This window comes from Canis aureus, chromosome 6, assembly GCF_053574225.1.
Source record: "Canis aureus isolate CA01 chromosome 6, VMU_Caureus_v.1.0, whole genome shotgun sequence".
In the NCBI taxonomy this organism is placed as follows: Eukaryota; Metazoa; Chordata; class Mammalia; order Carnivora; family Canidae; genus Canis; species Canis aureus.
In genome coordinates, this window is record NC_135616.1 from 75856520 (window position 1) to 76433235 (window position 576716).

Genomic DNA, 576716 nt, shown 5'->3' on the forward strand with positions numbered 1-576716 from the left:
ACCGGACTCTTTCCTTCCAGCTGTTCTTTGGTAAGTCAGAGTCAGTGTCAGTGACATTGTCTAAAGGTGAGAAAGAACCCCAAAGTGAGGTGTATGCACTTTAAGGGGTAAATGTGTAAGACTATCTGTGGGGTACAGAGAGAAAAATACTAGAAAATACTAAAGATTTGGTTAGAATTGTATATATGTTTTAAAGTTAAAACATTAAGGTAGCATACAAATTAAAGTTTAAAATATACACAGTAAAATAGCATATGCATTTAAGATACATGTATATTTGGGATATATGCGCAAAAATTTTAATGACATGAATTTTAAAACCTGCTCTAGAGCAATCCATCCTCCTCGACTGCTGGAGGACATCCCTGGAGAAGTTCTCCCTCTCTCTTCCACGTCATCTGTTTTCCCACTGCTGGATCATCCCGACAGCACCAAACACGCGGTCAGGTTTCCTGTGATGTCAGGTTCTCTCCTGGGGCCCACTTCAGTTACTGTTCATTTCTTCCCCAGCCCTTTCAGCAAAACATCCCCCTAAGAGTTTTCTATACTCTTTGCCTCTCCTCCCTCTCCCTCATTCTCTCTTGAACTCAGACTAATCCGACTTTTCTCTGCACCCCGCTCCATGAAACAGCTCACGTCAGGGTTGCTGACGACCTCCACGCTGCCAAACACGGTGTTGGATCCTCAGTTCTCAGCTAACCTGCCCTCTCAGTAGCCTTTGAGACAATTGTCATTCCTGTCTGCAACTTTCCCTCGCTACTTTCCACCCAGCGAGACCCATTTCATCTTCATTGTCCCCATACTTCCCTGTCCAGCTTCTTTCCATCCTCCTTCATTACCCATCATCTTCCTGACCTTTGTGCAATTTTTTCCACAATGATTGTCACAACTTGTCAAATCATAGACATTTTTGGTCTCTACTTCCTCAAACTAGAATTTAAGTTACATGAAGACAAGAACTTCTTTTCTTTCACTGCCGTATTCACCTAGAACAGGCCTAAAACGCAATCGATATTTTCTATTGTGAACAAACAATGAATCAATGTCGTACAAATTTGTACCTGACACCAGCAAATCCCCAGCTGCCCCAGATTAGCGTGGGCTCTCTTTGGATGGCAGCTCCGCGCTGCGGGCGCGGGGCGCGGGGCTCGGGGCTCGGGGCCCTGGGCGGGGTGTAGAGCGGCCCCAGCCGTGACTTGCTGCCCGGGTGGCCCGGCCGGGGCGGCCCCTGGGAGAAGCGCAGCAGGGGTGCGCTCACCGGTGACGGGAAGGCCTCAAGAGGCTGCCGCAAGGCCCCTGCGGTCCCAGCCAGGGCAAGGGAGGCAGGAGGTGACAAAGGACCAGCCCTGAAGTGGGCCGTCCAACCTGCCCCATCTCCCTTCCTGGCCTCACCACCCCGGCCACCAGGTGGTCTGGGCCCCGGGGGCGGGGAGGCAGGGTTCTGCGGCTCACCTGCCCAGGTGGGTCTGGGAGGCACCGCCCCGGGAAGGTGGATGATGCTCCTGATCCTGAGGGTCCTGGAGGGAGCCCGCGGCCAGGCCGGTGGTTGCCCCGCGGAGGACCTACACCAGCTCTTCGACAGAGGAACTCCGGTCCCTCATTTTAAGAGCCTCTGGAGACAGAGAAACATGCGGTTTCAATTTCCGATCTGCCCCATTCAGGTGATGTAAACTTAGTCCAAAAAATGGGAACCACACTTCTGTCCCCTGGGCATATATGACAGTTCTTAGTGTCAAGCGCTTCGCTGTGGGCAGGCGCACGGCGTGTGGGGTTCACTATTGTTATTCGGATAAGTGGGGCATTAGCAGGACGAGGGGCAGCTCCGTTTCTCCTGCCTTCTCCCCTGAACAGACCGCAGACCCTGGGGGTAACCGGTCATCCTACCCTCCAGAACATCCATCCTCTGCTGCATTTGTAAACGAAGGGGCTTTGTGCAGAGCGAGTTTACTATTTCGCACCCCGCCCGTGCCCCAGATGGCCCCTGAGGGCTCTCCCTGCCAAGTCACCTCGTCTATGAGACTGACATGAACCGCACATACTACTTGCATGTTCTCAACACCATATCAGAAAATAAATCAAAAGGTCTCCGGTCTCTCAGTCTCCCAAACAACTGATGATAAGAATATATTTTTTTAAAGTTTTGCTTTACAGAGATGACTTTTTGTTTTCTTTTTACCCAGGCTTTTAGGGATTACTCCTTAAGCCTTTTTTGTTAAGGAATCACAATCGTCTATAATCCCCAAGAGCAAGCAAGATTGACCCAGGTATTTTGATGTAAATCATCCTTTTAATGATTAGGGAGCCAACTTCACCTGGTTTTATGCTCTACAGGGGTATGATTCAAACCATGACACTTTTCCTTAATCCTGGAGTGAATATGACCTTTCACATTTTCAATCTGCTTCCAGCAAAAGTGCAACTTTACTGCTGTGCATTGCACCGAATAGTGATGACAAAAATGCATGTTTCCAATTTAAGCCCATTCTTCTGTGATTTGGTGCCCAGGTTTCACTTTACATGTTTCCAGAAACCCGGGAACAATTATCCATCAAATATATTTGGCAGTACTGGCCTAAGGACAGTTGCTTTAGGAACCAATCCCAGATTCTCCTAATATGTTGGGTGACAAGGTGACAATGTCCCCTTGAAAACCACACCCAAATCCACATCTTCCAGCTCTAAGTGGAATATCCCTTGGAGGTGCTCATGGTTTACAGCTTGAGGCTTCAAAATCAGAGCTCATTCGGGGCTGAAATGAAGCAAACCCTTAGTGGATACGAGTATAGATGTTGTTAAAAGTCCCCAAATATAGGTGCTCCAGAAACCTGTTGCAACTCAGCTCTTCCTGTCACGGGTTTAGATGTGTCCATTCGATCAGTAATGTGCTCACCATCCAAAAGCCATTTATTGCTTGGGGCAGTGATCCACAAGATGACTTCCGGGTTGGTTTCCCCATAACAGAGAGAATTCAGAACACTTATTTTTCCTGCTTTTCTAAGGAAGGAAGGAAGGAAGGAAGGAAGGAAGGAAGGAAGGAGAAGAAAGAAAGAAAGAAAGAAAGAAAGAAAGAAAGAAAGAAAGAAAGAAAGAAAGAAAGAAAGAAAGAAAGAAAGAAAGAAAGAAGAAAGAAAAGAGGAAGAAAGAAAAAGAAAGAAGAAAGAAAGAAAAGAAAAGAAAAGAAAAGAAAAGAAAAGAAAAGAAAAGAAAAGAAAGAAAAGAGAAATGCTCTCCGTTTGAACAATTTGGAAAAAATTAATTTTGCAAAAAGATAAAAAAACTAAACGCTAACCACCAAGTGTAGGTTCAATTTGAAAATATCCTGTCATGTGGAAAAATTCAGTTAAGTCTTCCTCTTAAACAGTTTCTTTTATAGAGATCCTAAAATTATTAGGTCTCTGAGGTCCAGAATATAGACATCCTCATGGGAACTCAAGCTCACATCTCCTAACATCTCCTAGTCTGTTATTTTTCTAATGCATTGATATTTCATTTTCTGGTAGACAGAGGAAGCCAGAAGGTCCTCTTAACGGGTGATCAGACTAGAACACGGATTTCAATCCAGCATCCCTCCATGGCCAAGTACTAATTTAGTTCAAATATTGAATGAATCTATAGTAAATGTACTTAAGTGTCTCAAACTGAAGAGGATCAAGGACAATCTAATAATCATGGACTGTCCCTGTGAAATGGCCAGAATCACGTTAGGGGAGATTCCAATTTGTTGTTTTATTTTGTATGTGGTAGAGTGCTGTTGCTTTGGTAGAATGAGAGGTTTGTCAAAGGGAGAAAAAGAATATAGGAAATATTGTTTTTAATTAGAAAGGAAAATACAATATTGATAGAGGCCACCTAAATTATTTGAAATGAAATACAAATTAAGTCCAGAACCTCTCTCTTGAAAACACTGGCCAAACACAACCAAATGATAATATTACATTTATTTAGATTTAATGGAGTTCAGTAACTTACATGAATATTGTTTTGATCTATTGAAAGCATCTTAGTAGACGTCGTATCAGTCTTCAAGAATTACTAGCCCAGAGAGGAGACAATTGTGAAAGATTCAGAAGTGTCCTAAAAATAAACTCATTGTTGCCTTGCATATTTAATCTTAAATCTTGTTTAATAAATATATTCAATTTGTTTTAAAGGGGGCGACCAGGCCTCTTTTCAGAAGCTATTTCTGTTTTCTTTGATCAAGAAATTAAAACTAGAGATAATAAATCTAGGTAAAAAAAAATATTTCAAGATGGCAGATCAATTCATAATTTAAAATTGCAAGGGAGATCCTGGTAGCATTTAGGGATAAAATTGGTGGACAACAAGTCATCACCCTGCATGAAAGTCATTGCTGACAAGAGACTAAACAAACTTCACATTATTTAATCAATTATACAGAGAAAGTAAAAACAGATTTTGGGGAAGCCATGATGTTTTTCATCACTGCTACAAGTTAGATATAAAAAGTTCCATTTTGAAGTCAATTTATTTTCCCCTTAAGTCTAAAAATTTCTCTATGCTGGCATGAGATGCCAGCTGGGATGTAGTTAGTGAGTGTGTCCTCAGGTCGAGGATAAGAATGCTAATCCGGCCCTTATCACTGCTCTCTTTAAATAGCTCTCTTTGTAAAAAAACAAACAGGTATTTGTGATCATTGAATGTTTGCAGCAATAGTTGAAGAAACAGAGCACTTACCATTTTAAATGTGAACTTCCTCACGGAATGTTCAATCCAACTGTGTGTTCTAACTTCTCTTTCCCACCGAGTTCCTGAGTGTAAACCTCTTTTCCAGTCATACTCTCCTGCTATTTATTAAAGACTCATTAACTCAAATCCCCACTGAAAAATCCTGAAATTCCAATCCCTACAAGATTGCTTCTTCTTATCTGAATGAAAAATATCAACTCATCATCTCTGCTTTCTCCTTTTATGATAAGATAAAGGGCACCCCCACTACTCCCTCAATGGTGACTCGTGGTAGAGCATAGGAAAGGCTGAAGACATTGAAGTACTGCAGCCTCCTTAGTTCCCTTTGATGTGTTGACCTTTACGGGTGTCTCATTCTCGTCACTTGTGGCAGCAGGAGTAAAGCATGCAGGCAGCAACGGTGGCCTCAGAGGACTCCATCAACCACTCCTACTCTGTAGATTAGGCTTCCGGAGGCCACTGTGAGAGAGGTCTGGTGGGGATGTATTCCTGGGTCCCGTAAACGTCGCCAGGTCAGCAGTGGCTGCACAAATCAGCACTGTTCCCTTACCCCAACCCAAGGTTGAGCCGTCAGGTAACAGTTAGAGGGGACACAGCTCCTGCAACAATTGGCACTTTCCAGAACTTTTTAGTCTCTTCAAATTCATTAGGAGATTAGGCCTCTCTTGTGGTCAACACACACTTAAGTCAGAGTCCTTTCCACGCACTAACTCCCTTGAAGAGTTTGAACAAATCTCTCCACCTGCTCCTAAGAATGGCCTGATCTTAGGACACACAGATAAGAGCCTGGTAACCCCAGGATTCTGCAAGGCAGATACGCACACGTAACCCTGACTGGTGACCTGGATCAACACGCAGATGGTGAAAATCTGCCTAGCGAGTAACTGCCGTGTTAGTGGAAACATTCGTAGGCAGATGTAGCTATTTTTCTCTCATCAGTGTTGGGTCCCAGTAGACTTTCTTGTATATCAGCATCATATCCCTTTGTGACCTATGAAAGGAAATGCGATCTAAGTTTTCCTTGTTCAATACTATTTATTTTTCAGCACAGAGTATTCTGTTCTGCCGTAAAGTCCACTCCTTAATCATTTTCTGCTACTTCTTCCACCTATAAGACAAGGAAGCAAACTGAGCTGGCTGGTAACTCCTGGGCATCTCCCTACATTCTGCACCTCTCATCTTCTAGGTGTTGGATCACTAAAGTTAATTAAATACAGGGATCTGTTCCCTCCAAAGGGTTTCCTACTCCTGCTTCAATTTCCCAACTCATTCTTTTATGGAAGGAGAGTTTCACAGATGCTCAGACCTCTAAGGCTTTCCATACTTCCTAACCCATGTGAGGTTATCAAAATGCAGGTGTTTTGAATTATTCAAACATATCTGGAACATACCAATCTGATTTTAAAACCAGTACATATAATAATACTTTCCTCACATTCATTCTAAATAGCAGAATTATTCTGTTCATTTAATGAAAAAAAAATCACCAAATGTCTTGCATTTGGTGCCAAGTACATCATTAATTTAAATCAAACATTATCGATCTTACCTGGGAGGAGACACAGTGGTGGTAGAAAAGATTGCACAAAACACATAGAAATTTCTGAAAGGAGTCACTTATCCTGAAGGGAGATTGTTTTATTGTCCAGGGCAAAAAAGTAGCAGAGCTCCAAAAGACATGCTCCTGTGTGGAGAGAGGTAGTAAAGGATGGGGAAGAGAGGGAAAGGAGAAGCCAACTATATAAACGCTGGTCTGGTGACATTTAAAATGTGATAGGATGAGAAAGGTTAAAAAAAATAAAGTTCAGCCTTCAAGCAAGGGCACTCAAGACAAATCACAAAATAAGATGCAGCTAATTAGGCTGAAATTTCCACTTTGCTGAGTATGTCGTTCAAAGTATCCATGGTATCAAACGAGATCATGACCTGCTTTACCATGTGCCAAGGGTCAAATCTGATGACGATTCTATCAAATAATTTAAATACCAATAAGTTTTAGATGACCTCTAAATTCTTTCCTGCTATGCTAACATTTTCAAAATCCTCAAACAAATACACGTAGAGAAATCACTGGAACAAACCAAATGCCAGTTGCTTGTGTATATTATTCAGTTTAAACCTCAAAATACATAATGGTCTGTACTGTTAACACTGTTAACCCTGACTAACCTATAGCTTGTAATACATGAGTGTTAGCAAAGCAATTTGAAAATCCTTTTAAAATCTTGGGATCAAGAGGTCCAGAGACTTTTAATTTGCCTTATAATTGCAAGTCAAACATGAATATTAATACTCTGCAATAGTCCCCCAAAACAGCATTTCTTGATTGTTATACAGAGTGTTTGTTACTTTGCTGTTATGTGCATGGTCACCCATGTTTTAAATATAATTTTGACGAGAAATAATCGCTTCAATTTTTCTAGCAGAAAGTTTTTAAAGGACTAATTTCAAGTCTCAATTGTCATTCGTTTAGAAATTCAAGTATTTTTCTAATAGTTTGTCAGTAAGCATGTCCCTTATAAGGAGCCCATAACGTAAAACAGCATTTTCTCCTAACACTTGTCTCACAACTTGGGATTTTTGCCCTAATGTCTTGTATCCAATTCAGACATTTACCAAATCTCTGAAAACTTAGCTCTTACTTAAAAATATTTTTTAAGTTTAAATTTGGAGGAAAGCTGAATAAAGTACTAAGTGAATACAGTCAGTGTGTTTGGATATCCCAAAGTGAGACCTCAACTTAGAAACTGGAGTTATAAAAAGGAATGTGTATATTCTCAACACACGCCTTGAAATTAAAGCCTTGCTTAAATGGTGTCATTACAAACACTATCACCATGAAACAGTCTCCATATTTAAAGTAAGCCTGATCCTAAAGTAACAAAAAAGAGTAAGAAGGCTGCCTCCAATGCTGGTTCTTGGACAAAAGAAAAATTTAAAGAAAAAGTCGTAGAAAACATCTGTGAAGATTTTGAAAGTGTTCGGATGCTCTGAACAGCTTTCCTGGTCTCCCTGAGCATGCTCTCACAGTCAGCATGCATACTCAGGGTGGGGCTCCCCCCACCTGCTCTCCCACAACAGCACATAAAATCAAAAGGGCGAAGGATACCACAGACAACACATAAACAACAAGGTTCAGTCAAGATTGAGTTAGCTGAGCTGGAGAGTATGGGAGGACAGAAAGAAAAAGAGAAAAGGAGAATCTGTACAGTAACACAATCTCACCAAAGGGTATTGGGAAATTCCGTACTCCACAATAAAGTCTTGCATAGTGCAACTTGGCAAAAAAAGAAAAAAGAAAAAAGAAAAAAAAAAAGGCTTGTCTAATGAAGGAGAGAGTTGACAGGAGAGAAAATCATATCGAGAACGCATGTTTGGCTTGCCATTTAATTTCTGTCCCGCCTTTCCGCCTACTATGGAGGTGAAGCTAGCCTGTCAGGCTCACATCCCAGCTTGGTCATTTGTTGGTAAGGGACTTTAAGGATATTACCTATTTTGTTCCTCAGTTTCTTCATGTCTACAAAGAACTAATTACAGTACCTACTCCAGAAACTTATTTAAGATTTATTTACTTTAGAGAGAGAGAGAACAGGTGCACATCGGGGAGGGGCAAGGAGAGAGGGAGAGAGAATTTCAAGCAGACACCACGCTGAGCACAGAGCCCAAGGTGGGGCCTGATCCCACAACCCTGAGATTGTGATCAGAGAGCACGACCTGAGCCGATTTGGTTGCCCAACCGACTGTGCCACCCAGGTGCCCCTACTCAGAAACTTTTAGGAACATGATCCACATGATCCAGGCATTTCCCCCCTCTTTTCAAAGCCATACAGCCAGTTCTAATAAAAAGCTAGGTTTGAAAGTCACTGGATTAGATTAATATAAGATTTGTATAGTTTTATGTTACGGTTGTATACTCCAAAATGCCATGAACTCAACCATATACACAAAGGTTCTCAGTAACAATTCATTCTAGGAACATACACTTCTATTTTAAATAAAAGGATTTAAAGCTTCAGGGAAATTAAGTAACAGACTCAAACCAATGGGAGGACTTGGGGGAAGGTTTTAATTCACCTGGAAACATCCACAGTGCACTATTTTCATGCTATTCATACTGTATTTTTCACATATGTACAAATTTTTTATGTATCCTGTAACTCATTCTGTTCCTTCTAAGCAAGAAAATTCTCAGACTCACTACATAAGAATACTCCAAAGAGGATATTTTCTTTCACTTATACATAAGGAAAATATAATTACGTTTTTTTTTGTTTCTGCTTCTATAAATTAAGATATGACCATCTCTCATCCACAGACACTTAGAGGTATTGAGGTTACTTCCTGTGAAGGTGGTAGGCAAAATGTTGAAAATAAAAATCAACATACACTTGAAACTAACGTTTCATTGTATTCAACTGTATGTTGATTTTTTTCCCTGTTGATTTAAACAAAGAAAGTCCATTTTTTTAAATCAATAAAAGCTAGCTAAACCTGAGGCTTATAAGGATAGTACTCTCTTTTCTTGTTGTCAGACCTTTGCTTCTACGGAAACAAGACAGCTTCATCATACGACTCCCCAAAATTCTGTACCCAAAGGGAAACTTTGTGCTCGCTGCAGTAGAAATTTGACTTTTGCCTTAGGTGGGACTATTATAGTTCTTGGGTGCTCACCCTTCTAGTCTCTGGAGCACTGTTCACACACATTTACTGCATTTGATTTCTGTCCTCAACTTTTAAATCAAAGTCAATAAATATTGCATGCATATTGCATCCAGAGCTACAGTTGTTTGACTTGGACAGTCCTGCTCTGTTCTATCTAGGGACATTCCACTTACCTATTCTATGAGGTTAGAGCCTCATGAAATTAGGTGACCACACATGAAAGAATGGATGCCTCTCAAACAGACCTGTCAGGAAGATCCAGGCTGGAGTTTACACTGTAGCAGTTACGAAGCTCAGAGAGGAGGATGGCCGGGTCCTACAGCACATCCACCTAGAACACCGAGGAGAGCAACTGGCTAATTAGAAAAGAAGAGTCACCACCATGCAAAATGTTAATTATGACCAATTTTATTTCATCACTGCATTGTTGGGCACTTTATGGTAGTATGTAATTCATCCAATATTTGTGTTTGCATATTTTTAAACAATTCCCCAAACAATACTTTTATGCACAATGTCCTCCCAATAGTAGTCAACTTTTTTCAGAGATGATTTATACTGTAGCCTCAAGGATGCAAGAACAGTGAACAAATCTCAATGCTGGGTAGGTTTTGACAGATCTTTGTCACCATGTCTAGCAAAGAGCTCAAGATTTTCAGTCCTTTTAAACAGTTATTCATTTAAAGCAAAAAGAAATAAGCTTTGGGAAAGTCCCGTTTTAACCTCTCAAGTACCTTTTATATAAGAAAGGACTTTATGCATACTAAGTTGTAGACTTCATGGAGTTCATACTTGTTTGCATTGCCATAAGTACTAAATAAACCGTGACAGATTCAGGAGATCTTGCTTTTGGTATACGATCACTACATGGTTCTCAAAATAACCACCTGGAAGTGACACCACCTGAAGGATGGTGATAGGATACTTGCGGTCATTTAGCATGCACGGAGTTCTAATTCTAGCCTGTCCTAAACATCACAGAACCAACCAGAGGGTGGATTTGTTAAGGTACCCCATTAAGGCTCTCATCTGGGAAGCAAAATAACACGGAGACACAAGAGACCCAAAGGTTTCTCACATCAAAGAGGTAATCATTTGCGACTTTGCAACCTTTTAACAGTAAAAGATTGTGTATTTTAAATTACTTGACTAAAGTATGGTTTGAGAAAAACCCCACAGCTTTCTGGATATAAGGCATCCAGTTAACATTGCTGCTCAGTACCTTAATTTTTTGGTATGTTTGCATATTGCATCCAGAGCTACAGATTTTCCACAGTGCTTTTCTGCCTCATTCAAGTATAATAAAAGTAGAAATCTATAGAAGCTCTAAGGTTAAACAAACTGTACATTATACAAAAAATTAACTTAATTTACAGACAGTCAAGAAGTATTGGCAATGCCCTTTATAAATCTTACCAAAGATTCATCACAAAGGATATTACAATCTACACATGTGGTCATCACCATACAAATGCCGTTTAGATTTATGTGGTACAGAACTGAATATTTGTTAAATGTACATGTGTAGAATCAGCATTTTGCATTATATACACTTTTTTTTTAAAGTAATAGTATTGTCAATACTAACCTAAGGTTCAGGATTTTCTTATTGCATATTTATTGTCGCTGAGGCAGTTAGTTATGATACAATAATGCAATATCCATAATTATCTTAAATAAACAAAAACATTTCTCCTGCCAACAATATAAAGATTTTTTTCTAAAATCACATAGAACATTGCTACATACAGTTTTACACAAATACTGAAAAACATGACCTTAAGGCATCTGCTACCAAAGCAGATGTGCATATTTATATGAACTAAATTATGCAGGAAAAATATTGCACAGAATCCTATTATTTTCAAAATAAAATATGCTTCTTTCTAAATACACATAATTCCTTATAACTTGACCAAATGAAAATGCTAACCTGTTTGCTCAAAACAATTCTGCCTCTTACATAAGCTTTAAAAAACAGACACTAACAAAGTACTGGACTCAACACAGGAAAGATGTGAGTACTGACACAGAATCTGTAAAAGCTGTTTCCTTATATTAAGAAGTGCTTTGGGGAATTAGACTTGGGTATTCATTTTACTTTCTGAAATTTGTGTTCTGACTTACAAATATCTACGCAGAATCAGGGTCTTTTATGCTAAACAAAATGGAATTTGCATTAGAAAATGTATTCATGAAAATAATCTTTTCCTGAAAATCCAGATTTTCTAGATGAGAAGGAAGAGCTACTGCTGATTATGAGAATATTCACAGTTTTCTCCCCTTGATCAGGATCTACTTTAAGAAACAACTAATTCATGAACACTCCTGGATCCTATTAATAGGATATTAGCACAGAGTCCGTATGACAGCACTGTTACATATGGTTTTAAGAGGCGGGGACAGGGGAGGCTATTTTTCGGGAACGCTATTATCAAGATAAAGACAGTAAAAACTAGTTTCAACATGCACCTACACCCTCAGTTAATCCTAAAGTAAGATAAAGTGGCCTAAGTATTGCAAAGGAGCATCATTCCATTATAGAGCTCTATGCTGCCTGGCCCAAAGATGGAGCATTGTGGTGACAGAGAATCAGAGAAACAAGGACACTTAGTTTCTAAGAGCCTCTAAGTCTGTCCTTTAAAAGTAGGTATCTTAAAATAGCAGCATTGTTATACTTCGTTAAAATAATACAGTTAATGAAATTAGAAATGATACTGTGGTTCTATCTAGAGCATGTTTTAGATTAAGCAGCTTTAAAAGGACTTTTTTTTTTGGTGTTAGAATCTTGGGTTAATAACTTCTAAGTAATCATTTATTAACAGAGATTTGTCATTTCTTTTCCTCTTAATTGGTTCCTTCATAGCAGGGACTATATTAATTATTTTATTTCCTTATATCCCCAGTTACTGTACCTTGCATGCAATGGTACAAAGAGTCAAAAATATTTCCTAAATGGACAAGTTATTAATTTTTATAGAGAGAAATCATTCTGCTATATTTTGGTGCCTTCCTAAAATATGCCAAACTAGGTAACCATCAAAATCTACCACTTAACATCACGTTGACTTAACAAAACAATAGCTCCTAAATTCACAACTCTTCTATCCACCCCCTGACATATCATGGATGCAATACTTAAGGACAAAAAGGATAAAAGCTAGAGTGGGATTCAGGGAGAATCATGACGGTTTGGAGGCCACATAAAAGACCATGCACGAAAGCTAACATCTTATTCATTTATATAACTGTTGTAGAACAGGTATAGCTTCTTTGAAAAACAAATCCGAACGGCAGAGGAGTCTACAAATACTTCATTCAGTTATAATAGAAAATATGAACAAAGGAGAAAATAAGACAATACTTTTGTTTCAGAATTCACCTTAACTTCATTTTATTCTCCCTATAACCACCATAATACTAGGAAGTCTAGTTTAAGAGCAAGCTTTGAATACGTAAAATATTAATGATTTGAAAAATTAATACTCTTGGAAAAGCAGTCTCTTGGATACTAGTCCTTTGGATGTTTTCCAAGAATAACATGTAGAGCTTTTGTTTTTGCTTTTTTTAAATATTGAATATAAAAGCTTCGCATGTTAAAATAAGGCACAAATCCAGTTCAAAATACCTTGACGCAAGTGTACTTGTGAGTGGCTAAATATCCTCGCAGCAACACGTCTTGTAGTCAAACATCTCATGAGGTGACCAGATGATAGAAGAACCTGCATTTCTGAGGTCATGATGTTTATTAAGCAAATGGACAAAAACTCTAATTTTACCTAAGCTACACTAATAATTATCTCATTCTTCAGACTATGAATTCTGAAGGAAAACATGCCTCATTCCAATAGTCATATTGAAAGATCTTTTTTCAAAAATTATGAAGAAATATTTGCCAAGCATATTAACAACCCGAGTGACCTTTTTTCCTTTTCATTTAATAAAACAGCTCTTCTGATAAATCGACTTATTACATGCTTTGACAAAGTGAAATGTAATTTTGTAATGGGTATATAGACAAGATTTGACAAGAACTGCGAGTCTTACTTTTATATTAATAAAATAAAGATTAAACACTTTTTTTTCCTTAGAAGGAAGGAAAACAAGATTTGTCTTTACTAACATGACTGAATAATTGTCCCCCATAAAACATATCTGTTTAGGTTTTGGAATGTGGTTTAAAGAAGAAAAAAACTTGGTCATTTTCTTTAAATTACTTACAGATTGACCTGGACAAATATTTTTAAGCAATGTTTTTAACAAATTCATTTCTAGGACTTTTTAACTAAAAACTAAATTCTTTCAGTAAATATTTTAGGGGGGTACAGTCCTGATAGGGTTCTTGGATAGTTTCTCAAATATTTTTTCTAAAATGACAATTTTTAAAAAATAATCATGATTGGGGATGTACAGAGTATATATTGAATACACGAATATCCAATTAATCATAACAGCACTGGGGTTTTTTTCCTGTCAGTCTAGCCTATCATGAAAGAGTCAATGCATGCATGATTCCTTTGGAGATGAATTTCGGTGTTTCACAGTGAATTTCAGGGAGAGGAGACAAATCTCCTATGCAAAAAGAATCCCAAATAATTTATGTAGATTCTCCCCAAGGGAGACGAAGCATAAAGCCCTACTCCTTAAGTTTGGGCTATACACAGTGACTTCCTTCCAAAGACTACAACATAGAAAGAGAGGGAAAAGGGTATAGTGGAAAAACCTAACACCACCTCCTAGGTTATCAAAGTCAACATTAGCATTCACAAATCATGCTGACATTATGTACCTTGGATATGATGCAATGAAAACGACACTTTACTTCTGTAATCTTCCTATCCCAAGCCCACAATCACAGTGTAATTATTAGAAAAATAGCAGACAAATTCTAATAGAGGGATATTCTATAACATAATTGACCAGCAGATCGTTACTCTTCAAACCTATCAAGGTCATCAGAAACAAGTTAAATCTGAGAAAATGTCACAGCCAAGAGGACTCTAAAGACACATGACAACCAAATGTAATGTGGTATCTTTGAATGGGATTCTGGAACAGAAAAAAAGACATTAGGGAAAAAACGAAGGAAATCTGAATAAAGCATGGACTATCAATATTGGTTCACTAATTGCAGCAAATGTACCATACTGATGTAGGATATTAATCATAGAGGAAACTATACACAGGGACAAAATGGGAACTCTCTGTACTTTCTTCATAATATTTCTATAGATCTAAAACTTCTAAAGTATAAAGTCAATTATGATGAGAAACATTTTGATAGAGAGTTATTATGTTAGGTAAAAAAAAAAAAAAAGACAGGAACATTTCTTTCTCAGGACAGTTTGTGTTGCATTTGGCTTTCTGGGGCTGGACTCCTAGATAGCAAAGGCATACAGAGAGACTGAAAAAAATTTTAAAGTGTCTCATTTGTAAACAGAAGTCATCAATATCACATTGTAATTTAGCACTTCATATATTCCACTGAGTGGAAGGTAAATGTGTACCGTTATACATTTTGGAAAAACATGGCTGCAGTGTCCACAAGAGAGCTTTTTAACTTTGAAAAATGAATTTTGTCCTTGATTCAATGAATAGAAAAAGGCATTATTGCTCTGCAGAACACTTATAACTTATCCTTCAAAATTTACAGTTAATTCCATAAATTACTAAAGTATGCTAAATATAGGCTTAGGATTAAGGCAGTTAGTGGGTCAACTGTTTCAGCAGTTTCAGGCAAGTTTTGATAAGTTTTGATATCCTGATCAGTTCATGCTCAACCAGATTAGTATAGTAGCTACTGGTTATGTGCAAGGGTTATAGATGCATACTTAGTTTAAATAAAATGAATGGCATTAAGCACCAAATACTGGGAAATCATATGTTTCACATATACTTTCAACATACATACAAACTAGTACCTGATTTAAGAGCACAGTAGAAGAATTAGCATTACATTTAAAAATCAATCGATAATATATACTCACAAGATGAATGGGGAAAATGTATGTTCCAAATGAAAAATAATTTTTAGACAGTACTAAGAATTGTCATTCCTACAAATAGTTGTTTACTATAGAGATTACATGGAATCCTAAAGTGCCTCCATAGAAGCCTGGATACAGAGAGTGACTACTAATTGTTGATTTAAGCTTGGTTTCCACTTGTGTTTTCTTCTGAAATGGTTAAGTCTTGCTGGAAGGCAGACGTTATGTGACATAATGACACTACTTCATGAAGCAGTCCAGTATCTTCTGAAGTCTCTTTGGCTTCTTTCCCTTCTTTCTCCCAAGGAACAAAAGTAGATGAATGTCGCCCAAGGCTGGGTGTAAGCAGATCATCTGAAACCTGGCTTAGTGTTTCCTTCTTTTCTGTTTTACCTTTTTCATTTTCGGAAACTTCAGGAGGAGCTAGCTGGAAATCCAATCCTGAAGTAGAAGCTGGCTTTTCCGTGACTGCAGGCCCCCTCACATTGTCAACACTGAGGTATTTTTCATTGTTTTCCTCTTTCAGGATAAACAAAGAATCTGTCAAACCGCTGGAGGAAACCCGCTTCCGGGGAGAGGGAGGAAGGTGTTTGCCATGGAGGGCACTGTCATCTTGTCCAAGATGCCACTCTGTTTGATCACCAGAACCACTGCAAAGTAGTGCCAGATTATTCTCACTGGGTGCATTGGATTTATTCTGAAAGAATAAACAAGTTCAGGAAAATTTTAAGGAGATTATAATGTTACATTAGCATTTTTTTTCCATTTTGAAATGAAATATTAGTATCTTTCAAGGCTGGGAGCTTGGAAGTTCCCCCCAGAGGAAAGCCAGTGCTGACTCTTAATTCTGAACACCTGCAAATGGCTCCATTAACAAGAAAATATATAAACATACACAATTTTTATTTGTTAATTATACTTCAATAAAGTTGAAAAAGTCAATGAAAAGACTTGCCAACCTCCCGCAAAATCCCCAAACAGACCAAATACATTATATAATCAGTGTTAAGTTCTGGAATAACTTAAAATCATGACAGGGTGGCCATTACTCATACTTTCATCTCTTGTGTTTTTAAAACATTAATTTCATTTTGTTTAAAACACAATATGTAAAAAAAATTAAAAAAATAAAAAATAAAACACAATATATTTTTGAAGCAACATAATGAAAAAAATTACTTGATACATTTCTTAAACTTTTTTAAGATCCAGGAAATATAGAACAAAAGTGGGAACATTTCATGTTTAAAAAATTCTTCAGAAAAGACAACCATAAATAAATTAGACTGTAAGAGAGTATTACGGCTTGGTAAAAAAAGAAGTTTTTTCAATGAATGACAATAACAACCAGAATTGGATACATAAATGGGAAATACTGGAATTCTGAAACTAGAAATAATTCTTCATGATTAAATTGTATCATATTCTTGAAGATCCGACTATTTATCTGATAGAGGTTAAATGTTATGACCAACTAAGTTTACGACATGAGGCAGTTCACAGCAAAGGGTAAGAATGTTTTAAGTTCATAGGTGGAAAAATCAACTAACCGTAGGTTTGTAATCAATATCGTCCATTGATCTGAAGAAATCCAAGCTCTTAGCTGCTGCTAGCTTTCCTTGATCTGAGCTGTGTGTGCTCAATGTATCTAAGATTTCTCCTAGTAGGTCCATTTCACCTGAGTAAGGAGTCTTTACTCTTGCTTCAACAGAGTCATCACTTTCATAAAAATAAGCAGAAGCTTCTTCTCCATCTTCAGAGGATAACCTGGAGGAAAATGAAGCATGTGCTAGTAGTCACCCAGTCACATACACTGCATGTGAGCAACTTCTCCCTAGTTAACGTTCAATTATTGCGAGAGTCTTAAAACTAAAGTGCTTTGCAGTGGAGCAACAACAAAACGGCAAATTGGTTCATGGCCAAATTCTTCAGTGATGTGTGTATACTGATTCAAATATGGGAAAGGTTGAGTACGTGCACTCAGAAAATTCAAACAAATAGCTATGGGACCTTAATCAATCTGGAAGCACAAGGAGGGCTTTTCACACGGTCTAATTCTGTGGGATTTGCAACATTAGTAGATGAATACCTGGAATGTTTGCTATAGCCCAGGTTCACTTTCAATACTTGTGTGTGGTTTTTCCTTTATTTATTTATTCATTTATTTTAGAGAAGAATGCATATTCCTTTACGTAGACAAAAACATACTTAATGGAGAAAAGAGAATGTCCATTTTGTCATTCCCATAGAAGTTTAAATTGTTCAAAACAACTAAACATCTACCATTATTTCCCTTACTTAGTAAAATTAATTTTTAATATTTTGTATTAAAATTTCCTCTTCTGATATCACCACAGATTTAAACTCCTTCTCTTCCCCCGATTCCACTTGTTTTAATTGACTATTATCACTACTTCTGCCATTTAACCTGTCCTTCTTCACTAGGAGGGTAGGAGCCTACTTTAGGTGGGCTTCTATTTCCTCTTTAGCACTATCCCAGGTATTTCTGTAGGTCTTACTGCTTTCCAAGAACAAGGTATTTCAGGTCTATCTTGCTTTCTCATCTCAAGATTCATACCCCATGAGACTCCAATGAGCACTGGTTCCTTTTGCTGAAGAGCATTGCAAAGGAGCAAAATCTGATCTCTAGGAGTGTATGTCCTTTGAATTGCCTTTTAAAATCCCAAAACTTTTGCCTTTCAGCCACAACACTTAGTAGGACACTAAAATCCAAGACTTACTTGCTCGCTCTTTCATCATAGTCATCATCATACAGAGCACCATCAAGGCTCTTAAGAGGTCTTTTTAAGCGTGCCTAGAGAGAGAGGTTGACAATAAGTTGGCATTAGTAGTGAAAATAAGTCTTTCTCATAAGTTTTAAAGGAACAATTTAATTTGACAAGGAATATTTTTAAAATAAATATAGATTAAGGATTTTTTAATATTACCTGATAATTTCACAAGCTGTGTAGTAAGAAGGGGAGGGAATCGGGTCATACTTATGTCAACACTTACAGCTCAAACTGATAGACAAAAAACAAATCACTGGATTGAATACACACACACACACACACACACACACACACACACACACATACACCCACTGATCTAGTCTGTGAGTCCCTGGCTTAACAATACTTATAATCAATCATGTCCCCATGCACTTGTCTCCTAGTTTCAATAATCACCAGTATTTGCCAATCTTGTTTCTTTTATCTGTCTCCCCAATTATCTTAAAGTAGCACTTCTCAATACTTAATGTGTATATAAATCTCTTGGAGGTCATGGTAAAAATGTAGATTCTGACTCTACTAGGTTCTAAGGATGAGGTCCAAGTTTCCTTTTTCTTTTTTAAGATTTTATTTATTTATTCATGAGAGACACAGGGAGAGAGGCAGAGACACAGGCAGAGGGAGAAGCAGGCTCCATGTGGGGAGCCGGATGTGGGACTCAATCCCAGGTCTCCAGGATCACACCCTGGGCCCAAGGTGGCGCTAAACCGTTGAGCCACCCGGGGGTCCTGAGGTCCAAGTTTCTGCATTTCTAACAGGCAGGTGAAGGTGCCATTGGCTCTGAAGGTTTTGAATAGAAAGGTTTTGAATTCAGTGCTTGACAACCTATCATTTCACCTGTAAACACTACAATATGTATCGTTAACAGACATCATCATAATACATACAAATTAACAATTATTCTTTAACACCATCTATTCTCAGATCATTCGCATATGCTCTTATTATCTCCAAAATATTTTAGTTTGTCTATCTGCACCAGATTCTCAATAGGGTTGACACTGTATTTGGTTGACATGTCTGTCAAGTCTCCTTCAGAGACTATCAGTTCCATCTTCCCCATACTTTATGCCACTTGTGTCCTTGAACATGTGATTTTATCCTCTTCCTATGAACTGGCAGTCACATTTGGAAGCTTGGTTAGACTGTTTCTGGTTTTTTGTTTTCCTCTGTTTTGGGCAAGAATATTCTACATGTGTTGAGATGTGGTTTTTCTACTGCATCACACAGGAGACTCATAAGAAGTCTCAACTTTTGGTAGTACTAAGATTGAATGGCTTCAGGATTCAGGTGGACTGATATCATCCATTATGAATTTTCTTTCACTTGAAAGTTTTCATATCTTAAGGGGCTTCAAAACTATGCTTTTCAAAGGCATTCCTTCTATCTTTACTTGTTGGCATTCTACTGAGAATTTTGTCCTATTAAGTATTTGGCTATTATGAAATACAAAGTGTATAGCAGAGGTAGGATAAATCCTTAATTCTTTCCTTTTGTTTAATAATTTCCAGAGTAATGAACTTATGCCTACCAATCTCTAAAGGTGAGTCGTGAGGGTTCTGAAAAAAGTCATCATCATTTGTATATATCTGATGTGGTTCAGCCTATCACAGTGGTTCTTCTTGATTTTTTTTAAAGATCTATTTATTTGAAAGAGAGAGAGAACACATGCATGCAAGAGTGTGCATGGTGGGGAGGGGGCAGAAGCAGAAGGGTAGGGAAAGAATCTCCAGCCGACTCTGTGCTGAGTGACCCGGTGCCCTCTTCTTGATGTTTGATCTATATCACTTTCTAATTATAACATGATTGTATTTTAAAAATGGTTCTTAACTTTTGAGATATAGCTTGAATATTTGCTACTTAAATGATATATCATGTGCTGTTGGGTGTTTACTTCAAAAAAGCCAAGGATGGGGGCAGGATCACAGGTAGGGATGGCATTGAAATAAGACTGACCATACATTGATAATTGTTGATACTGTACTTTTGAAAGGTATTCAGGAATTCTTTTTTTTTTAAGATTTATTTATTTATTTGAGAGAGAGAGAGAGAGAGAGAAAGAGTGAGCATGCATGAGTGGGAAGTGCAGGCGGGGGAGAGAGAGAGAGAATCACAAGCAGACTCCCCATGCTGAGCATGGAGCCCAATGCCGGGCTTGATCTCACCAGCCTGAGATCATGACCTGAGCTGAAACCAAGAGTCAGATGCTCAACTGACTGCTACCCTGGTACTCCATGGTATCCAGGAATTCCTATAAGCTTCTCTTTACTTTTACACGTTTGAATTATGTTAAGTGTTCTATCCACAATAAAATAATTTTTAAAGATTTTATTTGTTTATTCATGAAAGACACACAGAGAGAAAGGCAGAAATGTAGGCAGAGGGAGAAGCAGGCTCCAGGCAGGGAGCCTGATGTGGGACTCAATCTTGAGACTGTGGATCATGCCCTGAGCCAGGGGCAAGTGCTCAACTGCTGAGCCACCCAGGCGTCCCAATAAAATAATTTTTAGGTGCTTTTTTTTTTTTTTTAATTGTCCCATCTTAGGTCAGTGTTAGCCCATTCAAGTCGGTTCTTATGTCCTTTAAACATTATCTCAGCTGAGTGAAGTAAGTCAGTCGGAGAAGGACAAACATTATATGTTCTCATTCATGTGGGGAATATAAATAATAGTGAAAGGGAAAATAAGGGAAGGGAGAAGAAATGTGTGGGAAATATCAGAAAGGGAGACATAATGTAAAGACTGCAAACTCTGGGAAACGAACTAGGGGTGGTAGAAGGGGAGGAGGGCGGGGAGTGGGAGTGATTGGGTTACGGGCACTGGGGGTTATTCTGTATGTTGGTAAATTGAACACCAATAAAAAAAATTAAAAAATAAAAAAAATAAACATTATCTCAGATAATGTTCTTTAGTAAGCTTATGATAATCCTTAGGTAAATTAATTTTCTGCATCAGACCTGGAATCAGTCACTTCCTGCAGGAGTTTTGGTTCTTTTAAGTAGGAAATGACATTTAAAGGTCACAGTCTGGGTGTTATGAGTGCCCATGGCTGTAAACCATCTTTTTGAATGGCTGGCAGCAAAGCTGAATTTGGAGACTTCACCATTTTATCACCTGGGGACTTTCTGGCTTCCAATTCTGCTCTCCCAATCCAGGTAACTGTTTTCTTCTATTGTAGCCATAAAGGATAAGGAAACCTCTGGAATCTATGGTACTTGATCCCTACTCCCCCACCTCCTCTATGCCAGTGCTGGGAGTGGTAGAAAGGAAAGGAAGAATGAGTAGAGAAATATGTTCTTGTAACACCTGGTGGAATGTGTAGTGAGTTTCTCCATGAGTTTGGTAATTAGCTATGTATTTGGGCCTAGAATTGTAATATCATTTTATAACAAATTTAAGGTATTTGAGTTAAAAAGAAATTTTGGGCTTAGGAACACAACTGCCACTTACAATATTTCTGAAGGAAAAATACCTTTCATCCACCCCCTCTAACACTCACAAAATATAATACAATTCTTTGTTTCTAAAAACAAGTCATTATTATACTGACATCTGTATATCCTTAACATTATGCCAGCTAGGGGTCTTGCATTCAATTTTTGAAAACAAACAAACAAATCAGAACTAAAAGCAAACAAAACTATGAGGAAGCTGAGACTTCATGGTATTTAAAAAATCATTATTGACTTAAGAATTAATACAAGTTAAGGTATTAAATACATAGCTTAATATTTATGTTTGTAAATACTTTGGAAAGCACTCTCATATACACGCACAGTGGGGCTATGGTCTGGCAACAGAGTTGAGTTAGGCAGAGTCTCTGCCATTAAGTAGCTCAGAGTCTAACGAACCCCATGATAAATCTGGAGCTATACCAAGAGGCTCCATAATTTGCCCAAGGTCATATGCCTTATCAAGAACAGGAACCGCAGCCAATGTCTTTTTCTGCTTGTTGTTAGTCCCTTGTTCATTTTCTTTCACAAGTTACTTTTATATTCTACTTCTGCCTGAATGTACTAGAGATTCTCAGTTGTTTTATTTTTTGTTGTTGTTAATTATAACTTTTTTAAAAAGAGCTACTCATATAAGCTTCATAAATATGTTTGAATTTGTTTTTTTACTTCTTAACTAGGTGAGGGTCTTATCAATTTCTAAATAGGGATGTTGTCTAATGGTATATCTTGTAAGGAATTTTCACCATAGAATTAAAATCAGAAATACAACTGATTTGTATAATATTTTCCTTTCTAGGAGTGTTAAGATTTGTACTATCCTCTAAGTACACGTACTTACAAATTGTTTGACTATCTGAAAAGACTTCTCATTAGTAGTTACAGTAGGAACTGCAACCTTTATATATGAAGTGACAATGTACAAAACACAGTGAATGTGTCACTTGCTTGATGACATCAAATTACATAATTTGTTAAGGTCACACAAGAAAAAGGGAGAAAGAAGTTACAATTTGATTAACATTCAAGGTAGAGGAAAATGGCATCTTATTTAACAAGAGCATTATCAGTTTCTGAGCTTTTATAAACCCAGATTATCTCTACATTACTGTTTCCCGTGGACTGGGACTCAGGCACCACGCTTTCAGGGGAAATAAAGGATTGTTTCTACTGTGCTCAGAACACACAACACGGGGCAAAAAGACCTGGTCACAATTTGTAAATAGAAATCTTTTATGGGGAAAAAAAAAAGAAATTTTTTATGGGCTGGTAGCAAGTAAGGTTAGACTCCAGAAAATATACTGTGTATTCTTTAGAGTAGTAATACATAGCCAACAACAGTACATCTTTATCTTGGTTCATAAATCACAGATACGTCGTTACTGAAAATCTACACACTAAACAGAAACTGAAATATACGTGACTAAGAAAGGGAAATGTCATCTCAATACCCAGAATAAAAATAAAATACATACACCTTTTTTTTTTTAAATACAACTGACTTTTGGGGAAAGTATATATCTTCTTTATTTTTTTAACTACAACAGTAAAAACAGATGCAAATGCCACTGGAATGTTTTGTATATTACATGTATCCAGAGAAAAATTTCTGTATCAGATGTGGATAGAAATGCCACAGTAAGAAGTGTACAACAAAAAAGTTTGTAAGGGGCAATAAACACTTTCATCATAAGTGATTATCTCCAACTCCCTGAAATAAGCACCAAGACAGTCATAACATGGCTTGTAGTTAGGAACAGATGCTTTTTTTTTTTAAAGAATGATTATGATGTGATCAAGGGCTAAAGCTAAAAGCAGTCAACATGGTGGAAAAAACTGAAGAAAAGGAAAAAAAATAAGTGGATTTCCAGGGGCAGGGAACCTTAAAAATATTTTTTCAGAGATCTGAATGATGGGACGTGGTGCGTGTCCATGGAAACTCAGGGATGTCAGGCAAGCCAGTCACTGCCTGGGTGTCTGCTGCTTGCCATTATTTAGGTTCTTCTCTTTTCTGCATTTTGAAAGGTGTGTAATTTTCATGACTTTTAAAATATTTATTTATTTATTTGAGAGAGAGAAGGAGAAGAAGGGAGAGAATCTTCAAGGAGACTGCCTGCCTGTTGAGTACAGAGCTTGACGCCGGTCTCTGTCCCATGACCCTGAGATCCTGACCTGAGCTGAAATCAAGAGTCTATGCTTAACTGACTGAGCCATCCAGGCACCCCCATTACTTTCTATAAAAAGGGTGAAGAGACTTCTGCTTTTCTGGTCAGAATACCAATAATAGTCTGGTTTTTAAAATTTATTGCCACAAGGGACAGAACTGTAATGTTGTTTTGTATTGCCTCCAATCTCTAGGACATGTTAATGGACTGGAATGACATTTTCTGGGTGTCCACAAAGTTAGCCATCAGCCTCTTTTAATCATAAAACTCAAGCTTTTCTGGTTCTGATATTTAAAGACATGATTAGTATTGTAGGAAATGAAGGAATTGTAATTAATAAATAAATCAAACAAAAAGAAAACAGTTATGTTGTATACACTTTAGCACTTGGTATCACACTGATTTTCATAATCTCGGGCAAAATCTCTTGGTCTATTATTTAATGGATATTGATACCAGTAATCAAATCTAACTTGGAGATGAAAAACTTCACTTAAGTAACACTTTATTTAGATGAACAATACTCTCATAAAAACGCACACACAGTTTCTGCCAAATGAAATGCAACCATTTCAGCCTTTAAATATCTTACCATATACATGGATTTAAAAAATACAGCTAAAATTAATTAAAAGGGATATCTCTTCATCTTTCAGATCAGCATTATACAATTTTATTTTAAAACCTAAATATATATTTTCCAGAATGTGCCTCAATGTTACTTTTAAAAACCCCCTTGTATCTGGTAATCTTATTCCCTTGATTAATTAGAAGCATTAAATTCCTTCAAAGTAAAAGTCAAACTTCTTGGCATTAAGAAGAGACTCCCATCCAAACGTGGCTATCTTTTTGCTTTTATTTCTTATTCTTCTCCCCAAATCCAGCTGGCCACCACCTACTACATTAGCCCCAGCAAATGACTTGTTAGCTCCCATAGAAAATCCACTGCTACACTGCTGCACACAAGGTACCCTTTGCCAGAATTTACCCTTGCTTTCTTCGTTACTGGAAAAAAACAAATCCTACTTATTCTTCAATATGTGAATCAAATGTAACCTCTGTAAAGCTTTCCCTAAACCTCCTCTTTGTGTGGCCACATATTTGGCAAACATCTGGGCAATGCACGAATCACGTTGTGTTGTGTGTCTGCCTGCACCATCGTATCCTGAACCTTCTATGAGAGGTCCACATCTCATGCTTCTTTGTGACCTTTGTGCTTTTGGTATGCCTTCTTGGAATGGAAAACAGTAGTATGGATATAATAGGTGCCCCATGGGTGTTTGTGAAATAAAGAGATGCCAAAGAAGTCCGAGAAAAAATGAGATGTAGCTGCTTTATTTTCAGGGAGTACAGAGTAGAAGCTTTTAGTCTGTTTTCAATAAATATTTGTTAAAGGAAACAAACAAAAAGGATAAATAACTTTCTTCATTTTTCTCTTCATTTATCAGGTCTTGCAAGTCCAAGCCCTGCCCATTTACCCACTTCATTCACTTTGTTCTAACCCACAAGGCATTGTCATGGCCTTCTTTCAATTCCTTATATTTGCCCTGACTTGTTCCATCACAGGATCTTTGCACATGTTGATTCCTCTCCATGAAAGCTCCACTCTCACATTTATTCTCTGTTCCTATCCCCACTATGTCTGTACACATTTATTATCATTTGAAAATCTAAGCCTCTATTATCCTGCTTTGTAGAATGCTATAGCCTCTAAACTGCTGACAGATCTTTTAAAAGGCAAATCTAACAATACTATATTCCTCTTTAAAGAAGTTCAATGGTCCCTCTTACAATTCTGAGGATAAATCTCATACTCTTCACCTTTGCCCAGAGGGATCAGGGTAAGTTAATCTCTCTGAAGGCTCCATGTGCTATACAGATGTATGCTCTCATGCCACCAAGCCCTCCTCCTTGCTTGTATGCTTCCCCGTGTTTTCTGCTTCTGTCCTACACGTGTTGATGTGCCTACCAGAACATCCCTCTCCGTGGTGTTTCTCTTTTTCTAATTATCCCTCATGCTGTGGCTCATGAGTTTCCTTTTCAGGAAATACTTCCTCATTTATCAATTAACATGCCACCTTGTGTGTTCCTAGACTGCGTGTACACACATTTCTCATGGGACCTGTCCTTTCCACTGTGCTGTGGTCATGGTTAAATCCTCTTTCTCCCATTGTACGGTAGATTCTTGATGGTAAGTATCTTGCTAATTTACCACTCATACCCTCACCAAGCACATATTAGTGTCAGAAAAACTGTAAAAGACTTTGAAAGGAACGAAAGATTATGGAGTGTCCTATCAGTGGAATTCTGGGTTGTTGTTTAGAAGCCTTTGTGGAGTTATCTGATTCTCCAGTACTCTTTATCTTTCATTATCTTTATCTACTGTGCCAGGATACAACAGGACACACTCTGCAACCAGGTAGCACTTGGGACAAACTACTATCATGAAGCAAAGGTTGGCTATAGTTATGGGGCCAATGGCAAAAGTGTCTTTCCCAGGAAAACTTGCCTGGTGCCTGCCTGACAGAGTCCAGCTTTACAAGCGCCTTTCCAGGCAAGGCAGGGAACAGCAAATCTGGAGAACTCCAAGAGAAATTCACCCTAATTTACAGATATTTCAGATAGAACTAATGGTGGAAAGATTTCTTGGGCTTAGTTTCCTAGCTTCAAGATAGGAAATAATTGACTTTAATAAGCTCAAACTGAGATTTCTTATGAAAACTTCCAGAAAGGGGCACCTGGTGACTTAACTTAGTTAAGTGTCCAACTCATGATGTTGGCTCAGGTCATGATCTGATGGATCGTGGGATGGACACCTGTGTTGGGCTCCATGCTCAGCAGAAAGTCTGCTTAGGATTCTCTCTCTCCCTTTCCCTCTGCTCTTTCCTCCTCTCACTCTCTCTGTTTCTCTTGCTAAAATAAATAAATCTTTAAAATAAACAAATACATAAAAAAAGAAAAGGAAGCTTTCAGAAAGAAGTAAATTCTGTGGCATTAAACTGGTCAATATTGCATGGCTCTAGATTTATAGAGCAGAGTCCAGGAGATGTATATAGTGAATTATCATTATTGTTGCTCTAATATAAATAATTAGGACAAACCTAATGAGAATAGCCTTCCTTTATTTTTTTTATTTTTTTTATTTATGATAGTCACACACACACAGAGAGAGAGAGAGAGAGAGGCAGAGACACAGGCAGAGGGAGAAGCAGGCTCCATGCACCGGGAGCCCGACATGGGACTCGATCTGGGGTCTCCAGGATTGCGCCCTGGGCCAAAGGCAGGCGCCAAACCGCTGCGCCACCCAGGGATCCCAATAGCCTTCCTTTTTTGATCAGAAATAATCCTCAGGATTATTGTCACAGGGAAAACTGTAAAAGATTTTGAGATGGGCAGTCACTTGTGTCCTTTCAAAGGAATGTTGGCTGTTGCCTAGCATTCCTTTCCAGGATTATCTGATACTATAGGGGTCTGAACCATTCATAGTCTCCGACTATTTGTAACCCTGCAGGGACAGAAGTCAACCTATGGAAGACTGGTGGTAATGCAACAGCTTCATGTCCATGGAGATACGATTTTGTCCAGTGAAGAGCCAATTACTATGGTGTAGATATTGATGGTTTTGGTATCCATTACCATATTCACTTCAATATTCCTGTTTAATTAGGAATTACCTGTTATATCAGCTTCTTCATATTACCTGTTATATCAGCTTTTAGCATCTTACTATTTCAACCTCATCAGCTAACGAACAAAATAAGGGAGTTAGATAAAATTATTCTTTAAAGTAGGCATTTAATGTTTCCTGAATAAATGAATATCTCCATACATAGCAGGTAGTTTCTGTTGAGTATTTAAATGAATTAAAAAACTGATAAACTATATAATTCAAAGAACTATCCTAATTGATTGGCATAAGCATTTTCAGTGTTCATGAAGTACAGAAAAGCATTATATTTGTTCATTCAACAATGATTACAGAAATGCCTTCTATGTGCTAGGCATTTGATTCTATACTAGGATACAATCATGACCAAGAATCCCTGACCTCATGTAGATTAAATTCTAGTAAGTTAAACATAAATTAAATTGAATAGTCATGAAATTAATATTAAATTACAACTGTAATAATTTGTATTAAAACATGCTTTGAGAAACTTGACCTAGTTAGTGAAGATGACTAGTGAATCTTCCTTGAAAGATGTTTGAATTGAAGCTCTGAAAGATCAGTTGGTATTAAGGAGATGACGATAAGAGTGAACAAAATGTGCAAAGGTCCTGTGGTGGGACGATCACTATATAATGGAATGAAAGACCACTATCAGACACTATGGGTTAAAACCTGTGCTAGTGCACAGGATTCTTTAAGGGTGCATTAATTTTGCAATTGCCCTTTTGATCACTAGATGGCAGATACCTACTAAGAAGACAAAAGACTGGATAGATTTACATTTATGGAGGGTTTTAAGGAAATGAGGGAAATTAAAGGATCTAGCAAGAAAAAGTGGGAGATGAAAAAATAGATTGGAGTGGGGGCACAGGCAAGGGGCACACTAGAACTTACAGACTGCTAATCGATAGTAACAGAAAGCCAATTATTGTTTTATTTTCCTTCAACAAATATTTGAGACTCCACTGAAAGCTGCTATTGTGTATTCCTTAAAATAAGATAGTAACCACATCTCAGTTTTAAAAAATTCTTAGCATCTTTTCATTCCACAAAGGTCCATTAAACACCAGATACACACACTACTGTCTTCCATGCTGTGAGGCAATATGAAAGAAAAAGATATCCCTCCTCTCAAGATTTCCAATAAATACGTGGTAAAAATGCCAATCATTGAGTATAAAAAAGTAGCTGTGCATATAAACTTATCCTTCATTCTAGGAATACAATTGAACTCAAACGTTTTGATCAGAGATGAAAATTTAAGTGACCATTAATACCAGTCACTATTAATGTCAAATTGTAGTATTTCTAATTAGTAGGCTCAGTCAACAGACTAGCAATATGAACAATATAGAGCTGAAATTACATACTATAAACAATGGCAAATTCTGAGATCAAATAAAGAGATTTAGAAGTTTCTGAACTGTACAGAGCTGGTGCAGCTATAGTATTCACAATGATCACTTCAGTATTTCAGTTTCACTCACAGGCTGTACAAATTAGCAAATAAGTATTAGCATTTGCAACTCTTATGGGAGCCAGTACTACATGAAAAAAGAGTCTGTATCTTTTGGATGCCAAAAGACATCATAAGAAACAAAATAAGTACAATTTTGGAGAATTTTACATCATTCTGATATGAGGAATTAAAAATAAGATGGGGCACTGGTTGTCATATGTTCTGCAATCAGACTCTTAGGTCCTAACATATTATTGTAAAATAAAATTTTGTTTACATGAAAATGTAAAATACACATCTAGTATACATAAACATTCACAAAATTTTGGAAGTAAACGCATGTATAGCAAGGGATGCTTATTATGAATGTGAAAAAATACTACATTAAAGCAAAAGGAAGGGTTTTTTTTTTGGTATGTAATAACATTTATTAAAGAAGGTATCCTAATAGAGAAACTCAATCTATGGCTAGACATTGAATAAAATAAAGAAAATGGAATGGTAAAAATGAGTGGGAGAAGTATTTCATACAAAGAAAAAAACAAAAGCAAATGTATAAATAAAGAGTGAAAGTGGCAGAAGGCCCAAGTCATAAAACCATCAAGATAAATATTTAAAGAGACTTCAAGAAATAAATTTGGTTCAGCTACAATAAGCAAGATCAATGTTTCCTTCCTTTTCACCCCACTGTTTCCGTAAAGCATATCTGACAGGTGAGTGGTGAGAACCATTCCCCTGATGCACAAGGACTCTGGTAATCTTGCTGTTACCATCTTGGTCACTAGATGGCAGACAGACACTAATAAGGCAAAATACTGGGTTAAGTTTAAATTCATAGGGGGGGTTAAGAGGGTAGGGGGAAAATAAGGGATATAGGCAGATGAATGGGAAAACACAATATTTTAGGCTTCACAAATCAAGATGTTTTTAATATATGAAATTTCTTTTTTAATTGGCATTCTCTGTGCTACTGTCCCCATTTCAGAGTTGAAGTAACTGAGGTCCAGAAGTGTGATCTTGCTTACCCAAAGTCCACAGTAAATCCCTGGACTTAAGCCAAAAAAACAAAAAACAAACAAACAAAAACCATAAAAAACAGATAAAAAACCCAACCCATACTTGGATGAAATAATATGAAAATAAATGAAAGAAACTCTACCATACAAAATTACAATAACTATACCTTAAGAATGCATGGAATTTTACTGAAAAGAGTTTTAAAACATGTTGTAATTTTTTATAGTTAATAACTAAAGGACAAAGTTAAGTGACTTACCCATGATTGATTTGTTAGATGTTTTACATACTATACTGTTTTTCATTAACTTCGTAATTTACCACAACTTTTGGTCAACATTTTCCCCTTTTGTAAAAAAAAAAAAAAAAAAAGGAAACAGGGAACCAAAAGCTTAAAAAAGTTAAGTGTCTTGGGCCAGATTACACAACTAGTGACAGAGCTAAGACTCCAACCCAGGTGTAGAACTCTGTTCATTATAATTATGTAAGTAAGTTCTGAGAGACTCAGGAGAAATAACTGAGAATTAATCTGAGAAAGACTTTCTCAAGATGGCAAGTTTTAACCTCATTTTTTTAAAGGTTTTACTTATTTATTCATGAGAGACACACAGAGAGAGAGAGAGGCAGAGACACAGGCAGAGAGGGAGAAGCAGGCTCCATGCAGGGAGCCTGATGTGGGTCTCCCCAAGACCGTGGGATCACTACCTGAGCTGAAGGCAGATGCTCAACCGCTGAGCCACCCAGGCGTCCCTAACCTCATTTTTTAAACTTCATTTTTAAAGCAGGTAGTATTTAACAGAATGACCAAGAGTACTAATGCTCCAGGTGGGTGAAATGGCGGGTGAAGAGACAAAGGATTAACACACTTTTCCAAAGATACTGAAGACATATTCTTGTCAGGGCAAAAAAGTAAATTGGAGGGATTATCAAGATAGTGTTTGGTGAAGTCTGATGTATTCAGTTGATGAGAGCTATTATGATTAGATGAAGGAAATAAGATTTCATAGAAGCATTAATATTGTATTTCTGAGCAGTTGAGTGCTACGTGAGACTAATTCAGGAGGGATGCTTTGGAATGGTCCAGATACATCCAAGAACCCTTTACTGGTTCTCCTAGTTCACAATGATCTTGGCTTTTTGGTCAGCTGTACTCACTTCATTTTCTACTAATCAGCTGTCACCAGATATATGCTCTCTTATAATCATAGTATTTCATTTTAAGTACATTCTTGTCTTACCAATTCCTTGAGACCAAGAATCATATCTTTTAATTCATTTTTGCTTCTAATTCCACTTCCATTTAGAATGTAAAGAGCAGCTAAAGAATGTCAACTCCCATCCTAACAATGAGGAAAGGCTGGGTTATCTCAAACAAAACAACAAAAACCCCAAATCACAATTCTTCTCAAACCTATCAGAGAATTGAGTCATAAGGCAGCCAAATAAACTGAATTCCAAAGGGTCATAAGCCCCTCTAAGGAGAGATGAGAGACAAGACCTATTTCATTCAGGCAAAGCACAAGGAAAGAGATAGCTGGCATATAAGCAGGAGAGAAGAAATCTGCCAAGATTTAATAGTCTTAAAGACCAAATGTAGGCTAAGATATCAGTGGAATACTTGGCACTTGCAAGCCCTTTTCTACAGATAAAAATCCTATAATTTTATTTGCTAAATCAGGCAACTCCATTAGCTAGTGCTACACAGAAAGACTAGGGGTAAGACAGGAGACTGAAAAGAGCTCCCCATGGTGGCCCAGGCAAGCAGAAAGTGATGGTTGCTGCAGGGAGCAAGTAAAAAGCCCTACTTACTTTATAAAAACATGAATTTATATGTAACAAAAGCCATAAACTGATGGCAGATAGTCAGCAAACTCAATCCCAAAACTTCTGGGAGACATGCAAAGGCCAAAACTGCTTTAGGGAGGAGCAGGAAACCCTATTAGGCATAGGACTCTATATTGACTTCAAGCAGAAATCTACCACCAGTACGGAGGAAGAGGCAGCCCCCAAATTGCCCAACACCAGTTGCAGGTATAAGAAAGTTTATCTGCTGTGAAAGGAAGTGGAGGAATGTTGGCCTGCTAAGACTGAAGCGGTAACAGCACAGAAAACCCAGAAGACCAAGACTGAGTAATCAGCAACAGAAGCTAATTGCTGGAGCAGGGGCAAAAATATTGAGAGATACCCTATGTGGCTGTGATATAGCTAAGGGTAAGGGAGAATCACTACGAAAAAACCTTCCAGAACCTCCACTACACGTAGTCCATTGTAAACACAAAATAATAGCAGTCCACTGCAAGTAATGATATCAACAACAAAATCCAAACCAGTTCAGCTTGTGATGGATTCAATGTCTGTACTAATAGCATTATAGAAGAAGACTCTTGTTCATTTCTGGGTATAAAGACTATTTAACTTATTCTCTACTGCTTTTTCACACATGAGGTCCAGTACTCAAGAACTACCAGACATAAATAAGGAAAAAAAAAAAGATGGACAACATGCATAAACAGATGAGATGACAGCAGGAAGATGAAATCTATAAAAAAGTCAAATCAAAATGACAGAAAAACACATAAGAGATGACTTCTCTTAATTGGCTCATCAGTAGATGAAGAAAAAAATCAGTGAACATTAAAATAGTTAGTCAACAGAAATCATCCAAACTGGCATTTCTATACACTAACAGTGAACTATCTAAAAAAATAATAAAATAATTCCATGTACTATAGCATCAAAACAATAAAATACTTCAAATAAATTTAATCAAGGAAGTGAAATCTATATAACAAAAACTTTAAGTCACTAATGAAAGAAATTGAAAATGACACAAATAAATGGAAGACATCCCATGTTCATGGATTGTAAGAGTTAATATTGTTAAAATATCTATATTAAACAAAGCTATTTACAGATTCGATGCAGTTCTTATCAAAATTCCAATGGCATACATAGAAAAATCCTAAAATTTGTATAGAACTACAAAAGATCCTAAATAGGCAAATCAATCTTGAGAAAGAAGAACAAAGCTGAAGCATCACAATTTCTGATTCCAAAATATATTACAAAGCTATAACAATCAAAAACAGTAGTACGGTACTGATATAAAAAATACCTAAAAGAACAATGAAACAGAATCAAGATCCCAGATACAAACCCATACATATATGGTCAACTATTTTTGATAAGGGTGCCAAGAACACTCAATGGTGAAAGGATAGTCTCTTTAATAAATGGTGCTAGGAAAACTGGATAGTCGCATGCAAAAGAATAAAACTGCATGAACCGCACCACTTAAAAATTACCTCAAAATGAATTATTAACAGTAAGACCTGAAACCATAAAACTCCGAGAGAAAAAACCTCCTTGACTTTGGTTTTAGTAATGATTTTTTGGATATGACTTCAAAAGCACAAGCAACATAAAGAAAAATCAAGTGGAACTACATCAAACTAAAAAGCTTCTGCATAGCAAAAGAAACAATCAACAAAATGAAAGCAATCAACAAAATGGAAATTTCTTCCAGTCAAGGCATGGGAGAAAACATTTGCAAATCATATATCTGATAAGGGTTTAATAAACAAACTATATAAAGAATTCATATAACTCATACAATAGCCAACCCTCCCACAAATAATCCAATTAAAAATTAGCAGAGGATTTGATTAGACATTTTTCCAAAGAAGACATACAAATAGCCATCAAGTAGATGAAAACATGTCTGATATCACTAACCATCAGGGAAATACAAATCAAACCCACAATGAAATATCAATTCACACCTGCTATTGTGCTTATTATGAAAAAGACAAGAGATAATAAACATTGGCAAGGATATGGAAATAACGGAACTGTTGTGCACTGTCAGTGAGAATGTAAACTGGTGCAATCGCTATGGAAAACAGTATGAAGATTCTTCAAAAAACTGAAAATAGAACTGCCATATGTTTAGCAATTCCACTTCTGGTTATTTATCAAGAGGAAATGAAATCACTATCTCATACAGATATCTGCACCCTGTTCATTGCAGCATTATCCACAATAGTCAAGACATGGAAACAACCTAAATGTCTATTGATGGATAAACAGAGAAAATGTGTTATGTATATAATGTGATATTATTCAGTCATAAGTATTATTCAGTAATAAGTAAAAACAAAAACTGCTATTTGCGACATTAATAAACCTTGAGAACATTAAACTAAGTGAAATAAGTCAAAGAAAGACAAATACTTTCTGATCTCATCTGTGTACCTCAAAGTCAAGCTCGTAGAAACAGAAAGTGGACTAGGAGTGGGGGGAATGAGATGTTGGTCAAAAGGTACAAACTACCAGTTTTGAGATGAATAATTTCAGAAAACGTAATAAACAGCATGGTGACTGTAGTTAACAACACTGTATTGTGTCCTTGAAAGTTGCCAGAGAGTAGGTCTTAAATGTTTTCACCATGAACAAAGAAATGGTAATTTTGTGAGGTGAAAAATGTGTTAAGTAATCTTATTGTGGTAAACATTTCACAGTGTATACATGTACCAAATCTAAAAGAATTATCTAAACTGAAACACAAACAGAAAAGAGAACAGGAGAAACAATAGCAGCAAGAACAACAAAAACTGCAAGAAAAACCACAATAGAGCATCCAAGTACTGAAGAATACTATCAATGGGTCTAATTCTTTCTCTTCTAGAACACACAGTAGGTGTTCATTAAATTTTTGTGACAGTTATTGTTGTAGTGGATAGAAGAGAAACAATATCACCAAATATTTACTAAACTTCTAGTGAGTGTTGGAAAAATAAATTCTATCACTACACTAACTCCAATCTCCACAATAACTCTATGGGAGTGGATACAGCTATCATCATTTTATAGATCTGAAGGCTAAGAGGACTAGCGAGGTTAGGCAAGTTGCTCAAGTTCAAATACATGCAAGTGGCAGAGCTGGTATTCTGGTCCAGGTTTGTTATACTCCAAAGTCCAAGATCTTTTTACACTTCCACATGGAGTCACCTACTGATGAACTGATGTAAAGAAGTGAAAAGGAAGACTAAATACAAAGGTCAATGAAGGAAAGTCTTTCTGAATTTGTAAATGATGGTCCTTAGTAAAATAAGAGGAGGTAAATGATCTTGAAAGCAGTTCTTGCACATAGTAATGTCTAGGGGAGGTATATGACCTTGACTGAAAACTGTAAACTAGCTCACAGCAAGAAATTCAGGTAGTTTTTGTTGAATTGAATTAGATAGTCTCTCCATTATGGTGTTGTCCATTGGGTCTACATTGCGCCATTAATTACATTAATGGAAGCTTATTTTAATTAATATTAAGTTGAGGACTATTATAGAATTAGACTAAAAAAATCTCCATATTAAATTTGAAAGAATATTTGAAATCATACCTGATCCCTTTATACAGCCCTTTTACTGATGTTAGGAAGTTTCCTTTAGGAAGTTTTGTCTTCCTTTAGTTTGGCAAAATACTGTATCAAAGTCATCTTAGAAACACAAATTATTTCTTCATTATTAGAGATTATATACAACCTATCCAATGGCAGCACTGCACCAGCTATTCTAAAAGGCTCCCACTGAAGTGTGTTAATAAATGGAAAGAAGACCATGTATTCACAGTATTCATTACTCATCTATGCTTGTAAGTAATATGACTGAATTGTTAATACTTTTTAAAATTTATTTATTTATTCATGAGAGACAGAGAGAGAGAGAAAGAGAGAGAGAAAGAGAGAGGCAGAGAAAGAGAGAGGCAGAGACACAGGCAGAGGGAGAAGCAGGCTCCATGCAGGGAGCCTGATGTGGGACTTGATCCCGGGTCTCCAGGATCAGGCCCGGAGCTGAAGGCGGTGCTAAACTGCTGAGCCACCTGGGCTGCCCTATTGTTAATACTTCTAAGCCAGTATTTCAGGACAGTTCATATGCCAAATAATTATGTTAACTATAAATATTTAAAATACATTGTTTCATTATTTTTTCCATTCTTTAATATTTGGAAATGCAAAATTTAACAAAGCTCTTGCAGTAACTTTTCAGTACTGAGAAATTATTGATCAGTGTAACTATAAGAAGTTGTATAAGACTATTAAAATTATTCTCAAAGCAAAATAGATAAATAAATTTTTTATAAATGGCAAACTATTTGTAATTTCACTTTTGCTGACAGGGTTTCAATATTTTAACATTTAAAAAGGTTTCTTAATGCATAACAAGTCCACTGTATTTTCAATAAAACAGAATTTGATTCTTTTCACCAAACGATGTGAAGATGATTTTTCTAGCTGGAATACACAATTAAAACTCAGCAATGATGAACAAAAGAATATTACTTCCAACCGCCTTAATGAACTATGTTTGTAAAAAGCACATAATAGAGTAAAATATTTAGTTTTAAAATATTTATAGCTGATTTCATTTTTCAGGTTATTGCATCAATATATCATAAACATACATGTGTATATGTGTGGAAAGAGTCTTAAAATGGTTTCTGTGTTGAATGTAGCAAGAATCTTAACTGAAATTGCAATTACTCTGTATGTATTTTGGTTTCAAAAGCATTATCTTACGATATCAAAGACATTAATAAACGCAAAGAGGGAACAGACTTTTATGAAATGGCCAGTATTAAACTCAAACATTAAAGAAACCATAAAGAACCGAAGAAAGCTGCACACAGAGGTCCTATTTTGTAACTAGCATGAGGGCACAGACTAACTTAAGATATTTGTGTATTATTCTAATATTTTATGCTTGGTATCAGGAAATATAACAATGTGTAGTAGATAAAAATCCAGCTCGAATTATAATAAGGTTCTATTATAGTCTTGTATTTATAAACTACTGACATTCCTGGAAATTTTTCTCTCTTGAGGGACATTAATAGGCAGCAGCAGTAACCCTACAAAGAAAAGACTGGCTTCCTCTTTCATCAACACGAACATTGATCTCTGACCAACCTTAAAAGCAGTTCTAGATGCAAAACAGGAAGAACATCATCATTTCTTTATCCTAGGATGCCTCACAGAACACAAGAATTTGTCCATTAAAAATCGGGTGCCTTTAGAGTAGAGAGCTATTGTTAATTTCACCAAATGCCTTTAAAATAATTAAAGAAGTAACAGGGAAAAACTCTAAGTTAAGTAGAACGGAAACTAATGAGGAAAAATATTAGCGACATGATTATTGATGTAAAGTCTAGAATGGTAATACTCATTATATTTGCTAAAAGGAAAACTGAGTAGCCTTGTTTTTGTTTCAAGACTTTGTAATAAATGACATAGTCAATTGTGGCAATAAATTTGAAGGGTAAAATTACAACATTAGAGAGGTACATTTCAACTAAAATGACCTCGTAATATATACTGAACATGTTCACATAAGTGAGACTACCTTCCACTATGTCTTTTTAATATACCCGGTATTGTTTAGCAAAACTAAACATTTAAAAAACGAAGTCCCAGCCACTTACTGAAAGGAGTTGGCTTTGAATTATTTCTCTGAAAAAGCAATGTTCTTGAATAGTTTTATGACAATATAAATGTTTCAATGTGTATTCTATTGCATTTCTAAAAGAGACTATTCTGAAAGGCAAATTTTATAATTATAATTTTTTTGTAACAATCCTCTTTCAAGGAAAGAAAGTATTATATAATGCCCACTAGAGGGCATTCTTGTAATCCATAACTGAATGGGGGGAATGACAGGGTACAGATTTTAACTATGATCAAATTTGACATATTGTAAATTAATATTATTTCAACAGAAAACAACAGAGGAAAAAAATAACTTTCTTTAAAACTAAAGATATGTCCTGTATCTTTCAAATTGGACTTAAAGAAATCAATTTTATAAATTAGTGACATTAGCATAAATTAGATTAAATACATGCTATGTCAAAGAGTAACTTTGGGACAAGACTACTAGAATGTGTCATCATTTAGGCAGTATTTTTTGCAGACATGTTTTAATAGAAACACATTTATTTATTTCAAAGTATTCTTGTCACTTGAAACTTTCTAATAAATTTATCACTTTAATTCAACAATTTAGCTTGTTTATCATAATAGTATTCTCAATACTAAACCAAATTACAGAAGGTGCTAAAAAAAATAAGGGTTTTTTGCTTATCATGATTTGGTTAAACTTACTGTTATTATTTTGTAAAATTGACATTAAGTATTTTTTCCATTATCTGGGCCCTCCACCTCATACACCCATTTCTTCCCCGTGCCCCCAGGTCACTATAATCTTTCTCATTGTGATTTGCAACTGTTTTTTCTGGGTTAGAAGAAGCAAGTGGTGTCTTCCCTCTGCAAACAATGACTATGCCATTTCTTTCTTGACCAATACAGCAAAGCTACTGAATGAACTGTATTTTTCCAAAGATCCCAACCAATGTACCATTTTGTCACCTAAGCAATAAATCGTATCTTTAATTACATTCATTTATTCCCAGAGTCCACTGAAATCCGATGAAGAGGGTCGTAAACACAATACCATAAACCATATCCTTCTAGGTATGAATGAATATTCCTTCATTTATTATGCTCAGGAACTAAGTAATTTAGAGAGTATAAGGTTTTATCTTATAAATTTCACAGCAACTTAATTTCATTTGTGACATTTTAAAATATGAAATTTATGATCTGTAAAATGTAAACCTGATTACTCATATTTTTAAAAACATGCTTATGTACTGGAATGTCTTTTAAGTCCCTAGTCAACCAAAATGTGGCTTTGACATGCCTTACTTGCAAGTCTCTACATGCTAAAAAGATATATATAAAAACTTCTAAGTACATTCTTTAAAGATGAAATTATATTACTTGTTAATTATAAAATGAGCTCACAGCTTTTGTGCTATATTCCATAAATCCATTAGGATGATTGATAAACCACTAAATACATAAGGACTCCAAATGATAGCATGGTTTCTTTTAAAGTATGCATATCATCTTGTATAATGGGTAAAATGGAAAATCACATACATTACATTTTATAGTGTATACTCCTTATTTATGCATTCAACAGAATAAATGATCACTGTCCTAGTCTTGGACACTAGCACTTGGTCTTGTTAGTCGAAATTATGACCATTAAACATATTTCTATTTGTAAACACTGTATTTGGGTTAAGGTCTTGACTATTTTCCAAGTGTGAGTATTTATCAACAGGCACACTACTTTATGTCCTAGTACAAGTGAGAAAATAATCCTCCATTCATACTTTCTCATGCCGCTTTTATACAGTTAATTGGACAGTTTGAAAATAAATCTGAATGCATTGCTATTTGTCTCAGACATGAAACAGTTAAGAGTGATATGTGTGCCAGGGTTTTAATAGGGCTTAACAACAAAAAGCTTCAATCTTCCACTTTCACTAGATTTTGTTGCCGTGGTTTTGCTTGCTTAGGGCCATCCATCTGTTAATGTTGACTTGTAATATAGCTAAGCTCCTGCTTGCAGTTCACTAGTCTAGTTGATGTGTATGTCTGTGTGTGTGCTTGTGTGTGTCCTATATAGACACTCAGATACATAACACATTACAATTGTTAGAGTAAGTTAAGAATGGCTAATAGCATTAAAAATGGAGCAATATTTTAGATTCAGATAAATTTTGTACCTTACTTAAAGGAATTTCTCATTCTTAAAAACTCCAATAGATTTTTACAAGTAAATATTTTAAAACATAATTTTCAGTGACAGACTTAGTCAAAATGTTGTTTACTAAGACTACAGTATTTGTTCTAAAATAAAACTGATGAAAGAAGGTAAATGTGTGGTCAAGATTAAAACTGTTCTGCACCATGACCAGTGGCAGTATTCTCACTGGACCCAACTGGCCCTGTTTTCAATAAAACCAGAGGAGGATCCTTTCCCTGGAGTCCTGTTAGGCTGGGGCTGCTGTTGGAACTGTCATCTTCACACAAAAGGGAAAAGGGTTGGGTTTTACAAATGTGAAGCCTAATTGGGAGATCTCTATGGCTGTACCCTTGACATTTATTTAAGCCTCATCAACAAAACGGGAAATAACCATACTAATTAGCAGACTAGCACACAAAGTATTATTTGTTGGGGTGTAGATGTAGATTCACAATCTATTCCAAACATAAGCTAAGTAATGGAATACAGGCTTAAAACAACATACATTTTTCACTTTTTGTTCTTTTCTTTGATTATAAAACTTTATTTTTTCACTTACTAAAATATATTATTAGAATTTAAATGACCATAATCTTGTTTTCATCTTTTGAAAAACAGATAAAAATAAAGTGTTTCATTTATCCAGGTCTAACTGGAAATTACATAGCTGAGATCAACTTCTCAAATGGATAAAGAATTAGGATAAGTAAAGCCCACATTCTTTATTTTGGTCATTTTCCTGGCAATAAATTGACATCTTGAGGTCTTATAAGCTTAGAAATCAAGAGATCTCTCAATAAAGTAACCTATACATTTCTCCTCAAATCATACACCAGGATCTAAAGTTATCCCTACTTAGATTGAAGACAAATTTAGGGTCCCCACTACTTTATTGGAATAGAGGATGGTTAGTGGCTCTGGACAGTTACAACCAAGAGAAAAGAAAGCCAGTGCTGCTGTGATAGGAGATATGAAGTTCAAGATATGTGTATATGTATAAATGGGTAGCTGTCAATTATTAAGTACCTATTATGTGGCAGGTGTTTTATATACATTATATGTAATGCCCACAGCAGCTTAGCAAAATGACATGTGTCGTTATTACCACTTTACAAACGTAGAAAGTAAGGCTTAGGGACACAGTGTTTTGCTCAGTGCTAAATGCTAATACTTTTTTCAAAGTCCAGTCTCTGGCTCTCAGCACCATACCTCTGTTTCTAACTGCCCCTCCTCCACAAACACCCCACTCATCACAGACACACGATGATAGTGGTTGTAGGTACTCAACTGCCAGGATCAGTTTGTCTGCTTTTCAATCCCTATTCTGGCTCTTTATTACCTACAGAACTTCGGCCACATTTCTGCATCCCTCTGTTGTCACTAAATCTGAATAATGCAGATAACAGTCCCCAGTGTGTTTGGATTATTGAGAGTTTTAAATTAATCAATCATATAAACATACAGACAGCCTTGCTGTTAATCAAGTATCTGTCTCTTCCTCATGTTTTCCAAGTTTGCTCTAGGGTCCTTCAATGTGATTCAACTCTAAAAACTGAAGTTTGGAAAACAGCAGTTAAGAACCTCAAAATTATCTGGATCACTGAATCCCAGAGGTCCTACAGAATCTTGCTTTCAGGTAACTGAACTTACCACATGGCAAGACTTTTAAGAGAGTATGGTTATTTAAATAATCAGATGTGAGATGAGGCCCAGAGAGAACAGGCCTTCAGTGGGAGGCTGGCTCTAACATGAGAGAATGATGTTACTCTTCTAACTCGGTGAGTCTGAGACAAAGAAGAAAAGAGTGCATTCTAAGTTTGTTTCTCTTTGTAACCTTTATTTTTTTTAATAGTTTCTTAGGAAACTAAGCTGTCTTTGAGAGAGGTATTAATAAACCTGAGTATTTCAAATGATAGACACTGCACAGAAGAGACAAAGAAGGAAAACCAGATTTCTGTGATCCTTGCCTCTCCCGGGTACTTTCACTGGATGAAAGCTTTTGGGATACTGACTTCATCTGTGGATCCACAGTGTCTAGTGCCATTTCTGAAATAGTTGTGTGCTTCCTGAACAATTTTTTTTAAATCCTTGTACATCATGAATCATAGTAGGCAGGTGTGTTTGTCTCTTTGTTTTGGCTGCTAAGCAAGGGAATGGGCCTTAGTTTCTTACTGCACTTTCTTTCTCTTTGCCTTAAAGCTTATTATCTAAATTAAATATATTTTAATCTTTTGTTCTGTGTTTCTTGGTAAAATATCCATTTATTTTTGGAAATAAGTAGAATATAAACAAATGAATAAATAACCATAATGTCTCTGGATGTATTTATTGATACCTAGATTATGTCTTTAACCACATCTAACTATTCCTAGAAATGCTTACATATTTATTTTTTTGAAATGCTTACATATTTAATTGAAAATCTTAATGTGCTCAGATCCTAGTATTATTGTACTTGGAGAGACAGTAGTAAGACTACTTACTGATTTGGAAATAATCATAAAACAGTATCTTCATGGTTCTAGCATCAGCTTCTGTCTTCTATATAATACACTGAATCATATTTCTATCAAATCATTGAGACTGGATTATCTTCAAAAAGTGAACCAAGGAAGATTTTGTGGTATCAGACCCTACAGAAAAGGCAGTAGACTATATCTGGTCCCTATTGATTTCCTTGTCCAAAATGCAAACAATGTATTTGAAGCTTACTGTCTATGTAGTCTGTTTGTGTAAGTGGCTCAGTTCTCATGTGAGGACTGAGACAACAATGACCCATTAGGGTAGGCAGACCTTAAACTTCCCAGGCTTCCAGTTTGTGGTACAAAGATCCAGCCTCTAAGTACTTCAAAATACAAATTTTTACTTGTTTTTTAGAAAGAGGACTTTCTGGTAAATGATTACAAAACAATTGGAGATAGCAAAACTCTTCTGAGATTTTGTCACCATCCTTAAAACCCTTCCCTGAGAACTGCTTTCCCTATTCACCCCTACTACTTGCCAATGTCCTTGGTAATATGGCATTCTTCTTGCTTCTCTGGCTAGAGTTGACTGAACCAAGGATTAATCTTGATCCTAGTGGGCTGATGACATTCTTCCACAAGAAAGTGGATCTGGGAATAGTGGTCCATCCTAGCCACTGTTTGAAATGAGGGCCTGCAAGCACAGTGTCAGGCACACGGGAGGGACTGAGAAAGCCCATCTATGGAATGCACAGTGAGTAATCAGGCAGAGAGAACAAGAAGCCAGGTGAGAGAGAGGCAGAGAGAAGAAGGGTTGGAAGATGGGTGGTGGGGAGGCCTGATATTCTTCCCCGACTGCTTTGTCCATTTTGTGGTTCTACTCCTATCAGAGGGCTACATGCATTCCTATGCCTGATACAAGCAAAGACAAAATGTTAGGTTGCGATAAATACTACTGGGTTACAAATGATTGGATATATGGACTCTTAAATAAATTCAGCTGTGCAAAATATATATATACACAGTTATATATATTTATTTATATAATGGAATAAGTATACAAAGAAACATATATATGGGGAATACACATTACCTACAACTCAGATATTTATCACGTGGAGAGATTATTATTCAGACATTATGAGCACCTGCATAATAAACCTAAATATGTTGGCTTAACAAATTCCTATGAACCAACTAGGAAAATCATATAATTAAAAGAATAAGCCCTACTTCTCTTAATGCTTGTTAGAATCATCATTTGTCTTGTCTACCTGAAAACCACAAAATGCTAACTGATGAATACAGATAGTTGAATTAATGATATAATAAATGATGGCCATGAAAAATCAGGACAAGTATGCAATGCATGTAACCTATTATCCTATAAGGTTTTCTGTACCTTAATACAATTTACTCTATCAGAAATTGTCTAACAGAAAACAAATAAAAACAGAAATCTGTAATATATTTCATAACTAAAATAAATAAATAAATAAATAAATAAATAAATAAATAAATAAATAAATTTTGTGACTAAATTATCATAGAAATACACTGCCATGGTAAAGAAAGAAAGATATAAAAATTTAGACGAGTGGCTGAAAATAGTTTTCCTAACTTAAAACTGACATTTAGGACAGGTGTTTCTTTAAATTCAAGGGTTTTCTTTCCATCTTAAATCATCTGATAAGTAACGAAGATCTCACTGTTTTTCCCATAAAAATCAATTCACCGTGGTAAATATAACCCAAATACTCCATTATTAAGCCAATAAGCATTTGCAGAAAGTTGTTTAAGATGTTGAAGCTTGAGAACCAATAGGAATTGAACATACTAAGTGATGAAAGAAAAATAGAGATATTGATTGTAAATCCATCACTAGTTTACAAGTTAATACATGTTTTCCAGTTAACAGTAGTAGCCAGAGAAGGTTTCTATACTCGTAGAATTATTATTTCATTGAAGGGCTTGTTTTAGGTTATTCAATCAGCATTTACTACCAATATGCTGCAATTAAGCAACACTAATGTATGAAAATATACACTTATAAATGAATATACATCATAGAGAAGGCACTTAGTATGGTATAAAAATGGTCCCATGAAGGCAAAGATGTGTTTTGCTTCTCCTGGAACACCTAGAGTAGTGACTGGTGCACAGTAAGTACTGAATGATTAAATGAATGAGATTTCTTTATAAAGGTGAGAGTTTTCATACAGCTTCACTGGCCGTCTCCCCTTCCCTAGCAACACGGAGAAGCACTTTCAGGCCATTTCTCCTCTGCAGACCCAGGAAAGCGAAGTGAGTATTAGGGATGGGTTCTCATCCCATTCTCCCACTAACTCGTTATGAGTCTTAGGGTAAGTGAGGTGACCATTCTGGCTATCAATTCCTTCATCTGTAAACTTCAGTGACTAAAATAAATGAACTATAATCCAGTTAAGAATTCTTTTAAAGCTAGTTTTCTAAGGCCACTTAAAATATGATTTGGTGTATAAATTTTGCATCATTTAAACCTTCAGAAACATACTTAAGGCAAAATCAGAGATAAATGTAGCTATAATTCTAAAGACTTTCCCCCTTTAGGACAGTATCTTATATAACATCAGCATATAAGCAGAAGTTTTGAATATTTACAGCAAATTAAATATCTAACTTTAGAAAAAACAGGCATATTACTTTATATTCTGATTTCTATAGATGATTTTCATGGTCAAATTCCCATATATGAGTTTCATTTTATTTTTGTAATACAAATCTGTGATTTCCCCTTCATTGTCAAGCTATTCATACTCAATGGCAATCAGATGAGGCAATTAGTTAATCACAGAGACAACTAATTGTCTCTCTCCCCTTCCTGGACTGTGAGCTCTATGAGGACATAATAAAGTATGTAGAGACTGGCAACCTGAAATGACAGATCCCTAATCTTCTTGCAGCTTGCCCAAACATACCTACTCAATCTCCGTGACTTTAAGTGCAGGTTTTCTTATCATATGATAAAAAAAAAAAAAACTAATAGGTCCAAAATTGTTCTTAAAGAATTGGCATTACATAATTTTAGGATTTGGAGACATAAGTGTAAACCTTACCTGGGCAAGTTTTCGTTTTTCTGTATTTCCTCCCTTTTCATTGTGTAATGTGTAAACTGGTGTATATTGTACAGAACCAGAACAGGTACCATAATCCTCTTCATTTTCCTACATATGGGGAAATATACAAGAGGAATTATTTTAAAATACTTTTTAAATTACATTTAGACAAACTATCTGATACCGATATGAACAGCAAAATTATGCTTTAGATAGAAGTTTAAAAGATCTACTTGGGAAGAAAATGTATTTTTCTTTATTACGAATCAATGATTTCCAAAATCATCTCTATTTGGAATAATCTAAATAAAATTTGTACACAGATTATTAACTCTCATCACAAAAATGGAAGTTTTAAGTAATACTTTTTCTTCAAAGGTAGAAATTCAGAACTGACAAAATCTGCAAAGATGTAACATGTACTCAAATCGAAAACACACACATATTCATACATATGCAATATTCATAGATTCAAATATGTATCTTCAAAAACAACCCTCTTTACATTAAGAACATGCTTCAAATTAAAGTAGCCACTGTTGCAAAGACCCTAGAAAACCAAATGATGGCATTCCTGGATTACTTCTGCACCAAAGACCATCTTTATAAAGAAATTCTCAGCTTGAAGCAAGAATTTCAATTGTGATATCAAGGCAATCAACTTTATGAAAACATACATCCTGTTAAAGCATCTTTGAAGATCTCCATTGTTCTGTGATAAAATATGCAAACAATAAAGAGATTATTCAGTAGATGCATATAGAATGGCAGATAGTTGCCAGAGGGCTTGTTATGAAAAATACATTGTTGAACAAAGGGCTAAGCATATTTCAAACATCATTAAAAACATAAATCTCATGTGATTTGTAAAGTTTAAGCTTCAAACCAATGCAAGAATCAAGGAAGAATGAAAAGAAGAATATGACATACCTTGTGTTTTAGCTTACTCTTCACTTCCTTTATTCCCTGCTTTGCATGATTTTTTGCCTAGAAAAGGGTAACACAAGTGTCTGGCTCAGCATGGTTCTATTACCATTTAAAGGGTAAGTAGATGAGATCTCACTTCATGGAACTTGCTAATAACATCCTACTATTTAGAAAAAGAACATATTATAACCTAAAACTTTTTTCAGGAAGAGCACACCACTTACTATTATATCTGAATTAGTGAAAACATGATTAGTCTCTATTTGCATACTAGTATCCTACAAAGGCTAACATGTAGCCTATTTTGCCTCCTAAACTATAGAAAACATAGGAGTCAATCAGATGACTACACTACTCAGTCTTAATTTGAAATTGTGATTAACTGGGGGTGAAAAGGAGAAAGCACACCATCATAGCAGCAGGCTATTCGCACAAATGTTTGGACTTTAAGAAACGGGCAACTTTACAAAGCTTTATCGAAGTGCTTTTATATGCAGAAACAAGTTTTTAATAGCAGAGATATCTTAATGTTATAGCTATTTCACGTCCAGTTTTTCTGGCACAAATTAAAAGTCACTTAACGAAAGATGCTATCCTCATGTTCCATAGGGAATCTCACTGCAGCATTTGAGCCTCTCAGGTCCTGATATGATTCCTGCAGGATATAATTTAACTAAAGACAACTATGGCCCTTCCATAAAAGCCTTGGCCTTTATTCCACTGGGAATTCCCAGAGTGGCCAGAGTAGAAAAGAAAAGAAATTCACATTTATATCATGTTTCCTCAGTATATGACTATATGCTGGGTACCTAGCATGTATCAGCTCATTTAACCATCACAATTTGAAATTAATACCATTATTATTACATTTTACAAATAAGGAAACTGATTCAGGGGGGATCAGTCTGCATAGCCTATATTCAAATCTGGGCCTATATAATTTCTAAGTCCAACTTCTTCCCTTCTCAAAGGAGAAAGAAGAACTAAAGTTTTAAAAATATATCCAGGGCGTCTAAGCCTCATGAGAAAAAAGACATTATGAGTCTCATTCTATAGACATGGAAACTAAGGTCATACAGACTTAAGACATTCCAACTCCTGGAACCCATGGGTGGCTCATTTGGTTAAGTATCTGCCCTCGGCTCTGGTCATGATCCCAGGGTCCTGGGATTGAGCCCCTAGTCGGCCCTCTGCTCAGCAGGGAGCCTGCTTCTTCCTCTTCCCCTGCCTGCCATTCTGCTTACCGGTGTTCTCTCTGTCAAATAAATAAATAAAATCTTAAAACAACAACAACAACAACAACTTTCCAACTCTAGTGTTCTTGTTCCTTCTACCAAACCATCCCACTTTCCCAAGTTACTTCTAGGAAGAGTGAATACATGTCTTCCCAAGTTCATTTACGGGAAGGCTCTTAATTCTTTCCTGTTAATATCTGTAGTACCTAATATAAAATTCAGTATATAGTAACTGCTTCAAGAAATGTCTAAAACTCAACTAAACAATTATTTCTTTATTGTAAGTGAGGTAAAATCAAAACATATTACACACAGTAAGAGATAACCTAAAAGCCAAACACTAAATTATATTTCCATAGTTCTTTAGAATTAATAAAGCATTTTCACATCCATTGTTTTACTGGTAAAGCCACTGAATCTACTTAGAGAGCCTGTATATTTTTTAATATTTTATTTATTCATTCATGAGAGACACGCAGAGAGAGGCAGAGACATGGGCAGAGGGAGAAGCAGACTCCCTGCAGGACTCAATCCCAGGACCCCGGGGTTCACGAATTGAGCCAAAGGCAGGACACTCAACCACTGAGCCACCCAGGTGACTCAAAGGGTCCTGTATTAATCCCTACATTCCCATTAGGTAAAAATGAGTAACTACCAAGAAAATGTTCCTGTTTCCATCTCCTAGAATTTGTCTCCATCTATGCTCTTATTCTGTCTATACTCTAATTTTTCTAAATATCCTCTATTCTTTCGAAATTCCCTTGATTCACACTAATCTTTTCAGATGCTCCTATGCATATAAAGTTGAATTGAGAGTGAGTCATGGTTCTAAATGCCCTCCCCCCTCCACTGACCTCTTTCAGACTATTTGGAAGATGGGGCACAGGTTTTCAATACCAAGTCAAAATTAAGCAATAAATATCCCCTACAGAGAAGCATCCAGCAAATAATTTAAAATGCAAAAACCTAACAAGAAAGTTGACTCAGAAAATCTTTTAGCCAAATTAATTATGTCTTCACTTTACTGTTACTTTCAGATTGATAAGAAAAGTATATGTGTTAATTCTAGTTTTCTTTACGATCTTTGCAAGCATAGAAAAATATAAGCATAAAAAGCACAGAAGAAATGTTCTAAGCATAGAAAAACTGTTCTCTGAATAGGACAAAATCATTATTTCCTTCAACAAATATATTTTCAATTCTTTTGTAGTATGTTCAAAACACAGAGTGAAGTGACAGTGCTATAAACATAAAATTAGCAGGGACAGTACTTCTGTCACTCACAGTATGTATCACACTCACTTCTCTAACTCATATAACCAGTACAACACCTAGTTTATTAGAGATACTCAATTTACTGAATGAATGAAACAGTTTAAAACATGGTTCCCAGTTTTTAAAAATTTACTATGTATGGAAAGTCAAGTAAATAAATTCTGTTAAACCCATTCAAGACAGATTAGAATTTTTGTTCATAGTAATCTGTGGTCAAAGGAGGAAGTTCAAGAGTTCATATTTCAGAATATGAGCATACTGGAAAGAGTAGTTTTAGATACAACTACGAAAGTCATAAATTGACTTTATTTGTCCCAAACCTCTTGACTTTGTGATTCATGTACAACATGATCATGAAATAAATGGTAAAAGTGATTAAATATATTCTGAAGATCTTCATTTGCCTGAAATTAATTTAGGAAATAATCTTCCAGAGAGAATTTTAACTAGGAAACATTTTACTATTCTGCAGAAAATAAACACTCTACTGATTAGAAAGATAAAATATGAAAAATGAATGAAATTTTGAACATGCTTATTTCTGGGATTTTTGGAAAATATGAGTGAAATTAAGGAGAAAAACACATTTAGCAAAATAATATAACACAATTTCTCTAAGCCTGAGGAAAAACTTCAAGTATTTGTTCAAGGAATAAAATAAAGGGCACTTGACGAGGAAACATTTTTTAGAATCTTAAATGAATGTGAGAAACAAGGCTAGCCTAATGTTTCTCATGGCAGCCATATGCTATTTCATTGTAAAAAAACAAAATCTCTCCAAAAACTCTCCAAAAATCAAATCACCAGTATTATAAGAAGATAGTGATATATTCAGAGAGGTTTTCCAGAAAAACTATGAAATGACCAAACAAAATGCAGGGGCTGATGTTTCCCAGGAAAAATCATGACCTCTTCCTACTCTTACATTATGATAAGGCTTCAAACAGTTCAGAATTTTGGCCCCTTTTTTTGAATCCATTCTGTAGATTAGCTTTCCTACTATAATATGTAATCTTTGAAACGTTTTTTTTTTTTTAACAGTAATGGTAGCTACATATATGTCATAATTGTAAGTTAAAACAAGAAAAGAAGTTCAAAGCTTATTTAAAATGTAGTATTCCATTGTTAATTCAATCACATCAATTCCTTTACTGAGAAAGCATTTGAAGATAAATTCCTATAAAATGAAAATTATTGCCCTTGGGCGCCTGAGTGGCTCAGTAAGCGGATAAGTGGAGTGTTGGACTCTTCGGCTCAGGTCATGATCTCAGAGTCATGAGATGGAGCCCAGCACTGGGCTCTTTTGTGTTCAGTGTGGAGTCTGCTTGAGATTCTCTCTCCCTCTTCCTCTGCCCCTTCCCATGCTGCACATGCTCGCTCCCACTCTCTCTTCTCTCTCTCAAGTAAATAAATAAATAAAATCCTAAACTACTGCTCTGAATATTTTTATTTTATTTATATATTTATTTTATTTATTGCATTTAAAAAAATACTTTACTAAATACCAACCCCCTAAGAGATAAAGATGTGTGCAGGCAAAACAAGTGTTGAAATAGAAGTATGTCTACAGGCCCTATGAGCACACAGAATGTAGAGAAAAACCCTTGGAGTGTGGGGTTATAAATATGGAAATTTTTGTTCAGGGAAACAACTATGCCTAAACTAAACCTTTAATAGGATGAATTAGTGTTTACTGGGTGAATAAAATCCAAGAAATAAATGTTTCAGTTAGTAGACATGGATTATATAAGAATAGAGGCAGAAGAGAACATCTTGCATTCATGAAATTAGGAGTAGCTCAGTATCTTTAGGGATATGGCAGGCTCAGAGGGTTGGGGTGAATTGAAAGGACATAGGGGTCAAGGTCTTACAAGGTCTTAAATGGTCTTATTTATCACATTAAAGAGATTTTTATTTCATTATTTATTCTGTGTTATTGCTATTGATACAGGTGTTCTTAAATTTTACTAAAACCTAAAATAAAATCACTGAAGAATTTTAATTATGGAGAGTCAAGTATCTTTGAGGGAAGAGAAACTGCCATATTTTTCTATTTTTTCCTACTTAAGCCTCAAGTATACAATGAGAATTTAAAATACATTGTTAAATGAAAGAATCAAATCTTTAAAAATGGCACTTCATTATGGGCTGTTTCAATTTAAGTTCACAATCTTGCTGATAGCTTTGAAATAAACTGAAGAATTGTTTTTAGATTACATAAAGGGAATATCCTTTCTATATAGTAGTTGTAAAAACTGAATTCACTTTGGTCAATATTAACTCTGAATTTTTTAAAAGAAAAAATAGGAAGTATTCTAGACTTATATGTCTGTAGGGTAGGAAAATGTATTATCAAAAGAATTTTTTAAAAGATTTATTTATTTATTCATGAGAGACACACAGAGAGAGGCAGAGACACAGGCAGAGAGAGAAGCAGGTTCCTTACAGGGAGTCCAATGTGGGACTCTATCCCAGATCCTGGGATCATGCCCTGAGCTGAAGGCAGACGCTCAACCACTGAGCCACCCAGGCGTCCCATCAATAGAATTTTTAAATATCAAAAGAAAACTTACAAATTTATATGCTGTCCGTACAGCTGGAGTTGCTTTGGTCATTGCTGTGTTAAATAGTGCACCTCCTTTCTACAAAGGGAAAAACAGAAACATATTTCCAAAAATTTTAAACCAGACTGTCCTGAAAGCAAAGCATTATTAATAGTATAGAAAAAGAGCTTTACTCAAAGTTAAACAAAGACCTACAGAAATTATGTCACATTAAGTGTTTTCAAACTTTCATACACTATAGTAATTTCAGACAAAATATAAACATTCTACTCTGTTCTTTTAGTTAGTGTAATATATGATTTAAGAATCATTGTATCTTTGCAGTTTAGGCAGACTTGAGCAATATGACCAGTAATAGGTTTATATTTAAAACTTAGTAAAAAAAAAAAAAAATGAGCTACAATCAACTCTTTATTGTTTTAAGGTTGAACAATAAAGCCTAAATCTGTGGAGGCAAGTTTTACATTTAAAAAATCACATTAACAAAAGCACATTACCAAAAATGATAAAACTACCCTCGAATCCTGCTTGTAATTCCTTTGTTTTAGGATGTAATAGAAGGTTACAATAACATCTTGCTTTTCAAATTGTGGCATTTATGGAACAAAAGCTTTCCATTTTAAAATTATGGTATCAAATTATAATAACATAAAATAAAAATATTTAAAATGTGAAAAAATATACAAACATTTCAAATATTGCCAATTAACAGCGTAAGTATAAGTAGTATTCTTTTATTGAACATTTCTCCATATATACTTGAGTGAAGGAATTAAAAACAGTGAAGGATTATCATTACCTTGACAGTATGCACCCACTGTTGATATGACCTTGGGTTCCCTGGAAAATATAAAAATAAGATGTCAGGAATATTTAATCTAAAATAAGTCCATAAACTAAAATTAATCAAGAACTAACATTTCCAGGTTTTTAGCAGGCAAATTTTATTTATCTGCAATGTTGTGAAAAAAGCAGTGGTATCTGAAGAACTATTAAATTGTTCTAATTCTTAGGAACACGGTGATTAGAATGTTTAAGAATAGACATTTTTTCTTCACTCCCATATGAAGGCAACATATCTTCTTTCATTTTAATATCACATTCAGAGTGGGAAAATATATCCCCTTTTTTGAAATCCAAGATTCCTATGTCTTTTATAATAAATTTTCAATGTTTTATGTCTATGTTGTCTTGTAAAAGTTTGCCTCTTTTATGCAACTGGGTTCATTTAAAAATAACACTGCAGGTGCAAAGGGAAAGAAAAAACTAGAAGGGAATTTAAAAATTGCAAAGAAACTTGAAGACAAAAAGCAATTATTCTATGTCTTTTTATTATTAACATTAATTGATAGCAAATTTTACTATAATGCAATTAAATCACAGTCATGGTTCTTAAGATATTCTCTAGTCATAAATCCAAGTTTGAAAGATACTACCCAAGGAAATATGAAGCAAATGAAAGTTATAGTCTACAGAATATGATGGTTATTAGAAAGTTCAAATACTGACAAAGTTCTTTTTTTTAAGTTTTTATTCAAGTTCCAGTTAGTTAACATACAGTGTAATATTACTTTCAGGTGTACAATACAGTGATTCAACACTTCCATACAACACCCAGTGCTCATCACAAGTGCACTCCTTAAAACCAGTTCTAATAAACCTAGTAATCATATTTGGCTCCAAATATGGTAATTTAATCAATAAAATTATTTCAGAAGGCAAAAAACCAATACACAGTCTCAAGTAATGTTTTGTATCAACTTGATTTCTTTTACCTTCTTGGTTTAAATGCTTAAAAAAACAAAATCCTGATGGCTACTGAGAGACTTTCCAGTACAGGTAATCCCTAAAACAGATTATGATCTGTTCTTTTTTTAATTGAAGTAGTTGACATATTACATTATATTAGTTTCAAATATAGAGCATAATTATTCGATACTTCTATATATTGCAAAATGATCACCACATAAATCTTGTTAACATCTGTCACCATATATGTTCTCTACTTGTATGTAGTTGTGTTCTTTTAAAAAAATTCATTACCTTGCTGTTATTACAATAGAAGCAGAATGAACCCAGCCCAAGAATTGACTTCCAGCTGTTTTTTTTGCATTCCTAATCAACATCATGCAAAATGTGTCCCAGTCTGAAATTACTCCTGTAATTAAAAATCTTTCTCTAATTAAAAAAAGAAAATCAAGAAACAATCCCCATTGTGAAAAACATCTCTTACTACTACTCAGCACTGCACTTCACTTTTCTAGAAGAAAATACATGGGCAAAAATGATATTTTTTTCTAATTTTATGAAATGATTATAGCAAAATGTATCTATGTAAAAGTCTCCATAAATAAGCTTTGCAGTGTTTAAAAACGATGAGTTTCAGGTGGTATTTGCCCTGAACAATTTTTTAAATCATATTTCCTTTGTAGAATGACAAAAAAATTAAACTTATTCTAATCAACTTATTTCCAAGGAGAGTTTATTAAATACAAAAAAATAAACAGTGTATCTTTATCTAGACTGTTCATATGCTTTTATTTCTCTATTAAAAGTTCTCATCAGTTCATATACTTACTAACTTCTCTATTAAAAATCACACATTTAAGACTTGCTTACTATTTATAGTAATTTGGAAAGTGCTTTATTTTCACCCTTTTTCCAAAATGAAATGAAGAAAGTAGAAAGAGAAACATTAACTTCTATATAACTAGTTAGAACACTGTCAATCCAGAAAATACTTTTTTAAGTCTCTAAACTACAAAGAAAATAAGTATCATAAAACATCAGAGCAGTTTTAGAAAGTTCAGTGTCTTATTTCAAGTTGTGAGGAACAAAAATGGCTCCTATGAGGCTCTTCAGAGGTCACAAAATGTTTTCTACCTACCTACATTACTTTATTTAAGATGTGTTTTTACACTCTTAAGATAGGCAAAGCGAGGTAGCACAGTTCAATGAGGGAGCAAGTAGGTTTTGGAGTACAATGGATCTGAGAGTTCAAGTCCACTGTATCCTTGTAAACTATGCAATTTGGGACTAGGTCTTTAACCTGGCTGCTACAATGTTACTTAGTACAATACCTGGAACATTACAGTTACACCAAAAATGTAAGTCATTATTGTCAGTAACATGCCAAAGGTTCTGAGGTGGTACATTATTTGCCCAAGGTTGCAAAGATAGCAATTGAGAAAGAAAAAGAATCTAGGTATTTGAATTCTTGGTTCAGTAGTCCTTCAACTCTGAAATTCTACCTCTTAAGATTGCTTAATAAAATATGATAAAACAGAGATTTCCTCTGTACCACTTCACACTAATTTCATTAGAAAGCAGATACCTTGAGAAGAAACAGTTGGCAGAATGAGCAATAATAATCCAGAATTATATGCAGAGGGGAAAACAGGAAGTCCCTAAATAAACTGCTTGAGATGATAGGGAAACATGTGGTACAATTTAGGTAGATTCTTGTTAAAGAAATTTTTAAAAGATATTTGTATCTCTAAATTTAGTGCTTTTCATATTGAAAGCTTCTATTTCCACAAAATTTATGAGACAAGCACATTATTCTTAAAAAAAAAATTTAAGGCTGTTTTTCTTCTTAAAAATGGATCTGAATGCCAAAAAAAATGTCTGAGTTCTTCCACCAAAGTAACTGGATTATGGAAATAACCATTATTGAGGAAATTCCTAACATTGTTCTCATTAAACATACGAGTGATTTTCTCACACTCAAGGACAAAATTATCTTTGTTTCTCACTTGTGTAAAGATTTCTTCTTCAAATGTATTTGTTTAAATTCCAGTGATTTGGAGTTACTTCTCAAAAAACATAAATTTACCTAAATGGTTCAGTGAAGACAGAAAAATGCCGCTAAAGCAGATGACTACCTACTACCTCTTCAAATTCCCTTGGTGCTTTGGTCAGTACAATAAATAAAAGATTGATCAGATTATATGAGGAAATCACTGAAGAAACAAATGCTAATGAAGAATAACTATATGCTTCTACATAAAATCAATCTGAAAATGTTTCTCCTTTTTAAAATTTAGATAATTGGAATTGGATTTTAAAAACTAGTCTTATTTTAAGTGAAAAAATAATATGCAAAAAACCCCACCCATGTTCTTAACTACTCAATATTCCTTAGCTGCTTTTTCATAGACCAATACGTGTGTTTACCTAATTGCATCATTTGTTCTACTCATGTCCACTTTTATTACCTTTCAACCTCTGGATATTCTTCACTTTACACACTTCCTGGTATTACTTCCCTGTTAAGATTGAATATTCTACAAGGGTCTCATGAAAAAAATCAGGAGTAACAGAGATTTCTTTAACAGCCCTGACTGCAGGGATTCACAGGACAGAAAATGGTTTTTGGAAATCTGTACGCATCCACAGTCTGTAACCATAGTTCTAGATTCAATCTGGATCTAGATTTTCTATGTATGACTGTCCTGCCCTGTATATTTTTATCGGAGCCACAATCATTATAAAATTCTATGATGCTCACATTCATTTTATCATAATTGTGTATACTGGCAGCAAATATCGCATACAAACTGCCACTGTAACGACACAGAAAGGGGAGAAACTAAATGCTTCTCTGAAACATCCTAATAATTTTTGTTTCAAGGAACATAATTTTTTCCTCAGCTTTAGCAAATGTTGATTTCTCTTATAGTGATCCTTCTTAGGGCTTTATGTGTACAAAATCTTCAACAGATAATCAAGGGATGGGAATTTTACTTTTATCCAATCAGAGTAGAGAAAGTTTGGGTAGTGCTCTTGTTTACTGAATGTCTTCCAATTAAGATTTCTTATCATAAGAAAGCAATATATTATCGTTATTAAAGCAAGAGCTTTGAAGCCAGGCAGATACATGTCGAGCTTAGACTCTAGCCCCAGTAGCTATGTGACCTTGAGGAAGCTGTTGAGGTAAGTGCCCTCATAAAGCTGGGGATGGATAATCAAAATACCCCATAGGTGCTGTGAGGATTAAATGAGATAAAATTGGTAGAGCTCTTCTAAGAGATCCTGCCACATGTTAATAAGTAGGAACAAGTATAGTTATTATCACTATGAGAGAAACAACAGTTAAAATAGTTTGCTTCTTTGAAAAACAGTTTCATATCATGATATAGACATATTCTTTCTTACAAATGTAGGTTAAGTGACAAATGTATAATGTTCTTTTATCTATATATCTCCTCATTTATAAGAACATTACTACTTTTTACTAGATCATTCATATTTTTATTTAAAACCTGAACAAATTGTGCTTTCCTTTCTTCTGAGAATAATCTCTATGTATCTCTAAAATAATAAACTAAAATAATTAAAAAATAACACTTGCTAACCAGGCATAATTTTTAATATACTTTCTTGCTGTACACACTGAAATTAGTACTTGTTGAACTATGCTTTCCTTTTGAGTCAGTACTGCCCCCGCCACCACCAAATTAAGATAGGTGTTCAAAATCTTTTTCATTTTTAGAAAGGACAACAAAGTGCTTGGCATGAAGTTGAACTGAAAATGTAGCAGTCTCTAAGTCAGATGCCAACTGGCGATCAATTTTTTATCCTTTTTAAACCATAAGGCCTTTAATGAACAATTTTAGCAACCGCTTTCCCACTGGAAAAGCCCATCTATTCTCTATTCTAGTACAGAGGTATCTGGACTAATGGTTAAGACTACAGAATTTAACTATACAAAACGATCATAGTTCTACCCCATTACTGTCACAAGATGTCATCTTCAATTCCTTATAAGATACTAGCCCCACGGGTCATAAAAATAATGAGACAGCAGTTATATAAATACTGAATAGATGCCTCAAGCAATTTGTCCATGAGCTGACAATATTTTGCTTGTCTGAGTTGAAAAGCAGAAAAGCCTTATTTTAACACAAAAATTCCATTGAAGCTAAATTTTTACCCATGAGTTGAGGAAAGCAAGGAGCTGAATGACTGACTGCACACTTGGCTTACTTGCTGAGTCAAGTAAACTAAAGTTTTTCCCAAAGCTAAATGCTTTCAATGAAATGTTATACTTATGTCAGATGAAGATCCATAAATGCTCAGTTCCTTTGTACCTCTTTTAATGAACAAATTATCTAAATGGTTTTTGTATTTCTATGGTACAAAAATATATCTTATTTAGGAATAAAATTAAATTTGGGGAAATCTGTAGATGAGTACTTATTACTCTTTGTTTTTTCATGTTTTATTTCTCAATTCTAGTAACTATTTATTCACACATATCCCAAAGACATTTTCCCCAAAATTAAACCTATAAATAAAGAGAAAAAATTACTATTATACATGGTGAGAATGAACATCAGAGATTTTTGTTTGTTTAGTCCACCCCGTATCTGGAACAGTGCCTAGTATATAGGTAAACACTTAGCACAAATACCAGCTGAATAAATCAATGTGACATTTCAAGGACTCCAGCAAAATTCTCTGCCAGAGTCAGGACTATATACCAGAGCAATCATGTACAAAGTACCAGTTCATAAGTCATTAACTGCCTAGATAATTGTAACATTGTTTGAAATCTTACATATCAAACATTGCAATTGTTTAGTTATATTAAAGTGCATTATATTAAATAAAAATGAGATATCACCTAGCTTATGTTTCACACATACAAAATAATACGACGCCTTCCATTTATTTAGTGAGCACTTTTTACAGTGACAAGTGTAAGCACATGGGATGGTAAACTGAAAAGTCTTTTCCTCATGCTGCAGTGTTCTGCAAAGCAAAAAAAAGGTAAAGACTTCTATAACAATACACTTACTTAAAATGTAAAAAAGCACTTGTGGTATTCAATTTTTTAGATAATATTACAATCTAATATTTCAATTATAATCTCAGTTCTGTAATTCTTACTTAGTAGTAGCCATCACTGTGGTTTTTTTTTTTTTTTTAGCAGAGAATACTAGTCAGGATGCAAGACAGGAAGATATAAGCTAACTGCATTTCTGTGATATTTATTTCTACTAATATTAAGAGATTATCCAAGTAAACAAGTAGCAATTCATGAGACCATCTTAACACCTTGAATAATAATACCATAGCTCTCATAAGATGAAAAAATATACCTAAGACATTAGAGAAAATAGTTGTTTATGAAGTAGAGTATATCAGATAGATACAAGTGCAAAAATCAAGACAATTGTTACTCAGAAAATGGATAATCATACTAGAACTAGTCTTTACCTCCACAAAAGCCACCTGAAGTGATTTCCTCTTCAAATATATCAGAGAAACCTCTTCCTGCATTTAGTTTTGCCAGTCGACCATCAATAAACTGAAATTAAAAAGTGTCATATGTTAATTTTCATTCATAAAATGAATTTTACTTATAAAAAATATTAGTATCAGATATTCATATAAATATAAATCACACATATATGTGTGTACACACATATATAGGTACATGACAAAAAATTAAAATAGCAAGAGCTCAGTAAAATAACAGCTCTGTAGTTAAATCAGAAATGTATGGCACAGATTCTAACTTCATGAACAAGAAAAAGAATGTACATTTACTGTCACTTGATTACTTTCTATTTTATTTATCTGCAGCATCTGAAATTTGTATCTCTTGAATCATAAAAATATTATAAATGTTTTGAGGTTTCTCCATTCATAACGAAGGTGAAGTATCTTTAAGTTCCCTTGCATAAGAAGACAAGGGTAACATAAAGAAAGACTTTATGATGTCTGAAATGTAGACTTGAAGATTTAGAGATTAATACAAAATGTTTGTTTTTATGCTGGAATTAATCCTGGCTGCAATTTTTTTACCCTGGAGAATTTAAATTTAGCCAAATTAAAATAAAGTAGCTTGACTTTTAAATACTTCTCAATCTGCCCTAGTTCTTTAAAAAAGTTTTCTATTTAAATGAACAAAACTAATTGGGAGGAATTCTATAGAGCAATACAATATTCCTCAGGCAGCAATTTAGCAATTATTTAATGGTAGTAAGTTGTATCAGTTATAAAACTTTGAGACAAAAATTTCTTACAGACCAAATTAAGAAAGAAACAAATGAAGTCAACAGAGTTCTGTTCAAACTGTGGTTTAACTACCTCTATATTATCATAGAATAATTTTGACCCAAAATGGGTTTAAACATAGTCTAAAAGGATGTACACTCATAGTTTTTTTAAAAAAAAGTATGAGTTGCTCTCATGAAAATTAAAATTTTTGAGGGTAGGGACTATAGATTACCCAGTTTTATATCTTCATTATGCTTGGAATTCAAAAAGTTGCCAGTAATATAAACAAATATGAATAGGAGTTTGGAGAATGAGACGTTTGTATCACATCTCTGCCACTTACTAGCTTTATGATCTTGGGCAACTTGCTGACTGAGTCTGTTTCTCCTTCTATAAAATGGGAAAAATAATAAATATCTTATGGTGTTTTGTGAGGTTTAATTGAAACAATATGAAGTACCTAGATTGCAGGCATAGCATAAATGTTAAATACTAAAGTCCACCTTTTCCCACTACCACCACCACCTTTTTGATCTTTATCCATTTATGAGTTTCCCGAGTGCAGGATCACTGTCTTTCTCATGTGTGTATCTTTAATACCTGGCAAATGCCTAACATATAGTTTGAAATGAATGCTTGCTGAAAGACTGAAGTATACTGAAACAATGTGAAAGGTATATATGGAATTATTCATTTCATTGTATTGAGATAAAAGTAGTAAAACACAATGTTGGCATCTTTGCTACATATGATAAATGGTTAATTTGAAAACAAAGTGGTTTAAAATGCTTGCAAAATTTGACTTTCTTAGATTTTCAACACAGCATTATAAATCAAACTGAAGTGATCTAAGTTGATGGACTAAGTATCATTTTGAAAAAATAAGGTGAAGCAAAATGATAAGTTCAAAGTAATACATTACTGACAAATGAAGCAAACTAAGACATCCTTTTAAAGGACTTAATTTGCTTTAAAAGATTAAGACTACAAGACTTTTTAAAAGGCTTTCATTTTTATGTTTACTAGAAATAATCCATCCATTTTAGTTTGAGTGGAATAGTTCAACGTCCAAAAAGAGATAAATCCCCAAACTATTTACTGATTATGCATTTTTGAGCATGAGTAACTACTTTGTGTTACTGAACTAGTGAATTGAGCCAATAAAAATTAATCACTTGGTAAAATGCTATGTGCTATCACTGACTTTGCAAACAACCCTGTCAGTGACAATCAGACATTTATCTACATACATACTTAATGAAAATGTTTGCTCTTAAAATAAAAGATGGATTTTATGCACACACACACATATTCAATATACATACACACAAATATAGACACCCAGGGATAAGCTGAGAAGTGGCATTAACGGAGAAAAATATGCTTAACGTAACAGTTCTCTAAATTCCTTTTTCTAGTTTTCATTCAGTAACCAGTAACATCTTTTTTCTTTTTCTTCAAGTGGAGTTGGTTCGTGGTCACCCTACTTTGTAATTCTGGAGGATCTCATAGTAAGTAAAAAGGATAAGAGTATTTTTAGCTATTTTGCATAGAAATAATTTTGAACTAAAAATATTATCTGTTGGAAAAGCTATGACTTTATAATGGGCTGTAACCTGTCTCTTGATTAATAGTTACCACATAATTTAGTAAACATGTATCTTTAGGTAATCAGAAGATGTAAGTTTTGGAAGTATTAATTTGGAATTACAAGTAATGACAAGTAACACTGTTATTAACAATGAAAGTGCTACAGATAAAACATAACATTAGGTTCCAAGTATAGCAAATATTTAAAGGAATTTAAGAGTTGGCATTAAGATGATGCTTTTTACATGAATCTTAATATTTTGCTTTTCGTTCCAAAAGTGAAAATTAAAACCTAGATCTAAACATGCTATGTAATCACACCAAATAACAAATAACATAATTGGAAATTTCAAAAAAATTCATAGACCTAATTCCATGGCATGGATTCCATAATTTTATCGTAAATTAGAAATAGATAAAATTCATTCAAATAAGGATATATATATATATATATGGGTGCCTGGGTGGCTCAGTAGGTTAACTGTCTGCCTTCTGCTCAGGTCATGATCCCAGGGTCTTGGGACAGAGTTCCGTGTGGGGCTCCCTAATCAGCAGGGAGCTTGCTTCTTCCTCTCCCTCTGCCTCTTCCCCCTCCCCCCTGTTCTTGTGCTCATGTGCTCTCTCTCTCAAATAAATAAAATTTAAAAAAGATATATAGTTATCAAGATCATTAATATTATTCCCTCCAAATCACCAATTATTTCAAGAATTGAATTTTTTTGACCCTTATGACACAATCTTAAAATAGCGTGACAGGTGATGAGAAATATTTTTAAGCAGTAAAGCTATTTCCTGCTACTCTTTTTGATACTATTATTGCTAAGGCTTTTCAAAGCATTTTTATCTCCAAATAACCACCTTAATAGGAAACTGAGTCCATTTAAAGAAACTATCATTTTAAATGGACTTCAGTAAGCAATACTGTTAAATAAACATTCATCATCAATTTTCAAATGCAATTCAATATAAATATTTTAAAAATACAATAAAATGTGAAGAATAGACCTAGTAGTATGCTTCTTCACCAGAAAATATAAAGAATATGTTCTGATCAGATTCAGATTCACAGAGTAAACTTAAATGAATGGCCCAGGAGACTATGTATCTTTCCTTTAAGAGATAAATTGTATGTTTCTCACAGTTCTTTAATTCTTCACCAGTGCACTTCTGGCATTTAATCCAAAAATACAAAACAAATTATGCTATTAATCAATGTCCTAAATGCCTTCAGTTGTGTAGACAGACATAGTTTATGTAAATACGTAATTGCAATCAATCCATCAAAAGTCTGAGGATGACAATAATTAAATTTTAAGATGCTTATATGATTTTTAAAGATTTTGACTTTTTAAAAAGAGATTTGGAGAAAGAGGGTTAGTGGTACAGTTCTTTGTTGTGCTGTAGAAGCGGAAAGACGGAGTGCTGTTTTTTGTGCTTGTTCCTGAAGCAAAGCAGCAGAAGCACCGGAACAACACAATAAACACATCCATCCTCCCCAATTCCTTTTTCAGCCGGGAGGAAAAATTAACATAGCTCAAAATTTATCTCTTGTTAGAAATTCTTCTTGGCACAAATATAAGATAACTAATCTAATACAGGTTTGAGAGCTAGAGAAAAATACATTTTTAATGAGACAGCAATCTTTAGCAATTTAAAGAAAAATTTAAATACAGTAAAAATTACTTTTAAAATATATGAATTTATGACAGATCTTTAAAATTTCCTTTTTATATAATGCTTTGGGCTAAAAAAATAAGTAGTCTAATTTAAATATTCCCTTTTTATAAATGCTCAGTAAACCTTGACAGGTTAGTGAAAACTACACTAAAGTGTTACAATAAATTAAGTCAAAAGATATTTATAGACACCTGCTAAATGCAAGGCATTCAGTTAGTAGCTGTATATAAACACAAACTGCTATAACAAATGGGAATAAGGTAGGTCAGTTTAGAGCTAAACCAAAAGAATTAAATATATGAAGGAATAGAAATAAACTGTTATTTTTATTCCATTTCAAGTATTAGGTAACTGAAACTGTAAGATTACTAAATTCCAGTACCATGGGATAATGACCAGAAAGCACTTTGCAGAGCATAAAAATCCCATTTGGTGTGATTTATTATTAGAACTAATAACTTAAAACAACATTAATGGAATAACACTATCCTCCAGGATATATCAACCGATAGTCATTAAATAATCTGCAACAAAATCAGGTCTCTTAAACTTCATGACCACCAGGCCAAAGAATTAATTAATTCAATCATTTGATAAATATCTAATTGAATGTTTACTGTATGCCAGGAACTTTTCTAGATGCCTAAAATACAGAAATGAATAAAAGAAAAATTCAAGCCTTTGTGAACTTTCTTTTTTCTTGAGGAGTCTAACTAAATAAAGGCTTACTGATTTATCTTTTCAAAGAACTAGGTCTTAGTTTCATTGATCTTTTCTATTCTTTTTTAAGTGTCTATTTTCGTTTATTTCCTCTCTGATCTTTATTATTTCTTTCCTTCTACTAACTTTGTTCGTTTAAACTTAGACTATTTGAGACTTTCCTTGTTTTTTTGAGATACCTGTGTGTCTCCTCAGACAAAGGCAACAAAAGCAAAAATTAACAAATGAGGGGGGGCAGCCCTGGTGGCGCAGTGGTTTAGTACTGCCTGCAGCCTGGGGTGTGATCCTGGAGACCTAGGATGGAGTCCCACGTTGGGCTCCCTGCATGGAGTCTGCTTCTCCCTCTGCCTGTGTCTCTGCCTCTCTCTCTCTCAACTAAATAAAACATTAAAAAAAATAAGCTAAAAAGGGTTTTTTCAATAAATTATTGAAAAAAATTAACAAATGAGACTATATCAAACTAAGAAGCTCCAGCATAGTGAAGGAAACCATCAACAACATGAAAAAATACAACTACTGAATGGGAGAAGATACTTGCAAATGATGTAGCAGTTGAAGGGTCGATATCCAAATTATATAAAGATCTCATACAACTCAAAACAAAACAAAACAAAAACCCAATTAAAAAATGGGCAGAGGACCTGAACAGACATTTTTCCAAAGAAGACATACAGATGAATGATAGGCATATGGAAAGATGTTCAACATTATGAATCAACAGAGAAATGCAAATTAAAATAAGATTACATCTCAAAACTGTCAAAATAGCTATTATCAAAAAAACAAAAAGTAAGTGTTGGCAAAGATGTTGGCAACATGTACTGTTGGTGGGAATGTAAATTGGTGCAGCTACTAACAGTATGGAGGCTCCTTCAAAAAATTAACAATAGAACTACCATAGTATCCAGCAACTTTACTTTTGGGTATTTATCCAAAAAAATTAAAACACTAATTCAGAAAGATATATATACCCCTATGTTCATTGCAGCATTGCTCACAATAGCCAAGATAGGACAGTGACCTGTGTCCATGGATAATTGAATGGATAAAGAATCTATGTGTGTGTGTGTGTGTGTGTGTGTGTGTGTGTGTGTGTGTATATATACATATATATATAAAATGAAATCTGGCCATTTGCCAAAATGTAAATAGACATAGAGGGTATTATGCTAAGTGAAATAAGTTAGGTAGAGAAAGACAAGTATTGTAGGATTTCACTTACATGTGGAATCTTAAAAAAAAAAAAAAAAGAACAAACAAAACAAAACAGAAACAGACTTATACATACAGAGAACAAACCACCAGTTGCCAGAGGAAAAGGTGGCAGGAGCATGGGTGAAATAGGTGAAGGAGATTAAGTACAAACTTCCAGTCATCAAATAAGTAAGTCACAAGGATATAAACTACAGCATAGGGAATAAAGTCAATAATATTTTAATAACTTCAGATAGTGACAGGTGGTGACTAGACCCATGGTGATAATCATTTCATAATGTATAAAACTATCGAATCTCTATCTTGCTGTATACCTGAAACTAATACAATACTGTATGTCAATTATAATTCAGTAACGAAAAAACCCTTCATGATGCTTAGACATTTAGCAGGGGAGTAGGGGAGTGAAAACATGAAATTTAAAAAAATGTAATAAATTAAGTAGTGAGTTAGGTGGTGATAGGTGTTGGAAAATTAGATAGAATTGCATAAGGAAGACTGGGGAGTTTGGGCAAGGAACTTCCAATTTTAAAGAGTGTAGTCGGGGCAGATATGAAGAAGATGATATCTGAGTCAAGACTTGAAAGCAGTGAGGAAGTAGGCCACAGTTTATGGGAAAAAGTATTCCAGGGAAAGGGAGCCACCAGCATAAATAACACCCTGAGAGAGAAGTAAGCATATAATCAGTAGGCCTGTAGGAAGCTACAGGTGTTGACAGAAAACTCAGCCAACCGTGAGGACTACTCTCACTTTAAAGTCATAATCTGCCATCTCCAATGTGCTCTGAATGATGCCAAACAATTCTACTATTTTTCTAGTCTACTCTCTCTCCCACCTATTTCATATCTTCTCCCTCCTTAAATATTTTTTTCTTTTTTTTCCCCCTCCTTAAATATTCAACCACTTTCCCCATTCTCTCTCAGCTGATGACCTTGCTTCCTAATTTCACTGAAGGAGGCAGGGTATGGGGGGTGGGGGGTGGAAGTGGAATCCTGAAGTCATTAAAAGAAAAATTCTGCAAGTTCTAAGCATCTCAATTATCCAGCCCCTCCACCTCCTCCTCTTCCCATGCCTCTGCTTTCTCTCTTGTTATGCATGAAATAACTGTGCTTCTCACAAAGACCAACCCTGCTAACAATTTTTGCTTTTTCCTGAATATAGCTTTCTTTCTCTACTAGATCTTCCCATCAGCCTACACACGTGTTATTTCTTCTCCTGATCCCTTTTACTTCTCTGGCTAGGTCCATTTCTGCATTGCTTTTTACAGTAAAACACAAAGGAGATGTCAGGACTTTGGTCTCCACTTCCTCTTCTCTCATGCTTCAACCATGATTTCTGCCTCACCATTTCAGCGAATTTGCTCTTGCTGAGGTCATCAGATCTCACCAAATTCAGTGGTCAGTTTCAGGTCTTTATTTTAATTAACTTGTCACGAGACTTTGGCAGTGCTGTCCCCTTTCTCTTTGGTATTATTTCCCTATTGAGCCATGAAGATACCTTACTGTGTTGAACTCTCTCTAACCTCACCGGTCACTCACTCTTTCTTAGCCTCCTTCACCATTGCCTCCTGCTATTTATTATCAGTTCCTGGGCTCCTTAAAGACCATTTCTCTGTATAGCCACTCCTCCGATAATCTCAATTTTCCTTGAGTCTAATGGCTTTAAATCCTATCCCTATGTTGATGACTTCCAAATTTCTATTTCCAGTTCTAACTGTATCCTCTGCCTCATTTATCCATTTGCTAACCAAGTTGGATGTCTAACATCTCAAACTTAACATATCCAAAATTGAATTCTTCTCAGCAACATCTTTCTTGCCCATAATATTCCTCATCTCAGAGGAACGACAGCTACAGCTTAGCAGTTTCTTGGATAAGAAATCATGAAAACATCTGTGATTCCTCTTTCTTCCACCCACCATACTAAATCTTTCAGAATATCCACTGACTTTATCTTCAAAATGGATCCATAACCTGACCAGCTGCTACCCTATCTTCCATGAGCCAGTTCCTAAATGCCATCACTTCTCACCAAGATTATAGCAATAGCCTTCCACATCTTCCTCTCTGCTTCTGTCTTTGACCACCCTACAGGAAGTTGCTCAAATGCCACATATTCCATGAAATCCACACTGATTATACTATCTTAAATTCCTTCCTAGCCTCCAAGCTGCCTCCCTTTTCCATTCTATTTACTTTTCCATAGTACTTATCATCTTTGAACATTCTACATAATTTATTATCTGTCCCCTTCATACTAGAAATAAAAGATTCACAAAGTCAGATATTATTTTTTGTTTTGTTTTCTGATACATCTCAGCATCCAGAACACTACCTCATACATAAGTAGACACTCAAGACACTCAAATTATATTGAATTGAGAGAATGAATAAAGAATACCTAGATGAATGTTTCCAAAACTTTAGTGTGCATATTATCTATTTCATTAACAATGTAGATTGCCAGGTTTTAATCCAGGCATCTTGAATCAGAAATTTTGAAGGTGAGACTCAAGAATATCCATTTATAATAGACTTTCTAGGTAAATCTGATGCAGATGGTTTGAGACCCCTCTTAGAGAAACACTGTTTAAAATACTAATTGAAGTGGGGCACCTGGTGGTTCAGCCAGTTAAGTGTTTATCTTTGGTTCATGTCATGATCCCAGGGTTCTGGGATGCAGCCCCATGTCAGGCTCCCTGCTCAGCAGGGAGTCTGCTTCTCCATCTCCCTCTACCCCTCATCCCCAACCTGTGCGCACTCTCTCTCTCTCTCTCTCTTTTTAAAGATTGTATTTATTTATTCATGAGACACACACACACAGAGGCAGGGACATAGGCAGAGGGAGAAACAGGGTCCCCTGCAGGCAGTCCAAAGCGGAAATCGATCTCAGGACCCTGGGATCATGACCTGAGCCAAAGGCAGATGCTCAACTACTGAGACACCCAAGTGCCCCACTCTCTTTCTCTCAAATAAATAAAATCTTTAAAAAAATTAAAAAATAAAATACTAAGTAAAGTGAACAAAGGATGCTGAAAAATCTATATTCTTTGTCCTGATAAGCTATCTCTCCTGTACGTTCCTTCCTTCTACCAATAAGTCTCCAGACCTTTCCTATGTCACATTTTATTTTGATTATTTTTTCATATTACAAAATCAGTGCTTAATACAATTACCATTTCCCAATAATTCATATATCAAATGTTTCCTAATACTCCAAACCTGTTGAATCTTTAATATAGTAAGGCATGTGTTGATCTTAGCTATAGATTGCATACCATACATAAGTAACTATCATGCTTCTTTTAAGAAAAGATTAATAGGATAATGTAGAAATTCATAGGATTTTATTATTTATGTTAAAAGCTTTCTAAAGTCTTCCAAAATATCTAGCTAACATAAAAGGAAGACTTATGGCTTTTGACTGACTCCTTTTATTCAACATCTTATTCAGTCAGAGAAAGTGGGTCATAGCATAAAATATAGAGAATGCTCAGGATGTCACTGAATTTTCACTTCTACATCTCACAGCATTATGTGACCCCAGGTTTAAGTTATAGACACCACTCAATCTAAAACACAGTAACACTTGACTCCTACAAGTTCTGGATTTTCCCTAAGTAAGCTTCATTATGATCAATTTTATAAGCTCTTCTATCAAAACTGACATTTTCATATATATTCTTTATAATGAGTCACTCAGTAGTTTTTATTTTATTTATTTGACAATATTAATTATCTATCATGTATTACATATTAGGATACAAAACACTTTTAAAAAAATGACCCTTGTCTTTACAGAGCCTACAACTCAAGAAAGATCCAAACAAATCAACCTGAATTACGGTCTAAGTTCATAAATCAGTATTCAACAAATGTTATTTTTATTTCTTCATAATTACTATCTTTCACTCTCACTGTTTATTAGTAAGCATTTATTATAATCCAAATTATTTTTTGGTACATTCATCAAAAGCAAGAAATTAACATAGATACAGCATTATTAAATAATCTACAGACTATATTCAGGTTATACCAGTTTTTCTACTAATTTCTTGTTTTACCCCAGGATTGAATCCAATCTTTTCCATTTGTAGTTCACTGGTCTTTTGCCTTGCCTCTAGTGATCTAGACACTTTTGGAGAGTACTACTTGGTCATATTGTAGAATGCCCCTGATTATGGGCTGTTCATAGGGACATGAAACTATTTTCAGAGACCTAACAGCAAATTATTCAGAACTGCTATAGCAAAAGTATCTGGAGAAGCATTAGAGAAAAGATCTGAGAGACAGAAGTCATAAAATGAAAGATTTTGTGTGCCATGTAGGGGTTTGAACTCCATTCTAAATATAATAGAAAAATATAAGACGTGCTTTTCAGAAAGAACAATCTTAAAGCAGAATGCAAAAAAAAAAAAAAAAATAGAAGGCAGGAAGGCTTACAGGGAGCTGAAACCAGCTATCCAACATAAGTCATTGACATTGAAATTGGAGAGGATAAAACAGATCATCTAAATAATATTTAGAAAGCAGACTCAATAGAACATAGTAAAGAACTAGAAAATGGACGCAAGAAAGGTCAGTAGTGGTAATATGGGAAAAGAGGGCCCCTCATTTTCTGATTTAGGCAACAGGGTAGCACTAGTTCCAAAAAGACAGAATGCAGGAGGATCCAGTATGTGTGCACATGTACAGATGCAGGTATCACCATAAGGGTGATGCAGGTATACCTTGGGAGGTGTGCACAAAGATATATACTACGCAAACATATATGCATACATTTACTTCTATATGGGTCTGTGAGAAGGATGTATTAGGGACTCATCATATATAGGTAATTAATGTGGTTGTGGTCTTACATAAGAACCCCCAGTGAGATATACGAGTTAGAGAAGGAGAGGCCTAAGGATAAAGCCGAGAGGACTGTAACATTTAGAGGACAGGTAAAAGGAGAGTATAACTGTAACGAACATTTAAAGGAACAGCCTAGAGAAAAAGGAGGGGAAAAAAGTTTTAAAAAAACGTATCACAGATAGAGAAATAAGTATACAAGAAAGGTACATTAAAGAGGATTAGAGCAAGGATTTTTTTCGTTACACCTGTAACAAAAGCTATCCTCTCAGGAGAAACTATAACACAAGGGACAATAATAGTGGCATGAAAGAGACTCTATTAAGTAGACACTAAGATACCTAAATGTGAATGTCCTATTGGTATTCTTTTCTTGAGAATCTGTTTAAGCTTTTTATTTTGAAATAATTTTAGATTTATAGGAATGTTGCAAAAATAGAACAGAGAGTTCCCACATAACCTTTATCCAATTTCCCTTAATGGTAACATCTTATAGAACCATGGTACGTTTATCAGAAGCAAGAAATTAACATGGTTATAGTACTATTAAATAATCTACAGACTATATTCAGGTTATATTGGTTTTTCTGCTAATGTCTTATTTTTATTCCATGTTCTAATCCAGTCTTTTCCATTTGTAGTTCATCAGTCTTTCTTTGCCCTTTGTAAATCTTCTTTGCCCTTTGGAGAGCACTGCTCAGTCATATTGTAGAATACTCCTCCATGCAGGCTTGTCTAATATATTCCCATCATTAGATGGAAGTTATGCATTTTGGAAAGAATACCATGGGGGTAACTGTGCCCTCAGTGAATCTCATCAGGGAGTACACGATGTCACTTTATGTTACTACTGCTGGTGATGTGAACACTGATCACCTGTTAAGGTGGTGTCTGCTGGGTTTCTCCACCATAAAGTACAATCTTTTTGTGTACAATATCTTAGGGAAATATGTCACTTGTTTAAAAATCTCTGATAAATATGAAAACACTTTTATGTTAAATATGGTAACTTCAAATAGTAGTTACCAAATATTTATTGAATAAACAGATAACTATATTACCATCCATGATATTTTATTATTATATGATAGATAAATTTCTATTTTAAGTTTTTAGAATTATTGTACAATGCATTTCAAAATTTATGTTATAAGTTAGGATCTAAAATCAAGTAATGAGTATATCAGAAAGTTGTTTTTATGGGCCCAAATCAGCTCTTTATATATCACATTATTTTGCCTCATATTCCAAGACTGTAATATATTTATTCATCTTTGATGTGGCACCTTGTCAAGCGCTTTTAGAAAAAGAAATATTCTGTATCATAGCCACTGAGTTTTCCTTATGTATCATGGTTGTTCATCTTCACAGTAATTCTTTCTTTTTTTTTTTTTTGTGTGTGTCTGATCTTATTTATTTTGTAACTCTTAGAAAATCTCATTTTTCTGGACTCAGACTTAGAGGTAGAAGCTCTCAGAGAGGACAGCCTCTGCCTCTTGGCAATCTGTTCCTGGCGTTTGTCTTGGCCTCCTTCATTTTCTTGGCTAAAAGTTTAGCATATTCTGCAGCCTCTTCCTTATTTTTCTCAGTATGCTGTTTCTTCAAAGCAATATGCCAACGTTTGTGTTGGAGGACACATGGAGTAACAAGACGCTGAATCTTGGGTGCTTTGGTTCTAGGTTTCTTACCTTCTTTGTTTAGGGGCTTTCTAACATACTGGTGGACATCGTCTTCTTTTAACACATTAAAAAGCTTTTGGATTCTGCTGGCCCCTTTGGGCTCAGGCAACGAGGCACAGTAGTATCAGTTAGTCCAGGAATATCATTCTCACCTTTTTTCACAATAAACAAATTGAGAACACTGAGATTGGCATCCACAATGCAACTCCGAACAGATTTGCGCTTCCTCTCTCCAGTCCTCCTGGGTCAGTAGCAGGAATGCCCCTTACTCAGCAGCAGGCGGACGCAGTCACGGGTCAAGACACCCTGCTTCATGGGGAAACCTTGTTTGTCATTGCCACCACTGACTCATGACCCTTCCATTCCTCGCCCAGAGCATCAGCAGCACTTCTGTGGCCATACGCTTCTCATAAAAGGTACACAGTTTGAGTTTGCGCTCATCATCCACTTCAATGAGTTTCTGGCAGCCAGTGGCTGGGAAAGAGATGTTTAGCTTCATCCTGAAGTGACCTACTGCCTCGGAGGCGCCACGAAAAAGAGACCCCTTCACTAATTCTGAAGGTTAGTTGAACATGAATCCCTTCCCCCATCCAAAACTGTACAGTATATATGTTATCAAATCATAAATTTTCAGGTATTCCCTCACAAAAGTAGTTGTATTGGACACAACAGTTGTCCAAAGTTCATCAAAGACTTTTTAAATGAATTTTAATACAAATTTCTGGTAAGTATCCTCTTAATGAACTGACATGAGAACTTTCTACTTATATCACCAAAAGCATGTTCCTTATATAATGAAAACTTGATGGAATTGTTAGCATATTTATAAAATGAAATAGTGATTCATTAGAAGTGGATTGATCTTGAGGATTTTTACCCTAATGTTGTTATTTATATATTATTTAGTGGATGTATGCTTGTTATTGTATTCTTTGGTTATAATGAGAAGTTTACTTTCATGAAACAAATCCATCTCTCTAATCTTTGAGCCCTTATATATAATTTATGGCTATTAATCACTGTGGTATGTAAATATCTTAGTATTCAAAAATCACTTTTTATAAGTAATAATTACAAAACATTGCCCAGAGAAATTTTACTAATATTTAGCACCTAGCATTAACAAGACCCTTTATAAGAAACCACATCTACAGAACTGAATCACATATGGCCCCAGTACTGGAGTAGTTCATTATCTATACAGAAAAATTGATACAAAAGAAAGAAAGAAAAAAATAAACTCAAAGAATTACTAGAAGTGCCAATATGAAAACATAGATACGAGCATTATCATTGATTTTGCATTTCCCTCTACGCTCTCTAACCCATCAGCAAGAATCAGCAATTCTACCTCCAAAACATAACCAAACTCGATCCCGGGTCTCCAGGATCACGCTGTGAGCTGAAGGCAGATGCTCAACCAATGAGCCACCCAGGCGTCCCCAAACTCTGCTCTATTTCACTCCATCTTTTCTACTATCCTTCTTATCATCCAAGCCACCATCACTTCTCTTCTGCCCAATTGTAACAGACCCATAACTGGACTTTTGCCACCTCCCTCTCCTCTAATCCATTACAGTATAATCTGGGCAATCTTTATAAAATACAAATCAGATGCAGTCACATACCAGCGAGCGCTTTCCAATAGCATACTACTTCATTTAGAATAAAATGTAACTCTTATGCCTTCAAAGTCCAGTAAGATCAGTAAGATCGGTCCCCTCTCTGCTCTTCTAATCTCATCTAATACAACTTTCTTGCTCATAGCTGATTTAATTCTGATGCTAGGAAATGCCAAGTTCTTTCCCTTCTTTAGGGTCTTTGCAATAGGAATCCCCTCTACTTGAAATGATGTTCCTCTTTTGATATTCTTAAAACTAATGCCTTTTTTAGATTTAGCTTAAAGTATCACCTTTTCAGTAATGCCCTTTCTCAACCTCTGGTCTAAAATTAGCTACTCAATCAATATCTCATATCCTGCTGATACTTATCTTTGTTGTTTGTTAAGCCATTCCCTTCACTAGAAATAACAACTCCATGAAAGCAGGTTACACAGCTCTGAATTTCAAATGCTTGAAGTAGCATTACCTGACAAAAAAACAAATGCTTGTTCAGTACGAAACTGTTAAGTGAATAAACAAACTGAATGTTTGTTTCAAAGTAGTACAGGCACAGAGAAAGGAGTGCAGACCTAGTGGTGGAGGAATCAGGGGGAGCTTTAAGAAGGTGAAGGAAGGCACAACAAAGAGATAAATTACAGTAACAAAGACTAAATGCTGTAACTCAGGTACGAACAAAGCTCTAAGGGAACAGAGAGGATGTAAGCGTAAAGGCTGATTTGGATAAGGACTGACATTTAGCAAGCTATGAACAATGAGTGAAAGCAGATTAACACTGGTTTCACGGCACAACATATACAAAACCTTACTTTGTAAAGGTGTATTCGAAGGGATATTCAGTGTACTTGGATATTCCATAGTGTAAAAAACTGGGCAAGGATTTAAAGCACAGAGACAGACCAAGCTCTTTACAATGTATGCTACTCTGAGAAAGGGGCGTGCCAAGATACAAACCTAGGTTTGTTGGATTCTAGAACATTCCAGAGCCAATGCTATTAACAATGGGGTAGGCATGCCACTAGGGACACATGGTGGGGAGACCAGGAACTCAAAGCCAAAGGATGATAAACTTAATTTTACTGGAGGTGAAGGGAGGAAAAAGGTCATCTAACCAGTAATTTATTTTTTTAACCAGTAATTAATTTAAAATATTTTTATTTTAAAATAAACACAACTATATTGTGGTACAGAATGCATGATATGTATGAATGTTTCTGAAAAATACAAATGGCTTTCATAATGTACTTTTCGGCAGGCTCCTATAGCCACATTCCCATTCTTTTTTAAAGACATGTTCTCTTCTATCACGAGGGACACTTTGTCAGATGGAAAAGTTTAAGAAAGACACATTTGTATTATCTTATGACAGGTAGGAAAGGGTTTTGGAAGAACAGTAAAAAGAGACTTTTCCAATTTGAATCTGTTTTTATCCTTGAATTCCTTACCTGTAATATATAATGTTTAACATAAATCTCAGTTGCCAGCTAAAGGAGGGTCTACATTCATGGAGATCCCATATGTTTGTAGTTCTAGACTAGGCTCTTGGATCAATGCACCTAACTCAGTCATGGCCCTTAGCCAGGAAAAGTGTATAATAAAATGAGTAGGAAAAAACTTTACTTCCAGTGGCCTTAATAACAAATAATATTATACACAAGAAAATAATTCCAACTATTGTGTTGGCATAATATGAGATAAAGGTAAGAGTCCTAAAAATAATAGCTTAAATCTTCCATAAAGCTGTTAGCTAAAGAAACACGGTGATGTCAAGGCTGCGGATTTAAGAAGCTGTTTCTGGGAATCCTTCCAAATCCATTATCTAAAGAGGAATTTATCCAAATGGAAACTACTATCATCCGTCTAAGCTATGTTTATTCCATAATATCATGGAATGTTAGAGCTGAAAGGTATCTCAAACTTCATGACGTTCCAGTCTAACTCATCGTACAGATGCAGAAACTGAGGCCGCAAGAGGTTAAGAAGTCGACTGCCAAGGAAAACCGCCTATCACAGACTGATCTAGAAATAAACAATATTTATAGTACTTATAATTCAAATAATAGTAACTTAAATAATTAAGTTTAAATAATATGATAAAGCAAACTACCAGAACATTCCCTTCTTAAAGGTCCCTCCTTGAGTGTCCCTCTTTCCCCACAGGAAAGGCCAGAATCCCTTCAGCTTATCCTTTAATTGCCTGCCTTTATCATTTTACCACATAGATACTTCCCTAAATAATATATTATTTAATTTTTCATGCTATTAAACATGACACAGAAGGATTCATCATAGTAATTCTTCAGTGATTTGCTGTTCACTTCATTCATATTCGGTTTTGCTGCACTTTATTTTCCTGCTAAATCATGTTCTATTATATGAACATAATAATTTGTTCATTTTAATACGGATGAACATCTAAGATTACTGCCAGTATTTTGTTTTTACAAGCAGTATTAGAAAATGATTTTTGGTGCGCAATTTAGAGCGCAATTCATAAGAAATTTGCATGTTTAGCTTTAAATGCTAGTGCCAAAATGTTTTCTAAACAATTTGTGTAAATTTACATTCCCAAGAAGAGTTAAACTTGGTCCCTTGCTCCATGCCTTTGCCAAATTTTGAGATTTTCAGGTTTTTAAAATTCTGCCAATCACTGTTTTTTTTTTTTTTTTTATTTGATGTTCTCTAACCACAAATAAGGTTGAATACCTTGCATACTTTTATTAGCTATTCAGGCTTCATTTGCACATGCCAATTAAAGTTTTTTTACACAATTCCATTGGATGGATATACTTCTTGCAGACATGCAGGAGTTTTTGGTTTGGGTTTTTTTTTTTTTTTTAAGATTCTATTTATGTATTTATTTGTGAGAGAGTGAGAGTGAGAGAACACAAGCAGGGGGAGTGGCAGAGGGAGAGGAAAAGGGAGAAGAAGGCTCCCTGCTCAGCAGGAAGCCTCATGTGGGACTGGATCCCAGGATCCTGAGATCATGACCTGAGCCAAAGATAGATGCTTAGCTGACTGAGTCACCCAGGCGCCCCGGTTTGGTTTGGTTTGAATTCTAAATTCTAAATCCCTGGGTGGTTCATATGTATCACAAATATGAGGTCTTAAAAATCAAAAGTTCTTGATATATTTAAGTCAAACTTATTAAGCTATTTCTTATGTCTTAAGAAACTTGTCTCTCTCCTGAAAGTAATAAAAATAAGTTACTTTGGTGTCTTCTTTCTAAATCTTTTTAAAAAAATTTTTAGCTAAATTATATGCATTAGGAATTTCAATGGTAATACGTAACACCTTTTTCAGAGGGAAATTTTTGGTGTTTCAATATTAAGTATGATGTTTGTTGAAAATATCTTCAATCATGCCTCTTCTTTTTAGTTTTTATCATGTATTTTATGAAAAATTTCTCCATCCGTTGAGAGGATCTAATGATTCTTCTATAATCAGCTAATGTAGTGAATTACTACACTCAATGATTTCCTAATATGCAACTCAATGATTTCCTAAAATGCAACCTATTCATAAAGTAGCCTTTTTATATATTGCTAAAATTGGATGCAAATATTTTTTAAATTTATTTTTTATTGGTGTTCAATTTACCAACATACAGAATAACACCCAGTGCTCATCCCATCAAGTGTCCCCCTCAGTGCCCATCACCCACTCACCCCCACTCCCCGCCCTCCTCCCCTTCCACCACCCCTAGTTCGTTTCCCAGAGTTAGGAGTCTTTATGTTCTGTCTCCCTTTCTGATATTTCCCACACATTTCTTCTCCCTTCCTTTATATTCCCTTTCACTATTATTTATATTCCCCAAATGAATGAGAACATATAATGTTTGTCCTTCTCCGATTGACTTACTTCACTCAGCATAATACCTTCCAGTTCCATCTAAGTTGAAGCAAATGGTGGGTATTTGTCATTTCTAATGGCTGAGTAATATTCCATTGTATACATAAACCACATCTTCTTTACCCATTCATCTTTCGATGGACCCCGAGGCTCCTTCCACAGTTTGGCTATTGTAGCCGTTGCTGCTATAAACATCGGGGTGCAGGTGTCCCGGCGTTTCATTGCATCTGTATCTTTGGGGTAAATCCCCAACAGTGCAATTGCTGGGTCGTAGGGCAGGTCTATTTTTAACTCTTTGAGGAACCTCCACACAGTTTTCCAGAGTGGCTGCACCAGTTCACATTCCCACCAACAGTGTAAGAGGGTTCCCTTTTCTCCACATCCTCTCCAACATTTGTGGTTTCCTGCCTTGTTAATTTTCCCCATTCTCACTGGTGTGAGGTGGGATCTCATTGTGGTTTTGATTTGTATTTCCCTGATGGCAAGTGATGCAGAGCATTTTCTCATATGCATATTGGCCATGTCTATGTCTTCCTCTGTGAGATTTCTCTTCATGTCTTTTGCCCATTTCATGATTGGATTGTTTGTTTCTTTGGTGTTGAGTTTAAGAAGTTCTTTATAGATCTTGGAAACTAGCCCTTTATCTGACACGTCATTTGCAAATATCTTCTCCCATTCTGTAGGTTGTCTTTTAGTTTTGTTGACTGTATCCTTTGCTGTGCAAAAGCTTCTTATCTTGATGAAGTCCCAATAGTTCATTTTTGCTTTTGTTTCTTTTGCCTTCATGGATGTATCTTGCAAGAAGTTACTGTGGCCGAGTTCAAAAAGGGTGTTGCCTGTGTTCTCCTCTAGGATTTTGATGGAATCTTGTCTCACATTTAGATCTTTCATCCATTTTGAGTTTATCTTTGTGTATGGTGAAAGAGAGTGGTCTAGTTTCATTCTTCTGCATGTGGATGTCCAATTTTCCCAGGACCATTTATTGAAGAGACTGTCTTTCTTCCAATGGATAGTCTTTCCTCCTTTATCGAATATTAGTTGACCATAAAGTTGAGGGTCCACTTCTGGGTTCTCTATTCTGTTCCATTGATCTATGTGTCTATTTTTGTGCCAGTACCACACTGTCTTGAGGACCACAGCTTTGTAGTACAACCTGAAATCTGGCATTGTGATGCCCCCAGATATGGTTTTCTTTTTTAAAATTCCCCTGGCTATCCGGGGTCTTTTCTGATTCCACACAATTCTTAAAATAATTTGTTCTAACTCTCTTATTTATTTAAATTTTTGCATCTATGATTGTGAGTGAGGCTAGCCTATAATATCCTTTGCTCATACTGTTTTAGGATCTGGAATCAAGATGATCCTAACTATATAAAACAAATTGAAGAGTATCTCCTTTTGTACATTATCAAAAGAGAAATTTTTTGGAATTTGAATTAGAACCATTTCATTCTTGAACATGTGGTAGGACTTGCCTATGTTACACAGTTAATACTGCTTAACTTTAATCCACATATTTACCATTTATTTTGTTCTTCCTTCCTTCTTGCATCTCAGACCTTCCATTTTGGATCTGAGAAACCTTTCTTTCTCCCTGAAGTACTTTCCTAAAGTACTCCCTTAAGGATTTCTTTCTGTTGTTGGTGCAGTAGTCAGAGTTCAACCAAGATGCAGAACCAGTAGGAAATTTGACAGATAGGCAGACACACACACATACACACACATACATATATGAGGTTACTACAGAGAATTGGTTTACATAATTAGGGGGCTAGCTAAGCAAGTCTGAAATTCATAGGGTAGGCATCAGGAAGGAGAAATCATGAGCAGGCCAAATCCACAGGCAGAGGCCAAAGATGTCATCCACAGGTAGAATTTTTTCTCTTTCCCAGAGAAATCACAGTTCTGAGTTTAAGGCCTTCCAACTGATTCAGATAGGCTTACCTAGATCACCTATAGTCAAATGATTGGGAGTTTTAATTATATATGTAAAGATACCTTCACCGAGATGAGCATTTGATTAAGTAACTGGGGATTTTAACCTAACCAAGTAGACACATCAATAAAGCCAACACAAGGGGCAAACTCAGTTTCTTGGACAGAATTGTTGTTTGTTTTTTTTTAAGATTTTATTTATTTATTCATGAGAGTCACAGAGAGAGAGAAAGGCAGGGACACAGACAGAGGGAGAAGCAGGCTCCATGCAGGGAGCCTGATGTGGGACTCGATCCTGGATCCCGGAATCACGCTCTAAGCCAAAGGCAGACGCTCAACAGCTGAGCCACCCAGGCATCCCCAGAATTGTTTTCATATAACTCTTATAATTAAGATGTCATTTAGTTGGCTTAATAAGATTATAGATATTTTTTCTCAACACACTAAAGATACAGCAGTATCCTCTGGATTGCTGATGTGAAGTCAGCTGTCAGTATATTGCTCCTTTGAAGGTAATCTTGCTCCTTTTGTTATTTTTACAGTTTTCCCTTCCTATGTAACACTTTAGAGCTGAATATGGTATGGCTGTAGATTTCTTTTTATTTATTCAGTTTGGATATGTTGGACTTATTAAAATTTATAAGGTGGTATATTTTATTGGTTCTAGTATTGTCCTTTCAACTACTATCTCTCCTCTATTTTCTGTCCTCTTCCTTTAGAGTTGATAAGATGGCTTTAGGCATTTTCATTCTACCCTTCATGCCTATTAACCTCTCTTATATTCTCTATTTTTTCATTTCTCTGCATTATCTTCAGGATAATTACTTTTTCAGATCTATCTTCCAGTTTAGCAAATCTCTCTTCGGTTAGATCTGATCTGCTGTTATATCCATCAATTTCCTTTCATTTCAATTACATGCTTCCTACCAGAATTACATTTGCTAAATTCTTAAAATTGGTTCCACTTCTTGAATGTTTTTTATATCCTGAACATTTTTAAAGCTCATTTTCTATTTCTTTGGACATCTTAAGAATAGCTATTTTATGTTCTATTTTTGATAATTCCAATAATTAAAGTCTTTTCATGTCAATTTTTGTCCACTCTTTCTGCTAATTCTAATTCATGATTTGTTTCCTTGTATGTTTGATAATTTCTAACAGCAGAATTTTTTTTTCAGAATTTTTCTTTGTAATCACAGGTGGGAGAATTCTTTGGTGCCTAGATTCCTCAAGAGAAGATGTATTTTTGCCTCTGCCTAGGGCCTGAAAATGCTAACAACTTAGTATTTAAACTTGGCTTTGGTTGTGTCAGACCAAATCTGAAATTATTAATTCCTGTACAGACTGGTGTGTTTACTTTTCAGCAGCCCTTTTTCCTCCCATCCACTCAGTACCAGTGTTTCGGAGGTACAATCACCGGGAAACGAGTTAAGGGAAGGTGCAACCTTATTTCTTGTTTACTTTTACACTAAGTCATCCCAGATTTGTGGGAGTAGGGTCTCCTAGTCACTTAACTTGGGAAATAAGAACTGGGCTTTGTCACCTGTGCCCCCATTAAGGAAAGTTTTTTTATATATACTGCATTTAAGGTAGTTTCAGTATGTAAGTTAAGCTCTGAAAACTTCCTGCCATATTATCAGAAATAACAGTAAAGAAAAAAAAAGAAAGAAAGAACAGTTTAACTCTTCACTTAAAATCATACTCTGCTGTTGTGGGCCCACGTTCTCTCAATTTTGACACATAAGCACCACTAAATAAAGAGAGAACCTGAGGTGTTCCCGATCTATAGTGGAACACAAATTCATAATAAGGAATAGTAATCATTTGTACCCGATAAATACTCTTATATTCTTTCAGAAAGGCTATGGTGTCTTTGAGGCTTCATCTATTGATAATTTTTTACAAACTGATCCCAATTTTTGCTTTTTTCCCCCCCTATTCCCACAAGCTTCAGTAAAGAGTAATTGGTAATCAAAAAGCTGCACAACAGAGATAACGTGGTAAGTCTGGACATATGTATACACTTCTGCTATAATCACCACAATCAAGGTAATAAACATCCAACACCTTCAAAAGTTTCCTTGCATCCCTTTGTGTTTTTGTTTCTGCTAAGAACACTGACAAGAGAAATACTCTCCTAACAGATTTTAAATACACAGTAAGATAATTGTTAACTATAGGCACTATGTTACATAGTGAATCTCTGGAATTTACTCATCTTTGGAAGTTTGTGAAACTGTTAACAGAAATATTTTTAATTCTTTCAGAGCTATCTTCAAGTATCACCTTCTTAAAGGTCATAAAATGGTATCACGTTTGAGAATACAGTCAATTGGTACATGTAAAACTATCCAAGTTGTCTATATAATGGGTTCTACTTTGATCATTTTAATATTTTACACTTGGTTTCTTTTTTACCGAGTTTTATTTTTAAAAAATCCTGCATAAATGTGTATTTTATTAATGTAATTGCTCTAAAATGAGGCATACACTAAAATTTATTAAGCTTCTATAAAGTGTTATGCACTGTGCTGAGGTGTACATGTATTAATTCATATAAACTTTACCATAACCCTTTGAGGTAGGTGGTATTTCTATTTTAAAGAAAAAGAAAACAGATATTTATGTACAAACAGCTATTAAGTGACAGAGCCAAGATTTATCTCAATTCTGATTCCTAAAAATACAAGCATTTTGCAAGTATATAAATTACTGTGTCTGAATTACATCTAATGAAAAGACTTTAGTTATACTCTCATGGTCCAAAGGTTAAGATATTCTATCTACCCATTCAGTTCTTGACCCCCATGGACCCTGATCTTCACAATTCAATTTTGACAATGGGCAGTAGTACTATCTGTCCTTGACAGATAAAAATACAAAGAGGGTACTATTATTTAACTCAAGAACATGCACTAGAAGACTAGTTTAGGACGACACTGTGCTGTATACTTCAGCATGTATAAAGACCATCCTGTGATCCTCCTACAGCCTTGGGAAGCAGTTCAGTCTATATTGGACCCCTCTAGGGCCAGAGCACCAAAAGTAACCCATTCCAACTTTGGAAACCCATAAGACATCCTGGATCCTGAAATCTATCAAACCTGATTCTGCTGCTTCTAGGTATTGGACAAATCTAACCTTTTCTTTAAGGTAAATCTTCACACATTAGAAGGCAGTTATAGTCCCCCCCAGAGTATTTTCTAATTATTTTTGAAAACTTCCTCAGAATATAGATAATAGTACTGGTTTTGTCACCAGCAAAGTAAATCATTTGTTTAATTTAAAGCTTATCTCCAGTTATATTATATCTTTTCTCCAAATGGTCCAAAGGATTCTATTAGATTTTCAGCTTCTCGAGGGCATTACTGAATTTTTTTTTTTTTGGCATTACTGAATTTTTATTCATGTTGTATTCTGATCCTGAGCAGTCTATAGCCCATTATAGGTCTTCATTAAATGTTAAATTCACATAGGTAACTTTACATTTAAATTATCTTGTGGAATAAGAAAAGAAAGTGTTTCGAACTTAATATAAATTATGTAAAGAGAAACTAAGATAAACGTGACTTAAGAGATTTGCTATGATCACAAATTGGAATGAAAGAACTAGTACGTCTAAACATTCTGAGTTCTGATGTTAAGCTACTGCCTTTTGAAATGGCAATTACATTTTCTGAGCCAAAAATTAAGATAACACAGTATGACTAGGAATTTTTTTCTGAATTTTAAATTTATGATTATGACATCTGTTTTTTCAAACTGGATTACATTAGGACTTTCCTACAAATGGGATGCCTGGGTGGCTCAGGGATTGAGCTTCTGCCTTTGGCCCAGGGTGTGATCCTGGAGGCCCGGGATCCAGTCCCACATTGGGCTCCCTACATGGAGCCTGCTTCTCCCTTTGTCTATGTCTCTGCCTCTCTCTCTGTGTCTCTCATGAATAAACAAATAAAATCTTTAATAAAAAAAGGACTGTCCTACAAAAAAATGTAATTTGTTTACCATTATCAATCTACCATACCAAACTAACTCCTAGATGCCTTATATGAAACTAGTCACGCTGGCTTCATAACTGTATAAATGAATACTCTTCCTCAGACCATCAGAATAGCACTGTCAATCACGAATTTTTTCATAACAAAGTTACTACTACATCATTTTCTGAAGTGCCACACCATAGATAACTACAGTTACAAAAGAAAGAAAAATTTCTTGTAATTCTAGGATAGATACTATTCAGGACTTTGACATACTTTTGATAAAAGTGATAAAAATGCGTTACACATTTCTGTTACATTTCTGTCATCTTCTGTTACAGAAGGAAGTGTGGAGGTCCACTCCTACCTGCTTGAAAAGTTGGAGGTTAACTGCAGTTTCCAAGAAGTGTTTCATCAGACTTGAGCGGTGCTTTACAAAACTCTCCTCACAGAAAGTGATGGGCTCACCCTAGATAGAAAAAAAGATTTTTAGGGTGTCAATAGGAAGTCAGTCAGAGGGAACAAGTCTCTCTAAAAAGGCACACAGAGGGTCATGGAAGAAATAGGAGACACAGAATCAACTTCAAGGTGCTGAAAGTCTAAACGGAATCCAATCCGTTTAGATCCTTAGACATAATAGCTGGATTTCAGCCTCGGAGAAATATTCCCCTACTGACAAGCTTCTACTAGACCTTCCTAATCAAGGATCCCTGGGGGCTTCAAATTGCTCAGTTTCACTTCTTCAAAGTAAGAATCAATCTTCTAAAAACAAAGGGTTTAATATTATTAGATTATTAAAAAGACATGCATAGCCGATAAAACTGGTTTTGTCCTGATGAGAAAACATTCTTGCTATAAAAATTGCTGCATGATTTTTCCCATTTATATTTGACCATTAATTTCTTTTAAATTAAAGGTTCTTACAATAATATTCTCTTCCTGATTGAAAATACAATTCTGATTGGATACTTTCTAGAATAAGTCCCACTTTGTTATCTGCTGTAATTGATCCTATTTTTAAAGTAACCATAACTTTTAAGTGTGTTCTGGTAGCTTATGTTCCATTGGCCTGCTCTTCCTCCAAATCATCAAGAACTTAAATTCTGAATACAGATTCCACTCATTCCATTTATTCGCATACATGACCTCAGAAAATTGTCACTCACTGGCTGATCCCTACCACCTGCTACTTCCCTCAGTAGCCTAAAGGGTCCTCTTGAACATTCAATACATGTAAAGATAAGTGGTCCAAATGAATATGAGATAATTTGATCCAAATGAAAACTGAGATAAGTGACAATGATTCATTCATTATAATGAATCCTGCAGCCATCTCTATGTTGGCAGGAAAAAGGAAAAAAGCTCACCTTCTAATAGGACTTTGAAAAAATATTAATTATAATTTAAGGACAACTCAATGCCTTAATTATAGGTATCTGTAAATAAAATTCTAAAAATTGGCTCCTGGATGAATAAAATGAAACTAATAATCTAATAGTAATTCAATTGTTACCACTGGCTGATGGAAGCATCTGCACTATTCAAAACAGTAGCCATTCATTACATGCAGTTATTTAAATTTAAATTTATGAAAATTAAAGAAAACAAAAAATTTGGTTCCTCAATATACTAGCCACATCTGAAATGCTCAATTGCCACAAATTCAAGTTCATTGTCTACTATTAGATAGCACAAATGTAGAACATTTCATTTATCACAGAACGTCATCTTGATCAGTGACGCTACAGAAGAAAATAAAATTCAAACAAGTTATTAGAGAAGACAATCAGTAATCTATTAACTGTTGTCACCTAATATTAGCGACCAGACAATACCTCATAATAAAACCACCATTATGTATTTTGATACTGATTATTGCCATTCCTAAGTGCCATAGAATGATTTTGAATTATATATTTTAAAAATTAGATTAATTTACATAAATATATTTTGGATAATCAAAAATCACTGTTTTTCCCACTATCATAGAACTTACAACTTAGAATATTTCAGGAGGGGTAGGTAGGGGAGGGTGGGGAGGACAACAAACAGACAATCTTGTTAAAGATAAAAGTTTATTGTTTTTGCATCCCTGGTATCAGCATATCTAGTTACACTGAGCAACCAAAAACGTTTTATAAGTCAATAAAAAAAATTGCAACTGAGCTAAACTTCACTCCATATGACTTATTTTCCTTTCAAAAGTAAATACAAATTTTAAAAACAAATAAAATCACTGTTTTTAATGGTAGTTCCAACTATACTACAATTATTACAAAGTGATTGGTACTACTGATAATTTTAGTTTTTATTTGACAGACCTTTCTCCCAATGTGAGTTGCATTTTATTATCACCTGTGATTTGTCCAAAAGTTGTCATCAACACTGCAGAACAGTCTAATTCAAATACAAAGGACTATCTTCAACTGAAATATTTGTCAATTCAAATATAAAGTTCTATCTCCAACCTAAAAGTTTAGACTTTCTATGTTACAATCAAGCATTTCTTTTGATTGGAAAGAGTAGAGGACAAGGAGATAGAGAATCTCAAGGTGAGGGGAAATAGATGAGAGGAAAGTCTACCTATGCTTTCCTAAGAGTTGGCATAACTTAGGCTTTAGCCAATGTGAATTATGCTGCAGAACTCTGTCCTCATTAATCTTCTAGCAACTGCTTTCAATCTTTCAAGAGAAATAGTAAAGAGAAACTTAAGATATGCTGTCCATCCATTTTCCATAAAACCAATCACAGTAAAAGCTTTGAACTTAGCCTTCAAATGATTAACACAGCCTGTTTTCTTAGAATCTCTAATAATAACAAAAAATATAAAGCCCTGACTCATATTAGAATTTTCTCTCAGGAGAAAGAAAAATAAGACTTGATTAACAATGCTCTAAATTTTATTAGAGATATTAATATTAATACACAGGAGTCTCAATTATTGTCACGCTGGGGTGTATGCTATCAAACAAATTATAAATGACTCCACAGTATGAGTTCTTTTAAATTGGAGTCAAGGTGAATGGAACTATAAGGAACTCTGCTTAGGGTCTTCTGATTTACTTATGATCTGGTCAAAAATCAGGTTTAGGATAAAGTGGTTTTCAAAAACTTTTCTTGCTCTAAGTAGAGTGACTATATATCCAGTGTTGCCCAGTTAATTCCCAGTTTACTGAAGTACAAAAAATTTCATTTAGGGATACCCGTGGTTTCCACAAGGGAAACTGGAGCTGGTTTTGAATACTAACAGAAACTTTCTGAAACAAAGATGGAGAAAACAGTATTGAGAGAGTCAGATATGGACAGAAAGTGGGTAGTGTGTTTGGGATGAGTATGAATTATAGAGAAAGCGCCAGATGAAGGTAATAAAAGACTAGTAGCTAATGGATATGAATTACAGAAAATACCAGAGACAAATAAAAAGTAGGCTAAGTCATATTGGAAAAGGCCTAGGTTATATTCTAAAGTTTTCTTGAAGACATCAAGAAGCTCACAGAAGTATCTACTCAATGAAGTGACAAGACTGTATATTTTAAAAGGAAGGTTATGGCACACCTGGTGGTTCAGTTGGTTAAGCATCTGCCTTCAGCTCAGGTCATGATCTCATGGGTCCTGGGATGAAGCCCTATGTCAACCTCCCTGCTTAACAGGGAGTCTGCTTCTCCCTCTCCCTTTGCCCCTCCCCTGTCATTAGTGCTCACACATGCTCTCTTTCCTCTCAAATAAAATCTTTAAAAAAAAAATAAAAGGAAAGTTAATAAGCAAGAGGAAATAATGGAAATAGGCAGATATTGCAACACAAAACTGGCAAGAAAAGATGAACCAGGCAGTAGAAGGGAAAAGTGATGACTACCATTAGCTAACATTGATAGGGCACTCAGTACTATTACTACTACTAATAAAAATAGTTAATATTTACACAATGCTTCCTATAGGCCAGGCACTGTTATAACCACTTTACATGTATTAATTCACATAAACCTCAAACTTACTATTGTCATATTATACAAGAGTAAACTAAAATATGGGGAAGGGTAAAACAACTGGCTCAAGATTACATAGCATGGAAGTGGTAAAAAGTTGTATTCAGACTCAGTCTACACTTTCAAATTATCCCATTTCTGAGTATTCAAGACTACATGAAATCTTTTATCTATCTCAGATTCCATGTAATCTGTAGAAGTACAACTTTACTGCAAAAATCAACAGGACTATTTATCACCTGATACACAGCAGTGGTGCTCAAAGCATGGTCCAGGGACTCAGACCTTTTCACAGGGTCTGTAACATCAAAACTATTTTTATAATAATGCTAAAACATTCTTTGCCCTTTTCACTTTTCTTTTCTCATGAGATCCAGTGGAGTCTCCATGACTGGCAATAATGTAACAGACTGAAAGCTAAACCAAGTATAAGAATCCAGTGACCTTCTCATAAGCTATATACTGCTGGAAAAACATAAAACAGTGTCAATTTTCTATTACTTTTTGTTTAGAAATATTTATTTTTCATAAAAATATGTTTTATGTTTATCTGTAGTAGTTTTGTATTGTTTTTAATAAATATTTAAAATACTTCTAGTTTTAATTTTCTAATATGGTAAATAGTGAAAGATATAGCCCACATAAAAAAAAGTTCTTTAAAGTGCTTGATAATTTTTAAGAGCATAAAGACATCCAGAAATACGAAGTTTAAGAACCACTGATATACAGAAACAAGGCACACAGGGGTCAAAGAGCACTTCCCAATTTCAAGCTTAAGGATCAAAAGATGGATGATACCATTTATTAGAGACCAGAAATACAGAAACAAAACCAGATTTAAGAAGAAGTTGACAAAATAAATTTTGGCATATGTCTTTGGTCAGATTCTAAGCTGAGCCTGAGACAAGGATTCTTGTTTAAGTGATTTGTTGGTGGAGAACTCTCAGGAAATAAGCATTATGTGAAGCAAAGTAGGGCAGAAGGAAAAAAAACCAAACAACAATGTGGTTCCAGTTAGAAATCAGCCTCAGCCTAAACCTATGAAAAAGCACCATATACTGACCACGTTATTCCCATCTTGAAGCAAGAAGACCATTACTTATATCCTTTATCAGTCAGTCATTAAGCATAGTCTCTCCTGGTGGGAGGAATGGAGAGAAGAATGGAGGTGCCTGGAGAGGCCCTTCCTACGTGGTCAGGGCAGTTTTTCTCTGAAAAGGATGCCAACCAGTATAAGGATCTGATTGAGGCATCACCAATGTCCATTATGGCTTGTAAAGGCAAGCAAGATGCTTAAAGTCATGTGGGCAAAGGTAGCACACATCTAGAAACTCAAGTCTGGAAAACTTGTTCTTTAATATATATTTAGGAATTATCTGTATAGAACCAAGTATTAAGATTAAGCTCATCACTCTAGGGAAAAAAGACTGATGCAACTGAGAAATACTCAACTATAATCCAATTTATTTTCTAAAAGTTATACTGTTCATCAACAGAAAAATCAAGTAAAGAAGTATATAGCTCCGTGGAAACACAGAATAATCATGTAAAAACATAAAACTATGTAAAAAAAAAAAAAACCCTTCATGGTAATAAAACTAATTGAATTTAAATAAAATCAGGTTTAAAAAAATCTGATGTGATGGTAAACCAGCTGAATCTTTTGCTCCACAGAATAGTGATGAGACAACAGAAAGGAACTAAAGATAAAATTATTTCAATAGAATGTCACACTAAGGAGCATGAAAGGATGTAAAGAAAAAAAAATACAATTTGCACTAGAGTAGGAATGAAGTTCTTATTACAGAGAAAAGAACCATATCTTCCAGAAAGGAACCAACATTACCTGCCATTAAAGAATTACATCAGTCAATAAATACATACTAAGAATGAGTCAACAACCTATTGGGCATTCTATGATGAGGCTTGGTAGATAGTATGTTCTTAATAATAGTAAAAAACATCAAATTTCATACTTGATTTACCTGTTAAAACATATAAATCAGAGCAGATTCAAGATTATCCACAGAGTAACAAGTGTCACACTCACTCCCTACTATAATGACTAATAAGTGGGAAATAAAAAGCTGCCATTAGAGCCAGTGTACTACAAACTACACGTCATTTTTACCTGATGGTATTTAAATAAGACCCATCAAGTAGTTGTGGTAGAAGAATGGCTTAGAAATGCCTTCCAGAGACATTAATCATGTCTTTATGGAACATGCTTTACCTTTCAGTCTTAGATTCTATCTTCAACATAAAGAATTCTCTCTCCTCTGAAAAACCAGAGCCTTTTGTATCTTTCATTTAGCACTTATTTTCTAAGTTGTATTAAAAGTTATTTTTATATTTTTTATCTGTGTATTTTTGAGGTCTGGGACTCTATCCTTATATATCTCTGCATTCCTTATTTAATACTCAACATAGTACTCTGTATCCTGAATATTCAATAAATATCCACTAGCTTATTTGAATTATTTTTACAGGATAATTAAGACATAAAGACATGGAGGAGATGAGGTTGAATTAAGTTAATATTTTTGTGTCTTTACAGATGGCTATCTTTCAAGTTCTATATTGTCTTCTGGAGTAGGAACCTTTACAAGAACAAGAAAATACTTAAATACATAAAAACTTAGATCTTTATGCTTTAAGGATATATATGACTTAGTAAGAATTCATTTTGAAAAAAAATAAAGGTGTCATGAAGAATGATACTATATAAAAATGTGAACTATAATAAATAAAGCATCAACATAATTCTTATTCAGTTCCCTAATACACTGGGGCTTAATATGTAATGTCATTGTTACATAATAAATATAAACAAGCAAAAATGTCTTTAAATGAAGACATTAAATGAAGGCATATGTCTTTAAATTTTTAAATCTCTTAAACATTCTGTTATCAGTTATCTTAAGGTAACAGTCAAATATATTCAGGTTCTCACAGAAAATAACATCTAAAGATTTTTCAGATTATATAGCATTCGTCTACCAAGTATCTCAATGCTATTATTATGTAAGCTATCATAAGTCTACCCTCAGAGTTTATTAACCATGAAAACAACACTTTTTGTATTGCTGAAAATTATTGAAGAAAAAAAGCCATATATTAATATCATAAACTTTAATCATTATTTACAGCAAAATCTTCTCTCTATACATATTATTATATGAGCTTGTCCTAAAGTTATTAGATCTGTCTTGAATAAAAATAGCTATCAATGTACTATTTGCCTATGATTCAGTTAAGATGAGGAGAGAAATTTATTTTTCTAAATTAGGCACAGCTGTTTCTAGCATTCTAGTTAAATGTGAACACTTAAAAAGATTAATGGAGTAATGTATTAATTTTATACATACTATTAAAAATTTACATTTTTCTTTCCCATAATTTAAAGAAAAACACTCTCTATTCTCATGAAACATATTACCACTGATATAAAAATGAAACCCTTACTATTAGAGTCCCTAGCTCTACCTATCTCATTGTAGTGGTGCAGAATTCTTACGTTTTTGCTAAAGCAGTTAAGCAAAATTCCATTTCTGTTAAAAAAAAAAAAAAGAATAGAAAGAAAGTACCATAAAAACAACCATATTCTATCAGAAAGCCAAATACACAACAAATATTTCTTTAGTTGCAACCATCTCTAAAGTCAAAAGGTCCATACTCAACCTTGGGTAATGAGATGAATGGATGCCTAAAATGTTTTAGTAACCATAAACCAAGAGGGGTGAGCAAATGTACTTTTCAACTTGGATTTTTAAATCTCTAACAAGTTGACAGTTACAAACCTGTTAAATGGAAACTCCAAGGCAAATATTTAGTGAATGGCCACTTAAATTATGGATGCCAATCCTGTGCTTAAATTGTCTGAGTTTAATCACAAAATATAACATTATTTACTGATAATGTTTAAAGGTATATAATCCAAAGGACAACTCTTCCAAATTGCCAACCAGAGGACTAGATTACTAGCCAATCTTTATTTTAAAAGGAATTTGTTTTTTATCTATTAGCAAGACTCACTGCTGCCCAGAAAAGCTTGAGTGACTGAAACAAATGACAGCACCCTAAGTATTCAAAGGACTAGATCTGAGTGTTAGTTCTATGATCCTAGACAGGATAATCAAGTATGTGCCTTTGAATGTAGTAAGCAATATTTTGACTCAGGCAAACATTTTTTTAGCATTTGCTATTGGTCAAAAATCGACCTTTTATTTTTAATAGCTTGTGACACAAATGATACACAGAGGTACAACTGATGACCCTTTATTAGTTATTTAATACATCACTTAAAAGCATTCTCATGTTTATAACAGTGTTTTTCTTTTGAGGAATAAGAGGAGGGTATTTTAGTTTTGTTAAAGGGATTTTCCTCCCCAAACTTACTACTTCTAAAATGTCATTTTAAATAATAACAGCTAATATTTAAGACACTGATTATATGCCAGACACTGTTCTAAGTAACTTACATTTATGAACTCATTTTATCCTCTAAACAACCCAAGAAAAATTATTACCTTTTTTAAAGAACACATGAGGAAACTACAGCACTAAGAGATTAATTTGCCCAAACTCATACAATTAGTCAGTCACAGGAGGAGGATCTGAACCCAGACAGCCTGGTTATATATAGAGTCTGTGTTCTCATCGCTTTTCTTCAATCCATTTAGTACATTACTTTGATCTCATATTTTTGAATTTTAAAAAGTAGCTAACTTGCTGTTGGCTAAAATCTCCCCAAAAAGCATAATATCCACTGTTTTATTTAAAACACTTCCTAGGGCACCTGGGTGGCTCAGTGGTTGAATGTCTGCCTTTGGCTCAGGTCATGATCTCAGAGTCCCAGGATTGAGTCCCACATCTGGCTTTCTGCTCTGCAGGGAGTCCCTCTGCTCCTCCCTTCTTCATGCTCATGCTCTCTCTCTCTCAAATAAATGAATATCTTAAAATCAATCAATCAATCAATCAATCAATCACTTTCCAACAACTTTAAGGAGTTGTATGTTTGTATACTTTTCTTTATAATTAAGAGCAGGCACAATTTATTTGTCAATCGGGCCAGTGTGTCATTCAGAAGGTGTTAAGTGAGGAATAGGAGAAGAGTCACAACATATTTGGAGTCGTTGCTCAGACATTTTAAGTTTAATTTATAATAGAAGTTCCTCTTTGGCAGCATTTAGCATTGGTATTTAGTACTTGCATTTGAAAATGGAGATTCAAGTCATCCTGAGGGCTTTCCCTCACAAGCCACATCTGACTGGCTTCCCAACAACACTACAGAAGTCAGAAGGAGAAGGTGTGGTCTGAACAGTGGCAGTACCCCAGGTCGAAAAAACCACAAATGGAAATACGGAGCACGAATAACAAATTATTTCTCCAATTTATACACACACTGTGGGATGCTTATACCATGTGCTCCTTTTGGAAAAAAGTCCTAAGACTGCATCATTTGTTCTATCTTTCCCTACGTGTGTACTGAATACCTTCCATGCATCTTCATTTCAAAGAAACAGAAGTTCAGGACATTTATGTCAAGGAGAGTCTGAGACAGTAACATAGGCCAGGGAGGGCAGAGACATGTCACACTGGAACAAGAATGGGACTATGGAAAGAACAGATTCAAGTGCGGCCCCCACTATTTACCAGCTACAGAAACTCAGTGAGGTTATCTACACTCTGTGAACATCGTTTTCCTCATCTTTTTTTTTTTCATATTTTATTTATCCATTAGAGATACAGAGAGAGGCAGAGACACAGACAGAGGGAGAAGCAGGCTCCCTGTGGGGAGTTGGATGTGGGACTTGATCCCAGGACCCCGGGATCATGACCTGAGCTGAAGGCAGCCGCTCAACCGCTGAGTTACCCAGGCGTCCCATCATCTCCCTTATCTTTAAAATGAAAAGGGTAAATAGCCTATCTAAAGGGTCTATTAATGCCTATTAATGCCAGCAGGTACTTAATGGTCAATTTATTGTTTTAAAGAGCAACTAATAAATTACGAGTTTCAGTCAAAATAAGACTAAAAGAACCATAATAAATAACACTCAAAAAAGGGAGAAGAAAGGTGTGAAAGAAAAGTAAGTATAATCAATTCACAGGAAAATGTGTCAGTATAACCAACAGCTTCAAGGATCAGGAGGCCGAGGTGGCCATTAAAAGCAAGAAAGATAAGAGCGCTACCAGGAAGAAAGAACATTAATGGCAATAATTTGTTTGGAATGTTTGGAAGCCTGAGAAGCTTGGGACATTTGGAACTTCAGGCAGAATTCTCAGCACAGAGGTCAAAGTTTAGGAAAAGAAGTCAAGACAGACAGAGTGCCTGGCCATCCCCAAGACCTGCAAGGACAGTCATAGGCCTAATCTACAGGTTTGGTTTTGGAAGGCGAGAGAGATAACATAATAAAAAGAATGATGTGCTTTTATATGTATATAAACAATCATGAAATTTGGAAAAGTAATACCTTGTTAAAAGAAGTGTTCATTTAAAGCTATTTAGTAATGTTTTTTTTTCCAGTTGTACCCTAATAGCTAGAGGATACTACTGAGATATTTTATGAAAAGAGACAATACCATGAAATAACTCGAACTTCTAAATGTGGCTCTTTTTTAAAATATCAATCAAAGTATATTAAAGACATATGCCTATTATATAAATGTCCAAAAGAGTTAACAAAATAAAAAGTAAATGTACTTTTAATGAATTAAAATATAGAGTAATTCATTAAAATGTACCTTTAATGAATTAAAATATAGAGTAAAATATAGAGTAATTAAAGATAATGCCTAAATGACAACAAAAATATCCACAACAAAGAAACAAATAATTTTCTTTAAAAACTATTTCTTTGGAAAATAAAAAAAATTGTTTAAATATAGTTAATATACTTTAAAAATTAAACTTTCACTCAAGATTGAGTCAAAAGAAATGTAGAAAACATATAGGATGAAAATACTGTCCCTCAACTTCCAGAAAGAACTACTAGAAAAAAGGAAAAAAACACCAAAAATAAAAAGAAAAAAGGTAGATAATTTAACAAACAAATTTATAATAAGATGTGATTGATAAACAGGAAAGATATTCCCTGATGAAAATATGTATTTTCCTATAGAAATTGGAAATTTGGCTTTGAAGATTAAAAAAAGTAAGCCAAAGTCATTGAAATCTTGGACCCTTAGCTTCTCAACTGATTATTTAAATCATTTAAGAAAATTTTCTCTTCAATTTGCTTTCCTCAAACCTGAAGTCCTTCACATATTTAAAAAGGAAAACAAAAATGTAGCCTGCAAAGATTAAAAATTATTTAAATGTGGCAAAATTTAAGCTAAGTGATACTTCTAAATTTCCCTCCTGTAGTGTAAACTTGAAATCAATATGTTTTTTAAAAAAATTTGACAACTGGATGATTTTTATAATTTTATTAGTATAGATGACTGGTTTCCAGTCTTTTAAAAAAGGAAACCATCTAACTGTCAATGATTTTTAAAGACTCTCCCATGTGATTCCCTCATTGTATACTACGTGCAATATTATGACTTCTACAATGCTTTAAAAAATAGACACATATTTCAAAAAGATTAGCATGCAAATTAGACATATGTACTTCTCTAGAGACAGCAGTTGATCTGCCTATCCATTTAAGGACTCCTAGTAACTCAGTAACTCCTCAGAGATGTAAGAGTCATTGGGTGGGAACTACTAATTGAGAAGTCAGTTTAGAAAGGATATAACCCATTCACTGTGTGTAGTGTTTCATAGCTTATGATAGGGTTCACACACCAATTCTGAAAAAGTAGACCGGGAAAGAGTAAGAATTCTCATTTTCCAAATGAGACGATCAAAGTCTACAAAGATAAGGAAATGGGTCAAAATTACATAGCTTAAGAACAGTGGAATTCCTAGTAGATAGCAGGTCTTACTACTAATTACTGAGTGTTTTTTATCCATTACAATTTATTCATTCAGTCATGGAAGGGCAGTGTAGCTATTTTCATTAAAATCAACTAACATATTTAACCAATAATCCAGAGAAAGAAACAAATATATTTTTATTTATACCTTTTTTGGACTATGTAAAAATTTGCCTGGCTACAATTCTACAGAATAATCATTTTTAGGGTATTAAAACAAAAAGAAATGCCAAAATGAGTTATCATATGCTAAATAGATAAGCCCACTCAGAAAAGTGTTATGGAATAGGAAGACAATAAACTTCCAAATACTGCAAAATTTGCAAGCTCCAATATTTTTAAACTTTCATTTTGTCACTTCTAAATGCACTAATCTATAAAACCCAAATGTCTGGTTAATTTCTTCAAAATCTTAAGATCAGGTACCTTCATTAAAATGCATTAACACAATTCATTAATTAGTTAAGAGGGAGGCAACTGAGAACACCATGTAAGATGATGTGCAAAAGAATGTGGGAAACAGTAACTGAAGGTTACTAAAAGAACTAAAACTGAAAAGTCAAGGAATTGGACACAGAACATAAGGTCTTAAAGCATATTATTTTGGATTTTGAAAGACCTTTATGATACTTTTTTCATGTGTGATATTAAAATGTTTCTTTTTTCTGCCCCATTCCAAAGAACCATAAAAAAGCAAATTAAAATAGGGATGAAATAAAATGCTTACAGGTTTGTATCTCAGTGCATCTCTGTAGGATCCAAACAAAGCAGCCTGCGCCCTAAGAAACGCCCTAGCTACTCCATCACCCGTAGCTGTAGACTGCTTCTTCAGTTTATTTTTCAGGGCCGAGACCTGCATGACAGAGAGGAACAGTTAAATTAACACCTCAGAAATTGGTACAGCGAGGTACGAACCCAATCAGCAGGCAAACCACAGTGTCTGCAGGTCAGCCAAAAACTCATCCTCCTCCCAGATAGCTTATCTTTTTAACTGCAGAGAGCACCTGCTGGTCTGTTAATTGAAACGAAAGCAGGAGCCCATAGTAACGTGCTAATGCAAATTGGTTTATGCTCTCTTTTTTTCCCAAGGCCTCTTGACATAAATAAGCTTTAATTATTTTACAGTAAACTGCTTGTGAGCCACTTTTCTGCAGATTTTTAGCAATTACAACATGTGTCTACTTGTTTTGAGATGAAGCCGGTTGGGTATCGTTCATTTCTGCCATGTAAGGTTATTTGTTACACAGGTCCTCCAGGATCACTTACCATTTAATTTTATTTTTGGAAGCCTCATTTGCATATGTAATTTTCTAGTCATTTGTTGAACAGTTTTCACCATTATTAGACAAAAAGAGGGGGGAGAAGTTAAAAGTGATTGAGAACCTATCATGAGTAGGTTATGCACATGTTATACACTGTCTCATTTAATTTTCACAGGCTTCTAAAAAAGACTTCATATTACCATTTATGAATGAAGAAACAGGGGCTCAAAGATGTGAATCAGTTGGTCCTCAGTATACAGGAAATACATGGTAAGACTGAGATTTCAACCCAGTTCTGTCCAGTTTTTTCCATCACAGTGTGCTGGGTTTGTGTTCAATGTCATTGCCTTATAAGCCAGTAATCAGATTAAAATGTTTTTAAATCAAAGAAAAATTTATTACCCAAGGGTTTGCATAATTTTTTCAAGCATCTAAATTTGTTAAATTTTTAAAACATTTTGATCCTTCAATTTCAGGTTCTATTATCTTAGAGAATGCGTATTATTTATGAATGGCCCTTACTCAGATGAGTATTTTATAGGTTAGTCAAACTCCTGATGTATACTTTTATTTTTTTTAAGGGGAAGCGATGTGATATGTTCCTATCATCTAATTCACCTGACCAATTCTTTACACATTATGGAAAACCACACTCCCTACACTTAAAAAATATTGGTGCTCATATACATTCCTTATTGATGCTTTACATGGGAACATGAAGTCACATAAAAACTTTGTTTTCTTAAAAAAACAAAACCGGGGGCAGCCCGGGTGGCTCAGCAGTTTAACACCGCCTTCAACCCAGGGCCTGATCCTGGAGTCCCGGGATCAAGTCCCACATCAGGCTCCCTGCATGGAGCCTGCTTCTCCCTCTGCCTGTGTCTCTGTCCTGCCCCCGCCCCCCGCCCCCCCGTCTCATGAATAAATAAATAAAATCTTAAAAAAAAAAGGTGGGAGAAATTGTGGTTGGATTGTTCCCTTAACGAAGCATATCCTTACCCTTATGAAACTACCAGATAACAAAATAATGTCGTTTCTCCTTTACATATATATGCAAAGAATGGTATTTTTTAAATTTCTTTATGCAAGCAGCCCTGGCTATTCCTGTAGATGATGATTGTAATTGAAGTGTCAACCTAATTAACAACTAAACTTTGAATAATGCTAATGAGAAATGAACACAGCATCAGAGGAAAGACCAGCTCTACAGGTGATAAACCTTCACAGTAGTGACATTTTCCAGTGTAAAGTCACAGTTACTGTGATCTGATCAAAGAAAGAGACCCCCATTGGGTCCAATTATAACCACAGTTTTGAAAAAATTATTGAGTTATGATGTTCATAATCTATGCAGAAAGGCCTTTGCAGTATAGGTCTTCTCCCCATAGCTGTGATCTTTTCAATTTATATCCAAGCTCCATAGATTCAGATAAAAGTTTGGAGCCTAATTCATTTAGCCCACAAAGTGCATAAATCAGGATTCATTTAAGAGGAAGTTTTTATTATTAAAATCTAAACTCAATAAATGCACATTTTTAGGTAACCCACCTATTCAAACAATAAATATAGCTAGATGATGAAAAACCATATCTTATGACTTAATGTCTTATTTCTAAAGTTTATAATCATGTCATTTTTTAAGCTTTAAATGTCTTTAAGGAAAACCAATGGGAATGAATATCAACACGTGTATTTAAAAACTGCTCCCCCCAAAAAAGGCTAATGATGGAAGTATATCTTATGTATTATAAAAAGTAAATGGCTGGGTTATTTTCAAATTTTACTTTTAAAAATAAAAAAACTATTTTAAATGTCATGCTTTACTTACATCTTTGCAAAAGAAAATTCCTCAAAGTGCATTCTTCTATAAAACATGAAATTGATAATTCAGTTCTCCACAAATCGAGTATTCTTAAGATAATCATAATACATGCCCACAGAGAATGGAGGTAAGTCAAACCATGCCTTAGCCTTCTTTACTCCAAATCCTTCAGTGCTGAATTCAATACCGCTTAAGCTATCTAGGATATTAATCATATTGCCACAAGCCCTACCTAACGAAACCGTAAATATGGGGCCTTCATCTTCAAAATTAGCCAGTCAGTGTAGTTTCTGAGCTCCCTCAGGAGCTCTGCAGAAAATAGGAAAAAAAAAAGAAAACATTTGTTCTAGAACTGTGTTGTCCAATACAGTAGCCACTTGGAATGTGACTAGTCCAAACAGGGATTTGTTTTAAGTGTAAAATACACACTGAAATTTGAAGACCTTAATAGCCCCCAAAAGGTAAAATATGTCATTAAAAATTTTTGTAGTGATTTCATTACAAAATTTTTTTTGAATATATGGTTAAATAAAATATATAAAAATTAATTTCACCTATTTTTTTTAGTTTTTAATGTGGTTACCAGAAAATTTAAAATTGCATATGTGGCTCACATTTCCATTGAACAGTACTATTCTACATGAGCATACTATCTAATTTCATATAGAGATGTGAGACTAAAACATTGCCTGGTAAGAAATATGGTCACTTTGTTTCTTTGCCTATTTCTACATTATTTCAAGCTTTACAAACTGCTGGAAGAGAGGTTTTCCTTGACCTCTTCTAGGCAGGTTTTGACTATCAGTAGGTAGATCTACAGTTGTTCCTGTTTTTCAGAGACCAAGAGAGCAGGTGAATTAAGTGGTTTCTAGATGCACAAATGAATGCTCAAAAATAGCTTGTAAAAATGAAATATAGTTTTTAAAATCAGTTTTAGACAGAAAGATATGACTCTAATATAAAGTGACTGGGTCAACCTTGCTGTTTCCCTGTCCTTTGGATCACTGGAGTAAATTATCACCAGTTGCCAATGCCCTTTGCAGTGCTAATTAGCTTTTAGCAGTTTCTATCTATAAAAACGGTGGTGTCTCTTTTGTACTTTTTCAATATTTGGTCTGGGAAATAGCATTTTCTCTTTTAACTTCCAAACTTCTTAATTTAGTTAGGAAATAAATGTACATGTTCTCCCGGAATCCCAAAGTTTATAGTCACATGTCATCCTGAACCCAGAAGAGCATTGGTAACTTTAGTCACATGGCTATTACCACACAATCCCATTATGTGATACCAAAAAAGTATCCACTATTTTCTTTTTTTATTCTTTTTTTTCTTTTTTTCTTCTTAAGAAAGTAAGCAAGCCTCAATCTCCAATGGCTAAGGATTACTTGAAAACTGACATCTGATTTTATTATGTCATTCTTTAGTCTGTAAATAAATTATCTTTTTAAGTCTTATTAGGTATTATACTAGATTCCCAAAAAAGTTAAACAGTGAAAAGAACTTCAGAAATAGACATAATTTCATCACTCTTATCAAATGTTTAAATTCCTTTCACACAGCGAGAATTCAGCCTTCTAAGCATCCATCCACTGGAGGAATTATAACCTGGGTTTAGCACAGCGGGAGTTCACTGCAACATGAATAATATTACCACCAATTCTCCACTTTTACCCTCTTAACACTAAAGTGACTATGAATAAAAGTAGGGAATTACATGAGTAAACATAACAAACAGGTATAAATTAAAAGAGTGCAAGGCACGTGCACACAGTGTGAGTAAGGAAGTAATTATGCCAACCGGGAGTTAGGAAGAGAAAACCTATTAAAGGAGCTAAGTTTTTCAGAGAAGTGACAGATTTTTCTCTTGACTTTTAGATGTGTCTTTTCACGAAATGTAAATTAACCCCTCTACCCAGAAATTTTAATTTTGCTTTCTGGATCACAAAATAAACATGAGGGTAAAGAACAGAAGGTAAAAATAAATGTCCAGAAATAGTATTTAGATAACCTACACAACTCTAAAACACCCCTCTGATGGTTTTAAATACCTCCTTTGATGTAACTACACTGTACTGGAGAAGCCACACACATTTAGAAAAGTCGCAGCTTCAAATAATTATCCGCTTTAGAAAAAAGTTACGAAGATAAAATATTTTATTCTCCCTTGAAACATATTATGGTCAGTACATGAATCAGATTTTAAATCCCCACATTTCTTTAATCCTTCTAATGTTTTTTTTTTTTTTTTTTTTTAGAAACAAAATTAACCTTACCTTCTTAATTTTCTAGCAAGCTTCTACTTTAGGATTAAAACAGTAACCATATCAAATGAAAAGCATAAGATATATTTGTGGAGGGTATCATTACATTGTCTCTTTGTATGCTTAAATTACCTATCAAAACCTAAATTATTTTTTTTAGAACTTCAATTAATACAGGGCCAGTTCTCACTATTTTCCTTTCAGAAGCCATTATGAAATTAAGACAACCAAACTGCTCTTATCCCACACCTCAAGCCCAATGTCAGGCCAGTGTCTCTAATATCAATGTCACTTCCATTCATTCAGTAACTCAAAGAGGAATCTTGCAGGTCCTCCTCAACACTTCACCCTTTCTCTCATCACCCACATGCAATACATCACCAAGCACTGTAAATTAGACCTCTGATGGAGATTCAAATCTGTCCACTTCTCTCTACATACCTGCCACTACCAAGTTCAAGCAACTAGCATCTCTACCTAGACTACTGCAAATGGTCTCAATGATCTTCCTGTTTCATTGCTTATTCCCAGTCATCTTCAGGACCCAGACCCAAAGAAGAGATTTTTCGAAGTTAAAGTAGATCACACCAATCTTCTGCTAAATATCTCCAGTGAATTTCCAATAAAGTCCAAATGTCCTTAACAAGAGCTACAGATCCTTTATGATAGCACCTCTTGCATATCTCTACAATCTCATTTTGGGTTTCTTTTTAAATTTTATTTATTTATGCATGAGAGACACACACAGAGAGAGAGAGAAAGAGAGAGAGAGAGAGAGAGAGAGAGAGAGAGAAGGAGAATCAGGTTCCCTGCGGAGAGCCCCCAGTGCGGGGCTCCATTATGCAAGGCATCAGATGCTCAAACATTGAGCTACCCAAGTGTCCCATACAAACTAATTTTGCATAACTCTTTTGTTCATCTTACTGCAGCTATACAAGATTTCCTTCCATTTCTTGGATTTGCCAACCTCTTCCCCACAGTAGAACCTTTGTACATGCTATTCCTCCTCCTACTGCTACTCTGCAATGCTTACTCATACTCATCATTCAGGCCAATTCTGGAAACAGATGTTGACACGCTGAGCTCAGCTGGACCACAAATGGCTGATCTGAGTTTTTCAACTGGTAAGAATGATATCAGTTTGGCTAAAATAATTTTCATTTTAGCTTACTTACTGCAGAGATGACTGCTAGTCCACCAACATCCACTCTCCCTTTCTTTGGTAAGAGAAATCCTAAGTTTTGACTGGCACTTGCTCAACCCAGTTACCTTGACCCAGCTATTTTTCAACATCCCTTCTGACACGGTGTGGCCATGTGGTTGCATTTAGATGAATGGAATGTGAGTTCCATGAGAGCAGTATATTATGTCTTCCTGTTCACTCAGCTCCTAGCATAATACAAGCAAATAGTAGGTGCTTGATAAATATTTGAATGACTGAATGAATGAATAAATATGTAAGTAGCAAACTGTCACACTTCTACATTAATTTCTCTAGTTCACTGGATCAGAATATCTGTGATGGGGCCCAGGAACATAATTCATTTAAAAGTTCACCAAGTCATTATATTATCAGCAAGATCCGGAAACCACTATTATGACAGTGCTCATAATATCATACATACAAAAGGTCTTTTGAATGTGGGAAAGCCATGAACTTAAAGGGCTAGAAACAAATTGGAAATTATTTTTAAAGCCAAAATTAAGGTCTTTACATTAAATATGTATGTATATATGTATGTATGTGCATATGTATGTATGTACTAGCATTAAGAACAGAGAGAAGCATGCTATTAAGATGATACGGGGAAAAAAGACATTCGGAGAAAGGCTAGGTAATTTAGTTGGAAATGAAAACCCATGAGAAAGCCAAGGAACTTCATGAGTACTTAAAATCACTAAGAGTAACAAACTATAAATCAACTTTAAAATGGCAAAGGTACAGAGACAAGGAGGAGGGAACTGCTAAAGTCTGGATCACTGCAGTGGGAGGGATAGATTCTCTTACTCAGTTAAAAAATATAGCTTGGAAGCCCAGAATTAATTAAGGTTTTGAGTTTTGCTTTTTGTTTTCTTTTGCTTTTGTATTTAAAATGCAGCTAAAAAATACACACCAAGAAAATACAAAAAATATCAAAACCTATAGTCTACTTACAAACAACAAAAAAATCTCTTATAACCAGTCACATCTCTGAAAATATTTAAAAGAAGAGTGAGTTTCCTCAAACACCCAAAGTAGTATGCAGAAGCACAGTGACTGCCATTACAACATGGTCTCCCTTTCCAGAGAGAGGAAATAAGTTACACGCACGGCCGAAAAAGTATATATTAAACATGCATCCAGGTTTCTTCTTTTCATTACTGTAAGAGTCAGATGAAAAAATCCTAATAAAATGTTCTAAGAAGTGACTACACAGGGACTTTAAAAAGCAACTTCTATTACAGAGATAAAAGAAATGCAATTATGTTTCCCTTCAACCATTATTTACTGAATGCCTACTATTTACAAAGCCCTGCACTAAGGCTTGTGGCAGGGGCTACGTGCATCTATGTGTCTGAATTCTAACAGCTGGAGATTGAGGAGAGAGCATAACTGCATTTCTCTAGGGGAAAACTGAAAGCAGAATTTGTCTCCTGAAGTCTACTCTATCAAACCAAAAAAAAAAAAAAAATACTTCTCATAATTACTCTAGAACTTGGATAAAATTAGGTTACCTTCCTAACCTGACCACTCCAGAAATTTGTTGAGGAATTTATTTACTGCTAAATATAATAAGGATTAGAGCAGAGCTATGGCAAACCTGGAACTAATATAATATTCTCTGGGGTCTTTTTTTTTTCTTTATAACACATATTATGACAATTTAACATATTAAGCCTTCATGTTAGGTTAGAGGAAATATCCAACAAACTAAACATATCTATTAACTATTCACATAGTTGCAAGAGTTAAATTTATTTACATATTTTTTAAAAAGCTGATTTTAAAAAAATTCTCTAAAATAGCCAATTATTTTCCAAATTTATTCCAAAATTAATTAACACACTTGAAAGTAGGTATCTTAAAATTTTACTTCAAGTCAGAAATTTGGGGCTTTTCTCTAGGTCTTTAGGCTTTTAATTTAATGATTTTTGGTGATTCAGAGCAATTTGTGTCTTTTCTTTAATTGCAAAATAAAACCATTAACCTTTCCTTCATGTGATTCTCCAAAGGGTCACTACAAGAAACAGTATTTTAGATAGCCCCATTTTATAATAAAGTATTTTCAATTTTTTAGTAATTAAATATGCTTTAAACTAAATGTAGCTATCCTATAACATATCAGGGTCTATAGGGAATTGTACAATAATGCTTACGTGTACTAAAAGTCCTACAAATTCTCATAATAGAAAATAAAAAATCATTTTCCAGTAGATTATATGTAAGATAAAAATAAGTTCTTAAAACAGTGTTAACAATCCTAATTTAAATAAAATACAACATACTGATATTTCTTCACCAAGATTAGAATAGAGAGTAAGCTTTTATATAAAAGTCCAAAACAATTACTCATTACATTGTATATCATGTTTATAGGAGAGGTACCATGGTCTAGTATTTGGGGCATAAGTATGAGAGGATCAAACTATATAAACTAAAGCTCTAGAAATATCATCAACAGTATACTTTCTATGTCTTCATCTTACCTAAAATAGGGATAAGTATGGCCTGAGAGAATAATATTTTTTACAATCTAATGAGTTAAAATTATTTAAAGACAGTTAAGCAATATAGGCCAAATTCATTTTTCTGGTAATGGATATTTTAATGCATGTAACGTTTTCAGATGTCAATTTTAACTTGCTTTCATCTATAAGAATTAGTTTAAAATTGTTTTAACTTAATTTTCTCATGAAGAGATTTCCTAAATCCCATTATAATTCTAATTAGCTTAATTTTCTAACAAGAGTTTCCCTATTTATTTTTGAAATAGTTAACAATTCTCCAAATTACTTTAAAATATTAATGATAAAAATTAAAATGAGCAGTAATACCTTAGAAACAGTACATTTTAAATTATTATGTAATTGAAACTAAATTTGTGTATATATTTGGAAAAGAGGAGGTCTCAGTAGTACATTTTCTTAGACTAAAATGAACTCACTTGAAATTTCAAATGGATTTAATTCAACTGTTTCAATTTCCCACATTTAAAAACATACCACAGTAACACTGATAAATTCAACTGATGTTGTTACATAGCCCTAAAATTTTTTATTTCAAAACACTCAACTTACATGTTTGAAGGTATCTATATTTGACATAGCCACTAAAAAATAAAATCACAATGCATTTAGACAGAAAACTACAAAAGTATATTTTAATGGATCTACTGCTTTTAACAGATATTCCATGTAATAATCAGTATCGTTAAAATCACTCTCAATAACATTTGTTTTTTTCTTTTAATGATCTAAATCTATAGTGAAATGATGAAATCGAAAAACAAGTGTTCTTGTCAGAAGACAGGAAGAGAGTTTTTTCCCTTCCCTTAAAGAAAACAAAGGATTCCTGAAAGCTTTGCCCTGATTTATTTTTCCAATTTTAAATACCTTAAGAGTAGCGGAACTGCTACTGGCATGGTAGTATTTCTAACAGTCAATAAATCTAAAATATTATGTGTGAATATTGGAATGAAGCCATTAAGAAGATTACAGCATGCAACACAGCAGAGGGTCCACAGGAAAAAAGAACTAGTAATTCAGGACAACTGTGACCACTGACCTTTGAACAGCCAAGACCACTGGTCAAGCTGACACAATAATAGAGTGCACATGCATAGAAAGTCATCTAGCCTCTAAGTATAATTTAAACGCTTTGGTGAATGATTTTAAAAGGCCCCCTTTTAAATATCAGTTAATTTATTAAATAATCAAACAATACCAGTAGTAATATTTTTCAGGATTCAAGTGATTTTGTTAATTCAAATCACAAAAAAAAATCAGTAAGATCATTTGTAATTTTAACACATCTCATTTAAAACATTTATAATTAGAGAAAGTATGATGTGATACTTTATCATATCTCCTACAGAACTATAAGAGATAGCTCTTGTAAAACTGATGAAAAAGCTGAATTTATTAGAGAGGGGTTAAACAATCACCTAAAATATTTTTAGAAAATGACCATAACTTTAAAACTACTCATATACTTTCAGCAAATGGTCCTAGTTCCACTCCACGGCTGTATCCACTTATTCATTTTTCAAATTTGTCTGTAAGTCTGCACTCTTTAATTTCAAGCATACGCATGGTTATATCTATAGAACCTTGCAGTGTGCCTTTTTTATGATTTTTATGATATTTTGGTTATAAACAGTTAACTGTTCCTTATAAATAAATAACAAGATGGTTCCTCCTGTCATTTTACATTTTTAGGCTCTTGTATTTTATGAGTACTATTTGACTTCCTTTTATTTTAAAGTAAATGTCTTAATATCAAACTAATTCTACTGGGAAAGTAGTACTTCTGAATTAAAAAAGAATCACCCATAAAAAAATTACTATTAAGGATTGTTTTTCTCAAGGAAATAAAATCAGCCATCATTAAAATTGACTATAAAAATTTTAATGACACAAAAAAGCTGATTTATTTCTCTTTTTTCATTTTCTTTCTTTCTTTCTTTTTTTTTTTTTAAATAAACAATCCTTTCTCCTTAGGGCATTAACAGTAGGAAATGCATTGTACATAAAGACAGTATTGTAGTTGGGACTTTATTTCATAATTATTTTCCTATCCAATGAAGAATTTTTTGATGAATTTCTAAGTTAATAACTCTAATCATTTCTAGCAGCTTCTGCAAAATTTTTATAATGAGGCAATCTACTTGTAATGAGCTAAAAGATAATATAATTCTTTACTGGTCTGGGTTTGGATTTGTTCATACATAGCATAAATTTTACTACAGTAAGATAAAGTAGTTCAATTTAATTTGTTTCAAGGTCAGCAAGTATTTTAGTTTATTTATGGGCATAGATAATCTGATTTTAACTTTAAAATCACATTTTTCCCATCACTAGCTATAAAAACAATCAAAGTCAGTATCATTGTATTTTTTGTCCAAAATTTTTAAATTCACTTTTTCAAACTCCCTGATAATGATTTCAAAGTACTTGCATAATGCAGAAAAATATATGACGAAGGATTTTTATTTTCAAATTTGACTATCCCTAAAAAAACTGGAGTTTTTTAGGAGAGTTATTTTTAACTTAGAACTATGTCATTAAGATATTTCTTAATAGCCATTAATATACATACAGAAACAGTGGAAGTCTGCATTTTTGCACCGTTCTAAGGAATACGAAGGCCCCAAAAATGCAGTTTTGGTGACTATCTAACATGAAATACAGAATATATCCTATTATAAGCTGCAGACACACACATGCACACACACACACACAAACCCTCTGCAAGATCAAAGACCAGAAGAGAACTGGCACTTAATTTATCAGCCTTTACAGACAAAAGACAGTTTTCGTCATTTCAAAAGGATCAGATGTCTTTTATGACAAACTGGGTTTGCAGTTTAATTTACAAATAGAATTCTAAGTAAGCAGTCTTTGCTCTGCCAAAGCAAATGACAAACAGTGTAGGTTTTCATTCTTGCGGCCCTCAGCAGGATAGAAAAGATTAAAATAAAACTGAAATAATTTAGAGAAAACAAATAAATGTTTCAAAAAGTTGAGGGAGATCAAAGCCAGAATTTTCTGACCCCAACTGTACAAGCATTTCTTATTATATTGACCAGTGCCATCAGATCATTAATTAAAAGGAAAAGCACTGGCAGGTGGCAGGGAAGCAAAAGCCGGTAATTGGCCCCCTTCTTCTCCTTGCCTTCAAAAACTCTCTCATTCTTTTGCAAGACATGCCACTAGGCAGACAGAAATGCCTACTTTGTAATATAATGATTAAGATGAGATGAAGAGACTTAGGTTTAAAGAAACTCTGCCTAATGAATGCATCTAGCTTTTTAATTATGATCCTACTTTTACAATAGGAATAGGATGTTCCATTCAACATCTCCTCAACTGCCAAAAGGTAGAAAATATTAAATATAGAATCTACACAGATTCCTCTCACACCCATGCACATACTCATCCCTTTTATTTCAGATAGAAAATTGGGAAAAATAAGTCTTGGTAATACAAGGGTCCAGGAGAAAACATATATATTGATATATATAGAGAGAGATATATGTTCACCACAAAATAACCTTCAGACTTACCACATCACTCGGTAGGTTGTTCAAGTCATTAAATGGTGATTCTAAAGTGTTTGTGTCAACATTTAACATAACCACATCCTCCAAAGATTTATTTTTCACTCTCTGTTTAAAAAACACAATTATAAATAAACATCTTAGTATATTTTCCTTCCAAAACTATGATGAGCTTAGAAATGTAGAGAAAATTATTTTAATGATAATTAGCCTTGGGAAAAGAAAAAAGGAAAATCCTATGCTATAAGAACATATAAACCACTTTGCCTCATGAAAGTTTGCCTACAACCGTTCAAGAAGATTGGGTAAAATATCCTTAAAATAAAATGTTTGCTCATCTAAACACATTGACTTAGTTTGGAGATACTGAATATAATTACCAAAGATATATTACAACAAAAACTCACAAAATAGGCACAGCTATACTAAACCACAAAAATTTATACCGTTATCAACTGAATTTCAATCCTATGATACAGGAACTTGTGGCTTGTTCTATACCTATTTTTAACATAAATCATATTGTAGGGATAACATAAGCCAATAATTAAGACTACTGTAGTGAACCAAGTTTTAAATTAATAAATATTTTCTCTGTATTTCCATATCAATTCAGTGTAAGCTGATGATGAGGACTGTAAGTTGAATAAGAAAAATGACAGAACAGTAATAAGGAATTGTTGGAATATTTATCACATGAATTTAATATAAAAGATCAAATTGCATAGCCTATTAGATTAATTGACTTGTCTTTTTTGTTTGACGACTTAGTCAAATGGTCAAATTTTCTCAATATGTGGACTAATGATAGTAAATTAGAATTTCATCAAATTTTTCATTCTTAAAAGAAGAAATTTTGGTTTCTTTTTCCTATTTAAACTGATATTTATACTTAAGCAAATCATCTAATTCCATTTGCCTTATTTAAATGATAGCAAATAGTATTACTCTTTGATGCAAATAAAGTGCTCATTAATGAAATATATCTATCAATTCAGAATTCCTTAATTGTATAGGCCAGCTAGCAATAAGTCAATTAATTTCAGTGTAGTATTTTTTTCAGTATGGTATTTTTAAAAATGACATTCCATAATAATGGCCATTTTTGAGAATTATTAAATATCTTAAATTTTAAATTGGCCAAACCAAATTTTTTAAGTTGCTCAAGATTCTAGTTTCCCTGATCCATTTAGAACTTCAAATATCTGCAAATTAGGTAGAATGTTAAATTTGCTAGGGAAATGATGGTCTAGAGTACGGTATTTGTATGTGTTAAGAAAGCCATAATGTCTATGTATAATATGAATTATCAAGGAACACATGATTTTAAAAATCCATCTTGTTAAAGACATTGTAATTATTCTAAAATAAGAGTCAGAGGATGGCTATTTCTTAGAAATTAACAGAGAATCACCTACGATTGTAACACTATTGACAAAACATTTATAAATAAACTAATTCCCTTTCCCTTAATGTGTGTGTATATATATATATGTAAAAAAGGCTTACATATATAAATATGCAGTTATCTATAAATTACATACAGCATAACAACAAAAATAACCTATTTTATAAGCAAAAGTATATTTATATCAGTGGCATTTGGGTGGGGAAGTTGTGTCATAATTTTGATTTCTACTTTCAATTCTAAGTTGTCCCTTAACAGAAACTATAAAGATAATCCAGAAACCCAATGCACTTGTTAAAGGCTGAAATGAGTTCTTCCAAATAGCCTGGAATAATGGTTATATGATGCCTAAATACTTTGTGATGATACAAATGCTAAACTCTGAATAAAGAAGATTAGTATTAACATAAATATATACTTTTTTCCAAGTTTTCCTTAGTTTAAAAAAGTCCGATAATAGCTGAATATTAAATTCTGTCCAAGAGATCATTCAATAACAATGGAAAAGGTATTAATTTCAATAAATCAATACAACGAAGACCTACTACAATGAGAATGATTCTACATAAGCAACAAGGGAAAAGTAGTATGTAATTAAAACTTTCTTTAAATTTGGATTAATGTCAGTATTTTAGCTATGTTTCCCTCCAAGACAGGCTTTAACTATTTTCTAAAGAAGAGTAAAAGGTCCTACACCATACAAAATGGTACCACTTTCTCTGTCTCATATTGTTATAGCTCATAAAATTCATAAGCTTGCTTGGATCAGGAAAGAGTAATAAAAAGGAGAATTTGCCTTTTTCTTCAAGTATAAGAAAATATTAGGACAGAAACTGAATGTCTTGTTAAGGACAACAGTAAGGTACTAAAGTTGGTAAGTTTTTCTCTCATCTCCTCTCTGTATAACCCTTCCATGCAATGTAACTACAAATGTGCATCATGTAAAGCAAGGAAGTGACACAGTGGCAGCAATCATATGTTCTTGTAAAACTACGACAACTTTTATTTAGAATTGTTTGTATATCTTAAAACATATAATGCAATCCTTATCATTTGTAGCCTCCACTAACTTATTTGTCATCATTTATAGGAATTCCTCCCTAAAGTCTCATTCAGGGGGAACAAAATTTCCTTATCCTTTTTCTGGGGAGCAAATTTACATTGAAAAAAAAAAAAGATTTTTAGACATATTTCACTCATGACTACATAAAAATAATTAAAAGAAAGATTTAAATGGATACTAATTTCACATCTTTGAATAATTATGTCTAGAAGTCTTTGTAAAGCTGGTATGTTGAAACTGTCTTGATCAAGAGAGAATAGGGAATATTTGATTCTTCCTAAAAAAAAAAAAATCTGTTGTAACTTCAGTCTAGCAAAGTTTAAAAAATTATTCAGCTCAGTCTCACATACAAAATATGTAAATAGATACATCCACATTTTAATTGTAATACCATTAATATAAAGTAAAAAGCACAAAAGATACAAATTTTAGTTAAAAAAAAAAACCTGCCTACTAATGACATAATAAGAATGGAATTGCAGGATGTGTATCATCTTGTAATAAATTAAGGAGAAAGTTCTAAATGGTACCCAACTGGTTTAAAGACATTCTTGAAGTTCCTAATATACCCTCTCCTTAACTATTAAACAAAATAAACTAAATAGAACTGACTACAAAGACAGTTCAATAAATCGAGAGTATAAAAGGTACAGACATTTCAGCTAATCTAATCATGGATCTAAACAGTCCCATTTAATCATGAGCCAATTTAAAATCAGAATGGACCATTTCTCTAAGACAATACCGTAAGAAGTAAAAAATTCTTAAATTTGCTCCTTAGAAAAAGTACTGATTTTCTTTATAGGTATCCAACATATATGTGTGATAAATGTAATCAGATATTTAAAACATGCACCCACTTCCATAATATTTTGGAAAAGCTGAATCAGTTGTTTTAAAATTTGATATAAAACCATTATGCAAAAATATAATATCAATAGGTACAATAAAAAACTTTAAATATTTTTCATCTGCACAAATAAAAAAATTTGTGTCCTATTAAATACATTAAGAAGAGATGTGCAGTAATATCAAAATTAAATCTGATGACTTCTTTGAAACATACCAACCTACTAAACTTAGATTTTATACAGTGAAAATACTGATGAATAAAATACCAGTTATATATTCCAAAATCAAATAATAGACTAAGTACCTATTCATTCATGTTTTGCTTTATGCAAATTGACCTTTCACTGCCAGTAAGAACAAGTTTCCTAAAAATTAGTAAACATAGAGATGCATAACCTTATCTAATAGACTTCAAAATTAAAAACAAAGTAAGTCTATTAAAGAAATTCATTAAAATGTATTCTTTGTTAATGACTTAACAAATGTTTCCCTAGTATTCTGCAAAAAGAGAATGACCAAAACCAGAACACATGTAGAATTCTCTAACTCAAGAAGGACTACTATAGGAGGAACATGACTTCTCCAGACATGATCCTCACAAGTTTTAAAATAATCAAGGGGATCTTCCTTGATGAGCAAAGTGAGTACTGATGTATAGTGTATACAGTGACAACTAATGAGAAAACCAAATCTAACTCATTTAGGAGTTACTGATTATGAATTGGTTATAGTTATCAATTAGGAATTGGCTTAAAGGTGAATATGCACAATCAGCAAAAGAAAAAAAAAAAAGAAAGAAAACTGAATAAAATTGAAATCAGCTAGTATAATGTAATGATGCCATGCAACTGATCCAAGTCTTTCGTTTGGATCGAAGTCTTTTGTTTATTTATTTATTTTTTTTAGAATCTAATCTTCTAACAAGTCTTCTCTGGAAATCTCTCTGATTCCATGCTCAACGTATTTAAAGTTCAAAGTTTTTCACTATAATGATGACAAGTCACAAAATCATTTTGAAATGAAGTAATAACAATGCAAAAAAATTAGTGAATTTTAAATCTCCAACAGGACTGAAAATTTAAAAAAATTTTAAAGCTATATTCTAATTTAAAACTTCATGATTAGTGTATTAAAATCATATCTTGAAAAAGCACACTGATAAACTGGATCATAAATGTAGCTTGAAAAATAAAAACATTTTCCCTTTATGACTCAGAACTACATAACCTCTGACCTTCAAAATAAGGCCTGAAAAAGAAATAGATATAAAAGATCCCACATGACATAAAGTAAGTGGATCATCAAAGAGTATGATTTTAACATTTAAAACTTACCTCACGACTTTGATCAAAATTAACATATTTTCCTCAATTTCATGCCATTGAAGATGGTCATTAAGTATATTAATTAAAATGAAATTATTCCAAATATTACCTTTTTGAAAATGATCATGTAAGTATACCCCAAATATGAAGCTAGTCACTGCTTTATACTATTCAATTGATACTCTTTTAAAACACAACTGTTTTAACTATTATTTTTATTAATTAATTTATCACTCATGTATCTCATGTCTCAATGATACTTACCTCTATGAGGCTGGAATGTATTCCAATCAGGTATGGCATTGGAGCGCTAAATTAAAGATATATAATGTATATATTTGTAAGTTCATTAAAGCTATAACAACAATATAAGTAATTCAGAAGATTTACAAAATTAAATTTTTAAAAAGATTTTAATATTGAATTAAATGTATAGTACTAATATAGCCCATTAGAGATATTTAAAATTATTCAATATATAAAAGTCAAATTTAATCTGAGAGGCCATTAATATATTTAAATTAAGGTTGTTTTGCATAAAAATCACAAAATAATTTATAATTAAAGAGTGGTAATGCCTAAAAAAATTTTTTATTTATGAAGAAGATTAGAGTTTAGGCCATAGTCTGAGTCAAATCTTCCATACACTTCCTATTAGATATAGCCTAATTATCAAATTTATTCATTTTTTATATACTTTTTTATTCAATTAGATTCTTATTTCAATGAATTTCTTAATATACCATCATTGTTTTGGTGCTACTATGGCACCAAAATATTTTGAGTCAGTCACCAAATATTTATTGAGACTTACTATCTACCAAGCACTATTTGTGAATAAGAAGTACAAAGATACCAAGCTCCTCCTCCACTGTTATCACTCACTTTCTATTCTATCTTTCTGCTCACGTACCTTAGGCTTTATTGAAATGTCATATATTCCTATTTATCCCAGCTTCACTTCTATTAATAAAATAATTTTAACAAATCAAAATATTCTAATATGTTTAAGAATAGCACTAAATTAATTCAGCAGATAATCTGTGGAGCACACCAGGTGCTAGAACCTGGGCTATGGGCTAGATACAATAATAAATGATATAAATATAAACAGAATATATTCCCTTGCAGATCTTATACTCCATCAGACGATACAGACATTAAGTAATTTTTGTAATATAAAATCGGGCTTACAAGTAATTTCAAAAACATTTCTCATGAAATACAAAAAGGGAATTTCCAACTTGACATTTTAAAATTAAAATATTATTTAACAAGAGAACATGAGAATGGGCAGATGTCTACAAAGGTGATAGAAATTATGCAAATAAACAGCTATTTAAAAATATAACATTTTTTGACATTTCTTGTATAGACATCTCTGTGTTCTATTTAATGCAAACATTTTGTTAATGAAAAGTCTTTTTCAAAGAATCTGCTTAATTTTTCAAGCATCATTTTCACGAACAGAGTTGAGCTGTCCAAACTCCAGCATATCCATTTTGCTACTGAGAACCAATCACAGATAAAGCTAACACAGGCACCTCGAAGATCCAGTTTTCAAGGTAACCTCAAACAGCTCCACCTTTATTTAAAGATGGCTTAATCACTAATATATATCCATAATTCACTAAAAATAAGGATGGTTAAAGTTTATACTTGACTCCACATTATTCTGTTCATTACTTATTGTACTAGATTCTATCTCCCTTTTGTTTAGCTTTGTTCCTTCCTATTTTTATTTATTTATTTTTAATACAACAGACCATCTGGAATTGATCTGATATTCTGGATCACTTGACTGAAAGTTAAGAACTATTTATAGGCCTTGATATTCTTAAGACCTAACAGATTTTCTGCCTTCAAAAGGAAACAGGAGAAATAAATGTGGACTGTTCCACTTCTGCTTAAATAAAGGAAGGCTGATTACTTCCCTTGTTCAAGTTCTCATCTCTGGAATCCTTTTGGGACTCCGCAGAAGACATAAAATATATGTCACTAACTATTCTGGGCTCTCACGACTGGGTTCAGAACATTTTCACAAAACAGGGTAGCAAATCCCAAGATCTTAAATATGTCAAGCTGTCCATGTCCAAACAGTACAAAATTACCCAAGTTACTGTGCAAACTTCCAATTCACACTAGGTTTATCCTACCCACAAAATTTACAACGTAGAAAGTCCATGGTATCTCCAATTTTGACACCCGTTTTAATATAATGGTTTATCAAAAAATATATAAGCCACCTAAAATTAACAATTATTATGTCTATTTTACAGATGTTGGATGAACATTAAGTAGATCAGACTTCAAAACTTCAGAGCCAAAAGTAGTAGCTAACCTATGGAAGTCCTATGAAATACAGCTAAGATAATACTTTTAAAACCTCATGAAAGTTAGTCATTTCTTGGAATACAAAACATAAATGGTTAGCAGTTGTTAAGCTAGAATAAAAATCCAATAAAGGGTTCCTATGTAGAAGTTAGTAAGAAAGTAACTCATAACTTTTTCTGTGAGATTACTGGGTATCTATGTGTTCTTATCTCACTAATTACTAACAAAATAAAAAATAGAGATTTTAGAACTACAAATGTTATTCTTCTAGAGCATAATTTCCTAAAATAATTATGATGTTTTGCATACAGATTTTATAGAACATTTTTATAGACAAATTTTATATTTTATAGACTTTACTGAATAGTTTTTTCTTTCTCATGAAAACTGAATGTGTACATCCTAATATTAAATCAGCGAAATCTCACAAAAGTAATTTTGCAACCTTAGCTGAAATCTCCTAATTAGAAGGGTGTTAATAAGTCAGGAAGAGATTCTGGCAACACAGATGTTTTATCATCCACATGCAAAATTGTCCTAGATCTTTCTGTCAATGAAGTTATTTTATAAAGATAGGATACAAAAGGCTCTGTTATGACTGCTGCTTCTTTTGCATAGCAATTAATCTTTATTCAAAAATAATTACCATGTAATAGCTTTTTTTTTTTTTCTTTTTAGGTTTTCTTACAGAGACCACCCATGGGCACACAGTAACAGCAGTGTATTAACTTAGGGAATCTCAACAGCATAATTTTCTATTTATATTTAAAAAAAAATTCTCTTAAAAGCTAAATCTGCTCCTTTCACAGAAAGAAGAGTCAGATAGGTAGCCTAAATAAAAAAGTGGTTCAACCACTCTTGAATAAATAATGGATGACTATAATTGTACTGGTCCTATAGTCATAGTACTTCCTAGACATTCAAGGACTCAGAAAGGCTAAGAGTGTGTGTATGGCAGTGTCATGAACTGACCATATTAAAGTTCTCTCTGTCTCCCTCTCCTTCCCTCCACCCCCTCCCGTAAGAACACTTAACATGAGATCTGCCCTCTTAAGATACAAGTTTAAGTGTGCAACACCATATTGTTAATGATAGGCACAATGTTGTGCGGCAGATGTCTAGAGCTTAACCATCTTGTATAACTGAAATCCTGTAACTGTTAAATAGAAATTCCCACCTTCCCTTTATACTAGTAGATTAAGAGAAAAATGTAGAGGGTGGCATTTCCTCCCAGTCTCCTTCCCAATCCTACTATGCGATGTGGGCTACTTCTTCCTAGGTGGCCTCATCCATGTGTCTTTCACATGCCTCTGGTATAAACCTTATAATACTGCAGTATTACTCTGTGTTTCTCTTGTGTGTGCATATATGTGTGTGCCCCACGCATGTATGTGTGGATTTCTTCCTCTCTGTGGATACTGCATGGGCAGAAACTAAATTCTACTCATTATCTCACATATACTCACTGCTTGGCCAATAGGTGTTCACTAAATATTTGACATACAAATGGATGCATGAAAGAATGAATGAGCCAACAAACTAGCAAGCCTTTCATTACTGGTTCCAGATGTTATATTCATGCATGGTCACAAGATGGCATTATGGCTCTCCACAGTCTATGTCACACCAGAGATACCCGGTGTGCAAACAAAAATACTTCTAGGAGACAGGATTATTTCGGGATTTGGAAAGTTCCAATCAATTGGAATCAACTGAAGAGCTGGCAAATACACATCTATTCCATCCTGGTGCTATTTTTAAAGTGAAATATAAAAATGTCTTTATTCAGAAACCATGAGATTGAAAGGACAATCTCTAACATTTCTCTTCCTTTTATATACCGATCAGTATGATTCTAAGATCATTTGCAAGGACACAAAGGGAAGAAAACCATTTTCTCTAAGAAATACGTTAGTCCATAAAATTTTCTGACAGAAGAGAGCTAGAGTCTTAGACAGCTATTTCTTTAAAAATAAAAATTTGAAAAAAAAAAAGAAAAAAGTACATTATACTGCTCAGTTCCTATGATAGAAGCTGAGCCTATCATTGCGGCCTTCAGGTTCAGGAAGTTTCAGAGAACTCCTTCTTTGATTATCACTGCTGTGCTCTCTGGAACAGGGAACTGTTTGGCATGGAGGCTGTTAGAATTTGTCCTAAAGGCTATTTCAAGGTTAGAAACTAGTAAGAAAATTTGAGGGACTGAAATATGAAACAATCCTCCTTCCTTATAGTGGAAGCAGCAAAAGGACTTGACGGCAGGGTTAGAAAGTATCAAGAAGACATCTCTGGAAAGAATTTGCACAGAACTACCTATATCACAGAATAGTTTCTAAATAACAGTATTCTAGAAAGTTAAATCTGTAATCACTACAGACAACTGAACTTAAAGGGACATTACCTCCTAAGAGGTTGTAATGTTTTAACAGAAAAATTGAAATAGCGTAACATTATATACGATAAAATATAGTTCTAAGGTTTGTTCATTAGAAGTGTCAGTTCTTGAACCACTAATTTGACACGTATTTTAAAAAATCATGTATCAATATGTTTTCAAATATTTTTGTAGAAATTATTTAGTACAAATAAATTGTAGTTACTGAACAGCATATGCCAATGTCTACAGCATTGTCAATGTGAATAAACTGCCATTCCTGCCTTCAAAGATGCTAATATATATACTAGGTATGGTGGTCACAGAAAACCATTCTAAAATGAATACAGAAGAAACTACTTATAGATTTAGCTTAACCCTCAGATTTGTGTGTATGTGAGACTCCACAAAATAATTAAGCTGAATACTTATAGTCTCCTTCCAAACTTCCTCCTTTCCTAGTACTCAAAGGGTTGAATGGCAGTGGAGGATCACTGGGACTCTACTTTATGGCATTATCAACACTAATAATATTACCATGCTGTGGAAACATATCATATATTGGTATCATCAATATGTGGCCAAATATACATGTTGTCATTACAATCATTTGATCTGAAGAGGGTTAGTCATAAAAAATAGAAAACCTCTATGCATAAATTTAAATTGTCTTAACACTTAAATACTGTGATTTGCTTTTCATGAAATAAAAAACTTAAATACTAATTCTAAAAGAGCTTCGTTCATATTAATGAACAAACATACAGTCAAAATTATTTCCTTCTCTGTGTGTATGTGCACATGCATGATATGGAGGAAAAAAATCTCAGATTTCTTAAGAATTAAGCTATGGCAGCAGAAGATAATTATGCAGTGAAGAGAATATTTTACCCTCCAGTCTAGATCCCAAGGTGGCTGTTTCAGACTCTGACCCTTGTCCAGCCTCACTGTGAGTATAAATGCTCTTCTAGAGGAAGAGAACAGAAAAGTTCTAGGGCTGTAGTTGAATTCAAATTCAGTGAGATCACTGGGAGTTGTTTCTAACGCCAGGAAGCTTTTCAAAATTACTCCCAACACTTTTCAACATTGCTTTTCATAGTGGCTTAGGGCAGAGACTTTGATTTAAACCAGAAACTTAGGGAATCCCTGAATTAGAGGCAACCCTTTTGCTGGCATCTGGTATTCAGTGTGCTGCTGAGGGAAGAGAAGTCTAGGAAAGTGTGTCCTGAGGTAAAGGTAACGAAAGCATGCCCCAACAGAGACAATCTGGTTCCTGATACACTCTGCAAACAAATCCTGACACCTGGGATACTGAGTTCTCTAACTGATAGTGTAACTTCTGCACAGTTTTCCTAACCACCACTAAGACTGTATGTGTTTCTCTTTATGGATCTAATTATCTAAATGACTGCAGAAGTACCTCACAAAATCTAAAGAACTTTACGTTTGCCAAGTATATATCTTTGTAGCTTTGTAATGAATTACTCTGCCCTTCATAAAAGCACCTTTGAATATTTGTTAGTAATCTATAGCCAAGTTTCCGGGACTTCGTTCAGCTATATAGATATCAACCTACAAATAAACGAATTTTTTCTAACGATAAAGCCTAGATTTAAAGGAGTCTGGCAAAAGTCATCTTACCAGCAGTAGTCCAGCAGGTGTGGAGGAAGCACTGGGATGTATATGTGTTGCCAGTACATTGGGTATAGCAGGGCAACTGATCCATGGAGACAGGCAGTTAACTAAAATTTGCAAAAGGATGACAACAATAAGTAGCTGCTGATCCGCCGAACAAAAAGACATGCTCAAATTATCAAAGATTAATGACAATCATAAAACAATTTATTTAGTTACCTAAATCACATTATCTTTGACAATTCTGCCAGAAGAAAAAAATATTATGTTCAAAAGCCCCTCTGAAAAATATATAAATAGGGAAAGTAGCTTCTTGGGCATCTTATGGAGGCAGTTTTAACTATCTGAAAATATAGTGTCTGGGGTCAAAACTTAGAACATAAATAAAAGTAAAACTGAAAAATTAGGCGAGCATCTTAGAAGAAATTGTAGGAAATTACAATTTGTGCAGCACGGTTTGCGCATCACTCAGATTAATATACCACGATTAAATATGGAAAGGAAGAGAGGCTGAAAGCTCCTGAGGGATATCATTAGGGCAAATTGCCAAAGAATGAAACATGAGCCAGTCAGGAGAGTCTGGAAGCTGCAATAATACCAGGGGACTTGAATGTTCGACAGTTGGAGCTTCAGTAATGTGTGAACTGCGGGTTATGGTATCAAGAGACTCTGCTCACTGACACATAGAATGTCACTATTGACCAGCGAACTGCCCAAGCTTGACAGCTGTACTACAGGAAGCCAAGTATATCATAATTTCATATTTAAACTGTTCATTTCAGATTAACATTTTGTTTCCTAGCTTTATATCACAACAGCTGCAAATACATTGATGCTATTTTAAAGGTAATTGCCATTTTAATTGTTTTGTTTTGGCAAGCAGTTAATTAAATATTGTTTAATGCTTAACAAAGGGATATCACTTTTTTCCCCCTCCTTCCTACTGACCCTCACCAGAATTCTTTCCATGGGACTTTTCTTCACATCTTAAATTATATTTCTGTAAGTGTTAATCATTTTTTAATGTTTAAAGCAATAATTTAGTCAGCATTCCTGATTTTAAAGTCTTGCTACAGTCAGCATTTCAAGCTTACTAATTAAATCATTTTATTCAACTTGAAAATCAGAATTCAAAAATAAAACTATCTGAAAATGAACCACAGACTTTCTGTAAACCATTATTCCTATTATACAAAGAAAATAAAACTTACAGTAATCAAATTAACTTAAAAGAGTAAGTGTATAAAAAAAATTCAATCTTAACAAAAACATTTGTCTATATTTAAGTGTAACATAGTTCCCCTAAAAAAAATTAAAGGAATCTAATCTGAACTAAAAATATATAAATTTTTATTAAAAGTATATTCATCATATGTATTTTTTCAAGTTAGACTTAATTAATTTTATATGGCAAACAATGCATTTTGTTTCTACTTAGGATTCTATCATTAAAGGATTTTAGTATTTTGCACTTATAAGTTTTAATAGTTTATCTACAGTATTCCTTCAAAACATGATTTTTTAAAAAACTTCCATAATTAAAGCATACAATATACCACTAGGAGGCATTCAAATACTTTCACTTAACAATTACAGATGCTGGATTTATTTTTCTTATTTGAACCTTCATAGAGGGAGATGAAATAGGGTTGATCTAACTCAGTCAAATTCTCTGAGAGCTCTCAGGTACTCCCTGGTTGTAAATTAGGCATCTTTAAAGCCATATTAACTCTTTCTATTTCTTCAGTGTAACCCAATGACTAAAAGCCTTTATATAGCTTTGAAAGGTAGCTCCTTTACTCAGTTTCTCCATTTGCACACAGATGGTTTTTAAAACAGCTCATTTAAAATCTTAAAAAAAAAAAAAAAGGAAAGTGTTCCTTTTACATTGTTAAGAAAATAACTGTGTAACAAAAATAATACTACATTCTAAAAATGAGGAATTATAATAAAGGCAATTTATTTTATTGGGTACACCTTGAATCCAAAGCACTCTATTAATTGCTTTATAGATATTTTCCCTATGCCCTTAATGGTCATCCAAAAGTGAAGTTATGAATTATTCACTAAGAAGGAACAATATCATCTGATGAATCTCACTGGCTTCACAGAGGTTGATTCCTTTACGTGACGATAGACGAGAGTTAAAAAACACCTGCAACAGCCAGCATGCAGCAAAGGGTCATTTCTGCTAATCAAGGTCTGCCAGGAAAGAAAGAAGTTCTACAAGATTTGGCAACTTTTTGGATTTAGAGGATAGGTGACTGGGAAAGGTAAAAATACAACCCCTCCCAACCACAGTTTCTGGCCTAAGCAACTAGAATGAATTATTTAAAGTAACATAGCAAAAAGTGTCAGGCTCAGGTGGAACTACAAGGAATTTGTTTTTGGAAATATTGATTCTGTTAACTGCAAGACAGGCAAGTGGAGATTTCCAAAGGAGGCAGGAGAAGACCAAAGATCGCCCACACTCCCCTAGCAGGATGTAATAGCTACGAGATTGAAAACTAGAGAAAACACTATTATAGCATAAACTTTGTGGAGGAGTTAGTAAAGCAGTAAATGAAAAAAACACAACTAAGGAAAAATAGATTTACTAGCAAATTAAACACAGTTATACATGAGCTGTATAAAACAGTAAGAACGAAGTATACAAAATTAGGGCTCTGCCACTAAGAAGCTACAGCTGGTACATGTACAAATATAACCAGATCTGTTTCCTAATCTTTAAAATAAGAAGTAAATGCTAGATGATCTGTAAGCTTTGTTTCTGAGAGATGCAGTATTCTCTAGTCTCAGATCAGATCAATTCTAACATTTTACATTCTTAGTAATAGGTAATGATTTTTTCCATATAGGTGGTTAACAGAGCTAGACTACAAAGCAGACCCACTTTCAAAGTATATCTAAAGATCATCTTTAAAACCTTTAAAGCACATGAAGTAACTGAGCAATTGGAAATAGCATAAGTTACTTTGCTTAATTCAACAAAATTCTTGAGTGCTTGCTATGTGTTATCATAAATCTCTACCAAGCCACAGGGACAAAGTACTGAATAGAACAAAGTCCTTGTATTCATGGAACTTACATATTAGTGGAAACGCAAACAAGAAACAAATATACATGATGTGGGTTAGGGGTAAGTTCTAAGAGCAAACCTAGAGCAGGTAAGCGGGTAGAAAGTGACAGATGGGGAGTTTTAGACAGGGGGGTTAGGGACAAACTGATGCGGTGACATTTGAACTGAGACCCAATTGATACAAGAGAGCATTCTTCTGGCTTTGGGGAGAAGAACATTCCAGGCAGATGAAACAATACATTCAAAAGTCCTGAGATGGGAACATGCTAGCCATCTTCACAAAGTAAGGAGGTCTGCATGATTAGATTGGAATAAGCGGGATAGCAGCGGGAGGCAAGGTCAGAGAGGTAAGGGCAAGTGGGGTCAGAACTGGAGGGCCTTCCAGGACGTGGCAGAGGCTCTGAAGTCTTACTCTTCATGAAATTTGTCCATATCTCTGAAGAAAGCTAACTGTCACAACAAGTTACCTAGAACATTCTAACACCTATGCAAATTAAGGAAAATAAACTATGTATGTTGGAAGTCTGATTTGCATAATAAAGTACTATAAAGAAATGAGATCAATTTTTAAGCCCAGTGAGAAGAATCTTTTGTAGGCTATTTATGATATATTGATTCTTTAAGCATAGAGGGAAATGACAATCATATGTCTTTGGACTAGCATTACCCAAGACTCTACGTCTGGTTCATGATGGGACTAGAACTCTATACATGTTTTTCTAAATATTCTGTCAGCAGTTTCTTTAATACCACAGCTGTTCTTCATGAAAGCAAGGAGGGTGGGGGAAGATGTTTCAGTATTTGAGTCAGAACATAACTCAGCCATTATACCCTGGAAACTAAAGGAATAATAGATAAGGAATAATATACAATAAGGCTATCATTTTCAGAGAAAAACAAATTTCCCAAATAAAGATCTAAGAAAAAAATCCTTATCATCTTTGGTAAATAACAAGTGAATATTTAAATGCACATATGATTTCACAAGGCATATTCAATATATTGACTTGATACCATCCCAGAATACTGACTAATGCACAATAAAATCACTGGGAACATTTATCTCCTGTGCACTATAATTATAAAATAAGTATATATGGAAACCATGTGAAGAGGAAAGAACTGATGAGGCCTATAAAATCAGGGGGAGAAACTTGACAATAGTGAACTTAGTCATTGAATAAAGGCTCTCGGAACTTCTAGTCCCAGGCCACAAGGTCTAATGGAGATACTATCACTGATAATAATGCTTATTATTTGCCAGGCACTATTCTGAGTACTTGATGTACTCAAATTTAATCTTCACAACAACCTTATGAAATAGATTCCATCATCATTATTCCCATTTTACAGATCAGAACACTGCAGCAGGGTTAAGCCAATGGCCCAAGATCATACACCAAGTATGTGGCAAAGCCAGCATACCAACCTAAGCAGGCTCCTGAGTACAATAGCCATTATTTTAAAAGCATTTATTCATTCATTCATTCATTCACTCATTCATTCATGAAAGACACAGAAAGAGGCAGAGACATAGGCAGAGGGAGAAGCAGGCTCCCTGTGGGATGTGGAACTCGATCCCGGAACCCCAGGCTCATGACCTGAGCCAAAGGCAGATGCTCAACTGCTGAGCCACCCAAGCGTCCCCCAATCACCATTATCTTAAACTGCCTTTTGATATACAAGCATTCAAAATTCCCATCATTATGGAAACTCTGAATAATATCTATCAGTTGAAAATATTCTATCTTAATTGTATGGTGCAGAATGAGCCTTTACAGTCAACAAACAAGAACAACTGACCTTTATAAGAAAAAGCTGGGGTTTGTGACAGAGAACCAATTTACAAACCTTTCCTCAGGCATCACAGTGGGCAAATTCAGCAGGAAACCAATACAACAGATTCTCTCAGATGTTAAAAAGATAAGTGATAAAAAAAAATTCTACCAGTTATTATCTCAGTTTGCATCTGGAAGAATATTTTGTTGGAAGCCAAACTAAAGTTCTTTCCCTTTGTGACATAAAAATCACATTCATCCCCTTTTCCTAAAGTCAAGCTATATCTGTTTAAGGAAATCAGCTACTAATAAACCTAAGCAATGTTTTAAGCAATTAAATAGACATGCATTTTTGGGGGGGGGGGGGGGAGAATCACATTATCAAATTCCCAAGGATACCACAGATAAACAACCCATCCAGTGTGATTCCACAATGAAAGCAGCACAATTCCAATTCAATGCACTCTACAAGTAGAGCTCTCATATGGACACAATACCACTCATGTATCTCATAGTCAGACTTGCCTCATTCTTATGGATAAGTTCTATTAGCTTCAGTTGAAGTTCTATATGAATTATTGAGGGGCAAACTTATGTCCCCTAAGAATGTATTCATGCACAAAAAAACAAGAAATAAAGATTAGAGACTTCATTTGATTTTTAACTGAATCAATATTTAATTCAGAAATTTATGCACTATAAATAACTATAGGTATACAGAATAAATTGCTGCAGATGGGAATGTGATAAATTCCTCACGGAATGAAAAAAATTAGTGGAAAGCATAAAGAAACCATCTGTTTAAACATGTTTAATTTACATTCCCATTTAAAAGTTTAAACCAAAAAGAGTAGCAGTAGGATATCTGAAAACTACAAAGCTATCCTGACTATAAAATAATCTTATTTGAGGGGCACCTGGGTAGCTCAATCGGTTAAGTGTCTGACTCTTAATCTCAGTTCAGGTCATGATCTTATTAGGTTTTGGGATCAACCCAATGTTTTATCATGATCTTGACCAGGTACTTAGTGCGATGTGAGACTGATGGGACCAGAATATTAACCCCATGGTATAAGAACTGCATAGAGAGGCTCCAGCAGATCTTACCAAATAAACCAGCAGTACATGGCAACTCTGGAGAACCTGCTCTTCACTGCTGACTTAGACCTTCATTTCCTGGCTGTGTTCCAGTAGTTCTGTACCTTATAAGCCTAAGGATCATTTTATTTCCCTGTCAAGATTTTTTTTAAAAAAATCCAAAATAATATGTCTTATTTTTTGAAACCCCACCCTACTCCACTCCTCCAGGTTCCATGCTTAGCAGGGAGTCTGCTTGAGGATTTTTTCTCTCTAGGCCTCTGCCCCTCCCCCACTCACATTTTTCTTTCTCTCTCTCAAATAAATAAATCTTCAAAAAAAAATTCTTGAGCAAAATTCTAAAATTTAAATCAAGTGACAGTTGTAAGAAAATATTTGCAAAAATAGCAATTTTATGCAATAAAAAGACAGTATTTGTACATTTTAATGCTTTTTTATACTAAAATATTATTTTATATTCATTTTTTCTTCATCCTATTAGGATGGCAAATTCTGCCACTTAATTGCTAAAAAATCAATCTAACCTAACCTCTTTCCATCATACACAAGTCCTTTGGAAAATTCTAATCATCTCACATTTGATCACCGGCTTATTAGCTTTTCCTAGCCAAATGACTCTAAATTTTTCTTGCTCGCTTACTTCTTTTGGTATTCATTTTTTTTTAATGATTTTATAGAGGAAAAACTGAGGCAAAGTTAAACAAATTGCCCAAGATCACACAACTAGTAAGTGGGACACTGAACATGTGCTAGGCATTATTATTGGTACTGGGGATATAGAAATGAACAAAAGAGACAAAAATCTCTGCCCTTAGGGAATCTGTCTTTAGCCACCCTCTATAAACCACATTAGTGTCATACTAACTCTCCTCAACTCTTTGGCTCTCTATTGCTGTCACATTACACATAAATGCCATTGGCTTTAAATAAATTTCTTCCCCTACATGACCTTTCCCTATTACTAAATTTCCTACTTTCTACTTCTCAAAATTGATTCAATAGCAGTTTTGCTGTTTCTGGAAAAGGACCACCTACCTTTCCACTGAAGTTTAACAGTCTAATCTACAAAACTGATTCAATATATTTATCTTCTCTCCTCAAAAACCTGTAGATACTGAATTCTAAAGGATTATGTGCTAAGACGTTCATGTGAATTATATAAAGACTACATAAGTTAGCCAATTATTTAAGAAATAAACAATACAATTAAAGAATCACTGTATACAACAGTTAGAAAGGACTTTAGAAATCATTCTTGTTCAATTCTTTCATTTTTTAGTTAAGAAACTTCAGGATAAAAATGTCTAATATGACATCATCTAATTTTTTGGTTAAGTAGTTAGGACTAAAACACAAATCTCTAATTTAGAAGGTATTACTAATATAATTGCACCGCTACTGTACCTTGGGGTAGGGTAATAATTTGAATAACCAATAAATAAATCCAATTAGCTGATGCTACTTTTAAACTATTAGGTGGGATCCCTGGGTGGCGCAGCGGTTTGGCGCCTGCCTTTGGCTCAGGGCGCGATCCTGGAGACCCAGGATCGAATCCCATGTCGGGCTCCCGGTGCATGGAGCCTGCTTCTCTCTCTGCCTGTGTCTCTGCCTCTCTCTCTCTCTCTCTCTGAGTGTGACTATCGTAAATAAATAAATTTTTTTAAAAATGTTTAAAAAAAATAAACTATTAGGTATTTCTGAAAATCAGAATATAAAACATCCCTCACCAGAAGCAAAATAAAACTGGTTGCAAACCATTAGCAATTGGAAAAGAGACCATCACAATTGCAAAGGAATCACAAGGTAAGCTCTAAATCTTTATACATGGAATTCAAAAACTTTTAATTTGTAAAGCATATATCATTAAATAGGAGTGATTATACACATATATTGCATATTCTAATATTAAAATTGTATATAATATTCCCATATACACAAAACATACATACATGTATATTTAGCATGCATATCAAATATATTTAAATATATGCATCTGTCTACAAACATATGTATAAGCATCTACTTGCATGTGAATATTTATATGGACATATATACTTATTAAGTTATATTTCACTGGTAATTAAATGACACCAAGCCCATGCCATTATATAGCAACTAAATAAATACCTGGTGAAGACTGGTCCTTTGTGTGTCATTCTACACTTCTTTCTCCTTCTTCCTTACCTACTTTCAAACAGACTCTATATCCAACAGAAGTTTCCTTAGAAATGTTTCTAAAACCAACTTCATCTTCCTTTTATGGCCACTTTCCTAATACAGGAGCGAGTCATTCCCTGTTTTTCTGACTGCACAGCCCTTTAACTAGACTCCTATTAGAAGGAATTTCCCTACCCCTTTTTTCTTTGATAATGCCACCAATGTTACCTTCCTCCAAAACAAAATTGGTCATATTATGTACCTCATTTGCCTCCCCACAATCTGTTGGATAAAATCCAAGCCCCTTAATTTAGCAGACAGGTTTCCGCACAATCTGGCTACCGCTTACCTCTCCAACTACACTATGTAGCACGAATTTTCTCTCTCTTCACACAAACACACAAATATGTTAAACAAGTAAACTTTTCCTACATAAGACATAAACACCTTTTAAGAACCAGTGTCATCCTGAAGTCAACTCTCTAATCTAGCACTCTCTCTCTTCCATATCCTCTATTAGAGTTCTTATCACATTGACTGGCCTTGATTCACTGACATAATATGATTTATCTTTTGATTTATATTTATGATTCTAATTAGTAACTTTGAAATTCTCAGTACATAATACTTGGCAAATAATAATATGTGTCGATGCACAAATGAATCTATCAATACCGTTATACTTGGTCTTTGGAAAACTTTACCTATGTTAACTATTTCCTTGCAATTAAAGGCCTTTCTTTTCTATTCTTTCCATAATACAGTAGGAAATCAAAATAAAATATCTGATTCATAGAAGCTGTGCCCTTCACATATTCCCCACTTGCTCCAAATCCACTCTGTGCTACCTATCTGTAATAATGGATCTGTGCCCCTGATGTTTTTTCTATTACCAGACAGCCTAATATCAGCAGAAGGAAAGTCAGAACTTTGTCAGTGCAGGCCATTGGAGATACACAGCAGAAGGAAAGGGTTTCTGCTTCCTGGTTCCAGGCTGCTCTCAGGCAGACTCCTCCAGGGCCTGTGCTTCTCCAGGACTTGGCTCTTGCAGTATACAGTGGCCAGTGACACCCAGCCATAATACTTGTTTGGTAGCTTCTTCAGGTGGTTTTGTAGCAGAATGCTTCTGGTGAGATATCTCCCCACGGCAGTCAGCTAGCTTCCTGGTGGCAGGTTAATTACACTGGAACTCTTCCACCAAGGAGGTGCCGAAGTCCATTCTTATTGGAATAAATGATCTGGATAAGGTCTTCTCTGGCTATAATGCTTCTGCCAGTAACCAAAATCATTAGGTTCATAGAATAACATATCCATCAGCATGGTATTCTGTACAGAACTGAACCTCACTCATCAAGGCATTCATTTAACAGCAAAGTAAGTAGAGTTAGGGGCCTGTGCCCATTAAGTTAACTAGTCTCAGCCATACTTATAACCCAATAGCAACTGGCCTAATTGAAAAGTAGAATAGCTTACTGAAGACTCAGTCGCAGTGCCAGTTGGTATTATTATACTCTTATAAAGGGTGGGGTTCTATTTTACATGATGAAGGATAATCTAAATACATCAGAAAGCATTTTACAGTGTTGTTTCTCCCATAGCCAGAATACATGGGACTAGGAACCAACAGGGGGAAGTGGGAGTGGCCCTTTAATTATTAGTCTTAATAACCCACTTGCATAAGTTCTATTTCTAGTCTCATTAGTTTAGAACTCTTCTGGTTTGGAGATCTTACCTCCCAATAAAGAAATGCATCCACGTGAATTGGAAGATAATATCGCCATCTGGCCATTTCAGTCTCCTTATGCCACTGAACCAACAGTCTAAAAATTGGGGTTATTCTACTGGCTGGAGTGATTGATCTCATTAACCAAAAGGAAACTGGTTTGCTTCCACACAAGAGACAAAAAGGACTATGTCTGGAACTAAGAGGTTCTCTGGGCTACCTCTTGGTAAAAGTTAATGGAAAACTATAGCAATCATTCAAAAAAAAAAAAAAAAAGCAGAACTATTGAGGATTCAGGTCTTTTGGAATGAAAATTCATGTTATTATCCCAGGTAAAGAACCCAGTTAGCTGAGGTTCTGGCTGCAGTTGAGGAAAACATGGAATGGGTAATGAAACAAGGAAGAATAATATCTGAATCATTTCATGATTAGTTATAGAAACAAAGGGGTGTGGTAGCTTTGCATATTTTTTTATTTTCCTTTCATATGCATGTGTTCATTTTCATCTGCTAACCATTTTTCTTCTCTCTACTTTTTATTTTATATATAAGTCATTACTAATTAACAGAAATTTAAACGTGATTGCAATTAAATTTGAAGAGATGATTATAATGACTCTTGGGACTGCTTTTGGGAAATGTCTACATTTGCAAAAAGGATAGCTATATCTTAATAGCTCAACATATAGATTTGTTGTTGTACAGAAGTACAAATATGTTTAGAAGGGTATAAATGAAAGCTGAGTATCCAAAGGGGTGGATTATACCAATTATGAATAATTGCCTAATTTACCCCTTACTGTCTGATCTATGGAAATGGATCTGTGCCCTTTGGATATTTACTCCCTTTAACAGCTGGCATCATGCTAAGCTTTGTCAGGAGAGGACACTGAAGAGACATTTCAGGAAGCAAGGGTTTTGGTTCCTGGTTCCAATGTACTGACTCAGCAGGCTCCTGCAAAGCTGGTGGCTTGTCAAGGGCATACTTTCCTCAGGCTCCAGGTCCTGTAGCACAGACAGGCAGGCCGCTGTGTAAGAGGCAGCTCCTGGGGCCCTCGACTCCAACAAATTATAGGAGCCAAAGGTTTCTCCCAGCACTTCCCACCATGGGCAGTTCTATAGCAGGAGTGCTCCTGGCTCTTGCAGTGCTTGCTTGCAGCCTTTCCAGAACTTGCCTCCTATAATGTGGGAAGCGCCTGCCTATGGTTATTGCAGTATACAACTGTCAGCCGCACCAAGCAGCCAGCAGCTTCCCTTGGCACCATCCAACCCTCTGTTGGTTTTCTCAGGGCAGTGACTCCACTGAGACAACCAGCTTCCCCTCAGGTGGGCTCACAGCAATGTTTTTGGCAGTGAGGTATCTCTCTGTGAACAGATTACTCAGCACCCCTACATTAGCTTTCCAGAAACTTTGAAAACTTTGCCTGCCATCCAAAGGCAGGTTTCCAACAAATTCTACCAGTAGAGCACCACAACAACTTCTCTGCTATCTAAGAGTCATGGTTCTGCCTTCTTCAAGAGGGTCTAGATCTCAGGCCCCAGTGAGGCTCCTTCCTTGTATACTCAACTCAGCCCTAAAGGTAGTAGCTGCTTTACATCTGCTATGCCTGGATTCTGTAGTGCTCTCTTCGCTGCTTGCTAGCCCAGCCCTTGCTACTCTAGTCCCTTGCCTTAGCTTTAAATTCTTTATGTTAAACATTCCTTAATCAAATTACTGTGTACTTTCTCTCACCCGATTGGACTCAGACTGATACAGATGTTGTGACCTCCTTACCCTACCTGTAGGACACTGCCTGACATGAATTAGGTACTCCATAAATAAGAAATAGTTCACTGAATGAACAAATAAACATCTTTATAGGGAGAAAGCAGTATGTTTACTACCTAGGACTATCGGAAGGCCAAGAGATAACAAACCAAGTTCCTGCATAGACTGAACAAGAGTCAACATAGCAACAGAAATCAATAAAGCTGAAAAGAGTTCAAGATATATTACATAAGTCTTCCCTAAGGAATTACAGTTTTGACACAGACTTTTTTAAAAATTAAAATTCTTGGGCAGCCCGGGTTGGCTCAGCGGTTTAGCACCACTTTCAGCCCAGGGCATGATCCTGGAGACCCGGGATCGAGTCCCATGTTGGGCTCCCTGCATGGAGCCTGCTTCTCCCTCTGCCTGTGTCTCTGCCTGTGTGTGTGTGTGTGTGGTGTGTGTGTGTGTTTCTCATGAATAAATAAAACCTTTAAAAAAAAGAATTAAAATTATCTAGCAGAAAATGGCTAAACACAAATCTTTTTTTAAAAGATAAAACCTACAGGGAAATTAGCCTCTAACTTATAAACTTCAGAATTTATGAAATTTTTATTATTATTTATTTATTTTAAAAGATTTTATTTATTCATGAGAGACACAAAGAGAGGAAGAGACACAGAAGGAGAAGCAGGCTCCTCAGAGGGAGCCAGATATGAGATTCGATCCCCAGGCCCAGAATGATGGTTTGAGCCAAAGGTAGATGCTCAACCATTGAGTCACCCAGGCTTCCCATTACTATGATTTAAATAGCCAAGTTGTCACAGGGACAATCAGACACATTTTTACTTTTAAAAAGACAAATTTCTACTCTGGCATTTTCAGTATCAGATGGTACTTCCCATTACATAATTAATTAAATTTTAAAAACTTCATCTGTTGTGCACAATTTTAAAAACTAAATTTGTTTTTTTAAATACATGTGTACGTGCAGACACACACACATACACACACATACACACACACCAGGTTCTAACCTTTAAAGAGATAAATATCTAATACAAGAGTTCAACAAATTCACTAATAACTCTAACTTGAGACTAAGCAGTGTTAAGTACTACAGCAGTTCAGGGATAAAAGCAACAGAAGTTAGAAATTAGGCCTCTAAAGAGCAAACCAGATTTCGAAAAACATTCAGAGGGATGAAGATGGGAGCACTCAAAATACATGTGAAGATCCAAAAAGTGCAGTTTCAGGCACTTACTCAAAAAATTATTGCTAGAAACCTACTATGTATCAGCACTACCCTAAGAGGTTAGGTTTACTGTAGTGACTGAATCAAATCTTCCCTGAGTTTATAGTAAGTGATGATTAAATTAAGGAGCAGCTAGGTCATAGTATACACTACATAATTCTGGGCTGTAATTACTCTTTCTCATCATCACCATCATTTTATGTAAATGGAGAAAATGTCAACATTCAGGATAGATGATCTGAAAATAGCATTTGTGGGAAGTGACAACTGCCAGAACTAAGACAATGGGCAGGTGGAATGGGGAAAGGATGTCAAAGAAAAAAAAAGACGGAGGAGATAATATCTACAGAACTTGGGTGGTGGAGGAAGATGAGACAGAGGGGCCAATCCCCAAATCAGCCCCATAGCAGGATAAGAGGATATAACTTAAGAAATTTCATCAGAAGAGAAAAACGTGCCTAACTGCAAAACACAATGTACTGTGCAAAAACATATAAAGATAAAAGGTACATTTAAAAACAAACCAACTGTTCTCAATAGTTGTACTAAGAAAACAGAAACAAGACATATATAATTTGTCCTATATTTAATTTTTTTTAAATTTTTATTTATTTATGATAGTCACACAGAGAGAGAGAGAGAGAGAGGCAGAGACACAGGCAGAGGGAGAAGCAGGCTCCATGCACCAGGAGCCCGATGTGGGATTCGATCCCGGGTCTCCAGGATCGCGCCCTGGGCCAAAGGCAGGCGCCAAACTGCTGCACCACCCAGGGATCCCTAATTTGTCCTATATTTAAGATTGAGAATCATGAACAGCACAAAATTCAGTCATTCCAGATAGGAAACACTGCAGTAAACCAAAATCTTCCAAGGTTGTTTGTGTGGAGATCTGAGTACTTGTAGGAACAAAATTCACAGAACCTAGTGATGGACAATATGCCCCTTAGATAATGACATAATTGATATATTTTTTTATTTTTTTAATTTTATTTATTTATTCACAGAGAGAGAGGCAGAGAGACACAGAGAGGCAGGCAGAGGGAGAAGCAGACTCCCTCCCCACAGGAAGCCCGATGTGGGACTAGATCCTGATCCCAGGACTAGGACCACGCCCTGAGTCAAAGCTAAGCCACCCAGGTGTCCCAACATAATTATTATGTTAAAAACTGATTTTTAAATTAAAAGTCAATAGTTTAATTTTAGAGGACAAATAGACTAAACCATAAAGCAGAAATATATGCTTGTTTCCGTGAAGAATAGAACACCAATCGTCACAAGACTTGGAAGATACAAGCACCTCCACTTTTCCTGTCTTAGAAGTTTCCTCTAACTGGGGATCTCTGGGTGATGCAGCGGTTTAGCGCCTGCCTTTGGCCCAGGGCGCGATCCTGGAGACCCGGGATCGAATCCCACATCGGGCTCCCGGTGCATGGAGCCTGCTTCTCCCGCTGCCTGTGTCTCTGCCTCTCTCTCTCTCTCTGTGTGACTATCATAAATAAATAACAATTAAAAAAAAAAAGAAGTTTCCTCTAACTGATCTGCACATGTATCTTTTAACAGAGCATTAGAGGATGACCACAACAGGCCAACTTCCACACTCCAGTCACATTCATTTAGCACTGAATGAAAATACAGTGTTCAGAAGAGCGGTATACGTGTCAAATAATACACTCGGAAGTAGAATTCTTATCTACAGTTTCAGCTGACATAATTGGTTGCTATGGGCTTTGGGAAGAATTTTTAAAAATCTAAAAATTGTTCCTAGACTATTTGTCCCTGAAAGGTCTTGATAACAATTTTTAACTGCACCATGCTGCTGCAGCTTTAAAAACACAAGGGGAAAAACACATTTCAATAGTCTTAACTACAAGTAGACCTGGGTAATCTTTGTTCTCTCACCAACTGTTCAATTCTTAATCTCTAGCAAGATTCTCTGTGCTTCAGGTTTCAGATTAAATGCTGATACAGGTGGTACCATTAAGAGACAAATCAAGAATATGTAAAATCCAGATGGAGGGGTTAAAATCCTCCGGATTCCCCTTCAGTCTAAACCTATAAAATCTACATTTTAATAGCTGATTTTCCAGAGACCAGAAGATTTCTTTTTGCATATGCCCTTGATGGATTTAATGAGAGAAGGAGAGAAAAGCATATGCTTAAATGCCTGGGGGCAACTATAACAAAGGAAGAAATTACAGTTTATTAACACAATTCCAGCACTCATAGCATATTGCTTGCTCTAAATATTCCAGAAAGAACATGCACTATACAATCCAATCTCTGTAACTAATGTGCTTATAGACTTTAAGAGGGTGATATTTACCAGCTAAATATTGGTCAAAATAGTAGCTAACATTTAGACATCTGCTTTAAAGAGAAGCATCTCTTCCACCTGCTTCTACAGGCCACAAAGATACACTCTAGTTAACATATTACTGACAGGATGATGAGAAAGCTCCTGTCAGACGCTGGCCAGCCGGGTGTTTGAGACAAAATGCACAGCCCCAGCTGACTAGTTAAAGAAAGTCTGGTGAGGTACAATTATAGAGGCATATGACAAGACTTCATGCCTGACTGATTTGAGAACCAATGACATGACTTTAAACAGCAATCTTCTCTACCTCTGGTCACAAAACAGCAATAAGTCAACTGATACACTCTTGTAATATCATGATTTATTCCTTTGCTTTGAATACATGAGACTTTGGCATGATGTTCTGCGAGTCTACCAGAGATTCACTTGGGGCTTAAACATCTAGGGCCTGCCTACAGCATGTATAAAATCAGTATTCTTGTTCAGGATTACCAGGAACCCTTCTGTGTGAACTTGGTAATGTATCAACAGAAAAAACACTGAACTGTTTATGTCCCAACTGATTAAACTTAAATACAGAAAAATGTAATAATGGGTCCTAACAAAATGCCATACTTTAGTGGCCATGGGGATGAGATAAATAGGTGATGGGCATTAAGCAGCACACTTGTGATGAGCACCGAGTGTTGTATGTAAGTGATGAATCACAAAATTCTACACCTGACTGGAGGGTATTATGCTGAGTGAAGTAAGTCAATCGGAGAAGGACAAACAGTGTATGTTCTCATTCATTTGGGGAATATAAATAATAGTGAAAGGGAATATAAGGGAAGGGAGAAGAAGTGTGTGGGAAATATCAGAAAGGGAGACAGAACGTAAAGACTGCTAACTCTGGGAAACGAACTAGGGGTGGTGGGAGGGGAGGAGGGCGGGGGGTGGGGGTGAGTGGGTGATGGGCACTGAGGGGGACACTTGACGGGATGAGCACTGGGTGTTATTCTGTATGTTGGTAAATTGAACATCAATAAAAAATTAGTTTATTAAAAATAAGTAAATAAATAAAAACAAAATTCTACACCTGAAACTAGTATTACACTGTATGTTAACTAACTGGAATTTAAATAAAGATTTGAAAACAAATTTTAAAACACCACATTTTATATGGACAGAAATTCATAATTTAAAATTTAAAACTTTTTAAATTTAAAAACATACCACTATTCTCCATAGTTATGCTAACATATCTCAAAATTATTTTTTTATTTTAAAGTTTATCTCTATAAATCACAAATTATACAATACCTAAGGAAAGGGACCTTTAAGCAATGTGATTGCTACCAGTGTATCATCACTAAAACAGCCAGGAAGCTATAAGGTTGACTAATATGATTTGAATAAAATATGTGTCGAAGAGTAACTCACACAAAATTCCTAAAACCATAATAAAATTATAAATGTAAAGATACTTTAAGTTGCGTATGTTCTTCTAATAGTTAAAATTTTGACTGTAGATCTAAAACATGAAAAATGGGTAAAATTTCTTGTATTAATACTAAATACAATATAGTCTTCATGATATATAAAATAAGAATGTAAAAAGCTTAAAAGCAAGTCAGTCCATTAACAACTAACTATTCCTTCCTTGGTTAGTTCAGAGATTTCACTAAATTCTTCCTAAAAATAGCTTATTTCTAATTTATGCCATAGTCCTAGTCTTTGACCTTAAATGTTACTATGCATGGAATTTACAGCCGATATATATATGTGTGTGTGTGTGTATATATGTAGATGTATATACACACACAAGATATATATCTATATCTATACCTGTATCTTGAATTTTGCAAGATAAGATTCAAGTAAAACAGCTTTCCCCACATAAGAAGGGCAAGAAGATCATGAAAGCAAGCTTGAATTATGTTTTTTTTTTATCAGTCCTACCATCCCAGGGAATGAACCAAAAAAAGCTGGTAACTTAGAGGTGACATCACCATCCAGTTTTCATGAATTGCCGTAAATAATTGGCAGAAGTTTACCTCAACCAAAGAAACGACTCCCTGAATAACACCAAGCCTTTATTAAAATAATATTATTAAATAATAATAATAATATTACTATTTAACTCAAATAAAGTTACGGGTAGGCATGTTAATTTTTACTCTAAACTGCAGATCTAGTCTATTATAAAATTATAGCTAATAATCATTGAATCATCATTGAATGCTATGCAGATACAATTCTAAGCACATCATATGTATATTATACATGTTTATATGTAAATATATATATTTATATAGCTATAAAGAGATATCCTTAATATCTACAACAACCCTATGAGATTAAGACTATATTACTCCCATTTTCCCAGTTTACCTGGGAAGAAACTGAGTCAAAGAGAGGTTACCCAGCTCTTAAGAGGTGTTTATAAATTGCAATAAAGAGAACACCAATATTTTACAATAGTCATATACTCAGATTTATTTCAAATGTTTTTGCAAATAGGGAAGCTTATAATTCATTTGCATAGCTCACTCCTGCACTTTATGCAGCTTTCCATGACCACTCTATATAAATTTAGACCTGCCCCTCACCTTTCATCCTGCATACACATTTACTTTATCACTTTTCCCTTGGCACTCACCATCAAAAGACATAACAGCTATTTCATTAATTTCTTTTTTTGTTTCATCAGTTCAATATAAACTCCAAGAGTGTTTGGACTTTGCTTACTGCTGAATCCTTAGTGCCTAGCAAGTGCCTCGCATATAGCAGATTTCATGATAAGAATTAGTTCCTAGGTGTCCAAGACAGTTTATACAATCTTTTTTAATATTCAGGACAATACCCATATAGAAATATTACTTATAATCTTGAAAAAACATGTTTAAAAAATGAGGAAGAGAATGAGGAGAAGAATGGTTTTACTTCAATGGTAAATTAAAAATAGCAGAAAAAATATATATATAGCACCAAATGACTCAGATTAAATTTCTCAATATCATTTTAAGAAAATGCAAATTATCTGTGTCACTGACTTGTGCTTATTCTCTGATTATACTACACCATTTCTCCATTTCTTACTCCTTTAAATGCATATAATGTGTTTTTCAATACATAAAATATATTATTTCAATCTTTTTGGATAAGTGGGGATATATTATAATTCAAAATCTCAAAATTTCATTTTTTCAAATGTAGAGTAATGGAAATAACCCAAAATTAGAATCATGACACTCAGTTTCACATTACCTCTCTCTCTAATTAGCTATTTGATCCCAGGGTGGCCATTTATCCTGTCTAAAAAATATGCTTCTCATTGTTAAAGACTAAACAGATATCCTAGAGAACTCCTGAAACTGCTGCTAACATTCTAAAACTTCACAGAATGAGGTTTTCATTTCTACTATGGGAGAACAAAAAAATATATATATTATCTTATTCTTATCGATAACCAAATTTGTAAGGAAGCAAATTCATGCAACATTACACTTTTAATAAATACCTTGTATATTACTAAAAACTGTTTGTTTATATTAAAACTTTTAAGTCAAAAATATTAAAATTTTAATGCTTACAATAGAAAAAAGTTAGGAAAACTAGCAAAATACTTTTGAATATTTTTCTATAACCCAAGAAAACTCCTATTCTCATTGCCTTTACTACAGTAATGAAGACCTTCTAAAAGAATATTTCAATGAGTAGCATAAAACCTGTGATTTAAAAAAAGAATGCTACTTTGACTTTTAAGTTATTATCAGCCTGAAGAGCTCCTCCAAATCAGAACTATTATAGAAGCTACTCCCAAACCACTACTTGGCAACAAAGATGAATCTACCTATTACCAGGTTAGGATAGCAGCTATTATTATGGCCCCTTGATTTCTTTCAAGTAGCTCCAATGGAAAAAGCCACAAGTGAATAATAAAGATCTCATAATAGCTCTTAAGAATTCTTTATATGGTAGAAGGCACTAAAATGAACTCTGGAGAGTTAAAAAGAAAAAAAAAACTCTCATCTCCTGATAAGAAAAAATAATTAACCTGACTTAATGCATCTGAGAAGGCCTTCTATAAATCAGACTTTTGTACTTCAAGAGCCAGATTAAAACCATATATCAAAAAAGTATGTAGATATTGTCTCATAAGTACACATAGAACATTTCTAAGTCTGCAGAGGTTCATAGGTCTTTTTGTGAAATGCTCAATACATTCTACTTAAAAGGAGAAGTGTGAAGTACTTACAGTGCTTAATTTGCTAGAGGTAATAATGATGCGCCTCTCATGTAACATGCTGGCATACAGTTGCAGCATATTATTCACATCCACAGCAACAAAATATTCTGTAAGATTTCTCTGTACAAGTGAAAAGTAAATGTGTAAGTTAGAGCTCATGGTGATTATGAAGGAAAATATTTTATACATTTACCAACAAGTCTTAAAGTTCAAAGGATGCTATTATTAAAAATATTCATTAAAATAATTAAATGTAATACTATTCTGCTGCCACATGAAGCACATAACATTCTATTATTATTTGAAACATAATCCTACCCCAGGAACATGTTTCACGGAGGATAATCAGAGAATCACACATTTTCCACTGTCCCTCCCCAAGTATTTATAAACTGTTTTCTTGGGCCCCAACTATAGCCCTGCTGAATTGTAATCTTCAGAGTATGGCTCCAAGTATCTGTTTTTAAAAATAATGTATTACTGATATATATATATATATATATCATACATACATACATATATCAGTAATATATTTATACACACACACACATACACTGAACTTTGAGAACAGCTGTTCCAAAAATTACATTTGAGTCTTTTTATGTTTGCCGATCATTCAGTCAGGAACATTACTGTCTGACAGTATGTACTATGTACAAGGCACCCAAAGGATGAGATGAATTTATAAAGCAGATCCTTGTCCTTTATTAAGGAAAATCCCTTGTTTATATCAGATGTCAGATCTAATCTATGCTCCTATAACCAAATAAATTTTGGTGGTAGGCTAATTAACTTCCTTGATTTAACATTGTCTTATTTTCCCCACATAAGAACAAAATTGGGATAAGCTACATAACTTGGACTTTTAGAACTTCTCATTTTTAACTTTCTGTACTCAAACTCAAGCAAACCAGAAAATTATAAAATAATAAAGAGATTGAATAAGATGTGATAATAAACTAAAAAGTGTAATATCAAGTAGACTATGACCTAGGAGGTGAAAACTTTTAGTTGGGCAAGAAAACAAGAAATCCAATCGTTTCTTTGATTTCCAGAAGGGAGAAATTTTACCAGGACAAACGTAACAGCAGGACACAGAACCTGCAATATCAGTGAATGATGTTGAATTTAGTAGGGAGAAACTGATTTGCTGTTTTCTGTATCTGAAGTCTACCTCACTTTCCAATTCAACTCTTCACATCTAAGATTAATGGCATTCAACCTTAGTATTTTCCCTGCAATTTCAAAGAAAAATAATTTCTAGATCGAAAAATATTTCTCAACACAGAATGCTGTGCTGATAGTCTATTTCAGGCCAACATTAAAAACTGCTTCATCTACTCTTTTCATAGGAGTTATCTGGACTCATCTGTACTAAAAATACCACTGACAGCCTTGGTTTAATATTGGAAAACTTACAATTGTTTCCCCAGGCTTCATTCACTCATAACACATGTACTTTTGGAAATGAAAGACTTAGTAAGTTTGAAAACATTCTGAAAGTACATTAGAGTTCTGAAAAAATAATAAGTATTTCTAGAAATTTAGGATTGATGTTTCTTATAGAAATTTCCTATTGATGTTTCTTTCACTTTTTATTGAATTATTTTTACTAATTCATTGTATCTTTACAAGGGAAGTTGAAATAGATTGCATAAGAGAAAATTTCCTTTTTTACACAGCAACCAAAAGCCTATTTATCACTTTCACTTTCCATGTAAATTTTTCTACAGAATATTAACTTATAATACTGATTAAAACACTGAAACTATTTCTAGCATGGCTACAATTAGGACTCTAAATAAAATGCAAACTTTAGAAATTTTTATAATTTCTTATAGTACCCCTCAAGCCCTACAAAATATATATCACTTCAATTAAAATCAAGAAATCAAGTACAGGACATTAAGATTTTCACAGAATTATATAAGTAATCTAAAATGCTACAGTCAGTTCACTAAAGTAACTAAGTGTGTGAAAATATTTCCCATTGCCAGTATTCATCCCCCCACCAAGTAGAGTCCATCTGAGATATTTCCTCTAACTTATCTAGGAGAACTCAAGACCTAATATATCATATATATATATATATATATGATACATATATATATGTATATCATATATGCATATAAATATCTATGATCCTACTGAACAACTTCAAGTGGTAGAAACAGTTTTTCTCATGCAATTTTCCTTACCTACAACCAGACATTAAGAAGGAAGTAAAGTAGGAGACACATCAAAAAGAAAAAGAGATAACACCATTACTCCTATTTCGTATTTCTAACAAAACAGATAATTAAAATGTATTCTATTTCTCTAAACAGAAATCTTCAGACACTGAGACCAAAATAAATAAAATTCATAATATGAGTAGCATAAAAAAAATATAGAAAACAGAAACTTACACTCTCAGGAATTGTTGGGAGTCCAGTAACATCTGGAGCAATGAAGTAGGAATGCTAACAAAAAGAAATAAATCACATAAGAAAAGCAGAATGAAAATTTGGTCATATTACATATAATTTAAGAAAAAAATATGAAAAGATATATCAATTAAATTAATAAGTACCAAGGATTAACATTCAGGATTTGTGGAATTTGAGAGATTCTTAAATAAGACAGCAGGTTTATATATTGAACAATAACTTTCACATACAAACACAGTTAAGTGTTAGTTAAAAATATTTAATTTTAAAACTGAAATAAGAATCCTGGAAAATAATTATTAAGACAAAAAAGTGTATTACTGAAAGGTATGTATGTACATACGAACACATTGAGGGATACTGGTAAATAATGAAGTTTGCTTTCCCAAGAATATCTCAAGATCTATTAAGATTCCTCAGTTTCTAGGGTAAGTCACAACAAAGTTCTCTGGTACATATCAGCTACTATATTATTTAGAAAGCAGAAATAGGCCATAATTTTTAAATATTTAAAAGTTTTTTAAAAACATGATCTCAAAAGTTGACTCTCATACACCCACTAAACAAACAGTAATTAGCTCCTATAACATTCAAAGCAACACAACAGTTCATAGATCTATTTATATAAAAAGCATATTGTGTATGTCTTCGTGTTCCCCTATAATGTTCCCAAATTTTACCACCCAGAATCAGCACAACTAAATCACCAGAATTGTTTTATTTTCTGTTCATATTAATCTCCAAAATTATTTTACTATCTTAATCACATAAGGACATATTTAATACTGTCATAATTAAAGACCGGAAAAGAAACATTCTAGCCAATATTGGGCACACCTAACTAGTCAGAACAGGCTAGTTAGCACAGTCATAATGCATAATTTTCCAGGGTAGAAAAACAATATGAGATAAATCACAAGGTCTCTTGAGACCTTGTGACAAAAAAATGTGACAGAAATCTCTTGCTGTGAAGCACTTTCACATTACTACTACTGACAATGAAGAAATATGCATAGATTTGGTCTCTATTAACTGCTTTATTTGGAGGGGTTTTTTAATAGTACTGTATTTCATAAAACTATGCTCTAAAAGATAGTATAAACAGAAAATATACTCTGAATGATTAATTTTCTTAAAAGAGTCAAATTAGCCATTTCCTAAAGGACTGGAGTGAATCTGAAAAACACAGTGAAAGAAGTAATTATTTTCTCAATTTAATAGTGATTTTTAGAAGCCAATGTCCTTTTAACTCACCGGTACTAGGAAGGGCTGATCTTTCAGAACTTGCTCACTGGCAATATATATCTCTTGGTTCTTATAATATATGAGAGAAAAAATGAATATTTTACTTTCATGGGGGAAGTTTACAGAATTTGCTGTGTATCTGAAACAAACCCATGTAGCCACACTATTCACTGAAAGTACCATTAATTATAAATGCTATGTTAAATGCTGTTTTGCCAATTTTATGCTAGAAAAATCTCAAAGAAAGTATTTTCATTCTCAACAGAGAGTAGAAAATGCTGTGGATATTAATAATTTTGAAATAGAATTTCAAAATAAACATTTACATTAAATACTAACTTTTTATGCAATCTCTGTGATATTCTTGTGGTTGCAATGTCAAGCCTTGAAAAATTCATGTGTTACAGCATTCGTGAAATATGAAATTATAAGGAAGTATAGTAACTTCCCAAGGCTTCTTACATTTTTCTATCACAAACTGTGCAAACAAAATTTTCTTTCTACTTTATGGAAGAACAAAAATTCCCAGGACAATCAATCTTAACTGGGCATCATAAAACTAAAACCTCTACGAGAAGCTGAAGACAAGTGCTTTTAATTCCAACTCTGCCACTCATGAACAGCACAGCACTGGGCTCAGCACTATAGTAAACCGCTGTTGAATCCAATGAAATTACTAAATGGACTTTAGTTGAATCTAAGACAATATTTTATCCATCAGCTGAATCTGCCAATTCTTTAGATACTGTTTTGAGAAAAGGAATACAAAATTTGAAAGCTACCATAGTTATTGACTCAAAAGCTTATAAGAAGGCTTAAATTATAGAAATAACTGTCATACATGGAATAGAACACACTCAAATTCACTAAACAAGATTATTTCAGCTACAGTACAAAATATCTTCTCCATATGATAAAACTTCAATTCACTAACAACTGATATTAGGATAGCTTTTCATGGTATATCTAGATATATCATTTCATGTAATTCCCCAAACAACTTTCTCAAAAATAGACTCACTCAATTTCTCAAATGAAGAAAAAGAATCATCAAAAGATACTAACTTTTTGGCTTAACATCACACACTTAGTGACTGTGACTTAAACCAGTATTCCCTATTCTTAGATATTAAGAGGTCTAATACTTTTTTTATTTACAATCCTTACTAATAAAGATGAATTGTTTCAATAGCCAGCATTTTAAAAAAATATCGTATTCATTTGAGAGACAGAGAAAAGCATGAGTAGAAGGGAGGGGCAGAGGGCGAGGGAGGAGACTCCCCACTGAGCAGAGAGCCCAACATGGGGCTCGATCCCAGGACCCTGGCATCATTACCTGAGCCAAAGACAGATGCTTATCCATCTGAGCCACTCGGGTGCCCCCTCAATAGCCAGTATTTTTGAACAGTATTTTTGTAAGATATTTATTTACTCCAGAACAAATGATACTCCAATTTAAAGCCAGCATGCATTTTTTACATCTCTCATTAATGCTCTACAATAGCTACCTCTATTATTTTAGCACGTATATTTCCTTCACCTTTTAACAAAGTGTTAGAATCATTTTACAAATACAACTCCTTCAAAGAATGACATTTATTTTTGATAATCCAGAGCCTTTCTTTGTTCTTGATATTTTCCCTTGGCCTATTTCATTCCCACTAATCGTAAACCTTGCACTTCTTTGGCTTCAATGACCTACAAATCTGAGTTTCTCCTTAACTGTTCCTTCCTCTAATTCTTTCATACAATCTGCTTTTTTCTTCTATACAATCCATTTGGACAATGAGATGTTGGCCTCTGCTTTACTCTCTCTGTATTCCTTTAAATAGCTGAAGTATTCCTACAATTATTTCTGCTGATGACTACTCCATCTGCGTTAAAAATTCTAGGTTATCCTTAGCTTTCCAGTCTACAATCTCCAAATGACTACTAAATATTTCCTCTTTGGTAGTGTGCAACAAAAGAGGGTGTAGACATAAAGGTGCGGAGATCACAGGGAAAAAGAATACGCTGTTAACCATACAGGAAAGTTTCACAAAGGTGGGAAGTGAGCTAGTTCTAGACTACAGATGGATATTCTACAAAGAGGCTTTAGTAAAAAAGTAAGGTGTACAAGTGAAAAAGCACAATGTTCATTCAAGAAGACGAACAGAACAATGTGACCAGAGTAGGAAATCAATTTAGGAAGAAAAAAAAAAAGTGAAACAAAAATGAAAAGGTAGACTGAGGCTAACTAGTGTGTGTTCATGAAAGCCTGGTGGAAAGTTTGGACAAAATCTATAGAAAATGGGAGCTTTTAGGTTTCAGCAAGAAACTTTATATAGTTTAAGGAAGTTTAATCTGACAGGCTTTTATAGAAAGGACTAGAAAGAGAAACTCTAGAGTAAGAACTATTTAAAGTGCTAAGCATCTGAACTAGGTTGCTGACAGAGAAAAAAAGAATAAAGTCAGAGAATGCTATTATTGAGTAAAACTGCAGGAAAAATTACGCAAAAAGAAAGTTATTACCAAAGAATATAATGAAACTAATAATTTCTTTGTTGTGCAAAAAAGTAAAGACCTATGAATACGATTACATATACTTCAATTTACTTTTTCTTTCAATTTCTCTTACATCATCCTATACATTTTCTTTCTTATGAGTGGCACCGTTTATCATTCTGTTGGAAGAACTAAAATGAATATAAATAAATGCTAACATTTCATTTGGTATACTGAATATTAATGAAAATATCCACATTTGTGATCATTAACTTTGAATATTTACAAAATCTCCCAAAATACTAGTGTGCTTAGTGAAGTTTCAGTGGTAAATAATCTATACCACAACAGGCTTGTTTGATAAATATCAATCATATTTTCATTGGTTGGTGTTTATACTTGAAGATTGATTGCAGAATGGGGAAAGAAGAAGAAACTTTGTACGCAGAATTTTTATCATATGATTAGTTATATGCTATACCCTCAATTCTTTTTTTATATACTGTTTTCATTTTATGAGAAGTATTGTGTGTGTGTGCGCACACATGTGTATGTGTATTTCCTTATTATGGATAGTTTTCACCTGAAAGTCAGTGTTCCTCGTAAAATATTCTCACAAGTGTGGCTACTTCTAGCATATAATAAAAAAAAAAATCTGTGATTTAAGAACTCCAAAAATTCACATCTACTATATGTTATGATAGTTAAAGCATGGCAAAAAGGTCCAATATCATGTAGTGCTGTTATTACTGGCACTAAAGCTTCCCTGGTAGAAGAATCTCTTGATGGTGCATGTGTTCTTAAATGAGAATGTTCTATGACTAAAAAATCAATTAATAGCTAATACTTACCACACTCAAACTGACAGGAGTGTTTGCCTTTGGTACTGGGTGGCTATAGAGCGATTTGAGAGTTTCATTCAAATCATCTTCCTAGAGTAAAATTAAAAAGTACATTTTATAAATGAATTAGATACAGAGCAATATAATTAAAACTACCTGATAAATCATGCACTGTGCCTTTTGATATTAGACATGTTTCACACAACTGCTTACCACAAGCACATTTCAAAAAACTGAAATAGAAATATTGAAATTTAATAAGTATGGAAAAGATAATCAAATATTTTTATTACTTTATTACTTTACCAGAAAGTAAAATAGCAGTGTTTCTATTTAATATAAATCTATATTTGGCAAAACGATTATTATAAAATACACCGATGCTATCTACAGAGAAAATCACCTAAATCATTAAATCCAAGAGCAATGGGATTGAATAAAAATAACAATACTTTTTATCAGATCACTGAATGCTTCCATTTTCCATTTTAATTTTAAAATCTTAAACCTCATTTTTAAGGGATACAATTTAGTATGATCATTGTACTACGATACAATGTACAGGTTATTCTAAATAGCTCTTTTCTAAACAGCTACCAGCACACATGTGTATGTGTATTTCCTTATTATGGATAGATTTCACCTGAAAGTCAGTGTTCCTCGTAAAATATTCTCACAGATGTGGCTAATAATAAATGGCATTAAGTAAAATATATAACACATTTACTTCCTAGGATATGTATAATAATAATGTACCTTGATAAGCACACTCACTTTTTCTGAATTATACATATAAACCCAGTTATAAATATATGAAGGTTGCTTTTTATATATATAATTTTTATTCTTTCTTAAAATATTTAGGTGGGGACAATATACCAAAGGAAATGGAAATTGCTCAAAAAAGGTAAATTTTAATTGTAAGGAACTTGGATATGAGACACATAACTTCTCACAATTTGTCTTTTACCTAACAAAATTTCGTAACTCCAATTTCTATAAGAGTTTACACAGTGTGCATTCAAAACTGCCTACTTAGAATGTTCTTTAGAATGACTTAAAAGAAAAGACCATATTTAACACTAAGAGTTTCTAAAAGTAAAGTATTCAAAATTTGGATGACTATTAGAATTAATGCTGGTTCCACATGTATTGTATACTTGCAAAAACAAAAAACAAGAAATAATCACCAAGTAGAATTCTGGTTTTGAATTTCCATTGTTATAATTAAATATTTTTATTTCCAGTTATTTTCCTAGGAAAATGACTGAATGCATAGCTTCAACATAAAATTGTTCAAATGTAAAATGACCTTCTAATGAATATCTCACAGAATTAAGTACATCAAGTGTATCAGGGGAAATATTTACACACATCCACAAAAAATACCTGAACTTTTGACAAGTACCAAAACTTTGCTATTCTAATAATAAAATTTGATTGCCAGATTAGATTGCTCACTAGAAGTGTAAAAGGAGTATCTTAATTCATTAATGATACATTTAAATTCTATTAAATAAGAAGTATCTATAGTAGTATCTGTGCTGAATTTAGGGTTTTGTTTTTTTAAAGATATTTACTTTGAATCTCAAAAGATGATTGTCCTATCAGTAATCATGAGTGAATGACTTATAATCTTGAAAGATAACTATGTAGACTTATGTTCTGGAAAATTTGAGTAGTTCAAAATTATTGGACAATACATTATGTGTAACAAAAAAGAAGTAGATGAGCTAGGAAAGAATATCATAAACCAGATCATGGAGCTTCTTATACATCAGGCTACATACAAGTTTAGATTTTATTCTAAGAGAAAAAGGAAGCTATGAGAAGACTATAAGCTGTGGAATGATATAATCAGTGTTCAGGAAGGAAGAACATTCTTAAAGATCAAAATACAGTGGCACTTAGAGCTATCAGTGTGTATGAAATGCCAATAAATGTGTAGAAAGAAGAGAAACTAAGAATATAAAATAAGAACATCCAAGTTTTAGGTGTAGATAGGAGAAAAAAGTCACAGAAAGGCTTAGAGTATAGCTAGAAACAAAGGAAAAAAAATTTTAGGCCAACCCAGAAAAATACAACCTCAAGAGTAATAAAATATCAAATGAGAATTTATTTTTTAAAAAAATTATTTATTTATTTATTTATTTATTTATTTATTTATTTATTTTTATTTTTATTTTTTTTATTTATGAATGAGATAGAGAGCACATGAAAGCAGGTAGAGGGGTAGGGGAGAAGAGAGGACAGGAGGGAAAGGGAGGAGGGGAGAGAATTTCAAGCAGACACCTCACTATGCATGGAACCCAACACAGAGCTCAATACCATGAGCTTGAGATCATGACCTGAACAGAAACTGAGAGTCAACACTTAACCAACTGAGCCACCCAGGTATACATCAACTGAGAATTTAAACAGATAAGAAAAGGATGGAAAATATATCCTGATGTTAAAAATCAGAAAACAATAATAGGCAATAGTTAAAACTTTTTAAAAAAACTTTTCTTTGGTGCAGCCCCGTTGGCTCAGCGGTTTAGCACCACCTTCAGCCCAGGGGTGATCCTAGAGACCCGGGATCGAGTCCCACGTCGGGCTCCCTACATGGAGCCTGCTTCTCCCTCTGCCTGTGTCTCTGCCTCTCTCTCTCTCTCTGTCTCTCTCTCTCATGAATAAATAAATATTTTTTTAAAAAAACTTTTATTTGAATTAAATTACACCAAATGGTACAGCTCATATCTTAGTCAATTAGTTCTTGCTCCGAACATCAAAGAATGACTAAGGGGATAATTTACAAATATCATCCTACAGAAGTTGATTAATTCAAAAGCACACTTGAGCATTCTCATTTTCATTTTTAAGAAAAAAAGATAAGACCTAAATGTAAGAGCTAAAACTAAAATTCTTAGAAAAAAACGTATAGGGAAAGCACCATGACATTGAATTTGTAATTTCTTGACATGACACTGAAAGCACAAGCATCAAAAGAAAAAATGCATAATTGGACTTCATGAAAATTAAAAACTTTCATGAATCAAAGGACACAATCAACAAAGTAAAAAGGCAACCCATGGAATGGAAGAAAATATCTACAAATCATATATCTACTAAGGGATTAATATCTGAATACATAAAGAGCTCCTACTACTCAATAACAACAACAAAACATGCTTAAAAATGGGCAAAGACCTTGAGCAGACTTTTTTCCAATGAAGAAAATTAAATGACCAATGAGTACATGAAAATACATCACAAATCATTAAAGAAATGCAAATCAAAACCACAATGATATACCACTTCACACCCATTAGAATGGCTTTATAAAAACAAAACAAGGAGACATTTCAACAGGGCAGCATAAGATTCTGAATTCACCTCCTCCTATGGATACAGCAAATCCACAGCTACATATGCAATAATTCCCTCAGAAAAATACCTGAAAACTAGCCGAATAGCTCCTCCACAACAAAGGATAAAAGAACCACACTGAGAAATGTAGAAGATGCAGAGACATGATCTCATCCAAAACCCCATCTAATATGTGGTGACCCACAAGTGGGAGGGATCTCAAGCAGTTTCTCTCTGAGAAATAAGGGACTTATGGCACATATCAGGCACCTCAAGCCTTCAGACCTACATGAAAGAGATGAGCTCCCAAAATGTCTGGCTTTGAAAACCAACAGGGCTTATATCTAGGAGAACAAAGAGTTGTAGGGAATGGAGATTCTACTCTTAAAGAACTTAGGCACAGACTCCCTTGCCTCAGGACCAAGCACAAAAGCAGCAGTATGTAAAGTACCTAGACCAACATGAAAAAGATTCATTTGCTAATCTTAAAGCATCTGCCAGAGGAGGAGGAGCTTATTCAAACTCTCTCTGGGACAGAGAGGCACTTGTGGGTGTCACTTCTTCTCCCTCTACCTTTCTAGTGCCAACAGGCACTCCTGCCTCTATACCACCCTTGCAGCCCCATCAGAGGCAGTGGAAAAGCACAGCCTACATAGGGAATGCCGCTTGAGCACTTGGCTCTGGTGGCCATGGAAAATTATGTTTTCTGGGCCCCACAGGTCTGAAATAATAGAAGAGACAGTTCTTGACAGGATACTACCCTCAGGGCACTGCAGAAACAGCAGAAGGAAACACACTACCGAGTCTTCCTATTTACTTACACTGGAGCTTCAACTGAGGGGCACACTGCAGAACTACCACACATCTAGAGGCTATTGAAGTACACTCAGTGAACACAGACCAGGGGATATCATTTTTGCACTCTCCCCTGGCCTTGCAGTAGCTCACTGGTACCTCCTAGAAAGTTCATACACTTGTATGAAGCCACACTTTTTGCCATCATCACCAAAAGTACTCCTCCAGATTGACTGGAATGAAGACCAGCAGTCTTTCTGACTGCTGTCCTGCAAAACTATACACTTACATACCTTTAAAAAGCTGCTGCCTTAGGGTTTAGCTTCTAAGCAACCTAAATAGATCCCTACCTCTGGAACATTTAGAGGACAGAGCACTATCTCAACAGCTATTAATAATAAATCAAGCTCCTTAGACAATCACAAAGGTTCAAGAGATAACCAAGAGCTAGGGCAAGGTTAAATGATAGGGTCATCTACACAAGGTCATTCTTTAAAGAATGAGAGAGAGAGCTGTTTCATCTAATGCACCGAAACTAACATAGAAAGCCAACCAAAATGAGGCAACAGGACTATATTCCAAATGAAAGAATAAGACAAGATTCCAGGAAAAAAAAAAAAAAAAACCTACAAGAAGTAGAGATAAGTAATTGATCTGATAAAGAATTCAAAGTAATGGTCATAAAGATAGTCACTGAAATTGGTAGAAGACTGGATAAATACAATGAGAATTTCAAAAAGAGAGAAAATATAAGAATACCAAATAGAAGCCACAGAACAATAACTAAACTAAAAAATACACTGGAAGGGTTCAACAGCAGACCAGAATCAGTGATCTGGAAGACAGGGCAGTGGAACTCACCCAAACAAATCAGTAAAACAAAAAAATAATTTTAAAAAGTTTAACGGATCTGTGGACAATATCAAGCAGAATAACATCCATATTATAGAGGTCCAAGAAAGACAAAAGGGGACAGAAAACTTATTTGAAAAAAATAACAGCTGAAAATGTCCCTAATCTGAGAAAGAAAACAGATATCGAGACCCAGGAAGCCCAGAGACTTCCAAACAAGATGAACCTAAAGAGACACATGCCAAAAAAAATAATTAAAACATCAAAACTTGGAGAATCTGAAAAGCAGCAAGAGAAAAACAACTTGTTACAAAGGAACCCCCATAATGCTATCAGCAGATTTCTCAGCAGAAATTTTGCAGGACAGAAGAGAATGGCATGACACACTCAAAATACTGAGGAAAAACAAACTTCCAACCAAGAATACTTTACCTGGCAAGGTTATCACTCAAAATTGAAATAGAGGTAAAGAGCTTTCCAGCCAAATAAAAGCTAAAGGAATTTATCACCACTAAACTGCCCTACTAAAAATGTTGAAGAGATTTCTCGAAGCTGAAAAGAAAGGGTAATAATTATTAAGAAAATATATGAGAATAAAAATCCCATTGGTAAATACATGGTAAAGGTAGTAGATTAAAGACTTATAAAGCTAGTATGAAGGTTAAATGGCAACAAAAGTGAAAATAACTATAGAGACAATAATTACTTAAGGGATATACAAGGTAAAAAGATTTAAATTTGACATCAAAAACAAAATGATGGGTGCCTGGGTGGCTTAGTTGGTTAAGTGTGTGACTCTTGATTTTGGCTCAGGTCATAATCTCAGGGTAATGAGATCAAGCCCTGCATCAGGGCTCCATGTACACCGGAGCCTGCTTACAATTCTCTCTCTCTCTCTCTGCCCCTTCCCCAGCTCCCATGTGTGCACTCTCTCTCTCACTAAAAAAGTAAAAATAAAACATGTTTTTATGGGGAAGCGGGTCAAAATGTAGTTTTAAAATGCATTCAAATTTAAGTTGCAATCAATTTAAAATACACTATTACATATATAAGCTATTATATGTAAGCCTCATGGTAACCACAAAGCAAAACTCTATAATAGATTCACAAAGGAAAATGAAAAAAGAATCGTAAGTATACAGCTATACAAATCTACCAAACCAAGAAGAAAGCGAGAGAAGACTGAAACAGAGAAGAACTACAAAATAACCAGAAAATAAACAAAACGGCAATAAGTACATAGTAGATATAATTACTTTAAATGTAAATGGTCTAAATTCTCCAGTCAAGAAATACAAAGTAGCTAAATAATTTTTTTAAAGGCCATCTATATGCTGTCTACAAGAAACTCATATCCTATGCAAGAACACAGAGACTGGAAGTGAAGGAACAGAAAAAGATATTTCATGCAAAAGGAAACCAAAAGAAAGTGTGGCAGCTATACTTGTATCAGACAAAATAAGCTTTGAAACAAAGAACATAATAAAAAACGAAGATGGGCATTACATAATGACTAAGGTGTCAATCCAGCAAGAAGATATAACATTTGTAAAGGGAGAAATTGACAGGAATAATAACAGGAGACATTAATACCCCAGTTACATAAAAGAATAGATCATCCAAACAGGAGATCAATAAGGAAACACTGGCCTTAAGAGGCACATTACACCAGATAGACTATCATATAAAGAACATTTCATCCCCAAAACAGCAAAAGACATATTTTTTCAAATGTACATGAAACAATCTCTAGGATATATCATCTGTTAGTCTATAAACAAGTTTCAATACATTCAAGAAAATGGAAATCACATCAAATATCTTTTCCATCCAAAATGGTATGAAACTCGATGTCAATTACAAGAAAACTGGAAAAATTACAAATATATGGAGATTAAACAACATACTACTGAATGACCAATGACTCAATGAAGAAATCAAGAAATTAAAAAATACTTTGGGACACATGAAAATATAACACACCAAAATAGTTCTAAATTTTATAGATATATAAACCTACCACATGAAAAATGAAAAATATCAAGTACACAAACTAACTTTGTACGTAAAAAAAAATTTTTAAAGCCTAAAAAAGAAAAATGAAGCCCTAATTTAGTAGAAGGGAGGAAATAATAAACATCAGAGCACAAATAAATTAAAAATGGGATATAAATGCAATAGAAGGGATCCCTGGGTGGCGCAGCAGTTTAGCACCTGCCTTTGGCCCAGGGCGCGATCCTGGAGACCCGGGATCAAATCCCACGTCAGGCTCCCGGTGCATGGAGCCTGCTTCTCCCTCTGCCTATGTCTCTGCCTCTCTCTCTCTCTCTCTCTCTCTCTCTCTGTGACTATCATAAAAAAAATGTAATAGAAAAGATCACTGAAATTAAGAGTTGGTTCTTTAAAAATAGAAACAAAAAAATGACAAACTTTTAGTTAGATACACAAGGATAAAAAGAAAGAGTTCTCAAATAAATAAAATCAAAAATAAAAGACACAACTGACACCAAAGGTATATATAAATTATCATAAGAGACTACCATAAATAATTTTATGTTAACAAATTCAACAACTTAGAACAAATGGATAAATTCCTATAGATTTATAGTATTTCGAGACTGATCATGAAGAAATAGAAAATGTAAATAGGCTAATTACTAATAAGGTGACTGAACCAGTAATTAAAAATCTCCCAAAAAACAAAAGCCCAAGACTAGATGGTTGCACCTGTGAATTCTATCAAACATTCAAAGAGGATTTAATATCAATCCTCCTTGAATTCTCTAAATAACTGAAAAGGTGGGAATGCTCCCAAACTAATTTTATGAGGTTAACATTACCCCCATACCAACACCAGGCAAAAATCACAAAATTACAAGCCAATATCCCTGATAAACAGAGATGCAAAAATCCACAACAAAATATAAGCAAATCAAATTCAACAGTTCATTAAAAGGACTCTCCACCATAATCAATGGGACTTATTCTAGGGAATGCAAAGATGATTTAATATCTGCAAATCAATCAATGTGATATACCACATTGACAAAATAAAAGATAAAAATCATATGATCATCTCCATAGATGCAGAAAAAGCATCTGACAAAATTCAACATCCATTTATAACTAAAACTATCAACAAAGTGGGTATAGACAGAATGTACCTCAAAATAATGAAGGCCATATACGACAAGTCCACAGTTAATATCATATTCAACAATAAAGCTGATCAGGACTAAGACAAGTATGTCCATTCTCACCACTTTTACTCAAAATAGTATTCAAAGCCCTAGCCAGAATAAGTAGACAGGAAAAAAATAAGAGGCATCCAAGTTGGAAAGGAATAAGTAAACTGTCACTAATGTAAATGACATGATCTTATATATATAGAGAAAACCCCAAAGATTCCACAAAAAACAAAACACCAAACATGTTAGAACTGATAAATTCAGCTAGTTTCAGGATACAAAATCAAGATGCAAAAATCTGTTGTGTTTCTTATATAATGAACTATCAGAGAAATCAAGAAAACAATCCTATTTACAACCGTATCAAAAAGAATAAAATAGCTAGGAAAAAATACCTAGGTATATATTAAAAACTATTAGATAATGATGAAAGAAATTGAAGAAGATACAATAAGTGGACAGATAATCTGGTCTTGTAGATTAAGAGACCACTGTTAAAATATACGTTTTATTCCAAGCAATCTACAGATTCAATATAATCCCTATCAAAGTTCTAATGTCATTCTTCACAGAATTAGAACAAACAATTCTAAAATGTATACGGAACACAAGAGATGCTATGTACCCAAAAGAATCTTGAAAAAGAACAACAAAGCTAACAGTATCATGCTCACAATTTCAAACTATATTACCATGATATAGTAACAATAACAGTAACAGTATGCTACTGGCACAAAAACAGTGACACAAAAATTGATGGAATAGAACAGAGAACCCAAACATACATGGTCAATTAATTTATGACAAACGAAGCAAGAATATGGTTTATCCTTTATGGACAATCTCTTTAATAAATGGTGTTGGGAAAACTAGACAGTCATAGGCAAAAGAATGAAACTAAACCTCTATCTTATACTATACACAAAAGTTAAGTCAAAATGGGTTAAAGAGGGGATCCCTGGGTGGCCAGCGGTTTAGTGCCTGCCTTTGGCTCACGGCGTGATTCTGGAGTCCTGGGATCGAGTCCCACATCAGGCTCCCTGCTTCTCCTTCTGCTTGTGTCTCTGCCTCTCTCTCTCTCTGTGTTTCTCATGAATAAATAAAATCTTTAAAAAATTAAATGTAACTGGAGGGTATTATGCTGAGTGAAGTCAGTCAGTCGGAGAAGGACAAACATTATATGTTCTCATTCATTTGGGGAATATAAATAATAGTGAAAGGGAATATAAGGGAAGGGAGAAGAAATGTGTGGGAAATATCAGAAAGGGAGACAGAACGTAAAGACTGCTAACTCTGGGAAACGAACTAGGGGTGGTAGAAGGGGAGGAGGGCGGGGGGTGGGAGTGAATGGGTGACGGGCACTGGGGGTTATTCTGTATGTTAGTAAATTGAACACCAATAAAAAATTAAAAAAAAATTAAATGTAAGAGCAGAAACTATAAAACTCCTAAAAGAAAACATTCAGTAAGCTCTTTGACACTGGCCTTAGAGATACTTTTTGAATCTGACTTCAGAGTCAAGGGCAACCAAAAAAAAAAAAAAAAAGAAAGAAAGAAAAGAAGAAAAGAAAAGAAAGGAAGAGAGAAAGAGAAAATGAGACTATATCAAACTAAAAAGCATAGATAGCAAAGAAAACTATCAACAAAATTAAAAGGTAATATACTGCATAGAAGATACCTGCAAACCATGTAGCCAATAAGGGTTTAATATCCAAAATACATAAAGAACTCATACAACTCAATAACAAACAAAAAAAATGATTTAAAAATGGGCTGAAGATCTGAATAGACATTTTTCCAAAGAACAAAGACAGATCACCATTAAGCACATGAGAAGATTCTCAACACCACTAATCATCAGGAAAACACAAAACAAAAGCACAATGAGTTATCACCTCACACCTGTCATAATGGTTATAACAAAAAGGTTAAGAAGTAACAAGTATAGGCAAGGATGTGGAAAAAAGATGTGTACCCTTGTACACTACTGCTAGAAGTGCAAACTGGTGCAGCCTCTATGGAAGAGTTTGGAGGTTCCTCAAAAAATCAAAACTAGAACCGCATGTGATCCAAGTAGTATTTATCTGAAGAATACAAGAACACTAATTTGAAAAGATATATGCACCCCTCTGTCCACTGCAGCATTATTCACAAGAGCCGAAATATGGAAACAACATAAGTATCCATCACAAGATGAATGGATAAAGAAGTAGTGTACAAAATGGAATACTACTCAGCCATAAAAATGAACAAAAATATCTCCACTTGTGACAATACAAATGGACCCTGAGGGCACTTACATTAAGTGAAATAAGTCAGAGCAGGACAAATACCATATGATTTGACTTATGTGTGGAATCTAAAAACCAAGGCAAATAGAAAAAACAAAACAAAATAAAACTCATGGATACAGAGAACAGATTAGATTGATGGTTGGAGGGTAAAGGGTTGGGGGATAGGTGAAATGGGTGAAACAATCAAGAGGCACAAACTTCCACTTAAAAAATAAGTAAGTCAAGGGCCTATAATGTACAGCATGGTGACTAAAGTCAATAACATTGTATTGCAAATTTGAAAAATGTTAAGAAAGTAAATCTTAAAAGTTCCTATCACACACAAAAAAAAAATCTTTAACTTTGTAGAATTGGTAATGACAGATGGTAAATAGAGTTACTGTAATAATATTTCACAATGTACACAAATGTCAAATCATTATGCTGTACACCTGAAATTAATATACTGTATATAAATAATACTTCAATAAAGCAAAAACAAAACAGAAAATAGCAGGTGTTGGGGATGGTGTAGGGAAATTGGAAACTTGTGCATTGCTGCTGGGAATGCAGAATGGTGACACCATGTGAAAAATATTATGACAGTCCTTCAAAGAATTAAGCATAAAATTACTGTAATATTCAGCAATCCACTTCTGGATATATACTCAAAAGAACTGAATACAGCAACTCAAACAGATATTTGTACACCCGTGTTCCTAGTAACCCTGTTTACAACAGTCAAAAGATCGAAGCAACCTAACTGTTCATCTATAGATGACAAGATCAACAAAATGCGATGTGTACGTAAAATGAAATTGTATTCAGCAATTCCTTTCCTCAAAAAGGAAAGAAATTCTGACACATGGATGAACCTTTTTTTTTTTAACATGGATGAACCTTGAAAACATGCTAAGGGAAATAATCCAGTCACAGAAGAACAGATATTATACAATTCTACTTACATGAGGTGCATAGGCAAATTCAAGTAGGCAGAAAATACAATGATTGTTGTCAGGGATCAAGGGAGGAGAAAGGAAAATTATTGTTCAATGGGGCACAGCGTTTCAATTTGGGAAGACAGAAAAGTTCTAGAGATGATGCCGATGGCTGCACAGAATGTGAATGTGCTTAATGACGTAGAACTGTACACTTCAAGATAATTAAAATGGTAAATTTTATGTTACATGTATTTTACAACATTAGAAAAAATTTAGGGGAAAAACATAGCTTACCAGTTCCTTAGCCAAGTAATCTGCCAGAGTATTTAGAAGCTTGTAATATACTTCAAACCATGGCAGGTAACTGTAAAAAACAAAACAAAAAAACTTGAAAAATGTATACACATATACTATTTAGAACCGATACATATATTATTTAGAATCAAGAAAAGAGATAACAAACATTAAATTTGTTTTATTTCAAACAGCTTAATCCTGGATGGCAGAAAAGAACTATATCCATGTTCTCCTTAATGTTACAGTAAAATTTTATTATTATCTATTAATAATTTTCACAAAATAGTAATCATCCAAAGTTCTATTATAAAATTTATTCATTACACACTTCTATTTTATATCTGTAGTAAAATTATGTAATCCTATATCATGGTATACATAGAATGAGTGCACCATAAGCACTCAGAGAATAAAAGTTAACCACTGTAATAAAATATAATACAAAATAAAAACTAATTTTAAAATGCTTTCAAAATAAAGACATAATTATTTCTTATTATGATTACTAAAGTCACTATATAATTCAATAGAATTATGTGCCTAGTCAATTATTTTGAAACTGATGTTCAAGTAGGATAATAAATTTCAAAGTAAACATCAATATAAATAACAAAGTCTATTTTAAAGTTGTAAAAAACTTTTCAATATCAAAAATACATATAATTGAAAATTCATTTTGATTCACCTTACTAGATACAAATATAACTAATTTTTATGTAAGCAAAATAGAATTGTCCAAAATTCAATTATACACAAAAAATCTGTACTCCTTATTACAAATTAAGATATTAGTACATTTAAAATCTATTCAAAGGTTAATTGTTCATTAAAATGCATGCTCTTCACATAGAAGTATATAGTAAACCATAGAAACACCAGTGTATTAAGTATTAAGTAACAAAAACTTTTTTTTTAAAGAATTACTACATAAGACTACTTTCTAGAAGAAAACAGTATGATGTTTTTACTATATAACTGTACCCTGACAAGAGTACATGTATATAAATTAAAACTTTTCATTTAAAAATCAATGAATAGAGCTTAGAAAACAACATTCTATCTGCATTTTTTCATATAATGTCTGATTTATTAATGGCTATGAATGATGCTTTTTGATTCAAGAGTAACCTAAAGTTACAACAGAAGAGCAGTGGGGTATAGTCTCTTTATTCAGTAGAACTGTTATAGAGTTCTTTAAAATAATAATAATTACTATTAATGATAATAAAAGGTGACATAAAAGATGCCTATGATATTTTAAACTACTAACTTCTGGTTAAATCTAGTATATTGAAGACACACATTTATCTCTGTGCTGTTTGGAAATGACACTAAAACGATAGTAAATGAATAAAAAGGGTATAAATTAATAAGGATAAGAGAAATGAAGAAAAAAGCAAAAAGAGAGCAACACAACTGAAAGGTTTTGTAAAGATGAAACGGAAACAAAGAATGATACCTGACTTAGCAAAATACAGAACACCAAAACCTAGGTGGCAATAAAAGAGAAAATGACCAGTAGCTGGAATATTTGTACCCCACTCCTCAGGATCCTGAAACACTGGTCTGGGAATCTCTTTAAAAACCCTCAGAGGTCCTATTTTCTAGGAATGAAATCCACCACTGTACATACAAAGTTTCTAATTCAGTTTGGTGCCTCTATCTTAAATATAAATGAAGGGCTCAACCACTAGATATTAGAGAAATATATACAGACATGAATACAAACATAAAAGGAACTCCAAGTAAACACACAATACAAGCAGCAGATTAGAACTCTAAAAAGTTATCATTAATATTCTTAGGAGCTTAATATAGAAAGAGATGCTACTAGATAAGATGAAATCTAAAAAAAAGAGATGAAAAAAATTCTGGACAAGAAAGAACTTTTAGACATTCAAAATATAAAAGTTGAAAAAAATTAATATCAATAGAAAGATTAGAAATTAAATCAAGAATATCTCCTAGCAACTAGAATAAAGAGATAAACCAATGGATAATAGGAGAATAAATATTAAAATATCAGGGCATCAATCTCAACGATATAAGAAACAAATCTAAACTCATGGAAGAAAAGTTCTATTTAGGAATAAATTGTACAAAGGTCTAAGGAGCAAAGTACGGCCTTGGGGAACTGGAAAATCAGAAGTTAGTACTGGTATTCTTAATTTTCTTATTTAAATGATTCAACTCTCTAACTCTAGTGCCTAGATTACTATTCTACTATACCTCTCACCAAAAAAGAAAAAAGATTAATAATAGTATTTTTAAATTTTCAACTCAATACCATGCAAATTACCACATCTTATTTTCTACACTCATTATAACTCAACGAAATAATTTTCATGGAGAATGTTCTTCTACTAAAGCACACTACACTTCCTTGGACAGAGTGCCATTTCTTTCACATATGCAAGCATTTCATATTCATATTTCAACTTTTAATGGCCTGAAGAAAGTGTTATTTCAGGAAAATTTCAGTATGTCATGTAGTTCAAATCTGTATGTTCACATTAAGAGGAGACCTAATCTATTCAATGAGCATGCTGATCTGTTTCTGTCTTGTTCTCAAAAATGTCTAAATAAAGCAAAATTTATTGATTTTAGATAGTTGCACGTCTACCTGTTAATTCTTACACTGTCATTACCACCTTACTCAAATAATGTGAAACTTTTTTGACCTTAATTCTTCCTTCCTGGACCATTATAAAAATAAAAATTACAATAAATATCTGATAACTCTAAGTTACTACAAAGTGAGATAATCTTTGTCTACACAAGAATTCTTTTTGCCTTGAATGCTTCTCTTTTTTTTAAGTTCTTATTTTAATTCCTGTTAGTTAACATACAGTGTTATATTAGCTTCAGGTGTACAATACAGTAAGTGAAGAGTTCCATACATCACCTGGTGTCATCACAACAAATAAATTCCTTAATCCCCATCGCCAATTTAACCCAACTACCCACCACTCTCCCCTATGGTATCATCAGATTGTTCTTTATCATTAAGAGTCTGTTTCTTGCTTTATCTCTCCCTCTATTTTTTCTCCTTGTTTTGTTTCTTAAATTCCACATATGAGTGAAATCATACGGTATTTGTCTTTGACTTATTTCACTTAGCATTATACTCTCTAGGTCCATCCATGTCATTGCAAATAGAAAGAGTTCATACTTTTTATGGCTGAATAATACTCCATTATTTATTTATATATATAAATATCACATCTTTATCAATTCATCTATTGATGGACATTTGGGCTGACAATACATTGTCTATTGTAAATAATGCTAATATAAACACAGAGGTGTGTGTATATCCAGTTGAATTAGTGTTCTTGTACTCTTTGAGTAAATACCCAGTAGTGCAACTGCTGGATCACATAGTAGTTTTATTTTTGACTTTCTGAGGAATCTCCATACTGTTTTCCACAGTGCTGCACCAGTTTGTAGTCCCACCAACAGTGCAAATACTTTTCTGTGTTCTGGTTTTTTCATCTTTACATTAGTTTTCATTAGTTTTCTTCCCCTCTCCATTTTCTTTCAAATTGTGAAGATTAACTGAAACAATGTTTCACAAAAGCTAATTTATATAAATATAATTTATCTGTAAGATTATTTAACTGTTTTTGAAAATAAAACAAATTGAATTAAGTAATATTTAGATTACTTCTCAAAACGTAATAGTTCTTATTTGTGCTAAATATTTTGTTATCTATGTAATCAATGCTATTTTTTATAATCTCCAAGAATACCAATTCTGGCTGAACTTCATCCTGGTACCAGATTACGTTTGTTCTTAATACAGGATATGTTGGATTTTGTTCTTATCTTCATTCTTTTAATCATCAGATTCAACACTCAATTCTATTATGTTTATAGCACTGCTAGACACTATGATGTTTTATAACTACCTCTAATATGATTTCATCTATAAATCAGACTTTTAAAAAAAAAAACTATTGCAACAAAGTTGCAATAGAACATGGAACTAGTCAGTTCTATGTCCTATGTCTATCTAGGGAGAAGACAGCAGAATCTAAGGGATGACATTCTGTATGTTAAAATAATTGGAAGAACAGGGAATAAAACTTTTTAAACACTAACTATATGTATGAAAACATGCTAGGTACTTTATCTCACTTAATTATTAAAATAATGCCATAATGTGTAATTGACTAAAGTAAAGCAACTTACCCAGGATCAGGGTCACAAAGTTACCAAATGGCAAGCCTGAGATTAGAACTCTTGATCCATCTGACTAAGCAATATTTGCTCAGGTGTTCTCTATAGATAGCCTATCACCCAATGCAGGCATGTAGTTCTATATCTAATCTTTGAATAAACATGTCCAATAACCAGACATTTTCAGGCAGCTAAATAAACTATGACAAAATATATTCTGGCTTAATCTTAAACCAGTCTACTTATAATTTCTGTCCACTGAAGCAAATTCTATCTTCCAAATCTGTTTAACTAATATTCAGAGCATTACTTTTATGCCTTTCAAATTATATTTTGTTCATATGGGTGAATTTCTCAGCAGATAAAGATCTGTTTAACTTTTTTATCTAATATATTGGTAATTCCTTCCAATTGTAGATGTTAGTACTGCTTCTACGTTTATCATTGCGGATAAAAATTTTAAAAAGGATATGGCCCTCAATATAGTACAAGATCCCTCTCAAAATAACATAAGTCTATCTACCAATAATCTAAGTATGATATTTTAACCAATAGAAGGACTCATAACTTCATTATCTATTATCTAGGCAATATTTTTCTCTCTACATAATTTGTTCATGAGAGAGAGTGGAAGACTCTAATTTTTACAGCACTGCCTGATACACCAGTGTCATCATGAAGAACTGAGTTTAGTTACACACAACATGCATTTTATAACATATACTGATTCTTGGTGATAACAATTCCTTCTTAAGAATGGAAGTCATTCATATTTTTAAATAAAAACATCATATATCAAAGTGGAGCTATTCTGTAACCTAGTCATGCTCCTAGAAATGTCAGGGAAGCTGGAACATTTTCTGTTGCTAATAAACAATAGCATCTAGAGTAGAGGGTGTAAACTGACTACTTGCACACTATCTCTAGCCCATGGGCATATTTTGTTTAGTCAACACCCCCTTGTTTAATCAAATAAGTTGCCAGCTTCTAAATCTGAGATAATTCCCTTAAAGATCTGGATTTCTTGTTCCTCTTAAAAATCAAAAGAACTGGTCACATATTTTTCACTCTGTACCTAGAGCTGTGTAATGGCTTTTGTCTTTGCATATGGCATGTCCTATCTGAATCACCACACTAACCCCAACTTCTAACTGTCAGACACTTACCCTACATATCTCATTTGAATTCCTTCCTGGTCCCTGTAAGTAATTGCATCCACAATCCTTGATATGAAGCAACTACTCAACAGGAAGTCCTGCTCATTCTTTTATATGACAAAGAAAATGGTTTGGAGTACACAAAGTAGACAATAATTCAAATATTTAACAAGATTCCATTGTAAGTTTTATTTATTTTTTTAAGATTTCATTTATATATGCATGAGAGACAGAGAGAGAGAGGCAGAGACATAGGCAGAGGAAACATCAAGCTCCCTTCGGGGAGCCTGATGTGGAATTCAATCCTAGGACCCCAGGCAAAGGCTCAACCACTGAGCCACCCAGGTGTCCCTACACTGTAAATTTTAAAGACAAAATGTATAGCAAAAATAACATCTATATTATAAATGTTATAGATTTATAAAACATTATAAATTATATAAACTTACCTCACTGGGTAAGAAATGTTATTCTCAGGTTTTTATTTCTGTGGCTTTTTAGATAATTTCAAACAATATATGTTCAAAGCTATTTCTCACTAATATATAAGCCCTTAAACTGATTATCAATAAGTTAAAATATTTTTTCACTAAATTTTATAGACTCAAAGACAGTAAAAATTTGTTCTCTTACAACCAACCACAAAAATCCTAGAAAGTTAAAAAACTGTACTCAACATACTATAATGGCTTAATATTTTACCTGAATCTTATAAAACCTGAAAATGTAATTTTCTTAACAAAGAATAATTGACTCTCATAGTCTTACACACATATATAAATGTAAAACATTAAGACCAATTATTTCTTAAGAAGTCAAGAGATTCTTCAAAGTTTAGTTATAAGACTATTTTCTTAATTTTTCATAAAGACATAAAGCAAAACACAGAGTATATATAAAGTCATGAATCCATTTTGTGGCAGTAAGAAGACTTCCCCCCCACACTTGTGCTTCCACTATAGGGCTGATAAAACTTTTACATTCAAAAGTCAAAGGTTAAATAAAGGAAAGGAAATGTTTTTTGTCAAATAGTCAGGTAACCACTAACAGTCTAAGTGATCAGCAGGAACCTTAACTTATAGTAATCAAATAAAACTAAGGAAACTGCCTTTCCGTAGAAAAACGTCTAATGTCTAGAGGCTGTTTTTCTGTCTGGAAAATTGACACAAAATGTGTAAAATTGAAACATTCTGCTTCTAAGGGATTTGCCCAAAGGAAGAGTGTGAAAGCTTCAAGTTTGGTATGAGTTAAAGGGGGGAAGGGGAAGGGACTACAAAGGTCCTAAACATCAATCTGTCTTCCTTATTAGGGTATTTCATTTAGAACCATTGGCAACAATTTTATAGTTCTAAAATTATGTGAATCAAATTAGGAAAAAAAAGTTATTTCTTGCATTTTTGTTAGCCTGTGAAAGCAATTCTAAATACAAACAATGGCAAGATTTAAATTAGTAATATCTCAGGATATTTTTGAAATCTTATTTAAAGCTAAAATAGATATGTCATGGAAAGAGCTAAAGCACACAACCTCGGCTGAAAATTCAAAGTTAAACACCAACTTTTGTACCTGATTTTACCTTGTATTAAAATTTTTAACCATCCTTAATGTATCTCATTTTCATTATGACTTTTAAGGACCTGAAATGTTTTAAACTTTTCAATATCAACAAAACTCAAGAGATATTTATATTTTTCATGTACAATTTAAATCATTCAAATACAAAAACTAGAAGGTAATATAAATGAATTTTTTGTTAAGATAACATTCAATCACAATAAGAAAGATAAGAGAAATATTAATTTGCATCTAAAAATCTTAAATCATTTAATGAGAATGACCTTAATTAATTAATCCAGTATTATCTCACAATAGAATACTAGAATATTGCATGATTCAATATAAATGCACTAGTTTTACATGAGACAGCATCATGGGCAAGGTATTATGATTTTTCATATTCAAAAGTCAAAATATATTCCAGGTAAAGATATAAATAACTTATTTTAAAAACTATAATCAGAAAAGAAATTATCTTTGTGCTAAATCTCAACTTTTAAGGAAAAAAACACTGAAATGACCAACTGTCAGCTTGAGCATGTGCAAAAACTCTCAACACTTAAAGAGGATACTATGAAAGCCTTGGAAGTTTTTCCGATTTATAAACTGCTTTACATGCATTCATTCATTTACAAATTGTGACTAAAGCCTACAGTTAATTATTTAGTTTGCTATCCAATAGAAAGATTTGTAAATGTATCTAAACAAGTCATAGAAATGACAGGAGTGAAATACCAAAATTTAAGTAACAGTTAGGTGTTACAAATACAAGTCCTTTATTTTCTTGTTTAAACTTCTCTCAATCATCTAGATTTTCCTTAATAAAAATATTACTTTTGTTATCAGAAAAACATGGATAAAGACATAATTTTCTATGTATTGCTTATGCAAGTATTTTGTCATTTTTCTAAAATTCTAGCCTAGTAAAGGCTAAACTCTAAATAGCCTTCGAATTAAGGCTAACCTCTAAAAAGCCTTAGAATTAAGGCTAAACTCTAAAAAGCCTTCGAATTAAGGCTGAATTCTAAGACCAGGATACTCCCACAAAACCAAATGCAAACATTACTCCAAAAGTATTGGACACCTAGCTACCAGTTAATACTCAGAATACTAGCATAGGTGAGTCTCTCACAACCCCTGCAAACACCACAGTTCGTAATTAACACACACACACACACACACACACACACACACACTAGCCTTCAAATGAAGACTTCTCATTGCTCTAACAAATTCTGCGAATAGTTCAGTGGATAATTCTATCTTCCTTCTTTACCTCAGAAAATTACTAGTTAAATTCTATGTCTTGGTTTTATATTGAAACTAAACAAATTTTCTTCCGTTACACCTTCAAAATACAACAGAATTAAACGAGTAGTGTTGGAAGAGAAACAAATAATAGGAAATAAATTACAGATGTAGTAGCATTTCTCCTGCCACCTCACAAACCGTTTCTGCTATGTTAAACATTTTGTGTTGAAATTATGGAAAAACACTAATCTCAAGCTCCACGATGGTGATGGGAAAGTCATTTCAGAAGCAGTATTTTTTTTCTCTTCCAAAGGCCATTCTTTCACACACTGTGACTCCAAATCTCAAGAGCACGGAATGAAACGACCCTTTTCATTCTTAATTCTGCTATACCACCATGATAAACTGACTGCCTTTGAAGTGCCTGTAATAAAACACACTAATAAAATAATCTCCTATCCTGCAAACAGACTATATATTTTACCTGACAAAAGATGATCTGGTTAAATTCCCACTGAGTTTTAATGCACTATTTATAGTTCTAACATCAGAATTTTAGAACACGGAAAAACTGATTAAAATGACTCATTCATCGTAAAAAAAAAAAAAAGGATAAATGCTGAAGTGCATAAAGTAAAAAAAAATGGAGATCAAAAAAATTGGAGATCTATTCTTCTAGTCTTTTTTATAGGTATAAACAACCCTATATTAATATGTAAATCTTTCTTATTGTTAACTACTTCTTAAAGTAAATACATTTACATACATAAATAAATTATTCTTTACAATGTAAGAACATGCCATAAATATTACTTTGACACTTCTCATAGTTTCACAATATATCATAAACATTTCTCTGAGTTAGAGTCTGTATGAGTACATAATTTTCCATGATAAATAATATTCCATTCTGTTTGTCATTCATTCATTAATTTATTTATTCAACAAATATCTATTAAGAATTCATTATGTGCTAGGCACTATTGTAGGCACTGGGAGAATAATCTATAAGTGAAAAAAAACAGAACATTCTGGTAGGGGGAGGCGGGGCTGCCAGGGGAGACTGGGAAATGTACCATAACATACCTAATCAATTCCTATTGAAGGACATTTATATCCCATTATTTGCTATTATAAACCACGCCATAATAGATAACTTTGTTCACACTTTACTGCTCTCTACTGGGAATATTCCTGAGATTTAAAATTCTAGAACTATAAATAACTGAATCAACGAGTATGAGATTTTAGAAATGTGATAGATATTATTAAATTTCTATTCTAAAGGTTATATCATGGTATAGTCCCACAAACAGTACATGACGTGTCTGTTTCCCCTCATGCTTATTTTGTTTAATTTCATTTCTGCCAATCTTAATGTGTTCATTTCTTTCATCTTTAGTAAGGCTGAGCATCATTCATAGGTGTATATGCTATTTAAATTTCCTCTGTGAATATATTACTCACATGTCTTTCTTATTCTTCAGTTCTGTGTCATAACTTGTAGCTACTTATCCTGTATCACAGCTATTAATTCTGTTACAGTGGCTATAAATATATTTCTACCAGTTAATTATTGGTATTTTCAATTTTCATATATTTGTCATCAAACAAAATCTTTTATCATTATACAGGCAAAAAAGCCAATCTTTTTGGCCTCAAGATTCAGTGGTAGTAGGCATATAAAGGCACTCATTGGGGATCCCTGGGTGGCTCAGCAGTTCAGCACCTGCCTTTGGCCCAGGGCATGATCCCGGAGTCCCAGAATCAGGTCCCACATGAGGCTTCCAGTATGGAGCCTGCTTCTTCCTCTGCCTGTGTCTCTGCCTCTCTCTCTCTCTCTCTATGTCTATCATGAATAATAAAATCTTTTAAAAAATAAAAAAAAAAAATAAAGGCACTCATGACTACAATAATTTTCATTTTTATTTATATATTTTGGGGAAGAGGGGCAGAAAGAGAGAGAATATCCCAAGCAGGCTCTATGCCTAGTGTGGAGCCTGACGTAGGGCTCAATCTCACAACTCTGAGATCATGACCAGAGCCGAAATCAAGAGTCAGATGCTCAATCGATTGAGCCACCCAGGAACTTCTACAGTAATTTTTTAAAATCAACAATGTTTTCTTCCAGTATGTTTAAAGTTTTATCCTCCTTTTCAACAATTATAAAGTTAAATCTAAAGTGGGGGACACCTGATCTGGTTCATAGACAAACCAGGACTCAAAACACCATTATTCCCCTTAATATAGCACTTAAGAGATTTGTTAAAATTATTTTCACAAACATACATTAATTACCTATAGATAGGCATTTACCTATGATAGCTTTCTGAATAAGCTTCTGAATTCCATTATATTTTCATTATCTTTCACTATTAAAACAAAATAGTCTTTAATTTACTGGCTATTCTCAACATAGTACACTGTCTTTCAGGACAAAGATTATGTTATGCCATTAAAATCATGAGATGGCAACTTTTGAAAATTTCCCAGGGAAAAATAAGCTGGAGAAGAGAATTTTCTCATTTTAAGATTCTCCTCTGTTTTTTTCATAAAGCTTTGCTAACTATTTCTTAATCTACCAGAAAGCACTATCACATGACAAAAATAAACAAATATAAAAACAACCTTCTTTAAAAAATATAAAACAACCAATAATGCATACTGTGAAAAGTTTTCCTTATTGGCATATATGATTTTATTTTTTTATTACATTTATACAGTAAAGCCTTATTTCCTGTAGTAAAACTGTCCCAAATTCAAAGAGTACTAAGACACTCAGGTGTTCTTCCACATAAACAAGTTTGATAGCAATAACTTGATTACTGTAACTGTTTTAGAATCTTTCCTACAAATTAATGACCCTGGTTGGAGATATGAATACTGTATCAATCTTTCAGGAATTTAACAAATAGCTTCAGTTCATGTTTGTGCAAATATTTTGAAATAATGTAGGCTTTCCTAAATTTTAACAGAAATTTCTAAGAATGTTTATTCTATAAGCCCATTTTATAGGGACTATTCTGAACATTTAGTACCCATTTGTTAATTTTTAAAAGATTTTATTTATTTGAGAGAGAGAGAGAGAGAGAGAGAGAAAGCATGTGCATGCACATGCAGAGGCAGAAGGGGAGGGAGGGGGGAGAATCTTAAGCAGCCTTCACACTGAGTGAGGAACCCAACATAGGGCTACATCTCACAACCCATGAGATCACAACCTGAGCCGAAACCAAGAGTCAGACACTTAAGTGACTGAGCTACCTGGGCACCCCACTATTTGCTAATTATCAATAGGTTCAGTATATTCAAAATATTTTAAGAATTAAAAACAAAGACAAAAGTTCATTCTCTTCAATTATGAATATCAGGAACTCATTTTAGAGGCCGCGAGGTAAAGTTGTAAAATGCAGGTTCAAATATTACAGAAAACTGATGTCTATAACTTATTCTCAACTGGGTCAGTAAAAACAACAATAAGAGAAAGATAAAGACTTTGCATGTATGTGTTTGTGCACGGAGGGGGAAGGAGAGGAAGGAGAAAAGCATGTTAACAATTGTCAATATAGGGGATATATACACAAGAGTTCACTGCAGTAGTCTTAAATTTGGGGGGTAAACTTGACTTTTTTAATGAAAAGATTTAAAAATTCATAGAGAAAAAGTAGAAAGCACCAACAGCTTTGGTCTTTCTATTAGGACAAACATGCCTTGGGCAGAGTGATAAGGTTCTACTCCCCTTTAAAGTGTAGCTTTTGAACCTTTAGCATTAAACACAACAATAAAAGGAACCCTCCTCCCCATTTTCCATTCTGTCACCTCTACTCTCACTACACAACCAACTGGCTTCATATTATAAGAATCAACCTATAGTTTGAAGCATAATACTCTCCCAGATAAAATCTAAGTTTTAAATTCAGTTATTATCCAAATGAAAAAGTTGCTGCCTAAAGAAAGAATGAAGGAACATCCACATTCTAAGGTAAGCATTTACTTTCAAATAAAAATTGAAAAATCTTGCAGCTCTAACAAACGTTCCGGGTAAATTTATAACCTCAACCTCAACAAACGATATGAATGTAGCTAAACAGCAAATGAATAATTTCATATCAGAGTTTTCTCTGTAATATTTTAATTATCATATTAAATGTTATTTCTTCTCCTACAAACACTTCTGTATACAGAAGCTAGACTGACCAATATCTATATTATAATCATGGTATAGAATCCTATTTTTATGGAATAGATTTAGATTTCTGATTCATCAAGACATCATAAAGGGAAGCTAACTTTTTAGAGTCCTTCCTTGTCAACAGCCAGCATCTCAAGGCAAATGATGTAAGTGATTGAAGCAGGGCAGGTAGGACTTATGGCAAACTAGTAAATTCATGACACAGCTAAAAACCCACTGCTTAGTTCTGGCATACTGCTGCTACCAAGAAGTGCAAGACCACAATTAGCAAATATTCCCATTTAGCAAAAGAAATTAGAAATTTGAATTTTATGCAAGACTTCACTAAAATTATAAAGTTGGAAACCTCTTTAAAATTTTTTTAAATACCATATGGCCAAATAAAACATATCCAAACATTTTTTTGCCCAGAATCATCAGTTTACAACTTTGCTTTAAAGCAGTAATTCAAAAAAAAAATTCAAAAAAATAAAAAGTAAAAAATAAAAAAAAAAAAAAGCAGTAATTCACTTTCAAAAATCCAAATTCTGGCTCAGTGATAAAAAAGAGCATGTATTAATTTAATTGATTTTTTTGCATCCTGTTCAATAGATGAAACATATATATTATTTGGACTCACATCTTAATATTTAATTTTTCAAAAATAAACCCACAAAAACTAATCTTAAAAGAGTCATTCTTTCAAGAAAAAATTTACTGTTACTGGTAAATCTTTAAATCTAATTGATGCTATATATAGAAAATAAAGTTATTTTTCAATTTACTTGGATCTAGAGAAAACAAATTAAGAATATTATATGCATATTTTAAGCATCCTAAGCATAACAAAGTAGAAAAGAAAGACACCATTAATGTATTAATGCATCTAATTTTCTTTTCACTACAAATACTTACCTAAGGATGCACAAGCAAATTTTGCCTCCTGATGTAAGTCTGCAGAATCCAAATCTCTGTTTACTTTCAATGTCTGTCAGTACAAAGGTAAAATGCTGTCCGACTTGATTTTGAGATACTCTAAAATACAGCAATATTATAAAACTTTAATGTGCTTTTTAAATGAGAATTTTCTTAAAGAAAAACAAAGCAAGACTTTATTTACATGTGTCATTGGTTTCACCTTCCCAATCCACTGGTTCTCAAATCTAGAACTAAGTTCTAAAACTAAAATGAGTGTGAAATGTGTAAACTAAGTCATGAGTCAAATATCACAGTAAGTTTTAACTCCCTCCAGGCTGAGCAATTAGGCATATACTAACCCGTTAATAGAGAATCATAACGTACTTCACTGTAAGTTTGCACATGCCTAAAAGTACTTCTAAAATATTTCATAAATCTGAAAATAGTATTACCGAGACTGTAGAAGTGAGAAGCAAGACATGATGACTGATTCTGTTCAACTCCAGTCTCTCTCATTGTGATTATTTTAAGACTGCTTAGACAGCAAATCAGGCTGCTTTAGCATCCAATGGCAGCCACCAGCACCTCTGTTTAATTGTTGCTTCTGGTGACATTCTCACCCAGTAGAGTTCCACAAAAATTACTATTAGCATTTTTCAGCATTCTCTTCTAGAGCTGCCTATATACTAAACACAGATTTCCAAGTACAAAATAAGAATACAGGTTCCACAGAAAAGCTTACTACAAAGAACTTTTTAGCTAATTGTTGACCTAGGTATCACAGTATCATGGTAGGAATCACACCACAGTGTAAGGTGCGCTATAAATCATTATACTGGATCCTTATCACCATTTAAAATACATAAAGACATTTCTTGTTACTATCATCTTGCCATTAGATAACCATAACTGAACATCTGCTTCCTGGTCTCAAGATAAAATATCCATGGCACCTAAATTTTGGTTCTAAAACAGGCACCAGAATTATGTAATTCCTTTACTACCACTGTGCCAACACTACCAACTATTTCCAACTGTCAGGAAACAGTGCATTTCAAATGCTGAACACTTAACAAATACAGATTTAAATGGATAGTTTTGAAAAATTTTTTGCAAACTTCAAGAACAACCTCTAGTTCCTGATGTGCCCTCTAGAGCCTGATGTTCACAATATATTTTCCAAGGCTTTTCTTCCTGTATTTTATCTTTGCTATTAAATTGAAAATTCTAACTTTAACAAGCACAACTGATGCCCCAGAAAGGAGGTATAAAAAGGGGTATCATTCATCAGCAATACTTACTAGTATCAATTAGCCCATCATTCAGAAGGCATTATCTTTAACATTGTAAAATTTCAGATTTTTACTAATCTTTACTTAAGCCAAATATTTTCCAAAAATAAATTTTGTTTTAAAACCCTTCATACCATACTCTTAAAAAAACTGATAATAGGGTGTGAAAATCACATGAAAAACAATAAATGATCTGTTTTTATGCTTAAAGGCCTATATATTCTGTGAAACTCCAACTACACACAGGTAATACTCTATTCATTCAGTATTTGTTCAGTAAAATACAAACATAATGAGATTTTCAAAACCGCTGGGAGGATTTCCCTGCAGCCTTCCATAATATTACACTATTTCTATACAGCTATTCTTGGGAGACAACTACCCATGAGTTTTACAATATCACACAGATGGTCTTTTCAATTAGGGTGAAGTGAGATAGAAACCAGGATATATACATCTAATTTTAAAAGACACAATACAAAGGCTCTGATTAGTAATATTTTTTTCTGCAGGTGCTTACAATATGTACCTGAAGAACAAAAGGAAGAAATGGAACCTTAGGACTTCTCCTAACTGGCCACAGTGGAAAAAACAAAGGATACAATGATGTAAGAAGGCTTTTTCCTTCCAAATATTATTTAATTTTGAAACTCAGGTCCTTTTGTTGTTATTGTTAGAAGCAGAGAAGAGAATGTACATTCCTTTTTATTAAAAAAACACAGGAGACAATTTTAAAATGCTAAGATGAGCTGAAGTTACTGTGAATGATGGCTGATACAGTACCTTTCAATGTCAAAGGGGAAACAGAACTTGGGCACACTCTGTAGTACTTCCTGCAAATGCAAATTAAAAAGAAAAAAGCTTTAGAATATTTTTAAAAATGCAGTTAAAACTTTTTTTTGAGACCTTTTCTAAGGGGAGAAAAAAAGTTTGTTTTTTGTTTTTTCTTAAGAAAAATAGCACAGGTTCCTAGACTAAAATAATTGATTATTAAAAAGGAATTAAGTTGGTGCTTTGGCAGATTGCACTGACAATGCCACGGAAGCCCCAGGAGGGAAAGGCCTGGCCTGAAGGGTATTAACACCCTTCACATCCCCGCTGGGATTCCCTTCAACAAGGCCATATGGATTTTACAAGAAGCACCGCACCATATGGGTAAGCTACGTCTGCTGCTACTTGTACCGCAGACTAGCCACAGGGACTTCTGACAGATCCTGGCTCAAAAATATAAATGTTGTTTCAATTAAAATGCAGGCAGAGAAAAGGGAATGAAGTTGGCAGCAGCATGAATTACTGAGAGGTATAACAACTCTACATGTCCCATAGTAAAACGGTTAAGAAAAAAAAAAAAGACTTTCTATAGCTAAAGAAACATTTTTGTATGTTTCAACTTTAGGTAAATTCAACAACAGTAACGCTAAGTTTATCTCAAATAACATGTCTCTAAAAAAATGTGTATCTAAAAATAAGCCTTTAAACGTAAAACAATATAGCTTCTATTCCGTGCACTTTCGTTTATGAGTTGCTTAATATGAAAATTATGTTTTAATTAAACATAGAAAATAATCTGCAGTGATTTTATAGCCATTATAAAATAATTTTAAAAGCTTTTAGAAATCACACATCTTATAATTATAACAAAATATGAATACCTGTCAGATACTTGGCAAAAAATACAAAAATATTTATTTTGTTATATATGAAAACAACATTAACTCTGATTCTAAAAGTTAAGTTTTAGAATTGAAGATAATATCATATTATAAGTTCAAAACTAGGTAATTTTACAAGACAAAGCAGAGATTTATGAAAATGTTTCCTATTAAAAAGAAAAAAGAGCAAATATCTTAATGCTGTAGTCACCCCCACCAAAAAATACTACCTCTTTACCAATAAAACTTACATCCAGAGAAACCATTAACACCTGCATATTTAAGCCTTCTACAGAATCATGGTATTGAGTGTTTTAACGTAAAATTTATCATGTTCTTTTAAAATGTAGACTGCAATAAGGTATTAACTAATAATAAAACATTGTAAAATTCCAAAGCTAATACCTAAGAAAGCTTCAAGACCTTAAAACATTGAAGCAGAAAGAAAAGCAGCATGTAAAAGAAGCAATCCTTCTATCTTTAAAGCAGAGTACCCTGGTTTGCTTATGAACACGTAACTGAACACTGAAAACAGTTCACTACAAATAAGAACAGTTCATCTGTCCATTGCTAATCCTTATCTTGTGTTACAAAATGTGAAGCTATTTACCATATTTATGACACATATGAACCCCCCCTGCAAAGTGGGTCATATAATTTTTGTAACAATAGATATATATTCAAACCTCATTGCCTATTTCTAAATATACCCAAATTAGTAATATATTTCACAGCAATTTTAAGACTCAAATTAAGAAGAATGTTTCCCAGTTAGTTGCTCAATCTTTCACACCCTCCCCCTCCCTTCTTCCACAAGCAACACACATGCACACACTTCTGCAAAACAGCCTCAGCTCGCTTCCCAACTGGCAGAAGCATCCCTCAGGGGACAAGTCTTTAAACCTCCGCACTCTTTAAAATTCAACCAGCCAGCAGGTCTATAGACTAGTGTATAAACAGTATAGACAAAAAAATCCTCTCTCAGCTTATGTCAGTGACAAAGCAGCTCAGCAGTTGACTGTTTCTCCCCTGACAGTATAAGCTGGGTTTACACAGATCAATAGCTGAAAGTCCTACCTAGCTCCCAGGGCTCGGTTTTCTTCCTTAATTACAGGTGCTATTCAAACTGAAGTTAAAAAAGAAAAGAGAAAGAGAGAGAGGTTGAAGGGAGAATAAGATACATGCAAATAGTTGTTGGGTTTTTTTTTTATTCTTTTAGCAATAATGTTAATTGAAAATGTACTTTTATATGTATTGGAATTGTCCATAAAGTCTGACGTTTCCATCATAAAGTGTTTTTGGTATCATACACACATGCACAGTAGATTGGGATCCACAGATTATGTGAAAGATTTAAGATAAAATTCTTCAAAAGTTATGTTTCTCTGTTTACTTCAGGCTTTTGTTTCCAGGAAATACTTAATTTCCTCAGCCAAGAAAAGTTATTTGAAATTTCCAAACCATCTTAATTCTCTAAAATATTTTATGTTTATACAAAAAAAAATACACTGATGAAAATGTCAAATGTTAAAAATAGTAATGACAAAAAGAATGAAATAGAATATACATCAATAGCAAAATACAAAGGGCATGATACACATATATCTATATACATATTCCCTAAAAACAACACATCTACCTTCATATGAATGACTGGAAATAAGGACTGGTGAAAATCTATATGTTGGGGTGTGGGTTTTTTGGTACCATATCCCAGATCTGTATTAATAATCTTTATGGTCAAACTGAGCTCATAAAAGAGAGCAAACTGCCAGTGTTAGAAGGGTTTATTAACGCTTTATCCCATGAGGCTACTGTTCAGCATTATAAATTGATCAAATAAAAGGGAAAAAAGCATTTAGAATCTACTTTCTGAAAAAAACTAAAATATACAGAATTTACCTCCTAATTAAAGCTCAACAACTACAAAGGTCTTAGAATTTCTTGGAGAAAAATCTAAAATGAAATGAGACATGTCATTATTGACACCAGTAACTGTTTTTTTTCCTCTGTCTCAACTACTTCTTCCCCTACCCTATATTGAAACACTAATGTTCTCTAAGGTTCCATATACTCCTCTCTTCCATGCCAATAAAGTGTATCTATTTGCCCTAGGTGATTTTGTTTACATTCACAGTTTTGGTTACAGCTACCAAATCTTAGTCTTACACAGTTATTTCTGACTCCAGAATATATATCTAACTACTCTCCAGTATCATGTTCCCTGACACCTCAAATTCAGAACTGAAATATTTTAGTTGTAGCCCTTATCACCTAGAAGAGCTGCACCATCTACCCAGTTCCCCAAACCAAAACATGATGTTTGCCTCAACTCCTCCCTTTTCCTAACTCCCATATACAATCACTCATCAAGTCCTCTGAATTTAACTTCATAACTATCTCATTCCAGAAGTTCTCAATGGGAAGGCAGTAAGAACTACAAGGAAGATAAGAAGATGTAAGAATCACCAGGGAGGGCTTTCCAAGATACATTTGATTGCCTATACTACAGACCCTTAAGGGTCTTGATTCAATTTGAATACCATCCGTAATTAAGGAGTAAGACTAACTGTATCAGTTAAGGGTGCCTAATATATAAGGAATAGTTACTCTCTCATTGCAAGAAGTGACAAGATTTGTTCAGGGACTGATTAATTTAATATCCTCTTTGAGGACTCCAGAATCTTCTGTCCTTTCCACTTTGCTCTCCTGTGTTTGTGTATTTCTCCTCAGCTACTTTACTTCATGGTCACAAAATAAGCTGCCAGAGTTCAGCACACCGCATGAAGACACAGCAGTGTCCAGTGAAAGAAGGATTTCTTTCTGTTACTTCTTTTTATCAGTGAGGAAACCTTTCCCATAAGTGCCCCTCCCCACTCCTGGCTGACTTTCCCATTATGTTTAATTAGCCAGAAGGTCACAGCCACTCCTAAACTAATCACTGGCAAGGGAAATGGTTACCTAGGCTTACTTAGCCAGCCTTACACTACTTATAGGAAAAGTCAAAATTCAACCTATTCATTTTCTGCTAACCATGACACATGTAATTTTATAATAAAGAAGCTGACCATATTTTCTTAACATTCCTCACAATAATTTTAATCATATAATTAAATTTATACTAAAGTTCTCAGGAAAAATGTAACACAATATAAGAATATCCATATTTTATTCATTTCAGTAAAACTTTCAGAACCATTTTGTAGCAATAAGGGGATTGTCAATTCTAATCTAATTATAATAAAGGCCATCAATTTCTAAAAAGGTGGCTACTTAATTTTGAATATTGTCTCCCAAATAAGTGAAAATTAATTAATACTATAAATTCAACCTGTTTGTGCTTTATACGGGGGAATCAACGTTTTTTTCTCAAAGAACATGCACTAAGCTGCTTGGTCACAAGCCGGCTGCATGGTGCAGAACGGAGATTCCTATACTGCACACTAAGATGTTTCAGGCACCACAGCAAACTCACAGGGGCACTGCAAGATGCTTTAAAATTTCAAGGGAAATACAACTATACTAATAGGGTGATTAAATCAGATGTCATTTTATTGAAAGGTAGGATTATATTAATCTGGTAAGTTACACGTCTAGCCTCTTTAGACATCATCATCTCATTTTTAAATAAGATTTTTTTAAAAAAAACTTAGAGCATGTATTTTAAACTTAAAGCCAAGAATAGCTATCAGAATAATGGAGCCTGCTGAGGAATGCTTCTCTGGGTATTTATTTTTATGTATTATTTCAATTCGAAATAAATTTCTCTTTCATCATTCCTCCTTAAATTAGGGAAAGTACTATAAGTAAGAAATCATTCTGCCAGTAAAACTACTTAGACTGTGAACTCTGATCAAATTATTCTTCACTTTCAAAAATTAAAAATGAATTTTTATTGTTGAAAGATTTAAATAACTGCCGAGAAGCAAATATATTCTGCTATAAAGAGAACTGTGCTGTTTGAAACATAAATTTCAAGGATTTTGGTTCTTTGTATTAGTTTCAGAAGGATGAGGAGACCTCTGTAGTCTATAGTCACTTTCCTCGAACCCTCTGCCAATGACAAAGCCTAGATTTGAAGCTGGGCAGAGTGAGATAGGTGTTTGCTTGGTCAATAAAAGGTGTAATAGATTTCCCTCATTAATTTAAGAGTAATGTGCAAAAGCCAAAAAAAGGAAATTAAACATATACATGGAAATAGGTATCCAAAGTTTCTTTGTCAAAAATTCTACTAAAAACTGCCTTCAAACTTTTATACCTAGGTTAACTTTAACTTTTCATCAAGGATTTGAATAACAATTATCCAACTCTATCTAAGAAAAAGCCATTTAGGAAGACTCTCTTTGTTTTCTAATAACCATATAACCTCCTACCCTTTTCAGACCAATACCTCTTTGCTTCATTCACCTTATTGTAACTAATAACATTTTCTAGATCGAAGGAAATACATAGTAAAATAGCATATTGCCTATAAAATGTATTTTCATTTACCGATACTAAAGTATTTAAAACTGAATGTCAATCATTTAAATCAAGATAAGCATAATTAAGTAGGAAAATACTTCAATTCTTAGAAAGAAAACAAACAAAAAAAAAAAAAAAACAAGTTTTACCTTAGTCAACTACCATGACTTTCACCCCAGAGCTGGATGTTGTGCAGGAAAAAGGAAATATGATTCTTGATATTCATAACTAGGGAGACTAAAGACTAGATTGTTACAAAATAGATGCATGCATACACGTACACTGGCACACACATATTAGATGGAAACTCCCAGTGGTCAAGTGCACAATGCTCCAGAGTCAAGCAGTTAATATTCAAATTCTGGTTCTGCAAGATATTGACTATGTGCTCTATTTACCTCCTCTAGAAAATGGGCAAAAGTTATCTATCTTGTAGGACTGTGGATGGGGGGGGAGGGGAATTTATAGGAGGATTATGTGAGAAATCCACATAAATGATTAGACACTGTCAGGCATATAAAAACCTCCTAACAACTGTTAGCTCTTTTATTAATTAGTTTCTTGTTTAAGAATTCTCAAACATCATATGAATTCCAATGAAGATACTTATTTACACAACAAATATTTACTGAATAACTAAAACATTAAAGGTCCTGGGTTCAATGGCCTATGCCAAAACATTAGCATACTGAGACATAAAACGATGAAAAGTATTATACTGAATAATTTATCTGCCTCCTATGAAGATTTTTCATATATTTAATATAGGTGCATATGGATATAGATACACATGTAGATATAGATTTGAATGTATCCTATTTCTATTTAATCAAACACAATACAAGCAGATTCTATTAATCCTGTAAGTCATACTATATGCATATCTCACGATTTCAATAGGTATAGGACTTACTTTGGGCTGTGATATTTGATACTTATTTTAAATTAAAACTATCTTCTCATGAATAAATAAAATCTAAAAAAAAAAGGGGGGATCCCCCGAGTGGCTCAGAGGTTTGGTGCCTGCCTTCAGACCAGGGGGTGATCCTGGAGTCCCAGGATTGAGTCCCACATCAGGTTTCCTGCAGAGAGCCTGCTTCTCCTCTATGTTTCTGCCTCTCTCTCTCTCTCTTTTTCTCCCTCTCTCTCATGAATAAATAAATAAAATCTAAAAAAAAAATAAACAAACTATCAAAAAATCTTGCCAACAGACATTTTTAATTTAAGGAGGATTTATTAATAAAATTCATTTTTCATGTACTTATTTATCAATCCACGCAATGAAGATTGATTACCAATTCTAAATAGGGTACTAACCAGGAATAAAACTATCTCTTGCTTTCTTCTATAGCCTCAAATTAAGCCTTTCCCTTCAACTGTCCTGGCAAAGATATTATTAAAGGTACGCTTAGAAAACATATCCTCTCTTTCTCTCATTGCCCTGTAATAGTGTTATCTCTCTTTGTTCTTTGTTAATCTTTAATTTATATTTTTCCTCATTCTGTAGGCTGCCAGACTCTTGATTCATATTTTTCTGTTATTCTTCATATCTAGGCCATGTGCAGATAATCCTTCTGTCGTGATATTCATGACATATTCTCCATTCACTGTGTAGGTCACACATTAGAGAACAGATTTTTGTATTACAAATGACAAACAGAGATATGATATGTTCCAGAGCAGTAAATTATAATTATCCTTTTTTTCTGGTCCTGCCTTGAACCTAGTTCAGAACTATGCTTGAACTGCTAATTTTCCCCAGATAGCGAATCTTGTGACACGCCAGATGGGAATCTTGTCATTTGTCTGAAGCTTTAAGAAAGAATAGAATATTAGTTTTAAAGCATAAATCAGGGACTATATACTTTAAGATATTGGGGAAAACATACCATTAGATGGGTATATATTCTGGGAGCAATGGTATATTTATTTCTCTATGCCTTGAAAGTCCTTGGAGTCTACAAATCATCTAGCAGAAATGCAAATTATAGTATATTCTAAAAGTTTGGAAAAACCATAGTTGATTGTCTATTTAGCTATTTGGAGACTTTGGAAGAATTAAATTATAATTACACAATTATAAAATACAAACTGTTCTATGAAGACCACTTACTTAAAATGGTATAAAGTCTAACTAGTACTCATATACTGACAAACTCAATGTGAATTTAATTTTTATCAATTATCAATATTGTTATATATTTTTATCAATTATCAATATTGTTATATATGTTCTTTTACCAAATATTTAATGTGCAAATAGCAGTCACAGACAATCACACTGTAATGTAATAAGAGTACTAGAAGGAAAAGTGAAGAATACCAGGAAGTCTAGAAGACAGATGTGTAAAGCAAATTTAGAAGTGGTGCTTCTGGAAAAGTGTAGTGGAAGTCCCAAGGGAAGAAATCCTACCTAAGTAGAGAAATGAAAGGAGAATGAGAAATTGGCCAGGCCATTGAATGAGAAGAGGGAAGTAGAGAAGATATAAAAATAGTCTTCCCTCATAGGAAAGAAAATAGACAAAAGTCTGGAAATGAGAAAGAACAAGTATAAAGTTCAGAAAAATGATAAGAGAATGTAGTTTGAAAAATAATCAAGGGGCTGAATACATAAGGTCTTTAAGCTAACTAAGAAGTCTGGGCTTGATGCAAAGAGTAGGGAAATCATTCTTCTTGGTTTGCCTACAGCACTTCACATTTATCTTTTAAGAAATTTATCAATAGCATCCCCTTTTACTCTCAAACTTATCCAAGTCATAATTTATTGCAACAGAAATGATAGCAGTGAAAGCCTGGGGCTGTTGGGTGGCATAAGGGACACAGTGAGTACCCAGAAAGCAGCAAGAAGGGACTTCCTGCAGTGGAAAAAAAAAGTCTGTATCTTCAAAGGAATGTGGGTTACATGGGCATATGCCTCTGTCAAAACTCATTTCATTGCACATCTGAGACCTGCATTGTACCATATATAAATTATTGGTCAAAAAAACCCCCTGATAAATAAGTATTTCAGTTGGTCAATAAAACATGGTTCACCCTATCTAAGAGAAATAGGGAAGCTTTGAAGAGCTGAAAGCAAAGAAGGGATCTGACTGGGCTTGAATTTTAGAGAGATCATTCTGGCTACTCCATGTAGAATAAATTTTAAAAGGACAAGACTGAAGACTAGGAAATCAGAAAGCTTCTGCAATAATCAAGGTGAGTGGTGGTAGCCTGAAGTAAAACAGTAACATCAAGAATGCAGAGAAGGGCACAAAATTAAGATATATGTATGGAAGTAAAGATGAGACATCAGGAAGTAGCTGGATAAACTGGTGCTCTAGGAGAAAACTGAGCCTAGATAAAGAAAGGGAATGGCACTGAGGAAAACATATGGAGAAGAGCTATGACTATTTTATTCTCCAACATTAGGAAAGATCAATATTATTCTTCATATTTTTATATTCCCCTCAACAAATACTCCATTATATCCCTAGGTTATAAAAACAATGAATTTTCTCATACGATGATGAAAACATATGTCTTTGTTTTCTTAATGATTTGTTTCAAGATACAGGTTATTGGGTGTTCAACCACTTCTAACATTATAATCAACAGATGTCATTCATCAGCAACCCGGGATCAATGAAAGTAGTAGAAAATCAAAAAGTCTTAGTGGTTACAATTAGCAGGATCAATGGAAGCAAATGAATGTCTAAAATCTTTGGGGCTTATTCAACTTTGGAGTTCCTCTCATGCCTACTAACCAGTGCCTGGCACATCACTCATGCTTTGAAAAAAAAAATTGTTGAACTCATGTCAAATTACACTGTTCTAGCATACATAATCAGAATAAACTTGCCTTCATAGTTCAAGGAAATGGGACTTAACAGTCTACATGTTTTCTTATTTCTTATTTATTTTCCTAAGTAAATATATAATAAAATAATTGCTGGGGCACCTGAGTGGCTGAGTTGGTTAAGCATCTGACTCTTCATCTCAGCTTAAGTCTTGATCTCAGCTCAGATCTTGATCTCAGGGTTGTGAGTTCAAGCCCCACATTGGGCTTTAACATTATTAATTGATAATAATAATAATGTAATAATAATAGCTTACTCTATGCCAGGTTCTGACCTAAGCCCTTTACATCTACTACCTCATTTAATCCTTATAATTTGTTTTGTTTTTTATATGTGGGGGAAAAAAAAAAGAAGTCAAAGAGACAAAGTAACTTGTCCAAAGTCACACAGCTAGCAAATGTTAGAGTCAGGCCATGAACTCATAGGCTAAGGCTTCTAACCATTATTCTCCATTCTATGTATTTTTTTTTCCACTTTGTTTTCATGAAGGTTCCAACATATAACCAGCAGATGCCTAAAGCTGATGCCCACTTAGTCTCTAGATGGTGGCTATTTCCCATAATAAAAGCTAAAATTATACAATTAATATTTCAAAACCAAAGTTCAACCTGGTATATGAAAAAATAATAAAAGAGGCCAGGACATGGAGGAATCATGAGGAGAAAAGTGAGATAATAAGTAATTACAAAATGAGTCTTACCTGCCCTAGGTTGTTCTATTCCCTCAAAATTAATTTCTGAGGCAAAAAAAAAATGCTGCTTATGCCTATGCTTATTACTACTGAGAAAATTAAATTTACAGTAAAAGTATATTTCTAACTCCTTTCAAATAACAGACTTATAAAGAAGGGCTTAAGTTGATTCTCACAGAGGAATAAAATGCCAAGTAAATTTGAAGCATATTATTTAAAATCTGAAAAAAAATGTGTCACATAACAGAACAAGGACCATACCAGAATAAGTAAATAATACTAGAGTAACAAAAGCAAGATGACGTTAAACAAGGTTAATAATAACAGAGGGAGTTAGGGTTGAGAGAGTATGTATTTATCTTAGGCTCAAAAATGAAGATTTGTAGATAGGTCAAAGCTGTCTGTATATGGTGGTCAGATGGACAAGCAAAACTGTAACTCAGATACTGAACACCCTCAGGTTAGTTACACCTTTAGCCATTCTATTAGTTTGCTAGATTTTTTATCCCTTTCAATTTAAAGCAAGAGCTAAATTCTTAGTACTGAATATAAAACCTTATTCAGATACAGTCAACAGGCAGGACTCCTAGAACTCTGAATTTATACGTGTATTTTTTAGGTTATCTTAAATTATCCAAGATTTTTCTTTTATAAAAAATGTACATGCCCGTAATTTTTAATATGTCAAACTACAATTAAACTTGAAGTCATAGTGGGGTTTTTTTAATGAATATTTCTTGAAATTCTAAATAGAAATACTGTGAGCTATTATTTTGCAAACTTACTCTACCGCACCCATTATAGAATATCCACCTCTTAGAATAAAAATTTAGTTCACACTCCCTGCTGACGTAATCTCTGGCCTCTTGGTGAGATTATAAGTAAAGGTGCCAATTTTGGTTTTAGTTCTTGTAATGCAGAAAAGTCTTTCTATGAGAAATTGAACTGTGAACACTGGTTCTTTTCACACACAGAAAGCCACCAAACAGGCCTCACCAAATAGCAATGAGTTTTGATCACTCCTAGTTTAGTCCACTTTGGCATAAATGACCTTAAAGAGAAAACACAATTTCCTGAATATCTTGTAAAGGATTTCGCTAAATAAACCAAAAACTACACATAGCCATTTGATAAACTTTCTCAGTTAAGGAGTAATAATTCTCTTGAATAAATTATACCTTCTACATATTCCTTACAACATGCTATTGTGTTGGAATATACAGAGACAAGAATAACTATACAAACAGGAGTGGCTCATCTATAAAAGTAGACTAAAATCAATTCTGCAAAGTTAGAGGTCAACCTTGGTCAGCTAAAAAGTAGACATAAAATAGTTTTCTTTCACTGAAAATGTTCTTGAAAGTATGATGTAAATCCAGCAAGCCTCCATCACTTCTTGTTGATTTTTCTCAGCCTGGTGCCACCAGTGATCTCTAATTTCTTCATCTAATAGCCTTTTTTCCAGTCTTTATCATATTTGACTTTTCTATAATGTGTCCTGTTTCATTTATTCATATAATATGCATTTATTCAGTATCTACCATGCATGAGACACTTGGGATTAGAAGATGAAAGTGATTCTCCCCTTGATCTGAGGAAGGTCAGGTTTCTCCCTAACAACCCCAGCTTACAAGTATCTTCCTGAGCTGTCTGTGTCCACTTTATCTAGCTCTCCTCCCATCTTTGTCATTCCTTTCTGGGCTGCTTCATGACTTCTTCTGCACAAGCCTTCTCCATTTGGGGTCCCAAGGTTCCATCTTTAGCCCTCACTTCTCCATGGGGAATCCAATCTCACTGTTAAACATAGTAGATGAAAATCTGGGCACTCTAGCAAGAAGTAAGAGTTTCAGAACCCAGGTCAGCTACTTAATAGCTGTGTGAAACTATGTCGACATCCTCTCGGAAACTCTGGTCAGAGGTTTCCTACTACTTAGAAGACATCCCTACCAGAATACCTGGCATACCCAAAATCAAAAACATAATTTTTCCTTCAAAATATGTTGCTCTCCCTAATGCCTTATTTCTCTGCTGTCATGCTAACTTTCTCCCAAACTTTTTCCAAACTTTAGAATCAGGCAACAATTTTTCTTTCACTATACACAAGCACATCAAAAACTAGTTAAAACCACATGGACCTCATGTCTGCATTCACCAAAACAACCACTAGACTGCATTGTTGTCTTTTCTGGTCAAATAGGCTGGTGGTAAAGAAATGTGTTACTACTTAATACCAGCTTACCAAAATAAGATGTGATGTTATCACTTGTCTAGAAAAAAATACATGTGAATAAACATGTAACTATGTATTCAAATAATAATTGATAGAATAAGCACTAGTATTTTAAGTATAACATTTACTATCAATTAGTTAAAATATTTTATTTTTAACAATCAAGTTAATTTTTGAAATTAGATCAATTTAAAGGCCAATCAAGTGTTGTGTACCACTTGAAACATTTCTATGAAACATCATACCTAACATTATGTCTTTAAGATTTAAAAAGTCTAACATATGCAAAGTCTATTAAAATGCACATAACTTATCTTACCCAAAATGAAAATATATCTATAAGTAGTACTATTCATCTGGCCTCTTTTAGCTCTCCCTTAACACACAAATGCATTCCTTTTCTCCAAAACATAGCAGCTGGGAATGAAAGGAAAGATTTCAAATGATCATTTTCACATCATATTCCATCATCTTTTCATCAGTTTTTCCTAGCTTTTCTTTGAGCCCATTCTTATACAAGAGGTCTCTTTTTAGATCAATCCATATTTCCATAATCCACACTGCTGTTTCCTCCTCTTCTCCCCAGGGTGGACTAACCCCCACATCCAGAACTATGGCTTACAACTGTCATTAAGCCTTATAACAATAACAAGATAACAAAAGAACGGGTGGGGATGAGGCTAGCTCATACCATATGTTGATCAAGTTCAACACTTTCAGCTAATAGAGAATATTTTTAAACTTCAAAAATTTAATAGTAAAATGTTCTTTATATCTACTTATTCTCCACAATTGCATTTTTAGGGCTTAAATTTTAAACTAGTAAACAATCTGGCAGTATTACTTTAAAAGAGCTTATCTATTAATAATATACTGAAATGGGAAGGAAAAATAGAAATAACCAAACAAAAAGGTAAGGTGGCAACTTATGGTTAGTTACTGATTCTTGCAACCTACAAGGCTCACTCAACTTATACCAATTCCCAAAAAATTCCTCTCAAAGCTACTATTTAAAGCAGTATACAGTTATAATTAGCTAGATTACTTCAAAAATAACATATGCCATGTGAATACTGACTTTATATTAATTTTAAAGAATTTTAATTTTTCCACCAAGTATCATCTGAAAATATGACTTCTGTTTCCATCTTTTGTGTCATAGTTAACTAATCTTAACTTCTTTTTCAACTAAAAATAAAGAAAATTTGAAATGTAACCTTTTGAACTGGCAGACTTTCATGTTTCTATTTAATATTTAAATATTAAATACTTTTTTCTTCTCCTGACTTTGGAAGAATTACTTCTGATTCATCGGCCTGTTATGTTACCTTGAAAAAAATGATCTCTTAAATGTTTCCTTTCAAAGATTTAAAACCCTTTATAGAACTAATTCTAAATTTGCTTTTGTCAAATAAAAAAAATTTTCTTGTGAAACCACATTTATCTTTTTCAATCTGTATCCTCTATTATTATTTAATTTCTGTAGGTTGCTGAGTAATGCCTTATGTGCCAGAATTGGTCTGAAATATGTGCATAGTTAGAATATAATTTCACTGCATCAAAATAAATATAAAAACCTCACCCCTAAGAGCTCATTAAAATAAAACTTGTTCACCTTATTTAAGCAGAAAAATAAGGTCATTTCTTCAGGGGCTCAAATTTTATTATCTAAAATGTATGCACAAATACTATTTTTAATATGAGTTTGCCAGATTGCATAATTCTGTTTCCCAATAAATATTTCAGCTATAAAGCAAAATTTATAGAATATCATGTGTTCCCAAATTAGTTTGCAATAAAATTTTAAAACTTTAACGTGAAAAAAGAAGATAAACATGCAGGTAAAATAAGAATCTGATCTCATTTTGCCTCGGGCTTTCTAACACTGCATCTACAAAAGAAACAATCTTGTCTATATAAAGAAAGGTGGGAAGAGAAAAAGACATAATTGTGATGATTTTCTTAGATTTAAGTACTTTCCCACGTGCTTGCCACTTACTTACAATGTTTTATTCTGATTCTTCTTCCTGAGACACAAGAATGCACAAGACACCTAACTCTGTATATACATCACAAATTAATAAGAAGTAATTGATATTTTAGGGTTATTTAGATAGATCACTGATAAAATACTGACATGAAACAAAGTATGAAGGCATGATATAGTTAGTTCTCTTATATCAGCCATATTTCTTTACAAAATTTTATTTAAAAAATAAGAAATCAATTTGCCTCAGAAATATATGTTTATATATAATATACATACTTATAGGGGCAGTGAAATAAAATTAGTCAACACATATCAAAAACTAGTGCAAGACATTTCATCCTTTTCATTTAGAAAAATATAGAATACAATTAGGTGATTTTGTGTCTGTCTGGTGTGATTTACTGATAGTTAAAAATGGAATAATCAAGTCCAAATAAGCAAAAAGAAATCTAATTTTTTATATATCTGCAGTAATCTAAACATTTATTTTGAATATATTAAGATTTAATAGATTTCCAAATAATTTACATCTCCTTTATAACTGATTCAAGAAGCAAAGTTACAAAATGTCCAGCTACCAATCTACTTCAGTTGCAAATTACAAAACATTTTATATATTGTTCTGACCAAATCCTTTTAAAATCATTAAAAGAAGAAATACAGTTGATCCTTGAACAATGCAGAGGTTAGGGACACTGAACTCTCATTCAGTTGAAAATCCACATAGAACTTTTGACTTCCCCAAAACTTATCTACTAGTAACCTACTATTGACTGGAAGCCTTATTGATAACATAAACAGTCAATTAACTCATATTCTGTATGTCATATGTATTATATAAAGTATTCTTACAATAATGTAAGCTAGAGAAATGTTATTAAAAGATATAAGAAAGAGGAAATACATTTATAGTACTGTATTCACTGAAAAAAATCAGCATATAAATGGACCTGTGCAGTTCAAACCCATGTTGTTCAAGGGTCAACTGTGTTTTTTGAAATGATGGAAGTGTAAAAGGATTTTTTAAAAATAAAGAACAGGCATTCTTCTTAAGGCATGCAGACCAAACATTAGACATCATTAAACATGAAAAGAAAATTGTAAACAGTATTGAGTATATTTATTTTAGAATCTACTAACCAGCTAGCTATCTGCAGTTATGAAAGGTCTATGAAGATATAGCTGAAGGGTTAAGATTTGAAATGTTCTTCTGTTACTGTATAATACCTAGTTTCTTACTACTATTCATTCTTAGAACTGTAATTCAAACTGTGTTTCCAGGTAATACCTACCAAGATTTCCTTAATTAATGGTATTTTTACTATTGTTGTATTTTAAAATTACTAGGTAATATGTGCCCTTTTCTCAAAGTATTTCTTTTTTTTTTTTTTTCAAGTTTGTATTCATTTATTCATGAGACACAGAGAGAGTGAGAGGCAGAGACACAGGCAGAGGGAGAAGCAGACTCCCTGCGAGGAGCCCGATATGGGACTGGATCCTAGGACCCCGGGATCACACCCTGCCCCGAAGGCAGACGCTCAACCACTGAGCCACCCAGGTGCCCCTCAAAGCATTTCTAAATGCATTTTTCTCACCTAGCATGGGAACACATACTACTTTGTCAGCATATGTTGAATTTTAATTGTTTTATGCTTCTATAGAAATGTATGAAAGAGAAAAGGAACACACAAGTCAGGTACTCATCGTGAACAAACAGGGAGCTACTAAATCTTGTTGCCTAACTTCTGTGCTAAACCACATATTTTCATTCATATTTTGATGAATCCCTATTACAGAACACCAATTTGAAATATTTCTAAATTTAATATTCCATACCATTCTTAAATCCATTCTTCTTAGATTATCCTGTTCCTGATTTTCTCAGGTTAGGATAACCTATCACAAGTTTATTGGCTTCTCACTCATTCACCTAGTCATTCAAAAATCATTTATTCAGATCTTATTATGTACGAGCCACTATGCTAGATGTGGGAATTTAAAAATGATAAAGTCTGCCCCTTGAAACTTAAAAAAAAAAAAAATCCACACATATGGAATAGGGGATATAGAGATATTAAAAAAAGAAATATAATGGTAGAATATAAAAATATACCCAAGAAGCTATGGAAGTGTAGAAGTTTGCACTGGAGGTCAGGAAAGCCTTCAAAGAAGAATTAATTTTCAAGCTAAGATTGACAATGGAGGGCAGTCTGGGTGGTTCAGTGGTTTAGCGCCACCTTCGGCCAGGGCCAGATCCTGGAGACCCGGGATTGAGTCCCACGTCAGGCTCCCTGCATGGAGCCTGCTTCTCCCTTTGCCTGCGTCCCTGCCTCTCTCTTTCTGCCTCTCATGAATAAATAAGTAAAATCTTTTTTAAAAAATAAATAAATAAATAGAAAAAAAGATTGACAATGGATGATAATGAAAGAAGAAAGAATGAAAATGGGGAGTAAAAACAGAAATGCTACACACAAAAATAAGAAATGGGACCTGGGAAAATCTAGGGTCATGGTATAAAGGAATTTGATCATGTGCTCCCATTGCTGAATGCCTACCCAAGTGCCTCATATAGTCCTTAATCTCTACAACGAATCCTGTGAAGTAATCATCATGTCATTCATTGCAGAGGATACTTGTTTCATGGAACAAAGCATGGAACTGACAAAATTCAAACTCCAATCTATATTATAAAAAATACAAAGTCTTCTATGTAATCTATCAGTCTACTTCAATGTCAGCTCATTAAATAAGTTCACCATTCTGTCTTCCAATACACTAGGGTGACATACTCAGTTACACTCACTACACCATATATACAGATAGATACACAATAAATTAAGGAAAATATCACTCAGTGTTCAGGAATAAGGCTTAAAGATCAACTACCATGCACTCCTCCTAACCACCAGCATCTCCAAAGGAATCTCAGAATGCAATCAAAACATGGAATCAATGCTACAACTACATTCCCTTCCTAAATACCTTTCTACTGCCAGCTTAGAGACCTGTAAACTGCCTTCTGTTTAGTGGTACCCTAAAATCTGGTCTCTGATAATCCTCAATCCCAGAAACAATCAATGAGGTTCACACTCTTCCAGCACAACAGTTCAGCTGTCATTATTCCATTTACACCAACTGACAATAAATCCTGGTGAAGCAAGAGACAAGAATGTAGACCGGACCCATGCAAAATATCTAGGACAAATTTCCCTGTCACATCCCATTACTCCCTTTTTCTCAAGTCATGCCAGTGTAGGAATGACAATCAAGAAGAGATAAAAAACGAAAGTACTTTCAACATTCCAGAAACTGAGTCTTCCTAGAATACTGTCTTTTTTTTATCCTGGCCCCTGCCATCTGTTCTTCATTCTTTCCACCTGTCTTAAAGATGGAAGCACACCCTATCCAAAGCTAAATCTTCTGCTTGGAGTTGTGATGCAATCTCACTTGAACCACCATTATAGCCTGTGCATCAGTATCATAGCTCATATAGTGATGTATCATGATTAATTTAATTTTGTCTCCTCTGCTGTAATATGAGGTCCTTCTGAGCTGGGAGCTTCTTATATTTATCTTTATTCATTTAGTATTAAAAAAATAATTCATAGTGTATACTCAGGTAACATCTGTCATGTTGCCAACTCTAATTCTTATAATAAGTGATCAACTATATAAGTGATCAACTTCTAGCTTCTGTCTTCAATTCCTTTTAAAGTGCCTTCTTGCTGTTCTATATAAACATGGTTTTCCCTCCTCAAGCCGTTTAATTCTAGAAGCGACCAAAAGTATACCGCATATTGCCACCACCAAAGAAGTTAATCTAAATTTACTACCTCCTCTTCCTCACTAACCACTAAACTCTTGGCTTGTTTAAATGTGTAATGTCTTCCTTCCCAGAATTCCTACATTATATTGTTAGTAACTTTCATGGCATTTATTACAGCTGGACTTCTGTTGGAACTATATGTAGAAATGAATACTGTAAAAACAAGAAACAACTATTTGCTCCTGCATCCCCCTTTTACAGAAGAGAAAACTGAAATTCAGAGAAAAAATTTACTTAAAGTCATACACCCACGTTAGTCTTCTGTCAAGTAGAAGGCAGAATGATAGTTTGTTCACTTTTGATTCCCAGGACAATCTTCCTTTGCCTAATAAGCTTTCTTGAAGATTAAGGATGATACATGTTTCCTATCTCTGGAGAATATCAATAAAGTAGATTATAAAATCTTATAAATTAAAGAACTCCTGCATAGATGCTTATAGCAGCTTTATTCATCATTGCCAAAACTTGGAAGCAACCAAGATGTCCTTTTCAGGTAAATAGATAAATAAATTGTGGTACTTACAATGGAAAATTATTCAGCACTTGAAAGAACAGACCTATTAAGCCATGAAAAGACACAGAGGAACTTTAAATATGTATTACTAAGTAAAAGAAGCCAATTTGAAAAGGCTACATATTTTATGATTCAAAATATATGCCATTCTGGAAAATGCAAAACCATGGTGACAGTAAAAAGATAAGTGGTTTGTAGGGGTGGGGATGGCAAGGAGAGGTGAATAGTCAGAGCAGAGAGAATTTTTAGGGCAGTCACCATATTTGTATGATATTATAATGATGAATATATGTCATCATACATTTGTCCAAACCCACAGACTGTACAAGACCAAGAGTGAACCCTAAGGTAAACTACAGACTCTGGGTCATTATGGTATGTCAATGTATATTCATCTTTCATTAAGAATGCACCATTCTGATGAGTGATGCTGATAATGGGGGAGGCTATGCATGTGGGGAAGCAGGGGGCTTATGGGAAATCTGTGCACCTCTCTTTCAATTTTGTTGTGAACCATAAACCACTCTAAAAAAATAAAATATTTCAAAAAAAATTTGGGCAGCCCTGGTGGCTCAGTGGTTTAGCGCTGCCTTCAGCCCAGGGTGTGATCCTGGAGACCTGGGATTGAGTCCCGCATCGGGCTCCCTGCATGGAGCCTGTTTCTCCCTCTGCCTGTGTCTCTGCCTCTCTCTCTCTCTCTCTCTGATAAATAAATTAAATAAATAAATAAATAAATAAATACATAAATAAATAAATAAAATCTTAAAAAAAAATTTAATACAGAACCTCTGTTCTGAATGGCTTATCGAGAGATATGTACATAAAATGACTATCCCTAAAAGTACTGTAAAATAAGAAAACTTAATTTCTAAAGCTTCAAATGGGCTAGACCTCAAAAAAAAATTCTTAGAGAATTCAAATTCACATAATTAAGATAGATCTTTAGCACACTCATCTAAGTTTATCCCTTAGTTTAATAAATATAGCTGTTTTCTCTGATTTATCATTGTTAAATATAATACAAGGACAGATTTATTCTACTCGGGTTTGTTTTTCCTAAACATATGCAGGTATACTGAGCAAATAAGCTAACATGTTTAAGCTTATTTAAAAAATATAAGTTTCTATTTGACTAAATTGAATCATTATTCTGGTAAAACTTTTTTAAAGATTCTATTTATTTATTTGGCAGAGAGAAAGTAAGCACACAAGCAGGGGAAGAGGCAGAGGGAGAGGAAGAATGAGCTCCCCACTGAGCAGGGAGCCCAATGAGGAGCTTGATCCCAGGACCCCAAGATCCTGACCTGAGCTGAAGGCAGACACTTAACCAGAAGAACCACCCAAATGCCCTTACTGATAAACTTGATTCAACAGTAATTATATTTTGTTATATATCTGCTTAAACAGAATTTCCAAAATCTTTAGGTTACTAAAATATTAAACTGATATTAAATTGAGTTAATATATAATTATTGGAGACCCACGTAATATCTAAGACAGAATACTAAATATTGATTACTAAGCATAATTTAAGTCTATGTGCTTATTTTTGTATGCTATAAAATGGTATGCCTTTGGGTTCGTGTTTAAGGAACGTGCTCATTTTCTCCACTCTACAAAGATGTACATGGGATATGTAGGGCTTTAGAAAGTAGTAGTATTATATTTTATAATATATATATATATACACACACCAAATAATTTATAACTTATACATATTATATAAAGGGTATTCATGAGGTCACATTGACTGCTAAAATGTATGTGCATGCCAGAAAGTTCTCATTTATCCATCCCTCAGAGTTCTTTTTCCATGAAACAGAAGTCAGTTATTTAGATTAAAGGTTTTAATTAATGAGGGGGTAAGACTACACTGGGAACAACAGGGTCAGATAAATATAACTGTATATTTTGTTTTCAAAGAATGGTTTTGAAAACTGTTTTCCAAGAACAGTTTTCAAAAACAGTTTTGTCCTAAAAACAGCAATTCTTGGACTTTTATTTTTAACCTCTATATTCTTGGAAGTTAATGAGGATGATGAAGAGCTACTATTTATATAACAATATTATTGAATACTGAAAACTACTGTATTAGAAATTAAAACTCATAAATTTTTAACAGATATATGAATTGAGGACAATAATCATGGATGCACTGCATGTTAAACAATATAAATGTAAATGGTGATGATGATGATAAAATTAGTTTGGTCTTGCAGATCTCTGAGATACGTTTTAAAGTGTCAGTGTGCTCTTAAATATGAAAGGGCACAGTGAAATAAAAATGTGACTTTTGTCTGTCTTATTTGATAATATATGACTGTGAAAAGCTATGAAAATTGTTAAAAATCACTCAACTTTACTGGGCTTGCTTCCTTGGATTATTGATTAATGCCTTTGCCTACAATGTTGTTCTTACCTGTGTACCTCTGAGACAGCTGAAAATCTGTGTGTTAACAGAATAATTTCTTCACTTAATTCTGAGTTCACTATGTCTTTTACTCCTTAAGGGAGAAAAAAAGTACAAAAGTTCATTTATGAAAGAACTATTCAATAGTATTCCTGGCCATATTAATTTTAAATATTTCATTGTCATTTTGATTAAACAAATAACTACATGTTACTTCTTGGATCCCATCATAGTCAAACATTCAAATCTTCTAACAACTTTTCAAATTTTGACTTCCCAAACTCACTCTGAATATAGAAAAAAAATTAAAAACTTCCAGAGTATGTTTTTATAACCAAAACTATCTCAGAGATTTCCTAGAGGTTCCTTGAAAAGCACAGTGATATGTTATCTTACCTTACAAAATGAGATGCTAGAAAAATTTCACTTGCTTGATGTGTTATTATATTTAATAGTTGCATACAAAAAGCAAGAAAATGAGACAACATGCTTAGCCTGCCCTAGGTTAAACTTGCATGTATATAAATTTTATGAATATGAATATTTAAGAAATCATATGCTGTATAGAAAGTCCCAAGAGATATACCAATGCCCTTGCTGTCCATAATATGTTTTACTCTTCAGGAACAATGCCCTTGCTGTCCATAATATGTTTTACTCTTCAGGGAAAAAAAAAAGATCAAATCTCTTATGAAATAGTTTTTAGGTTTTTCTATACTTATCAGATTCCTGGCAGTACTTTGCCCAATGATATTAGACAACAATAATGTAATACTGCCAGTTATAATTTCAGTTATTATTTAAAATGTTTACTTGTCCATAACCTTTACTTCATTTTAATCTCTGGCACTTCTAGGCCAGCGGTTCTCAACTGGGTATGCACATCAGATACCCATGAATTTTTACAAAAATACATTTCAGGCCCCTACTCCAGACATCTTAAATCTCTTTACTTGATATTCTTGGTATATTCTTGTTATATTATGTCTCAAGATTACTGAATGCTGTATCTCAAAATTTTTCTTCAAATTTCCTCAAATTAATTCACCCACTTTTATAAATCAAATATAACTCCTTTGAAAAGTCTTACTCCTTGTCTTTGAAACATTTTCTCTAAAACCTTTTTGAATGGACTTATAACATTTTTCATACAACAGAAACAACCAAATTTTCTTTTTCCTATTTTATTTTTATTATAAACCCTCACCAGACCTTTACCATTTGCTTTTGGGTTTTTTGTTTGTTTGGTTTGGTTTGTATTTTTATCAAACTATAGATGACATACAACGTTGTATTCATTTCAGGTATTCAACACAGTGAATCAACAATTTGATACATCATGCAAAGCTCACTGTGATTAGTGTAATTCCCATCTGTCACCATACAACATTATTACAATATTATTGTACCTGTACCTGTACTTTTTATTCCTGTGACTTATTTATCTTATAACTGAAAGTCTGTACCTCTTAATCCCCTTCACCTATTTTGCCCATCCTCCCCAGGTTAACTTAACCATAACCATTAAGCATCTACATCTACAGGTAGTTTAGTCTTATTTCTGATGCTTGCCTGAAGCCTCTGCTGTAAGCTACAGGGCAGCGTTTTTGTTTTTAACAAAGTATGTCAGTCTCAAAGCCTCGCAAAAGGGTTGTATCAGGTATTTCAAACTTCTGACACTTCAAAGAATAGACTCTTAGGGACACCTTTGAACTGACATCACTTAGATAACTTTCAGGCCATTTCTGTAGACTGAGGCAGAACTTCTGAGACTCATTTTAGTCAAGAAACAGAAAGTTTCATGAGACCTTTAAGACAAAAATCCAGCAAAACAATAATTAATCGTATCGTATTAAATAATGAGGGAAATTTTATTGTTTGAAACATTATTGATGCTGTTTTAATTATCTATTTTCTGGACGTATAAGAAAGTCTTTCTTCATTTTCCTACACTGTAACCTACGATTTAGTAAACTCTACTTCTATAAACTGAAATATTTTTAAGTTATATCTTATTCTCACTGATACTCTTCCTCCCTGAATTCAGAAACTCTTACTAAGCCCCTTCATTTTCATAGCAATATTGTTTTTTGCATAAATTCAATAAATGTGTCTTTCATTATACCAGTATATAACTGGTGATTGCACAACCAAGGTCTTAAAGCGTCATTTTTGAGAAAGATGCTTGTTTAATCAGCCATGCCAAGACACTTTTAAGGAACAAAGTTAGCTGTACTTATGGAGCCTACAATGTCATTCCCAGAAAAAGTGGCCTGATGCCTGGCTGACAGGGTCCAAACTTAAAGGTCTTGAAGAAGGTCCCATCCTCATAGACCAGGAACCTTAGCAAATTCTCTAAATCTTGGGAAGAAAAACCAAAGTTATAGGCAGTACATGTAAAATCTGGAAAAGATATTTGCTTGGACCTAATTTCCTACCTTTGGGATAGTAAATAACAGAGGCTTCTAAAAACTTAATCTTTTATTAGAAATTCCTTATGAAAATTTTTGGAAAAAAGTTAATTTTGTAGACATAGCAATTATTCTACATTGCATGATTCTAGATATGTAAAGTAAATTCATGGAGGCTCGTAGCCTAAATTAACTCTCTTGTTGTACCCATGTAAAAAATCAGGCCAAATCTTTAGGGACGTGATTTATTCTGCTTTCTAGAGTGATCTTTCTTTGAAATTATTTATGCTTGCAATAGGAAGAAGAAGACTATAGGAAATATTTGTAAAAGATTAACCTGAACAAAAAAGATCACTGGTTGTTCTCATTGGAAAATAAGCCATTGCCTAATATACTCTTTTAGGGGCTCTGTGCCTATTTTACAACTCTTTAAATGGTAGATAAATGATAGCAATGCAAATAATATTTGTCCACAGACATGTCTTATAGAGGGATAACTGACTCCCCTCCTTCCTTACTCCTTACCCCATGTGGATAAAACCAAAAAACTCTACATCTATTTGTAAATTTATTACAGCCTTCCTGATTTATCTATACAATTCTACTTTGAGCTCCTCTTTGAATAGGATGCAACATTTTACTCACACCCTCATCAACTAACGAGTTTTTAAAAACTTAAAAATAAAATGTTACATTTGTATTAGAGTCATTATTATATCTTCTTTTAAAAATTATTCTTTAATACTAGTCTCAGAACATTTGGTCTAATGGAGCAAATAAAACGTAAGGAAAATGATAGATCTAATAAGTGGCATAATATGGGAAGCATAAAATGCCAAGAGAACTCCCAGGAGGTGCATTCTATCCAGACCAGTGACATAAAGAAAAAGGCTTCTTGGAGGAAATGACCTCTAAGCCAACACTAGAAAGACAGGCAAAAGGGAGTGCAAGTAGGAGATTAGCATTTCAGACAGAAAGACTTACATGTTCAAAGACAGAATATAAATAAATGGTACAGAAGAGAAAATAATGTTCACTAAAAAGTACAGGCCATTTTTTATACAGAGAAAGGACAGAGGCACAGAGACATAGGTGGCTAAAGATGAAAACAAAAGACTTGAAACAAGGAACTTGATCATGTTGAGAAGTTGACCCTCATCTTGAAGGTGTCAATCGGGAGTAGTGAGTTTAAATGAGTCTTCAGGACTACAGGCTCTGGAGTCAGTGTCTGGCTTGGAATAATGGCTCTATTACTTACTAATTGTGTGACTTTTGCCACGTAAATTAAGTACTTTGTAGGTCTGTTTATCTGTAAGATGGGAAATATAGTAGTCCTTTACTTCATAGAGGCATAATTAGGATTCAATAGTTAATACAGGCCAAGTACCTAGAAACTGCCTAGCGCATAGTAAGGAACCAATGACAGTAGGGACAGGAGTAACAGTATTTGGTTTTTAGAGAGATCATCCCATTGTCTTTTAGATCAGTCTAGCTACACTTGTGGAGAATAAATTAAATAGGCACAAAAACATAAAGAAGAATTAGGAAGATATGAATTAAGGAAAGGACCCCAGAAGTAAAGAGAAGTGGAGAGAGTTACAAGACATGAAAGAGGCACAAGCAATAGGATTTGATGACAGATTGCAAGGAGCAGTTGAATGAAGGAAAAAGAATAAAAAATAAATAAGAGTCCTTGGCTTGGGAAAGCAAGTGGGAGCATTCACTGAAATAAGACACACTAGAACAATTACTCCAGGTTACTCAGGTAATGTGGCAGGCACAGTAACACAAAAATGGGTCTGGAACACAAAAAGAGGAATGCCTCAAAATATCACAACAGACAAAACATTTCATTTTGTATTATGGAGAGAGTACATCAGAGAAATGGGAAAGGGCATCTGAGATATACGACATGGCCTAGAAGCATGAAAGGCCTGGAGCCTGTGGAAAAATAGAAAAAGTACTGCAGGGCAGAAGGTAAATAAGAAGTATGACCTGGGGTCAGCTCTTCATTACCTTCTTTCCTATCCAAATGATCTTAATGATTTCTGATGTCTTGGCCATTACTAAAAGATTGTGGCTCCATGGTCCTATGACTTCCACTCATATTCATCCTGAGTTTAAGATTTTCAAAAAAATAACTAAAAAGTAATAAAGTTTCACCAGTTAAACAGCAAATATCCACTGTAGTCATCAACTAATGGCACAGAAATTTCAGAAAGTCAGAAAGCACACATCAAAAAGAATTTTTACATATTAGTACCTGTGCTATTACACTATAAATCTTCCTGAAGGTCTATAAAGCAAAATAAAAGTAAAATTCTCAAACTTGCTATTCACCTATAAAAATGATATTCTAGGGGCACCTGGGTGGCTCAGTCAGTTAAGCATCTGCCTTTGGCTCAGGTCATGATCCCAGGGTCCTGGGACAGAGCCCTACATTGGGCTCCCTGCTCAGTGGGGAGTCTGTTTCTCCATCTGACTCTCCTGCCTCTCATCCTCTCTCTCTTTCTTTCTCTCAAATAAATAAAATCTTTTTTTTAAAATGACATTCTACATGAAGCAGTTTTATCTATCCCTCACCATAAGTTAATAAACATTCATGGCCATGTGACATTTTAACAAAACTATTGGTTCACACTTACTGAGTGTTTTCTACATGCCAGGCATGACTTTTAGTGTTTTACAAGCTTCATATCATTCGTTCTTATCATAATTCTTTCGGACCAGTAAAATCAGTCCCATTTTGCAAATGAGTAATTAAGAGAGATTCAGTCCCTGTCTAAAGCAACACTTCACACAATCTATAAATACAGAGCCAGTATTCAAACACATATGTGTTTCATTCCAGCATTTATTTTTTTAAAAGGTTTTATTTATTTATTCATGAGAGACACAGAGAGAGAGAGACAGGCAGAGACAGAGGCAGAGGGAGAAGCAGGCTCTATGTAGGGAGCCTAATGTGGGACTTGATCCCAGGACCCCAAGATCATGCCCTGGGCTGAAGGCAGATGCTTAACTGCTGACCCACCCAGGCATCCCTGATTCCAGTATTTATAAGATTTTATTTCTTTTTTTCTTTTTAAAAAATATTTTATTTTTTTATTTGAGAGAGAGCACAAGCCAGTGGAGAGACAGTGGGAGAAGAAGCAGCAGACTCCCCATTGAGCAGGGAGCCCGACACGGGGCTCCATCCCAGGATCCTGCAATCATTATCTGAGCCAAAGGCAGATGCTCAACCGAGCCACCCAGGCACCCCTAAGATTTTATTTCTGAACCCACTCTAAAAGTGTATTTTTCTCACAAAGATTGCTCCTCTTACTGAAGAAACACAGACCAACCATGGCCCCAAAAGGGCATGGTATATGCAAGCAGGGATGCTATAGAAACATGAACCATAAAAATGACAAGCAGAGAGTAAAGGGAAAATTAAGTATTCTGAGAAACAGCCTCAAGCCATAAGTATAAATGTGAACAACAGAGAACTAAGGGCAATGAATTACCTTGATTACAACAAAAAGAAACAAAATTACTCATTTTATATAGAACCCCTGAACCCCTCACAAATGCACAAAGGGATACTGCCAGTATCAGTGGCACAGAGGGGAAGACTTGGTCTGCATTCATCTTCTCAGCCAAAGCCCTCAATGTATCTGCAAAACATAAATCTGACATCAACTCAGTCTGTTTAGCAATTCTTTAATTTGCTTACAGCTTTGTATTTCCTCAGGCTGTAAACACTTCTCCATTCTTCTCCAATCTCCAAAGTCCCATCTACCACTTACACAAAGATAATTCAACATTTCTTGGAGTGACAAAAATCAAATTCATCCTCTCGTCACTATTCCTCTCTACCCCATACCCTGCAAAGCACTTCTACACCAACGTCTTTCCTCCTTCCTCTTTATACTCATCTTACTTTTCATTCCTAATGTAACCAACCCTTTCAGATCCTTTTGATGCCTACAGCTGAACTACTGTAATAGCCAACTAATTTCCATGTTTCTGGTTTCTCCCACAACCAATCCCTACAGAAATCTCTTCCCAACTAATATTCTTAACATACTTATTTTGCTATATTACAGTCTCCTCAAGTTCTGAAGGACCAACTCTTCAGCGAAGCCTTTAATGTTACCAAAACTCAGCTCTATTTACATTTACAGTTTCATTTCCTACTTTCCTATACAAAATTCTCTATTTACCTCCCCCCAAAATCAAATTACAGCTCCTGAAATGTGACTTTGAACTGTCCCACTAGTTCTATCAACTAAAGAAGGAAGACACACTTGAGGAGCATGTAATAAACCAACACCTATGATGAACCAACAACCCTATGTAATAGAACCAAAGGGTAATTAATCAATACTGTTCCTTTGGATTAAATAACACATTGATTTCAAATTATAAAAATAATGAGGGAAAAGAACTGTTATGATAAACTATTGTTAAAAGAGCTAAAATAAAGTAAGTGAGTAGGATCTGAGACAGCATTCTAAGCAGAAAGAAGATAGCTTAATTGCTAATAGCATATGCTTTTGAATTAGACAAACTTGCCTTCAAATCTTCGCTCTGTCTCTGATAAGCAGTGTGATCACAGTCAACTTTTTTAACCCTTACTTTGGGGGATGATACTACCTCCCAGCAGTACTGGGTGGGTTTGAAGATGAAATTATGCACATAAAGCACATAATATATCACCAGTACATGGTAACAGCTAAATAAAGAGCTTTTTATAATTATTTACTGAAGCAAGTCTCAGATCCAGTGAAAAGGCTGGTTAGCAAGAAATAGTCTACAACAGTAGTAAGTGGTAAGAAAGATGAGAAATATACAGCGCACTTGAATCATCTCTAGTATTCAGAATATTCACCAAAAAGCATATAGCAAAACCATTCTTCAAGGTCAGTGGCTAGATTCCCATAGAAAGTTTGGTTTCTTCAGACATAATAAGAAATATTTAGACAAAATGGTATCTAAAGTTCTTTTCAGTTCTAACTTTCAATAAAGTGTATAAGAATTGCTATGAACTAGAATTCTGGACACTCTTCACCACTTCCCAGTTAACTGCTTTTGCATTTTAATGGGTATGTAAGGGCTTATTAATGTTCCACTAACTTCACAAATTTGGGAAACAAAACATTTCAGCCCCAACTAAAAAATTCCTATCACCAGTTTATCAGTCACAAAGAGGGACAGCAATAGTTGGTCTCACTGAAAAATTTACTGTAGTTGAACTCAACAAGTATATGATTGCTCTTATGTGACCCAAAGTGAGGATTCTTCAGATCTCCTGGGATTTCTCCAGACGGTTTAAGGGGTAGAAAATACAAGCAAAAAAAGACATGTCCTGGACAAGAGGTTTGTTCTTGGGTCAGTGACAAGAATGGAGAATACCAGAAGAAAAATAGTATTGCAAAACACTAAAAATGAATCAGTAAGGCTCTCCCCTAACCACACATTACTTCAGAACAAACTCAGTTATGCATCATATATCCAAATCATGTATTCACTGTAGGGACTCCTTTTGCATACTTAAGATATTTATAAATCTATTCTTTCTCTAAAAAGCTAAAAACTAATTAAGAGTGCACACCTCTCCTTTCATGTGAAAAATAGTCAAGGACTGCATTAGATTGAATTAATATTTAACATGCTCATTTACTTTTTTTCAGCGTAACTTCTTAGCCTTACATGCAAAAGTTATCCTTCCACATATCAAAATCACTTATTTGTATACTTGTTTCTGAATGAACTCCTTTAAATAAACATTCTTCTGTTTACTTATTTCTGAATGAACTGCTTTAAATAAATGGTCAGCTTTCATTTTTATAACTTATGAGAAGTTTAAGAATTGTATCTGTGAACTTAACTTATGGTTAAGTTTAATACTAATAAAATTTTTAATTTTAAGAGTGACAAGATTGTTTTACCATTGCTTTGCAGGCAAAAAAAAGTTCATCAGATTTCCATGAAAATTGAAATTTTGTCATATAATTCATTTCAAAATTATAAATCTGTAATATAAAATTTTAAAGTTTTTTGTGTATATCATGTCAATATATAATTCATAATTTTGGTCATAATCATTACTTAAGGAACTATAGAAGACTATAATTTAAAATCTAAATGGAATAAACTCATTCTGAAATCTCATTTTCTTTTAAGAAAGCTATAGATAAGAATTATATAAAATAAGGAAATATAGTCAACTCAATATACATGTAAGTGATTCAGACATCACTGTAACAAGGAGAGATCTAATCATTTATTCATTCTGCACACATGATGCTTTTTTCCTCACAGTTGGTCAAGAGAAAGTACGTATAGCAATTCATGTGTAGTAATAGTTGCTTCAGTAACAGCAGCAATAATCATAGTACCCTCATTATAAATGTTTTTTTAAAGATTATGTAGTTCCAACCTGATCGCCAAAGTCCTCTGGGAATTTCCACAATACCACCGGATCTGTAAATAATTGACACATGGAATTAGAGGCAAAAGAGCACATTTACACCAACATTCTTGTTAAAACATTGTCAGAGTTACCTTTTAACTAATTTTTAAATTTCTCTTTAAACATTTATAGTTGATGAGGTTAAACATAAAGTATTTTGATCTTTTAAGCATTTTAATGACCTCTGGGAACAGGAACAAAAGTAGTAACTTGGTCAGATTATTAAAACTCATTATTTCTTTTCACAACTCACTTTTTTATTTACATACTTCACACTTTAAGATTCTGAAGTATGAATTTTCAGATTTAACTATACTTAACATATTGGTCTTAATTTGAAAAGAAAAGTATAAATGTGATAAATATGTAATCAAATATACTATAGTTAGAAATTAGATCACAATATATCATCTTAAATCTCCATTTAAAATCCTAAATATTTATGAACACTGTAATAATGCTTGCTTTATATCAAAATTCATTTCTGATATCCTATATTTGCAACTCTAAAAAGCCTTTTATAAAATAACAGATATAAATTAGTATGTATAAGACATCAAGCTTACTTATTAAACTGATATTTGCAGGGTATTTTAAAAAATTTTTTTCTAATATATCGTATCTAGTTATTCAGATATAAAAACCATTGTTGTTGTTTTTCCCATTGTTGTTTTATAAATATTCCCACTGGTTTTTCACTTTCATCATTTCTCACAATATTTATCTTTTTAGTATATTAAAAATGTCCTTTTAATTAAATTAGCATTAATAAATATATTGGTTGTGTGCTCACTTTTTAAATGTGTCAAAAACAAACTTCTGAATATCTGTAGAGATGTGCTTTAAAACGATAGTGTACAATAGACAATACTACTTCTGAAAAAGCCTTTGAACGCTCAAGACAATATAAATAACAAGTACCGCTGATAAAACAGGATTTGAATTCCACTCCAGTAAAAAGGATATACCAAAGATAGCACTTTATCTTCCAGTCAGTAAACAATTACAGTTCTAGTCCATTATTTCCTCTAATTCTATGCTGCTTTTATAAAAATACAGTCCAAGAATGCATAATTTCAAGTTTCAATTACAAAACTCAATAATAACCGAGAAACATTTTTAGCACGAGCAATCTCCTCTTGCTGTATTACTTAAATTCAAAAGAATTTTTTTCAATAATTTTAAATTAAAAAGAAAAGAAAGCATACTTTCTAAATTAACATTGTTACTTAGTAAGGAATAGAAGGTTTCTATATACGTCAATAAATTAAGAAATCATTTAAAACATAAAAATAATGCATTACAAATTCACAAAGGTAATATTAAATGATTATCTCTTCATATAAAACAAAATGTACATTTCTAAAATGAATCACATACATTATACTCACCTAAAAATACTCAAGATATGGAAGATCATGGTGAGATATATATATACACACACATACACTATATATATATATATATATATATATACACACACACACACACACACACACACACACGTGTAATGATTGTGTTATGTTGGAAAATACATAAGTGTAAGTCAGTTTTACCAAAATAGTAGTTATTAAGATTTGAATTGCATAAAAGTTATACAATGGAATTTTCATGAAATATTATTTTGATAAGTTAATACACTAATAGCCATATAAGCAAGTCAATTATAAAGAAACGTAGAATAGTTCTCTCTTATAAAAATGGAGTTTAAATTATATGTTCTCATTCATTTGGGGAATAGAAATAATAGTGAAAGGGAATAGAAGGGAAGGGAGAAGAAATGGGTAGGAAATATCAGAAAGGGAGACAGAACATAAAGATTCCTAACTCTGGGAAATGAACTAGGGGTGGTGGAAGGGGAGGAAGGCCGGGGTGGGGGTGAATGGGTGACGGGCACTGACAGGGGCACTTGACGGGATGAGCACTGGGTATTATTCTGTATGTTGGCAAATTGAACACCAATAAAAAATAAATTTATTATTTTAAAAAATGGAGTTTAAGAGTTACAATGTGAATATTTCAAACATCCCTTTTGAACAACTTCAATTTTATAGTTGCCATTTAAGAAAATGTTTGTGACAAGTCTCTTAAGCTTATGTCTTAAAACCAGAATGTTTACCTTGTACAGACAAGGCTATTGTTCACAGCATTTACTCAAGTGTATTTTGCTAACTTACTTTTCCTCATCCTCTATTATTCTGTTTTTCTTTTTTTTTTTTTTTTAAAGATTTATTTATTCATGACAGACACAGAGAGAGAGGCAGAGACAAAGGCAGAGGAAGAAGCAGCCTCCCCACAGGGAGCCCAATGCAGGACTGTATCCCAGATCCTGGGATCAGGCCCTGAGCTGAAGGCAGACAATCACTGAGCCACTCAAGTGTCCTGGCTTTTTTGTTTTGTATTTTTCTCTATCGCCTATTTCACAGAGAATGAACAAGTGAATTCATGAAAATTCATCTACTGATTTATTTAGTGAAAAATATCCTATTTCTTTTCATTAAATGAAATTTCCACCTCAGCACTCAAAAATTTATTATAATGGGAATCTATATTTTGAAATTGATTAACTTAATTACTGCCTGTGTTGCTAGATTTACACTATATCTGACACATCTCTGTAGAAACTTTTCACAAAGGAAACTTTACCTCAAAGGAAAAAAAATTAAAAAAAAAAAAAAAAAAAAAAAACTCCTGATTCCCAAATGTAATTCCCTAAGGATTACTTTCTAGCTATCAGATCTGAGCTGGCAATGTTAGGTCAATTTTCTGCTTATTTTATGAGTGAAAGGATGAGAACCACTGTCAAAAATCACTGCTGCTGGTGAGGCCCAATGTACACTCTGCTTCTCTTCTTACCAATCTCTACCAGCAATTCAAGGGAGATTCCATATCTTAATTTAAAAAAAACCTTTGCCACCAACTATCTAGAAAGCAAATAAATGTGAAAGGAAGAATATATGACTCGATTTGTACATAAATATAGCCAATCTCATTCTAATAAAAGATGTTACAGTATAGAAAGGAAAATATAAAAATTTTTATCAAATCAGTAAATTTGGAATAAGAATATTTAAAATATTATTTCTGCACCTCCATCAGAAGTATTCCAAATTCATGACTAAGGCTTTTTTAAAATATAAGGTGAGATAAATTCAGCAAATTTTTTTTCCCTTTCCAATCAGGTCTTTCACATTTTCTGGCCCTCCACTGGAAACAATAATTAAAATAACTTAAAATACTAGCGTGATTCAGCTACATTAAAAAAAAATGGAAAGCAAACTTTTAAATTTGCATAAATATTCACTGAATTCTGTGGAATTCACAGATGAATTTTTAAAACTATGCATTTGTAAAATTATAGTTTAGAGACAATGTACTTTTGAAAGTAGAATATATATTAGTGTTTGATTTACATACCTTGCAGAATCAGAATTTTATGAATGAGAAAACCAAGGCCAAAACAAGAAGTTTGTCTTAGTTATAAGGCTAGTCAATGTGAGAGACTAGAACTTTCTTAGTTGAGATCTAAAAAGCAGTTATTTTATATTATTTTACTTTATTTTATTTTGACTTTGTTTATATGAGAAAGAGAAGCAGAGCAAGAGTGAGCAAGAGAACACGCACGAGTGGGGGGAGGAGCAGAGGGGGAGGGATAAGCAGACTTTCCTGCAGAGCGCAGAGCCTGATGTGGGGATGGATTCCAGGACCCCAAAAAATCACAACCTGAGCCAAAATCAAGACTCTGACACTTAACTGATGGCACCACCCAGGCGCCCTAAAAGCAGCTATTTTAAATAATTTCCAGAATCAATACATTTCTCTGTCCCATTTAAATTCAATCTATTCCATTCAAAATTCTATGCAGTGCTAAAGAAAGAGGAAAGGTCCCTGCACTCCAAAGCCCTATAGCACACATGGGAAAAGGCTCTCTATTTTTGTGCAAACTATTGTTTTAGGCTGGTTCAACACTCTTAAAGCAATCAATGTGATAGATCATATCAACAAGAGAGAAAACAAGAACCATATGATCCTCTCAATAGATGAGGAGAAAGCATTTGACAAAATACAGCATCCATTCCTGATCAAAACTCTTCAGAGTGTAGGGATAGAGGGAACATTCCTCAGCATCTTAAAAGCCATCTACAAAAAGCCCACAGCAAATATCATTCTCAATGGGGAAACACTGAGAGCCTTTCCCCTAAGATCAGGAACATGACAGGGATGTCCACTCTCACCACTGCATTCAACATAGTATTAGAAGTCCTGGACTCAGCAATCAGACAACAAAAAGAAATAAAAGGCATTCAAATTGGCAAAGAAGAAGTCAAACTCTCCCTCTTCACGGATTACATGATACTGTACATAGAAAACCCAAAAGACTCCACCCCAAGATTGCGAGGACTCATACAGCAAATCGGCAGTGTGGCAGGATACAAAATCAATGCCCAGACATCAGTAGCATTTCTATACACTAACAATGAGACTGAAGAAAGAGAAATTCAGGAGTCAATCCCATTTACAATTGCACCCAAAAGCATAAGATATCTAGGAATAAACCTAACCAAAGTGGTAAAGGATCTATACCCTAAAAACTACAGAACATTTCTGAAAGAAATGGAGGAAGATACAAAGAGATGGAAAAATATACCATGCTCATGGATTGGAAGAATTAATATTGTGAAAATATCAATGTTACCCAGGGCAATATACACATTTAATGCAATCCCTATCAAAATACTATGGACTTTCTTCAGAGTTGGAACAAATCATCTTAAGATTTGTGTGGAATCAGAAAAGACCCCGAATAGCCAGGGGAATTTTAAAAAAGAAAACCATAGCTGGGGGCATCACAACGCCAGATTTCAGGTTGTGCTACAAAGCTGTGGTCATCAAGACAGTGTGGTACTGGCACAAAAACAGACACATAGATCAATGAAACAGAATATTGAATCCAGAAGTGGGCCCTCAACTGTATGGCCAACTAATATTCAACAAAGCAGGAAAGACTATCCACTGGAAAAAAGACAGCCTCTTCAATAAATGGTGCTGGGAAAATTGGACATTCACATGCAGAAGAATGAAACTAGACCATTCTCTTACACCATACACAAAGATAAACTCAAAATGGATGAAAGATCTAAATGTGAGACAAGAAGCCATCAAAATCCTAGAGGAGAACACAGGCAACACCCTTTCTGAACTTGGCCACAGCAACTTCTTGCAAGATACATCTAAGAAGACAAGGGAAACAAAAGCAAAAATGAATTATTGGGACTTCATCAAGATAAAAAGCTTCTGCACAGCAAAGGATACAGTCAACAAAACTAAAAGACAACCTACAGAATGGGAGAAGATATTTGCAAACGACCTATATGATAAAGGGCTAGTATCCAAGACCTATAAAGAACTTATTAAACTCAACAGCAAAGAAACAATTCAATCATGAAATGGGCAGAAGACATGAACAGAAATTTCACAGAGGAAGACAGACATGGCCAACGAGCACATGAGAAAATGCTCCACATCACTAGCCATCAGGGAAATACACATCAAAACCACAATGAGATACCACCTCACACCAGTGAAAATGGGGTAAATTAACAAGACAGGAAAACAACAAATGTTGGAGAGGATGTGGAGAAAAGGGAACCCTCTTGCACTGTTGGTGGGAATGGGAACTGGTGCAGCCACTCTGGAAAACTGTGTGGAGGTTTCTCAAAGAGTTAAAAATAGATCTGCCCTACAACCCAGCAATTGCACTGCTGGGATTTACCCCAAAGATACAGATGCAGTGAAACGCCGGGACACCTGCACCCCAATGGTCATAGCAGCAATGTCCACAACAGCCAAACTGTGGAAGGAGCCTTGGTGTCCATCGAAAGATGAATGGATAAAGAAGCTGTGGTCTATGTATACAATGGAATATTACTCAGCCATCAGAAATGACAAATACCCACCATTTGCTTTGATGTGGATGGACCTGGAAGGTATTATGCTGAGTGAAATAAGTCAATCAGAGAAGGACAAACATTATATTTGGGGAATCTCATTCATTTGGGGAATATAAAAATTAATGAAAGGGAATAAAGGGAAAGGAGAGAAAATGTGTGAAAATATCAGTGAGGGTGACAAAACATGAGAGACACCTAACTCTGGTAAATGAACAAGGGGTAGTGGAAAGGGAGGTGGGCAGGGGGTTGGGGTGACTGGGTGATGGGCACTGAGAGGGGCACTTGGCGGGATGAGCACTGGGTGTTATGCTATATGTTGGCAAATTGAACTCCAATTTAAAAAAACTATTGTTTTAAACAAGGTATCCTATAGAAATACTTGGACTCAACTTAAAAATTCACTGGTGTAAGCATTTCAAAAAATGTTCCAAATGAAGGAATGGTGATGTCTCTTGAATATAAATGACCAAGACTCATTAAGGAAAGTGTGTAATTTTATTCTTTCACCTTTGGAGATATAAAGGTGAACTAAACAAAATAGGGCCTCTACAACTTAGAGAAAAGAAAGCATCTAAAATATATAATGCAATAAAATTTAATGACTATTACACTAGTGGACAGGATACTACAGGACAACATATGGAAATCTAATCTAATTCAGAGTCACTAAACTACTTAGGAAAGAAAGTACATGTAAACCAACATGTTAGGATCTGGGTTCTAAAGTGGGCAAGGGAGAACATTCCAGACTGGAGAGACGATATGCATAACATCTTGTAAGTTAATAGAAAAGAGGATGAATCTAGAAACTGGAAAAAAAAAAAGTATTATATCCCAAATGTAGACTATAAAGGAGAGAATGTCAAGGGATGAAGCTAGAGAGGTAGGGGACAGACTAGAGTTTAAAATGGATCCTGGGTATCATGGAAAGCCATTAATGCAGATGAGGACATAAACCAAATGAGAAAAAAACAACTAGAAATGTATAAAGAATACAGCTAAAGTGTGTGTTGTTATGAAAGCCAAAGGACAACGGTATACCTAAAAAATTCTCAAATGTGGCCAAATACTAAGCAAGGTGACTACGAGAAAATGGCAACTATCCATAAAGCATAAAGCCACAATAAAGTGAGCTTCAGTGGAAGGATGGGAAGCAGAAGGCAGACCTAGGATCATGCAGTGAAAATAAATGAGGCATAGTGTATGGAGACAACTTACTTAACAGACTGTAGAGGGAAGAAGAAAGTAAAGGGAGGAGGAGAGAGAGATGAGGCTGGATAGATTTTTCTTTTAATATGGTGCAGACTTGAACACATTTAAATAAGAGGAATTGAGCCAGCAGAGAGCCAAAGAGAAATGAGATGATATCTCTCAAAAGGCAGGAGGATGGGATCCTGATCAAGATAATGAGATGAGCCCTGGAAGGAAGCTGGAGAATGTTTTCCATTGTTATAGAAAAAAAAAAGAGAGAGAGAGAGAGATCTGAATCCAAAGAGATTTTAGAATTGGTGGTGCAAAGACAAAAGTTTTGTTAAAAATTGCTAATTATTTTCTGCAAAGAAGAGAGAAGTTGCTGGCGGCTGAAGGAGGAAATGTGATAACTGTTTCAGGCACTGCTGACTACTCAATTTGGTAGGTATCTAACCTAGTGTTTAATGGCAACAATGTGGTATTTCCCCATCATGTCCCAACAGTTTAGGTAAAAGAGATAATTGGTAAATTCAGTCTGGGTTGAGGTTTTAAGTCAGGTATGATAGAAAATTTAAACAGAAGAGTTGTTATAGATAGGAATTGCTGATTTAAAGCTAATAAAAAGGGAAGTGAGGTGTTTTGTTTTCCTGTAAAGTCTATTACAACTAAATGTTATACCAAATCATGCTGATGCACTTTAAAACAGTATATTTTCAAAAGAAGATCTACTGCATATGTCTGAAGACTGTAGGACTGAAAAATAAGGTAAAATAAATACATGGAGCATTGGTAATTATGAAATTAGGTGGCTGAAGTTCTGGTCTTACAGTAATGAATACTAATGCTTTCTGTCTCTGATCAGAGACAGGTATTGAAAAAGGTGAAATCAATTTCCCTCTTCTCCTCCCTATTACCCACTCCCTCCCTCCCAAGTTTACCATATAAATATCATTTTCTACATATGCTATTACATGAAAAGGATTGAAAAGCATGGAATTAGGCAACTAGAGTTAAAACTACTTTCCCAGCTTTATTGATAATTGGCATATAACATTAAGTTTAAGGTGTGCAACTTCATTCAATAAACTATATGTGAAATTTTTATAATAAGATTAGTTAACAAGACACACATCCTTGCATAATTATCAATTTATTGTGTTTGTTGTGGTTTTGGTGAGAACATTAAGACTCTACTCTCATAGCAGCTTTCAAGGAGACATACAGTATTGTTAACTATAATCACTATACTGTACACGAGATCCCCAGAACTTATTCATTTTATAATTAAAAGTTTATACCCTCTGACCAACATCTCTCCCTCAGGTCCTGGCAACCACCATTCTATTCTCCTTCTTTGAGTTCCATGTTTTTAGATTCCACATTTGAGTGAGATCATATAAATACACACACACACACACACACACACACACAAAATATTTCATTATACACACATATACCCCACATTTTCTTTAAGCATTCATCCACTGACTATTGTGATTAATGCTGCAATGAGCATGGCAGTGCAGATCTCTCTTCAAGATAATGATTTCATCTTCTTCAGATATATTCCCAGAAGTGGGACTGCTGGATCATATTTTTAATTTTTTGAGAAACTTCCATGCTGTTTCCCACAATGGCTATATTAATTTTTCATCCCCACCAACAGTGAACCAGAGTTCCCTATTCTCCGCATCCCTGTCAGCACTTGTTCTTTTTTTTAACACATGTAAGATAATATCCCATTATGGGTTTGGTTTGCATTTCCATGATAGTTAATGAATTACTCCTCTGCCTATTTTTTTTTATTTTTTTAAGACTTTATTTATTCATTCGACAGAGAGGCAGTGAGAGGATGAGCAGAGTAAGGAGGAGGGGCTACAGAGGGGGAACAGCAGACTCCCTGCTGAGCAAGGAGCCTAATGTAGGGCTCAATCCCAGGACCGAACATCATGACCTTAGCCAAAGGCAGACACTTAACCAACTGAGCTACCCAGGTGCCCCCTTCTATTTTTTAATGAATTATTTGTTTTGTTTTGTTTTTTGTTAGTGCATGAGTTCTACGGATCCATATATGTTTTGGATATTAACCCCTACCAGATACATAAGATATATAAGCCAAATACTGCACTCATTCATATGTGGAAACTAAAAACATATATATGGTTTACAACTTTTTTCTCCCATTCTGTAGGCTGCCTTTTCATTTTGATTGTTTCTCTTGCTGTGCAGAAATTTTTTTAGTTTGATGTAATCCCACTTACTGATTTCTGCTTTGTTGCTTGTGCACTGTGTGTCATATGCAAAATGTCATTGATAAGACTGATGTCAAGGAGCTTATCATCTATATTTTCTTATAAGAGTTTTATGGGTTCAGATCTCAGGTTTAAGTCCTTAATCCATTTCAAGTTTTGTGATTGGTATAAGACAGGAATCCAGTTTTGTTCATCTGTATGCAGATAATCCAGTTTTCCCAAAATCATTTATTAAAGAGACTGTCCTTTTCCACACTGAGTATTCTTGGTTCCCTTGTGAAATATTTATTGATAATATATGTGTGAGTTTACTTCTGGGCTCTGGATTCTGTTCCATTGGTCCACATGTCTGTTTTTATGCAAGTACCACATTGTTTTGATTACTGTAGTTTGTAACACAATTTGAAATTTGGAAGTGTGATTCCTCCAGTTTTATTCTTTCACAATGTTTTTTTTTTTGGCTTTTGGGGATCTTTTGTGAGTCCATATAAATTTCAGGATTGTTCTTGTATTTCTGTGAAAAAAAATCCATTGAATTTTGACGAATATTATATTGAATCTATAGATGGCTTTGGGTAATATGAACAAAATGATAACAATATTAATTCTTCCAATCCATGGTCATAGGATATCTTTCCATTTATTTGTCTTCTTCAATTTCTTTCATCAATGTTTCATAGTTGTTTTTAAAGATTTATTTATTTTAGAGAGAACGAGAGAGAGTGCATGAACAGGGGGAGGGCCAGAGGGAAAGGAGACAGAGAATCCCAAGTAGACTCCCCAGTGAGCTTGGAGCCCAAAGCAGGGCTCACTCTAAGGACCCTGAAATCATGACCTGAGCTGAAATAAAGAGTAGGGCACTTAATTGAGTGATCCAGGCAACCCACTGTCTCATAGTTTTCAAGGTATACATCGTTCACTGCTTGATTAAATTCATTCCTAAGTATTTTATTGTTTTTGATGTATTTTATTGTTTTTGATGCTATTATAAATGGGATTGTGCTATTTCTTTTTCAGACATTTCATTGTTTGTGTATAAGAATGCAACTAAATTGCTTCTCTCTCTGCCTGTGTCTCTGTGTCTCTAATGAATAAATTTAAAAATCTTTTTAAAAAAAAGAATGCAATTACTTTTTGTATGTTGATTTTGCATCTTGAAATGTTATCGAATTTGTTTATTCTAAAAAAATTTTGGCAGAGATTTTAGGATTTTCTATATCATGTCATCGGCAAACAATTTTGTTTCTTTCTTTCCCATCTGGATGCGTTTTATTTATTTTTCTTACCTAACTGCTCTGGCTAGGACTTCCAGTACTATGTTAAATAAGAGTGGTGAGAGTGGGCTTCCTTATCTTGCTCCTGATCTCTGAGGGAAAGCCTTCACCTTTCACCATTGAATATGTTAGCTATAGGACTGTCACATGTGTACTGAGGTATGTTCTTTCTATATCTAACTTGTTGAGAGTTTTAATCATGAAAGATACCAACTTTTATCAAATGTTTTTTCTTAACTATTGAGATGATATGATTTTTATCTTTCATTTTATTAATATGATATAGCACATTTATGGATTTTCACATGTTGAACCATCTTTGAATCCCAGAATAAATCTCACTTGCTCATGGATTTTTATCATTTTTTTTTTATTTCAAGATCTAACTGGCCTTATTGATTCACGAATCAGGCAGCATCCCATCTAGCAAGCAGAAGGGAGTTCCTTCATAGATGATCCTTTTATCTGCCACTGAATTTGATTTGCTAGCATTCCGTTGAAAAATTTTGCTCCTATAATCGTCAAGAATACTGGCCTAAAGTTTTCTTTTAGTATCCTTTTCTGCTTTTGGTATCAGGGCAATACTGGCCTTATAAAATAAGTTTGGTTATGTTCTCTACTTTTCAATGTTTTAGAAGAGAATAAGAAGAATTGGCATTAATTCTTCTTACAGGTTTAGTAAATTCACCCACAAAGCCATTTGGTCTTAAGGGTTTTTTTTGTTGGGAGGCTTTTTATGACATTAAATCTCCTTACGTATTATTGGCCTGTTCAGATTTTCTACTTCTTCCTGATTCACACATGGTAGGTCGTATGTTTGAAAGACTGAATGCATTTATTTCTTCTAGGTTGTCTAATTAATGATATATGGTTGTTCATGATAGTCTTTTATGATCCTTTGTATTTCTATGTATCAACTGTAACATGTTTTTCATTTATAATTTTACTTATTGAAGTCCTTTCTTTTTTCTCATGGTAAATCCAACTAAATGTGAATTTTATTTATCTTTTCAAAAAAATGACTCTTAGTTTTGCTGATCTTTTCTACTATTTTTCTCTTCTCCATTTCATTTATTTCTCCTCTAATCTTTATCTCTTTCCTTCTGCTAATTTGGGGCTTCATTTGTTCTTTTTCTAGTTCTTGAAGTATAAAGCTAAGTTGTTTGGATTATTTCCATTTCCCTAATGCAGGCATTTATCACTATAAACTTCCTCTTTGCACTGCTCTTACTGTATCCCATGACTTGTGGTATGCTGTTTCCATTTTTTGTTTCAGTATATTGTTTATTTAATCTTTGACCCATAAGTTGTTCAGCAGTATGTTAATAATTTCTACATATTTTTAAATTTTACAGTTTTCCTCTTATTATTGATTTCTAGTTTGATACCACTGTGGTTACAAGAAACACCTGGTATAATTCAATCCTATTAAATTTATTGACATTTATTTTGTGAAATAATATATAGTCTATGCTAGAGACTTTCCCTGTGTTCTTAAAAAGAATGTTTTCTGCTGCTGTTGGATGGAACATTCTATATATGTCTGCTAAGACCATTTGACCTAAAGTATGGTTAAGTTCAGTGTTTCTTTATTGATCTTCTGCCTGGGTAATTTATCTATTGTTGAAAACAGGGTATTAAAGTCCTCTTATCCATTGATATCTATTACTCCCTTCAGATCTGTTAATATTTCCTCGATATCTCTACATGTAGGATGCATATATATGTACAATTATATAATCTTCACAAACTGACCCTTTTATCATCATAGAATGACCTTTTTCCTCTCTTGTTGCAGCTTTTGACTTAGTCTATTTTGCCTGATACAAATAGAGCATTCTGAAGTTGGCAACACACCTGACTTTACCAGTGTGTTGTTTCCTTTCACATGTTTTCATAGTCCCTGTTCTTTCATTTCAGCTTGAATAAGTCCTTTCAAATTTCTTGAAAGGCAAGTGTAATGGTGAACTACCTCAGCTTTTATTTGTTTGGGAAAGTCTTTATTTCAACCTTTATTTTTGAAGGACGACTTTGCTGGATATAGTATTCTTGGTTGGCAGTCTTTCTGTCAGTATTCTTTTTTTTTTTTTAAGATTTTACTTATTTATTTATTTATGGTAGACAGAGAGAGAGAGGCACAGACACAGGAAGAGGGAGAAACAGGCTCCATGCCGGGAGCCCGACGTGGGACTCGATCCCGGGACTCCAGGATCGCGCCCTAGGCCAAAGGCAGACACTGAACTGCTGAGCCACCCAGGGATCCCCCTCTGTCAGTATTCTGAATATAATATTCCGTCTCTCCTGGCCTGCAAGGCCTCTGTTGAGAAATCTGCTGATAGCCTTCATAAGAGAAATATTTTTCTCTTGCTACTTTAAAACTCTTATCTTTACTTATGGACAGCTATATTATAATATGTCTTGGAGAAGACCATTTTGATTGAAATTTGGGGGTTACTTATTAACTTCAAAAGCTGGATGTCCAAATCTATCTTCAGGTTTGAAAAGTTCTTAGCTGGTATTTCTTGAAATACATTTTCTACCCCTTTCTCCCTCTCTTCTACTTCTGGGACTCCAAATATAGAAAGACTGTCTTAACTGTTTCTTATAAGACTAGGAGGCTTTCATCATTCCTTTTTATTCTTTTTTATTTTCTTTTTGCTCTGCTGAGTGGCTAATTTCATATTATCTGTCTTCAAGCTCAAAGATTCTTTCACCTGCTTGGTCTAGTCTGCAGTTGAAGCTCTCCATTGAATTCCTCAGATCACTGCATTCTTTAGCTCCAAAATTTGTTTAGTTCTTTTTTAGGTTTTCTGTATTTGTTGCACTTCACATTTGTTCTTGTGTTGTTTTCTTGGTATATTTAAATTGCTTATTTGTATTCTCTTATAGTGCTCAAGCATCATCAGAACAATTATTTGAATTATTTATTAGGAAATTCTGGATTTCCATTTCTTTAGGGCTACATACTGGAGATTCACTATACTCCTTTGATGGAGTCATATTTCTCTAATTCTTCATGATCTCTGTAACCATGTCTAGGTGTCTACCCACTAGAAGGAGCAGTCATTTTTTCCAGAATTTATAGACTGACTTCTTTAAGGGAAGATTTTCATCTGCAGGTTGGGGTGTGCTGGAGTGTGATGTGACTCCAGATCTAGTGGTGTAAGACACTAAATTTCGAGATATGTAATAGCATCAGATCTGGGGGTATGTGATGGCTCATTCAGCTGAGGACATTGGAGTTCACAGTATCTCCAACTACATGGTCTTTCATACATGCTGCAGGGCATCCACTGAGGCTGTGAAGGTCCTCAACTATGCCTCCAGGTCCAGTGAATAGGGACCAGAACAAGCAGCAGTAGTAGCCAGTGCCAGTGATGTGCTCTCAGTAGGTAAGGTACTACCTTACACTATTGGTGGCTGCTCATGTGTCTCACCATGAGTGCATGGCAGTGGAGGCTAGTGATGGGGATCTAGCCAGGGCATTCTGATGCACAGCTGGAAGGGCTAGCTCCAGTTGAGCATAACAGTGCAGGCGAGTGACATAATCTAAGCCCACAAGCATCTTTGGAGGACCTGGCTGTCAACATGCTCTCCCATGGCCACAGAATCTTCCCCCAGGCATGCACATAGCAGTGAAGGCTGGTAATAGGTGTCAGACTGATGCCATGCAAGTACACAGCTGGAAGAGCTAACTCTGAGTGCTTGCACAGTTGTGAGGGTCAGCCACGGGAGCACATAGGATGGTGTCCTGCATCATATAGCTGTAGAAGTCTGGGCTGCTGCCAATGTGATTCCTAGGCTCACAACAGGAGAAGGGTAGGGTGGGGGGCAGAGAGGAACTCAAGCAACTGGTGTCAGTGAACCCAAATATCTGTGAGGTAAAAACCAATAAGATTCACAGAGCAGGTAAAGTGGGAACCACAGTTGCTCTCACTGTATGACTGATATTGATAGCATATTTTTCTTCTCTGTTCCCAGCCATCTCTATCCATCTTACCTTGCTAGTCTCTGAGTGGGGTGAAATTGAAGCAGGATTTTAATGTGGTGCCCCAAAAGTGACTTAATTCATCCCACTATCCCTTGTCTACAAAAGAAACTCTTTCTAGATGGAAAGTTCCCTCTTAGCACTGAGCATTGTCAGCTTGGGAATGAAATGATGCAGGCATAATAAATCTGTTCTTTCCTCAGTGTAGTTATTCTCAAGTTTTTTGTTACAATGTGTTGTTAAAGTTTCTTAAGTGGACTCCATGGCTCTCCCACAACTGTTTTTGTTGGTGGACAGCTGTCTAATTGTTAATCTTTGTTGGGAGATGGAGGCTGGGGTCTCTGATTCTGCCATCTTCTGCTAATGCCACACCCTAAAGTTTTAATTTTCACTACCTTTACCAAAATAGTTTGCAAACTTATTAATTACTATAATTTTCTATCTAGTCTGACCACAATAAAAGTATTTTAAAAAGCAACTCATTCCTCATTTAAGGCCACACATGACCTTGGTGAAGCCAGAGATCCAAAAAACCAAAAACCTGCCATTTTTCCTTGTCATGCACTCTAGCAAAATACAGATAGTGGAAAGATTCACTTTCTTTGCAATCAAATCTCCTGATCCACCCAAAACAAAACAAAACAAAACAAAACAAAACAACAGTAATCATTGATTACATAACATTACAAACTTTAAGAGTACTAGCAATCGTGAAAGTCAAAACAAAATTATGAAAAATGTCAAAATCAGACTACATTTTATCTTACTAAAACACACATTGTAAGACAGTTTTAACAAATTGCTTTAAGGTTAACATATAGATAATAATACAGAATTTTAGCAACTTCTACTTTAGTAGTTCTCAGAACTTTAACATGCATAGGAGAGCTTGTTAAGACAAAGATCCCTGGGTCCCACTTCCAGGCTTCTTAGTCAATAGGTCAAAGGTGTGTCTGAAAAAAATGCATTTCTAACAAGTTCCCAAGTGATACTGATGCTATTACTCTAAGGACTACACCTTGAAAACTAATAGCACAGATCATGTATTTCTCACAACAATTAGCATTATGTATCATGTGTTAAAGAATTTAATATTTGTTGGCTAGAAATATTCTTTAAAATACAGCAATAAATAATTCAGAACTCCCTTTATTACATGGGAGGGCCATGTTTGGCAACAGGTATATCTACAGAGGGCCAGGAAGAAACATCAACCATGACAGCTATAGCAGGAAATAACTTTTGACAAAGTGTTACTAAATTTTTAAAAACCATTTTGTTTAAAAAAAATCATTTCTGTGCTGGTAATTATTATTAATACTAAAATTCCACTTTTGTAGAACAATGGAAATCATTTTATTTCAAACTTAAGTGTTTTATGATGTTGGAACTATATGATTTAAGGAACAATGATGGGGAACTATAACCATATATAAATGAAAATACACTATTATTCCCTTTATCCCTTATAGGGATAAAGGAATATCCCACTATCCCTATATATATCCCATGCCATATACATAAACATTGGTAGTTCATATCTAAATAAGATATATGTCTTTTTGTACCTCCTTACTCTCTAAGATATCTCTGAGAAAATACTTTTTGTTGTGCTTTCTTAAACAATGCTTTCTTTCATAGAATTTAGGCAATTAGTTCCAATTTGAATAATAGAAAGGATGAATGCCAGTGTCTATGAATGTAAAAACTAATTTAAGGCCTCTGTTTTGCTTTTCCCCCTTTTGGACTTTTCAAAGAAAGGTTCATTGTGTATGAATAGAATCACAGAGTTTTCTGAATGGGAGAGGACCTTAAAGATTCTTTTTTACCACTCCATAATCGGAAGTTTTATTGTATCCCATGTCTGAAGCCAAGACTAGAATCCAGATATCCTTGTTCTTAATATGACATCCTTTCTAAAATATGCTGCTGCATATAAAAGCACAACTATGAATAAGTCAAATTTTTCCTACTTTTTTGATCTTTATTGTTCATTGAGTGGATACCAATTTAAGGCATACTCTAAGTTTAGAAAATCTCCTTACTATCTACAGGAAGATATTATCAGGAAGCTAAATTTTAAATTTAAATTTAAATTTAAAAAAATTAAGTTTTTTGTAAAGTAATGGACTAAATCCTACTGATTTCCTCTGAACCATAATGGAAATTTGTGAAGAACCTTAGAAAAGGACATTAATCACTAACAGATCCAAATCAATACCCTCTTATTCTAGAACTAAAATCATTCTTCACTTAATCATTTGAGTTCCATTTACATATACAAAAACCCTAAGGAAATGAAATTATTATTTGAAGATGTTTTATTTTACGACCAGTTACAAAAACAGTACAGATCACATTTCCATTTGTGGCCTTACATAATGTACATATTTAAATTAAAAGTATCCAATTTTGGAAATTTGACAGTAAAATGCATAAGCAGTAGTAGAAAAAAAAAAAAGAAACATCTAATCTAATGATCCTACTGCGTTATCTTCATTCTGAAGAATTATTTGGATAATCAAACAATTCCTACTGTCCTATTATTTTGGTGCTTTTGAAACTAAAACCGTAGAAGCAATTTAATTGATAATTCTAGCCTTTCCAAATGTTTCTTCCCAGAATGACCTAAAATTAGCATAACAACTGAAAACAATGAAGCTCTAATTACTCATACATAAGCAAATTCTAGCTAAGGTACTGAAAATGGAGCTTCAAAGGACATCATAAATATAATTCATAGTAGGTTAGATATAATTTTGCTACTTCCATTCCTTTTAAATAAGACCTATTATAATAAAATGAAAACCCTCATCAATCACCTGATAGAGTAATTCCAAACTTAACCAAACAGGGGCTAATGGGTGAGAATTGAATTGAAAACACCTTGACAAAGAAAGCAATTTCTTTTCTTCGCACTCCTCTGAAGCTGTGGGTGATCACGGTAATCGAACCATCAACAGTGAGGGGCCATCTGTCCCAAGGGCCCTTCATGAGAGTTATAAAAAAAAAAAATCAACAACAAAAAAGGAAAGAAATGCCGTACCACAGATGTTCAATCTTGATTAATCTATGACAAGGAACTTACAACTGAGAATCAATGTTTTGACGTTTTTCAGATACCGATCATTTAAAGCCAACACAAAAGTTTTTATAAGAACACGCGGTGGGTGGAGGAGTTAATAAGGTGCTTATAGAATGATAATCTTTCATACAAAATCTCAAATACCTACCAGACAACTGAGATATTCATCATATACCAAAGCAATGGCTTTCATTCTGATTCCCTTAAAGAGGCGAGCAGGCAAGAAACCATATTTTGTTAGCTCTCAGACTAGCATTTGAGACTTTAATTTTTTATATATTCTTTCTACAGTATATTATTCAATAAAAAGATGTGTTTATATTCACAGTACTCAAATTTAACTCTTTGAACTAAAGTAGATTTTCAGGAAATATAGCACTAACATGAAACCTCAGAAATGTAGTTAATTGATCTTCAAAGCAGTTTCACTGTATTTATAACATTTTAAATAATTTGCATATTGTAGCAAAAAAATAATTATAAACAGAAGTGCAAACCAAGTCAAAGGTTTTCTTGTTTGACATATAGTCTTAAGTATAATAGATTCCTGGCACTCTGAGATATAACAGACACATTTTCAATCTTTTAGAAAAAAGCCAAAGATGATAAATAGAATATACTAGCTATAAAAATGACTCAAAGTTTACTAAAAATGAAAATCTGTGTGAGCTATATTAAGAACTACTAAAACATTTTAAAAACTAATTTTAAAATGAAAAATAAAATTACAAGACAAAATATCAAAGAACCACATTAAACCCTGCCATCTAGTTTTTTCAAAATACTTTCAAGTTAGGATCAAACTAAATAGAGAAGAAATATAATTTAAGACTCAAACAAATAAATTCACTATGGAACTTACTATAAATGCAAGAACTCCTTATCATAATTGTCTTTGTATCTTCAGAGCCTAAAAAATGAATTCTGTGATACCAAGAGATCCTCAGGCAAGTAGATCTGCTCTACGGAAGGAGAAACAGTGAACCAGGTCTTGCCAAAGAGGAGTTTGCAATTTGGTACTACAGAGAATCTATAAACCATCAGAAACAAGAGAATTAGAGCACCTCTCACTCAAAGGCTTAAGATATTAAAATTATCTGAAATAGCATTTATTTTTTTTTTTTAAATTTTTATTTATTTATGATAGTCACACAGAGAGAGAGAGAGAGAGAGGCAGAGGGAGAAGCAGGTTCCATGCACCGGGAGCCCGATGTGGGATTCGATCCCGAGTCTCCAGGATTGCGCCCTGGGCCAAAGGCAGGCGCTAAACCGCTGCGCCACCCAGGGATCCCTGAAATAGCATTTATAATAAGAATGTTTAAAATGGTTAAAGAATAAAGATAAAAAACATGAGCAAACAATGAGAGATCTTTTTTAAAAAAAGGTAAATTTTGAAAATGACTAGAAATAAAAAATATACAATGTATTAAAGTAAAAGCTCAATAGATGGAATAAACAGATTATATACAGCTGAAGAGAGAAATAGTAATCAAAGAAGATATTAAACAGAATGAGGCACAGAGAGAACCCCCCCTCCAAGTTGAGAAATATAAAAGAGGTTCAGAAAAATAAAAACTAGAAAGGAAAGCTCATTTAGAGTTCTAACAATCAGACCTAAGAGACAGAAGTGTAAAAAAAAAAGGGGGGGAAGCATGGAGATAGTATCAGAATAATGACTAAATTTTCCAAAAACAGTGAAAAACATAAATCTTCAGAATTAGAAATTACAACAAACCTAAGCAAGATTTAAAGAAAGACACATCTAGAGGCATTATAATGAAGTTACAGAATTCAAAATGACATAGATATCTTAAAAGCATCCAAGAGAAACAGAGATAACTGCAAATCTATCTACCTATCTAAAGTTATACTGACAGCGGACTTCTCATTAGCAGCAATGGAATCCAGAAAACAGTGGAATGATATATTTGAAACTTCTGAAAAAGTATATTTGTCTTTTAAGAACTGTGTACACAGGAACTGTGAGCAATAGATAGTTTTAGAAAGACAATACAGATTTATCAAAAATAAACCCTTGCTAAAGGAACATCTAAAGACTGAAGTATTGGGAAGAAAGGATAATTCTCAAAAAAAAAAGTGTAATGCAAGAAATGATGTTTCATGTATAAAGACATATAAACACACACGCGCACACACACACATATATATATATATAAATATATACACATACAGCAATATTTACTAAAGCACTGTTTACAACTAAAGAATTCCTGGAAATAACCTATATGCCCATTAGTATGGAAATGGTTATATCATAATTATTCTATGAAACACTACATAGCCTCAAAAAAGACTAAAGCCTTGAGAAAAATTATTTGTTCATATGAAAAAAAAGTCTCTGAAACATAGTGTTAGATAAAATCAAGCAGGCAAGATGAGGTTAAAAAAAAAAAAAGGAGCAGCAGAATATGAAGGGCCTTGTAAGTCATCAAAAGGAACTTGGCTTTTATTCTAAGAAAGAGAACCACATGAGAATTCGAGTAGAGAAGTAAAATGCTCTGATGTATTTTATCAGGATCACTTGGCTGTTATGTTGAGTATAAAGTGAAAGACAACAAAATACTGAAGCTAGTCATAAGGCTACTGTAATAACAGGTAACATAGAAACTGAACCTCCTGGTAAAAGAACTTAGATCTTACATAATATCAGGATTACAAGTCAGACCTATATGAACAATTTGAAAATAGAAGGGAAGAAAGCAGATAAAATAAAACTTACAAGATGATCTATCCTCCTGGCAATAGGGCCTAAGAGTTGAAGTGAAAGTCTCCCAATAGATTATAGGAGATATTTTATGAAACTAACCTGACCCAGTGATCCTAGTGTCACGTGGGTATTCTGGGGAAGGAAAGAACAGTGTTTTATAAAAACTATGAGCCATAGTATTGCAGAATTTCTTTAACATAGATGATGAGGAGCCATCTCCTTACCCACTTTTACAGAAATGCAATCCACCCTGTGAATAACCAAGTGACATTTATCTTTTTATAAATTTTTTTTATTTTTATTTATTCATGATAGTCACAGAGAGAGAGAGAGATAGGGGGGCAGAGACACAGGCAGAGGGAGAAGCAGGCTCCACGCACCGGGAGCCCGACGTGGGACTCGATCCCAGGTCCCCAGGATTGCACCCTGGGCCAAAGGCAGGCGGTAAACCACTGCACCACCCAGGGTTCCCACCAAGTGACATTTAAAGTGCAAAGAGCTATGACTGGCTACATTGTCATGAATGGCAGTCCTGGAGCCAAAAGCAGCAATAATAAAACAAGCAGCCCAGGATAGACAGTCAGCACCAATCAGTGTCATGTGCATCATCCTAGGTGGCACATTAAAGAAGGTCTAGAGATATTATTTCATCAGTGATGCAATCACCATAATGAGACATCAAGAGCAAAGGCAAGAAGCATAGCATATGAGGTAGGCAAGCAATTCCTCAGTACCTGTGAGATACCTCTGTGGGACCTATAGAAATATTAAAAAAGAATGAATACTTCAAAATGGGATAGAAACCTAGAAGGTACTCTAGTAAGGGTTATCAAGCAGTCAACATTTAATTCTAAATATCAATGTGATGTCATTTGTACCCTCCAGCTAGAGAAGCCTAAAGATCTAAGGACTTCTGTGTAACACCTTCCAAACATCCACAGTAAAAATTAACACTTATTCAAAAGAAAGCATAATGAATACAAATGGGCATAACCCAGATGTTGCATTTAAATTCTCATTTACAAGAGATAAACTCTTAGATCTCTGTTGCTACATATAAGAGAACAAATGAAAGTAGAGATGTGAATAGACATTTCTACAAACAGGAGGCTGTTTGTAACTGAATTATGTTATCTTATTTCTAAAGTCTTCCCTCATAGTATCCAGAATTTCCTTAATAATGGGTATATACCATTAACCTCTGAGGTCAATACTATGATTGGCAAGCAAAACACTAATATTGGCAACAAGGGACATTTCCTAGAAGGGGCAGAAAACTAGTAGCCTGGACACGCTTGCAAATAATTAAGTCCTAGAGTAATTTTCACCCATTCTTCTTAAAACATACAATTCAAAAGACTTCCCTATGTATTTTAAATAGAAAACAATGATCTAGTTTGGGCACCTATTGGGTTGGATTCTTAGACTACATGAGTAAGCAATTTCACAAGGACCATTTGTCATGTGAGATTACAGATAAATGTGTACAGAAGATGCAGTTATTTTTGACAGCTGAAAAATACCACATATTGGGATGCCTGGGTGGCTCAGCAGTTGAGCGCATCTGTCTGCACCTCAGGGCATGGTCCTGGAGTCCAGGATGAAGTCCCGCACCGGGCTCCCTGCATGGAGCCTGCTTCTCCCTCTGTCTGTGTGAGTGTGTCTCTCATGAATAAATAAAATCTTTAAAAAAAAATACCATATATTGTAGATCATAGGCTAGGGTGGTCTCAAGAGGCCTTATCTCCTCTCCCTAAATGTCAGGCCCCTTTACATTGCACTAAAACAGGTATATTTACTTATATTCCACACATACACAGGAACTACTCCAAATATCCTAGTTCCCTTCCTAAAGGGTACAATAAGCTAATGGTTGAAAGTTCTTCCCAATATCCAACTAAATCTCTCATAAGACAATTTAAATCTTTTCTCTCTTGTTGAAAAGTTGGGGGAAAAGTAGATCATCCCCACATATCATTTAAAACAAAACTTCAAAACCTTTAGTGAAACTCTATTTCCCATTCATCACAAATTATTTCCTCTATGTAGAGTGGTTTTCAAACCTTTCTGCTCATTACAATTACCTAAGGAATATTAACTCCCCCCTCAAAAAGATGACCCCTTTGACCACATTCCAGAGCATCTAGATGTCTGCAAGTGTTTAAAACTCCTCAGGTGATCCTAATGTGCCCAAGGGGCTGAGAATCACTGCCCCAATCTTTCTGTAAAGAAATTCTTTTGCCCAAACCTTTTAAAAACCTTCAGACTTTTTCAAGTTTCAAATATTGTTTCAAACACTAGACTTAGAATATATTGCATAATACCATATATAAAACATAGGTGCTTTATAGAGTTACTCAAAAGCATCAATAAAATAAGATTCTGTAATCATGCTCAATTTTTCCAATGACTTCACTACACCATCACCTTAAACTAGTATCTAACACTGAATCCTATCCAACTCACTCTATTTACAGAACCCACTGAAGCTTTTTCAAAATCTCTGATTCAACCCTTATGTACCTTCTTCATCCTCTATGTCTAATCAACTTCCTAATCATGTTAGTTCTTGCTTTGAAATGTGGCTCTCATCCATCCTCCTCTTCCATATCCATTCTTATAACCTAACCAGTCTTCCGGCCACTCTGCCCTTCTCAACACATGGTCATTAAATTTCTCTTCTTAAAAACAGTGTTTTGAATATGACTCCCTTCACAGAAAAATGTTCAGTGGCTCCCCATTGCTTATGCTAACAAAATTCAAGTCTTTAAACTATATAAGTATTTTTGTCCCCAGGTAAAATATCCCAATCTCAACATAATAAATAACTCCACATATTAAGACTAGTATTTCATACCAAATTACATACTATCTATCCAAGAGAATTTCCCACCAGACTCTAATACAAACTTTCTACTCATTCTGAACCTCCTATCTTTCATATACTTAGTTTATTTCCAAATTCAAGCATTTACCCATCCCCTAACACACACCCAACCCCTTCTTGAAATCTTATGTTTTTTCCTCATCTTTCCAAATTCTATGGACCCAAGCTATGAGGCCTTCCCAAAACACTGCAACTACACAATATTGCTCCTCTTCCATGCCACATATATCATTTGAACCAGTTATTCTGAAATATATCACTTTATGCTACTACTTAACTATTTTATTTGTCTTCTCATTTAAATAAAGCTCCTGAAGGCAAAAATCATGTTTTATATTCTTCATGTGTATTGCATAGAAGTAGCTTGTTCAGTTTTTAATTGAATTTTTCATTTGCTCCATTCAATGAACATATATAATGTACATAAAATTGTCTATCATACTAGTTAGTTTCTTCAGAGTAAATTTCATGAATTTGCTTATTTTAATCTGCTCATTTTGAGAAGAACCAGTCTATAATTTAAATCTGATTAATTCTGAATGAAAGTAATATAATGAATCAAATATCTGTGCCAGGGGTGCCTGGGTGGCTCAGTTAGTTGGGTGTCTGCCTTCAGCTCAGGTCATGATCCCAGGGTCCTGGGATCGAGCCTCACATCGGGCTCCCTGCTCAGCAGGGAGTTTGCTTCTCCCTCTCCTTCTGCTTGCCGCTCCCCTGCTTCTTCTCTCTCATTCCCTCTATCAAATAAATAAATAAAAATCTCTTTAAAAAGATACAAATATCTGTACCAAACAAGCTTTCTTTCTATGTAGCATAAAACCAAAAAAAATTAAAAATAAAAATAAAAAAAAAAAAAAAAAAAAAAAAAAAACCAAAAAAAATTAATAAAATTTTCTTAAAAATCGGAGATAAATTCGACATATAGTCATGTATTCATTATACAAATATATTCCCTCTTTATAGACAGAAAAGGGAAAAATAGTATTTCAAAGTTAAATGCCTATAGGAAATAGATAATATAGATGAGTGGAATGAGCCTACAGGAGACAATAGGAAATGAAGGGACATAGTAAAAGACAGATCCCAAGCACCTTCTCAAGAAGGCAGATATTATTTGGCTCCAGCCATTTGGAATGTATGTCTGGGGTTGACAGATACTCTTGATTTTTCAAGAAAAGCCAAAATTTTTACGAAGAAAAATTACTTATTAAGTTGGGAAAAATAATTGAGCATTTCATAAATTTATATGAGGCAAATGTGAGTCAGGGGGTCATTATTTTTTAACTTCTATCTTATTATATTGGATACAAATTAGAAAAGGCAAAAGTTCTTGAAGGTTGATCACATGTTTAAAATAAACAACTTCTTGGAAATTTTGTCATCTGTTCTGGTGGCTTTTAGAATCAAGATGGTTCTTGTTTAGCTAAGTTCATTTAAGTAAACTCACTACATGCAACAGAATCCCTTCTAATTTTGCTGAATCTAAGGTAACATTCTGAAATAAATGAAAATGGGCAGTATTAACAAACCAATTGCCTTAAACTTAAGAACCACTCTCTTCTTTTTTTAAACAAGTCAGATACAGGTTGTTTAATCATACTTGGCACATATACACATTATAGAAATTTTAACATTTTTGAGATACCTGATGTTATAGCATACTATCAAAAGAAAGCACAGTCTCAAGACAGAATAGAGTCTACCACTCTAAAAAGTAACTTTTAAAGCTCACTAATGTTGATATTATCATGACAACTCTATTATGCAACATAAAGGCAACTGTAATCTCAACAGATAGGAGCCACTGCAGCATTCTGAAGAACAACAGATCCTGCTTTATCCTGGTAACTTCTTGAAAGTACTCATGTTACCACTTGGAAGAAATAATAACAAAACAAACAGCCAAAGGATTAAAACAGATTAATAAAGGAATTAGAGAAGAATTATGTCACTGGGAAAACGAACAGAATTATATATTTAGAAAAATAAGAAGCTATATTAGGAAGAAAAGACAAATTGGAAGGAAAAAAGTGAACTTGGAATCCATGAGATACAGATAAAAAATACCCTTATATTTATTTGTGTATTTTAACACCAGGTTTTCCTCTGAGAAAGTAAGCAACTGATTCCTGTTTAGGTTATTCTACAAGAAGTGCTAGGGAAGTAAAACAATGAAAGAGTTAGGGGACTGCTGTCTGAATATTAAAACTTTAGGCAGTATATAATTATTTATACCTTCTGTGAAGTTTGAAAGCACAGCATAGTAGTTAAGAGGCTAGGTGTTTAAGCTCTGGAGTTTGGCTGCACATAGACATGCCACACACTGCCATTCACTAGCTATGCATGACCTTTCCCAAGATACTTAGCACAGTGTGCCTCAGCTGTCTCCTTGTTAAAGCAGTGACAATAACAGTATCCAAGGTGTTGGTAGGATGCTGTTAGAATGAGTGGAGGTTTTATGCATGCATGCATACATACACTGCTAACAAAAGTGCCTAATACAGAGGAAGTCCTGGATCAATATTAAGTATCATTAGTACTCATTGTATGGCAAGAAGGAACACACTGAGATATGGATGCAGAAACGTGGCCATGGAGAATGAAAATTATGCACTAGCCCAAATCACTCACTATTATTATCTATTTCTGTCTTTTCACATATATCTACCTCTGCTTATCCAGGATATTCCCAAGTCTGGTTACTTGTCTTGTAACACCACCTTCTTCCATACTTCTGTCTTACAGGAAAATTCCTATCAAATACTTATATTTATGGGCTGTGTATTAGTTGAAAACTTACAGCCCTGCACTACTACATTCCTAACCTGTCCATTTTCTATGTTTCACCTCCTTCCTCTTTCCCTCAACCTTCTCTCAACTTCTACTTCCTATCCTTCTCTCTCTCTTGCCTCATTATCCCTGTCTAGCCAGCACACACTGTCCCCCCCGCCACCTCACCTCTCACCCTATCTCTTTTCTCTTTTTCTGTCAGGATAAAAGTGAAACTGGGTAACTATAGGAAGATAGGTCTATTGTTACCAAAGAAAATCCAAGTAACAAAAGAAATACTAAGTTAGTTCAAAGATGACACTATGGCAGACTCAGCTTTAGATTATATCTCACATAACAGAATATAAGCAGCAATTTACCCACATTTACACGATCACTTTCAAGAATAATTTACATACATTAGTATAGCCAAGCAATGAGCCCAAATACCTAAGATCTTAACCATTATCAAAGATTGATACCAGATAAGAGAAGGGAAAGCAAATAGCCATATTGGTTGATCGAAGAGAGCAGATGACTCAATGATTTAATTAATGACTCAACTTCTATCAATTCTAATTGGCTTATAACTAAATTCCCATTATTGTTAATACTGGGAGACAAAAGTCTCCAGATTCTTTTTACACTAGAATTGCAACTAGCTCCTCCCTGGAGTTGTATAATAACACTGACCACCCAAAGACCTGTACATTAACACAATAGGTACCAAAATGCCATAGCTCAAATGGAAGGGAGTCTTATTATGCACCAGAGATGTGCACTACACTTCTCTATGTCTATAAAGATACATGCTCATATTAAGTAAGGAAATTAGGGGAAAACAAAACAGAACAAAAGATGAACAGGCTCTTATTCTGACATAGAAAGAAAATAAATATTCTGAACTTGGCAGAAATCTGTAATGGGGCTTCTTAATTTAGGGAGGAAAAGGTAAAAGAAAAATATTACACTTCTCTTGTTTCCTGCATTTATATTGGTGGTCTGCATGATTAAAACTTCAAATAAAGTTAAACACCTATGTTTAAGAATATTAAGTCAAAAGACATATTTGGAAATAGGCATGTATTACCAGAACTCAAGCATCCATCTCTGACAGACATCTGCTTTAACCTGTTTGTACAAACACTGCATACAGGCATTGATGAATATTTCTCCTCTTTTTCTTCTACCTTGCCCCCCTCCCAACACTTTCTCCTCCTTACTGGCTTTTTATTTTATGGTCAGAGGTTAAACTGCTAACCCTTCACCTTCCAGGAAAGTTTTTTTTTTCCTCTCTCATAAAAGGTTTTTCACCATGTGCAGCAGTCGGATTAGCCCCTCTTCTCGAGAACAAAAGCAATGTCTTTGTCTTCGTGGTTTGGGCACAGAGCCCCTACATCAGAGGAAGCTGCTCCTACTCCACATGCACAATAACAATATTGTGAGGCCCCAGGAAAGCCTAGCCTCTCAGTGTCTAGACTCTCATCCAACCAGCTAGCTGAAGAGAAAATCCTGTCAAGCACTCAGCTGAAAATTCACTAAGGTACCCTGTTGAGAACCTGATGAAGATGCTATTTGACCATACGGTAAAACTTTCCATTGTTTAACATAAAGATAAGAGAAAAACTTTTGGAACTCAATGCTTTAACAATCTTGTTCATGAATTCACACATGGGTCAGTAAATGTATTTACTAACATACAACCCCTTCTTCTATATGGTCTCTTAAAATAATACACAGGCTTATTTATGACATTCTAATCTCTTGCATTTAAAAATCTGCTTAACTAAAGAATACATTCAAAATATTATACTAGACTTATTTTATTTTTTATTATTTTTACATTCAACTAGTTCTCATTAGAAATTTTATTACTGTATTTATCACTGAAGGAACTGGTCAAAATGCATAAGTTGAAAGAAAGCTCATATCTTTTCACATTTCATAATATTTATCTTTTTACAAGTTTTTTAAATGTTGAACAAAGGAGAAATAGTAAACCACAAAACATACATTTGATTAAAATTGGAAGTATAACGGTACAGGAACCAAACCACACTTATAAAAACTATTTCTAATTTTTTTTAAACCTGCAAATATTTAAAAAAAAAACCTGCAAATATTAAAGACATCAAATTTATATTTGACCACACCACAACAATAAGAGAAGAATTATCTCAAGCATGTTAAATTATGGGTGAGTTCATGAATATTTACAATGGCTGGGGAGAGGATTGCAGTTTTTAAAATATACATAATCTTATAATTCACATCCATGACAGCAACCAATATTGAAAATTTTTAAGACTATATTATATATGATTAAAACTATATTAAGTAAGCTCATATTGAAATCTGAAAGTGAATGCACAAAAATAGATGTTTTTATGTTAGTGGTATGAAAAAAATAATCTTTTTACTTTTTTCAAAATTATCCATAACACACTACACTAATAATTTTAAAAGTAGAAGAAACTTCAGAATACAAATGGATAGCAACTAATAAGAAATAGATGTGTTACCACTGTATAAAAAATTGGGGAATCACTAATTTCTGTTAAATAGCCCACAGAGCAATATAAACTGATTATCCAGATTTTAGGAGAAATACAAATGTGCTTTTTCTGAAACCTATAAAGATGATTATTAGCCTGACAACCTCAAGAGGCCATGACCAACAAGTTTAACAAAAGAAATATACTTATTCTCAGGACTTATTCTATACTCAATGTGCAATGAGGATTTAGACTTTTATTAATTTATAAAAATACTACTGGAAAATATAGGTTGGAATAACTGTAAAGGAACCCTCTCTCTAGAATTCATCAGTTACAAATTAGTACTTTTAGAGAAAATTTTGAGTTAGAGGGAACCAAAGATATTATCTAATCCAATCCATTCATTCTGAGACTCAAGAAGATTAAATGGTTTGCCCAATTCTTGAAGTGATTAATTCTATATATGTCATAAAAATCATCCCTGAGATGATTGATGACAGATTTGTTACTGTAACCCTTCTCTACAGATGCCCATACTCCATGCCCATTATACTGGAAAGGTTACTCATTAGGGTTATTCAACACCCCACTTATTTGTATACTTTTCTCTTCTGTCTTCCATGTTTTTGTTGTACCACTCATTCTGAAAACAGCTTCCTCTTTTTTGTGACCATATGCAGCATACACCCAAGCTTCTATTCCTGTAAATGTCTCTTTGAGACTTATTCCATAAATAGGATTTCTCAATACTAGCATTCATGCACGACATCAAAAGTCCATTGCCACCTCTCTTGATAACCACCCAAGACTGCCTAATACACATTCAAAGGCCTATTATCAGTCCAAACTACCCTTACTCTTTTTCATTACATGATATAATTAGCTACTCTCAGCCCTTGCCCACCCTCAACCATATCCCAGTTGTTCCAGTAGGGACCCATAAGAGACACTGCCTCTCTCCTGCAACCATCTATCAGGCAGCTTGTCAATTTAACTGCAACTTCTCTCACAGAGTAGTGAAATCCAGACTCAGGCAACTGCCCATGTTCAAGTAGCCGGATCTATACACCACCATTCCTTAAGATAATTACTTTAAATTTTCATTTCAGATGCATAACAATAACCTAGGAAACTTTTTCCAAAAAGGGAGATTCCACTCCTACCTCTCTTTTCCCGTAAAAGTAATCTAAAGTATGCCACCAGAAACCTGATTTCTCAACCAATCAGTAGCTCCAAAAAACATACTGACAAACATGGAAAGCAGTTCTTCTCAAAAATTTGTGTACCTCCATGTAGCAACATTCCACCTGAAAGGCGTGACCAAACTCCAGACTCTTCAAAATAAGATCTTTGCATTCTCTTGTTGAATGTGTTTGCCTCCCCTACCAAGTATTTATAGAAAATTCTACTTCCTTACTACAATAATAATGCAGCCATGATCCTTATTAGATTTTAGGCCTTTCCTTAGCTAGACAACAAAGATATTCACAGAGGTAATGAGAACCTAGTTTACTAAACTTTGAAAAGTTTTAAGGTTCCAATTATGTAAAAATTGGTAAATTTCAAAATAAATATTTAGAACTCAGCTTTTAAAAGGGGAAGGGGCACCTGGGTGGCTCAGTCAGTTGGGCATCCAACTCCTGATTTCAGCTCAGATTATGATCCCAGAGCTGTGGAAATGAGCCCTGCAGCAAGCTCCACACTCAGCAGGGGGTCTGCTGGAGATTTTTCTCTTCCCCTCCCCTTCTGTCCCTCCCACCCCCTGCACTCTCTTTCTCAAATAAATAAATCTTAAAAAAAAAAAAAAGGGATCCCTGGGTGGCGCAGCTGTTTGACGCCCGCCTTTGGCCCAGGGCGTGATCCTGGAGACCCGGGATCGAATCCCACATCGGGCTCCCGGTGCATGGAGCTTGCTTCTCCCTCTGCTTGTGTCTCTGCCTCTCTCTCTCTCTGTGACTATCATGAAAAAATAAATAAAATCTTTAAAAAAAAAAAATGTCTGGCTTCTTTCTTTCACTTATACATCTCCCTTTAGTCTAGGTAGAGCTGAGTTTTCCAATTACATAGTCTTTGAAGCATTACTTAGCTCTAACGGCAAAATTCCCAGTGTTCTGCTGAAACAGCATTTGGAAGGGAAAGAAATGATATATGGATACTAACTTGAAGGGCACCTAATCCAGCTCATTCCCTTCCAGCAGGATCTGATTACTTCCCTATAATTTATCTTCTCCACCTACACTTCCCCTCAATTTCTTTTATACAAATTTCTCTGATGCCTGTTTATTACATTTCCTTTTCCTCTGATCCAAGATGAATTAGCAAGCATGAGTACCCACTGTTATGTAATAGGAAAAACGGGAGTATCTAATATAATTACAACTGGAAGAGCTTTCACGACAAATTACTTTGAAACAATGCTGAATTTTGAGTTTACGGTGCTATTTTTCTCGTTTGGACTTATAAATATTTTCCTTTCATAACCAAAAATAACAATATTAAACCTACAAGGGAGTGAAGCCCAAGTCACAACAATTCCCTCCTTCTTAGCAGCTGCAGCCCATACCCAGGGTGAGGACCCAGTAGCCACATCCATACTTGGTAAAGCTGACCCCAGGCCAGAACTGAATAAGCCAAACACATGACCTAATCTGGACCAAGCTCCCTCTCAGAAGAATTTGGATTGTGAAGTTAAGAAACACACAAAATGGAGACTCCTCCTGGGTGGCTCAGCAGTTGAAGGTCTGCCTTTGGCTCAGGGCGTGATCCCAGAGTCCTGGGATGGAGTCCCACATCGGGCTTCCTGCATGGAGCCTGCTTCTCTCTCTGCCTATGTCTCTGCCTCTCTGTGTGTCTCTCATGAATAAATAAATAAAATCTTTTTAAAAAAAAGAAACAAAATGGGAAGAGTTAATGCAGAATCATTTTTTTGGCAGAAAGATGACAGATCTCTAGAACTACTGTGGTAACTATATTTCCAAAAGTTATTTGTCCCATATATAGGTTACCATGTCTTTTCCTCTAATCATAGGTATGGAATGTTAAAGCAGCACCTTTATAATCTATAAACAGGACATCTGCTTCTAGCCAAGAGAGAGTAACAAGGACTGAATTTACTTTCCCATCTTTAACAAATGAAAATCTAGAAGAAAAATGAAACAATTCTAGACATCAGTCAGGGCAGGATACTGATCCTGGACAGAGAGAAAACAAATAAGGTAAGCCTTATAATCACTCCCAGCTTACTGTCTGGAGACTTTCCAGCATGTAACACAAGGAGAGAAAACCCAGGCAGAACCTAGTGTCTCCCTGAGATGAGGAGATGGATTTTGGAGGCTGAGAGGCCAAGACAGCTGAAGTGCACAGAAAGAGTACTACAGAAGGGAAAGCTGCACAGAAATAGAGCTCTGGACATCTGCATTGGGCCACCCTCCCCAAACTCCCCCAATCTGCCCAAGTCTTCAGTGGACACACATGAGGAAACTATGAGAGGACTGGAAAAGGAAATGCACTCACGATATTTAAGAGGAGAGATTATATTCTGGGTCATTAAGCAAGTCTCAATATATTTTAAAGGATTCAAATTATACCTCTTCTATTTTCTGGAATTATATTATCAAAATATAATGGAAAGATCACTAGAAAATCCCTCAAATATCTGGAACCAAAGGAACACTTTTCTAAATAACCCGTATGTCAGAAAAATCAAAAGGCAAGCTAGATATATTGAACTAAATAAAAATGGAAACTGATAAATTGAGCTTGATCAAAACTAAGAGCTCTTCTCTATAAAAGAAACTATTAAATTAAGAGAATGAAAAGAAAAGTCACAACTGGGAGAAGAAACTTGCAAATCCAACAAAGTTGTATCCTCTGTGTGTGTGTGTGCACATTATATAAAAACTCCATAAGCAATAGATCTGAACAGAACTTACACCAAAGAAAATATACAGATGGACAAGAAGCATATGAATTCATTCTTTTTTTAAGATTTTATTTTTAAGTAATCTCTAAACCCAACATGGGGCTTAAACTCACAACCCCAAGATCAAGGCCACATGCTCTATCTAGCAAGTCAGCCAGGCACCCCTACGTGAATTCATTCTAATAGAATATTACCAAATCTCCAAAATACTTCCACCAATTTCTAAGAAATCAGACCTTTATCTGAAAATGAGAATGTATAATGTGCTAAGATATTGCTAATAATTCCATTCAGTTATCCTAAGGAATTTGTACTATCAAATTTATTTTATATAGCCAACTCAAAGACTATTAATATATATGTATCTATATGTATGTACATGTACACACACACCATATAGCATTATCAGGTAAATAGCATCTGAAATCAAATCAAATGTTATAACTGAAAGAACATATGAAGAAATTATGAATGTCCTCACATATCCACATATATGTGATGGTTAATCTACAAACATTTATATGATAATCAACCATCACATATATGTGGATATGTGAGAACATACATAGTTCTTTCTCAGAGTCTTTCTCAGATACTTTTTCCAAAGACTCGGATTTTCATTGGGAACTATGTAGTCTCAAGGAAATTAACATTACTCCCAATCCCAGGAATGGAGTCCATGCCAACAGAACATAACTGAGTCTACAAATGCTTCTACCAATTTCTAGGAAATCAGACCTTTACTTCTAAATTAAAATGTATAATGTGCTAAGATATTGCTAAATAATTCCATTCAATTGAACTTGTGTTTGATTTAGGGCTGGGCACATAACTTAACCATGAGTGCCAGAGAAGAGTATGGAATTTTCATTAACTTGGTCAAGGTGGGTCTCACTGAGAATGCGCAAAAAGTTGAAGAAAGTAATTAGTCATGCAGGTAGCTTGGGGAAGAGCATTAGAAGCAGAGCAAACAAAAAGCGTATAGGCTTAAAAAAGCATTTCTGATGTGTTCCTGGTAGAGAAAGGAGGCCAATCTGGCTATAGTTGAGAGAGGAAGAGGGAAGAATGGTAGAGGATGAGGTTATAAACATAAAAAGAGGGGATTTGAACCAGATTATATGGGGCCATGGTAGATCCCTGGAAAGTTTTTCATTTTTATTTGAATGATTTGAAAAGTCAGAGGGATGGAAAAAAGAGAACAATGAGCAGGACACTGCATAGAGAAAACGGATTCTTGAAAAGCTAAGGTTTGGAAATTGAGATTGTGAACAAATTTCTATTACTATATCCAATGTGTCATGATACATATTGTGAAAACTCCCAAAGGTAAGATAAAATCTTTGTCTTTGACGAGTTGATAATCTAGATAAAGAACCAAAACACAAACACACTTAAAATAATAGAATGTTTTAACTGCAAGGAGTCTTAGAATAGTCTATAGCTTTTGTTTAGCCAAAGGAATTTAAGCCAAGAAAGGGGAAATGATTTATGCAAGGTTGTATAACTAGTTATTAGTTCAATTAGAACTAAAGAGAAGTTCTCTTAGATTCGAAGTCAAGCAAAACTATGTTATGAAGGATGAGCTGAAGAAAAGACTACATTTATAAAGCACTTTTCCAAAACAGATAAACATTTGTCACATCCACTTGCTGTTACAATTTCCAAAGAAACCAGCTGCTCAGCCTGCCCCAAAGATTTGCCCTACAATTCTGAGGGAAGGAGTGAAAAGTAAAGCTGATACCTATGTTGATAAGTAAATCCAATGGATCAAAAGATAAAGGGCTTTCTGTATTCTGATTTAAAAAAAAAAAGCATTCAGAGCTTTTCATAAAAGAGTGTATTTTCTCTCTAACAAAGAGACTCTGTTTTCTGGAGTTTCTCAAGGCTACAAAGAAAAAGAATAAGGCAAGTAAATCATTATCCTATGTGTTGATAGAGCTAGCCTCTTCTCAAATCAAGTACAAACATCACTGGCTGGTGGAAAATAACATGTCGTGCCAAAAAACCTTCTCACTAAAGTAGTAGTTCTTCTAAAATGCTCTGAGATAGAGTAACCAATATAACTCCAGAATATATTTATTCCAAATAGTCAACATTTCCAACTCAATCCAACTAAGAACACATTATCCAAACAAGTAAATAAAGTGATTCCAATGGTGCTGTCCTTACTTATATATATTAATAAAGTAAATAATCATTAAAGCAGTTTTATACATTAACATGATTTAAAACAGATTCTAATGTTAGAATAATATCTACAAGAGAACAAGTCTAATATGAGAATGTGTCAATATACAATCCTTGACAAGTTTTTACACTGTTTAAACCTAAATATCAAAATGAACATTTAAAATAAATAGACTGAAATAACACCAAAAAAGTACTTTTTATGCCTTTACTGAAGAGTTCACTATTAACAAAAACCTTGCAGCACGCTTCCAAATACTTAGCAATTACACAGAAAAAGTATACAACTCTAGTGCTTATACAATCTTATCAGACTAAGAATTTAAATTTTCAGTTTCATGATTCCATTTAGAAATCAAAGTACATCAAATGACAATAAACTGCACACACTCAAAAAATAAATAAATCTAACTTGGAGACCCATATATATGGTATGCAGAAAGACCACTAAACTTCATTTAGAGATCCAATTTTGGAGTCCCTGGTCTCCCACTTCATAGCTTTGGAACCTTAAGTATGAACACTTCAATGAGCTTTCATTTCCTCATCAGTAAAATGGGGACAGCTATTGAACCTAACAGAGAGAGTTGCTGAGAAATTCAAGAGTAACTTAAAAGTGATGTATGCAAAATTCCTTTTTGACCTGTAAATTATAATAATTTAAATATAATTTAAAATAGAGAGAAATATTAAATATAATACAATGGCACCATGTTAAGCCTCAATAAAAAGAAGCCCAAACACAGCAGTCTAATTTTTACTAATTTCCCTAGTGATTTCTTTTTCTTTCAAAAAACTCAGCAACAGTTCATAAAAAGTTTTATGTTACCAGCTTTAGGCATATGCTTACACAGAGGTACATAACTATAAACCAATCTGTCATATAACATCCTCATTCTCATCATTATCACAACATCATCAAGGGACAGCATTTTTGTGCTTCAGTATAAACTTTGTACTTCAGTCTCATATTTCTACTGTATGTTTTGTGGAACATGACATATTTATTGAGTACCTACTTATATAATAGTCTGAAGAATAAAAAACAGTAGAAAAAATAAGATCCATGACTTTAACAGTCTGGATACCATAACATCACATATGCACAAATATTTCAATTAAAGTGATACAGAAAGTTCCAGTTTTGGCCATGTTAACAGCCTTCCATAAACAATGTAAAATAAAACTGTAAAAAATATTTGAAACAAATGGTTTTAGATCTTGGGCAAAAGGCAAACCAGGACTATGGTCCCTAAGAAAAAGAAAATACACAAAATGGACACTACATGACCTTCTCCCTGTCTTTCTGTCTGGAGGCATTTTCAAGACTATAGCACATAAGCAAAGAACAGCAGTTTTGCTGAGCAGAAAAAGAAGAGCATAAAGTTTGGGGACGTAGCAAAATTTGGGGGCTGGAATACCAAATTCAAGAAGCTCCAGAAATATACATAAGGGTCACATTAAGTCTTTAGCCAAATGCTGGGTTGCACATGCCCAGAATGACACTCTAAAAAACCAGGCAGTGATTAGCTAAATGGAGATTCTGTGGGTCACAAAATACTGAGAGACAGCACACAGATAAAATTACACTGACTATCTAGGGAATTCAACTGAGACCACCCCAGAAAGAACACACCATTGGGAGACAATTCTATGTACCCCTCCACTTTCTTTGCTTCTTGAGAACAGAGGCATTGACTAGGTTTTGTTCCAGACTATGTTTTCCGGGATATTTGATTAATAAGGCAAACAATCACTAAAACAGTTTTAAACTATTAACATGATACCAATGTGTATAAGCAAATAGTCTTGTAAGATACAGACTGTCTCCAACCAAAACAAAGGGCACATTAACTTACAGGCTGGGAAGTTAGAGGATCTCCCTCCAGGAGTTAAGGGGAGGCATCCTTACTGCACATTGCATACTATTTGAGTCCTCTAAGCTCAAAATTCCTCTACTATAACCAATTGCCTTTGCAGGCATCCATGTATGCCCATTCACACCACCTTCATATAATTTAGGGGCAAGGAAAACTGAGACGAATATGCTGATGCTCATGTTGCTGAATGTACCATATGTGATAATATAATATCCTTTCTGTTTCAGGAAACCTATGTCACCTGATAGTATCCATGAAAGTGTAACAAGCTAATTAATTATTAAGTAGGGTAAAATCTCAGACCCTGCACAGTTCTTTTTTTTTTTTAAGATTTTACTTATTTATTCATAGAGACAGAGAGACAGAGAGAGGGGGGGGGGCAGAGACACAGGCAGAGGGAGAAGCGGGCTCCATGCAGGGAGCCCGACATGGGACTCGATCCCAGGTCTCCAGGATCACACCCCGGGCTACAGGCAGTGCTAAACTGCTGCGCCACCGGGGCTGTCTAACCCTGCACAGTTCTGAACATATAACTTGGAAGTAAAGGACTCCCTCAAATAAAGATTAAAAACAAATTTTGAAAGGATCAAGCGGATCCAAACAAAAAAACTGCCCACAAAAACAAAAAACATTTACGAAAAGAAATTTTAAACTGCCAATAATATGATCTCCATAATATTTATCATATAATCAAAAGCTATCAGATATGCACAGATGCAATAAAATGTAGCCCATAACTAGGTGGGGAGAGGGCAGTGTGTAGAAACAAATTCCAAAATGAACTAGATATTAGAAGATAACAATTTGAAAACAGTTATATAGGAGGCAGATAACCCTTCAAAGAATCTATGTCCTAATCCCTAGAACCCATCAATATGTTAGGTAACGTGGTAAAGGGGAAATAAGGGTGCAGATGGAGTTAAGTATGCTAATCAGCTGACCTTAACATAGGGAGAGCATCCTGGATTGTCCAGGTAGTTCAAATGCAATCATAAGGATTCTTAAATGTGAAAGAGGGAAGCCTAAGTGTGTCAGAGTGATAATGGAAGAAACTGGTCATTGCCACCATTAAAGATGAAAGGTAGCCATGAACCAAGGAATGCAAGCAGCCTCTAGAATTTGAAAAAGAAAGAAAACATGATCTGCTAGAGCCTCCAGAAAGAAACATGGCCCTGTTGACACCTTGATTTTAGCTCAGTGAGACCCATTTCAGACTTCCAGAACTATGAGACAATAAATTTGTAATGTTTCAAGCCACAATGTGTTAATTTGATATAGCATCAACAAGAAACTAATATAAATTATTAAAAATAGGTCTAGGACTTAAAGGAAGACAGAATGAGCAAACAGAGAAAGAATCTCGGTGGAAAAACAAACTCTAAAAGGAACCAAATGGATAATCTATAACTGAAAAAATACATTATTTGAAACAAAAATTCACTGCATAGGCTTCACAACAGATTGGATATTACAGAATAAAAAATTCTGAATACAGAACAATTAAAATGATACAAACTGAAGCACTGTAAAATACAGAAAAATAGAAAAGAGTTTCTATGATTAGTGAAACAATCTAACATACATGAATTGTAATCCTGAGGAGGAAAGAGTAGAGGGGAGGGTGATCAGAAAACCTGTGAAGGACGTGATCATCCTCACAAGGAGCTCGATGAGGGACTTAATCCCCAGACCCAGGATCACACCCTGACCCAAAGGCAGATGCCCAACCGCTGAGCCACCCAGGTGTCCCAACAATAATAACAATTTATTGTGAGGATTACAACCTATGTAGAAATAAAATGTATGACAACAGTAGCACAAAGGATGGAAAGGAGTAAATATAATTTCCTGTTGGAAGGTTCTTATAGTGGGACATCATTAACTTAAGAGAGACTGATAATTTAATGTTTTATGTAGAGCCACTAAATTTTATACCCACTAAAAACAAAGCCAAAAGAAGAAAGGTATGAAATGCTTTTAAAACCCCATTAATATGGGGCATCCTGGGTGGCTCAGTGGTTTAGCACCACCTTCAGCCCAGGGAATGACCCTGGAGACCCTGGATCAAGTCCCACGTCAGGCTCCCTGCATGGAGCCTGCTTCTCCCTCTGCCTGTGTCTCTGCCTCTCTCTCTCTCTGTGTCTCTCATGAATAAATAAGCAAAATTAAAAAAAAAAAACATTAATTAGAACAATGTAGGAAGAAAAAAGAAAACAAAAAGTATTTACATCCTTGTAGTACAAGTAGAAAACAAACAGCAAGATGATAAATTTAAACTCAAACATATCAATAATTAATTGAATGTAAATGTACTAAACAGTCTAATTAAAGACAGCAACTGTCAGGAGAGAAAAGGGAAACCCAAATACATACATATTAGATATTGATAGTTTAGAAAAAAGAAAGGAAAAAGAATTTCATGCAAACAAAAAACATTACCAGAGACAAAGAAAGAAATTCTGTATGTTAGAAGAGTCAGTTCACAAAGACAGAATCAAAAACACATATGCATCTCATAACAGAGCTTCAAAATACATAAAACTAAAACTAGCTGAACTAAAGGGAAAATCAACGAATCCATAATTAAGAAGATTATACTCCTCTTAGAGGAGGTTAATATTCCTCTCCCAGGAATGGAGAGAAACAGACCCAAAATTTCAGTAAACATATGAAAGATGTGAAAAACTATCAATCAATTTTACCTAACTGGCATGTATACAATAGACCCAACAAGTGCAGAATATATACTGTGTTCAAGTACTGAATATTCACCAACTATAGACCATACTAAGGGCCATAAAAAAAAAACTTATATTTTCAAATGAAGTAATACAGAGTATGTTCTCTGACCTAAAAATCAGCAGAGTCTGCACTCTAGGAGCTGGATGCAGACTGTGCTCAGTCAGTATCTAGGCTTAGACAGGCAGCAGCTGTGTGACTACATTAGAGACTATAAGCAAGCCTGACTGGCAAGGGAAGTGGGCTGGGTGGTATCTGTTGGGTGTAAGACAGAGTATAACCACAAATAATACTGGTACTAGAGCAAGAAATCCCCTGTTCATCTTTCATGTTCAAGTGCTGTTTGAAAAGCAGCAGCATTTAACAGTTACTCAACACACCTGGCTTTATTGACTGTGCACAATATGCCAGGCATTGTGATAGGTTCTTTTACTGGTATCTAGTAAAACTGAGAGAATGATAGGATTTTTCTCATTTTATAAGAGACTCCAGGCTAAGTTACAGAATTCAGTATAGAAGTCAAAGTTCCTGATTCCCAAGCCTAACAGCCACTGGCTACAACACAGCTGCGTTGAGGTATTTGAGGCACACAGAACTGGACAGAAATGAACAAAGTTGTTCATTAGAGTGCTAGTCAAAGATAGAACTGGTATTTTATTTAAAAGTCATTCAAGGGCAGCCCCAGTGGTGCAGCAGTTTGGCGCCGTGTGCAGCCTGGGGTGTGATCCTGGAGACCCGGGATCGAGTCCCACATCGGGCTCCCTGCATGGAGCCTGCTTCTCTCTCCGCCTGTGTCTCTGCCTCTCTCTTCGCTCTCTCTGAATGAATGAATAAATAAATCTTTAAAAAAATAAATAAATAAATAAAATAAAAGTCATTCAAAACTGCTAGACAGAGGTACCTGAGTGGCTTGGTCAGTTAAGTATCTGACTCTTGGTTTCAGTCCAGGTCATGATCTCAAGAGTCGTGAGATCAAGTGCCATGTTCAGCTCTGTACTCAGCAGGGAGTCTGCCTGAGGATTCTCTCTCTCTCTCTCTCTCTCTCTCTCTCTTTCTGCCTCTCCCGGCACTCACACACACTCTCTCCCTCTAAAATAAATAAATAAATCTTTAAAGAGAAAGAGAACTGCTATACAGAAGCAATGGCAAAATGAGGTTAAAAAAGTCCCTGTCCTAAATGAACTTACAATGCAGTTGGGAACAAAAACAATGATCATTAAAAGTGCTACTTTAAAAAAATCAGTAACAATATATCAGAAAGAATCCCAAATATGGGGCAGCCCTGGTGGCTCAGGGGTTTAGCACCTGCCTTCAGCCCAGGGCCTAATCCTGGAGACCCGGGATCGAGTCCCACATCGGGCTCCCTGTATGGAGCCTGCTTCTCCCTCTGCCTGTGTCTCTGCCTCTCTCTGTGTCTCTCATGAATAAATAAATAAAACCTTTAAAAAAAAAAAAAGAATCCCAAATATTTAGAAATTAAGCACCACAACTCTAAAAAAAACATGGATCAAGAAAGACATCAGAAGAAAGTTAGAAAATATTTTCAACTACATCATAATGAAAACATGTTAAAGTTTGTGAGACACAGCTAAAACAATACTTAATCAATACATTTATGGGGCACCTGGGTGGCTCAGTGGTTGAGCAACTGCCTCTGGCTCAGCTCTGGATCCCAGGTTCCTGGGATTGAGTCCCACACCCAGCTTCTGGATCCCACAGGGAGCCTGCTTCTCCTCTGCCTATGTCTCTGCCTCTGTCTCTCATGAATAAATAAATAAAATCTTTAAAAATTATACATTTATGATTAGGAAAAAAAGAAAGATTTAAAGTTCAATGCTCTAACTTTCCACATTAAGAAGCTGGAAGAAATTAAAACAAGGAGAAGGAAGAAAATAACAGAATATATCATTGAAACAGAAAATGAACAAATCATGGAGAAATCAACAAAATCCTAAGTTGGTTCTCTGAAAATATCCATGAAACTGGTAAACCCCTAGCTAGAATGATAAAGAAAAATAAGAGAGAATATATAAATTACCAACACTGGATGAAAACGGGATTATTATCACAGATCTTACAGAAAATTGGAAAGTGCGATGCCTGGGTGGCTCAGCAGTTGAGCGTATGCCTTTGGCTCAGGGCGTGATCCTGGAGTCCTGGGACTGAGTCCCACATTGGACTCCCTGCGTGGAACCTGCTACTCCTTCTGCCTATGTCTCTTCCTCTCTCTCTGTCTCTCATGAATAAGTAAATAAAATCTTTTTTAAAAAATTAAAAAGCAATAAAAGATATTATGAACAGTTTTGTGCAAATATATTGTACAATTAAATGAAACAAGATAATTCCTTAGAGATGAACATTATCAAAATAAAACAAAAAAATTTCATAGGCATTTATCTGTTAAAGAAATTGAATTCATAATTAAATTCTTCTACTTAAAAAAAATTCCAGGCCCAAGTGGCTTCACCAGTAAATTCTTATCAAACATTTAAGAAAATATCAGTATCATTCAAATACTTGATTTTTCCCTGTACACTAACAAGAATGTAATTGTAACAAAGCCGACCTGTATCAGAAATATGTTTGAAACAGTAACTCCTAATTATTTCCTTGGGTTCAGATCTTTGGCAAAAATACCCAAAACAGAAACTATGAAAAAAAGACTAATTCGACTAGGAAAAAAAAAAGTTACACTTCTGAGTGAAGAACATCATTAAAAAAATTAAAAGATAAATGTTAAACTGGAAAATATCAATATTTAATAAATAACTGGTTGATATGGATAAAAGGAAAGTCTTTATCAATACAGGAATGGCCTCAAAGAAATAATAATACCAACATGAAATAATGGCCAATTTTCCTAATGAATCATAAGAATTATATAAATGAAGCATGATAGGCAAAAACATTTTCAAAAATTTAAGAGGAGATGTCTCTGGAAAAAGCAAAATTGTAGAGAAAACAAAAGGATCGGTGGTTGCCAGAGGCAGAGGGAAAGAAGGGGTGACTCGGTAGAACTCTGGGGGTTTTGAAAGTATTCTGTATGATGCCTTAATGGCAGGTACAGGTCATTATACATTTATTAAGACTCATAGAATTTACAACACCCTGAACTGTAATGTAAACTATGGACTTTGGGTGACAGCGATATGTTAATGTAGGTTCACCAATTCTAACAAATGTTCTAACCCTCTGGCAGGAATGTTGATGGTGGGGGAGGATGAAAAGTGGGAAGTAGAGGAGATACGGAACTCTGTAGTTTCCACTCAGTTTTACTATAAACCTAAAACTGCTCTAAAAAATAGCCTATTTTCTCAAAGAATACATATTATTTCAAAGACTAAGCTGGGAAAAAATATGAATTATTTTAATAATGTTCTAATAGTGACTGGATAGCTGTAATGATGATGTTTTGGACGTGCTGAGTTGAATAAAATATATAGTTAATATTTTAATAAAGAGAATACTTAGCATTGTTGAGAACTGTGGTACACAAATGCTCTCTTGCACTCATGTTAAGAATATACACCTTTCTGCATGACAATCTGCCAAAACATATCAAAAGTCCAACAATGACACAATAAGAATTTATCTGAAGTAGATAATAGAAGTGCAATGAGATGTACAACACAGTAGGCCCATACAGTGGAATTCCAGGTAGCTAGTAAATCCAATGAAGTAGACTGCTATTTTTATACACAAGAAGATGTTCATGATAAACTGTCAATTGGTAAAGGTCAGATTATAGGACACTGTGGACAGATAAACCAGTTGAGGAATATGTACATCAAATTAATGCAAACCTATTCAAACAGAGATGTGCAATGGGTTATTCAACACAACATTAATCATGATATTCTCTGGGTGATGAGATTTAAAGATTTTTAGTCTCTTCCTATTATTTTCTTCTTTTACTTGAATTTTCTACAATAGGCCTGGATCTCTTTTCCTAAAACATCAAGGCATTTATACACCCAAACACACACAAACATACACACTGACAGTATCTGGCTACTCTAACTCAACTTCCAATTTATTCTGGCAAGGACAAAGTTCTTTATATCTAAAGAAATAATTCACTTGATTCCATAATTTGGGGCAAGTTCCTCAATCTATTCCACTTCTATGATACAAAATCAAGCTGTACTAGAAAGTGGGTTTTAGAGTGAAAGTCTTGGTTCATGGGGCACCTAGGTGGCTAAGTTGGTTAAGTATCTGCCTTCTGCTCGGGTCATGATCCGACATTGGGCTCCCTGTTCAGCAAGGAGTCTGCTTCTCTCTCTTCCTCTGCCCCTTTCCCCCACCCGTATTCTCTCTCCTTCTGTCCTTCCCTCTCTCTCTCTCCCCCTCTCCCTCTCTCTCAAATAAATAAATATTTAAAGAAATAAAGTCTTGGTTCAAGTCTGCCAATTATCTGAACCTGACCATTTCACTTTTCTGTGCTTCAGTTTCCTCAAATATACAATAATATTGGTATCCATCCAGTGATAAGATTGATAGGAGGATCAAATAAAAATTCATGTGTAAAATACTTTCTAAAATACTTTCCAAATAATAAAAATTAGTAGTTGTAGTATACTGCAAAACAAAAATATAATGTAATGGACAGGTCACCAAACAATGAAAAGAGGGGGAAAAAATCAGAGTTTCAAAAATGGCAAAAAAAATTAGTAAAAGGGAACTATGTAAATAAATATTTGTACTGAAGAAAGAAAATGAGCATAAACTGCTAAGAATTTCCATTTTTAAAAAAGTAACCACTGACTAAACTGTCCCAAAGAAAAATTAAGGAAAAAATAAGTATAAAAAATAGTAGTAGGGATCCCTGGGTGGCGCAGCGGTTTGGTGCCTGCCTTTGGCCCAGGGCGCGATCCTGGAGACCCGGGATCGAATTCCACATCAGGCTCCCGGTGCATGGAGCCTGCTTCTCCCTCTGCCTATGTCTCTGCCTCTCTCTCTCTCTCTCTCTCTCTCTCTCTCTCTCTGTGACTATCATAAATAAATAAAAATTTAAAAAAAAGAAAAAAAAAGAAACTTTAAAAAAAAAAATAGTAGTAAAAAAAAAAAAAAAATAGGGGCTCCCTGGGTGGCTCAGCGGTTTTGCGCCTGCCTTTGGCCCAGGGCGTGACCCTGTAGTCCTGCAATCCTGGAGTCCAGGGATCGAGTCCCGCGTCGGGCTCCCTGCATGGAGCCTGTTTCTCCCTCTGCCTGTGTCTCTGCCTCTCTCTCTCTATGTCTATCATAAATAAATAAAAATAAATCTTTAAAAAAAAATAGTAATAACTTGGCCAAATACAGAGTGAAAACAACATAATTCACCACATGTTGATAACTAATGTATTTGAAATATAAATTCTCTATAAAAGTATCTTTTACACTTTTAATGAATAAAATGAAAGTAATACTTGGCCCTTGCCATCAAAGGAATTTATGGCTACTCTATAAAAATAAATAAACATTATCATCATTCGTTAATTAGTATACATTCATTTAAATGCCTGCTAAATACAGAGCAGCATGCTAGGCATACGGAATTCAAAGGTATATGTGATGTTACTTCTTGCTTTTGAAAAACTGGCCATTTATTTGAGGAAGGAACTGGAGTACCAACACAAACATAAACTCAATTATAAGAACTGGAACACAGGTGACAAAGGGGAGAAGAGCAGGATTACAAGCCAAAAAAAAAAAAAATAAATAAGACAGATGCTGAGTCATCATACCTGTATTTAAGCTGCAACAGCAGCAAGAACAACTTGATGCTATGCAGAAATGCAACTGAATTCCTCCTGTTCTGAGCGTGATTGGGCCAGGGAACTGGAACTAGTCACTTACAGGCATTACTTCACTGGCAATAATAAACACTAAATAAGTTGTCATTCAGTACACCACCTGGGCAATGCTGGGTTCCTACTGAAATGCTGCCAAAACTGACAGGAAGAGGAAGCCATCAGGAAATAATGGCTGTCTCTATCAGCTTGACATTAACATCACCCATGCATTAATTTATTAAAAAAACAAAAAAAGTTGAAGGGGTAATTTTTTCATGACCTGGAGAGCTTCCCCAAAACTATAAGTAAGTAAATATGTAAATAAATAAACATTAAAAACAAACGAACAAAAAAAAGCTTAGTAAAACCAAAGAGCAAAGTAAAAGTTTATCAGTTCTGGTTATAATTATTGCACTCTCAAGCATTCAATCTTTTACTGAGAGTAGCAGCTACAGATGGGGCTTGGAAAGAGTCCAAAATCTAACAAATTTAATAAATCCTATATATGTTTCTCTCTTATAAATTCCTTAATTGCTGGGACTAGTATCAAGTCTGCATTCCTTCAAGCATCAAGAATGACTTTTTATACATCTGGATGGATAAGTGGATGGACAAACAAGCCATGCAACAAATAGATGTGTCACAGAGATTAAATGTTTTTAACAGGATAGTTGGAATGTTTGTGAAACTATTAAAGACAGACTTGGAGAATGTAGAAATGACACAGGAAGTGAAGGTGACTGGAAGGGAGAAAGCAGCAGTGATCTCTACAACATGGCCTCCACAGCAGAAAGGAGAAAGAAAAAGGGCACTGAGAAATAATACAAAGGCCAGGAGGGAGCGCTAACAAAAGAAAAATGAATTAATGAAGGAAACAGACAAACACAACAAGGAGAGACATTAAAAGTAAATAGAGCAATCAGTATTGAGAAACCTAAACAGAACCAGTAGTCATGTGGCTCTTAAGAGCAGAGATATACTTTTTTAAAATCTTACTTTAAGGATTTAATAATGGTTCTCTCAATAAAAACAACATGTGCTCACAAATGCAAAAAGAGAACTAGCATCATTAAAAAGTTAAATACAGTATAGTGCAAACAACCTTACCAACTGACTTCCAAAACATATGGGAAAAGAGAGAGAAACAGTAAGAATTATATTAGCCATTTAGGTAAAAAAATAAATAATTGTACACAATTTAAAAAGGAAAGAAAAAGTTTGCTGACACATACTATTTTTCATTTGTTCCAGATAGAGGTCAATAAAAGCTTATATAGATGTAAATTGATTTTAGTTTCTCATAAAATTTGTATAGCATTTCACAATTTGCCATTTTTTCACATATACTTTCTCATATGATAATGTGAAATGGATATGTTTATTAAGTCCAAATTTATAGATGAGAAAAGAGACACAAAAAAAGGTAAACAATTTGCCCAAAGTCACATACAGTAGAGAGTAGAAATGGATTTTAAAACAGATTTCTCAAATTTTATAATAAACTATTAATGAAGGAATATTTTCAAACTGTAATTTTAGGGGGAAAAGATCTCTATAGTATACACACACACACACCAAGGTAAAAAGAAATTATACAAGAGATAGTGAAATTTTCTACTTCTCAAAGCAAGCTTAATTATTTCCACTTTATAGAATTGAAGGCAACTAATAACAAATGAGGGAAAAAGTGAAAATAAAAGGCTTCAAGAATTTTAACATTTACATCTAAATCCTTTTAAGATTTGACAGAGAGAATAAGCAGGGAGAGCAGCTGGCAGCGGGAGAGGGAGAAACAGACTCCCTGCTGAGCAGGGAGCCCGATGTGGGATCATGACCTTAGCCAAAGACAGATGCTCAGCCAACTGAGCCACCCAGGTGCCCCATATTTACATCTAAATTAACTTAAAGATGAAAAAGTTATATATAGAAGAAACTGTAAAGTTGAACCAGTCCACAGTACAGTCATTGAGTGAACATACTATCCTGCAGTTAGGAAAGTTCAATGTACTGAATTAGAAAGCTCTGCAAACTAAATTACATAAAGCAAAAGAGAAAACAGTTTGCACAGTATGCATCCAAGGGAATACTTATATAAATATGCTAGCAAATGCACTGAAATTTTCTGAAAAAGATGTATAAGAAATGATTAACAAAGTATTTTGTAGGAAGGGGTGCTAAGGGACTTTGAGGTCGGAGAGGTACTTTTTTTGTATCCCCCTTTGTATAATGGTAATATAAATTTTATTATCGTTTATTATTTTCTGATTTAAAAGACTATTACTAATAGATGTTTTTACATAATTACCATTAGAACAAATATAAATTTTAAAGAATTTGTAGCCTAGTTATAAGCCTGCTATATGCAGGTTTAATACACTAAGGTGCATTTAGAGATGACCAATATAATTATCATGAAGGCAGACTTGGGAGCTGAGCTTTACTTACGGGTACAAGTAGACTATATAGAAATGGAAGGTAATGTCACTCTAGACATAAAGGAAATGACAATAAGATCACATAAGATTTGTTTGAGCATGAGTGATGTGGAGCAATAAAATCAAGTCCATTAAGATTTGTTTGAGCATGAGTGATGTGGAGCAATAAAATCAAGTCTAAAACGGTCTTCTGAGTCCAGGTCATGGATGACCAGAATATTAGACTGAAATGTAGACTTCATTCCTGGAGATCAGGGTATCTCAAACCTAAGAATCTGAAGGCCCCAGTTTGAGAAAAACTGCAGTTGACAACAGAGATTGATAGTTCCTTGGCTAGGCAAAGACTGCCCCATCTACTGGTCACATGGTAAGAACAGCCAGCCCCACTAGCAATAGTGTGGCGCTCCACTAAGTTTCCATAAGCACATTACAGATGCATGGTAAAAAAACAAAATCCTTGTTTTCATCAATGGTATCAGACTACTTATTCAATAAAAGTTCTAAGAACGATCCTAAACACAGGGTCTAACATTATTGAGAAGAATTTTTGTTTAGTCAATTGTGATGCACAGAATTAACATGCTATTTTGTGGCTTTAGTGTGCAATGCCAGAAGCTATTTATTCCTAGGTGTTTTTCCAGCAATTAAAATATGTTGCCATTAGGCATTTATCTTTATTATTTAGGAAAAAAATATGGTAAGAATATCCAGACTTTCAGTAACTGCTAATTGCTAATTGAATTTTATTCATTTTCCTTTTAAAAAAAAATCATCAAAAAGGTGAATATAAGTTTATAATATTTATCAGAATCCATAATTAGAATTAATTATTATTAAAAGAATATTCTAGGCCTTAGCCTGAAATGGAATGAAATACTTAAATAAATGCAATACATCCCTCATTAATCCATAATTATTACAGTCATTAAATCCTGCAATTTATCCTCCTGGCTTTGGAGTCAAAAGCCCTCGCTGACAGACACTCTATCATTATACACTATATATAAACACACACACACTACATACATGTCAAAAGCACCCCATAATTTCTTCTTGCAAGTTATGAAAGGGAGGTACTTACAGTTTGCTTAAATTATAATAACCATTTCTTAAAAGCATATGCATATATTTTATTCTCTCTCTCGATCATCACAGCTTTACGGCAGAATGAGAAAGGTTGCTAATGTTCTCATTTTAAAGACAAACTGAGGCTCAGAGAGGTTATGAGTCTTAATACAAGGCTAGAATTCCAACGAAATTCTTCTAAATTCAGCCTGATGTTAGAGTTCTCCCTTCCTAGTTAGCATCAAACAACAAAAATAGTTAATGAAAGAACAGATTCTCTTCTCACCAAAGAAACCATAAAGAGAAGATCCCAGTATGTCTCTCTAATGGTGAAGAAGAGTGATAATATAATAATCCCCTCAACTCTAGGAGCCCCCAGGCCACGTACCTCCTTACCATTGCACAAAGTCCATTTGCCCAGATGTCCATACAAACACTGTCATTTTCTGTGTGTATTGTGACATGAATAAAGTTGAGAAACACTGCCACAGATATACAGAATGGTCTTATATAAATTTGTTTTTGGGACGCCTGGGTAGCTCAGGGATTGAGCATCTGCCTTCGGCTCAGGTTGTGATCCCGGGGTTCCAGGATCAAGTCCCGCATCAGGCTCCCCACAAGGTGCCTGCTTCTCCCTCTGCCTGTGTCTGTCCCTCTCTCTGTGGGTGTCTCATGAATAAATGAATAAAATCTTTTAAAAAATAAATTTGTTTTTTAAAAATGTAAACTTCATAAACTTTATAAAATTGTCTATTAAAAAATTTCATATTGATGATATAACAGAATCCAGCTTCAAGGGTAACTGCTGATTTTAATTCCGAGTACGGTATAGTGGGTTCTCCAGTTTTATCCATTAACATTCATATAAAAGATAACATTCATTTTCACAACCAACTCTTACATAATCCAGATTTTGTCAAAATCTAATAAATTTTTCAGATAATTACACTGGAGTAATTTTCAATCATCAGTTATTTATACAATCAGTGGCTTATTCTATTCTGTAGCACTGATAAGATAGCCCACAATTTGCATATAATTTCTAGTCCTAACTACAGCTACACTATTCCTTTAGCACTCATTCAAAAAAGTTATATAGGAATACAAATAAGTAAGAGTGATGTCACTACTGGGATGGCCTTGCATTTGTTATAACATTTAATCATTCACACATTGCAATACTATCGGTTTACACAGAACTCATAACGCATCGCAACAGACTTCACAACTGGTAACGTTTCCGCTGAGAACCCTACACTTATATAACATTACCCTTAGTCTCATCTCACAACACCCTGTCAGACATGTGAACCCTTAGTTTATTTCCATTCTAGTTACCTTCTAGCTTGTATTAACTCTTACAAGTTTTAAAAATTTTATATATATATATGGAATTCCCCTTTCCCAGCTGAAGTTTGTGCATATAAAAAATGTAGAAGAAAGCAGTGCAAAGAAAAGACACAGTGTAGCTTCCAAATCCTGCTTAATCCCTCTAGATGCCACCAAGCCTTTAAATGAGTACCATCAGGGGATCCCTTGGGTGGCTCAGCAGTTTAGCGCCTGCCTTTGGCCCAGGGCGCCATCCTGGAGTCCCAGGATCGAGTCCCGCGTCAGGCTCCCGGCATGGAGCCTGCTTCTCCCTCCTCCTGTGTCTCTGCCTCTCTCTCTCTCTCTATCATGAATAAATTTTTAAAAATCTTTAAAAAAATAAAAAATAAATAAATGAGTACCATCAAATTTAGTGCCACAAATTTTTATTCTCTGCTAAATATTGCTTTAAAAGTGAAACTAATTCATCAGCCCAAAATACATCTTCCACCCTCCTTGTTTCTGGCGCTTCTGCAATATTAAATGGGGGACTTGGAAGTTACTATGAGACCTTCCTTTAGCATTCCTTTCTTTCAGATTGATCACATATATCAAAACAGAAGGAATATTCATTACTAACACTTAATTTCTGTTGATCATGCCTTTTTTAATACCACTACTCTGTAGAAACCAAATAGAAGTCTATATATCTACATAGTGTTTTACAGCACAGTTGACAATGAACTTTTCATGTCATTTTGTATTTGACTCTCATAACAATTCTTGAGCTGTGCATTGCAAACTTTTTATAACTGTGAAAAGTAAAATTATCAGAAGTTAAATGACTCGACCAAGTTACATAACTAATAAGTAGCAAAGCCAGGACCAAAAGCCATTTCAAATCTTAGTCCATTATCTTTCCACTTCACCATGGTGTTTATAAGGAAGATACTGTTTTAGCCATAAGAGGATTCTACCTTTTAAGCTCACAGAAAAGTGTGTCATCAAACCCATTTATTTCTGTTCACCTTGGAAGATTTAACTAGTTATTCATATTCAATCAGAGTAAGCATCAGTTTGTTTTGAGAGTTCCCACAATTACCTTGCATAGTACAGGCACACTTTATTTTACTGTGTTTTGCTTTACTGTATTTGCTTCACAGATACTCTGCGTTTTTACAAATTGAAGGGCTGTGGCAACCCTGGGTCAGGCAAGTCTACTGGCGCCATTTTTCCAACAGCATTTCCTCACTTTTAACCCGTGTGTCACATTTTGGAAATTCTCAGAGTATTTCAAACTTTTCATTATTGTTATATTTGCTATGATGATCTGTGATCAGTGATCTCTGATGTTACTATAGTCGTTGTTTTGAGGCACCAGAAACCACACTCATATAAGCCAGCAAACTTAAGCAATAAACATTGACTGTGTACTGACTGCTCCACCAACCAACCATTTCCCCATTTCTCTCCTTAACCTTAGGCCTCCCAATTCCCTGAGACACAATACTGAAATCAGGTAAATTAATAACCTTACAGGGATCCCTGGGTGGCTCAGCGGTTGAGCATCTGCCTTCGGCCCAAGGCGTGATCCTGGAGACCTGGGATCGAGTCCTGCATCGGGCACCCTGCAAGGAGCCTGCTTCTCCCTCTGCCTGTGTCTCTGTCTCTCTCTCTCTGTCTCCCATGAATAAATAAATAAAATCTTTTTAAAAAATTAATAACCTTACAGTGGCCTCTTGGTGTTTAAATGAAAGGGAGCATCACAGGTCTCTCACTTTAAATCAAAAGCCAGAAATGATTAAGCTTAATGAGGAAGGCATGCCAAAGCCAAGAGAAGCTGAAAGCTAAGCCTCTTGAGCCAAACTGCAAGTTGTGAATGCAAAGGACAAATTCTTAAAGGAAATTAAAAATGCTACTCGAGTGAACATACAAATGATAAAGCAAAACAGCCTTATTGCTGATACGGAAAAAGTTTTAAATCACACCAACCACAACATTCCCTTAACCAAAAGCCTGATCCAGAGCGAGGCCCTAACTCAATTCAATTCTATGGAAGCTTAAAGGTAAATAAACTGTGGAAGAAAAATCTGAGCTAGCAGAGGTTGGTTCATGAGATTGAAGGAAAAGAAGTCACCTCCATAACATAAAGGCGCAAGGTGAAGTAGCAAGTACTGATACAGAAGCTCCAGCAAGTTCTCCAGAAGGTCTAGCTGACATAACTAATGAAGGTGGCTACCCTATACACCAGATTTTCAATGTAGACAAAGCCACCATATACTGGAAGAAGAGAAATATGGGGGTCTCATAGCTAGAGAGGATAAATCAATGCCTGCCTTCAAAACTTGAAAGGACCAACTAACTGTCTTGTTAGGGCTAATGTAATTGGTGACTCTGAGTTGAAGTCAGTGCTCATTCACCATTCTGAAAATCCCAGGACCCTTAAGAATGATGCTAAATCTATGCTGTCTATGCTGTATCAATGAAACAACAAAGCCTGAATGACAGCACATCTGCTTACAACGTGGTTTCCTGAATAGTTTAAGCCACTGTTGAGAATTGCTCAGAGATTTCTTTCAAAATATTACTGGCCATTGACAATCCACCTGGTCACCCAAGAGCTCTGACAAAGATGTACAACAACATTAGTGTTGTTTTCATGCCTACTAACACAATGTCCATTCTGCAGCCCATGGGTCAAAAAAGTAATTTTTTTTACTTTTAAGTCTTATTATTTAAGAAATACATTTCATAAGACTTGTAGATGCCATATACAGTGATTCCTCTGATCTGCATAAAGTAAGATAAAAACCCCCTGGAAAGGGTTACTATTCGAGTTGCCATTAAGAACATTCACGATTCATGTATCAAGTGAAAACATCAACATTCACTGGAGATTGGAAGAAGGTGATTCCAGCTCCCATGGATGACACTGAGGGGTTCAAGATGTGAGTGGAATAAGCAACTGCAGATGTGGTAGAAACAGGAAGAGAACTAGAATTAGAAATGGAGCCTGAAGATGGGACGGAATTGCTTCAATCTCATGATATAACATTAATGGATGAGGAGCTGCTTCTTATGGATGAGCAAAGAAAGTGGTTTCTTGAAATGAAACCTACTCATGGTGAAGATGCTGTGAAGACCGAGACTGCTGAATGACAACAAAGGATTTAAGATGTTAGGACATTAGGATATCAGGACAACATAGGATATTATATAAATGTAGTTCATAAAGCAGTACCAGAATTTGAGAGGATTCACTCCAATTTTGAAGTAAATTTTGTAGGTAAAGTGCTATCAAACAGCATCACACTACAGAGAAATTGTTAGTGAAAGGACGAGTCTATCACCGCCGGCAAACGTCAGTTGTTTTAAAGAAATTGCCAAAAATAAATAAATAAATAAAATAAAATAAAAATAAAAAAATAAAAAAGAAATTGCCACAGCTACCCAACCTTCAGCAACCACCATCCTAATCACCCAGCACATCTAGGCAAGACCCTCCACCAGCAAAAATATTCTGATTCCTGAAAGCTCAAATGAAGCTTAAATGTGTTTTTAGCAATATTTTTTAATTAAGGCATATACGTTGTTTTTTAGACATAATGCTATTGAACACTTAACAAAATATCATCTAAGGTAAACAGAACTTTAATGTCCACTGAGAAACCAAAAATTTCATTTGACTTACTTTATTGAGATATTTGCTTTATTATGGTGGTGTGAACAGAACCCACAGGGGATCCCTGGGTGGCACAGCGGTTTAGCACCTGCCTTTGGCCCAGGGCACGATCCTGGAGACCCGGGATTGAATCCCACATCGGGCTCCCGGTGCATGGAGCCTGCTTCTCCCTCTGCCTATGTTTCTGCCTCTCTCTCTCTCTCTCTCTCTCTCATAAATAAATAAAAATTTAAAAAAAAGAAAAAACAGAACCCACAATACCTCTGAGGTATGCCTGGATTCACCCTCCTCTTTTGGCTTTCCCAGCCTCCTCATTAGAAAAAAAAAAAAAAGGTTCAAAGGGCACTATATAAAGAACAGAACTTTTTCCAAAGAAATATTTCATTAAATATTTTTAAACAGAGGCACCTGGGTGGCTTAGTCAGTTAAGCGTCTGCCTTCAGCTCAGGTCATGATCCCAGAGTCCTGGTCAAGCCCCATGTTGAGCTCCCTGCTCAGCAGGAAGCCTGCTTCCCCCCTCCCTCTGTCCCTCTCTCTGCTGGTTCTCTCTCTCTCCTTCAAATAAATAAATATATAAAATCTGTTTAAAAACTATTTTTAAATTAAGACTTTTTAAAAATCAAAACTAATATAAAATAATAAAGAAGCAAAGTACAATTAAAAGTAAAAGCTAAAACAGTTAAAAAATATAAAAACATTAACTATCTAATGAAAAAAAAAAAGAAACACCAAATACTCCAAAAAGTAAAAGTGAAACAAGGCAAAAATACCAATTCTAAAATTTAACACTTCCATGCAGATGGTATGAGGTGGTACAAACAAATAGCAGGCCTCCCTTGGGTCAATTTGCTGATTACAGATACCAGAAGTATCAAAGTCTTTAGTCTTTCCTTGGTTGCAGAAGATTCAACACTCTATCCTTCTGGGTTAAAAATATCTGTGTGGGAGGAAGATATCTCTTAAAGAGCACTGAGCTCTAGCTTAGTCATTTCTTCCAACCCATAAATCAAGCAAAAGCCAACCCATCATCTACTCTCTTCAACCCTAGCTTTCAATGCAGAGTTTCAACTTAGAATAAGTACTATCAATTCCCTTATTAACAACATATAAATAATTTTTGCGTTTTGGCCAAATTAAATTCAGCCATATCTAAAAAGGTAAAATGCTAGTCATATTTAAAACTATGTTTTAAAGGAAATATATGTTGTATATGTTAAATCTGTCATATATATTAAACATAATATAAATCATACATTTTCAAAGGATTAAAATATCATAAAAATATAAATTGTAAATATATATATATATATATAAACTGTAAACCATGCTAAATATAACTTAATCTTACTGTGATGATTTAGAAGCCAATTCGGAAGTGTTCAGTAACTTCATTTTCGTTACTTTGACCACCATTTTGAATATGTCACAGGTAGGAAAGTAGTTGTATATGATACAAGGTTTAAAGTAGAAAATTTGACATGAGGGCCATCTCTCTTCTTTCTTTATCCATCTATAAAAAAATTATCATTGCTAATCTGAATAATACCTGAGGGAAAGGAGTCAAAAAGATTCCCAAAACATTTTATAAATTCCCAAATCGAGTAAACCATAAATAAATGGATTTCATAATGGCTTTATAAAGAATTCTGGACAGCTACGTCACGTCAAAGGCCAAATTTAGGACAATGATATATATAAAGTATTGGAGATTCATTTATATCTTCAACCATTAAGCTTAAAATGAAGTAAATACGTACAAATGAAAATTTTCTATTGCAACTAGTGTTCAGTTTTAGTATTTCCACTTTTTTAGAGTAAACATTTCACTGAGAAACACAACAGTAACCATCAAGAACTTGGAAACTGGAGCACCTGGGTAGTTCAGTGGTTGGGCATCAGTCTTTGGCTCAGGGTATGACCCTGGGGTCCTGGGATCATGTCCCACATCAGGCTCCCTGCAGGGAGCCTGCTTCTCTCTCTGCCTGTGTCTCTGCTCCTCTCTGTGTGTCTCCCATGAATAAATAAACAAAATCTTTAAAAAAAAAAAAAAGAAGAAGAAGAAGAAGAAGAAAAGAAAAACTTGGAAACTAGTAGTTTTGTATATAAAAATTCTCAGCTTACTATTTCTTCAATAACACGTCTAAACCCACATAGTGAATACAACCAACACATAATCTTGATGAAATCGTGTTGCCCTTGTTAATAATTATTCTGCAGATATTCATTACCAAAATTACACATTTTATATAGCAAAACTACAACTTCAAAATTTAGTTCTCACATTCTCTGTAGAAATAAGTACAAAATAAAAAGAGATAACACATTATCTCAAAATTAAATTAACCTCATTAATTGTTTATAAGTACTAAACAGAAAACACTATTTTAGTTTATACAAAAGAGTATCAGTGACCAAGGCCTTGAAAAAAAAATCCCCCAAATATTAAACAACTTCCTCTTCCAAGAAAAAGAATCCCAACTTCCTCTTTCAAATATCATATCCAAAGTACCCTGGAATCTCAAAAAAAAAAAAAAAAAAGAAAGAAAAAAAAGAAAAGCCATTTAAGAATCCTTTCTGAACCACTTATAAACTTGTTTATTTTATAGCAACTGTATTTTTAATGTACAGATCCTGAGGACATACAGTGCCCTAGCATATTAAAACACATCTGAACTTATTTGGGTTTCATTTCAACCAATGTTTTTCTACACAAATTCATAAGTCATTTCAAATACTCTCTTACCAAAATTAAAAAGAAGGCTAAATGTTACAATTACCCAGTTGACAAAATTTTAAAGGACAGCTTAATTTTAATTAATGATAAATTTGACTACTACACATATCCTTATACTTGGTGCATTTCTGCTACCAAACTAAGACAAACTAGTTTTGAAATGACTAATTTCTGGACACTTACACATTGCAGAAGACCATCAGATGTCCTCAACTGATAGCTCTACACTTTATTTTCAGATTCAAATGATAAATAAGAAGGAACTGAAAGAGGAAAAGGCTCTATCTGATCTTTACCGGCTCTGCCTACTAAGTTACAGAGTTTGTGGTTTATCAACACAGCTCTATTAAAAAAAAAATGTTTTAAATACAGCATCTATTCCTTGTGATATAAAAATGTACAGCCTTTTAAAGTTCTTTTACATTAAAAATTTTTTTAAAGATGTAAGAAATCTACAATAGGTTTTAAAAACACAGCACAACCTTTTACTAATTTTACTTTATTAACAGAGTACAACTTAACAAGTAATTATTGAATATCATCCATATGGAAGACACGTTTTATGGAAATCTACAAGAGGTCCAAAGAAGTACTTGTCCTCAAAGACCTAAAATCCAGTGGCTGGCAAGTTGTCAGGGTGATAAAGATCAAACTCAAGGCAGAAAATAACTGCCACAGACAGATAGCAAAAGGAATATTACTCAGCAACTTCTTTTTATATCTCTGACTTCTGTAGCTTCACTTTCACAAATTTCATCGGTTCTATAATTGTAATAATTTAGAAAACAAATGAATTTAACAATAATTATTATAGTCTCAATACCCTTTACAATTTCCATTCCTTTTGAGAATTTACTTATTTGAGATAGAGTGAGAGAGAGAGAGACAGAGAGAGAGCACACACAGTGGGGAGGGACAGAAGGAGAGGGAGCAGCAAGCTGTCCACTAAGCAGGGAGCCCAAAATGGGGTTGGACCCTGGGATCATGACCTGAGCCAAAGGCAGATGCTTAACCAACTGAGCCACCCAGGAGACCCTCATTCCTTTTCTTTAGAAGCCACTTCAATACCTTGAAAATTGTGCTTCCACCACTCAACAAATATTCACTGAACACACACCTTGGGTCAGACGCTGTTTTAGGCTCTGAGTGAACAAAACTAAACACACACAACCGCCTACCAGGGCAGACTGCACCTCAGCAGAGTGTGCTCCTTAATTATCTTCATTAGATATAAATGTTTATATTAAAAGTAATATATTCTTTAACTCTTAGTTATTCACACCAGATTTTGAATGTGAATTAAAACTCCAACCAACTCCAGAAAAAGATAACAGCCAGGTACCCATCTCAGAGCTGACAATATAGTATCTCACTGTCTCTCCCTCCATCACCTGAGGACTAGCCCTGACTCTGCCCTCGGCCCTCTCCCCCACTGTCTCCCGTACTCCCCCGCACAGAGTCACGTGTCCTGTTTAGACTCACTGCTACACACTGCAACCTCTCCAACAGCCCTTTCCTACACTATGACAATCACTGATTGAAACTCTGAGATGAGCAATGGGTGTTATGCTATGTGTTGGCAAATCGAACTCCAATAAAAAATATACAAAAAAATTTTTAAAAAAGAAACTCTGAGAACATCATCTTTTTAACTGCTTTTCATCTGTGCCTGACACTCAGAAACATTCAATGAATGAATGAAAGAGGGCTGAATATCTTATATGGTGTGTATGCTCTTCTTTCCATTGTCACCTTTCCACGTCTACTAAAAATTAGTATCACAACAATTCTGATCAAGCCTAGAATTAGACGTGGATTTCCGAAATGAGTGACTTTCAAAAATTGCTGAGAAAAATGTCAACGTTATTAGAAAAGGATGACTTGTATTTTAAAGGCAGCATGGTGTTAACTGTTCTAGTTCAGGCTCTAGAATCAGAAAAACTGGTTCAAATACCAATCCCACCTCTTACAGCTGTATGACCTGGGCAAGCTACTTAACCTTTCCGAGCTTCCATTTCCTCATCTTTATGAAAGAGTTTACAGGGGCAGCCAGGTGGTTCAGCGGTTTAACGCCACCTCCAGCCCAGGGTGTAATCCTGGAGACCCAGGATGGAGTCCCATATCGAGCTCCCTGCATGGGGCCTGCTTTTCCCTCTCCCTGTGTCTCTGCCTCTCTCTCTCTCTCTCTCATGAATAAATAAAATCTTAAAAAAGAAAAAAAGAAAAAGTTTACAGCCCCTTCTTCATATAGCTGTCAAGAAGATAAATTGGAAATATAGGCTCTGAGCACATTTACTGACGTACTCTAAGTACTAAATATTATTTTTATTACTACTTCTGTAAAACATCTAACTGGAAGCCAAATCAGAAAAAATAAATTGACTTTAAAAAGCTTTTTTATAACCATGTTATAGCTTTATTAAGTGAAAACTTATAAACAAAAAACATCTTAATGAAATTCACTGAATACATAAATACTCTTACACACTTATTAAAGCTGTTCATCATCAAAAAAAAAAAAATAAAGCTGTTCATCTACAAATGGAGTGTCAATTTAGATGGGGGAAGAAATGGTAAAAACCTAACTAGAAACTGAGAGAGGTACATTTGATCTTTAGTTCAGAGAGCTTTCCACTAGAGCAAACTGCATCTTTTTAATTAATTCAGCTTTACAAGGCTTTCTTTAAAATTAAAATGCTCCCTTGAGGGCTGTCTATCAGTTGTTCACACCTCACTATGAATTACTTTAATCAGATAAATGCATTAAGTAACACCACCTACTTAAAGAAATTATTATTTGAAGAGAAGTGAGAAGAGGGGTATCTTTGAAACTAGAGTGCCTGGCATGGAGAAGGCCTGTTTAATGCTCATACTGAGCATCTTATGCAGTCACAGGACAGCATGAGGACAATAGCACCTGCAGGGTGACAGTGGAGGGGGTATGGGGGCTGGAATTCTAAGGTCCACCAAAGCCAATTCCCCTCTTTAAGGAAACTTCCAGTTCTGTTATTCCACTGTTCTCTTCTGCAATGTGCCCTAAGACCCCAAGTGATACCAACTTCCTAAATACCTCTTTAAAAAAAAAAAAAAATCAATTGAGGAGCACTTTTGGCAAGTTCCCAAAAAAGCAAAAAAAAATGACTGAATCACCATGGAAACATGAAACAAGACACCCTTTCCTACGAATAAATCACTACCTGGAATAAATTAACTTACTCTTAATTTATATAAAATAAGAGTCTAACTATGCTCAAAATAAATACAACAATAGGAAAACCATTCAATTTAAATATATAAAAACAGCACAGTATTTCAGGACTTTCTCAAGGTATCTTTAATGCATTCTGGCTCAAGTTAAAAAAATCTTTAAAAAGAAATCTTCAAGTAAAAGATCTCTTCTAGCATGTATATAATATTACTTTAGCATAAGCCTAAGAGTTTGAAAGTGGAAACAATTTCTGAATGTTAAATATTAAAAAATATCTTCAGGGAAGAAAGATTCTTTTGGAATTGATTGAGAACATAGTTCACACTTAACGCCTTTGATTTTCATTGTTTTTTTTTAATATATTTTTTATTGGTGTTCAATTTACTAACATACAGAATAACCCCCAGTGCCCGTCACCCATTGTTATTTTAAATTGTAACTATGGCTGCCTGCTTAAAATACCCCCAGAATGTCTAGTGCTAATATTGTATATATACTTTAAAACATATCTTTTAAAAGGTAAATGGTTGTCCTGTACCTTGCTTATCAAAAATAAAAATTTGGAGGAAAATAAAGGATATTACTTGAGGATTAAATAATCCTCCAAATGAGAGAATATTATCAAAAGACTATCAGGAACAAATTACCTTGAAGGTCACGGAAACAAGAATGTTCCAAGGAAAAAATATGCACAAACTTGTAGCACTGTGGCCACACAGCAGTGCCCAAGCAACAGCCCAACAGCATACCACTGTGAAGAGAAGGGCAGCAGAGGCACCACCCCCCTGAACACCCCGCAGGTAACAGTGGGGATCATCAACATCAAAAATCAAGAGACCTTGGATTAAAGCAGCAAAACTAAAGAACATGTGAACAAATAAGAGTACCCAATGAGACAAGTCATAATCAAACTATTAAAATATAAACTCGGCAGCAGCCCTATCAACGTATTAGTCAACAAATATTGGATGTTGAAATTTGATTTGCTTTTTACACTTGCCAGCAGCTGTGTCAGGAAGCACATAAGGTTCCAAAGCCAAATGTAAAAAAAAAAGTACTGGGGATCCCTGGGTGGCGCAGCGGTTTGGCGCCTGCCTTTGGCCCAGGGCGCGATCCTGGAGACCCGGGATCGAATCCCACGTCGGGCTCCCGGTGCATGGAGCCTGCTTCTCCCTCTGCCTACGTCTCTGCCTCTCTCTCTCTGTGTGACTATCGTAAATAAAAAAAAATAAAAAAAAAAAGTACTGCTATTCTTAACTATTTTTTTTATAAAACCAAAAATGACTTATCTCAAAGATACAGTTCTAAAGAACCACATTGAGTTTTGTTCTTGGTTAGCAAGTACAAAAAAAATTAAAGTTTCGTTTTCTTCAACAGTCTATGATATGAAGCTAACACTTCCAGTCAGGATGACTCCAATTCATCCATGTGCACCAAGACTGAGGGGGACTCAGAGCTCTGCAATGAACACACAGCTAGAGCAAAAACCCAGTAACTGCATTTTACTCAAAGATTTTTCTTCCATGTTGGGCAATATCTAAAGTCTCCCAAACCACCTTATTGTATATGATTCACCAAAATTCGACTTTCCAAATGTTAGGTCTTCATTGGGTTTCAGGTATGTGTGGATAGGTATAAATGAGTTTTAAGGTAGACTCCAAAACATACGTATATAGCAATGGACCCAATAAATCTTGTGATGTGAGAGGACAACAAGCAGATGTGGGTCTTGAAGGGGAAGAGTGTAAGCACAGAGTATCCCTAAACAAGCGTACAGGTCCAAGATACACATGGTCATATATTTCTACTGTCCCCGCCCCTGTCATACCAGTGCACACTTCAGATCACTCTACAACAAGCAGCTCTCAGTGAATTAATTTGATCATTGAGACACCTGGGTGGCTCAGTGGTTGAGAGTTGCCTTTGGCCCAGGGCATGACCCCAGGGTCCTGGGATGGAGCCCCACACTGGGCTCCTGGCAGGGAGCCTGCTTCTCCCTCTGCCTGTGTCACTGTCTCTCTCTCTCTCTCTCTCTCAGAATAAATAAAATCTTTAAAAACAAAAATCTGATCATTTATATGAACTATGGTTGGCACTATGCTAGGTCCAATTTCTTTTATTCATTCTGTAAATATTCACTAAACATGCCAGATACTGTGCTAAGCTTTTCTCTAAGGATACATATTAATAAGTCGTGGCCTATTTCTTAAAGACTTCATTTTAAGCAGAGCCAACACTTAGACCCAGCTATACGTGTCTATATATTACTATATTAGACATATCTATAGGAACAGTAAGTGCTAAAATATAGGCAGAAGCCAAATGCTGTAGATTCTGTGTGAACAGTATCCCTAGAGACAAAAACTGTCAAATGCAAGAGCGAGCCTAGAAATACCCTTTCTTGTACAGGGCAGGGGGAGATACTAAGTTAGGATCCTTTGGCCTAAAGTTCTGATTTAGGAAATGAGTAAGAAGGAGGTAAGCTATTAACATAGCTCAAGATCAGAAAGGTGGGTAACTTGGTGCTGGGTTGAACGGGTTCACAAAAGTGGAAAGTCGGTAGCAAAAGAACATTTGTTTCCTAAGAGAAATTATTCTAAACAGACAGGAATAAAGAAAATAAGACTTAATAAAGATGTGCTGAAAACTACACATAAACAGCTAGGATTGTTTAGACGAAGGATTCACTAAACACGGAGACATAACATAAATCCTAAAAAGAGGAGTTGTGGGGAAGGGGGGTATTCTGAGTCAGCATCAATACCCACAAGGAAAAAGTTCAGGGATTTTTTATGTGGAATTACCCTTGATTCATTAATTTCAGGGAGGACACTGCATTCCTGTTTAAAAATATGTATACCTCTACCACATAGAGTTTATACTCTATTTCTTCACATGGCAATAATGCAGCCTACTTAGAGCTGATTCGAGGTCACCACACAACCAGAGGCAGCAGAGCAGACATTTTTAATTAGATTAAACCTATTAAAAAGCAATAGATTAAAATACAGACTATGGAGCCAGCCAACTTCTTCATTTCTCTGTGCTTCAGCTTCTTCTCGTGCAAAATGAAGATAAACATTTCCTATCCAGAAAGACATCTGTGAGATTTAATCCGTTAGTATAGGTACAACAGCCAGAATTGAGCACAGCACAAAGTGTGCTATGGAAGTATTATTAGCCGTCCTGCTGCCACTGCTGCTAACGCTACTACTACTACTAGTGCTACTACCACTTGAGGTAAGTGATCAACAAAATATAGAAGAAAAAGCTAGAGCATCAAATCCACTGTCCAAAGAAAAACCCGAAGAGGAGGCATCCTCAACCTTGTATTGAGGAAGTGTTACTTTTCAGTTCCCTGAAGTCTTGAACTGCTTTGGGGAATGCAGGGGCAGTGTGGTAACAATAACTTCTGCTGTTAGAACTGAGGAGAGGCCATCACAGCTGGCTCTACTTCGCTGACTGCTGGGAAGCATGAAAGACAAGCAAAGAGAAGAGTGACAACAGCAATTCCCTTGGAAATCTACCAAGGAACAGTTATTAAGATCTAAATTTTGGCACTTCCCTCTTGGATAGTTGCAGCAGAAGTTATTAAGGAAATTGTCCCGCCAAGGAGACATCCGTGAAAATACGGGCCAACCAGTCTGTCAGACACCATCAGAACCGGTTCTACCAACACAAGGGGACATGATAGGGAAACACAACCAACCATCTCACAGCAATTGTTTGAATTTGTGGGGCCCTCCATGTGAAATGATTTTCTAGTGTTCTAAGACAACTCATACCATTTCAAAACACCAACTAAAACTTAAATAATAATTTGTCTCTGAAGATATTTATGAAGTAAACTACATACAATAAATGAAAGAATTCAGAACCTATTAGAAAGTAAACAAGAGAAACATGCCAAATATCTTAATGTAATATCCTCAATCTTAGCATAAACCAAATTTAACCTGAGCATGGTATTTTTCTATTGGATCAAACAGATAATCTTCAAAAAATAAGCTAACAGGGGTGCCTAGGTTGCTCACTTAGGCTCAGGTCATGATTTTAGGGTCCTGGGATGGAGCTCAGACTTTAGCTCCCTGCTCAGCAAGCAGCCAGCTTCTCCCTTTCCCTCCCCTTCCCCCAGCCCCCAATCATGTGTGCTCTCTCTCAAATAAATAAAATCTAAAAAAATAAGAAATAAACCAATATTCTGAAAAATGCAAAGCATTTTAATTGATGTCCCAACAACTATTCCTTGTCAGTTGTTTAGTAATAATCAATCATAATAATCTTGCCATTCACCCCTCTATCACTAACCCACCAATGGGGTATGGTTATTTTAGGTATGGTTACACCCATGCCAAGGTGGGCCACGAAGATCCAATGTTCTGGAAGATTATGGGAAAGAAATTTTCTGGCTCTAAGCAAAGTACCATGAAAAGCCAGTGTCTGTCACCCCCAAGGTCATAAAAGAGAAAGTAGAGTTCCAATTTCTCTTGACAGTCATCCTATAACCACAAGGAATCTAAATCTTCCAATGATACCAACTACTGTAAGTGGTACGGCTGAGATGCAGAAAGAGCCTGGATCTATAATGACCTACATCTAGACTTCCTGTCATATAAACTATCAGGTTCCCTCATTACTTAAATTGGTTTTAGGGCGCAGCCTGGGTGGCTCAGCAGTTTAGCACCGCCTTCATCTCAGGGTGTGATCCCAGAGTCCTGGGACCAAGTCCCAAATGGGGCTCCCTGCATGGAGCCTGCTTCTCCCTCTGCCTGTGTCTCTGCCTCTCTCTCTCTGTGTCTCTCATTAATAAATAAAATAAAATCTTTAAAAAAATAAAAAATTAAAAATAAATTGGTTTTATTTTTGTGCCCTGAAACACCCTAATTTACACATTTTTGTTTTCCAGATTTATTATGTTATAAAAATGTTATCCACGTTCATTGGAATGTTAGCAAAAACAAAAAACAAAAAACTATCCTACTTTAAATAAACTAATACACATATCAGATTCATTAAATAAATAAGTTTTATTGACAGTTAAATATGAATATTCCAATAACTCTCTTTAACTATTTCTGGATATTTTCTCTGTGATGTTCATCAATAAAGTAGAAAATTAATAACATTTAGAAACACCAAACTCTCAATTTAACATAAGATTTAAAACACAAAAAAGTATGTCTTGTTAGGCCCTAAAATATTAGTCATATTTATACTATTTAAGTCACAACTAAAAGAAGAAAAGTTGTTTATGCTTCTTATACAGTTGACTTTAGCTTTATTAAAACTCTCCATGAGTTATATTAACGGAATATACTGTCCATGAGTTATATTAATGGACTATACGGGTAGAACGGACTAATTGCATCCTACAGAGAGGCTGAAGTGTTTAACCATTTGTTATATTCTCAACGTCACTGTGCTTGATAAGCTATTAAAATACACATGAGGATGCTTCTGATGAGTAAAGATTTAAAAATAACCGCAGCAAAAAAGGGCACTAGTAGAAGATAAAAACTGGAATAACTAGTTCCTAAAAATGGAAAAGGGCAAAGAGAGAAAGGAAAGAGTAAAAGACTCAGAAGTCTTTATGAAAGGTCACAATCTGACATAAGTACAGATCAGGTATTAAATAAGGTAGATTGATCCTTGTTCAAAATTACTTCAGCATGCATTTAAAATTTCAGAAAAATCATGTTTTCCAAAGGAGTTTGGCCTGTTTTACAAACACAGCAGGTGAGCATTAATTCACCCACCTGAACTAATGTTATGATACAGATATTCTGAAGATTTATTCGTTCCATAAATACACTAAAGAATAGATTTAAATTGGAGCTGAAAAAATTAATGTATCCATGTGAGTGAGTCTTCAAAGAGAACTTGGCTGTGCCTAGAAAGAATGTAAGTAGACCAACTTTAATTCATATAGGACAACAAAAGATAACTTTTTTATTTGGAAAAAGCTCTCTACAACCTAGGATCACTCCATGCCTGGGGACAAACCTGATCCCAGCTACAGTTCAAACAGGCCCAAAAGTACAGCAGGCAGAGCTGGAGTCAGGAACATGTGTGACTTCCTACCTAAAATTAGCCACACCCATTTCACCACAAGCTGGGTTGGGCTCCTCTATTTGAAGGTGTGCAGCTCCAAATTGCTTAAAAGCATATAATCGCTGGGCAGTTTCTGGAGCTAAGAGTGTCAGCAGACTTTCTACCAAGTCTTTAGAATGGACAGCTAGTCTCCAGAAAATCCCACACTAACTCACCATGTTATCTAGAATCTAAGTACACGGCAAGTGAAATCACACTGGAAAGAGCCATGAAAACATATCACACAAGGACACATCCAAAGGAAATAAGCAGGAAGAGACAGCTCTCATTCCTTTCTATGCACCTCCCTGTGCACACATATTACATATGACAAAAATGGCAAAGAAACTGACCAAAGTATCCTCCTCTTTCCAGGAAATTACACAGAACTGGCAGTGAACCCCTTCCAGGTAATGTCACACTATTATTTACCTCCCTCTGAAAGTGCTCTGCTTCTGGGGTAAACCCAACAGAAGGGGGTACCCCGTCTCATTCCGCATTCTGGAAACATCAGAAGGGAATTGGTGTGCCTCCCCTTGTACTGGCAAGGGGACTTTCACTAATGTTTAAAAAAGGAGCTAAGTTCTCAAAGACAAATGAAAGAAAATTTTTAAAAGTGTGCCCTACCGCCAAAACTAATGATCCCTCAATGATAAAGCCAGGTTCTAAGTTCCACGGCCTTAATGTACAGGTGAAATTTAAGCTGCACAGATACAGTCATGATTTCTACAATCTCATGCCAAAGACCTAGCATCCACTTTCCTAATAGCACCTTGGGACGCTAGATGCAGGATACACATTTAGGACCATTATTATCCTGATACTATCATGTTCTAGCAGTCTACAACACTAACACTTGTTTTGATAGATGCAGTTATTTTAAGAACGAACAAAGCATACACACCTTCGTTTTCAGAGGCATGGCATTTCACTTTCAATACCAAGTCAAAGGTTCTTTCTGGGTTTTCCCTAGAAGAAAAAGAATTTATTTCCTATGACAAGCATCTCTGCAGAGTTTATATTTTCTTAACTCAAAAACTAACCTCGTTCTTGTTGCAGTGTATTCCACGTAACTATATGAGCACAATGTCGAAAATAAAAAAGTTTTTTTTCCCAGTTCAATAATGTAAGAGGCTTAGGTGACCTTAGGAGACCTGGGGCAAGCATTTAACCTCTGAGCCTGCTTCTCTCACCTATAAAGTGCTTTGCTCACTTAAAAGAATAATAATTGTGGATTATAAATCAACTAATTAATGTGGAAGTAAAAAGTATTAAGTGCTATGTAAGCGTAAAGCATGGACTTTATCTTATTTAACTGAACTTGCAAAGCAAGTATGCTCCTAAGAATTTCTACTTTTCCCTGCCAACAAAGCTGGCCAGCAGGTTCTCAGGCTTTTTGTTTTGTTTTGTTTTTAAAGCACTTGCAGTGTAAGGGTAAATGATAAATATCTGGCTCCACCTGCCATATTCCAGACCACCATAAAACAGTTTTAATGCTCCTTAAATGTGACACTTTGCATATGCTTCTCTTGAAATGTAATCATTGCAAAGCACGCTCAAAGGAGCACACTGTACATAAACTCAAAGGCTAACAACAACAGCAAAAACCTTGTTTTCTGTCAATTATCTTTGGAGAAATTAACATAGACATCTACCTCAATATTAGATTTCCCCAGTGACAGACAGTAAGGTTGCTTTGCTTCATTCAGAAGTTATCCACGTCTTTGTTAACTTCTCACACATTCAACCAACTCGTTGGGTTTAATTTCAAAAAGCAAATTGAAATCTACTGAAATACATTTTTTTTAACAGTTCTGTTTTATTCTTTCTGCTGGAAGATAAAAGATCAAGCAAAATCTGATACCACAATGTGCACGTGACCAAAGTGTTAATCTGTTATTCCTGTGAAGAAGACCTCAGCGTCTTTGTAACATCGCCTGTTTTTAGTATGTACTTCCTAGAACAGAGTAATGCCACTTTTGACTTCCAAATTAACATTTATTTTTTTTTCTAAATTTATTACAAGAACCTAGAGTCACAGGAAGTGACGGGCTATATAAATCAATTTGCAAATACAGACGTTTTCTCAGCCCTCCCCTTTTCAACTTGTTTCAATGGAAATAACATGGACTTTGGTAACTTCCTCTCTTCTAATCCAATTAATGTCAAAAAACATAACGCATTCTGCTTCGATCCCTTACCCCGCCCCCTCAACACTGTCAGACACTGAAGAAAATGCTGAAAAGCACACAATTCTCCCGTTTTCCTAATATTTTTTAGTGTCTCTTATGTATAAAAATTCAATACCGGGCTCAGTCACATTGTGAAATTTGACGAGTCTTTCACGCTAAGACAAATAAAAATGCACCGTTTCAGGATTTTAAGCTGGGGGGCGGGGGGGGGGGGTTGTGAAGAGGCTGTAAAGGGAGAAGAAATGCTCTGCAAAGTAAGTTTCGGGGGAGAGGGAAAAAAAACGACCCATAAAACTCCTACCTCTGAGACCCACGCCCCAGTCCCCACACTTCCACTGCTTTTCACCACATGAACCTCCTGAGGAGACCTCCGCACCGCCGCCGCCGCCCCCTCTGGGAGCGCTCGCGGGAGACCATCTTGCCGCGGTCTGTCCCGCGGCCCGTGCGGACCGCTACCGGGGGCCAGTCCGGGTTTCCGAGGGAAATGGGAAGACGACGTGTGGGAAGCGGCGAGGGAAGCCCCGGGACGGTCGCCCTCACGTTAGGAACCTCCGCAGGTAACAGCGGCCCCGGGCAGCAGCGGGGCTCGGACGCGGCGCGCGGACCTCGGGCCTCCCCGCGGGGGCGGCCGCAGCCGGGGGGCCCGCGCCGCGGCCCAGACACGCGGGGCCGCCGGGAGCCGCCGGGAGCCGCCGCCGGAGCCGCCCCCGGGGAGCCGCGCAGGCTTTGCGGCCTAGCGCGGTCCCTCCCGCCTCCCGCCCCGCCGCCCCGCCGCCCCGCCGCCCCCGCCGCCCCCACTCACTTGGTCCTGCAGTCCATGGTGACATGTCGCGCTGGGGCCGTGCGTCCCGCCCCCGCGCCCGCTGCCCGCCCGCGGCCCCCGCCGGAGGGTCGCGCCGCCCCGCGGGGAAGGAGGCGACTCACGGCAGCGGCGGCGGCGGCGGCTGCGGGCCCATGTCGGCGGCGCCCGGGCGCCTCCCCCCGCCCCCCCTCCCCGAGCCTTTTTGTGACAGCGGCCGCGGTGGCCCGGCCCCCGCCCCCTGCCGCCGCCGCCCCCCGCCGCCCCCGCCGCCCCCGCCGCCGCCGCCTCTCTCTGTTCCCCGCCGCCCGCCGCCCGCAGCCCGCCGCCCGCCGCGGCTCCGGCACCTTCCGCAGACCAGGAAGTCGCCGGGAGGGGGAAGGGGCGCGCGGGGGCGCGGCCGGCGGCCTCACCTGGGCCGCGCGCGGGAGGGGACGGGGGAGGGGACGGGGCGGCGGGCGCGGGGGAGGGGCGAGGGGGGCGAGGGGGCGGGGGGCGGCCTCACCTGGGGCCCCGCGGGAGCCCGGGGAGGAGACGGGGGGGGGGGGCGAGGGGGCGGGGGAGGGGGACGAAGGGGAGGGGGGAGGGGTGGGGGGCCTCGGCCTCACCTAGGCCGCGCGCGGGAGGGAGCCGGGGGAGGGAGGAGGGGGGAGGGGGAGGAGACGGGGCGGCGGGGGCTTGGGGGGCAGCCGGCGGCCTCACCTGGGCCGCGTGGGGGAGCCGGGGGAGGAGACGGGGCGGGGGGGGACGGGGGGGTTTGGGGGGGCGGCCGGCGGCCCGCTTTGTGCCCGAGCCAGAAACGCAAGGTGCCCCCTGCGGCCTCGCCCCGGGCCGGCCCCCGACTCCCTTCCTGGGTCCGGACGGTCCCGCTTCCGGGCCCTCACCCCCACCCCCACCCCCACCCACCCCCGAACGGCGAGGGGACTGCAGCGGTACCTCGATTTGCAGCATTTTCCACACCACAGGCCCACGGAATTGGATCACTAACGGACCGGGATCGTTGGCTGGAACCTTCACGTCGCCTCGGACCGCACCTGTCGGAGCTCCAGGGGATGCTCCCGGCCCCGGGCCCCCGCCTCACCCCAGCTGTGGCCTGGTTACTGCGCTGGGAAACGCAGAGCCGGCCCCCCTCCCGACTCAGGAATGTTCAGACTCGTGCACCTGCTCCCTCGCCTTGTCAAGTAGCAGGATGGTAGTGCTCCGCTCGCCTGCACATATGGAAGCCAGACGTGCCTACCCCGCAGGGCCGCGGCAGAGCAAAGACCGACTTTGGACGCGTTTCTCCAAGCTGCAGGCCTCACAGAGCTGCTGCAGGCGAGGAAGCTCCGCCAGGGCACAGCGGAGGGGGAGAGGGCCTAACACAAGACGCTAGAATGTACAGGGCACCCGCTAAGCAGGTTACATACATTGTCACGGCACTTGCCCTAACTCTGCCTGGCAGATACTTGCATCAGCATTTTAGTGATGAAGAAACAGGCCCAGCTAATCCAGTGGGTCTTGGCAAAGCCGGTTTCAGGTCAGGTCTACACGATGCTGATATTTATTTACTTCTACCGGGTACTTGCCTGTCCGTGTGCTGCTGCCTTCTATCTAGGATCTACCGAAAAGAGATGTAGAAAAAGTCTTATCATGCACATGTGGAGGATTGTCCAGAGCTGCACGATTATACAGACCTTCTGGAGAAGGCCTCTCCTACTAACGTTACCACTCTTGACACATGGTCACAGTGGTTTTTATCCAAATAGGGGTTGCTTCAGACTCTATTCTAGCAGAAGGTGAGACGATGAGAGGAAACCAAATGTGGTCTGAAGAGAGAATGAGTCATGAGACATAAGAAGTCATATAAGGAGTCTTGGGAATTAAAGAATTCAGAAGCAAAAAGCTAACATTCAATTCGGTTATGCAGATCTTAAACGTTCTTGCCAAAGATAGGTGTTACTTGGTCAACAAGACGAAATACATTTCATAGCCGCAGACCCAATAGTCAAAAATAAGGTCAGGACATAATAGGGGAACAAGAACACTAGATTTAAGCATGATGTGCTGTCACAACTTGACTTAGGGTGAGGCGCTTCAGTTTCTCGGTTCCCACATTTGCAAAATGGGAATTATTACTTGTACATCACATGAACAATGTGATATTCAAGTTAAAAAGCATTACATATCCATGTGATCTTTTTTTTAAAGATTTTTATGTATTTATTTATTTGAGAGAGAGAGACAGAGGTAGTGAGAGAGAGCACGAGTGGGGAGGAGAGGGAGAAGCAGACTCCTGGCTAAGCAGGGAGCCCCACATGGGACTCGATCCCATGACCCCGGGGCCATGACCCAAACTGAAGGCAGACGCCCAACCAAGCCACCCAGGCGCCCCCCCCCCTTTTTTTTTAAAGATTTTTATTTATTTATTTGAGAGAGAGAGAGAGCAACATATCTGTGTGATCTTTTAAGAAATTATTCTGAGGATTTCAGTTTCACGATTAGGCAGTCTATACCACATGCATTCTTTTCCCAAATGAAGCTTTTTTCTACCTAAGAACTTACCATAGCCCAAAGCCTTGAAAAAAAAAAAATTCTGTAAACTAAAAACCACTTCTGCTCCAAGTATTACTAAATTTCTCAAACTTCTCCTTTCATTATAATTATTTTTTCCCCAAAAAGGAACCCTACCTGGAATGCCTACATCAGGAGTTTTCAAGTAGTAGTAAGGCACCATTAATATAATGGTTTTCCCTCTCCATTTGTTGGGATTTAAGTGACAGTCATATCCCTGCATGATATAAAATTGTTATTTTTCTTAGTTTATCTTAAGTAGATGAAAGGAAAACACTGCATATGCACACACAAAGCAAATCATTTTAAACAAACTCTTAGGCTGACCATGAAGCAAAAGGGATAGAAACACAGATGGACACAATTTGCATGATTTGTTGAAAATTCCAAAAAAAAAAGGGAAATTTTTTGAACACTTATTTTGATGATATGTTTAACGAAGCTAGTAGAACTTTCACAATGCTTATTTCATATGGAATTTCTGATATGACTGATAGAGAAGTGTGCAAAGGGCAAGCCTTCCAGTTGATATTATATCTTCATATTTCCTTTTTTTTTTTTTTTTTTTTTTTATTCATGATAGGCACACAGTGAGAGAGAGAGAGGCAGAGACACAGGCAGAGGGAGAAGCAGGCTCCATGCACCGGGAGCCTGACGTGGGATTCGATCCCGGATCTCCAGGATCGCGCCCTGGGCCAAAGGCAGGCGCCAAACCGCTGCGCCACCCAGGGATCCCTCTTCATATTTCCTATTTGACAATTGATACTAACATTTTTCAAGACCACATTAGTCAAGAACATGGTCTATATCATTGCCAAAGAACATAGTCTATAAACAGTCTTTTTCAATGTTTTAAGCTCATGTTAAATTTTTTGCATGTGTTTATAAAGAGTATATATTCATCAAGTCTGGGGCAAGGTGTTCTAAAAATATGTCCTCGGTCAGGACTTGCCTATGGTTTTGCCACAGCTTGCTTGTTCCAAATTGCAGTTCTCTGCTATTCCCAAATAAACCCATTTCTGCTGGAAAAATAACTGACAGTTTTATTTTTAAGGTTAGCATAACCTTGGTGATCAGAAGTGGGATCCAGGGGCTCCTGGGTGGCTCAGTTGGTTAAGCACCTGCTTTCGGCTCAGGTCAGGATCTTGGGATCCTGGGATCCAGCCTCATATTTGCAGCTGGGCTCCCTGCTCAGCAGGAGTCTGCTTCTTCCTAGGCGACTGCCCCACACACACCGCTTGTGCATGCTCCCTCACTCTCTCACTCTCACTCTCTCTCTGTCTGAAATAAATAAAATCTAAAAAAAAAAAGTGGAATCCAGACAAGACCCTCAACAATTCTGTGGCTGTTGAGGAAACAGATGCCACAAAAATCAATTGAGCCCATTGCTTTCTTGCCAACCCTGGAGTTTGAGGGTAAGATTTTTTCCTGCATTTAGAGCTCCGCTCTCTTTGTGTTTGAACTCTCCGGGCTGTATTCAGGTTCTATTTTAAGGTCTATCTTTTCTGAGAGTTCTTGTTTGTCCTTTGGTCTGACTCCTTTTTCAGAACCAGACTGTTCCTGGTGGAACTGTGCTGGCCTTCGGTTTCGTTCTTTCTGGAACCAGGATGCTCCTGTTGAAACTGTGCTGTTTAAGAATTTTTCTCTCTGCTCTAGAGAAAAACCTCTAAAACATGGAAGCCCACTCATCAAAATGCTTTGAGAGCAGTGGGTCCCCCCACTACTGGGACCCTAGTGGTTTTATGTTTAAGAAGTTTGGTCCTTCCTCCTGTGTGTTTCTACACTAAATGGATCAATTTAACCGAAAGTAATTTAGAACTTCAGGGGCCATGATGGGGAACTTCCAATCTCCCCAGACTTACTTGTTTTTCCTAAAATTAAATTAGAAAGCTGCATCTCCTAAGAAAAACAAAAACAACAAAGGCCTTGATCAAACATTATGATTGTTATTGATTTCTTCTGTTCCTGAACTTGAATCTGCTTGACAATTCTTTCATGAAAGAGATGACTTAAAATTTCCCAATATGATGGCAGATTTGTCTATCTGATCTTATAGTTTTATCAGTTTTTGCTTTATGTAGTTGGGGGGCCTGTGTTAAAATATGCAAACCAGTGTATAATTATTTTATATGCTTGGTAAATTTATCATTATGTTGCGACTTTCTTTAACTCTAGTAATGATTTGCCTCAACATCTAAATGGCTTTCTTCGGATTAGTATTTATTTGCCTAGGATTGGTATAACTCTTTTCATTCTATTACATTAAAACTTTCTAAGTCATTATGTTTCAGATTTATCTAACTAGTGTTAATTTTGACTTTTAGTCTGGTTTTATAATCTTTGACTCTTAGATCAGACATTTAGATCATTGCCTTTTTTTATAACTACTGATATATTTAAATTTATTTCTGCCATCTAATGTTGCACTCCCCATTTGTTGTCTTCTGATCTATGTTTTCTTTTTTCTTTCACTATTGCCTTCTTTGGGGTTATTTATTTACTTATTTAATGCTGCCTTCTCCTCCTAGATTCTAGTTTGGAAGTTATATACTTTATTCCTGTCCATTTAGTAGCTATCCTAGACATTTTCACAGGTAAATTCTGATTAAATTCAGAATTTATCAACCCACCAACCTTCTCCTAGGCAGCACAGGACCTTTAAAACACCTTTGAAACTGACTTTCTCGTCAGTCCTGTAAAATTCTGAACTCCGTTCTTTCTCCCCTTTCCTTCTGGGACTCTGATTATACATACATTCTCATTTACCCCCTCCATCTCTCTTAACGTTTCTTTCATAGGCTTTTGTTTGTTTGTTTGTTTGTTTGTTTCCAATCTTCCCAGGCTAAATTCTGGATAATTTTACAGATATCTTTCTGTTCATTAATTCTTTCTCTGGCTACTAAATCTTCTGTAATCTTCTGTTAAAGCCACCCATTTAGTTTTTAATATATATTATCTTCATTTCTAAAGTTCTATTTGGTTATTTTAAATCTACTTTCTCTTTATTCATATGTTAAGCCCTTCTTTAATTTCTTAAGATATATTCAACATGTATATTTTCTATTCTATTTCTAATAATTTCAATATCTGAAGCATTTGTGAGTTTGATTCTACTCTCTGATTTTCATCTGATTCTTACTTACAGTCTCTTGTTTTTTTCTGTTTGGTGATTTCTTTTTATGTCACCTGATCCTTGGAGTTTTATATGTGGAAATGTAGTGATATCTGAAGAGAGGAGTTCTCTGGAAAGATTATTCATTTATCGTTGGTAGATGTCTGAGGGGTCACTACCCATTCAGGACACTTTCATACTAAATTCTCAACTTAAAATTTTTTTAACCACCCATGTGAGGTCTGGCTTATAGTTATGAATCCTTAAAGAGGATTTCTGCCCAACCACCCCCCACCCCAACCTCCAATTCTGCTCCAGTATTTGAGACGATCAGTTTCTCTTGAATCTCTTTGGAATGTCAGGTTTTAAGGGTATCCTCTTGAACTCCTCACATTAGGGAAGTCCTCAAGCCCCATGAGGCTGTAATAATTACACTCAAGTTCATTTACCTTAACAATACCATCAAGATGAACAGTGGCTCTGGTGGCTACTTTTACTTATTCCCAAGCTGCACTCTCACACACGCCACCACCAAGTATTCCTTATTTCCTTGACTATTCTTGAATGTATTTAGTAAGTTTCAAGTTTAATTTTAAATTTTTAATTAACTTCAATAGAAGTTTTGATGAGATACCACAATTGCTTAGTTTTAAATATACCATCATATAAAATGTACTAGTAACAACTTTTTATCTACCTAATAATATCCATCATGTTTAAGCCATACCCAAGTAGTCCCTGAATTATATATTTTTATACACTAATGATGAGGAAATCTAAGTTCAATGCCTTTTAGTGAGACACCTGTCCTTCTTCCCAATGTATTGTGATAACCAAAAGGTAACTCCTGGTCCCCTTCATCCATTCATACGATGTGTCAATGTGGAAATTTGCCTTAGACAGAACTGAAGGGTCACTAATACCTAGGAATAGAGCTGAGAGCTCCTTCCCTTTTTGGAACGTGGAAAGAGAAACAATATTGTAAACTCTATAATGGTATTTTTTTAATATAATACTGTTAACAATGATGCAACTTCAGTAAAACTGAACTAGACATATGGGCTGTGAGCTTCACCAATTTATATCAATGTTTTGAGTTCCAAATAATTAACTTGAATTGAACTTTTTTAGATACAATCCTCTCATGAGTTATAGTCAGCATGTATTAAAGTCAGATATTCTCTAGAATCAACTCTATATTGCCTCCTATTATTGTTCTTAGGTAACATTTATTAATAGTATCACCGTCTTCATTTACTATAGGATTAAAATCCTTTATATAAAGTATTTAAGAAGTCAGATTTCTTGAAGTCCTTAGAAAACCATCTTGAAAATATTTTACCAGGAACTGCCTTTTAGTATCAACTGAGACGGTATTGTTAAGAAGAACATTCTCCAAGAATATTACTACTTTTTATACTTAGCAACAACATTATGAATTTGAAGCTGAAAGTGAAATTCTCCTTCAAAATGATATGTAAGTACTTTTCGAACAGAGAGACGATAAAAGAGAATATTTGGGAGCAGTATCTTTCCAGAAAGTATGTTTCACCTCTTTCTGTCACAACTCATGGCCTATCAAGTTAGCATTCAATGTTAATTTGAAAGCCAACTCTAAGAAAAAAGGTCTTCTAGTTTTGGAGACAAAAAGGCTCAAATAATTCTTAAGATCTTAATTACCAAATCTAAACATATCTATCCAAATATTTATAAAATTCAAGTTGGAAATTATGATATTTATTTCTTTTGCTACTAAATTTTTAGTGGAAAAGATAATAAAATTCTCAGAAATAATACAGGAAAGATACCCTAATTTCCCCATATTTTGGGTGATTTGCCCAAAATTATAGAATCAAATTCTCTTACCTCTGACCAGCTTCTGCTAGTTCATCTTTATTTTTATCTTGGCATCTGCCAGACATTGGAAAACTTAAAGTAGTCTTCGGAGTTAAGAAAAAAGATTATCTAAAGCAGAGTATCACCAATAGACTGTAATCAGCGAAGGCAAATTTTCTTCACGGACTCTTTGAGGAGCCTCACTTGGGTTACAAGAAACAGAGCAGTGTTTGTGTAACCCTGTGGCAATGCCTGGGAAAGAATCTCCTAACCCCACCCACCAGACACTCCACATAAATAAAAACATCTTTACCATATGGCAATTCCATTCACACCCATTTAATACTCTCAGGAGAATGTGTAATCACATCCAGTGAGCCACAACATAAGAATTTACTAGAAGGAAATATATAAGAGCATCTAGTATGACGTTGATAGCTCAACAAAATCAATAACCTCTAGAAGCAACCTTAATCCTGATATAAATAAATTATCAAAATAAATTCCTGTAAAAAACCCCAAACACACACATCCTTGTATAAGTTCTACTTTCTCAAAATCTAAGAAAATAACTGAGTAAACATTGCATGTACTTAAATCTGATCAATTCAAGGGGGAAAAAGAAAAACACTACATGCCAGCATAGAACTTAGTCAAATACCAGGTAAAAAGGTACACTTGCACAGCAGAAGATCCTTAGAATGATAAACAGATTCAAAACTTCAAAATATTTGACCACTCCTCCTTTTTTTTATTATTATTCCAAACAAAGTCAAGATAAAAATAAACAAGGACTGAGAAGTCTCCTGGGCTTCAGAAGTATGGATGTCATCTTATCTCTCCGCTGTTGTCTCTGATACTGACCCAACACATGGGTAAGTATTTGCTAAGAAAACCTCAGCTTTTAATCTTTTCTAGGAAAGACGGAGTAGCAGAATGAAACTGATAAAGGTCTTCTTAGTTTGTTGGGAATTGGCTTTCTTTGTAAAAGGACTCAGTCTAGGGGATTCCTGGGTGGCTCAGTGGTTTAGCACCTGCCTTTGGCCCAGGGTGTGATCCTGGAGTCCTGGAATCGAGTCCTGCGTCGGGCTCCTGACATGGAGCCTGCTTCTCCCTCTGCCTGTGTCTCTGCTTTTCCCTCTCTCTCTGTCTATCATGAATATATAAATTTAAAAAAAAAAATTTAAAGGACTCGGTCTCACCTGCCTTTCTTCATTCACTGTGGACAACTGCATTAGTCTCCTCCTGCCAACAGCTAACCTTGGCTGGAGTGGGATGAAGGCATCTGGACCCCTGATTAAGCCTGAGAGTCTACTTGCAACTTAATGGAACCACCTCACCATGTGGACTGACCACTCTTTCTCTCTGCTATCTGGCCACAACCTGGGTCTTCCCTTTAGCTCCCTCCAGGTTGAATTGTGGACGGGGAGCATATGACATTAGTCTGTGCAATGTATAATTACAGTGTGTTCTCAGTGCGGTTACTTAAGAAAACTATCAAATAGAAGCTACTAATTCCCATTCAGTGATGATAGAAAGCCATTGATGACCATACAACCCATTTATTTCCCTATGTTTTTTCCTTTAACACAAATATATTGCTCTTCCCCTTTAAATAAGCCAGTATGAATTCTTAAGTAATATATGCACAAATTCATGAGGAGAGGCCTAATATTAGTTAGAAACAACTCACTACAGCACGCCAGCTGGCAAAACTACTTCCAGTTTGTAAAAGAGAAAAAAAATGGCTTAACATTTGAATCACTATATCATTTCACACACAAAGACTTCATGTTCATACCAGAAAGACAAGCCTTACCACATTTGCATGTATCCTTTTATAGTTGTTGTGATTTTGCCAAGTGCTTTATGATCACTTTTTATTAGCTGGGGCTCTCAATAGTCCTGTGAGGTATAGATTAGTAGGTAAAACAGGTACTGTACATGATGAAGCAGGAAGTGAACTCCCTAAAGACGTTTTATTCCAAGAACGCCTGGGTGGAAGAATGCACTTTCCCCTGTTTGCCAGAGGCACCAGGAAATAAAGTTGGCCTGCAAAATACTACTGAGCCATTTTTAAAAGCCATTTTCTTCACAAAGCACATATATATCTCTTTTCTCTCTCTCTTGCTCTCTCTCGCTCTTGCTCTCTCTCTTGCTCACTCACTTGCTTAACGAAAGTGAGCAAGGCTGAATGGGGGTTTATATTTCAATTCAAAAGTATTACCATATGGCATCCCCCTCATTGATACCTTTACCCAAATTACAAGCAGTAATAAATAGTTCTGAAGTCATACAGTTCTTTAAAAGTCCTTTGTACAAGTTGCAGGATAAACAAAAGCACTTATATAACAAACTAAAAGAGTTTGTTTTATAAAACTGAAAGAAACTAAAAAACTTGTTATTTACTTACTTGTTTTACAAATGATGAAAGTTAGGGGCGCCTGGGTGGCTCAGCGGGTTAAGCATCTGCCTTTGCCTCAGGTCATGATCTCAGGATCTTGGGATCAAGCCCAGCATCTGGCTCCCTGCTCAGCAGTGAGTCTACTTCTCCCGTTCTCTCCCTCTGTGATTGCTCTTGCTCTTGCTCTCTCTCTCAAGTAAATAAATAAAATCTTTTAAAAAAATAATAATGAAAGTTAAAGTTGAAAGAAACTTTAATGTGATTAGTCCATAGACAAACTATATCTTTGGGAAAAAGTAGCCTGAGAATTGGATTTTCTGGTTCTCAAAAATGAAAAAGCAAAACCGAAGTATGATTTTCTATGAACATTCATAAAAATAGAAAATATAACTTATATTATATATAATTAATTATGTTAATATTAATTATATATTATATAACAATATATTAATTATTATATATTATGATTCTTTTTATTTTATGTCATATATTTGTGAAATTAACCTCCCTCTGACATAGAGTTTTAAACCTATTACATTAAAATTACATATTGGGAAAAATTTATGTGGTAGGAATTTTTTTATGCAAAATGAGGACCTAGAAAAAAAAAAGAGGCCAATGAACATAAACTGTCTAGATAGTCAAGCTGCATGTTATAAGAAATGGATGCTAGAAATAGCTGCCTGGGTAGATCTGAATTAGCAATTATCTTTTGATGGGTTCAATCCCTCGCCCACAAACCAGTCTTCAAATCTTATCTATTGTGTATCTATTATGCCTCCTCTGCCTCTAGGCTATGCTCTCTTCTGCTGTACAGTTGCCATTGTCCTGTCCAGATCTCACCCTCTTCCTTTCAATGAACACGGTCTCCAAAGATGTTGTCCTTTTGCTTCAAGCTTTTACTTTTCCTCCATTTCTAGAGAACTCTCTGTGTCTTGGCTCCCAAACTTAGTTAGTACCTGATATACGTTCTCTAGCTAGTTATAAAAACTAGTACTTACTATTCTTTGGAGAGGTTCAATTTCTTTGCCTAAGAATTCCTATCCTGTGAACCTTCACTATTACCATCATAATATATAGGAAGACACCAAAGTTCTCGGGGCATGCTTTCAGCCCACCTATAAATAGAGTTGACTGGATGCTAAGAGCCCAATGATAGGTTAAACTTTTCTGGCTCAGGTTATCAGCTGCACTTGTTTAATGATTCCTGCCTGAAAAGACCCTATGCGAAATGAAAAATAGAGTCCTTTATTTTGGCAATATGTACCAAAAAGTCTAAAATATATATCAAGAAAAAGCGTACATAAATTCAACCAAGAAAAGAAGGGAGCTATATCTTTGTACTCAGCAGGAAGATATTAAGATGCTCTCTGGTTACCTCATATTCTGTGGCACTGATTTAGGGGCTCTTACAGGAGGAGCCTGGCTGCTTTATGAGGCCAGGACAGGTTACATAGAATCACTGAAGTGACTTCATTTTTTTTTTAAGAGTTTATTTATTTATTTGAGAGAAAGAGAAGACAAGTGGGGAGGAGGGACAGAGGGAGAGGGAAAAGCAGATCCCCCACTGAGCAGGGATTCCGCATGTGGGACTTGATCCCAGAACCCTGGGATCATGAGCCAAACTAAAGGCAGATGCTTAACTGGCTGAGCCATCCAGGTACGCTACTGAAGTGACTTTAAAAGGCACCCCAACACTTCCTGAAATCAGACCTTAAGCCCTGGGTACATAGGGGTAGAAGTCCCCCCACTGTAATGAATACATCTGGTTACAAACAATTCCTGATTAAAAAAAAAAAAAAAAAAAAGTAGATTAGAGTTCAGTTTCTGTTGACTTACTTTATCCTAGGCTATCCAGTCAGACTCATGCATGTGCTAATTAATGTATTAGGACTGAAGCTTCTTAGGCTGAGATTCTCCATTTAGTTTGTTTGGCAAGCATAGAATTAAGTTTAAGTGGTAAGTTTATAAACACAGTATTAATTGCTACCAAGTATTAAGGCATGTTACAGAAGACTCAAGTCATCTGTGAAAGAGAGCAGCAATATTCCAATGGCAGCTTCACTATATTTCTATTCCTACCTTTTAGTGAAGGAATTCAAAGCATAAAAATAAAATAAAATGATGAAATGTCAAGAAGTCTCTAATGACAAGTTCAGCTATTCCCTTGCACTTCAACACCACATTATGCTGCAGTGCCCCCCTGAAATCCCTCTCAGGAAAGGCCACTATATAAATTCAATTTTATCTCCCAAATGTAATCACTGTGGAATCCAAATATATTTAAACCTGGCCCTTATAGGCCCCAATTACTGGTGTCCCTAATTTCCCAGAACAGCCAGAATGTATCAGCCAGAAAGTTCGAGAGGAAAGCACATGATAGAGAAAGGAGGTGATATCACGAGGGAACAGGAGTGGCAGTTTACAGTTAATATTGTGTGCATCTCTACTTTTAATGAGAACTGCCACTCACATTGCAATGAGATTTTGATTTCAAGATACTTACAGAGAAATGCACAGAACATCTCTTGTGATGCACGGGTTTTATTCAATGGTTTATAAGGGTTTAAATTTTTTCTCATGTCTTTTTTCTTTTCTTTTCATAAAGAAAAATAGTAAGGGTCAGTTTCAATTTATTGCTGTTCCCCAGTGTAATTTTCAGAAATGCTCCATTTTAGTCCAAAAGATGTCACAAGCTTATATGATACATTATGTGGTCTTCTTGAATATAGTTGCCTATTTTTTGAGAACTGAGAAAGAAAAAAGAGGAAAAATATACACTAAGAGATTTACTACGTATTTTGAATATATTTTTCATTTCATCCTCACAGTCATTGAGTGAGGCCAAGTTTTTCTCCCTCTCTTATGGATTCAGCTCAGAAAGATAACTTTCCCAAAGTTATGTAAGTAAGCTTCAGGTCTCCTGGGTCTTAAGCCATCCAAGCACAGGATTTTACTGGGTGAATCACAGACTAAATAAGCAAGTCGAATAGTAGCAAAGATTAAGGAACAAATTATTTACATTCCTAAAAACTAACCAGCACTCTATTAGCTGTCCTGCCAGGGTGCCTATTGTGTGGAGCCATGGGACCACCAGCCCATGCTAACCATAGCTCCGGCCAGCCAGCAAAAGTCACCAAGTTATTTATAGTCTATGTAAGGGACAGCCATACATAAGACCATGTCTTCAAGTTTAGGAAAAGTAGCTGTTCCACCCAATCCATAGAAGCAAGTACAGAAAATCAAGCAAAATGGGAAGACAAAGGAATATGCTCCAAAAGAAAGAACAAAACAAAAGCTCAGAAAAAGAACTAAGTGAAATGAAGATAACCAATATACCTGATAAAGAATTTAGAGTAATGATTATAATGCTCACCATTATGAGCTAGAGGCTAGAGGAAGAACTCAGTGAGATACTCAATAAAGATACATAAAAAAGAACCAAACACAGTTGAAGAATACAATAACCAAAATTAAAAAATACACTAGAGGGAATCAACAGATTATCAAATGGAGAAGAACAAATCAGCGATCTGGATGACATGGTAATGGAAAGCATCCAAGCTGAACAACAAAAGGAAAAGAATTTTTTTTTAATGAGGAAAGATTGGGGTGCCTGGGTGGGTCAGTTGGTTAAGTGTCTGCATTCATCTCATGATCCCATGGTCCTGAGATTGAGCCCTGCATGGAACTCTCTGCTCAGTGGGGAGTCTACTTCTCCCTCTCCCTTTGCCTACTGCTCCCCATGCTTGTGATCTCTCCTTTCTCTGTCAAATAAATAAATAAAATCTTCTCTAAAAATGAGGCTCTCTTGGACAACATCAAGTGAATAAATATTGGCATTATGGGAATCCCAGGAGAAGGAGAAAAAGAAAAGGAAGAGGAAAGAGAGAGGGGGACAGAAAACTTTTTGAAGAAATAATAGCTGAAAACTCCCCTAACTTATGAAAGGAAATAGACATCCAGGTTCAAGAAGCACAGAGTTTCAAACAAGATGAACCCAAGGAGGCCTACATCATGATACACAATTAAAATGTCAAAGGTTAGGGGCACCTGGGTGTCTCAGTTTAGCATCTGACTCTGAATTTCAGCTGAGGTCATGATCTCAGAGTCATGATCAAACCCTGCACTGGGCTCTGTACTAGCCGTGGAACTTTCTTAAGATTCTCTCTCTCCCTCTGCCCCTCCCCTCCTCCTCCTCCTCCTCTCTCTCTCTCTCTCTCTCAAAATAACATAATACAATACAATATCAAAGGCTAAAGATAAAGAGAAATTTAAAAGCAGGGAGTTACCTGTAGGTAAAAAAGTTACCTACAAGGAAAAAATAAAAAATATATAAAATAAAAAAATAAAAAAATAAAATAAAATAAAATAAAATAAAAAGTTACCTACAAGGGAAACCCCATAAGGCTGTCAGCTGATTTTTCAGCAGGAACTTTGCAGGCCAGAAAGTGCTGAAAGGAAAAAACCTATAACCAAGAATACTCTTCCCAGCAAGATTATCATTCAGATTTAAAGGAGAGATAAAGAGTTTCCCAAACAAACAGAATTTAAAGCAGTTTATCACCACTAAACCAACCTTACAAAAAATGCTAATGAGACTTCTTTAAGTGGAAAAGAAATAGCCATAATTAGACATAAGACAATTATGAATAAAAAGATGTAAACTATGACAGGAAATTCATGAAATGTGGGGTTGGGAGTTAAAGAAGGGTTTTTTAGAATGTGTTTGAACTTAAGTGGCTATCAAATTAACATAGACTGCTATATACTTAGGGTGTTATATATGAAACTCATATCATGGTAATTACAAATCTAAAACTTATGATACATATACAAAATGTAAAGACACTGCAAAACTGTAGTCATCAAAACAGTGTGGTTCGTCCACAAAGATAGACACATAGATCAATAGAACAGAATAGAAAGTCCATAAATAAACCCACACTTATATCTATATATGTAGATATATAGAGACATATATATAGATATAGATAAATAGATATCAATTAATCTACTACAAAGGAAGCAAGAATTTGTAGTGGAAAAAAGAGTCTCTTCAAAAAATGCTGCTGGGAAAACTGAATAGCTACCTGCAAAAGAATGAACTGGATCACTTTCTAATACCACACGCAAATCTCAAAAATAAACTCAAAATGGATTAAAGACCTAAATGTGAGACCTGAAACCATGAAAATTCTAGAAGACAGGCAGTAGTTTCTCTGACATCAGACATAGAAACATTTTTCTAGGTATGTCTCCTGAGGAAAGGGAAACAAAAGCAAAAATAAACTATTGAGATTACATCAAAATAAGAAGCTTTTGCACAGCAAAGGACACCATCAACAGAACAGAAGGGCAATCTACTGAATGGGAGAAAATTGTTAAAAATGATATATCTATCTAATGTATCCAAAATATATTTTAAAAACTTACATAATGCAACACTAAAAAAAAAAATTCCAATTAAAAAAATGGGCAGAGAACCTGAATATTTTCCCAAAGAAGACATACAGATGGCCCACAGACACATGTAAAGACGCTTACCATCACTAATCATCAGGGAAATGCAAATCAAAACCACAATGAAATATTACCCTACACCTGTCAGAATGGCTAATATCAAAAAGACAAGAAATAACAAGTGTTGGCAAGGATGTGGAGAAAAGGGAACCCTAGTACACTGTTGGAAATGTAAACTGATACAGACCTTATGGAAAACAGTATGGAGGTTCCTCAAAAAATTAAAAAATAGAAATACTATATGATCTAGTAAATTCCACTACTGGATATTTATCCAAAGAAAATGAAAACACTACTTCAAAAAGATATATGCACCCTTATGTTTATTGCAGCATTATTTACAATTGCCAAGATATGGAAAAAAAACCAAGTGTCCATTGATAAATGACTGGATAAAGATGTGTGTGAGTGCATGCGTGCGTGTGTGTGTGTGTGTGTGTGTATAATGGAATGTTATTCAGCCATAAAAAGGATGAAATCATGCCATTTTCAACAACATGGATGGAACTAAAGAGTATTAATGCTAAGTGAAATATGTCAGGCTGAGAAAGACAAATACCATATGATTTCACTCATATGTGGAATCTAAAAAAATCAAATGAATAAAAAAGAATCAATAAAAAATAGAATCAGACTTATAAATACATAGAACAAACTAATGGTTGCCAGAGAGGGGAGGGGTGTGGGGACAGGCAAAATGGGTGAAGAGAAGTGGGAGATACAGATTTCCAGTCATGGAACCAATGAGTCATTAGAGTAAGAGGCACAGCATAGTCAAAGATATTGGTAATAGTGATGTATGGTGACAGATGGTAGCTATACCTGTGGTGCGCATAGCATAAGGTATAGAGAAGTTGAATTACTATGTTGTAAACCTGAAACTAATATAACATTGTGTGTCAACCGTGCTCCAATGAAAATTTTTTAAAAAGTAATCAGCCCTCTAAATTTCATAACCATGTTTCAAACAGAACACCCATCCAGTTACTCCCCCTTAGCTTCTTTAAAAATATCCACAGCACACCTGTTGCAGGCACAAAACATTAAGACTCAAATTAATTCCCAAACAATAGTGCCATCTGTCACTGTCCCAAAGCAATATTTCTCCTCAAGTAATATTAGCCTAGTACTTACAGCCTGTCACTTGCTGTGAGAGTCACACCTTACTTTGGCTTCTAACGTGGGGTGCAAGAAGTGTCAGCCTCATTTTCCTTCCAGCTTTTATGCCTGTGTTTCTGTTTATCCATCCCATCTGGAAGACCCTTTGTCTCCCTGCTAACTGTCCCTCAAGGTTCAGCTCAGGTCCTGCCTCCTTCATAAAAGCTCCGTTTACTGGCTTGAGTCCATAATAACATCTCTCCTTTGTGTTTCCATGGCACTTTTAGACAATTTCCAGCTGTACGATGTTTGACTACTCTTTGCTTTATACACATACATAATTTAAGCACTTCCAATTATAAATACCTTAAGAGCAGGAACTATGATTTCTGCTGTGTGTATGTGTGTGTGTGTGTGCACACACGTGTGCATGTATCCCCTCTGTAATACCCCACATTATGTAGGGGCCATTTGGTATTTAATAGGGTTTTACTGGCTAATTGATGCAGTGATCGAGTGACCATCATGTCAAGAAGAAAAGAATGATAAACTGTATGTTATATTGTTATTCTGGAAATCTTAAGACTCTCTGGATTTTATTACTTTCAGGATGGATCCATCTGTAAAGCTTTCTTGTTTCCCTAAGATTTTTTTTTTAATTTTATTTATTTATTCATGAGAGACACAGAGAGAGAGGCAGAGAGAGAAGCAGGCTCCATGCAGGGACCCCAATGTGGGACTCGATCCCGGGACCTAGGGATCATGCCCTGGGCTGAAGGCAGGCACTTAACCGCTGAGCCACCCAGGCGCCCCTGTTTCCCTAAGATTTTAAGTCAGAAAGACAATTGGTTCAATATATAAAATTAGGCTTGAAAGAATAAAAAAGCTAGAAGAGAAAGTGAACAAAATATATGTCTAACATTAATACTAACTGAATAAGAATTTTTCCGTAAAAAGTTTACATGACTTAGAAGATGAGTGCTTAGTTATTACTCCAATCACTTGAGGGAAGGAAGGAGAAGAGAGGAGCTCCCCTCAAGAAGTAATAGATTTTCCCCCAAAGGTATCAGATTTAATCTAACCTTATCTAGTATGAGATTTGGTAGTCTTCTGCTTCTCCTTTCCCTCTGATCTTACCAAACCTAGTTAGTTACTATTTTATTCATTCATCTATTCGACAAATAGTTTGAGTGCTTCTTTTTCTAGCTTCTAGGTATTTAGAGGCAACAGTGAGAAAACTGCATAGACTCAGTATCTATTTTTAAAGAACAATTAAATCTAGCTTGAAAAAGATGTTTTCTGCATTTCCATAAATCCACGAACAAATTGTAAACCTCTCACCATTGTGCATCATCTTGGCACTGCCCCTCAATCACACCTACGGCTTTCAGCCTGATGAATTATTTTGCAGCAGATGTGGTGAGTGTAGAGGTGGAGCTGTTATGAGCATTTTCTGTGTGAAGTGGTGGGGATTCCCCCTGCTGTTCCCTTCGGCTGACTGGCTCCTCTCGGTGTGTTGTTAATGAAATTTAGTCTCCCGTCACATGGTCTTCTGAACTTGCAGCCTCTTCTCCCTTATGGCTTCTCATGGCTAATCATGAGTCTACGAATAGGCTAGTTAAGCTCCGACATTTAAGACCAGTAAACTGATAAATTCCTCAGCAGAAGTTTGGCCAATATGACCAATAGCAGTTTTTGCCTTGATAGAAAAAAAAGAAAAAGAAAAAGAAAAGAAAGGCCTCTAGGCCTGTCCTTTTCTTGCTGAACAGTGAACTAAAAAGATTACTTTCTCCAGCATTTTACTACATGGAATCTGCCCCCCTTTGCTTTTATTTAAGCTTTTATTCCTTCTGCAGCCCATGAAAGGTACAAGAATCATGATCTCTCATGGGTTTACACAAGCAGGTCCATCAATTAACACGTTTCCAACACACCTGTTACCTACAGTGCTTAGTATCTACGTTCAAAACCCTTGGACAGCGTCTATGTAACTGGCCCATGGAGTTTTATACTCACATATTGACAAAATGAATACAATCTCTTATCCCACGCAAAACAATGTATCAGGCTCCTGGTATATTCCTTTTGATGCTTTTTTTAACTGTGACCCCTAAAAAGCAACATTTCCATCAGTGCTTGAATTCACAATATCCAAACTGAAGATTACCATTTTTAATGCTTTTTTTCCCCTAAATAATGTTTGTCCTTAAAGTTTAATAATCACCAAGTATTTCCATGGAATTTTTTTTATGAATCAATACTTTTTAAAAAGAACAGCTAGGATATCGAATAGTCTAGAAAAAGAATATGAAGTAACATTTAAGACATATACTATGGAAATTGATTTAAATAATTTGTGAGTCCTTAAAAATCTTACCATTGATCAATACTCAGCCACCTTGAACCTTATCTTTCTATGACCCTGTGTTCTAGTATCATATTTCCACTAACCCTTTGCCTAAAGACCACTTCACAGATGTATTTATTTCATGATCATCATGTTAAAATGCCAGGCTATACAACATAGTTCATGTGGATCAATGTGGATTCAGCCTTCCCTTCAAGCCTCTAAGAAAATGGTGAATATAGAAATAAGTGGAAAGATTTCCATATTGGAATATGGCACATTCTCAAAAATACTTATTTTTCTTCTTTTAGCCCTGCTGCATCAATCAGTTATAATCCTCTGCAAAATAATAAGTATTTAGCCAACAAACTAGAAGCAAATCCATTTAGTTTAGTTGTTAAGTGCAAGAGTATGAAAGAAGAGTCATTAAAATATACTCACCAAACTCGCAAATTGGCAACTTAGATCCCTCAGGAATGTACCCAGAGGCAACAAAAAGTCCGAGGGAAAAAAACCCTACTCCCCTCACCACCTTATAGTGATTTGGTCCAGAAGGCACTTAGCTCAAGTTGTTTAAAACTATTCAGTTTCAACATTATGCATCCTGTTTGGAAGTTCAGGTATACTCATACCTGCACTTCCCACCAAAATCACAAAGTAAGAGAGAATACCAGCTGCAGGATGAGAGAAAACATAGGCAGTAGGGAGAGAGTCATGTAGAGTTGGTCCCTTGAGAAGAGTAGTCACCTCTGGTGAGAAAGCTAGAGAAGATAATGCAAGGAGGATGTCAAGGGAAGAAATAGCCTAGTTTATCTCCCTCCTTTCCCACAAAAAAAATTGCATGAGAGCTGAGTTGATGTAAACTGTCCAAGTCAGTCTCCCATAGCAGAGTGAAAGGTGGAGAAGTGATGTGGAAGAGCAAACAGAAGCTATTCAACCCACTGTCCATTTTGTATTTATAAATACATTAAATCACCTCTTATTCTTTTGAAGTAGATGAGTTATAAATCCTAAATTCCAAACTGAAGTATACCAAAACAGAAACAACACATTTACTTACTTAAGTTTACCTTTTTTTTTCACCCAGCATAAAGTTTGGCATCAAGGGAAAAAAAATAAAAGGTAAAAAGTCTTGTTGGCATGCTTATTCCTATTCTGTTTCCTCAAGCCCTCAGACTCGTGAGTCTGAGATGTGCCCTTCCTATTTTTGTATCTTCATGTCCCACATACTTAGTTTGAATAACCCAAAGAAGGCCAAATATCATGTTATTCACAGCCTGTCCTATATTTCCTCACCTCTGGGCCCTTCTTGAGTAACAGTTAACAACACTGCATTATACTGTACACCAGGCTGGTCACTAACTCTGTGTTCCTATCTTTTCAATGAAAACAATACTCTATAATGTTCTTGTGCATGTAGCTGGAAGAGTAAAACTCTTTCTCAATTTCCCTCAGACTGTCATTTAAACATGGAAGAAAAGGGAGATATAAGGAAGACTATCATTTAATCATAGAAGAAAAAAAAACATACTTCTTCCTCCCCAAATCCCAAGGCAATGATCACAAAGAGGAAGAATCACACACACACACACACACACACACACACACACACACACAGCTAGGAAAATATGTGCCCTCATACAAAAGAAGAAATCTTGGAAATGGAAAAGAGAACTGGCTTAGCAGCCTACAGAAAGCTGAAATCTAAGCATTTAAATCCAAAAGACGCAAATCAACTCTCATGACAGATCTGTGGAAGGATGAAGGAATCCGAAGCAATGAGTATCTCTGGAAACAGGGTTGTGAGTTAGGCTGAAGAGAGCTATTTGAAAGTCTTTGAAAAATGGGATTGTAACCCTGGTTTCTGCCACCCTATGCAACAAAGCAAATACACCTTCTCAAATAGAAGATACGTTTACTGTCTGGAGCAGTTGAACCATGGAGGCTCTAAGCCTCAACTACATAAGGCAGAGCTGATGGGAGGGGGGCAGTACGGGAAGCAGAGACTCCAGACTTGATAGGAAGATTTTTTAAAAATTGATCTATCAAATGCTGCAATTTCCATCTCCTAGTCCGTAAAACACTAGCAGCCAAGATTTGCAACCTCCAAGCAGAAAAGGGGGAGATTATTTTCCAAGAAAATGAACTAGCCCAAGAGAAAAGAACTACACATACTCTTGAGTCCCACACAATGACCTAATGGTAAAGTCCACCAGTGGAAAAGCTTCTGAGCACACAGAGCTTCTAATCAGATTTTTGGTGTCCCACTCTTAAAAAAATAATAACTGGGTAGCAAATTGTCATTGACATCTGAAAAAAAATCTCTAACATAAAATGCAGAGAAAGATAAACAGAAGAAAGGAACAATAAATCTTTAAAAACCCTGTAATTAAGGGTGCTGAGTGGCTCAGTCGGTTATGTGGTTGACTCTTGACTTTGGCTCAGGTCATGATCTTGGGGTTCTGGGATCTAGCCCTGCATCAGGCTCTGCTCTCAGCTGGGGGTCTGCTTCAGGATTCTTTCTCTCCCCTGGCACCCCACCCTGGCTCACTTGTTCTCTCTTTCTCTCTAAAATAAATAAACAAGTCTTTTTTTTTAAACTGTATCATTATTATACTCATAAGTTATTGAGTTTCTGAAATAAAAATTGATACTGTTGAAGATGGAGAAGGAGAAGAAAGAGCTCTTGAAGTTTAAACTATAGCAAAAGTCATAGTAAAAAGATAATCAGCAGAAGGATTGGAAGCAAAAGTTGAGAAACTATCCCTAATTAGCATAAAAAGTCAGAAATGGAAAGAGAAAAAGAATAAACAAGAAAACTAGACTATGAAGCCAGGAGGTCCCACACCTGAAAAGAGAGAACAAAGAAATGGGGAGAAGATATCATCAAAGGAATAGTGAGAGAAATTTTCCCAGAACTAAAGAGCATGAGATTCAAAACTGAAAGGGGCTCACTCCCAGTTCATTGACTCGAAAGAGACACATGTCACATTACCATGAAGATTCAGAACACCAGGGTTACTGTGAAGATCCTCAAAGCCTTCAGGGACCAGCAAACAAAATCACAAATTAAGAACAGGATCCTCCCACCAGCATCTGAGGAGGTTGGAAGACAATGGAAGATTTGAAGATTCTGAGGAAATGATCCTTCATCTAAAATTCTATACTCATTGAAACTATCAACCAAGCACGAGGAGATAATAAAGACATTTTCAAAAATTCAAGGTCTAAAAAGTTTACCTCACATACACCCATTTCCAGAAAGCTGTTAAAGAATGTTCCCTGAGTGAAATGAGGGAGTAAATCAAGAAAGAGGAGGCTATGGGACCCAGAGAACAAGAGATTCAACATGGGAGATAAGTGAAAGGGATTCCCAGAATGAGGGTGAACAGAAATACCAAGACCACAGCCATCAGCAGGCGTGGAGAACGACCAGCTCAGAACAGAACAGAGGCCCCCAAGAGCAATGTCTCTAAGAATATGACTGACTGAATAGCTAATACTAGGAACCGTGTTCAAAGGAGAATTAGTTTTTTTTTTTTTTGAGAATTAGTTTTAATATTGGGATGAGGAGATAATTGGTACAAAAACTAAGGAAATAAAAATATGATGTAGGGACACCTGGATGGCTCAGAGATTGAGCATCTGCTTTCGGCTCAGGGTGTGAGATCGAGTCCCGCATTGGGCTCCCCGTGGGGAGCCTGCTTCTCCCTCTGACTGTGTCTCTGCCTCTGTGTGTGTGTGTGTGTGTGTCTCTCATGAATAAATAAATAAAATCTTTAAAAACAAAAAATAAAAATATGAGGTAGCTGTTTATATCGAGAGAAAGTAACAGTACATGAAACAAAATATAGCCATAGTAAAGGATGTGACCCAGCTGTGAATAATCGCTACCTTTTCATTACTGCATGTGGATTTTGTAACGGATTCCAAGTTCATACGCTGGACACACAGCAAAGCCAACCACTGAGACATCCAATATGCAGCAAAGAAAGGGTTTGTTAGGCAGCCAAAGGAGGAGACTGGAGGATAAGCCTCAGATCTGCCTCCTTCCTAGAGGATTTGGGTTGGGTGTATTTAAGGACAAGGTGTCAGGATGTCATCAGAGATGTAGTTCAAATGGGAAATGCTGGTTGGACATAAGGAAAGGGGAGATGCCCTCCTCCCTGAGCATGAGCATTCAGGAATCACGTGTCTTCATGGGACACATGTTCACTAAACGGTGGCGTAAGCATGACAAATGAGGGGCAATCTCAGGTTGTGTGTTGTCACGGAGGTTACTTTCATTCCCTCTTAGTCACTTCTGCACAACAGCAACAATTCCGAGTTTGCTCTGGTCTTAGCTGGTCTTAGGAGGGGCAAGTCAACTTCTGCAAAGCAGGCTCATTAATCAATCCGGTTAACCGGAGTTTCCTTAGGGTAGAAAGGTCAAGCATTTGTTAACACGTCTGTTACAATTTATCTAAAAATGATGCTGTAATTATATAGAGAAAGTGAAATAAAAGGAAACCATGAAAGGGCAAAAAGATGGCGGTGGGGGAGTGCTATGCAGAATAGGCAAGACCTCATCTCCTAGAGCAGGAAGTCAATGTAGTAACGCCCCATGTGAATCCCCCAGAAGCCTCCTCTGAGAGGGATGTCAACAGCTGGAGGTTTATTAGGGAACCGTCTTTACAGGGGAAGGAAAAGGAGGAGGATTAAGCAGAGATGGGCTGTAATGGAGTTTCAAGGAAGGTCTCAGCCAACCCTCCAGGAAGCTCTGACACCAAATAGCTCTTCAAAGTTTGTTTCACCCAAGTCAGGATGAGGGGGCTGGTAACCTATCCCTTGTATATATAAGGCACTGAATACGGACCTCCCTGGGAGGAGGCTGTGACGTTGGCAGACAAGGGATTCTTGAAGAGAGCTGACGACTGGGTTTATGTGCCAGCAGCATCTGCGGCAGCTGCTTCATTCCTAAAGGACCAGCTCATCACCATATTTATGATCGGCACTATCAAAAAAGGAAAACCCAGAAATATCAAACTAAGCATACTTTTTAGATTTAGGTAAATATGCAGGATGAAAACAGAGGCGCTTCAAGGGATGGGACAGGTACTGGGGAGGAGTGGAGCAGGTGCTGCTGTTCTTTATCATAATGCTAGGAGTACTCCAGGACGTGAAAATGAAAAGTTTTTAAGGAATTTGGTGTGTGGGTGTATGTGTATGTGGCTAAGGAAGTAGCCATTGAGAGGTCTATCACACTTCAAAGACTGTGGTCCTTAATCTTATTAGGACTAGACGTGATGATGTGGAAAGGGGAGTGTTTGGGAAAAGAGGAAAATGAGTATTTTAAAGCATTCTGCATAAAAATGTGGAGGGTTAGCAAGGTGGAAGGCAGGGGTTGATAGCTTTGCAAAGAAAGAGGCAGTTTGGAAAGTGATTCTCTTTCTCCTCATGGGTTTAGGAAGCTGTCCTCTGTCCACACTAACATCTGCCTTGCTTTGACAGTTGCCCTTTGGCTGGCACCCTCTCACTCTCGAGTGAAGGCTAGACACCATCGTGGGTGTCCCTCCACTCTGGCTTTTTGATGAGATTTGGAGAGCTGCAACCTCTCCTGGCCTGGCCTGCTGAGGTTACCCTAGAATGGAATACCTCGGTTCAGGGATAGTAACTATAGGACAAAAGAGACTGGATCCTGGGATAATAAATTGTGAATCAGTATAAGATTAGGGGTTCTCAAAAAGTAGGTGGAGGCTTTACAGGAATTTAAAATAGAGATCGGCAGGGGGCAGGGCTATTAACAACTTCAGCCAAGAAACTGTGAGCATCCTCAAGGGGACTCTAGATAAACTAACTGATAACTTCCTTGGTATTCGAACATGGGAAGTGCTGTTTGACTATTTGATCCCTTGAACATGGGAAATGGTTATATCCAAGGAATAGTTTTAAATTTTTTTACTTCCAAAAAAATAAATAAATAAAATAAAATAATAAAAAATAAAAAAATAAATTTTTCCTTCCCATGCTGTTATAACTTTTATTTCCCCAACTTTCAGTAAATGTCCATTTTATTGTGAGGAGGCTTCTTGTAGGCTGTCTGGCCCTTCTGGGATCTCTGTCATCACCGCAGTTTCTGCTGTGACCCTCGGAGGTACTTTGCAGCCTATCTACCCAGGAAAGCCACCCAAATAGCTGAATAGTCCAGGTTTAGATCATTCTTACGCTTGCTTCACTGGGGTGTAGCAGGGGACCATGGGATGGAAACCCAGCAGAGTGGCTCTGTGCCTGATCTCTTGATCTGAGAATACCCTCCCATAATCAACTTGAGCTCTTTGGCTCCAAAACACATTTAGAGCAATTCACAAGGGAACTCGGGCATAGCCAGTAATCTCTAAATTGAGTATCAGTTAACGTCTCAACAGGAAGCAGATGGCACTCCCAAATTAGGATAAAGTTTAAGAAGGTTTTATTTACAAAGGGACTAATCACAAAGGTGTGGCGATGTTGGGAAGCTACAAAGCATAGCGCAAGAAACTGGGCTGCCAGCACAAGAATTGTTCCATCTCTAAGGCCAAAAGGATGAAGACAGAGGGATTAGAGAGCCCAGGAGAGAGACTCAAGAGTAACGTCCTTCAGAAGAGGAACAGGGCCAGCTCAAAGGCCATTTCACAGGGGAAGAGCCAGGGTTAACAGTACCCTGTTTCATTCCCCAGTCTCTTGTCAGGGATTCCCATCCATTGACCAAGCCCCTCTGGAAGCCAGAAGGCAGAGGTGCTTGTTGATTTAATCCATTGAAACCCGGACTGCCAGATTAGAGAGCCGGGTGATGGAGGGTGATGAGTGGTATGAAGGGGCCAATGGAAGGTGTCCAGCACACCCTCATCCAATTGAGAATTCTGATAATTGAAATTATTAAGTAGCTTCAATTTTGAATGATTAACCCAAGTCTTAATACAGAGTTTCTCTGAGTTTCTCCAAACATGAACACTTTCCAAGGGGTGTACAGGGAGAGATTGTAAGAGAATCCATCTCTAGGTTTTTAATTTCCTGAAATTGTACCCATTTCTCAAGCTTTCAGCTTGAGAATGAGGCTCTCACTTTTTAAGGAAAGGAACTGCACCTCACCTATCCAAAATCTTAATAAATGGTCTTTTACCAAGATATACAAATTTCTGGAGTACCAAATAAAGGGGAACTTTTCATTATGATAAAGCCTCATACACTTCTGGGGTTTCCTGCCTTTCCCCTCCTACTCTTATTTCTGTCAATGTGAATACAGAGTATTTTGGACCATGTTGGGATATTATGAATTGAAAACTATGAAAGAGTGAGTGGTCAGAGTGGTGATAATTTTTGTTCTACAGTTTTGCCTTTTCCTGTATTTAAGCAAAAACCCATTCTTTTTGGCTATTTTCAATATTATCCCTAACATGTACCACTGGGTGGAAAGAAAGGAGCCTTTGAACAGCTGAAGAGCCATAAGACAGTGATGTTAATTTTATTAAACAAAGCAGAAATGTTTTCTCCATTGAGAAAACTTACATACACTGTAGAAATAAAGCAAAATGATGATTGTGTGCCCTTTTAAGATTATCCTGGAGCACTGCCTTATGGGCCAACCTAAAGGATATATACATTTATATCTAAAATATGTATAATCTATGTCTGGCATTTATATATAAATATATGACATATATATGAATGTCTCTATCTGACAAATGATGCATACCCAAAATGTTTTAAAATCACCCATTAATCATTTTTTTAAAAAGCAAACAATCCAGTGGCATCTGGGTGAGTCAGTAGGTTAAGCGGCCACTTCTTGGTTGCGGTTCAGGTCATGATCTCAGGGTCCTGGGATGGAGCCCCACATTGGGCTCCACACTCAGCAGGCAGTCTGCTTGATGTTTCTCTCTCTTCTTCTCCCTCTGCCCCTCTCACCACTTGAGTGTGTGCGCTCTCTCTCTAAAATAAATAAATAAATATCTTCTTAAAAAAAAAAAAACAATCAAAAAAAAACAGACAAAAGATTTACACAAGCACTTCACTAAAAGAAGATATTCAAATGGATAATAAACACAAGAAAAATTATTCAATGTCATTAGTCATCAAGGAAATGCAAATTAATACCATTAAGATTTTACAATATACTTACCACAAGGCCAGAAGTATTAGAAGACTGATAATACCCAGTGTTGGCAAGGATTTGAAAAACTGGAACTCTCATACATTGGTTTTTTTTTTTTTTAAGATTTTATTTATTTATTCATGACCGACACAGAGAGAGAGAGAGAGAAAGGCAGAGGCACAGGTAGAGAGAGAAGCAGGCCCCACGCAGGAAGCCCAACGTGGGACTCAATCCAGGGTCTCCAGGATCATACCTCAGGCTGAAGGCGGTGCTAAACCGCTGGGCCACCGGGGCTGCCCTCTCATACATTGTTAATGGGAATGTGACTGGTACAACAGCCACTTTGGAAAACTCTCGAAGTATCAGCTAAAGTGTAACACGGAAAATACCCTATAACATAGAAATTCCACTTGTGGGTATATATCCAAGAGAGACTAGTATACATGTCCACCAAAAGACATGTACAAGAATGTTCGCAGCAACTTTATCTGTTGGGGTCAAAACCTGGAAACAATCCAATTGTCAATCAATAGGACCCTATATAAATCAGTTTTGGTATATTCATATAATAGAACCCTACTCACCAGTATAAAGAATAAATCACTGCCACATGCAATGACATGATTAGTCTTATAGATATAACGTTAAGCAAGGAATATAATCAGTATAGTTTCATTCATGGGAGGCTGAAGAGCAGGGAAGGTATGGTACACACACAGTTTGTTGTATCTATCAGCCTCGTCTTAACTCATACAAAACCAGAAGGATGAAGTAGGAGGTGGGGGGAGGATGAGAGAGAATTTCCAAAGCAGTCAATTAGGGTTCAAAGAGTTATCTTTTCTTAAGTTGCTTACTGTGAGGATGAAGCTTGCTCCAATATGTCGGGAAGAGGCCAATAAATGGTGAAAAGTGTTGACTTCCTTCTTATTCCCATTCTGGGTTGTTGCAATTCTTACAGTGATCATATGGGGCAGATAGAACAAGTCTAACGAGGCTGAGACAACTTCTGCAGTCCTTAGCCAAGTTGCTCATGTTTCCAAGAAAATGAGTTTCTGTAACTTCCCAGACCAAGGTTACTTCCAAGCAGCAATGCAGATAACCAGACCAGGCAAGATAGGGGCATATTGAACCAAAAGATTTATTATCAACACCACTTAGCCAAAGCCTCCAGTCTCCCAGAGGCACATGAGTATGTGGGCTTCATTTTACTTTTTATCTTTATCTTGAATTCTTTCCTTCATGATTTAATCTTTTGTCTACAGCACTATGCTCTCACAGACTGACTCCTCCACCAAGGTTTTCTCCCAAAATGTAGCTAATTAAACCATGTATTGCTCTGCTTCCAATTACTATTTACCTCCTTTGCATGTATCTTTTATTGTGGCTTTTTTCCTAGCTTTATTGAGAAATAAGTGACATATAACATTGTTTAAGTTTAAGGTGTACAATGTGCTGATTTGATACACCTCATATTGCAGAATGATTATATCACCTGGGCCTTAGCTGACACCTTCATCACGTTACATAATTACCATTTCTTTTTCTGTGGCAAAAACATAAGATCTACTCTCTTAGCAACTCTCAAGTACATAACAGAGTACTACGATGAACTATCCTCACCTTACTGTACATTAGATCCCCAGAATGTTGGAATCTTATAACTGGAAATTTGCACCCTTTAGCCACCATCTCCCATTTCTGCCAATCCCTACCCCTTTTTGCCACCATTTCCCTCTATTTCTGCAAGTTTGGCATTTGGGGATTTCACATATAAGTGAGATCACACAGTATTTGTTTTTCTCTGACTTACCCTCACTTAGCTTAATGCCTTCAAGGTTCATTCATGTGGTGGCATATGACAAATTTCCTTCCTTCTCATGACTAAAGGATATCTGTGTATCTATATAAATATCTATATATCTCACATGTTCTTTATCCATTCATCTGTTAACAGACACTTGGGTTGTCCCCACCATCCTGACTATTCTGAATAATGCTGCAATTGTATCTTTTGTCATTTTAATGTCATTGACCTGGGGAGAGGGCCTCTGTCAAGGCACCTGGGAGTGGAGGATTTTTAATTCACCCTTTACTGAAAGCTTAACCTACTTGGGATATTTGGCTCACCTTATCTCTGTGCTTCAAGAAAGAAAGAAAACATACTAAGGTTTCTCCTGCTGAGTTCTGTTTCTGCCCCAACTTGGTAACCCATTTATATTCCTTTGAATTCACACATTCTCTTTCTAGGAATTGACCCTGATACGTGGTCTTCTCCTGTTACTTTCCCTTCTGACCAAGCCTACCAGTTCAACAAAAGACCGTTGCAGCAGGCTTAGATCTCAGGACCAGGAACTTTGAGCTAGTGTGCAACCGTGGACTGCAGAGTTCCCCTGACCAGCCTATAATGAGACACAAGAGCAAGCTCAGGAGGCAGAAAAACTGGAAAGAGGATTTTTAAATATTGGTCATAAATTAGACAAGAATCACATGTTAAATGTATCAATTACTTTCTATTAATCCTTTTGCAAAACAAAGATACATCATGGATGTTCGTACACACACACACACACACACACACATATACACACAGACCTGCAAATATTTACTACCTAATTTATTTCTTTACAAAATTTTTGAATATAGTATTGTCTAATTTTATGGCTCATCTGTATAGCTGATAGATCTAGAACGGGGAATACTGTAATGGTCAAAGTATTAATACACTTACTGCTTCAGACAATTTAAATATTTCCTTCTAATCTGTACAAAAATAATGCAATATTTATAATATTAAAAATCTCACTCTTTGAGTCTTTGTTACAATTTATACATGGCCTCAGAGTCCCTGAAGTGGATTTGATTTCCCTGGGATGGATCAGATAATCCTTGCAATGCTGCTGCTTTGAGGTTTGGGATTTAGCCTGGGGTTGTGGCCGTATTCTAATTTAAGGAAATACATTCTAGCAATCAAAATTTTCCTGGACTTTCAGTTAATTCTCGGGCTTTTCTTTATTTCTGTTCTGAATCTAACTATTAAATGTTTCTTTGCTGGGTTAAAGAGGGGCTTTGTTCTAGTGAAAAAGAGAGGTCCCGAAACTCAGATGGAACAGTTGAGGAGTCCAGAGAACATTAGTAGGTCTTACTTATTCTTATACTTTTCCTTTATCTACTTAGTTGATCATATGAATCTTTTTTTAAATTTAGCTTTTAGGTAGTTAAAATACAGTGCAGTATTGGTTCCTAGAGTAGAATCCAGTGATTCGGGGCACAGGTCAGGATTCAGGGCACAGTGATTCTTAGGCTCAGGTCAGGATCCCAGAGTCCTGGGATCAAGTTCCCCACCAGGCCCCCACAGGGAGCCTGCTTCTCCCTCTGCCTGTGTCTCTGCCTCTCTGTGTGTCTCTCATGAATAAATAAATAAAATCTTAAAAAAAAAAAAAAAAGAATCCAATGATTTATCACTTACATACAACACCCAGTGCTCATCATAACAAGTGCCCTCCTTATTATCCATCACTCATCTAGCCCATCCCCCACTCCCTCCCTCCATCAAACCTCAGTTTGTTCTCTATCATTAAGTTTCTTATGGCAAAATAAATAAATAAATAAATAAATAAATAAATAAATAAATAAATATTTTTTAAAAAGAAAAAAAGAGTCACTTATGGCTTGTTCCCCACTCTCCTCTCCTCTCCCACTTCCTATATGTCTGTTTCCTTAAATTCCACAAACGAGTGAGATCATATGGTTTTTGTCTTTCTCTGACTTGCTTCACTCAGCATAATACACTCTAGCTTCATCCATGATGTTGCAAATGGCAAGATTTCATTATTTTTGATGGCTGAGTGATATCCCATTGTATATATATGCTACATCTTTATCCATTCATCAGTCGATGGACATTTGGGCTCTCTATAGTTTGACTATTGTTGATAATGCTGCTATAAACATCAGGGTGCTGATCATATGAATTTTGTCCAAATTTGATCAAAAATAAGATTGATTAAAATAGAGATCAAGGAGGTTAATGAAATAGTGATTTTTAAATCTGAAATTCTGTATGTGTTCTATGTCCACAAATGGATTTACTAGACCATATTTTAGAAATGTGAGTAGACTCATGAATTACTGGCTTCCTGAATTCCAGCACAAAGGCTACTCTTCTATATCTGACTTTGAGAAGGGCAAACTTTTACCCGTCCTAAGAAAAAGAGGATGGTCTTGCAAAATCGAGTGAACTATAGGAAGCTTAAAAATTTCAAGGGGCCAGAAAAAAGAAAGAAAAAGGAACAAATGGGAAGATAAAACTGTGGAAAAAAGACAAACTAAACAATAAATATGGTATCACTGAAATAAATGCAATATTTTGAAAAGTAGCTTGTTTCAGCACTTAACCTGTGTTTATCAATTCTTATGCAGTAGAATTTAATGTACAAAAGATGAATCCTCATTAGTGTTAAAATGAAACTATGTACTAAAATAAAATAAGAGATTTCATTTTTTTAAAAATGTAAATAGAACTTAACGTAGCTCATTTTTAAAAGACCACATTCAGGGGAATGCAAACTGGTGCAGCCACTGTGGAAAATAATATGGAGGTTCCTCAAAAAGTTAAAAATAGAACTACCCTATGATCTAGTAATCACACTACTGGGTATTCACCCCTCAAATACAAAAACACTAATTCAAAGGGTTACACGCACCCTTATGTTTATTGCAGCATTATTTACAATAGCCAAATTATGGATGCAGCCCAAATGTCCATCTGTAGATGAATGGATAAAGAAAATGTGATATATATATGTGTGTGTATATATATATGTGTGTGTGTATATATGTGTGTGTACACATATATGTATGTGCATATATGTGTACACACACATACATATATAGAGACAATAGAATATTATTTAGCCATAAAAAGAATGAAATCCTTGCCACTTATAACAAAACAGATGTAGCTAAAAAGTATAATGCTAAGCAAAGTAAGTCAGAGAAAGACAAATACCTTATAATTTCACTCATATGTAGAATTTAAGAAACAAAACAAATGAGCGAAGGGGGAAAAAAGAGAGAGAGAAAGAGAAACCAAGAAACAAACTCTTAACTATAGAGAACAAATGGATGGTTACTAGAGGGCAGGTGGGTGGGGCACCGGTGATGGGGTTAAGAGTATACTTACCAAGGGGCGCCTCAGTGCCACAGTCAGTTGAGTGTCTTACTTTCTTGGTTTTGGCTCAAGTTATGATCTCAGGATCATGGAACTGAGCCTTTTGTCATCAGGCTCCACACTCAGGTCAGAACCTGCTTAAAGATTCTCTCTCCCTCTCTACCCATCCTCCACTCCCTAAATAAAAAAATAAATCTAAAATTTAAAAAAATTTTTAAAAATTAAAAAAAATTTAAAAAAATAAAAATTTAAAAATTATCACAATGAGTACTGAGTAGTGTATAGAATTGAACACTTGAAACTAATATAACACTATATACTGAAATTAAAAGTAAAAACTTAACAAAAAATAAAAAATAATAAAATACACTGGTGGTAAAAAAAAGAATTTTAAATCATTTTTCTTGGTGTTAGAAATATAATACAAATTTCATATTTCTTAAGAGAATGCAAAAAAAGTTTAAAATGTTTTTATTTATTTATTTATTTATTTATTTATTTATTTATTTATTTTTAATAAATGTATTTTTATTGGTGTTCAATTTGCCAGCATATAGAATAACACCCAATGCTCATCCCATCAAGTACCCCCTTCAGTGCCTGTCACCCAGTCACCCCCACCCCCCGTCCACCTCCCCTTCCACAACCCCTAGTTCATTTCCCAGAGTTAGGAGTCTCTCATGTTCTGTCTCCCTCCCTGATATTTCCCACTCATTTTTTCTCCTTTCCCCTTTATTCCCTTTCACTATAAAATGTTTTTTAAAAAAATAAATAAAGGACCATATTCAGTATTATATTAGTTTCCTACTGCTGCTGTAACAAATCGGAAACACAATAGCTTAAAGTAACACAAATTTATTATCTTACAATTCTACAAGTCAGAAGTCTGAAATGGGTCATACAGGGCTAAAATCATTGTTGACAAATTTGTGTTCTTTCTGGAGTCTCAAAGGGAGAATCCATTTCCTTGCCCATGACTCCTCTGTGGAGAATATGTCCCCTTTATTTTCCAGCTTCTAGAAGTCCCCTTCATTCCTTGCCTCATGGTCCTTTTCCTCTGCCCCCAAAGCCAGCAGTGCAGCATCTTTACATCTCTTTGTCTCTGTGACCTCTTCTTTCCTGTCAACATCTCTCCTTCCTGACTCAGAACTTCCTACTTCCTCTTGCAAGGACCCTTGTGGTTATATTAGCCCCACCCGGATAATCCAGGCTAATCTACCCTTCTCAAGATCTTTAATTTAATTTAATTATACCTTTAATCCCTTCTGCTTTGTAAGGTAACAATATTAAACAGATCCTAAGGATTAGAATGTAGAATCTTTGGGAAGGAGGTGGGGGTAGGGAGTGGTTTTACCCACTACAGGTATATTCATATTCTTAAACAAAATACAATATAATATGTTTTTATTAAATACTTTGAATTTAGAAACACTCCACTCTAGCTTCCTAGAATAATCAGTAAAATACTGACCTCATTTTAAGGATAGATTATATTACAACATTACACATACTCTATGACCCAACCATTCTACTCCTAGGTATATATTCAATACATTTTATGTTATGTTTATCAGAACCATATACTGAAACATTTACAGCAGCACTATTCATAATAACCCCAAACCAAAAAATACCTAAATTCCTACTAATGATTGAATGAATAAGTAGTGGTGTACTCATACAAGGAAGATTATCTGGCAATGAAAAAAAATCTCAATCTACAAACAACTATATGGATAAATTTCATAAGCACATTGTTAAACAAAAGAGCCAAACACAAAAATCATATGTAATTCATGATTCCAGTTATATAAAGCAGAAAAACAGGCAAACTTAGTCAGAAGGGTGAGTAACTTCAATAGGAAGTAGTGACTAAAAGGGGACATGACAGGAACTTTAGGGGTTCTGGCAACATCCTATTTCTTGATCTGGGTGATGGTTACCTGAATATGTTCACTGTGGAAAATCCATTGAGCTGTACTCCTTTGATTAATGCATTATTCTGTATGTGCTTTCTATTTCTACAAAGGGCTTATATAATTTAAAAAAAAACAATGTTCTCTTTTGTCTTAAAATATAAGTAAATACAGATAGAGACTTCAATCAGTTTGTAAAAATGAATGCCAAACGTTATTGCTTAGACTTTTAAATTTTATTTTTAATTTTTATTTATTCATGAGAGACAGAGAGAGAGAGAGAGAGGCAGAGACACAGGCAGAGGAAGAAGCAGGATCCATGCAGGGAGCCTGATGTGGGACTCTATCCCCCATCTCCAGGATCATGCCCCAGGCTAAAGGCAGTGCAAAACCACTGAGCCACTGGGGTTGTCCTGCTTAGACTTTTTTAAATGCTATTTTTATATATTCAAACTATATTCATTATACTAAAAGAAAATAAACCAATTAGCTATTGCAGTTTTGCATTTGTCACAAATAAGGTTATAGCTGAAATCCTATGTTAAAATGAAATTTATAGAAATTCTAAGAAATTTTCAGTAATAAGCAAATAAAATTGGATAGCAAGTTCTCTTGTTATAACCCAGACATTAACAATTATAATATTAGTATTCATGCAGTGGAACAGAGCAAAGAGCTCTTACACAACAATACCTAAAGGGATTTAATTGGGCTAATTCATTCAGCAAATAGCTATTGATCTTTTTTGATCTACTAGGCACTATGCTAGGCACTGGGGATAAAATGAAGAACCAGAAAGATGAGTCTGTGTCCTTACAAAAGGTATAATATCACGAATAAGCCCATAAAGTAAATGAACAAGTGGATAACCATGTAGTGATAACAAATTCTATCAAGTCATCAAGCAATATGCTTAAATCTTAAATGCTTATTGCTAAGTGAAAGAAGCCAGGTGAAAAGATTCTATACTATTTGATTCTATTTACATGCCATTCTGGAAAAGGCACAACTATAGAGACAAAAAATAGGTCAGTAATTGTTAGGGGCTCATGGGAGGGGCTTTAGTAGGTGAAACACACAGGATTTTTTTTCAGAATGGTGAAATATTACATATGATATTCTAATGGTGAAGACATGACTCTATGAATTTATTAAAACCCATACACAAAGAGTGAACCTTAAACCTAAAACCACAACTCTTTTACAGCACAAAAAGTGAACCTTAATGTATTTAAATTAAGAACATAAGAGTTCAGGAGAACCTTGATGGAACACAGAATGTGACTAAAAGAAACTAACTGCAAAATAATGGTTATGAAACCACCTCACTGAAAGGGCTGGGGGAAATGTCCTGACCCAAGTAACTGAGAATGAGTAGAGTATGCAGGATTAAAGCCAAGAGGAAGTATTAACTGTACTCTAGTTGATAAAGTTGTTTCCCACAGGTATACAGGCTAACAATTCAGTAAGTGAGCGGGGCCCATGTTCCTCACAGTTGAAGTGGGAGCTTGCAAATAAGCCAGAGATGGAGGCTAGAATGAGCTATGTAGTAATGGAATAGAGTTGGAGATAACAATACAAACTCAACTTCAGCCTTAATATAGATACAGATGGTTACACATAGATATATTTCTAGTTCATGCCTATATACCCAGATTCATATGCACACATATATTTCCTTGTTCTACCAGCTAAGAAGGTCAAGAAGCAACAACTCTCTAGTAGTAACAAGTACACTTAGTGCCCACATCTTAGTTTCTAATACTGTTTTTCAAAAAAAGGACAAGGACTCCTCGGAGAAATGGCTGATACTAGGAATGGATCAGAAAATATACAAGATGGTGGCGACTGGGTGGCTTGGTCAGTTAAGTGGCCAACTCTGATTTCAACTCTTGATTTCATGGTCTCAGGGCCATGGGATTGAGCCCCAGTCAGGTTCCATGATTAGCTTAGAGTCTGCCTATGATTTTTGTTCCCTTTCCCTCTGCCCCTTCCCCCACTCATGCATGTTTTCTCCCACTCTCTCTCTCTCTTTCTCTGTCTCTCTCAATAAATAAATAAATACATACATACATAAATAAAATCTGCCTTTAAAAAGATTGCAAACTTCTTTAAGAAAAAGAAAATATACAAGATAATCCCAGAGGATATTAGTATCAGAAAGAAAATGCCTTAAAAAAAAAACCCACAAGAATGGAGATATGTCAAAGGGATTCCAAAACCAACTGAAAGAGTTCCCAGTGGCCAGAGCTGGAACAATTTAAGCAACAGTATAAAGTAGTACTGAGTTACAACCTGAAGAATAAAATAAAATAAATATCCATGAGTCAAATCAATATAATAAATGATTGAATAAATAAATAAATGAGGAAGAATAGGTAAATTTCCCATGCGATAGAATTTCAGGGGCTCCTGGCTGCCTTAGTCAGTGGAGTGTGCAACTGTTGATCTTGGGGTTGCTAAGTTTGAGCCCCATGCTGGGTATAGAGATGACTAAAAATAAAATCTTAAAAAAAGAATTTGAAATAATCTGTGTACTCAATTCCAAATAATTTGTTTAGTTTAACTCCCTAGTCGGGAAGTGTGGCTTGTGCATAGTGATTTTATTCCATAGTGATTTTGTTCTGTGCTTTGTACAGAAAAGCAAGGGGGAAAAGTAACTATAATGGAGGAGCCTGACAAACACTACCTCAGCCAGGTGATCAAGGTCAATATCAATAGTAGTAAGCCATGATGATAGTATGTATTCTTCATTCAATATGGGAATGGCATTTCATCTCTGTGGTCTTCCTCAAAAAAACTCTTAATTCCACTCTAATCATGAGAATCATCAGGTGGATCCCAATTAGACATCCTACAAAATATCTGACCAGTACTCTTCATAACTCTTGAGGTCATCAAAAACAAAGAAACTCTGAGAAACTGTTGCAGACAAGAGGAGCCTAAGAAGATATGAATACTTGGGTCCTAGAATAAAAGAGGTGATAGTAAAGAATAAAGAAGCTTGAGTAAAGTTAAGATTTTAGTTAATAATAATGTATCAATATTGGTTCATTAGTTGTGACAAATATACTATACTAATTTAAAATGTTAGTAACAGGGATGGAAATACTAGCTATAAAATACATGGGAACTCTTTCTATCATCTTTGTAATTTTTCTGTAAGTCAAAAACGTACTAAAATAAAAACTAAAAAAAAAAACAAAGTGGGATAATTGATCACTTCATGTATGTGAGCTACTTCAAAATTGAAAATGTGTTTTACTCAAATGTTCCTATTGGATCTCTTTTTTGGCACATCTTTGAGAGTGATAGGTGCTAACTCAGCATTGATTGAATTGAATTAAATTTGCTGAATAACAAAAAGTAAATGAGCAATAAAAATATCGTGTAATTTTAAGGGAAGAATAAAATAACAGAAGAACTCCTATACCAAACTTAAACCTGTAACCTAAGACATTGCATGGACATCCTTAAAAATTCTATGTTAGGTTATTTCACTGTCACATAGGTCTCACCCAATTGTCTATTATCATTTGAACTAATAGTTGCCTGGTTTATCAAGAAAGCTTCTTTTGGAGACTTCTCTTTTTAGGTATATAAGCATTAAAAAAGTTGAAAGTTACAGTAAAGTTAATGACTTAAAATAGGGTTTAAATAAAAATATGACTGGATGGTCAAATAAGGTCATTAGATTTCAGTGCCTTTCCATTATATACATGGAAGCAGTGTATATATGCATTACTTATGGAACTCCCCCCAAAATAGAATATTAAAACAGGAAATCATCCACAAGAAAATTTTAGAGAAAAAAAGAAATGAAAATAATAAAAATTACTGCATTAATAATAAGACCTGTGCATTTTATGATAATTTTGTATAAAAGTGAGCTAGATATACTCCTGGATAATCATTCCTGCCAGTCAAAATGGCGCTTCGTATTTTAAAATTGGAAATTCATATACTGGATCTTTTAAGATGCTCCCATGCGTGTGTGCGCACACACACACACACGCACACACACTTTTCCTTAGTCACTGTAAATTAGCCAGATGTTAGTAGTGGCTGTCAGAAGGTGAGGTGGGTGAGATGGAGGAAGTCATCCCTGCCAGCGCCATGCCTCCGAAGCCTGGTCCTAAATTCTAAATCAAGTGTTCCAGAATTCTAAATCAAGACCTGTGAAACTTGATTTTGATCTCCACCAGTGTGGATATTAAAAAAATACAACAGGTGGAAATGATTGGTATAATGGCTGAATGTTTTTTGTCCCCCAAAATTCATATGCTGAAATTCTAACAAAAAAAAAAAAAAAGAAATTCTAACCCCTTAGATGGTATTGCGGGTGGGGCTTTGGGGTGATTAGATCATGATGGTGGACCCTTCATGAATGAGATTAGTGCTTTTATAAAAGAGATCTCAGAGATCCCTCACCCCTACCATCTTCATGCGAGGTTACAGCAAAAAGACAACCTTCAAGGAAATGGACTTTCTCCAGATTCTGAATCTGCCAGTGTCTTAATCCTGCATTGCCCAGCCTCCAGAACTCTGAGACATACATTTCTATTGTTTATGAGCCACCCAGCTATTTTTTTATAGTAGCCTGAAGGGATTAAGGCAGATGGCTTTCCAAGGAAGAAAAGATTCTTGTCACAGAGGAGTTTCAGAGTCGTCATCTCATGGAAATCTGTCTTCATCAGTGTGGGGATCAAACCATAGTTGGAGGATCCTGATATTAGCATCTAGAAATGGGATGAGGGCAACTGAGTTCCAGCTGACTGAAAAGTAACCAGAAGAGTTCTAAAATTAAATCAGAAATAAGAGAGTTATTATAATTAGCCACCTGAAGTTGTCATTAGAAAGGAGGCTCTGGGTCACTGTTCCCACTAGTTCCCATTACCTTATAGAGGAAATGTATGCTGTGGTAATAATAACATTAAAAATGAAGACACAGGGGATCCCTGGGTGGCTCAGCAGTTTGGTGCCTGCCTTCGTCCCAGGGCCTGATCCTAGTCTCGGGATTGAGTCCCATGTAGGGCTCCTTGCATGGGGCCTGCCTTCTGCCTATGTCTCTGCCTCTCCCTCTCCCTCTCTCTGTGTCTCTCATGAATAAATGAATAAAATATTTTTAAAAAATGAAGACACATAATAGTAGCTAATATTTATTTATCAATTATATAATAATAATAGTGATCATCTATTGGATGCTTTCTATATTCCAGGCACTATTCTAAGTGCTTCCCGTAAGACTTAAAATATTTACCACCTATAAGGTAGATACTATATGTCACTCCTATATTGCAGATGAGGAAACAGACCTGAAGACAGTAAATAGGTTACCTGCAGTCAATGGACAATTAGCACAGTTAGAATTCAAACTCAGGCACACTGCCTCCAAAGTCTACCGTTAACCATGTTATGTGTCACTCCGTTTAATCTTCCCAGCGACTCATTACTTTAGGTACTGTCATTATTTCCATTTTCTAGATGAGAGAACTGAAAGTTAGATAGGTTAAGTAATTTAGAAAGAATTTCTAAATTTCTTTACTTCAGAAAGTAACTGATTTCTGAAGATCAGTCGGCAAATTACTAGGTCAGAATGCAGATCCCGAACTTAAATAAAAGTTCTTTTAACCACCAAGCCCATACTCTTAGCTATCACAATGTGGCACCTCCTCCAGTATGTGAACCTATACTAATTTCAGGTAGTAAGGAAGGAGTTAAAAATATACTCCCAAGTCCAGTTCCACGAGCCACTTTGGGTGTTGGGCAGGGAGTAAGTGGAGCCTGCAGGGCTCAGCATCATGGGCTCCGAACAAAGGCAGGGCAGGCAGGGGCTGTGTCATTACATCCACAATCTCAATGTCAGATTCTGAATCAGTTTTACATTTTAGTTTCTTTGTTTTGACCCAATTTTTTACACTGTGTAATTTTTTAATATTGGTTCTTTCTATCCTATTAAGTCATCCCTTCCAATTTTGGAGCTTCTGAACCTTTGATTGATCAGAATTTGAATTTGCATTAAAAAACAAACAAACAAACAAACAAAAACAGAGAAAAACTTTCCAGAGATTGCATTTTCATTGACATTTCTACACAAGTATCACCAGCCACTCTAAATATGGAAGAATCATTCCTTTTAAGGACTCTCTCAATTTTTTTCCTCCTCTCTTTTACATGGGCCTTTTTTTTTCTTCCCTTCCCCCTCTCTGTCCATTTTGCCAATTCTCTTCATCACCACTGTCCTCTGAAGCTGATTTAGGCAGAGTGAATCAGACAACGGTATTTCTGACTTTACTCATGACTAACAACATTTCCCTGAGGAGGTAACTTCCTCCTTTATTTTGTTTTGGTTTCTTGATCTTAAAGATGGCCACAAAAACACTAGATATCCCACATAGCTCAAGCAATGGCGTGCCAAACAGAGCATTTGTCTACAAAGCAGTATTTTCCCTCATGGATTGAATTCAGCAGGTGAGCCATTGTGAAGCTGCCTCTGGGGTCTGTAATATTCCACTTTTAGTTTGGCTTGGAGCAGAAGAGTCATTTAGTACGGTGAACAAGTTAGAACAAGCCTCCACTCAGTTATAAGGCCAGGTTCCTTTTTTTTTTTTTTTTTTACTTTTTCCCACCTCAACATGTGGTGAATTGAACAAAATTGAATTAGATTCATTTCTGTTAAATCTCTTACCCTGGGTGCTTGAACTGTTGCTTCATGTTCTAAGCCTCTTTCTTTAAAAAACAAAACAACAACAACAACTCTTGCCATAGGATTTAAGTTTTGAGTAAGAAACCAGAGCTGTAGGAAGAGGGGAAAGAAAGAGGAAGAAAGAAAGAAAGAAAGAAAGAAAGAAAGAAAGAAAGAAAGAAAGAAAGAAGAAGAAATAAATAAATAAATAAATAAATTAATTAATTAATTAAGGTTTAGTGTGTCTACTAAGAAACATAACTAAATTTGAGTCCTTCAGTCTCTTCAATAAATGGTGCTGGGAAAATTGGACAGCCATGTGCAGAAGAATGAAACTGGACCATTCTCTTACACCATACACAAAGATAAAATCAAAATGGATGAAAGATCTAAATGTGAGACAAGAAGCCATCAAAATCCTAGAAGAGAACACAGGCAACACCCTTTTTGAACTTGGCCACAGCAACTTCTTGCAAGACACATCTATGAAGGCAAGGGAAACAGAAGCAAAAATGAACTATTGGGACTTAATCAAGATAAAAAGCTTCTGCACAGCAAAAGAAACAGTCAACAAAACTTCTAAAAGACAACCTACAGAATGGGAGAAGATATTTGCAAACAACCTATCAGATCAAGGGCTAGGATCCAAGATCTATAAAGAACTTATTAAACTCAACAGCAAAGAAACAAGCAATCCAATCATGAAATGGGCAGAAGACATGAACAGACATTTCACAGAGGAAGACATAGACATGGCCAACAAGCACATGAGAAAATGCTCCACATCCCTTGTCGTCAGGGAAATACACATCAAAACCACAATGAGATCCCACCTCACACCAGTGAGAATTGGGAACATTAACAAGACAGGAAACAACAAATGTTGGAGAGGATGTGGAGAAAGGGGAACCCTCTTGCACTGTTGGTGGGAATGTGAACTGGTGCAGCCACTCTGGAGAACTGTGTAGAGGTTCCTCAAAGAGTTAAAAATAGATCTGCCCTATGACCCAGCAATTGCACTGCTGGGATTTACCCCAAAGATACAAATATGCAGTGAAATGGCAGGACACTTGCACCCCGATGTTTATAGCAGCAAAGTCCACAATAGCCACACTGTGGAAGCAGCCTCGGTGTCCACGGACAGATGAATGGATCAAGAAGCTGTGGTCTATGTATACAGTGGAATATTCCTCAGCCATCAGAAATGACAAATACCCATCATTAGCTTCAATGTGGATGAAACTGGAGGGTATCACGCTGAGTGAAGTTAGTCAATCAGAGAAGGACAGTAATTGTATGGTTTCACTCATACGTGGAATATAAGAAATATAAGAAAGAAAGGGATTTTAGGGGAAAGGAGAGAAAATGAGTGGGAAAATTTAGAGAGAGTGACAAAACATGAGAGACCCCTAACTCTGGGAAACGAACAAGGGGTAGTGGAAAGGGAGGTGGGTGGGGGGACCGGGGGACTGGACGATGGGCACTGACGGGATGAGCACTGGGGGTTATTCTATATGTTGGCAAATCGAACTCCAATAAAAATATATACAAAAATAAATAAATAAATAATTTGAATCCTTACGATTTTCTCTTGCTGTCCTCAAGATAAAGCATATATTACATGACATTCTCCCTTTTCCCTCTGCCAGCCTCCTAAGCAGGTTGCTGTCAGTGTTTGGTAGGCAAGAGAACTTAAATAGGAATCAGAGAACTTTGATCTTACTTTTTCCCCAGTTTCTCCAGTAGCCAAAAGGATGTTTATAGACTCAGCAACCACTTATTGGGCTTTCTATGCACCAGTGAAAATTTATTAATTAGGATCCACAAAAGAAAGATTGGAAACCTCCATCATGAGGTGCCAACCTAACCCCACTGTTCCTTCTTAACACTTATGAAGTCGGTTAAATAACAAAAACACAACCGAGTACATTTTAAAGATCTAATTGGCTATACTCATCTATCCATGTGTTAGGAAGCACCCCATCTAGCAAGTAGAGGGGAGATGAGATGAGATGCTAAGGAAACAGAAAGTTGCGCGTGTGTGTGTATGTGTGTGTGTTTTATGATTTTATTTATGTATTCATGAGAGACACCGAGGGAGAAGCAGTTTCCCTGCGGGAAGCTGATGCAGGACCTGGGACTCAGGACTTGATCCCAGGGCCCCCGGGATCATGACCTGAGCCAAAGGAGATGCTCAAGCACTGGGCCACCCAGGCGCCCCCAAAAGGAAAGTTTTTTAAAGGTGAAAAAGGAGTGGAAAATAGGAAACAATTAGCAAAGAATCCATTATTTTAGGCAAGTTTACCATCCTAGGGGGAGCGGAAGGGGTCTCTCAGTAAATTTCCTAGTGCTGACCAGGCAGTTCCCATGTTGACTGATTAAAGGTTGCATTTCTGGGGTGGGGGGGTTGGAGCTGTGATAGGGGCAGGCCAGGTCCAGGGGCCCTGAGGGGATCCCACAGGACCACCAAGAGGACTTCTGACTAAACACAGGTTAGAAATCAAACTCGAACCCAGCAGGGGGTGAAAGGACAGTGTTTTGAAGGTATAGAGGGAGTGCAGGTGCAGTGTGCGGGAGACTCAGAAAGGACCCCAGCTATGATCAGGGTCTGGGGTTTTCATTGAGGATGCGTGTGTCCTCTCAGGCAGCCAGGGCCTGGTTAGAACAAAGGCGATGGCCCAAAGGTGTTCTGGCCTACGATAGCTCCGTTGGGTTCTGGTCACCTGGTCCCTCCTTAGACGTTATCTATTCTAAGGAGATCACTAACTCCTTGTCCCTTACAAGGAGGACGTACTGGATTGGCATTACAAGGCATGGGCAGGGTGGGGGTGCAGGTGCTAGCATGATTAGAAACAGGAAAAGGAGCAAAAAGCAATTTTTATAGCATCCTTCAGTTTCCCTAGCTCAACGGCAGTCAGGTTGGGTAGTTAAGTCTTGGTACATTGACCGGGGGCCTTGACCCCAGTGATGCCATTTTGGTCTTGTCATTTTCTATTTAACAAAACTATAAGCAACTAATTATTAATGCATTGTGTGTGTTTGTTTAATGTCCATTTCTCTCCAGGGCTATGTGCTTCAGGAGGACAGAGTCTGTGAATACAGTGTTCATTTTTGTAAGCCCAGTGTGGAACCCAAGGCCTAGCACAATAGTAGATACCCAGTAAAGATAGCCTGCATCTCAGAGGTTAGGATTGTGCACGACCAGACTATTAAATAGCTGAGCTGTGATGAGAACTCAGGTGTTAACCCCAAGAGGAGTTTCTGTTCTCAAGTTATTTCCACTTGCGTACGCCATTTGCTTTTCAGAGCTCAACTGAAAGAATACGAGAATACATGGAGGCAAAAAATGAAAACCCTACTGTGAAAAGATGTGAAATGGGTCTTTTACTGTGATGGCCTAACCTCCAGGTAGGTCACAATCAAATCATTTCTAGAGTTTCACTGAAGAACACTAATTTCCACAGGAGAAAGACCCTAGGGCTTGTACTATTTACTATAGAATAAGGTGGAATTATTCAGGTTCCCTACTGTACACTACTTTTTTAGAGGAATAAGTCAGCAAAATGCCAAGAGTGTTTTACTTCTCGTTCACCTCCCTCTTCCAGTCTGTGGGGTTCCCATTACAGGAGGTTCTAAGGCTGCCTGACTCGCTATACCAATTTCATCCTTGAAGATGGAGATGTTTACACTGTAAACATTAGTGTATTCTAAGTTTGTTGTGTTTTTCATTTTAAAAGTATTCCTCAGTATGCTTTCTTTGAAAGAAAAATCTTCAGGGACACCTGGGTGGCTCAGTGGTGGAGCGTCTGCCTTTCGGCTCAGGGTATGATCCCGGGTCCTGGGATCGAGTCCTGAATCAGGCTCCACACAGAGAGTCTGCTTCTCCCTCTGCCTGTGTCTCTGCCTCTCTGTGTGTCTCTCATGAATAAATAAATAAAATCTTAAAAAGATTTTTAAAAAAAGACCAAAAAAAGAAAATAAAAATCTTCATAGTGAAAAAAAAAAAGTTTAAGAGACAATTTCAATAGACAGTAGACAATAATGTCTGGTATTGTTTTAAGCATAGAATCCTTCAAAGTCATTCAGGAATGAACGTTATAACAACTTTCCTGCAAATGTGACTGAGGAGTAAACACATGAGTAAAACATACTATAAAGGAGTTTGGAGGAAAAAATACTGCTACGTTGTTCTGGGTTGAGATTTTGAAAGTATTCTCATTCACAGTAATAATTGCCAAAATACAGGGTCATTTTCCAAGAAATTTATGTTTCTTGGACTTTCTGCTCCAGCTGGTGTATTGATTTGACGGAGCTCTGTTCCAAATCTCAGTTCCAGCTCATTGCCCGTTGTATCCTGTAGCGATTACAAAAGATGGTGGTGCAGGGTCTTGGGGGTGGGGGGTGGGGGAAGGAGGTGGTGGGAGGTGCAATCCACCTCAACTTTGAAAAGCCCAGTGTTGACCTGCATTTTTTAGGATGATATAGTCATTTAGACACGCTGATTGACTACAGATCCTCCCTGCTTCTGGTTTTTTTCTACGCAAGAGAAGACAGGCTGTTTTTGCAATAACCTTTCTCGCTCTGCCCACACTAGTGGCTCCATTCCATGCTCTAAATCATTGTCTTCATGAGGTTTAAGCAAACCTCCTTCCAATGCTCTTCAAATTCAGTGGCATATTATAAATCACACGCTGGCTTTTTCAATTGCCTGGGCATTATTTTGAAGATCTTGGCCTATTTTTTTTTTTTCAAGCAGCAGATTTGTGGTAAAAGCTTGGCCGAATTTTCTTTATTGTTTGCCAGATTTTTAATTTTAACTGTAGAATGTCCATTTAATCTCAGTTGTAGCTTAATGGACACTCTCTCTTACTAAATAATTTCATTTCATTAATTATGATATTGTCCTTTAGACACTTCTTGGGGACTTACAATGGTTTCACATTGGCTGCTTATCAGGGTCAGACTTTCCATATGGTCTTTTAAAGCTCAGCGCTATGAAGTGAAATGTTAGCTAAGCTTACCTCCCTCTCCCGCAAGTTATCTTCACTGCTTTTGGGATCACTGTCCTCAACATGGCAGGTTTCTCCTCCTCTCATGCTTTTCTCATGGACTTCCTACAGCTTTCTAGAACGCCATCTCTGCCTCCTAGACCAATGCAAGTGCCACCACTGGGGCCCATATTCTGTTCCAACTCATGTTCCCTTCTGCTCCAACTCGTCCTCTTTGTGAACCACTTACCTTTTGGCCACTGACTGTGTATTGACTTTGGCTACAGACAGACCTGCTCTGTCACTTTGTTGACATTATTTCACGTCTCACCTTTAGTCAGCATATTCGTCTATAACAGAAGAAGAATAATAGATTGTTAGGAGAATTATACGTGTCACACAAGCAAAATATTTAGCTCATGACAAGTACAAAATGTGTTTATTCCATTCTCTCTTGCCCTACAATTTACTTTGCTGTTTTTATGTGGTGAAGCCCTGATAATTCAATAAAATCCCCTGAAGGAACAGCATTGTATATACATTTCTTTTGCAACCTACAAAAGCCTGCTCTACATGGAGGCATATAGGACCTGAAGGAAAAAAGATGATCAACTAGAGTACAAATTACTGTTCTTCCTGAAAAACAGATGAATGAACTATGGTCAAGTCTTGTGGACTTGGCTGTGAGCTCTCATTGAGAGGAGAGCTCCTGATGGTTGAGTGTTAATCCCAATGTGGGAGCAAGGTCTGCAGACACACTACCCGGGTCCACACTGACTCCACCACGGGCTAGCTGTGTGCCCTGGGGCAATGCCTCTGTGCTTCAGTTTCCTATTCCATGAAACAAGGATAATAATGGTGAATGGTACCTACTTTATGTCTGCATTGTATTAAATGAGGGTGCACACACACACACACAGAGTATATAAGTGCCATATAAGTGTTTGCTGCTATTATCATTACCCCATTGTTATCCAGAGAGCTGGGTAAGAAGAGGCAGCTGTTGTCATCTGAGAGGCAATGCAGCCGAGTGGAAAGAGCACAGTTTGGATTCAGATAGACCCGCATTCTGGAAGGCCTTCCTTCTTTCAAGGTAAGATCTCCTGGTCTAATTTCTAATACATAAGATGAAGCTGATCCTCCTACATCTTTGTGAGGGTTATACTAGATAAAATACTAATTGTAGATCACTTAGCGCTGGGACTAATACAAAGAAGGTCCTCAAAAAATGGAACTGATATTATAATTATTGTCATTATTATATTTCACTTACTGTATTTTAAAACAGACCATTATTCTTTTTACCACCAAGAAAGGAAGAAATACTGCCAATTACATAATAATGGGCCATCACGATGTGATGTATTCAATTTTCAGATAAAGATGTGGGAAAAAATGTGCTTTAAATAAATGAAAAATACTAGTTTTGCTAGGTGGGGGATCACGAACTGGCTCATGACCCAGGGAGGCTCCCCGGTCTGGGAAGTGGAGACAGAGAGAAAGAAGTGTACAAAAGGCTGCCCCTTGGTTCGTCAGGGGTTTCGGGGCCTGAATTCTTAGACCTCAAGCCTGGGTATGTGAGAGTGGATCATTTCAATTCCCATAAGCACTACAGAAGACTACTAGTAACCCACGCCTTTGCCTGTTTTTCTCTTTCTTCCTCACGTATCTCGCCATGAGTGTTTCAACAAAATGCAACTAAACTTAAACTAGACTGAAATATTTTTATGATTGCCTTTTCTCAGGCTTCTCTGCTTTAAATTTAAAAATAGCCCAAACACAGAAATTGCGTAGAAGTTTTCTTGGTCTTCAAGGCTTTTCCTTTTTAAAGACAGCTGCATAAGACTTTCATTCCATTTCCTCTGAGTGACCATGAGAAAAATCTCTCCTTTGTGTTTTTCTGGTTCTAAGACCCTAGAGAATAAATTGAGTTGTTGGGACATTGCCAGCTGTGTGATAGGTCTACAAGGAAAACAATAAGCAATCTTTTCTGTTTGCAAAGACTAAATTCAGAGACTACTGCCCTGACAGGTTACACATAAAACCAGCCCTCGCTCCTCTCCTGCAACCCCTCTCCTGATTAGCTTTTCTTTGAAGGTTGAGTGAGATGAGTTAGAGTATCTTTTCCATTTCAGATCCAGTGGATGTGGGGGTGTTGCAATTTACACACAGAACTCAAAACTTCTCAATGCCAGATTCTAAATCATCACTATCGCTGAGTTTAGTCTAGTGCCACTGGCCTCATCAGACACATATTTCTCTCTGTCATAAGGGATTGTTGGCCAGCTTATTTCAAAGTCTTAGAACACAACTGTTTCCTTTTCATTCCTACACATTTTTTCACTCAATATCAGCCTAAATAACTTTTTAAAAATTGTATATTATTTTATTGCCAAGTAACGCCGCATTCCTACTCCTATTTCTAAGCATATGGCACTCATCTTCTTGCCACTGTAGGGAGGAAAGGGCCAACTATCAGAGATCAAGAAAGGGATCTCAGAACAGGACCATATGTGGTGGGAGAAGAGCACTCCTTGCATGTTTGTACAGTCTTTCTATTTATAGTTGCAACATTTATAAGCTGGCCCCATCAGATAGGGACATGGAGGATATACATTCGGTAGTGCTAGCTAACTAGCTAAGTACTGTAAGAAATTTCCCCACTCACGCAATAGTTACATCCTAGTGACATTTGGAAATAAGGTGAGAAAGACCCTATCTCACACACACAAAAAAAAGATTATTTCCTCCTGTAAGTAAATCTAGAGGGGAATTTTCTAGATGTGGTGATGCTACCCCCTGAAACTGAAAAATCAAGTTTCTCAAAGTTGATTTGACCAGAATATATTAAGATAGAATATGAGGATGCCTGGGTGGCTCAGTGGTTGAGCGTCTGCCTTTGGCTCAGGGCGTGATCCTGGAGTCCTCAGATCGAGTCCCACATGGGGTTCCCCGTAGGAAGCCTGCTTCTCTCCCTCTGCCTGTGTCTCTGCCTCTCTCTGTGTCTCTCATGAATAAATAAATTTTAAAAAAAAGATAGAATATGATCAATTGACCCAAACACCCCTACAAAGTGTCTCCTGCCTTGTTCTCATTTGTATGATCTTTCAGAGCAAGCATAATCTTGCTTGTATTTGAACCTTCTACTGTTTTATAACAATGCCTGGCCACTTGTAGGTTCTCAACAAATCTTAGTGTAATGCCACCAAGCAAATAAACCCTTTTAGCACCTGGTCTGAATTTAGTGTAAGAATTCCAAACTCACTGGAATTGTATATAAGCCATAACACAATATAGGCCATAATTCCAAACAAAGACATGTTGGACACACATTGTAGAACTTTTCAGCTAGTAAGGGAAAAAAATCCTTTTCTAACTCAAAGTCATAAAGAGTGCTGCAGGTGGCTTCCCTAAAAAAGAAGCAGATCCTAAGATGAAATCAAGCATGTGAAAGTTTTATTAGGGGACAACACATAAAAAAAGAAAAAAAGAGAGAAAGCAGGATCAGGCAAGGAGCTGTCAAACCGCAGTGTAGATTCCACAGTCCCTACCAGCACCACCCATCCAAGCAATTCCTCATTGGTGGAAATGGCTTGAAGCTTGAATTACCACCGTGCTCAGTCATTGGCCAGCATCTTCCCCAAGAACAGCTTGAATTTGGGCTAAAAGCTGATGTAGTTCCAGACCACGCAAATAGCTGGAGGCTGACAGATATCCACGTGCTTGGAGCTAGCCAATGAGACCCTCCTTGAAAATGGATCTGAGTGGTGCCTTTTCTTGTTTGCCATGAAGAGGTTCTCTTATGTTTTCATTCAAAAGAAAAATGCTTTGATTTATGAGGATTTTATTTTTGAGTATGGTGTGAGGCTTCTAAATTGCTCTATCCTTCACTGAATGATCTGTCTCAAAGAGTTTTAATGTGACCATTTAATGTGACATCGGATGTGTTATTGGATAATTTTTTAAGCATCAGAAGAAAAGTCTCGTCAATCTTTGGGCTATGCACCATGTAAGGACTGTAGGCACAATACACTTTTAAGGTTAATTTGCATTGTTAACTTTTTGCACTTACTTTCTTAAGTAGACCATCAACAAAACAATAAATTAAGCCCTGATTTGTAGCAGTGTCCAGTTTCTGTGGTGTGAATACTCCCACCATGGCTGACTTCAAGCTACCAATGTGGTGCCACTCGGAGCAGAGTTGGGAAGAGATAACCAGTATCACACTATTATATGGCATTTCCTTCATGCAGATAAAATAGGTATAAATAACCTCAAGAGCATAGATAATTGTAGTACATACAAAAACATAGTAAATTATAGCAAAATAACTAGTAAGTGATGAACTTTGGGGATTTATTGCTTTTGGTTTTGATGTATGGCTTAATTGTAAGTTTATATAATTTAATTTTTAATAATGTCTGTGTCTAAAAACCAGCTCACAAAATTCTTGAAAATTTAACAATAGGCTCTCGTGAGCTGGCACATGATAATCCAATACAAACTAGAAATTTCCCTTTAAAAAAAAAAAAAAAGAAAAAAAAAAAGAAAGAAATTTCCCTTTTAGGCTCCTTCCCTGAAGAAACTTAAGTATTGATACCTAGTGATGCAGTATACGTATAAGAATATTTATTGTGCTGGTGTTTATAACAGGGAAAGGTGAAAATGACATACCTGTCCATAAATACACAAATTGATAAATAAACTGGAATTTACTATGATGCAATATTAAATGGTGGTTAAAAACAAAATAAATTAGATTCTCATGTGTGGACACAGATCAATTCCCAAAGGAAACTGCAAGTACTTTCACGCAGTGTGATACTAATTGTGTAAAACTTTAAAACATACAAACACATTTTAAGTCTAGTTTATAAAAATATGCCTCTATACAATTAAGGTATAAAATTCTTATGATAATGAAACACAGAAAGTTCAGACAATAGTTGCCTCTGGGGAAGGGATGAGGGATGAGGTGGCACTTTCAAGTGTATCGATAATACTTTATTTCTTTAAAGGGAAATTGATAATCTGAGCCATAATCATAAAAGAAAAACAATCCAACATGTTATGCCCCTGATAGACATACACAAGATATCTGTGAAACATCCTTGCTCAAAAAGAGGACTTATATCTGTTTAAACTTCTATATCCAATTCCCAATTTATGGAAAAACAAGGAGCAAAGAAAACTGTTAAGTGGAACTAGTGGACTGAAATCGGCAAAATCTGGGGTATAAGTTTCTTCCACATATAAATTGCAAGGAAGAAAATAGAGAAGTAAGGAATCTGCAGACTATAAGAGACTTAAGAGATCAATCCATTAATTGCAGGGTATAAACATGGTTTGGGTTCTGATTCAAACCAACTATTCAAAATTATGAGGGGGAAAACAGGAAAATTTGAATAGCAAATGAATAGAATGAATAGCAAATGAATAGAATAAGGAATTACTATTATTCAGGTGAGACAATCATATGGAGGACATATCTAAATAATCCTTTTTGTTTTAGATATTAATGTTAAAAAGAAGTGCGGATGAAATGGTGGATGAAGGACGTCTAGGACTTGCTTCCCAAGAACCTGGGGAGCTGGACGGAGTGAGCAGAGGTATGGATGACACAAGATGGATGTTTCTTCTTTTAGTTGTTCGAAATTTATCAACCTTATGAGTAAGGTTTCTTTTAAGGGAAAGAGGAGAAGAAAAAAATGGAAGCAAACAAGAAAAAATAAATAAACATCTATTAACCAGGGGGTTTCACATTGAAGGGGGTGCCATTGTGTTTTCTGTGTATTTGGGGAAGTTTGAAATATGACATGATTTAAATTTCTAAAAGCTTGAAATTTGTATAAATACCTCCTCAGTACCACAAACATAAAATACACCCTGACTATATTTTAAACGCCACGGCCCAGCTTCAATGGAAGGAGAGAGATAAGTTATCAGCAGGGAGACTGGGGCTTCCCACAGCTCTTACGTGCCAGACACTTTTGATTTAGCCTCCTGTCGGGTGCCCTGGGCCCTCCCCAGATAGCGGACCACCACTATCTAGTGCCATGAGCCAGAAATTAACTCTTCGCATCCACTCAGGCAGGCCTCGGTTCTCCTGCTGCACCCGTGGGTCCCACACTGTCACATCTGGTTAGGCCTCCCTCCCTCTCATTTACACTTTGCTCCCTGGGGAAGGTTGAAGTTACCAGATAAGTTCATCAGAGGAGTGTTTTGCTTTCTAGAGTTCAACAGGCCTTTTCCTTGTGGAGGTCAAGAGGCTATTTCATGATCTATTTTGTTTCTAAGCTTACCAGGCTACTGAAGTGTTGCTGAACCGCTTCAAACTCAAGAAGGATTTAAACGTTGCCTGTGCAGATCCCATGTTCACCCCCCTGCCCACGTGCACACGCATGTGCGCACACATGCACGCATCTGTAGCCGTTAGTACATAGCAAATTAACGACTATCAGGCAGGCTCCTGGTGGCCACCCACGTACAACATGAGACAAGGTGGGTGTCTTCAAAGTTAAACGAATTAGAGAGAAAACAGTGCTGACCCAAGCAGAGAACAGTTTGATGCTGGATATGTTTTCTTAAAGTGAATTTTTTTTTCCTGAACTCAGAATCTTCAAGACTTATTAGTTCTAGTTTTCCAGTAAAAAACAGAACTTCCCTTTAATCCACAGATATAAAGGGGGGTCCGAGTGCATTTCTACGCAAATGCCACAGGGCACACAGGCCACTGGCTCAGGCTGTGCAATAAATGACTGACTCACTGGAGAGCCAGTGTGGTGTTATATTAAACGTGTGGACTTTGGAACCAGATTGCTTGTGTCTTGGTTTCCCTTCATTAAAATGGAGATAATAGGGGCTTCCGGGGGGGTTCAGTTCGTTGAACCACTGATTCTTGATTTCTGCTCAGGTCATGGTCTCTGGGTCCTGGGATCGAGGCCCCTCGGGCTTCGGGCTCCCTGCTCATTGGGGAGCCTGCTTCCCTCTCCTCTTCCGCCCTCCCCACCTGCTCATGCTCTCTCTCTCTCTCTCAAGTAAATAAATAAAATATTTAATAAAATAAAATGGAGATAATAGCAGCACCTACCTCATAGTTATGTTGTGTAGAAATTACATAAGTCAATACATGTAAAGCACCTAGAATACTGCTTGGCCTATAATAAGTGCTACTGAAGCTATTAGCACTTGTCATTTAGCGATTGTCATGTAATCCTCCAAACAATTAGCATCACTTTACAGATGAGGTTAAATAGCATGTTGAACGTTAGACAGTCCATAGTAGCAGAACAGGGGTTAAATCGGGTTCTGTCCAAAGCCGGTGTGCTTTCCACCACATGCCCTCTTTTCATGTGCTTATGACACACACCGCGCTCCTGTATTCACAAGGGAGCCACGTTCATAACAGGACATGAAATTCAGCCTAAAGCCTGTGAGACTTTGGGATGGTTCAGAGTAAGGAAACTGAAAATAGTAAGATGCAACTGTCCGATGTCTACACTGAGAGATTTCAGACACTGAGAGAAGGTTGGAAGATTAGACTGGAGTATCGGGTGATGAACATCTTGGTGTAAATGTTCAGACTATGTAAACTGACTCATGCTGTCTTGGTTTAATTAAGTAAGCAGTGGGATCTCCTATACTGACAGTAAGTATTCATGGTTCCAGGATTAAATATGAAACAATTATGAGTCATAATAATCACCTTCATGTCATCATGAGAAGGAAGATGTATTTGTGAACCAAGTGGCCTACTTGAAATCAAATGAGAAAATATAGGTTAAAGCCATCTATAAACTTAAATGTAGTAACGAAAATGTAGTTTTACATATTGCTACGGAGTTGAATTGGGCCTTCCAAAAAGAAGTCCTCACCCTGGATACCTGTGAATAATGTGATCTTACTTGGAAATAGGACTTTTGCCTACGTAATCAATTTAAATTGATCTTGAGCGGAAATAGGATGAATCCTAATCCAATATGACTTATAAGAAGAGAAGAGACATGGAGATGGACACAGAGGAAATTGCCCCGTGACGACAGGCAGAAAGAAACTGGAGTGATAATCTCCAAGCCAGGCGGTGCCAAGGTTTTTGCAAAAACTAAGAGGGAAGCATGGAGCAGAACTTCAGAAAGAACCAACCCTGCTGACACCTGTATTTTGGACTTCTACCCCCCAGAACTGTGAAATAATAAATCTCTTTTGTTTTAAGCCAACCAGTGTGCTTAAAACAACTTTGTTAGAGCCTCTGTGGGACACAAATGCACGTGTGCAAGTTCATGCAATGACCAACATCAATAAATGATCGATGATCTAACAGAAACACATCTGTGCCGACAATATTCTCCTTCACCACGTTATTTGTAGCTGTTTTCATTTAGAGTCGCACGAGATAGTTTAAAAAAACACAGACACACACACAAACATAAGATGGTACTCAAAGAGCAAATGACAGAAAGTATGTTTGGGGATTTAGCGTAGTAAACATGCACCACTTATCAAGTAAGTGAGACATGTCGAGAAGAATCACAGGCACAACATTATTTTAGAGTCCAGAAAACCTGCTGTCAGAAAATATCCAATTTTGGGGGGATGTCTTTTTTCTTCCAGTTTTACTGTGATGTCATTGACACACATCAGCGAATAAGTTTCAAGTGGATAGCATAATGGTTTGACTTATGCATGTTGTGAAACAATGACCACCTAAGTTTAGCTAGGATCTATTACCTCATATAGATGCAGGAAAAAGAGAAAGAAAAAAAAAAGAAAAAAGAAAAAAGAAAAAGAAAAAGAAAACAGACAAAAGTTCCTTAGTGGTAAGAACTCTTAACGATTTACCCTCAACTTTCCTATACACCCTACAGCAGTATTAGCTATAGTCACCATCTCATACGGTACACCCCAGTACTTATTTATCTGGTAACTGGAAGTTTATACCTTTTGACCACATTTCTTCAAATCCCCTCCTCCTCTTGCCACCTCTGGTAACCACAAATCTGATCTTTTTTTTTTTATGAGTTTGAATTTTTTGTTTTGTTTTTAGATTTCACATGGAAGTAAGCTCATACAGCATTTGTATTTCTCTGGCTTATTTTGCTTAGCATAATGCTCTCAAGGTTTATCCATTTGTCACAAATGGCAGGATTTCCTCAATTTTTATGACTGGAATATATGTATATATGCCACACCTTCTTTAAGTAGGCTCCATGCCCAACATGGGGCTTGAACTGATGACCCTGGGGATCAAGAGTCAGATATTCTACTGACTAAGCCAACCAGGCACCCCTAAAGCATGCCTTTTGAAACAAAGGCTGTATATACCCTTATTTTAAAAAAAACAAAAACATGAAAACATAAATAAACATTGAAAGGATAACTTGGACCTAAAAAAGGAAAGATTTTATCAAATCCTCTATCAAGCATTATCTTAACTCCTTTAATCAATCAATCATTTGATAGAATAGATTGTTGACATTTTGTTTGCTGCCTTGGAGCAAAAAGAAAAAAAATAAAATATACTATGTGTCCTTAAGAGGCATCATTCAGATTAGATCCATACTTTGTTTCCTGCACCCACTGAAGCTCAGCTATCCCCAGAGCCTGTTTAAATACAAATACATAAATCATTTGTTGTTTTTTTTAACACATCACTTACAGATGCCTATGGCTACTTGCAGTGAACATAAATGTGGAAAACAAATGCAGTCAACATAAAAAAAATCTACTTCTGAGGTTTGCTTTCGGTCTTTTATATGTATACAGCTTTGCATCAGAATAATTCTTTTTTAAAAACTTGCTTTTATTGAGATATAACTGACGTATAATATTGTACCAGTTTTAGGCACACAACATAAGGATTTAATATATGTATACACTGCAAAATGATCACCACGATAAAGTTTAGCTAGCATCCGTCAGCACACACGATTAGATTTTTTTGTCTTATGATGAGCACTTTTGAGATCTACTCACTTAGCAACTTTCAAATATATAATAGAGTATCGTTAATTATAATCACCTAGCTATACATTACACCTCCCCATGTCATGTATACATTGCATCCATTATCTTATAACTGGGAATTTGTACTTTTGACTACCTTCACCCATTTTACCCACCCATCCCCAACCCCTACCTCTGGCAAACACCAATCTGTTATCTGTACCTATGAGTTTTTTGTTTTGTTTTGTTTTTAGATCCATATGTAAGTGAGATCATGCAGTGTCTTTCGCTGACTTATTTCATTTAGCATAATGCCTCAAGGGCTGTCTATGTCTGAACAGTATTCCACTCTATACCACTACACTATGCCATATACACACCAATACTCCATTGTATAACATATACTGTTCCATATACGTATACCCTACATTTTCCTTATTCACTCAGCTGTTGATGACAGGTTGTTTCTGTGTCTTGACTGTAGACAAGATGCTGTAATGAATATGGGGATACAGATACATTTTTGATACAGTGATTTCATTTTCTTTAAATAAATACCCAGAAGTAGAATTGCTGGGTATAGCAATATAAAATAGGTAGTCCTATTTTAATTATTTTGAGGAATCTCCACCCTGTTTTTCATAAGGACTGCACCAATTTACATTCCCACCAACAGTGCACAAGGGTTCTTTTTTCTCTACATCCTCATCAATACTTGTTATCTTTTTGACAAAAGCCATTTTAACAGGTGGGAAGTGATATCTCATTATGATCTCATCAAATCAATTCTTTAGATGCCTATCAATGAGCCAGTGATAGACTTTGTCTAAAATGTTTCAGTAAAAAAGTAGAAAACTCATAATTAACAAGAGGGAAAACAATTTTTAAGTAAGTACCTTAAGGATTCAATTCCAATAAGAAGTATGGAGATGTTGGGTTTATGGACATTAAAGGATAGCAGAATGTAAATCTAAAATCTACACACCCTTCATTTTAGTAAATATTACAATCTGAAACAAGAAGAGGTGCATGCGAATGTCCTGTGCAATTTAAACATCATCAACATATCAAGAATATTGCTAAGAAATAATATGAAGAAAACATTATGTAAATGGTTCTTCTGAAATGATAATAAAAAAGCTGAAAATGCACACTTATTTCCTTTTGCCATTAAAAGAAATGAAGAATGTTAAGCAGATTAGAAGTATATGATTAATTCTGGAAAAAAAGTCTCAGCATTTGCATAGCTAATTTACTCTCTTACGCTTGATAGCGCTTGCATCAGATTTACTTAGTGAATGTTTAAATATATATATACTTATATATATATATAAGTAAGTACCTTTCTTAGGGATACTGATTTTACAGACAACTGATAATTACTATGTCTCTTGGGTCCTGCAGGAAGCAGATGCCGACAGGGAGATAGGAGAGTGAGCAGTTTATTGGGGAATAATACCAGTGAAAAATAAAAGCAGAAGGATGCAGAATTAGGCAGGGGCAGCTTTCAGAACATGATGTTGATTGAAACATGAAAGTTTCGAGGGAAAGGAAAGAAAATTTTACAAGGAGAACGTGAAAGCAGCAGGCAGGTCTGACAAAGTCTTGGCCAACCCAATGGGGAGCTTGGAGGAAATCTCTCCCTGTTAGAGGAGCCCCATGTTGGGCAGACGTGGCAAGGTCTTAGTGCCCACTTGGTGCTCACCTACTAGCTGGTGGCTCCCTAGGAAGAGCATGGCATCAGCCCAACCACTGAGTATATATCCTGAAGGCCCAGCAGCTGGAGGCTGACAGTCAACAGCACCCCCTTTATCTGAATTGCCTGTTTTCTCAAAGGCAGATGTGAGCAGTGCGTAACTACTACTCATACAAAAACTTACAGTGCTCCTGCCCACACAACCGGAGTGCTGATCTCACATCTCTCCCCTTCTTGCGTGTCCTTTCTAGGCCCACCTCAACATTTCACTCCTCTCATTTTTCTGCAAATGCTGCCATCAGTGCTATCTGCTAGAGAGATCCCACCATAGGACTCTCCAAGCCTCTCCCACCCCCACTCCCTCTCACCCCCACAACCCTGTTGAGAACTGAAGCCCAGATGGGCTCTCAGGAATTAGAAGCGGTACCACAGGAAACTATTTAGGGGCTAAAAGGACTTTGCCAGATGATCTGACATGGTTCTTTTGGCAAAGACGTAGTCCAAGTTACTAATGCGTAACAATTTTACACCAGCACCCTCGCCGGCGGGGAGAAAAAGCACTTCCTATTCCCTGCATTATCTCACATCTTATTCACATGTATTTATTTGTGTCATCACCAAAATAACTACGTTTTCAAATAAGTTGAACTAGCTTTCTATTTTTTAAGGAAGAGCTCTGACGTTGAACTAGTAACAGTAGTGTTTTACTTCTTATGCTAAGTGAAACAGGTTGAGAAAGACAGGTGCCATGATTTCACTCCTATGTGGAACCTGAAAAACAAAACAAATGGATAAACAAACAAGCCAAAAGAATTGGACTTGTAAAGGCCGAGAACAAACTGATGATGGTTGCCAGAGGGGAGGGGTGCAAGGGATGGACAGAGTGTGTAAAGGTGAGTGGGGGGTACAGGAGACCAGTTATGGAATGAGTAAGTCACGAGGCTAAAAGGTGCAGCATCGGGAATAGAGTCAATGACATTGTAATTGTGTCGTATGGTGACACAATGTTTTTTTTTTTTTTTTTTTAGTGAGCCTTTTTATTGTTGTGTGTGTTGTTGGTTTTTTTTCATTAAAGGTCCCTTACTGGTCCTGTTTCCATGAGTGCCAAGACCAGGGGACAAGGGGAGGGGAACCAGGTAGCGCAAGGAAGGGTCTTCTCCACAACATTCCATTTATACACAGAACTAAACAGACAAGACAGAGTCACTATTGTGGTTAGAAGTTGGCAGCATGGGAAAAGGGAGGAACAGGTGGGGAACTGGAGTGTCATTAAAAAAAAATACAGCCCCCCCCCCCAAACTGGGGTGCCTGGGGGGAACTTGGTCTGCTTCAACCCAAGAGGAATCAGAAGATCAAAAGCGGTTTGGGAAAGCCAGAACCGTCAGGGATAGAGGGAGGAGGAAGGTCCAGGGGGTGAGGGAGCTGTTTGGCAACTGGGGTGAAGGGATTGCCCTCCCCCTGCTGGGATCCCCCCAGCCCCTACCGTCTGGCAGGAAGGGGGCAGCCTGCAACCCCCATGGGCAGGTCGGGGGCTGCCAGATGCTCCAGGCAGGGGGCTGGAGGGCTTGCCCTCCAGAGAGATGACGCCACTGCCCCCCAGTTTCTCTGCCAGGGTGCAGTGATCCTTGACCTCCTCGTAGCAGTTTGCTTGTAACTCATGCTTGATCCCGGTCAGCTTTTTCTTGATGGCATCCTTGGAGCTGGCATAAATCATTTTGCTCTTAAGGGGTACAGACTCAGGCGCCCAGAATATAAACACCAGGTCCTCCTTCTTGCTCTCCTTGGTCTCATAGGTTGCGTCATAGAGGGCATAGCGGCAGTCCTTGTCTGGTAGCATCTTGACAAAGGTGGCGTAGGGGTCATCTACAGTCTGGCCCACATCACCTACCAGGATCTCCTTGCCCTCCTTGAGGATGATGTTCTTCTTGTCCTCGCTCAGGCAGAAAAGTACTGCCTTCTTGCACTCCTTCACCTCCTCTGGTGTTGAAGACTTACGCACCTTCATGTCATTGAACACTTTGATGACACCATCAGAAATCGCCACGCCACAGGCTGGGGCGAGCTGAGCACAACACACAGAGATGCTGAATCACCGTGTTGTTGTTGTAGACCTGAAACTAATGACGTTGTGTATCAGCTATACTCAAAAAAGCTTTTTTTTTTTGAAAAAAGCTAGAGGTCTAGCTTTGAACTGATTACTATAGTGTTTTTCTTCATAAGGCAATTGAGTTAGTCCTACTCTGCTCCCTCGGTTCCTCAGACCATATCAGAGAAGAAATCTGCACTTCAACACTTACGCAGAGGAAGAGTGGTGTCAGAATAGATTATCTCATAATGCCCATGTCATAGTTTCCATATCCTACTGCTGATTAACATCAACTTGGCTTTCAAACTCAACTTGGATTCTTAAAATCTTCTATATATTTACCCACTTTCTCCAAACTTCTAAAACTACAGGACACGTAGGGGAGGATAGAATGTCCTTTTTATTTTTTCCTAGTTATTTTGAAAATAGTCACTTATTTATTTTGAATTCATTACTTTCCAGCTAGGTGCTAAGGCAGGAGTTGCAAACTCAGAGGCTCAGGAAGCCTCTGCATACCTCAAAGAAACAGTCAGTGGGGGCATGGGGACCATGGTGAACTGGACCACATAGGCTCCGGTCTAAAGGCTGCAGCTCTTGCTCAATTGCAGTTCGTTGAAATGTGGTAAGAATGTAGGCCCAGAATGGCCAAACTTCCAATTTCCCAAGAGAAAACCAAAATATGGGATTTTTTTTTAATGCGGCAATAGGAAGGCAATTTGGTACCCTATCCAGTATAAAATGTTTATACTCTTAACCTGTTGTTAAAAAACAAAATTCAACTGAGTAAATTGAAAGGTCTAATTGGCTTTATTGAATGATTCACAAATCAGGCAGCATGCCACCCACCAAGTAGAAGGGCACTCTGGGAAGTCATACAAAATGATGGGTTTTTATAGGAAGGAAGGTGGGTGAGGAAGTTGTAAACAGAAGAAAAGACTGTTCCAAGCAAGATCACCTTATGTTAGGGGGAAGGGCAGGAGGTGGGGGGTCTTACTAGGCAGATTACCTCATCTTCCCTTGGGGGTTGGAGAGGGCACAAGGCACAGATTACCTCAGTGGTGCTTATCAAAAAATTCCTGATTGACAGGCTGAGACATATTTCTGGGGGAGGTTGAAACTGCAATTAGGTTAGGTAGTAAGCTCTGGGTTAGTAACTTGGGCTGGCCCAAGTAAAAGCCATTTTGGATCTAACAGCATCCTACAGAAAAAAATCCTATCAAGTACACAAAGATATATGTAGATTGCAGTTATTTGTAACAGTGAAAATGGGGGTTGGGGGCAGACGTAAAGGGTCATCAATTGAGAATTGAATAAACCAATGGAGAACATCCACAAAATGGGGGGAAAAATTATGACTATCCTAGCAAAGCATTTTTAATTTTTCTTTTTTCCTTTTTCTTCTTTCTCCTCTTCTTTCATCCTTTCTATCAGTCTATCTATCCTTCTTCTAGAGTAGAAAAAGCAGCTAAGTGTCATTCCTTAAAGCACCTGTAATACAGACCAAACAAATAAACAAGCAAAACGAGTAGCCTTGAAGCAACTTCACTCTGCCCTGTCCTTTGAGTGATAATCATTTAGTTATGCAAATATATGGCAAGAAGGCCCCTGCCTCTGGGAAAATTTAAGAACATCTTTGTTTGGTCTGGCAAAGCTGCCCCTTCCTTTGATATATTAAAAAAAAATTTGCTTTGTTTAATAACATCTCCAAGAAGGAACCACCTGGAGAGGAAGGGCCTTGCCCTATCTGAGATAGCGGCCAAAGCTTTGGTTGGATTCTCCATGCTATGGACTAGACTCTCAAAAATAACTGCTTTTTCAGAAGGAAAAATTCCAGCAGACTAGAACATGTAGAGATATTTTGAAGAAGCTTTTGGGTATTTGAGCTGAGCTCAATAATAATTATCCTGGGAAAAATATTTTAGCTTTCTGTCTTAGGTAAAGCTTGACTAAAATAAGGTAAAAAAAAAATCATGATAAATTTAATTCAATAAATATTTGTTGAGACAGTTATTGAATCTGCTAAGTGTAGAGGTGTATACTGGGCATGATAGAACATCTTTGGGTAAAAAAGATCTCCAAAAATTACCCCTGGCTTCAGGGAACTTACTGTTTAAAAATGGACTAATATGTAGCCATTAGGTACACGTAGCTATTTAAATTTAAAGTAATTAAAATTAAATAAAATGTTGGATTGAGTATCTCAGTCACAGCAACCACATTTCAAGTGCTCTGTAGCCACATTTCCATCATCTGGTCTAGAATAGGGGTGTGTAGTGCTTGTCAGCTTTGGGAGTCATACAGTCTCTGTTGCAACTACTCAGATCTGCTGTCGTAGTGGAAAAGCAGCTATAGACAATGGAGTAAGGAAACGGACATGGTTGTGTTCCAATAAGCCTCGGTTTACAAAAATGGACAGCAGACCAGATTTGTCTTGTGGACCAAAGTTTGTTGATCTCTTGTCTAGAGAAAGAAACAACTAACTTTAGTGTAAGGCTTTCACATGGAATAGAGAATAAAGTAATTGCCTTTCTGTGGAAATTCAGAGTCTTTATGGATGCATTACCTACAATAATAAATGATTTTTGTTTTAAGTCACTGACATTTAGGAACTTTGCCATAGAGCAGTAGGTAACGGACACATTTCACCCTGCTATATCTCTAAGACCGTGCTTAAACAATGTTCTGAATACCAACATGTAGTATATTTATCGTATCTTTATATCTTTTAATGCTCAAAATCCACATCCTCTGTGGAAACTTTACCAACTTTTTCATGCAAATCTGTCAGGCTCTCCTCTAATGGCCATAACCATTTTAACATCGCTATTGCCATATGCTGAATTCCATTTGTTATATGCTTCTCTCTAAGTAGATAGGTAAGCTTTTTAGGAACAGAGTTTATGACTTTTTCATCTTTGAATCCCCAGCATTTAATACAGTTCAGCACCTAGTAGGTGTTCAGTAAATATTTGTTAAGTCAGTATAGCCATGATTGACATTATTGACAACACTTTCAGGGCCTACATATTTGGCATTTTTATAAAAGTTCTGTGTTCTAGGTATTTTAAAGCGTTTGTTTAGCCATTGCTTAATCCCTGCATAGCTCAAGATGAAGTCTGTACAGATTCACTGAAGCTGTGAGTTTCTATGCACTGCGTTTCATTCATCTAAATTTTCAATTTCGGGGGTCCCTGGGTGGCGCAGCTTAGGACCTGCCTTCGGCCCAGGGCGCGATCCTGGAGACCCGGGATCGAATCCCACATCGGGCTCTCGGTGCATGGAGCCTGCTTCTCCCTCTGCCTATGTCTCTGCCTCTCTCTCTCTGTGACTATCGTAAATAAATAAAAAATTAAAAAAAATAAAAATAAAAATAAATTTTCAATTTCGAATTCTTTTTATTCACAGATGTCAGGATCTCCAGACAGATCAGAGTTACTTGTTTACGCATATATACTTTTTCTAAAGAAAAAAATTATAGATATTATTTTGCAAAATGGTATGATTTTCATTTTTGAATTATGTGAAAGGCAGTTGTGTTTTCACCTAAATCTCCTGTGAATATATTTTTAAGTGACTATAATTTGCATATTAAATTTGCATTTTTATGACCAGGGGTTGTAATTGAAAACAAGGGAATTGGAAACAGAAATAATGAAAGATTATTATTACTATTACTTAATAATCCAACTGTATCTAGTTAGAAGCCCTTTTAACAAGGAAGAAGCATTCATAATATCAGATCACAAAAGATTACCAGTATGAAAAGTGTATTTTCATAAAAAGTACACAGGTAAATGACTGCATTCATCTTTCACAGGGGAGAAACCTATTCTGTTGTATGGAATTGCATTATGTTTAAGGTCTAGGGAAATAACAACCAGATTTTTTATTATTCAAGAGAAATGACCTCTGCCCTAACACTACAATGCTTCTTAAAATTGATAAAGTTCATTATCTGATCTAACTTTAACATTTTAATTACATGTTTGAAAAATAAACCAGAAAATAAATGAAAGCAAAAAAAAGAATAATTTATATTGTAAGAGTTACACTTTTTACACCCATTTAGTTATTTCAAAATAGCTTTTAAAACCAGCTATTTCATAATGACCTTCTAGAGTCACATAGGAATATGAACCAGATGACATAAAAGTGCCCTAGATTATATTTATTTTCTATATGTTAAGTTCCATTACTATTAATTTGTATCAAATGTGACTTACTCTCAAAACTTTCAAATTAATGAACACAAGCATCAGAGAAGAAAACTATTCTAGAAGTAAAAATGTAAAAAAAAAGAAATAAAAATGTAAGTAACCAATTGTCTAAAATTCCTATCCCATGTAAATGTTTTATAGAATATATAAATCATTGTTTTCTATTCATATGTGGCTCTACTTTATAGCAGCTGCTACAGATGTGTCTTTTTCCTGGAACAAATCGATGCCACTGGCACATTGGATGCCAGAGCTACTGAAGTGGTAAGTATTTTGGTCTATACTGACAGTCAGAAGGCACAGAAGTAGTTGCCATTCACCTGGCAGGACAGCAGGACACCTTCACTGTCTTCTTCCACAGTGGTGACAACTCACTGCCACTACTGAATCCATGGATATGTATTGTCTCTCCATCCCACAGGAGTTCATACAGTCCCCTCTATTGATGACAACATGCTGATAAGGGTCTAGGAAGCACGTAGTGGCAGCTGTGCAAGAAGCCTTGACAAGAGACTTGTGTGCCAAGGGATAGGATCTTAGTTCCAGGAAAATGCAGAGATTTGCTGCCTCAGTAAAATTTCTGGAGATCCAGTGAAATTGAGCATGTCTACATACCCTCTCCAAAGGGAAAGAGAAGTCCCGATACCTTTTCACCCTCTACCATAAAGAAAGAGACACCGTGTGTAGTAAACATCTTTTGATTTTGGAAGTAACACGCATCACACGTAAGCATGCTGTTCCCATCCATTTAGCAGACTTGCCAAAAAAGCTTCATACTTCTAAGAGGTCGCAGTCAAACACTGGGGAAAACATGCTCAGCTTGCCTTCTACACTACCTATTTTTAGCAATAACAATCTTCTTTGAGAAATAGCTCTTGATTTGATCTACCTACCCCTGATGAAGAATGAGCGTCTGACTTTGGGACATCAGGTGACATGATGCCACTGTTGGTATCATAAACCGAGAGTTACCAGACTACCTTGGTCACAGAGTTACGCGTACCCAGTGACATTCCATTATTCAGGTGGAAGTAAAATATGCGAGTCCAGACATGGTAGACCTTGAAAGCACATGACAAAAATCTTAGCTTTATTTGTCCTTTATTTTGACTAATTCATATATTTTATTCTTTTTTTGCCCTTGCTCACATTAAGCTGAAGTCAAAAAATTTGACCTTTCTTTCAGAGCACTGGCCGTTGTTGCTGACCATAAGAAGAAATACTGCCACTGCACTTCATATATATTACATGTTGTATATGTTTTTTAATAGGTGTCTTTATTATATATTTTAAATATACATATATTTTTAGGCATATTGTTTTTGTGTTCTGTCTTCAAAGCATAATCAGGAAATTCCATTTCACTTAAAATGTTAGAGCTCCACTAATGGGGGGAGGACACCAGGGGGATTCTATTCTGCTTAAAAAGTTTTGCAGTAAATTCTTCGTGCATGAGAGGAAAAGGGGGGAAATGTACACTTCCAGGTTCATAAAACACTCGACTTGTAATATGTTCCCACTTCCACAAAAATACCTTTGTTCTTTTGAGGGGACGTGGAGGATGAAAAGGGGCAAGAAAGAAAGTAGGGGTCAGGGGCAAAGAAGAAGAAATGAATACATATAAAGATAGAAAGTAGCTCTCTCAAGAAATCTGCAGGGTAGGTACATTTTTGTAATTATGAAGTCCTTCTTTAATTAAAACATTTTTAAAGTTTTTCATTCTGAAAAGCAATATGTATTCTGTGACGCATTAACATATATGGGAAACAACTGATTCTTTCCCAGCCTCCGTCCTGAGGTGACCTATGTCAGCAACCTGGCATGTGATGGTCCTCACCTCTCCCCTTATACGTATATAAGAACATTCAAAGGTATTTGGAAGTTTTTCATTTGCTTGCTGTTCCAAATATTAGATAATACTGTACACATTGTGCTGGAACTAAGATTCCATTATGAACATCTCAAGTCAATAGAAGTCGAAATCCTTCTTTTAAACAGTCACATAATTCTCCATAGCAAAAATGTACTACATTTAACTCTTGCCCTATTGATATATAATGAGATTGTGTCCATTCTTTGGCCATCACAGTCAATGCTGCACCAAATATTGTTTAATGTGGCCTTGAAAAACGATGATTATATTTCTAGTAAAGCTATTCAAAAGTGGAGTTGGTAGGCCAAAGAGTATATGTATTTTAAATTCTAATAGATGTTGCCAGATTTATGTCACAACTTATACTCCCAGGAACAATGAATGTATTACTGCTGTTTTCTCATTTATGTCTTAACCAACAAGGAGTGTTAGGACTTTTTGATTTTTGCCATCAAATATGAAAGATTCTAGATTATCAAAAGAAGCATTTCTTCGTGTTTTCCCTGGATTGAACTCAGTTTATTTGCTCAGGTCTCTGGCATCTGTAGTAGGTTTGCTCCATGAAGTCAGCATGTGGACTTCACTGAAGCAGTGATGTTCTTTGCCCTACTCGGAGTCATAGATTGCCTCTAGGAGACTGTACCATCCGAATTGTACTACCAGGAAAAAAGCATGATATACAGGTTCATATTACCTTTGTCATATATGAAAGATACCTTGATATTCACTGGAAACAAAATGATAGAAACAGAAAATCTCAGGGGTTGAAGGGGCTATCCAATGCTTAAATCTTAATCTATAAAACCCCTACCAATTTATTATTCCAGCTCCGCTTAAATTCCTCTGATAGGGAACCTACAAAAGCAGACAGCCTATTCCATAATAAGAAAGCTAACTTTTACTGAACGTTTATTCTGTACCAGACACAATTGAAAGGGCTCGGCGGGAAGCATCTCATTTAATCCTTACAAAAACCCTATGGGGAGGCGTTACTATTACACTTATCTCACAGAATAAACCAAGGCACAGATCACAGGGCTAGGAAATGGTGAGAGTTGGTTTGAAGTCAATGGGAAGCCATACTCAACCTCTACACCCTACTGCCTCCCAGAGGCAGGTTTATAAAACTGTGAACGCCAACCCCTTTGCTTTGCAGACCTAAACATTTCCTCCTGTACTTTTGCTTCATTGCTCCTACTTCTACTCCTCTTATTTCCATGAATCCTCCTAAAACCTTTTGCATACGAAAATACTAACTGAAAGTAGCTGTGAGGCTCTTTTCCTATTAGTCTTTGGTTCTAGAAACCAGAGTGTATTTAATGGAAGCTAAAGAAGGATCAGCTCACAGCCCTCACCCAGTGGCAACAGTGAGAAAATGAGATTGTCCCTAATCTCTTACTTACGACACGACAAATCAGGCCAACTGTGAGTCTTTACAGGAAACAGGCCTAAAAATTTCCAGAGGAAGGATGAAGTACCCAGCATTAAAACACAAAACATTAATAGGAAACAGTCACGTAACACCATTGTATTTTTGAAGTCTTGTCCATCACTGAAATGCATGCTCCTAAAAAGACTCCCACAGAATACCTCACATACCTAAAGGTTAACTCTTTTAAGAATACAATGACAGAAAAGAGTAGGGCCCAAGAAACAGGTTTAATAATGTCCCAGGTATAGGTATTCAAAGATAGTGGAAGATAGAATAATAAAATTAGCATTAAAACCACCAAAAATTTCCACATTTATCCTAAGAGGATGGATTCAGTGAAAATTCAAATAGAAAACAAAATTAGATAGTACAATGGAAGTAAAATATGCCCATGATGACTATCAAGTATGTCAATCAAAGGTTAAGCAAGGATGTACTAATATAAGGTTTTTATTTTTTATATATATTTTTATAAGGTCTTTAACTATGTTAATTTCACTGTTTAGAAAACCTATGATGAAAAAAGAAAAAGAAAACCTATGATGTAGGTTGTAAGTTCCATTTATAATCTCCTGTATCAGAAGATTATTTTTTCTCACTTTTTCTCTATCCTTTGCACTCAATCAAATTAGTTGTTTTCTTGAAATCTAGGCCATATGAACAGTACAGCTTTTTTATTTTGCTAAGTTATTTGCACACATGTGAGGCCAAGAGCTCATGGAGCCTTATTCCTGATGACTCCTCCACATTTTCTCACTGCTTACTTCTCAGTGCATTCATTGTCATTTCTTTAAACTTGAGAGGTCAACCTATATTGTTGTCTTGCATCAAAATAATTGAGAACCCAACACTAAGCACTCCACTCAAACAGTAAATACAAAAATTAGTAATGAAAATGTAACTTCACTGGGTGATTATGGGGTTTTTTGGTTTATTTTATTTCTTATTTGCAAATTGTAAGCAATTTTGTATAATACTTCTATAAATTTGGTTCTACATTTTTAAAATTAATGAACTGTTAAGGTCATTGTTTAATCTATCTAAATATCCCTGTTATTGGTTAGCTTTGAATTAGCTTATTAATTATCAATTGAATAAATTGAAGATAATTCAACCACTTTGAAGGCTTAATCAGTTTTCTAAATTTAAGTGAGGTGGATGGGCTATTTAATAATGTGGACTTCAAGAACAAATTAGGGGTTACCAGGTGTGTGAATGGGTGACATAGGTGAAGAGGATTCAGAGTATACTTATAATGACAAGTACTGGATAATGTATAGAATTGTTGAATAACTACATAGAAACTAATACTGAAACTAATACTGTATACTAATTATACTGGAATTAAAATAATAATAAGTAAAAATAAAGTGTGTACTTTACTGAAAATTAGTTAATATATAAACTCTTGAACCACTGTTTTATACATAAATACATAACCATTAGTGTGCCTACTTATCTGAATTTTTCTATCAAATATTCCTGTAGAACATATACAGGGGATTGTCTATCTTTGGACATTTCTTTAATTGATATATAATTGGCATCTAGCATTGTATTAGTTCTAGGTACACAACACAATGATTTGATATATATATATATTTTTTTTGTAAAATGATTACCACAATTAGTTAATATCCAGCACCATGTATCATTGCAATCATTTTTTTTTTCTTGTGATGGGAACTTTTAAGACCTACTCTCTTAGCTTTCAAATATATTATACAGTTTCTCTTAACTTTCAAATATATTATACAGTTACCATGCTGTGCTTTACATTCCAGGACATATTTATCTTAGGACTGGAAGTTCATATCTTTTGACCACCTTCACCCATTTTGCCAACCCCCCAGCTCCCACCTGAGGTGATCATCAATCTGTTCTCTGTTTCTATGAATTTGGTGTTTGTCTAAGTTCCACATATGAGTGAAATCATATCATATTTGTCTTTCTCTGACTTATTTCGCTAGCATAATGCTCTCAAGTTCCACCCATGTTGTCACAAATGGCAGGATTTCCTTCTTTTTATGGCTGAATAATATTCCATTATACATATATAAATACACACACACACATACACACACACACACACACACACACACACACACGTATACCACATTTTCTTTATTCATTCATCCAACAGTGGACACTTAGGTTTTTTTTTTTCTTGGTCTTGACTATTACGAATAGTGTTGCAATGAACATGAAGGTACAGGCATCTTTATGAGATAGTGATTTAATTTCCTTCAAATTAATATCCAGAAGTGGAATTACTGGATCATATTTTGCCCTATGTAGTTTAATTTCCACAAATTTGTGAATTTTCCACTTTTCTTTCTGTATTAATTTCTAACTTCATCCCATTGCAGCCAGAGAAGATACTTTGTGTGATATCTGTCTTTAAATATGTTGTAAGAATTTATGGCCTAACATGGTTTAGCCTTGGAAAATGCCCCATATACCCTTCAGGAAATGTATATCCTGTTGTTGTTGATTATTTTATACATGGTAGATCTAGTTTTTTGTGGTGTTAAGTCCTCGGCTTCCTTACTTTTAACTAGTTGTTCCATCCATTATCAAGAGTGAACTACAAAGTCTTCAAAGATAACTGTAGTTCTATTCCTCCCTTTAATTTTGTCAGTTTTGGTTTCATATATTTTTGTGATCTGTTATTAGGTGCATAAATATTTATAATTGCTACACCTTATTGTATTGAACCTTGATTGATATATACTTAATATATTATTAATACATAATGTCCTTTGTCTCTTATAAGTTTTTTTGAACTAAAATCTATTTTGTATGATAATAGTATAGCCATCCTTGTTCTCCTTTGATTACTGTTTTCGTGATATATCCTTTTCCACACTCTAACTTTCAACATGTTTGTGTCTTTGGATCTAAAAGGAGTCTCATGTAGACAATATACAGTTGGATCATTTTTTAATCCATCCTCCCATCTTTTTTTTTTAAAAAAAAAATTATTTATTCATGAGAGACATAGAGAGAGAGAGGCAGAGACACAGGAAGAGAGAGAAGCAGGCTCCATGTGGGGAGCCCGATGTGGGACTCAATCCTGGGACTCCAGGATCAGGTCCTGGGCTGAAGGCAAATGCTCAATCCCTGAGCCACCCAGATGTCCCCAATCCTGCCATCCTTTTGATTGGAGATTAATTCACTTACATTTAAAGCAATTACTGATAAGGAGAGACATCTGCCATTTTGCTTTTTAGTTTCTATATGCCTTATCCATTTTTTTTATCCCTCATTTCCCGTCTTCTTTTGTATTGAAATTCTTCATAGTGGATTACTTGAATTCCCTTATCATTTTCTTTCGTGTGTATTCTTTAGCTGTTTTTTTTTTGTGTGTGTGTGTGCGTGTGGTTATCTGAGGATAAAGTTTAAAATCATAAAATTATAACACTTTCATTTGAACTTATATTAGCTTAACTTTAGTAATGTGCAAAAACTATGTTCCTTTAACACTTCTGTCCCCAGGTTGTTGATGTTACAAAATTACATCTTTATACATTATGTGTCCCAAAACATAAACTAACAATTTTTAATGCATTAGCCTCTTAAATTATGTAAAAACAAACAAGGAACAAAATAAGGAGCTACAAACCAAAGTTACAATAGTAGTTGCTTTTAGACCGATAGTTTTTTTAAAATGTACTAGTCTCTTAAATCATGTAGAAAATAAAAAGTGGAGGTAAACACCACTGTTACAATAATACTAACTTTATAATTCCTCATGTAGTTACTTTTAGAGAGATCTTTGTTTCTTCATACAGCTTAGAGTTGCTATCTTGCAGGGTAGGTAGTGGTAATACACACCCTCAGCTTTTATTTATCTGGAAGCATATTAATTTCTCTCTCACTTCTGAGGGACAGGTTTTACAGATATAGGATTATGGGTCAATCACTTTTTTCTCTTAGTACTTTTTACATATTAGCTTACTTCCCTCTAATCTCTAAAGTTTCTGATGACAAATCTTCTGACAATTATTGAGGATCCCTTGTATGTGATAAATTGTTTCTCTTGCTGCTTTCAAAATTCTTTGTCTTTTTCTTTTGATGTTTGATTATAATGTGTTTTAGTGTGAGTCTCTTTGAATTCATCCTACTTGGATTTCACCAAGCTTCTTGGACATTTATAGTCATGTCTTTCCTTACATCTGGAAAGTTTTCTGCTATTATTTCTTTAAGTATTCTCTCTTTTCTTTCTGAGACTCCCACAATGCATATGTTGGTATGTTCTATGATATCCCACAGGTTTCTTTGGCTCTGTTCATTTTTCTTCAATTATTTTTTTTCTTTCCGTTCCTCAGACTCAATAATTTCCATTGTCCCATCTTCAAGATTGAGGATTATTTTTTCTGCCTCTTCAAATTTTTGAATCCTTCTAGTGAATTTTTCATTTCAATTATTGAATTTTCCAGTTGCAGAATTTCTTGTTTCTTTATAGGGTTTCCATGTCACTGTTGGTATTTCTAGGTCATATGTACATCTTTTTCTTGTCTTTCTCTAGGTTTTCCTTTAGTTCTTTGGGCATCTTCATTTAGTGGATCTACCATCAAATGTTTTTCAGCTTCTGTTGGCTTGTTCCCCCCCCCCCCCGCCTTTAAATGAGCCATACTTTCTTGTTTCCTTTGTACCTCTTGTGATTTTTTTTTGTCAAAAAGTAGATATTTGAATCTCATAATATGGGAACTCGAAATTAGATTCTCTTCATTGCTCAGATTTACTGGATTTTGTTTTCATTTTTGTTTCTGGTTTTATTGTAGTAGGTTGTCTCTGTGTCAAGGATCAGCCCAATGTGGGAGCTTAAGACCTCAAGTCTTTTGTGAGCATACACCTTTCCTTGGACCTGCATGGTGACTTTCTAAATTCCCCTATATATGTAGTTGCTTTTGGATTATCTATTCTTCAATGTTTGGCTCCCAAGAGGAGAAAAAGAAAAATGAAAGGGGTAAGGGCGAAAGGCACCATCACTTTAAACCCCCTGGAAACCACTTCGGCCAGAGTGAGAGGGGCTTGCAACAATAGGGGAAGGTGCAACAACAACGGCCACTGCTTCTTTGTCTGCCTTCTTGTGAGCAGAAGCAGCACTCAGAGATCAGAACACAGATCTACATTTGGAACACAAGGTCCTTTGGCCCACCCTGGCTCCTGCAAGCTACATCCAAAACACATGCACGGCTGCCTGCCAGAGGGCTGAGAGGTGGGGGATGGGTAGCTGCTACTGTGCTAAGATTCAAAATTGAGCAAAATAAACTGCAATTTACTCTTTGAGACTTCCCTTGCAAGTTTCAATCTCCAGTAGACTGTAGAGTTCCGAAATAATTATGTCAGACAGATTCTTCCAGTGCAAGTTATTGTCTGGGTTAGAGAAAGATTTCTGGTACTCCCTACTCCACTATTTTCCCAGAATACTCCTCTTTTGCCTGTTTCTGAATTGGATTGTTTCTACTTTTCATTCATTTTAAAATATGAACAAGATTATGTTAGTTCTTATATAGGACCCCTCAATGCCTTCCCATCTCCGCATTGAATTCCAATCCTCTTACCCAGATTAACAAAAGCCTACGGGATCTTCATCCTGCTGCCTGTCTTTCTTAGCACCATTATGATCACTCTCCCCCTCACTCACTTCTCTCCTCTTGTCTTCCTCACACTCCCCAAGTTCATTTTTGCCTTAGGCCTTTACATGGGCTCTTTCCCCCCCCCGTACTTTCATAAATTGAGAGAGGGAGTGTAAATTGGTACAACCACTTTGGAAATTTCTAAGGGTCTCTTGAACTCTGAAATGAATCTCTAGAATGCTTTTTTTCTGCAAATTTTCTCAAAGAGATCGTCCCTGACTATTTAATTCAAGTACTCACCCACTCACTCCATCCTGTTACCTCTTTACATTTATTTTTGCATAGCACATAGCTGCATGTTTAATAACTTACTTATTTCTTCAAAATGTATGTTTATTTTAACCAGATTTTACCTATATGAAAAGGTGACTGGCAAGGGAATAGAGGGGGGGAAAGTTTGGGAAAGAGTCCTGCCAAAGGAGCAAGGTATGTATTTTCTGTGTTAATGATTAATTCAAAAAAAATTTATTAAAAACCTACTATAAGCATAACGAAGAAGAAAAACTGCCTAGTATCAGATATTACATTTTACTGGAGACTACTGACAATAAGTAAACAAATACACAAAAATATGTAGTAATAATCACTAAGAAGGAAATAAAGCAGTAAAATAATAGAAAATGCTAGGGGGAGAGGAGTCAGTTTTAGAGAAGGTTTAGTGGAGTATGGGGTTGAGAACAATAAAGGCAGATTCGACTAACCTGTAGAGCCAAATGAAGTTAAGAGATGAAAAGGGATAGGAGAGCTTGGTAGGTTTCAAATCTGCAAATTATGGAAATATATTGAAAATAGAATCTTCTTTTTTCTGGATCATTCTACAGTTTTAGTCTATAGCACTGAGATCCATTTCTTCAAATAGCCAGAGAAATAAATAAAAAAAATAATCTTTATCTACTGGGAAAAACTATAAGCTCATGGAATTGGAAGACACAGAGGGAAACGAGTCCAAGATTCTCATTTCAAAAGACTTCCAATTACTGACATATTTGGGGTAGAAGAATCCTATTTTCCTGAAACAAACCAATTAAGAAGCATTTCTCTAGTATTACAACACAGCCTTTCTTTCAAATGCCAACTAAGAATGTTGGAAAGATGTCTGAGGTGCATTTGGGCTTCAGTGATATCAGGCAAGTCATCTAATCTCTTTACAACTAGGCTCTTCATCTGCATCTGCACTGTGGTATAATAACATAAACTCTGAAGTATTTTGTAAGCACGTAAGTGTATTAGTTCAGGTTGCTCCTAGAAGCAGCTGCCAAGACAGGATTAGACATGCAAGAGATTTGCTGAGGGAAGGAGCAGATGCTGGTTTGACCTGAGTAGAAGGAGTGGAAAGGAGGAATGGGTGAGAAAAGTCTCAGACTACAGCTCAGCTCTAAGAAAAGTTCAGCCAGGAAGATGGGTTGTGAAAGTTTCACAGGTTTCTGGGTTTCACAGCCCAGAGTGACCTGTGAAAGGGATTCCTCATCTCACTGGAATGGGCCTGCTTCTGTAGCCTCATTATGCTTAGCCATTGGCGAGGAGAGGCTTGTGGGAAACACGGCATCTATGAGAACACAGGGGTGGACCCAGTGGAGCAGCAACTAGGCCTGTCTTCAGTTTTGCTCCTTGTAGCAGGAGATCCCAGCAGCATGTTTCCATGACTACAGCAATCCACCTTTGTGCCTCAAAGACCATCACTCCAGGCAAGTTTAGGAAACAGCTAGCTACTCCATGGTTTCTGGAGGCTTCTTCTTCTGAGGGTAAACTTAGTAAAGGGAGGATAGTGGGACAAATTATACCTCCCATTGTTGTAGTTGGTTGGTCTCCTGGTCATAGCTGGTGGCTCACAGCTCACTTTTTACTATCCATTCTAGTGGGTCCCCTGGTTATGGACCCCTCCCACACCTCCTTCACTGTGAACTGAGTCCCTGGGTTGGGTGCTATATTGTATGTTATTCCATGGCTGGGGATCAGGAGTTCTGTAAACCCCTGGATTACGGTGCTGACTGAGGGTCTGAGGGCAGAAATGCAAGCCCCTCCCATCTATCTATCTATCTATCTATCTATCTATCTATCTATCTATCTATCATCTATCATCTATTTATCTATCATCTATCTATCTATCTATCTATCTATCTATCTATCTATCTATCTATCATCTATCTCTTTGGAGATAAACCCCTGAACCTTCCAGAATGGAAAGGTCCCCGTGGAGTTGACTTGTCACCAAGTGGCTGGTTGGTCTCCTTGAGGGCTAATGCCACATCAGGAGCTCAGCATTGGTCTCTGTGGCTGAGACCAACAACAGATATTCAGAAGCAGCAATAGCTAGTTGAGTCTTACAAGTGGGAGTCTATTCTGTTGGGCCTACGTACATAGCCTCCCTCTCTACCAACATGTCATTTATGTGTCCATCACACCAACTCTATTAACTAGGTAAGTCATTTTGTCTGGTTGGTTGTTCAGTGTCTCTTCCATGGTAAATTCTCTCTTGTGGTTATCATAAAAAATCTTCACACTCTCTGCCTATTACCAGAGTCCATCACGACTAGCTCAAACTTCATCTCCGATCTTCTCTTCTTTTCCTTCTTGGCCCCTGACTAGATGGCAAAGTCACAGGCCCCTGTCCATGAGTCAATGTACATTCTAACCTCAGGCTACTTTTCTTTCCACACAAAATGAATGACCAGGTGCACTGCTAACAGTTCTGACTATTAAGAAGATTTTTCCATTTTACTGTCTTTTAAGACCACACCTGAAATGTGGCTAAATGCAGACACCATCCATTTTCTGCCTATACTCACAAGCCAGCCCATCTGCACACTAAGCATCGGCCTTTTCTCCCCCTTCATCTGGTCACGTGAAACCCTCCATATGGCCATAAGTATGACTGTGGAAGGGGCACTGGTGCAAGTGTTGGGAGTAACATGGGGTCTGGGATGTCTGTTCATGCAGTTTACCCATGCCCTTCGGCCCTGCTTAAACTTGATCTCAGGTGTGCCATTACCATCTTATAACTTGCTGTCACTGGTCCCATCTGACTTTATGACTTGGTGGGTCTGATACAACACAGTTTATAATGGGCTACTCTAAATGCATAGTCCCTTAGGACCCCATGTTCAAGTACTACTTCTCTATCAGAGTCCAGGAATGTGTCAGAAGCTATTTTTCAAAAGCATATCATGCTCTGCTACAGATGTTGCTTGTTCCAGAATCCCAGAGGCCTGTGTTATGACTCTTTCCCTGGGGCTCTTTTCCCTCTGCTGACACCTGTAACATAATCAGGTTTGCTGGATTTTATGGCTCAAATGGTAGCACTGCTGCTTGCACTGTAGCCTGGACCCGCTATGCTATGGAACTCTCATGCTCTGGGCCACATTCAAAGCAAGAAGTCTTCTGGGTCACCCAACAGATCACCTGGAGCGGTATCCTTACATGTGGATATGTTGCCTCCAGAAACCCGAGAGATCTGTCAGCTATTGTGCTTCCTGCTCTGCGGTAGGGGACGCAAAATGTGGCAATTTGTAATTTATTTTGTGGGGGATATCCCAACATTCTCCTGATTACTGGACTTCTAGAAGCATCACCAAAGTGGCAGGTCTCTGAATCTGCATAGGATTAATGTCCCACTTCTTAGAGTATATGTGTCTTGCCAAGGCCTCCGGATTACTCACAACCTCTTGTTCATTTTGTCCAATCATTACAATGATTGCGTGGATACCTATGCAGGTTCAGGCAGCCCAAATCTCTTTGGACTATCTTACGATGGGAAGTGGAAGAGTTAAAGAGCCGTGATGCAAAACTGCAAATTATAATTGTTGTTCATCCAATGTCAATTCACACTGATTCTGGTCTTCTTTTCCAGGGGTCAGCAAAATTTTCTATAAAGGGAAATAGTAAATATTTGAGGCTCTGCAGGCCATATGGTCTCTGCTGCAATGACTCAACTCCATCATTATAATGTGAAAACAAACAATAGATAAATGAGCATGACCACGTTCCAGTAAAACTTTATTTACAAAGCAGAGAGCTGACCAGAGTTGATCCACAGGTTATATTTTTGTTATTCCTTCTTTTTTCTAATCAGAATGGAAAACAGTACATCCACTACTTCGATAGCCACATACCATTTTCCTGTGACCTTACAAATCTGTTCTAGCCTTGGTACCACATCTGGCATAGCAGCACAGTTGAGGCCTGTTAATTTTACAGTAGTGTGTAGTCATTCTTCAGTTTCTATAGGAGCCAGACTGCTGGGATGTTATGATATGGAAAGTTATGCCTGCATCCTTTAGGCTTTTAATGATGGCATTAACCTCTATCATGACCCCTGGGATCAATAATGGTGTTGGTTATCTATTTTGGTGGAGAAGAGGGTTGTTGCACAGTTTTCCACTTGGTCTTCATCACTGTAAGAGATTTTACTCCATAGGTTTAGAACCCTATGTTGGGGTTACTCCAGTTGTCAAGTATATCAAGACTGGTGACACATTCAGAACTTGGGGAAGTGACTACTGAGTGGATCTGCAGATCCATTGTGTCCTCAGTGGGTCAGACTCCCTGGGAGCCAGAAATTTATTTGAGGAGAAAATTTGGGCAAAAAAATGGATGGGGAGCCAAGAGAGGCTGGGAGAACCAATAGACCAGGATGTAGTTCTGACCCCAAGTGAAGGAGAGGGGGCAGGAAGGCCGGGTGAGGTGTCAGTCCTGCTGTCATCGTAAGCAAAGTTTGGCAAGGCTATCTGGGGATTCTCTCTCCCCTGTGAGGGGAGTCCTTCACCTCCCAGGAATGGTCCTAACTTAGTATTTCTGCCATGCTGAGTCATTGGCTGCAAGCACCCAGGGAAAGCATAGCCTCAGCATGAATATGGTGCTAGATTTTAGCACTCAGCCAGTGGGGCTGTCAGCTAGTTATTCTCTCCAGGCACAGCTACTACAGTGCTTCAGCTGCAGTATTAAAGTCAGCTCAGACTCTGCATCCAGGAGACTCTTATAAAGTCTAGATACCAACCTCTTCTCATTAGGGAAGAACCAAGGGAATTACTACACTATATGCTCGTCATGGAGTTGCATGGTTCTGCTTCCTAGGAACCTGGCAACCTCTTCATTAATGGGTTCTGGATCCAAAAATTGATTGATTAGACATTTCATTGGGGTGACCATCCTGAGCATTATGTTTTCCCACTCTTACCATTTTTTTGTTGTTTGTTTGTACATGTTAAGTAGCCATTTTCTTGGCTTCCTGCCCCCCAGGATGCTGTTATCTATTAACTATCTATTAATTATTAACTATCTCCACAACTTCCTGTAGTTCAAACTCTCTTGGCTGTCCCTCAAACCCAGCCGGACATTACAGTAGTTGTGACCTTCTGGCTTCTGGGGCTTAAGTATCATCACCTGGCCTCTGTTATGTCAAAGCTCCATCATGTCCATGAATTTCAGCAAGCTCAGTACCATAATTCTTTCCTTCTCCCTGGTTTAAGGAGGAGACACATCAATGATAATGTTGGTACCTCTCTCACCGGTGCATTCCCAGTGGCCTCAGTGAATAGTATCTCCTCTGGGTCATGCCATTGAACATATTCTTTCTGGAGATTTTCTGGCCTCACAAAATTAACTCCCAGCATATTTACTTCCCTTAGCATCTTTATTCCTTCTTCCTTCTCCTAGGCCATCTTGAGCATTCCTTACTTTTTTTCAGACTTCTAAAAGCCATCCTAGCAATGAGTTTGCCAAATCCTAGGATCATTGAAAGGGTATTAAACTCCAAGAGTGATCGTTCATGGCAAAGAATTCTTATTTAGTCTGTCTTACTTTCTGGCCATGAAAAAAAATCCAATCCTATGGATACTCATTGACTCCTCCTGGTATGCCTTATTACTAATTCCTGTACCTCCCTGGTGACTAGTCCCTTTCCTCACTTCTCAGTTTATCCTCAGGTGGGTTATGCTGAAATTTAACTCTAGATATCAACCTGGCAGCCAGGAAAGGAAGCTGGGGCAACTTCTGAGGGAGGCACCTGTTGCCTTGTAGAAGAGAAATTGCTAAGGCATCTTCTCAGCACAAGAGAATTTCTAGCTCTTACTAGAGAGCTCTGAGGTTTCAAGTCACTCTCTAGAATATCAGGGGCACCCACCTAGACATCTCCACCCCATGTTTAAAGGTTCCAGGTTTTCCCAGCCAGAGTAATGACATTAATATGCCAGACTTGCCTAGGCTGAGCATCCAAATGGATCCCATTAGACGACCTACAATCTGTTGCTCAGCTACATCTGCTTCCTACTACAGGAGATAACAGCCTCTTTATAAGGTACCCCAGAGTCCCTCTCGTTCTCACACCTGGCCTTTAACGGACTGTTAATGGCTCTCAGTTTCTCATTTTCCCTCTGCAGGGCACCAGTTCAGTATGGTCATAACCAGCCAATTTTACTGTCTATAAGCATTTTCCCCTAGTTTATTTCAAATACCTTAATTATCACACATCCAAGGGCATTCTCCACCCCTGTGATGTTTTCCTGGGTCACTGGGATGTTTTCCTGGATCACTACTGGTGAAATATTTAGCAATTAGGCTACCATCTTGTGCCATGGACTATCCGTGCACCTACCTACCTTTTTACTCCCCACTAGGGAGTGAGCAAACCAGTCACAAATCCCCATCTTACTATCTGTTTTCTCAGACCACTGTTGGCACCACTACGTAGTTTGAATCTGCTGAGAGGCAAATGCCATGACGGCATTAGATGGGCAAGATATTTATTGGAAGAGACAGCAGGAGAAAGCAAGGAAAGCTTTAAGACCATATGCAGGTCTGACAACTATGGAAAGAGAGAAGGAAGGAAAGAAGATCGGGTAGGAAAAATTTCAGATAGTGCCATTCTAAGAAAAGTTGACGCAGGCTCATTAAAAGAGTCCTACATCTTGCCTAAATGGACGTGCCCTGTGGTGTCCAACGATTGGTCTCCACATTGACTCAGAAGGGCAGTGGCAGGAGCTGTCAGTCACTTGTGCTCCCTAGAGATTTGAACAGCACATCTTTATGCCCCCCAGATTTTTTAAGCAGGAAGAGTTCTTTTATCTGATATATACAGAAACCATATAAATATACAGATAATAAATAATTATCACTTTGATTTAGGTTCTCTGTAACAACTCAGTTCTCTGAGCTATCAAATGACTTAACAAATCAAATAATTTAATATCTATTACATCTAATTGATAGGAGTTTTTGGAGACTCAAATATAACACTTCCTTTAAGGATGCACTTGAAAGTTTTAAAGGTAAAAAACAGTATTTGTGAAAGGTCCACACAACTGAGAACCGCTCTTAACGTTCCCCTTTTCTCTCGGGGAACAAGACCGAGATCGGATAAGGAGATAGGAAGCACCCTAACAAGCTGAACTCGAATAAATCTCTAAATATCAGTTGAAGTCAGAGAGCTAAGTCTTTGCTGACCAAATATCCTGAAGAAATGTATTTAGAGTGTATCTTATCGAAGATTTCAAATCTTAAAGTCCTAAAACGAATGACATTACTTAAAAGAGTTTTCATCTGTTAAATTTAAAAAGCAATGACAGGGGGATCCCTGGGTGGCTCAATGGTTTGGCACCTGCCTTCAGCCCAGGATGTGATCCTGGAGACCTGGGATCGAGTCCCGCATTGGGCTCCCTGCATGGAGCCTGATTCTCCCTCTGCCTGTGTCTCTGCCTCTCTCTCTCTCTGTCTCTCATGAATAAATAAATGAGATCTTTAAAAAAATATATATATATAGATAGATAGATAGATAGATAGATAGATAGATAAAAGCAATGACAGTAAACTGGTAAGATCTTTTACTTAAGCAAGTGCGGGTAAATGGAGCTAGAAATGAGACTTAACAATATGTGTACCGGTACGTAACAATCTGAGGCATACCATAAAGCAAAGCCTTTCAAATCATTCCACCCAAGTATCCTTACCTGAAAAGGAAAGTAAGTTCAAAATCCAAAGAAGGATTAGTTGTCCTGGAACGTACTGGTAAGTGCTATGAACCAGCGAGGCGTACCTACTGAGTCGTAACAACCTAATGCTCAGCAATAATATCCTCTTTCTAATTTTCTTCTATTTTTATCATTACAGAGGCAATATCATAAACGTTAATCAGAAGAACAACATGAGGAACTCATCCACCCTGAGAAACTCAATTAACACCTTGAGATCTTTTCCTGTGAGTCATGTTCCCATTCCCCGGGAGCACTTCCCTCGTCTCTAGATGCGAACTTGCAGGCTAAGTGAATAGACCTTTGTCACAGAAAGACTGAGGTCCGTTTCTCAGTTGGCTGTATTTGCTGTGCCCTGGGAGTGGTGCCCTGCAACAATTGTCTTTCTGGTGGTGGGAGCCCTGCTGAGCTCTGGAATGCCAGCCCTCTAGGTCACCAGGGCCCAGTGATCAAGGGGCACCCCTGTGAGGATCTGGTGGCCCAGTGATCAAGGGGCACCCCTGTGAGGATCTGGTGGCCCAGTGATCAAGGGGCACCCCTGTGTGGGTCTGGTGGCCTAGTGATCAAGGGGCACTCCTGTGTGCACCGCGTGTGACCACTGGCTTGAGCAAGGTGGCCAGAGCGCGGAGGAGCAGGGCACACTTGTGGGCTCGACTGCAGGCCCGCTGGCTTCGGCAGGCACGGCTTTGGGCTCTGGGTGGGAGCGGGGTGGGGGTGTCCCCGCTGCCTACGTGCACAGAGCTCAACTCGGAAGTGAGATCTGCTTGCCCACCCCAGCCAGGGAGTTGGGCAGCACTGGACCTCTGAGCCCTGGGCTCCCTCCTGCCCACTCATCCCAGCAAGGTGATGGGTGCTGCTCCACCTGAATTTGCTCATGCCAGCAGAGCCTGGGGAGAGCACAGGAGAGCACCCCGGGGAGCGTCGCAACCGTACCCCTCCTCCTGCAATGCCCCGAGGTCAGCATATGAATCTCCCTCAGTGCATTTCAGACCTGCGGGTTTTACTCTGGCTCTGGGAGCTGATGAGACCATCCTAAGGCTACCCTAGAGGGAAATCTCAGTTTCCAATAGCACCTTGGGATCCCCCGGAGTCAGCCTCATGGGTTTTCCAAGCCAGACATTCCAGGGCCTCATCATTCCGGGGTGGATCCCAGGGGCCAGGGTGCCTGATGAGCAGCACCTGTCTGGGGAGATCCCTCCATCTTGGGTGTCAGTGCAACTGGGGTGGAGTTTTGTGGGAGAGCACGTCTCTGCCTCTCCTACCCATGTCAGGGTCCTTTTATCCTTTGTTACAAAGAACAGTTCATTCTGTTTTCAGATCTTTTTTCACAGGGATATGATGCGTATGTAGCTGTAGTTTTTTTTTAAAGATTTTATTTTTAAGTAATCTACACCCAACGTGGGGCTTGAACTTATAACCCCGAGATCATGAGTCATGCTCTACCCACTGAGCCAGCCAGGTGCCTCTGCTGCTGTCGAACTGGTGTGTCCCTGGGGGGAGATGAGCTTGGGACCTTCCTACGCCACCATCTCAGCCCCTCCCTCCAATGAGTTTTTAATGTTAGTCATTCTGTTTTTCATTTGTGAATCTCCAGTTAGTTGTCATTACAATGTCTGGCTTTCAAAATCTTTTGTGTTGCGTCCGTCTCATGCTTTCAATGCCAATTTTTATTTCTTTAAGCATTTTAGATTGTTATTTTATATTCTGTAATCAATAACTTCACTGTTGTCTTTGGTTGTCAGAATTTAGTGTTTGTTATTTATGTCTGCTGTTGCTCAGGATTCCTTGATTCCTCATGTCCTTTGTAATTTCGTGCTGTGCAATCACATCAGTAGGTTCTTTTCTATAGAAATCTTATGGGGCCAGGATCGAAATTTTATCTCCCAAGAAAGAATTTATTTCTCTCGTTTCTCTCCTATCAGACAACCAGGGGTTCTACTAACTTATGATAAATTCTTATTCTTATCTTGGCCTGGATTTTAATGGACTAAGTAGGTTTAACTAATTGAATTGTGTACTTCCCTTAAATTCGTATGTTGAATCCTAACCCCCAATGTGGTTGCATTTGTAGATGGGGCCTTTTTATTAGGTTCAAGTGAGGTCATATTGGTGAGGCCCTAATCCAATGTGGCTGGTGTCCATACAGGGAGGAGAGGAAGAGACACCAGGGATGCATGTACCCAAAGGGAAGACCATGTGAATGAAGATAAGGGAAGAGAACAGTGATTTGCAAGCCAAGGAGAGAGGCCTCAGAAGAAACTACACCTGATAATATCTTAAACTTGAATTTCCAGCCTTCAGACTGTGAGAAAATACATTTCTATTGGTTGAGCAACCCAATCTGGGGAACTTTGTTATCACAGCCCTAGCAGGTCCATACAGTAGGAAATGAAACTTTTGACCTCTAACTCATGGGTAGGTAGACCTTTCTTTATAAATTTTCAGGGAAGCCCAGGCAGAGAGACTCTCCCTACTGGTAGGCAGATTTGCTTTATAGTCCACTTATTCACGAAGGGCAGGGCTATGAATAGGGTAAATGAAGTGCCTTATGGGCTTCACGGTGGGCCTGGCCCTGACTAAGGGTAGCTTAGCTTTTTGAATGTCTAAACTATATAACAGGATCTTGGCTGAAACCACGTATCTGGCATAGGCCAAGGCCAAGTCTCTTGACTTCATTCAGCCACTAAAACTCAGGCATTATCGTTACCAAGACTGACAAATTTCTTCAGAGCAACAATAGTGCCAGAGATGAACTACCACTTTGATGTCAGGCTCAGTTTTGGGTTTTTGCTACCTGGATTTTTTCTTCTTTTTCAGATTTACGCATTTAAAATTACACTTTAAAAATGTTCCCATAGAGATTTTTTTGTGAAGGTTTTTTTAAAGCATATCTTCAGTGCTATATGCCTGGAAACCAGAGCATAAGAAAACCATTCCCAGAAGCCTCCTTACAGACTCCCCCCCACCCCTGATGTTTCATTGGCCAGGAATTTGCATAAATCAATAAATGCAGGAAGAATCAATCTTTCCAAGATTGATTTAGACTGGTCAAAATTTTTCTCAGGGACCCACGTGGGAGGAATGGACAGTGAAACAAATTTGGGAAATAGGGAATGAATAACTGTTATGGAGACAAAATAGGATGCCTACACTACAGATAATTTAGGGGAGATTGAGTAGATTAGTCTGGCTAGTACAGAGTGACCTAGAGTGTAACAGGACCTAAGACTAGAAAGGTATTTCAGGGGTCACAGTATGGGAGTGCCATTAATGCCCAGCTAATGAGTCCATATTTTATCCTACATGTAAAGTTGTGACATTAGGGCTTTTTGAACCAGAAAATGACTATAAAATTGGTGTGGTAAATACTGTTATTTTGACAAAAGTGTTAGGTAATTAGGGAAGGAGGAGACTAGAGGCAGGAGTTATAATTCAGGAGTCTTTTGCAGTAACTTAGGCATAGAGCGACAATGACCTAAACCAGGTAACACCACAATAAGGATTTAAAGGAAGGGAAACACATGATGAGAAAAGGATGAATAAAATTTGGTGACTGAATTGGAGACAGGATAAAGGCAAAGACCGAGTTCACTTAAATAAATATATCCGATAGTGTGATAGAGAATTAGAGTTAGGTATTGGGTGTCAGTCCCAGGTCGGCTATACCCTAGATAGTAACTTGGGACAAATTACTCAGAAGTTTTGATCATCAGTTCTACGATTTGTGAAAATGAAGATAATTATATATCTACTACCCTAAAATTTTGTGAGAATTAAATGAAATAGAGTTTCTGAATGTACATTGAAAATTATATAAGATCGTAAATGTCTACTAGGGCATCTCTACCATATACAACATTTAGATTGGGTGCTGCAACAGAAACTCGTAGATATGACTCCATTCTTTTTTTTTTTTTTCATTATTTATTTATTTTTTTAATTTATTTTTTATTGGTGTTCAATTTACTAACATACAGAATAACACCCAGTGCCCGTCACCCATTCACTCCCACCCCCCGCCCTCCTCCCCTTCTACCACCCCTAGTTCGTTTCCCAGAGTTAGCAGTCTTTACGTTCTGTCTCCCTTTCTGATATTTCCCACACATTTCTTCTCCCTTCCCTTATATTCCCTTTCCCTATTATTTATATTCCCCAAATGAATGAGAGCATATAATGTTTGTCCTTCTCCGACTGACTTACTTCACTCAGCATAATACCCTCCAGTTCCATCCACGTTGAAGCAAATGGTGGGTATTTGTCATTTCTAATAGCTGAGTAATATTCCATTGTATACATAAACCACATCTTCTTTATCCATTCATCTTTCGTTGGACACCGAGGCTCCTTCCACAGTTTGGCTATCGTGGCCATTGCTGCTATAAACATCGGGGTGCAGGTGTCCCGGCGTTTCATTGCATTTGTATCTTTGGGGTAAATCCCCAACAGTGCAATTGCTGGGTCGTAGGGCAGGTATATTTTTAACTGTTTGAGGAACCTCCACACAGTTTTCCAGAGTGGCTGCACCAGTTCACATTCCCACCAACAGTGTAAGAGGGTTCCCTTTTCTCCACATCCTCTCCAACATTTGTTGTTTCCTGCCTTGTTAATTTTCCCCATTCTCACTGGTGTGAGGTGGTATCTCATTGTAGTTTTGATTTGTATTTCCCTGATGGCAAGTGATGCAGAACATTTTCTCATATGCATGTTGGCCATGTCTATGTCTTCCTCTGTGAGATTTCTGTTCATGTCTTTTGCCCATTTCATGATTGGATTGTTTGTTTCTTTGGTGTTGAGTTTAATAAGTTCTTTATAGATCTTGGAAACTAGCCCTTTATCTGATATGTCATTTGCAAATATCTTCTCCCATTCTGTAGGTTGTCTTTGAGTTTTGTTGACTGTATCCTTTGCTGTGCAAAAGCTTCTTATCTTGATGAAGTCCCAATAGTTCATTTTTGCTTTTGTTTCTTTTGTCTTCATGGATGTATCTTGCAAGAAGTTACTATGGCCGAGTTCAAAAAGGGTGTTGCCTGTGTTCTTCTCTAGGATTTTGATGGAATCTTGTCTCACATTTAGATCTTTCATCCATTTTGAGTTTATCTTTGTTTATGGTGAAAGAGAGTGGTCTAGTTTCATTCTTCTGCATGTGGATGTCCAATTTTCCCAGCACCATTTATTGAAGAGACTGTCTTTCTTCCAATGGATAGTCTTTCCTCCTTTATCGAATATTAGTTGCCCATAAAGTTCAGGGTCCACTTCTGGATTCTCTATTCTGTTCCACTGATCTATGTGTCTGTTTTTGTGCCACACTGTCTTGATGACCACAGCTTTGTAGTACAACCTGAAATCTGGCATTGTGATGCCCCCAGATATGGTTTTCTTTTTTAAAATTCCCCTGGCTATTCGGGGTCTTTTCTGATTCCACACAAATCTTAAAATAATTTGTTCTAACTCTCTGAAGAAAGTCCATGGTATTTTGATAGGGATTGCATTAAACGTGTATATTGCCCTGGGTAACATTGACATTTTCACAATATTAATTCTGCCAATCCATGAGCATGGAATATTTTTCCATCTCTTTGTGTCTTCCTCAATTTCTTTCAGAAGTGTTCTATAGTTTTGAGGGTATAGATCCTTTACATCTTTGGTTAGGTTTATTCCTAGGTATCTTATGCTTTTAGGTGCAATTGTAAATGGGATTGACTCCTTAATTTCTCTTTCTTCAGTCTCATTGTTAGTGTATAGAAATGCCACTGACTTCTGGGCATTGATTTTGTATCCTGCCACGCTACCGAATTGCTGTATGAGTTCTAGCAATCTTGGGGTGGAGACTTTTGGGTTTTCTATGTAGAGTATCATGTCATCGGCGAAGAGGGAGAGTTTGACATCTTCTTTGCCAATTTGAATGCCTTTAATGTCTTTTTGTTGTCTGATTGCTGAGGCTAGGACTTCCAGTACTATGTTGAACAGCAGTGGTGAGAGTGGACATCCCTGTCTTGTTCCTGATCTTAGGGGAAAGGCTCCCAGTGCTTCCCCATTGAGAATGATATTTGCTGTGGGCTTTTCATAGATGGCTTTTAAGATGTCGAGGAATGTTCCCTCTATCCCTACACTCTGAAGAGTTTTGATCAGGAATGGATGCTGTATTTTGTCAAATGCTTTCTCTGCATCCAATGAGAGGATGATATGGTTCTTGGTTTTTCTCTTGCTGATATGATGAATCACATTGATTGTTTTACGGGTGTTGAACCAGCCTTGTGTCCCAGGGATAAATCCTACTTGGTCATGGTGAATAATTTTCTTAATGTACTGTTGGATCCTATTGGCCAGTATCTTGTTGAGAATTTTTGCATCCATGTTCATCAGGGATATTGGTCTGTAATTCTCCTTTTTGGTGGGGTCTTTGTCTGGTTTTGGAATTAAGGTGATGCTGGCTTCATAGAACGAATTTGGAAGTACTCCATCTCTTTCTATCTTTCCAAACAGCTTTAGGAGAATAGGTATGATTTCTTCTTTAAACGTTTGATAAAATTCCCCTGGGAAGCCATCTGGCCCTGGACTCTTGTGTCTTGGGAGGTTTTTGATGACTGCTTCAATTTCCTCCCTGGTTATTGGCCTGTTCAGGTTTTCTATTTCTTCCTGTTCCAGTTTTGGTAGTTTGTGGCTTTCCAGGAATGCGTCCATTTCTTCTAGATTGCCTAATTTATTGGCGTATAGCTGTTCATAATATGTTTTTAAAATCGTTTGTATTTCCTTGGTGTTGGTAGTGATCTCTCCTTTCTCATTCATGATTTTATTAATTTGAGTCTTCTCTCTCTTCTTTTTAATAAGGCTGGCTAATGGTTTATCTATCTTATTAATTCTTTCAAAGAACCAACTCCTGGTTCTGTTGATCTGTTCCACAGTTCTTCTGGTCTCGATTTCGTTGAGTTCTGCTCGAATCTTTATTAACTCCCTTCTTCTCTTGGGTGTAGGATCTATTTGCTGTTTTTTCTCTAGCTCCTTTATGTGTAAGGTTAGCTTTTTATTTGAGTTCTTTCCAGTTTTTGAATGGATGCTTGTATTGCGATGTATTTCCCCCTTAGGACTGCTTTTGCTGCATCCCAAAGATTTTGAACGGTTGTATCTTCATTCTCATTAGTTTCCATGAATCTTTTTAATTCTTCCTTAATTTCCTGGTTGACCCTTTTATCTTTTAGCAGGATGGTCCTTCACCTCCACGTGTTTGAGGTCCTTCCAAACTTCTTGTTGTGATTTAGTTCTAATTTCAAGGCATTATGGTCCGAGAATATGCAGGGGACAATCCCAATCTTTTGGTATCGGTTCAGACCCTATTTGTGTCCCAATATGTGGTCTATTCTGGAGAAAGTTCCATGTGCGCTTGAGAAGAATGTGTATTCAGTTGAGTTTGGATGTAAAGTTCTGTAGATATCTGTGAAATCCATCTGGTCCAGTGTATCATTTAAAGCTCTCGTTTCTTTGGAGATGTTGTGCTTAGAAGACCTATCGAGTATAGAAAGAGCTAGATTGAAGTCACCAAGTATAAGTGTATTATTATCTAAGTATTTCTTCACTTTGGTTAATAATTGATTTATATATTTGGCAGCTCCCACATTCGGAGCATATATATTGAGGATTGTTAAGTCCTCTTGTTGAATAGATCCTTTAAGTATGATATAGTGTCCCTCTTCATCTCTCACTACAGTCTTTGGGGTAAATTTTAGTTTATCTGATATAAGGATGGCTACCCCTGCTTTCTTTTGAGGACCATTCGAATGGTAAATGGTTCTCCAACCTTTTATTTTCAGGCTGTAGGTGTCCTTCTGTCTAAAATGAGTCTCTTGTAGACAGCAAATAGATGGGTCCTGCTTTTTTATCCAGTCTGAAACCCTGCGCCTTTTGATGGGGTCATTAAGCCCGTTCACATTCAGAGTTACTATTGAGAGATATGAGTTTAGTGTCATCATGATATCTATTCAGTCTTTGTTTTTGTGGACTATTCCACTGAACTTCTTCTTAAAGGGGAATTTTAAGAGTCCCCCTTAAAATTTCTTGCAGAGCTGGTTTGGAGGTCACATATTCTTTTAGTTGCTGCCTGTCTTGGAAGCTCTTTATCTCTCCTTCCATTTTGAATGAGAGCCTTGCTGGATAAAGTATTCTTGGTTGCATGTTCTTTTCATTTAGGACCCTGAATATATCCTGCCAGCCCTTTCTGGCCTGCCAGGTCTCTGTGGAGAGGTCTGCTGTTACCCTAATACTCCTCCCCATAAAAGTCAGGGATTTCTTGTCTCTTGCTGCTTTAAGGATCTTCTCCTTATCTTTGGAATTTGCAAGCTTCACAATTAAATGTCGAGGTGTTGAACGGTTTTTATTGATTTTAGGGGGGGATCTCTCTATTTCCTGGATCTGAATGCCTGTTTCCCTTCCCAGATTAGGAAAGTTTTCAGCTAGAATTTGTTCAAATACATATTCTGGCCCTCTGTCCCTTTCGGCGCCCTCGGGAACCCCAATTAAACGTAGGTTTTTCTTCCTCAGGCTGTCGTTTATTTCCCTTAATCTATCTTCATGGTCTTTTAATTGTTTGTCTCTTTTTTCCTCAGTTTCCCTCTTTGCTATCAACTTGTCTTCTAGGTCACTCACTCGTTCTTCCACCTCGTTAACCCTCGTCGTTAGGACTTCTAGTTTGGATTGCATCTCATTCAATTGATTTTTAATTTCTGCCTGATTAGCTCTAAATTCTGCAGTCATGAAGTCTCTTGAGTCCTTTATACTTTTTTCTAGAGCCACCAGTAGCTGTATAATAGTGCTTCTGAATTGGCTTTCTGACATTGAATTGTAATCCAGATTTTGTAACTCTGTGGGAGAGAGGACTGTTTCTGATTCTTTCTTTTGAGGTGAGGTTTTCCTTCTAGTCATTTTGCTCAGTGCAGAGTGGCCAAAAGCAAGTTGTATTGGGAAAAAGAGAAAAAGAGAGGAGAGAAAGAAGGAAAGAAAAGACAAAGAGAAAAAAAAGGGGAAGAGAAAAAAAAAACGAAAGAAAAAAAAGAAGAAAAAGAGAAAGAAAAAGAAAGGAGAAAAAAAAGGGGGGGTGGGGGAAGGAAACAAATCAAAAAGCAAAACAAAACAAAACAAAACAAACAAAACAAAACAAAAAAAAAAACCAAAAAAAAAAAAAAAAAAAAAAGAACCACGGGGGAGTATCTTCTGATTCTGTGTACTTTAAGTCCCTTGGCTTCTCCTGGAAGTTGTCAGTCTAGCTGGTGTTCTGGGGGAGGGGCCTGTTGTGCTGATTTTCAGGTGTCAGCAGTTGGGGGAGCTGCTGTGCCCCTGCCTGGTGCAGGGCTCAGTGGGGGGTGTTTACCCCGTGAGGCCGCAGGAGGAACAGCCCCAGTGGCGGGGCAGCTCTGGACACCTGGATTCAGCTCCGGCAGGAACTCCGTCTGCAGGGCCTGGAGGCTCCGGGGCGGGGCCGCTGCTCTGCTCAGCTGGGGCAGGAGCGTCCTCGCTGTCCTGGGCCCTCCCGGCCTCTGCCTGTCCCGGGGGAGGCCGGATCCTGGGCTGTGTCCCGGCGCCCTGTGCTCCGGGGCCTGCGCTGGTGGAATCGTGCTCCCGGGCCGCGCAGCCCCCTCCGCGGAGCCGCCGCCCGAGCCCCTCCGAGCTGCTCCTGGAACCGCGCAGCCCCCTCTGCACGGAGCCTCTTCCTCTGCCCGAGCCCCTCCGAGCTGCTCCCGGGGCCGCGCAACCCCCTCCGCGGAGCCGCCGCCCGAGCCCCCCGAGCTGCTCCGGGTCCCGCCGGGTCCCGCCGTGCGCGCTGCAGCCCTTAGGGAGCTCGGCGCACTCTCCTGGGCGCGCAGTTGCTGTTACTGTCCCGGGGAGCCCGAGGGCATCCCCGCCCTCCTGGGTCCTGCTCCACCTCCCCGCGAGCCCCTTTCCCCCGGGAAGGTGGGTGCAGCTCCTGCTCCTCCGGGACGGGGCTCTCCTGTCCTGGGGACACTCGCCCCGGCCTCAGCCCGGCTCCTCGCGGGCCCCTCCCCCTTGGAGGCCTTTGTTCCTTTATTTCTTTTTCCCCGTCTTCCTACCTTGATAGAAGCGCGAACTCTTCTCACTAGAGCATTCCAGCTGGTCTCTCTTTAAATCTCAGGCCGAATTCATAGATTTTCAGGATAATTTGAAGGTTTTCTAGGTAGTTTGGTGGAGACAGGTGATTTGGGGACCCTACTCTTCCGCCATCTTGCTCCTCCCCCGATATGACTCCATTCTTTAAGGTTATGGCTCCTTGTGGAGAAGACCCACATAATTATTCACGTCCTGAGGAGGTATGAAGAACAAAGGGCTATAGGGATAAGTCAGAGATGGCAAATATAGCTAAACACATTTCCTATCTACTTTTACATCTTGGTAAGGCGATATGGCCAGTGAGCGAAGCCACTTCCAGGCTGAGACGGTCAAGTACCTTCCAGTGAACTTAGAGGTGATCTGTTAGAAAATAGTGCACCAAATGACGAAAGAAGACTTAATTCCTGCATCACTACTTGAAGGAGGGTTGACCAGGAGAGGTGACCAGACACATCCTCAATGAATTTTACATGAGTAACAAATAAACTTTGATTGTGTAAATTCACTTAGACCTTGGTATTGTTTGTTGTTGGTTGCAATTAGCCTCCTTGGACTAAAACATGGAATTTAAGAGAGTGTTGCAGTCAATCATTGATGTAATACCAATTACCTCAATATTCAGTAGGCTGAAGCCAACAACCACTTAAGTTGGTCCTGACTCTATGGGCAGCAGTTTGGGCAGGCCCAGTTAAGCCGTTCTCTTCTCCCTAGAAGTCACTCTTGAGGCTGTATTCATATGGCACATTTCCTGGGGCTGGGCCTTACTCACATGACTGTCAGTTGGTGCTGGATGTCAGCTAGGGTGCTTTGACTCTTCTTCTCCAGACCTCAGCCAAATCCTAACACGGGCTCGTCTGCATCATGATCTCAGGCTTCCAAGTAAAAAAGGGGAAGCTCCATGTACAAATGCTATTCAAATAGCTGCTTGTGTCACATTTGCTAAAGTCACACTGGACAAAAGTAAGTAGTATAAAAGTTCCAATTCAAGAGGGAAAGCTCAACCCCACCACTTAGTGGGAGAAGATGCAAAAATCACAAAGTGAGGGAATATGAGTATATGGATAGGGGGATTCATTGAGGTCAGTTTTACAAACAAGCCATCCCAAAAATGGAGATTACATTATTTACATATGTGTGGAATTTTTGAAGGGAGAAATGGTATTTTAGGTGGGCCTGAAAAATATTTTATCAGACTTAAAACAACAATTTACTGTCTCAGAGTTTAGAGGACAAGAAGTCCAAAATCCAGGATGGCTGCACTCTCTCTGGGGGATCTAAGGGAGAATACATTCCTTTCCTCTTCCAGCTTCTCCTGGCTGTCCCGGCATTCCACGGCTATATCACTCCATGTCCACGTGGCCTTCTCCTCTCTTACAGACACTTGTCATTGGATTTAGACTCTTCTCAACTCCCAATCCCCTGATAATCCAGGATGATCTCCTCATCTTAAAATCTTTAGCTTAATTGCGTCGGAAACACCCTTTTCTTCCCTGCAGGAAGGTGATATTTACAGATTCCAGAGATTAAAACATGGACATATGTTTTGGAGGTCTGCCATTAACCCACTACAGGTCTAAATATCAATTAAAAGCAGAGACTGAAATCAGATCTAAAAAAAAGATCGAAGTCTGTGATGCCTATAAGAAACACGTTTTCAATAAAGACCCAAATAAGTTAAAAGTAAAAGGATCGGAAAAGATACACCACACCAACACTTACCAAAACAAAACAACAAAACAAAAAAAAACAAAAACAACTGGAATGATTATATCAATATCTTACAAAACAGATTTCAGAACAAAGAAAAAAATCAGAAATGAAAAGGGGCATTATATAATGATAATGGGCTAAATTCATTAAGAGGACATAACAATCCTGTATGTTTATGCATCTAACAACAGAGCTTCAAAAACCCATAAAGCAAAAGCTGAAACAAGTGTAGAAATAGGCAAATCCAAACTAATTGTCAGAGATTTCAATACTCTTAACAATTGATCGAAAAAGTAGAAAATTAGCAAGGACATAGAGGACTTGAACTCACTGACAAACAGCTCGGCCTAATTGATATTTATTGACTATTCCACCTAACAGCAAAATACACGTGCCATTCCGATGTGTGGTCAAAGGAAGGTTGGGAGGAAGGGATTACAAAAGGGCATAAGGAAACTTTGGGGTGATGAATATGTTCATTATCCTGTCATGATGATTTAATGGGCATATCTTATCAAACTGTGCCCTTTAAATAAGTTCAGTTTACTCTATGCCAGTTATACCTCAATAATGCTGTTTTCTAGAAAAGAGATAACCAGACTAACACATACCTACCTGATAACAGTTATGTCCATGTTTTGGCTTTTGTAAATAATGCTGCAATGAAAATTGGAGTGCAGACATATGTTCAAAATAGTGATTTCCTTTGGATATATACCAAGAAGTGGGACTGCTAGGTACATTTTCAATTTCTTGAGGAACCTCAATACTGTTTTCTACAAAGGCTGTATATTTTATATTCCTGCTAACAGTGCACAAGGGTTCCCTCTCCCCCACACCTTCGCCAACCCTTGTAATTTTTGTCTTTTTTGACAACACTCATCCTAAAAGGTATGAGGTACTACCTCATTGTGGTTTTGATTTGCATTTCTATAATGATTAGTGATGTCAAGTACCTTTTCATATGCCTGTTGGACATTTTTATGTCTTCTTTGTAAAACTATTTAATCCTTTGCCATTTCTTAAATGGGTCTTTCGGTTTTCTGCTATTGAGCTGTAGGAGTTTCTTCCATAATTTGGATATGAACGCCTTATCCAATATTTGGTTTGTAAATATTTTCTCCCGCCACACAGGTTGCCTTTTCATTCTGTTCATTGTTTCCGTTAGCTGTACAGAAGGTTTTAAGCTTGATGTCGATTTTTCTTTTATTTAATTGAAAAATGTTTAATCATGCACACAGCTAACAAGGTTTTGTCATTTACTAGTAAAAAAGTAATAACTGTTCAACCAAGCTAAGCCTCATGCCATAAAGGACTGATAGTAAGATAACCACGGAACTACTGAGCAGCTGGGAGCTAACATACAAGAGAACTGAAAACACAAAAAAGCACTTTCCTGGTTCAATGGTAACAGCAGATTGTGAGCCTGGCACCATGCCAGATGTTCTGTATACAATATCTCATTTAACATTCACAGCAATTCAGCTCTGAGAGAATTCTCACGTTCTACAGAGGAGGAAGCCCAAGGGTGGAGAATTCAAGTAATCTCAATGTCACCGAAGTAAGAAATAGATTAAGATTCAATACTAGGAATTGAACAACACTATTTCCACATGCTACCACGCAAGGATTTATTCATTATAAATAAATATAAATATAAATTTATTATGGGTCAGGTGCTGTTGATAACAGCAGAATTAAACGGCAGCCGGAATATATATATTCCTACCATAATGGGATTTAGACTGGTGGATGAATTATTCGATTATATTCCACACGTACCACGATTTCAAAAAAAATCCCAATACGGACAGAGCACTGTTGCCGTGTGGTGCTCAGTCAGCCATGGTATTTTGATTTTTCTGTGATTACTGCTCCTACGATGCAGCAACGCCATCTGAAATGTGCCATCAGACGATATCATCAGATAGAGCAACTGGCGCTGATGACACCCTTGCAGATTATATGAATATGACAATTCACATGGCGATATTACAGTTTAACTACACGTGAAAGATTCACATTCCACAGGATTTCAAAGAGGCATCAATTTTACACCTGTAGAAGACCTAAAGGGGCCGTGCGGCCTGTGTTGATCGCTGAGGCATATCAGCCGGGCCCACCACTGGGAAGATATTAACATGTATCATACTCGGCAGACTAGTCCTACACGTCAATGTCATGGGTATTTGACCTGAAACTCAGTGTGCCTTTCATTCCAGTCATGGAACAGTGGGCATGCTCTTCTCCCTCAGGCAGCAACAGGAGTGCAGAGAACAACGCTCTGATTTGTATGTTGTATGTACGGCCTTCACCAAGATCTCCTTACAACTGTGTTGGTGTGTGGGAAATCCTACAAAACGGTGGCTGCCCATATCATTTTAAAATCACAATACTAAAATAAATAAATAAATAAATAAATAAATAAATAAATAAATAAATAAATAAATAAATAAATAGATAAAATCACAATACCGACCCTTTTTTTTTTGCAATAAGGTAAAAATGGAATTACATACTTGCTGGGTTTTTGAAGTAATGTTTTTCTGCGTGCAGATTACATTGTTAATATTGAGTATACATGAGAGTAGGTTTCATTTCTAATACTTGCATAACAAAAGGGCCAGAAGTAATTAGTCTGGATATTTTATGTGACAGTGATTGTGTGCATGTACTTTATAATTGGAATGATTGTTCGGGGTTAACAAGGCCGTACTTCACTGTCAACACAAACTTACTTCATTTGAAACGCAGCCCATACACTGCACTTACCATTAATTCAATGACCGTTTGGGGGGAACTTACTAAATAGATTGCCAAATAAAATCATAGTTACCTTATTATCTCAGTATATTGTGTCTCAGAACAATATCCTGGAAACAACTGATGTGTTGATAAAACTCAATACTGATTCTGAACTAGGAAATAATAAGGGGGAAGGCATTTGTATCATTTCTTTACTACGTGACTCAGAGGTGAGGTTTTGTTCCCATTATTCATTCACCCACTCATTTCAACAAGCATTTCTTGTGCAGCCTTTCCTAAGTACTTGTGCCACTGGGCAATTACAAAGATAATTAAGACAGTATTTACGCTTAAAGATTTTACAATCTGGCAATTCACAAAAAGCCCTCAGGAACATAAAACTATACAACAAGAGGGGCACCTGGGCGGCTCGGTGGTCGAGTGTCTGCCTTTGGCTCAGGTTGTGATCCTGGGGTCCTGGGATCGAGTCCTACATCGGGCTCCCTGCAGGCAGCCGCTTCTCCCTCTGCCTATGTCTCTTCCTCTGTGTGTCTCTCATGAATAAATAAAATCTTTAAAAAAAAAAAAAAACCTATACAACAAGAAAGTACAGTGTAACATGTTTTGGATAAACTGGGAGTACTGAGGTGGTACACCCAGCCCAGCACAGCCTGCAGAGGAGCCGGAGAAACCCTAAACAAAGAGAACAGTCAGGGAGAGTTTCCCAGAGGGGGCAACAGAAGGGCTGCAGATTTAAGGACGGGTGTAACTTCACCAGTCCAAAAAAAATAAGGGTATTTTTTATCAGAATAAATAGCACATACACTTATGAAACAAGAAGTCTCTGGCATTCATCAAAGGAGCCTGAATATAGAATAAGCCCTCATTATTTATTATTTACATCAGTGAATCATTCAGTCCTGGTTGTAGTCACGGGTTAAGAAGTGATAATGAACTGAACTAGAGCAATGATGGGGGCAAAGGAGGATCGGTTTAGATACAGACAAGCAAAACTGAAACTGGTAGGACTTGGTGATTGCAGGGGAATATGTGGGAAGACTTAAGGGTCACTCTAAGATCTCTGAATTAGATGAATTGTTGGATGGCTGTATCTTTAAAATAGAAAATAAACAGGGATGATTTCAAAGGGGATGATGATTAAGTGCATTTTGGATATGAAGAGTTTGGGTTTTGTTTTGTTTTTTTAAGATTTTCTTTATTTGAGAGAGACCGAGACCCAGAGAGATCCCAGAGGGAGAGGGAGAGGGAGAAGCAGACTCACCCGCTGAGCGGAGAACCCGATGCAGGGTTCGATCTCAGGACCCCGAGATCATGACCTGAGCCAAAGGCAGACAACCCACTGAGCCACGCAGCTCTCGGAGTTTGGGGTATTTTTAAGTGTGTATGTCCAGCAGGTGGATGGATAGATAGGTGTGTTGCTCTCATACACAATTACTCTGAAGCAGAGACCATTAGCATATATGTAATAGATTAAAAACCTAAGCGTAGATATACTCAGGGAAATATTTTACAGGAAGAAGGGCTGAGGACTACGGAAGAAGGGGAGACGATGGACTGCTTTAAAAGCAACATGCAATTTTAGTCAGGTAAGTAGTGTCTAAGTGCACTGGCTTTAACCATCAAGTCATCCCTGACACTGTAAGTTAGCAATCCGGGTGGAACACAGAACAACTATTCATTAAAGAATGACAGAGAGGATGGAAGAGGTAAATGGCTAAGTTACTTCATACCGTGTAGCCCTTCTACAGCTCACCCAAGAAAACAAAACCAAAATAGGAACATAAGAGCCCAGTGGGGTAGTGCTCTGGGCACGTAGCAATTGGTGGAGGTGCATCCATTGTGAAGTCAGCGGAGGTTCGCTGGGCTTGCAAATAAAAATGTTTATAATTCCCCAAAGAATTTTCTAAGACCAGCTCTGTGAAACAAAGTGTGCTATTGGATGTCCCATTAAATGAAACAAAGATTCCCTATAGGCAACCTTAGGGGCATGTAACATTTGCTCTCAATCATAAGAATTGATAGTGAAAATGCACTCTACATGGAGCAGGACATGTCATAACACACCATTTGGCTATTTGAAAAACATCAAATACATAAATCAGTGTCCAAAAAGAACCGTGCAAAACCGGCAGTATATGGACAAGAAATCTCTGGGCAGCTGTGTGATTCTAGCACTAGTTTGTCCACTAATAGGGCAATACATTCATAATTTATTCAAAGGCAACACTTAAAATCATTTCGAGGCAGCATTTCAGGGACTTTAGATCAAATAATTTGATAATGTATGCATCTGTCCTATTTGTCAGTAAAATGACCCCTTTGTTCTTTAATAAATACAACTTCGAAGTTAGTGTCTTTATCATCTGGTTTTTTAAAGTATTTATCTGTAACAAATCCTATAAATATTTTCAAATCTGCAAATGTATAGAATGTTAATTTAAAAATTCCATATGGAATTTTTGGCTAGTAGTTAGGTATATGGATTTTTTTTATTATTTATTTACAGAGAGAAAGGGAGAGAGCCCACAAGACAGCAGGGGTGGGGGGCTGGGAGGGCAGAGGGAGAGGGAGAGAATCCCAAGCAGACTCCACCCTGAGCAAGAAGTCCCACCTAGGGCTTGATCTCATGACCCTGAGATCATGACCTGTGCTGAAATCAATAGTCAGACACTTAACCAACTGTGCCATCCAGGTGCCCCTTGGTATTTAGGAACATGTATTAGAGAATGAAGAACCGCTGACTCACTTATCCATTCGAAAATTCATTGTTTCTTATTCACTACGTGTCACAGTACCGTTAGAGGGGCCGTGGAGGTACAAAGATGAAAACGACATGTTATTTGCTCTCTCGTTTATGACTATTGGGAAAACTGCAAACAAACAAAAAAAAATCATAGGGAAAGCTAAAATGTAGCCAATAATTATGGGAGATCAAAAGAAGGATATGTAGAGAGGAACCAGAGGAACAATGAAAATACATCTTAAATGACAAATACTAAATAGTCAAAGAATTGAGTAGGCTGGTAGAGTTTATTTTGCCTTTGCAAGTCACACCGTGGCGGACATTTGTTAATTGTGTCCCCAGTGTCACTACAGGCCATTCCCAGCCATGAGTTTGGGTGGGGTTGCCCCTTGGCAGCTCCAGGGAAAGGCCTTGGGTGGCTCATGGATAACAGGTACTCACAAAGACTGGCTCAGGAAAGGACACAGGGTGAAGCGATGGCTCTTAGGGCTTTGGGGGGCAGAAAGGCGTCTTCTTGTTTGGGTGTTCATATTGAGACTCTCTTTTTAAGTGGACAAGGGTGAGAAAGGATGAAGCCCGAGGGGCTGGTTGCAGCCATCTGTCACCAGTGAGAAAAGAGCCTGCCTCAAAAGGGAAGTAGCACTGAAGAGGCATAGCTAGAAAATGGGGAGACTGGGCCCTGCTAATATTGGTGGGCCCTGAACCAAGTCATGCTTCCTGGTTTTGTGAACAAATTCCTTTTAAGGCCACCAGATTAAGTTGTGAGACCTGTATCTTGCAACCTAGAGAACCCTAACGTAACTATTTAAAAATTAAGATAGGTGAAGCTTAGGGGGAATGCATTTCTTTGAATTCCTCTCCTCCTCCTCCCCAAAATAACCAGTAGGTTCGGTATCAACATAAACATCTCAAAGGATGGGAAGGATTATAAAATATATACAATCTCATGTTACATGCAGACGCATGACACAAAATAGCTCTTTCTAGAGCAAATCTGGATGTAAAGGCCTTGCAACTCAAGTGAGGACTCACTTTACCATTCGAAGGCAGAACGTTACACCCCTACTCCCATATAGTTCCGTCTATTGTGAGCGTAGAGGATCTAAGAAAATGTACACACCTAAGCCCTGAGGAGGCTTTTTTAAAGCAAGAGACCCAATGAATGAAACTTAACTTGATGTGAAATGACTCTGACCCTAAAGTATGAAGATCAAATGAAAACTGAAAGAGGCAGACAATCTATTCAGTGTCTAAATGATACCCAGTTATTAAATGTTCGGAAATTATTCGTAATAATACATTTTACTGAACTCTTACTTAGACCTCTGTCATTTTATTTTAAAAATAAAGTCTACGAGGATGTACACACAGGTAACCTGTGAACAGTACGAAAGAGCTTTCTCAGCTGTTTTGTGCCCAGAGGCCTTAACTGAAAAGGAAGATTTTTTAAAATAGATTTTATTTATTCATGATAGACAGAGACACAGAGAGAGGCAGAGACACAGGCAGAGGGAGAAGCAGGCTCCATGCAGGGAGCCTGACGTGGGACTCAATCCCGGGACCCCAGGATCAGGCCCTGGGCCGAAGGCAGGTGCTAAACCACTGAGCCACCCAGGGATCCCAGATTTTTTTTTTTTTTAAAGACTTATTTGGGCAGCCCAGGTGGCTCAGCGGTTTAGCGCCTCCTTCAGCCCAGGACCTGATCCTGGGGTCCCGGGATCGAGTCCCACGCCGGGCTCCCTGCATGGTGCCTGCTTCTCCGTCTGCCTGTGTCTCTGCCTCTCTCTACCTGTGTCTTTCATGAATAAATTTAAATATATATATATATACAAATAAAAAAGACTTATTTGAGAGAGAGAAAGATAAGAGAAAGAGCATGAGCGGGAGGGGCAGATGGAGAGAATCCCCAGCAGACCCCACACAGCACAGAGAGGGACCTGGGGCTGCATCTCACGACCCTGGGAACATGACCTAAGCCAAGACTGGGAGGTGGTCACTTAGCCAACTGAGCCACCCAGGTGCCCCTGAAAAGGATTTTTAAGCCTGGGAACGGAGGTGATATGGAAAGGTTCTGGTTAATCCAGTGATGTATGCTACTGAGTGATTAAAAAACCATTTTCACATTTTTTAAGGTATTGTTTTTAAATTTTGAAATAATTATAGGGCAGCCCGGGTGGTTTAGCACTGCCTTCAGTCCAGAGCCTGGTCTTGGAGACCTGGGATCGAGTCCTGCGTTGGGCTCCCTGCATGGAGCCTGCTTCTCCCTCTGCCTGTGTCTCTGCCTCTCTCTCTCTCTCTCTCTCTCTCTCTGTGTCTCTCATGAATAAATAAATAAAATTTTAAAAAAAGAAATAATTATAGATTCACAAAAAGTTGCAAAGATATAGAGAGGTTCCTTCTACTCGGTTTTCCCCAGTGGTTGCATCTTACATCCTTACAACACAAAAACCAGGAATTTGACATGAGAACAAGGTGTATAGTCCATGTGTAGACGTGTGTGACCATCATGATCAGATCACAGAACTACTGGGGCAGCCTGGGGGGCTCAGTGGTTTAGTGCTGCCCTCGGGCGGGGTGTGATCCTGGAGACCCGGGATGGAGTCCCATGTCGGGCTCCCTGCCTGTGTCTCTGCCTGTCTCTCTGTGTGTCTCATGAATAAGTAAATAAAATCTTAAAAAAAAAAAAAAGGAATACAGAACTATTTTATTAACACAAAGATTTCCCTTGCTCTGCTCTTTACATTCACACCCACCCCATCCCTCAGTACAAAGGTCTTGTAACTCCACTGTAAGATGAGTATTTATTTTCTATTTGAACCTGGTCCAGTCTGTTTCATTTCTGTAAAACACCGTTCCCATCCTTTGTTCCCATCCTTTGAATTCATGTCACGCTTAATAGGTCCTCATCCTCAATTTCTTTCTTTCTTTCTTTTCTTTCTTTTCTTTCTTTCTTTCTTTCTTTCTTTCTTTTCTTTTCTTTTCTTTCTTTCTTTCTTTCTTTCTCATCCTCAATTTCAAAGACAATGCAATCAACCCGCTCCTCCACTTATTTGTCTTATTCCAGAATTCGGTTCTGGAGAAGACACACAAATACACCTGACCTGGGGTGCACTCCCTTCTCAAGTCTGGGTCCACTTTTTCGTGTCTTTTTGCTAAGGGTCCCTCTTTGGTTTTCCTGGTTTCAGGCTCTTTTCTCACATCACTGGCAAGTCTCCAGACCCTGATACCTAATTTATTATTCCAGCATAAAGGAACCAGATTTCCAAAACAGGACTGACTCCACGAATTTATTGATTCGCTGGGAGATTCACAGTGGACCAATAGGGTTGGTTCCACCTACTAAGAAAATTCGAAATACACTTGCAGGGTTGCATGCAGATATCTGCATGCAGATATTTAAAAAAAGAAAAAGAGAAAGTGATGGCCCTATGGTGGCTTAGTGGAACTTCGGTGCAGCTCAGGAAATGTCTGGGCCACAGGGCTCAACCGTGGCCCTCAAGTCTTCAAACCCGAAGGGCACTTAGGGGCGCTTGCTCTCCGACCGCCTTCCCCGGAGCGCGGGCGCGGGCGGGGGCGCGGGCGGGGCGCGGGCGGGGCGGGGCGGGGCGGGGAGGAGGTCGCTCCGCTGCAACACCTGCCGCCGCCTCCCGGCCCTGCGCTCACTTCCCCCCGTGCAGTCTTGCGGGGGGGCCCGGGGCTACGTTTACCTTGCAGACAGGAGCCACGACTGCAGGTTGGATTTTGCGACTACTGAGCCACGCGGAAAGGCCGCCTTCCCCGAGCCGGCCGCGCCTGCCCTGCGCCCCCGCCTGGGCCCCGCGCTCCCGCCTTCCCGCGGCCTCTGCGGGCGCTGCCGCGGCGCCGGGCATCACCGCACTCCTCCGTGCACGCCGAGGCCCACGGAATCCCCAGACCTCAGGCCGGCCCTCCGCGCGGCTTCCGGGCCGCCTCCGCCCGCCCCGCGCCCCCGGCCTCTCCCGCCGCCCGCGGCCATGGCGGCCCGGCGGGGCCCGGCGCTCGCGCTCGCCAGCCTCGGACGGCGGCCCGCGCCGCTCGGGGTCGGAGGCCGGTGCCCGCGGGCCCGCGGCGCGGCTCTGGGCTCCGCTCCCGGGGGAGGCCGCGGAGGCCCCGCGCCCCGCTCGCCGGAAGGACCGGCCGGCGCGGAGAGGCGCCCGGCGAGCGAAGAGTTAACGGCGGCCGAGCGGCGGATCGCGGACCTGCACGCCGCCGCCTGCGCGGTGAGGCCCCGCCCCCAGCCCCGCCCACCCGGCCCGGGCCCCGCCCACCCGGCTCCGGCCCCGCCCACCCGGCTCCGGCTCGGGCCCCGCCCCGGGCCCCGTGCGCCTGCGCGCCGCCGGCCGCGGGAGAGGTCGCTGGAAGCCCGCGCCCTGCTCCCTCCGGCTTCCGACGAGCCCTCGCGCTTCCCGCTCCGACCCTCAGTTCCCTCTGATGGGCAAAGAGCTAACGCGCGTCTGTATTAAATGTGGGTCCTTTGTGATCAGCGGCCGAGCTAAACTCCGGTCCCGGTCTGGGCCCCATCGGGACGGCGTGTGCGCGTGTGTGCGCGTGTGTGCGCGTGTGTGCGCGCTGGGGGGGTCCCAAGGCGTTGGTGGAGGACGCAGAGGAGCTGAGAAGTCACGGGAGAAACAGGCTGTGTGTTTGTCCTCTCGGTTAAACATTTAGCCATCCAATGATACTAATAATGCAAAATTTTTTTCTCTTTTTTTTTAATGCAAAATTAAAAAAAAAAAACTTAATTTTTGCTTCTATCCTTTCGTCCCTTCTCTCCACCCTAACAGCACAGCTGTAAAGGAGACTCTAATCAGGCACTTGCTTTCTTCCCAGACCCATCTTGAGCTCCGTTGTCTTCTGTTTGGAGGGCCAGGCCATCACTTACCAGTACCGATATCACCATCATCTCCCCCCAGAGTTGCTAACACCTCAGATTGTATCAGTTTGAAGGGAGCATTTTCATTCTCTTGAGAGAGCAAAAGATTTGTAGCATGAAGATGTAGAAAACGATGCAAAAGTAACCTATTTAATACACTCTGTGTGACCAGTATTTGATGTCTGGTGTAGGTACAGTTACCTGGTGATGCTTGAGCCAAGGGAGTAGAGAAGAAAACCTTGGAGATTTTCTAAAATTCTAATCCCACCCCACCCACTGCCAGTGAGTAGGCCCTGGAAATCCACTGTTTGGCTCATGGAAGAGTTGAAACCTCTGCATAAAGATTCATCAGGAAATGACTGGCAGCTTTTGATTGATCTTGTTTATAGTCGGTTAAAAATAACGTGTACTTTGTTGCCAATCATCACCATATACGTTTGGCGAATATATGCAAAAGTTTCATTCTTTATAGAGCAAAGAGCATGTGAAGACTGGTCAGTCAGCCTGGGAAAGGAGAGGGATTTTTTTCTCACTTAAGAAACCCACACTTGTTTCAGCAGTGTCGGTATCACAGGTGAAGTAGCTATCTGGGGACCAGAAGTGAATCCGAAAACAAGTCTGTGGTTTTGCTTTTTCAACAAATCAGAGCCCCCCCACCCCCAAGGGTCCTGTCCCCACACCTCCAGGCAGATGGGTCTCTTACCTTTCTCCAGGTGCTGATCTGCATCACTGAACATCTTGTTTGCCAGCCACCATTCTGGTCCCATCTTTGTTGCCACTATTACTTTAGGCTCCTTTCCTGGGGACAAATGAAGTTTGTGTGGGCAGCCAACAAGCTCAAAGTTTTGCAATCAACACGGAGAGCAGGAGAGGCAGCACAAATGCAGGAGCAGTCTGTTCGTTAGGCTTCCAGGTTGCTAGATAATTGCCCTCAGAAGACTCTCAGAAACTATGAAAAGTGAAAAGAAGGCTGCTAACAGAACCCCCAGTGTTTGCTGGGTTTTCTTCCAAATCTTCAAACACAGGTTTCACAAGTAAAGAAGTAAGGTCTTGACAATTGGTCATTCTCAAGTAGTGTTTAGTGCCCCTGGTTTCATGTCATCTGCTTCTGTGGTCCCCAAAGATTTGAGCGGCCCTATGGACTGACCTTGACACTTGCTTGCTGGATTTCTGCTGCCTGGGTCTGGCTTTGCTGGAATACCTTAGTCTAAGACCTAGACTTGAACTCTATATGTCTTTTTGCTTCCTGCCTCATTCATGGAGCACAGTTGGTTAAATTTTCAAGCAGATCAAAATTGTTAGCCATTAAGGAAGACACCCTGAAGAAGTAACTTGTGGCACATACAAAAATATGTTAGAAGACATTCACAGGTCATGCATATTTTCACAAAAAGTTTCTATGCAAGAGTGATGCCGAGTTACTTCACGGTAAAAGGGTTATATAAAAAGCCCAAGAGACAGTTCCTCTGCAGAATCTCAAGGATAAATATCACCCACATGGCCCAAATCCATCGAATAGGCTGCATTATTTCCTTTGCCTTCACACAGTGTACTTGGGATACTTAAAAAAAAAAAAAAAACATGTTTGAATGTCAGTAGAGTATGCTTCCTTGACATCTGAAGTGGTAAAGTAGTAAACGTTACTTTTGATCAAACTTGCGAAAGCAACGAGTGTTAATATGTTAAAACAATACTTTTTTCACTTAAAAACAGAACTAACAACCGTCCCCAAAAAAGAAAATAGTGTAAAATGTGCCATGGAGTAACACATCATGAAGGTAAAGAAAAGTGTTCAATAATAGCAAGGTAATACTTTTCTGTAAGGACTGTTGGTTTTGATTAGCACCTTTTCTGTAAGTTTAAATCATTATCCACATATTTTAAGTACTGAAATTGCAACTGCAACTTCTGAGTGAAAGTTCATTTTCAGCCTCTTAAGCTCTTAAAGTCATCTAAATCACCTGTTATTAAACTTGTTACCTAGAAACTGAATGAAAAATACCTGAGCAGTGGCTACGTAGTTATTGGGTATAGAGGAGTTCTTGTTTTTCCATCAACTTCTCATTTTTCTCAAACTGTATATTTTCTCCTTATGTCACATAAAGTTGGATTGTATATAATGTTGGAATGCGTTCAGCCTTTAATTGCAAGTGCCACCAAAATTGCTGGGAAGAAGTTCAATATTGTTTAAAGAAAATGTTTGCCGTGTTTTATGAGTAGAAATTATGGTGAGGAGATATGGTGAATATTGAGATTAATGAATTGTTTTATTTCATTATTCTTCAGTCTGGCCAGTTAAACTATGTGGATCCAGCTACTGGCTATGTTGTGCTCACGCAGCTCGCCCACTTGGAGAGAGGTGAATGCTGTGGCTCTGCCTGCAGACACGTGAGTAGCAAATTCTCGCATTACAGCAGCAGTTTTCCGTGCTTCTGTAACTTTGTAAATACCTATTATTTGAAAAACAAGTCAAATAAAAAAGCTAAATAGACCTGGAGTGCACTTTTCACAAGCTACTTCAGCCAAGGACAATGAAGTCCTTAGGACCAACATAGGACCTTTAAAGTTAATGGAATTTTGTAGCATTTCACTGTGAGCATCAGCTCCTTGAAATGCTGTGATTTGAAATTCATGGGAGTTCTTTATTACAAGGAAACTTTTCACGAGGTTTCAAGTAAGTCCCGTTCACTAGGCAAGTACAGAGAGGGCAGGAAAAGAAATCCAGAATATTACAAACTAGATCACAGAAGGCGTTTTTGTCTTCACTAGTAGCTGAATAAATAGAAATTTGACCAGCATTGGGAAGTGGTTTTCCTTTAAATGATAATGATTCCTCCTTTCCTCCCTCCCTTCCGCCCTTTTCCCCTCCTTCCCTCCCTTCCTTTTTTTCTTCTTCCCTTCCTTCTCTCTCTCTCATTCTTCCCGTGGCTGTTCTGTACTCTAGCTTAAAAACAAACGTGGTTAACCTACCCCAAACTTAGTGGTGGACATTTCCTAAAATGTATATTTCAGTGGATCTATCTCTGTGTTCACTGATGAAGATGAACTAATCCTTCCCTATCTTGAGCAAGGAAAAGAAATAGGATCCGGTTTGTCACTATAACTTTTTAAAGGCATACTAGTAAGGTAAATTGTTACAGCGTTGAGGTTATAAACAGGCAACAACCTCTGTTTACAGACCACTTGGACTCTACGTTTGGGAGCAAGAAGGCATTATTTCCTTTAACTGACCCACTTGACAATTAAGGACTAAGCACTAAATGCATAGGTTGGTTGTAGCCAGTATTGAAAAATTAAGCCTTCACTTTTATGTGTGTTCCTACCTGTGCCCTTAGCTGTTTCTAATCAAATGCATAAGAGCTTTGCGTAAATTGAGGACTTGAGAATTTTCTCAGAGTGAGTTTTTGACAGTAGAACTCTTAAAGTTGGAAGGTTGCATTTAGGAAGTGATTCTTGGACCCTAATTAGGACCATTTGCCAGAGGTTGCCATTATTCTCCTCTTAGTCTGCAGGACCCAATAGATCAAATGATCTACATAACATGATTAGCAGGCTCCTTTTCCACCATGAGAAGTGTTGTACTTTTTTCAAGATGCTTGTGATATAATTTAACCATAGTTTGTTTTATTTCTTCCGCAGTGTCCCTATGGTCAAGTCAATGTTAAAGATCCATCTAAAAGGAAGAAATTCAATTCGTATTTTTATGTTTGACAACAATTGCATCTCTGTTCTCCATCTGATTGAGCCTAGATTTAAAAACAAACACCCTGATCCAGAACTGCTCTGTGCTGTGAGTGCTTGAGCACTAGTTTAATCATAAGTACGTATATTAAAAGAACATCAATAAAATGAAAAAGCTAGCAAATGTTTGTGTGTTTCTGAAGTGGCACATTGATAGTTATTTTCCTTTCTTTTTGCTTCATTATCAGACACATATGTTGAAGAAAGAAAATAATGACTGTTCCATTAAATAAATAGAAGCAATCGGGTCACATTAGTCGCTCTCGATTTTTCTTATAGCCTCCGTTCGCCTACTGTTTTCTCCTCTGTGTTAGCAACCCAAGGGATGTTGCTGGCAAATACAAGAGTTTGAATGCATTCTTCATTTTATTTATATCTTGAGCTATAAGAAGATTGATATAATGCTATATTGTGCAGCATATGAGTGCCCAAGAAGTGCCATTCTGCATCAAGAAATGCTCTCATCTTCCATCTGTTCTCTCAATAAAAACTCTAAATCATTCTGACTTGGAGGTCAGGCCGCTTACGATGCCTCTGATTAGACCATTCTCACTTCTCTCCCCCACAGTTTCCTTCTCCATGTCTTATGGCACTTCCCAGACAAGTCTGCCTTAGGACATTTTATTATCTTTATACCCATTCCATTCACCACAGTGACACCTTTGGGCATCAGTATCCAACCTCGGTTAGGAGCCCACCGGGACTACTGTTTCTGCACTTTCTTCCCTGCTTCCCTCTGAGGACAATGGCCCTGGAAAGCCTTGCCTTGCCGGTGGAAGCTGTTCAGTAAAATGAGGCTGCTGCCCATTGGCAGGCTGCCTCTACCCAGAGCTGACCCTCAGCCTTTCCTTCCAATAGAACCTGAAAGGCTCTCAAACATCTCAGGGGCCTTCCTTAGTCTCTGCCTGTGGCCTGAATACGAGTTTTAGAGATCTGAAGCGACCAAAAGATTCTGGTGCTTTCTCACATATTAAAGTAAAAGCCATTCTAAACTATCGAGTAAGTGAAAAAGAAGCCCAGCAAAGTTCTGATTTTCCCCTTGATTGTGATTTATGTTGTTATCTGCATGTCAAATATTAATTGCTTTCCCCAATTTTGCTAGTGCTCCCACTGTGGTGCCCTAAGTAACACTGCCGTGGGCTTGTGAGGTGTTGGCAGCTGCACTGGATTAAAAAAAAAAACAAAAAAAGTCTTTGTGGTCTGGTGGTGTCCTCTCTAGAAACCATTTGGAGGAGGTGAATAGAAGAAGAGCGTCAGCATTGTGGAGGCAGTTTTATGGACTCCTGGGAGCCAATTTCCTTTCTATTCTCAGGTCAAGAAGCAACCAGATAGCTCAATGTTTTCCACTAGATTTGGAGATCACCAAGGCCATTTTCTGGGTGGGGCTGGATGGTGCTTTCTTCAGCAGTCCCAAGAGGGAGAAGAGAAAGAAAAGGAGCCTGAAAAGGTCATGTTCCTGGAGAAACAAGAGGGAGAGGAAAGGAAGTTCACTGTGGAAAGGGTCCCCATTTGAGGCAGTGTTCTGAGAAAGCCTCATTGACAGATGGAAATAACTTATAGGATGCCTCCTTCCTAGAGACAGCTCTTTCCTCCTCCTTGTGAACTTCCTGTGGTAGGGAACTGGCCCAGGGAAAAGGACTCTGATGTCCATCACGGCTGATTCTCCTGGGGGATTCTTCCTGGCAGACCTTCAAGCCAGGCAGGCAACCCCGAAGGAGCCCCAGTCTCAAGGTGGGGGGCGCTCTTACTCCCTCCAGCGTCTGGAGGGGGCCAGGGAGCCAAGGCCTGAAGTTCTCCGCTGTGGTTCCGAGGAGATGCTTGTGAACCACACATCAGGGGTGGCGGCAGGTTGGTGCTCCCACATTAAACACAATATGGCCACATAAATGGGCCTCGCTGTGAGAGCTTCAAGCTATATTGTATTCACACATTGTAAAGTAAAAAATCAGGTTTCTTATTGGGTGTGTGTATACAAACACATGTGGATGCCAAGAAATAGAAACTTCTCAGTTTAAATCAGCTCTGGTGCTGCTCCACTTTCATGGTTCCTGGAGACTCCTATGGCAAGTCACGTAAATCAAGGAGCAGGGATTTCTCGATTGTTCCCAATCTAGGAAGACCTGACAGAAACTGGGGAATCTTCTAATGAGGTTTTCCCAGATGGGGGATGGGCACGGGTTCCTGCAGAGGCGGTGCTACCCGTCCTGGCAGTCCTCCCTGCAGGTGGATCTCCACGCACACCTCCCTCTCTTCGGAAGACAAACTGGCCCCCTTGGTTTTGCAGAGCAAAGGAAGAGAAGAGCTCCCCCCTCTCGTCCAAGTGAAATTCGGGGTTCCCAAACCCTGTGTGTTTGGAAAAGAAGGCTCCAGGAGAAGGGGAGGTGCTCCTGGGCCCGGTGCGGACCTTTGCTCCACGGCAGTGCCTCTTATCCAAAGGCAAAGTCTGTGCCACGGGCGGGTCTCCACTGCGAGAGGCCAGCCGGGCTTAAATTAATCTGCAGGCAGAGCTAGGGAAGCGGGCTCACTACAAGGCCAACGGCGGCCAGCGTGCTCTACTCCTAGGAGCACTTAGAGACCTTGCGGGCGGCCTCGGCCAGCCTAGAAGGAACCCCACCCCCCCACCCTCCATACAGACACCTGCCATTTCACCTACTCTACATTCGACCAAAGGCTGGAGTTTGTGGACGTCTGCTCCTGGTGGAAGATTTCAAAGTCGATGCTGTATTGCACCGCCCTGCAGCAACTAAAAGGTGCGTCCTGGTGCCCTAACTATCCCCTCCCCTCAAGGGGGAAAAAAAAAGTCAGAAGTTTAGGCGTGTGCGCCTGTGTGTAGGGGGAGGGGGTTGTCAAGACCTTGATTTCTGAGAAGAGGTTGGGGAGGAAGCCACAGATACCTCTACCTAGAGGTCACGTCGTTCCTGGGGTCTCTGGACACCCTGCTGCGGGCCGGCCCCGAGCACCCCGCGCGGGCGCTGAGCTGACCCTCCTCGCCCCTACAAAGGGTTTCAGCGTTGGGCTCAGGACACAAGATCTCCAGACTCACGGCCCCCCAGTTTTTGAGACTATGTGTGTAAGAGAGAGTGGAAACCTGGGAGTCCCGGGCCGGTAGAGGGATTGGGAGATTCGTGATGACCAAGTCTCCCCTCCCAAAATTTGTAGGAAAGTGTGGGCTCCGCGGTGCGCTTCAGTGCGCGTGCACCTCGCGCGCGCGCGCAGGATGGAGGCTCCCCCCCTCCCCAATATCTAAAAACGGTTCGCGACCCCAAAGAAGATAAAAACCGCTGCCTTGGACAGGAGTGGATGACAGCACCTAAGTGTCTGGGTCAGTATCGCCGTGCATCTGGGCGACGGCCTCGCGGGCGAGGGCAGGAGCTAAACCTGAGAGGCTGGTCCTTGGTCCTCTCCCTGGCGGCGGCGGGACCCAACCGGGGGGCTCCCCAGGAGAGAAAGAGCTAAGGAGGCCCGGACGGGGAGGGGGACTTTAGGAGGCACGCCGGTGCTCTAGGGGGCCGGTGGGACTGGCCAGTGAAGCCCAGGGCTGCGGCGGAACCAGGGTGCCTGTCCTGGGGGCTCAGAGCCACAGTGCGGGGGTCGCGTGGACCGAGAAGAGCCAGGGAGGGCTTGGCCCCGCGGCTCCGGCTGGAGCCCTTCCCGAACCTGCGGGTCTGGCGAGGAGGTGGGGGCCCCCGCCCCGCACGGCCCCAGGCGCCCCGCAGCCCGCGCCGGGTTCTGGGGCGGCGGGGAGCAGCGCGGGCTCCCCAGCCCCGGGCGCCGCGGAGCAGCGGCTCAGGTGGCACCGCGGGCAGGGGCGGGAGGGGCGGGAGGGGCGGGAGGGGCGCGCAGGGGCGGGGAGGGGCGGGCGGGGGGGCGGGGGGCCCAGCGGCCCCGGCCCCGCAGCCCCGCGCGGCCAATCTCGCGGCTCCCACCCCCTCCCCGCCGCGGCGCGGGAGCCTCCCAGCAACGCCCGCCCCCCGCTCCCACCGCCGGGAGCGCCCCGGGTGGGGGAGGGAGCAAGGAATTGGCCAGCGGCCCGGCCTCCCGGTTCTCCCTCCGCTTCCCCGCGGCCTGACTGCGCCCCGGGCTGCTGGGGCGCCGCAGCCCCTCGGGAACCTGAGATCAGGTAACCTGCCCCCCGCCCCCGCCCCCGCCCCATCCCGGGTCTGCGAGTCCGCGTTCCCGAGGAGGCGCATCTCCCAAGGCTCTCCCGGGTAATCTCCCCAGCTCTCGCCGGGGCGGGCGCGAGAGCCCCCCGCAGCCCCCCGCGGACCCGCCCGGGAGCGCCGCGGCCGCGCGCGGAGCGCACCCCGAGCGCCGGGTGGCGGGCGCCCAGCCCGGGGGGCCGAGCGCGGAGCACCGGGAGGGGCCGCGGGGATGCGGCGGGGGCGCGGCGGGGGCGCCAGCAGCGGCTCAGCCCGGCTCCCCGGGGGCTGCCGCCCGTTCGCGCTCCACGCAGGCTCCAGCCGGCGGCAGCATCCTTTAGGTAGGAGCTCCAGGGGGGCAGAGGCGGCCGGGGGGCGGGGGGCCCGCACCCCCGCTGCGCCCAAGCCCCGGGATGCTCGGGGCTTTACGAGGGTCGGTGACGGCCGCGTCCTCCACTAACCCCTCCCGGGGTCCGGAGGGGCCGCGAGCGCGGAACGCAGCCTCGGAGCGCGGCTGGGAGCGCCCGCCGGGTCCGCGCCCCCGCCCGCCCCTCCCTCCTCCTCCTCCGGGTCTGGAAGCGCAGACGGAAAATAAAAGACAGGTGGCAGGAGCTGCGGGTCGGAGGTGAGGGACCCGGGTCAATTCCAGGAGAGAGAGACCGAGAGAGGGAGGGAGGGAGGGAGAGGGAGGGAGGGAGGGGCAGAGAGAGACTCATCCATTCTACGGTTTATTATTTGGATTAGCAGAGGAACCCTCGGCGAGACCTGGGGAGCTGCCCGCACCTCTGGCCGCCGCCTGCCGCCCTCCCTCGCCGAGGACCGGGGGCTTGGGGGGAAACGTCTGGACCCCAAGGTAGGATCCCACGGGGGGTGGGCTCGTCGGGGCGGCTGTCTGGCCGGGTTGTGCCCCGGAGCGTGTCGGTGCGGCGGAGGGGCAGCCCGGCCGCGCCCGCTGACTTGCGCTCGTCTCCGCCAGCGCGGCCTCCGCTCCGGCGCGATCACCTCCTCTGCTCTAAGGATGCTGAACGGCACCACGCTAGAGGCAGGTGAGTTCCACGCCGGCTTCCTTCGCGTTTCCTGCGCCCCTTTCCTGGGGGGGGGGAGGGGGTGTGCGCGCGTGTGCCCGTGCGCCTGTGTGTGTTACAAACTAAACCGCGCTTCCAAGGCTCTAAAATGCAGCCTCACCCAGTCTCCTACCGGGGCTCCTGAAAGCCGCGGTCCCCTCCTTTCGCCTTTGCCTTCAATGTCGTCGACTTTTTGGAGGATGGAGAGGGGGAGGCGGAGGTCACCGCGCAGCTGAGCCGCGAGTTGTCGGCGGCGTGAGGGATGCGCCCCGGACGCCCCGCGGTGCCGCTGGGGGCGTCTCCCCTCCTGCCAGGGGTGGGGGGCAGGGCTGACACCCTTTCCCACCTGCGTAGGGCTTGCCTGGAAACTGGCTTCCCCCGCATTTTTTGTTCAATGCAAACCCCGCGCAGCCGGTCCTGCGCGCGACCACAGAGGACGCTGTGCGGGACGTCGGCCTTTATTCCTCGGGGGGGGGGGGGGGGGGCCGAGGGCCCGGCGGAGCAGCCAAGGTCAGGTAAAGGGGCTTCGGCTTTCGGATGTGGCGACCGCGCCCCCGTGCCCCCCCGCCCCCCCCCCCCGCCTCCCCTTCCCCGAAGCAACGGGGGACCACGGAGGACGGAGACCTGAAGGGGACCAGCGACGGTCGGTGGCTCTGCGGGTGCAGAGGATGCGCGCGGAAGGGTAGGGCCTGGGGCGCTGCGGGGCGCAGCTGGGGCGCGGCTCTGAGGCTCCGGGGGGCGCAGGAGGGCTCCCCCGCCCCAGCTCCGCTCGGCCGCTCGCATCCGACTGGACGGAGGCCCTCCCAGCAGGACTGAGCCAGGGACGCGGCCGTGCGGCAGTGCCAGGCTGGACCCGTTTGAACGGAGGGGGTCCCCAAGCCCACCGACCAGGGAAAGGCCTGGCGGCTCGGGACCATCCGCTCAGCCCCCGCCCGGCGCAGCCGGGGTGACCGGGACTGGAGCGGTTCCCAGCTCCAGAGGACGCCGACTTCCTTCCCCGGGCCCTGGGGTGCTCACGAGAGCCAAAAGCCAGACACGGCTTCAGGAGCTGCACCTTTCAGACCAAGGGGGCTCCTCAACCAGTTTAGCAGGGTCAGGAGGAAAGGTGACCTGTGCCCTGTGAAGGGCAAACCCAGGGCCCAGGATCTCGGCTTCCAAATGTCAGGTATAAAGAGAACTTGAGTTGCCAATGCTCTCCAGAGACCGGTGGCCTGGGTTATCTTCCTCTCTGGATCCTAAAGCTACTGCTCCCTGGGCAGAGCCATGCATCCCCTTGAATTCCCCTCTCCTGCCCTCTGGGGAGTTTTTCTGAGCAAGGAGCCTGGGACAGACTTGCCGCCTATGTGGAGATTCCAGGACCTTGCACCATCCATCTCTGTCCTACTGCTCTGTCCCGCTAGAGACCAGCCACCCGCTTTTCTGAAAGCGGCAACAGTAGCCAGACTGGATGGATCGCAGAGCCAAGGAGAGAATGGATCGAGTGTGACCAGTTGTGAGGAGGGTTGCGCCTGGCCAGGGTTCTGACCCACTGCTCCGAACAGAGCCTTGAGTTCAGGGAGGAGAGTGGAGATCCTATTAAGGGTGGTGGTGGTAGGGGGGAGCACCTGTCGCATTTAGAGAGGCAGAGCCCCAGGAAATGAATCAGGCAGCACTCCAACCTTTCTAGAGCACTCCTGGGCTATTCTGAGGGACACCGGGCTCCAGTCCCTCCACTCAAGAGGTGAAAAAAGTCAGAGGTACAAAGGTGCTCTCCTTAAAGTGCTTACTGCCCTTTCTAAGAGTAGTTGGGGGGGCTCTTATGTAACCTCTGAGGCTCCAAGACAAAAAGGATACCCCAGATCACACACCCAATTCTTGGAGCATCTCCTCCCCACCGTGGGCATCCACTTTAAGGAGCTGTGAGAGGAGGAAGGGCTGGGCAGATGGGGAGCAGTTTCTGCGGAACTAAAAAGGACCTCCCAAACTCCAGCAGCACCCCCTGCCCCACCCCTAGCTTTCTGCAAACTTCCTGCATTGGCTGAGAAGGAAGACTCCTGGCAGTTCACTTCTTTATGGGAAGCAGCAACTCCCACCGGGTGCAGGAACTTATAACCTGAGTTTTATAAGAAAAAGCAGGCATAGCTGGGATCCAACCCCGAAGCTCATTGTGGAAGGTGCTCTGCCCCGCCTGTACCTGATAGACGATTAACAAATATTTGTGGAACAGATGAAGGGATGAAGGATGCTTTACAGCACTTCTGTGATTGGCTTCCTTGGAGACTGCACAGAACTCTGGCTTTTTCCTGGAGTTGTTTGTTAAACTTTCACTTCATTAAGTCTCCACAGTTTCATCTCTTGCAAGAACAGGGTCGTGTTCCTGGGTTCTTTGTTGTTTTTGCTGAGCCGTACCAAAATCCAACAACAGCCAAACCCGATTCCAAACACCCCCATTTGGTAGGGGGGGTGGGCGGGGAACGGTAGTTTAGTCCAGAAACTAGACAAAGCAAGTCCCTGGATGGAGGTCCCGAGTTTACTTTTTCCTTGGAGATTCCTTGGGTTAAGTGACTGATTTTCTTCTGAGAGACCCCTTCTCTTCCCCTCCTCCCCCCTCCTCCTCCCTCCTCCTCTTTTCCCTCCTCCTCCTCCTCCTCCTCCTCCTCCTCCTCCTCCGGGTCTGAGTCCATTTAGCTGCTGACTTGTGGGAAGGCAATCTGCCCTTTGTGAGAGGACCTGCTGTCTCTGAAAGGGTTGCTGCTCCCAGCCCCTCTTAGGGCCCCTTCATTTGCGCACGTGGGTTTGAAAAGCTCATTGATTTCCATCCAAAGGGGCTAATTACATTACTTACAGTAAATAGCAGCCCTGCTGTCCGGTAGGGCTGCCAAAGTGAGGGGGGTAGGTCTCCAGCTTAGTTCACTTGATTGGCTTCATTTTTGTGTGAAATTGTGTTTTATGAGCTGCATTCTGGCACCCGGAGGACTGGAACAGCGTCCAGTCTGCAAATAACATTATTCTTGACCCTGAGAAAAGAGCAAGGGGAAGCAGTGGAGTCTTGGGTTTCATGGAAGAGGTGACTCCAGCAGCTTCAGAAGGCGATGCTTTGGGACAGGAAGTCAGACTGCGCTCGAGTAGTTCCCTTCCTCCCTCCGCACTAGTCTGCCTCCCTTCCCTCCTTCCCTGCTTCCCTGCTTCCCTCCCTCCCGCCTTCCCTCCTTCCTTCCTCCCCTCCCTTCCTTCCCTTCCCTCCTTCCGTCCCCCCCTCTCATTCGCAACCCCTCTTTCTTATTTCTTCCCCTTCCCCATTTCCCTTTCCTCCCTCCTTGCTCCTCTCTCCCTCTCCCTCCGTCTCCCCGGATTTGGCCGCTGTGGGCCCCCAGGCTCTTGCCCGGGGTCCCCGGCCATGGGGAGATGAGCCCCGGCTGGAAGGCCGGCGATGGGGAGCGCTGGGAAACGGGCAGGAGGCTGCAGAGCTGCAGAGAGCCGCCCGCTCCCTCCTTTCTCTGCTTAAAGCCGGGCTGGTTCCTGTCGCTGCTGAGCCTCGGGCCCCCAGGGGGCTTCTGGTGGTTTGAATGAATCGACAATATCAGAGTATTGTGGACACTTTTTATAGGGCCAAGAGGGGCCCGCGAACGGAACAGAGGGAGACAGAACAATCCGGCCCCTTGTGAGGCTCAGGTCGGCCGTTGGTGTGGGCTCTCACCTTCCCCCCTTTCCAATCCTCCTGCATGTGGGGGGCACCCAGTTGTACAAGCCCCCCCCATCCTGCAAGGGCACTGGGAGCCCGGGCAACAGGGCGCGCCCCTCCTCCCGCAGGGGGGCTCCACTTGCTGCCCACGCTGCCGAGGCGCCAGTGGGACCCCCGACTCGCCAGCAGGTCACCTTCAGGCCCGAGCCGGGGGAGAGAATACCTGGCCCTGGAGTCCTGGTTCCCAGCAGCGCTCTCCCCCTCCAAGTCCATGCCCTGTCCTCCGCATTCAGTTTTCAGACAAAACCTTTTTTTTTTTTTTTTCCCGAAAGTAAACTTGAGGATCTTCGGTTCTCAGAGCCCCAGAGCCCGAGCTTCACTTCGGGTGGTGCCCCAGGCCCCGGGAGGGTGGAGGGCCTCTAGGGGACGTGAGGCGACCTGCTTTTCAAGAGTGAGTTGAGGAAGAGGGGAAGGGAGGGATATCTAACATTTACTTATTGGGGAGGGGGGCTGTAAGTGAGGGACCACAAAGCCCACAAGGAGGGAACCCCAAGGTTGGAGCTCACCTTCCGTATGCCTGTCTGATCTTGAACTTGGACCAAATAGACCCGTCTTCTGCCTCCTGTAGCAGGGCGGGCACAATAAGGGCTCCTTCCCCCTCCCCCCCTTTAAAATGTGATTACTGGGAACTCTTGGAAGGATGTGTGTGTGTGTGTGTGTGTGTGTGTGAGTGTGTATGTTGGGGGGGAACAAATACCCCCTCCTACTACCCCCCCTTCAGCCCCCTCCCCTTTGTAATGTTTGTCCCTGCTTGCCCATCACCAGGGGGTTGAGAGGAGTATGACAGGTCTTTGTTGTCTGAATAAAAATCCGTGGCAGCTCCGGGGAGAGAACTCCTCCTACTAAATTATCAAAAATGGGCTGGCTTTAGTCTCTTAACAAATTGGACACAGCTACGGCAGGAGCAGTCCCCAACCCAACCTACAGGCACTGGGAACTTGCAAGCAGCCAGGGACCGCTGAAAATAGCACTTCTTTTTCTTTCTTTGTGTTCAAAACTATTTTTCTTTCTTCCCCAGATTTTGTTTTCCTCCCCCCGCTGCAGTTGTTTCACATTAGTAACTCGATCTCTCTCGGAGCAGTAAGATTCGCCTTCTCCGGCTCCTTTTTCCCTCCGCCCCTGTTTGTTTGTTTTCTGCACATCTTCAGGGAGCCACTGGGCTCCTTTCCCTCCTTCTCTTTTCTTTTTCTTTTCTTTTCCTTTTCTTTTCCTCCCCCCTTCCTTTTCCAAGCAGACCGCTTTGCACCCCGTCTGCGTCTTTCTTCCTCCCTCTGTCCCTCCTGCCCTCCGTCCCCGAGCGTCGCTGCGCTCCTGCAACACGCAGCTCCCGGCCGCGCCTCTGCTCCTTCCCTCGGATGAGCTGAGAGCCGCGGGCGTGTGTATATGGAAATAGTGGGGTGCCGAGCAGAAGACAACTCGTGTCCTTTCCGTCCCCCAGCCATGCTCTTCCACGGGATCTCCGGAGGCCACATCCAAGGCATCATGGAGGAGATGGAGCGCAGATCCAAGACCGAGGCCCGCCTGGCCAAGGGCGCGCAGCTCAACGGCCGCGACGCGGTAAGGAGGGGCCCCCGGGCCGCGGCTGCCCGGCGCCCGTGCGCGCTCCGCGGGGTCGGGCCTCCAGTCCCAGGCGGGCCGCGCGGAGGATGGGGGGCCTCGGGACGTCCGCGCCCGGCGGGCGGGTGGCTCTCCTCCGCTCCGCCTGCCTGCCGGGCTGAGAACACCCCTCCTCGGACCAGAAACGTCTCCGCAACTGCGACCTTGAGCTCGCTCGTCTGCGCCGCCGCTGCTCCCGGCAGACCCGGGAGGGCCGGGAGCGAGACGATGGGTCGCATGGGGGTGTCCCCCGCTGCAGACCTCAGACTCGGGGCTCCGGCGCCCCCCGCTTGCCCGCGGGCCAGGGGCGCGGCCGGGAGGGCGAGCTGGGCGCGCGCGGCCCCGCGGGAGCCCAGGTGGCTCTAGCCTCTGCGGGTGATGCCGGGGCTCGCCGGGGTCACCTTGAGCTCCCGGGACGCCCCGCGGTTCCCGGGGTCTCGGGCAGCCCGGCCCGGCCCCTCTAGAGAAACAGGGCTGCGCGCAGCTTCCGGGCCCGGGCGGCTGTAACGTGGAGGGAGGGGGGTGGTAAGGAACACCCCGAGCCCACGCGCGACAACCCTCACGCGAGGTGATCGGCTCCCGCTGTTACTCCTACTCGTAGTAATAAGATCCCTGTGCACTTGATAAAGGAGCCCAGCTACCAAGCATCCTGCTTCCCTTCCCCACTTAGGAGCCAGAGGGGGGAAAAGTGCAGAAGTCTCCGGAAATGCTTTCAGCCACACGGAGCTGTGTAGGTCCTGGGGCATCACCCCGGGAATTGCAGCTCGAACCTGCCCCGGGCGGCCCGGTGGTGCTTGGGGTTTGTGCTTCCACGTTTGCAGCACGAAGGGAGAGTGCAGGGCCCCTGGTCTGAGCAAAGGACCAGACTTTACCTTTCCAGGCCCGCGAAAGTTTTGTGGGGAAGTCCGCCCCGTTCCTGCTAGTGTGGAGGGAAGTGCCCGGGGGTCACTTTCTCCTTCCCCCTTTTCCTTGTTTGTGGCTCTCCTGTTGAACACCAAAAGGCAGCATCCCCCACCCGAATCGCGTGGCGGGGCTGGACTCCCCTTCAGCCGGGTCGGTGGGTGAGCGGGAGGGCGGGTGACGCTTGGCTTGGGGCACTAAACAGATTGTCCGGACCCAGCTCTCCGGGGTCTGTTAGTGCCGGGAAAGGGGGACTTGCTGGGGACGGGCGCTTTAGGCCCTTCCATCTCCCTGCAAATGAGACAACGGCCCCAAATACCCCGGTCCAGCACAGGGCTCATCATCTCTGCCTTCCTTCCGACCGAAAGCTGCCTCTAAGAATTTAGAGAAACGGAATGGTTTAAAGACCATCTGTGTTCGTTCAAAGCCCCTTTCCGTCCCCCAGCAAAAACCTCCGTTGTTTTATTTCGTGTGCGCCGAAAGCCACAATTTCCTAGCACGTCTGTTCGAGTTGGGGAGCATCCGCCAAACTAGACTCCGGTGCGCTCCTGGCATTTTTAAGAACAGGCTCGAGGCGGACGGCACATCTCTAGGGCGTAAGGGAGGATGGAGGCGGCCGGCCTGCCTGGGGGTTAAGAGTCCCCGGAGAGCCGCGGCGGAAAGGGAGTGCGTGGTCGCGGGAGGGGAGCCTCGCGCCCGCTCCCTGCGTCCCTGCGTCCCTGCGTCCCTCCGTCCCTCCGTCCCTCCGCACCCCGGCCCCGCGCCGCCCCCGACCCCGGCCGCGCCCCCGGGGCTGCTGGACCCCGCGCGGCGGGGAGGGAGCTGCGCGGATGCTCAGCGGCGCGCCGTGCTTTGCCTTGCAGGGCATGCCCCCGCTCAGCCCGGAGAAGCCGGCCCTGTGCGCCGGCTGCGGGGGCAAGATCTCCGACAGGTACTACCTGCTGGCTGTGGACAAACAGTGGCACCTGAGGTGCCTGAAGTGCTGTGAATGTAAGCTGGCCCTCGAGTCCGAGCTCACCTGCTTCGCCAAGGACGGTAGCATTTACTGCAAGGAGGATTACTACAGGTATTCCCGCCCCCGTCCCTCCCGCCGCCCCGGTACACCTGGTACACCTGGCGGGGCCACCTGCCCGAGCCTGGGAGCCAGCCTCCCCGCGGCCCGCCCCCTCTCGCCCCCTCGGGGTGCAGCCCTCAGCCCCGAGCCCCGAGCCCCGAGCCCCGAGCCCCGGCGGGCCACTGCCGACACCTTCACGCCGCGCCACCCCCGGAGGGCGCCGAGGAGGGGTGGGAGGGACACCCAGGGTCTGGAGCTACCGCTGAGCGTCTGTCACCCACTCCCGACACTTCGCAGCTCAGGACGGGGCATCTGGAGAAGCCGGGAAATAGTGAATAGGTGTCTGTCCACCGAGACGAAAGCGGGTGGTTTTTTCTTTTTTCTTTCCTTTTTTTCCGTTTACTACGAACTGGATGAGATCCGCACCAGGGACCTGAACTGGTGGCCGGGGCCGCCGACACCGCGTGTTAGGTTTGCGCGGGGGTGGCGGGAGACCACGTATAGGACCGTGAAAAGGGAAAAATTGCGGTTGGCGAAACCCAAGCCGCTCAGTTCTGAGTTCCATTTACTGCTAGTTGAGACCGTGCCGGCTAGCCTGCAGTGTAAACTCCACGGATTCTTTTTTTTTTTTTTTTTTTTTGATGCTTCCCAGTTATTTTTCTGGAGTGGGGAAGAGAACTACCTGCAAGTGACCTAGCTCTGCTCTCAATCAAAGGGGGAGAGGTGACTTAAAAAGAATTAGATTTCCTCTGCAAAAGCGTCTCTCTGAATGCCTTCATGCACACACAGCCGTAAATAATAATCATAATAATAATCATACCACCCTCCATAGAACGTTTTTTAACGGATGAAACTCTTTTCCTTTGGCATCACAGTTCAATATTCTTTACGGAGCGTTTGAGTTCGCTAGTGTGGCTTTTTTTGTTTTGTTTTGTTTTGTTTTGTTTTCCTGGCTTATTTGTTTGTTTGGGTTTTCCTTTTTAATCTTAACTTCCCAGAGAAGGAAACTGAGGATGTTCCCTGATGCTTCTAATTTTAATGTAAGAGTTCTTTGTCCTGCTCACCAGAGCAGGTCACTAAGCAAATAAAATTAATGACCAAATGGACCCGTGTCCTCTTCTCACCGTCGCCTCCTAGGTGTCAATCTTGGACCACTGCTGACCAAATCCCAGGTGTCAAGGGTGGGAGATGGCCCTGCCTTTGCCTCACCCAGGGCCCTGACTTCTTTTTTTTTTTTCCCTCTCCAGAAGGTTCTCTGTGCAGAGATGTGCCCGCTGCCACCTTGGCATCTCCGCCTCCGAGATGGTCATGCGCGCCCGAGACTCCGTCTACCACCTGAGCTGTTTCACCTGCTCCACTTGCAACAAGACCCTGACCACGGGCGACCATTTCGGCATGAAGGACAGCCTGGTGTACTGTCGCGCCCACTTCGAGACCCTCTTGCAAGGGGAGTACCCACCGCAGCTGAGCTACACCGAGCTGGCGGCCAAGAGCGGCGGCTTGGCCCTGCCTTACTTCAATGGCACGGGCACCGTGCAGAAGGGGCGGCCGCGGAAGCGGAAGAGCCCGGCGCTGGGGGTGGACATCGTCAATTACAACTCAGGTGGGTCCTTCCTGCGGGGGCCCTGGCCCTGCGGGGTCCCGAGGAGGACTCCCTAGAGCGCCTTTCCCCTCCGAGACCCCAGATCCAGATCCGGTAGCCAGAGGGTGTTTGGCTTCCTCGGTCCAGCTCCCTTTCACTCGGAGGGGGAGAGAGGGAGAGGGGGAGAGAGGGGAAGAAGGAGAAATGCAGAGGGGAGAGAGGGACCTTTATTTAGGTTGTGGCAAAAAAACACATTCAAGACCAAGGGGCTGCAGTGACTTCCCCCAAACAGGCCGGAGCCAAATCCTTGTTGCCCATTAGTTAATGAGCCCATTAGTTTCTGGTTCCCAGTTGGAGCAAAACAGCCCCAGGGCAATTCCTGTGTGGAGGCCAAATTATAGATCCTGGAGGAGGTTTTCCTATATACTGAAAAAAAAAAAAAGAAAGAAAGAAAGAAAAAAGTGATCAGAGCCCAACTCCAGTCCGTCTAGAGGGAGCAGAGGCTGTGGTCAGCAGCCCAGAGTTAATCATGAACACAGTTGGCCAGAGTGTTGAAAACCAAATCCCTGATGTTGGTGAAAAGCCGCTGTAGGGGTGGGAGTCCCTCAGCACAGCTGGCACAGCTGGCACAGCTGAGCTGGCTGCCCCCAGGTAGGTCAGGGGACTCATCCAGGCGCCCCGACAGCCGGGCCTGGGGCCACCCCAGGGCAGGCCGGCTGAGGAGGCGCAGCGGAGTGACAGGCTGCTCCTCTGGCCTCCACCCGCCTTCTAAGTAAAGACAAGATGCAGGCAGCAGGCCCGGAGCCCACGTCCCTCCCCGCCGTGCGGGCCACCTACCCGTTGTCAGTCTCTCGCGGCTTCCCGCGGTTGGTAGTCTGCTCGGCTCGCCGTCCCCCCCGCCCCAGGCCGGATGCAGAGGGCCGCTGTCCGTCGGTCTGACTCCAAGCAGGACGGAGGCTCCGACTTCCAGACCCTGGGCAAGGGCGCCTGGCCCGCCCCAGCCTAACTGTTAGGAAACCAAGGACTGCTGTCCCCAGGCAGGGTCCCCCCGGCCCTGGGTGGGAATCTCAGAGGCAGAAGACTCAGGCTCGGGGTGCATTCTATCGGGAGGGAGCTTGAGGACCTCTCTGGGGCCACCCCGCTCTGTTACCGGGAGCACCCAGATACCGGCCAGCGGGTGGCCATCCCAGGACACAGATCTTGCTGGGGTTTGCCTTCCGGTGGCCCCTGCCTGGTACGGTGCCTGACCCTTTGATGCTCAGCGGTAGGGGACCGGGGTGCCCTCGGATCAGTGGTTCAGCTAGGCCAGTGTGAACCATTTGGAAGGAACAGTGGGGCTCCGAGCGCCGAGGTGTGCGGGCAAGCGGCTGGGGCTGGGCACCGCGGGTTAGGGACCCGGGAGGGTTCATAGGGCCCCCACCGGGACCAGGCCGCGTTAGGGCCTCGCGCAGCCCCGGGTCTTGCCCCGCTGCTGCGCCTCCGCCTGCGCCTCAGGTTCGGGGCCCCAGCGCCCCGCCGATCATTTCGTCTGCTTTGATGCAAGGTCCGGGAGCGGGACAGGCGGGGCACTAATTGTTCCTTATTAATGGAAGATGACATCGGAATCTCGAGCCACTCACCAAGGCCCTAAAGCCCTAATTAGACGAGAGACTGAGACCAAGGGGCCGGGGATCCCCCCCCCCCAAGGAGCGCAGGGCCCTCGGAGAGAGGGGATCCCTCAGCCCTGGGTGGAGATTTCTGGCTCCCCGAAGCAAGCCTGGTCATGTCATCTAACTAGCCAAATTGGATTTTGCCTTGGATCTTACTTTATGTTGGCAAGATCCGGGGAGTCTTAAGGACGGTGCAATTTAGTTTCCCCTGCTTCTTGGAGGAGACCTAGAGCACGCACATTTATTTCTTAAAAAAGAGAAAGAAAGGAAGAAAGGAAGGAAGGAAGGAAGGAAGGAAGGAAGGAAGGAAGGAAGGAAGGAAAGAAAGAAAGAAAAAGAAAGAAAGAAAGAAAGAGAAAGAAAAGAAAGAAAGAAAGAAAGAAAGAAAGAAAGAAAGAAAGAAAGAAAGAGAAAATTTTCTCCCATTTAGGTATTTAGTTTGCAAGTTAGTGCTGCTGTGAGGTTGATTGAGAAAGGTGATGCTGGTTTGCTCAGGCGGGAGGACAGGGTTCTGAGGCCTCCCCACCCTCAGTTTGCACATCACACCACCCCAGACTGGATGCTTTTTTAATTAGCATCCACCCCATCCTTTCCGGTTCTTTTCCCTAGGGATGCAAATGAATAATAGACCCCTCTTTAAAATCAGGTGAAAATAATCTGGAGAAATCGGGTTAAAGATACGCGACTAGAAATCAACCCACCACTAAAAACTAAATGTTTGTGGATCCGATGCCGGTTTGTTACAGAAGTAGCCAAAGAAAAGCTTCAGCAAATTTAAGACATTTTAAAGGGTAGAAAGTAAAATGGGCCACATGGTTTTAACTCGTTATTCTAGCTTTCTCTGGATCTTATATTGCCATCTCTGCTTAAACGTAAACCAGTCTCAGGAAGAGTAACATTGACACGAAACAAATTTAATTTATATGTTCATATATATTTTTTTAAACGGTCAGAAAATGTGTTTAGGATTCAAAGACATCCAGAGAAGATGTGAAACTTGGCAAAGATCACGTAGTGCTTGACATCTGGCAAATGCCTTTTAATGAGAATATTCCTAATTTAGTTTATGCCTCCTTGTGTAGATACCGGGCAGATATTTCAGAAAGAGACATAGTTTATTTGGAATGCCATTGAAATGCAGCCCCCCCCCCCCCCGCCCTCCCCCACCAGGGGTGAGACGAAGATTTCCTGACCGATAGGCAGCTCTGATTTGGGTAATTTAGCATTAATGGGGAGACTACATTTTTTTGCTGGATTTAAAAAAAATCTCCCTTCCTTAGGTTTTCTTCTATTCCAAACTTCAAAAAGCTCCTGATGGTTGTTAAATTAGCCTGGCACTGACCCCTAGTGGTCTCCCAGGGATCAGTTAGTTCTCAGAAGGTTACACACCTTCAGAACAGAAACTCTCTTTCCTATAGGTGACCACTCCGTAAGTGACTGGGAAAAAAAATATTTAGATCTTCTCACTGACTTTATAATGCCAGACGTGTACTTAGAGGTGTATGTTTAAAGGAGTTTTAAGAGCGTTATCATTTCATGTCATAATTCAGGGGGAAAAACACATATAGCTTTAGAAGTACACCCTAGGGACACACAATCACTTGCAAGTTTGTATAATGCATTTGTAGTTAAACACAAGCAATTTAGGATAATGCACTGAGTTACTCTGTGGAAGAGACAGATTGCTCTTTTAAGTTGAATAATATGATGACACCGTCGCAGGAAAAGCAGACAGTAATATCTGGGTAATGAACAGCTAACAATCTCCTTATACACTGGATGGTAGTCTACGTGGAAACAAGTCTCATTATTGTGTTTAATGAACTCAGGTTATCTGCTGAGTTTTTACCCACCAATAATGAATATAGGATGCATACTCAGAAAAGCAATTTAATCAAACTGTTCTACGATTATTTTTCACAAACTTCATTTTTAAAGACCAATGAAGTACGTAGTGAGGTTAGGACTCATATTCATCTCTAAAAAACATTATCTTGGGGTGAGGGAGTGGCTCAGGGAGTTATTTCAACACTAGGTCAAGTCTTCTATCCCAAGTGTAATATTGGATTTGATGTGCTGTTCAGGAAAAGTTACGTGTTACTGACATATGATGGGAATGAAACCTTATTTGAAGAAGCCTCCAAAGACTGAGGTGCCCCTCTTTGACCATTTTCTTGTGGGCACATTTATAATCTGGTTGTGAAATATAGCTCAGTTTACTGGAGATAAGTATCGTTTTATGGTAGCTCATAAGATGCTGTTTCATCCATTGGAGGATATGAAAGTACAATTCTGTAGAATATTTGAACCCAACATATCCCCACTGGGCTAAAATAGGATAAAATGTAAAATATATTCTTTCTCTTATCTCTGAGTACATGTTACTTTTCTGCTGCAGTTTAGGAAGTCTATGCTCAACATTTGTATGTGTGTGTCTAGCTTGGATTCCATTCAAGTTGACTTGATTTTTCATTAATAGCCACTCAATTTTATTGACGATCAGAGATTCAAAATCCCGGGGAGTGCTGTAGAGCCCTGGCCCTGTTGCTTGACTTAGGGGACCCAAAGGTGAATGTTACATAACCTTTTTCTCAGCGAATTAATCTGCTCTTTTGCCAAATGTGCCCTCCTACTTAGGTGTCTTGTGGAAATATAAACAGAGGAGACATTAACTCATGCTTAATGTAATGTCTTCTTACATTAGAGAGAATTTCTTGTTAAATGGGTTTTGTGAGGAAATGTGATGGCCTCTTGGTTGATGACCAAAACTACTGTTTCTGTATATATGCTGACTTATCAAAAATAAGTTCTAGAACATAATTCTAACCAGAGCATAGCAGACAAATAATATTTTATCAAGCAGAAGAGCTAATATTAAGCAATGCCTTACTTTCTTCAGATTCAGGTTTTGTCTGCCCCCCACCAAGTGACATGATCAGATTTATTTTAGATATTCTATTGTAATGTTCTAAAATGTAGTGCGAGCTGATCTGAAAATGCCCCATATAGGTAACTGAAGTAAGCATTCAAAGGGAAAAAAATTGCCATGCCCCTTAAGCTGAGAGGTTGGCTAAATCAGTAAATATTTAGCCAAATATTTTCATTTTGTAATCATAGTTTCTTTGCAGAGCCAGTAGGTTATTGGGAATAGCCTCTTAAATGAGCAACTTTACATCCCGGGGATAAAAACTTTCAGGCTGGCTTCAAAGGCTGGGTTGTTTTGCCCTCAATGCTGAGCAGGGCTTTTGCAAGGAGAGAGATGTTACCCTCTTCCTGCCAGGCCAGCCAGGGGGCACAGCTCAAATCCCACTCACACACATCCACAGCGAAAAGGGCCGAGATCTAAGTGGAGAAGTAAGTGCCATCAGCGTCTCTGAACTGTGAGCTGTGGGGAGCGCTTCAGGCATGAACTGAGTGAAGAGAAGTCTGGGCTCCCTCTCTTTCAGAAATATTTATTAAAATAACGCCAAGGGAAAACTATTTTCTTCTTGGGATTGCCCAACGTTAACCAGTTACAGCTAAAAAAAAAAAATCCTAAAAAAATGATAACCTTGGGATTACAGAAGAAATCTACAAATTTGTATTTTGCAACTTCTCCCCTTTCTCCAGCCACTTTCTACCTTTTTCCCTGATTGCGAAGACTCTAGGAATATCAGAAAAAGTGAAAACTTGGAACTGAGTTACATTCTTCCGCAGTTGGAGGTCTCTCAGGAACTCTGATTCGCGAGAGGTGACATTACTGTTGGCATATCCCCCCTGGTAAAGAATAGTGCCTTCAGATAGTGCACCTCATTTCCCAAACAGACAAAACGTGGGGTCTCTAGAAACTGTGAGTGTGTGTGGAAGTGCAGGTGCCAACGTGCATAAATATATTCGAGTTTTTCCTTTTCATTCTTGGGTGTTTCTTTCACACTTATGGCTTCTTGGTCTTCCGGAGCTTCCTAGCAACCATTATGCAAGAGAGAGGATTTATCTAATATTTTTTTTTCTATCACATCAACTTTGGTTGTGTCCATATTAAGAGACTGGGTTGGCTGACTTGGGCAATTAACCTCTTTGTTTTGTCCAGACACCGCTTATAATTGGGGGGACAGCCTTTCCCACTGGTGCTTTATTATCGTAGCATCGCGCAGCCTGCCACCACTGCAGCTAATGCCCGACTTGCCCCTGAGCTGTTGTTTGCTCGCTGTTACCACAACAGGTTGTAACGAGAATGAGGCAGACCACCTGGACCGGGATCAGCAGCCTTACCCACCCTCGCAGAAGACCAAGCGCATGCGAACCTCCTTCAAGCACCACCAGCTCCGGACCATGAAATCCTACTTTGCCATCAACCACAACCCGGATGCCAAGGACCTCAAACAGCTTGCTCAGAAAACAGGCCTCACCAAAAGAGTCTTGCAGGTAAGAAACCTCCATCATTGGCTGTGTATACCTCTCCCTTACCCTTGCCAGGAAAAATAGTTTGCTGCCCTGTTCAGAGCAATACAGATATTTCCTGTGCTGCTCTTCATTAGTTTACCTTAGTTATCTCCCTAGAGGGTAGGCCGAAATTTTGCAGGGGCTTCCCGGAGGGGTGCCCAAAGACAGACCCAGGATCTTCTAAAATGCAGCCACCTTCTCCCTGTAGGTGGAGAGATGGGGCCACCAGAGCCAGCACAGCCTGCCTCCCTGCTCTGCTAATGTGGCTGATGTTATTTGTAAAATTGTGGCTTTAGAGCGTTCCATTCACACTAGGCTCGGTGCAGAGTTGAGGGGGACCTGCTGGTGCTGTTTTACGGCAGCAGCAAACTCTCGGCAGGCTCACTCACAGGACATGGCCTTCTAAATGCAGATCGACCCTGTATTTTCAACTCTGGAAAAGCCACAACCGCGGTCAGTGTCTCAGCAACCAATTCTAGCAAGTGTCTTCCTGTTTCAATAAACCATATTTGGAAACTAAATATTAGGAGTTAGATCTGCTGTCCAGTTGTTCTCCTAAACTCATAGTGGTCAGAATAGACAGCTAATGAAATTAGTGTGGGTTGCTGTGGGTCACCTGTGATCTTTTTCTATTTCTTAGTGACAAATTACAGACCCTTAAAATTTTACCAGTTTCTGGCTGCTTGGGGTCTGTGGCCCTGGGTTTTTCCTTATGCAAAGACTACTTCCTGAAATCCGTTTCTGTGATGTCCATTTCATATGGATCATTCTTCCTTTTCGAAACTTTCGACGACCCTGCCTCTCCCCATCCTCAAAAGATCACCAACAGTCAAGGCATCAGGATATATATATATATATATATATATATCCCCCCTTTACCTGTGTGCCTCCATCTCTATGGTTTCTCCACTTAAGCATCCCAAGTGGCACTTGCGAATGCTGGGGTGGGGTGGGGAGGAGATTCTATGCAGTTGAGAGAGCATCTGTAGCCTCACTCTGTTTTAAAAGGAAGCAAAAAAAAAAAAAAGCCAGAAAAACAAACAATTCTATTTAAAAAGAAAACACACTCCCCCCCCAAAATAAATAAAAAAAAAATAAAAGGCAAGAAAAATAAAAGGCAAGAAAAAAAATAATAAAGGAAAGAAAGAGACAGGAAAAAAAAAAGGAGTATAAAATAAACATCGGTAAAGAAATCAATTGGGATTGGTTTGCAGGTTTGGTTCCAAAACGCTCGAGCCAAATTCAGAAGGAACCTTTTGCGGCAGGAGAATGGGGGTGTTGATAAAGCTGATGGCACGTCGCTTCCGGCCCCGCCTTCAGCAGACAGCGGCGCTCTTACTCCACCCGGCACTGCGACCACTTTAACAGACCTGACCAATCCCACTATCACTGTAGTGACATCCGTGACCTCTAACATGGACAGCCACGAATCTGGAAGCCCCTCACAAACTACCTTAACGAACCTTTTCTAACATTGGTTTTTTTTTGTTTTTTGTTTTTTTCTTAATTCTTCCTCTTCTTCCTCTTCTTCTTCTAATTATTATTATTTTATTATTTGCAAGATTTTTTTTTTTCCTGACCCACAAGATACTTGGGAAATAAGAACAACAGCTTGGTGTGTAGCATCTGCAGCCACTTGGCAAATGAGTTTACAGTATTGTCTCCTTGACAAAGTGTTTTTTTTTTTTTTTTTTTTTTTTTTTTTGTCTACAAAGTGTATTAGCTGGTTTTTTTTTTTTTTTTTTAAATTAGATCTTTCAGCTGGTAAGGGGAGTTTTTTGAATTATTCTAATAAGTGCCTCTTAAAATTGTATGTTACTTATTTCCAGAATCTCGAAGAAAAAAAAAACTGGTATTATGATGAGCAAATAATCATATTCCCAGTGAAATGATTAGGCTAATAAAGAATCAGATCATTAATTAAAGTCATTTTTTAAATCGTGCAACTCTGTGTGTACTTATGGAATTTTGAAAACGTCACATTGTTTTTTTTTAATTTCCAAACTGAAAGCATGTTTTGATTCTTTTTTTTTCTTACAAGTGAGGAATATGATTAAACAAAAGCATTATCTATAGCAGCTCCAAATATTAAAGATCAATTAGGTGGGAAATGTGTTCTGAGAATGTGATTTTTCCTTCTTTTGGGGATGTACATCCCAGCAAAACTTGTTAGTTAGTTACTGGCTTTTCAACATTTGAAAACTACTTAAACTCCCTGTGTATCTATGAAAATTCCATATCGTGTTTCAAATTCTATACTTCTAACCTAAAGCTAAAAATGATAGTTGTAAAACCGTTCTTTCTAAATTAATTTTTTTCCTAGGGAAAATGGAAATAAGCAAAATATAATTTTTTAAGAAGTTAAAAAATCAGTATAATTTAATTAATAGATCTATTAATTGGCTTCAGCTGTACCATGATATTGTATCTGGCATTCTATATGAATAATGTTTAAAAAAAAAAAACCTTAGTAGACTAATATCAACAACAAGAAATCTTTGGTTTGTTTTGCTTTATTTTACTTTTGCATAGGTTGATATATTTATCAGAAAAGAAAACCTTTTCTGACATTATAGATTTAAAGTTATTAGTCTTGAAGTAGATAAACTCAGAAGCCTTGTGGATGCTGATCTGAATAGATTTCCTAGTTTACAGTAGCATTTTTTTTCTTTTAATTTAAGCTAAAATCTTAATGGTCTGGGCAGTGGTGAATGTTCATCTATATGCTTCTGTTGTAGTTAAATACCAATTAGATTGTGGATTTCCTAAAAGAAAACTAAATAAAAAAGAAGTCAAGATATATGTCTTGCTTTAGTGGATTGTTAAGAATAACTTTGCACATATTTTCCACTTTTTGGACCCCTTAAATCTCCTTTGGTGGTCAAAGTGGCTATTTAATAGATTTTAAAGGTGTCCTTCTGGCTGTATAAATGTGTGGTTACATATTGACAGTTCACTGCCCACATTAAAGTGCATTATTGTAACTTTTGCTCAGGGTCTTTAGAAAATTAGCACAGAAAGTAGCTTATTTTTTAAAAAAAGATGATGGAAGATAAGTTAACACTGTAACAGAAGAAAGGTGTGATTGCCATTATATATTTAGCAAGTGTGGTTATCATCTTATATGGAGCTTAAATCTTGACTTTTCATATTTCTATTACATTTTGGGCATTTACCACTAACCAGACCAAACAACCTTGGTAAGGCTGAGATCTTATTAATACACTTTTACAGGTAAAATATTGATACTTATAAATTTTGTTCTTTGACAGAACAATGTATGGTACTATAGATCTACTTTATTAAGTAGACTAATTATAACTCAGTTCTCCTATGTGCCTTATGATATAACTTGGAAGTAAGTTTGTGAAAAATCAGGATATATGTGTTGTTTGTTAAATTAACTGTTTTAAGCCCTTTTGACACCTCACTAGTTTTGTACTGTTTTACCTCTTATTTCCGAAACTCTTTTTATGGTGTATCCTGTTAGAGGGGACAAACATGTCATAGAAAGCAGTTGTGCACTCTTTCAAATATAGTTGATAAATTCAATAATCTTATATATTGAGCTTCGTGTTTATAGTACAGTAAGTGGTCTAGCAAAATTGTCCATGTTTCTTTGTTTATTGATAAATGCATTGTATAGAAACTATTTCCCCTAAATATTTATGGACCAAACAATTGTGATATATCCTATTAAATTTGTGTGAATAAACCATTTTGAATCTAAGGAGTTTTATTTCCCCTCAGTTTTATTTAAGGTTTAACTGTACTAGTGTGTTTCCAATATCTATCTGTAAAAGCTATTAAGGTGGCAATACAGAAAATTTTTTAGATATTCAAACATACAAAAAGTTTTCAGACTTCCAAACTTCTGATTCATTTTAAATGTACACATCATTGCATATGCAATGTAATTCAACTTAGAGTTACCTTTAAATATATTTTCTTATAATAAAAGTAATGCCCCACCGATTTGACTCCGCCCAATTTTTAGAATTAAAAAAAAGATAATTAGCAGATAAAGTAATTGCATGAAAAGAAACTTAACTATGATTAAGATTTAATAGTAGGTCTATTGAGCACAAATGGATATTTGTAAATCAAAATAGAAATTGCAGACCCCTAAAAGCCAAGTTGCTCTGTAGTTAATAAATTGTCACTATGATTTTTTTCAGGGAGAACAAATCTTGGGGCATTACAGCCAAACATCCCGACGTTTGAAAATTCCCTAAAGTATTAAAAGAAGGGGAAAAGTTTGATCGGAAATCCACTGCAGTGAAGACAAAGACAATATTAGGTTATGATAATCATACATTTTAAAATCTATTGAGCCAAAAAAAAAAAAGAGAGAGAGACAGAGAGACAGAGAGACCTAAATGTCATATACTGAATGTTAACAAAAATTCTGTTCTTTATGGTGTCTAACACAAACGGAGGCTTAGAGTTATGTGGTTTAAAACAAGATTAGATAAGCCGTGTATAAACCAGAGCAACCTGGCAGTAATATGCCCACCCCATATTTGAAGAAAATTATTATTGCTAAAAAAATCCCACACATTTGTCAAGCACAGTAATTGTAAAATAAAGTCCAAAAACATCCATTTCACCTGCTTGCTAATGTGTATTAGTCCTATCTGTTAATGGCATTTTCCAATTGTAAATTCAAAGAGAAGCTATCACTCATTTGAGAGTATAGGATCAAAACCCAGTAATTTTAGTATTATTGTTTATTACTTCCTTTTTAAACAGAAATATCTGCATGCACTTTTACATCTGTCACTTCTAGTGTACATCTCTGTATGATGACTTATCTTTGCTGTTTCTTGTATGATAAATAGCTTTCATTAATAAACATTTTATTTGATGCAAACATAGTTAACTTTATGTTAAATACACACTGTTGAAATTACTTTTGAACACTGTCTTAAGAGGCAGCACAATACATTTCCAACTTGTCATCCTTAGAAAAAGAAATCCAAACAATAGAAGGAGGTTAAATTCTGGTAGTCTAGGATAAAGTGACTTACTTGGTTTTTAACTATTCGTGACTTTTTTATTTGTTGTGGTCAATCGACCCATGTATTAAAAAAAAAAAAAAACAAAGAAAACACAAATTACAAAAAAAAAATCCTTAAAATAAACTATCATGTAAAATTTCAGCAACTTTTTTAGATTATTAAGGAAAAATTTATAGATCCTTTGTAAGTTTACATGTTTGCTATGCAATGAGCAAATTTATTGAAGTATACAAATATATCCCGAACTATGAAAAGATCCAATCTTTGCATAGTTCAAATTGCATATGATATTACAAACAAAGGAGCAAGTGGAAAGAAAAACAAATATTTAGGAATGAGGTTTTTTTTAATTGTTAAAAGGAATATTTGAAGAAAGAATTTTTTAACGATTCCTATTTAGCTGTATATCCAAAGCATATGTTAAACAAATTAACATATAACTTTCCAGAAAATTTTTCATTATGATGAAATTTTTATTATATACAAATGAACCATATGTAAATGATGTAACTTTTATGAATGACAGACATTAAATATTTCACTTACATGTATTCTCAGAACTTTGAATGTTTTCTTAAATGCTTTCACTTCCTGAATACTAAAAAAGGGAAAACAAATTTAAAAAGGGAGAGCAACTTCCAAAAAAAAAAAAAGCAATGCACCATGACAAGCAGACTATTTTGAGTGATCATGAAACATGTTGGTTTTGTCAGTAACTTGAATGTTTATGCCTCATTGAAGCCTCGGCCATGGCTATAGCAACTTAAGTAGATTTTCCAATACATTTCCACCCAGTTTATTCAGATCCCTGTCCTCCAGCTTTGCCTTTTTTCCCTGGGCTGTCACCTATGGCAGTTTTGGTTAGAAATATTTTGGAGCCTCGCCTGGTTTTACAGACCTTTAAATATTTGTCTGGTATGTGAAATGCAGGAGGAGACCAAAGTGGGAAAGAACATAACTGCAATTAGACATCTGAAAAAAATAATACAAATTTGAAACAGGCACATTTCTAAAAAGCAAAAGAAAGGAGCGCTAATTATGTGAGTGGGAAGAGAAAAAAAGCATGTGACGTAGAGTTGGAAGGACTGTGATGCTTTCCTGTGATGTACAGCGGTTTTTGAGTCTGGGCAACCACACACTTATTTTGGGGCATAGAAGAGAAGGATGTGGACTTCTTAGAAGGGAGCAAGGCACTAAACTCTCATAGTTTCTACCTCCCAGATGCCCGGGTTAGTCTAACTTCTGGCAAATTGATCTCGGGCACAAAAAACTTTACGGAGAGTTAGCATCTGACAGCTTTGGCTGAGTGGCCACCTTCATGCTGACTTACAGAGTAAGTGGGTTTTTCATACCTCAAATAAGGATAAAATTCTATAATAAAGGACCCAAAGGAAACACTTTCAAGACCTTGGTGATTTTTCATCACCTGCAAAATAGATAGCTTTATTGAACAAAACCCCTGTAGAATCCACAGCACATTCTTTTACATGAAACTTTCTTTGAAGTCAAAGTATTTTCTAAACCACATATCCCTATCATCTCATTTTCTGTTGCAGAGTGCTTGCAAAGGGCATCATGGAGAAAAATGTTAGAAGTGGGAAGTTCTGGAATGGAAACGTGGAGTCATGTCATTCTAGGCTCTTACGGAGAATACTAGGGATGATACCGTTGTCATAAAAGATGGATATAAATACCCAGTTTGGTGTGAAGTTTTGCGATTTAATTTTCAGCTCTGCTTTAAACAAAGCTAGCTCGACTGGTGGAGAGTCTGTGGACTCTCAGGATGATTCAATACCTTTTACATGCTATTGTCCCTAGACACAAGGATTAGGTACGGGCACTGGGACTGAGTCCAAATTAGAGAAATGGCATCGTATGGTCTTTGAAGCCATGCATACATCAACTCTGGATTGGCCTTTTGGATTTTGTATTTTTAGCAATTGGGAACCAACTCTGAATATTCAAATAAAGACAAGCCCTCTCATGTAAAGCCACAGTCTGCCTTATGGCTAATGTGAAAACAGACGTAATTGTCTTTATGACGTGCCATTGATTCTGAAACATTTTTATAATACCTACTCTGCCCTTCCAGCATTTCTTTAAGAATAATATTGCCACTTACCTTATTTTCAAAATAAATTATAATTGTAAGTTAACATATTATTTTGAATGCCCTCTGGGAAGATTTCCAGTCTATTTCGTCTGTTTCCAAAGCAAAAAAGCAAAAGGAAAAAAAAAATTAAAAAAGCTCAGAACCATGCATGGTACTCAAGGAAAAGTCTCTGAATATGATGTAAGTAGCAATATAATTACCACAATGAAATTTCTTTTTATCTGTGCCACAAAATAGATATTTTTATCTAACATCACTTCCCACTTCCAACATTTCTTTATGAATATTAATATAGTAAACACTCCTTTATCATGCATCACATTAACAAGGTTTTCTTTCCTTGGATTATTAATTTTTGCTTCTTTGCACTGCATTTATCTTGTGCTGAAATGACAAAAAGCAGGCAAGAATAAAGATCCAGGTATTAGCCATATGTAGAAAGTTCCTGGTGTGCATTTCTGTGTACTTTCTCTTCACATATTAGAATTGTCAGGAACAATTTTTTTCCTTTGGAACTTCTTGTTTACATCTTGCATGATCTTATAAATTAATCTGAAGAGTAACTGGATACCTTTTATGGTTATTTGAAAATAAAATTTGCTACAAATAAGATGCTCCCGTCTCTGTTGCCTCATATTATGCATGAATATATTAACTTTCTTTCTGTATTTTCCCACTGAACCAGAAAATATTAACCTCAAAGGATATTTAAATTGTTATTTATGACAAATATACAAAGATGAAGGAATTCAAAGGTGAAGTTGCCTTTACTGATTTTCATTCTCCTTCTCTTCCTTCTCCAAAGTAGTAAAAATCATGCAGGGCTATCTGCTTTAACTTTGACATTCAAGGGTTTTGACAGCTTGCATCATTTAAAGTTATATTTATTATTCAGTAAACTTTAATTCTGTAGAATAAATGCCCTTTATGAAGTGTGATTTTTTGAAAAGCACAAAGGTATTTCATCATTTCAAGCAGCAGAAGCTGTTTGAATTCGAGAGTAGTTTTTCAGAAGAAAAATATAATGGGGCATTATTTTAAATATAATATTTGTAGCACCTTGCCAGATTGACCTAGATGCTCTGCAGGAATTTTAAAGAGCTAGAAAAACCTCCAAAGTGGTATATTGTAAATAATTAAATGATGCTATTTTTCTAGGATATAAATCGAGATAGCTTATTTTATAAATACAATTACACGGTCACTTTATTATTTCAGTGCATACATGAGGTCTCCTTCTGGCTATTTTGATGAGATCTTTATATTTGCAAGAGTTCTAATATAGCTCTTTATTCAGTTTTCTTCTCAAGTGTCACCAGCCAGTGCATGCAAGTGTGTGTGTGTGTGTGTGTGTGTGTTGTATATTCTCTAACACCAGGAGAAGATATATATTTATACGAAAGATGGCTCATTTCTTGTAAACCAATTTTTAATTAAAAGCAAAATAATGGCCATTTTCCTTCAGTTGGAGATATTGTAATAGGCCTTCTTTTTTGCTAAATGAACACGGAGCTATCCTCCCTGAAAGTGCTCCTGCTAATATGAGTAACCTTTCTAGGTTCTGCATGGGTTACTGTCGTCACAGGGCTTGGCCATAACTTTGCTTCTTACTAGAATGATGTTGCTTCTTTGAATGTCTCTGTTCAACAAAGTTTGACTAATGCTAGCATATCAACACAAACAACCATAGCAACAACAAAGGGCAAATTTCGTTGAAATGAATAGTTTAATTTACTCCATCTATTAAAAGAGGCACCTTAGAAACAAACGTTCCTTGATAATTTGAGGAGGATATTTTGGTTGAAATTGAACATTATTAGTGTGTTAAGGTGACTGGACCTCCATGAGTTCATTAGTGAACGAGAAGTAGAAGTCGGTCCATCTACCCATATATATGTCCATGTAAGTATACCCTCCGGTATGCTAAATATGCATGTTCTATAATAGGCTGAGCTAGGTTCTGAGGCCTCCCAAGAGAATTTCACCATATATGCGTCTTCAATAGCCTGAAAACCTGACTATTAAGTGCCGCACTGTGAAGCATGCAATTTCAACTCTGGTATTCTCTATTCTTCTGGAGTACCTTGCATTGGAAGGCGTTACCAATAAAAATGATCGCCATGGGCTCTGTTTCTGTTTGAGTTTTGACTCAGGTATGGATAAACTCATGGAATCACCCTGTGTGCTGGAAAGAGCCTTTCTAGGCTGTCTGGTTCAAATTCCCACTTATTATTATTATTTTTAGCTGAAACAGGAAGCACTCAGGTGTGTAGTATTTTTAGTGCAGACAGTTGTGGACTTTCTTTGGAAAAGTATGGACATCAAGAGTTTCAGGTTAAAGCTCTGCAGATTTGCTTTTTCTTTTTTTTTTAAACCATTGCAGAGACAGTGTCATTGCAGCAATGTGGCCACTACTAATACCTCTTATCTGCCACTGCTGCATTGTTAGTGCAATCGACATTCCATTGAGAAACATGGCAATGATTACAAAATATTGTCGGTTTCCACTTCATGGAATTTTCTATAAAGGTTCACAGCTTCTACTCAGCTCATCAGTTGCTCACCCCCAACCTCTAAAATTCTCTTTCATCTCGGTTCTATTCCCATTACACTATTGAAACATTTTTCCTTCAAGTTAGCAATGATTTTTTTTTTCTTACCAAAATCATGCCATTTTCCCTGTCTTTGTTCACATTTGCTTTCCTGCCAGATTTTACACCCCTTATTACTTGCATGTCTTTAAAACGATTTCCCTGATTGGCATTTGCCACAGGCAGCGCACCTGCTGCTTCTCTCGCCTGCTCTGCTGACTCAGAGCGAGTACATCACAGTCCAGCACCGCGTCTCCCCTTGGCCTGCTTCTCTCGAAACTGCTTTCTTTCTTAAAGGCTCCACTTTTTTAGTGATGACTCCAAATATATTTCTTGGGATATTTCCACCTGGCTGCTCTGTTAGTTGAGGTGCAGCATAAATGAAATAGAACACTTTTTTTTTTTTTTCCCCTCCTCTACCAACTGTCCTTCTGGAATTTCTCATTTCTGCAGATGATATCACTCTTTTCCCAGTGGGTCACGTAGGCTGAGAATCATCGAGTAAGCACTTTTTCCATTGCCTTCTCCTTGAAAAATTATTTCATACCATTTTGTTACCAAATCCTATTTTTCCTTTCTTTATTGTATGTCTATGATCAACCCTGCTGATCTACCTCTTTTTGCCATGCCCGCTACCACTATCCTCACCGGAACTAGGTTTTCTTAGCCTGTGGGAAGATATTCTCTGTAGGAGGTCAGAAGATATTTCAGATACTATTTTGCTTCCCCATTCCTGTGCCCTGAGAGTAGAAACAATGGTTGTTTTTTTTTTAATGTTTATTTATTTATTTATTTATTTATTTATTTATTTATTCATGAGAGACACAGAGACAGAGAGAGAAAGAGAGAGGCAGAGACACAGGCAGAGGGAGAAGCAGGCTCCATACAGGGAGCCTGATGCAGGACTTGATCCCGGGTCTCCAGGATCACACCCTGGACTGAAGGCGGTGCCAAACCGCTGAACCACCGGGGCTGCCCTGGTTGGGGTCTTTTAAAAGATTATATTTAAATGAATTAGATGAAATAGCTTTCTTACTGATGTAGAATCATATGAACTAAACAATGGTAAAACGAGCCTGGTTATCATTTATTTGGAGGAGCTGGAGGAGAGTGTTCACAGTCCATGTAAAACTGGAATGGACTATACCTATCATTAGTTTTAGTTGATAGAATTTTAAGTTGTTAATTGCATATTCAAAGAATAGGAGAAAATAAGGGTTGCTCAAATTAGGAACATAAAATCTTGTATTTCAAAGAACATTGTGGTCCCTAGGTGGGTCCCAGTTCCTTGGGAACAGTTAGGTGGAAGAGTGAGAAGTAGTGAAGTACAGACAGTCTCCAAGATTCTTTCTGGTTCCAACCATATGTGACAGGTGTATGTAGAAGCAGAATCATAGGCTTTGGACAGACAGACCTGAGTTCATAACCTACCTCTTCCCCCGAGGTGCTAGCCCAAGCCCTGATTTGTCCACATTCCCTATACTGCGATTACAACGTTGTGGGTCCCTTTGCTTCTCATTTCTCTCCACTCAGAATCCTTCCTGTATGGGGCAAGGGTAATCTTTCAAAATATTATCTTTCCACTACACTTTCTTGCTCAGGAATTTTAATGGATTCACATTGTAAATATGATTAAATATAAACTCTCTGAGACAGTTAAGATTCTTCATAGTATGACTGTCTTACTTTTTCAGTTTATTTTTCACTCCTTCCCAGCACTAATCCTTCATTGTCAGTATCACAGGCGTCTTCCCATCACAGTTCTGCACACCGTATCTTCTCTAACCATGTGACTTCTTATTCATCTACATCTTACAAATTCCTTTTTCTTCATTATTTGTTTCACATATAACACTCACAGATCAACATTTCAGAAGAAATAAAATCACTAATATCCCCAGACCATCATATAGCATCTACATAATCTTTTTCTATGTTCTTTTCCAGTCCTGGTATTTTTTACAAAATTATAATAATTTTGTTAAAGCTCATGGTGTGGTACCTGAGACATGGGAAACAGTAAATGGTAACTGATTTAAATCTCAAAACCAGCATTTCTTTAAATTATTCTAATTGTATCACCATGACAATTATCTTCATTAGCACTTTTTATAATTTTTTTATTTTTAAAATATTTTTTTATTTATTCATGAGAGACACACAGAGAGAGAGAGGCAGACACAGGCAGAGGGAGAAGCAGGCTCCCTGCAGGGAGCCTGATACAGGACTGGATCCCAGGACCCCAGGATCACGACCTGAGCCAAAGGCAGACACTCAACCACTGAGCCACCTACCCATCATCCATGTTTTCCTTCCTGATCATTGTATAACTCACTGTATGTCCCATACATTTGATATGAGTAATATTAGGTCTTTATTATATACACATTGCATGTCTAATTATTTCTTATATCTCCCTCAAATATTATACCTTCCTCGAGAAAAGGGATGATGTCATATTTTTCTCTTGTCTTTCTAAACATGCTAGGAAAATAGCAGCTGTTTGGTAAACATTTTTCAAACTGAATTGTGAAGCATAGAGTAGTGGATAGGATAGGCTAAAGAAGACATTTTGACCCGAACTCCAGAGAAAAAGCAGCTTTTATGCTGAATTACTGCTGGCACTCAGGATTCTTCATGATGGAAGTCAGGGTTATAGATACGGGTCTAGCAGGACTTGCTCAAGTCTTGCTTTCCTTCTTCGAAACCAATAAGTGTTTCTTGGAGTTAACATCTCCAGAATGATGAGCATATAATATGGCATATCATGTAGCATACAGCACCCATCATCATCATACATTTCTGACAAGGAGCGCATTCAGGGGACCAGCCCTGGTGCCATGATTGGGAAGCCTGGGATCTCCTTGCCCTAAGCCATTTGGTTATGTTACTTCGGAAGTTCCATTTGGTTAAGAGCACTTTCCACTCTTAGTTTTTGAAGGCACACTTGAAAAGAATTAAAAAACTCAAAGAGCACTGATCACTACTGATGACAACACACTCGTACTACTGAGCCATGGTGCCTTACACGAAGAGGGAGGCATGCGGTTGTTGCACCTTTCACTTGTCCATCCTTCTGTACTGAGTCGTGGTTTGGGTAAGATTGTGTGCTGCCCTAACCAGACTTTTTAAATATAGTCACAAGGCAACTTTTGCATTTCAAGAAGCATAAATATTTTTTTGGTGCCAGATTAGTGTTAAGCTACATTTTCTCCTTTTACTGGCACCAAGTGTATCTGGCTTCACAAACCTCTCTAACGAATAGCATTATCTTATCAGTATATAAATGCAGAGCAAAAACAAATTTTACACATACATCGAAATTTGGCATCAAACTTTTGTGGTATTCACAGCCTAGCTTCCACAAACTACATCATTCTGGTTGAGAACTCCCGTGTTAGAGAAGGTAGCATGTTGGCTTTTTTCCCCAACAGGCTATAGCTCATGGGTGTTCATGGATCCTACTATTTTCCAAGTATGATTGTTGGTTTTGGTATTCTTCACAATAGAAGACAGATATTAATTTCCTCTACCAAATCTATGTGAATAGCCCTTATTAAGCATGAACTTTTTGACATAAATGCTAACCAGCATACTGTTGGCCGTCTTTCCATTAATAAAGTAAATATGACCTTTAGAGGAATACATGTAGGTGTTATTAGCAACAAGGGTTAATTAATATTGAAATAAGAGACTCTGAAGCAGTTCTCTTTTTTTGAGATAGGTGAAATTTCTTCTTTTTAAAGATTTTATTTATTTAATTTAGAGAGAGAGAAAGAGCCAGAGAGCAGGTTGAGGAGCAGGGGAAAGAGGGAGAGGGAGAGAATTTCCAGCAGACTCTGTGCTGAGCGCAGAGCCCCCATGGGGCTCAATCCCACCGCCCCAAGATCACTACCTGAGCTGAGACTAAGAGTCCGATGCTCAACCAATTGAGCCACTGAGGTCGCCCATGATAGGTCACCCACACTTTTTAAGTATGATCAACTTTGCAGATGGGAATATTTTAGATTAGTTGCTCTCAAATTCTTTTAGGCATGAGAAGCTTTCTGGCTGAACTTTTTTCACAGAACTGAATATATAAAACAGGTAAGAGTGGGGCTTGTTCTGGTGGAGAGAAAAAGGCATATGGAAAGTTGTAGTTCTATCATTGTCTCCGACCCCATTGGACACAGCAACCCTGGGCCTTGCCATGCGGTCTAGGGGCTCTAGGGGCTCACTGCAGAAGCCAGCATTTTTGATCCAGTCCTAAGATCTGTTACAGGATTTGATAAAAGTGCAGAGAGAAACAAAACTGATTCTCTGTGGTAATCGGAGGGAGGGAAATGTTAAGTGAGTGTGTGACCTTGAATAAATCACTTGAACAGAGATGGTATCAGTTTCAACATCTGTCAAAAAAGAAAGGCCACCCTGTTTCTAAAACTTAGCTGATCCTAAGGCTGACTTGGAGGGCTTGCTAAAAGAAGGGGGGACGGTCTCATCCCACCCTTACTCCATGCAAGAGGTCTCAGAAATCTGTTATTTCATAGTTATTCTCAAGCAATCACGTAAATTTGGGAACAAAACACAAGCTTAGATACTTTCTTTGATAAACATTCATCGCCAGCCTTTGTTGGGATCCCACTCAGCCCCACTATTTCTTCCATAACTTCTGTGATGGGGACATTTCTTTACGTTGATAAGGGTGCAGCAGCTCGGGAAGGCAGGAATGATGGCGCGATGGCAATTATATAAAAGTGTTTTTCTTCCACAAAACTCATCCCGACAACTGTCAGGAATCTTTCAGAAAGTAGCAAAGACTAGCAAAAAATTGGGGGTTCAATAAAATATTAATATCCTTTGCAGCCAAATGTGTACTGAATAATAAAACGAATATTTCTGCATCCATCCAGGCCTCCTCGGTCTGGGGCTATGGAGGCATCTTGTTAACTTCAAATATTTAAATTTCAATGTTTCCCCACATTGTGCTTCTAAAGGACTTCCACTGAGCTCTTAACCACCCCATCCTGGAAACATCTGGGAGTCCTCAGGGATGTTTTAGACATCCTAATTTATCAGTCCGTTGGGTACATCATAGGAGGTGCCCTCATGTTCTCCCCTTCTGTTCTGGTTTCCTTGGGTGTCTTCTGCTTTTTAAGCTGAGCAAGCATGGCCACCATGGGCATGTGACATTTGTGCCAAAGGTGCTACTTCCCGAATCTTCCCAAAGGAGGAGAATGCCTTCTCTCTCACTCACTGGTGCGCTTTGTCACTTGGCACCTGAGTAGTGCTGTGAGAACCCCCTTGCCACAGTTGTCCCCTCAATATCTGCCTGTGGTCCCTTCTCTCCCCTGACTTCCATACCAGCTCACAGGACTGTGTGTGGGAGAAATACCATTTTCCTATCACCCACCGTTCATGCCCAGGGATCTGTTCCCAACCCTCCTTCCTCCCTCAGCCCCAAACAAAAGTCCTCAGACACCTAACTCCTACAAATCTACTCTTCTCAGCCCTGTCCCTTTTGCCAGACATGAGTCAACGTATTTGAATCTTAATTTGGGCTCGAGGTGGGAGAGCCACTCTATATAGCTATGGAGATTGATAACTGATTTAAAAGACCCAGTCCCAGAGAGTACCAATGAATGAATTAATAGACCCCGAGGGAGGTGGCCAGGGGCTTTTTCAGAGACTCTGTGCTTTTCAACATTTATATTATGGAATTAGTTCGAGGACAGAGCTGTCAAGCTAATCACACTTGCAGATGGCACAAAGCTGGGAGGGACAGAAAATAGTGGATGGAAAAATCAGAATTGAAAAGATACTTTGAGATTGGAAGGCTGGTTTTTACTCACGTAGGCCCTAAAATTGTCCTGCACAATTAGAATCTATGGTGGTGATGTTTACATTTATTTTACCATACAATACTTCCATGAAATAAAATCTTACAAGAATTCTTATATGTAAGGTAAAATCTGTTCTGGTTGAAGTGGGAGTGGAAGTTCTTGCCACCTCTCTCCAGAGCCTCTGTGATTTGGTAAAACACTGCTTGAAAACGCTTAGACCCTGGGGTGGTGGGGAGAGTGTGGGGAGAAAGGGATGGGAGGATGGAACGTGACTAAGCAGCAGCAAATGTGAAAGAAACTTGATTGGTTTTAGATCAAGGTGGACTCAATATAAGCCAATAGCGTGATGTGGTTGTTCGCTCGAATATGGGGGGTTAACAGGCTCAGAGAGGCAAGACAGGGAACGGGTCTCTGCTGGACAAACCGTACAGGAAGGCTATGTTTTCACACCATTGTGATCAACTAGAAGGTGTAATTTTGCATCATGCTTTTTAATTCTTTTATTTTATTTTATTTTATTTTATTTATTACTTATTTATTTATTTTTATTTTTTTGCATCATGCTTTTTCAGAAACATTTTGTCATTGTTGGAAGCTTAGACAGGGATGCCACGTATGGCTACACAGGTTGTGGACTATACAAGTCCAAGGACAGTATTTTCAGAGACTATAATGATAATAAAAGGCTGTTCTTCATTTTTTTCTCATATTTTTCCTTTACATTGCCTGTCATTCGGAGCTCTAAGATGGCTTCCTTTACAAAGATCAGACATATACCAATGGGTATGGCTGGAAAACGATATGAATTTTTTTAAAAGGAGGATTTTTGTTCCTCTGGGATTTAAAGAATTATAGTAACACCAGGGTATGTTGTTTTCTCACTGGGCTGTGGGATAAGAGTAGCTGAGTCAATAAAAATACTCCACACATGATCTTAGCCAAAAGGCCGAGAAGTAATATCAGAAAGGGAGACAGAACATGAGAGACTCCTAACTCTGGGAAACGAACTAGGGGTGGGGAAGGGGAGGTGGGCGGGGGGTGGGGGTGACTGGGTTGGGTGACAGGCACTGAGGTGGGCACTTGACGGGATGAGCACTGGGTGTTATTCTATATGTTGGCAAATTGAACACCAATAAAAAATAAATTTATTAAAAAAAATACTCCACACAATTAAGTTTCCTAGTATTCTTTCTACAATCCACAAGGGAGATGGATTGTGTGTCTGTCTGTCTCTCCTAAAACACCAGAGTGGCTTCAGGTTTACCATTAACTTAGCCCTGGCCTCCTTTAACAGTTCCCTCATCTTAAAAAGAAGTGATCTGAATGGGATGATCTCTCGATGTTCCTTTTGACTTTAATGCTTCACAATCCTATTATAGCTTCCAGTCATCGAAAAACATGTCCTTCAGAGATGGAGGTGATAATATGCGGTGCCTTATGCTACAGTTCAATCTATCCATTCCATGTTGGACTCATGCGATTTCCTTGTGGAGATTCTAAAACAACAGTTCTCAAAGTATGGTGCTAGGTTCCCAAAGGGGTCTCAGCGCTTCCACAAAGTCATCATTATTTGCATAATAATACAAGATGTGACTTGCCAACCTCACTCTTATTCTCTCATGAGTGTAGAGAGTACGAGAAGTTCATGGTCATGCTTCCAGATTCCATATTGCCGCTAACCTTGAAGAAACTACCATTGTCAAGGTTTGGTATTGTCAGGCTATTCACAACGATCTGAAAGGTAGTTAAAATATTCCTCTTTTTTCCAATTACATACCCTAATGATGCTGAATTTTCTTCATATACTGTAAGCAAAACAACTCATTGTTACAGATTGAAAACAGAAGCAGTTATGAGAATCCATTTAATTTATAATAAAGTAAATATTGATGTAAATAACCTGCAAAAACCAAAGTTCTTTGGGGTCCTCAGCAAATATTAAGAGTCTAAGAGTGAGGGCCACCTGGGTGGCTCAGTCGGTTGTGTCTCACTTCAGCTCAGGTCATGATTTCAGGGTCCTGAGATGGAGCCCTGAGTCGAGCCCTGCATTGGGCTACACACTCAGTGGGGATCTGCTTGTCCCTCTGCCCCTCCCTCCCTCCACTTATACTCTCTCTCCCAAATAAATAAATAAATAAAGTCTAAGGGTAAGACCTAAAGTTTGAGAACAGATGTTCTAAAAGGTTGTTAAAATAGCGAAATTTCCTTCTCACGCAAGGTAATTGCTGTTGTTTTCCCTCTTGAAATTTCTGCTCTTCCGTCCTCCTTTGGTTACATGAAGGCGCACCAGGAATTTGAAAAGTGATCATCCTCTAATACCTGTAGTACTCTTTGAGTTCTTACATTTTGATTTTGGAAGTTATGGCATGATTTCCTTTCATGGAACTATTTGTCTGAGTTTTGTTTCAGTGAAGGGCATTCTTCAGGAAATCTGTATAAGAACAAAATGGTAGGATAATTATTAGATCTCCAGGGAGTAGAAATGAAATGTAGGGATGAAGGAGAGGTTTGGAGACTGAGACGAGGGTGGCAAGCAATACCAGAGATCCAAGATTTGAGAAAAGAGGTAATACCCACCACCCTTTTGTATTCCATCAAGGGTGTAGGGAGAACAGGTGTCATGGTCACTGAGGCAGGGAGACACTCATAGAAAAGGAGGATGACGTTTTTGTCTGAATAACCCTACCCCGTGGTGTTTCTACTCTTGAGAAAGAGTCAGGATGTGCCCGGATCACTGCGTGATCTGTATCGGCAGAGCACAATGGGCAGGAAATGAGGGCCCAGTTTGTGATGGTTGTTGCAGAGTCTGGAAGCTGTGAGTGCTGAATGCCCCCCAAATTTGTGCATCTACTTGGAAATGCCTCATTACTTCTTTCCCTCTCTCTTAAAAATAATTCTTTTTAAAAACGTTTACATTTTATTTAAATCCAACGTGCCAATATATAGTATAACACCCAGTGCTCATCTCATCATGTGCCCTCCTTAATGCCCGTCACCCAGTTACCCTATCCCCGTACCCACCTCCCCTTCTGCAATCTTTTGTTTGTTTCCCAGAGTAAGGAGTCTTTTTGGTTTGTCTTTAAAAATAATTCTTCGCTTAGATATTCACAATGCAGAAATCAGAGAAAGGAAAAGGATGGAAGAACTGAGTATACAAAAAACTTGAATTTTTGTACTTTCATGTAACTTTATTTTCATGAAACTTCTTAATGATTTTTCATATGATTTCTGGCCTGCTGATTTCCTGATCTCTTTCTCTCCTTCCTTCCTTCCTTCCTTCCTTCCTTCCTTCCTTCCTTCCTTCCTTCCTTCCTTCCTTCCTTCCTTCTCTCCTTCCTTCCCTTCCCTTTATTCATTCTTTCTAACTTTTCCAGGGCCATATTCCTGTTTTTGTCTCAGAATGAGGATACGTATCACCTAGGTGAGGCCGATGGAGGCCAGTTTCAACCCCTGCTGGAATACAGGCAGCATGAGAAAGGACGTGGTGGCTTTTATCAATGCCACAGGCATAACTCTGGCCCTTTCATTCCCAATCAGGTCACCAGTAATGAGATCCTGGAACCTTTCCCCAGGGTCAGCCCCTGATGTCAAAGTCTAGCTCACTGCAATTTTGGCTCATCAGATGGAATATATGAAGAGGGGAGGTGACAGCCAAAATCCTAAGTGAATGTTGGAATAGTCAGACGAGGGCTGCCTTCAAGCAAGGTTAGTATGATATACAAGCACATGTAATGTGGTCTGGCTATGGTTATTTTCATACATGAATGTTCAAGAAACTAAGTTTAAACTATTTACGGAAGAGAATTCTTTCATCACTTATCATTCACTCACTCATTCACTCATCCATCCACTTTAGCTAATACTCTAAGTTCTCTTGTTCCATCTTTTCCTCACATTTGAGCGACAAACATTCAGCCTTGGTTGAGCCTCCCTATGCATTTTTTTTTCTTCACGACCACAATAAAAGAGCTGGGCTCTGCAGGAGAGATTTGCACAGTAGGTCAGATAGATTTTGTGATAAATTCACAACGGAGACCTCAATATTTCCTGGTAGGCCAAGTATTCCTCTGATGCACGAGTCTCTTACCCTCTGCAACAATTCAGATCTACTCCACTCTTGTCAAACCTCTGACATCATCTCCTCCATGACACCACCCAGCTGCACATCTCACTCTTTGTAGGAGGATGACCTGGTTTATTTCTTAGGAAATATAAACTATCAGACAGGACTACATCAACTCACACTAAACCATACAGACCTCGCCGCATCAGGATGCCAGCTCTCTTCTCTCCTGTCACAGCCTAGGAGGCTTATGTAACCTATATACAGTTCTTCCATATATGGGTCCTTCTTCTCTGTGTTTTCAGGGTCATATGAAGCAATTTATTCCTCTTCTTTCTCATTTGTCACCCAGTTTCATTGTTTTTTTGTTTGTTTGTTTTTTTTAATTTTAGGGACTGGCACCACCATTTACCCATTATGCAAGCCAGAAACCCTAGAGCAATCCACAACACTTAGCTTTCTTCATCTCTCATATCCAACCCATCATCACATTCTATCAATTTTTACCCCCCAATTTTTTTCAAATCAATCTCCACCATTGCCACCTCTGTGGTCTAAGCTTATGTGTTTCCTTTCTTGGATGACAGCGAAAATTCTTAACTGGTTCCTCCACAGCTACTCGTACTTCCTTCAATTCATGTCCCATACTGTGCGATCTGCTTGAGATAAGTCTAATCATGTCCCCATCCTCATCCCATTGGTCTTCCTGGTTTAGACTTCCTTAAATTGCTTCTTTAAAAAAAAAAAAAAAAAAAAAAGACTGGCTTTTAACTTGGGATGGAAGGTCCATCTTTCATCACACTCTTCCTGACTTTCTGTGCTCCGGCCACAGGGGCCACATTCCCCCCAACACAGGCCTTTGCGCACATGCTGTTCCCTCAGTCTGGAATGTGCATCAGTCGCTCTGCACCTGTTAGACACACATTCATCCTTCATTTCTAGCTTACGTGACACTTTTTCAGCAGCACAGCTTAGACAAGATCAATTCTCTACTATAAGGTTTCATAGCCTCATGTGCTTTTCCTTTATACAACTTATGACAGCTGCCATTTTATATTTATTTGTGAGATTACTTAATTATGTCTGCCTTCCTAAGTAGCCTACAAACTCATGAGGGCAGGGCCATTTCTGCTTGTGCACTATATCCCTAGCAAAATACCCGGCATGTAGTAGGCACTCCATAAATATTTATTGAGTGAATGTGGATTGAATAAATAATAGTATGTTCAGGGCACTGTTTTCAATGCTCTAGGGCACTGGTTCTTAAACTTTAGCATCAGAATAACCTGAAGGCTTGTTAAAGCATAGATTGGTGGGCCTCAACTCCAGAATTTCTGATTCAGTAGGTCTTGGGTGTCACATAAGAATTTACATTTCTAACAAGTTCCAAGCTGAGGCTCATGTTGCTGGCCCAGGAAACCACAATTTGAGGACTATTGCTTTAGGGAATTAAATACACGATTGAGACCTGGTTCTCGTCTTCAAGAAGTTTACGATTTTGTCCAGGCACAAGCAGTAGATAAGAGAAACTTGAGTTAACAGAAACAAAAACAAACAACAACATAGTATTTAAAAATCATGGGAGCTAGGAATCAAAAAGACACGCCATGGTGTATTATCTACTGTTGATTGCTCCATCAATTTTACGGCCAATAATTGCCATGGGGTGTTTATGAAAAAGAAGAACCGTTTCAGGCTGAAATGATTATGAAAATAGTTGATAGGATCTAAAATTGGCTTTGCAGGAATTTAGGAAGGGTTGAGGAGTTGAATTCTCAGGGTGGGGCAGGATGAAAAATATGTGAAAGAGGGCTGGCTAGGATTTCAGTGATGAGGAGCGGAAGTACAGCCTGTACCTGGAGGTGCAGAGAACAGGCTGGAACCTAGGATCCATGGAAAGGAGGAACATACAATGAGGCAGGAAGTGGAGAGAAAGGAGAAGGCTTTGAGCCCTGAGAGCAGCCTAATATAGGAAACGGTGGGCTAGTAACGTGTGTGCGTGGAGGGCGCCAAATTATGTCTATACTGACTTTGCAGTCGCTACTGGCTGCCTCCCTGATGGGGGAACGATGGTCCTGGGGACAACCAAAGGTTCCTCCTGGAAGGCAGAGGGTGTCATACACTACCGCGTGTTCCATTCTATCCCTACAATCTCTAATATGGTGCCGATAGGGCCCCGTTGTAGGGATAAAAGTGGCAAAGTGTTTGTAATGCTTGGTTCTTAGGTGATAAAAACAGATCCTGGTACAAGTTTTCATAACCCATTAAGATTCTACTTTTTTTTTTGTGAAAGGTGCTAAAAACCTCACTATTATCTAAGGAGATTCCTCAGCGATTGTTGCATCAAACCGTTTTCAGAGATAAATTGCTAAGTACCCAGGGCTCCTGTAGGATGGGTGCTGCTCGGGACACGAGGACTCAGGTCATAGGGAAGTACGGTGCCTGGAAATGGGGCAAACGTTCACTCGTAACCACAACCGGGCGACAGGGTGTCAAGCCCGACACAGCCCGCTTGTCATTCATATCTTTAGAAACACAGCTGTTGGACTTACACATGGGGTGGGGGGAGCTCTTGGCTTTAGAACAGGTCACTTTGAACACATGGTATTTTTCTCAGTATAGTGAAAGATCAAAAAATTTGCATCATTACCTCTGTGTAATGAACCCTCGGTAGATAGAGAATCGAACTAAATAAGGCGAGGATTCTTTTAACAAAATAGCCAGGTAATTGTAGCATTTTATTTCCTATGTTCATATAGGTTACGCAGTAAACATTATGCTACGGAATTTGCCAAATGTTTTGCATTCGTTCCAGTAAATTAGGCAGGAAAAAACACTTTTTTCCTCCGAAAGACCTTAAAAACTCCACTGCCCGTTCACAAGTGTGAAAGCAATATTTAAGGAAACATTTTGCCCTCTCACACATTTACTTTACAAGATAACAGTTTGCCTCCTGTGTCAATTCCCTCTGGGGACTGACAATTTTGTCCTGATTTAAAACACACTGCATGTACAACCGAGAGCATCCTTCCCTGTCGCCAGCCCCTTCTCCTTCCTAAAGCCTCCCGGTGTCCAGAGAGGGGTTCCCCGTTCCTCCCTGGTTAACACCAAGTGGTGGCGTGGGATGTTTCTGGAATCCTCATCGGGGCTGTTTTCTATCGGTTTGTTCTTCAAATTCACGTGGCAGATTTGATCAGTTGACTGAGGTCATAAAAACCAACGTGCCTTCCCTACCTAGAAATGCCACCGAGAGCCTTCCTGCAGTTGAAACTGCACAGAAATCGCTGTACTTCTATGGCCCGCGCCGTCTGTGACACCGAATTTGCCACTGCCCTCTGTCATCCTGTCTTGGATCACTTTCGCTGCTATGCTCTGTGTAAGTCTTTTCTCCTCTCTAAGATCTCAAGCTTCTTAAACCCAGGGGACAGTGTTCTTCTGTGGGCTTTGTGGGCTGCATCTTTGTGCCCGAGCCCAGCACATCTTAGCAGATGGATGGATGGAGTAAGAAAGGCCACTTGCAGATCTTGGGCCACCTGTTTACTACTAAGGAATCAAAAAAAAAAAAAAAAAAAAGGAATCAGATCATGACTAGAAGCCTGAGACTCCATTACTAGGTTGTGTTTTTGCTTTGTTTTGGCAAATGAGACGTTGCAACATACTTGAGCATTGAATTGGCCCACAATGATCATATCAGGAAGGAAAAGCATTATTATATCCATCCAAAGAGAAGAGATGGTGAGAGTGACGTTTCACCGTTCTTGCTTTAAAGGCAAGACAGAGGCACCACCTCAGAGAGAGATGCACCGCAAACTAGAGTGGTATCACCTAACACAGCCCTTTATTTGCAGAACAGCTTTCCAGGGCTTACGTGTGGCGGGCACTGCTCCAGGTGCTGGGAAGCAAGCAGCGAGCAAAGACCCTGCCTTCGTGAGGCTTGTGTTCCAGCTCATTGGCTGTTATGGGGAAAGACAGCATAACCACAGACCTAAGATCTCTAGAGAAATAGTGTTGGTGCTGATGATGCTGTGGAGAGGAATACAGCAAAGGGGGAGGAGTTGGAATTTCAGAATGCTGAGCTTGCCGAGCTTGAATAAAGACCAGAAATGGGGAAAGGAAAGGGGCCACAGGGCTAACTGGGGAAAGGCAGTTCCTGGCCTGAGTGGCCGGAGTGTGCTGGAAGCACAGAAAGGAGGCCAGCCTGGCAGGAACAGGAAGCACAGAAAGGAGGCCCTCCTGTGTGGAGGGGATGCCAATCATTAGGGTCTTGAAGGGGATTCACTGGACTCTAGTTTTAACTCTGTGAGATGGGAAGCCTTTGGAGGCCTCGCAGGTGAGGTGTGACGCACTATGTCTAATGTTTTAACATGATCACTTGCTCTGTTATGTTGAAAAACAACCTGAAGGGAGCTGGGAGGCTTGTCAGGAGACCACTGTGACAGACCAGTTGAGAAACGGTGGGTTTAGGCAGACTGGAGCAATGGTGGTGGCAAGAAGCAATCCGATTTGGATGCCTTTTAAAGTAAGATGAAAACAGATTTGTTGACAGATTGGCAGGGGGCCATGAAGGAAAGGAATTAAGACCGACTCAAAAAACTTTAATCTCAACAACTAGAAAAATGGAGATACCATTGGCAACGGAAAAGCTATGAGAGGAAAGGTGTGGGGTGGGGGGTTAGGACACCAGGAGCTTGGATTTAGAAGAGTTAAGTTCGAGGTACTCACTAGGTTTTCAATGGGGGTGTTGAGTAAGTGAGGATGGAAGAGATGGCGTTGTATGTGTTTGTGGGGGGGCGTGTGGCAGAGATGGGAAACATGGGAGCAGTGGGGAGGGGGAAGTTTGTTGGCGTGAATATTCTCCAGTAGGTGAGCAGGGATTGAGTGGCCCCCAGGGACATAGGCAGTTTCTTCGAAATAATAAGGAAAAAAGAAAAAGAAAAAAAAAAAAAAAAGAAAGAAATAATAAGGAAAAGGCAGAGTCTGTAGCACAGATACAAGGGGTGAGTTGATGTGATGGTGAAATGGGGGGTCGGTTAGAATGCTCTACTGATTAGTTCTGTTTTCTCAGTGGAAAAGGAAGCAAGGTGACAAGCTGGGAGAGACAATAGGTGAGGAGGTGTTGGAGGTTTGATGAAAAGCAGCTCCGGAGCAAGGGCCAGGCCTGCCAGCTGTGGGGGGGTGGGCCCTTGAAGGTCCTGGTGGCCAATTTCACCAGAGCCCAGCCGGGCTCTGCAGCCACAGTCAGCCGAGCAGGTGCAGGCCCGGATTAGGCAGGAGCTGGAGGTTTGCCAAGGATGGAAGACGAATTCGAGGGGGCCCTGGGAGCCAAGGCCTAACCAAGGGAGCAATGATGGTGCTGGACAAGGCGAGCTGAGTGGCTACGGGGGGAAGAGTGATGACACGGAGGGGCCGGGGCCCTTGCAAAGGTGGCAGGATCCACAGATTGGGGTTCCCTAGACTCCTGAGGCGTTGCTGGAGCCCTGGGCCCGGGGGAGGCGAGCTGGCCTGACGGGAGGAGGAGACCAGACAGGGAGGGCCTGCTGATGGAGACTGCGTCTCATGGCCTGAATCCCCCAAATCCAACTTTACAGGTAAAATCCATTAACTACTATGAGTTTTAAATAAAGCGCTCCCCTGACTTCTATTTGTGACTGTTTCCACCAACAGGGGGGCAGGCAAATCAAACTGTTAGCGCATCTCTGGAAGTTCTTCATCATCAAACCATATGCCTGGAAGCATCTTCCAGACATCCCGGTTCAGATCGCCTCACTTTCTCCCAACAGGTGTGGACACCTGGGAGGGGAAATGCCGCCACCGAGCTAATTCAGCCCTCTGTCTGGTCTAGAAGTCTCCAGGTTATAGTTTTTGTAAAACACTTGGATTGAATTGGAAGCCCGTGCGCTTTAATTTTATTTTTTTCCTTTAGGGGAGAGAAGAATGGGTCAAAATCAACTGTTTAGTAACCCTTAAACTGGAAGGCAGTTGCCAGTTAGAGTTTGGTGTCTCCGAAGTATCACCTGGCAGGAGGCAGAGGAAGATCTCTCATGGTAAAAGCCCTGTGAGAAGGTTCATCGTAGTGAATGGACACGAAATGTCTCATTCCTCTATATTGAAAAAAAAAACAAAACCCAAGAGGCCCTTCATGACCTTCATGTGTATTTTTGAGAATACCACAAAGTCTCATTAGGAAAACCTGTGAGCCTCACCTCTCATAAAAGATTCAAATTTCCAAAACTCAATTTTTAATTACTATATTGATAAAAAATATCCATATGATGTCAGGGGTGGGAGCTGTCTCTGCTGATTCTCTGCATGGGCCTGAACCGTGCTCAGAACCTTCTGGTTGCCGGCTTCCAGCACAATCCTCTTCTCTGGTTTTGCAGGAATCTGAGGAAGCGCAGGTTGTTAGGGGCATTCGTTATGCAGTGAACCCGCTGACGCAGGTGCTCTTGAGGGGAAGTTTGTTCTGAGGACAAACTATTATTACAAGGCCTCATTTGGGTTTTCGGGCCTTGGGCTTTTTGGCAGGTAAATGTGCTAAATCAAAAAATATGGGAAGTCAGATAGAAGGTCTTTGCTTTCTTTACTTTTTTTTTTTTTTTTTTTTTAAGCCTGGAAACAAGCACCCCAGATGTACTCACCCGGAATCCAAGTGAAGGCGAAGCAGCTTGAAGGCCTGGTGGGTGCTGCAGCCGGTGGTCATAGTCTGTGGGTTGCACGTTTCTGGTTCTGATGACAGCAAGTAGACTTTTTTAAAAATTATCTTTTAAATTTTAATATATATATTTTTATTATGAATGAGAGACACTGGGAGAGAGAGAGGCAGGGACACAGGCCGAGGGAGAAGCAGGCTCCATGCAGGGAGCCCAACGTGAGACTCGATCCCGAGACCCCGGGGTCACGCCCTGGGCCAAAGGCAGGTGCTAAACCACTGAGCCCCCCTCCCCCCATCCCTGCAACTAGACTTTAAAAGGAAATATCTTTTCACCAAGGGGCCTACGAGTCCCAGATTCGAGAGTGAAGCAAGAACACAGACTGATTCATTTGCGAGGGCAACAGACACACCTGCTGGAATATGTTGAGAGGCTTCTGCCCGGAAACTGCGAGAAGGATGTGGCTGGGGAGAAGGAAGGAACACGCTGCGGTGCAGGTGGGGAGAAGGCAGCAGGGGTTAGGGACCTGGGAGGACCTGGGAGAGGCAGGTGGGCGGAGCCGGAGTAGACCAGGGCACGACTCACTCAAACCTGCCCACAGGGGTGGAGGGGTGGGGGGGATTGAGAGGGGGGACTGCAAGTGGGGGACTGCAAGTGGGGGGACTGCAAGTGGGAGACTACAAGTGGGGGACTGCAAGTGGGGGACTACAAGTGGGGGACTGCAAGTGGGGGGACTGGGAGGGGGGACTGGGGGGACTGCAAGTGGGGGACTGCAAGTGGGGGGGACTGCAAGTGGGGGACTGGGGGGACTGGGGGGACTGCAAGTGGGGGACTGCAAGTGGGGGGGACTGCAAGTGGGGGACTGCAAGTGGGGGACTGGGGGACTGGGGGGACTGCAAGTGGGGGGACGGCAAGGGGGGTGGCATGATGCGGGAACCTCTCCCGGCCCCTCTCTAGGCCTGGGTGTGTGCCTCTGCCTCTTTCCCGTACCCCCCTCCGCTGGTGGACCTGCCCCCTGCTCACCCCGCCGTCTTGGGGGGACCGTAGGCCATCCTCTGGCTCTTCTCCCGGGTGCATCACTGTGCTGCCCCCGCTCACCAGCCCGCCCGCGACCCGACCCGCGAGGAGCAGGACTGCAGAGCTCACGGGCCGCAGAGGGGGTCTGGGTGCCTGGGGGTGGGGGGGCCCCTCGGTGCAGTGCTGGAGATCCCGGGCGGTACTAACGTGGAGTTCCTGTCTCTTTCATCTCTGATCACGGTAACGCCAATTTAGCAAATATTTATTTAAACGTGTCTGTTTCGTTAGGTTTAAAAATATATGAGGAAATCGCAGGACAAAAGATTTCCAAGAAATCTGACCGCAGGCCCATTAAGTGGCATATTTCCATGGTAGAAAATAAGCAGATAAGCAGAAGGGAAATTTGCATTTTTAGGGAAGATGTCTGACTTTGATGAGTAACCTAGAAACTGTACCGAGTGTCTGTGTGTTTCTGCATCTGTTTGGATTAGTGTAGTAACAAAGGTGTGAAACCATGTAGTCTGTTGTGAGTCAAATATTGCTCTCTGGGGGCTGTAATACTTCACACATCCTTCGTTTTAAGAGAAAAGTGGGGAGGGGAGTGTCTCTCTCTTTCCGTAAGAGGATATATGTTTGAATTTAATAGATTTTGGAAATAAAGATTTAGGGCTCACTTTTCTTTTCCCAGTTTTGCATGCCTTTTGGCTCCTGGATTTGTGTTGCTGCAAAGCTTTTCAAAACCAATGGTCCATATTTTGAGATGCCATCCTTAACCAAGAAGCAAACTGTGAAACTCCCTGTAATTCTTTGATTTAAAATACTTGGGAAGCATTTAGCTTGTGTTTGGTGGTGTTGATTTTATTACATTTTAAAAATAGAATGCTAGATTCCATTTTCACTTAAACAACTTTAAAACACCTTTTGTGGGTGACTTGTTAGAAACATCTCAGTAAGGACCAGACTGGAAAGATAAAGGATAGCCTTCCTTTTATTTTACTAGCCCAAGTTTTAGGGGCATGTAGGTTACTTTATGACATGTGTAGAGTATACCAAGACTAATCTACCTGTTGAGGCATTATTCATGTAACGTTTCCTAGTATTGGCCTGTCAGCAATAGTAAATAATATTTTATATGGGAAAATGACTATCCATATAAAAGTGGGCTTGAGATAGCATCAGTGTAGGATGGTACAAAGGATTTTCAACCCTGTTCTTTTAAAACTTGATGTATGGACTTCGGCAAGATACCTGATATTCTTCAGAAAGTCTTCTTGTTGTATGTGTGAGAAAGAGAAAGGCATCTTATGACTGTCCTTTTTAGGGCTGAAAATCATCAAACTGAGTCATTCATACTACACTTTAGTGGTTGATGTTAGAGACATGCTGTCAGAGTAGAGCTGTCTGGGAGCTAAGTGGGCTGGCCAGCTGGACAGCTTTTCTTAGGGAAACAGTTGTATGGTAGAGTTGTCCTTTCTTTCTTTCTTTCTTTCTTTCTTTCTTTCTTTCTTTCTTTCTTTCTTTCTTTTCTTTCTTCTTTCTTTCTTTCTTCTTTCTTTTTCTTTCTAAAGATTTTATTTATTTATTTGAGAGAGGGAGAGAGCGAGAGCTGCACCTGTGTGCACAAGCCAGGGGGAGGAGCAGAAGGAGAAGGAGGAGCAAACTCCCCACTGAGCAGGGAGCCCATTGCGGGGCTCTATCCCAGGGTTCTGGGATCACGACCTGAGCCAAAGGAAGATGCTTAAATGACTGAGCCACCAGGTGCCCCATGGTGGGGTTTTCCTACCCAGAGAACATTTCCTCTGGTTTGAAACCGAAGCATCCTGATTTTTGGCCAATGTCTTCATGCTCTTCAAGTCCAGCTCATGCTAACAACAGCGACAAGCATCTAATTTTATTAAAAGCAATAATTTAATTTCTATGAATATGCCCTTCTAATATCCAGGTATTTGTTTCTGCCACTCAAGGATGGCAGTTCCTGGAATTAAGGTACAAGGGAGGATGCATTAATAAATGGAATATTGCTTGGGGTTGGATTCCTTTGAATGACATTTTAATGATGTCATGGTGAATCCTGGTGAATTTTCTCTGCTGCTCTACAGGGTATACTTCTGTTGTGACTCATCTTCCAGGCACAGTGTCTCTTTTACTCCTTTCTGACTCAGAGTTGGATAAACACTGTCAAAATCTTGAATCTGGTGTTTCCATGAATTTCACATTCTATGCAGATTACAACCCTTCTGTTGGCGCATTCTGTTAGTAAATCATTGCTGTTTTTTTCCCAGGCAATCATATTTTCCTATAGCTGAGTGCCCAGTAAGATTGACTGACTTGGCGGTTCTAAACATTTCTCGACAATCTACTTTTAGACCATATTTCAAGGTGGGCTTCTTTCACAGATGGGTGATCTCATGGTAATAATCACTGCCATTTTTTCGAGGCTGTAAGACATCACTAGACTCATATTATCTCTTACAGGTTTGTGGACTATGTATTATAACAGCTGTTTTAGAGGTAAGGAAACCAAAGCTAGAGGAGGTTAAATGACTTGCTGAGGGTTGCAGAGCTTGGCTTTGACTGAGTTGGGAGTCGAAACCAGTTCTGTCTGACTCAAAAAGATTTTTTTCCTTTTTTTACTGTCAGGGATAACTCCTATCTAAAGTTTTGTAAGAACCCTAATCTTAATGGTAAATGCCCTTAAATCCTGATTATAGTAGAAGTCTTATAGTTTGACAGAAAAATATGTAATGCAGAGTCTTCACAACAACATAAGTTTTATGTAGCTAACATTTGTTGAGCACTTAATATGTACTCGATATTATTGAACATGCTCGACGTGGGTAATTTTATTTACTCCTAGGGACAGTTCTTTGAAGTGGATAGTAGTTTCAGCAACAGTGTGTGGTTTAGGAGATTGAGTCGCAGAGAAGATAGACAAGCCCTCAGAGTGACATAAACCATGATTCGAATCTATGCCGTCTGAGCAGGTTTGACCTCTTACCTGTTACTGTACTGTTGGTTAATAGAAACTTTAGAACTTGAGGTCCGAAGATCATAATGCCTGAATTGTTTTTACTGGAAGTTTCATTCAACAAAATCTTTATCTACTCCATACCAGGCCCAGTGCCAAAATAGAATACGAAAGAAGTTTCCTTTAAAAATGTTATTGACACGTAAGTGACATAACCATAACACAAAGTGATAAGTAAGGAAGTGTATGAGGCCATGAGAATACAGATGAGGAGGAAATTAATTCTGCCTGAGGGAGGGGGCTGGGAGGGCACTGCAGGTAGGAAATGAGAAGTGATGAGTAAGGTGAGTCCTAAAGTGAAGTAGGACTCAGCGTGGGGGGAGAGGGACTGCGAGAGAGAAATATCATATTAGGCAGCGGCAAGAGGCCTGGGGGCAGGAAAACACAGGGCTTGTTATAGGAGAGCGGGCGGGGTAAGCTGCTGGAACAAGCCAGAAGAGGGTGCTGCTGGTGGATGACAGGAAAATAAGACTGGGAAGTCACAATAGGAGCAGATTTTGAAGAGCTTTTTACATGTGGGGTTTGGATACTGTAGGCAGGTTTTTAAGCATCATGATGACATGATGGGATGAGGTGCATATGGCAAATGGAAGTTGGAGGGGAAGGAATCCTGTGATTAAAAGAGCAGCCTAATGATAACTCAGGGAAGAATGAGGGACGAGTGTCTGGTCTAGGAAAGCAATGATGGACATGGAGATCACTAAAGTAGAATCTATAGGAACAGGTGGTTGGTCAGATGGGGCCAGGGAACCAAGCATGATGTTGGGATTTCCAATTTGGGCAATGGAATGAATGGTGATAATCTTAACCAATATGAACAATTGAAGAAAAGAAGCATTTTGGCAATGATGATGTTTTTGTCGTTTTTTGTTTGTTGACATCAATAATTTTCATTTTCAAGTGTATCTTGAAAATTCTGAGGTCGTTAGTGTAAGTTTTAGTTTGTGAGGTCTTAGTTTTGGGTTTTTTTCCCCCTCCTCTGACATAATATTCTAGTTTTGCTCAAAATACTTCTAGAAGATGATAGTTCAAATTAGACTTTTATTAAGTAGATACATGCAAGATACATGGTAAGTATTTGATGTACAACAGCCATTCAGTCTCAAGGTGATGCAAAGGCAGGTGTCATGGTTGAGAAGCCTCACTGGTTTGCTGGTCAGTCAGCTCCTGATCATGAGGGAATATTACAAAACCTACTCACATCCTACTCCCTGACGTACAAAGTCCCTCCTGTATTCTTTGGACTGCACAAATCTGACATTTCTCATAACAACCTGCCAACCACTTCAAGATGACTAATTAATCCTTTTTCAGACTAATCATTTTTATCCAGAAGGTTTTATTTTCAGTCTTGCATAAGAATTTGCCTCCAGAAATTTATTTTTCACATGGTCATGAGGTTAATCCTGGTTCTTCAAACCTGGATCAGCCTGTAACAAAAACTGGACTTTGGAAACCTAGAGAGAAGATTCTAGCAATGAGAAAAAGGCATTTCTTTTATTCTTCTCTTTTCTGATTTTTGAACTGTTTCTAGATACACTGATCTAAGATTATCGTTTTTTTCAAAGTTGTACCAGACTATATTGATTCACTAACTGCTGTCAAAGCAGCATTTAGTGAGTAAGACGTCTGTTGAAAATGTATCATTGTGCTTTCAAGGGATCCCAGGCACAGGGTTTGAGGGTGGAAAGACTATATTTTGATGATCATTGCTTATGAATTAAAAAGGATTCTTTTATATTCCATGAAGGGAAAGCAAACTCAACTCAGGCTTTTGATTTGTGCTGGGTGGCTGCTAACATAGGCCATGAAAGCAGGTGGCCTGGCGAGATCAGAGACCAACCGGGGGGAAAGCAGTAAAGTGGGTCTGCTCTCCTCTCCCCAGGAACTGGGAATCCTTGCTTCAAGGATCCCCCATAACTAGGGGTATGCCCACATCATCACCAACACTTGCTGTTATCTGACTTTTTCATTATAGTCATTCTAGTGGGTATGAAGTGGTATTTCATTGTGCTTTCAATTTGCATTTTTCTGGTGACTAATGATATCAAGCATTGTTTCATGTGCTCATTGACTATTGCCATATCTTCTTTGAACCAATATCCTTGCCTGTTTTTTTTTTTTAAATGAGTTGTCTTTTGATTTTAAAGATTAGATGTAAGATATCAGTCCTTATCAGATATATGATTTGCAAATATTTTCTCCCATTCCTGGATTATCTTTTTACTTGCTTAATGATATCATTTAAAACATAATGGTTTCTAATTTTTTTTTAAAAAAGATTTTATTTATTTATTCATAAGAGTCACAGAGAGAGAAAGAGAGAGGCAGAGACAGGCAGAGGGAGAAGCAGGCTCCATGCAGGGAGCCCGATCCTGGGACTCCAGATCACACCCTGGGCCAAAGGCATGTGTTAAACCGCTGAGCCACCCAGGGATCGCCTGAAAAAGCTACTCTCTACCCATTGAATGGTCTCAGCGCCCTTGTAGAAAATCAGTTGCCATAGACACAACTCTTAGAATTTCCACTTGATTCTTTTTATTGATATTTTCTATTTGATGTGACATTATCATTATATTTTCCTTTAATTCTTTAATCATGGTTTCCTTTACCTCATTGAACATATTTATAATGACTACTTTGAAATCTTTATCTGTCAAATCCAATATCTGATGACTCTTGATAAGTAGTTTCTGTTGCCTACTTCCGCACCCCCACTGCAATGTATTATTCATACTTTCCAGATTATTCACGTGTCTAATAATTTTGTTGTTGGAAATTTGAGATTCTAGCTAATATTGCAACACTGGGTACTAGTTTCCCCTCAACTAGGGCTTGTTATTTTTTTTATTTGTAGTGACTGGCTGAAATATTATAGTGAAGTCTATTTCCATCCACATTGTGAAGCTTCTGAGGTTTCTCTTCAAGGTGAAGCCTTGGGTATGCCCATAGTCACCTTTGGATGATGGTGATTTTGACAAGCTGCTTTCTGACTCTCTTCCTGACCACACCAGGTGTTAACTCCACTGCAGGCTCCATTGTTTTCAACAATGCCCCTGGCATAAATTGTTACACAGATGGATCCAATCAAATGCAGGCTCCTTTGACAGAATAATCCTTGTGGTTAGGGTTTGAGATTTGTTCTGACCTCAGGAGGGCTCCTCCCAGCTGTCTTATTCCTCAACTGTCTTCGGAAAACTAGAAAGCTTACAGTGTAGCCTGTATCTCCAGTGAATTTACCAATCCTCCCAATTACGGAAAGAGATATGGAGTTCTCTGTTTTACACCTTGCTTCTTCTCCCCTGCCCTCCCACATCCCTGCCAAATCTCTGAGCCATGACTCTGAAGCTGGGGGTTGGGACAATGGCATGCTTTTCTCTTAATTACATCTTCTCTTTAGGAACTGAGTGCTCCGTGGACAGGAGATCTGTAGGTTCTGATTTTCTTGCTTGCCTCTCCAAGTGTAGAACCTCCATTTTATAAGCTTGGGCCAGAGCAAATGGTGCTCCAGAATTGTGGTAGTTGGGGGCATGCTGAGAAATGCTGATATCCTGCTTCTCCCCTGCCGCATCCCCTTCCTAAGAACATAGGCCTTCGACTAGGAACTGAGGGGAAAGGAAGCTCAGTGTTCCTGGCTCTATCAGTCTGGAGTAAAGTTTCAGTCAGTGAGCTGAGAGTGGGGGAGAATGGAGTAAGTCCTTGTCAACTTCTCATTGTTCTAACAGAGTTTTTATAGATTTTCTTGAATAAATGGTTTTTCACTTGCTATATGACTTTAAGGCCCTTTCCAGAGAATTTAACTGTTGTTTGGCTTTTTAAAACAATAATTTTCACCAGTTTTACTAGAGAGTGGGTCTTTGGAAGTCCTGACACTGTCATGCTGAAAGTGGAACTCACTTCTAGACTGCTGTTTCTTACAATATTATCATTCTTCTAGAATAAGTGACAACACAATTCCTTTGGGTTATTTAGAAATAATACTGTATCTTCATGTGGTAGCCTACCTCTTCAATAGTAGTGTTTTTTCTTTTAAATAACATTTCTTTTTCATGTCTATGTTTATAAGCTCCCATCTAGATTAAAAAGAAACGGCTTCACTATAACAACATTCTTGCTCTTACAAATGTTCCTTTCGAATCCCAAACAATTTCCTTTCATCTTTATACTGACTACCCTTCCTTACACGAGCAGCAGTCACCCATGGGATCGGTTGGCCTTCTTGTGACACTTTGAATAAGCAGAGAGCATACATTCAGTCATGGAATTGAGCTTCTCTTTTCCCTTTTCTATGAGGACTCCAAGTACTTCTGCCTGCCTCATAGTCCAAAGGAAGGACTCAGAGGAAACCATTCCTACATAGAGGACTCTCCAAATTCTTCTTAATCAATACAGTATCATTTCCTCACTTAACAGCTTTCCAGTTTCTACTGTTGTCTTTGGCTTTCCTCTCAGATTTGGGCATTTGTGGGCATGGAATCTGTACAGACATACTGTGCCTCATGCTAAGAAGGCCCTGGCTATTGGTTCGATGCTCTGCTATTACTATTTTGAAATTCTTAATGATTTTTGGGCAAAGGATCTGCTCTAAAAAATATAAAAAACTAAAATCTCATTTAAAGGTATCAAATTATAGTTAAGTTGTTAAAATTATAATTGTGTTTTATTCCAAGGAATGTTTAGAATATCTAAGAAATATTTGTATCACATAAGATATTAATAGATGATGTATTAAAGAAGTTACTACTAAATAATAAGTTTGAAAATCACTGATCCAACAGGTTCTGCACTCTATGAGTTTATAGAGACTTTTACATAATTATGTGCATCTTGAATCTCTTCATATTTTTTTCTCTTCATATTTTTTTAAAGAAACATCTGTCTTAAAAAAAAAACGGCCAATTATTGATCAGCTACTTTGTACGAGGTATTGACATTGTTGCTCCTTCCAATGAAGAAATTAAAGTGGAGAGGATTTAATGGGGTTTCCCAAGTATAAGAACTTGTGACTCAAGCTCAGTTCTGGTGTCTTCACATTTCTAATTCACAAACAAATTAATGAATGAATAAATCTGGATAGATCTTTTGAGTTAGTTTTTAGGATATGGAATTATATATACTATTAGTATATGAACTTAAGAAAGACATGCTGTCTTTAAACATCATAATTCTCAAAAAATTCAAGAGTTTGACCAAGTAGCTATTTCTTATTATAAGTTCAAAGAATAGTGTAAATATCTCAAAATTTTGCTTTGATTACTCCTTTTTCAGATTTCTTTTGGTTACTTAACTGCCAGGACTTATTCTTTAAGTATCAGACTTTCTTATTTGATATTTGGTATGCTCTGTGGCAGCTTTGTGGAAACTAGCTGTTTGAAAATTTTTCTTTATCTGAAAATAACTTAAAGACTCTCATTATGGACATTACTTGAATATTTGTAGATTCCTGGTGGATATGACTTCAGAGTGTTATTTAAGTTGTTATTTTGTTGTGAACAACTAGAGACCAAAGAGAGAGAAGAACCTGTCTATGACCATCTGGAAAATTATGATAAAGCTAGGGTTGGATCTTCCTCTAGTCCTGTGTATTAAGAAATATCAACTATCTGTTAAGTAAATAGTAGACATATTCATTCATATTAAAGAAACACTGTCCACATCTTTCAATACACTAGTGTTCTGTAGAAGACAGTTTGGAAAATGATGATTTGGAGACTAATGTAAGTCCTCATTTATTTAAAATCCAAAATTTGTGAAATAGGTAACACATGATAATTCATAAGATGATAGAGTCCATGTGGTACGAAATTGTCATAATAAGCATCTTGTAATTGGAAGGGCCATTGGTGTCAAGATTTGCACAGTTGAGACCTCTGTGACAGGCAGCGGGGGAAAAAAGGAAGAAGCCAGAGCAGAAGGAATTAAGGCCAAGAGAAATGTCCGAGTATGTAACAGGTATACAAATACAACTTCCTGGCAGAGCTGATCCTTGAAGCAAGAGAATGGCAACAACATGGTCCCTAATGTATTTAGGAACATAATCCAAGACAATACCTGAGGCTGGCCTCACGGCATTCCTGTCTTCTGTTACACACACAGACACATATATATACATACCCTCTGCCCCCTACCCCCACATATACACATTATATAATCTCCATTCCTATCCTCCTGTCCCTATCCCCACCCACATCCAGGGTAAGCAATGTTAACTATCTGATCTGTATCTTTCCATATTTTAGTTATTATAAACAATATTTCAGTAAATTCTCTTATGTACAGTCTTTTTTTTAAAAAAAAAGTACTTGGGGGATACCTGGGTGGCGCAGCGGTTTGGCGCCTGCCTTTGGCCCAGGGCGCAATCCTGGAGACCTGGGATCGAGTCCCACGTCGGGCTCCCGGTGCATGGAGCCTGCTTCTCCCACTGCCTGTGTCTCTGCCTCTCTCTCTCTCTCTCTCTCTGTGATTATCATAAATAAATTTAAAAAAAATTTTTAAATAAAATTAAAAAATTTAAAAAGTACTTGATTGCAAAATAGTTGATGTTTATTAGAGAATGGAATATAAAGAAAAGGATAATGAAGAAAATAAAAAGAAGGAAAAGGAAAACAAGCACACTCTCTCTTTGAGAAATAGGCACTTCCCACATTTTGGTGACTATTTCATTTTTTCCCCTATGCTTGCTTGAATGCATGTGTGGGCACACATTTCTTTTATAATGTTGGCATCACATCATATGGCTGCTTTGTGACTTTTTCCTCTAAGTTTTCTGTGTTGTCAGTATTTTACCATATTACTAAAGAATCCTCTTTATTTAAAAAATGCTTTTTTCCTCTGAATGTAAAAATGATACATACTCATTATATACATATATGTGTGTGTATGAAAAGGATGCATACATATATGTACTGATTGTAGATCTGACTTCATATTTAAAATATGGATCATAATTATATGTGCATATAGATAACATCAGACATGAGATCATATGATGCATACTGGTCAACAAATCATATTTTTCACTAGAGAATATATCTTGAAAGAGTCAATTTATGAAGAGCTGTAGCCCATATTCATTAATCGATTTCTTACCAACAAGTTATCAATTAGCAATTAACCATCAGTAGATGGGCATTTTAATTATAACAGTTCTTTTTTCTTACAAAGAATGTCAAATGAATAACTGATCAAATATCTTTGGGCATTAATGACAGCATTTCAGTTGGCATAATCCCTAGACATTTCTTCTTCGGTCCCTGGAATGTTCATATCTTATCATTTCTATGCCTCACAGAAAATAAACCAACCCAAGTTTTTATTAAATAATCTTCCTTAAATCATCTAAACGTATCATGCTTTAGATTGTTTTTAAGGATCTAAATGAACTGAATGTAATTAATAAACATTATCTCATTTTTTAACAAATTATGATGAAATATTCCACCTTTAGCTGAATGCTGCTGTAGATTATAATTAAGACTCAAACTAAACTTTTCTTAGATGAGCAGGTTTGACCTCTAGCAGTTGCAAAAGTGCATCTGGCTGAAGCAAGAAGAGAGGCAAATTTCACTGGCAGCAGTAAAAAAAAAAAAAAAAAAAAAAATTCAAAGTAACAGGCAACCTAGTGTGAGCGCTATGCATCCTGGCATCCTATTAGCAATCAATAAATTTGTGCTGACTATGGACTGTAAGAATTATTTTATGCATATATGAAGAGGTAAAGGTCAAGAAAAAGCAGTCCTCGGATCTGTCCTATTAAAGGGGCCATTTCTGATAACAGAAACTTGAACCCAGAGAGAAAAATTACTCAACAAAAAGAATGAAGGCTTTCTAACTGTGAGCCATCTCTGAACAGGCAATGCCTGGAATCAGCGCCAGGAATAGCCAAGTTGTCAAGGAAGACTTATTGGAGTTTGCTATTTATAAATCACATATTTGTTCAGTTATTTCTTCAAATCATTCAACCATTATAGCGTGGCATCAGAGTATTTCACCTAGAATCAGAGTCCTCTCTGTGTTTTCTTTAGAAAAAGTTGAAGCTCCTTTTCTCCTTTTATTAGGTGTGGAAGTCCTAGGGGGTCACCTTCAGTGTTATAGATGATAAATTATAGCAAAAACATTATTTAAAATATGTTGCTTTAGCATAATGCACTGCACCTTCCCTTATATAAACAAAATGCTTCTATAACATGAGCAATGTATATTTTGTTGACTTACAAAAGAAGGCCCTTATAAGCATGTAACTAAATATGCATTATAATTATTTATTGAAGGTGGATGTAAAATGTTATTTACATAAACAAAATCATAAAAGATGCATATCTGAAGCATCCCTATCTAGGTTTAAAATAGGAATAGTGAAGGTGGCTTCTCAACTAGTGACACTTTCAGGAAAATATATTGTGTGCCAATGTATGCTGGTCAAAGCTCTTGGGTAAACGATTTTCTTAATTGTGATGGCTGTGAAAGAGAAAAACTAGTGAAAACATCAACTCTCTCCTGGTTTCAAAAAAAATTAACTTTTTTCCCCCAGTAAAAGTAGAGACACTTCAGATTTTAGGACCCTGTTGGCTCCTAAAACCTAAGTGCTGCTTGAAAAATGGCCCTTTCAGCTTTTAGCCAGCAGCCACAGCTTAAATCCACAAGAGAGGCGCCTTACAACTCTGCTTTCAATGGCAGTCTGCCATTTCGGAAAATTGTAGCTTTTGAAAGAAGAAGAAAAAGAAAACTAGTAAGCCATTTGATTCACCCCCTTGGAACTGATGTTAGTTAAGGAAAAAATAAGTGGGGTGAGCAAAAGAGATGCCTAATTCCTATTTTAAAACTCTTTCAACATTTGGTAGAAGTAGAGTCAAAGTCACACCATCCACAGTAGTTGTTCAAACAGAATAATTTTAAAGAACTCAGCCCTTCTTAGAGCAAAGAAATATGGATAGTGCTCTTCCACTTGTATCTGGACACACTGAGAATCAGCAAGCAACTAAGGAAAGGGCAACCTTGAAATGGTATGACTCGTAAATTTGGGGAAAAAATATTTAACACTATATCCCAAATTTCTTTTCTGTGATATTTGCTGCATATATATCTGGTCCTCTGTATGTATGTGTGTGTGTGTGTGTGTGTGTGTGTGTGTATCATATATATATATATATATGAGAGAGAGAGAGAGAGATGCCTTATCAAAAATCAAAAATGGCTCCTAAAAATAAGAGCACACTTATGACTTGGTCAATGTTCATAAAGGGAAAGAATAAGTTCATTTAAGATTCCATTCCAAGTCCAAGTCTATGATTGCCAATGTGACATCATAAAATGTGATTGGACACCCGTGGATGAAAGATATTCTAAATTCTAATACCCTCCAAAAATACATAGTAATCTTTCTAAGTGTGTACATTTCATAGACTGTCAACATTCCATATGTGTTTATTGAGCACCTACATTGAGCAGGATCATGTGCTTAAGCACTGGTGACACAAGATAAGCTAGAAATCTTCTCTGTTTTTAAGACTTTAAGTTATAGTAGTAAGCACACCACAGATCTTGGTTTCCAAATTCGGTTTGATCCTTTTAAAGGAAATAGGCTCTATTGAGATTCCATGGTGATTCCATGCCTGGGGCAAGGAAAAATACAATGGAAGCCTAGAACGTTTTGTTGTTTCAGAAAGCAAGAGAGTACACAAAGAGTGTTTGTCAAAAGAGTACAAGAGCTATGTAGAGAGGATCCAACAAGCCAAACATAGGACAATCTGAACATCCATAAAGAAAACAAGAGAAATTAATGTATGATAGCCATGAATAAACAAGAATGTGTGAATGCATAAGGATATTTTTTAATGAGTGGGAATAGGAGTTCTGTGCAGAACAATACTGGTTTATAAATGTAAAAGGAATAATAGAATTTTTTTTTTTAAAAAATCACTATTCCGCAACTACCTATATAACCAACTCAGGCAAGGATTATCAATGAGTATGAAACTTATTAGGTAAACATTTTTTGGGGGGGACAAAATAATCCCGTAGTCTTAAATTATTAACCACAGATTAAGTGTTAAATACAAACAAGGGAAAAGTACCTTTAAAATAGATAAATCTGGTAGATACCATGTTAAAGAAGAGATCAAACGTAGGGCACCAGTGATGGAATAAATTCACATGATGTGTCTCCTGATGTGATGCCATGGGATGGACATACCATCACCCAGTACACCCAGGTAGTACTCTTTCAAAGAATGTGAAACCTGAATATAATCATGAAATAAGAATCAGAAAAATCCAGGTCATGAAATTTTCGACATCTTCAAGACAATTAGCTGGATTCTTCAAAAATATCAATGTCAGGAAAGATGATACAAGACAGGGGAACTATCCTAGGTTTATAGAATTTTTAAAGATTTAATTTATTTGTTAGAACGTGTGTGCAGATGCATGAATGCAGGCATGGGAGGAGGAGCTGAGGAAAGAAAGAGAATCTCAAGCAGACTCTGGGCTGAGTGTGGAGTTGGATGCAGGGCTGGATCTCTCGACCCTGCATGACCTGAGCAGAAACCTAGAGTCTGTCACTTAAGCAACTGGGCCACTCAAGCACCCCTAGAGAAGTCATTTTTAAAAAAAAAGAGACATTGCAACCAAAAGTAAGGTGTATTCCTTGATTGGATTCTGGACACCACATACACAGACCTGTACACACACACACAGAGCAGCTAGAAAGAAAAGGAAACTAAGGAAATTTGAATGTGGACTTACATTTTAAAATGTTATTTTGTAATATTACATTTATTTAGTATGATAATATTATGGTTGCAAGGGACACTATCCTTGCTCTTAGGAGATACATACAGAGGAATTTAGGGCTTATCATGTTTGTAACTTATTTTATATTGGTTGGGAAGAAATGGAAATACATATATGTATACATATGATATATATAATATGTATATATATAAAACATGTATGTATTATATATAATATGTGTATATATAAAATGCACACAGATATTTGAGAAAGAAATAAAGCAAAAATAACAAGATACTGAAAATTGGTAACTCTAGGTGAACAATAAATGAGTGTTCATTATACTACTTCAACATCATTGTAGGTTTGAAAATTTTCAAAATAAAATTTGGGGGAAATAAAAAAGAGTTGAAGTCTAATGAGAACTTAGTTAAAAAGAAATTGTTCCTTTTCCTGAAAATGAACATATAAGCAGGGCTGGATTTGGCTCACAATATGAGTGAGATGGATTCTCACTCCCACCCCCTCCTGTCCATTTTACAGTTCTGGTGTTTATATATAAGTATGTTCAGCAAAATTAGAATCACTTACGTTAAAGGAATTGCAGAGATACTGTGTTTTCTAATTTCTCAACTAGACAATTATTGAAGAAACATGTTATGGTTGGTATTTTTCTTTAGCCTTATGGCTCTCATTAATTTATATGTCCACTCGGCCAATGAGTATTTGGGGTCAAAGCCAGTGCTGGGCACCAGGAACACAAGACAGGGATCTGACCATCTGGGAGCCCCACTCTCTAGTTAGAATTACTTTAAATTTCATGTAAACATACCTTAGTGTTTAACTAGGTGGATGGAAAGTAGATATTAAAGAAATCTACTTTCATAAATTTTATAACAATAAGTATTTTGTATCTGACGAATAAGAATGTCTATAACAGAAAAGGGATGTAGAACCATGGCATCCTTTTGGAAGTGGCAGCCTTTGTTGTTTGCTGAGATGAAAATGTGGCTTAGGATTGATTACGTAGAGATGCTTATCTCACTCTGTGGAAATGTTTATCAAAAATCTCTTAGCTCTCATCAGGAATTGTCTCTGAAAACCATGAGTAACTTTTTGGAGAAAGAATTTGTCCATTGATAAATGAAAGCCAAGTTTATCTCAAATTTTTCACATAGTAGTCTGCATAGACATGCTCCTGTAAGAAGATAAGGTATTTTTTTTATCTTATTTTTTTTATCATGATAGGTACTCTTTTTAAATTTTTTTCCTAAAGATTTTATTTACTCATTCATGAGAAACAGAGAGGAGAGAGAGAGAGGCAGAGACACAGGAAGAGGAGAAGCAGGCTCCATGCAGGGAGCCCGACATGGGACTCGATCTTGGATCTCCAGGATCAGGCCCTGGGCTGAAGGCAGCACTAAACCGCTGAGCCACCCGGGCTGCCCGATATATGTTCTTTTTAATCCCCATCCACTATTTCTGTCTCCTTCAACTCCCTTCTGATAACCACCGGATTGTTCTCTATAGTTTAGGAGCCTGTTTTTGGTTTGTTTCTCTTTCTTTTCCCCTTTGCTTATTTGTTTGGTTTCTTCGGTTCCACATATGAGTGAGATCATCTGATATTTGTCTTTCTTTGACTTATTTTGTTTAGCATTATACTTTCCAGTTCTTTTTTTTTTTATACTTTCCAGTTCTATCCATGTTGTTACAAATGGTAAGATTTCATTCTTTTTTATGGCTGAGTAATAGTCCACTGTGTGTGTGTGCCTTCTTTATCCATTTATCTCTTGATAGATACTTGGGCTGCTTCCATAGTTTGGCTATTGCAAATAATGCTGCAATAAATGCACATATGCCTTTGAATTAGTGTGTTTGTATTTTGGGCAGGGGGTGCGGATACCCAGTAGCGTAATTACTATACAGGTTGTATAGTAGTTCTATTTTTAATTTTTTAAGGAACCTCCATACTGTTTTCCACTATGCCTGCACCAGTTTGCATTCCCACCAATGGTGCGAGAGGGTTCCCTTTCTCCACATCTTAACCAAAACTTGTTATTTCTCGTGTTTTTTATTTTAGCCATTCTGACAGATGTGAGATATCTCATTGTAGTTTTGATTTGCATTTCCCTGGTGATGAGTGATACTGAGCATCTTTCCATGTGTCTATTGGCAAAGACAGGGATATTTCTAAAACAAGAGGATAGAATACAGAGATTGATAAGCCTATGGCTGTGACATCTGTCACATAGTGATCAGATGGTTTGTGTAACAGATCTAGCTTTCTAAGTTGGTGTCTAATTCATTACTTCAATACAAATTTATTGAGCACCTATGAATGTCAATGCTGTGCTGGACACTTGGAATGCAAAAATAAATAAGACTAATTACCCACCTTGGAAGAAATTATAGACTGGTGAGAGGAAAGGGAAGAGGATACAGATATGTAAACAAAATAAATGTAAAGTTGTTATTCATTCTATGATAGAAGTACATTGAGGGCATTAACTTAAAGTAAATCATAAAATCTTAATTTCAGGTAAATGAGGGGAGGAGAGAGTACTACCAGAGGAAGGAGCAGTGTGAGAAGAGGCATATTTGGGGACTGTCTGTAGTATATAGCTGGAAGCTGGGACATAGGAAGCTATGTAGATGCAGCTGGAAGTGTAGATAGAAGTTCAACCATGGAGACCCTTAGAGACCATACCGTGTCTAGACATTAGATGATGGGAGTGACTGGAAATTTTAATAGTTTAAGTGTAAAAACAAAACTATCAGAGTTGCATTTTGTTGTTCTGACAAACATCACTGTGGGTGGGAAGGAGGGAATAAATGAGTGAGGTATCGAGAACATGGAATCCAGAGGTCTCAGCAATAGATCAACTGTCAGGAATGAGGAGTTGAGAGTGATTCCCAGATTTGTGGCTTGGGTGTCTCAGAGTCACAGCGAGTGGCTTTCAGTGAAAGTGGGGTATGAGATGAAAACAGGTTTAAGTCACATGTTTTGCCATGTGAAATTTTAGGCACCGCTGGCTCAGCCAACAGATAGTCCAGAGTGTCGTCCCAAGTCAGATGGCCAACAGTGGCTCTCTACTGCTCTCTATAGCTACATGGTTTATTTCCACTGAAACGACTGATGGAAAGAGCATTGGAATTAGCAAACCTGGGATGGAATTCCAATTCTTCCCTTGTTGCATGATCTTGAGCATGTCATTCATTCAACTTCTGAGCCTCAGTTTTCCATTCATAAATTGGGGAGTGAGATAGTATATAATGCTTGTTATTCCTATTTCATGGGGTTGTTGACAGAGAACACTTTTGATGATGATTAATAAACTACAAAGTGCATTAGAATTGGAGGCTCTATGATCAACCATTGGAGCTTTGGAGTATACTTTGACTTACATTCTTAGACTGGAATAGAGTGGGGCAAATTGGGGCAATGACTTGTTTAATTTTCAGCCTTTTCTTTAAGTGAGGGCATTCCTGAAAGACTGCAAAGCAGGCAGCCAGGAAACATATGCTAGTTTATTTCTTTATTTGACTTTTAAACATTTAATCTCATGAATGTACAAATAGGTTTTCTTTTCTTTTTTTTAAGATTTTATTTATTCATGAGAGACACACAGAGAGAGAGACAGAGACACAGGCAGAGGGAGAAGCAGGCTCCATGCAGAGAGCCCAATGTGGGACTTGATCCCGGGACTCCAGGATCACAACCTGGGCCAAAGGCAGGTATTAAACCACTGAGCCACCCAGGGATCCCCAACAAATAGGTTTTCTTATGAAGTTGGGTTTATTGGCATCTCGTAAGATGTGTGAAGGTAGTGGACACTATCAGTGCTCCACTCAGATTCTCTTGGGTCCCTTTATCCCTTCTTGTTCCTGTTGCTCAGTGCTCCCTCCTCCTACCCACCTCCCCCACATCTGTGTGTTTGGGGTTTTTATAGCTCACCTGCCACTTTCTCTGGAGGACTGCCTTGGGCCTACTGGAGCTGCTTGGTCTACTTGCCACAGAGTCTAAAGTGCGTGGACTTTATATTCTCCACTCTTCCAACCTCCAGTCTGTAGCCCAATTCTAAAGACTAAAGGGTGAAACACCCAGCCCTCTTGCCTTGAGCAAGGATACCCAACCCTGGTGCATAATTTATACTCCAGAGCTCCCCTATGGGACCAGGGAGGCTGGATATGGCTTGAAGTGGCTCCTTGCTTCACTTCTTCCTTTTCCTATCCACCCCTCTGTCTTACTGGTTCTTCTGAGAATGCTTCCCTAATAAATCCCTTGCATATTCTTTCTCAGGGCAGCATCTACTTTTGGGACACCTTCGTGACAATGGCATTTAAAGTGAATAACTGAATATATTTCTTTCTGCGTGATCCCTTCTAGTACCAAACCATTTTAAGGTTCAGTTTACATGAATAGTTTTGTTTTTATTTTGTACATTTTTTACATGAAAGTCATAATGGTGATATTGGTATAAAGAAGTCAATGGATAAATTGATAGACCTAACCTAGAATCCTGAAGATTATTCTCTTATAAGTGTCTCTCACAGTTTTGGAAGTCTAACCTAAATCATTATAACTATGTAATATTTTCATATAAATCTATAATGTTGGGCAGCCCGGGTGGCTCAGCGGTTTAGCACTGCCTTCAGCCCAGGGCCTGATCTTGGAGACCTGGGATCGAGTCCCATGTCGGGCTCCCTGCATGGAGCCTGCTTTTCTCTCTGCCTCTTTCTCTCTTTGTGTGTCTCTCATATAAATAAATAAAATCTTAAAAAAAAAATCTATAATGTTAACTCCAGCTGTTAATGCATGCTGTACGTCAGGCACCGGGATCGCTGCTTTGCCTGTTATTATCTTATTTACCCTTCTTAGCCAATCTACAAGGTTAGTCTCATTATCTCCAATTTACTGATAAAGAAACTAAGACTCTAAGGTTAAGTAACTTATCCCAGATTGCAGGGGAGATGGCTGGATCCTGAGTTTGAACTTCCGAGCCCATATACTTGCCATCAAATTTCATTGCATCAAAATGTGTGAAATAGCAAGAAATATTTGAATACAGTTCCTTCCAGGTTTAATTAGAGTCCAACAGGGATGTGTTCTTTTGAAGCATTCTTGTTCTGAAATCATTCATGATCCTGTGAAAACTTAAGGTATGGGAAGTTTCTCATCAATAATCTTTTCCTTAACAGTGGTTTGGAAAGGAGTGCTCTCCTGTAGTAATGATAGAAGCCTTCACGAAAAGACTCTGGGACAGTGCGTCTACGTGAAGAAACAACTCTCTGAAAAATGATCGTTTTGGTGTTTTAGGCCACTTAAAAATGCTATATCAGCTCCCTTCAGACATTTGACTGATGAGATGTAGAAACCATAAGTCAAGAAAGATAGCCACTTGAGTCACTAGATTTTTTGTGTCTCCAGCTATCTACACAATGGATTAAATAGTGCTTTTCTTTTGAGGGTGTTTTAAGAGTTGTTAGACACACTGTTTTCATAACTTCTAATCAGTTTCCGTATCATTCCTTTGCCCCAAGAAAGGCTATTGATAGAATTCAATCAGGCAGAGAAAGGGTCATGGTACTTGCTCTGGGAGTTGTTTGAAAACTCTCAGAGGACATGTGGTCAACTCCGCTTTCGTGTGATGACAGATGGGCCGTATATTTCTCTCCAAAGCTAGCAGTTGGCTGTAGATGCTATGTTTTAGCAATGAAAACTGCAGAAGTTTATCAAGAGGGATTGCGTGTAACCTTACAAAATACATGGCAACTAAATAAAAACAGTGTTACTGAGAACACTAAAAAAATATCCATGTGCCAGTGGAGGATAAGACTAAAGACGAGGAAAGCAAGTTTAGAGACGGCCTGGCCCTGAAAGTCTGATTTAGCCTCTTGCCTGGGAGTTGAGTGTATAAATGAAAGAGGCATGCTCTCCAATGTGCTGAGAGGAAAAGAATTAAGAACATCTGAGTTTCTGTGAGAGGAGAAATGGCCTTCCAAACCCACTCATTTCTATGGGAAGTAGCTGCACAAATGTTTTACCATTCAATAAAAGTTCCCAACCATGTGCTTGTTCCTGTTGTTTTTAATGTGCTGGTTGAGTGCTATACCTGAACTAGCTTTTGTAGACCGGTATCTGATATGTGTGCCTTGTAACTGGAAGCAGTCATGAGAGCAGGGTAGTCGTGTGGGTGTTTGGGAGAACAGGGGACGTGGGCGTTGGGGTCATTTGGAAAACTGGTGCATCCAGGTGAGCCAGAGAAATGATAGGATGGATGGTGAGGAGGAGAGGAAGGAACCTACAGAAAAGAACAGGGACAAGAAAGCGGGAAAGGAGGACAAAGGAATTGGGGAAACGTGCTCAAAATAGGTAATCATACTTGTGAAGAAAATCCCCAACTTCAAATTAGGTCTTTTTATTTTGAAATCCATCCTCACGTACTTGGCAGACCTCTTTGTGTTTGAATATTGTCCCTGTTTTTGATCCTTGCACCTCTTCTAAATCTTTAGCCTTCCATCCTTAAAATTTTACTTAAAGTGGTTCACTTCAAGATAGATCTTGCTTAGGGAGAAGCATATCCAAATTCATATGACAGATTTGAAATCATATTTATTTAAATAGACACTCTATTTCCATGAGACTTCTCTGGACACTGAAAAAAAGAAAAAAAAAAGTAGCTCTCCTCATTAAAATATCTCTTCCTGTGTGTGCCCAGAATGTCAAATGGCCACTGCATTCTCCTCCAGGGAGTTTATAATCAAGCCCAGGACCCAGTTAGATGAAAAAAAAAAAAAAAAAAGGCTTTTTTTAGGCTTAACAAAGTCATATTCTTTCTTCCACCAATCCTTGCCCTCTGTAAAAAATAAAATAAAAATTTTAAACCTGTTTATAAAAAAATGTTTCCACCTATTAGGCCATAATAAGGAACAGGAGTTTTATTTAGTATGGAGGCAAAATAAAGTCATATTTTGACTCTGTCCACACATGCCTAAGAAACTCTATGAAGCATAGACTTTCTGATAATCGTTTTTTTCTCAAATATTAAGTGTTTGCCAAATTCGTACAATACTCAATGCCTACACTGTTTGAGATGTTCGGAAATTTGCAGCAGATATTAGACATATCCTACCTTCAATTCACAATATGATAGACATACAAACCCGAGGGTCAATATGGAAGTATTTTTGCATAAAATTCAGAGATGCAAATTCAAATGCCTACAGTGGCCAGACAAGTAATATAAAGGTGTGAATGTTAGTATATGTAAGGCATCTGGGATCGGTGAGACCTATGGTGAAACCGAAGACATTGAAATAATAATAATAATAATAATAATAATAATAATAATAATAATAATAATAATAATAATAATAATAATAATAATAAATCTGAACAAAGCACTGCCCACAGAACGGCATCAGATTCGGCAGATGTAGACCGCAACTGTAAGCGTGCAGCGTCTGGCATAGATAAATGGAATGCTTATGTGATTACATGAATGCAGTGAACAGAAATAAAGAAAGGGATTAAAAATAGTGCTAGTAGGTTGAAGATTAAGTGACCTTTATCAAGGAAGATTTCCTGGAAAAAAAAGTCATGAGCTGTGGTCTAAAAGGAGCATGCATTTTATTGCATTAAAGACCTTGAGAATGCAGGAGAAATTTGCAGGCTGAATGGCTTGTTCAAATTGGTTTTCCTCTGCTAAATATCCCTCTTACGCCATCACGTTCTCTTAGCTGATGCCACAGATTTTTTATATGTATTTATTTATTTATTTTGAGTCTGGGCAAAGTCAAAGAAGAGAGATGATGGCAAGAAGAGATGGTGGGGCTGAGACCAGGGGGAAGAACCTTTTTCTCTTTTCCCAACCAAATTGTACATAGAAAGGGTGGTTCTGGAGAAAAACAGCCTCTATTTTTCAGTCTTGCCCATTGAGAGGTATCAAAATCAGCTGTTCATTGCAGTGGAAGTAAACCAAGTAGCTGAGTGCTCATTCTTAATTCTCTGATGATGAATCACATATATTTATTTTAGTGTCAGAGAAAAATTTCCTGAGAATCTTCTGTGAGCATTAGGATGCCATTTATTTCAAGGGGAAGGAGGCTCAAGTATTTATCTCTCTGAAGGCATATTATTCTCCAACACATTAATTGGCCGTGTTAGATTGATTTTTGAAAAATGTTACGTTACTGGGGAAAAACTCTGATTTCCTGGTGCAATTATCTTCTGAGTACTTATCTTTCCAGTAAAAGCTCTCCACCAAAAGCTTTTCAGTGGCTAATTCCAATGAAGGTTTTTAAAACACGTTTTTAAAGAGCATTTTAAAGAAGAGATAAGAATGGTTGAGTATTTAAACTTTTTCTTTTTTAAAAGTTTTTATTTGTTTATTTGAGAGAGAGAGAACACGAATGTAAGCAGTGGGGAGGAGCAGAGGGAGAGGGACAAGCGGACTTTCCACTGAGCCCAGAGCCCGATGTGGGGCTGGATCTCATGACCCTGAGATCATGACCTGAGCCAAAGTCAAGAGTCAGATGTTTTACCCACTGAGCCACCCAGGTGCCCCTAAATTTTTCTTTAAAAGAATTTCAGGTGTTGGGCAATTGCCTGAATATCAGAGGCCTGAAATAATTTAGCAAAGATGTCTAAAAAACTAGAGAGGTGAATCCGCTAAGAGCCTCCATGTCTTCAGAGGTGATTCACATGGTCCAATTCTCTCTCCAAGGCTTGAGTTTCTCCTACCATATCTTGACTGGTAATCCAGCTTCTGTCTGGATTTGTCTGTCTACCAATTGTCTCAACGTCTTCCAGTGTTGAGAGAAAATTTACTATCTCTTAATGAAACTCATTCCATTTTTCTTGACTTTTCAAGTCTTTCAGAAATTCGTCCTTAAAGTGAAGTAGTGGGACTTTTTATTCCTTCCAGTTACTATGGAACACACTAAATAAGGTTGAATCTTTTTGTAAACAGATTTCATATATTGGAAGATAATACTTATCACACACTAGCTAGAAACACTGAATCTTGTTTCCCTTTCTGTTTCATTTTTCCAGTTCAATTATGAGATTGCTAGTATAGAAGATGGAGGATTATTTTCTATGGTCAGATGGCTGGTTTTTCTAAACTCAGGAGCAAGATGGAGTGGATGTACAAAGTCTGTGTCTATCAGGATCACTCTCCTGGACTAGAGGTTTGGGGAAGAAACAAAATTAATGATAGATCTGAATCCTGGGCTTGTGAGTTCTAGCATTTAAAGGAGAGATACAATGCATTGCTAAGGGCTACTTCATGAAAAAGCACTTGAGGATGAATAGCCTGTAAACTCTCAGGTGAGGTTAATCTGGGAAAGCTTCATGAAGGAGGTGAGATGTATTCGGGAATTAGAAGACCATGAGGTACGTTGTTAACATTAACTCTGGGTTGCAGATAAGATATTAAAAGTCACTCTCCAAGTAATTGTGCCTATTTACTATCTGCTTCACAGAGACTGGTAAATAAAATCAAAGCAATTTTTGGCAAAGCCCAAAATTCATTTTACTATTTGTTACCAAAGCTTTGTGTGTCTACAAGTTTTTGAGAATTTGTCAGGTGGTTACAAACGTAGTCAATATCCTTATCTGAGTATATACCAACATAGATTTTTATCTTAGAGTGAAATAAATTTCCTCAAATAATTTAATAATTTTCCTTAGTATGTAACAAATTCATATAGAGATTTTAACAAATATTTTAGATTAGCTGTGTATCCTCAAAATAATTTCTTCGTGATAAAATTTTCAAAAACCATTTTTTTTTACCCTTCATAAATCATTAGTCTTTGTTGAGCATTTTCTTCAACTCCTCAACAGTGTTTCCCCTTTGGGCCAAAACCAAGCATGGAAAATTTCACCTTCCCAGACAGGCCTATTTGGAAACCATAAGCGGTGGTAAGGGAGTTTAAATTTATATTTAACTTCAAATGCTTTTTACCACAAATGATATAACATGGGGTACTGAGCAATCATTTTTTGGTATAATTGAGCTAGCTTGTTGGTTTATTCAATTATTTATGAGCCACTTAAAGATTTATTTAGGTATTTCAGTATGCTCTGACTCCATATCCCAGAATTGAACATCTACAGCTTCTATTTTTCCTTTTTGGGTACATAAATAAGAGGATTTCATACCCTTAAAAAACATTTCCATGATGCAAAACAATAAGGTGATTATGTATTATATGAGGTTGTTGGGAACCCCCCAAACATAAAGAATATAGGAATAAAATGGCATAGATCTCAAATATACTCCATGTTGATATGAGTTGAGCCTGAATTAAAGAAAGCAGTAGAAAGCAATGTAGTGAGAGTGAGGCATTTGCTTCTTTTTTTACTTCCTCATTTAAGGTTTTGTGGTTTTAAAAAATGGACAAAATAGGGGTTTGAGAAATTGGAATATTAAGCCAAAAGTGGCAAATTCATACTCAATAGAAGTGCCAAGAATTACACATTAAGACTAGGGTCCTGATTATTTACTTATTCTTTATTTGTATTTACGTATTTATTTACTCATCATTTTGAGTCATTTGGATACAAACTACTACAATGTAGGAATTAAATCACAACAGAAGGGGAAAAAAAAGTGGGTAGAGGAAAAAAAATTAAGAAGTCATAAAGGAAACTTGATGAAAATCTAGAATACTTTTGATTAGATACAGGAGGCAGTGGGAAGTAATAACTTTGATCAGGACTGCCTTTTTGTTATAGGTGTCTTGGAATTCTATGGGAAGGTGTAGACAGAGCGAGGTCATGGAAGTCATAAGTATTTGGAATGAAATGAGGAACAATGCTAGTGGAGCAATTGCCACTTATAACTGCTGGAAGGTGTGCCCTGAATCTGTCAGCAGGATTTCTGTCTGGGTTGAGTTGTATAAACAGCAGGGCAAGGAGATCAAACCTAACTTATTTTTACTCTGGGTCTTCATCGGCCCCTGGAGAAAGTGACAATCTCACTTACATTATTTTCCTATTATGACTTTTTGGCCTTAATTCTGCTTAACTTCTTCAATGCAGGTCTCAGGATTGGGGTTTTCGGGCCTTATATGGGATTAGCACCTTTTCATGCCTATGGTTTACTCTCACCTGCCTACAGCTATCACAGCATCAATTATAATTTGTTAATTTTAGAATTTTTGATCACATCGCTTATGGTATTTCACTTGGTAGTTCATAGGAGAGCTCTGATTATTTTAGATGATCTCCTCCTTCACCACAGCTTTGTGTGGCTAATTTCCTCCCTGTCTCCCTCCCCCATACGCTGCCAAGCGAAGGCTCTCCTCAGAGAAACTTCAGAATAAAAAAGAACATAAAACTAAACCCCAACGTGTCAAAATGGCAGGGCATGTCCTGACTGACCTCTAAATAGTAACAGTTATTTACTAAATCAAAGAGAGAGGAATAAAATAATCACCACCACAACAAAAATCACAACAGGACAGGATTTAGGTAGAGACTTTTTATTAATAATTTATTGTAGGAATTCAATATCCTACATTATGAGTCCCCAATAAAGGATTCTGTGTTCCACGTTCTCCCCCAACTTATTTCAGATTAAACTGATTTTTGGCAGAACATCTCATAGAGACAATATTTAGCAGAACATGCTTTGAGAAATGTTGTCTTACATTAAATGATTATGGCTTTTCAATTTCCAGAGAAGAACCTTGCTTTTAATATAAGAAAATTCCTACATACTTCGAATTATAAAATAAATAAATCATGGATATGTGGTGCACAGACAATAGCTAATAATACCATATGCTGTATTTGAAAGTTGCTAATAGAGTAAATCTTAAAAATTCTCAACACACACATACACACACACAATTTAACTACAAATGGTGCCAGATGTTAACTAGACTTATTGTGGTGATTATTTTGCAGGATATACAAATATCAAATTGATGTGTTGTATACCTAGAATTAATATAATGCTATATATCAATTACACCTCAATAAAAAAAAAAGATGATTTAATGCAGGAATCTGGTTATAATTTCCCCACTCTGGATTTGCCAAGTCATTTCAGCTATGAATGGGCAGGTCTTCATTTTCCCCTTGTCCTAGAGCCTCCGGTGGGCCTGGAGCCCTTGGGGAAAGTCAGGTGACTCTAGTTCTGGACATGTATTTTATGTCACCCGCACGACACTCCTGAGCGTCTCTCTCACACTTGGAGGCAACATAATTTGCCTGCTGACATTTCAACACAAGCCACATTTGCAAATGCCAACTCATCAAAGAATCAATTCACCCAAGGGCCAATTATCTAACTGATTTCAAGACACTTGTTTCTTGTAACAATAAGAAAGATATTCACAAAGTTCATAGATATTTCTGTAGAATAAAATGCTTTCAGATTTTTTTTTGAGAATTTTTTAAAAGTTCTAGTTGATAGGTTTTCAAAACTACATTTAAATATTTAATCTGTCTCTGGCTCAGCTTCCCATTGCCCCATGTGGAGGACTGGGCACACAAGGGGGGACTTTATGCGGGGGAATGGGACACAAATAGCGGAGACACAGCGCTCTTCTGAGCTGTTTGGGGACTAGGGGGACTGAGGAGCACATTTGGGGAAACTGAGTATCTGAGAGAGGAGGAGACTGAGGGTCAGAGAGGAGGGAGGATGTTCAGAGAAAGGAGGAGATAAAAATCCAACAGAAGACTATGGAGAATCGAGAACAATTAGAGGAAAGAGGAGGTTTTAGTTCAGGGAAGAGGGTGCCAACCCATCCAATGTGAATTTCTCTGAACTTTAAAATATATATATATTTTTAATTTTTTATTGGTGTTCAATTTGCCAACATATAGAATAACACCCAGTTCTCATCTCATCAAGTAACTCCCTATTTTTAAAGTGTAGTAAACTAGATTTGATGAATAAAGTCATACATGACTACTTTAGTCCATTGGTTTTTGGTGACTTAACCGGGAGCCTGAAGCTCACGGCCTGCAACATTATGGCCAAGTGTCAGTGTTTTCTTCTTGCAAGTCAACAGGCTCATACACAGCAAGGCAAAGCAATACAGAGTTAAGAGAATAAAAACAAGAATACATAGATGAGGGCATGAAGTAGCGGGAGCTGAAGTCTCCAGGTGATACTCCATTTGGCCTTCTCTTATGCATAGACCTACTGTGGACAACTGAACAAACTGATTTTGTCTGTGCCCCTTTAGTGATCTTTTTTTTTTTTTCCCCCCCTTTAGTGATCTTAAGAAGACATCTGTAAGACACAAAAGGAACAGAATGTTAATAAAATCTAATTGCCATTTAAAGAGGGAAAGTGTGGTGTCTGGCAGTCTTTCAAATTATGTCTGAAACAAATCCATTTGCTTATTTCTCCATCTTGCCCTTTTATTTACTTTATACTGCCAATAGAATTCTTTCTACTTCATTGATAAACAACCGCTGGGACTCCTGTTATTTAACAGCACGTGTCCTTCACAAGGAATTTGATTTCTTAAAAATCACTGCTTTCAGTAATTATCTCAGTTCAGTTCAAAGTGGATGCTCTTTCCAGCTGCTGGCCCCCCTCCCCGCCATTTTGGTAATGACCTCAGCTCTGGAACATTGAAATCTGACTCACACTCAGGTTCTATACTTTAATTTGCTTTCATCTCAGTGGTTTATACTCATTTAATTTTATGTTTTGATGATCGTTATAGCTTCCCTTTTCAGTAACATAAGACTTTTTTTATGAACCAAATGAGATTTTATGCATCACTGAATTAGGCTAATTTTTTAATAACTTTAACTTCTCGTGACTTCCTTCACCAAATTGTGCATGATATACAGTGATGCAGAATGATTGGTATAGAGGAACTCTTTTTGAAGTGAATAGTTTTTTAAAAACACTTCTGATGAAAGATTTCATTTCAGAAAATGAAGAGACTAGTATAATGAGCGCACATGTATTCGCCACACTTGTACAAATAAATTTTAAAAACCTCATTTAAAGTGGAGTTGGGAAACCCTGAAGGGGGAGCTCTGAAGCACATACCACTCACCGTAGCCTGCATAATCAGGAGGAAGGAGGACACAAGAATTATCTTAACAAGGGAGGACATTTTTTATAAAGGAATTTATCTCCTGCTTTTAAGAAAGAAAAGGAAGATCCCTCTCTCCCTGCAGCTGCAACAATGCACCACCTGCCACTTGCAGCCAATGAGAACCTGCCCCAACCTCCAGCTGTAATTCTTGCCCAATGAGCTTTTGTTTGTTACAAACAACTCTCCCTAATTTCTTCCTAAAACCTAAAAAAGCTTCCCTTTGTCTCTCTGGACTCACCTAGGGTTTGTCATAGTGTATTTATCCCAGATTGCAATTTCTCCGTTATTCCCAGTAAATATAATCTCCAAGTAAAATAACTGGCCATTTTATTTTTCAGCTCGACACCCTTCTTTGACAATCTTGTTTCATCTGTAGCCACCCACCTCTACTGGATTATTTTGAAGCAAATCCCAGATGTCCTATCATTTATCCCTGGATATTTCAGAATGTATCCCTTAAGGATAAGGACTCTTGAAAAAGTATAACCATGGTACTATTGTCAATTTTAAAAGTTAAAAATTGGCTAATATGAAATATCCAGTTTTTAAATTTTTTTAAAGTTTTAAATTTTCCTTGATTATGTCATGACATCTTTTTTTAAAAAAAGATTTTATTTATTTATTTGACAGAGAAAGAGAGAGAGAGCACAAGCAGGAGGGAGAAAATGTCTAGCAGATTCCCTGCTGAGCATGGAGCCCAACACAGGGCTTGAGCCTAGAACCCAGAGATCACGACCTAAGCCAAAACCAAGAGTCGGATGCTGAACTGACTGAGCCACCCAGGCATTATTGTGATAGTTTTTAACAACCTGCTCCAATTAGGACCCACATGCGTTTGAATAGGCTTAAAATTTCAGATGTAATTTGTGCTTGGTTAATCCATTCTATTTGAAATAATAAAATGTTAAATATTTAATGGGCTTCTTTTCTGAGTCTCTGGGACATAGAAGATTATCTGTCCTGACAGGTGTTTAGAAGTCTTTTGCTGTTATTATTACTGTAATATTTGTAATTGAATAGGCATAATTTATCTTATTGTGCTTCTCAGAAATTATTATTTTTTTTTTTTACAAATCGAAGCTTTGTGGCAATTCTGTGCCAATCAAGTCTGTCAGTATCATTTTTCCAACAGCATTTGCTCACATTTTGGTCATTCTCATAATATTTCAGATTTTTCGTTATTATTATAATTTGTTATGGTGATCTGTGATCAGTGATCTCTGATGTTAGGATTATGATTGTTTTGGGGCACTGCAAAACACCCCCATGTCAGATGACAAACTTTATTGATAAATGTTGTACATGTTCTAACTGCTCCACTGACCAATCATTCCCCGTCTCTCTCTCTCTCTCTCTCTCTCTCTCTCGGCCTCCCTATTCCCTGAGACACAAGATTGGAATTAGGCCAATGAATAACCCTGCCCTGGCCTCTAGGTGTTCAAGAAAAAGGAAGATCCATGCATTTCTCATGTTATATCAAAAGCTAGAAATGATTAAGCTTAGTGAGGAAGGTATGTATGTCAAAAGCCAAGATCGGGCGCCTGGGTGGCTCAGTTAGTTAAGCGTCTGCCTTCGGCCTAGGTCATGATCCTGGGGTCCTGGGATCGAGCCCCACATTTGGCTCCTTGCTCTTCGGAGAATGGGTTCCCCTCTCCCTCTGCCCCTCTCCCCTCACTCATGCTCTTTCTCTCAAATGAATAAGTGAAATCTTAAAAAAAAAAAAAAAAAAAAAAAAAAGCCAAGGTAGACTGAAAGCTCGCTCTCTTGCACCAACAGCCAAGTTGTGAATGCAAAAGAAATGTCCCTAAAGGAAATTAAAAGTGCTGCTCCAGTGAATACACAAATGATAAGAAAGCACAACAGCTTTATGGCTGATCTGAAGAAAGCTTGAGTGGTCTGAACAGAAGATCAAACCAGAGCAAAGCACTACTTCTCTTCAATTCTATGAAGGCTGAGAGAGGTGAGGAAGCTGGACAAGAAAAGTTTGAAGCAGCAGAGGTTGATTTATGAAGTTGAAGAAGAGAAGCTGTCTCCATAGCAGAAAAGTTTGAGGTGAAGCAGCAAGTTACCAAAAAGATCTAGCTAAGAGAATTAATGAAGGTGGCTACACCAAACAACAGATTTTAAATTTAGACAAAAGAGCCTTCAATTGGAAGAAGATGCCATTGAGGACTTTCCTAGTTAGAGAGAGGGCAATGCCTGGCTTAAAGCTTCAAGGAACAGACTGACTCTCTTGTTAGGGCTAATGGAACTGGAGACTCAGTTGAAGCCAGTGCTCATTCACCATTCTGAAAATCCCAGGACCCTTATGAATGATGCTAGTCTATGCTGTCTATGCTGTATCAGTGAAACAACAAAGCCTGGATGACAGCACATCTGTTTACAACGCGGTTTCCTGAATAGTTTAAGCCCAGTGTTGAGATCTGCTCAGAAAAAAAGATTCTGTTGAAAATATTAGTCCTCGTTGACAATGTACCTGGTCACCCAAGAGCTCTGATGGAGATGCTCAACAAGATTAATGCTGTCATGCCTGCTATCACACCGTCCACTCTGCAGCCCATCAGGACTTCCAAGTCTTCTTACTAAGAAATATATTTTGTAAGGCTCTAGCCGCCATTGGTAGTGATTCCTCTGATGGGTCTGGGCAAAGCAGGAAAGTGAAAACCTCTAGAAAGGATTCACCATTCCAGAGGCCATTAAGAACATTCATGATTCATGGGAAGAAGTCAAATGTCAACACTAACTGGAATTTGGAAGAAGCTGATTCCAATCCTCATGGAGGACTTTAAGGGCTTCAAGAGCTCAGGGAAGGACGTAACTGCAGATGTGGTGGAAATAGTAGGAGACCTAGAATTAGAGGGGGAGCCTGAGGAAGATGGGACTGAATTGCTACAATCTCATGATAAAACTTGATAAACACGTACAGACATGATAAGACAGATGAGGAGCTGCTTCTTATGGATGAGCAAAGAAAATGGTTTCTTGGAATCTACTCCTGGTGAAGATGCTGTGAAGATTATTGAAATGACAACCAAGGACTATGAATATTACCTCAATTTAGCTGATGAAGCCCCAACAGAGTTTGAGACGGGTGAGTCTGATTTTGAAGGATGTTCTATTGTATGTAACGTTTGGTCCAATAGCATCGCGTTGTACACAGATTTATGAAAAGAAACCAAACGTCACTGTTGTCTTATTTTAAGAAATTGCCCAGCCACCTTGATAGGCTCACAGTCAGCCATTAACACGGAGGCAATACACTCCACCAGCACAGAGATTATAACTCATTGAAAGCTCAAGGGATGGTTGGCATTTTTTAAGAATAAAGTATTTTTAAGTTGAGGCATGTACTTTTTTTTTTTTTAGACACAATGCTATTTCACACTTAATAGACTACAGTATAGTGTAAATATAACTTTTATATGCACTGGGAAACCCAAAATTTCATTTGACTTGCTTTATTGCGATATTGGCTTTATGGTGGTGGTCTGGAACTGAACCTGCAAGGTCTCGGAGCTATGCCGTGTTAGTGATTGTTGTTGTAGTGTTTTTACTAATTTGGTGTAGTTATGCTATTAGAATTAGGTTTAATCTTTTGGGCTGCTCTGATTGTTCCCAAACCTTAATTCAGAATCAGCTTTAGTTATGTTTTTATCATGCGGTATAATTGAATACAACTAAAGCACCCATACAACAGTTGGAAACATATTTAGCTACAAGAAGGACTATTTATATCAGTGATTCTGGTGCAAGCTTTTCCGATTTTAATTATACCCAAGGGAAATAGTTGTACTCAGCAATATATCAAACTTTTGATTCCTGTGGAGTTCATTACCATACAATAATCGCATTATCTGTCACACCTTATTGCTTAATTTTTGCTTTTCAAAGCTTCTTTATTGGCTGCATTACTTGGTAGTAACAAAACAAAAAGGGGCTGCTATAATTGTAAGCCTAGTTTCTCATGCAGGTGGAGTACTGAAATTATTATTTTTTCAACTCAAAAGCTGCTTCCTAGATTTTGCTCATGAAAAATTGACTTGGAAACACTGTCTGCAGCCAAGTAGAGATCAGTAATTAACTCCCCCTTCCCACAAAACCCCCAAGCTTTCTCTACTATGTAAGCAATATTCATTATAAAATAATTAGGAAATAGAGGTAGGCTCAAAGAAAAAAAAATCACTAGAGATAACAATTGGAAACCTTCTATTAAGTGGGTAGACTTTTTTAATAATATAGTATATAAAATATAATATAAATCACATTTATCTTTATATTCATTTTGCAGTTTAAACTCTACAAACTGTTACTATTCTTTTTTCACTTAGTATGTCATGAGCATCTTTTCATACACTACTACTTAATCATTCTTTATTGCTGCATAATAGTTTACTTTTAGACTCCCATGACATACACATTTACACTGTCTCTAATTTTTTTTTTAAAGATTTTATTTATTTTTTTCATGAGAGGCACACAGAGAGAGTCAGAGACACAGGCAGAGGGAGAAGCAGGGTCCCTGCAGGAAGCCTGATGTGGGACTCGATCCCAGGACCCCAGGATCATGCCCTGAGCCAAAGGCAGATGCTCAACCACTGAGACACCCAGGCACCTCTCTAATTTTTTTGAAAAGATTTTTATTTTTAAGTAATCTCTACACCCAACCTGGGGCTTGAATTCGCAAGCTTGGTATCAAGAACCACATGGTCTACCCACTGGGCCAAGCCAGGTGTCCCTATACTGCCTGCCTCTAACTTTTTATTCTTTTAAACAACTAGACAAGAAACATCCCTGTATATACAACTTGTCCAGTTAAATTTTTATGATAAATTATTAAAAGGAGAATTGTCCAAAGTTGCCAATTTTAAAGGTTTTGAATCGCAATGGAAAAATGGCTTCCATAAGAGCTATACCAAAATATTCCTCTATGCTTTCCTGTGGATAAGGGATTCTGATTTCCCTATAGGCTCACTAACTCTGGGTAGTTGATTTTTAATCCTTGTCAATCCGATAATAAAAATTTCATCTTGTTGTTCGTATGTGCTTTAGTTAAATCACTAGAGAGAATAATTTTTTGAATATTTATTAGACATTTGTATTTTTCTTCCAGTGCATTGCTGGCTTTGCATTTTTAGAATTGTTTCCTTCTGGAGCATTTACCTTTTTTCTTAATAATTTGAAAAGCTTTTGACATATTGAGGAGATAGTCTTTTTCTTTTTTTTTTAAAAGTTTTATTTATTTATTCATGAGAGACACACAGAGAGAGGCAGAGAGGTAGAGAGGCAGAGGGAGAAGCAGGCTCCCTGTGGGGAGGGATCCGGGGATCCCTCGATCCCAGGACCCTGGGATCACCGCCTGACCCAAAGGCAGATGCTCAACCACTGAGCCACCCAGGTGCCCTGAGGAGGTAATCTTTTGAGTATAATGCATTTTGCAGATGTTATTGTACTTCATACTTCAACTTTATCGGTTTTTGTTGTTGTTTTTGTTATATAGAAGTTAATAGTTCCATGAGGGAAATTTTACTGATTTTTTTCAATATGATAGAGGCAATAGTTATTTCTTATATGTACTTAAGACTCTCTGGAATTTCTGTTTTTTCTATTCCTAGTGCTTTCAGCATTTGCATGTTTTATTGTCTGGTAGGTAAGGCCCCCTTCCTGATGCTTCTTTGTTTTTTATTTTGCTTTGTTTTAAAAAATATTTTGACTACTTGACAAATTTATTTTTCACTAACAATTATTTTTAGATAAAATTTAAAATCTTTTCATTGATCAGAGTTGGAACTGTGACTGCGTTAATTAAGTAGCTATATTTGGGGAGAATTAACATCTCTAGTGAGGAAACATGGTATCTGTCTCCAGATAGTCAAGTTTGCATTTATTTATGACTCTCAAGAATACTTGAGAATTTTATCTGTATGGATTGTTTTTATTCCTTTAATAAATATTTATTGAGCACTTACTCTGTGCCAGGCTCAATGCTGAGGATTTAATGGTGAAGCAGACAGGTGAGCTTATGTTCTTTTTTTTTTTCCTTAAAGATTTTTATTTATTTATTCATGAGAGACACAGAGACACACAGAGAGAAGCAGAGACACAGGCGAGGGAGAAGCAGGCTCCATGCAGGCAGCTGGATGTGGGACTCGATCCCGGGTCTCCAGGCTCATGCCCTGGGCTGAAAGTGGCACTAAACCGCTGAGCCACTCGGGCTGCCCCGTGGGCTTATGTTCTTATGAGGAGATAGAAAATAAACATATGAACCAATCAATAAAATTTAAAAGCCCAGTATGGGAAGTTGTAAGATGGCAGTAAACAGGGTAGTGTGATAGAGCGCAATTAGGGAAAGGGGAGCAGCTCTAGCAGGTGGCCAGGGAGCCTCCTCTAGAGATGATGCTTGAATAGAGATTTTGAATTCTGATAAAGATCCTGTCTTCTGGGAGAAACTTTCAGGAGAGGGCAAGCAAACGTAGGACAGATTGGATGACATTTGCTGTGTTTGAGTCAGCAAGAAGGGGGTGTGATGGAGCAGATTGAGCAGGGGAACAGGTAATAGGGAGTCGAGATCTGAAGCAGGCAGGATGCAGATCATGTCAGAACTTGTAATCTGGGAAGAGGAGCTTGGCTTTACTGCCTTATTACATCAGGAAGTCACTGAAGAGCTTTCAGCAAGGAGGGGTATGGTCAGATTTGTGTTTTAAAAATATGCTGGCTGCAATGTGGAAAGTGGGCCGTCATGTAGCATGGAAGGATGCAAAGAGGCTCGTTAGAAGGCACTTGCAAGCCTTTGAGGGCAGAACAGAGGCGAAGATGAAACCAGCAGCCGCTGTGAGCAAGAACGGGTCACTCAGGTAACCTGAATACTTAATTCACCAGAGGAAAATCAGGACAGAGGAACATCAGGACTGACTTCCCGAGAGGTTGCCTTCAAAGCAGTCTCTGATGCCTCACAGGGAAGAGATGGAGGAATGGACCCGGGAGGCAGGGACAGAGGAGTTTTCGTAAGGCTACAGCAAAATTACCCAGTGATACCAGGGAGCTATTTTGAGACTATGTTTTCTGTTTTAAGGGAGATACCTAATTATTTTCTAAACTTCCTCTGATTTTTTCAATATCTCCTATCAATGTAATTCATGAAGTTGCATTTTGATGAAGACAGTGACTGATAGAGCTACATTTCCAAGACTACACATAACAGAGGAGAAACTATAACAATCCTGGAAATCAGTAGTACAAAGAATGCACAAATATTAGCCAATGAACCTGGCAGGTACTATGCTTTCATTGGAGACTGAAAAATATCTGTGTATTGCTACTAAAGATTCATATAAAGGAACAGATAATGGTGTAGTCCATTGACAAAAATATTTTTTTCTCATGACAGTTGTAGAGAACCTAAAATGTCTACCCTTAACTTCATTAGCTATCATTTTTAATAATTTTGCATTATTTTGGTTGTTTTAGTAATTTTTCCTAGTATTTTATAGTTGATAAATTTATTTAGCTCACATTTAGTTAGTTTCTTCTATTATGTTGTAAGCTTATATTTTCTTATTTTCATTTCACAAGTGAGAAAAAAAACTCAGAGACAAGGAATTGCCCATTAAAGGTCATTCAGTTGAAAAGTGATCGGCAAGTTACTCATATCCTGGCCTTCTCCTTTCAAGATCAGACTATGTTTCCGCTGGTCACTGTCTAAAGATATTGACATAATGTTATTTTACATGGAAAAATAACTCATGGTAGGCGAAGTTCCAAGGGGATGCTGCAGGTTTTATAGGGGGTAGAACAAGCAGGATTCTGAGGGTGGGAAGATTGGTGCTACCTGGATGTGAAGCATTCAACAATTTTGTAGGGCCCAGGGCTCCATCTGAGACTAACCTCTAGGACCCTCACCTGAGAATCAGCATAATGATCTGAGGCACCCTGGACCCTGCTCTGGGGGATAGGGAAGCGAGCACCTGATTTCCCATTTTGCCCTTGAATTCACAAAGAGAAATTGTCTGAATGTTTATAGACAAATTTGCAGTTTTTAATTGATATTGATAGATTTATCAATCTTAAATCCTACCACTGTTACACAACGTTGCCCTTGAAGTCAACAAGCTACTCAGGTCACGGATAGCTCTAAGCATCTTCAGACACCTTCCATGTCTCAGCCATTGTCACCCTTGAACCCTTACCAAGAAATATTCTTTCCTACTTTGTGGTACCACACCAGCTAACTTGACAGAGAAGAATTTACCGTGCAAGTGTTATTGCCAGGTTAAATACTTTCCTGGTGATGCCGCGCTCATAGCCCCTGAGGACCACTGTATCCATAATGCAATCATAGCTTATTTGGACATTGATTTACTAGCACCTTTATGCCTAAATCAAGCCCAAACAAAAGATCTCAAGGAGGTGCAGGCTTTTAAGAGGACAAAAAGTTCCACAGATACAAACAGGGTTATTGGGGCTGCACTTATCAAGGTTCAGGTTGATTCTTTTAAATCTACGCCAACTTGCACCATACCTTCTTAAGCTAGAAGCTTTAAAAAGACTAAAACTAATAGCTGAAAGGATAATAATTAAAGGATCCATCAGACCTTACACAGCCCTTGTGACACTCTGATCTTCCCCATTAAAATTCCCAGTAGGTGGGGTTAAAGGCCTTCTAAGAGACCTCAGGACACTGTCAGAATAGTCATTCTCTGCGTCCCTGTTGGACTAAACCCAAATGTTTCATCTCTGGTGCCTCTTGAGGTGGCATATTTTACAGTTGTAGATTAGTGTTCTGTGGAAATTTCTTTAATGTTCCTTTAGATTCTAAAGTTTAAGTCAAAATAGTCATTATTTTTTTCCCCTGTCTCCTGGGAAAGTCAACAATATACCTGGGCTATTGGGTCTAAAAATGTGCTGAGGCACCATCCTACTTCAAGGACATAAATTTCATTGTGATTCTAATTTTATCTAATACATGAATGACCTTCATTGTGTTTCAAAGGTAAGGTCAACTCTGAGTTCCCCTAGGAGCTTACTGTTTTGTTTTAGCTCAGAAAGGACAAAAGTTTCCCACAGAGAAGTTACCATTTCCTCAAAGCGAAATTTGTTATCTAGGACATGATTTATCCCAAGGCAATGAATTCCTTATCTCTGACAGACCATAGTTTGTTCACAGTTTTCCTATGTGAGTAACTAAGAGACAGTCAAGTGGATGTCTGAGGCTCACTGGCTACTCTAGGCAATGGTTTTGCAACTTTTCTGAAATTCTTATACCCCCCAGTCCTTGGTAGTGGAGGCTCATTTCTCGGAATCTACACATGAACAGGACTTTTGTGACTTGTCATTAGACTTTCTATCTATTTGTATATGAGATACATGGATAAGCCTTTGGACTTCTGATTCAATTTCATAGTAATTATCAGAGATCAGTGGTCTCTCTCTTCAGCTTCTAGTGGCAAAAGTCTACTCACCTTGTCTAAATGCATTAGTAGGAGCTCCTAAACTAGTGGAGGTTTCTACTGATTTGATCTTAGGCTTCCCTTTAAATTTGATGGTCTTTTGTGATGTAGAGTCTGTTGCTGAAAACGCATTTACCAACAAGTAGCCTGACCACCAATGAAATCTTATTTTTCTGCTCGTGTATTTCCATATATCATTGTAATATTTTGAATTCTGATATCTTTCTTCTGTAACTTGAAGAAGAGGAGATCCGTGACCACTTAACCTCTAGTTAGGAGCTAGCTATACTCAAATGTGTTAGAAATGCTTTTAGAAAACACAAACTTAATCTCCTGTCTCGTGGGTCATGCCTTCCAGCTGAAACAGAAAAATGTAAGACAATCTGCTATAACAGATTTTACTTCTAGAATATGACTTCTTGCCAGTGGTAAAATCTGCCCAGATGGCAGTACTTATTGTGCACACCAGGCGTGTTGTTAGCTAGAGATGAATAAATGGACAGATAAGATACCCTTTTGGGGTGGTACATGGTTTTGGAATGTTTTGGAACAAAATGGGATCCTGACCTTATTAAGAACCCCAGTTAAGAATACTCTGCAACCGGGATCCCTGGGTGGCGCAGCGGTTTGGCGCCTGCCTTTGGCCCAGAGCGCGATCCTGGAGACCCAGGATCGAATCCCACATAGGGCTCCCGGTGCATGGAGCCTGCTTCTCCCTCTGCCTGTGTCTCTGCCTCTCTCTCTCTCTGTAACTATCATAAATAAATAAATAAAAAAAAAAAAAAAAAAAGAATACTCTGCAACCAACAGAACTTTAGAGTGTTATAGAGCTTCCTAAGATGTCTGTTACAAAAGTAAGTGCTTGTATAAAAGTAGGTGCTATTGTAAGAGTGGGTGCTTATAGCCACCATGGAGGTGGAACAAATAAAATGAAATGCCTTGATTGATCATTATGCCAGGCAGGTAGACTTCCCTAGGAGCCTAATTAAATCTCTGGAAAGGTTCAAAGAGACTATTATAAAATGCTTGCATCCAGCTCATTAGAAAATAGATACCGGGAGAAATGTGGGTGTAAGTTAGGTGTGCACCAGCTAACTTTTTTCCTCTTTTGCAGTTTAGAGTTACTTTTATCTACGTTACTTATAAAGCCACCATTCTTCATGCTGCCGCTTGCATCCTCAGTCGTTCCTTGATATGATCCCAGTACCATACTATACTTAAGTAGTGAACTGACAGTGAGGTTTGTACACATTTTTATTTAGCAGTGTGTCTGTTTCCCAGGGGCTGCTGTAACAAATGACCACAAATCAGGTGGCTTAAAAAAAACCAGCAATTTATTGTCTCATAGTTCTGGAGGCTCTAAGTCCAATATCAAGGTGTTAGTAAGGTCTGCGCCTTCTGAAGACTACTAAGGAGAGTCTTTCCCTTGCCTCTCTCCCTCTCCTGGCAGCGGTGAGGGGCTTATGGATAAGAGATCCCCACCATCCCCATGCAGTATGATTGCATCTTAGCTTGAGTACATCCTCAAAGGCCCTACTACAAAATATATTCACACTCACAGGTTCCAGATGGACAATAATTTGGGGGGGGCACTATTCAACCTAGCAGAAGGGGGCCACACAGCTTCCTTTGGCACCAGTTCTTTACAGTAATCAGTTGATATCTTGGATAAATGAATTCAATGACTATGACTTTTTAGATGGAAACTAGCACAACAGGCCAAGTGACCAAAAACCCCAAATTCCCTAGTAGGTTATACCTAGAAAAAGAGGTTCTTGTCTCCACTGAAAAATACTCAGCAACCTTCTGGGGAGATTGGCTTCCCTAATTAGACCTTCACAGAAATAAAATTTGAAGGGGGACTAAGGAACAAATGGTGTATATTTGGAGGTTATCTCATAAGTAAGATACACCCTAGTATTTTTTAAGATTTATTTATTTATTTATTTATTTATTTATTTATTTATTTATTTATTTATTTATTTATTTTGGAGAGAGAGAGCATTTGCATATGGGGTGGCGGAGAGGCAGAGAGAGAGAGAGAAGGAGAGAGAGTCTTAGGCAGACCCTGGCTCAACACAGAGCCCAACACGGGGCTCTATCCCACAACCCTGAGATTGTGACCCTGAGATCACTACCTGAGCCGAGACCAAGAGTGGGATGCTTAACTGACTGTGCCACCCAGGTGCCTGATACATTCTGCTTTTGATCCACCTGATGATCTCTACGCTATAGATTTCATTGCATGCCATGAAACAACGTATCGCAACACTATTTGACAATCAAATAGATACATTTCAGCTACAAGTGGGTCATTGGATGACCTCAATGACTGGTTTTGATTTTGCAGTGCCACAGCCTGCTAGCTGCTACCTATAAATTGGGTAGCAACTCATTACCTTGGTAAATGGTGCCTCCTTTCAGTATAGTTTCTGACATCACTCAGGGCCTACCTTGGCCCGCACATTTCTCCTTAGAACAAGTAGGGATTCTGAGGAAGACGGGGGACAGTGGAGGCAGAGTGACAAATGGTGACTTTGAGGCATCCAGGTACCCTTGCCCAAAGAGAATAGGATCAAAGAAAACCAGGAAAAAGTGAGAGGTGGTGCTAGTGGAGGGGAAAAAGTGATGACAAACCTCAATTTCATTATAAATAAATATTTGATCTTGATGTCAATGCTAATTACTTATTGTCTTAGTTCAGGCCGTTATAATGAATGACTACAGACTGGATGGCTTACACAACAAATGTTTATTTCTCTGTCCTGGAGGCTGGAAGTCTGGAATCAGGGTGCCAGCATGGTGGGATTCTGGTGAAGACCCTCTTCCAGGTGGCAGACAACCAACTTCTTATACCCTTACATGATAGAAAGGGCTAGCTAGCTCCACACCCCCTCCCCCGGCTTTTTTTTAACTAAGGTCATTAATTACCTCCAAAGACCTCTTTTCCAAGTGTTATCCTATTGGGATGAGATTTCAACACATGGATTTTGGAGGGACACAAATATTCAGTTTGTGATACTTCCATTGCAATTTGGAAATCCATATAAATATGTCCTCTAGGCTCGCTACTCTAAGGATAATCCTGTGGATGGAGAGCATGGGAGCTTAGTAGAAATTCAGCCACCCAGACCACACTCCCAAGAACAACTGAATCAGAATCTGCACTTTGACACCTCCCAGGGGGGCCTTATATGCACAGTCAAGTCTGAGAAATGCTAGAGTACAGTAGATCTTGAACGGAGCTGAGGAACTTCATGCAGATGCTCAGGCCCTCCTGGGGCAGAATGCACCAGAATTTTTGTGTGCAAAGTCCCAGAAAAGGGAGATCGGTTTAGGTCACCCTTGGAAATCGAAGCAAGTAAATCAACACGTTATAGGTGGGATTTGTCATTGCTAGAAGGGGCAGGAGACTACCGTGGAACAAAATCAGAGGATTCTGAGTTCAGGTTCTGTTTTTGTTTTTCCATTTATCATCTGGTAACCATAAGCTATTCCTTATTTACATTTTGAGCTTCAGTTTCATGTCAATACAAGAGAGATAACATCTCTCTCTCTCTCTTAATAATATCTTCTTGAGGAATGTCTTATAAGAATTAAATGCAGATCTAGGTGAAAAGTACTTTGCAAGCTATAAATTCTTATGTACATGTAAATCAGTAAAATTATGTTATTGGCAAGAACTTTATTCTAGAGATGGTTTACACTTACATTCATGATAATGGTCTGTTTTTAAATTATCCATCTGTGATTTCCAGGTGAGAAAATTTGAATATGACTTATATTTTTTAGATATTTTCTGCAAGTCAGTTGTTTACTTCTGTGGATTTTCTTAGAAGAATAAGATTACATGGACAGATTTTCTTTTCTTTCTTTCTTTCTTTCTTTCTTTCTTTCTTTCTTTCTTTCTCTCTCTGTTTCTCTCTTTCTCTCTTTCTTTTTTTCCCTTCTTTCTCTCTCTCTCTCCCTCTCTCCCTCTCTTTCTTTCTCTCTGTCTCAGTCTCTCAATCTCTCTCTCTCATTTCATTCTGCAATTATTTATGAGCATACAACACTATTCTAGACACTACACTGAGAATACAGTGGTGACTAGGGTTGACAAGCTTCCTGTCCTTGAACTTGTATTCTAGTAGGGAAAACAGATTATTAAAAACAATGAGAATATAATTTCAATTGAGTGACTTTTCTGTGAATATACTGAAGTTGAATTGGGGCATAGAAGGGATGGGGTATGTGAGTAGGTGAGGAAAAGCATGTTATTTTAGATGAAGTGATCAAGAAAAGGCCATCAGACGCCTAAATAAAATGAGAGTGAGCTATATTAAGATCTGAATCAGGAGGACTTTAGATGGAGATGGAGGGAAAAGCAATTGTCACATCCTTCTTACTGACCGTGTTTGACAAAGAACAAGGATGCCGTTCTGGCTGGAGTGGAGTGAGCAGGGAGGGCAGTGCCTGGAGGTGAGGTTAGGGAGGAGGCCAGAAGAGCCAGGCCACTCAGGACCTAGTGGCAGGAGTAAGGAGTTTGGAGGTTTTCCTAAGTGGGCAGGAATTTCTGTCTATAAGTAGATATACTGCCTTGCGTGCATTTGTCTGATTTGAACTAGTTCCTACAGGGTCTAGACAACTTTTGATAAACAAAAATAATAATAATGAAGTTCTGTTCTGCCATCCGACCCTTCATGGATCAGACAGGTTGTGGCTTTCTTTGATGTTTTTTCTTTAAATTTGTCAAGATTATTTTTATCTTAAGGTATAGAAACCTACCAGCAAATCTGTCCTAAATTTTTGCCCTGAAGAGGAAAGAGTTGATTCTCTAAAGAAAAATCTGGGTGTTTTGGCAGAAGGAGGGGAGGCGGGGGGTGGGGGTGGGGAATCCATACCTGATGGACACCAAAAGATAAATACTAGGCCCAAACCGGGCACAGGATAGCCTGTGGGCCAAATGCCACCCAGCACCTATTTACTACAGCCCAGGAGCAAAAAGTGGTTTGTACTTTTTTAAATGACTGAAAAAATACAAAAAGAAAAATTATATTTTGTGACACATGAAAATCATATCAAATTTAAATTTTGTGGTCCACAGTAAAAGTTTCATTGGAACACACTTATTTATTATATATTGTCCTCAGCTGCTTTCATGCCACAGTAGTTGCAATAGAAATCATGTGGCTCGCAGAGCTTAAGTAAAGCCTGCTTACTGTCTGGCTCTTTAGAGAAAAAGTTTGCCAATCTCAGTACTAGACCATCTAAATTAGTTTAAGCACACACGCACACACTATGGGGTGTGAGGAGTAAATGGCCAACACAACTGGAAATTACAGAAGTGGATACATTTTCAGGCCTGGCTAGAAGTAGGTCCCCAAGATTTTTCTTCTCGGTCTCATTCTTGTTCTCACTCTTGCCTTACACATTCTTCCTTTCCTGCCAACCCTCAGCTCTGCTTTTCTCTAGGCTAGTTTTGCTGGCAGGGATGTTCTTCCCAAGTGGTAGCGAATATACCACTCAGCAATTAAAATCTAGAGCTCTGGACTTAAATTGTTCTTACAGTTAGTGAACCCAGAAAGTGTGCATCTCCCAAGAGCTTTAGCAAAAGCCCAGACGAAAATTCTGATAGCTCTGCCTTGGAACGATAGCTCATTGATGGAGTGGATCTCTGGGCCTGGAGAGGGAAGGATTTTGATTAGCCAGCCTGGGTGCTGTTGGCTCAACCCTGTATCTGAGGTCCTGAGGCCAGAGGCCAGATAGCCCCACAGGTGGAGAATGGAATTGCCCAGAGGGGAAGATGCTATAAGAGGAAAAGCACCAGATGTTTGCTAAAAACTCCACCCTTTCAATGATTTAAAAGATTAATTTTGTTCTGATAGGTATTAATCAAATCACCAATCCTATTTCAATAAGCTTGGTTTTAAAAAGTGTTTCTTTCAGTAGGTGTGTATGGTAAAAATGTGTTGAGGGGTGCCTCTTTCAAATCTTGAAGAATTATGTTGGATCTATTCTGTGATAAGGAGCTGACATCGTAAAGTAGATTTTTTTCCCTAGAGCCGGTTCAAGGGAATCTATGTCTGCTTATCCAGTCGAAGCATGAAACAAAAGGGAATGTTTTCACAGCCAACAGCTTTTCAAGAGAGAACAGTTGCTTGGGCAGTTTTTAGGAGCAATGGGATTTAGATGTGGTGGAAAATACATAAGGCCCAAATACCTGATGAAACTTGTCAACACTTTTAATTCTACATCTGTTGTTGATCACACTATGGGACTTGTTAATATGTTTATGATCATGTTGCCACAATGGGAAACACCAAGTTAAATTGTCATGTCTAGTCAGGTAGGGCACCAGGTCCTTCATGTATATTTGATGACAAACAATTCTACTAAAACATAGCTGGGTTATTTCATTAATGTAACTTATAGGAAACCTTGTGTTGGGTTTTGTTATTCTTTATGCCCCAGGCATAAGCAAATAGAAGAATTCAAGACATTTAAGCCAAGAAAGTGGCATAGTAATTAGCTCCCCCATTAACAAAACATCAGTTTTGTGTGAAGTGCTAGTTGGGTTTTCAGGGTTGTCATCTCTCATCTGGTTAGCAAGTGAACAGGAAAGGTGGCTCTTTGATATGGAATGTGCTAGAGTTCAGGTACTTGCTAAGCACTTCTAGTTGTTAAAATTGAGAAAATACTGGGGGCTTTTACTATTATATTGCAATTAACATTTCCTATCAACACTGAACTAACCCTTTTTAAACAATAAAATAGATTTTCCCCCCAATTGGTAATATGTCGGCCCTCTTTGTTCCCTCACAAGTTTGCCTTTGAGTGAGTTATGAATGAGAAGTATGGTTACCATCCAATATAGCCTACAAGGCTTGAACACACCACAGGAGATTTCATGGGATGTGTTACTTAAAGTACTTCATGCTTGGGGCACCTGGATGGCTCAGTCCGTTGAGTGTCCAACTCTTGATCTTGGCTCAACTCTTAATCTCACAGTTGTGAGTTCGAGCCCTGTGCTGGAGCCTACTTAAAAAAAAATGAATTTCATGCTTAAATAGAATAACTGAATGAAATCCATTCAAAGTAATCAAAGAGAATGAAATTTAGAGTTGCACAGACAAGTACCATCTATAAGCTTCAGGTAACTGAACTCTCATAGACTTCAGCAATCCCAGACCTTCCAGAAGGACCGTATCTGATCTACCTTTGTATACCAAGTGCCTTGCAGAGAGCCTGGCACACAACAAGCACCACATAAATGAATATATAAAACTCTAATCTCTCTATGCACACATCAATTTCCATGTTGTTATAGTTTTGTATATGTCTTAACTTCCACAGTAAAAGCTATGGTCCTTGAAAGCAGAATCCATTATGAAACACAGCATAGTTCCTTTGATGTCTAGTATGCATGAAATACCTATTTTGAAGTGAAAATATGACATTTATTACATCTAAAATACGTTGCCCATATAGAAATAGAAAATGGTGTATATATTCTGATTTCCTCTTAATAATGGCTTATTTTCTCATGAGAACTATTTTTTATTGTCTTCATTAATGATCTGGACAAGGTAGAGGGATTTAAGCAGATGGTACCCATAGCTGCTCTTTTATGCTCAAACATTTAAAATAAAATGAAGGGTGGGATAAAGTTGTAAAACAGGAAGGCACGAAATCCCAAGTTGAAATGCTCCCTGGTGTTTTTCAGCTGCTCTGTTTGGGAATGATCTTTCCCCTAATGTCTACTGGTTGAAAGATCAAGTGAGGAAAAAGTCTCTCAGATGGATACCTAGGTAGAAAACAAATATCCTGATGAGACAAATTCTAAGAATGTATTTACAAGATTTGACTACGGGTAGAAAATAAGAAATGAGAGGCAATGGGGAAAATGAAAAGAATGGACATCTATAAAAACAATCCAGATGGTAGATATTATAGCCCAAAGAGGAAAAACCAAAATCAAAACAAGTTTCACAGAATTTTATAGCAAAATGTGACGCAGTAGATTCATGCCATTTGTGTTTTTAGTTCCTTGACTATAAGCTCGATGAGATCGGGGCAGTGCCCATTTTTGCTTACTTACTATAATGCCTGACATATGGTAGCTACTTCACAAATATTTGATGAATGAATAAATGATTTCTAGAGTCAGAAGCCTAGTCTCAAACTCTGCATAGCCATGGTGCTGAGTTATCAACAATATGAAGACAGAGAAGCACCCAGAGTCACTGAGCATTGGGAGGAAATTTAACACTTTTTATAGTCTTGGGTTTTTTTCCCCAGGATTTCTCTCATTTGCAATCTCTTCTGCCTTCTCAAACCTCTTATTCTTTTTTTTTTTTTTTACATAAAAATTATTTGCAAATACTTACAAAAGTATTGCTTAAGGAGAGCAACTTTCCCTTCAAGATCCATATAGGCTTTTGGTAATATGAACATACACTTTGAATAATTAATTTTTTTTAGATTTGTATAACACCTTTCCACTGGAGAATATTGTTTTGGTTTAAGAATTTCCACTTTTTTGTAAACAGAACAAAATCAGCCTCCTTTGTGGCAAGGACTTGAAAAAAGAATTATTCCCAAATAGGTCTCATTAAGACAACAAAATCAGTTTACGTCCCAAGAGCTTCTCTCTCTGCACCATCTTGCAGCAATCCCATCTGTTTTTGACTGTTGGTATAACAGTTAAAGTAATCTTTTAAGTTAATACACAGCAACAAGCTAATTTAGCAGACATGGTAAAACAATATGTTTTTTGTAAAAGTTTGCTTGTCAAATTTGATGGAGTTTGACTAAGAAAAATGGTAGAGGATGATCTAGCCATTAAAACTAATGTTTACCTTTACAATTAATATCTGTAACAGTGAAGGAAAGAGCCATCATAAACAGATGATTTAAAATGGATAACATGTTCCTAAATGCTCATTTCATGGGACATAGCCCAGCACTTAAATTTATCGTCAGTGAAATAATAAGATAGGCTCACTTGTGCTCCTGGTACTATGCTGGACTCAAAGAATAATGTCTTGAACTTCCTCCTCTTTCTTTGACCTCTTCCCATAAAGCATAAGGGTTACTAAGCACCAAACAATGTCTACCACCATTTTTCAAGCTGACTGGGCATTTAATATAAACAAACCTTGCAATTTTTTGCCTTGTATGAATAAAACCTTGCCAGGGTTTTTTATATTGGCTAGTGTTTAAACATAATCATTATTTTTTGCCTTCAAAATTATCTTAGCAAGTGCTATAAATTTAAGATATGCAAATATGCAGTGAACAGGTACTATCTGCAAGCGAAGTGAAATATGGTGAGAAGAGTAAGATTTACTATTTAAATCATCTCTAATTTCACAAAGATTTAGGCAGAATGTTCATCTATCTCATTTGAAAATGGAAGAAATGATGCCCACATCACCTATTTCTAAAAGATGTAAGGCACAAATGATGTAATTATGTGTTAAAGTATGTGTCAAGTACTATACAAATAGAGGATATTGTTGTAATACCTGTCATTAAATAATACTAAGTATTGCTAAATGTTTTCAAAATTATTTTCAACTGGATTATTTTAACTCCTCAATTTCAGAGCCAAAGGTAAAGTGTATCCTGGAAATTTTGGAATTTGGGGATATTAGCAGGCACTGTATTTAGGTTGGATGATTTTAGTTCAAAGTATCAGAAATCTTCCCCTTGATCTGACTTAAATAACAGATATTTGTTATTTCACAAACAAGCAGTACAGACTTATGGAAAGATCATCCAGACTCTTCTTTGCCACGCTTTTTCTCTGCCTATTCTCAGATCCTCAGATACGATTGCACACAAAAGGGAAAAAAAGGGGCGGTCTCTCCATATCTCTTTCTAGGAGTGAGGAAATCTTTCCTAGAAGCCCCCAATAGACTTTACCTCATGTTTCCTCACAAGAATGATGTCACAAATCCAGTCACTGCCAAAGAGAACTGGACTCTCTGGGTTGGCTTAGACAAACTAGGCTCTACCCCTGGGTCCAGGACGGGGCCCATGAGCAGATTGAAGATTCCCTCAGAAGGAAGAGTTGAGGGATGAACATTGGGTGAATAACCAACAGAACCAATTCTATCTGGGTCTGGGTTCTTTGGCCCCTTCCCGCTGAATTTTAATTCACTCATCGATTTTTCATTTACTCTTAATTTTCCTCATTGTTTTAATTAACTCATGAGTTTATTATTTCTCTGAGAGTGACTCTTGAACTTCAGATTCATGTTGCCAAGATTCTACGAGATATCACAAATTTGATATTAATAAAACAAATCTCATCATCTAAACTTTTAAGCCTGTATATCCTTGACTTTGGTTAGTAATAGCTTTTTTCCAGGGTGGCCATTTTAAATATAGCCTCAAATTCCTTGACACCTTAATGGAAGGGGTGTTATATCCCTTCCCTGTGAATTTGCATAAGTTTAACATGCTTTGATCAATAGACTACCATGAAAGTGATGCAATGTGATTTCCAAGGCTTGTAATAGGCCATGAACTTCTTCCTTATTGTAGTGGAACATTTGTTCTTGGAGCCCTGAGACACAAAGTAAGAAGTCTAACTTTCCTGAGGAAGCCATGGAGGAGCCACATGGATAGTCTCCAAGGAAAGATAGAGAGAGGCACCATAAGCTCCAGCCATTAGTCACACTAGACTTGGTACCAGACATGAGCATAAAGAAGCTTTTAGATGATTCCAGCTTCCAGCCATCAAATCAATCCCAGTCATGTCACTCTTTCTGGTTGAAGCTCCAGATATTGCAGAGCAGGGATAGACCATCCCTATTGTGCCCTGTTCGAATTCTTGACCCGCAGATTTCATGAGTGTGGCAGATTGTGTCTTCCAAAGATGACTACGACAAAACTTTCCATTCTAGATGATCTTCTGCACTGGTTCTCCTTCTATAGGGTGGTAGGATTTAGGTCCCTTACCCTTGAATCTGGATAGGCTCTCAACTGCTTTATCAATTGAATACAGAAGACATGCTGCTCTGTGGCTTCTGAGGCTAGGTTTTAATATAGCACGCAGCTTCTGCCTTGGTCTCATGTTCTCTAGATGTTCCCTTTTGGGATTCTTTCACTCAAAGTCCAGCTATCATGCAGAGAGGCATTCAAGCCACATGGAGAGGCCACATGTAGGTGCTTTGGTCAACCATTCCAACTGAGTCCAGCTTTTGAATCATTCCAGTCCAAGTAGCAGATATGTGAATAAACAAGCTTCCAAATAGCTCTGGGTCTAGCTGTTTAAGTTACTACCAGACATTAAAAACTTCCCAGATGGGGCCCCAGACATTATAGAACTGAGACAAGCCATCCCCACTGTGCCCTGTCTAAAATCCTGCTATCTTATATCTTATTGTGGATGGACAGATGGACAGTTGGATGGATGATAGAAGGATGGATAATCATGGATGCCCAATGCCCTGCACACTAAAACCAGAGTGGAAACATTTCAGTGAGCGTGACAGCCTATGGCAGGAGCACATGTGTGTCTGTGTGGACAAAATCTTTACACTCTAAGGTTTGGAAATATTCAAGACAAAATGTCATGGAAACAATGAAATCAAGGGCAGAGCCACATCTGGATTCCAATTCTCAGGATGTGTGGAGGCTGTGCTTGAAGGCCTTGATGAGTTATCTATTCAGGCCTTGGTTCAGTAAAGCACTGAGCAAGCTAAAATATATAAATAATCTTGTAGTACACATAATCTAGCAGTACAATTAAATAATTGTTGTTTTGTGACATCGACTTTGGGGTGGCTTTTTACGCAGCAATGGATATCTGATATCTGAGCATAATAAGGTGTTTCTCATCTTAAGCCATTAAGGTTTGGGATGATTTGTTCTGCAGTAACAGACAACAAAAAACCAGCTACTCAGAGTTAAAAATGTTTCACTCTCTCCTTTATTTTACTACATGCTCACTCAGAATTCTTATTCCAAGAACTCTACTTTTACTAGTTCCTTGAGTTTATCTTCTCCTTTTCATTATCATTGCCTCTGCTTTGTTCAGGTCTTTTGGCCCTTTTTCAGGTAATTACAATAGTCTCTTAGCTGATCTGCTTGCTTCTCAGCTCTCCTCCCTATGATTTCTCTGCCCTCTGCCCAGTCTGTCCCATATGCTGCCACCAGGGTTGTCACTATAAACAGAGAGCTGAATGATCATGCAGTGCTCCTACTCAAAAGCTTGCAATGACTCCCCACCACATACAGAAGAAAGTCTAGATTCCTCGTATGGCATTCAAAGATCCTCACAATTTTTGTTCTAGCTGGAGCAGTTGTATAGCTCTTCCCTGAAAGTGCCTGTCTTTTTTTTTTTTTTTTAATTTTGATTTATGATAGTCACAGAGAGAGAGAGAGAGAGAGGCAGAGACACAGGCAGAGAGAGAAGCAGGCTCCATGCACCGGGAGCCCGATGTGGGACTCGATCCCGGGTCTCCAGGATCGCGCCCTGGGCCAAAGGCAGGTGCTAAACCGCTGCGCCACCCAGGGATCCCCTGAAAGTGCCTGTCTTTGTCTTTACTCAAGATGTCTTTTGCCCTGGGGTCCTTCTTCTCCAGTGTCCACTCCTCAAAGTCTAATTCAAACTCTACCATCTTCCAAAATGGTCACTAAGGCTTCCTAGATCTCCAAAGGATAGAAGTTGTTTCATATCCCTAGAAGACTTCATTTGTACTACTTTTAAAGGATTTATCACATCTGCCTCATATTGCAATTATATATGTAAATATTATGTCTTCTCTCACACATTGAGTTTTCACAAAGGCAAGAATTATGTTTTATTCATCTTAAAACTTCTAAACTGGGGCATCACACAGTGGTTAACTCAGCAAACATTTGCTAAAATGCATGAAATCACTGGGGTGCCCAAGCGGCTCAGTTGATTGAACGTCGAACTCTAGGTTTCCAGCTCAGGTCAGGATCTCAGGGTCATGAGATCGAGCCCCACATCGGTTCCATGCTCAGCACAGAGTCTGCTTGAGAGTCTTTCCTTCTCCCTCTCTTCTCTGTTCCTCCCCCTGCTCATGCTTTCTAAAATAAAATCTTTTTAAAAATTGAATGAAATTATTTATTTATTCTATGTGTTATCAGGAGATTCCTTTATCATACATTGACCCTTCAATTAACTCCTTGTATTGGTTCCCAGAGCTAATAAATTACCACAAACCTGGTAGCTTAAAACAACAAACATTCTCTTCCAATTTTGGAGGCTGAAAATCTGCAATTGAGGTGTTGGCAGGCCTGCACTTTCTTGGAGGTTCTAGAAGGAGTCTATTTCCTGCCTCTTATAGCTTCTAGTGGCTGCCTAACATTCCTTAGTTCTTGGCTTGTGGCCACATCACTCATTGGAGTGAGTGCCTCTGTCTTCACATCACTTCTCCACCATGAGTCTGTGTCCAGTCTCCTACCTCTATTTTGTAAGGATCCTCTTCAAGATCCTTAACCTAATATCATTTACAATAGAAGGTAATATTCATTGGTTCCAGGGATTTAATGTGAGTATCTTTTTGGCTTACTACACTCCTTGAAGCTGCTAAGATTTGCTTTCTTTATTATCTCTTTTCCTGCTTTTGTTGACACCCCCCCTTTTCTCAGAATTCTTATTGAATTGTAAATATTTGCAAGTACTTTTTCATGTTTGCTTTTTGCCTTAAATCTCCTACCAACTCTTTCAAATTTTAAGCATTATGAATGGATATTTAGTGGCAGTGAAATATATATTTTATCTCATTGGTCTTTTCCTGGCTTTCATTGACAAATTTTGGAACAAATAAAATTCATTTGCAGCACTTGCATTCTGAGTTTGGATTTCCAAACAAAGCATAAACTTCAAAGAGCAGGGCAAGCAAGCCCATTATCTCTTTTACAGGTAAAAAAAACTAGAAGGGAAGAGTAGTTAGAAATCCCTCATCTATGAGTAACAGAAAACCAACTTACAATGGCCTAAATAAATGGGAATTTGTTGTTTTCACAATGTTGCTGTTGGCCATGTGGCTGAGAGGTCAGTTAATGATCCCTTAGATTCTCATGAATTTTCCTCAGCATCAAGAAATGGCTTCCCCAGCAGCTCTCAGTATCATATCTATGTTCAAGGCAGGAAAACAAGTATAGCACTTGTCATATTTGCTTCTGTTAATAAAAATAAAAAAGGAAGTGCCCTCTATAGTCCCCAGTAAACTTGCAGTTTTACCTTATTAGCTTGAACTTGTCCTGGTTTTACGGAAAGTGGTATTTATCCTCTATCGTGAAGGTGGCAAAGCAGAGGGTTTGGAATGTCTTGCTAGAACAGGCAAAAACAAAATTCTGCCTTAGAGTCAAAACCGATCTTGTTTCAGAATTAGCATCCCAAGCTTTATTTATCAAAGATAGAACTGGTCCTGACTTTTAAGTCTCATAGAAGTATTGATCACAGAAAGCACTTATTAAATATTAGAATTTGTTTTTAGAGGTTTATTTACTTATTTTAGAGAGAGAGAGGGAGACAGAGAGAGCACATGCATGTGTGTGAGTCAGAAGAGGGGCAGAGAGAAGGAATCTTCAACCAGAGTCCCCAGTGAGCATGGAGTGCCAGGGTAGGGCTCAGTCTCACAACCTGTGAGATCATGACCTGAGCTGAAACCAAGAGTCTGATGCTCAACTGACTGAACCCAAAAAACAAAACAAAACAACCCCAAAACTAGAGTTTAGTCTTCATCACTTAAGTGACCTGCCAAAATACCTTCTTTCTTTCCTGTAAATGACAAAATAATCACATCAAAGAGCTTCTTTTGTTCATAAGAGTTAAAGGACTACTCTAATGTCAAAAATTGGGAAGGTTCCAAGATTTTACCCTACTTGCAGGGAAACGAGTTAGCCTGCCACTTACATGGAGCTGGGAGCAGACACAAGACTGGTGAATCAAAGACAAAGGACTTTATTACTCATAGCATTAGCAGTAGCTGGAGTATCAGCATTTTCTTGCTCTACATTCCCTGATCTCCTCTGAACCCCCATTCCTACCGGGAGATGTGAAAAGGGTCAGATGACACCTGCACATACATTGGGTTGGAGTAGGAGCCCTAAGCTTATAGAACCCAAATATTTTATACTGAGGAGTATATATATCCACCCTTTGCTCTTATCTTTACCTTCCAAAAGTGTTTGCTATGAACACCCTTGAAATGGTAGTCTCAAACAAAGGCAGCTGATTCCTGTACTTGAAAGACATGCAGAAAAAAAAAAAAAAATCCAAGGGACACAGTCATCAGCATTCTAGTCCATCACACACACCTTTGTCTGCTTATCCTACTCTAATTGGACAGTACCACCTCTATTACAAGAACCAACAAAATTGGCTTGCATACGACATATCATTTTTGGAAGCTTGGTGATACTTGTTTTAATGGATCCCATGTGGTCATGTACTCTAAATCCAAACCACTTACCACCTCCCAGTTCTTCCAAGGAAGATGTGCTTCTAGGGCAACCATAGGTACTTTCACTAGCATTGAGAGAAGTATTACTTTCAAATTTGTGTACTGAATAAGTTATTTAACTGAAAGACAAAGATTCTGACCTGATCAAAGAGTATATAAATTATACTGTCCATAATGAGCATGCTGTTAATTAAAACTTTGGACAACTGGGAGGTAGTAATTTATCATCTCTGTAAAAAGAATGATGAATGATTTGGGACCACAGTCTGCCAACTTGAGTTAAATGGACTCGGGGTGAATCTGATTGTAGAAGATTTACAGAAGGTCATCTTTAACTGAGCAATATAGCTGCCCACTGACTAATAATAACATTGGATTTCTGTAGAAAGCATGGTATGTCACTAGCTGGATGAGACTTTTTAATTTTTTCTGAAGGTTGGAAATAGGTTTTAAGAAGTTAAATTTGTTCTATTTTTGTTGATCTAAAATTCTTTGTTGGTAATAACATCTCTGGGAAAAGAAAACTGTCCAGTTATCCTTAAGATGCAAAGGAAATCATACAGATTATATGGTAGAGGAGGCCTTTCAATATTTTATTTAGCAGATATGAAAAAACTGGATAAAGAGCTTCCACTAGAAATTTCAATAGTACCAGAAAATAACAGTACTAGAAGGGCATTCATTTTTAGATCAGGACACACTCTGTAATGTTGTTTGGGAGTGAGCATTTAGTGAGTGATTGTCAACCAGTAAATCATGATTCATGGTCAACTGAAAGGCCTTTGAAAAAATTTGTTCTGCATCCCCAGGCTCCAGTCCCTTCATTTATCAGGAATCATGCCTGAGAAAAGAATGTATCTGGAATGGTAGCCTTTTCCACACTCTCCCAGCATCTTTTTTGATAGATTCCTATGATGATCCCAGATGTTCAAGGATTTGACAGGTAGCTTTTTGACACAAGAGGTCAAGGACCTTGTTCTGAACAGCTATCTAGATGAACGCTTCCATAAACGTGCTGATACATCTGACCTCATCTATTCCTATTCTACAGCCAAACCACTTCCTTACCATCCACTCTCTAAACCACATACTTCCCTGTCCACCCCATGGTTTTGCCCTTTTCAGACAACCCTGCCATCTTCTTTCCACCTGTAGAAACCTGCTATTTTCACCAATCCAAGGTTCACCTTACTTCCTCCAAGAATGTCCTTTCTTTGCCTTCCTCAGTGTCACGGTTAGTTTACTACATTACCAGCTCACATTTTGTTGTTGGTGTGTCACTTCTATTTTCTACTCCCTGATAAGAAAGTCTCAGCATCTATTATAATGCTGGGCACTTGCAAAATGTATGCCTTTTAAATCCACCAAAAGCCAAGAGGTGAAAACAAAAGCTCGAAAAAAAATCAGTCTTATCATTCAGAGATCAACAGAGCAGCTGAAGAGATTTTCACCCTTGTGTGAGTCATGCTTGCTGCCATCTACCAAATGCAGGGAAGCTTGATGCAGATGGGAGTGCAAAAGAAGGATGGAAAGTAGTTTCTTTTCCATATTCTTAGGAAACACGAATTCACTTATTTTCTCATTGAGATATTGGTGCTGGGTCAATGCCACCTATTTGAAGGTGGTGCTGTATACTAGGACAATGGATAGCCGTACTTTTTTTCTGGAGTAATGTTCATATCTGCTCAAAAAAGGAGTGCTCCCACCTGTCCTGCCTGTTTGGCAAAGGGGGAGATATATTTACACAAGCCAATGTGAGCACAAAGGGGAGAGGATACAAGAAGTGAGGGGTGATCCAAATACACATGTTTATCAGGCCAAGAGAACAAAGGAGAAAGTGCATCGTAAGGTGTAGTTGTCCAACTTCAGGCACAGAAGAGTCATAGGTGGAGCTTATAAAAAAAGGATTCCTGAGCCTCAAGCCAGACCTACTAGATAAGACCGGGGGTGGGAAGAATCTGCATTTTAAATATTTAGGGAAAATTAGGAGGTTTTTATCCAGACGGTCTAAAGGCCATATTTTAAGAAATAGCATGACTTTGGAAGACCAATAAACCTGCCTCAGTCATGTGTCAGCAGAATGGACCTAACCATTCTAAGCCTCAGTTTTCTGTCCAAGGAAAGTAGTATGGACTCTCCTGGGGTTTTAGGAAGTTTGAAGTGGTAAAAACTGCATGGTGCCTGGCACAGGGTATCTTTGGAAATAGTTACAGTTTTGACATTTTAGAAAAGGTGATAAATGTATCTAAAATAATCCTCCATTTGAAGTGATGTGAATTGGCAGGATCTCTTTCACGGGGACTGGCACGTGCAGTGAAAGATTGAATGCCTGTTCTTTCATTTTCTGTATTTGTGGTGATGCAAAAGCATCCTGCATTACAAAATTAACTGGGGAGAAGATAATCTGCTTATTGTAAGCATCTCCATCGGCTGGTTTTTTCTTCTCCCTTTTTTTTTTTTTTTTTTGTGAAAATAATAAAGCTGAGAATTAAAGTAGAACAGTAAGAATTTTAAATGCCATACTGGTTCAGGACAGGTTTCTTTAATAACGTAGAACTAAGGCGGATATTCTGGGAGAGCACAAAAGTCTCCTAAGAAAGCTAAATTCAAAAGGTAAAAAAAAAAAAAAAAAAAAAATTATCCCAAACTATTCTTTATAACCTATTAAGAACCAGTTGTTACATGACTTGATGGAAGCCTTTAAATCTCTAATAATGCCTCATTGTGAGACACTAATATACAAAACCTAACACTTGAAAAATTGGTAATTTTGAAAAAGACTGTCTTTGGAAAAGTAAGACAAATTTATTTATTTTTTTATAATAAATTTATTTTTTATTGGTGTTCAATTTACCAACATACAGAATAACACCCAGTGCTCATCCCGTCAAGTGCCCCCCTCAGTGCCTGGCACCCATTCACCCCCACCCCCGACAAATTTAGATAGTAAGCTCATCCCATACATTTAATATGACACTATTTACCAAAATTCAATTTATAATGTTTTTTCATATACACTGCTTTTATAGAACATGGCATACTGTATTTAAATTTTCAGCTTATAGACTCTGTTGAATAACAAACTGCGTTTTTATTCTATCAGATAAATAGTATTTTCTCTTTTTTATGTCTCTTGCTATATTGTTCAGGTTTCAAATATTAGTTATTTTTCTTAATCAATCTTGAGCTTCAGCATTAATCATCTCAAGGTAAGGGGCTGCAATCTTTGTAAACAATCTTCACAGGAACCACTGAATCCACTGGGTCATTTTATTACTTTCCTGGACTGTTTCCACAATGATTTTTTAAAAAAAAATTTTTAAGATTTTATTTATTTACTTATTTGAGAGAGAACATGAGAGAGAGAGCATGAACAGGAGAGAAGCAGATGGAGAGGGAGAAGCAGACTCTCCGCTGAGCAGGAGCCCAATGTGGGGGCTCCAGTCCTAGGGCCCCAAACCTGAGCTGAAGGTGGATGCTTAACCCACTGAGCCACCCCAGTGCCCTGACACACGATTTTTTTTTTTTTTTTTAATGAAGGAATAGAATGTGATACCTTCATTCTGACTTTTTGGGGCAGAATTTGTGCCTCAAAATATGCCTCCTTGGTGTAAGGATTATTTTAGGCTGATTATTTTTAAGAAACAACAGATGATCACATCTCTATAATTTACCAAAGGAGAAGGCACAACAAATCTGAACACCTCTGTTCACTGTTCTTTCCTGGTAACCTCCCATTAGTGGCTCCTCAATCCCCAACATCCTTATTTTGTCTTTAGTTGAAAGTGGTATTTAAGGTAATGGTCTGAGCTATTTCTGAGAGTTAATTCCATTTTCCTGGTTCTATACAGAAAGTATACATGTTTTAAAACTTCTGTTTGTTTGGGTTTCTTTTCACTGTGAGTCTGTCTTTTATTTACTTATCAGCCAGGAACCTAGAAGAGTAGAGAGAAAATTATTTTTCCCCCAAATACATTTTGACAAATCTTTATTTGATGGATGATTTCTTAAGTACTGAAAACACAAATTACATTTATTTCATGAGTTCAAGTATAAAAGCTAAAAATGAATTAATGGCATTCAGTTGCATATTTTCAGAACTTGCTTCCTTCTTAGACTCTTCAGCTTGCAAAATAAACTGAATCTGAATCTAAATTTATATACAGTTGATCTTTGAACTACGTGTAGGCTTAGAGGCACCAATCCCATAGTTGGGAATCTACATGTAACTTTTGATTCACCCAAAAGGTAGCTACTAATAATCCACTGCTGACCAGAGGCCTTACGATAACATAAACAGTTGATTAACATATTTTGTTTGTTATATGTATTATATATTGTAAGCTAGATAAAAGAAAATGTTATTAAGAAAATTATAGGGAAGAAAAAATATATTTTCAGTACTAGTGTATTTATCGAAAAGAATCCACTTCTATGTGGACCCATACATTTCAACCCTGTGTTGTTCAAGGGTCATGTGTACTAAGACTATTAGAGTTGGAAAAGACCTGAAAGGTCATCTGAACCCTATTTTTATGAGAAGAATAATTCTAAGATTCCAGTGCATCATTTTTGCTATTTATTTTCTTAAGCCTCACTGTTTACAGATATCTTTGTCAGGCCAGCTATTCACAGTAAATCCTCATCAAAAGAGCTATGACAGTTTTTGAGTATTGCAAAATTGTCACTTCCTTTGTATTGTTTCATATTATTAATATTCAGATGTATATTTTCTTTGTTTAGTAACTGTGTCTGATATTTAGATATTCTGACAGCAAATGTTATTCACCTTCACCAGTTTACATAGCTATTTCAGTAAGTATAATTCAGGTAACAAATATCAAGATAGCTTAGAGATGACAAATGAAATATAATTTTAAAATGTTTAAAAATAGACAAATTAGAAAAAATTTTTAATTTTTCTCATTACAAAAGTAACATTTGTCATTTGTCTTTTGGAAAGTTAGTACAATGCACAAAAGCAAAGAGAAAATAAATTTCTAAGAATTCCACCATCTTAAAATACAAAACTTTGAATAGCTTGATAAGTAGATAGAATGATAGAAATATATTTGTACAATGTTGTTTGTGTGCTTATGGGCACATTAAAAATATTTTCAACCTTAAAAGTTGATAAATATTCATCTTGAGTTATTATTTTAGTAATGTCTACACCCAGCATGGGGCTCAAACTCACAACCCTGAGGTCAAGAGTTGCACGCTTTTCTGATTGAGCCAGCCAGAAGCTCCTGCATCTTGAATTATTGATAGATACTTTTTCTGAGTTACAGTGGACTATGGTTTTCGAGACTAGCATCTAAATCTAAATAATGGAAATCAGACCTGAATTTTCTGTTTTTATAGGGAATTAAATTTTTAACTAAAGTCCAAATGTCCATTTTGTGATCTAAATAATTACAAACATAACATTAAAACCAACTAGAAAAAAATGCATCTATGCATTGGTTATCATAAAGATTTTTAGTGCAGACAAAATGAGGATGAACATTTGCATTAAGAACATAGAATTCAAGAAAGTTTCAAAATTTAGATTTTAGAAGGATTTAATGGGCATTAGAAATTTAGGGTCATTTGTTGTTTTTAATAAAAATCCTTATGTAAGTTGATTTTACTTAAGTATTTTTCTCATTGCAGTTTTTTTAAATTAAAAATAAAGTCTCCTGAAATATTGGAGATGGGCTTTTTCTCCCACATTGCTTGTACAATCACATCCATTTTTGTGCTAAGACATTAGAAGAGCTTTGGAAGTGAGAACAGCCTGTAATTTCCTTGTTTCTCTACTTGATTCTTCGCCTTCTTTAAACTTTTCTATTATCTGTAGGGAAGGATTTCATTGCTTTTATCATAACCCCATACCTCAATAGTTGGACATCTCAAGCGGTTTATCTTTTACTTCTTCTCAGCATGGGGAAGTCGCTGTCCTTTCTGACAATTTCTTGATCAGCCTCCTGCTTGCTTTTTCATCTTCTCTCCCCCTGCTGTCTCCCCCAGATCTCTTCTACTTTGCTGAAAAAATAGTTTAGGAATAGGAGGATTTTGGAAGTCCCTGGGGAGGCTTCTAGAATTCCATAGCAAGGTTAAGACCGCTGCCAAACTCTCACCTGCTCACCTCTGCAACCCAATCTGGTCATTATAAACCTGGAAGTAGGTTAACTCAGGGGTGGCGATTGGTGAATAATTATACCTCGTTGCAGGGGGTAACTCTTAGATGCTTGAGAGATGACAAAACCATACATGCCATTTCTTTTTGCTCCCAAGTGTCTTTCATTGAGACAAAAAACAGTATCCTCTTGGGAGGAAAGTTGCAAACTATCTCTTAAAGCAAAGTACATCTAAGACAAAATTTCAAGCATACGATGGAACAAGGATGGCAACTCAAGAGTGTGCCATTCAGAATAGAGTTCTAAGCACAAACATGGAAATGATGTTAGAAATACATTTAGGAAGTAAGGAATCTTAGAGGGCATGTGAGGAGAGTTTAATGTTTGCATAAAAGGAATTTGGGGTCACATATCTATAAATAGAATACTCTCACAGTAGTTATCTAGTTAGTTAGAGTCCTAAGTTGAAAGAAGAATTGAAGCTTATTTAATGAGAACACCCAGGCCTGTGAGAGGTGAAGCAATTTCCCTAATTCACATGAGTAGAAATTTTGTCCGATAGTGTTGGGATTAGAACCTGTGTCTCCTGTCTCTTAAGTGTGTTCTTTTCCTCAACATTATTTTTTATAGGGGAAGAAATGGGCTATTTATTACTTTTCTCCCTGTTTTTCCTTATTACACTTATCCAGAGTCTCAAAGGGTTAACCGACTCCTGACCCAGCGTAATGCAAATTGATCTCTTCCATTGTCCATATAATATAAATGGTCAAAAATGATGACTTTCAAATAAGACAGACTGGAGTTTTAATTGCATCTGCGCCACTCCAGGACCGTGTGCTCTGAGTTCATTTACCTCTCCATACCTGACTTTTTACATAAGATGTGGAGAGTCGGAGCTACCTCATCTGTAGGACCACCTCACAGTTTCATGAACGACACGTTGTAATACATGCAAAGTGCTCAGTTCATTGTCTGGCCCTTCCTCTGTGATTCAATATTATCGGTGCTGCCACTCTGTTTCCTGGCACATCATAACATGAATTGTTTCCTATGTAGGAATTAAAACCAATAATAGTAATAGAAAGATTTAATCAAGACTTACAATCTGCTTTGAACCTTAATTTGCCCACAGAAACTCCCTGATGCATTTGAACATAAGGGGGGCCACCGCTTAAGAAGCAATGTTTGTAAGAAAGTTCCCCAAGAGGCCCTCAGCCCATGACTATCTAAAGAGGTAAGCAGAAAGAGGACTCCTGTAGGTGTCCTGCAGAACCAGACTCAAATACCAAATCCCTGTATAACTGCAAAGGTTTATGCAGAAGGAGCATTCTATGCACAGGGTAGAGAATATGATGTAAAGGGCCATCAAACATTATGAGATCCCTCCCCTGCAGCACATAAACAAAGTGAGGTGGAAAACAAAACAGAAAGTCTGCATGATAATCCTCAGCAATACACTGCTTCATGAAAGGGCATTTTAGTTCAAATGTGGGAAACTGTGCCAAAAAAACTGAAGGCAAAGCCGGCTGAGCCAAATTAGAACAGAGTAAAAGATTTGTCATACCTTTGTAATTCACACAGCAGCAAATTCAGCTCGACTACAAGCTGTCCAGATGTTGGCCATCTGACTCTTTATAGCTGTGGTCTGTTTTTTCTTTAAAGCCCCCTTTCCTCTCTGTGTTCCCAGACACTTGGCATTTCTCTTGAAGTGGACCCAAGTTGAATAAAGAAGAATTAGTCTTCTTCTCGATTTTCAGGACAATATCTCTTTAAGAGAAATGTTTTGAAACCTACAAAGTCCTTGATTAAATTTACATCAGAGCAAGGAGATTTAGCCAAGTGATTGATAGCCTTGCAGTCAAACAGGTCTGGAGCAGAGTCTTGGATCAGTCACTTATGGGTTGTATGAGGTCAGGTAAATGATTTCATCTGCCAATGCCTCAGTTTCTTCCACGGTAAAGTGAAGACACCAACAATAATAAGATAATACATATCTCATAAGATTCAATGAGGTAACGTATTTAAAGCATTGACGACGGTGCTCGGTGCATAGTGAGCTCTCAATAAAAGTCAGCTATTTTTGTTCTTCTTATATTTTTAAATCTGTTTTGCTCCTGAGACCATGACTTCCTATGAGTTTCACAGGTAAACAGTTTCCAAAAGGAAGGAGATGAAGGAGATGAAGGTAGATTCACTGTATGTCAATTTATTGGTGAGTCTACAATTTAATAAGTACCGAATTCAAAGGAGGATGCAGCTCTACTTTGGAGATCCCGAATATGTGAGTGCCTCCATCCGTGTGTCAGCACTGGCATTGGACGTCTGACCGTTCATCGTGGTCACATGATAAGATGAACACACTTTCCTGGGTCTGAAGCCAGTTTTCTCCATCCCACTCAGGGTTAGCCTCATCCATTCTTTATGAAGAGGATGACTTGGAAACCATAGGAAGACCTGCAACTAAACTCTCCCCGTGGATTAGAAAGGTGAGGTTAAAGCAAAAAGTTGTGCTGATTTTATTAGTGTATGTAGACTAGGACATTTTATAATTTTGAGTTTGTTTTCCTCTTTTAAGAACGATGAAAGCAAATCACAAAGTTTAGCTGCTGTTTAGGACAAACTTCCCTCACCAAAGGAAATGGAGCTGACCCTAAATGTAATGCACCAATGTAAGTGTTTTAGAGAAATCTAGAGAGGAGACTGGAGATGCTTTCTGCACAGTAAGATAGAATCTTCCCCTTCGGTGATGTTAAATGTCAACACATTTGGACGGATAGCATAAGGTCTGACAGCGCAAAAAGTGATCTTATTCAGTGACATGTCTGGCAAAACAACAGCTGTGATTGTTTTAAGTAATGGAATAATAATTAATGTATAATGTACAATGCTGAAAACATTTGCATTTGGTTATAAAAATATAATAACATGCTTCCCCAAGTTTTTAAATATGTGGGTGAAGAGAAAACTGTGGGAGTTCCCAAATCCAGCTAGTCATTAGCATTACCCAGAGCTCTTCTAAAAAAAATTCTGACTCTCTGGCACTGTTCCTGAAGGTTGTGATTGAACAAATCTAAAATCTAAAAGGAAGTGCAGGGTCATCTAGTTTGGGAGCCACTCCCTGGACTGTACCATATGAAGTTTATATCTTTATCTGAACTTCTTTGTGGTGTCTTAAACTAAGCTATTTGTGAGTTAAGATGTGCATGTGTTGTCAGAATGATGACAATTGAGGTTTCAAATTAAGAACATGATGATGATCCCTGTGGAACACTTGTTCTTCTCAGTTGTTGTGAAATAATTTAAATTCATCAGGTTCATTCAATGAATATTCACTCTATGTCAGACACTGTTCTAAGTGAAGACGATAGAAAAAAATCCCCATTATCATAGGACTGACATTTTAGTAGACACAGAAAAAAAATAAATACATAGAATGAATGGAAATAATGATATGATTTGGTTAAGGGAGATGGTGAGTGCCACTGCGTCATACGTGATATGGATTTTAAATAAGGTAGTTAGGGAATGCCTCCCTGAGCTTAAATTTGAGCGAAGATTTGAAGGAGGTAGGGTAAATAGCAAATACTGGTATTTGATGGAGGGAATTCCAGGCAGAGGGAACAACAAGTACAAAAGTCTAGAAGTCTAGGGAGGAGTGTATTAAAAAACAAGAGTGATGTACAGGCAGACAAGTAAACAGAAACTTTTAAGAAAGACATCACAACCATGCCAAATGTTTCTTGGAGGTGAAATAAGATGGGACCCCTAAGGAGGTGCTTGTAAAAGAGAATGGAAGGGCAGACCTGGAAATGGAAAGACCAGGTAAAACTTTTGGGAATTTTCTATAAAGAGAACAGGAGACAGTGAAGTCTTTGACAAAGGAAGTAGGATGCTTTGATGTTTTAAATTGTTTCTGAAGATCTTTATTGATGATAGGAGTGACCTAGTATGGGAGGGAGAAGTGAATGATGCAGGAAAGGAAAAAGAGGGAATGGAAGCTAGGATGCAAATAGATGGTTTGGCTTCCCCAAGCAGGTGGGGGTACGAATCTCTCGTGGTACATCTCTACATCTCTAGTGGTACAAGGACATAGAGATGCTGATCGGTGGCAGATGAGGCATGAAAAGATGAAAGGTCTCTTCTCATCGCTCCTACTGTCTCTCTGAAGTAGGAAACACGTCTCCAGCTGAGAGAGACCGTAGGAGAGCTAGTGTTGGAGGTTTGAGGAGAGAGAAGGCCTGAACTAAATCTCTGGGAGATGCAAAGTAAAGGCACTCGGGAAGTAGGAGGGAATGGTGGCAGAGCGTGGACCTTAATGAGCTTCATGGTCTTGAATTTAACGACAGACAAATCAGTGTCGTTGTGCATTCGTTCTCCAGCAACAGGAACACAGGAGTGAAGTCCAGAGAAAGGAGCATTGAACTCGAGCTGGGATTTAGACCAGCCTGTATCTCAGGAGTTGGAGTTGAGGGTGAATGCAAGGAACTGATGATAATGATTGACCGTTGTTGCATTTAAGCCAGATAGGAGGGAAGTGAGGACACAAGAGGATGAGTTTACACCAGAAGGGCAGGTTTGAGGGATTTATTGTAGGTGCTGCTGTGGAAGGATGTAAAATTAGAGATGTAGAGGGAGGTGATAGACTGACTGCAAAACATGGCCCTAATTTTCCATCCCTCCATGGATCCAGGCCTCTCTTCTGGAACCTAGGCTGGCCCTGTGCCTTTCCTTCACTGATAGAATGTGGTTCTAGTGACCCAGTGTCATCCTAGGGCATAAGGCCTTAAACATATCTGCTAATTCTCTTAGGACCCTCCCTTAAGCGGCCTGGGAGATGGGAAATCCCGTGAAGTGGAGTTGAGCCATCCCATCTGAGGCCAGCCCAGCTAGCCCACAGCCGGCCTGCCCGCTGACTACAAATGAACAAGATCTTTTATGTGGCCGTCCTTTTTTGTTGTTTCTTACTTCGGAGTAAAGCATTCAGCCTTTCACCATTAAATATGATGTTAGCTGTAGATGTTTTATAGATACCTAGTATCAGACTGAGGAGATCTTCTGTTCCTAGATTGGTAAGCGTTTTTATAAGGAACAGACGTAGGCTTTTTTTCAAATGCTTTTTCTATGTCTCCTGAGATAATCATAATCAATGTTTTTAAAGTTTGTCATTATGGTTAATTATGTTGGTTGATATTTAATATTAAGCCAACCTTAAATCCCTGGAATATATCATATTTGATCATGATATATTGTTTTTCTTAGAAATTGTTGAACTAGATTTGTAGTACTCTACTTAAACATTTTACATCTACATTCATGAGGGATATTGGTCTTTAGTTGTTTTCTCTTGTGATGTCTTCCTTAAGTTTTGGTACAAGAACAATGATGGCCTTATAGAATGAACTGGAAAGTATTGCGATTCTTCATTTTCCGGAAGATATAAATTAATCATTCCTCCATTCTGAAAAGCAACGTCGTGATGGTACCAAATATGGGCAACTAAATATTAAGTAACATAGAGCTCAACAATATAAATGCAATCCTAGTGCTATTTGTTTCTGATAGTATTTTTAGGATTTTTAAAAAAATAGGGCTACTTATGTGTTATATATAACTTATATCATTTAATATAAGATACCATTATCCTTGTTCACGTTTCCTTATAATTTTAAAACAAAATTTTAAAAGTTTGCCTCATATTATATCGAGTAGATATATCATAATCATACATTTCTCTAATGTTGTCATTTCCCTTAATATATCAATATTATAAGTATTCTCAAAGAACATCTGAGAGCGCATTATTTTTTACCATTTTGGATTATTTCCTTAGGATAAATCCTAGAAGCAGAACAAAAGCACAATATTTGTATGTTTTCATAGAATATTTTAAAACAAAAACAGCAGGCAAGAGTCCTTGCTTTGAGTGAGATTTGAGATGTTAAATCTGGGGCAAATGCATTAAAATATGTAGGAATTAAAGCACTATTAAATATTTTATTATAGCAAATTGAGAAAAATGTTAATAAAGTCTTAAAATACCCTGTGTGTGTTTACTGAATAATTTCACTTTTGCTCTCTGTTTTGTTTAGTTTTGGCTGGTCAGGAAATAGCCAGGTGTCTTCACATTTTATTAGCTGCCCCAGTCACCAGCTCCTGGACCCTCGAGCGGCCCCATTCACTCGCCTGCAATCCCCCTGCCCCCCAGCAGGGCCAGGCTCCCCCCAGAAGCTCCTGCCTTGGCGGCCTGGGCTCCCTGGAGCTAATTCTGCCTCAATTTCATTTTTAAAGAACATGACAAATCACCTGATGTTTATAATTTTGAAAAAAACAAGGACATTTTTGGAGGCAGAAATAACAACCTAAGAATGATTACAATAGAACCAATGATAAAAATCACTGGTGAACCTAAACTGGTAGGTGTGCATTATTAAATGCATAGGGGACATATGGCAAACTTTATTATTTATTTATTTATTTATTTATTTATTTATTTATTTATTTATTAAAGATTTTATTTATTTATTCATGAGAGACACACACACAGAGAGGCACAGACACAGGCAGAGGGAGAAGCAGGCTCCATGAAGGGAGCCCGACATGGGACTTGATCCCAGGTCTGCAGGATCATGCCCTGGGCTGAAGGCAGGTGCTAAACCACTGAACCACCCGGGCTGCCTTAGCAAGCTTTATTTTGTTCCACGCGGAAGACTTACAGAAAAGGTTTATTATTTTATTATTTTATTTTATTCTCTACCTGCTGAAAACCATAAAATTCTAAAAAAAGATTAGTCATCAGTGCAGGGTTGGGTGAGATGTTTTAATACCGTTAATTCTTTCCTTGGGATGGTGTTTTCTAGGGATGTCACAAATTTCTGTGGCAAGTTTATGTGGAAGTTTATCTTTCTTTTAGATACCCCAAGATTCACAGGTCTTCTGGAAAAGCAAATAAAATCAGAAAGGTGACCGATTAAAATACTGTATTTTAAAGTAAAGGGTATATCATTTTGGTTCCATTGCATCGCTTATCTTCTTATCTGCTTTATAAAACTATCTCCAAAAATATCTTAAATTTCTAGATCTCCACCATTTTGTTTTAAATCAAGACAGTTTTCTTTAAAATCGCCATGAGAAATATTTGAAGTGAAACATGTCATTATGGTAGCATCAGATACCATAATTGATCTGTGTAACACTAATACATTAACAGTGGCCCCTATTAGAATCTTTGTGAGATTTTTAAAACCTGACACCACATGTTTTCTTCTAATCAGAAGATGTCACTTTGAAAGGTGGTTGTAGTGATTTGATTTTGTCAAAATTATGCATCTCATAACTTTGGAAAAATATTTTCCAAAAGTTGAACAGCAGACCATTGTGGCAGCCTTGAAGATGAGCCTTGCTGATCTCCAACTATGGGGATTGTAATTGGCCAAGGGCCCCAGGCACTGCCCTCTGAGACCCACGGGCATGTTTGCACTTCTCCAGCCAGTGACAGAAGGTGACAGAGATACTAAGGCAGGCCTGTTACTGAAAACATGAGGGCGCCTCTGATGGTCTACTTTGGCTCAAGACTTCCAACCATTTTCAAACTTCCATTAGATTGCATGGCAATCTAGGATGCTTCCTTCCATTCAGCCTTTCCTCCTTCTTTCCCTCTGCATTTCCTCACCTGGGGTCAGACTTGTGTCGCAGTCTTGAGTTCTTTTCGCTCCTTCCATTTTCTCTCACCAGGCATTTCATCTGATACAACTCTTGCCCTTTTGATTTCTTTATCTTGCTTCTCAGAGGATCTGGCCTATGACACGAATATAGAAAAATCTGAATTAACCATAACCAAACATAATTTCTATGTGTTTACTAAAATAAATAGAACAAATAAAAGTCTAGCCTAGTGTTAAATCTATGTTTGAACATATCGAGTGCATGATCCTAAGGCTTGCCTGTGGTCTCAGTGTGATAGATAAATGCATCAAACGTTATCTACCAATGAGATATCTTATGCTGGGGTGCCTGGGTGGCTCAGTTGGTTGGGTGGCCACCTCTTGATTTTGTCTCAGGTCATGATCTCAGAGTTGTAAGTTCAAGCCCTGTGCCAGGCTCAGCACTCAATGGGGAATCTGCTTGAGGATTCTCTCTCCCTCTCCCTCTGCCCCTTCCCCTGCTCTCTTTATTCTCTCTCAAATAAATAAATATGTCTTTAAAAAAATAGATGTGCTTCTGATTAAAAGTACACATTGAATGTCAGGATTAGCAGAGGGAATTAAAATAAAATAATATTTTTGGAAGGCTCAAAATTAACAAAGCCTAGGAATATTTGAAAAACACATTTTTCTCTTCTGAGAGCAGAATATAGGGTGCTGATAAATATATTTAAGTATTTTTATTTTTATTTTATTTATTTTTAAATATTTTATTTATTTATTCATGACACACACAGAGAGAGAGAGAGAGAGAGAGAGAGGCAGAGACACAGGCAGAAGGAGAAGCAGGCTCCATGCAGGATGTGGGACTCGATCCCGGGACTCCAGGATCATGCCCTGGGCTGAAGGCAGGCGCTAAACTGCTGAGCCACCCAGGGATCCCCTATTTAAGTATTTTTAATAAAATAATAATTATTATGGTGATGTATTGCCATTAAAACATAAGGGGAATGTGTACAATGGGGTATTACAAGTTATTAAGGAGATAATATCGATTTTCATAAAGGGGGCTCTTTTCTAATGTGGCAATGCTGCAGACTCAGTCAGGGGATTGGTACTCTGAGTGTTTTTCTGATCATAGTGATGGTTTGCCCTGGGCCATTTGTATCTTGCTACCTGGTTGTCTTTATAAGCAGGAATGTTGGTTTATAAGATAGTTGAATGGAGTTTGGGTGCAATTTATGGTCATGGATCTTCTCTCTTTATACCTCTGTCTTGCTCAATAAATGCTCACACTGTGTCGTTAACACTGTGCTGTAAACAGCTAATTAAAAAGTTCACACAAAAGAGCTACAATATAAAGACCAATCACATTTGTCTGGAAAGCCAGTTGCTTTACGGAACCACTGTTCTCTTCCTCTAGGCTTTGGCAGGTAAGAGTCTTTTTGCCCCACCCATCAAAATTTTCTTCCATTTGCCTGTAGGCTATGCAAGACCTTCAGAAAGGGGTAAGCTCAAGGTGATTATAAAAATAAATTTTAAAGATGCTTCTGAAAGAACAAAGATTTTAGAGTATATGGATTATTTAAATTTTTAGTTACTTTTATAAAAATTAATCCAACCATCTATTTTTCACCGAAAGGTATAATACAATTTTAGTTGGAATTTTAAGCAGTTTGTGGAAACTAAACTTTAAAAGCAATGTATGATTTTACTTCAGAAACTAACTTAACCATTTATTATTTTATTCTAGAATGACTATAAAGAAATATCTGACATTTTCGTTGGTATCTAACAGAATAAAAGGTAAAGTGGGAGGCCCATTAACCCAGGAGTGCCATAAAGATAGTTTTTAAAAAATCTTTTGTACTAAAAATAAAGGAGAATGATTTACAATTCTAGGAGCAATTCTGAAAATAAAAGTAAATTAAGCATTAAAAACATCATCTTTAGCACTTCTGTTAAAGCTCTTCTCAAGTTTCCAGTAATACCTGCCTCTTCTTTGTTTCTTCTAATCACCATGTATCTGCCTTCCTCTGGTCCCCAGCATTCAGAACCCGCAGTGGCATGGGAGGTGTCTCTGAAGCATCAGGGTGGCTTGTTGAGAGCCCTGGTGCTCGCAGAGCCTGCACCGCCAGGTGCTTAATTGGCTCAGCTAGACTAACTCAAGGCACCGCCAGGTGCTTAATTGGCTCAGCTAGACTAACTCAGGGCGAACTCTTCCAGAGCCGAGACTCATGTTACATTAGCCTCAGTGACACCTTTTAATGCTTATGATATTTTTCTCCCTCTGTTTCAAAAGTGCTCAGGGATTTGCAGGATTGTGCAAAGAACTATGTACATAAACTTAAAAAAAAAAGATAATAGAAAACATTAAAAAGCACTGCTCATTTCACTTTGTAATTTATTTGCAAATTTATTTCTTAAATATATACATATTTAAGTGTAAATGTAAATGTAAATATAAATATAGTGTTCCTGAGATGAATCATACCTGGTCATGATGTATTATCCATTTTATGAATTGTCGAATTAGATTTGTACAATTGTGTTTAGATATTGTGCATCTATGTTCATGAGGGACATTGTCTATACTTACTTTCTCCCATATACAGTTGAACCTTGAATAATATGGGTTTGAACTGTGCAGACCCACTTATTCACAGATTTTTTTTTCCAGTATGGTACCATAAGTGTATCTGAAGTGCATTTACAGGGCAGTCTGGGTGGCTCAGCGGTTTAGCGCCTGCCTTTGGCCCAGGGTGTGACCCTGGAGACCTGGGATCAAGTCCCACATCAGGCTCCCTGCGTGGAGCCTGCTTCTTCCTCTGCATGTGTCTCTGCCTCTCTTTCTCTCTTTCTCTCTCTCTCTGTGTATGTGTCTCATGAATAAATAAATAAGATCTTCAAAAAAATGCATTTACATTATGATAATAAATATTAAACATGGGAGGAATAACTGATGTTCATGGACATGTAAAAAAGGAATGCAATTTTTATATAACCAATCCTCTAATATTTAAGAGGAATGATTCAATCTCACAGTCCAATAGAATTCTTTTTTAAAAAAATCATTTTCTTCTTGCTGCCATTCCTTCTTCTATCTCAGTCATCCTTTTTGTTTTTATGTTTTCTGTGGTAGGTACTCACAACTTTTTCACACAAGTGCATGGAATTTTCTTTTCATTTGCTTTGCATATTCTCAAAATTTCTTTATATCTTTCTTTAGGTCTTTGATAACTGATAATTTCAACCAATATCCCTTCAAAATGTGGAGAAGAAATTATTTCATAGTGTTCTAGCACTCACCGAGGCTAAAGAGAAATCTGATATTCATTTCATTGTAAGATACCAGATTTTCCACTCTGGAAGCGTTCTTGGTTTTTCTCTTTATTTTCAGAACTATTTATAGGCATAGACATTTTATCCATTTATTATGCTTGTATGTGGTAGGCTCTTTTAATCAAAATATACAACTACTTTAACTCAAGAGAAATTTTTTGAGTTAAAAATTATAATGTCTATTATTTAATTGTTCTGTGCTTCAGTTTTACCATCTATAAAGTGGGGGTAATAGTATTTTATTGGATTATTTGGTAATGTCAAGTTCTTAGAGCAGTGCCTGGCACAAAATAGGAACAAAGTATGTATTCTGTGGTATATGGTAGGTCTACAAATAACTCTACATTATGGGAAATTTCTTTAATTTTATGCCTTGGTTACTAGCTTGGACGTGAGAGCTGTTCTTTCTAATCACATTATTCACTGAATTTTTATTTCAACAATCACCTGTTTAAAATTCCCAAGTCTTTCATTGTCTGCTATTTTTTTGTAGCACCTTCTCTTTTTTTTTTAACATAACTATGATTCCTCTAATCTCTGTGGATTACATATACACACATGGATATACTAAATTAATTTACATTTATTGTAATTCTTGGTTTAGATGGATATAATTCACTTTAATAAGACTAAAATAACTTCAAAATATATTACACTGATTTCAATTTTGAAATGCTTTAACTTAGCTTCTGTTTTTCTTTTCCTGACTTCTATTGGATTGAGTTATCTTATTCCCCTCTTTTCCCTGATATTGGTGCAAATTGACAGATTCTATATCAAGTCTTTTAATTATTAACATGAAATTTTATCATGTATATTTGACATAACAGTCTACAATTAATTGTTGCCTAAATCTTTTGTCTTAAGAGAGAATCAGGACTTACAACTATTAAACTCTGAATAGCCCCTTTAAACATAAATGCTATTTTTGTCAGAATTTATTTCCATTTATTTTTTAATTACTCACATGCTTACTAATTTCGTTGCTTCCTAGTGCTTTCTTGCCAACACTCATTTCTTTGGAGTATAATTTCCTCCTCAAAGTATGTTGTTGAGAAGTTCTTTCTCTGAGAATATTTTTTAAATTCAGTCTTCGAAATTCTAAAAATATGTATTTTTCTCCTTCTCTTGAAAAACAATTTATTATTTTGAAGATATCACTTGAGGCCTCTCCTTACCGTTTGTCTATTTTTAGAGGTAATTGTCCTTTCTTTTTGGTTGATTTTAAGATTTTCTTTGCATTTGGTGTTCTGAGCTTATCAACAAAACAGGTCAAGATGTGAGTTTCCTCTTATTTATTTTTTTAAGGCTTGCTCTGATTTTAGGATTCATGTCTTCATCAATTTTGAAAACTCCTCAACCATAATTTCTTTGCCTCTCCCCATTTTATTTGTATTCTCCTTTTGAAACTTCTTTTAGATATACACTGGATCTTCACATTTTACCTTCCATATCTTGTAACTTTCCTTCACTCTTCTCGCCCTTTATACCTTTATGCTATAATTGGATACTTTCCTCCAGTCTATCTTCCAGTTTATTAACGATCTCTTCAGCAGTGTCTAGTGTGTTGTTTAGTCCATCCATTTAGGTTTATGTTTCAGTGACTATATTTCCCTTTCTTACCCACTACATCTGATTCAGTTTCAAGTGTTTATTTCTTCTTATAGTGTCCTCTATATCTCTGTAGTTTCTACTTCCTATTGTCATTTAAATTATCTTAAATATAATTATTTTATGATCTGTTGATGAGTATCATAGTATCTTAAGTGCTTGAGATACAAATCCTTTTGTTGTATCTTCTGACTCTTACTTATGCTTGATCATTTTTGCATGTGTTCTGTAATTATTGATCATGAATTCATCTTCAATGGATTATGGTTTTTCTGTGACAGTTCTTGGGTCCTGTTAGTGGGAGGGTTGACACAGAACAGTTTTAGGTTTGTTTCTGCCAGATATCAGATGTAGGGAAACCAGACTGGGAACAATTTTTACATATTTTTTTGGCATGGCGAGTCTTTCATCAAATAGATTAAATTCTGACTCCAAATTCCCATATGGTTCTTATATATTTTCTTTGCTAACCTTAAACTCTGAGCAAAGATAAAGTTTCTTGTCATATACATGAACTATTGAACAGTATTTTTCTAGTCTCTCTTTCACTGAGAAAACAGACTGGTTTAATATAAATCTATGAGTTTCAATTACTACACACTTAAGCATCAAAGGTCTTTTCTTCTGTCCCAACATGGATATCAGAACCCAAATGCCTTGTTGTTTGAATTTATTTTTTGTATGATAATTCCCTAGATCCAAAACATTGTATTTATTGTTTTGTTTTTCAGCTCCTGGTTTTGTTTCTTAGGAATTTTACTCTCTTTTCCTCCAAGTTCAAATTTGTATTAATATCTTTTGTTGTTGTTTTATTTTACATTTTAATTAATTGTTTAAACAATATTTAATTATTTTGTATACCCACATGTGGCTTCTCAAGGCTAAATGATACAAGGTCTTGCAGTTTGTGTTACAAATTTTGTCTTATCCTAAGAGCAGTAGGAAATTTTTAGCAAATGAAAGACATAAGATTTGTCTTCAAAAAAGATCAGACTGGCTGCAAGTAGAGAAAGACCTCCCTCAGCTTATCTCTTGGCCATTGAGTAAAGGATCATTTTGGATGTTCATCCTCAATTTTCTGGTTTTATTGAGACAAGATTGAGCATGGTTGCTGATGTCACAGGTTATTTTTTTCCTTGCCACTGATCACACTTATATATGAGATATCAGACTATTTCCCGAGTAGAGTTTGTTTTCTTTAATGTGTTTTCTGTACATTGGTTGCTACCACCAGAATTAGTCCAAGTGTTACTTTCAGGCAGCTCAAAAGGTATAGTAGTTTCAGCTTTTCAGGATAAAAATTTGAGAAATTTAGAGATGTACAAAGGTTTTATATAAAAGAATATGATCAGTAGTAATACAACAGAATTTTCAATTTCCTCTTAAATACAAACCTGCAGGGCAGCCCTGGTGGCACAGCGGTTTAGTGCCGCCTGCAGCCTGGGGTGTGATCCTGGAGACCTGGGATCGAGTCCCGCATCGGGCTTCCTGCATGGGGCCTGCTTCTCCCTCTGCCTCTCTCTCGCTCTCTCTGAATGAATAAATAAATAAATCTTTAAAAAAAATAAAAAATAAAAAATACAAACCTGCAAAAATCATGATACTCTATATGTAATTGCTGATACATGTGAAAGTTTTTTTCAGGTTTCATTTCCAAATATTTAGTTGATTCTATTATCTGGACATTTCTTCAAGCTTTTCTTATCACACCCAGTCCCTCTTCATTAGTTAAACTATTAACTGCATATAAATTCTTTTTATTGCTCATTCCATCAATCGTGACTTATTGATAGCTTTCAAATTAATGAATGATTATTTCTCATCTTTCAGAGCAAATGGCTTATACAGAGATTACGACTAAATATTTTATTTTCTTCTGAGGTAACGGTCTTGCTGTCAGGATCTCCTTCTTTGCTCCTCATCCCTCTTATCTCAGAAGCAAGCATGATGAGTTCATGGATTTAGAAACAGCTCTATGTAGCAGAAGTGAAGAGCATAAAGCAAAGGGGGAAGAATAGCAGAAATTTGCAATAGAGAAGATTGTAAAGGCAGGTCAGTGCTAGACCATTATTTAAATGAAAGCTCTAGGATCCTACCAAAAGATTTTAAACATTAGGAATGGTACAGTAATCCCAGCTGTTACCCATCCTATATAGAGAAGATGGAGTCAAAAAATTGCAGCTCCCATCATGTTTCCTGTAGTTCAAAAATTGTGAATGCTTCCTTATAGCCTTCTTGACCAAGATCAGATTGCTTTAAGATTTCTTGGTCACTAAGGCACACAAATAGCTGCAATTAATGGAAAAATGTTCAAACAATACCATGTTACGATTAAAAAAAATAAAATGAATGGGTACCACTTCAAGTCAGTGAGACAGATGAAGTAAGAATTAGATCATTATGGGCATGAGACTTCATTAGGGAGATAGAAAATGAGTTCTATTTTTGTAAGTACATGTATATATATGCAGCTGTTTAGCTGCTTATAAGTTGAACAAAGATTGATAAGACTGGGCAAGAGGATAGTTCAGGGCAGAAGAATTACATGGACACCAGAGGGGGCATCTACAGGACGCGTGAGGAATAGGAAAAAGCCTGACCTGTCTGGACAGAATTGAACAGATCACTACCTAGAGAGAGATTGAACTGGGACAGGGAAGATCACTGGACAAAGGCCTTGACCTGAGGGAGTGTATTCTTGAACAGAAATGGCACCTACAGGAAATTTTATTTTGAAATTTGGTGAGGTTCAAGAAAGACCTAAGGGGAGAAATTTTGCAGGAAAAAACAATGCTGGGCAGCCCCGGGGGCTCAGCGGTTTAGCACCTGCCTTCAGCCCAGGGTATGATCCTGGAGACCCGGGATCGAGTCCCACGTCAGGCTCCCTGCATGGAGCCTGCTTCTCCCTCTGTCTGTCTGTCTGTCTGTCTCTCTCTCTGTCTCTCATGAATAAATAAATAAAATCTTAAAAAAAAAAAACAATGCTAACACCCACGAGCCAGCTCTATTCTAACAAGTGTATGGTAAGTTGGAGCGTTGAATTCGTTTATCAGAATGGAGAGTTCTGAGGAAGCGAGAGGCAGGAAGATTTGGGTGAACTGGGGACTGATAGCTGCGGGAAAGGCAGTGCTGATGGAAACGTTGGCTCCTGACTTGAGTGAGTACTAAGCAGTGAAGACTTCTGTGGAAATTCGTGAGGCAGGAAGAAAAAAGTATACAGAACTCAACCACAGCTATAACTAGAACCTTCCCCAGCTCTGTTCAACAGTGTAAATTGTGATCCCTATTTATTTTCTCAACATGTTATTATTCCTCTGCATCGGTCGGTTTTGAAGTCTTTTCTAAAGTTGTAAAAAAAATAGAGTTCAATATTCTCACCGTAAACCCCCCAACTTAACAGTTTTACTGTATTTACCTGTACGGTCATACTTGGTGTTTACAGTTCCAGTTAGACTTGTAAGAGGTTTATCCTTCATCAGATATAAAAATCTATAATTAGCAGTATTTCTCTCAGCTACTAATGTAAAAAGGATCCACACATATTTTGAAAATAAATAAATATTTATTAATTATTTATAGAAATAAAGGGAACACTTTTTAGAATCACAGAAAATATAACTTATGAAGAAAAATAAGGATCCAAACATAACAAGACATTATACTTGATGGAAGGTAACATACATTTTTAATGCCTTTTATTAAAAATCTAGTGTTACCCTTTCTTTTTTTCCCCTCTTCCCTCTTTCCCTTCCCCTACATTCTTTTTCTTCCTTCCAAAATGAAAGAATTGATAGTTTTCATCAATGTGAAGTGGTTTATCTTTACTTAGAAGAATGAAGAAGAAACTCTTAAGTAGCTTTAAAATTCCTCATAAAACACAAAAAGATTGAATGAAAATCTTTGGAGGACATTATTCACCCATAAGTCTTGATAATTTGATGCTTTTTGTGGGTATGATTTGTGTGCAAGTTGTGTTAATTATACATCATGTTTAGAAAAATACTTTTTTTGTTGAGCAGTGTAAATGTCACTCTCATTAGCCATCATTATTACCTGCCAGCAAGAAGATGCTTTCAATGAATGATAATTTGCCTTCATGGTCCTGTGGATGCATACAAGTGTAAAAATTATTTTTTATGTTATTTTCAGCATTCATAACCCTTTTTATTCCTTTCAAACTGTTTTCAGACCAACTTCTAAATTTGAAAAAGAAAAAAAAATGGTCTCATTATAATCCACTACTTTGACCTAGTTCAGATTGATTCATGGCCAAAAGAGAGCACAGACTCATGGAAGACCCACTCTTTTCAGAACCAAATTCTAATAATGGTACAAGGTAGGGTTTTGTTGTTTTGTCTTGTGTAAGATTTTATTTATATGAGAGAAAGAGTGAGCATAAGCAGGAGGAACGGCAGAGGCAGAGGGAGAAGCAGGCTCCCTGCAGAGCAGCGAGCTCCACGCAGGGCTCAATTTCAGGGCCTGGGATCATGACCATGTCCAAGGCAGCCGCTTAACCAACTGAGTCACCGGGAGCCCCAACAAGGTAGTATTAAAGTTGAGAGTGTGGGAGGTACAATCTCTGATATAATACTGATGATCTAAAATGTCCAGTTTTAGCATGACCAATATAAGTGACCCCATCTTTGTTCTCCTTACAACTAGAGAATGCCTATTGGGTCTAGATATTAGTGTGCTTTTAATAAAATATGCTCTTTAAAATAAATTTTATGTATATATTCCTCCATTCCTCTGATATCATCACTATGAAAGATTTTATGCTTTTCAAATAATTTTCACAGCCATTATCTCTTTCTTTTGACTCGTACAGTAACATGCCATGATATGATCAGAGAATCCTAGAGATTATCTACCCCAAATCCATATTTTATGGCTATACTGAGACCCATAGAAGGAAGATGATACACCAAGGGTGCAGCACCGGTGGCCAGCAGAGAAAGCACATTTTGTATGCTGCATAGTTGACATGGGACACATAGGAAACTCTTAATACGTATTTACTTAATCAGATTATTACTCTCCTTTAAATATGAGCAAAACCCAAAGGCATGGAGAAGGAGGTGACATAAATGATATATAAGTTGATGGTAAAGTGGGGCTGGACATTTGAATCATTGTTTACTTGCTCTATCTCTGGACCTGACACACAACTGAAAATCTAGATTCTAAAGAATATGTTCAAGGTTGGAACTTCTAAGGAGTTATTGGACAGGGAGCCAGGGATCAAACAATAGACTATTAAACATTTTCACGGAGGAATATGGCCTACCCAGAAAGGAATAGAAATTATTTAGAACCTGTTCTGTAAGGGCATCAGTTCCCTGTCCACGCACCATAATCCAGCTATAATTGCTGACGGCATCTACTAAGTTCAGGTGTTATTTCCTTTAAAAAGTGAGAAAGTTCTTAGGACTTTATCAGTATGGCAAAAAGCTTTTCCTTAAGAATGACTGAAACCGCAGGGCGCCTGGGTGGCTCAGTTGGTTAAGCTGCTGACTCTTGATTTCAGCTCAGGTCATGATCTCAGGGTCCTGGGATCCAGCCCCATGTACGCCTCGGTGCTCAGTGGGGAGTCCGCTTGAGGATTTTCTCTCTCTCTCCTCTCCCTCTGCCCCTCCTGCCCTGAGCTCTCTTGCTCTCTCTCTCATTTTCTCTCTCTCTCATAAATATTCAAAGAAAAAAAAAGAATGACTGAAACCACAATATAGAATGGATGATAAAATATTCACTAGACACATTAAATGTTATGTTACAAATTTCAAAAATATACAGAAATGAATTCAGTGGGATTCTAGGCTAAATTTTCAGACTCTCTACAGGTAAAGCACTTAGCCAGATATATTTAAGGAAATTATTCCTCAGTTTAATTTGCAAACTTTTTTGTATTTATCAACTCATTCTGCATTCTTTACAGACACCGGTCTCATATTCATCTGTAGTAAGTTGGTCATTGCCCTGTATAAGGGCTGATAAGTTCTATATTGCTGGCTGTTCTCAGTCTTGTTAGCAATTTTTCAAAGACCAGAATTCAAATACAAAATATTAAGCAGCAGTAGTGGACGATAGCGGTTGTGGTTTAGTATGCTGAATTATATCCCTTCTTCCTTTTGATATTTGGTATTTGTGCTTTCAAACTGCCCCCTCTTTTAGAATTGCCTACCTCCCCCATCTGTATGTAGTTGGACTGATGGTGTCAACCTGGTATCTTGACCCCCTTTTCCCGACCAGACTAGACGTGTGAGTTGTATCTGGGCACACAAACAACTCATCACACACATCAAGGATTCAGAGAACAGCTGATGAGCCCAGTTGGAACAGGAGTGTTCTTGAGACTTTTTAGCTACGGGGAACCCACCTGGCTTGCTTTTAGGGTTATGAAACAAGAAAGTGTGCGTTTGGATCTGCTCACAGCCATCTTCTTTTAGGAGACTTTGTATAAATTTGAATAAGGTACCCTTTCTCTTAGAAAAGCTTTTAATGATCAGTCTATTTTTTATTTTTCCATAATAGCAATTACAATAAATGTAATGCCATTCTGTTCAGGCAAATTAAATGAAATTGTTGAACATAAAATAAAGAAAATACAAATATTTAATCACAATATATAGGAACTCAAAGTTACTGTGATATAATAAATCAAAAACAGTTACAGTTCCCTCTTTTGAAAATAAACTTCTTTTTGATGTTTATCAGTTCCAATATCTTGTTTTTTTCTTGAGATGTTATAGGCATTAAATAATTTTTCATGTATTTTCACTTGAAAAAGCTATATTCTCCAGTGGTGTCTGGTATGAGAAAATTTAAGGTTCTTTTAATGTCACAGTCTGTACTTGGTTGTTAATTGATTTCAAGGGAAAAAGTTGACATAGATGTAGTAGTTAAAGCCAAGATTTTTTTCAGTATCATGAATCTTCCTTTTCACAGTAATATTGTTATACCCAATATAGAAAAAAATGGTTGGTTTTGAAATTTAATTTTGGAATATAGACCCCCTTGATCAAGGAATTTGTGTCCAAAATCAGTTCTTTTACTCTTTTCACTAGTATTATTCATGTTACAGTGATATATATTGGTATCAATGTCAGGAGGCTGGAATTTGTTTATTGACATTCTTTTTTTTTTATTTTTTTTATTTTTTTTTATTTTTATTTATTTTTTGTTTATTGACATTCTTAAACAACATTATTGCTTCCTTTTTCTTCAAAAATATACTAACCCTTTTGATAGTTTCAAGAAAATTATGTACATTGATTTTTGATCCTTGCATAATTCTGCTCACAATACTAATTTTACTTCAAATATGACTGATAGATCCTGAGCATTTAAAAAAGAAATATTTGAAATTAGAACTTTGGTTTGTTTTCTAGAAAAATTTTGTTAATATTATCAATAGTTTCAAAAACTAAAGCATCCTACCTCCAGTTGAGTTTTTGGTGGCATGATAGCATCAACTTGGCCATCTTATAACTTAGTCAATAAAAATCTCAAGATGGGTTTATACTCCAAAGTTTCATTGTAGCTGAAAAATAGTTGTATTTATAATATAAACTGTGATGATATCAAGAAAGAACTTACCTGAATTTTTCATTATCAAATTTATATAGTGTACATCAATAAGTAATATACAATGTCTAAATTTTTTCCTGAGGATATTTTTGTGATCTGTTTTGTTTTCCACACATACTTGTTGATACTGTTGCATGCTTAGCCTTTCAAATTAGTTTTATCTAAATGTAATTTTTAAACACAGTCCACTAACATGTGTATAGTAATTCTTTTGGAGCCATGTGTTCTTTGGACCAAATACTTGCACCTTGGAAATGTAAAATGTGATCTGTAAAATCTAATAATAACTTTAAAAAAATGCTGCATGGCTTATATGAAAATTTGATCTATAATAATTGAGAAATATTTAACATTGCTTTATATCATCCAAAATAATTTCATTTATTGCATCTGGTATAATTTTAACAATTCGGTTTTGTATTTCATTCCTCAAATGGCATATATGTATTATATATGATATATACATGATATAATAAATATATTATTATTAGTCATTGCTATGGTTTCTACCAAATGAAAAAATATTCCCATTCCTAGGTTCATAAAGTCTCTTGGATGATTCTCTGAACACCATGATTATCTTGCCAAAAATGGAGTCATGTATGAGTTAAATGACATGTATGAGTTATATGGTTTCCCCCATTTTGACATTGTCTCTGCAGCATTATTATTATTTTAAATACTTATTTATTTATTTGGAGAGGAGCGGAGGGGAAGAGGGAGAGGAAGAGAGAGAATCCCAAGCAGACTCCCCACCGAACACAGAGCCCCGTGTGGGGCTTGATCTCCCAACCCTGAGCAGAAATCAAGAGTCCGATGCCTAACTGATTGAACCACCCAGGCACCCCTTCTTCTGCAGCATCATTAATGACATTTTTCAAATCAGATATCACTTTTGAACACTTAGTACTACTGGCGTGGGCATGCATTTCCATTTCTTCATATTTACTAAAATCTGTAATAAATGCTGCCCACTCACATCCTTCTTATTCTTCAAATTATCATTTTTTGTATCCTCAAGGTGTTTTTTTTTTTAAACAATGCAGAATCTTTTCAGAGAGAATAAAGTGACCAGGATATGGGATTACTTTTAACCACTTGGATGGCTTTTGTGTGTTTAATAGTTCCCCGAAGCCTCCTAATTGTAATGTAGTGTCATTCTTTAAACTTTAAATGTCTTACTCGATAGAGATAATTGGCAAAAAAGTTTTAGTATTAAATGATATTCAAATTTTATGTCTATGTACCTGGGTTAGCAGAATATACATTCAGTTCAATGAAATTTTCAGTTTTTAAATTTTGTCTTGTTTTGCATTTTTTTAATCAGAAGTTTTTTTAATCAGAAGTTTTTTAATCAGAAGTTTTGTCTTGTTTTGCATTTTTTTAAATCAGAAGTGAAATTCCCAGCCTCTACTTTCTGTAGAGAGCATTTTGTTCAAAGTAGTAACTATGAACATTTGTCCTTTTACTGCAAATGTTTTGCCATATGTGTGTGTGTATATATATATATATATTCAATATTCCAAGTATTTTAAACTTCCCTTCTCTAATGATTTACCATGTTCTGTTTTCTGATCCAGAAAATTCTTAAATTCATATTTTTCTGATACCTGGAGAAAATATATCACAATTAGTATTTTGTTTAAAAATTTGTAATATTTGAAAAAATTGTGTGATAAGCTATTAAACCTTAGCAGCAGTTAATTTCGTATTGATGAATTTTCTATAATAACTACTGTTATAATCATTAGATTATTATATAATGATGCCCAATTTTTGTCTGAGTAATACTTTGTGAGTTATAACTGGTAAGTTACTCTGGGTTTTTACAGAAAACTTGAAGCCTAATGACTAATTTAAACATATATTTAAATTGAAAACTGAGAAGTTCTGGTCTAGCATAGTTAAATGACAGATAGATACATAAGCTGCAGTTTGAAAGATCAACTTATTCCAATCATACCCCAAAAAGAGATTTTTTTTAATGAGGTATTTACCAATACATCAGTCCAAAAAAACAAAAACTGCACTTTGTTTAATTTGTTTTTTTTATTTATGATAGTCACACACAGAGAGAGAGAGAGAGAGAGAGAGAGGGGCAGAGGGAGAAGCAGGCTACATGCACCAGGAGCCTGACGTGGGATTCGATCCTGGGTCTCCAGGATCGCGCCCTGGGCCAAAGGCAGACGCCAAACCGCTGCGCCACCCAGGGATCCCTGCACTTTGTTTAGAAGCAGAGGTTATTTGGGACGCCTGGGTGGCTCAGTGGTTGAGCGACCACCTTTGGCTCAGGGCGTGACCCCGGGGTCCCGGTATCAAGTGCCACATCGGGCTCTCCACAAGGAGCCTGCTTCTCCCTCTGCCTATGTCTTTGCCCCCCCCCCTTATGAATTAATAATAAAAAATATCTTTAAAAAAAGCAGAAGTTATTTTAGATGTTAGATCAATAGGTTTGATTATTAATTCCATTTCTCTAAGTCACAGTGAATGACATACATTTACTGTATTAGAATAAGACACCTACTGCCAGGTGTCTATTATTATTGTCATAATAAATACAGAAATTGCCCATCTTTAGGGTCAATAAAACTGTAACCATAGACTTAAAGGAGTCCACGATGGAACTAATATCCCTTTAGATGTGGTGTCCTTGTACAGTGCAAAACCTAAACAACCACACACTGTGGCTTCGACTCAATCCCATGGAGAAAACCCGTCAGCACCTGAGCTTTTCCAGAATTCATGTTAGCTGAGGTAAATTTGATCTCCTTATCAATCCTCTCTTCACTGTGGCATGTTTTCGTATGACTGAAAAAGATCATTCTTGCCAGCATTATGCATTAGAAGTTGTGTCTGTGTGGTACTACTTTGGGAATACAAAGTCCATACCCTGGCAAGTTTGCTTTAACCACTGCAGCCTGAAAAAGTTTGAAGCTTTTTGTCTGCATTGAGGGATACTCTTCCTTTTTTTCGTTTTGTGAACAAATTGGAGGGATTTGGACTCTAGGAAAAGCCTGCTCTTTGCTTGGATATGTCACAGGACCCAGGTTCAAATACTGGCCCATCTGCACTTGACTGTTAGATGTCTTTCACTTGTCTTCACTTGAGGTAAAGGGTGGGAGCACACAGATGACACACGAGAAGGCCCGGGTTGGGTGAGAGATCTCCTAGGAGCAAACTCATTGACGGTGCAGGGAGTTGTCCAGGTCAATTTTCTACCAATGTTGATATGTTGAATATACATTGCTCAAATGAGATGATAAAAAAATGTGTATATATATTAATATGCATATAAATAATATGTATACGCTTTGAGAAATATAAAGCTAGAAGGTGTGATTTATTTCACTCGTTGGTAGCACAACAGCTTGGGAAAGAAAGGTGAGGTACCTAACCAGTGGTTCTGGTTCCCAGCTAAACATTAAAATTGCCTGGGTCTGGGGATCCCTGGGTGGCTCAGCGGTTTGGCACCGCCTTCGGCCCAGGGCATCATCCTAGAAACCCGAGATCGAGTCCCACGTTGGGCTCCCCGCATGGAGCCTGCTTCTCCCTCTGCCTGTGTCTCTGCCTCTCTCTCTCTCTCTCTCTCTCTCTCTGTGTGTGTCTCTCATGAATAAATAAATAAAATATGTAAAAAGTAAAAAGTAATAAATAAAATCGCCTGGGTCCACATTAAAGATAAGGATTCCTAGTCCCTACTCCAGAGATGTGGGATCAGTAGGTCTGACATTGTGCCCAGGAATCTGTAGATTTTTAAAACTACAGAGGTGACCTGCTATCCATCCAGCTACTGGATTTTCCTTTTATTTTTCCACTCTGATTCTTCCAACTTTCTTTTGTTCTGTATCATAGAACAGGCCTGCCTCTAAAAGTGATCCTTTAAAAAAAAAAATCACGAGAGAGGTGCCTGGGTGTCTGGGTTGGTTAAGCATCCACCTCTTGGTTTCTGCTCAGGCCATGATCTCAGGGTCGTGGGATCGAGCCCCACACTGGGCTCTGTGCTCAGCACAGCAAGGAGTCTGCTTATTATTCTCCGTCTCCCTCTGCCCCTTCCCACGGTGCACAAACGCTCTTGCTCTCTCGCTCTCTCTCTCTCAAATAATAAGTGAATAAGTCTTTTTTAAAAAATTACCAGGTATCTACCACGTACATAGAATTGTCAGCAGCATTATAGGAAATACAAACAAAATCTAATTCTTTATAAATTGTAGTTGACGTGCATGGTTACATTAGTTTCAGGCGTACAACATGGTGATTGACAACTCTAGGCCTTGCGCTCTGCTCGGCACAAGTGCAGCTGCCGCCTGTCGCGCACAGCGCCTAACGATACCCCTGACTGCATTCCCTGTGCTGCACCTGTTCTCCTTAGGCCTGTTCATTCCAACACTGGAAACTGGTACCTCTCGCTCCCCTTTACCCACTTTGCCCACCACCCCACCACCTTCTCTTCTGGGAACCACCAGTTTGTTCTCTGTATTTATGGTCTGTTTCTGGTTTTATTTGTTTGTGGGTTATTAATTATTTCTTTTAAAAATGTCCTTCTATTTTTTTAAATAAAAATTTAAAAAATTGAAATCCAGTAGCGTTAACATACACTGCTATATTCATTTCAGGGGGACAACATAGTAATTCAGCACTTCCATACAACACAGGGTGCTCATCCCAAGTGCCCTCCTTAATCCTCATCACCTCTTTAACCCTCCCCCCCACCTTCCCTCACCATCAGTTTGTTCTCTATAGGTGAGAGACTATTTGTTGGTTTGCCTCCCTCTCTGTTTTTTTTTTTTTCTCCTTTGTTCGTTTGTTTTGTTTCTTAAATTCCACATATGAGTGAAATTATATGGTATTGGTCTTTCTCGGACTTATTCCACTTAGCATATACCTTCTAGGTCTCTCCATATTGTTGCAAAATAGGAAAATCATTCAAGATCCAGTTTTAAGGAGGTTAGACTCTAGTAGGGGAGATAAAAGATAGTCACTTACAAATGGTAAGGCTACGGGCAAAATCATTACACTACCTGTTCCATTCACAACAAATTGATGGTGCTTCTCCAGGTCTTGGTTGTTTTAACCTATGCCCCGTGTCATCGGCAGGGCTCCCTAGCTGGCATCCGGAGATGAAGGGCAAGTGAAACACTATATACAGGTTGAGGGCATTGACTATAATAATGCTTTGTCTTACGGAAAAGATCGGAATAATTAATAATTCCTACCTTGAGTTAATATAAATAAAGAACTATATTTTAAGATTTAATAGTTCACGGAGGCTCACAAAGTACCCTTTCATTATTGTTGTGGATATATTGTCTACGTTTAGCTAAAAATATAAAAGTGCTGTTTTCTGAACTGATCTATAATTTATAAGGAACATAATTATAATTACAAATGCTACCATATTATTATTATTCTGCATTCATTGTTAGAATGATAGCTTAATGCTCATGACAATTTCTTCCCTATTTCTCCATAACTGATTTATCACTTGTCTGACCCAACTTCCCTGCGTGCCATTGTTCCATTTTCTCTGTACCTCTCACTTCACAGAGGAATGTTAATAATGGAATATGTTATTCAGCTATTCATTTGCATGCTTCTGAGATGCCATGATCTGTAATTAATCACCATTACAAATATTCTCATATAGATGCCTTATACATATATACTCTTACTGGGTCACTGAACTAATAAAACAGCTTATTCTAAGCATTGTTGCAAATCACAGCCTATGGTTACGAGGCAGTTAGTAAAACGCATCAGGTAAGCGTAGATTTGCAAGATATGTTTCAGTCAGGTGCAAATATTGGAAATCTTTTGTTTTGAAATCATACATATGCTACCAGGATCAAAAATAACCACTTTGTATTATGCGTAATAAATAGTACTGTTTTTATTGCTTTTACATATTTATAAAATAGTTTTTTTAAAAACTGGCGAAAAGATGGGATTCTTTTTCACCACACAGTGAAGTTGGGAGCATATTTTTTTTTTTTTAAGTTGGGAGCATATTGACACTAAATAGAAAATTTTCCCCTGGCCTCGTGTCTTTCACTAAAGTTAAGGAACTTGCCAGATATTAACCAATTAAGAGAGCTATGCTTTGAAGATTTTAAGTGAAGTATCTTCCCTCTAAATGTATTTCTCTTGATCTGCAGAACAGATGGTTTTCTCAAAAGTCAGGGGGTTACAGGGACACCTGGATGGCTCAGTGGTTGAGCATCTGCCTTCGGCTCAGGTCATGATCCCGGGTCCGGGGATCGAGTCCCACATCGGGGTCCCTGCAGGAAGCCTGCTTCTCCCTCTGCCTGTGTCTCTGCCAATCTCTGTGTGTCTCTCATGAATAAATAAATAAAATCTTAAAAAAAAAAAAAAGCAAAGGTAGGGGGTTATAAAGTCAATATATCTTCTCCTACTTTCTTTGGGGAGAATTGTATCCTTGGAGATGGGAACTCTCTATTCCTTTTTTTCCCATTAATTTAATGGCACTGACCATAACACGGGAAAGAGTTTTTTCTTCATCCAGTAAGGATGAAAAAGCTACACGTATGATACTTGGGACTCAACTCAGTCCAAAAATGCCAACTCTGGAGCAAGGATATAGCCAGAAATTGAAATCACAATGAAATAATCAGATGAGTATCAGAAACATAGGAATCAGAATTTCAGCTAGGCCGAGGCGCCAGAAAATTTGTTATTAGGAACATAGCTTGTTTGAATGAAGTTTGCTCATCCTTTTATCTACTCAATCATTCACTCATTTATTCATTCATTCAACAAACATCCATGGGCCACCCACCCTGTGCGAGGTCCTTCCCTTTATGGGACTCGAACTGAGGGGTGTAGGAAGTGGGGGTGGGGAGACAACATTTGTATTTGATTGGAATTGCCATATGAGTGTTAGTACATGGCTCTATATGAAATGGGAACCCAGAGGCTGAGGAGGCAAAGATTGAGATGAGCTTACAGCATAAACAGGAATAATTAGAACAGAATAGTGTACAAAAGCATGAAGTCTGGCCTAAATTTCCAAGCTGGAAGTCAGTACAGGTACAATGGGAGACCAGATGATGGGAAGGCAGGAGATGTCAGTGAGCACAGTGCAGGGCAGAGCTCAAAGACTGGGAAAGCAGACAATTCAAATCCCAGGTTCACCTTTTATTAGCTACATTATCTTGAACATACCAACTTATTTGGGCCTTATTTTCTTTAATTGTCCTAAATAAATACTACATTGTAAAAATAAATAATGGATACTAACATCTACCTAGCAATGGTGTTGGGAGACCTAATGTTAGAATTCTAGTATTACTGATTTATGACTTCGTCCACATTACTAGCTAACCAACAACAAGTCAGAGCTCCTTTGAGTTGTTTTTAGAGTTTATTATGAGTTCTCCCCTAATGCTCAAATTGTATATTTATTTGCCATGCAGTCAGGACTCCCATTAACAGTGTTCACATCCATTCCATATCATTTTTTAAAAAAAGATTTTATTTATTTATTCATGAGAGACACAGAGAGAGGCAGAGACACAGCAGAGGGAGAAGCAGGCCCCCTATGGGGAGCCCCATGTGGGACCCGATCCCAGGACCCTGGGGTCACGCCCTGAGATGAAGGCAGACGCTCAACCACGGAGCCCCCCAGGTGCCACAATCTATATCATTTTTGTAGAGAATTTGGTCTAGGTTTCCTATTCTGAAAAAGGAGGTAGGGGGTGAATTTTTATGAAATAATCAAGTATAGTATATCTTAGAAGAAATGAATTGACTTTGTCACTAGGGGGAGACCTCGCCAGGTTTTGAAACTTGCCCCAAGTTTCACGGAGAAAAATGTTTCCTTTCTTTGGCATCTCAGGAGAAATGATGGTGTAGGAAAAGGCAATGAGTCTCAACAGGACTGGTACTTTTTTTTCCTTTTCCTTTTCCTTTTCCTTTTCCTTTTCCTTTTCCTTTCCCTTTCCCTTTCCCTTTCCTTCCCTTCCCTTTTCTTCCTTTCCTTTCCTTTCCTTTCCTTTCCTTTCCTTTCCTTTCCTTTCCTTTCCTTTCCTTTCCTTTCCTTTCCTTTCCTTTCCTTTCCTTTCCTTTCCTTTCCTTTCCTTTCCTTTCCTTTCCTTTCCTTTCCTTTCCTTTCCTTTCCTTTCCTTTCCTTTCCTTTCCTTTCCCTTGTACTTCTTTTAGTGGCCCTTGACTAAGGGTGTTCTATATGGTGGAGAATAAACCTCAGGGGATACAGACACCAAGGCAGCCTCAGTGACTAAACTAATGGTTATAAATTCAATTCCCTTGAGTTTCTGGCAGTGTTACACAGCATCCTGGAAGCATCATACGGAGCCCACATTCTGAGGGGGGCAAGTCCAAGGGGAATTGAATGTCCTCATGGCAGCCATATGAGAGAGCCATGGACATTTAATCACAACCATGTTTTCTCACTGGAATTTTCAGTGACCATAGACAGTCTCTGTATATGTGTGTATATACTTTCTTCTATTACATATTTTCCCCAGTAATTACACTTCACTATGTAATCTTGGATCATAAGTGCTTGTGAAGAAGAGAAGGTGGTCTATCTTGACCATTCTAGAGAAGGACAAAGCCAAGGAGTACTAGGGAGAGAAATGCCTCTCAAAGATAACATTCCATGAACTAATTACCCAAGGAACTAACTCATAGAGGGTGTGCTGACACAGGTATTAGAATTATATTCAGTTAATTAAATTTCTTATCAAACAGAACTTCAAGCTTAGAACTTGGTTAACAGCAAACCCATTTAACATCTTCGTTCTAACCTAGCAGTGCATATATTTTATTTTATGGAGGATACTTGGGAATAAAACAGTAGGCTTTTATTTAGGAAAATCAAGAATTAATATAAACATGAAATATAATTGGCCATGAAGCTGTTTTAAAAATAATTTCAGGTATACTGTAGATATTAAATGCTTCTAACTGTACAATTTATAAATATCAAATTCTAAACCTCTTACCCAAGTGCCAACTTACATTTAACAACTTGGCTATTGGCTTACTGAGCGTCCTTTCTTAACTTCTTGTGAATTCCATTAATATAAAGTTCAGAAGATTCAAATTATACTATTATGGCTGAATTGGGTGTTTCTAGAAAACAAATGGAAATATTTTAAGAGTACCTTTCCTCATTATAAAAATGAATGCATGATAAAGAAATTTTAAATCCTCTATAATTTCTTCCCTAAGTGATAACCACTGTAGACATATTGTTATTTTCTTTTAGCCCTTATTCCGTGAACATTTTTTTGCAAAGTTGAAATCATTCTGTATGTACAATTTTATAATCTGATCATATCTTTCTCCCAGAGACCATCCTTATGGTGTTCCCATACTCATTGCTTTCTACAAATGGAACACATTTCTTACCCTCCTTTGAAGCACAAGGTCAATATATATTATTTTGTAAACTCCAAAGTTATTCATCCTTTTCTCTTATCATTAAAAGTCTTTGTAAATATAATTTTGGTGGTTGTAAGATATTTCATCACAGGGATATATCCCAACTCTCTACAAACTCCTTATTGTTAGATATTTACTCGTGTCCAAGAAATAATCCTGTAATTAGTGTCTGTTCATAAAATTTTAGCCACATTTCACTGTGTTTAATAAGGATCTTTTGCACTGAAAACAAAAAGCTATCTTTAGCTACCATAAGATTAGATAATTGTATTTTAAAATAAAAATTATAAACCACTAATAGTAGCAGTGCCAAGAGTATAAGAATTACATGATGTATTGATAATTTTTTAGGACATTAAAAAATTCATGTCTGGAATAGAATATAGGTTTTAGATGTTTCTCACAGTAGCGACTTCAGATTCAGCCTTTCAGTAACTCCCAAGGCATAGACATTGGATTCCCTGGCAGTGTATTCTGAGATGGAGTTTGGGGGTATCATTGATTAGGGATCAATATCTCTGAAATGAAGAAGGAGAGAGTAGGATTGGGGCAAAGGGAGAACCGCAAAGCAGGCCTTACTCAACCTCAATCAGTCCAGCAAGGAACTTAGACCTTTTCTTTGTTCAGTTGGCAAACCTGTGGAATGCCCCCCAAAGGGCGTGACTGTGGGGGAGGCAACTGTGTGCAGCTGAGCCTGAGCCTGAAGGACCCTGATAGTGGGCAGCTATGCTGTGCCCATACTTCCTATTAGCTGGGTAGCAAATCCTGCCTGCAAGGGAGCTATAGGTGGTGCATCTCCTGGTTTTACCACATTGGGAAGTTTGTCAATATGCTATAGGATTGGGTTAATATTGTTTTTTTAAAAAAAGATCATAAATATTGAATGTTTCTTTGATAAAGATTAGATTCAAGTCTGATTAACATAAAACTCTAGTAAAATAAAAATTGATTGATCTTAGCATAATAAGAATACATATTTCAAGCAATAATCCAGGATCATAATTTACAATGAAATAGTAGAAGCAATTTCTATTAAAGTCAGATTGCCCACTACCACCAGAATTATGTGATAGTCCTCTGGAAATTCCGTCAGGGCAGTTAGGAAGGGAAAGAGTAAACGTTTTAAATAAAGGAGGGAAAAGACAGGATTATCATTGCTGGCCCATGATACGATTTTTTAAATCTAGAAAACCCAAGAAAAATAAAAGTGATTAAGACAGTAAAGAAATTCAGTCGATAAGTTGCTTATAAGTTAATATATAAAATTTAGTAGCTTTCCTATATCTTAGGGGTTGACATACTTTTTCTATAAAGGGATAGATAGAGTAAATGTTTTAGGCTGTGGTCATACAGTCTATTGCAATCACTCAACACTGCTGTTGCAGCATAAAAGTAGCTAAGACAAGGTGAAAACACAGGGATATGGCTGTGTTCCAATAAAACTTTATTTAAAAAACCAGATTTGATTCATGTTGGCAGGCTGTTGACCTCTTCTCCATACATATAAAGAAATCATTGAGAAATTATAATGAAAGAAGAAATCTCATTCAGAACAGCAAACAAAATAATTAAATATTATAATCTTGATTAAAACTGTGCAGGATATTAGAGAAGAAAAACAAAAGAAATTTTTTTCAAAAGGAAAGAAATTTTAGAGAGAGAGAGCATGAGCAGGAGGGGCAGAGGGAGAAAGAGAATCTTGAGCCAACTCCATGCTTAGCATGGAGCCTCATGTAGGACCTGATCTCAAGACCCTGAGACCACGACCTGAGATGAAACCAAGAGTTGGTCGTTTAACTGTGTCATCCAGGCTCCCCCCTAAAATAAATTTCAAGCGGAGAGAGAATAATAACATTTGATATTATGAGAGAAGTTAAACTCTTTTTTTCATATGTTCACTGACTTCAGGTATTTTTTTTTTTCTAAATTGCTTTTTTATACCCCATTTTCAATGTATTTGGTTGTTCTCTTTTTTATTTATATGAGCTCTTTATTAGTTGTGGAAACCGTCCCTAGGCTGTCTTTTTCTTGCAAATTGGTTTCTCAGAGTATATGAAGAAATTATAACTTTTTTCCCTTATAAATTTGAGGTTTTCTGCACTTCCTAGAAATGCCAGTCCTTTATATTACTCAGGACTCTGAAAAAGGGACATCTTCTGTGAAGCTTTTCCTAATTACCTCCCTAAAATAGTAGTATTCTTATCATTGTTTAGATAAGTAAACTAAAATCAGAGAGTAAATAGCTGGCCCAAGATCACAAAGCTAGTGGGTAGTTGAATCTGGAGCCAGAATTTAAGCTCAACATTGTGTGACCGGAAAGCTAATATTATTATCTGTATTACCTCATCCCATTCTCGCCTCATCCACCTCCCATGGGTAGGTTGGAAGACACACAGGGACCTAAAAGATCAATCAGGAAGGACATATAGGGCAGCCCGTGTGGCTCAGCGGTTTAGCACCACCTTCAGCCCAGGGCATGATCCTGGAGACCCGGGATGGAGTCCCACATCAGGCTCCCTGCATGGAGCCTGATTCTCCCTCTGCCTGTGTCTGCCTCTCTCTCTCTCTCTCTCTCTCTGTCTCTGTCTCTCATGAATAAATAAAGAAAAATCTTTTTTTTTTTTAAAAAAAAGGAAGGACATATAGAATTTCTTCTGGTAGGAGATATTTCATCCTTATCAGTTTGACCAACAGTTATTTCATTTGGAGTTTTTGGAATTATTTTACTATCATGTACAGAACTTTTGTTATTGACTATTTTATGAGCATTAATGCACTCTCATTTTTAGTACCCATCATGGAAATTGGACATTATTATGTGCAATTATTATTATTATTTGCCTTAGGAAATGTGATTCCTAGCTCTGATTCCTAGCTGGATTTATTAATGAATCCCCATAAGTATAGTATTTGTTATTCAGAACATTATTTAGTAGCAGAACCATGATTTTCAGTAATTAAGAGTTTCTATGAAACTCTTTTGGAATGAATTTTCAGATTTAGGAAAAATAAAAGGCTGATTAATGGCATATTCTTGCTAAATGTCATGAAAACAAAACATATGCTCTCTGTCAGTAAATCAAAATTACTGGTAGTCCTAGAAGAATGCATAATCAGATGAGTAGGTAATATGCTAACTCATTTTTGTATTTGAGTTCATAGATGAATGATTAATCATCTACTGACCATAGGAACTATATTATTTGGATTGAAAGGTGGAGGCTTAAGGATTCTACTCAACAGGTCCCATTTGCAATAAATTCATGGTTCAAAAGCACAGAAAACTAAAACATTTGATTTTGAATCAATGATGAAGATGTAAGAAAGGAGAATCAATCTGAATGTGATTCTGGGAAGATCTTCCTTTGAGAGTGTCTATGAGCTTGTGTTTTGGAGAAGAGAACGGTGTTGAAACACACGACTTGGCACAACAGTGACCAACATTTATGCCATCAAATGCCGTAATTGCTATTAATTTGTTTTTCAACTTATAGGATCAACCTATAGGCAAACACCAAAGACTTTGTTCCGATACATAAAAGATTGTAAATATTATCTCAAATATTTGAGAAATGGAGGGAAGGATGCAGGTGATGACATGGTCATTTACAAAGAGGGAATAAAGATAACCAAGAGTAGGAACAATATTAGTGATACAACTCTTTTGGGAAACAAGGGAAGAAGAGAAGAGTGTTATAGATGAACTAGATCTTCATGTAACATTGCAGAAGTCAACAGTTATTATTGAATAATAATATTATTTAATCTGATTATTCCAAAAGAGCTGTATAGATGTGGCTTCTAACTGATCCCTTAATGTTCACCGTCCCTTTCTATACAATAAAGGAAACCTAGGTACGTGGCCACCCAGCTAAAAACTACATTTTCTTGCAGCAAAGCATGGCCTACAGTAGACTGAGCTGCAGTGTTGTTCAATCTTTAGTTCATGTCCTTAAAATTAAAAAAACATGCCCTGTCTTCTTCTCTCTCTTCACCTTCCCTAGGCTGGAGTGCAGAAGACACAGAGAGTCTATGAAGTCTGTAGAGAAGGGCACATCCTCCACAAGGAAGCCAGAGTTTATATCACTGTATTTTTGAGACTAGCCTGTATCCTTCTCCAATAAATAATTGTTTAGAGACATAAAGACATACAAGACTCAAAGATTAAAAGTCACTTTTTGGAAAGTAGAATCAAATGTAGGGTGGTGGTTGGATAGAAGCGAACATCACATTTCATTATAAATATTTCTATGCTATCTAATTTTTAAGGATGTGCATGCCTTTTATGGTTAAAAAAAACCCAGACGTTATTTATTCTCGTTAAAAATAGAACATATGTAGTAGAAAATGAAAACAGATAATACACTCTCTCACCTCCCTGAGAAAACATTTTGGTGATTTATTTCAAACTATTTTTCTATACCTCGTTTTTTGTTAATGTGTTTGAAAATCTACATTTGATGTTTGGACAGAGGAAAGCAGCTCCACCAAAGAATTAAAATGAATTATCTGTAAAATTAATGGATAACCCAAGTTTTAATAGCAAGAAAGCCAGGAGAGGCTAGAGTTTCAGTAATGAACAGATTGGTTAATGGTTTCAAATACAGTGGAAAAGTCAATACGTTGAGATCTAGCAATAGGTTAATTGAATTTGGCCTCTTGGGTCATTGATGATCTACAAGAGGGCTGTTTCAACAGTAAATGTGATGAGAAAGAGTCAAACTAGAAACAAATGTAGAGTATGTCAGGGGAAGAAAGTCTGTATGTCTAGAACTCAGTGAGCAAATGAGAAAACGGTAGGAGATGAGTTTGGAGAGGTAGGCTGAACAGCAGTTCATGTAGGGTCTTGCGGGCCATTGAGAAAACTGGATTTTATTCTACACATTAATTTAGAATATTTACTATTATTCGTATGTATTACTCTAAATAGGCCTTTGGTTCCTTTGTGAAGGGGGTCCCTGAGAGATGAGATAAAAAGCAATAAGACCAGTCAGAAGGCTTTTGTAGTCCTGGCAGGAATTAATAGTGGCTCAGACCTGAATAATAATGGTAGAAGTGGTGAGTGAGTTTGGATTTTGGATGCAGTTTCAAGGTTGGTGCCTAAAGACAGTGTACGAATAGGACATGAGGTGTGAGGACACGGGAGAGCTACTGGGCACATGGGAAGGAAATAATGCTCAATGATAAGTAACTTTTATGGAGAAGTGGGTTTTAGGTAGGAAATAAAAAATACTGTTTTAAACATATTGTGTCAAATACCTAATATACACTTAAGTGGAGTTATTAAGTAGTAGCTGGATATAATAAATCTAAAGCTTGAGGAGAATTTAGAAATCTATATATCTTAGCGTCAGTAATATGTAAGTTGTTCTTAAAATCAAATGATTGGATGATATCGCCCAAGGAGTGAGGGAGATAACGAAGGGTTCCTAGGTCATACACCACGTAAAGATCAAGGAGTAGAGCTAAAGTCAGAGAAAGAGTGGTCAGAGGGTAAGGAAGAAAACCAGAAGAACATGGTCTGAAATCTAAGTGAGAAAGTGATTGAAGACGGAGTGTGCTGTAGACCAAATGTTGGGTGTCTCCATGAAATTCTTATGTTGATATCTAGTCCCCAGTGTGATGGCATTTGGAGGTGGGACCATTGGGAAATGATTAGATCATAAGAGTGGTGCCTTCATGTATTGGATTTGTGCCCTTATAAAAGAGATCCCAGAGTTTTTTCCTTTCCTCTCTGTTTATTTAATGACACAGCAAGGACCATTTGTGAAACAAAAACCATGTTCTCACCCAACCCAACCACGTTAGTGACTTGATCTTGAACTTCCCATTCTCCAGAACCATGCAGAATAAATTTCCATTGTTTATAAGCCACCTAGTCCAAGTACTTTGTTATAGCAACCTGAATAGACTTAGGGGGATTGTGTGAAATGCTGCTGACAGGACAAGTGGGAGGAGTGCTGAGAAATGACTCTTGGGTTTGTCATCGTACGGGTCAGTTGTAATGGGTGGTAGGTACAGACACCTGGTCAGAATGGTTTAAAGAGAATGGAGGGTACTTTTAAATGAGAGAGACATGACTATATTTGTACGTAGGATTTAAGGTCTAAGCATAAATTCGTAGATAAGTTTTGCTCGAGCAAGGACCTGGTGGAGATTATAATAAATTGGTTCAAAAGCACAGGGGAAACTTTGCCTTGGAAAAAGAGAGATTTCATCCTCCAAGACCAAAGGAAAAGGGGATCTTTGAGGAAAGAAGTTTATCTCTTTATTAATGAATTTGTGTACGAATCAATCTCTTAAAAGATTGAGTGTGTGGGCTTAACAAGGGAGACAGTATGAAAGAGTTGACCCGGAGACAAAACTGAGCATCCACCAAGGTGTCCTGTGCCCCTTTGGTAAGATTATCCATCATGGATGTGTAATCGGCTGGATCAGGGGAATCGATCTAGTAACTCCCAGCAGCTGAGAATTGGGAACAGAAATACAGTTGGGTTAGTCCAGGTTATTGTATTTTTCTAGTGTTTCCATTCCAGAAGGTCTACGGTAAAAGTAGCTTTGATGTTTTCCATTACACAGGTCATTTAGATACACCGAATAGCATGTTTACTAGTGGGTCAAATAGATTGGACAGGCAGCAATAATAAGTGTGCCTTCCTTTTTATTCGTGTCATAATCTCTGCTTTTTTTTCCCCACACAAACTCAATACATCTGTATCAGTCTCACCCAAATTTATCTGTTTTCTCCCTGCAGAAAAACAAATGCTCAAGGGTTTTCTTCCACTGACTTATTTGAAAAAATTAATAAATAAGAAAATAAAATGGAAGCACATGCGGAATATATTTAAAATGTATATTAAATCTGCTGAGCCATTCTAATTGGACTCATTGACTATTTCTGCCCTGATTATTTTGGACAGAAGCTATATGGGTCTGTATTTAGTTCATAAAATATTAAAGGAAGGAATAGATTGTGATGTTTTCATATTTTCCTCTGTTTTCTGGCTACAAAATTGACAGTGACTCTTTGTGACAGGAAGTGTTTAGCTCTAACCCTGTGGCAGCCTGGTAGGGGCCCAGGGAGGCTGGAGATTTGGTTGTAATTCTACTAGAAAATTCTGGCATGTTTTCTCTAGACCTATAGCATGAAAGAGTAGTCTCAGAAATGTAGCCAGGGCTGCTGAAATGAGTTCAGGATCTGATAACCATTTTTTTTTTTTTTCGGTTTCTAGTAGCATTTGATTGAGCCTCAGATCCCCTTCCAGCCAAAGTTATTTGAACTGAATTTCCCCAACCTGTTCATACCTGAACATACCAAAGAACCTAAGCGTAGTTCAAATAAAGATATAATCCCATCATTACAAGACCACTTGCCAGCTTTCTGTTATATTCTTTTTTTTCATACTCTCCTTCCTTTTTTTCCTTTTTTTTTTAAAGTTCTGTAAAGGGCTTAAACAAAGTAAAACAAAATGCAGTTTAAAAAAAAAAAATAATCAAATGAGTTCCAGGAATAACTACTGCTCCAATAGTTCCTGCAAAACTTCAAGAAACCAAAGGGTCCTGAAAATACCCACTTGGAAATCATGTTACCTACTAATTCCAGCTCATGTTAATGTAACCGAGGACATTTTGTAACTAAAAGACAGGTCTCTATTTTCCATATCATATCTTTTCTGGTCATAAAACACCACCTAGGGATCCCTGGGTGGCGCAGCGGTTTAGCGCCTGCCTTTGGCCCAGGGCGCGATCCTGGAGACCCGGGATCGAATCCCACATCAGGCTCCCGGTGCATGGAGCCTGCTTCTCCCTCTGCCTGTGTCTCTGCCTCTCTCTCTCTCTCTCTCTCTCTCTCTCTCTCTCTCTGTGACTATCATAAATAAAAATTAAAAAAAAAAATAAAACACCACCTAGCAGAAACCTCATGGCACCTTTTCTATGATAATTACCCAAGTAGCTTGGATTACACAAGCCAAGGGACAATCTTCCCTTTTCTTTTTTAAACATGTTAGATCCATTCACATGTGTTGGTCCCCGCATTATAAAGGGAGCTAGGGGTCTCTTTGTCCACTTGAGCGGGGTTGGGGAGGAACTGGTCCTGATTCTTCATCTTCAGAGGAAGTGATGGAGAATCAGAACCACAGAAAAGCCTTGGGTTTCCTTACCACATTGCAGTAATCCTAAGTGCGTTGTACGCTGGTTGTACCTAAGATTGTACAACACTGTTCTAAGGACAGTGACACTATTCCATGAAAGATGGAATAAGGACTTTTATGATATGAAAACTATAAACCAACAGCATATACATGAAGGCTATTTAAGAACTCCCCCGCCCCTACCCATGAGTATAGGGACCACATATTTGCAGTCTCTGCTAGCCCGGAGAACTGCTAGAGCATAGTGACTCAATTATTGTTTGCTTAAATAAAACCTAAATGCAAATTTGTGAATGTATTATTTGGGTAATTTGATTTAGCACATTTCCTACGTTTTCGAGACTTAAGTCATAAGCCACTAGTTCAACCATCTGTCTGATCCAGTTTCACATTATGGTCTTAAAGCTGCATGCCAGACCTGTTAGTAAAGATAATAAAATTAAAGATTTTTTGAGCTGAAGGGGACTTACAATTTGATTCTAAGATTGAACATTGCTTGACTCATCAAGATATTATAAACATCTGTGAGTTCAGTGAGAGATCTCAAAGGAGCCTAAAAATATGTGTAAAGAAAAGGTTTAATAGCCTCCTAAGCCCTGAAAATTATTCATGTTGGTGAAATTCTGCCTTGGGCTTTGGGCAAACCCTCTGTCTCCTCTTTTCTTTCTGATTTACTGGCAATTTTAACACTTCGGCGGAAAATAGTCATAGCACACTGTTAACCACATTTCCAAACTATTTAACTTTTGCTATAACTTTCAATCTACTCTTAAGCACAGTAATGCCAGGAAGTCGGAGGGCAAGCTAAAACATTAGACGTGGCAAAGAAATAGGTACTAGAAGGAAGATGACAAAGAAAATGCGTGTGATGCATTTCACCTACATCAAACACACCAACACTTCCTCTGGAAAGGTAAAAAAATATGTTCGGTGCTGCAGAACCATGAGTTCTGCTCCTCAGCAATCAAATCCATGAGACAGTCTTCCAGATTTTGCTGTTGAGGACATGGCTTTGTCTCCGAGCAGTGCTTGAATCACACTGAACCTGGAAGTTGTACGTTACGCATCCTGTACCGCTGGAGATGCAGAGTTGGGTGGAGGTTGCCGTGTGATGACACAGCAAGGCAAGTGTATCAGTGCTGACCTCATATCCACAATAAAGACTCCGGGGGTGGAAAGAACCTTGGAGATCATCTAAAGCCAACACCCTCATTTGAGCATCTCCCACTCAGTGAGGGGTGGCTTTTCAATTAAAATTACATTTTTGTTCATTTCTCCTATAGTCAAAAGGGGTTTTGCTTGAGGTATTTTGGTGCAATGCCATTTGTCAAACCAAAGTCTGTGGCATTGGTTTGGGAGCTGTAAGTTGTATCTTTAGATGATAGCCACCTGCACAATGTAAGCATTACAGAACAGAGATCTAAATAATCAGCCCAGAATCAGAGAGATGGTGACAGATGCAAAACTAGATATAATTTTGTTTTTCTAGCTATAGCCTGGAGCTTTTTAAAAAAATTCTTGGGCCGTATCAACTAGTTTGGGTTTTATATGGCCACCACTTGGAGACACGGCCTCCATGTATATCATCTCATCGCCAAGTACCACAATACCATAAATAATGGGAGGTGACTATGGAAAATTTCTCAGTATTCTCAGGTTCTGGGACAACTGGAATTACATTTTTCAGAAGATAGAAAGCAATCCTAACGTTGGTTTTCTAAAAATGGTTTAAAGCTGGGCAAATGTAAACAACTAACAAAATGCAATTATGGAAGAGGCAACATAGAGCTTAAAGTTAAAGCACTTCCGTTCCAGCCTTGCCTCTGCCATTTCTCTCAAAGCCACCCCTAGAGTAGCCTGGACACATGAAGTCAGGTGCTGCGACCTTGAAGAACCTAAGAGAGGGCACCTCCTAAGCAGTGACGGTTGGAGGCCAAGTCTGGTGCTAAGGCGTAGAGGATCAAATATGATTTTGCTAAGTTACCACAGAAAACCAGAGTCTCAGGCATTCTGGGTGAGTTTCAAACCAGGAATAGGCAGGGCTCCTGCAAACAATCTGGCCTTTGTTTCTGGCCATGAGGTTCCAAGAGGCTCTGATTATTATGCTTCACTTTATCCTGCAAAATTCTTATGGAAACACCCCCACCGTGACATCCCAAGCAGTGAAGCCTGTTTTAAAGAGGGACCACAAGGAGATCTAACACTTGCGGAATGATGAACTTTCCAGGCATTTAAGAAATATATTATCTTGGGACACCGGGGTGGCTTTGTCGGTCAAGCATCTGCCTTCAGCTCAGGTCATGATCTCAGGGCTCTGGGATCAAGCCCCTCCTCGGGCTCCTGGTAGGTGTGGAGCCTGCTTCTCCCTCTCCCTCTGTCTGCCATTCTGGCTGCTTGTGCTCTCTCTCTGTCAATCAATAAATAAAATCTTAAATAAAAAATAATAAGGGGATCCCTGGGTGGCTCAGGGGTTTAGCGCCTGCCTTTGGCCCAGCGCGTGATTCTGGGGTCCTGGGATCGAGTCCCACGTCGGGCTCCTGCATGAAGCCTGCTTCTCCCTCTGCCTGTGTCTCTGTGTGTGTGTCTCTCATGAATAAGTAAATAAAATCTTTTAAAAAATAATAAAAATAAAAAATATCTTGTTTAAGCTTCATAGAAACTCTTGGAGTCAGGAATCATTTTATCGGTTGTGCTGATGCAGGAATTAAAACGCAGAAGTAAAAGGCAGCATTCAAACCATTTCTGTTTGTCCAAAATCCAGTCTCCTTTCACTGTATTACACTGTCTCCTCCTCTAGCACACTGCACTGTCTAGCATGTTGGGTCCTTCCAATGAAATCTCCTGTCAAATCTTTTATATTCTTATTACTACATGCAAATGAATTGGATTCTAGAAGTCTGAGGGAGAAAATCCTATGCACTCACTATGGAAAATAGCAATGATAATTCCTTTGGCTTCCTGTTGGAATCTGAAAATTATTCATAAAGATCACGGAAATTATTATTATTTTGCATAATGAAAAAAAAGCCAACATTTTATAGGTGTAATTATTAAAGACAGACAACCTTGAAAAGATTCAAAATAATATTTTACATTTGATTTTAGAATTTTATTTTGCAATCTCAAAAGAGAGCATGCCAACATGTTTTTATGGTAGTCTTCAGATAGCAAAGATGTAGTGTTAAGATTCTTCCCATTTTATGGTTGAGAAATACGAGAGAAGGAAAGGACTTGTATGAGGTCACCAGGTCAGAAACTAAATCATTAAACTATGGTTTTAGCTCAGGGCAGAAAGATTTTTTAAAAAGAACCTAGGTATAGATCTCTGTCAACTGTATAACACCACACAAATGTTTGTTATCTGTATTGTTATCTTTGGGGGAGGATGGAGGTCTAGGTAGGATATGAATTCATTTTAAGCAGCTGTCTCACTAATGCCTTGGAAAACCACCAGCTGGTCTATATAGTATCAAAAGTTATGTTTATCATGTAAGTAAACAGTTCTTTAGTATGATTTTTCTTACCCCTTTGTAAAATAGCGAAAGAAGTAAAAAATCTAAGAGAATAACACACCAAATGCTAATTTCTCATAGCATTTTCCATCCCCCGTCTTCTCTCGTCAAACTCTCAGCCCGTTCTTCTTTCCTCCTTGTCCTTCCTTTTCAAAGATAGAGATGATATTAGAGCTGGGAATGCGGTGGAATTATTTTTAGATTGTAGCTCTTTTGACTTTGTCTCTCCTTGGATATTCTGGGACCATCATCATCGCTGGCTGTGATTTGGTGGAGGCTTCTGAGAGCTCAGTCACCCAGTTGGCTTGGGATTCCAAGTCTGCTTCCTACAAGTCCATTCACTAAGGGTTCAGTCTTCATTTCCATTAGAATACACCTCTAGTTTTAGCATCAAGAAGCCACACTTTTTTTTTTTTTTAATCTTTGGAACTCATTTCAATTTTAAAACAAACAGACAAATGACACAAGATACAATTTGAATGGCATGGGAAGAAATTGAGGAGGAAGAAGAGATCAAGGAGAGTTTTATATATATATATAGTAAGAAATTTACTGACCCTCCAATTATCTGTCAGCTTCTGAAATCTTCTACAACGCATCACAGAGTTGATGGTTCCCAAATGAGTAAACAAAACCCCAAATACTTGATCTCACTTGTGTGTTCAGTTTTGCTTCACGTCCTGAAACAAAAATTTCTTTAGAAGATATTTACGTTGTTCCTATTGAACACTTGGGTAGTTCTGCATCGGCAGCCTTGCTGTTGGTATGGCTCTAGGGTCAAATGTTTGGAACCTGAGTCCATTTCTTCAACATATACCTCTAAACCTGAAACCCTGCTCTGTGTTCGTCAGTTTTTCATTCTCAGCCCATAAAATTCCAGTAAAGCGTGAAGCTCTTTTTCCTCTTGAAAAATACCTCCTTGTTATCTGCCACTGGGCCACTTGTTGCTACGGTTTACCTGTGTAGAACAATGATCCCCCGGTGGTACCGATGCCAGGAACCTGTGACTATGTTAAGTTATATGACAAAGTAGAATTAAGGTTGCAGATGGAATTAAGGTTGTCAATCAATTAATTGAAGTTAGGAAGATTATTCTGGATTATTCACATACATTTGACCCTTGACATTATGAGTTTGAACTGCGCGGGTCCACTTATACGTGGATTTTGTTTTCAATAATTTTAGTACTGTAAATGAATTTTGTCTTCCTAATGATTTTCTTGATAACAATTTTCTCTAGCTTACTTTAGTGTGAGAATACAGTATATCCTACTAGAGCACACAAAAGAAGTGCTGTTTACATTATCAGTAGGGTTTCCGGTCAACAGGAGGCTGTTAGTAGTTAAGTTATACTTGGGAGTGAAAACTTATACTTGGATTTTCCACTGTGTCTGGAGGGGAGGTCAAAGCCCTTAACCTCTGCATCATTCAAGGTGAACTGTATAATCACAAGAGCCCTTAAATGTGGAAGAAGAAGCAGAGATGTGAGTGTCTGAGTAATGCAGAGTGAGAAAGACTCTTGGTCTTGTTGTTGGTTTTGAAGGAGAAAGATGATCATGAGCTAAGAAATGTGGGCAGATGGGAAAGTTGGGAGAAAGCCAGGAAACAAATCCTTTCCACGAGGAATGCACACTTCTTGTTTTAGTTCAGTGATACCCATTTCCAACCATTGGCCTCCAGAACTATCAGATGACAAACATGCATTGTTTTAAGTCACCACCTTTGTGGTAATTTGTTACAGCAACTGTAGAAAACTAATACACCCTACATGTCCTTTCATTTCTCTCCTTTATGTTAACCCCCAGTGAGCCAGCCACCTCACTGAGTCTTTTGTTAGCATCATTGAAATGATTGTGTCTGTTGGTGAGTCTGGGTCTTGGTAAGTCCCCTCTGCTGCGTTAAGGTTGTCTTTTCCATGCCCATGTCACAGAGGTTGATACTCAGAAATCCACCGAATAGAACCTGTGATTCAAGCCCTATGGATCTTTTTTTTTAAGCCCTATGGATCTTAATCAGTCAGACTACATCTCTACATACCCATCCACCTGCACAGACCAGCTCACCCTGTCTGTGACCTTGGACAAATGACCCTACCTCTCCGAGCCCCAGTTTTTTCATCTGAAAAATAGACAGTAAAACTTCATTGGGTAGGATCCTTATGATGGTTAGAAGATAATGCCAGAAAAGTGCTTAGAACAGTACCTGGCACAAAGTGACTTTTACATAAATAGAATTTTTTATTATTCTCATCAATATCTGGCTCATTATTTTTCAACCGGTACATGAATTTAACCAAAGATCTGGATGAAAGGCCACGGAAAATGAGGCACATGGTTCCCATGTATTGTCTGGAAGGAGGTTTCTGTGATCTGTCCTGCATAACCCACCTCCACAACCCGCACGCGCCAACGCAGGCAGGCTAAAGCATATTGTTTGTGACACTTGTGCTGCATGAGTGACTTCGGGAGCCTGATTGGTTGACATTAGCTGACCTCCAGGTCAAAACTGGCTCTTCTGGTCTGGATGCTTAAAGCTATAGATTTTGCCTTACATCCCCTCTCCGGTTCCAGGCTGGGCTGGCCCCCCAGAATGGAATCCGGAAAAGGAGGCAAGCACACCAAGCCCAGGCTCCTTGGATCTGTAAAGATATGATAACAGAGGAATGCAGCTTGCTCCACACTGCACGTAGGCAAACAAATGTTTAACTTCAGACCTCGTCATTTGCCCTATAACTACGGCCCTTATGGGGATGGTCAGTGGGCCTCTCACCTGAGGGGAGGACGCTGCACCCAGGCCTTGCCATCAGGACCCCAGCCTGGCTGTCTCCACGGGCCCCCAGCTGAGGAGGTGGGACCTTGTAAGTACCCAATTTGATGTAACTTTGCCTTATTCTCCTTCACTGCTTACAGTTGCCCTCATCAATGTGCAGATTTCCCTTTCTCTTTCCATTAGATTTTTATAATATCAATAAAGTGTTTTTTCTCCTTCGAAACTGAGAGTATGGCTGCTGTGAATCTTTTCTTCAGAACGTCCCTTTCCATCAAGAACCACTGACTGTGTTTCTCCAGCATACAGACCATGAAATACCAATCTTGCCTCCCTAAAACCCAAAGAGCTTAGGGCACCTGGATGGCTCAGCCAGTTAAGCATCTGACTTTGGCTCAGGTGATGATCTCAGGGTCCTGGGACCCTCTCTCTCTCTCTCTCTCTCCATCTGCATCTCCCCTGGCTCATGCTCTAGCTCACCCTCACTCTCTCTCTCTCTCAAATAAATAAATAAAATCTTTGAAAAAAATCCAGAGCTTGAGATCCAGTGCAAATAGAAGTGAAAAAAATTCTATCGTCATCAGTAGTAGATAACTGTCCATCCTTTTGTATTTGGCATGTTAAATAAATTAGTTCTTGGTGTAATCCGAAAACTGTGAGGAAGCTTAGACAAAACCCTGGGCAGGTTTATTCCATGGATTTTTGTCCTCGGGTAGGAATCCCATATTCATGCCAAACCACTGAAGCATGGGTCTCTCAGTAAGTACCCTCAAGGAAAAAAAAATGTACTGGACACCTACTAGCATACCAATTAATATTTCTTATTTTAAAATATCAAATATATTTTTCCAGTTCACATCTGTCTCACCTAAGTTTTGGTAAAAGCCAGTGCTCCCAGGGTTTCCTTGATCCTTGAAGAAATTAATTATAACGAGTTAAGATGGAATGGAGTAGAGAATCAAACCTTGACCTACAGAAATGTATCAAACCATCCCGTGTCCAAATGTTTCTTCGTGATTATAAGTCTGCTCCTTTTTGCAGCATCATACAGCACAATTTGGTTGAGAAGACAGGGTAGAGGTCAGGGATTCAAGAGGTCACTGGTGCCAGCTGCCTGTGTGTGTATGTCCCTTGGGAAGGGTTTGGAGGAGAGATGCGGGCTGGCTCACAGAGCTGAGGAGCCTTGTGGTTCCTCCAACATCATGCATTAATCATCATGAACCCGCCTCTTGGGACCCAGATGGAGTTGTGTTGTACGAATGGGAACAGTGATTTCCTGGCTTAGGTTTGAGGTGTGTGAACCTTTCATTTATGGGAAGGAGAAAGTAGCCAAAGAGAATATGCAGCATAACTTCCCCTTGGACCTTGAGACTAGAGTTCCTGACCAGTCTGCAGAGCTGGTGTCATCAGAACCAGCCCACTGGCGACTTGGAAAAACCTAATCTCTTTTGATATGTTCCCAGATGAAAATCCTAGGTATAGACCTTAAAAGAGCCTATAAAACAGTGTCCTTATTTTGGCCTTATAATTAAGTTATAATAGAAGGGCTGCACTGTTTTACAAGGCAATATTCTAGTTCCTAAGTGGGTAAGAGACACAGATGTTTGCCAAAAATTGTAATTTATTCTGACAAGTACCCGCCACCCCTGCTCCCACCCGATTCTTGATGAGAGAAACAGGTCTAGCCATGCTGTGAAAGAGTTAAATAAAGATACTTAAGCTCATGTGGGGGCAGTGGCGGTGGGGTGGGGAGGGGTGTAAAAAAAAAAAAGAGCAGCAGGGGCTGTTGACTAGAGCAAATTTATGCTGGAGTAGCCATTAGAGCAGGCATTTTGATGATCTTGAAGAAAAAAGTCCTGGGATTGGAAAACGAAGGCTTTGTGACTGTTGCCTCTTTCCGTAAGAGACCAGAAAGAAGTGGTCAAGTCCACTCCTGGTCCGTGGCAAACCACAGGAGTCACGGGAAGGTGCACCATCGCGCATAAAGAAAAGTGAAATGTGTTTTCATTTTTCCCCCATAAAAATAATTTTTAAAGTACGGTTTGGTTTCCAGACAGTTTTAAGAGCTAAAAGGCTCAGGCAGTGGGGGTGGGGTGAGTTAGGAATGGTAGTAACATTTAAATGTGCAAAAAATTACCTTAATTTGAGTGACTTTCAGGTATTGTATATTTGATATCAATTTCTTCTCAAGTCAATGGCCTAATTCTTAAAATATTCGCATTCCGCAGAGTCCGGATACAACTGTATTATAAAATGAGATGTTTGAAAAGCATTTGTTTCCAGAAAATATGGTCCCAAAGGCCCACATTTTAGTAAACTCGACTTTAGAAGACCTGCTCCAGGCAATTAAATCTATGTAATGTAACGAAGCCCAGGAGCAAGGCTGCCTTCTGCTACACTATTAGAAAAAAAGAGTTCCCTAAAAACTGGCTTTCTCTTATTCTATCCTAGAAAATGATTCTTTCAATATTGTTCGGCATTAAAGATATATGAAGTAGAATGATTCTTAAATGAGCTCAAATTTATGTAAAAGGAAATGAATCTACAATTATTTGCATCCTTTCCTCTGGAAGGAGGAAGAAGGTAACACAAAAACGGAATATGTAGTGATTGGCTGAATCCATTCGTTGGCCCTTTAGAAATTATGTGCATTTCCCAAAAGTCTTTTCGTTGCCAAAAAGCACAATGCTAAGTCATATACATTTTTCCCATTTGGAAAAAAAAAGTGCATAATTGAAATGTTTCCAAATGCAAAATATTTGATTGCAGCTTTGAAAGTGGCTTTCAGAAAGGCCAATAAATCTACAGACTCAGTGATATGTAGAAAGAACCTAAAAATGTCCTTGTCCTGTTTATGGTCTACCTACCAAGTATCTGGAATATTCCATCAGACAGACAAAATGATTGGTGGTGCTACAGATACCCCAACATCTCCCCAGAGTTCTTATCAGTTATCTAGTGCTACATAAACACTTCCAAATTCGATGATTTAAAGTAGTAACATGTTTTCTCACAATTCTGTGAGTTTAGCTGATTTTTCCTGGGCTCACTCATTCTATTCCTATCCTTTTCTGTTCTCAGCTGGAACAGTTGGGCCTCTTTTTCCAACTAGTCTCACATCCTGGAATTATCTATGTCATGGCAGCCCAGGGGAGCACTCCAAAAGGCTCCAGATGGAAACTGTAAAGCCCTTCAAGGTCTAGGCTCTGGAGTTTGGCAACGTCACCTTTGCCACATTCTCTTGGTCATAGCGAGTCAGGAATATAGCCCAGATCCAAGGGGGTGGAGAAATAGAGTCTACCTCTGGATAAGAGAAGTGACAAAGTCACCTGGCAGGGGAGTGCATGAACTGGGATAGGAAGAATTTGTGTTCGTTGGTTCATAGCACTACGACAAAACACTACAGAGTGGGTGGCTTATGAAGAGAGATTTATTTCCCATAGTTCTGGAGGCTGGGAAGTCCAAGATCAAGGCACTGGCAAAGTGGATGTCGGATGAGGAACCACTTCCTAGAGAGCCGTCTTTTTGCGGTAACCTCATATGGAGAAAAGGGGAAGGGGCCTTTCTCAGGCCTCTTTTACAAGGGCACTAATCCCATTGACGAAGGCTCTGCTCTCAGAGCCTAGTCGGCTCCCAAAGGCCCCACCTCCTACTATCACATTTGGCATTAGGTTTTCAACATATGAATGTTAGGGGGGATGTGAACATTGAGTCTACAGCGACGACCTGCCACAGGTGATTTGGAAGATTCGGTGCTCAGGTCGGGCAGATGAGTGGGGATCTTTCTTGATGAGGCAGGTGCTAACAAACTGAGAAACAGGCTCATCGGTATTTTTCCACCAGTGCCCACTGATTGATTGTAACCGCCTAGACTTGATGAACCTGGCCCAGGAAGTAGCCGCCGCATGGTAGAGCTAAATAGCGAAATAAACATTGAGTGCGTTGAATTAAGACAACGTACATGAATAAAACTTTACTTCTTTCATAATCAATGAATTTACAAGAAAAGAATTCCACGGTTTTCCCAAAGAGGCAGTGGGGTTGAAGGGGAACTGGTTCCACACACTAGGTGTTGGGATCTAATTCCCTCTATCTCATTTTTATGTCCCAGGACAGTGAAAAATGGTAATTGTACAAAGTGGAAGCTGTTCCATGTGTGTGTGTGGGGGGCATTTCCTGTAGCTTGAAGGCTGTGGGGTCAGTATGTCTCAGCATGCTCCTATTTGCAGAACACTTGGGCTGAGAGGCCCTGAATGAATTACTGAATATGTGGCCCTGATCAGAACACAGGAGCTATCGGAAGAAGGCCAACACCCTTTCCTGCCTCCTCACTGGTTACTGAGGATAAAGTAACCCTGCAGTAAATTTGGATGATAATACCTTATATCTTCCAAAATCCAAAACTGGAACAAGAGGAATAAATCATTTTTTCTCAAATGGACAGAGAATCCATTTGGTTCATGGAATCCTTGTAATCCCTCTCATACCAACGTATTTCCTATTTTGTAGCCTGTGACCTCGAAGCAATGTGCATCTGGAAGGGTGCCTGGTACAGTAACAATTGCAAACCATGTTCTCTTGTATAGAATATATCCAACCCCTGAAAGAAAAGCCAAGTAAATTGGAAGGAGAAAAAAAACAAAGGGCTGCACATTATGAAGACATTTGCCAATAGAGCCCCAATAACAATTTCTATGAACTGAATGGTTATATGACATGGTAAATGAAAATCTGTTTTTAAATCATATGATATAAATCATATGATTTCTCATTTGTGGTATCATTTTAATAAATGTAAGAGGATGACCAGAAAAATACACATGCTCTTTGGTGAGCATGCCCTCCAAGAAAAGTTAAAAGAGCAATTCCAGATCCTTCCCGTCATCCCCAGATATCACCAGCTTCCATGCTTTCGGGTCTGCAGCACTGCCTTGATTGTACTTGCATCGACCAGGCTAGAAACATAGCTCTTTACTAATTTCATTAAACTAAAACAAAAAATTACTTTCACCAACCATTTAAAAAGTTTAGAGGGGGGATCCCTGGGTGGCACAGCAGTTTGGCGCCTGCCTTTGGCCCAGGGCACAATCCTGGAGACCCAGGATCGAATCCCACGTCGGGCTCCCAGTGCCTGGAGCCTGCTTCTCCCTCTGCCTATGTCTCTGCCTCTCTCTCTCTCTCTCTCTCTCTCTCTCTGTGACTATCATAAATAAATAAAAATTAAAAAAAAAAAAGTTTAGAGGGGCACCTGGGTGGCTCAGTGGTTGAGCATCTGCCTTCGGTTCAGCTTGTGACCCCGGGGGTCCTGGGATCGAGTCCCACATTGGGATCCCCACAGGGAGCCTGCTTCTCCCTCTGCCTGTGTCTCTGCCTCTGTCTCTGTGCCTCTCATGGATAAATAAATAAAACCTTAAAAAAATAAATAAAAAATTAAAAGTCTAGAAATTTCACTAAGGATTTGAAGATCACAGAACAGAATACAGTCTCAGTTTGCCGTCTCCTTTGTGCTCCCCCCCCTCATTTTCTTCCTCTCTTCAAGAAACAAAGAAAATACCACTCTTCTTGTCCTCAGTAGGTCAGCCCCACCCTCATGGAGGACACTAGAGGTCTCAGAGTCCCAAATAGATGTATTAATAATTTCCCAACCAAGATTTGTCACTAAAATAATCCTCATGCTAGCCAATAAGTGAGTAAAACTGTCTTCATAGTTTAGCCTAATTTTATCCCAAGTTTACGGTATAAGCTGACATCTATGTTCTGTTTTGCTCACTGAGATTCCTAATGGCATTAATGTTGAAAAAAAAAAGTTAAATCGGGAATTAGGCTCCTTTAAAAACTTAATGTTATCTCCCAGCGATCTGTCTGCGTGTCCAAACTCTCCCATTTGCCACAGCGACCGTTGCATTCCTTCCCCAGCTAAGTCTTCCTTGTCAATCTCTGCCCATGGCCTTTCTTGCTAAATCACAGATAAAGCAGAGGTCCTGAGGCATAAGTTCCTAAACTCGCTGCTCCTCCACCTTCTGTCTGGTCTCAGAGGAAGTGGTAACCCTCCTCCAAGCTCAGAGGTCATGCTTTCGGCTCTTCTCTTGATCCAGTCAACTCTTTCCTTCTTCAGTGGCTTGTTTCATCCATGTCCCTCCCCTGAGATCATCAGCCTCTCTGTTTCAGCTGTTTGTTCTAAAATCCTCATTCACCTCCCTCTCTAACCATAATTCTTTCTTCTTGCCTCTGCAGCCAAACTTCCTAGGATGGTAGACCATAATCACTGTGATGACCGACTTGTCTTTGCTGCTAGCATCCCTTCTTATCTTCTGATTTCCCTCCGAGGAGCCAGTCCCTCCCACCCCCCTAGTGATGGAAACCTTATCTCACCCATGCCTTGATTTACATGATTGAGCTGGAGATGGACACGTGATCCAAGTCATTTCAGGCCAATGAGACTCAACGTTGGGAGTCTCGAACTTTGGTTCAAGTTACTGAGAAAGTAGATCTTCTCTTCCAAGGGCTCAGGACCTGGAAATAGGTACTCCTGTCTGCGGTAGTCTGTCCGTCCGCACAAGGAGAGAGCCCAACCGAGAAGGGAGCAAACACAGAAGACTCCTCAGAGCAAAGGAGAGAAAGTGGATCCTGGTGACATCACTGGGGCTGCTGAGTGCAGCAGTGACTAAAGTCACAAATAGTCTTGGATTCGTTAGTTACATGAGCCAATAGGTAGCTTTTTGCATAAGGCGCTTCAGTTGTATTTTCCTTGACATTTTCAAGCAAAAAAAAAAAAAAATCTTATGTGATGCTCCTCACTGTTTCCAGTTTTTCATTTTTCAATCCACCACGACCTGTCTTTTAGTCCCACTGCACCACGAACGGCCACTTGGTTTATCTTTTCTTTGCCAGATGTTATTTCGCTTGTCTCATCCCTTGAATTTCTTCATGTCATTTTTGATTGGTTTCCCTCCTGCCTCTCTCTGCATTTTCTTTTTCTCCTTCCCTCAAATCTTAAGTCTTATCACAGAGTATCATCCTCTTCTTATTCTCCAAATCTGCATTCTTCCCTGGATGATTTTGCCAACTGTCAAGGTTCTAGATATCATTTATATTCAGTAGTCTCCAAGTTTCCATCTGTACCTCTAATAAGTCTGCCTTTAAACTCGAGACTCTGACAGCCAAATGCTCTTAGGTATGACACCATCACCTCACCTAAATGTCCAAAGCTACAAGTACCATCTTCCCCCCAAACCTGTCTTGCCCTTTTCTTATGTTTCCTGTATTTTCTTACATTTGTGTATTCATCATGGCCAGCAACAACACTGCTAACATCTCAAACTTACAAGTGGGTCACCATCATAGGCTCTCCCACCTTTTGCCTTCCTCTTCCCTACACCTAAGTCATCACCCAGGAGCTGTGTGACCTTGGGGAAATGCCCTAGGCTTCAGTTTTCTAAAACTAAAACTGAGATATTTGTAGAATTTGTTGAGAAGACTAAATGAAACATTCATATAAGGCACCACAAATAATGTTTGGCACAGAAAGTGCCTTAAGTAAATATTAGTTTTTGTCTCACTTCCCACTGATGTGTAACAAGCTACCCCATAATTTAGTAGCCTGAAACAGGCATCTCTTGAACGTATTTGCTCCTGAAGCTGTACATCACTTAGGTCAGGGAGATGATAGCTCACCTCTCCCCTGTGCAGCATCTGCTGGGGTGGCTGGAGTGAGACGGGAGGGTCTTCTTCAAGATGGCTCACTCAGATGGTTGGCAAGTTGGTGCTGGCTATGATTGAGCTCACCTGGGGTCATGGCCCAGAAAACTAGGTTCTTCTCCAGGTGCGCCTCTCTGCCCATTAGCTGTCCTCACAGTACTACATGAAAATCAGAGTGGGACAGAAAATGAGGGTGGGGGTGTGCAATCTGATTTCAAAGTCTGAGGTGTTGTTCAGTGCCCAATAGATGTGCGCCTCCCATTAGTAAATGATTATTGAAGGATGATATAATAAAAGCTTACATTTTTGTTTAATTTGTGTGGGCATAAATTTATTTTGAAAGAGTTAAGTTTTTAGGACGCAATTACTTAGCAAATTGTTTGGGCCAATTACTTAATAAGCAGAACTATTAGGTATGTCATCGGTCCTGGGACTGCCATGAGAAAAATGACTGAGTTGCTAAGGGCACATTAAATGGAGAAACTTTGGGAACCTTGCCTATAACATCTGAGACAGAAATTTAAGAAAAGCTACTTTAAAAACTCTCGATCACCTTTCCTTCGTAAAGTCTCTTCCGTAGCCACCATGGTACCTAGTGAGAAAAAGGTACCTTGTTTGCTTGAGTTTGTGACCATTATTTAATTTGTGTACCTCACATCCTATTTCCTCTGTCTTTCCCCAAAATGCCAACCCCCTCCGGCCAACTTTATTATTCCAGATTCTCAACCTCATAATACGATGTGCCTCCTGTTCTGTAATCTTGGTTTTACATTCCTTAACTTCTGTTCATTGTATTCTCTGGAACTTTGTCCATGATTTAATGAGTCTCCTATGTCCTGAATTTCTTAATAGCATGTATCCTACTCTTTAACCAAACCCAAGTTCTCCCCTGTGTACATGGCTTTTCCAATAGCCTTCTTAAATGGAAGCTTCTTATTATTCTCTTCTAAGTATCTCCTTACATATTCTCTTACTAATTTGCTTTTCAAAGCTAATTCCAGACCTTTACTTTCTAGGCTTTTTTAGTTACTCCTACTCCTATAAGCCTCTGGCTGGGAGGTTATATCCTTTAACCTCACCCCTAGCTTCTCTGGCATGGAGACCTTGTTGTTCTTCTGCCCTCACTATACCTTCCCCCCATTCATTGATGACTTTGCTCTCTGGCTCACAGTCCTTTCCTCCACCCTGTCTGGTCTCCATCCTGAGTGACCTCAGCAACCAATACACTGAGTCATCCTATACCCAAGCCTCCCGATTCCTTGGTCTCCTCATCTCCAATTGCCTGCTCTTCTATTCTGTGTCAACCAGCCAGAGTCATAGCCTGGCCCAGACTTTTCCAAGTGTGGTCTTGGGGCTGGCTGCCGCAGGATTGTCTAGGAAGCTTGATAAAATACACATTCCAAGGCCCAGTCCTACTGAATCACTGTTTTTGAGAAAGAGTCCTGGCATTTTAACAATCCTCCCAGGTGGTGGCAAAGTGACTTTGAGAACCACCGTTTTCATAAAAAACTACCTCAAAATCACGTTCTTTAACCAAAATCCTCTATCTTTCCAGATAATTTTCTCAATTGTTGCCACTACAGTTGCTCTTGATATAATGAGGCCTCTCCCTTTGCATTCTTTTTCTTCATGTGCGCCCTTTTGTTTTCACTTTCATCTCTCTTTAGCTTAGACATAATAATAATAATAATACAACTTTTCCTGAGTATTTACTATGTGGCAGACATTCTTCTAAGTCCTTTACTGTATTAATTCTTTAATCCTCACAATAACTTAATGAGCTAAGTACTTATTTTAAACCCCATTTTTTTTTTCTTGCCCAAACTTCCAGTTTTCTTGCTCTTCTTATGCCTTCTTTGCTTCTGCCTGGCAATCCTCAACCCAAGATCCACCTTCCAATGCTTGCACCCCGGCCACTTAGTACAGCAGGAAGGATTGGGACAGTATGAGTTCATGGACACTTGCCCTAATGGGTTGGAAGCAGTGCACTTCTGGAGTTGGTACGCTCTCTCACTCTTGGCGAGCTAGGTCATACCTCCCACTCCAACCTCTCCCTTCTTTTCAGCAGAAAACTTTGAATTCTACTTTATACAAAATGTGAACTCTCAGAAAAATACAACCTAAACTGCTCACCATCAGATCCACAAAAACATCTCCATTAGCATCCGTGCTTCTTTCATGGGCTTACAAATTTAACAAATCTTTATAGAGTACTTACCAAGTGACAGGCTTCCGCAATGCTGTTTCAAGAAAGAGGTAGGTTCTATGCCTATTCCTATTTTACAGTGTGAAAATGAACAGAGAAGTTAAGAAGCTTGCCAGATTCAAACCTAGTCCGTGGTGGAGGAGCTAGTGAGACTCAGCATCTGAATTCCTAACTGGCGGATGGTACTGCTGCCCCAACCGTGCCCCAGGAGTTTCTTGGCTAAGAGATGGAGAAGCTTAGCAGCTGAGACTCTGCCTAGGGCTGCCGTTCATTGAGAGCAGTTGCTTTCTTACTTGTTTTATGTATTGGATGTGTCTTGAGATTTTATTCTAAAAAAAATTAATTAAGGGAAAATATTTTCTTAACAATTTGAGAAACCACTATACCCCATTTCTCTAGGTCCCTTTATTAACCGCCATCCATGATCTATTTCTTCTGAGGCTAGAGCTGTTGGTTCAGAATAGCTTTGTTAACTCTGGGGAATCTATTTGCTTTATCCTCTGGACATTGAGAACCACAAAATTTATTACAGTAAACTTTTGCTTTGTCATCCTGGAAGCTTAGGGCCAAATTCTAACTCAGTGAGGAACTTGTGGCTTATCTATTTGTACTCTTTTTCTCTTGGGCCTTGATCATCCTTTCCATTTCCCCCCCTTTGGGTCCAGATGTTTTTTTAACATCTGTTTTCAGTGAGTTGCTTCAAATCCCTTTTGGAGCAAGATTTGACGTAATCAGAGAATAATGTATATGAAACATTTTCTACACTATCACCATAAATGTACAACTGTAAGGAGATAAATACAAGAGTTTTAGTCTTCCAACAACCGTCTTATAGTCCAGCTATAAGGTGTCTCAGATATGGTGAACTAACGGTTTGGAAAACTAGCTAGAGCTCTGTAATTCCCCATCTAGACTTTGGGCAACACTAGAAGGGAGCGCCCTACTGGAACTAAGGGTTCCTTACTCAGCAATTCCAGAAAAATAGGGATTCTTCATTCTTTTAGATAAAGTGCTTGTTATTTTTAGAACTAATTTACTGCTCTCATATGTGATTAAAAAAACACAGGTGGGGCACCCGGGTGGCTCAGTTGGTTAAGCATCTGACTCTTGATTTCAGCTCAGGTCGTGACCTCAGGGTTGTGAGACTGAGCCTCAAGTCCGAGTCCGGCTCTGTGCTGGATGTGGAGCGTGCTTAAGATTCTCTCTCTCCCTCTCCCTCTGCCCCTTCCCCACTTGCTCACCCGCACCTGCACATGCACAGGTTCTTCTCTCTTGTTTGCTTGAAAAACAAACAAGCAAAAGAGGCGAGGGATCAGGGAGATCCCTGGGTGGCTCAGCGGTTTAGCACCTGCCTTCAGCCCAGGGTGTGATCCTGGAGTCCCAGAATCGAGTCCCACATCAGGCTCCCTGCATGGAGCCTGCTTCTCCCTCTGCCTGTGTCTTTGCCTCTCTCTGTCTCTCTATGTCTCTCATGAATAAATAAATAAAATCTTAAAAAAAAAAAAAAAAGAGGTGAGGGCTCTGCAACCTATAAAGCAGTTAAGATTTCCCTCAACCTCAAATATAATCCTGTTTTGGAAGGATGCCTCTCATTTGAAAATTAACTCATGTACACAGACTTCCATATTCCAAGGATATATCTGATAACTACACCCATGACAAGAAGATGCTAATAGTATTTTAGAATAATCCCTTTCAATGAAGCGTGAGATATTGTACTAGTATTCATACTGGTTAGCTCACTGCAGTGATCTGTGTAGGTCATTGAGAATTTCCTTTGGTTATTTTTTTTTGCTCAAATGTATACTGGATTGCTTATTGAAATAAATCTATTTTTAAAAGATAAGTAAATATTTAAGTAGAAAATATTGAGCTTTTTTTTTTTTTTTTTAGCTGAAGTATTCTTTTTTAAATGATTTATATGGATAAAGGAATGTGTAGCCTTACAAACTCTTGGGAGTTGAGGGATAAGGCATGAATAGTAGTGTTAGCACTATGAGCTAGCTGCAAAAAAAAGAGGAAATGTTATTTTAAAAAATATTTCAGATGTAAGACAAGAGGACCTATTTCCTTGAAGTGCAGAATAAAGAATACAGGTATGCTTCACCCATGTCTGTCTGAACCATAAGATTTACTCCTTGGAAGTTTGGCTATCTCATTTCTCTAATTTGACTTCATAGTCTACTCTCTCTTCAATTTTTAGAACATATTCCCCAACAAAATAAATAATTAAACTATAGATGAACTGTCAAAAGGGAACATTATTTTAATGCAACATTAACATTTTGGTAATTAACATGGAAGTTAATGCATTTAGCAGATGTAACAACATTAGACTTGTAAATTTTAATTAAAGTTAATGGTTCATGATAGCTGTAGGCAGCAGGCATCCTCTCTAGATACTGAAAACATGTCTAATGTGATTAGAAATACTAATTGTAGAAAAAAGGATAGCACTGGCAATGACTATTCCTCATTTCTCACAAAATCAGCAACTTGAAAGTCCTTTCAAATGAGGGAATTGGCAAGCAAATAGAAGTTAATAGAAAAGGTGATAACAAGATTTAAGGGGCTACATCAAAACACACAAACTGCTTTTATATACTTCCATTTCTCTACGAAGCTACCTGAGATGATTCTAGGATAAGAAACGAAGGTATTTAGCAATTTTTAACTAGAAACTAATGTGTCATCTTTAATTCTCTCTGCAGCTCCTAATGAAGGTTGCCCCCAAACTATATTCACGTGGCTCAGTCTAGATTTTTTTTTAAAACAAGAGAGTCAATGATTTTGATTGGCAGACAAACAACCCCCCCCCCCGCATATTACAATTTTGCTAAAATGATAAAAATGATGAAGGATAGGTAGCCACACTTATCAGCTAGCCCAAAGTAAGCATAATCTTCAAATTCAATTATCTTCATTTCCACGGATGTGTGACTGAGCCTACTAATTCTAAATAACTCACTTGAGGTACTGTATGTCTCCAATTGTAAGACATTTCTTTTTTATTTAATAGGATAGGATGTAAGATCCTCGTGTGTCCTGTTAAGACAGCATCTCAGCAAAAGTAGGATCTCAATAAATACTAGTTGAAGGACACCTGGGTGGCTCAGTCGGTTAAGAACCTGCCTTTGGCTCAGGTCATGATTCTGGAGTCCCAGGATGGAGCCCCACACCCTGCTCCCTCCACAGCAGGGGGTCTGTTTCTCCCTCTGCCCCTCACCCTGCTCATGTTCTCTCTCTCTCTCTAATATAAATAAATAAATACTTAAAAAAACACTAATTGAACAAAAGAATAAATGTAATACATTTAGGTTTAAAATATTTAAAAATGTAGTATTATCGTAAAAATTTAGTAACAATTTACATAGAAATTTAAACTTATAAACTAGAATATATTTACACTCAATATACTTATTTCATGTGGGTTATTACTTGTACATTATAATATAGATACAATGAATATTACTTTCTTGTTCCATCTCCCAAAGCTGCCTTAAAATCCAGTGTGTCTTGCAATGGGTGGTGGAGTAGAATCAAGACGTAGAAAGTTAAAAGTTGCCATCAAATATATATTCTGTTAAGAATAAACTCAACTCGCCACTAATAAATTCTGCCCTCTGTCCGAGCAGCCCTGAATGAAAACTTTTCACGCATCTTCACGGAGAGCACAAAATACAGAAGGCTCAAATTCCAGGGCTTTAAATACCAGGGACTTTGACCACTGGCACCCCACCAAAGAAATCAGTCTCTGAGACAGCAGAGCTCACTCATCACTGTCAAATTCCTCACAGTGTAAATTCCTCACAAAACTGGTCTGTGCTAAAACCTTCCTCATTTTTTACTCCTAAGAGTGGTGAGGTCTGGATTGCAGAAATTATGGATTAAATAGAGACCATTTTAACTTCTTTTAACACTTAAGTCTTGGCTTGGTTTCCAACCCCGATGTAGACAGCCTAATTTGCAGGGCTAGTGAAAAGTGGTAGCCCTGAGGTTTATTGTATATTATAAACCTAGTGGAATGTTGAGAGTCAAAGCTGGCTTTCCGATTGGTTACTCGCCTACTCTTTAAACTACTTTTTAAAAAATGACGAGAAGTACAAGCAGAACAGAATCTGTTGGCAAATGACCATTCAACTTCTCACATTTCAACACATAAAACATTGATTATGTAATATTTATGTTATGAATTTTAAGCCACTTTCAATAATAACAGTGACCCCTAGGTCAAGTATTTTCTGGTAATTAGTAACTAGCTGGGTTAGGAGTCCAAATCTCATAAAATATTGTTAAGAAGATTTTATGTTTTTATAATTTAAAAGGGTCAACCAGTGAAGTTAAAAAGTTCTGTTTTTTTCTAATGGTGAATATGAACTTACATCTCAATATCATCTATCATTTTACAAAACATGGGCTCTTACTGTCACTGGGGCAGACATATGCAACGGCAAAAATTTAAATATTTGAAACACGGAAAAGGTAAATAATAAATTTGCTGGTGAGCAGGAATTTTAATTCAAAGCATGATCTGCTGTCCAACCCAGTATAGACACAGTAATTTTTCCAGCCACCAAAATTTAAGTCACTCCTGACTTTAAGAATAATAACGATATATCAGCCTGGCACCTGGTTTTGCACTAGAGTTGCCAGATTTAGTAAATAAAAATATGGATGCCCAATTACATTTGAATTTCAGGTAGGAACATTTGTTTAGTATTATGTACAATATGCTAAAATATTATGTGTTGTTTATCTGAAATTCAAATGTAACTGGGCATTCTGTATTTTTTCTGGCAACCCACCTCCTTATCCAGACTCTGATCTCTTTCCCTCACTGGTCTTTCAACTCTCCAGTCTCCCAAGGGTTGGAGTTCAGGTTTGAGCGGCTTGCAGCAGGTACGCATGCTGTCCAACGTGGGCAATTGTCAAGGAGCAAGAATTGTTCCCTGAACGGCCCATCTTGGCAGACTAAGAATCAGATTGACATGACACATATTAACAGGAGAAAATCGAATTTAGTAATATATGTACGGGGAGTCCACATAGATGTCCACATTCCAAGGACAGTCACACCAAATGAGGTCTAGATGTCATCCTGAACTAAAGAAAGGGGAGAGGGGTCTGGGACTTCAAAGGGAGGAATACAATCTTTAGGAAGATGAAAAAGAGTAAATGTTTGGTAAACAAATGTTTGCTGGGCCATCCAGAAACAATGGGCCAAAGAGGACTTTGATCAAATAGGCCTTCCTAGGTTCTTACCTGACCTACTTCAGATCACAGTGTAGGTATCAGCGGTGAGCTCTCTTCCTGGAGCCAGTCTTTCATCCAAATTCTTTGTAGGGAGTTGTTGGGGGGAAGTAAAGGACTTCCTGAATCTGCTGGGTCTTCATTTCTTTCAACTCAAAATAATCTTTATGACAAAGTGGCCCATTTGGGGGCACCCTGCCCTTGACCCCCACAGAATTTCAGCACCTTCTCTCTCCACGGCCCTGCCATACCACTGTTTATACTTCACTGGGTCTATACCGATTGGTAGTGTGGGATTTTGAGGTCCTCTCTTCCCAGAGCTCCAAGCAGGGAGGTAGGAACAAACTCCTGTGCTCTGGACAGGAAATCTATATCACAATCTTTAACGACACACACACTTCCAGCATTCTCAGCCACAAGACAGAAGGCAGTTCAGAATCCTGATCCCATGTACACCTACCTCTAACTCTACCCTTTTCCTTTATCCCCAGATCTCGCAACACCCCCCGCCCCCCCCCAACACACACTGGAATAACTGCCTCTCCCTTTGTGAGGCAATAAATCACTCCCTCATGATTTTCCTCACTGCAGTATGATTTAATCACCTTCATTTTGAATGGGATAAACTGGCTTTCCCATTGTTTCAGATTTCAAAGACCTATTTTTGGAGTTGAAAAGCTGAATATTGAGTATTTGTTTGTCTTTACCTTTAATCTATCTCGAGACAAGGGTTGTCTGGTTGACTCAGAGGAGTGGAACCAGTCACAATACAACAGAGGCGATGGGGCAGGGGGGTGGGGGGGAGAAAGTTTACTATTGGAGTTGCCCATCATTGGGTAGCTACTCTTAGAATGTCACTTTTGGCTAAATGTTTTGTCCAAAACTACTTCTCTATTTTCAGATTGAACTAGTGGTCATATTTATCAAACCAACAGACTGTTCACTTATCTGAGTGAGCTTGTGAAAGTGCTTACCTTTGTGGTTCTCAGTTTTCTTCCATATTTACAAAATGGAATATGTTGGTGGGGGAGAGAGTTTATTAAATATTTTATCCAAAGACTATTATGTGTCAGGCAACATGAAGTACTTTATTATGCACAACACAAAATACAATAATTCCTAACCTGTAAGGAACAAAATACAGTACAAAACATGCATTTTAAATATACTGAATGAACACAGGGGCCTCCATGTTTCTTTCGTTTTAAAAAGTGGATGATTCTATGTGGCGAAGTGATCACATTATGTTGTGACCTGAGAAGTTCTGAGTTACAGGGATTCAGATTGCTTAGTAAAATCTCCTCATTTCAAGACAGCACTTAATTATGTTTTTCAATTAAGAGACATGATCAGGAAGCCTCAGAAATAGTCCCACTGTCCTTTACAAATGTGTAATTTCACACTTCGTATTTCACGTTCATCACACTTGCCATTTCATATTTGTCTTGCCAGTGACACATGTCACCTTTTAGCTTGGTAAGTCTAAATAAAAAGATATTCATCTGTCTAAGATTGAGCTGATCTATACTTGGGGTACTACAGTCATGTGTATTTCCCTCTTAGCTCATAAAAATCGTGCATAACAATTTAAGAACCAGGACAGAAAAAAAAATGGTTCTATGGTGAAAATGTGTATCAATTATTGATAAATATGGGGAAAAACTATATATATAATTTTATAAGTAATCAAAGAACTATTGGGGTACCTGAGTGGCTCAGTTGGTTAAGCCTCTGACTGTTGGTTTTGGCTCAGGTCATGATCTCACGGGTCATGGGATAGAGCCCCGAGTAGGTGGGGAGTCAGCTTAAAGATTGTCTCCCTCTGCCCCTCATCACTTGCTCTCTTTCAAAGAAATAAATAAATCTTTTTAGAAAAAGTAATCAAAGAGCTATGAATTAAAACAGTGAGAGCCCCCCCTTTTCCTTCCATACTAGCAAAGATTAAAACTCCAAGTATGTGGACAATATTACAGTGAATCAGAAAAGCTCACCTTGCTCTAGAACATTGGCATGATTCATTGGCACTGTCCCAAACCTGCTTCTCTTTTCTCTTAGCAACGGGTATCTAACCTCTTGACTTCATTTATCATCTTTACATTTATATTTCAAAAATAGTGATCATCTGTGTATTCAGACCTGTATAAACAACTGGGTACTTGATATTTACTTGGATAACTTGGTTACCTCCAACTCAATGCCATAATGGGATCAAGCCATATGTATTATTCTGCAATTTTCTTTTCCTTAATCTCTAATCGTGGTTTCTTCTCTTTTCTTTAATCTTTAATTGTGGGTATTTTTCATGACAGTACATTTGTATCAATAAAAAAATAAATATATCTCGATCTGTCCATTTTTGCTCTCCATTGTCACTGTTAATGCCACAGTCAGGCCATCATAATAGGTAGCCTGGATTTTTACAAAAGTTTCCTTTAGTGGCCTTCTGGTATCCACATCTTGGCCACTTTCAATCCATTTTTCCCTAATTAGCCAAAGTTATCTTTTAAAAATACTAAATTTAGGTCTTCCAAGTATTAGCTGTGTGATCTGAAGGACCTGGTGGTCCATGGAAAGAAGTTTGAATTTTATTCCAAATGAAAAGGAAAGCCATTAAGGAGTTTTGGGGGTGGGGAAGTCACATGCAATGACTCACCCTTTTCAAGGTTTCTTTGACTGCTGTGTGGAAAAATGGATTACAGGGAGCACTAGTGGAATCAAAGAGACTACAGTAATGAGGAGGCTTTAGCAGTGGTACAGATGGGAGGTGAGGGAGGCTGGGCTGCGGTGAAAGCAGTGATGAGAGGTGGATGAATTCTTGAAATATCTCGTAGATTTAATTGACAAGATTTTCTGATGAATTGGATGTGGGTAGTAAAGGAAAGAATAATTGAAAATTATGGAAGATGGGGAAAGGAATTAGTTAAAGGAAGCAATAAAAGATTTCACTTTGGGTATATTAATTTTGAGATGTGTCCAATACATTCAAGCAGAGCATTAAGTAAGCACTTGTGTACATAGATCTGGAGCTCAGCAGAAGAATTTGGGCTAATCAAATAAATTTGGGACTCAGCAGTAGAAGATGGTATTTATAGCCAGAAAAATGGAAGAGAGTGGGAATATAGTAAGAGAAGTGGACATGGGGATGAGTCTCAGGAACTGGTACATTTAGAGACTGAACAGTGGAGGATAAATTAGCAATGAAGACTAAGAAGGAACTGTCAGATAGGTAGGAGAAAAACCAGAAGAAGAAGGTATTGTAGAAGCTGAAAAGGAAGTGGTTTAAGAAAGAGGAACACACAGGCAGCCCAGGTGGCTCAGTGGTTTAGCGCCGCCTTCAGCCCAGGGTGTGATTCTGGGGTCCCGGGATCGAGTTCCACATCAGGCTCCCTGCATAGAGCCTGCTTCTCCCTTGGCCTCTCTCTCTCTGTATCTCTCATGAATAAGTAAATAAAATCTTTGAAAAAAAAAAAAAGGGAAAGAGGAAACACTGCTATCCATTTTTCCCTAATTAGCCAAAGTTATCTTTTAAAAATACTAAATTTAGGTCTTCCAAGTATTAGCTGTGTGATCTGAAGGACCTGGTGGTCCATGGAAAGAAGTTTGAATTTTATTCCAAATGAAAAGGAAAGCCATTAAAGAGTTTTGGGGGTGGGGAAGTCACATGTAAAGATGGAGTAAAATAAGAACAGAAAAGTAGGGGATCCCTGGATGGCTCAGTGGTTTAGCACCTGCCTTTGGCCCAGAGCGCAATCCTGGAGTCCCGGGATCTAGTCCCACATCAGGCTCCCTGCATGGGGCCTGCTTCTCCCTCTGCCTGGGTCTCTGCCTCTCTCTCTCTCTCTGTGCATCTGTCATGAATAAATAAATAAAAATCTTTAAAAAAAAAAAAAAGAACAGAAAAGTACCCAATGGATCTGGTAACAAAGAGGTCAAAGAGAATTTTGATATGAGGTATAACTACTATATTTGCCAATCAAATTGTGAGTCTTCTGCTTAAAACCCTGTGGCTTCTCTTTAGCCTTACGATGCTGTTCAAAATACTCATCATGGGTCCCCTGGGTGCTCAGTCAGTTAAGCGTCTGCCTCTTGGTTTTGGCTCAGGTCATGGTCTTGGGGTCCTGAGATGGAGCCCCACATGGGGCTCCATGCTCAGCGAGGGGACTGCTTCCCTTCTCTCTCCCTCTGCCCCTCCCCCTGCTCATGCACACACTCTCTCTTTCTCAAATAAGTAAGTAAATAAATAAATCTCTAAAAACAAAATACTCATCATGTCTTTTCAATCACTCCACATTCCAGCCAGTGTCTTGTTTCTTGACACTTGTCTCCACAGCCACACGAGACTTTTTTTTCACTTGCAGTTCTGGAACATGCAATGCTCTCTTTTCTCTCAAGGTCCTCACACTGGTCTGAACCAATGCTAATTGCTGACTGTATAGTGAATGAGAAGCAGCATAACACGGTGGCTCAGCACACAGACTTGAGAGCTAGTCTATCTGGATTCGACATCTGGCTCTGGCTGTTTGTGCGATCTTAGGAAGATCCTGTTCTCTACTTCAGTTTCTTCGGCCCTTCAGTAAAATGGGGACAATAAGAATACCTGCCTTATAGAATTATGGTTCGAGGGAAAAGTCACATTTAAAAGGTGCTGGATGGTCTGAAGAATGAAATAAATACTGACAGTACAAGAAACAAAGGCAATAAGACACTCCAAGATAAATTTTAAAAAGGACCTAGGATAGGCTATACTAATTGGATGTGAAATAAACAAGATTTACATAAAGTTTAACTTTCATTGATCCTTAACTTCTGGAATTAACTTATAGATAAAACATTAAAGATTAAGGTATGGAGAGGCATCTGGGAGGCTTAGTGGTTGAGCATCTGCCTTTGGCTCAGGTCGTGGTCCCAGTGTCCTGGGATCAAGTCCTGCATCAGGCTCCCCACATGGAGCCTGCTTCTCCCTCTGCCTATGTCTCTGCCTCTCTCTCTCTCTCTCTCATGAATAAATAAATAAAATATTTTTTTAAAAAGGATTGAGGTATGGTCACAAAACCAAATATGAATGTTATCAACATTGATCCTCTAAAAGTTTAGATTATTGAAGTTGGAAGGTAGAAGGTGAAAAATAAGCTGATAGGAAAGCTAGGGCCATCAGCATCCTCACCTTACAAGAGAGGGAATGAGGGGATCCCTGGGTGGTGCAGCGGTTTAGCGCCTGCCTTTGGCCCAGGGCATAATCCTGGAGACCCGGGATCTAATCCCACGTCGGGCTCCCGGTGCATGGAGCCTGCTTCTCCCTCTGCCTATGTCTCTGCCTCTCTCTCTCTCTCTCTCTCTGTGTGTGACTATCATAAAAAAAAAAAAAAAGACAGGGAATGAAAAGACAACATCTCTAGTTGCTGGCATTCATCAAGGGTGTTAATGTGAGATGAAAGCAAGGGAGGGTCACTTTGACTCTACTGAGCAGAGAGGAGATCATTACAATTATATGGGAAGGCTAACAATGAGTTTAGTTTGGGCAGAACTAAAAATAACCCAAAGAAACAAACCCCCAAAACAAACAGGCTCAAGGCTATTTCTAAGAATAATACCCAAAAGCATGTTGCAGAACAGGTCTGTAACTCGTGGTGCTGTCCACTGAAGATTAGAAGAGATTGCTGCTGCTGCCCAACCAATTGGACTTTGTTCTAGGAACTCCATCACGCATCCCTGGCGAACCACTACCACTATCACCGCCGCCATCTGACACCCACTGCCATCCACACACCCACACAGATGGAAATTCCAGAGGAGCCTGTTTCTCTCCCTTCATGTTGGTCACAGGAAATCGGTGCATCTGGTTGGGAGAAACTAGGTCACATGATTCTGTCATAGATGCAAGGGAAATGGGACTTGGAATTGGGCTCTTCTTTTTCTTTTGGAAAGGAAAGAGTCACAACATAAGTTTTCCCCCAAATATGATATTTGAAAGGTCATTAGAGGTAATGGCAGATGCTTACCACCCTGATGGAACAATACGTAAAAGCATAAGTATATTGTTCAAAGTAGAAACAAGGATAATTTAAAGGGAGATGAAACTTGCTGCATTATATTTATTTATCTCTTTTTCTTACAACCTGAATCCAATTCATTAGGAGATTCTGTTGGTTCTGCTTTCAAAATACATACAGAAAACGACTTAATTTCTCTATGGCTTACATCTTCATCCCAGCTCCTACAGTCTTTGCCCTAAATTACTAAAATAGCTTCCCAGCTTCCCCCTGCTTCATTCTTTGTCCCTTTACAAAATATTCGAACTCAGCAGCCAGAGGGGTCCTTTCAAGATGTAAGGAAGATCCTGTGATGTCTCTGCTCACAATCACGCAAAGAATGCCCAGATGACCCAGAGTAAAAGTCTAAGGCCTTCTAAAAGCCTTATGGGTCCTCCATGATGTGCTGCTCTCCCCCATCCTACTGTGAGCTCATCCTCTTGTGCTCCTGCCCTTGCTCACTCTTCTTGCCACTGCAGTCTCCCATCATTCACCAAATGTGAGTGGCAAGCTCCTGAGCACCTGCATTGGCTCTTAACACTGATGGGTTCCTCCACCCAGAGAGCACTCTTCCCCAGGTGTGCATGTGGCCTATGCTCTCATGTCTTGAAGACTCACCTACGCTGCCAGTCTCACCCTTTCTGATTTACCACTTCACCTTTTTTTTTTTTCTGTAGCTCTGATGACCTTCTCTATATATCATTGACATATATATATATCAATGACATATATATATCATTGACACAAGCAGGATGTTCCTCTTCTGTCTCAAGAAAGGCAGTAATTTTGTCTCTTTTATCAGTTGATGTCGCCAAGCACTTAGAAATCTCCCTAGAAAGGAAAATAATAAGCAATCACTGAGTGAATGAATGGATAGATGAGTGAATAACTGATTAAGAACTTTCTAGGGAAGAGTTAGAGGAGTTATTTTACCTAAAATCTTGTCTATCAGAGCAGAAAGCCAAAAGATAGATCTTAAAGTTGATGAATCAAGCATATATTATTTAGAATTATGGTGGTAACTATCAGAATTGCTAAAAGCAAAAACATAAAAGTGGTTGTGTCTGCGGAACAGGGCTGGAGAAAGGAAGATGTGGGGCAGAACCATATGGCTTTTCACATGCAATCTTTCTGAACTCCTTGATTTTTAAAAATCTTGTGCATGTAAAATTTTGTCAAAAAACTTAGGTTTTCATATAATCAATTAACAAGGAAATATAAGGTCTACAAAAATCCTAAATACATAATAAAAAAATTATTACATTTTCCTTATCAGTAAAGGGCAGAATTTTTAATGAGGAGTTGGTATGGGCTGAATGTTTGTGTCTCCCCCCCACCCAAATTCATGTGTTGAAGCCCAGTACCTAATGTGATGGTATTTGGAGGAGGTGGTCTTTGAGGGGGATAATTAGATTTGGATGAGGTCATGGGGGTATAGCTTTCATGATGGGATTATACCTTTTTAAGGGCACGAAGAACCTAGAGTTCTCTCTTGCCAGCCAGGAGAGGATCTAACAAGGAGCTGGCGGTCTGTAACCTGGAAGACAGGTCTCTAGAACCTGACCATGCTGGCCCCCTGATATGACTTCCAGCCTCCAGAACTGTGAGAAATAAGTTTCTGTTGCACCCAGTCTATGGTACTTTGTTATAGCAACCTCAACCGACTGAAACAGATATAATAAATATAACATAATAATATATAATAAAAATAAAATTAAATATAAATATATAATATAATAATAAACACAATAAAAACAAGGAAATAATTTCAACATTCTTTTGGACAAACTAAATTTTTTAGGTTCATTAAGACAATTTCAAGCAAAGAATGAATATACATGTGTCTACTCTTAGCTCTGTCAAAGCCTAACATCACCCTCATTTTTAGGTTCCTATTCTGATTTGCCTGATGTGAGTCCCCAGTATGGGTATAGATGATTCATGAACTAAGAGGTTTGCAACTAAAATATTGACAGATGACTCTACACGTTCTTAATAGCAAAGGTAATAGACCACGTGCTACTCTGAAAGGAATTTTATAAATTAGAAGTAGAATAATACTGCATTTCGCTAGGCAAACTATAGTTCAGAATTGCGTTTCTACATATGTTTATGTAATAAGAAATATCAGTCAAATCCTAAGAACAGCTTTTTCTTTTCCCCCCCGGAGACTCAAAAATATGTATAGAATATATGACATGTATGTACGTGGGAGAGCAGGAGGTGAAAATTACTCTATAAAGATGTTATATATTCTCGTACATAACAGAAACTCAATTAATGACTCTAATCATCTAATTGCTGGGTGCCAAATTCATTCTTTGCATAATAATAGGAGCTAATCTCAGTTGTTTCCACTGCAATTTGCAGCCCTACCTCCAATCTGTTATGTATAAGGCCATCTCGATAAGAAATGTGTGCTATCCTCAGCATACCGTATTGTTATAAATTGCTCTTCTAATGACTTTTAAAAACATTTCTTTTACCTGGTTATAATCTACCACTTGGTGAGGACAGTGGCCATCAGTTGACCGACTTGGAGAACAAGGAAACCACATCACTCTTCAATCTGTCTCACTCACCAAATTAATGAGCTGTATTACCACCTGCCTCAGGGGAGAGTGTGTGATCAATCCTCCCAGTTCTGGTAATGCTGTCATGGTGATGAATGGCTGAGAGACAGGTTTTAGAGAAAGAAACCTAGTTTGGTTAAAAAGGAAAAAGAACGTAACCTATTTTAATAAGAGCAAAATTAGTACTAGCACCCTACACCATTTTGACCCATGTCACCCTCAAAAATATGAAAGGAAAAGCCTTGCCAACTTAACCCATTCTACTTGTTTACTGTCCTTCCTAATGAGTGATTTGGAGAGACGGCCTTGGTTTTAAGCTAGCTGTCAACTGTAGAATTTACAGGAACAGAGAAAGTAGTTAGGAGGCACAGTGGACCTGGGGACCCTCTAGTGAATTCTCAGTGGAAACATATTACCGAGACCCTCGGGAATTATAGTTTTTGACTCCAGATTTTACTAAATTTGCATTAAGGACCAATATTTAGTTAGAGATATGAGAAAGCATTTAATTTCTTTTTGTGGGACCCTAAGTGCTTCATAACCGTCTTAATGGGGGCACCTGGGTGGCTCAGTGGTTGAGCATCTGCCTTTGGCTCAAGTTGTGATCCCGGGGTCCTAGGATTGAGTCTCACGTCGGGCTCCCTCTCTGCCTGTGTCTCTGCCTCTCTCTCTGTGTCTCTCATGAATAAATAAATAAAATCTTTAAAAAAGAAAAAACCCTCTTAATAGTCACCTTAACATAAAAAGTTTTGTAAGAACTTCAATTGCATTTTTGTTGCTTACAAAATACAAACTTTATTAATTTAAGTATTTTTTTAAATTTTTTATTTATTTATGATAGTCACAGAGAGAGAGAGAGAGAGAGAGGCAGAGACATAGGCAGAGGGAGAAGCAGGCTCCATGCACCGGGAGCCCGACGTGGGATTCGATCCCAGGTCTCCAGGATCGCGCCCTGGGCCAAAGGCAGGCGCTAAACCGCTGCGCCACCCAGGGTTCCCAAATTTAAGTATTTTTATTGAGATAGATATAAGGACTCCACAGACAAAGAGCTCTAGAACTGTTTTTCTAAGTGTATCTCACTTTCACAGGAACACGCCACCAAAACTGATCAGGTTTATAGGAACTTGCACATGTTGTGCAAAGAGGAATTCAGAGAGAGCTATGAAATTAAAAAGAGCTATCAGAACGTACTATAAAATTTAACTAGACATAGGTAAAGCTCCAATTTAATAACTACCCTTCACTGTAAATTGGGCATTCCTCAAAAAACACTACACTTGTTAAACGAGTTGTGGAAAATCACATACCACTGGAATTTGCAGAGCACCATTTCTCAGAGTTTTAAAACAAAAGTAAACATAGAATCATTTGTATTTATGTTCCAAAATTCTATCCAGCATTGATATCGATGGAGAATGTTGAAGGTTTTTATAATGATTATTTTAAAAACCATGCTCCATTTTGGTTCCTTAAAAAAAGAAAACTAAATCTCCTTTTATTTTTTGGAGACTTCTGTAACAAACTAAACTATGGTTGAGTAATAGCGCAAGATTTCAAATACGCTCTAGTTATTGTCTAAGGTGTCATATTAGTTTGCTAGGGCTCTCATTACAAAATACCACAGGCTAGGTGGATTAAACAATCGGAATTTGTTTTCTCACAGCTCTGGAGGCTGAAAGTTCAAGATCAAGATGTCAGAAGGGTTGGTTCCCTGTGAGATCTCTCCTCAGCTTATGGATGACTTCCCTCTTGTTCCCTCTTCACATGATCTTTTTTCCGTGCACACACAACCCTAGCATCACATTTTCATGTACAAATATCCTCTTCCCTAAGACACTCATTAGATTGGATTAAGTCCCCTCCATCTTCATTTTAACTTAATCACCTCTCTAAAGACCCTATTTCTAGAGTTACATTCAGAAATACTAGAGGTTAGGACTTCAGCATATGCATTTGGGGAGAGTCACAATTCGGACCAAAAGAAATGCCAAGTCTGCTCGGTATTTCAAAATTTATGTAATAGTTCTACAAATAGACTTCTCGGTGTCCACCCCACGCCCTCCACAAACTATATCTCCCCACTACCTACTCATGTCACCCAAATTGAAAAGAGTACCAATTGCCCTTCGAAGTTGTATAGGTAAGACGATTATAAACATTCTAAATGGTTAGCAGTTAGAATTGCCTATGTAAATGAGCATGTTTAATTTATCCTCAGATTTACAAAATAGATAACCCACCAGCTCGTTGGTGAAGGAGGAACCACTTTTCCACCTGATGGATGCATGGGGGAAAGCATAAAGATGTAGGAATGTCGAACTAACATACTGGGGACGCATATGGGGAGCAAAGGGGACATGTAATGAAGGCTGCTTATTACTTCGCCCCTTAGATATTGGTGGCCTCAGTAGGTGGCCGTCTTCCATTCACTGTAGTGTTTTCCACAAATCACTTCAATAAAGAAGACTTATGGAAAAGGAGGTTGTTTTCTTTCTTCCAAACTGGAGAAGGATGGCTATTTTATTTTATTTTATTTTATTTATTCATTAGAGACAGAGAGAGACAAAGAGAGAGAAAGAGAGAGAGAGAGAGAGAGAGAGAGGCAGAGACACAGGCAGAGGGAGAAGCAGGCTCCACGCAGGGAGCCCAATGAGGGACTCGATCCCAGGACCCCGGGATCACAACCTGAGCCAAAGGCAGACGCTCAACCACTGAGCCATCCAGGCATCCAGGATGGCTATTTTTATTGGTGGGAATCCTTAGTCATAAGATCAAAATTTTGTAATGCTGGGTTCCAAGTTCACCTTGAACAACTAGTATAAATTCTGCTTATTCCAGTTCTTTTGTAATTATATTTACATATTTCTCTTCCTCCTCCTTCCTCTCCTCCACCTTCTCTTCTCCCCTCCCCCTTCCGCTCCTCCGAATGCTCCTCCTCCTCCTCCTTCTTCTTCCCCTTCCCTCTTTTGCCATTTTCTTGATTATTCAGTCATTCAAAGTCTAATTAGGGAAGAGTGGAAGAAAGAGGAGAGAATGTTTTAAAAATGTAAGTTTCGTTTCCCCAGGGCTTTTCTCTAACTCCAAATCTGTTCCACTTAAAAAAACAAACAAACAAAAACAAAAAACAACAACAACAAAAAACATAATAAATTTGGGAATCACGCAGGATTTTAAAATATTTAAAATACTGTTTTGATGCCCCCTTGGCATGCATTGGCAATGACATAGTAGTTCTGGCTGTGATGTAAAATATATGATAATTCTTTAAATGAACACTTAAACATTTTCTAGTATTAAATTTTTATCACTTTACTCTGGTATTTGGAGTCTCTCTATTTAAAGTACTAGCAGTGTCACTCGGTTTAAAAAAAGAAAAAGAAAAAAATAACTAGTAGAACTTTCCTGAGTGTTTATCCTGTGGGATAAGATTGTTCTAAAGTTAAAATCCTCCTTCCTTGTTGCCCAGCACATCCAGTGAAATCTCCCTTAAAGGTGAAGTGACTAATCTTTCACCCTTGAAGGGTAATGATCATGTTAGCGAATGCTGAGTCTGCCTTCCAGTTCCTTAGCCACAAATGTCATCTTGCTACTCTGTCTAAAGCTATTGCTCTGACAGCTTCAAATTGTCAAGTATATGGCACATGAAGTATCTTGAATTATTGATTAATCTGCATAATTTGGGGAAGGTGAAAATGGGAACGTGGTCGAATTGATAGTTGCTCTAATTCTTTCTTTGGGGATATGGTATTTTTTACACGTGTTGCACAGAAGAAAGATCTTATAACTAAATAGTTCATTTTGTAGAAAGTATATTTGTGTAGGAAGATACAAAGGATACTTAGAAGGGAAGTCTTGTATCATTCATCAGTATGTGCCCTTAGGGACTTGGTACTTTCCAGTGAGCTTGTGATAAATACTGTTTGAATAACTAGAGGAGTTGAGATGGAAACAAAGCAAATTCAGGTATATTAAAATTCAGACCATCAAGAGCACTAACTCTCAGCTCTAATGCTGCAATTCACTGGTATGCAGAGATCTCCAAACTTTCTCAGTTCACGTATCAGTCTTTTTTTTTTTTTTTTTAACAAACCCCATGGCAAAACAAACAAACACAAAAAAACCCCCAGCAGTTGAGTTCACCAAGTAATTCACTTGGAAGACATGCCCTAACAACTTAGTATTTATGTCCTAACAACTTAGTAGCCATTTGAAAAAAGAATAGGTACCATTTGAAAGAATAAATACTATTTTTATTTCATTCTTGAACAATCACAATTGCTTACCAATAAGGTGTGTTTGTCTGTTGGGCAGTGCACGGCTTCTTAAGCCCCAGCATCAGATTAGACACCCCCACATCATTTTTGGTTCTACATTGATTTTCTCATGCTACCTGCTTTCTAATCTCAGGAATCTTCCAAAACTTAGTTGCTCAAAGATATGCCGTCATGCAAAAGAATGCAGCTCTATTTGATGTCCAAACAGTGAACCACCTAGAGTTAGTAGTTCCTAAGATGTGTGACAAATGTTTCAAGTATTGCTATGATTCACTTGAATATTTAAAATATCCCTAAATATTCCTAATTAGTTATTGTGATGAACACAGTTTGAGCAAATAATGTGTTTCCAACAATAGTTAGAATACTGAGGATATCAAGCATTTTCTTAAAAATAAGAGTGTATCCAAAGTTATCTTAATAATACTATTACTTGCTCATGGACTTTCTCCTGTGATGAGAGGGAAGCAATGAATATAACAGCTAGGGTGTGGGAACTGTACCTAGCCAACAACCTACTTAATCTGGGCCCCTGCACCTGACAACGACTGTTGCAGATGTGTCATTAATACACTTAGTAATTAAACTTAAGGCAATGGTTTAGATTATAGGCAACATTTATTTCTATACCTAGATATAATATCACTCCCTACCCCCAGCCCCCAGGATCACATTCACACAGGCAAACACTATCTCCAGAAGGAAAAAAAAAAAAAGTGCTGGTGTAAATCAGTGGTTTGGAACTTTTTCTGTGAATTAGAATCACCAAGGAGCATATTAAAAATGAAGCTTTCTAGAATCCCTAGGCCTACTCTTTAAAATTCTATAATATGGAGGTAGGGCAATGATATTTTTAAAAAGCTCTCCATGTGATTTTAGTAAAGGCCATTTTGAGAAACACATAGAGGGTACGGCTTGAGTAGCATGATGAAACAAATAATGAGACTCATTTTTTTTTTATGTCTTATTAATGTGCTGTTTGAGTCTGTGTGTGTGCACATGAAAGGTTCACATACATCCTGCCAACACCTAAAGATGATACTAGTCTAATACCGGTCTCACAGACACTTAGCGTGATAGTGGTGGAGTTTATAGTGGTTCAGGATCATATTATTGTGAATTCTTTATAGATCTTATTCTTTATTTCCCTCAGAGTACATAACTTTGTATTCCTTAACCCTTTATATCCTCCAAGGGTACTTAATATGGGGCTTTAGCCATAGTAGGAACTCAATAAATATCAATTATTCGTGGTTCTTTTTTTTTTTTTTTAAAGGTCTTATTTATTTATTCATGAGAGACACACAGAGAGAGAGGCAGAGACACAGACAGGAAGAAGCAGGCTCCCTGAAGGGAGCCCGATGTGGGACTCAATCCCAGGACCCTGGGATCATGCCCTGAGCTGAAGGCGGGTGCTCAACCACTGAGCCTTTACTCATGGTTTTTAATCTAGGCTGAACATTAATATCACTTAGAGAAGTTCTTAAAATATTAATTATCCAAGACTCCTCAAACTAAGTGAAGTAGAATTTGTGCAGATGAGGCCTAGTACAGCCAGAGTTGAGAACCACTGAGTTGTGTGTTTCTTTGCACCTCTGCTATTACCAAATGTATGCATTTCACATCCATCTGATTGGGCTTATGAGTGTGTGTGTGTGTGTGGGTGTGCATATGTGTATGCGTGTGTGTGCACACACGTGTTTTTATGGGATTCTTTTCCAAGATAATACAATCATAAAATATATATAAAAGAGTAGCTTTTTCTTCACAAGGATTTGTTTACTCCCATGTTTTCTGGGCACTTATTATTCTTTCTCAATTCCTTTATTGGAGATGTGGAGATTATAACCAGTATCATTGCCCTCTACCTGCTTTCACCTGGGAGAGTTTTTTGTAACATTTAAGAGTTTGCTTGGCAACTCTATTCCATTCTTTCATACTCTTTCCTGCAAATAAGCTACTCAGCCACTTGGTGGTGATAAGTACTTTATTTATGATGGTTAATTACCACTGTGCTTTTTGAGATCTAGTCAAAATTAGTTTCCCATTATTTTCAAATTTTTAAAATTGTTTAAACAATGAAAATAGCAAATATTGAATTGTACGGCAAACAATTCCAAATAGAACTTGCAAAGAAATAAGAAAAGCTTGATTCAGTGACTTCCTCATAATCCCTGCATATAATTTAGTTGTAATTTAGATCTCGTGCTCAGATTTTGATCAAAATATTCTGGTTTTTTTAAAACAAAGACTCACTGCTTACACCATTGTTTTCTAGTTCATTGATTCTAAGATATCATTAGCGATGGGATGCATTCCAACTCCTAGAGGTTAAATGTTAAAAAAAAAAAAAAAGGTAAGAGGGACGCTTGGGTGGCTTAGTGGTTGAGCGTCTGCTATTGGCTCAGTCATGATCCCAGGGTCCTGGGATTGAATCCTGCATAGGGCTCCCTGCAGGGAGCCTGCTTCTCCCTCTGTTTGTGTCTCTGCCTCTCTCTCTGTGTCTTGGAAGGAAGGAAGGAAGGAAGGAAGGAAGGAAGGAAGGAAGGAAGGAAAGAAGGAAGGAAGGAAGGAAGGAAGGAAAGAGAATCTTTTAAAAAAAGTGAGAAACAATGAAATGCTGTTTGCAGAATCCACTGGAGTCCTAATGCATGCGAGACATTTAATAAATAAGTCTGGGAAAGGAAAGAAGAAAGGAAGAAAGCATGTGAGGAAGAAGATTGAGGAGGGGAGGGGTAAGAAGAGAGAGGAAGAAAAGCAAGAAAACAGGCTGCAGAGAATAGTCACATGCCCTTCCCAAAGCACTGGCATAATTCTGAGGCTTTCTGGGTAGAAAATTTTTCCAATTTTCCTTTTCACGGATAGAGATTTTATTTATTATATCAATAGTAATCCTTTCCTCAGTTCATAAAAATGAAGCCACCGAGTAGACATCTTTGTAACCCGGGCCTGTAAGCTCCTGGGTGCTCTTCTCCAGATGGAAGGAAGGAAAAACAGATGTGGCTACCTTTGGACCTCAGTGCTCCCCCTTGATGGCTCCTTTATATCCTTTAGCTGCCATTTAAATGTCATTTCCTCTGACAAGCATTCCTGGACTCTCCAATCTAAAGGTTGTCCCTTCCTGTTATCCCTGCCTAGAGTGTCTTATCCTTTGTTCTCTTCAGACTGTCTCTTCATCCGCACAAGGCACTCATCAAGTAGCCTTAAGGTGTAACTTCCTTCTAAAAGCATATGTACTTTATTTTACTTTATTTTATTTTATTTTATTTTATTTTATTTTATTTTATTTTATTTTATTTTATTTTATTTAGCATATGTACTTTAACAAAGATATCAAAGATCAAAAAACATTTAAGAACCAAGGAATGGAAGCCTACTTCCTAATCACAAGACTCGGTTTAAAAATAAACACAGAGATATGCACTAATGCTTCATGCTCTTAAAACCACAAAACTAAAAATGTATGGTTAATCCCCGATGGTAACTGAGAACAAAGCTCTGTACCGAGGGCAGTAAGAGTGAAACAAGGACAGACCTGACTTACTTCCACATTTTCCTGGAGCTGGACTGCTAAAGAGCTACTATGGAAGCTTATTTGTGATTTATGTAAACTAGGAGGTAAGCTTATGTGATTCCAACCCATCTTCTTGTTTTGGGGCAACTTATGCATAAACTGGGCCAGAGAGGTGAGCTAAATTCCATTCTAAAATTTGGCTAGAGAGGGGTATTTGAGAATCTATTCTATAAGGTTAGGAATTCCTTCTTACGGCGAATTGGAGGCTGTATCTTTTTTAAGTTTGTCGTGTTTTACTGTAGGACACTTATTACTCTGTCTTTACTAGAGAAGAAGAACAAGACTGTTGAGACAGGAGTTTCATTCCCCCTTTGCTATCTTTGGGTGAGAGAAGAGGAAAACCTGAAAGTGTTTTGTTGTAGTTGGCACCTTCTTTCCCTCCCTCAGCCGCACCATCTTCGTCTTTGCATCACATCATACCCTATCATCCGAGGTAGAACCCAGGGGTGGGGGCCTGGGGATATTCAATCCCAAAGCTGCTGGTCCCAGAACCTGTTCATGAGCTGCTGCCTCATCACAGGTGTGAAAATCCCTTAATATGGCAGCTGAGGGTTGCCTGGGTGGCTCAGTGGTTGAGTGGCGGCCTTTGGCTCAGGCTGTGATCCCGGGATCCAGGATAGAGTCCCACATCAGGCTCCCTGCATGGAGCCTGCTTCTCCCTCTGTCTGTGTCTCCGCCTCTCTCTCGCTCTCTTTCTGTGTCTCTCATAAATAAATAAAATCTTAAAAAAAAATATATGGCAGCTGATTATCTCCATATGTGTTAAGAAACAGATGGGGGTGTTTGTTTTGATTTTTTTTGTTTTGATTTTTGTATAGTTTACATACACAGAACTTTAAAGGATTATGAAATAGGGAAATACATAGAATATCCATAAAAGGAATTAAAACATTAGATTCTGAAAATGATAAAAGTAGATTCTAGCTTTTAGGGGCTAAACAATCAAAGTTTCAGATGATATTGATTGTTCTGACTTAACATACTCTCTCTACATATTTATTATTTATTTATTTATTTCTAAAAAGATTTTATTTATTTATTCATGAGAGACACAGAGGCATAGGCAGAGGGATAAGCAACCTCTTTGAAGGGAGCCTGATGTGGGACTGGATCCCAGGCTCCGGGATCATGTCCTGAGCCGAAGGCAGGACCTTAACCACTGAGACACCCCTCTCTTTACATATTTAGATTTTAGGACAGTGCAATAGCCTAAAATATCACTAGCTAGGTATTAGAAATAAAAGCTTGGGTATGTAGTACTACAGAAATGTATCTTAAAAAAATTATGTAGGAAATTCAAACTAATTCTTGACATTAAGTCATTTTCATGTTTTTTTCCAGTCATCTCTAATTTACATTATGCTATTTCTACAAACTTCCTATTGTAAAGAGTAAAACATACCTGCCTACTTGAGAGTTATAGGATATAGACCTGATAAAGTATTAAATTCATTTAATTTAGAACATAAAGAAGTCATATTTTATTGTCTTCAGAAAAAAGTGATTATTTTTGTCTTTTTTTAAAAAATTATATTTTATTTATTTATATGAGAGAGAGATAGAGAGAGAGAGAGAGAGAGAGAGAAAGCACAAGCAGGATGAGCAGCAGACAGAGGGAGAGGGAGAAGTACGCTCTCTGCTATGTGAGGCTCAATCCCAGAACCCTGGGACCATGACCTAAGCTAAAGGCAGACGCTTAACTGGCTGAGCCACCCAGGTGTCCCCATTTTTATCTTTCGGTTTGAGCAAGGAAAGAACAACGAAAAATAACAGAATCTTAAATAGTTGCGTACTTTGGTTGCCCAAACTATACATTGTATGTGTGTATTTATACACTTTAAAATTATTTTTTGAAGTTATCTACATACATAAAACCTTTAAGTAAATTTTAAATGTACATGCAACTTTAAAATAAGATTTTAAAATAACTTTAAACATAATTAACTTATATACAAAAATAATAATAATGTATGTATATATAAATAAGTTAAAAATAATTTAAAAGTTCTATGGATTAAATGAACCTATTTGAGACATAACAATAAATAACACTGATGAGGGGCACCTGGGTGGCTCAGTTGGTCAAGTGTCTGACTCTTGATTTTGGCTCGGGTCATGATCTGGGGGTCCTTCAATTAAGCCTCAAGTGTGGCTCTATGCTCATCGCCCAGTCAGCTTGGGATTCTCTCCCTCTCCTTCTGCCCCTCCCCCAGTATGTGCTTTCTCTCTTCCTCTTTTTCGTAAGGAAATAAGTAAGTAAGTAAACAAATAAATAAGGAAATAAATAAATAACACTGATGAGCCAATATAACAATATTGTCCTATTAGAACTGTTTGCAGATTCTATGGGTGACAGTACAGTTTGTTGTCTCCCACTTTTTTTTTAACTTTTTTTTTTTAATTTTTATTTATTTATGATAGTCAGAGAGAGAGAGAGGGGCAGAGACACAGGCAGAGGGAGAAGCAGGCTCCATGCACCGGAAGCCCGACGTGGGATTCGATCCTGGGTCTCCAGGATCGCGCCCCGGGCCAAAGGCAGGCGCTAAACCGCTGCGCCACCCAGGGATCCCTCCCACTCTTTCAAAGAATGGATTATTACATAAGCCCACAAATATTGATTGACTTGTCTTCATCAGTACTTGCATGGTTTATGAATTTAAAGGTTCTTGCCCTGACTTTGAGAACAGGTACTTCAAGTTTTTAAGCACATCTCTGATTTTTGCCCCAACGTTCTCAAGCTTTGGAAATGATCCAGTTTTATTCCACAAAGTGTTGTGTTAGGTACTCCTTCTACATAATGCTAACTTTTAGATGGAAAAGCTGATATGACAGAGTGATTAAAGAAATAGCATGTCTCCATAATTTGAATTTTACCCAATAGTGAATTCAGAAGCAGAATTATGGAAGATATTGAAGCTGTTTAAGATTAACGAGGCTTATGGTCATAAAGACAATAAAAGCCGGCTTTGAGTATATCTTTGAGTTTGATGTGGCAAGTTTCCAAATCTGGTTTTACTCACATCCTGTATTTCCAAATAGATTGAACATTAACAGTGCAATTGAACTGCTTAAGAAATAATTACTGACGTATTTTAAAGTACACTTAGGACATTAAATAGGACAGTTGAAGAAATACATGAAGAGATGTATGTTTTAAGCAATAAATGCTGAAGTACGAGCAAAGAGGATGAGCAAAAAGCAAAGAGTATGAACACAACAGTGAATGCAACGTTTCACCTCCTGTGTTGACACTTCTGGGATGTGCTTCTGGATTCTAGCCCTGAGAGTACTCTCTCAACCATGCGGAAATACTAAAAGTAAACAAAAATACTTATTATTTGCCATTTTTTTCCTATTTAGGAAATAGAAAATTGCTCCAACTGTTCAGACTTGAATGGTTGCATCCCAAGATTAAGCGAAGAGCACAAAAGAGGACTTGATGAATCAGAAGATACAGAAGGAGGCAGAAATTCGGTAGACCTCTTCCAGACCTTACAAATACCCTTTGTGAAATCACAGGGTATTTGTAACACCCCTTTCTCAGGGTAGATGCACCCACATAAAATATTCCAGAGAAACCTGTACTTCTAAAAATTGTCTTTGGGATTTGATTACGGTATCACCGCGACTCTCTGTGAACATAAGAATTGAGAGGAGCTTGTGAATGCTCTGTGAAAATGCTACCATTGTTGAGGAGAGTGTGTCCTGTGGAATGCCCTGACCATTTGGCTCCACATCAAGTGTAGAGTGTACAAGTGTGAAAAGGGAAGTGATTTTTAAATATATTTCCTTCATTGTTTTGACTCTTGGCCCATTGCATATTGGCCTTTTGGCTTTTATATTCAAGAGACAAAAAGCATAAATTCAACTGAGTTCTGGTAGCCAAAGAAAATTACATTATAAACGTCAACTGCCAGTTGTACTATTTCTTTCCTATTTTGCAACCAATATAACATATTAAATTTCCCTCCATTAGGAGTATACATTTTAAAAGCTGTATATAGTGTATTGAAATGTTTCCCCAGTCTTGTAACTACTACAGAGTTAGCCAGGAAAAAGCTGCCATCAGGAGGCCACAATTTTTAACTATGAACTGTATTCTCAAAATACCATAACTAAATTCTAGGTATATAACAGAGTTGCCTTTTTGTGATTTTGAAATCTAGGGATTTGATATGAGAATAAAATTAAGGCTGATTTTATTGTTTTCATAGGAAGCTCATCTACACGATCCATTACAAATTAAATGCAAGGGGCCATAAAAGTGAAAAAGTAGCTTTCTAATATTTTTCATGACTGTCTCAAAGAAAGAAAAAGATTTATTTTCTGACACTGGACAGTGACTACAGCCAGGACTAGAGAAAAGTGATCTCCCTTGGGTTGTCTGCAGTCTGCACTTTGACTTCCTCCTCTTGGCCCAATTTAGTCCAGACATTTCAACAGCTTGACTAAGCCTCATCACCATTTAGCTGCCAAATTCGGTGGCTGCCAATATCACTAGTAGCTTTTTAAGTACACCTGTTGCCAGCACTATGTTTGAGAGTCAAGAAGACTAGACATTTCTGGTCTTACTCTAGTGGCTAGGATCTTTTTTCAAAAGAAAATTATTTTTAATATTACCTCACTATCCTTCATTTGGGAAAACTTTTTTTTTTTTTTTTTTTTTCTAGCAAGTTTTGCTCCTTATGGAGAAGTTGCATTTACAATGAACATAGTAGATAACATCTGATCTGGTTTAGCCTACGGGTAATCAATCAATATTGGTAATCAATTCTATGTTTAATTTTTATTTTTAATTGTGTGGGGCCAACAAAGTTATATGAATAATAAAATGTGAAACTTAGTGTAAGCTGACAGGCTTTAAGTATAATAATCAAGTATCATTTACAGCAAAGTTAACCTGATGGTTAATGGTATGTATTGTGGGGTAATTAGGATAAACGTACCTCCTATAAAGGACTGTAATTGGTGCATTTCATGGAGCCGAACACCATTTTTGGAGCAAGTTTGGCGGGAGATAATAGAAAAGCAGTTAATGCTAGACTCTGCTGGAAAGATCCCTGAGGCCAGAGGAGCTGCTTTGGCCAGATCTCTCTGTTTTCCATTAGCATTTGCTCCAGGCCAGGGGCCCTGGGCTGGGGCCCAAGCCAGGGGCCCCTCGCTTATCTCCACGTAGGCTGCTAAAAAGCCACAATGAGAAAGTGCAGTGGATTCAGTTCTACAGTCTTAACAACCTTTAAAACACTTTGCTACTACATAGCTATAGCTCTGTAGTCTGTTAAGGTGAAGCAAGAGGACACATACAGATGATTTCAATACTTTGGGCACCATATAGCCACTAATAAAATATTTCCTAGATAAAACCCTTGTGGCTATAAGGGTTTCGTGACCTCATTTTGATTTATTTGCTTATGGGTGTTCATAAGGTCTGTAAGTTTTCCCCATAGCAGTGAAACGCCAGGTCTATAGATGAATCTGAAGTTTATTTAAACGGGGATGTTTTATTATCTATCAATCTATGTTTTTTAAAAGGTAGTGCAAAAGATATTAAAATACAAACAAAATCCCCCAAAACCTTTAATCATAGTTCCTGTACCGTACCAGGTCGAAATATCTTCAGCTTGGGAATATCTGGTTATTTTTCCTTCCCGGTGTGCTGTGTAGGACTCGAGTGACGTGGTTCTTATTTGACAGACTGATGTTAATTTGTTGTGATGTGACAGGATGGGGCAGTTCAAATTCCAACTTCACTGGCTTCATCTTGGTCTCCTTTCTTACCTCACATCCAACCCACTGGCAAATCTTCGAAATAGATCTGGAATCTGACCATTCTTATTATCTCCACTGTATGCACAATGGTGTAAGTCATCAATATTTTTTACCCGACCATTAGAACAGTCTTCGAATTGTTCTGGTCTCTTCTCCACAGTGCAGCTCTTTTATCCTCAGTGAGTCTGCTTTGGTGACCCCTTCCACAACTCTCCGTTTCATTCAGAATAAACTCCAAACTTACCAAGGTTCTAATTTGTCCCCTTCCTGCACCCCACCCCCTCTTCTGATCCCATTTGTTAGTGCTCTCCCTTTGTTCATTGGATTTTAGCTACACTTTTCTCCTGTTCGTTCCTCAAACATACCAAGCCCACTTCCACTCAGGGTCTTTGCACTTGCTGTTCCTTCTAAGTCGAGTGCTTTACCCCTAGACAGATGCATGGCTCAATTTTTCACTTTCTTCAGGTCTCTGCTCAAATGTCCGAGAGGCCTTCCCAGATAAATATATTTCAAACAGCATGCTCCCTTTGCCGTCTCCTTACCCTACTTTATTTTTGTATGAATCACCATCTGACATAGTACGCATTTCCTGGCTGCTGGTGTTGATAGTTGCCTTTTCTTCTACAGTGTAAGCTCCACGATAACAAGGACTTTGTATCTTGGTAACTATTATATCTTCTTTCCTTAGAACAGTGACTAGTACATTTATTATTCCTTATTGAGCCAATGGAATTAACATCCCTTCTTGAGATCTTAACTTAACCTTTCTTTTTGGGCAAAAAATAAACTTTCCAAATCTTAATTCCATAGCTTTACTTTTTTTTTTTTTTGTAAATTTAGGATATTTCATTTTATTTTATGCTCAAGTGATTATGGGGGGTTGGGAAGTTTGTAATTTATAGGGCAGGCAGGCTGGCGATTCAGGTAAGAATTGCAATCTTAAAAAAAAAAAAAAGAATTGCAATCTTGAGTGTGAATTCTACAGGGCAGACAGGTAGGCTGGAACCTCAGGCAAATTTCTGCGCTGCGCCTGTGAAGCTCAATTCATCATTTGGCAAACCTGTCTTTGCTCTTAAGGCCTCTAACTGATGAAGTTCACCCTGTCATACGAACTTGTAAAGATTCTGGCATTAGTGCCTCATTGACTTGTGGGCCAGCAATTTTAGCGGGGCTCAGCTGGAGGAATTTTTTTCTGCTCTGCGTGATGTTGGCTGCAAGAGCTGGTTTGATTTACAGGGTCTGGGATGGGTTCACCCACGTGCCTAAAACCTTGGTGGGAGGTCTAGAGGGCCGTGCGATCTCAGGGGCTCTCCATGTGGTCTTCCCAGTAGGGTAGCTGGACTTCTTACAGGGAGGCTCACAGCTCCAAGAGCCCGAGGTGCAAATGCCAGTTCTCTGAAGGCCTCGCCTAGAATCTTTCACAGTATAGTTTCTCCCAAACTCCACCGCTCAAAGTCGCCAGAGATCAGCGCAGATACAAGTGGGGAGGGAATGAGGCTCCACCTCCGTGGGAGGAACGTGCAAGAGCTCGCGGCCCACAGCATCTGCGAGCGAGCAGACGCGTACCAGTGTCCTCTTGACACCCCCGTGGCTTTAACTTTTGAAGTCTCGGAGCTGTAATCTGTTCATTCTTGGTTCCAACCCCTTGGGTGGGTAAGCCGAGCTAGTGCAAGACCTGGTGGGGGGGGGGCAGTAACAGCTACTTAAGGGGTACTTAGGGGCTAGGTTCTTGTCTTGAAGCACCTTGCTTATCTCGTTTAATTCTAACCTGGGTCCTGTCGAGGAGTTTTATTACTGTTCTTGTGCTCACCCCGGGGGAGGTGAGTGAACTTGCTGCCACGTCACCGAGTTCATGGGGGGGTGGGGGTGGGGGTGGTACGAAGATTAGGGCGCCGGCCTGCTCGGCTCCGTACCGCCTGCTCGGGGTCATCTGCAGCAACACGTGCCCAGGTGCTCCCGGAGGAGAGTCTCGCGGCTCCGCTGGAGCCCCGGGGTCCCGGGGGGTCTCCGGTGCCTCCCAGTCCCCAGGAGCTGCTCAGTATTGCGGAACGCCCTAACAGCCCTAACAGCCGGCGTCCCCGATGCCAGGCGTGGTTAGCGCAGAGGTAGTTTGAACCACATGGTAAAAGAGGGTGGAATCGACACGCCGGGATCCGGGGGGCGGGGGGGGTGTGCACCGGGGGAGCTCGCTGCTTGCACGCGGCGGCACGCACGTGCCAGCGGAGAGGGCGCAGGCTCCCGGGCAGCGGCCGCCCCGGGCTCGGGGGGAGCCGGGCGGCGGGGCCCGGGCGCGGGAGGAGGAGCCGGCGGCCGCCCCGCCCCGCTCCTCGGGGCTGCCGGGATGTTTACACCGCTGACAGCGGCGGCCGCGGGAGGAGGGGCGGGAGGCGCGGAGGATGGGCCGCCGCTAGGCTCGCCCTCGGGCCGCGCCTCGCCGTGCGCAGGGTGGGGGCCGCGCCGGCAGCGTCCGCGGGGGCGGCGCGGCGGGAGGTGGCGATCGGCTCCCGGCCTCGCAGCCACAGCCCCGGGCCCAGCGGGCCTCTCCGCGGCGCCGCCCGGCCCAGCCGCCCCGGGGCCCCCGGCGGGCAGGAGCGCCGGAAACTTCCAACTTCCCGGTGAGTGGCTGCCGGGGGCTCGGGCGCCCGGGGCCGGGCGGGGCTGCCCGCGGGAGGCGGGCGCGGAGGGCGAGCACGGGAGCGCGCGGGCGGCCTGCGGGATCCCCCGGCGGGGCGGGGCGGGGCGGGGCGGGGCGCGCCGGGCGGGGGCGGGCGCGGGGGCGGGCGGCAGGAGCTCGGTGCCCCGCTCGGGCTTGGCGGCCTCGGGCTGCCGTGGGCGCCGCCGTAACTAAGAAGCTCGGCGGCTGCGGCGGCGGCGGCAACAGGTCTCTGGTTGCAGGACCCGAGGAACTTGGGCGAAGTCCCGCCTCCCGGCCCTCGGCTGCTGCTCATTGGCGGCGCCGGTTATTTATCCGTTGCTGATTGGTTGGGTCCGGCTGTCAGGCTTCGGCGGCGGCCCGACTTCGGAGGAGTGAAGTTCGCCCGGTAGAGTGGGCGGGGGGCGCGGCGCGGCCGACGGAGTAGCCGACGGAGTAGCTGAGGTCGCCTGAGAAGTCCAGGGAGGATGGCCGACCCGGCGGGGAGTGGGGTTTCATGGGACCCCGCTAGATTTAGCAGATGTGTGTGTGTGCGTGCGTGAGATTGCAAGGCAATAGAGAACCTTGGTGGTGATGGTGGCAATGCAAAAATAAGTTGAGAATTGAGGCCGAAGCCAGGGAGACCGAGGGGACCCCCATAAAAAGAAAAAAAAAAAAAAAAAAGAGAAGCCCACATTGCCGTAGCACAGTGCCAGGAAGGAACACTACCTACAGGATGCTGCAGTGGGTGCTGGAGAACTCGAGTTGCCTCTTTGCGGTGTCCTGCAGGCCTTGGGAGATGATGTGCCAGACAGGTAAATCGTGGTCTCTCGTGGCTGTACTCCTGGTTACGCATAGGTACTGAAAATAGACTTATTTTACGGGAGGGTATGTCGCATCCTTGGGCAGCCCTGCAGACGGGACTGGAAAGCCTGAAAACATTACAAAACGAAATGATTTTTCCCTGACTACTGATCGTGAGGATGCTGTTGTAAGAATCGAGGGCGCGTAGTTTCTAGAGCGTCGCGTACCTGTTATTAACCAGAACGACTGCTTCTGACTGTTCCTCCCAAGAGTTTGCAGCGTCGAGAAAGTACGCGCACTCCCTGCAGGCACCGGTAGTGTGTCCTGTGAGGTCGCCCTACAGGCTAGAGGACAGAACGCGTGCGTGGTGGTGACTGCGTGCGGGAGCTCGAGCTGCTGCGGGTGTGGCCGGAGGACGGCTCTGCAGAGGGACAGGTGGACAGAGCGCTGGGAGCGGTGGGTGATCGATCAAGCAAGAGGCACCATCAGCGCTTGCTGAATGGACGCCGAGTATTGCGGGCTTTAGTACTTGGCCAAGGCCAGCGCACCGGGAGCAGTTAACGTAGACCCTAAGCAATCGTGTCCCTCCCAGGGGTAGGAATCCTCTGCTGCCCGCGGGGGATCCAGTCCACAGCTTGCTTCATCCCTAAAACCGCAGCATCTCTCCGGCCGGTCCGGGACGAGGCGCTTGCCTGGGTTGGGGGAGAGGTGTGGGCGCTGTGAGACGCTGCCGCGTGGAGGAGTGTGACCCGCACGTTGAGAGGAGGTTCCTCCCCCTCCACACCCCCCCCCCCACCCCCGAGTGGAGACTGGCGGGAGGTCTGGGCTGGGGAGCGCCGCGGCGACCCGGGGCGACGTGCGGGCCTGCGCCGCTGCTCCCCGCGGCCTCCCCCCCGGAGGCCCCGCCCCCCGCAGCTCCACCCCCGGAGGCCCCGCCCCCCGCAGCTCCGTCCCCCGGAGGCCCCGCCCTCCGCAGCACTGACGGCCCCCGCAGCCAATGAGCGGCGAGGACGCCGCGGTCTCCGCTCGGGAGGGCGGGTACTTCCTACCTGGGTCGCGGCCCTGGAGGCGGGACAGAAGGTCCTCCTGGAGGGATGCGGGCTGGCGGACGGGCTCCGGCCTGAGGCCCCGCGACCAGCCGCGTGGGATCCAGGCGAGGAGGCTGCGGTTTCCTCCCACTCCCCCCCCCGCCCGTGGCCCCGTCTCTCGTTTCTTCCTGGAGCAACGCCCCGCCGCGTCCGAGGCTGTGCAGCGGCCACGGAAGGTGGTCCGCAAGCCGCACGCCCAGGTGGACCGGTGGCAGGTGTCCTCTGACGTCACGAGGGAACGAAAGCCGCGGAGCGTCACAGTCTGAGCTGTTAGGCTTTCTCCCACAGCTACCTGGACATCTGGGCACGGTTTTAAAGAATCTTTTTATCGACCTGAAAAGAAAAGAGCGTTAACTTTGGGTGCAGGTGTATGTAGCCCGTACTCGCAGCTGCCGTTTGGGGGGGGGGCGGTTAATGGATGGGGGTCCCACCTGTAGCTCCCTCCGTGCCTCTTCCCACTTAACACACGTTTCCTGGCCGTGCAGTTTGCAGAGCTCCTTTCCCGCCCCGTAACACAGCCCTTATTCCAAGAATGCGAAAAGCACGCCTGGTATGATGGCAGCAGCGCGCAGGTGGAGGAGGGGGGCTTCCGGCCCGGGGAGCAGACCCAGGTCCCAGATGATGAGAATCAGGATTGTCCTTTTGAAGGGCCGGACGCGCAGTTGTAGGCTGGGTAAGTAAGTGTGCAGCCTCACACTCCACCCCTCCGTCCTCCTCGCCCTCGCCGCGGACGCTTCGGGGCCCTCCTTTATCACAAGCACTTGGGTAGCCTCCTCTCCTTCTCTTCTCACCTGTTGCTCTTTTTTTTTTATTTTTTTATTTAACTGAAACCTACATTTCTTTTCATTTAAAGATGTGGTCTGAGGTGCCATTAGAGACTTGCACAGAGTTTCTGGAACCAAACTCCTGTTTTAAAAATCTTGTCTCAGGAGTATTCCTAAAGTAGCCCCCTATGGGGTGTCTGCATAGGAGAGAACAGTGATTATTTGAATGGGATTTTGGAAGAGAAGTTGCTTAATTAGATAGGCCGCAAAGTTCCTTTCAGGTTGTTTCCTTTGATTTTTTTTTCTTCTTCTTTTTTGTTTTTTAATAAGCTTTGGTATTTTAAAAACAACTTGCTTTGCAGCTGCAGTTGCACAAAGCTGCACTCTGTCCACATTCCTGGTTTCCTTCACTTAAAATATCTGCCCCTCCAGATATTTATGTGCTCTGGTTAGTATATTATATATAAAGCATGGCAGGCAGTACACTTAGCATAATACCTGAGGGTGTCTCGGAAATGACATAGGATTATTGTTTGCTTTGAATTGCTTTATCGATTATTTTATCGAAACACTTCCACAAATATATAGCTAGATGTTTTAAGTGTTTCTTCATACTTTTGAATGTTTCTATTTAATTCCTCCTCCCCTCATTTTTTTTTTTTAAAGATTGTATTTATTTATTCATGAGAGACACACAGAGAGAGGCAGAGACACAGGCAGAGGGAGAAGCAGGCCCCATGCAGGGAGCCTGACATGGGACTCGACCCTAGGACCGGGACCGGGGTCACAGCCTGGGCTGAAGGCAGACGCTAAAACCACTGAGCTACCCAGGCGTCCCTCCTCCCATTTTTATAGGGAATATGGGCGAATAACATTTGGTTATATAATTGTAATGAGACGTATTTATTTGCAGGATATAATGGCAGTTGAGAATTTTTAAATTATGTGTAAAACTAGTGTATAGCAATTCACTCTTAGAGTTGTAAAAACTTTTAAACTCCTCATCCCTCTTTGGGTGACTAATAGCTTGATTGCCTCTGTATGTTATAGATCTCTATAAAGTATTTTTTCATTCTCATGAAAACACTTAAAAGATTGTATTTCATGGTTTTTAGTGAACAGTGGGAACGAGAAGGGGAGATGATCATGAAGCATTTTCTAATTTTCTTGTGTAGGAAATTTTTTAACCCTTGTCAGAATAACTGCTTTGTCAGACTATTTAGATCATGTGCTTACATTTGAGGTTTTTTTTTGGTGAAGATTTTATTTATTTGAGAGAGAGCACAAGTGGTGGAGGGTTGGGGGGAGTAGCAGAGGGAGAGGGAGAAGCAGGCTCTCTGCTCCTTGGGGAGCCCAACTCGAGGCTGATCCCAGGACCTCAGGATCATGACCTGAGCCAGAAGACAGCAGCTTAACCTGCTAAGCCACCCAGGCACCTCCAGTGAGCTGTTTTGTAATAATTATCCAAGATGTTAATCAAAACAGTGGATAAATGAATGGAACCTCTTAACTGGTCTGTACACATTTAGAAATACATGTTTTTTTTGTTACTTAATAGAAGTGGACCTTCCTGTAGATCTTGCCACTGGTCTTCTGTTGATAATCAATGTAAGTAAGTACTTAAGGGTTTTCATTCCAGGCTGCTTTTGTATAAAACAGGGGTTTGTAAAGTTTCTCTGTAAAGGACCAGATAGTAACTATTTCTTGTCTTGTGAGCCATATGGCCTGTCTCATTGTAGTCTGAACAGGTGGTCATTGCTGTATTCCAGTAAAGCTTTATTTATACGAGTAGGCTGGAGGCCCACCCCAGGTCTAGATGATAATTAATACCAAAGATCTCAATATGATTCTGGGCCATTGATGTTTGACTTGATTTTCTGCAGCAGTATTTTATAGCCTTTTTTGGTTCTGGAACTCAGAGCCCTGAAATCAAGACCTGAGCTAAGATCAAGAGTCTTGATACTTAACCAAGCTAGCAACCCAGGCGGCCCTGTCCTTTTTTGGTGTTAGACATTTGTGACAATCTCTTGATGTTTCCCAATCCCCTCGAAATAATATCCACGTAGTCATATCCCAGTTTTGTGTTTCATCTCAGAGACTTTATAAGTATATGAACCTCTTTTGGATTTATTTATCTTTTCAGGGTTTTGTACCATTCTTTGCTTTTTGGGGATTCCACACCCATCCTGTGTCATTGAAAGAATATGTACCTCTTCCGGCTTCTTCCTTACTAAACCAGGATGAACTCTGGTGTCCTATATTTAGTCTTTGCTTGATTGGCAGATAACTATTTTTTTTTAAGACTTTATTAATTTATTTGAGAGAGAATTTATTAGGGAGAAAGCGAATGTGCCCACGAGCAGGGAGAGGGAGAAGCTGACCACCACCCCCCAGCAGGGACCTGAAGTGAGGCTCGATCCCAGGACCCCAGGATCATGACCTGACCCCCGACAGATAACACTAATATATTTTGATGTGTTTCTTTAACTCATAGTTTTCATTTGAACCTATCGGAATGACCGCCTCCATTGTTGCTTTTAGAAGGAGTTTCTGGCGTCGGCAAGGGGGTGGGCAGATTTTTTTTTTTTTTTTTTTTAAGAAAAAATGGATTTTGTCTTTTATAAAAGACACTTCCCCAGTTTTTTTTTTTTTTTTTTTTTTTAAATACAGGAAAGGGCCTGTGTTTGTGGGAGGGCCTGCAGTAGGGTGTGTCTGGCCTGGGGGTGTGCAGGGTACCTCCTGCCTTTGTTTGAAGAATTAGCTGTAGGCTGACCTGGGTGCAGCTACTGGGAAGCCTGAGAACGGAATGCAATGGAAAGTGTAGCCCTGTAGCCGCTTTGACCTCACCCAGTGGAGTTTCCAGGCCCTGGCCAGGAGTGGGTCCTGGGCGCGCCTGGGTGCTTGGTCAGGTAGTCCCCCTGGGCCTTCCAAGGGCCCACCAGGCTAGTGGAGCCTCTTTGATTGGACCTGCTGTGCGAACATCATTTTCTGTGTTTTCCATGAAAAAGACTAAGCCCAGCTTGGTCTCCTTGGTTGCCTTACTGGATTTACTGGGACTGTAGTTTTCTCTGCTCAGGTACCATCGCTTTGAGGAATGACTGTAAAAACCTGACGGTCGGCCCCAAGCGTTAGTTTCATTTCACCTCTTGCTGTTTTTAGGACCTTCAGCGGTAGGAAACACATCTGCTGTTCTCAGTTTCTTGCTCGCTCTGCCTTGGCCCAGCTCTGTGTGGTCGGGCTCCTGCCTAGCTCTCTTGCCATTTCTGCCTTCTCTGCTTGGATTCTTCTTCCCCTTTGCCCTGTGATTTCCATATTCATAATTCAGTGGTTCCCACGTTTGAGTTAATATTTTCCTGTTGTTCTGAGCGTGGGGAGAAGGCATCAAACCTGGGTTCCTCAGGCAGGAAAAAACACAAGAGCCCTGTGGGCTATACTTTGGATAGTAAAAAACGGGAGTTGCAGAAAGATCCTTAAATACTGATTAAACACGGCAAAATTAAAAATATTCTTTCTACTAGTCCTACAACGTTGCCCCCCCCCTTTTTTTTTTTAATTGTAGGAATATTTTCCTCATCTTCTCATATTTACCTGGCAGATTAATGTAATTTTTGTTGTGGTTGTAACCATAACAGAGCCACATATCCACTTTTACATCATGATTGGGAAGATTGAATCGATATGTTTACAAGAAGTTATTGTACTTCTGAAAAGTAAGGAATTGCAAATCTTCCATTGCTTTTTATATCTAACTGGTGGGCCATATAGTAAAATATTGTGGTTAGTTGCATACTATCACCCAGAACTGGACAGTAGGTAATTTTTTTAGGCAAATGACATGTCCTTATCCAAACGGTCTATTTCCAGGCATGGTTTGTTGTTTAACAATTACATGTAAATTGAGGGATATGCAGGAAGAAAGCTTATTGATGGATTGAATTTATGGGAAAAATGATGTTTTATTTCAGTTTCTTAAGGCAGCCTACAAATTCATTTCTTTTGTTTTCTTTACAGTTTTTGGTGTTAGAACACATTAAGAATGTGTTCAGTAAAAAATGGCATTTTTTAACATCTTCAACTTTAGATATACTAAAGGTTTTCTTTTTCCCCAAAAGTAAAGTTTTAATACAGTTTCTGTATATATGTATTTTTAAGATTTTATTTATTTATTCATGAGAGAGAGGGAGAGAGAGAGAGGCAGAGACACAGGCAGAGGGAGAAGCAGGCTCCTTGCAGGGAGCCCGTCGTGGGACTCAATCCGGGTCTCCAGGATCACGCCCTGAGCCGAAGGCAGATGCCCCACCGCCGAGCCACCCAGGCATTTCTATATTTGATAAATATTTTCATTGTTGAAGGGCGTGTTGTTTTCCACTTCGCTTTATCATTTTATGACCTTGCGTGTTTAAAGTACTAGTTGTTGATAAAGAATTAAATCTTATTAGGCAGTTCTCTTATACTTTAATCATTCTCTTTGTTTTTATAAGTAGGAAGGAATTTATGACATTGTTTAATAGTGTATGATGGTTGCGGGGCACAGGGTGGGGGTGGCCTTCCAGCTCCAGCAGAGTTTCCCAATACCAGGCCACCTTGGGTGTTGCTGATCATAAAGCTGTCAGTGGGAGAGTACACAGTCACTATCCTGATGACGACACAGCTACAATAAGGAAGATGCTACTCTTTGGGGTCCCCAGAACTGTACTTGGCCTGTCATGGTCCAGGAAGTGGCTGCTCTGAGCCCTGGCTCTTGACACCTGTGCTCATGTCCTAGGGCTGCCGCAAAATATTTCCCACAAACTTATTAGGGGGCTTATTAAAGCATAATTTTATTCTTTCATAGTTCTGAAGGCTAGAAATTAGAAATCAAGGTGTCTACACAGCCATGCTGTCTTGGAAGGCTCTAGGGAGAACATATTCCATGCCTTTCTCTCCGCTTCAGGTATTGGCGGCATTCCTTGATGTTCCTTGGCTTTAGACATATGTCACTTCCATCTCTGCTTCTGTCCCCTGGCATTCTTATGTGTCTCTGTATGTGTCTCTCCTCCTCTTTTAAGGACAGCAGTCATTCTTATATTTAAAGTTTAATAAGCTAAATCTTTTTTTTTTTTTTTACATTCTTTACAGGTTTTAGATTTCTGATCTTTCTGTTCTGAACAGAATATTTTAGGATTGTGTGGAAATTACACCTAAGAGATAAAGGCACCCGAGTTATCCTCTACGTATGTAATCTGCAGTTAGTATTCTTTCTTTTTAAGATTTTATTTATTTTGGAGAGAGAGAGAGAGAGTACACGAGTACGTGAACTGGGGGAGGGGCAAGATCGTGATCTGAGCCGAAATCCAGAGTTGGCCACTGAACCAACTGAACCACCCAGGCACCCCTGCAGTTAGTATTCTCTTGATGCCACAAAACAGCTGTTCCAAACTCAAGTTTTCCATTCACCATTATCAGCTTGTAGTTTCCCTTAGGAGACCTAAGTGTATGATTCACCAAATCAGTTATTTTCAGAACTGGAAGGAAACTTATAAATTGTCTAAACTGACCTTTTCATTTACTGTGAGAATAAACTAAAACCCAAGGATGCAAATTCGCTAATCCGTGCCCTGCTAGATTCCCTAACAGTTAGCATTGCCTTGTGTTACCTTTGTGATGTTTTCAGTAGTAGGCACAGTGATTTCTTCTTTCTTTCACTTCTCCTGAATTAGCAGAATCTTGCTCTGTTCATGGTACATGCTCAGTAAAGACTTACTGTGGAGGGATGACATTTACCTCTGATTGCCCAGATCAGGGCCTTGATTTAAGTCAGCAGATATTTGAGTACCTGATTCTACAGGAGTGAAGTATTTTGCCTCTAAAATGAGGAACAGTAGGATGTGTTGCTGTATCCTCACTAATTTTTTTTTTAAGATTTTATTCATGAGAGACACAGAGAGAGAAGCAGAGACACAGCAGAGGGAGAAGCAGGCTCCCTGCGGGGAGCCCCATGTGGGATTCCATCCGGGACTCCAGGATCACGTCCTGGGCTAAAGGCAGATGCTCAACTGCTGAGCCACCCAGGCATCCCATATCCTCACTATTTAATAGGATCCAAGAAGGACAAAAAATTACCATTATGGAGACCAGTCCCAGGAAGGAACACCTAGGGGCAGTAGATAGGATAGTAAAGGTTAAAGAAAAGCTCATGAGTGGTTGTGTGGTCGATATTTTGGAAATAGATATTTCATTGTATTAGACACCTTGACTCTTAAGAGCCAGCCTGCATATTGTTTGTCATTTTGGTATATTGAAAATAGCTTGTATGCCTCCATTGATTCTTGTATATATGCCTGAAATGTTTGGCAATGCCACTGACCAGTTTCTCCCTCCAGTATCTTCTCTTCTTGAGATCTTATCTTCATGATGCAGAGATCAAGACGGCTCTGTTTCCTTTACTTCTGTAGCCATGCCCCTTGGTTCTCTGTTTATTGTATGCGTTCCTTGTTTTAGTGAAAATTCTGCTTTACAAAGCAGAATGATTAGAGATGAATCAAACGAACCCTAAAGGATCTATTTCATGATTCCTTGAAACAGTTGTATCTGTTGGTACATTGAAGATGATTTATAAAATTTGATAGCTGTTCAAGAATATATGGGTGACTTTTTTGCTACTACCAAGATAGGTTATATTTTTAAAGCATTTGTCCTATTACTCTTTCTCAACTGTGGTCCTCAGAGTGTCTGTGTCAGAGGTTTTGATTTGATAAGTATAGGCATTGGCATTTAAAAACAAGTACCCCAGCAGTGCCTGGCTGAATCCATCAGTAGAGCATGTGACTCTTGCCCTCGGGGTTATAAGTAGAGCTCCATGTTGGGTGTAGAGATTGCTTAAAAATAAAATCTTAAAAAAAATACAAATACCCCAGATGATTTTTATAGTAAACACAGATTTGGAAAGTCACTGGTCTGTGATGGGAACCTACATTTAAAAGAAGTACTGCAGGTGATTCTTTTTTTTTTTTTTTTTTTATAAATTTATTTTTTATTGGTGTTCAATTTGCCAACATATAGAGTAACACCCAGTGCTCATCCAATCAACTGCAGGTGATTCTAATGCAGTTGTTCCTCAGGCTACACTAAGACACGCCACATGGTCTTTTTAAAAATATTTTTTAATTAAAAAAATATTTATTTGTAATGAGAGCCCATTCCTATTGCTAACATTTCTGGCCTGGCGTGTGCAGCCTCGTGGAACAGTTTATATCTAATAATTAGACTTTTCCAGCACGTGTAATCTGTGTCCCAGCTCAAATGGGGGATGCGTGTAATTGAAATAAATGATGGTTATAAATCAATTAACATCATTTAGATAAAGTATAAATACTTTACAAATAACAACTGAAGTAATAACAGAGGAGAGAAAATTCCACTTAAAACAAGTAAAAGAAAACATGTACATCTAAGTGTTAGTTTTCGTTCTATCCCAATAAATGGTCCCTTGTTAATGAACTGCTTATAGTGTATGCTGTTCTCACCATTTTGGCATTTCTACAGTATTTCTCTCAGCTAGGTGTGAAAGCTTACCACTTCCCTTACCTCTGAGATAGTTTGCTTTTTGCTTAAGGGCAAAAGCCCTTTGTCTGCACTCAGAGATTTTGCCTCTAGTCACCGTCACCTTACTTCTACCAGCAGTTTTCAGTCTTGTTTGTGGGCTTGGCTGCACCACGTTTTTATGTCTTGCATATCTAGTCATGCTGGAAAGTGTTCAAGAACATCATGGTGAGTAACCTGTTCCTTTTTCCATGACTG

At 37.9% G+C, this 576716-nt stretch overlaps 6 protein-coding genes, 4 long non-coding RNA genes and 1 pseudogene across 37 annotated transcripts in view; 6 read left to right on the top strand and 5 right to left on the bottom strand.

Annotated features, from left to right (window-relative positions):
* Window positions 1–9761: 9761 nt before the first annotated feature.
* On the bottom strand, window positions 9762–270726 carry DENND1B (DENN domain containing 1B). 10 transcript variants are annotated; one of them, XM_077902342.1, is made up of 26 exons: window positions 270389–270726; window positions 267366–267430; window positions 218296–218461; window positions 200785–200828; window positions 171123–171172; window positions 169045–169164; window positions 155812–155881; window positions 144131–144211; window positions 140805–140864; window positions 139530–139583; window positions 137131–137241; window positions 117747–117847; window positions 111665–111710; window positions 106759–106860; window positions 94876–95001; window positions 82613–82714; window positions 72850–72947; window positions 59472–59517; window positions 58343–58433; window positions 51918–51958; window positions 51128–51196; window positions 46048–46104; window positions 45118–45225; window positions 18098–18171; window positions 16907–17123; window positions 9762–16053 (listed from the first exon to the last, which is right to left on the bottom strand). In XM_077902342.1, exons 2-26 carry the CDS (start codon window positions 267381–267383, stop codon window positions 15517–15519), a joined length of 2589 nt encoding a protein of 862 aa, XP_077758468.1. In that variant the 5' UTR covers window positions 267384–267430; window positions 270389–270726; the 3' UTR covers window positions 9762–15516. The 10 variants fall into 10 exon arrangements, with proteins under 10 accessions (XP_077758468.1, XP_077758467.1, XP_077758470.1 ...); XM_077902341.1 differs by lacking the exon at window positions 270389–270726 and adding an exon at window positions 269456–269591; XM_077902344.1 differs by lacking the exons at window positions 218296–218461; window positions 270389–270726 and adding an exon at window positions 269456–269591.
* On the bottom strand, window positions 67268–72843 carry LOC144316444 (small ribosomal subunit protein eS6 pseudogene; annotated as a pseudogene).
* On the top strand, window positions 92497–114625 carry LOC144316447 (uncharacterized). 2 transcript variants are annotated; one of them, XR_013382398.1, is made up of 6 exons: window positions 92497–92607; window positions 95586–95680; window positions 100423–100617; window positions 112853–112965; window positions 113680–113795; window positions 114413–114625. It is a non-coding gene; the product is annotated as an uncharacterized LOC144316447 (long non-coding RNA). The 2 variants fall into 2 exon arrangements; XR_013382397.1 differs by lacking the exon at window positions 113680–113795 and having other exon boundaries at window positions 114413–114619.
* LOC144316445 (uncharacterized) lies at window positions 268966–323508 on the top strand. Of its 8 annotated transcripts, XR_013382391.1 has the most exons (7): window positions 268988–269210; window positions 270418–271227; window positions 276460–277825; window positions 313510–313611; window positions 316170–316284; window positions 320704–320800; window positions 321489–322007. XR_013382391.1 is itself a non-coding variant. In XM_077902353.1 (3 exons), the coding sequence occupies exons 1-3, from the start codon at window positions 269003–269005 to the stop codon at window positions 320708–320710; spliced, it is 330 nt and encodes a 109-aa protein (XP_077758479.1). In that variant the 5' UTR covers window positions 268967–269002; the 3' UTR covers window positions 320711–320958. The 8 variants fall into 8 exon arrangements, 2 of the variants coding, with proteins under 2 accessions (XP_077758479.1, XP_077758478.1); XR_013382392.1 differs by lacking the exon at window positions 321489–322007 and having other exon boundaries at window positions 320704–320958; XR_013382396.1 differs by lacking the exons at window positions 270418–271227; window positions 276460–277825; window positions 313510–313611 and having other exon boundaries at window positions 268966–269210.
* Window positions 323509–327525: 4017 nt separating this feature from the next.
* LOC144315283 (cofilin-1-like) lies at window positions 327526–328899 on the bottom strand. The gene is made up of 2 exons (XM_077899734.1): window positions 328313–328899; window positions 327526–327600 (listed from the first exon to the last, which is right to left on the bottom strand). Exons 1-2 carry the CDS (start codon window positions 328832–328834, stop codon window positions 327541–327543), a joined length of 582 nt encoding a protein of 193 aa, XP_077755860.1. The 5' UTR covers window positions 328835–328899; the 3' UTR covers window positions 327526–327540.
* Window positions 328900–329286: 387 nt separating this feature from the next.
* LOC144315284 (uncharacterized) lies at window positions 329287–353905 on the top strand. The gene is made up of 3 exons (XR_013381028.1): window positions 329287–329537; window positions 350183–350270; window positions 352190–353905. It is a non-coding gene; the product is annotated as an uncharacterized LOC144315284 (long non-coding RNA).
* Window positions 353906–360448: 6543 nt separating this feature from the next.
* Window positions 360449–376252, top strand: C6H1orf53 (chromosome 6 C1orf53 homolog). The gene is made up of 4 exons (XM_077902578.1): window positions 360449–360511; window positions 370900–371613; window positions 374550–374651; window positions 375903–376252. The coding sequence occupies exons 1-4, from the start codon at window positions 360449–360451 to the stop codon at window positions 375972–375974; spliced, it is 951 nt and encodes a 316-aa protein (XP_077758704.1). The 3' UTR covers window positions 375975–376252.
* A 9564-nt stretch (window positions 376253–385816) lies between these two features.
* Window positions 385817–401275, top strand: LHX9 (LIM homeobox 9). 2 transcript variants are annotated; one of them, XM_077902354.1, is made up of 5 exons: window positions 385817–386485; window positions 388288–388490; window positions 389726–390081; window positions 395911–396113; window positions 397346–399849. In XM_077902354.1, exons 1-5 carry the CDS (start codon window positions 386312–386314, stop codon window positions 397601–397603), a joined length of 1194 nt encoding a protein of 397 aa, XP_077758480.1. In that variant the 5' UTR covers window positions 385817–386311; the 3' UTR covers window positions 397604–399849. The 2 variants fall into 2 exon arrangements, with proteins under 2 accessions (XP_077758480.1, XP_077758481.1); XM_077902355.1 differs by lacking the exon at window positions 397346–399849 and adding an exon at window positions 400310–401275 and having other exon boundaries at window positions 385820–386485.
* An 87766-nt stretch (window positions 401276–489041) lies between these two features.
* Window positions 489042–541933, bottom strand: LOC144316449 (uncharacterized). 3 transcript variants are annotated; one of them, XR_013382400.1, is made up of 5 exons: window positions 541443–541933; window positions 511420–511533; window positions 503981–504032; window positions 489915–490040; window positions 489042–489178 (listed from the first exon to the last, which is right to left on the bottom strand). It is a non-coding gene; the product is annotated as an uncharacterized LOC144316449 (long non-coding RNA). The 3 variants fall into 3 exon arrangements; XR_013382401.1 differs by lacking the exon at window positions 511420–511533; XR_013382402.1 differs by lacking the exons at window positions 503981–504032; window positions 511420–511533.
* Window positions 541934–548086: 6153 nt separating this feature from the next.
* Window positions 548087–568474, bottom strand: LOC144316455 (uncharacterized). 4 transcript variants are annotated; one of them, XR_013382417.1, is made up of 5 exons: window positions 568135–568474; window positions 567313–567777; window positions 567015–567213; window positions 550042–550159; window positions 548087–548290 (listed from the first exon to the last, which is right to left on the bottom strand). It is a non-coding gene; the product is annotated as an uncharacterized LOC144316455 (long non-coding RNA). The 4 variants fall into 4 exon arrangements; XR_013382418.1 differs by lacking the exon at window positions 568135–568474 and having other exon boundaries at window positions 567011–567213; window positions 567313–567939; XR_013382416.1 differs by lacking the exon at window positions 568135–568474 and having other exon boundaries at window positions 550042–550131; window positions 567313–567938.
* Window positions 566110–576716, top strand: part of NEK7 (NIMA related kinase 7) — a 157985-nt gene continuing 147378 nt past the window's right edge. Inside the window, exons 1-2 of one of the 5 annotated variants that reach the window (XM_077902358.1) lie at window positions 568175–568541; window positions 568659–568846. The gene's annotated coding sequence lies outside the window, so the exon portion shown is untranslated. Of the gene's footprint in view, window positions 566265–566722; window positions 567097–567518; window positions 567542–568174; window positions 568847–576716 lie in introns of those variants that run through there. The other 4 variants (XM_077902356.1, XM_077902359.1, XM_077902362.1 and 1 more) reach the window with 4 other exon arrangements.

Excerpts from the sequence above, each read along its gene's own strand:
- LOC144316445 (XM_077902352.1), top strand. The coding sequence starts at position 269,003 with ATGAACCTCCTGAGGAGACCTCCGCACCGCCGCCGCCGCCCCCTCTGG. Across the intron at positions 269,211-270,417 it reads CACGTTAGGAACCTCCGCAG|GCCCACGGAATTGGATCACT; the intron begins GTAACAGCGGCC and ends TCCACACCACAG.
- DENND1B (XM_077902342.1), bottom strand. Across the intron at positions 137,242-139,529 it reads TCCCAACAATTCCTGAGAGT|AGAAATCTTACAGAATATTT; the intron begins GTAAGTTTCTGT and ends TCACTTGTACAG. Across the intron at positions 46,105-51,127 it reads TACGGACAGCATATAAATTT|GCAAAAAATCATGCAAAGCA; the intron begins GTAAGTTTTCTT and ends ACCCTTTTCTAG.
- LHX9 (XM_077902354.1), top strand. The coding sequence starts at position 386,312 with ATGGAAATAGTGGGGTGCCGAGCAGAAGACAACTCGTGTCCTTTCCGT. Across the intron at positions 388,491-389,725 it reads TGCAAGGAGGATTACTACAG|AAGGTTCTCTGTGCAGAGAT; the intron begins GTATTCCCGCCC and ends TTCCCTCTCCAG. Across the intron at positions 396,114-397,345 it reads TCACCAAAAGAGTCTTGCAG|GTTTGGTTCCAAAACGCTCG; the intron begins GTAAGAAACCTC and ends ATTGGTTTGCAG.
- C6H1orf53 (XM_077902578.1), top strand. The coding sequence starts at position 360,449 with ATGGCCAGTGAGCGAAGCCACTTCCAGGCTGAGACGGTCAAGTACCTT. Across the intron at positions 360,512-370,899 it reads ACCTTCCAGTGAACTTAGAG|GGGCGCTTGCTCTCCGACCG; the intron begins GTGATCTGTTAG and ends AAGGGCACTTAG. Across the intron at positions 371,614-374,549 it reads TGCACGCCGCCGCCTGCGCG|TCTGGCCAGTTAAACTATGT; the intron begins GTGAGGCCCCGC and ends ATTATTCTTCAG.
- LOC144315283 (XM_077899734.1), bottom strand. The coding sequence starts at position 328,834 with ATGAAGGTGCGTAAGTCTTCAACACCAGAGGAGGTGAAGGAGTGCAAG. Across the intron at positions 327,601-328,312 it reads TGCCCCCTTCCTGCCAGACG|GTTCCACATAGGAGTGAAAT; the intron begins GTAGGGGCTGGG and ends TTTGTTTTTCAG.